This window comes from Manis javanica, chromosome X, assembly GCF_040802235.1.
Source record: "Manis javanica isolate MJ-LG chromosome X, MJ_LKY, whole genome shotgun sequence".
Taxonomy (NCBI): domain Eukaryota; kingdom Metazoa; phylum Chordata; class Mammalia; order Pholidota; family Manidae; genus Manis; species Manis javanica.
This window is the reverse complement of record NC_133174.1, coordinates 13,219,279-13,795,994: the sequence shown is the minus strand read 5'-3', so window position 1 is coordinate 13,795,994 and position 576,716 is coordinate 13,219,279. Positions and strand designations below refer to the sequence as shown.

The 576,716-nt window shown below is 42.6% G+C and overlaps 4 protein-coding genes across 17 annotated transcripts; 3 read left to right on the top strand and 1 right to left on the bottom strand.

Moving 5' to 3' along the window:
- The first annotated feature begins 13,235 nt into the window (after positions 1–13,235).
- Positions 13,236–78,472, top strand: BCLAF3 (BCLAF1 and THRAP3 family member 3). Of its 8 annotated transcripts, XM_037020469.2 has the most exons (14): positions 13,256–13,390; positions 14,075–14,129; positions 39,414–39,488; positions 42,679–43,251; positions 43,621–44,259; positions 51,611–51,774; positions 53,272–53,386; positions 54,085–54,148; positions 55,820–55,935; positions 67,700–67,814; positions 69,283–69,378; positions 72,419–72,577; positions 77,570–77,596; positions 78,326–78,472. In XM_037020469.2, exons 3-13 carry the CDS (start codon positions 39,448–39,450, stop codon positions 77,588–77,590), a joined length of 2,103 nt encoding a protein of 700 aa, XP_036876364.2. In that variant the 5' UTR covers positions 13,256–13,390; positions 14,075–14,129; positions 39,414–39,447; the 3' UTR covers positions 77,591–77,596; positions 78,326–78,472. The 8 variants fall into 8 exon arrangements, with proteins under 8 accessions (XP_036876363.2, XP_073084157.1, XP_073084158.1 ...); XM_037020471.2 differs by lacking the exon at positions 77,570–77,596 and having other exon boundaries at positions 42,679–43,050; XM_037020467.2 differs by lacking the exon at positions 77,570–77,596.
- A 24,473-nt stretch (positions 78,473–102,945) lies between these two features.
- Positions 102,946–412,866, top strand: SH3KBP1 (SH3 domain containing kinase binding protein 1). 7 transcript variants are annotated; one of them, XM_073227329.1, is made up of 20 exons: positions 102,946–103,294; positions 148,256–148,387; positions 224,849–224,972; positions 259,219–259,322; positions 271,569–271,698; positions 272,279–272,338; positions 279,097–279,171; positions 282,791–282,996; positions 312,978–313,053; positions 325,251–325,345; positions 352,485–352,592; positions 362,684–362,735; positions 365,610–365,690; positions 368,220–368,379; positions 381,591–381,676; positions 399,357–399,466; positions 402,941–403,069; positions 407,231–407,499; positions 409,314–409,377; positions 410,383–412,866. In XM_073227329.1, the coding sequence occupies exons 2-20, from the start codon at positions 148,349–148,351 to the stop codon at positions 410,422–410,424; spliced, it is 2,010 nt and encodes a 669-aa protein (XP_073083430.1). In that variant the 5' UTR covers positions 102,946–103,294; positions 148,256–148,348; the 3' UTR covers positions 410,425–412,866. The 7 variants fall into 7 exon arrangements, with proteins under 7 accessions (XP_073083430.1, XP_036876393.1, XP_036876394.1 ...); XM_037020498.2 differs by having other exon boundaries at positions 148,256–148,413; XM_037020499.2 differs by lacking the exon at positions 272,279–272,338 and having other exon boundaries at positions 148,256–148,413.
- A 14,396-nt stretch (positions 412,867–427,262) lies between these two features.
- MAP3K15 (mitogen-activated protein kinase kinase kinase 15) lies at positions 427,263–556,705 on the top strand. Its single transcript, XM_037020484.1, has 29 exons — positions 427,263–427,581; positions 441,298–441,437; positions 455,588–455,611; positions 482,126–482,319; positions 486,218–486,386; positions 488,370–488,476; positions 499,043–499,207; positions 503,256–503,368; positions 503,603–503,762; positions 507,467–507,617; positions 509,033–509,140; positions 514,881–514,930; positions 516,806–516,901; positions 521,871–521,958; positions 524,210–524,343; positions 526,576–526,707; positions 528,437–528,566; positions 528,794–528,899; positions 543,246–543,403; positions 547,614–547,797; positions 548,478–548,646; positions 548,914–549,067; positions 549,821–550,006; positions 550,636–550,741; positions 552,133–552,358; positions 553,947–554,047; positions 555,778–555,887; positions 555,970–556,046; positions 556,585–556,705. The coding sequence occupies exons 1-29, from the start codon at positions 427,263–427,265 to the stop codon at positions 556,703–556,705; spliced, it is 3,978 nt and encodes a 1,325-aa protein (XP_036876379.1).
- Positions 556,706–557,405: 700 nt separating this feature from the next.
- Positions 557,406–571,511, bottom strand: PDHA1 (pyruvate dehydrogenase E1 subunit alpha 1). The gene is made up of 11 exons (XM_037020554.2): positions 571,324–571,511; positions 565,459–565,518; positions 564,750–564,923; positions 563,884–564,010; positions 563,115–563,206; positions 562,266–562,358; positions 561,709–561,864; positions 561,477–561,548; positions 559,866–559,933; positions 558,883–558,991; positions 557,406–558,555 (listed from the first exon to the last, which is right to left on the bottom strand). The coding sequence occupies exons 1-11, from the start codon at positions 571,378–571,380 to the stop codon at positions 558,391–558,393; spliced, it is 1,173 nt and encodes a 390-aa protein (XP_036876449.1). The 5' UTR covers positions 571,381–571,511; the 3' UTR covers positions 557,406–558,390.
- Between the last annotated feature and the right edge of the window lie 5,205 nt (positions 571,512–576,716).

Sequence of the window (576,716 nt, the reverse complement as noted above, 5' to 3'; positions counted from 1 at the left end):
CGTAATACCTGTTCTACTGAAATCTAGTTTTTTACTAGTTTAGGAGTAATAAACAGTGAGTATAGATGACAAAAGACTTAAAAATGACAATGGTTAAAGAATTCCAAGTATTTTTACTGTAAGACAGTTGTCATAAGGAAATTTGGATATTTCGGTAACACAAAACATTCAGTAACAAAGTTTAGCATCATTCTTTTTGACAGTGCTTTTAGGTAAATATATATCAGATAAATAAGCTAAATTAGCCAAATACTTTCTTTAATGAGAAAAAAATTCCTCTGACATGTTCCAGGGGCCCTCTGGAAAATATCAGAGTTAACTCGAGGTAAAAGCACCTTTTTGCATTTGATTTTTTTTTTTTTGGCACTTGCTTAAATAGGATTATAGGTTGCCATGAAGCAATACTTATCCATTTAACCAGAATGACAACAAAATACCTCAAAGGCAAATAAAGAAGGTTACACAGTTGTTAGCAAAGTTTAGCTTTTAGTCTTTTTAATATTAAGATCTTATTTTCTTAAATACTCCGACAACTCATTGAGACTTTAAGCATGAGAAACTGCTTTGATAAAACAATTAGAGAACTCTGTGCAATTTTTCAATATTAAGAGCAGACTAACAGTTAAGAAATCTTTATCTTTTTAACTAAAAACAAAATTCTAATTTTGCTGTGTACTTGATACCGAGACTCATTTGCTTTAATTTTATATAACATGACCATATTAAATTCTTTTACAAACTTTCTACAACCTTCTTTTTCATTTAGATTCCTCCCTCTAAATAAACAGCTGTACTTTAGAACAATTACTTTCTTTTATCAAAAGACACATTCTTTAGCATGCAGAAATGTTTTCCTTATTACTTTAAGTAGTTTTAATTAGAACTTAAAACCATTAGGTACCTTAATTTTTAGTGAACACTGAGAAGTAGGCTATTATAAACTGTTACACTAGCATTCTTTGGATTGACAAATTTATGAACATTTTATAATTTCTGTTAACCGTGAGCTTTACAACACAATCTCTCACTAAACACAAAGTGTATCTTCTTAACTTAGCAAAACTTTAAGGTTTTAGGTTACTACAAAGATTCTCAGGCTGTAAGTAGGTATACACACTGTAACACACAATTATTAAGGTGTTCACTTGCCACACTTATTTAGTTCACTCATTCCTAACTATGCTAGATTACTTACAAGACCTTTACTGAATATTAGACAAAGCTAAGCCTTTAAGCATTTTATTCTTAAAAGATTTAGCAGATAACATCAACTTAAATGACCTTAGGTAAACTTAGGCAGCTGATAACTACAAGGACATGCCCGCCTCAGCCAAACCCAAATTAGCATTAATGCTTAACATTTTTTATCAGATTTTCTGGAAGTTTTAGAATGCCCAATTTTCACAAATGCTTGTTTTTATTTTATTTTATTTTATTATTATTTTTTTTGAGAGGGCATCTCTCATATTTATTGATCAAATGGTTGTTAACAACAATAAAATTCTGTATAGGGGACTCAATGCTTAATGCACAATCATTAATCCACCCCAAGCCTAATTTTCGTCAGTCTCCAATCTTCTGAAGCATAACAAACAAGTGCTTACATGGTGAACAAATTCTTACATAGTGAATAAGTTCTTACATGGCGAACAGTACAAGGGCAGTCATCACAGAAACTTTCGGTTTTGATCACGCATTGTGAACTATAAACAATCAGGTCAAATAAGAATATTTGTTTGATTTTTATACTTGATTTATATGTGGATTCCACATTTATCCCTTTATTATTATTATTATTATTTTTTAATAAAATGCTGAAGTGGCAGGTAGATGAAAGATAAAGGTAGAAAACATAGTTTAGTGTTGTAAGAGAGCAAATGTAGATGATCAGGTGTGTGCCTGTAGAATAAGTGTTAATCCAAGCTAGACAAGGGCAATAAAACATCCATGGATGCAGAAGATTTCTCTCAAAGCAGGGGGGGTGAGGTTCTAAGCCTCACCTCTGTTGATCCCCAATTTCTCACCTGATAGGCCCCCTGTGACTGTGCCTCTTACTCTCTTTTTATACAGAGGATCAAAGCCTAATTTGGCTACCCAGAAAATGAACTAAGATATGATATGAAGAAGAACTTCCAACATCAGCATTCTCTGGAAGAGTCATACCAGAAGATGATCATCAAAAAATCTTAGGTTGTACCTCCCTTGAGGAATCTTACCCGTCTCTGGCTAACCAGTCATCTTCTGGGGCCATACAGGGAGATGTAAAGTTGGTAAGTGAGAGAGAAGCCATATTGTTTGAAAAGGTTAGCTTTTTACTTCTTTGCAGATTTATGCCCTGTGGCTTCTATGGCCAGCATTTGTCTTGAGGTATCTTTACCACTTGGAGGAATTATGATACTACAAACCCTTGTTTTTAAATCAATTTTTATAATACCATCCAGAGGTAGGAAAATATTTTTCATCTACACACCTAGACACACAAACATACAAACTGATACATAACGACTACAGTCAGCAAGACCCCTCATACAAAAACATATACACAGACAGACAAACCAATATAAAGACTTGACTCACTGATATCTAATTGCTTACTCTCTCCTCAGCTTCTTGTCTGTGGCTTCTGGAACTAGAGGGCGGGAGGAGCATGTTCTGGTGGGGGAAGACGGTGGTGAAGGCAGAAGGAGAGGGGGAGGGGGTGGTGCAGCCACCAGAAGAGGAGAGCAGGACAATGGCATGGTTGAGAATGTAGGACTTCAAGATGGCAGCAACACGTGTAAAGACAAAGGACTTCAAGATGGTGGTGGAGAGAGGGGGAGGGGATCACGAGCTGAGGGAGGCGGGCAGCTGAGGTCTTTTGGCAGATCCGAAAAGGAAGAAGGACTGGGCAGAGTAAGAGGCTGACAATCTTTAACTGGAGATTGGGCCAGGAGAATCTGAGTCATTGAACACTTAACGTAAAGGTCTGGGCAGGAGTGCAAAGTCCAAAAAGCCTGCACATATGGGATTTCACTCCACTCTCTGCTCCGGTGGCAATAATTGATCAAGTCATAAAAAAAAAGCAGTTCCTGTGTGGTGACCTCCAATGAGTTCTACACAATGGTATAAAGGGCATATCAAAGTGTGGGTAAAGGGTCTGTTTGTTTGTGTTTATACAGAGGATCAAAGCCTAATTTGGCTACCCAGAAAATGAACTAAGATATGATATGAAGAAGAACTTCCAACATCAGCACTCTCTGGAAGAGTCATACCAGAAGATGATCATCAAAAAATCTCAACAAAGATCCAGGTGCTGCTACAGTTGTAGCTGCATTCATCCCACCGGTTCCTGGACTTGCCATGGGAATGAAGAAGGAGATACCTAAGCTGGCCTGTGAATACAGTAAAACAACAAATTTGACTGGATCTATCTGTTGGAACTCAACCAAGAATTAGGAGAAGTATAAGTTGTAGCACTCCAAAATCCTACAACTACAGACTATCTACTGTTAGAAGAACATATGGGATATGAACAGTTCCCAGGAATGGTTTGTTTTAATTTGTCTGATTTCTCTCAGACTGTTCAAGTTCAGTTGGACAATATCCATCATATCATAGATAAATTTTCACAAATGCCTAGGGTGCCTAACTGGTTTTCTTGGTTTCACTGAAGATGGCTGGTAATTATAGATCTGCTTTGGTTATGTAACTGTATTCCTATTATGTTAATGTGTGTGTGCAATTTAATTAGTAGTTTAAAACCTATACATGCTTAAGTTACTCTACAAGAAGATATGTCAAAGAAATAATCAATCTTCCCATGTTTTCTTCCATCTGCTACCTCTATAGCTTTTCTTCTTCCTTCCTAATTACAACCCCTAAATAGAATTCATGCCTCTTATCAAATTTACCGTGTATCACAATTCTTCCAAGTGGTAAAGATACCTCAAGACAAATGCTGGCCATAGAAGCCACAGGGCATAAATCTGCAAAGAAGTAAAAAGCTAACCTTTTCAAACAATATGCCTTCTCTCTCACTTACCAACTTTACATTTCCCTGTATGGCCCCGGAAGATGACTTGTTAGCCAGAGACAGGTAAGATTCCTCAAGGGAGGAACAACCTAAGATAGGCACAGTCACAGGGGGGCCATCAGGTGAGAAATTGGGGATCAACAGAGGTGAGGCTTAGAACCTCACCCCCCCTGTTTTGAGAGAAATCTTCTGCATCCATGGATGTTTCATTGCCCTTGTCTAGCTTGGATTAACACTTAGTCTACAGGCACACACCTGATCATCTACATTTACTCTCTTACAACACTAAACTATGTTTTCTACCTTTATCTTGCATCTACCTACCACTTCAGCATTTTATTAAAAAATAATAATAATAATAATAAGGGAGAGATGTGGGATTCACATATAAATCAAGTATAAAAATAAAACGAATATTCATATTTGACCTGATTGTTTATAGTTTATAATGCGTAATCAAAACCGAAAGTTTCTGTGATGACTGCCCTTGTACTGTTCACCATGTAAGAACTTATTCACTATGTAAGAACTTGTTCACCATGTAAGAACTTGTTCCTTATGCTTCAGAAGATTGGAGACTGTTGAGAATTAGGCTTGGGGTGGATTAATGATTGTGCATTGAGCATTGAGTCCCCTATACAGAATTTTATTGTTGTTAACAACCATTTGATCAATAAATATGAGAGATGCCCTCTCAAAAAAAATAAATAAAAATAATCAAGTCAGTGAGGAGGCCAAATTGAAAGTTCCCTCAGGGGGCCAGCGAGATTGATTGTCCAAGGGATACTGAGGCCCAGCCTCAGAGCAAAGAAAGACTAGCTTCTATTTGCGAACTTCCTGGGACAAATATAGAGTAGCCAAATTAGAAATGAGACACCGCAATGGGGTCTGAGCCTCTGCTTTTGAGGGCTGGTTCCCCATGTCTTCGCCACTTCCCAACTAATCCCGCTGAGAGGAGCGCCCAGCGTCCCAAGTGCACCAAGTCAGGGGAGATGTCCTGGGAGCCTGGGTGAGGGACGTCTCCCACAGCACAGGGCCAGGGGTGGCCCGGATGCCCGCAGACGTCCTGGGGCCTGGGTGAGGGACGTCTCCCACACTGCAGGGCCTAGGGCGGGCCGGATGCCCACAGAGGGTGGGCTGGATGCCCAAGGGGCCAGATGCCCCAACCTGGACGTAGCTACGGTTTCTAATGGACCAGGTGAAACAGAGTTAGGAAGGGAAACAGACTCGGGGAAACTGAGGGACTCCCCGGAAAATAGTCCATGCAGCAGAGAGCAGGCTGAGGTCCTGGGTCGGGGAAGGAGGGGGCAGGGCCACCGGTGGCCAGTTGGGTCCCCACGCTCATGCTCCTTCCCGGGTTTCAGCACCAAATGTAAGATAAATTCTAGTGTAGGATAAATTTTAACCGAAATAAGCAGGTGACAAGAGGCAACAAAGGGCCAGGCAGTTTATTTGAGCACAATTCCTGGGTGATGTTCCTCCGTCTGAAACACAGGCCAGGGAAGTCACACCTGGTCAGGGAGGTGGGGCTTATAAGGGGTTGGGGGGGAGGAGTGGCCAGGCTATCCTAGGGGGCGTGGAGAGGTATGATTGGCTAAAGGTGACATAATAGACAACTAGAAACTTTTTTTCCTTCCAAAAGGAAGGAGGCTGACATCTGGGTCTTAGTTGGCACATCAGAAGGATGGAATTCAGGAAGAGCTGCCCCCTTTCCATATAAGGCATGGACCTTGGGGTCTGGTCTGTTCTCCTTTTATGGTATCTCTCTGTTCTGTTTGCATGTCCTTGTTTTTCCTTCCTCCAGCCTAACGTATGCATTGCTGTGTGTATACCTGTATCTGCATGTGCATAGCATTGGTTCCCATGTCCTCCCTTGGTCCAGCTTTGTCATCCTGCTCCTTAATGAGTTAAACACATTCTGACACATACTCAGTGTATATTTATAGCACAATTATGCTTGTAACCTTTGGGAAGCCTTAAGTTTTAAGGAAATTTTAAACAGTTACTCTTACAGCTTTTTTTAAAAAAAATTGAAGTATAACTGATACACAATATTGGTTCAAGTATACAACATAGTGATCCAACAGTTGTCTACATTGTTAAATGCTCACCCAGTTAGTGTAGTTACTTTCTGTCAACATAGGAAGGTGTTACAGAACTACTGACTATATTCTCTATGCTGAGCCCCAATTAATTAGCTTACATCCCTGTGGCTAATTTATATTATAATTGAGTCTCAGGGCTTTAAAGGTTCTCATTAAATGCTGGTATAGGGGATGTCATGGTGTGCCACCCTGACAGACCTTCCCCCCTTTTAGGACTGAGGTATTTGTCCTTCTGGATGCCTCTTTCCAGATGCTGGAGGAACAGTTGCTGAGCCTTGTTTCTGGAGTTCCACTCCAAGAATTGCCCTTGGCTGAAGGAAGCTGTCTCATCAAAGTTAAACCCTCTCACTTAGGCAGCCTGTATCCAATGGATAATTCAGGTATACAAAGCCCCTTGCCTCAAGGTGGGACAGTTCAGAAGTTGTCCCCCCTCAGAGTTCCCTGGGGGGTGTTCTGAGGCCTTTGTTGAGACTGCATTGCAGCCCAGGATGACTGCTTGTAAGCATTAAACAGGTTTCTTAAACTTTATTTCTTCCTTTGATTGATTTCGATTTCAAAGGTATTTTGCCCCGGGATTTTTCCCCCCAGAGGTATACCCGGTGGTTGTTGGCAGGACCTCTGAACCTAAAATCTTTCTACATGGGTGTGACCCTTGGGCAGGCTGCCCCTAGACATGGTGGGGAAATGCCCAGAACGCCCCTTTGTGGATAGCAGGGAAGCCCCAGTGGCTGCAGTGGTACAGAGTGCAGCTTCACCTGGGAGCCTCCTATCTGTGGGGCTTCCGATTGGGGAGCCCCTAATGGGGAATTGGTCTAGGGTAAAATACCTCCTAGAGTTGTGGGGCCTTCCCCAGAATTGGGGAAAGGTGGAGACACTGGAAACTGCAGTATTAGCCCTCCGTCAGACAGAAGACTGCTTAGATGCTCCAAATGGCCATGTAGCAGCTGGCTCTGCTATGGCAGCCAGGTTGAGAGAGACACGGGACAACTGCTTGTAAGCAATATACGGGTTTTTTAAACTTTATTTCTCCCTTTGACTGATTTCAAGGGTATTTTGTCCCTGGATTGTTTCCCCCGGAGTTACACCGAGTTCTCCCTCCTGCTTCTGTCACTCTCCCCGAGTGCTCCCCCGTGAACTTCCTTCATGCTAATTGATCTCAGAGTCTGTCCCTGGAGAACCAGACTTGATCCAGCGAGGCATTGTGCTAAGGGCTTTCCATGCATCCTCTTTCTCATCCGAAAGAATGACTTTCTGATGTAAGCAGTGTTGCCATGTTCATTTCACCCAAGGTTTGCTTTGGAGCCTGTGCTTGCCCTGGCCCACCTTTCCTCAAAGTCCCTGTCTGGGGAAATCACACAGACTTAGCCCCTGGCAGATCTTGCCAGTCTACATATCTCCAGCTATATTTGTAAGTTTCCCAGTTATTATTTGTAGTTGTGACGGGTGATGATGTTAAGCCTGTGCTTACACATTGTCATACCATTACAGGGTGTGATGAGACATTTATTTGTGTACCTCTGATTAATGTCTGTCTCCCTCAGTGTAAGCCTCCTGACAGCAGGGCTGCCATATTCCTACCACTTTTCACAGTAAATATTTGTGAATGAATGAACACAGCTCTTACTGAGAAAATCCATGAATTCAAGTCCATGGCCTCTGAGCTGCATGTCTTTCTGCCAGACCCACATTCTGTCATGAGATGACAGTCTCAAAGATCCTGGTTTTTTTGTTTGCTTTTGGATCCCCAGCACCTAGAATAGCACCTGTCCCACAATAGCCCATGGTAAATCTTGGTTGGGTGGATAAGTTTTTTTATTGAGAACAAGTATACCAGTGTGGATGGCATTACACACAGCAGAAAGTGGCTTCTGTATTAAGGGTATTTATTAATCACACATAATATATAACAAGCTCTAAAGGCAGCTCAATGACATCAGGATTCTGGGGCAGCACTTCTTTGAGCGTCTTGGCTCTTACAAATGCTGCTGTGGCACCAGCATCCTACTGTCATGCCATTATCCAGAATTGTGGCCAAAGGCATGGGGAAGTTATTGGCAGGCTGCTCCTCGTACTGCTCCCTCCCTCTACCAGGGAGGAAACTTTCCCAGAAGCTCCTGGCCGACTTCTAGGTCTCAATGGCTAATACAGGTCTTACACAGACCCCTAACTTAATCACTGGCTGAAGGGAAGGAAGATAATCACATGTATTAGTTAAGGAAATGCCAGTTTCTGTAACAACTTCCCCCCCACCCTCCACAAGATGCAGAATGTCTCAAATACATTAGAACGTTTTTGTCCCTCATGTGAAGTCCGAACCAGATGTGCCCTATTACAACTCTCCTCTGAGTAGTAACTCCGGAACCAGGCTCCTTCCATTTGTAGTTCCCTTGTCTTCCAATGCTGACAATGTTTTTCTCCATCAAGCCAACAGAATAGGGAAAAAGTATGGAGAAGGCACACTGCTTCCCAGCCACCTTGGCCTATGGGGGATGCATACCATTTCCACTCATATTTCATTGGCAAGAACTAGTCACTTGGCCCCACATAGGTACAGGGGATGCTGGGAAGTGTAGTCCCTGGCTGGTTTGCTTCTTACCAGAGGTACTGCTCTTCTATGCAAGGGAGAGCACAAGTAATTTGGTAGATAACTTAGTTGTCTCTTCCATGCCATGACTGATTTAGACTAGAGTTGTCTAATGAGAATATAATGTGAGCCACAAATGTCATTTTCAATTTTTAAGCAGGGGACCTGGGAAGAGAAGGACAGTGAATATTTTGCTTCTATTATTATGAAATCTACCACAGGGTCCATCATGTTATCTGTCCCTCCCAGTTTAAGGGAGAGTGAGAACTGGTGTGAAAAAATAAGAAGTGGTGGGGTGCCTCATAAGCACAGAGTTAAAGCAAATTTACCAGGCCACTGAAATTTTTGACAGCCCAATGACTTTTGAATTGGTGTCTGGGTTGTGCCAGGACACAAACCAGACTGCTTATGGCAAGGAGTAGGTAGGTGTATTGAATATCTCTAGGATTTGGGGGAAGAGCTTCAGGAGCACTGGGGACTTTAATAAAGGGGAGTAATAAACTTTAAAAAAATATTTTGCAGTAAAATTAAGTTTTAAACCAAACCTTATCATTCCTTGTTGCCTTGCATCAATGTAGGTAGTCCACATCAATCAAAACATTTTCAAAGTAATTGCTGAGCTGTGGCACATTGTTTTAAAACCACAAATATTATATAACTTTCAGAACCTGGGCCAAGCCACTTCACATATTACAGTACAAAAGAGTTCATCAGAAATAATTTATGGGGCCAATGGGTTGGTAGTGTTATGGAAAGTACTGGAAAACCTGGACTGGATCACTGATGGAAGAACCAAGCGTCACACTCAGGTCTTGGAGTTTTGAGGTTTATTTTACAGTGGCGGGCTCAGACGGAAGCAATCTTCCAAGGTCTGAGCCCTGAGCACAAGCAAGGGGAGCAATTTATATTATTTTGATACGTGGCATTTCGGCATGCATGGGCAAAAGAGGAGCCTGGAGGAGGGGAGAGCTGCGAGTGCTTTGCCAACTGGAGGAAAAAAGCGATTTGCTGACCTTGACGGCTGTGTTCAATATTTTCCTTATCATTAGCACCTACCAAATCTTGTTTAGGAATTTGTCCTCCATCTTAGTAGGAAAACAGAAGGCCAATGACTAGAATGAGCACTGCAGCATAAGCCTGTGTAAAAACATTTCTTCCAAACAATATAAATCGGTTCCATCTGTGCCCTTCTGTTGACAAAGCCCTTAAAAATGTACAAGTAAGGAAAGGACAGAGTCCACAAAAATGCCTATCTCATGGGATGGAAGAAAAGGAGGACACAGGGCCAGGTAAGCATTTATACATCAAGGTCGTTAAAAGTACTGAGCAACACAACCAGTCAGATAGTTAAGGAAAGAGAAAACTCACAAGGTTCTCGCAGCCCTGGGTTAGAAGTACTAATATAGACGCTGAAGGTATGACCAGCACAACACAAACCATCTATTCAGAAACTATGAGAAAAATCTGGGCCAACAGCATTGTGAAGGGATGAAAAAGCTATTTGTCCTACTTCTTCCTAATTATCTTTTTCTCACATCAGCATTTTAAAAAGCAAGCTATTCAGAAGGACGGCAGGAGATACATGTCAGGGCAGCTGGCAGGTTTCCCCAGTAGTAGTGTCCCTCCAAAAAATGTCAATGGGCACGTGGTCTAAGTCTGTGTCAAAGCCTGATTCCCTGTTTTCTTTTGACTTGGCACTTTTTCTGGTTTAATAATTTCTGGTTTAAGAATTAAAAAACTACTCTGGATTTTATCAAGCCTCTATGTTCATCTTCTGGTTTACAGGGAATACAAGCAATAGAGAAGTGGTTCTCAAACTTCTTCAGAATCCACCAGAGGGTTTGGTGAAACTGTGCTGAGCCCCACCCGCAGAGCTTCTGATTCAGCTTTAAGGCAGAAGCTTGAGGATCTAGTGCATGCTCCCTCTCGCTCCTTTTCTTCTGATATGACACCAACCATGTCTCACAAAGGGTCTGTTCCTTCAGCCTGGGCCCCAGACAGAAGAACCAAAGCTGATCCATGATGGACTTGAAATGTAAGTGAGAAACACATTTGTTAGAAGCCACTGAGATTTTGGGGTTGTTATTGTAGCATAACTTACTCTTACTAATACAGAATCCTTGTATTAAGCATACTCAACATTCTATGGTAGATTTGGCTTTGCATGAAAACCAAAGACAAAGCAGAGTAAATGGAAAGTCAGATAATATTCCATTTCTCTTAAGCTTGTTCTGTGTATATGTGCATGCTTGCTTTTCATATACACACCACGAGCTATGTGAACGTGTGCAAATCACTTAACCTCTCTGTCCACGCAAATAGCAGAGGAGAGGGCCTTCTACTTGTGCTGTTAATCAGTAATAAGTCTGAATAAAGATCACTTTATTCAAAGATGAGTCAAAAGAATATATAGATATATAAACGAAGTGCACAAAACCTAATCATGGAAGAGAAAGAAGAGCATACTCATGAAAATGACGACAGAATCCAAAAGAAAAATTTTATGACCTGGTTAGCTTTCTTTTTGCAAGAAGGTAGGAATTCTATAAAACCAGAACTGAAATTCATAGGGAAATGAAAGGAGGGGATAAAAAGTCAATAGTATAACCAGAAAGAGAGGTGGGGGAAAGAGAAAGAAGCAAACAATGGATGCAAGGAAACTAACATCTCAAGGACAGAAGTTAAATAGAAACATCAGCAGAAATCTTATCAGTAACATTGGGAAACCTTATCAGTAACATTGTAAGCAAATGTGAGGTCTACCAGACTGCCAAAAAAGGATAAAGAGATGAAAATGGTAAAACAGAGAACTACCGCAGATAATTGTTTTTCCTAAAAGAGAGACCAGATGAATGGAGCAGAAACAATTCTTGAAGGTACAATTGAAGAAAGCCTTCCAGAATTGAAGCCATATATATGCACATAAAATGGTTTTACACCTGTACCAGATAGAAGGGACAATATCTGCAGTGGGTGGAAGTAAAGGCAGTATTTGTCTAAAATTGCAAACATTTCAGTACAGCCAGAGCATTGAATACAAGGAGGAGAGAAGCTAGAGAGGTAAGGATGAACCAGGTAATGAAAGGCCTTACAGATTATGATGAGGAATTATCTCTGCAAAACAGGAAGCAAAATCATGTATAAAAAGAGGAATATGATTATTGGCATGGGGCTTGAAGAGAGTGGTAAGGGTTAGTAACAGCAATGATTGGAAATGAGAGAGGTCACATGAAAGGACCCTTAAGAGGCACCAAGGTTCTCCACTGTGGTGGGTGCCCATAAATTTGTAGTGGTATCAATCTATTATAGTTGTGTGGCTTTTTCGTCCCAAGCAGTGCTTGGAAACACAGATGAAGGAATGGAAAATGCAGATAGATGGGAGTGTTTCAAGGTGGTGGTTTGATGTTAGGATGTGTCAAAGGGCAATTCAATGGGCTCTGCTTCCAAGAATGGTTGAAGTCAAAGGTCATGGGCTTATGTTAGGTGGAAGGTTCGGGAGTGTGAAAGCTCTGTGGTCTTCAAAGAACAAGTATACTATGTCTAAGGGACAGATAGGACTTCAAGGATTGGGGATTGTGAGTCCAAAGAAATGGGATTTTTAAATTTAAGGTTTTGGAGATGGAGCAATATAAAGTGATGGATGTCTAGATTTTCTGGAATATGTGCCTGGGAATACGTAGAGTAGAGGTAAAGTCATCTGGATTGAGGAAGTTAGGGAAATATAACTCAGTAATGGGTGCTGGATTTATCAGGATGGTGGCTGTAATGCATGCAAACAGAGAGGAAAACAAATGCAATCTATGGAGGACAGTGACAAGGGAGGGTACGGGTGGTACTGCTAGATGGGGTGGACCCAGAAAGAGAAATCTTGAGAGGGCTAAAAAGGATAGCAAAGTGTCAAGTGAAAAAACTCCAGGAGTGACACTGGACATACTACTTTTGGGGCTGGTGGATGGAGTGTGGGATGAGAGCAATTAAAATAACAGACAAAAATGAGTCAATATTTTTAATTAGATAGTGGGGAGTTGTTGGTACCATTAACCTATTTGGGAGGTGCAGAGCAGAGGTTTTGTTCCAGATAGGAGCTGAGTTTGAGGTCATGGGGAATGGTTAGGGATTGAATAGGCAAGGAGAGAGGCTACAGTGGTACAGATTCAGGTGGGCTGTCTTAGAGGGGTTTTGAAGGCCAAGCCAAGGGCTGGAAGGCTGAGGCTCATCTGCCGTGCCACCTTTGTCTCCTGTGTAAAAGGCTCAAGAGACCAAGCTCCTGCCCCTGAGGGGTGGGCTCTAACCCCTGACCAATTCCCAGGATCCCTGGACCTGGAATGCCCAAAGCATTCCTTTCTTCCTTCCCAGCAGGCGGGCGGAAGACTACGCATGCGCACAGAAACAGGGCAGAGGTGGGAACGGCCGCTAGAGGGCGCAGGCGCTCTGGTCTGAGCAGGCTGGGCGGGGTACGCTCGCTGGGAGGGAGTTGAGAGCCGGCATCTGCGGTTGAGCAGGCTGAGGGCGGTGGGCGGGGGCCAGGGTAAGGGCCGGAAAAGGCGGTTCCGGAAGGAAGTGCTTCCGGGGCCCGGGGCCCGGCTGAGGTACCCGTGGTTACGCTGTGGTGAGAGGCGGTGGCGGTGCTCCGAGCGAGGCCTGAGGGCCTGCCGGCGGGGGCGGCAGCGACGGGGACTTTCTGGCCGGGTGAGTGACTCTTGGTGGGCTGGCGGGACAAGGAGGCCCCGGCCCGCGGGGAGAGCGTGTCTGTCGCCCGGGAGGGGCGTCTTGGTCGGCTGTTGGGGCCGCGGGGAGGAGGCGGCGGTCAGGCTCGGACTCTCTGGGGACCGCCTCCCTGCTACTGACTTAGGCCACGGGCCACTGCCTTCCCACAGGCGCGGCGACTCGGGCACATGCCGCCGCGGCCCCAATCCTACCCCGCTGTCGGGCGGGCTGCAGCCCCGGCCGGTCGGAACGGCTCTTGGGTACTGCGGGGGCGGTGTCCGGGGCGGTGCCCTTTTTCCTGAGGCGGTCCCGGACGCGTCGCCTGCGGGACCCGAGCCGAGCCTAGGAGCCTCCGCTTTGTCCTTGTCCCAAGGCTTTCCTGCCGCGGAGCGGCATCTTCCTCTGGGAAAGACCAGAATGAGTCGTGAAGGCTGCCCATTATCCTGCATTGCAAAGTAAAACTTGTCGTTTTAGAAACGTATAATGAAATTTGGCGCGTGTCCTGTGCTTCTCTGGAGTGTATTGGGAAACAGGGCGGTCACTGTCAGGATTGTACTGTCGATAAGTCGGTAGGGAAAAAAATGGAAGAGAAACTTATCCTCCCAAATATTTTTCTGCTGCGGTGCATTCCGAGCTACCTCTTAGGCAATTGCTTTTCTTTTCTAGAACAAACCAAAAACTGCTTGTAGAAATAAGGAAGATCTCTCAGACTTCTGGCACGGTAACCTTTTTGGCATTTTTCTAGATGGGAACTGGTGTGAATGAAAAACTGGAATTTAAAAAGAAAAGGTTTTGCTTTGGATTCAAATGAATGCTTTATTTTTCAATGATATTTTAATGGTAATGATATAATAATGTTTTGTTTTTTAATGGTTTTTTAAATGGTTACGAAAATATTTTTTCTCACGCACTGTATTTATTTATTTTAAGGTATCATTGATATACACTCTTATGAAGGCTTCACAAGAAAAACAGAAAAACAATGTGGTTACTACATTCACCCCTATTTATCGAGCCCCCCATGCCCCATTGCACTCAGTGTCCATCAGTGTAGTAAGATGCCACAGAGTCCCTATTTCTCTTCTCTTAGCTACACTGTCCTCCCCCTGACCCCACACACACCATGTGCACCAATCATGATACCCCACAATCCCCTTCTCCCTCTCTTGCCACCCGCCCTCCTACATCTCTCCGCTTTGGTAACCACTTGTCCCTTCTTGGGAGTCTGTGCGTCTACTGCTATTTTGTTCCTTCAGTTTTGCTTCATTGTTATACTCCACAAATGAGGGAAATCATTTGGTATTTGTCTTTCTCTGCCTGACTTATTTCACTGAGCATAATACCCACTACCTCCATCCATGTTGCAAATGGTAGGATTTGTTTCTTTCTTATGGCTGAATAGTATTCCATTGTGTATATGTACCACCTATTCTTTTTTTTTTTTTTTTTGAGAGGCCATCTCTCATATTTATTGATCACATGGTTGTTAACAACAATAAAATTCTGTATAGGGGACTCAGTGCACAATCATTAATCAACCCCAAGCCTAATTCTCAACAGTCCCCAATCTTCTGAAGCATAACGAACAACTTTTTACATGGTGAACAAGTTCTTACATAGTGAATAAGTTCTTACATGGTGAAGAGTGCAAGGGCAGTCATAACAGAAACTTTCGGTTTTGATCACGCATCATGAACTATAAACAATCAGGTCAATTATGATTATTCGTTTGATTTTTATACTTGATTTATATGTGAATCCCACATTTCTCCCTTATTATTATTATTATTATTATTATTTTTAATAAAATGCTGAAGTGGTAGGTAGATGCAACATAAAGGTGGAAAAACATAGTTTAGTGCTGTAAGAGGGCAAATGTAGATGACCAGGTGTGTGCTTATAGACTAAGTATTGATCCAAGCTAGACAAGGGCAACAAAGCATCCACGGATGCAGAAGATTTCTCTCCAAACGGGGGGGTGAGGTTCTAAGCCTCACCTCTGTTGATTCCCAATTTCTCACCTGATAGCCCCCCTGTGACTGTGCCTGTCTTAGGTTGTTCCTCCCTTGAGGAATCTTACCTGTCTTTGGCTAACCAGTCATCTTCCAGGGCCATACAGGGCCTAAGTGAGAGAGAAGCAGTATTGTTTGAAAAGGTTAGCTTTTTACTTCTTTGTAGATTTATGCCCTGTGGCTTCTATGGCCAGCATTTGTCTTGAGGTATCTTTACCACTTGGAAGAATTATGATACTCAGTAATTTCGATATGAGGCACGAATTCTACTTAGGGGTTGTAATTATGAAGGAAGAAGAGAAGCTATAGAAGTAGCAGACGGAAGAAAACATGGGAAGATTGATTATTTCTTTGACATATCTTCTTGTAGAGTAACATAAGCGTGTATAGGTTTTAAATTACTAATTAAATTGCGTGCACACATTAACATAATAGGAATACAGCTACATAACCAAAGCAGACCTACAATTACCAGCCATATCCAGTGAAACTAAGAAAACCAGTTAGGCACCCTAGGCATTTGTGAAAACTTATCAATGATATGATGGATATTGTCTAACTGAATTTGAATATTTTGAGAAAAATCAGACAAATTAAAACAACACATTCCTGGGAACTGTTCACAACCCATATGTTCTTTTAACAGTAGATAGTCTATAGTCGCAAGATTTTGGAGCACTGCAACTTGCACTTCTCCTAATTCTTGGTTGAGTTCCAACAGTATAGATCCAGTCAAATTTGTTGTTTTACTGTATGCACAGGCCAGCTTAGCTATCTCCTTCTTCATTCCAATGGCAAGTCCAGGAACCGGTGGCATGAATTCAGCACAACTGCAACAGCACCAGGATCTTTGGTGAAGATTTTTGATGATCATCTTCTGGAATGACTCTTCCAGAGAATGTTGATGTTGGAAGTTCTTCTTTATATTGTATCTTAATTCGTTTTCTGGGTAGCCAAATTAGGCTTTGATCCTCTGTATAAACACAAACAAACCCTTTGCCCACACTTTGATATGCCCTTTATACCATTGTGAAGAACTTATTGGAGATCACCACACAGGAACTGCTTTTTTTTTTTAAGAGAAAGGAATATTATCAGAAAAATGTACTTCCATAGCTGATCATCTGACACCCTTTAAATGATCAAAATTAAGGATATTTAAAGCATGCATTAATCGGTGATTTGCAGTTTGTTTTATCCTATCAGGGAGTAATCTCCCTTTTCTGTCTTTTTTTTTTGTTATCATTAATCTACAATTACATGAAGAACATTATGTTTACTAGGCTCTCCCCTATACCAGGTCCCCCCCAACAAACCCCCTTACAGTCACTGTCCATCAGCATAGCAAAATGTTGTATAATCATTACTTGCCTTCTCTGTGTTGTACAGCCCTCCCCTTTCTCCCACACCCCCTATTATGCATGCTAATCATAATACTCCCTTTCTTCTTCCCCCTCTTATACCTCCCTACCCACATATCCTCCCCAGTCCCTTTCCCTTTGGTACCTGTTAGTCCATTCTTGGGTTCTGTAATTCTGCTGCTGTTTTGTTCCTTCAGTTTTTCCTTTGTTCTTATACTCCACAGATGAGTGAAATCATTTGGTATTTCTCTTTCTCCGCTTGGCTTATTTCACTGAGCATAATACCCTCTAGCTCCATCCATGTTGTTGCAATTGGTAGGATTTGTTTTCTTCTTTTTCTTCTTATGGCTGAGTAATATTCCATTGTGTATATGTACCACATCTTCTTTATCCATTCATCTACTGATGGACACTTAGGTTGCTTCCAATTCTTGGCTATTGTAAATAGTCCTACGATAAACAAAGGGGTGCATCTGTCTTTTTCAAACTTGAGTGCTGCATTCTTAGGGTAAATTCCTAGCAGTGGAATTCCTGGGTCAAATGGTAAGTCTATTTTGAACATTTTGAGGAATCTCCATACTGCTTTCCACAATGGTTGAACTAATTTACATTCCCACCAGCAGTGTAGGAGGGTTCCCCTTTCTCCACAACCTTGCCAACATTTGTTGTTGTTTGTCTTTTGGATGGTAGCCATCCTTACTGGTGTGAGGTTATATCTCATTGTGGTTTTAACTTGCATTTCTCTGATAATTAGCAATGTGGAGCATCTTTTCATGTGTCTGTTGGCCATCTGTATTTCTTTTTTGGAGAACTGTCTGTTCAGTTCCTCTGTCCATTTTTTAATTGGATTATTTGTTTTTTGTTTGTTCAGGTGGGTGAGCTCTTTATATATTTTGGATGTCAAGCCTTTATCGGATCTGTCACTTACAAATATATTCTCCCATACTATAGGGTACCTTTTTGTTCTATTTGATGGTGTCCTTTGCTGTACAGAACCTTTTCAGCTTCATATAGTCCCACTTGTTCATTTTTGCTGTTGTTTTCCTTGCCCAGGGAGATATGTTCAAGAAGAGGTCACTCATGTTTATGTGTAAGAGGTTTTTGCCTATGTTTTTTCTAAGAGTTTTATGTTTTCGTGACTTACATTCAGGTCTTTGATCCATTTTGAATTTACTTTAGTGTATGGGGTTAGACAATGATCCAGTTTCATTCTCCTACATGTAGCTGTCCAGTTTTGCCAGCACCATCTGTTGAAGAGACTGTCATTTCACCATTGTATGTCCATGGCTCCTTTATCAAATATTAATTGACCATATATGTTTGGATTAATGTCTGGAGTTTCTAATCTGTTCCATTGGTCTGTGGCTCTGTTCTTGTGCCAGTACCAAATTGTCTTGATTACTATGGCTTTGTAGTAGAGCTTGAAGTTGGGGAGTGAGATCCCCCCTACTTTATTCTTCTTTCTCAGGATTGCTTTGGCTATTCGGGGTGTTTGGTGTTTCCATATGAATTTTTGAACTATTCCAGTTCCTTGAAGAATGTTGCTGGTAATTTGATAGGGATTGCATCAAATATGTATATTGCTTTGGGCAGGATGGCCATTTTGATTATATTAATTCTTCCCAGCCACGAGCATGGGATGAGTTTCCATTTGTTACTGACCTCTTTAATTTCTCTTAAGAGTGACTTGTAGTTTTCAGGGTATAGGTCTTTCACTTCTTTGGTTAGGTTTATTCCTAGGTATTCTTTTTGATGCAATTGTGAATGGAGTTGTTTTCCTGATTTCTCTTTCTATTGGTTCATTGTTAGTGTATAGGAAAGCCACAGATTTCTGTGTGTTAATTTTGTATCCTGAAACTTTGCTGAATTCCGATATTAGTTCTAGTAGTTTTGGAGTGGAGTCTTTAGGGTTTTTTATGTACAATATCATGTCATCTGCAAATAGTGACGGTTTGACTTCTTCTTTACCAATCTGGATTCCTTGTATTTCTTTGTTTTGTATGATTGCCGTGGCCAGGACCACCAGTACTATGTTGAATAACAGTGGGGAGAGTGGGCATCCCTGTCTTGTTCCCGATCTCAGAGGAAAAGCTTTCAGCTTCTCGCTGTTCAGTATAATGTTGGCTGTGGGTTTATCATATATGGCCTTTATTATGTTGAGGTACTTGCCCTCCATACCCATTCTGTTGAGAGTTTTTATCATGAATGGATGTTGAATTTTGTCAAATGCTTTTTCAGCATCTATGGAGATGATCATGTGGTTTTTGTCCTTTTTGTTGATGTGGTGGATGATGTTGATGGATTTTCAAATGTTGTACCATCCTTGCATCTCTGGGATGAATCCCACTTGGTCATGCTGTATGATCCTTGAATTCGGTTTGCTAATATTTTGTTGAGTATTTTTGCATCTACGCTCGTCAGGAATATTGGTCTGTAATTTTCTTTTTTGGTGGGGTCTTTGCCTGGTTTTGGTATTAGGGTGATGTTGGCTTCATAGAATGAGTTTGGGAGTATTCCCTCTTCTTCTCTTCTTTGGAAAACTTTAAGGAGAATGGGTATTATGTCTTCTCTGTGTGTCTGATAACATTCCGAGGTAAATCATTCCGGCCCGGGGGTTTTGTTCTTGGGTAGTTTTTTGATTACTGTTTCAATTTCTTTGTTCATAATTGGTTTGTTTAACTTTTGTGTTTCTTCCTTGGTCTGTCTTGGAAGGTTGTATTTTTCTAGGAAGTTGTCCATTTCTTCTAGGTTTTCCAGCTTGTTGGCATATAGGTTTTCATAGTAGTCTTTAATAATTCTTTGTATTTCTGTGGAGTCTGTCGTGATTTTTCTGTTCTCCTTTCTGATTCTGTTGATTTGTGTTGATTCTCTTTTTCTCTTAGTAAGTTTGGCTAGAGGCTTATCTATTTTGTTTATTTTCACAAAGAACCAGCTCTTGGTTTCATTGATTTTTGCTGTTGTTTTATTCTTCTCAATTTTATTTATTTCTTCTCTGATTTTTATTATGTCCCTCCTTCTGCTGACTTTAGGCCTCATTTGTTCTTCTTTTTCCAGTTTCGATAATTGTGATGTTAGACTATTCATTTGGGATTGTTCTTCCTTCTTCAAGTGTGCCTGGATCGCTATATACTTTCCTCTTAAGACTGCTTTCGCTGTGTCCCGCAGAAGTTGGGGCTTTGTGTTGTTGTCATTTGTTTCCATATATTCTTTGATCTCTATTTTAATTTGCTTGTTGATCCATTGATTATTTAGGAGCATGTTGTGAAGCCTCCATGTGTTTGTGAGCCTTTTTGTTTTCTTTGTAGAATTTATTTCTAGTTTTATACCTTTGTGGTCTGAAAAGTTGGTTGCTGGAATTTCAATATTTTGGAATTTACTGAGGCTCTTTTTGTGAGCTAGTATGTGGTCTATTCTGGAGAATGTTCCATGTGCACTTGAGAAGAATATATATCCTGTTGCTTTTGGATGTAGAGTTCTACAGATGTCTATTAGGTCCATCTGTTCTACTGTGTTGTTCAGTGCCTCCACGTCCTTACTTATTTTCTGCCTGGTGGATCTATCCTTTGGGGTGAGTGGCGTGTTGAAGTCTCCTAAAATGAATGCATTGTAGTCTATTTCCTCCTTTAGTTCTGTTAGTATTTGTTTCACATATGCTGGTGCTCCTGTGTTGGGTGCATATATGTTTAGAATGGTTATATCCTCTTGTTGGACTGAGCCATTTATCATTATGTAATGTCCTTTATCTCTTGTTACTTTCTTTGTTTTGAAGTCTATTTTGTCTGATATTAGTACTGCAACCCCTGCTTTCTTCTCTCTGTTGTTTGTCTGAAATATGTTTTTCCATCCCTTGACTTTTAGTCTGTGCATGTCTTTGGGTTTGAGCTGAGTTTCTTGTAAGCAGCATATAGATGAGTCTTGCTTTTTTATCCATTCTATTACTCTGTGTCTTTTGATTGGTGCATTAAGTCCATTTACATTTAGGGTGACTATTGAAAGATATGTACTTGTTGCCATTGCAGGCTTTAGATTCGTGGTTACCAAAGGTTCAATGTTAGCCTCTTTAGTACCTTACTGCCTAACTTAGCTCGCTTATTGAGCTGTTACATACACTGTCTGGAGATTCTTTTCTTCTCTCCCTTCTTATTCCTTCTCCTCCATTCTTTATATGTTGGTTGTTTTATTCTGTGTTCTTTTGTGTTTCCTTTAACTGCTTTTAGTGGGTAATTGATTTTTTTTTTTTTGCCTTTAGTTAGTATTTGGTTGGTCTGCTTTCTTTGCTGTGATTTTATTTTCTCTGGTGACATCTGTTTAGTTTTAGGAGTGTACCCGTCTAGAACAGTCCCAATAAAATACCCTGTAGAGGTGGTTTGTGGGAGGCAAATTGCCTCAACTTTTGCTTGTCTGGGAATTGTTTAATCCCTCCATCATATTTAAATGATAATCGTGCTGGATACAGTATCCTTGGTTCAAGGCCCTTCTGTTTCATTGCATTAAATATATCATGCCATTCTCTTCTGGCCTGTAAGGTTTCTGTTGAGAAGTCTGATGATAGCCTGATGGGTTTGCCTTTATAGGTGACCTTTATTCTCTCTAGCTGCCTTTAAAACTCTGTCCTTCTCTTTGATCTTTGCCATTTTAATTATTATGTGTCTTGGTGTTGTCCTCCTTGGGTCCTTTCTGTTGGGAGTTCTGTGTATTTCTGTGGTCTGTTCGATTATATCCTCCCCCAGTTTGGGGAAGTTTTCAGCAATTATTTCTTCAAAGACACTTTCTATCCCTTTTTCTCTCTCTTCTTCTTCTGGTACCCCTATAATACGGATATTGTTCCTTTTGGATTAGTCACACAGTTCTCTTAATATTGTTTCATTCCTGTAGATCCATTTATCTCTTTCTATGTCAGCTTCTATGCGTTCCTGTTCTCTGGTTTCTGTTCCATCAATGGCCTCTTGCATCTTATCCATTCTGCTCATAAATCCTTCCAGAGTTTGTTTCATTTTTGTAATCTCTTTCCCGGCATCTGTAATCTCCCTCCGGACTTCATCCTTAGCTCTTGTATATTTCTCTGCATCTCCGTCAGCATGTTTATGATTTTTATTTTGAATTCTTTTTCAGGAAGACCGGTTAGGTCTGTCTCCTTCTCTGGTGTTGACTCTGTGATCTTTGTCTGCCTGTAATTTTGCCTTTCATGGTGATAGAGATAGTTTGCAGAGCTGGCATGAGTGACGGCTGGAAGATATTCCCTTCTTTTTGGTTTGTGGCCTTCCTTTCCTGGGAGAACAGCAACCTCTAGTGGCTTGTGCTGGGCAGCTGCGCGCAGAAAGGGCTTCTGATTCTTGCCTGGCTGCAATGGAGCTTATCTCCGCTGTTGCAGTGGTAGTGACCTACCTTGGGCTGCTGCTCCGAAATGGTGGAGCTGTGTTGGAGGGGGAACGGCCGGGAGGCTATTTATCTCCGTGAGGGGCCTCCATGCTCCCTGCTCCCCAGGGGGTTACAGTGCCCAGAGATCCCCAGATTCCCTGCTGCTGTACTATGTGTCCCGGGACGTCTCTGTCCGGTTTTGGGGTCCCTGTCCCTTTAAGACTTCCAAAAAGCACTTGCAAAAAAAAAAAAAAAACTGCTGGGTTTTCCTTGACCCCGGGCGCCAGCCTTAGGGACCCGCTCACAGGTTTTGCTGTCCTGTTTCCCTAATATCCAGGACCCTACACATGCACTGTGTCTGCACTCTGGTCCGGATGGCTGGGGCTGGGTATTTAGCAGTCCTGGGCTCCCTCTTCCTCCCCGCTCCGACTCCTCTCCTGCCGGGAGCTGGGGTAAAGAGCGCTCGGGTCCTGCTGGGCTGCGGCTTGTATCTTACCCCCTTTGCGAGGCGCTGGGTTCTTGCAGGTGTGGGTGTGGTCTGGATGTTGTCCTGTGTCCTCTGGTCTCTATTCTAGGAAGAGTTGTCTTTGTTATATTTTCATAAATATATGTGGTTTTGGGAGGAGATTTCCGCTGCTCTACTCACCCTGCCATCTTGGCTCCACCACCCTCTGTACCACCTATTCTTTATCCATTCATCTACTGATGGATATTTAGGTTGCTTCCATATCTTGGCTATTGTAAATATTGCTGCCATAAACATAGGGGTGCATATGTATTTTTGAATCTGAGAAGTTGTTTTCTTTGGCTAAATTTTTAGGAGTGGAATTCCCTGGTCAAATGGTATTTCTGTTTTTAGTTTTTTGGGGAACCTCCGTATTACTTTCCACAGTGGTTGAATTAACTTACATTCCCACCAACAGTGTAGGAGGATTCCCCTTTCTCTGTATCCTTGCCAGCATTTGTTGTTCCTAGTCTTTTATATGTTGGCCATCCTAACTGGTGTGAGGTGATACCTCATTGTGGTTCTAATTTGCATTTCGTGATAATTAGTGATGTGGAGCATCTTTTCATGTGCCTGTTGGCCATCTGAATTTCTTCTTTGGAGAAGTGTCTGTTCATATCCTCTGCCCATTTTTTAATAAGGTTATTTGCTTTTTGGGTGTTGAGGCGTGTGAGTTCTTTATATATTTTTCATGTTAACTCCTTGTTGGATATGTCATTTACGAATATATTCTTCCATGCTGTAGGATGCCTTTTTGTTCTGCTAATTGTGTCCTTTTCTGTACAGAAGTTTTTTAGCTTGATGTAGTCGATTTGTTCTTTTTTTATTTTGTTTTCCATGCCCAGGAGACGGGTTCAGGAAAAAGTTTCTCATGTGTATATTCAAGGGATATTTGCCTCTGTTTTCTTCTAAGAGTTTTATGGTTTCATGACTTACATTCAAGTGTTTGATCCATTTTGAGTTTACTTTTGTGTATGGGGTGAGACAGTAATTCACTTTCATTTTCTTGCATGTACTGTCTAGTTTTGCCAACACCAATTGTTGAAGAGGCTGTCATTTCCCCATTGTATATTCATGGCTCCTTTATCGTATATTAATTGACCATATATGCTTGGGTTTATGTCTGGGCTCTCTGGTCTGTTCCATTGGTCTATGGGTCTGATCTTGTGCCAGTACCAAATTGTCTTGATTACTATGGCTTGGTAGTAGAGCTTGAAGTCGGGAAGTGTAATTCCCCCAGCTTTATTCTTCCTTCTTAGGATTGCTTTGGCTATTCAGGGTCTTTTGTGGTTCCATATGAATTTTAGAACTATTTGCTCTAGTTCATTGAAGAATGCTATAGGTATTTTAATAGGGATTACATTGAATCTGTAAATTGCTTTAGGCAGGATGGCCATTTTGACAATATTAATTCTTCCTATCCATAAGCATGGGATGTGCTTCCATTTATTGGTATCTTCTTTAATTTCTCTCATGCGTGTCTTGTAGTTTTCAAAGTATAGGTGTTTCACTTCCTTGGTTAGGTTTATTCCTAGATATTTTATTCTTTTTGATGCAATTGTGAATGGAATTGTTTTCCTGATTTTTCTTTCTGCTAGTTCATCGTTGTGTATAGGAATGCAACAGATTTCTGTGTATTAATTTTGTATGCTGCAACTTTGCTGAATTCAGATATTAGATCTACTAGTTTTGGAGTGGAGTCCTTAGGGTTTTTTTTTTATGTACAATGTCATGTCATCTGCAAACAGGGAAAGTTTGACTTCTTCCTTGCCAATCTGGATGCCTTTTATTTCTTTGTGTTGTCTGATTGCTGTGCCTAGGACCTCCAGAACTATGTTGAATAAAAGTGGGGAGAGTGGGCATCCTTGTCTTGTTCCCTCTGGACGTCTGTAATCTCCCTCCGGTCGTCTGTACTCTCCCTCCGGACTTCATCCCTTAGCTCTTGCATATTTCTCTGCAGCTCTGTCAGCATGTTTATGATTTTTATTTTGAATTATTTTTCAGGGAGACTGGTTAGGTCTGCCTCTGCAGATCCTTTCTCAGGTGATGTTTGAACTATCTTGGACTGGACTTAATTTTTTTGCCTTTTCATGGTGATAGTGGTGTCTGTAGGCAGGTTGCTGGTGTGTCAGCTGGGAGAAGATAGTCCTTTCCTGCTTGCTGGATGCCTTGCCCTTCTTTACTGCCTGTGACGGTTACCTGCACTCCTGGAGCAGTCACCGGGTTAGTCCCCTAGGCTGCTGTGGGCGGGGTCTCCGTCAGAGCAGCACGGAGCCCTGCGGGGAGTGGCAGGCACGCCAGGTGTGCTTCTCTGTGCTAGCAGCACCCCTGCTGGGCAGCTGTGTGGCAGCAGCAGCCTTTGGGGCTGGCCCGGGCAGCTGTGCATTGGGCTGGGATTCCGGTCGGCTGCTGGGAGCACGCCTGCTCCCTCTGGCTCCGCTGCAGGTGAGCGTGGAGCTCTCCCATGCGGGCCTCTACCAGGCTCCTCTGGCTTCACTGTCGCTGGTGCGTGCGAGCTACACCCGGGCTGTTCAGTCGCACCGCTGCGGGCTCACACAAGCCTCTCTTGGTCCTGTCTGGCGCCGCTGGCACATGGATCTGCTCCCGGTCCCTTCCAGCGCTGCCATTCCCAGCATGCGCTGCCACTGTCCCACTACTGGGCCGGTGTGTCGGGGTCCGCACCAGTTGGAGGAACGACTGGCAGGCTGCTTAGTGCCGTGAGGGGATTCAGAGCTGCACTGCCTCCCCAGGGTTTAGGGCGCCTAAGTTTCCCCGGGATTCCCAGCTGCTGGCCATGTGTGCCGCGACAACTTTGTCCAGTTATGGGGTCCCTGTCTCTTTAAGACTTGCAGAAAGCACTCGCTTTTCTTTTGTCTCAGGGGTGCCGGTTGTGGGGACCTGCCCACAGGTTTTGCTTTTCTGTTTCTCTAATATCCAGCACCCCGTGCACCTTGTGTCTGCGTTCTGGGTGCGGATTTCTAGAGCTGGCTGTTTAGCAGTCCCAGGCTTTCACTCCCTCCCCGTTTAAACTCCTTTCTTCCCGCCAGGTTTTGGGGTGGGGGAGCGTTCGGGTCCCGCCTGGCTGTGGCTTGTATCTTACCACCTTCATGTAATGTTGAGTTCTCACAGATGTAGATGTATCCTGGCTGTTGTACTGCATCCACTGGTGTCTCTTTTAGGAATCGTTGTATTTATTGTATTTTCATAAATATGTATGTTTGGGGAGGAGATTTCCTCTGAACTACTCACACCACCAGTTTCCCCTGATCCTCCTTGTTGAGAGTTTTTATCATGAATGGATGTTGAATTTTGTCAAGTGCTTTTTCAGCATCTATGGAGATGTTTATGGGGTTTCTGTCCTTTTTGTTGATGTGGTGGATGATGTTGATAAATTTTCCAATATTGTACCATCCTTGAATCCCTGGAAGAAATCCTACTTGATCATGATGGATGATCTTTTTGATGTATTTTTGAATTTGGTTTGCTAATATTTGTTGAATTTTTTGCATATACGTTCATCAGGGATATTGGTCTGTAATTTTCTTTTTTGTGTGGAGTCTTTGCCTGGTTTTGGTATTAGAGTGATGTTGGCCTTATAGAATGAGTTTGGAAGTATTCTCTCCTACTCTTTGGAAAACTTTGAGGAGGATGGGTATTAGGTCGTCACTAAATGTTTGATAAAATTCAGTGGTGAAGCCATCTGGTCAATGGGTTTTGTTCTTAGGTAGGTTTTTGATTACCAATTCAATTTTGTTGATGCTAATTGGTCTGTTCAGATTTTCTCTTTCTTCCTGGGTCAGCCTTGGAAGGTTGTATTTTTCTAGAAAGTTGTCTATTTCTTCTAGGTTATCCAGTTTGTTAGCATATAATTTTCATACTAGTCTCTAATAATTCTTTGTGTTTCTGTGGTATCCATAGTGATTTTTCCTTTCTCATTTCTGATTCTGTTTATGTGTATAGACTCTTCTTTTCTTCATAAGTCTGGCTACGGGTTTATCTATTTTGTTTGTTTTCTCAGAGAACAGCTCTTGCTTTCATTGATTCTTTCTATTGTTTTATTCTTCTCAATTTTATTTATTTCTGCTGTAATCTTTATTATGTCCCTCCTTCTACTGACTTTGGGCCTCATTTTTCTTCTTTATCTCATTTAGTTAATAGTGAGTTTAGAGTGTTCATATGGGATTGTTCTTTTTTCCTGAGGTAGGTCTATATTACAATATTATTTTGCCTTGGCTGCATCCCACAGATTTTGAGGTGTTGAATTATTGTTGTCATTTGTCTCCATATATTGCTCAATCTCTGCTTTTATTTGATCATTTAGGAGCATGTTGTGAAGCCTCCATGTGATTGTGGGATTTTTCATTTTCTTTGCATAATTTATTTCTAGCTTCGTACCTTTGTGGTCTGAGTAACTGGTTGGTACAATTTCAATCTTTTTAAATTTACCAAGGCTCTTTTTGTTGCCTAGTATATGATCTACTCTTGAAAATGTTCCATGTGCACTTAAGAAGAATGTGTATTCTGTTGCTTTTGGATGTAGAGTTCTGTAGATGTCTGTTAGGTCCATCTGTTCTAATGTGTTGTTCAGTGCCTCTGTGTCCTTACTTATTTTCTGTCTTGTTGATCTGTCCTTCAGAGTGAGTGGAGTGTTGAAGTTTCCTAGAATGAATGCATTGCATTCTATTTGCCCTTTTAATTCTGTTAGTATTTATTTCAAATATGTAGGTGATCCTGTGTTGGGTGCATAGATATTTATAATGGTTATATTTTCTTGTTGGACTGACCCCTTAATCATTATGTAATGTCCTTTTTTGTCTCTTGTGACGTTCTTTGTTTTGAAGTCTATTTTGTCTGATACAAGTACTGCAACTCCTGCTTTTTTCTCCCTGTTAGTTGCATGAAATGTCTTTTTCCATCCCTTCACTTTTAGTCTGTGTATGTCTTTGGGTTTAAAGTGAGTCTCTTGTAGGCAGCATATAGATGGGTCTTGTTTTTTTATCCATTCAGTGACTCTATGTCTTTTGATTGGTGCATTCAGTCCATTTACATTTAGGGTGATTATCAATAGGTATTTACTTATAGCCATTGCAGGCGTTAGATTTGTGGTTACCAAAGGTTCAAGGTTAACTTCCTTACTATCTAAGAGTCTAACTTAACTCACTTAATATGCTATTACAAACACAATCTAAAGCTTCTTTTTCTCTCCTCCTTTTTCTTCCTCCTCCATTCTTTAGATATTAGGTATCAGATTCTGTACTCTTTGTCTATCTCTTGATTGAATTCAGGGATAGTTGATTTAATTTTCATTTGCTTACTAATTAACTGTTCTACTTTCTTTACTGTGGTTTTATTACCTCTGGTGACAGCTATTCAACCTTAGGAACACTTCCATCTATAGCAGTCCCTCCAAAATAGACTGTAGGGATGGTTTGTGGGAGGTAAATTCTCTCAGTTTTTGCGTATCTGGAAATTGTTTAATCCCTCTTTCAAATTTAAATGATAATCTTGCTGGATAAAGTAATCTTGGTTCCAGGCCCTTTTGCTTCACTGCATTAAATACATCATGCCACTCCCTTCTGGTTTGTAAGGTTTCTGCTGAGAAGTCTGATGATAGCCTGATGGGCTTTCCTTTGTATGTGATCTTATTTCTCTCTCTGGCTGCTTTTAATAGTCTGTTCTTATCCTTGATATTTGCCATTTTAATTATTGTATGTCTTGGTGTTGTCTTCCTTGGGTCCCTTGTGTTGGGAGATCTGTGCACCTCTATGGCCTGAGAGACCCCATGGTAGGTGGTGAGGTTGGTGAGGGCATTTGAGAGCATTGGGCACCACGGCTGCATGTGTCATGTTCCCTCATCTCTAGGATGTGCTCACTGAAGTAGATAAGCCTCTGCTCTCTCATTCCAGCTTGATCCTCATAAACTGTAGCCTCAGGTATTATCCAATGAGAAGTACTTGGTTGCTTGTGTGTAAGAGAGATATAGTATACTGGGTAATCTGACTGTTGCTTTATATCTCTCAGATGCTGTGATCCTCTACTGCTGGCCCAGGAGGTACAGGGAAGGGTAGTCTGATCTTTACCCTTTCTCTAGGAGAAATACCAGCCATGTAGGATTGGAGCCAACAGATTTACCAGCCTCCTCCTCCCCCTCTGCCATTAAATCCAAGACACAGGATACTGCCTCCTTCATCTCTGGTGACCCCATCTGCATCACCTAAGTCAGACCCTGTCCTCTAGGTCCTGACCATTGTCTCAAGAGCTTTAGGGTTCTCTGCCCCTCTGCCCAGGTCACCCTCCGTATCATGGATGCATCATGTCATTCTCTTGCTTACCTTCCTTTGATGTCTGCCTAGCATGAGTACAGTGTAAGCGGCTGATGGGGTTTTCCAGACATGTTGGAATGGGGCTTCCATTTACCCCTCCAGCCCCCTCTCAATGCCCAGTGGCCACCTGCAACTTGTAATGTCCAGCACACTCTGCACCTGCTTCCACCATACTGCCCATGTGCGTGTTCTTACCTGTGCCCAGCATTCCCTTCCTATCTGTGGCTGCTGTGTTCATCCTTCAGTACTTGGGCACACCTTACCTCTTCCCAAAAGCCTTTCCTGACCACACACACTTTTGGTGGTTCTACATTTCTCTTCCATTTCTATTACAGTGTTGATAAGGCTGATGTGGGTAAGTCAAACCATGTGCAATTAAACTTGGGGTTGGCATTTGGAAACTAAAGTGCACAGATCCTAATCATATAGCCTGATGAATGTAACCAACGTCCAGATCAGTAAAGTAAACATTTTCAGTACCCAGAAGACTCCTTTAGGCCTCCTTCTAGACAATACCTGCCCCCCACAAAGAGGGGGGCACACACAAAGAGGACCATTGTTCTCACTGCAGATTAACTTTGCCTGTTTTTGACCTTTGTTAAAATAGATTCATGTAGCATGTACATATTTATTGTGGCAAAATATACATAACATAAACTTTACCATTTTAGTCATTTTAAAGTATACGTTTCAGTGGCATTAAGCACACTCACATTGTTGTGCAGCCGTCAGCACCATCTATCTCCACAACTTCTCCATCAAGTAGATCCTTTTTTGTGTCAGGCTTTTTTCACTCAAAATTACGTCTGTAAGATTCCATACATGTTATTGCATGTATCAGTGGTTCATTTCTTTTTTTATTTTATTTTATTTTGGTATCATTAATCTACAATTACATGAAGAATGTTATGTTTACTAGGCTCCCCCCTTCACCAAGTCCCCCACACATACCCCTTCACATTCACTGTCCCATCAGCGTAGTAAGATGCTGTAAAATCACTACTTGTCTTCTCTGTGTTGTAGAGCCCGCCCTCATTTCTTTTTATTTCCGAGGAGTATTACATTGTGTGACTATACTGCAATTTGTTTTATCCATTCTCTTGATGATGCACACTTGGGTTATTTCCAGTTTTTTATTCTTTTGACTATAACTGCTGTGAATATGCATGTACACATCTTCTCAGTGTTCATACAGATGCATTTCTGTTGTGTACATACCTAGGAGTGGAATTGCTTTTAGCAGGTAGTACCAAACTGTTTTTTAGACAGTTGAAAGTACCTTACTATTGCTGTTATAATAAATTACCCCAAATTTAATGGCTTATAATAACATCAACTGATTATCTTATAATTCTGGAAGTGAGAAGTCCTAAAATCAAGGTGTTAGCAGCCACCTTTCTGGTGGCTTTGGGGGGAGGATACATTTCCTTGCTCTCTCTTAGCTTCTCTGGGCTGCCTGCCATTCCTTGGCTCATGGCCTCTTTATCTTCAAGGCCAGCAGCATATCATCTTCCAATCTCTCTCTCTCTCTAACTTCTGCTTCCATTGTCACCTCTCCTACCTCTCTAACTTTACTACCTCCCTTGTGATAAAATTGAGCCCACCTGGAAAATCCTGGGTAATCTCCCCATGTCAAGAACCTTAGCTTAACCACATCTGCTAAAGCCTTTTTGGCACATAAGGTAACATTTTCTCAGGTTTCAGGTACTAGAACATGGACATCTCGGGGGCTGCAGTTATTCTGCCTACCACATGGCTATATCATTTTGCATTGCCACCAGGAAAGCATAAGAGTTCCAGTTCCTCTACACCTTTATCAGCACTTGGTTTGTCAGTCTTTGTAGTTTTAGCAATTCTGGTGGGGATGTGGCGGACACGTCCAAAGCCACTCACACCTCCCCTGACCCCCACCCCCACTGCAATCTATCCTCATTTGCTCCAGTATAGCTTTATTGCAACTTACCAGTATTACATTATAAATATTTGTTTACATGCCTGTGTCTTGGTCAAAGTACACCCTCTTCATGAGGCAGGTTGTATAGACAGTGGTTTAATAAATGTTCCTTGGATGGTAAGAAATGACTGAGGGCAGTTTTCAACAGAGAAGCGAGCAGAGCTAAACATGTAAATGAAAGCCTGTGCTTACAGTCCCATCTCTTGCTCAAGATAGGGTTTCTCCCAAATAAAAAGAGTACCAGAGCAAAGAACCTGGTTACTAGCTTCTGCACACTGTTGTTTTTTTCCGAGGTAGTTAATCTTTAAGTGAGTAATGTCCCAGAAGGAGATGTGGGCCTCCTGAGGGCATTGGTTGGAAATTACTTCATGTATATGCAAATGAGGGAGGGCAGTGCAGGTCTGGCTGGCATGCTTCTGGGGAGACTGCTCTTGGACCTTCTGCAGAGACTCAGGTTTTCCTTTTCTGTGGACTCTGCTCATGTAGTAACACACTTCAGCTTCTTGCTTGCAGAAGGAGAGCCTGGATGGGAAGTAGGGCTTTCTTTATCTCAGGGAATGTTGTATGTGTAGATTTAAACCTGCTTTGAAAACTTGAGGCCTTAACTTCTTAGGAAGGTGAACCTAGAGTAGAAATGAACTTCCAACACTTTGGACGTAGTGTACTGGGCACAAGTCTTGGTGCTGGGGAGATACACCTGGAAGGCAGGGTCAGGGTTCAACAAAAGGCAGACAGGATCGTGGCTTCCTTTGGGAACATCCTGATGCGAGTAACCACTTTCTGTGTTCTAGTTTATTCCCCAGTTTACTTTGCTGGACACACACCTGGTGTCATGAAAGCTGGCAGGTTTCAGGGCCTCAGTCTTACCTTCCCAGGCCACTGAGGTGTTTGCACCATTCCTGCAGCTTGGCTTCACTCCTACCCTTTGGGGTGTGGGGTGTGGGTGAAAAACTTTGCCATCAGTGTAGCAGAGGACTTCTTGGGCCCTCATGGGAAAATCTCTGTATCGTGACCAAGACCTGGCTGGTAAGTAGTTAGATCATAAAGGAGTCTGTCTTTTGGAAAACACATTATCTCCAAGTAGGAGTTACTGTGATGGGCCTATGCTGGTTATTGGTCCCTGTTTGAAGATACTGACAATGCCCCAGTTTTGGTGGTTTGAATAAGTACATGTGTAATTTACAGGTTGACCTGAGAACAAGCCAGTTGTGCCAGAATGGAGGCATGCCTGGCCTTTGCGTAGTGTCACTGGCTGTATACGCTGGGAGGGTTGGGTGGGCTGATGAGGGCCGTGGCCATGTGTTTATGGAGTCCTGTGACTTCCTGGATGTCCTCTCCTCTCTTTCTGGTGTATTCAAGTGGTAGAGAGGATCAAGTGGTTGTATTCCTGCCCAGAACTATCCCTCCAAGACTTGGACCCAGCTGCCTCTTTGCTTCCTATCATTTTGGATCAAAGAGACCCAGAGTCTGGCCTTTTCAGTTCCCTTCTGTGGACTTCTGGTTTGGAAGGGATCTCAAGAGAGTGTGGCAGTGGCTCCCTGTAAACCCATGCAGGTTAACTTTTTCCAGATAGTGGATCTTTGCTCCACATAACTCTGTGGCTGGAGGGGCACCCCTCACCTCCTGGGTCACAAAGTCCTTTATATTCATACAAACATCTTTCCTCTAAATGCCTCTCCTCTTGCTCCTCTTGCCCTCTGTGGACAGGCAAAATACTCACTCGGCATCCTTTTCACAAAAGCTCCCAGTCTTCATAAAGAGACCTGGGACCTTCTATGGGACCCAGTTCCTTAAATCCTCCTAACATTACTTTTTGTCTGGTGTTTGTTCTTGTGACATTGATGTTTCCCTTCTCTGACCTTTTACACAAATTGCCCATAGTGTAGCCTTTTCACCTCTTCCGTCAGTTAAGAATTTACTGGTGAGATATTCCCTCAAACCTGTCAAGATTGCAGTTACCAGAAGAGCAAAGGCAGCAAGTACTGGCAAGGATGTGGAGGAGTTGGAACCCTGTGCACTGTTGCTGGGAATACAAAATGGTGCAGCCACTGTGGGAAAAGTATGACGGTTCCTTAAAAACTTAAAAGTAGAACCACCATGTGATCCAGCAATCCCACTTCTGGGTATGTATCCAAACTAATTGAAGTCAGGATCTCAGAGATATTAACACAATTCACTAGCTAACATGTGGAAGCAGCGTAAATGCCCATGGACAAATGAAAAGATAAAGAAAATGTGGTATATATGTATAATAGAATATTACTCAGCCTTTAAAAAGAAGGAAATTCTGCCATGTGCCAGAACATGGCTGGACCTTGAGAACATTATGAAATAAGTCAGTCACAGAAAGACAAATACTGCCTGATTCAACTAATATGAAGTATCTAAAAGTCAAACTCATAGAATCAAAAAATGGAATGATGGTTTCCAGGAGCTGGGGGAAGGTGGGTATGGGGAGTCACTAATCAGCAGGCATAAGATTTCAGTTAAAAGAGATGAATACATTCTAGAAATGGTACCTGGATTTAACAGTGCTGTACTGGGTACTGAAAAGTTTAATAAGAGTATAGATCTCATGTTAAGTGTTCTTACTATAAAAAAATAAATCAAAAATTTTTAAAGAATCTATAAAAAATAATATACTTAAAAAAGAATCTGTTAACCAATATTCCTGAAAAAGAATTTAAAACAAAAGTCATAACCATGCTGATGGACTTTCAAAGAAATATGCAAGAACTAAGGAGGGAGAATACAGAAATAAAACATTCTCTGGAAGGACTTCAAAGCAGAATGGATGAGATGCAAGAGACCATTAATGGACTAGAAATCAGAGAACAGGAATACAGAGAAGCTGATGCAGAGAGAGATAAAAGGATCTCCAGGAATGAAAGAATATTAAGAGAACTGTGTGACCAATTGAAACAGAACAATATCCACATTACAGGGGTACCAGAAGAAGAAGAGAGAGAAGGAGGGATAGAAAGTGTCTTTGAAGAAATAATTGCTGAAAACTTCCCCAAACTGGCGGAGAAAATGGCCTCTCAGCCCGCAGAAGCACACAGAACTCCCATGACATGGGACCCAAGGAGGGAAACACCAAGACACATAATAATTAAAATGGCAAAGATGAAAGAGAAGGACAGAGTATTAAAGGCAGCCAGAGAGAGAAAAAAGGTCACCTACAAAGGAAAACCCATCAGGCTATCATCAACCTTGCAGGCCAGACAGAGTGGCATGATACATTTAATGCAATGAAACAGAAGGGCCTTGAACCAAGAATGCTGTATCCAGCACGATTATCATTTAAATATGAAGGAGGGATTAAACAATTCCCAGACAAGCAAAAGTTGGGGGAATTTGCCTCCCACAAACCATCTCTACAGGGTATTTTAGAGGGACTGCTCTAGATGGGAGCACTCATAAAAAGAGCAGAGAACAAAACACCCAACATATGAAGAATGGAAGAGGAGGAATAAGAAGGGAGAGAAATAAAGAATCCTCAGACCGTGTTTATAATAGCTTAATAAGAGAGTTTACTTGGACAGTCAGATAGTAAAGAAGCTAACCTTGAACCTTTGGTAACCACAAACTTAAAGCCTGCAATGGCAATAAGTACATATCTTTCAATAATCACCCTAAATGTAAATGGACTGAATACACCAATCAAAAGACATAGAGTAATAGAATGGATAAAAAAGCGAGACCCATCTATATGCTGCTTACAAGAGACTCACCTCAAACCCAAAGACATGCACAGACTAAAAGTCAAGGGATGGAAAAACATATTTCATGCAAACAACAGGGAGAAAAAAGCAGGTGTTGCAATACTTGTATCAGAGAAAATACACTTCAAAATAAAGAAAGTAACAAGAGATAAAGAAGGACTGGACATAATGATAAAGGGTTCAGTCCAACAAGATGATATGACCATTATAAACATATGTGCACCCAATACAGGAGCACCAGTATATCTGAAACAAATACTAACAGAATTAATGGAGGAAATTCAGTGCAATGCATTCATTTTGGGAGACTTTAACACACCACTTACTCCAAAGGACAGATCCACCAGACAGAAAATAAGTAAGGACACAGAGGCACTGAATAACACACTAGAACAGATGGACCTAATAGACATCTATAGAACTCTACATCCAAAAGCAACAGCATACACATTCTTCTCAAGTGCACATGGAATATTCTCCAGAATAGATCACATACTAGGACACAAAAAGAGCCTCAGTAAATTCCAAAAGACTGAAATTCTACTAACCAACTTTTCAGACCACAAAGGTATAAAACTAGAAATAAATTGTACAAAGAAAGCAAAAAGGCTCACAAACACATGGAGGCTTAACAACATGCTCCTAAATAATCAATGGATCAATGACCAAATTAAAATGGAGATCCAGTAATATGTGGAAACAAATGACAACAACAACACAAAGCCCCAACTACTGTTGGACGCAGCGAAAGCAGTCTTATGAGGAAAGTATATAGCAATCCAGGCCTATTTAAAGAAGGAAGAACAATCCCAAATGAATAATCTAATGTCACAATTATCGAAATTGGAAAGAGAAGAACAAATGAGGCCTAAGGTCAGCAGAAGGAGGGACATAATAAAGATCAGAGAAGAAATAAATAAAATTGAGAAGAATAAAATAATAGAAAAACTCACTGAAACTAAGAGCTGGTTCGTCGAGAGAATAAACAAAATAGATGAGCCTCTAGCCAGACTTATTAAGAGAAAAAGAGAGTCAACACCCATCAACAGAATCAGAAATGAGAAAGGAAAAATCACGACGGACCCCACAGAAATACAAAGAATTATTAGAGAATACTATGAAAACCGATATGCTAACAAGCTGGAAAACCTAGGCGAAATGGACAACTTCCTAGAAAAATACAACCTTCCAAGACAGACCCAGAAAGAAACAGAAAATTTAAACAGACCAATTACCAGCAATGAAAATGAAGCGGTAATCCAAAAATTACCCAAGAACAAAACCCCTGGGCCAGATGGATTCATCTCGAAATTTTATCAGACATACAGAGAAGACATAATACCCATTCTCCTTAAAGTTTTCCAAAGAAGAGAAGAGGAGGGAATACTCCCAAACTCATTCTATGAAGCCAACATCACCCTAATACCAAAACCAGGCAAAGACCCCACCAAAAAAGAAAATTACAGACCAATATCCCTGATGAGTGTAGATGCAAAAATACTCAACAAAATATTATCTAACCGAATTCAAAAATACATCAAAAGGATCATACAGCATGACAAAGTGGGATTCATTCCAGAGATGCAATGATGGTACAACATTCGAAAATCCATCAACATCATCCACCACATCAACAAAAAGAGGGACAAAAACCACATTATCATCTCCACAGATGCTGAAAAAGCATTCGACAAAATTCAACATCCATTCATGATAAAAACTCTCAACAGAATGGGTATGGAGGGCAAGTACCTCAACATAATAAAGGCCATATATGATAAACCCACAGCCAACATTATACTGAACAGCGAGAAGCTGAAAGCTTTTCCTCTGAGATCGGGAACAAGACAGGGATGCCCACTCTCCCCACTGTTATTCAACATAGTACTGGTGGTCCTGGCCACGGCAACCATACAAAACAAAGAAATACAAGGAATCCAGATTGGTAAAGAAGAAGTCAAACCGTCACTATTTGCAGATGACATGATATTGTACATAAAAAACCCTAAAGACTCCACTCCAAAACTACTAGAACTAATATCGGAATTCAGCAAAGTTTCAGGATACAAAATTAACACACAGAAATCTGTGGCTTTCCTATACACTAACAATGAACCAATAGAAAGAGAAATCAGGCAAACAATTCCATTCACAATTGCATGAAAAGAATAAAATACCTAGGAAGAAACCTAACCAAGGAAGTGAAAGACCTATACCCTGAAAACTATAAGACACTCTTAAGATAAATTAAAGAGGTCAGTAACAAATGGAAACTCATCCCATGGTCTTGGCTGGGAAGAATTAATATCATCAGAATGGCCATCCTGCCCAAAGCAATATACATATTTGATGCAATCCCTATCAAATTACCAACAGCATTCTTCAGTGAACTGTAACAAATAGTTCAAAAATTCATATGGAAATACCAAAGACCCCAAATTGCCAAAGCAATCCTGAGAAGGAAGAATAAAGTGGGGTGATCTCACTTCCCAACTTCAAGCTCTTGTACAAAGCCACAGTAATCAAGACAATTTGGTACTAGCAGAACAGAGCCGCAGACCAATGGAACAGATTAGAGACTCCAGACATTAACCTAAGCATATATGGTCAATTAATATTTGATAAAGGAGCCATGGACATACAATGGTGAAATGACAGTCTCTTCAACAGATGGTGCTGGCAAAACTGGACAGCTACATGTAGGAGAATGAAACTGGACCATTGTCTAACCCCATACACAAAAGTAAATTCAAAATGGATCAAAGACCTGAATGTAAGTCACGAAACCATAAAACTCTTAGAAAAAAAATAGGCAAAAATCTCTTGGACATAAACATGAGTTACCTCTTCTTGAACATATCTCCCCGGGCAAGGGAAACCAAAGCAAAAATGAACAAGTGGGACTATGTCAAGCTGAAAAGGTTCTGTACAGCAAAGGACACCATCAATAGAACAAAAAGGTATCCTACAGTATGGGAGAATATATTCATAAATGACAGATCCGATAATGGTTAGACATCTAAAGTATATAAAGAGTTCATATACCTCAACAAACAAAAAGCAAATAATCCAATTAAAAAATGGGCAGAGGAGCTGAATAGACAGTTTTCTAAAGAAGAAATCAGTTGGCCAGCAGACACATGAAAAGATGCTCCACATCGCTTGTCATCAGAGAAATGCAAATGAAAACCTCAATGTGATATCACCTCACACCAGTAAGGTTGGCTATCATCCAAAAGACAGGCAGCAACAAATGTTGGCGAGGTTGTGGATAAAGGTGAACCCTCCTACACTGCTGGTGAGAATGTAAATTAGTTCAACCATTGTGGAAAGCAATATGAAGGTTCCTCAAAGAGCTCAAAATAGAAATACCATTTGACCCAGGAATTCCTCTTCTAGGAATTTACCCTAAGAATGCAGCAGCCCAGTTTGAAAAAGACAGATGCACCCCTATGTTTATCACAGCACTATTTACAATAGCGAAGATATGGAAGTAACCTAAATGTTCATCAGTAGATGAATGGATAAAGAAGGTGTGGTACATATACACAATGGAATATTACTCAGCTATAAGAAAAAACAGATCCTACCATTTGGAACAACATGGATGGAGCTAGAGGGTATTATGCTCAGTGAAATAAGCCAGGCGGAGAAAGACATGTACCAAATGATTTCACTCGTATGTGTAGTATAAGAACAAAGGAAAACTGAAGGAACAAAACAGCAGCAGAATCACAGAACCCAAGAATGGACTAACAGTTACCAAAGGGAAAGGGACTGGGGAGGATAGGTGGAAAGGGAGGGATACGGGTGGGGAAAAAAAAAGGGGCATAACGATTAGTATGTATAGTGTGTGGGGGAAAACACGGGGAGGGCTGTGCAGCACTGAGAAAACAAGTAGTGATTTTATAGCATCTTACCACGCTGTTGGACAGTGACTGTGAAGGGGTATGTGGGGGGGAGTTGGTGAAGGGGGTGCGTAGTAAACATAGTGTCCTTCATGTAATTTTAGATTAATGATTCCAAAAAAAAACCACAGTCAAGTTTATGTCTTTTAAAATATACTTATTTGACATCATTTTAGCAAAAAATTAAAAGCAAGCTAAATGTCTAATCATGCTTAATTATATTTTGGTATATTTATCAAGTGGAAGTTAAGCAGCAATTGAGCACTATAATTAGGCATTGTAATTCTTATTATCTATCATTTTAAAAAGCAGGATATATCATCAAGTATTCCTAAGCATTTTGACTGGGAGTATATAAAGTGTTTGTGTACATGGCAGAAGATGAAAGGTAGTGGTTATGTTCATAAAGAGGAATTCTGGGTCACTTTTTCCTTTTTTTGGAACACTTACGTAGCAGTTGGTGTGTGCCAGGCAGTAGTCTAAGCTCTTTTCATGATTTAACTCAGGGATCATCAAAGAATAGTCCTTTTGGCCTTCAGGGCCTACTTTTGTGTGGCTCTTGACATAAGAATCGTTTTTATATTTTTAAAGGGATTAAAAAAGGAAAGATACCTTATATGGCTTGCAAAGCCCCAAATAATTACTCTCTGACCCTTTACAGGAAGTTTGCTGAGCCCTGATTTAATTCATTTTATCCTCAACAACTGTCCGTTAAGGCAGGTCTCATTATTATCATCCCATTTTACAGAAGAGGAAACAGACAGAGAGCTTAAGTAACTTTTTGTCAGTGGCATTCCCTATTTTTAGAGCAGATTGCAGGCTGTTTCTACAAACTTGCTAATACTGTGTTTCTTTGCAGTGTAAAAAGTGGGTAGTGGCTCACATGTCACAGGATGGACCGGTCGCACTCTAGGTCCCCCAGGTGGAAACGCAGGTGAGCAGTTTTAGTTTAGCAGACTAAGCTGGGGTTTGGGATGTGCTTTGACTTTCAAATTCACTGGTACTGTTAAGAACCTATTTTAATATGCTCATGGGACCTAGCTATTCACAATAGATATTTATAGTGATAGGAGTTGTATTTCTAGGTTCTAGGAGTTGACAGCTTTCTTTACTTATGGCTGGCAGCTAGAATTAATCCACAGTAAAAAAAAAACAATAGCCACAACAAGGGAGAGTGTGAAACATCTTTAAGTGTGTTACATTTTTTGCATCAGTAAGTGGTTTAGAATTCTTCAGTATGTATTTTATTTTCTTCATAATCAGTATGTTTGAAGAGAATAGAAGTTAGAAAATTGGGAGCTACCTATTTCTTCTTCTTCCTGGAAGAGTAATGGTTTTGAAAAACTCAATTACTGTTCAGTTTTCCCCTTTCCTGGTTGGTTGTATCAATAGTATATATAATTATAGTGGAACAGTTCAGCCAGTATTTATTGTATACCTGCTACAGGTGGATTCTCAGGCTACAAATGCAAATATGACATCTTATAGGGGCATCAACAAGCACACGGCCTAGGCCTCACTGGGGAGATTGACACCACAGCTGACTGTGAAACATGCAGCGCTACTGACTGGCACCAAGTATTCTGAATCCACAGGGAGGGAACAGTTATGCTTTTATAGAGGGGAAAGGGGGATCCTAAGAAAATCTTCAAAGAAAAGATGAGATTTTACCTGGTCATTTAAGAATGAGTAGAATTTCTAAAGATAGAAAGGGAGAAGAAAAGTACTTCAGTTAAGGGGGACAACAGTAGCACAGGCACAGAGCTGTGGAAGTGACTAGTGCGTTCTGGGACTTCAGAAAGGATCGTGATTACATGCTCAAAAGCAGACCAAGAGTTTTCATGTTAAAACAGCTTGGCCGTTGTGCTTGTTCATTACGGTTCTACAATGACTAGTCGATAATATCTTCAACAGTTTTCATTTTGTGGTTCACAAGACTAAATGGTAATGGTAATGGGGAGGAGCTATGGAAAGAAAAGTGGATGTAAAGAAGTGAATGGTTTTAACTTGGAGGGCACCATAGAGGTATTTCACCATTTCACCCTTTTGTGATAGATAGCCTTGGTGAGGTGGCACAAAAGACCCTGCTGAGTTTAGTGCCTGATTACTGGATTCCTTCTCAGGACTCCATAAAAAGCTGAAAAGGGTCTGATATTTTACTTGCAAGCTAACACTTTAGCCTGCCACAAGGTGCTCCTGGGTCAGAGAAAAAGGCCTTTATTACTTGCAGTACAGCAGGCAGCCTGAGCTTCGTGCTCCTGTGTTCCCCATACCCCTGAACCCCAAGGGCAAGCACTGCAGAAGGAGACAGTGGGGTAACGACACAACTGAAGCACCCAAGCCCTGTCAGGGGCTATAAGCAAACCCGCCTAGCCTTTGCCTTGGAGGAGACACGCATCTTATTATCCTGGACAGCAAACAGATCAGCCCTCTGGCCCTGAGGGAGGCCCCATCTCCAGCTTCCCAGGTTATTTGCCTTGAAACAAAAGCTGTCAGTGCCTCTGCTTAGACGGCATGCAGCACACGAGAGACCCATGGAGAATTATCTCCCAACAGGCCCCTTCGGTGTCTTTTGTTCCGTTAGGAGAACTGAAAATAATAGCAACCATTCTAGCAATGTCCTTCAGAAGAAAGGGTCTCTACAGTAAAACCCCTGACATGACGTATAATACCAAAGTGATGTTCAGGGTGAGGTAAGAATTAAAGTAAGAGATTGGGTGATTCATCCAGTCTGGAAGACCTCTGCCTCTGGCTGCCAGCTTTTTCCTTAGTGGTGGAAGAGAGAAAATCTTCCAGGAAGAGGAGGCTCCAGTTACTTCTTCCTGTGATGAGGTGTAGCCAGCTGGATGACAGAGTTTTTGCTTCAGCTAAATAATGCATTTGCCAGCATGTCTAACTTAGTAATTCCAAGGGGAGATATTGCCAATTCCAGTATGCAAATCCCAGTATGTATGGGAGGAAGATAAATCTGCCTCCTTTCTCATAGGGGGACACAGACATGTCACCACTGCAAAGGGTTTTACTGATGTTGCTCCAACTTTGAGGTAGCTTCAGAAGGGGGAGGTAACAGAAGCTGCAAGGACAGCTGCCTCATTGATTAGAAGACATTAAACCCTCAAAGAGGAGACGGGGAAATTGCACAGGTTACATGGGAAGAAAGGTCTACAGCTGCAAAATTGAACTTTATTGTGTTCCAGTTAGCAGTGCTCTTCTCTTGACGTCTGAGCAACTCAGACTTGTTTCCCTGGGCACAGGAGCCTTCCTCCTCAGTGGAGTGAAAGGCTTGATGTTGGCAATGCTGAGGTATTAGAGAAGGTGGTTACAGAAAGGATGTGCTGTCCCCAGAGAGCATTATCGCTGCAAAAAAGCACTTGTCCACCAAAGTTACAAGCTCTGTTTCAACAGCACATCTTTCATTTCATATGAAAGAGTACAGGTCTGGGAAAGAAAAGCAACTTACCTATGTTAGTAGTATTTAGAGAGGAGCTAAGCGTGAGATTCAAGTCTTAAGACCCTCCTTCTTCCCCACATCTACACACTGTTAAGTATGTGTTTCTTGCTCCTTGATAATAGCCATGGCAGACAGAAGAGACAGTCAGTTGTACAAACCATGAGGTCACTCTTGGGTCTGAGTTTGGGTTTGTTGTGACATTGTAAACTCTTAGAACCTAATGTAATTTCAGAGATATAACGTTCAGTTTGCCAGAGACTCTCCTGCACATTTATTGGTATGAGTCTAGCCCTTCTTCTGCCTGTTTCTTTACCTAACCATTGAACCTGATGTAAACTTTTGCTGATTGTCCCTTTTGCCAGAACTTTGCCATCAGTGCTCTTCCAAAATTCATGGAATTTCGTACATACCTAAGCTGGTCCTCCTCCAACAGGACAGATGTGCACAGTCCGTTTTAATATGCACTTGGGATACGTTAGTTAAGATGGAAAGAGTATGCTTCTTGAATAGGGTGGAACTATAACAGACCCCAAAATGGACAATCTAAAATGCCAGTACAGCAAATCGATCAATTTGATTTGAGTAGAAGAAGCAGTGGAAAGCAAATGTTTTATTTAGGTGAGTCATGTTAATCGTCTTTAAATAGACTAAACTTTTCTGTTTGTTTACATAGGTCTTTATCACCAGTACCTAGAAATTCTGAACACTACAAGCAAAGACATTCCCATGGGCATTATGGCTGTGAATACAGAAAGGAACCAGAAAGACCCATCACTTGGAGAATAGACAATGATAAATATGGACAGAGTAAACCAAGGATTCCTTCTCATGGAAATGTGTATTATAGATCTTATGAACATAGATCACCTTCTCCAAACATAAGAAGAAACTTTTTAGAAGATGCTTATAATTATAATCCTTACCGAGTACATTTACCAGGAAGAGCGGATGATAACAGAGGATCTCAGTATATCCCCAAATACTTAGAAAGTGTACGCTACAAAGAGCACCAGAGGGATTGTTATCCTGAGGAAGTACAAGGAAGGTATATTCCTTATGACCATAGAATTCAAGGAAGTGGAAAAGGAGGGAAATCAGCTCAGAGGCCAATAGAAAATTCTTTTAGAGTCAAAGGGAAGTGGTGTGAAGATGAGTTGAGGCACCAGAGGATACAAGATGAAAAATATTCTCAGTCATTTCGAAGAGGCTCTGAAGACTTTGAAGAAAGGAGCTCTTTTCAGAAGAGGTATAGGAAAATATTAAACCTGGGTAATTTAGTATAAAGCCTCAAGTGAAAAAGTCTATTTACAATATGGTTGAAGATAATCACCTTGAAAAGCTTTTGTCTAAAAAGATAAAAAGCATTGTAATGTAGTTATGGTCTACTGTTAGCAGTGCAGTATTTATTTTTAGAGTAAATCATGGTGATAGCTAGAATATAAAAAGATTGTATTTTCCTCTTTAACTACCTTGTGCCTCTATGAGTTGGCTTGAGGGATAATAGGTTAACTTGCCACTGAGTTCTGCCTTTAAAGCAATGCTGCCCAACATCCCACACATATAATTTCTCATTTTCTTCTTTAGTGCAAATGTTAACTGCTTTATGTCAACACAGGTATCCTGAGGATCGTGATTTTGGAAAGTATGGATACACATCAAAAAGACCACAAGACGTGGAGAGGTATGAAAACAGAGAGCCTGCCAGGAGCCCACAGTGGAAGTCAAGGCATTCTCTTCCATCTTACCAAGAAAAGAAAGGTCAGTGGAACCTTGGACCCCAAACACATTGGCATGCCCAGAGGGATGTCCCAGAGACCGGTTCAGCAACCAAGGTATCCTGTGACTATCGCCAGAAGCATCGTAAGACCTCAGATGGGGACTACGACTTTTCTGTTGGAAGAACTCAGAAGTACTCTAAGGATGGAGATAGAAAATACAGTTCTCCAAAAGGCTCTGTAAACAGAGAGGTCACTTTTTTTAATACTGGAAGAGGAAGAGAGACTGAAGGTGGGCAAGTCAAAGAACCTTTTAAACCATTGAAGAAAGAGTTCCCAAGCTGCCCTCATTCAAGTAAAAGTGATGTTGCTTTGAAACCCTGCAACAACAACTGGAGGGACAAAATAAAGAGAGGAAAGAATGGCAGAGAAGACAGCGACTCTTCGAGTGACCAACTTGATAAAAGTATACAACTTTCTGATGTGAAACATTCATCTGCCCATCTTAGGAAGAAATCACTTACAGTAAATACATCCAGGTATTATCTTTGTTTTTTTCTCAGTGATATTTAATAACTACTTTTGCCATTTTTATTTCAAGCTTTAAAAATGGAATTCATAGTGTGTTTAGAGTTCATCGAGGTGGGAGAGATTGCCTGGATTTTTAAAAAAAGCCTTGTAATGAGGATGAATCTCAGGATTAGTAATAGGAAATGATTTCGTGTCTACTTGTTTCCATGCCATATCTCGATGCTTTTTTGGATGCAGGACATTCTGTGGAGTTGTTCCTCTTCATGAATGTATGTGTTTTTATGCTGCTGGATTTTCTGTATCCAGGAATAGGCTGGGGGAGTTCAAAGAGACCTCTTCCTTGCTCAGTTTCTCAGAGCCTCTTTTCCCTGTTGCCTGAAATTCAGAGAATTTTTGATCTGGAAGGGACTTAAGCAGGCTCCAATTTTATAGATGAAAGTGAGGCCCTGAGAGATGAAGCAATTTGTCTAAGAGTGCCTGGGGCTCACGGAAGTGGGTGACTTAATGTGGTTCTCGCTGCCGTTTCAAAATGACTGGCACTCAACCGACTTGATTCTCCTAGGTAGAGGGAATTAGGCTATGGTCTAGAAAGAGCTCTTAGGTATAAGACATTTGGTTTAGTGCTTAATAATTCTTTAAAAACATAGACTACTATCATAATAGGTTACATTCTGCTAGTGTGGTTTGCATGCTTTGTTCCATTATGAATATCACGTCTGTTTATGGATTCTGAGAAGAATAAGGCACTCTAGTTGGTATGTCAGCTAAATCTGTTCATTACCTTAATACAGTACCAGTCTGTGAATAAAAATGTGATGGACCATGTTGATTTGGTACATTTATGTTCACAGTTGACTCACACCTGTATTTGAATAGAAAACAAGAGAAGACAAAATCCAAGGTTAGGATGTGACAGAGGGAAACCTACAGTCCTTTAAAAAAACAAAATGAAACAATATATTTTCTTCCTTTTCTTAAAGTTTCATGTGGTGGTCCCCCACCCAACCTCATATTTTCCTTACATTAATTGTACTTGCAAAAATATTTTAAAATACACAGATGTATATTTATATGTGTGTAGAAAACATTTATAAATATGATTACAGACAGTTGGATAAATGGGAAATCACCCATAATTCTATTATTCTAGAACAATTTAATTGATATTTTCATACAGCTACTTTTATTTTTCTATGTTTATTTATACATGATTGTCATAATACTGTATTAATAATTTCACATCCTATTTTATATAATGTCTTAAAACATTTTGTGCTACTGTGTTTCTCATCTTAAGAGCACAAAGGCTGTTGTAGCATCAAATTTAAGAATGCTACCTTAAGCTTTTTTCTTTCCAACATTTTATTATGACAATATTCTAACATATAGAAAAATTGGAAGAATTATACAGTGAACACCTGTATACCTACCACCCAGAGTCTACAATTTACACGTACTCTATTTTCATAATCATATATCTGTCCATCTATTCATCTCTTATACTATCTTATTTTTCCAATGCATTTCAAAGTGACTTGTAGATAGTGGTACACTCCCCTTTAAAATACTTCAGCATTTACTTTTTGTTTATAGTTTTTTTCTTTTGAGGTAAAATTATATACAATCAAATCACAAAAATCTTTAATTTTTTAATTAAAGTAATGATACCCCTTATTTAATAATGAAGTGTTTTATTCTTAAATGAGAATTGATAAATTGGCTTTTTAAAGAATGCTAGAAATACCAACTTTGAAGGATTTTATTTTGATAGACTTCATTAGAGATACTGAATACAGTTGATTTTAAAATTTGATACTGAGAAATGGAAGCTTGATCTTTATCATGTATCAAAAGAACTAGTTTCCTAAAGTTAAGGCTGCTATATCTTTGTTTTGAATTTACAAACTGTAATTTTGGGAAGTTTCATGACCTGTTAGTGGGGCCTGTCAGCACATTTCAATTATCTGACAAGGACCTGAAGAATGACTTGTGCAGTAAAGTGCTTCCACTGCAAATCCTTTCTGGTCAAAGACCCAAAGAATAAATAACTTAATAAAGATATGCACTTTTTCAGCATGATAATGCATCATAGTCAATAAAATCATTCTCTCTGATTATAGTAATTATTGATGAATGAGTTGTGGAGGAGCGGGGGGGGGGGGTTGGATTTAATCATGTATGGACTGATGAAGTAGCCATAAGACAAAGGTACTTACTGCTCTTGATAGAGTCATGTTCTCAACAATTAATATAAATTAGATTTTCCTCTGCTTGAAAAGATTAAAATAATCAGAGCACAGAGGCGTTTATTTGTTGGTTAAAATGTAGAGTGTTTATCCACATTTTTGGGAAGGATTAAGATGGTTCATTTTGTGCATTTGTTCACTTGTTAGCTTTAGTCAAGTATGATATATATTCTTCCAGTATCAGTGTAGTTGAAAACATGGTTATCATGTGATGACTTTTCTAGATTCCAGTTTATATCTAGAACAGGAGTTCCTAGACACTTGCTTGAATGTTCATTGCGCAGTTTATACTTGTGTTAACAAAGACTGTTTTCTAGTGACCCACTTTGTCATAACCTGCATTATCAGAGGTAGAAGTTACATATGAGTCATAATTATATGTTTCAGAATGTAAGTTAGGGAGTGACAGTTTGGAAATTTATACTAAGATTGTTGTGAACCCCAAACACTATTGTATACATCTGGAAATCTTGGGGCATACAAAGGGAGGTTTGGTTTAATGTTGGGCCAAGTAGATGATAAACTGAACCTGGATCAGGCTAGGAAGGAAGTGAGAGGGAGGGCGATGGGGGTGCCTGTCTCCAGAGAAGAATAAACAGGTGTGTCAGACTGAAGCCCCTCTGGCCTCTGCAAGGTGCCTAATACTAGGCATCTAGGATGATAAGGTCAGCTAGCGAAGTTGATGTTGGACTGAGACTAGCATCCACATCGACATTTAATCCTTTTATTTCCCACTGAAGAGATACAGAGAAGGCCTCTCTATCCCCCCATCAGGCCTTTCCCTTCTGAAAGGGGATGCGGTGGGTGAGGCTCCCAGGAGACACTGGAGCCCTCAGGCTCTGAGGACAGGAGTGCCATGTGGAAGGGGCACAGCGTGAAGAGCCAGAGTGAGGGCTGAGGGGAGGTAACCTAATCCCACAGCCCACCTGTGACTGCGCTGTTCAGCTGGGCACATAAGAAGCTGTTGGTGGAGATATTTTTGTGATATCCAAACCAGCTAGCTGTCTGGCTGTTATGTAATCACAAAAAACTATGTTTTTTTTCTGCTAATAGTTCTCATATATGTTTTTTAAAGTAAAAAATTGAGAGAAGGTTCCCTTTTATTCCTATTTTTTACCCTAGCTTCTCTTAGTGTCACATAAGAGTCCTAGTATAAGGGATAGAACGTTCTGTTTGGGGTTGGGGTACATAGGTTTTTGTCCTCTGATGGGTCACCGAGCAGCTCTGTGACACCGGGCTGGTGACCTGGCTCTCCCTTTTTTGGGCTCAAATTAACCTGCAGTTCTTCCTGGCTCTACAAGTCTGCTTCAGTTGGCTATGTGTTGATAACTATTGCAGCTGGGTTGACAGGTTCATCATAGGATTCTCTGAACTCTTGTACATACTTGAAACTTTATATTATAAAAAAATGAAATATTTAAAATTTGTATTGGTCTAAGTAAAAATTTTTTTCAACTAAAATGTAACCTAAGAGTTACATAAAATTAAATTGGCCTCAATTAGAATTTTGAAGTCTGTTATCTTTTTGGCTGAACCTCTCATTTCAAATTGTCCAAATTGTTTTGTGTTTATCATTTATTCACTCAGCAGGTATTTTTTTGAGGACCTACCCTGTGTGAGACAGCCTGTTAGGGGAGCCTGGGATTGTAGATTGGTGTAGGACTCGGTTTCTTCTCCTTTGGTTTGGCAGACAGCAGGGCAACTGGCCATACCATGGCATAGTGATACATGAGGTGGGGTGTGACTCAGATGATCCCAAGCTGGGGGACTCGGGGAAGGCATCTTTCAGGAATTGACATGGGAGCTAGGCTCAAAGGTTGACTTGGACTTGAAATGGAGGGCATTTAATGTTCATAGGTTAGCAAGAGATGGAAAACACACACAGAAGCTTTGAGCTGTGGTTCCAAACAGACTGTGAAATTTATTTATTTATAAATAAATAAAGGGACAGGAGGCTGCAGAGGTAAAACTGTCACACTGCCAGGCTGATTTGACAGGATTGGCTGAGAGGAGAGGGCAGACAGCTCAGTTCTGGTTGCCAGAGGATTGCCTTCCCTGAGACGGCTTGGAAGGGCACTGGGGTTGGTGAGGCCAGTCAGGGGTCTGTTGTGAAACAGGTAATGAGGTGCCAAGTTAAGAGCGTAGCAGCCTCCTTACCCCTTTTTCCTCAGCTCCAAAAGTTCTAACGTGTTCTTAGGAAGACAGGAGCAAATTAACAATTTGGAAAGTGCTTTATGAAGTGTAGGATGCAGTACAGAATGTTAGTTCTTGGTTGGAAGAAAACTGAAAAAGGAAAACTTTGTATGTGCTGCATGGATTTTCTTACATATTATTAGCTTCTAGAGGACAGGGGATTATCAGTTGGTTTTAATGTTTGCTGTGTTTTTTGTTACTGTTTTGCCATGCAGTTGGGTTTTTTAAAAATCTTTACTAGAGGAATTTAAGGTTAAATATAGCTTTTTATGTTTTCTTAGTTGTTATGCACAATACGCAGAATGTCGGGAGAAATATCCTTAAACAGAAAAAAAAAAGAGTGGGGTGGGGTGGGGTGAGGGAGCAGAGGGACCCTGGAAGATTTATTCAGAAGTAGTGTTAGAATACAGGTGTTTGGCTGTATTTTAACTTTTAAAACTGTATCTCAAATGAGACCATTTGGTCTCTTCAGCTTAACTACTTGTATTAAGAGTATTTCCTGAAATTATTAACTTGTTCATCAATACATGTCATAGGAAATAGTGAGAAGGAAAATGTGAACCAGGAAGGGATTACATTTACAGATGTAAATACCTAGAACATTTTGCATTTTCCTATCTCAAGCTTTTTCTTGTAGCAAAAGTATCATAATTGTTTTTAAAAGACTAAAATTGCAGGTTTACTATTTTAATGTACATTTTCTTGGAAATGACCATTTTAATGTTTTTTATTAAAAATCTTCCAGTGGATTAACTCTAGGATAAATTGTTTAACTGATAGCAAATTTAAACATTAAAATTTCAGGCATTAAGTATAGCTTTAAAGTATACCATAGCACTCCTGTGGACTGCGGGTTGGACATGGAGTGGGGATAAGAGTTATGCCAGTAATTAACTTGCAGTAAATTACAAGTAAATTTTAATAATTGCCTGGTAAAAAACTGGAAGCCTTTGTCAGCTGGTTTCCTCTTGGGACAAACTGAGGCTATAATAAAGAATGTTAACTAATTTCCCATATTTTTATATGGGCCATTTTTATAGTTGAAGTATTTAAACATCTTATTTTTCTCCTGTAAAATGTTTTTAAAAGCGTTTTTTCCTTTTTTTTTATATAGAGCAGGCGTTTTATACCATTAAACCCCTTTAAACAGAGAGCATTCATAATTGTTAGTAGAGGTTGTCATAGGGCCTTTCTAGCTTCTAGCATTTATCACTAGATGTCTCTTAGGTAGTTATCAGATATACAGTGGGAAGTTTGGCGAAAGTTAGGAGGAAAGACGGGAAATGGACCTTCTCCTCAAAGTCCCTCTAATGAATCAAGGCAAGCACAGCAGTGGTGTCGAGCTGCGCATCATCACGTATCCCTGTTTCTGCCTTGGCAGGGCGTCCTCTCAGCAGTGCTGGTTTGAGAACAGGGAGCGTGGAAAGTCAGCTGGAAGCCTTTTTCTAATAAGTGAAAAACAGACACTGAAAACCATCATGTTAGAGGAGTTAACATTTTTAGTTGAAGAATGTCTGTAAGCCCTTCATAACCCTAGAGCAATTTTGGATCTGTGACTTAAATAAGTGAATATATGCTTGTATACCCCCATACCCCAAAATGTCTCCAGCTGATTGATTTCTGTTGTAGGAAGGGGTATCACTTCTTCCAGTGGTGCTGCTCTTACTTCAAACATACTTCAGGGTGCTCTTTTGGATTTATCTTTAGAGTCTGTAGCATCCTCATAAAGATCCCTAGCACTTATAAATCTCTATTTTTTGGATGGTGAACTTGATTTTTGGGAAGAGCCAAAAGCTATTTAGAGTTAAGTGCAGAGGAGTAAGGTGGCTGTAAGCTGGTTAGTGCCATTTTGAGTCCAAACTGAGGTATAAATATAAAATAATGAGACATTTTCTTCTGTGCCACATAAACAGCCTCCAGACGAAGCATTTAAGAGTAGCTTTAAACAAGAGCAGCATTCTTGGAATAAGGTAGCTCCCCATAATGCCGCTTGGAAGGATTATGTTCATATGCATGCTCAACCCCTAGGATGAAAAACAAAATCGAACCACCAAGACATCCATTGCTTCAGTGTCACTGCACAGCTGCCATAGGGCTGTTGTAAAGATTAGATGAGATCATGTTTGTAAACTCTAAGCCCCTGTGTTTGGCATGTGGTAAGCCCTCAATAATTGTTAGCTTTATATCATAATCATTACTTTATATAGGTACCTGAAGGTCAGGAGAGCTCTTAATGAAAGTTACAAAGATTCAGGAAGCATTAAAGGGTTATATGATAAGTAGTAGCATTTCTATAAGGATACATTTAGAGGAAACCCTGTAGTTGGTTCTAATAATCATAACTTCGCTAAAAACTAAGACTGAGAATTTAGTGAGACTTTGTGAGTGATTAATTTCCACAAGAGTTTGATTTCAAAATACTATTCTAAACTTCTTACTGATACAGGGGTATAAGGATTTTTATGAAGTTCAGATAAGTTACTATGTTTGATATCAGCTTTTAAAGTGTGACAGTATTTCAAGATTGTATAAGCTTGCTGGATTTATAATTTTGTGGACATTTGGGAGTAGAAAATAATAATCCAATTATTTTTTGTTTATTGAGTATCTTTGATGCTTTGCTGTATTTTTTGAGGTGCAATTGTTTAACTTAGTATTTAGGATTTTATTATTAAAGTGGCAAATATTTAATGATCTCTGATTTGAAAAGGAGAACTCAAAGCCATGCATCTATAGCTCTTTTCTCCTCTTCATTATTGCACATGTTTTATGGCATATAATTTAGTGCCTTAATTATAAGAAAAGGTAAACATCTTTCAGTTTTATAGCTACCTTGATTAATTTTTAGTAAGTTATTTTATCAGTAAAATAGTTTCAAATTTAGTTAAACATTTACAAATTATTCTTGGGTTGCCTCTAGCTGTTCCACAGAGAGACAGATGTCACATGATTTGGTTGCTGTTGGCAGGAAAAGTGAGAACTTTCATCCAGTGTTTGAACATCTTGACTCAACTCAGAATACTGAAAACAAACCTACAAGAGAATTTGCTCAGGAAATCATAACCATAATCCATCAAGTTAAAGGTTGGTATATTTTGCACATACATTAGGGATAACACAAAAATAATGTACTGACTTTTCACAAGATACAGGTAAATATCTGTGATATGGTAATAGAAATTAATATTTCATTATGAGTTTGATCATTAATTAGGAAATCTGTTGGAAAGAGTGTCAGGTATTAACTCAAGCCTAGTTATTCTTTATATGTAGTTCTGGTAACCTGGTGCTTCCACTCATAGTAGATTAGAAATTGAAACTCTGAAAGGGAGAGGTTGGCTGCTCCAAAAGAGGCATACGGAGAGCAGCAAGAAACAATAACTGAGAACTAAACTGGGGGAGGGAGCAGCAGAAACTGCTATGGGACTCAAGAAACTCCAGAAATCTGGAAGTCTAGGTCGTTTGGTGATATTTTTAAAGTCCCCTGAGGGCATTACTGGGACTTTGTGCTATAAGGATGATGCTAAGTGATCAATAAAAGATTGCAATTCGATTTGGCATACTTTATGACATCAGGGAGTTACATAATAAATAATCTAAGTATTTGTAAAAAATTGTTTTGGTTTTGCTTCTGGCCAATTTCCATTAATTGGAAAATTTAGTCATGTAGAACAGTTTTCCTCATTGATGCTACGTATAAACAAGGCAATTGTGATATAAACTGGAGACCTTCAAGAATTTAAAATTTTTATCCTGTATTTCTTGCTAAATACTTGCATTAATCTTTTTTACCTTCATAAAACATATTTCAAAAATAAACTATTTTCTCTACATCCCTCAAGCTAAGGCAACTTCAAGCATGCACTTTGTCTGAAACAGTTCACTTCCTCAATTCCAACCCCTTTCACCCAAGGGAAACGTGATTCTTGGCAGAAAGAGATCTGGTATTTCAGAAAACTAGGAGGTTGTCCCAGAACAGGAACAGTAAGTCAGGTAAAAAGATTGCTTGAGTTACATTCTGGTGGGTCAAGTGCATTATCTTTCTATCCTGTTGAAAGCCTATAGCATAGCTAGTTTCAGAATGTCTTCATGAACTTCAGTTAGTTAATTGAAGTAAAATGGCACTAGGACTCCTTCTGTGATACATAAGCATAGCATTTGGCATTTGTTCAGATCATTTTGATGTTTCAGGGTTGTTTTTGGAGTTATGTTTTACTCTTAAGTAAACTGCAGAACTACATATCATCTTTACTTCTATCCCAGATGTAGTAAGGTCTTACTTCAAAGAAGAAAGGTCCTCACTTTGTGAGACCAACTATCTTTTTCCCTGACAAGTAAGCAGGCATGTCAAATAGGAACAGAATCCTTGGTTTCATAAGTCAGGTGTTTTTTACTATTGCTTGGGCTTGGGAAGGCATGTGAGCACTATGAATTAGTCTGTGCAATAAGTTTAGGTCCCACATATTTTCAAGAGAAAACAGGCTGATGTTTTTTAATGAGCCCTTCTTCCTATGCTCATATATAGTCTTTTAAGTGAAACCAGTTTTACACTGCGATAAAACTCTTTGTTTCCTTTTTCAGCAAATTATTTTCCATTACCTGACATTACTCTACATGAGCGTTTCTCAAAAATGCAAGACATGCAAGCTACAGATGAAAATGAAATTAAATCAAATTCAGATCCAGAAATTCACAGGTAATGACTGATTATTATATGTCCTTTTGACTCATGGGAATAAGCCTCAGAACGTGTGGGGAAGTGCTGTCTCCTGGGCTTGCTATAGACTCTAGGACTGCATTTCTTACTAGAAACAGGACTTACCTGAGCAGGTCCTGGGCCAGTGCACTTTGATGGAATAAGTTGTATTAAAGACATTGACTAGCATTGTTTAAATGTGTAGGACTTTGAAAATATTTACCTACCTAACTTTGATTCTGCTGTGTCTATAGTAATTGCCTTCTGAAGTTATCACTGGAAGAATGAAAGACACTTGTCGAGCCACTGAAATCATGGGTTGCTCCATGTGGTCAGAAATGGCTGTTCTGAGGGCAGCCGGATGAAAACATAAGTCGTCTTCTACTGGCACCTGTCCGAGCAGGTGTTGTGCCTTGTCTTGAGCTGAGCTGAGTCAATGTTAGAATGCAGTAGATCATCAGAGCAAAGTTCAAGGTTACACAGACTAGTCATCTGAGAACCGCTAAAGTGTCACTGTGATGTTGTTCACAGGATATATATATATATCCTGGAAGACTCCCAAATACATGAAAAACCGCCCAGTAGCAGATCTCTTCTGCTTCCTCCAGCTTTATTTCAATTTCCATTCTGAAGTAATAGAATCAAGGTATCCGTGTGTAACATAATTTTTAAATTGTAATACGCCTTTATTATTTTAGGAGAATAGATATGTCTTTGGCTGAGCTTCAGAATAAACAAACTATGGTATATGAACCAGAACAGGTAAGTGAATATAAGTTTTGATGAGAGATTATCTTATTGTTAGTTTACTAATGGGAAGGGGAACTGGTGATTGTAAGTAAAAAAAAGGAGTTAAAATAGGTAGGAAGGGAGAATTGAGACCCAGGAGCCTGAATACAGAGCTCTCCGAGTGCGGCTAGCTATCAGCCAGGTCGCAGAGAGAACACTGACAAAAGACAAAAATATTCCCTAAGAGAAACAACCCTAAGGGTAAGAGCTTTGTGAAATTGACCCAAAATTATGGCGTTAATATTCATTCCAAAATTTCATACTGTAAAGCTTGCAGAAAGTATGTTTGATATCTGTTTTTTCCAAAGCAGTTACCTGTTTTTTCCAAAACAGTTATGTGGAATATATTTTTAAATTGTATGTGGAGTGAATGCAAAGGAACTTAGTTTCATCTGATATTACTATAGAATATATGATAGGTTCTGTGGAATGCAAATTAGCAAAATAATGGAAATAATGCTCAATTTTTTCATTGTCATGCATTGTATGTCGTGGTTCCTGCCCAATACCTCCCCAGCATGCCCCTTGTTTCTTTGCTAATTAGAAAAACTATCTTAACTTGGACAGGGGGAGGGTTACTGGCTCTTATTTTAGAAGAAGTATATCAAGTTCTAAAAGAACTGCTAATTTATTCATTGAGAGTAAAGAGTTTTTGTGGAGGAGAGATTTAGTACACATCTGATTAAATATATAAATAATTTTTTTCACTTGCAAATGCTTACAATTTTTATTGAACTTACAAAGATAGGTTACTTTATTGAATAAATGGTACTTCTCGAAAATTCTGATCAAAATACCCTACTCAACTTATAGGAAACTTGAGGAATCACCTCTAATTCAACCACTTAACACAAAATATTATTTGATCATTTTGTCTTGTAGTCTTACATCTGTCATTTTAACATAGTTGCTATCCTGGTATATATGCAGTTTTAGATGCTTTTTTCTTTTTGACTTACACCATAATATTCCTTTTATGCAAAATTTCTGAACTCCAAATGACCTTTTCTAATTATGGTTTCTTAAGTTTTTTTTTAAATTGAGCTGCAGTTGATATACAATATTAGTTTTAGGTGTGTGACATAGTGATTGACAATTTTTTTTTAACTTTTAATTAGCTTTTTTCTATAAGTGTTTTCCATGTTGACTTCCACATAGTCTATATTACCATAATTTAAATACTTATATATTATTCCTTTGCCTTAAATTTACCATTAAATCATTCTTCCTTTCCTTAATTTTTTTTACATTTAAGTTGTTTTCATGTTTTTGTTATTTTAAATATATATATTATTCCTTTGCCTTAAGTTTACCATTAAATCATTCTTCCTTTCCTTAATTTTTTTTACATTTAAGTTGTTTTCATGTTTTTGTTATTTTAAATATAACACTTTGAATATATTTGGGTAGATAGCCTTTTCTCTGGGATAGAGTCCCAGAAGTAGGATTCCTGGTTCAAAGTTAGGAACTTCTTTGACTCTTTTGTCAATTGTGTCTCAAAATATTTTTATCAATTTACACTACCAGTAGCAGGATGAGTACAAGGTCACTTATTTAGGACTTTTACTTAAGGTTCTTATTAGAAATGGTCTTTGTGCAACTAACAGTAATGTGAATGGTTTGTCTTCTGTCAAAATTCCTCAGACTCTGGTCAAAATAATAGAACCAAATGACCTACGACATGACATTGAAAGGAGGAGAAAAGAACGGTTACAGAATGAAGATGAGAACATTTTTCACATAGCTAGTGCTGCAGAGAGGTAATCAATAGATGAAAAACATCTTGTTATCAGGGAGCTTTTGGTTTCAGCATATTTTTCAGTTTTTTTTGTTTGATGATAATTCTCATTTTAGTGTAGGGATTTAATCCTTCAAAGCCATCTTGTATGTTTATGTTTTAAAATGTTTCAGAGTTACTCAGTGATCATACTACGCTTTTTGATTTAAACAATACAAATTGGTGGGGTAGGTAAGTATTCGAGGGTCCTTTGTAATTCCAGAGAGGAGTATATAACAGCCTTTTGAATGTTAGTGGGAACAAGGACCAGCAAGTTTAGAGACCACTTGGTTTGAGCTGATTGAAACTCTGACTTATTCTGCTCTTTAGATTCCAGCATTTGAATATTATAAAATTTCCTGAGGTTAGTACAGTCTCTATCAGAACTCTTTGCGGATGTCTGTCCGTGAAACACAGGCAGGTGTACTAGAAAATGCAAAGGTGACCCAACTCTGAATTCTACCTCTGCTAGTTTACAAACTGTTTGCTCTTGGGCAAACATGCTTAGTTTCTAGAGCCTTTTCCTCTGTAAAATGAGAATAACCAATTTATGAGGTGGAGAGGTTAGAAATGTTAAATGAGCCTGCACATGTGAAGTAGTTACACTCTGCATGGCCATTTGATTGCCAGTAGATCCTTGTTTTTCTTTCTCAACCCTGTCCCTCTTTTTAGGGGCTCTGAGTATTCTAGATTGGCTCCAGCTTATCTCTAATTCTGAAAACTGTGTGGAATGCATGGCAGTTCTGGGACCCCATATGATTATGAGGTATAATTGAATGGAACCCTTGGGACAGTTCGCCCAGAAACTGGTGATGTATGAATAGGAAGGGCCAGTGCAAATTCTCTTTCCATTTTCCTTAGTGTCATTGCTAGGATTTTTGGCTAGATTTTTAAGTCGTGTGTGGTTAACTAGATCTTAGTCAAAATGTATGGAGCTTGTTTAAAACTGAACTCGATTCTAACAATAAGTTTGGGACTAATTAAAAAGTAGCAAAACTTTGTGTTGAGGGATGTAAAACACTTGAAAATAAAATAGTTAAAATCTTGTCCCTTGGTGGGCAAAAGTCTCCAGTTTCCTCATATAACACAGAATGACGGTGCTTTTTAGTGACACAAACTCTATGCCATGCTTTTCTTGACTCAGCAAGTGTAGAAACTCAGTGTATCAAGAAGGAGGATTTTTAAAACAGATTTAAGATAACCAGCATTATCATAAATACCATGTAATGCTTCAGAATATATCTTCTTCACTCTTTGAGTTGAATAAGAGCCGAAGCTCTGCAGGTATACCTAAGGTCAACACCTGGCTCCATGAACACTTAGCTGTGTGATTGACCTTGGACAGATTATTTAATCTCTGTTTCCTCATTTGTAAAATGGATGGTTAAGATTAAGTAAAGTGATGGGTGTAATGGACAGAGTAGACAGTCAGCATTAAGTATTATTAATGTTAGCTTTGTGGTATGGTTTTGTAACATGCAAAGATGTCTTTCTGCAAAGTATCTTTTGCTGAATCTGTTGGATTATTTTATTTGTATTAGATGGTGTGGCATAGTGGAGCCATGAGTATTTTATTTTTCATTTTTTTATTTTGAGACCGTTAATGTACAATTACTCGAACAACATTATGGTTACTAGACTCCCCCTATTATCAAGTCCCCACCACATACCCCATTACAGTCACTGTCCATCAGCGTAGTAAGATGCTATAGAATCATTACTTGTCTTCTCTGTATATACTGCCTTTCCCATGTCCCCAACCCCCTACATTATGTGTGCTAATAATGAAGCCCCGTTTTCCCCCTTATCCCTCCCTTCCCACCCATCCTCCCCAGTCCCTTTCCCTTTGGTAACTGTTAGTCCATTCTTGGGTTCTGTGAGTCTGCTGCTGTTTTGTTCCTTCAGCTTTTGCTTTGTTCTTATACTCCACAGATGAGTGAAATCATTTGGTATTTGTCTTTCTCCGCCTGTCTTATTTCACTGAGCATAATACCCTCTAGCTCCATCCATGTTGTTGCAAATGATAGGATCTGTTTCTTCTTACGACTGAATAATATTCCATTGTGTATATGTACCACATCTTCTTTATCCATTCATCTACAGATGGACACTTAGGTTGCTTCCATTTCTTGGCTATTGTAAATAGTGCTGCAATAAACATAGGAGTGCTTTAATCTTTTTCAAACTGGGCTGCTGCATTCTTAGGGTAAATTCCTCAGAGTGGAATTCCTGGGTCAAATGGTATTTCTATTTTGAGTTTTTTGAGGAACCTCCATACTGCTTTCCACAATGGTTGAACAATTTTACATTCACACCAGCAGTGTAGGAGGGTTCCCCTTTCTCCACAACCTCGCCAACATTTGTTGTTGTTTGTCTTTTGGATGGTGGCCATCCTAACTGGTGTGAGGTGATATCTCATTGTGGTTTTAATTTGCATTTCTCTGATGATTAGTGATGTGGAGCATCTTTTCATGTGTCTGTTGGCCATCTGAATTTCTTCTTTGAAGAAGTATCTGTTCAGATCCTGTGCCCATTTTTTTATTGGCTTATTAGCTTTTTGTTTGTTGAGGTGTGTGAGCTCTTTATATATTTTGGATGTCAACCCTTTATTGAATCTGTCATTTATGAATATATTCTCCCATACTGTAGGATGTCTTTTTGTTCTACTGATGGTATCCTTTGATGTACAGAAGCTTTTTAGTTTGATATAGTCCCACTTATTCATTTTTGCTTTTGTTTCCCTTGTCTGGGGAGATATGTTCATGAAGAAGTTGCTCATGTTTATGTCCAAGAGATTTTTGCCTATTTTTTTTCTAAGAGTTTTATGGTTTCATGACTTACTTTCAGGTGTTTGATCCATTTTGAATTTACTTTTGTATATGGGGATAGACAATAATCCAGTTTCATTCTCTTGCATGTAGCTGTCCAGTTTTGCCAACACCAGCTGTTGAAGAGGCTGTCATTTCCCCATTGTATATCCATGGCTCCTTTATCGTATATTAATTGACCATATATGTTTGGGTTTATATCTGGGCTCTCTAGTCTGTTCCATTGGTCTATGGGTCTGTTCTTGTGCCAGTACCAAACTGTCTTGATTTCTGTGACTTTGTAGTAGAGCTTGACATCAGGGAGCGTAATTCCCCCACTTTATTCTTTCTTCTCAGGATTGCTTTGGCTATTCGGGGTCTTTTGTGGTTCCATATGAATTTTAGAACTATTTGCTCTAGTTCATTGAAGAATGCTATTGGTATTTTGATAGAGATTGCATTGAATTTGTAGATTGCTTTAGGCAAGATGGCCATTTTGACAATATTAATTCTTCCTATCCATGAGCACAGGATATGTTTCCATTCATTGGTATCTTCTTTAATTTCTCTCCTGAGTGTCTTGTAGATTTCAGAGTATAGGTCTTTCACTTCCTTGTTTAGTTTTACTCCTAGGTATTTTATTCTTTTTGGTGCAATTGTGAATGGAATTGTTTTCCTGATTTCTCTTTCTGCTAGTTCATCATTAGTGTGTAGGAATGCAACAGATTTCTGTGTATTAATTTTGCATCCTGCAACTTTGCTGAATTCAGATATTAGATCTAGTTGTTTTGGAGTGGAGTCTTTAGGGTTTTTTATGTACAATGTCATGTCATCTTCAAACAGCAACAGTTTGACTTCTTCCTTGCCAGTCTGGATGCCTTTTATTTCTTTGTGTTGTCTGATTGCCGTGGCTAGGACCTCCAGTACTATGTTGAATAGAAGTGGGGAGAGTGGGCATCCTTGTCTTGTTCCCGATCTTAAAGGAAAAACTTTCAGCTTCTCGCTGTTAAGTAAGATGTTGACTGTGGGTTTGTCATATATGGCCTTTATTATGTTGAGGTACTTGCCCTCTATACCCATTTTGTTGAGAGTTTTTATCATGAATGGATGTTGAATTTTGTCAAATGCTTTTCCAGCGTCTATGGAGATGATCATGTGGTTTTTGTCCTTCTCTTTGTTTATGTGGTGGATGATGTTGATGGATTTTCGAATGTGATACCATCCTTGCATCCCTGGGATGAATCCCACTTGGTCATGGTGTATGATCCTTTTGATGTATTTTTGAATTCAGTTTGCTAATATTTTGTTGAGTATTTTTATATCTATGTTCATCCGGGATATTGGTCTGTAATTTTCTTTTTTTGTGGAGTCTTTGCCTGGTTTTGGTATTAGAGTGATGATGGCCTTATAGAATGAGTTTGGGAGTATTCCCTCCTCTTCTACTTTTTAGAAAACTTGAAGGAGGATGTGTATTAGGTTTTCTCTAAATGTTTGATAAAATTCTGCTGTGAAACTATCTGGTCCAGGCATTTGTTCTTAGGTAGTTTTTTGATTACTGCTTCAATTTCCTGGCTGGTAATTGGTCTATTCAGATTTTCTATTTCTTCCTGGGTCAGCCTTGGAAGGCTGTATTTTTCTAGAAAATTATCCATTTCTTTTAGGTTATCTAGTTTGCTACCATGTAATTTTTCATAGTATTCTCTCATAATTGTTTGTATTTCCGTGGTGTCTGGAGTGATTTTTCCTTTCTCATTTCTTATTCTGTTTATGTGTATAGACTCTCTTTTTTTCTTGATAAGTCTGGCTGGGGGTTTATCTGTTTTGTTTATTTTCTCGAAGAACCAGTTCTTGCTTTCATTGATTCTTTCTATTTTTTTATTCATCTCGATTTTATTTATTTCTGCTCTAATCTTTATTATGTCCCTCCTTCTATTGACTTTGGGTCTTGTTTGTTCTTCCTTTCCTAGTTTCATTAATTGGGAGTTTGGACTGTTCATTTAGGATTGTTCTTCTTTCCTGAGGTAGGCCTGTATTGCAATGTACCTCCCTCTTAGCGCCTTTGCTACATCCCACAGATTTTTGTGGTGTTGAATTATTGTTGTCATTTGTCTCTGTATATTGCTTGATCTCTGTTTTTGTTTGGTCATTGATCCATTGATTATTTAGGAGCATGTTATTAAGCCTCCATGTGTTTGTGGACTTGTTCATTTTCTTTGTGTAATTTATTTCTAGTTTCATACCTTTGTGATCTGAGAAGCTGGTTGGTGCAATTTCAATCTTTTTGAATTTACTGAGGCTCTTTTTGTGGCCTAGTATACGATCTATTCTTGAAAATGTTCCATGTGTACTTGAGAAGAACGTATATCCTGTTGCTTTTGGATGAAGTGTTCCATAGATATCCATTAGGTCCATCTGTTCTAATACGTTGTTCAGTGCCGCTGCCTCTTTACTTATTTTCTGTCTGGTTGGTCTGTCCTTTGGGGAGTGAGTGGTGTGTTGAAGTCTCCTAAAATGAATGCATTGCATTCTATTTCCCCTTTTAATTCTGTTAGTATTTGTTTCACATATGTAGGTGATCCTATGTTGGGTGCATAGATATTTATAATAGTTATATCCTCTTGTTGGACTGAGCCCTTTATCATTATTTAATGTCCTTCTTTGTCTCTTGTTACTTTCTTTGTTTTGAAGTCTATTTTGTCTGACACAAGTACTGCAACTTTTGCTTTTTTCTCCTTTTTAGTTGCATGAAATATCTTTTTCCATCCCTTCACTTTCTGTCTGTGTATGACTTTGGGTTTGAAGTGAGTCTCTTGTAGGCAGCATATAGATGAGTCTTGTTTTTGTATCCATTCAGTGACTCTGTATCTTTTGATTGGTACATTCAGACCATTTACATTTAGGGTGATTATCAATAGGTATGTACTGATTGTCATTGCAGGCTTTAGATTCATGGTTACCAAAGGTTCACAGGTAATTCCCTTACTATCTAACAGTCTAATTTAACTCACTTTGTGTGCTGTTACAAACACAACCTAAAGGTTCTTTTTGTTTCCTCCTTTTTCTTCCTCCTCCATTCTTTATATGTTAGCTGTCATATTCTGTACTCTCTTTCTATCCCTTGATTGACTTTGGGGGTAGTTGATTTGGTTTTGCATCTGCTTAGTATTAATTGTTCTACTTTGTTGTGGTTTTATTTCCCCTGGCGACTGCTATTTAGCCTTAGGAATACTTCCATCTATAGCAGTCCCTCCAAAATGCACTGTAGATGTGGTTTGTGGGAGGTAAATTCTCATAGGTTTTGCTTATCTGAAAATTATTTAGTCTCTCCTTCAAATTTAAATGATAACCTTTGCGGGTAGAGTATTCTTGGTTTGAGGACCTTCCACTTCATTGCATAAAATATGTCATTCCACTCCCTTCTGGCCTGTAAGGTTTTTGTTGAGAAATCTCATAGCCTGATGGGTATTCCTTTCTTTGTGATCTTTTTTCTTTCTCTAGCTGCTTTTACAAGTCTGTCTTTATCCTTGATCTTTGCCATTTTGTATGTCTTGATGTGGTCTTCCTTGGTTCCCTTGTGTTGGGAGATCCGTGTACCTCCATCGCTTGAGAGACTATCTCCTTCCCCAGACTGGGGAAGTTTTCAGCAATTACCTCCTCAATAACACTTTCTATACCTTTTTATCTCTCTTCTTCTGGTACCCCTATAATGTGAATATTGTTCCGTTTGGATTGGTCACACAGTTCTCTCAATATTCTTTCATTCTTAGAGATCCTTTTTTCTCTCTGTGCCTCAGCTTCTTTGTATTCCTCTTCTCTAATTTCTATCCCATTTACTGTCTCTTCTACTTTATCTAATCTGCTTTTAAATTCCTCCATTGTATGTTTCATTTCAGGTATGGAATTTCTTAATGATTGAATCTATGTCTTAAATTAGTCCCTGAGTTCTTGAATATTTTTCTGTACCTCCATGACCATGTTTATGATTTTTATTTTAAACTCTCTTTCAGGAAGATTGGTGAGTTCAGTTTCATTTGGCCCTTTTTCTGGGGTTTGTGAGATTTTGGTCTGAACCAGGTTCCTTTGACATTTCATTATTCTCTGTGATGCCCTCTAGTGCCCCAGGCTCCAGTCTCTGGAGCTGCTCAGCCCCTAGAGTGAGGTTGGGGGTTGTAGGGAAGCAGTGCTGGTGCCTGGAGGCAGGAAAGAGCTGTTTCCTGCTTCCCGGCTGCAGTGCCTGTCTCCAGTATCAGAGCCAGTGGGCCAAGCACACAGGTATAAGCCTCTCTGCTTGGCATCTCTAGCTGTTTAGGTGGGGCCTCCCTCCAGCTGTTCTGACGTCAGCGCAGTGACTGCCAGCTTGCGAGCAGGTGCCGTCAGGCCAGGAGGAAGGTTCATCAGACTGCATCTCACAGTGGGGGTCTTGGAGCTGACTAGGCAACCAGCGGAATGGGGCGCCTGAAGCTCCTCAAAGTTCCCAACCTGCTGGGTAGAGTGCTCCCAGACAACCTTGTCTACCTATCCCTTCTGCTGCGTAGCAAGCTCCGTGCAAAACCTGCCCCTTCAGCAGCCCTCTCTCTGCTAGGAAGCCTCTCAGACTGTCTGCCTTTCCTTTGTTCTAGAATGGCTGGATGTGGATCCCCGGCCTCCACAAATGGCTGGAGTCTCAGTCTTTCAAGCACTCTGCCTGTCCCAGCTCCCCAACCCCAGCAATCTCCAGAGCACCACACAGTGTAGGTCTGTGGTCCAAAGCAGACCTCCAGGGCTGGGTATTCAGCAATTCTAGGCTTCCACCCCCTCCCCGCTCCATTTCTCTTCCTCCCACCTGTTATCTGGGGTTGGGGAAGCGCTCCGGTCCCGCTAGATCAAGGCTTTCCTACGTTACCCTGTTTCTTGAAGTTTTGCTCTGTTCTTGAGGTCTGTATGTAGTCTGGTGCAGCCTTCTTTCCTGTTGTTGTTTTAGGGCTAGTTGTATTAACTATATTTGCACACTATATGTGGTTTTGGGAGGAATTCTCTGTCTCACCTCTCATGCCGCCATCTTGAATCTCATCCGACCTCATTAACATTTTTGCATAAAACGTTTTAGCAAGCCAGTGTATAGATTTCCATAGAATTCAGAAGAAATGAGATATGATGGAATCATAAATCATAGGATGTAGCAATTTCCCACCTGTGTGATTTTTTGCCCCTTAAAATTTGTATGCAGGCTGTTTTCTATGTTGCTCCCCACTGTATCCCCACTTCCTTGAGCTCAATTCATAGCTACTGAGTGAGTGAAGACTTTGCAAAGGATTAGATAGAACAGAGGATACTTATATTGCATTATATTTAAATCTGGACCACTGTTTATTCCCTGATACATTAAGTAATCTTTCCTAAGCATACCCAACACTAGGGCATTCTGTCTTGTCTCCAAGATCAGATCCTGTTCTCTATTTTCTCCCACTTTTGACCAATCTCTTACCCTAAGGTCTGCATGCCTTCTCCTGACACACTATTTCTCTACCTTATAACCAGCATTGCTAAGTTCCCCGTGGTGTTATTGAGGTACTGTGCTAGATAGGCATAGTACATGTGATAAAGCAGCTTCAAAATAGTATCAGTAAACTTTGAGAGAACATCAAACTGCTGAGACTTTCATTTTAGTGAGGCAGGTTACAGAAAACATCAGATTTTATTTTTGCTATTGTAAGAATCCACAATCTATACTGAACCAGAGTTAACTTTAGAAAGATCTTTTACTCATATTTCAACAAATATTTGTATATTAGTTTCTATGTTCTAGTCACTGCTCTAAGCACTGAGGATACAGAGAAAACTATATACAAGGCCCTTGCCCTCATGGAGCTTAAAATTTAATGGTAGGAGAAAGAAAAGAAACAAATACATGTCAGTGAGTGATTAAGTGAAGAGTAAGGTTGAAGAGCAAGTTTGAGAGAATAGAGTGCTATGTGTGGTGTGATTTTATTTAGGATAGTCATGGAATGCACTTACACAATTATTTTTAAAAATTGAGCAGGGATGTGAATTAAGTGAGGAAGTTAGCCATAGAGGTTTTGGGGGGATAGTATTTTAAGGGAGGGAACAGCAAATACAAAGACCCTAAGGCAGGATCATGCTTGCTGTTGTTTAAGGACTAGAAAAGGGGACCAGTGAGGCTGTAACAAATTGAAAAAGGGAGAGAGTGAATGAATGAGGCCAAATCATGAAGAGCCTTGAGGGACATGAAGTCTTTGCATTTTACTCTGAGTAAGATTAGAAAACACTTTGGGTTCTAACTTGAGAAGAGATGTAATCTCATTTAAATGTAAAAGGTTCACTCTGGTTGCTGGGTGGAGAATGGGCTATAAGAGGTAGAGAAAAAACTGTATCTTTCTTATGTAAGAAAAAGATGAGAGACAGGAAGTCAGAGCATGGTACGATAGGCCCTTAGGGGACCAGGTTCCTTAGATCTTGCTCCCCAGACTTCCTCTGCATATGGCATCTGCTTCATGGTCCAATATGGGTATTTGTGCCCTAGCCATCTTATCTACATTCTAGCCTTTTCTTTAAACACTTCCTGGAACTTACACATGACACTTCAGCATTGGTCAAAATTTAGTCTCCTGCAATACTTAGCTTCAGGGAGGCTAGGAAATAGATTCTTTAACTCAGACACCTATTTGCCTAGTCAAAAATCAAATATCAAAGGGTTTTAAGTTCTTTTATCTTGGTAAAATATACATATAATAAATTGTACCATTTTTAACTGTATAATTCATTGACATTAAGTACATTTACAATGTTGTCCAACCATCACCACTATCCACTCTGAGAAATTTTTCATCTTCTCAAACAGAAACTCTGTACCAATTAAATAGTAACTCCCCACCCCTCCGCCCCATCCACTAATAGCATCACCCTTCCACACCCATGACCTCTATTCTTTCCATCTCTATGAATTTGCCTGTTTTGGGTACCTCACATATATAAGTGGAATCGTATAATAATTGTCCTTTTATGTCTGGCTTATTTCACTTAGCAAAATGTTTTCATCCATGTTATATGTCAGTAGTCCATTTTTTAAAATTTCACTCCTTTATAAGGCTGCATAATATTCTGTTATATGGGTATACCACATTTTGTTCATCCATTTTTCTGTTAATGGGCATTTAGGTTGTTTCCGTCTTTTGGTTATTGTGAATAATGCTATTATGAACATTGGTGTTGCCATCTCTTTGATTGTAGCCATCCTAGTGGGTATAAAGTGCTGTCTCATTGTGGTTTTGATTTACATTTCCTAATAGCTAATGATGTTGACTACCTTTTCATGTGTTTTTCTTGCATCTCCTTTGGAGGAATATCGACTCAAATCCTTTGCCCATTTTTAAAATTATTGTATTTTTATTACTGAGTAAGAGTTCTTTATATATTCTGGATACTACTCCCTTATCAGATATATGCTTTGTAAAGAGGAATTTTTAAAGTCCATTGTTTGGTTTATGGAAGTGGTAGTACATGCTAATGGTAAACATTTGGAAACATATAACAAAATATAAAAGCAAAAGTATAAGGCATTCTTAATTTCACCATTTAGAGATGACCACTGTTACTATTTAGTACACTTCCTGTCATTTATATTTTTCTGGCCATATATGTGTATATTTTAAATAATTGAAATGATTCTCAGTATATGGCTTTGCACCCTACTCTTTTGATCTACTATCATATCATGAGCATTCTGATGGAACATGGGAGTTTTTAATATTTTGAAAAACCCTTAGTGTCTATTCCATGTCAGGTTCTGGGATCAGAGCTGGGGCCACAAAACAAACCATCCATAGTACCTCCTGTGAAGGGGTCAGGCTTCTTAGTTGGGACAGACAGGTACACCAGCAGTTATACACATGAGCAATGGATGTAAGGACCCCCCCAGATGCTGTGCATGCACATAGGAGTGCCTATTCCACCTCAGAGGGGTCTGGGAAAACCTTCCAGGAGCAGTTGCATTGGAGCTAAATATTGAAGTTGATCTTAGTGGAAGGAAATTACAACAGAAGAAACTGCCTGTGTAGAGGTGTGGAAGCAGGAGAGATTGTGGCGTGTGCTGGCATCTGCACATAGCTAAATGTTCTCAAAGCTTAGTGTGCATGTTGGGAAGATTGGAACAAAGCAGCCAGCATGGCAGGAAGGGCCAGAGCATGACGAGCCTTGGGGGTGATAATGAGGAGTGTGGATTTTATCAGTGGGGGACCTGTGGTAGGGACTGAAGGAGGGCCAAAGCGGTGAACAGTTTGTTCATGGAGCAGGAGGAGTCTGGGGAACATTGCAGGGACATGTGGGATGTGACAGGGAGAGGACTCCCCAAGGGCTGTGGAGATGAGGCCCCAGAGTCAGAGAAGAACCTCCCTCTCAGATAGGACTGCCTGGGAAAAGTGCTTGGAGGCCTCTGAATCTCATGATGACAGGAGAGGAAAGCTGTCCTTTGCTGCTGTGGCCCAGCAGTATCAGAGGCCCCAGCTCTGTCACAGAGGGGACCTGAACCAGTCACCCGACTTGTCTCCAGTGCTTTCAGCAATAGGAGTATTGGCAAGGGAGGTCTGTTGTTGCCAGAAGCTTAAGAGCAGTGATTATCTTCCCTCAGAAAGAACGCGTTCTACGTATGATTTCAGGGACACCCATCCCTGGACCCCAGATTGAGAACCCTAGTCCAGGGAATGCTGTTTTTCAAACCCTATTGCTATCTGCCAACTTAGCTAAATAATGTTTGTTGAAAGATTAGGGGTTTAGCCCTGATAACTATCATCTGTAATTTTAGTAGTGATAGAGCTTTGAGATTTTTTTTTTTTACTATCGTGTTGCTTTAATTGTTTCTAAAGGGAGTAATTTGCTTTCTCTTGTTTATTTATTAGATAAAGGTAGACTAATAAAAGATTCTTATTTTCTCTTTCATTCTATTAGGAATGATCAGAATTCTCATTTTCCAAGGCTGAGGAATACTAATGCTGATGGATTCCAAAAACCTACATGTTTTATAAAATCGAATTTTAGAAAATTTACTCAGAAACCTTACATGGTAAGATTGCAGTTGCAAACTTTCATTTTTGTACATTCCATTCTCTTCATGGATATCTGTATATAGGGAGATCACCAGTACTTTTCAAGTTTGTAACTGTTCATTAAGTACATGTTATGATTCCATTGTTCAGCGTTAGGGTTTTATTGAGGCTTATAGTTCTGACAGAAGAATTGGTCATCTCTTATTTAATTTAGCAGGATTTATTGCATGTATTATAGTACTAGCTTTTTTGGACTTAAGATTTTTTTGGAACCTTTATTAAGGTATAATTTATGTACCATAAAATTCACCAGTTTTACATGTACAATTTATTATTTTTCATAAACTTACCAAGATATGTAACAATCACCAGAATCCAGTTTTAGAACATTTTGTGGTCCCAATGAGAGCTCTTGTGCCTGTTTAGTTATTTCTTGGTCTTACCCCAGCTAACCACTAATCTTTCTGTTTCTAAAGATTTACCTTTTCATAGGGCATATCACAGAATGGCAGTTTTCTAAGAGAGCAAGCAACAGCTAGAAAGATGGAAGCCAGAGTCTATCTTTAACTTAATCTCCAGAGTGATATCCCATCAATTCTACCATACTCTATTTGTAAGAAGCAGGTCATTAGGTCCAACCCATACTCAAAGGAAGGGGATGACATAGGGCCCTGGATACTGTAAGGTGGGGATCACTGGGAGCCTGCTCAGAAGCTGCCCAGCACCATCCTCCTACTGGCCCCCAAAGAGTCACAGCCCTTCACATGCAAAATACACCCCTCCCTCCCAAGGCCCCCAGAAGTCTTATCTCATATGTATCTTTATGTACATATTCAAATTTATAGACAGGACAAATTCAAAATAACTACTGTGGAAAGGGTTTTATATCACCTTTTGTTTTTGTTTTTAAACTGGGGAGAGGGATAAAGGTGTGTAAGAGAAAAAATGGTGAGAAGTACAGACTCCATAGCAAATGGAATAAATAGAAGATTATACACCTAAAAAGAAACTCATCAGAATGGACCCCATCATTTTCTGTTCCCATCAGAGGATTCAGGTTCTTTGTGGTTACAGTATTAATACCCTGACGTCTGATATTTTCCTAGTCCTGGTAGGAGCATCACCTCAAATCCATTGTCTGAGTCAGCAAAACCTGCTAACTGCAGTGTTGAGAATTTGTTTTCCTCTGAGGCAGTGGGAACTCTTTGGCAACTCCAGATAATAATGGGCTTGTTTCTCTTCTTGACACCTGAATAAATTGATGGTCCATTTTCTAAAAGTCACTTTTTTACACTTTTCACATTCATGAATTAAACTACCTCCTCACAAACTAGCATAGGTTATGTGAAGGCAGATGTGTGTATGTTCCTACAACTAAGCTACATGTTACATGGTTGTGTTCTTAATCCTATACATTTAAAATGTGTTTTTTAAACAGTAAAGTAAGCTTTTAAAAATAAACCTGAAATACTTTTTTTCATGCAGAATTATCATAGTATGCAGGGAAAAGGCATTACTAACAAACCATTTGGAGTTGAGGCAAACTATCAAAACTCAAGAGGCTTTAGAAGACCTTTTAAGGTATCTAGTGTTATTTTTTCATTTAATTCCAGCTTTGGGTTCATGCTCTGAACATAATGTTCTAAGTATTCATAAATTAAAAGCTATCTTTGTGATATTTGAAATAATAGCTGTAAACTAGCATTTCTGGACATTTATGGTTAACTGTGATCAGTTTAATATTGACCCCTTTCCTCAGGACTTGATTTTCAAATGTTTTTTTTTTTTACCAGTGGAACCCTTTTTCAAACATTACATGTAAACACAAAAACATAAAATAGATGCAAATGGAGTGACTTTAGGTGGGGAGGCAGGCAAAGTCCCGGATCTTCCCCTTAAGCCTACCCCTCTACCTCTGAGATGTAAGTTCCTAGCTGAATAGCCTTCTCCAGGATTCACAGATTGGAAAAACCTTGCCCGTAGACAAGCAACCCTCAGAGACCTTCTGGATCATCAGAGAAAGATTCTGGTCCAAAAAGCTCTGTTAAAGTATATTTCATCACATTCTAATTATTGTACAGCTATGTCTGATGTAAGGGATAGTTTTCATCAACCAACATGTGTATCTAGAACACCCTATCCTCCAAACATATGAAATAATAATTACAGTGTTAGGTATTGTTGCCCTCTCCTTGTTCTCAGAAGTTGATGTGATTTTTAAATCCATTTTGACTGAATTTCCTGCTAATGATAGATACTTTATTCTTATTTTGCACGCTACAGTGTCTCTTTCCCCTTCCCCTCAAAAAGAAAAGAGTCTGAGCTTTTTATGTGAAAGTGGCAGGCAGGCTGGATAGAGTAGTTAGCTTATCGGGAGTAAGTTAGCATGAGCAGAAAGGCAGTATGAACTAGCCCCAAACCATAGACTAGGAGGGTAGCCAAGTGATCTTCTGTTAATGCCTTCTTGAGTCAAACTCTCTAAAAGTCAAAAAGATTTTTCTCACTGGGAATAACATACTTTGTAGACATTGGTTAGATAACATTTTTAGCCAGTTGTTCATGTACTTAAAAACATGTGACATTAGGTTTTCAAAAATAGCTATGACCATAGAATATATAAACATGTTTTACACCATCTTTTAATATCTTGAGTAGTGAGGCATAAAATCAACTGAAAATGTGATGTCTGCATAGCTTAGAGACAGCATAGGTGGGCTTTCAGATACAGGTGCTTCCTACTTGTTACTTTTCTAATTTGTCAGATATAGCTGATTGTAGTATTTTTCTAAAACTCCTATAAAATCTTTTTTTCTTTTCAAAATATGTACACTAATCTTTCCTCTTGACCAGTTATTTAAAGCTGTGTAATGTTACATATTGCTTAGAAATTCACAATTCTTCATAGTAAAATAGGGGGAAGAAATAACCCTTCATAAGGCAAAGAGCTATTTCATTATAATTTACTTTTTACATGAGGTGGACTACTCCAAAACCACATAGTAAACACCTTATTAGATACGTAAAAGTGCACAATGTGAATCTCAAGGTTAGCTCTGATGTGTCGTTTGTGCAGATAGTTTTAACAAAATTATAGTGTCTCATTGTAATTCTGCTTTCCCTGAAAATTTTTGTAGCCTCAAAAAAATAATTGGAAAATAGACCTGGCATAAATACTTTTTAAAACTTAGACATGCTTCATTATGCATGACATACCCATTTGTTAAATAATTGGGGAAAGACAAACCTACTTAGTTTTTATAATCACTCAAGTGTAATATGTCATTTGTACATTTCCCACATGGGAAACATAAATATTTGTTATCCTCTTATGTCTGTTGTAATATTGGTCATTATGCAGGCTAGGAAATGGTCTTTTTAAGTGTAACTCTTACCTTGAAAATATTTGCTTGAATTTTTATGGTAAAGAAAGATTGGCTCAAAGGTACTTGATAGGAATAAAGTTAAGAAAGTGTTTGATTCTTACATAGATGTTGATACTTGATGTCCCCCAACAATTTGGGATTTGATATATTTCACTATGAATCTGAAGGATAATTTTAGCTCATTAGAGGTTTTGAAAGTTGTATTTTTTTTAGAATGATGAATTTCAAATTTTTTAACTTAGTGTTAAAAATTGGTTTTGTGGAATCTGAAAATAAACCAAAACAAAATGAACAAAGCAGCAATCGATGCAGAGACACCGAGAAGTGACCAGTGGTTACCATGGGGCAGGGGTTTTGGTGGGTGGGTGAAATAGGTGAAGGGGATAAAGAGGCACAAAATCTTAATCATAATGTACGTGAGTCATGGGGATGAAAGTACAGCATAGAGAATGTAGTCAATAGTTCTGTAACATCTCTCTATATGTTAACAGATAGCTGCACTAGTTGGGGTGAGCATTTAATGATGTATGTAACTGTCAGATCACTATGTTGTATACTTGAGGCCAATATAATTGTATATCAACAATATTTCAACAAAAAATATATAAAAAACTGAATTATTATATAAAATGAGGTAGGAAGCTGGTTTGAGGAAAATTACCATCACCAGCCTCTTTGCTTTGGATGTCTGTAGTGCCTAGAATCTATTTCTCATACTAATAAAATAGATTTGGAAGCTGTAGTGTTTTTGTTCACTTGCTTGTTTTTTATTGAGGTACATCTAATAAAGTGTACAAATCTTAGTGTACAACTTATTGAATTTTGAGATGTGTATACACTCATATAACCATCACCCAGATCAAGATACCAAACATTCTTACTAATTTCTTTTCCCCCTTTACTTATTTCACCTATTCCCCTCACCTGCCTCCGTTATGGCAACCACCAGTCTGTTCCCTGTGTCTATGAGTCTGTTTCTGTTTTATTCATTTGTTCGTTTATTTTTCAGATTACACATATAAGTGAAATCATACGGTATTTGTCTCTATCTGACTTACTTCACTTAGCATAACACCCTCTAGGTCCATCAGTGCTGTTGTAAATAACAAGATTCTTTTTTATGGTTGAGTAATATCCCATTGTATATATGTACTTCATCTTCTTTACTCATTCATCTGTCAATTGACATTTAGGTTTGGGAGCTGTAGTTTTAACATTAATTGTTTTTTCCTTTACAGAACAACTTTACAGGTGGCAAATTCCAGCCCCGTTATAAATCAGGCCTAGTACAGAAGAGCTTGTACATTCAGGCTAAATATCAGCGTTTACGGTTTGCTGGTCCAAGGAGGGGATTTATCACTAATAAATACAGAGAAAGATTACTGAGGAAGAAAAAGGTTAGTTGGATTATGATTATTTTAAAATGTTGAGTGACTTTTGAACTCCTAAATTATCCATATTTGATGACTAAATTGGGCTTTCTATTTAATTTTGACTTAAGAAACAACCTAGATTTCATTTCAAAAATGTTCTTATTGCATGGTAAAGAAAAACTTCAAGGTGTAGGGGTACTAGAGTTGTGAGAATGTTTAATCTTAAAATGCTTTTAGCTTTTATACCTCAAATACTTTGAATAAGCTGTTTGAGCTTTCTACTTTAGAATTTCTATTGTATGATTAACCTTTGCAGTGGAAATTAGATAAAAAGACTTTTCACTGATATGTCTTAGCCTTAAACAATGTGAATTATCTAAGTGCCACAAAATATTGAACTGCCTATATAAAAAGGGTGCAATTGCAAAATACACTAACTCTTCTTTCCCCATTCATATATAGTTTTTTATTGACAAAATATATATAATGTAGTTTGCCATTTTAACCATTTTAAGTATACAGTTTAGTATTAATTATATTCATAATTCTGTGCAACCATCACCACTATATGTTAACTCTTGATGTTAATAAAAAATTTCTTTACTTGGTAATATAAATTTTGTACTCTTAGTTGTGGATTGGTTTTCTTCAAATCTGCCATGTTGATATGTAAACATGCAGTAAAAATATATAAAATTATGTTCTACGTATTTTAAAAGAGAACAGTAGCATTACATCACTTCAGTGAGGCATGTTTGTCAATTTTTTTACTAATTTTTGTTAATAATTTTGGGCTAACATTTTCTTCTGAGAAATGTGTATATATCTAGTGTTACTGTCAAATAGTCCAACTGTGATTTTATAGATTTAGAAACCATAAATACTTCCTTACATGTTTGTACTCATGAAGCCTTTACACTGAGCTTACTTAGTGATTTTAGTAAAACTTATTTGTTGTAAGATGGACTAGTAGAATGGAGTTGACAACTTATTTTCTTTAAGTTTAGGGTTAAATATAACATCTTCTGTAACTGCTCCCCACCCGTACCCCAATTTTAACTGAGTGCCTTAGAAGAGGTTTCTAATTACTCCATGTGTGTCACTCTGGGTGTTATGAAAGCCATCTCTTTAAAATGTGAGTGTGATTGGGGTTATTTTTTCCCCCACTCTACTGTTGGATTGAGGTACCGCTTCTCTTCCTGTCTCATGTGGCAAGTTTCTTTGCAGCACATCTTCTAGGCATTTGTCCCCTGTCATAGCGGGTAGCCTGGCTGTTGTTGGGGAACATTGGTGTCACGTGAGGAGAAAGGCCGAGGCAAGCCTTCTCCTCAGTCACAAGGTCGGGTTTTAGGCACATGTTGTGTGTTTCTCTTCTGTTACATCTGTGCTGAACTTTGAGTGTTAGCTTTGTTTAACTCCATTTTTGCCTCTGTGTTTAAGATGACTTGGGGGCTCCTAAGTGCTTACTTGACTGACTGCCTCAGCCTACAGTCTCTATATGCTCATTGCACTTGCTGCATTTCATCCTTCCCTCCTTTGCCTCATCTTGCCCAATTCCTGCTCACTACCCAGTTCTTTCAGCCCACGTTGACAACTAGCGTCATTTAAAGCAAATAGAAACCAGACATCAAGCCTTCATCCTAGGCCACAAGAAGTATGCCCTAGAAGGGGCCACAACCTGCTGTAGGTCTCCAGTCTTTAGGGCCTAGGCTTTTTGTATCATCTAAAATGATGCAGTTAGAGTTAGGGCCCAGTGTAGGTTATGGCCCCGCCTTCCTGTTGCCTTTCACTGCCATCTGTTCTTTCACTGGCCCCTTAATTTTGTCCTCCTTCAATTTTATTAAATAAAAGCAAAGAATCAGAAACCATCCGACTTACAGAAGTATGCTATTTATTACTAGCTGCCAGGGTGGGTTCATTTTCTTGACACCACCACCAGTATTTCCAATTGCTCCTTTTTTGGGGGTGCCCAGGTAATGCAAAGTAGTAAGACTCAGGATGAGAAGGTGTATCTTTCTTGGGTCAAGTGGGAGGTGGGGAACCAGCCTTAACCAGTTGTGCAGGCAGGTTCATTTTGGAAAGTGAACATTGGGAATTTGAAGATCTGGAAATTAATTCCCTGCAAACGATCTGTACCCACATGCTCCTTGGGAAGTCTTCACATACCCCTAAGGATATGCATAGCCCATTTGACAGTTGCTGACGGACTTAACCAAGCCTCTGTTGATGACTTGGAGATAGCTTACAGGCTTTCATTAGTTTTGGTCACACTGCTGAGCGTATTGAAATTTTGGTATCTTGTTAGTGCCCCCTTAATCATTCAGAGTCTCACCAGAAGCACATGAAAGAGCCTGTTCACCTGCACTACAGCTGGTGCCCCACATTACCAGTCTTTATTATCCATGCTCAGTCTAACAGCAGAAAACAGTTCTTGTTTGCCTTTCTTTGATTATTAATGGCGTGAGCATATTTCTTATGTGTCTATTGGCCATTTGTATTTCCCCCTTCAGTTTCCTTATTCCTGTGCTTTGTCCGTGTTTCTGTTAAGGGATGGTATGTTTTCTTACTGATTTGTAAGAGCCCTTGATTTGCTGGGGTGTTACCCTGTCGTATGTTTTGCTGGTATTTGTTTTATGTTTGTCAGCTGTTTATGGTGGCTTTTATATTATAGAACTTGTAAATGTTCATGAATCTGTCAAGTGTGTCCTATATGGCTTCTAGATTTCATATCATGCTTATGCTTATAAAAATTTCTTACTGTGTTTCCTTTCAGGGGTTTTATGGTTAATTTTTAAAACAGAAATATTTATTCTGTTTGGAATTTATTTTTATGATATAATGTGAGGTCAGAGTCGAATTTTTTTCCCCAGCAGAGAGGCAGTTTTCTAACACTGTTTATTGAATAACTTTTCCTTTCCCCGGTGACTGAGAATGCTGTATTTACTGTATGCTGCATGCTTATGTTTTCCTGGTTTGTTTTTGGGCTCTTTGGAGCCTCAGCTTGTTCCCTTGCCTCCTGTGAGTTTTGCTTATTCCATCCCTTCACTACCAGGACTGTCACTGTCCTGAAACACAGATTGGATCAGATCCCTCTTATGCAGTCACCTTCCAAGGATTCTGTTGCTTACGAGAAAAGAAACCAGACTCGTAAGCGAGGTCCAGCTGTCAGCTACCTTTCTAACCACATTTCTCCGTGGACCTTCTGCTTTTTGGAGCATAACGTATATTTTCATGTATTTGTATCTTTGCTCTTGCTGTTCTCTTGCCTAGAAATAGCCTCCTGATCCCCATTCTTTCTTCTTAAACCCTGCTTTCCTTTTAAGATCTACCATAAAGCCTTACCAAAGTCCCTTTGTCAGCTCTTATTTCATTTGGTCTCCAACTGTTGCTGTTTACCTTCATATTTCCCCAGATAGATGATCAACTCCTTAAGGACAGAGAATGCCTTGTTAGTTTTCATATCTTCCCCTACCGCCTTTCAGATAGTCCATCTTTTAAAAAGGCTTGTTGAATGAAATGGTATCTAATCATACACGCACACTCCCACACACACACATACACATCCATAGCTCTAAAAAGTTAGTGAACAGCAGCCATTGTGTCAGGGCACCCCAAAACCATCCCTAGGTTGGGTGATTGGTTAGGAGGACTCAGCATATAGTGGCCCTGGTGACTGTGATATGTCACAGTGAGTGGGCGGCTGCACAGCACAATCAGCACAGGGAACTGGTACACGGGTGCAGTGCAGAGGACCCCAGGTGCAAGTTTCCAAGAGGCCACTCCCAGTGGAGTCACACAGGACATGCTTAATTCCCCCAGCAGTGAGCTGTGACAACACATGGGCAATGTTGCCTACCAGGGAAGCTTATTAGAGACACAATGCCCAGGAAGTTCACTGGGGGCTGGTCATGTAGGCACCCCTGCCAGCCACATACCCAAATTCCAGCTCTCAGAAGAAAGTGGGTGTTCAGCATAGACTATATCGTCTACACAGTTTAGGCACTCATCAGTGGTGGGAACCCTCCCCAAATCTAAGTTCCCAGATGCCAGCCAAAGGCCAACCTTGTAAGCAGGGCTTTCAAAAGACAGCAGTCAGGTATGCTACAGTAACTCTTTTTTGCACAACCATACTTTTGAAGAGCTTAATTTCACAGGTGGTAAATGCCTAAAGAGAAGAGGAAAAGATCAATATGTTAGAATCGTCAGGGAATGTATGCTAAGTACTTTGAAGTTCTGTTCTCTTTACAGAGGAGGTAGGTTGTGAGCTGAGTCATAGAGAAGTGCAGGACATAGAAGCCAAAGATCCAGTTTGGGAGTAGAATGTAGAGTTGGGTGGAGATAAGGGTGTGCAAATCATATGGGCCCTTGACAGCTGGGTAGAGTATTGAGCATGTGATGTGATAGCAGTAGGGTATCTTCCTAGACTGAGAAGGAGAAAGTGGTACTTGACATGATTGCTTGGTGAGTGGCGAGTAGGCAGGGCTCCAGGGAGGAGATGAGATACAGGAAGACCAGCAAGGGAGCATTTGCAATGACACAGTGTCAAGTTGTGAAAACCTAGACGAGGGTAGTACTCATAAATCTAGTTCAGCATTCTGCTTTAAAACCAGTTCTCAAATATTTGGAAGACTGGAGGCATCAATCCAAGAGAAACGATATCGAAGTGAAGATGATTCAGAATAATCATACATTTTTATAAATAACACATTTCACTTGAAAAAAATTGTTTAATTATTATACTTTGCTTTTGAAGTTTTTAGTAGGCAACAGATACTTTATTTGAAGATCAATATATGATTTTGATATTATATAATGAATAAAGAAATGGAATATAATGAAGTCTAGCTCTATTTAAAGGAATGATGACAAAAATATGTACATGTATTTTGACCATTTTATTAACCAAAATAGTAAGAAGAATAAGAATTTTCTATCATCTCTGTTTTTGTTTGGAATTAAATGTTTCCATGCTAATATAAATGCCAAAAAATAAATGAACTTTTAAATCTCTTTCAGTTTGATAATGTAAGATCCTAGTAAAAGGTAAGGATATATGTATTAATAAAATTTTTAATGTCCCTGAAAAACATGCCATTTACTACTTCTGCTCTTTATTAGTTGCATGGTCTTTTGTCCAGTTTGTGGTTAGTAATTTAAGTATAGCATCACAGTGTAGAAGCCACGTTCATTACCCTTTAATCATAGTTTTATTGTTCTTGTGAATCCCTTTTTCTGTGTTTATTGAAGAATTACATCTTTGTATGTTGTAGGTAACCATCCAAAAACAAGAAAGCTTTTCCCCCCTCTAATAGCTTTCTCTGCTGTCAGCCAAGCTGGGAGAGTCCAAATAGTTTTAGCTTATAGGTACCACATGACAGCAAAGATAAGGTACCAGTTAGAGGCTGTGTGTATGGTACAGCAGGCTCCGTACTGGAGGAACTAAGGTTTAAGAGCCATGATTTTTTACCAGGGATTTCTCCAGTGAAACTCACCCAAATAGCAGAATACTGTTTTCATCAACTTATTAATACCAGTGTATTGAGTGCCATATATTTTCTTTGTCCTACTAACTTATCATTTGATATCTGCTTTGATGTATTCTGTTGTTACTTTGTGTCTTTGGGGTTCCACATACCTTCGTGGGGATCTTGGGTGCAAGTAGTACTATATAAATTAAAATATCTTGAAAATTGCAATGTGAACAAAACTCTAGCTCAGACATTTTAACTGATGCATCTTTTGAAGTCTATTTCTTCTGTTTTCTCTTAATAGGAATATACAAACATTGCCACAGCCGTCTAATCTGGAATTGTTACAGATGGAAATGACACTACAGGACGATATTTGGGAGCATCTCTTTTTGTCAGGAGTTAGACTTGGCACTAGAGCTCTAATAAAGTAACTTTCTTGTTAAAATAACTATTTTTTTCGTAGTGGAATGCTTCAACTTTTTTACATTTAACAGTTCCTTTTAAATTACAATATTCAATTTAAAAGTTGTATTAAGTACAATTTCCTTTGCAAAAAGTCTCAAAAGGGCATTATTTGTTGATGCATTTTTCTCTGAGCATAGTTTCATAGAGAACTTAATTATATCCAGATATTTATATGTCAAAAGTTTTGCTTATGTAATAATAACAAATATCTGAATTGTATAGTGTCTGTACATGAAAGAACTTTAAACAGCGGCCTTATGGTAGCAAATTTTATACCAGATTTTTCTTTTTCTGATGACACTTAGGTTTATAACTTGAAGTTTTCCTAAGTTTCTGAAGATTACATCTATATAGTCCATACATTTCATATTATGATATAAGAAGGCAAGAGAAAAGGTGCCTCAAATTTTCCATCAGGTAGTTATGAGTGCACTGAATTTTTAGTAATTGGTTCATTCAGTTTTTTCCACAATTATTTGCTCTTTTCCAAGTTCAAAATGCTATTGTGGAAAATATGTAAAGATTTTGTAATATTTATTCCATCTTACTTTCCCTCAGGGCAAGTTTGTGCATATCATATTTTTAAAGGCTTTTTAAAAATCAGACAAAATCTCCATGTTTGGAAATTGTACTTTACTACTACAGCATTATACATTTTGCAAGCACATATTACAACGTTTGTTTGCAGTTTAGTTGTATTGAATACCTACTATGTTTAAGATAAAACTGAAGATGTTTTAAATGCTATTTTAAGCCCCAATACCTTATTTCTTTATGTTCCTGTGTTCTGCCTAACAGAACATATACATTCCGAGTTAAATTGTTTTGAAATGTTTACTTGCAATAAAATATTATTGCTCGTTCTGTTTGAAGAAGTTACTTACCAGTTTGTGAGAACCTTATCTTAATTTCCTATGAGAATTACAGCCCAGAATAGGACCTGTTGATGTTTAAAACACTGTCCTGCACTTACAAAGACAACTTTGTAAATCAAAATCTGGTCAGAACTTGATTTTTCGTGACTGGGTGATGAAAAATCTTAAACATTTAATTGTCTTTTACATATCTTTAAAAGATATTGAAGCCATTTCCTTAGTGGGTCAGCAGTAAGGGGGAAGCAAGAACACTTGAAACATTAGAATCAGGTAATAAATTTAGGTAGATGGCCTGACTTATGCTGTGTACTGTCTCTATAGGTCAGGTTTTCCAAATATATTTAACATTCCACTAATGGCAAGAAAGAAATGCATGCACACATTACTATGACAACTTTATATTGTGTTAGGTACTCATAACATCTGCCTTAAATTTTAAAATAATCTATTTCCATATTCTAGGGGACAGTTATAAACCTTGAATATTTCACCATTTGGCTAATGCATACTTATTGCACAGATCCTGAGTTAATTTAGAGCAGTGTATGAAAGAACAAGACACATGGGGCCTGCCTTTATTGTACAAACAGTTGGATAGGGGAAAACAGACATGAAATACAGAATGCAACTCAACAAAAAGCATTGATTCTCTGGCTCTATTTTTATTTATTATAGCATGTCAGGGTAAAATGGTCGATTCAGTGTTAATCATCCCACAACTGATTCCCTATTTAAGCATTTTTAGATATACTTTTGACACTGTCCCAAAATAAAAAGCATGTTATTTGCAGAATACCTATTTATAACATGAGTATATTCAATGAGAAAACATTGAGTGCCTAAGACGTATAACCTAAAAGAAAGGCTTGCTTTATAATTTAGAGCATAAAATAAGGCGGGAAACCATGTCTGTCTTGTTCACCACCATAGTATCCCCAGCTCTCAGTATCCTACTTGACACATAGTAGGAACTCATTAAATATTAGTTGAATGAATAACAAGTAGAATGTGTTTATTAGTAACTAAGTATCTGATTTTCATATGGAGGTTGAATCAAAGGTTATCCATAGCATTTTTATTGACTGGAAAGAATTTGAATTCTCTAATGCATAATACTTTAGAAGAGACATTGTTTTGATAAGTCACATACCATTGCCTTCTCCCCTTCCTCCTCTGTGTTAGTCCCTTCCCTTGGCACTGGGAGGATGAAGATAGTAAGACACAGTTCTTGTCCTGAGGAACCTCATGAACTGTTGGGAAAGAGAATCACAAAGAATTGCAATATATTAATAGTAATATAGTAAAATAGAGTGTTAAGAACTATACTGGACATACATACAAGAGGTTGAAAGAAAAGTTGGCATTCGTGGTTAGGCATCCTCTGGCCACATTTCTCCCTTGCTGGTTTCACAAACCTCAAACGGCACTATTTGTTGGTAGTTTTGCTGGTTTTAAAATGTAATGGGCCAGGGGGAACTGGGTAAAGTGTACATGGGATGTGTCTGTGTTATTCCTTATAGCTGTGTGGAAATCTACAATTATGTCAATATAAATTCCAATTTTAAAAGATCACCCATAAGCTTATCACAGAGAAAAATACTGTATTTGGAGCATACATTTTCTTTTCTATTGGAAAAACTATTATATTTACATTATAATAATTTAAGTAGATATATAATATAGACCACATTTTACCCAATAAATCCTACATTTTAGAATAGCTTTGTAAAAAAGGATGGAGATACTTGTAGGCAGAAGCAGCATGAGTAAAGCTGGATCAGAAACTCCTTTTCTCCATTATCTAGTAAACTCAATAACCAGCAGCCACAGATTCACCAGCAGCAACCAAACAAAGAAGGGGGGAGATGCGACAAGTTGTGGTGTGACTTCAAGCCTGCTCCCACCCCACTACCTAGCACTGAGTAAAGATAGGGAGCTGACATTTTGGTGATGCTGGGTCCCAGTATAGACAGAGTGACTGACGAGGCGACCAGGTCACATGCAGGAGAGCCAACAAAAACCCTTGGGAAGATGAAGCCTTTGGTACCATCTCAGGACCTCAGTGGAAAGATTCACCAGGATGAGGCACTTTCCAGGTTGCAGAGCAGCCTGGGGAAGCCAGAGCCTGCAGGCGAAGGTACACCTTTGGGTCCAATGAGCCATAGTTCTGACACTTAATTTGAACCCAGAAGAGAGAGGATGCCAGGTCCCCTAACAAAATTCCAGTGAAAGGAATGGTTACAAGAACAGAATGTAAATGTTATAAATCTTGACAAAGAAAAATTGACATACGCTGATCAGTTGGGATATGGAGGAGGGGAAGTGGGCCGAGGACTACTACCTGCCTTGTCTTTCATGCCTTGTCGTTTCAATGCCAGAAAACACCTAGTGTCCAACCTCGTTTTTCCATCTTTTTCTTGACCCTAATACAGTGGTTCTCAAAACCAGGTCCGCAGCCAGCAACCATCACCACTACCTGTGAACTTGTTAGAAATGCAAATTTGTGGCTCCACTCCAGACCTACTGAATCCAAAAAATCTGGGGGTGGGGCCCACCAGCCTGTTTTAATGGGCCCTGCTGGGGGTTTTGATGCAGGCTCCATTTTGAGAATTACTAGCTGAGCTCTTTTAGGAACCAGTAGCCCTTATGGTGAAGAAACATTTTCTGAAGTTCACCAGTCACTTTAGTTTTGTTTCTAACTTTTTCCTATAGCATTCAATTAAAATTAACTGGAAACTTTGTAAAATAAAAAGTATAGTGATTCCCACCATCAATCCTCTACATACAAATGGAGAGGTCTGGAAATACGTCCACCCACTGTTAACACTGGTGATTTTTTAAAGTGGTGGATTATGAGTGACTCTGCTTTTCTGTATTGGTTGAATATGTGAATGTATCATTTCTGTAAAATAAAGTCATTCTTTTAAAAAAAAGTGGTAAGGATATTTCATTCTATCCATTGTATATGTTACTAAAATCCATGAAAACAAGCTTTACATCCAACACTGCCTACTTCACCCTATTCCAGAGGGGTTTTACTCTCTGCCATTCCTTCTCCTGCATCATAAAATGTGGATAAGCATAAGTACTTGTGTTGATATTTTAATAAGAATTCTTGATTTATAATGTTTAACATAATTACATGTTTAAAATAATTTAAATTCATTTTACTGTTTTTTTTAAGGGGAAAACATGTCTGACAAAAAGTGCATAGAATGACATGTAAAAGGAAGAAAAATTCATAATCACACTTCAAACTAATATTTTGGTATTTTTCTTCAGTCTCTGAGCTTTTTTTGGTAGTTGAGATTCTGTATATGTATATTCAGTCTTTGCAGGTAGTCACCTACGTGTTTGAAATGTGCTTGCACTTTGTATGACTTTCACGTTTACCTCTTTTAGAAGACAAGGGATAGAATCCCATTCCCAGAAGGCTAAAAATGTCTTCTTGAAATCCTGAATTATCGTTGAAGTTCAGAGGGCTTATTTGTTTTTGCTGTACATGCCATTTAAGATATTTTCTAAAGTGAGTTCTTACCTCAAATCTAATCCCTTCTAATGATACCTAAAATAAAATTTAGTAAAGAAGAAACTGACTTTAATGTTGGAAAGTTCTTACTGATGACAATTTCTGCAAGCAACTGCTGAGAGCAAGGTGCTGTTAATGGTCTCTCAGCTACATCTGTCAAGATGTTAGGCAGAAAAATAGACATGAGTGGGGTGGAGAGAGAATAGAGGCAGTAAAACTCACTAAAAAGGACTCAAAAGAGTTAACCAGATAAAACCAGAGAGCCGGAAAGGACTCACAGAATTCACGAGTTATTAGCTGAAGTTTCAAAGGCCAGGAGTGTCTTGGAATAGCCGGATATTCCCAAGAGAAAGAAAAGTATCCGAGCACAGCCCATGTCCTTTAGAACAGGCCATTGTAAAATCTACTTAGCCTGCTAAAAGGCCCAATTTATTCTTTAACTTAACAAAGATGCTGTTTTTTCCAGACCCTTAATCAAGTAACTTTGTAACCAGGGTGGAAGACAGACCTGGGAAGTGTAAATAAACCTATGTAGACAAAGAATGCTGAAGTCCCAAACCAACATAGTCACCTAAAGAACCCTGTTCTTAAGACAGAACTTCAAAGGAATTATGAATCACCTGTATATATCATTCCTTATCTGACTCCTACAAAAGGCCCTATAAAACACCAGACTCAGCCATTAAGGGTGCCGCCTCTCTGTGTTGCCCACACTGGCCTTTGTTCTAGTGTGTCACTCTGTCTGTTCTACTCCAGATAAGTAGGGAGGAGCTGCTGAGAGCTCTCATTTGGGCTTTCAAGTTCCTGTCACCTGGATGACCTGGACAGGACTGCAGCTGTACGATCATGCCCTTCAGCAGCCTGCCCGAAAACCTCCTTTCTTTGCGTTTGGGAAGTTCCCAGAACATCTGACTCCACACAGTGCTCTGTGGCTCCCCCAAATCCTGGGGTGATAGGGAGTTCCCACGCTGTGAAGAGTCAGGCAGACACAGGACACCAGGTGACACTGTCTTTAGGAGCCGGCAAGGGATCTGCCCAATGCTGAGCAGGAGTCAGTTCAGTGATCTTCCCTTTCCTCCCTCTGTTTCCCCTTCCTCTCTGCTTTATTCAACTAAGTCTGCCTTTGCCTTGGCTCTGGCCGCTCCTCCCTTGGAGTGGATTCAAATAATACCTTTGTTGGGGGATTGAGTGTATTTTCCTCAGTTCTTGTCCCGCCACAACAAAGAACTGAAGGGCAGAGACACAGTAGTGAAATCGAGTAGAAATTTTATTTGAATGAAGAGAGGATGGGGCTAGAGTAAAGATAGACCAGAAAAATGTGGAGGGAGAAAAGAGAGCCAGGGACTTGGGCTTTCAGGAAAACCAGAACAAGAGGGCAGACAGGGGTAGGGGGCAAGAGGCCTCAGAGGTGGGGGATAGGCCCCTGGGGAAAAGCATGGAGGGGAAGAGGGCTGAGAAAGAATTGAATGTAACAAACGCCAAAACAGCTGGGGTTATGGAAAATATAAGAGTGAATAAAATATAGCAATGGGGATGAGAAGAGTAAGTGAGAAAGAGCCCAGACAGCCAAGCGCTGCCCTGGGTGACTAAATTTATATTCATGTCTTTTGATATGATGTGTTCATTAATGCTTTAAAAAAAGCTATTTCCACTCCTGACCTTTTCCCCTAGGCTCTGCACACTTATTTCCATTTGTCACATAGAAACTGCCACCTGAATGCCCTACAGTCATCTCAAATTTATCCTGCCTGAAACTGTACCAAGCCCCCAAAGTGTTCTTTTGTTCATGATCTCAGTGAATAGCCCCTTAATTCAGAGAGAGGCTCAGAATCTAGGCAGTCTGATTCTGACTTTTCCCAATTTTTGAAAAAAATCTATCCTTGAGTGACCAGCCATCACTTGACTTCACCTTCATCTCATCTGATCTTTGTAAATACTCAGTGTGGTGATGAGCTCATCAGAGGTTCCCCGAGGTTAAATGACTTTTCTGAGGTTATGTAGTTAATGAGTGCTGCAACCCACAGCAGCCGTCAGACCCAGACTTGTCTGTTCTGACCATAACAATAACAGCTCGTGTGCTAAGCACTTACTGTGTGCCAGACAATGTTCTAGCACTCTCCCTGTATCAACTTATTTCATCTTCACAGAAACTCTATGATGTTGATACTGTTATCGTCTCTACTATACAGATGAGGAAACAGGCACAGAGGAGGTAAGTAACTTGCCCAAGGTCACCAGCTAGTAAGTGCCAGACCTGGGGTTCAGTAGTGGCAGTTTTTTTCTTAATGTCAGTGTTATTAAGGTATGATTTATATAAAGTAAAGTTCATCTTTTTTAGGCAAGAAATTCAACAAGTTTTGACAACCCTATACAATCACATAACCACCACCACCACAGTCAAAATATAGAATACTGTGTTTTTATTGCCCCAGAAAGTCCACTTGTGGCCCTTTGTGGGCAGTCCCCACTCCCACCCCAAACAAACAAGGATGTGTTTTCTATCCCTATAATCCTGCCTTTCCCAGAATGCCGTATAAACGGAATCATACAGTATGTAGCCTGCTGTGTCTGACCTCTTTAACTTAGTGCTTTTAAGATGTGTTCATGGTGCTGCATATACCTCGCTAATTCATTCATTTTGTTGCTAAGTGGTATTTTGTTGCCTGAATGTGCCATGATTTACTTACCCATACACCGTTGGTGGATCTTTGTTGCTTCTACCTTTTGACAATTACGAATAAAGCACATGTCTTTATGTGGGCATATCTTCTTACTTCACTTGGGTAAATGCCTAGAAGTGAGATTGCTGGGTCATATGGTAAGTGTGTGTGTTTAGCTTTGTAGGAAATGACCAAACTTTTCCTGAGGAGCTGTATCGTTTTTCACTCCCAGCCTCCATGTGGGAGAGTTCCAGTGGCTCCTTATCCAGGCCCGCTTCAGTTACTCTGTGGTCAGCCTTTCTGGTAGGTGTGATGTCACAGCTCTTGTGGTCTAAGTGTGCATAACTGTTGAGAGCATCTTTTCATGAACTGAACTGCCTGCATGCTAACCCCCTCCACTAGCTGGCCTCCCAGCAGAGGAGGGATTTCAAACCACCTGAAGTCCCCTCAATGTGCCTTGCTCTCCTGCCTTTGTACCTGCACACATGCTTTTTCTAGTTTCCATTGACCCAAATGCCTGTCCCTGTATCGCCTGGTCATTCGCTTCACATTTGACTTGGAAGACTCAGATTGCTAGCTTTCCCAACCAAGCCCCACTGCATTAGCTGCTGCTCCTCTGGGCTCCCAGAATACCTAAACACACCCCTGCTTAAGCCCTGAAGTACACTGAATAGGGACCACAGCCTGTTTCTTTCCACCATGTACTTCTGTGTCTGACATACAGGATTAGCTCAGAAAAATATGTTGAATGACTAAAGGCATACATGTAAGCCAAAACCTTGTAGAGGCTTCTACCTGCAGGAAAAAAAAGTGTAATAAAAGTGCCTGGCTGATGAAACACTTGGAGAGAAAGGCGGGAAGGTGGGCTGCTTTTCAGGTTTCCTACTTACCTCCCAGGAGCCGTGATTCACAGTCCCCTGAAGACAGGGGGATGAGGTGTGAAGGGAACCATTAGACTCTGGACGTCTGCTTGGCTCCAGGTGCTGGGTGAGTAAGTTGTCCTATTGGCCATTCTTGGTGACCTTTCTCCTGACCCCAGGTATTGACTTATTCGCTCTCCTTCCCAGCTTCTTCTCTTCTTGCCACCAAACCAAGTTCTACCTATTTCTCTAGACGGGCGTTTCTACCAGTATTTTAGTCCACCTTTCTCCACAGCTGATGCTTAACATCCCGGAAACAGCCATCCAGTGATTTCCCTTGTGCTGCGAGGCTTGGAGTTTCGCGGCCACTGAGCAGTCCTCAGTAAATATTGTAGGTGTTAAAAAGAGCAATGAATTCTAGGAACTTTCTTTCTTTCATAGTAGATCAGTATGAGGGGTAGGAAACAACCCTTCATTGTTTTCAAGAAGAGGTTTGGTGGTATGGATTTCATCTCCATCGAGGTTAGAAACAGATGACATCATACATTTCAGTCAATTGTCTGTCTAAAACTTTTTTTATCTGGAAATAATTTCAAACTTACAGAAAAGTTGCAAGAATAGTACAAGGAACATCCATATGCCATTTACCCAGAATCACCTACTAACATTTCCCATTTGCTTTATTGTGTGTTCTCTGTGTGTATGTGTGCACATGTATGCATGTGTATGCACACATTTTTTTCCTGAATCACTTGAGAGTTTCCTACATCATACCTATTTACTTCTAAATACTTCAGTGAATATTTCCAAAGAACAAGGCTGTACTCCTACATAACCACAATAGTTATCGACATCAGAAAACTTAACATTGATAGAGTACTTTTATCTAGTCTTTGGTCCATATTCCAAGTGTATTAGTTTCCTACTGCTGCTGTAACAAACTACCACAAATTTAGTGATATAAAACAACACAAATTTTTTTTATTGTAATTCTGAGGGCAGATGTCCGAAATGGGTCTCACTGGGCTGAAGTCAAGTTGTCAGCTGCAGTGCATTCCCAGCCAGAATGTAATAGGAGTGATGCTGTGTTCCTCTCAGGGCGTCACATCCATGTCCATCTGCCTCAGACTGGTGATGCTGATTTCAAACACTTGGTCAAGGAGTGGTCCATTCTTTGCACTATATAATTACTGGGTGGGGTTTTTTTTTTGCCTTATAATAAGTAAGCAATCTATGAGGAGACACTTTCAGACTTTGAAATATGCTGTTCCTCATCACAATTGCCCCGTAGATTTAGTACCTATTGATGACTCTTGTCTGAAGCAATCTTTATGGTTAAGGTTGCAAAATTATGATGTTCCAACTTCCATACTCCCTCTGCGCTCACCAGCTGCTATTGACATTCTCCTGTAAGCGAGACCCCTCCCTTTCCTTGTATTTATTTGCCTACTTATTATTGATATGGATTCATTTCTGCTTTTTCAGTGGTTTGTGATTCATTATTGTCCTTGATTATTTGGGGGCTCAAATGATCCCAGCTTTGGCCAGTGGAGCCCCTTTAAGCTAACTGCTGTGTCTTCTTGCTGTGCCCCCATAATTATTTTTAGCACTTCTCTGTGGCATAACAAGATGCTCCAGACTCATCTTGGACATTCCTTATCCCAGAGTTGAAATCAGCTACTTCTCCAAGGAGCCCTGGGTCCTTTTGGTGGAGGACAGTATTAGAGACCGAGATCTGGGCACTAGTGCCCATTGGTACTGGGCTGTCTTTGCTTCTAAGTCTTTTCAGGAGCCATAGCTAGGAAATACACACACACGCATGCATGCATGTGACACATATTTTAGAAGTGATGAGGTCACACTGACACTGCCAGCCCTCCTTAGAGGAGTCTTCCTCGCCTCCCCCATTTCATATTTGCATGGGCCTTCTTCCACAGTGAGGACCCTGGCTCCCAAAAGCATCAAATCTTGTAGTCATTTGCTCAATCCCACAGTACATCTAAAATGGTTTCAGAATGCTTCACTCATACCACTACAGGAAACTACTAAAAATAGTTCAGGATTTGTTTGCAGTTCTCCATCCCCATGCCCCTAAAGACAAAGATGTATAGATAAACACTGTGCTCATAAAGTATGTGGATTAGTCCTCCCTAGCCCCAGACCCCTTAATGTGGTTATGTTGCTCATTTGAAATAGTTGGGGGTTTTTGTTTTCAATTTGCTTTCAGTTTTGGCTTTTCTCCTTCCCATCCTTGTTGATTTGTTTCAATTTTTTGAATATGTAGAACATTAACATACTTCCACAAATCAAAACTTTATGAAAAGATACACTAAAAGAATGGTCATTCCTTCCTGTATTCCCACTCCTTGTAGATGGCCACTTCTGGCTTCGTCCTGGGTGTCTTGTTGGTAAAGACAAGCAGATACATGTTTATTTTCCTAGCTCCCCCCTTTTCCTTACACAGAAGGCAGCATCCTATCTATCCCCTATTGCACTTGGCTCTTTTTACTCAAGAAATCCTGGAAATAGCTCCATATCAGACTGTGGCATTGTGCTCATTCTTTACAGCTGCATAGCACTCCACTTGTAGCTGTGCCATTATTCAACCACACTCTCATGTTTGGACATCTAGGTAGGTTCTGATATTTGCAAGTTAAATAATGCTCTAATCAATAACTTTGTGCATATTTGTTTTCATCTTGTTAGAGGTGAATCTTCAGGGTAAATTCCAAGAAATGAGATTGCTGGGCTGAAGGGCGAGCTAGATTTGGAATATTCTTAGATATTGCCAGCTCTTCTCCACAGGAGTTGTACCGGTTTGCATTTCCTCCAATGCAGGAGGCTGGTTCCCCACGGCCTGGCTGGTGGACTGTATTGACAAGCTTTTGAATCTTTGCCAGTGATCCATGAAGAATAGTATCTGTGTGTTAATTTGCATTTCAGCCAGAGGTATTTTAATTTTTAAATGTTAGAAAAAAAGTGTTGGTGATAGGCATGATTGTCAGGCACCAAAACACATTTTGTAGACTCTCAGCTTCGTATTCTCTATGAAACTCTCTGGAAATATTTTCATCCTTGAGCAATTTTAGCGCACATTCCGCCCAAATAGACCGGGGTGACTTCTGAGACCTTGTACCTGTTTTTCTGTGATTGGGTCTCTTCCTGTTCATGTTTTAGAAGGTAGACTCTTCGGAAGCTTTCTTGCCCCACCTGGTGGGCAAGAAGGGAATCCAGCTGCCTATTTTGAATGCTGCCTGGAAACCGGGTTAGCCCCAGCGCCCACTAAGATGTTCTGGCCTTAAAAACCTTGGTGCAAAACCAGATTCTAAAGAGAACAAGATACACAGATTTACAGTCATGGCTTCAGAATACTTCTAGCGTATGTATAGCTAAAGCACACTTTGGTGAGTGTTAATTACTAAGGGTATTTGATCCTTTCTTCCCTTAGCTGTGCTAATTGCTACATGTATAATCTTTGGTGACAGCTGATGCTAGAGTTAGTCCCCAGGGCCTCAGATGCTCATTTTTGTTTATTTATTTATGCAAAATGGAAATAACTTTTTTCCTGGTCAATCAGAGTAATGCACACTTGACTGGGGGAAAAAAATCCTAGAAAGTACGGGAAGCACAAAGAAGGAAATTAAACTTATTGGTATTCCCTCTGCTTAGGGGTATCCACAGTTAACAGTTTGGTCTCAGTCCTGTGGGGCTTTTGACCCATATATACCCACCGTGCTCGTGCACTCACGCACACACTCTTCTACTCTGTCTCTGTATAAACGCATACACACTATATATATGTACATACATACATATACAAAAATGCTCACATCATTCTACGCATAGTACACACACACTTTTCAATAAAAATTAGGGAATAGTGAACTTACCCTTTTGTATTTTGCTTTTGCCGCTTAACAAACTGAACATCTTTAGTCGCCATAAAGCTCTGTAGCAAGTGGGTAATTGCTACATAGTAGCCTTTTTACAGCTATACCTTAAACCTTTTTATCATGAACGTGTAGTTGTTTATAACTTTTCAGCATCATGTCTATGAAAGTCTATGAACATAATTTTTGTACACATGACGAATTATTCATTAGCATTGAATCCTAGAAGCATTGCTGGGTCAAAGAGTGCATGTTGTAAAAAAATATTTCTATTTAAGTAATACAGACAAATTGCAATGGGCAGAATAATGCCATGCCTCCAAAGCCGTGCACATCCTAACCCCTGGAACCTGTGACCATGTCACCTTACCTTATCTGGCAAAAGGAGTTTTGCAGATGTGCTTAAATGAATGATCTCGAGATAGGGAGATTACTCTGGGTTACCCAGGTGGGTCCAATATAGTCACAGATGTTCGTATTAGGGAAACAGGGAGACGAGGGAGTCACAGCAGATGTAGCAATGGAAACAGAGTTCCAAGTGCAGTGGCTGCTGACTGGAAAAGGGCCCAGAACCCAGGAATGCTGGCAGCCTCCAGGCTCTCTAGAAGCTGGAAAGGCAAAGAAATGGATTCTCCTTAGAGCCTCTGGAAGGTGCTCAGCCCTGCCAGCACCTCGCTTTCAGCCCAGTGAGACCGATGTCTCACTTCTCCGAAACTGTAAGAGAATGAATTAGTGTTGTTTAAAGCCACTTAGTTTGTGGTACTTTGTTACAGCAGCGACAGGGAACTGACACATACCTACTTGAAGCAATTGTCCTAAGTAAGGCTTCTCTCTCTGTGCAGCCCCCCACCCTACCCCTTTGGATCTTCAGTTCCACTCTCAAGGGGGACCACTTTCAACTCCTAGACCTGTTGCTTCTGAATTTACCTTCCTATAGCTACATAATATGCCTATTCTGCTCTTTCTTGATTTGTTGATTTTAGGGACCATCTCGAGTTCCTCTTATAATAGATGAGGATTTACCTCCACCACATTATGCTCCCCAACTTCCAACCCCCAAATTCTCCCAATATATTATTGTCATATTTTTGGTTAATCGATATTGATTACCTATATGACCACATAAATATTATTTTTTGATGAGCCACATATCTTATACTATAGACTGCTTTCTTTTTTCCACATATTGTTTTTCTGATGTGAATAACTGTCTTGATTTTCTTATTGGCTTAGTTTTTAGATACTTGTTCAAATCCTCTGTACTGGTTTCCTATTACTGCTAGAACAAGCAAAGAAGTCTAAAATGGGTCTCATGGTTAAAATCAAGGTGTTGGTAGGGCTGCATTCCTTCTGGAAGCTCTGGGGGAGAAATCACTTCCTGCCTTTTCCATCTTTGAGAAGTTGCCTGCATTCCTTGGCTGGTGGCCCCTTCCATCCCCCAAGCCAGTAATAGCTGGCTGTGTCTTTCTCACGCTGCATCACTCTGACACTGTCTCTTTTTCTGCCTCTCTCTTCCATGTTTAAGGACCTTTGTGATTACATTGGGCCCACCTGAATAATCCAAAATAATCTCCTCATTCCAATGCTGGCTGATGAGCAACCTTAATTCCATCTGCAAACTTGATTCCTCTTTTCCATATAAATGAACAAATTCACAGGTTCCAGGGATTAGAGCGTGGGCACCTTTGGGGGGCCACTATTCTGCCTACCACATCCTCCATCAAATCTACCAAAGCTTATGGATAACCTGGTCCACATATTCAATTCAGTCAGACCTCCCTTCTTAGAGCTCTCTGTGCTGTTTAAACTGAACGAGTTGCCCTCTCTGGTCCTGCTACACAGAATTACCCAGGGATTTTTCTGTCACGCTTTCTTGTATGACATAACTTCATTTCCTGGGTCTCACATCATCTGTGTTCATAGTGTTCGCCCTTCTTTGGCTGGAGCACATCCTCCTGATGTTTCTGAAGAAAGAGTACAGGGAGGCATGCATGCATTTGAAGTCCTTACATTTCTGCAGATGTCATTCTTCTACCTTCAGAAGTGACTGATGGTCTGGTTGAATGTAGAGTTCTAGGTTGAAGATCATTTACTTTCAGAAGGTTGAAGGCATTGCGCCATTATCTTCCAACTCCTAGAGACCTTATTGAGAAGTCTGATACTATTCTGATTCCCAATCCCTTTGTTATGCAACTTGCTTGTGCTCTCTGGGAACTTTTAAGATTTATCACTGGTGTTCTGATTTGCATGATAATATGCCTGGGGTGTGAGTCTTTTTTCATTCACTATTCTGGACACTTGGTGAGCCCTTCCCATGTGGAGACAATTGTCCTTCAATTTAGGGACATTTTCTTGTGTTATTAATTTGATAATTCCAGCCCTTCCATTTCTTTGTTTATTTTTTTTTCTGGATTGCCTATAAATTGGATACTGAACCTTCTGGAATGATCCTCTATATTTCCTATCCTTTCTTTTCTATTTTCCATCTTGATGTCTTTTATTCTACCTTCTGGGAGATTTCCTTGACCTTATAAGACAACTCTTTTATTCAGGGTTTTAAATTTTGGCTATCGCATTTCAGATTTCCAAGATCTTTCTCATCCTTTGATTGTAACAACTTACGTCCTCTTCTTCTCCTTTTCCATTTCCCCTTCCTCCCATTCTCACTCTGTCTCTGTCTGTCTCTTTTTTATTCATGTTCTGCCTTGTTTCATGGATGAAATACCTTCTCTTATCTCTCTAAGGATCTTCTAGTGTTTTGGTTGTTGATCTAAAAGTCTTCTTTTATTCCCCAATATACTTATTTATTTTATTACTTCCTTTTTTTGTCTCTCTCTTTCACAAGGGAAATATTTCTTGAATGCCTGGTGATCTTTGAACACTGAGGCACCTAAAAGCCCTCCTTGGCCTGGCAAGGGCTCAGGTTGAGGGCTGATGGAGCGGTGCGCCAGTCAGGGTCTGGTAGGAAACAGATGCTGCACTTAAACTGCACTATTGAGAAGGGTTTAGTAAGAGATTATTTATGAAGATGTGGGCACGGATTAGGGGCAACAGCAAAGAATAGGTCAGTATGCTATGGTAGCAATAATGGAGAGCTTTTAATGTCTAAGGCCCAAAGGGTAAAAGGAGGGAGTCATCTTTGGAGCTCTGAGAGGGTCTCCACATGGAAAAGGGTGGCTTGCAGGAGCTCAGGTCTTCAGTAGAAGGACGCAGCCGATAGGTGACATGGCAGGGAGGGAGTAAAGGGAGTTTCTACTCTGACTTCTCACTCATCCTGCTGTCCATTTCGGCTGGTGCTGTCCACTGAATGAACTTGAACTTGACACAAAGCCATCCATACTTCCAACGCCCAGAGCAGGCTGGAGGAGGCCCACGGATGGAGAAGGAAGACCTCCAGCACAGGCTGTATCAGTCTGAGTCCGGTCGGGAAAACAGAAGCCACTCCGCATGTTTCAGGTATAAAAAGTTGAAGGTAGAAGTAGGGGCTTATGTGGGCTTGGAAGAGCTGGAGGGGGTGGTGAGGTAGAGTCAGGGACACTGCCCAAAAGGTCAAAGGGACTGTCACTGGACGCCTTGGCCCAAAGCCCTGAAGCTGGCCTAGAAACCACAATTCTCAAGCGTCTCTGGGAAGGCCCGACCAGCTGCCCAGCTCACAGCGGTGAAGCAGTCTCCCAAGCTTAGGGGCGAGCTGCTGAGGATGTCAGCTACCCACAGGTCTGTTTCCACAGCGTCCAGGGAGCTAGTGCTCGGTTTCCGTTTCTCCCACACCCCCATCTGGGGGTCCTCCCTCCAGGCCCCTTTGGTTTTTCTGGAGAAGGCACCTCTGTGGCAGGGAGGACGGCCAGGCTTGGCCACGAGGATTCTGGACACTGGATCCTCTCGGGTTTAATGTCCGGTAGAGCAGGGGAAGGAGGCGACGGGGAGTATGTAGGCAGTGACACTGTTCCCGATTGCAGCCTTGAACTTCACTGGATATTCCTCAGCCAAGGTGTCCCCTTGGCTCCAGGCCACTGCAGACCCCTCTTTGGTGGCTTCCTGCTAAGCTTACTGTTATCCCATCCAGGCTGCTGTTTGAACCCCAACAGTGCCTTGAAATGACTAGTCCTGTGATGTATCCTCTCCAGTCCTGTGGGTGGAGTCCCTCTTTATTTCTTTATCATCATTTAACTGGGATTTGAGAGGGTGAGAGGGTAACAGGAGTAACCCGTGTGCTAGGGCTAACCAGAAACCTGTATTTCTTAAGGCTTTGCTATAAATTGTCAAATTAGATGCTCACTTTAAAGTCCTACTATAATGATTTTTAAAGGTTTATTCAAGTATAGTCATTATTCTAAGATAATTGAACAAGGAAAAATATGAGATAATAAAGGTATAACAACCTTTAAAAACAATTTTCCATTATTAAAATTATGCTCATTATAGGAAATCCAGAACAGTGCCAGACACTATCCTAAGCTCTTTATAAGCATTAGCCTATTAGAGACTCATGCCAATCCATTTTACAGATGAGGAACCTGAGGCACAGAGAGTTCAGAAACTTCCCAAGATCTCACACCAGCTAGTACCTGAGTTGTTTATACCCAGGCCAGTGGCTGCACCTCCATCCTCTGCTGGCTCAGAAAGTAGAGGGAAAAGGATCAACTTCAGCACATGACTCCAAGATGACTTTTTAGCCTTTTGGAGTATTTGCTTCCTATGTTTTTAATGTATTTTCTAAGTTAAAAGGCAATTGTAAGTATAGGGTGTGAAAATATGTATTCTGTGCTTTACCACTTGGTATTATGTCATAAGCATTTTACATGTATACAAATTTCATACCAAGCAAAAGAGTCACGAAGATCCACTTAAATTTTGTATGAAGGGCATTGAATAGGAATTCTAAATCATGAAACAAACTGGGTTTGCTCAAGTTCAGACAACTCCACAGTTTCTAATGGAATCAGACGGCTGATTTTACAAGCCCAGGCCTGCCTCTCTATTGCTAAGGGGGATAGAGCTCCGTAGCCTCTCTGAACTTGAGAATCCTCACTTATAAAGTGGGGATAATAACACCTTACACAGTTGTCAGAATTTAAAAGAGGATAAACAGGTATCATGGCTCCCTACTCCTCCATAAATGCTAGTGATTATTATCTTAAGATCACGCCTACTGCCCAGAGAGATTTTCAAAAGACAAGTAGTAAACTGTATTTTTACGTAAGGTTGAACCTTTTTACTCCTTTACTTGGGTGCAAGAAGAGGTCTAGTCCCTATCTGATAGGCTACTTGTGCTGTTTACAATTAGGAGAAACTGATACATATATAAAACTTTTCAGAAAATTAATTATGAACACATGGCCAAGATTCCTTTTAATAGTCCCTCTTGAGACGTTTTCTGGGAAGTGACTAATTAGATGATCATCATAGGCTGGACACAAGGAAAAAGAATGTGAGGTTAGAGGTCACTAGACTCCTGACCGGAGAGCAGCTGAGAGGGTGGGTGGTGGGGAGCTAACTGGTTTCCCCGAGAAGAGCTTTACCTCGTTAAAGTTTATCAGAGGATTCCTTAAGCATTTCTATCAAGAATTCTAATTCTTTCCCAGAAGGTTATGAAATATGTTCTCAAAAAGTTCTGTTCCAGACAGGTTTATTATTTCACAACTGAATTCATGAGAAGCAGAAAAGGAGATTGGGGAACCGTCCAAGAAAGCCCTCCCTCCCTCAAGGCTCTGAGCCTCCAGCATTAGGGGAAGTGCCAGCTCAACAAAGTTACAATTAAAGTATATGGAAACCATTATGTATTTTAGTATCGTTACACATGTAGAGAATGTCTGGAGGAATATTCTGCCAGAAGTTAACAGTGATTATCTACTATATCTACAGTAATTGATTGTTGCGAGTTATGGAGGATTTTCCCCTTCAATACCGTATCTTTGTTGATGTAAAAAAATACGAATAGGTATTGCTTTTGTAATAACAAAAACCAAATTGGACATGTGTGTGTCACTGGCAGCTCCCTTGAGTCCTTTCTCATTACGGAGGGTCAAGCAGTTCATCAGACTAAGGTCATGTGGGCTCCAAGATGAGGTAGAGCAGAGGTTCCCACACTTTAACTGCATCAGAATTCTCTGGAGCGCTGGTTCAAACCCGGGGCCCCACCCCAGCCGCGGGAGGTCCTGATTCAGGAAGTCTGGGGTGGGGCCCACCACACGCAGTGCTGAGAAGTTCCCAGGTGCTGCTGCAGTGGCTGCTGCTGGGCTGGGGACCATATTTGAAGGACCGCTGTGGTCTAGGCAAGAAAACTTTAACAGGGGAATCAAAGCCAAAGATTAACATCACTTTCTTCCCACTTATGCCTCTGGTTGGCAGGTAATTATCTTTGCGGAGAGGAACTTGATTTGGCCGGCTCTAATAAGAAGTTGTGCTGGAAAAAGGTTGTGCCATATCTTATTAAATGAGCACCTGGTCCACAGGCTTTTCAATTAAGTCCCTTGGCCTCTGGGGCTTGAGGACCCCCCTGCGGTTGGCCGTGTGTACTGGCGACGTCACAACCTGCAGGGGGGTGGCTGTGGCTCATCACCTTCATTCAGCCCAGGCCACTGGACCTGGTTTCTCTGAACCCCGAGGAAGTGACATTGAGGGTGATGGAAAAGCGGTTATTGCAATACAGGTGTCCTGTTCGGGGAGCAGTGTGCGGCTGGTACTGGAGTAAGCAAAACCCAGGGAACACCAGCCCCAGCAGGCCCCATGTTATCCACCAATCACAAGTATAGTTCATTCTCTTTTTTTATTGTGGTAAAATATACATATCATAAGACTTATCACTGTAACCATTTTTAATAGTACAGTTCAGGAGCATTCAGTACGTTCATGTCCCATGCATCTCCAGAACTTTTCCAGTCTTTCCAAGCTGAAATTCTGTATCCATTATCATTCTATTTTTATTAACAGCCTTTGTTGAGATAAAATTCACATACTATACAATTCACCCATTTTAAGGTGTATAAGCTAATGGTTTTTTACTGTGTTCATAGAGTTGTACAACTATCACCACAATCAATTTTAAAACATTTTGGTCACCCCCAAAAGAAACACTATACCCGTTAGCAGTCACTTCCCAATTCCCCCAGTTCTTCTGCCAGCCCCTAGTCTTATTTTCTGTATCTATAGATTTGCCTGTTCTTTACATTTCATGTAAATTGAATCAAATGCTAATGTCCTTTTATATCTTGCTTCTTTCACTTAGCATCATGTTTTCCAGGATTAACCATGTCGCATGGATCACTACTGAATTCCCTTTGGATCCACCCTCGGTAAGATTCAAATTTGAGCTCATCACCTCTCTCCACCTCCAATGGCTTGCTTCTCCACTTGGTTGATCGCTCTGTCTACTGAGCTTCCAAACAAGTAAACAAAATATTTATTTCAGATCCTCCGTCTGTGCTTCCTACCCTCTACCCAAATCCACTGCCTCTCCAGATGTGTCAAAAGTAGTCCGGAAGTGACTCTAGAGTGCAACCTCTTTCCACTTCATTAGAGTCGACGCCATCATACTATCTCCTGCCTGTTCATGGGCTACCACTTGCAAGCTGCCCTCCTCCAATCCCACTTCCACAGGCTGGCCAGTTACCATCCTCAGATCAGTCAGTCTGCTTGGAAACCTGTGCTCCTACCCCATTGCCTGCAGGGCCTGCCACAGACACCACTCTACATGGCACATTTGGCTGCGCTCCCACCCCTTCCACACAGGCCCCCTTGCAACATCATCCGTTCCCCAAGCTGAGCATTCAGACATGTCCTTCCCTCTGTCTGGAATGCTGGCAGACATCTGTGCGTCCTGGACACACAGCTCCAGTGGCATCCCAGTTTGTGATGAGGCCTCTGGGCTTAACTTCTCCTGAAAGGTCAGGGGAAGAGAAAAATGAGTTTGGCAAGATAATTCTTACTTGTAGGTCTTTGTTACTGATAAGATCAAAAGCCCCCTGTCATTAATCAGCTCCCATTTTTAAAAACTGGCTTATTAGGATGGTTTATTCCTATATTAAATGCCAATTATTCCATTTAGAGTTATTAATATTTATTACAATGCATATTTCACACATAGGATCTTAATGTCTGGTGCTTTTGGAACTTTTCTGGAACATCATTTGATTCACTTTTTAATTGTGGAAATGCCTTTCCTCACACATGACTCCTTGTAATTTAGGGGGTGGGGTTTGGGAGTCTGGGTAGAGTGGGTAGAAAATAGTAGAAACCATATTTCTTGTTTATCTCCTATGACTGTTCTCCAAACTTACTATTTTCTTAGACAAAGCAATGCTGTGAAAAAGGATGGAAAAATGTTCTCGGCAAGTCAGTCTATTCACTGGGGCTCTTTGTGTGTGTTTTAGATGCTCAACTCCGAAGTCAATTACTCAGGCATTCTTTGGGTTTTTAAATAAGAACACTGTATTTGGTTTCTGTAGACTTGTGGGAGTGCACTTTTCACCTTCTAGTTACTTCCTTTGTGTTTCCCTTTACAATGCAACCCTTTCCTACAAACCTTAAAAAGATAATCAGAGTGTAGCTATCTTATAAATGATCTGCTTCTCTGATTTGATTAGTTTCCATATCCATAGAGCTGGTAAAACCGGTTCTCTTGGATTGTTACAGAGGATTCACTGAAAAAGATAAGGGGGGAAATGCATGACTCATTCCAAGAGTGGCTGTCAAGCCCATTCAAGTGAAGGAGAGCAAAATGTTCTTTTTATGGCTTTTGATCTGATCTGGGCGCATTACCTTTAACCCAGTGTATGTGATGCAAAGGAAGAAGGGAAAAGCCTGCCTCAAAACTGTCAGCATGGATCCTTGGCCACTTGCATAAAGTGCTGTCTGCCAGGATTTCTCCTTAAACTTGCACCTGCTCATTTGAAAATTTGAAGTGGACTGTGCCTGTACAGATTAGTACTGTGGTGTTCAATGGTGATACTTCTTTTTCATTTTGTCCCTTCTCCCTGACTTATTTACTTATGTAGTCAGTTACTGATTTATATCCACAGGGACTTAAAGATGCGAGTTTTTTACTTTGGGTTAAAATCCGATAGAATCATTATTTATTTCGCTGCTTGCAGTGCCCCAGCTTTGGCCTCTGGGAGCTCTTTCAGGCTGGTTCCTGTGCCCTTTTGACCTGCCCTGTCATTTTTATTGAGCACTTCCATACTTTCTGGCACCAGAAGGTTTTTACATTTCTCCATAAAGCTCCTCAGAAGCACCAGATGATGACTGTCTTTTGTAAAGTGCTCTGCATGTAATTTATATTAATGTAAAGATGATATTAAAGGCTATCAAAGCAAAGTATCATTCATTTACTTGCAAATTACAGATGTCAGGTCCGAGTCTGCAGAGTGGGAGCCTGACAGGCTGTGTGTGCTACACACGCAGAGGCTCAACTGCCTTCCATTTTTATAAAAAATGTTAACCACCACCCAGTAGCACAGCGGGGCCTTCTAAGTCATGTGATACCATTTTAAGTGTGACAACTCAGCCACTCTCCATTCCTGAAGGGCATCATCTGGTCTGGTAGAAATGGGAGTTCAATGGGACAAAGATGTGGTATTAAATACAATTATATTTCTCTAGCAATATTCACAAGATGACTTCATATAATTTGAAATATTGCACTCACTATTCTGTGAAAAAGTGATGTAAGAGGAAGACAGGATGAGGAATTACACGTTTACTCTAGTCAGCGGCTGGATTTGGATCTTGAGATTAACCTTCCTTGTGCTGGTCAGCAACACTTTCTCAAAGGAAAAATGAACCAAATAAGTAGTGGGAGGGCTGTCTATTTTTGCATTTAGAGAACTTTTTTAAAATAAAAAAATCTATAGTGTTTTGAATAGAATTGACACAACTTAGTGTACTTAAGGCATTGAGATTAGGGCACAGCTCAGGAATTTAAAAAAATTGTTGTCTTGCTGTCAGTCTTTTGTGATAAAATGACAGATATTTCCATGCAGGAAGCATACCTAGATCAGGGTGAAGGGACACAGTGCTCTGATTCAAGAAGGAAAAGGTATGCCCTGAAATAGACCAGAGACAAAACAGGACACAAAAGTTCAGGTCATCTGTCTTCACCTGCAGGAAGCTGGGAAAAAAGTACACGAGAAGCCTGTCTTCCCCGTGTAGGACAGAGAGATGAATAAGATTAAGCAGGATATAAGACAAGCTGCTGATGTTTTTTTTAAATTCAAGTATCACTGATATACAATCTTCTGTTGGTTTCAAATACACAACCCAGTGGTTCAACAGTCACCCATATTACCAAGTCCTCACCCCCCACAGTGCGGTCACTGTCCGTCAATGTAGTAAGATGTTACAGAATCATTAACTGTATTCTCTGTGATGTACTACCGTCCCCGTGACCAGCCTATATTGTGATTGTGAATTACTGTGCCCCTTAATCCCCTTCCCCCTCAACCCCCAGCCCCTTCCCCGTGGTAACCACTAGTCCCTTCCTGGTGTCTATGAGTCTACTGCTGTTTTGTTCCTTCTGTTTTACTTTGTTTTTATGCTCTGATGTTTTTGTTTTGTTTTGAGCCCTACAGAGTTCAGCCACCAGTTTGCTAGTTTAGATGTTCTGGAGTCTGCAACATCCAGGTAACTACAGTCATGGCCGGTATCTTCAACAGCGTTCAGAGACTTTCGACTCATTGCTCTGAGAATACCTGGGGCAGCCAGCCAAGGATCCTCAGCACCGAGATGCTAGTGCCCCCCAAGTCCAGCTCAGCTATTTCCATGTTGAAACAGGCCCAGTCACTTTCAGGAGTCTAAGTCCCTTCAAGAGAGGGAGAAGGTGGCCCAGTGACCCTGGACTCTGCAAAAAGAATTACCTCTGGAATTGGACAGAACCCAGACCAATTCTTCTGGGTGGGGGTTCAAGAAAAAAGTCCCAGTAACAGTGGGCCTTAGCCAGGCTCCATGACTTTCAATGTTGGTCAACTCAAAGGTGGTATCACAAGGCCTCATCACCCTGATGTGCCCAGGCATGTAACGAGTGAGGTGGCGCGGTGCCTGGAGCAGGGATAGTTGAGTACTCACCCGTGCCTTCAGCACTGGAGTCTTAATCCTCATGTTCTTTAATACCTCCCTCAGGAGTCCGCCCCTGATGTCACTACTACCTCCTCAGCAGCTGTGTGCATGGGTCTTCTGCCCCTTGATTGGTCTCCTGTTCAGACTGCTCTGACATATGCCATGAGTATTTAGAAAGATGATGTTACTGATCTTTTGTTGGTAAGACCCTGACTTTGAGGTTTTTCTTTTTTAAAGGTAGTGAAACAATTATAAGAACATCTTTTAGCAGAAATCCCAGGATGTAACCAATTTACAAGAGTTGCCCCAACATCATAGGTGAGGTCTGAGGACAGACAACCTTATTATATTGGGTAGGGGGTCAGCTTTTATTTTGTCACCGGTGGGTCCATTAACCCCCAGCCTCCTCCATTTTTCAGGGGCCAATGATTTAATTTCTTTATTGTCTTATTTTCACTCTTCCTGAAATTTTCCCATCTATTTCACTATCTCTTCCTACCACCAGATGGTGGAAAGGGAAAAGGAAATAACGGGACTGTAAATGAAAGTGGTGGCCAGCCGAGTATCTGTGGTGAAAGGTGTGGTGGTGGATGGACCCAAAAAGAAGCTTGTGAGTTACCTATGAATTCCCACGAATTTCCTGTTTTAATTTTAGTGCCCACTCAGGGGTTGGCCGCCCAGGTCTGGAGCTCAGTACGCATGATGATGCCTTGCTAGGGAGGGAGCCAGCGCTTGCCTCGGTGGATTCCTGGGTACATCAGAGCCTGGGAACATGGCTGAGCAACCACACCCCATCCAGGCCAGACATGGGGTGTGGGGTTGGGGGGTCCTTGCGAGGGTGTGTGTATGGCGATGTGCCCCACCGGCCCGGCTGTGCTCTCTCTGTGTTTCCGCTTCTCCTTCACCACCTCCTACTTGCCAAACTCGCACCTGGCCCAGCGGTTCCCACGCTGCACTGAAGGGACTTAGCATTTCTCTCCCTCCATAGGGACCCCTTTTCCTTCCTTCCAACAGCTCCCTCTGTGAGGCCTTGTTTTGGGTTGCCCTGACCCCTGGGGTTGCCTGCCATCACCCTCGGCAGGTGTTCGGCCCCTCCCCTAGCCCGTCCTCCCTCCTGTCCTCGCACCCTCGGGGTGAGGGGCTTCCACTTCCTTTCCCACGTGCCCCTCCACTCGGACGCCCCCTTTCCCACGTCGCCCCCTCCTTCAGTCTCGAGGAGTCTCGCGGCACTTCCCGGGGCGTTAGTAGGGTCGCCTTGGATTGAGGGTGGCCTCAAGGAGGTGGGTCCTCCCCGGCGGGCGGTGAGGGGAGCGGCCCGAGGGCCGCAGTAGTAGGGACGCCCCGGCGCCAGCCCCGCCCCGGAGAGGCCCCGCCCCTCGCAGGCTCCGCCCCGGACCCGGCAGCCGCGCGTCCCCGGCAGGCGGAGCCGCAGGAGCAACGCGGCGGCGGCGTGGAGCGGGCGTGGGGGGGCGGAGCGGGCGTGGGGGGGGCGGAGCGGGCGTGGGGGGGCGGAGCGGGCGTGGGGGGGCGGAGCGGGCGGCGCGGCCGCGGCTGCTGGGCACTGAGCTGGGCGGCGCTTTTTTTTTTTTTTTTCGCAATTTCCACTAGCAGGGAGCAGGAAACCCGGCGCAGCCGGGCGCAGCGGGCCGCGATGCAGCAGCAGCAGCAGCAGCAGCAGCAGCAGCAGCAGGACTCGCCCCGGGGCAGCAGCGGCAGCAGCAGCAGAGGCAGCAGCGGGCGGCGCTGAGCCGCGGCCGCCGCCGCGACTGAGCAGGAAGCCGGCCCAGCTGCCGCAGCGTTCCGAACCCCGGTCCCGGAGCCCCGATCCCCGCGCCCGCCCGTAGCCCCGCGCAGCGATCGCGGCGCCCCGGCCCCCGCGCCCGCCTCCGCCAACTTTCACGCTGCCTCAGCGGCCCGGCCCGGCCCGGCTCGACGCCAATGGGTGAGTGGGGGGCCGCCCGCACCCGGGCGCCCAGGTGCCCATCTCGCCCCGGGGACGGCGTGCCTGTTCCAGGACTGTGGAGATGGGAGGGCGCCCGGAGGGCAGGTCCTGGCGGGTGACATCGCGGCAGGCACCCTGCGTGCCTCGCGCACCCCCGTTCACTCACACTCGCGCCCGTGTCCCTGCCGAGCCCGCGCGGCGCCGGCGGAAACCCAGTGGGGGCCTGAATGGAGGATCGCGGGGGCCAGCCCCGGGCGGCTGGGGCTGAGGGACGCAGGGGGTGTGGTTGGTTCTTCGGGTAGGCGGGGAGAGTTTGGTCTTGGCCATTTTCTGGTCCCAGGGAGCTCTCCTCAGCGCTGGTGAGGTTGCTGGTGGGCTCCGGCCCTGCGTGGGGCTCGCGGTACCCGCTTGACCCCGCGTGGGGGAAGCCCAAATCTCCGGGTCTCGGGGCGGCCGAGGGGCCGGGTTGCCTTGGCTGGGGGACCGACGTGGTTGGAGTGGGAGTGAGGGGTGGGAAACGCCCCAGAAGCCGGCCTGGCGTGCAGTTCTCGGGTCCTGAGCGCCTGATGCGCCTTCCTTGGCGCCCCGCTTCCTCCCCGCCCTGATCCGCTCTGCCTGCGGTCCTTCTCCCAGCTGGGTGAGCTCTCTGCTTCGTGATGCTGAGGCCACTTCCCACATCTCAAGTCTGCAGGCTTGGGGAACTGGAAAAGGTGATCCAGTCCTTGATTTATTTGATCCGGGTCCAAGTAGGCAACTAACCATTAGGCCCCCTGGGTCTCACCTGGTATAGACCCCCTAGTATGGATCCACCTTGCCCTGGGGACCTGTCATTTTAATGGGACAAGGACGTCTCTTTGCCTGTGCTTTTAAACGTTTGGCCCACCCAGGTGATACTCTTGCTGGCAGCCAGTCTCTGGTTTTCATGCCTCTGGCAGATTATTTTGGGGTGTTTCTAGGCCAGGCATAGGAAGGCTGGATATTATAATAAACCATAATAAAGTGAGACCTTTCTGTGTTAGGTAATACGATTTGGGTAGGTGGGCCCGAGTGATGATGCTCCTGAAGACCGGTGCACTGGGAAAGGGGAGGGTTAACTCCCTCAGCTGTTGACAGGCAAAGTTAAAATCCTATTTGTGGTCATTTGCCAAAATGATTTTCCTTTCCTAAAGTGGTAAAATGATGGTCTCTCAGCTTCAATGTCACTTTTTTCTGAGTGCCCTTCTCTAAGTCCTGAGCCACCCCCAGTCTAAATTAGTTCCTCTCTGTTACCCTCTCTCCTTTAGCACCTTTTCTTTTTGTATAGCAGCATTACATATTCATTTGAGTTTAATATTTATCTCCCCTACTGTAAGCTCCACGACCGTAGGGGACAGCGCTGTGTTGCACCGTTTTGCTCAGCAGTGTTTTCTTTGGTGCTTGACACAGAGCAGGCCCTAAATATTTACTGGATGAATGAATGAGTGAATGAATGAATAAGGGGGTATGAAACCCTCCTACTCAGTGGAAGACAGACACCTAGCTCAGCCCTCTTGTTTTGCTGTGGCACCTAATAAGATGATTTAGTTCATTAACAAAAGTATGTACTTTAAACACCACCAATCATTTTCGTAACAGATTGGTTTCTCCTGAGGTAACCAAAAATGATCATCTTTCTTTTTGGGTGAGTCACCAAGAGGGTTGCACGAAAAAAGAAGTTAGATCCAAAAGTCTTCTCTGGTGGCTGGACTGTGCTTTCTATATCTTAGTGGGAAGAGGACCAAGTCTCATTTAAGGACAAACAGACCTGTTATTCATTCAAGCCAGAACTGTTTTCATTATCCAGCACCTCCTAAGAAACTCTGAGAGTGCTTCTGCAGGTTATAGTCCTTTCAAGTTTGGTCTTTTTTTTTTTTTTTTACTGTAACTGTTACAAAAGTGGGGGTGGGAGTGTGGGTGCAGAAAGTGCTTTTCATTTATGTCAGGTGTTAACACTTAGAGGCGATAAGATTAAAATGAATGCTGTCATTTAATTCATTAAAATTTACAGTGGGATTTAAGGTGCTTCTAGTGGTTTGTGGCTAAAGATCACCTGCTGTTTTCTATAGCATCTTCAGCAACATATTTGTGATGAAGTACAGGTGTTGAACAATTGATTCTGTATATCTTTCCATGGAGCCACTTGACAGGGCCATTTCTGAAGCAGGTGTGTGTACTCAGGCACACCTTCTTCCCGGTCCCCCAAGTCTCTTTGGTTTTCAGGGAGGTTTGTCCAGTTTATTGATTTGATACACTTGCATTCTTACCTGACCTGATAAATATTTTTTTCTGTTGATGGCTAACACAATAAAACTATGATAAAGTCTTTGATCTGAAAAATAACTGAGAAGCATCAAATCCCTATCTCTGAAATGAAGCCAGTTAGTTGTGAAATGGCCTCTTACAAAAAAGATCACTCAGAATGGTCCCCCTGAGCTGGCAGGGAGATGCCTACAGTACCAGATATAGGGAAAGCCTCCTGTAATTACAACTGCACAAATATTATTATGATCCAAGTCTGTGAATAGTGAAAGATTTGCAAGCCCAGCAGATGATTTTCATTTAAAGAATTCCAGAGTAACAACAAAGTTTGTACTGTTCTTAGCAATGTATTGTTTTGGTGGTAGACCGCTTTATGCTAAACTAAAGCTAAAATGAATGTAACAAGTTGGCCTCTAATAGCAGCAGTCTGGAGTTAGAAATAGAAGGAAAGGCTCCACCTTTTTTGTTCATGACCTTTACCCCATCCCTTATAGCCATTGTGGCATAGGCAAAGCCTGGCTACAGTCCTGGTTGCACAGATCTTTGTTTCTTCTCTGACCACTTCAATTCCGTGTTTGCATAACTGACATTCTCATCAACTCTTGCATTTGTAACTGTTTTAAAGTAGGTTGCATCCAGTGGTCAGTATTCATCCATCTAGCTATCCAGTATTTATTGAACACCTACTTTGTGCCAGGCATTGTGCTGTGAACAGGTGCACCACACACACTCACCTGCTGGCTTGGGCTTCTCACTGTAGTGGAAGAGGCAGGCTGAATGCAGTGTTCCTACCAATATGTAATTATGAGCCACGACAGGTCTCAGGAGATGAGAGAGGGGGAATCTGACTTAGGGTGCCGAGAGGTAAGGACAGTTTCTTTGAGGAGACTGAGCAGGAACCTGAGAATAAGTAGGAGTCATCACTGCCCTGTAGCCACCCCTCCCCACCCCCCAGTGTACCCAGAGTGGAGCAAGCCTGTTCCCCTCCTTGCAGCGCGGGGAGAATGCTGGCCACAGGAAGCGCGGGGCAGTGTGGAGAGGGGCTCTTAGACAGGAGCACACGTACCATCAGCCTGTGTCAGGGGCTGTGGGAAGCTGGAAGCCAGGCGCTGCCTGGATTGGATGCTGTCAGGAAGCAGGAGTCTTTTCATGGTCGGATGTCTGAATAAATCTTATCTAGAAGCTGGGAAGACTAGACAAAGGCTGTGACTGGTGAAGAAGCAGCAGTCCCTCCGAAGAGCCGGGACTGGGGGATGTTTGGACAAGGTTCACTTGCTCTTGGTGTTCAGACGTGGCTACGGAGTGGTCTGGCCCATCCCAGTGACAGGGCGGCCTTGTCTGATGCTGCTGTTCTGGGAAATTGTTCATGTTCAACAGGAGAGTGCCTGGCCAGCTCCTGGATGACAGGGGCTGCTTTTCTCCATCTCCAAGTTAACGAAGTGGTAAGTGGGGCCCTGGAATGCGGGAGTTAGGAGGGAATGTCTTTCTAGGTATATTCTGTGGCTACTTCCTTAATATCAGCCAGCTCTAGTCTGGGGACTGTTCAGTGTTAGGCAGAATGGACAACTGAAATGCTGTACCAGGGGAGTTGGTGCAGAGTAACACAGAGCCAGCTGCTGAGGACCAAGAAGCTGCTGACTTTTAACAGGAAAGATGCAGGGCAGGCAAATACTATCTTTTCAGTGGGAGAGGAGAGCGTCTACTGCAGTGGTTCTGAGAGTGTAGTCCCCCCGCTGGCAGCAGCAGCCTCCCTGGGGTCTTGGGGGCCTGTTAGGGACCCAAATGCTCTGTCCCCAATTCTACCCACCGAATCAGGAACTCTGGGGGTGGAGCCCAGCAATCTGTCTTTGAAGGCACCTTCCAGGGGGTTCTGACACATGGTCAAGGTCAAGCGTAGAACCTCCTTGCCTTGCTGGTGAGGAAGCCGAGGTCCAGGATGGATGGGCCACTGAAGAGGGTATGGGCACTCGGGCCATAACATAGGATGCTGTTATAAGTGACCCATGACCTTGGAGAAGGAGAAAAATATGCTTCTGATTCAGAACAAAGCTCTCGGGTTGATTCTTCCATGACCTCCAAGACCTGGGCATTAGTGACATCACTTGGCCCATCTCAGTGTCAGTCACTTGGTCTTTTACCAGAGTATCATACAGGCCTTTCCCATAGTCCTTCTTTTCCCTCCATCTGTGTTAGAAGGGAAATTAAAAATATGTCGTTGATATTATTGGGGTTTTTGATATTTGTTCATGGTTGACCTGTATTAGTTTCTGATTGCTGCTCTAACAAATTACCATACACTTGGGCCCTAAAAACATCACACGTTTATTATCTTTAAAGTTTTGGACATCAGAAGCCCATCACAGTCTCACTGGGCTGCGATCAAGAGGTGAGCAGGGCTAGGCCCCTTCTAGAGGTTGCAGGGGAGAGTCCCTTTCCCTGCCTTTTCCAGCCTCTGGAGTTCTGCATTCCTTGGCTGGTGGCCCCGTCCATGTTTCAAGCCAGTAGTAGCTGGGCCAGTGTCTTTCTTATACCACTTTGCTACTGGTTGTCCTGTCTCCCTCTCCCACATTTATGGAGGGCCAGAATCGCACCTGTCTGGTCATTGTGTCCCTGTGCCTGGCTCATGGGAAGCCTAAAATTAGTATGGTTGAGTTAATTCTTATTCCTAACCTTTTAGCTAACTTCACCCAAGGGTGTCTTAGATAACTCAAACAGAGCACGTTGTAAGCTGAGCTTAGCATTTCTCCTCCATAATACCTGTCCTGGATCTTAGCTTCCCTACTTCCCTCGAGGGGAAGTCACTTTCCTGTCACTTCCAGGGGTGTTCCACTGTTTGCCTTGCCTCTTTTTCCTTCCCCTTTCCCCTCTCGCAGCCCCTTTCCAATGTACTGTCAAATCCCAAATGTTTCTGGAATGAGCCTCATGTCTCTACCCTTCCACAGAAGCTTTAGATCCTGCCTAGAGCAGGAATGAATGACTTAGCAGAGCCTTCCTGCAGCTTAGTAGCCACCCCTCCTCACCTTTCTAGTTCCACGCTCGTTCAGGTGTCTGAGCCTCTCCCACATTGTTCCCTTGATGGGAACGGATTTCACTCTCTTCTCTGCCTTCTAGTCTCCTGTATTAGTTTCCTCTTGCTGCTTTAACAATTCACTACTTGAAACAACATAAATTTGTGATCTTACACTTCTGGATGCCAGAGGTCTATAATGGGTTTTTCTGGGTGGAGATGCAGGTGTCAGCAGAGCTGTGCCCCTTCTGGAGGCTCTGGGGGAGAACCCATTCCTTGCCCTTCCCACCTTCTAGAGGCGGCCCACATTCCTTGACTTGTGGTGTACCACTGTAACCTGTGCTTCTGTCCTCACATCTCCTTCTCTCTTGCTCTGACCCTCCTGCCTTTCTTTGGTAAGGACTGTTGTGTTATATGGACCCACCTGGGTAATCCAGGATGCCCTCCCCATCTCAAGATCCCTAACTCAGTCACATCTGCAAAGTTCCTTTTACCATGCAAGGTAACATATTCACAGGTGGTGGGGACAGCTTTGTCGGGGGGCTGTTGTTCAGCCTGTCACACCCCTCATTCATTTTTGGAGGCATGCTCCAGAGGTGGCTGTACAACACTTTGCCTTCTGTTAAGTCAGTTCGTCTCTGACTGAGTGTCCCAATTACATCACCCTGGCTCATTGCCTGGCATACAGTAAGTGCCATATGTTACCGAATGAATGAATGAGTAACCCTTGCACTCAAGGCCGATTACTAGCTGTAATTCTCTGAGGCTACTGGCTGCCAGGAGTGTGTGTGCAATTCTGTAAAACTCCCCAGGCAGACAGGGCCTATTTGCTCACAGTTCATGGTGGCCTGCACTGCAGTGGATCAGAAAGGCAATGCCATGTGTGTTCTGTGGCTTCTATAACGAATTACAAGTTCAAGGTAGAAAATTCTCCCTGGCAGTGGTTCTCAGCCAAGCGTGATATGTCTCCCAAGGGGACATTGGGACTGTCTGGAGACACTTGGATCTCACAGCTCATTGTGGGGGGGCAGTCGGCTGGCACTGGGGGTGCAGAGGTCAGAGACACTGCTATGCATCGTCCGGTGCCAGGACAGCCTCCGCAACAGTTCTCTGGCCCCAGAGGCTCTGAGTGTTATATAGATGGTGGGAACACCATTTCCTTCCTTCACCATCAGTTGCTCTAGAACGCAAGGCTTTTCTCTGTAGCCACAGCCTTTGTTTTATGAATGAACCCAGAAGTTGCTGGAGAGCACTTCCCTTTGGCACACTCTCACCATTTTGTTCTTTGAGTGGAAAGTGTCTTAGCACAGCTCTTGCCCCTCTTCTGTCATTACCTAGGTCGTGAAGCTGTTAAACTTCTTTCTCCTGTGTTTGGCTCCCCTGATGTTTTGCCTTCCTAGGGGGATGTGCTTATATGCCAGCTGCCAGGTGATGGATGGGTCCTTCTGCCATTGACGCATTGGTCCCTGGAACTGAAGAGCTGGCAAGGTCCTTGGCAGTCATGGCCCACACCATCAGGTGATCAAATGCAGCTCAGAGAGGCAAAGTGACGCAGTCTCCTAGCTGCAGAACCCAATTCCCTTCCAATATGAAAGAACTAGCACGTTGGGTGCTCAGTAAGGTCAGGCTCCTGCTTCTCCCAGTGAGGATCTTCCCACAGGCTGTTGCCCCGCCAGGTTTTTATAACAGCTTTATTGAGGTAGACTTCACATATCTTCCAACTCACCCATCTAAGGTGTGCAACTCAATGGTTTTTAGTATATTACATTAGGTTTAAAATTATGGTATAAAATACATGTAAGAAAATCTGCCTTTTCAACCATTTTCAAGTGCACAGTTTAGTGGCATTAAGTATATTCACAGTGTTGTGCAACCAGTGCTGTTACCTATTTCGAAAACATTTTCGTCACCCCTCCCTGATAAGTTCTTAACTTGAAGATTAGAATCCAGGTCTGCTGGGGGTTCCCAGACTGCTCAACTGTTTTGGAGAACATGTGACGGAAGTCCGAGGATCCTAGTTAAGATGCCATAGGAATGTAGGAAGAGGCACGTGGTTTTGCTTTTAAATGTTTCTGGTGGATGTTCCCTTTGGGAGGCACTTCATTTTTGCTCTTTCCCTCCAGCCACCTCCTGGGGTGACATCCCTTTCATCCGGTGGGGGAATTCTGAATTTCCTTTTACATTCTGAAGCATTTGTAAGGTAGTTGCCTGGGTAACTTCCTTGGCAAGTATTGGGGTTCATTAAGGATATTTCAATCATGGGAGAAAACATTGCTTTGCCAAACTGGGTCTTGAATTCAGACATAGTGGGTTGATGGAGTTACGCGATTCTTCACCTGAATTCCTGCAGCCGGCCAACGTACACGGGCTGACTGTGAGCACTTGGTTTTCAACTTGACCATTCCTTCGTGGATAAATATCTTCAGCAGGTCTGTAGTTTTCATTAGGGGACACTTAAAGCAAAATGTAGCCTGTGGACCTTATTTTCATAATAAACTGCTTATATTTAGCCTCAGGAAGAAAAAACACCAGTAACAAAAAATCCTATGATGTTTATCCTCACTGAACTGCGTCCAGTCGGCAAGTGAAGCTTAGTAAAGGCCGTGGCTGATTTCTGTCCAGTAGCCAGGGAAGTGGTGGGGCCACTGCAGGAGGCTGGTCTGTTCCCAGGTGTGGGGGACAGGGTGGTGGGATGAAGTGCTTGCTCATTTTGTATTGCTGTTTCTTCCTCAGTATCTTGGATTAAATACTATAAATATTGAAATGCTCATTAATGACTCATTTTGTATAAGAAATTTAAGTCTATAAGCACTCACCTGCAGCATGTATTGACAGTTTACATCACTATCTCCTTGAACTTCAGTACAAAAACATCAGCCCTGTGATTTTGCTGGATTTTTCTGGACTGTTCTAGACATGGAAGACTTGGGGCCCTGTTCTAGGTCTGGTCCTCTGGGACTGTACCAGTTTTATCCATCACACACCCACTCCCCTTGTGAAAAGTCTTTAATTAGCTTAGTGTCCTCCCTAATTATTCCAACTAGTTCTCATTTTTGTGCCTAGAGCTCGAAGGAGGTGCTTGAATCTTGTTTTGGATGAGAACTGGAAAAGGCCTTCCTGGCTTGTCTGTTCCCTCCCCTTAGCCAGCTTCTTCACGGATCTGCATTTCCTTCACTGGACTCTTGTGGACCCTGCTTTCTGCCTGAGCATGTAACCTGCTAGCTTCTGGATGGAATTCACTTTACAGGAGTGGGCTTGCCTTTCTCCTGTTTTGATCATAAAACCCCTCCCAAAACACAACAAACAAAATGGGACAGCTTGTTACCACTTAACCAGTGATTTCTCATTGTTCCTTAGTTCTCAATAAAATATTAGATGGAGGACAGAGGTGTCAACCCAAATACAGTCTTCAGTGAGCTCATCAAGTGATACCTAAGCAGGCTGGGCAGAGTGTTTGTGAATTGATGGCGATTTTTTAGCTTAACTGCTACCTTTGTCAAAAAAATGAAAAGGAAGTAATTAGCTTTGGGACGGTTGAGGGGAAGACTGGGGGTTTAGCGGTGTCACCAACTGAGGAAAAAATTTGAAAGGGGAAGCAGCTCACACTGTTCATCTGTACAGACTACAGCTGCTTGCTGGAGAAACATTAAGGTTGTTTTTTAAAGTTAGGCTTTAGAATAGGTTATACATCCAGACGATTCAAAATTCAAAAGGGGAAAAGTGCTTCCAGTGAAAAGACTCCTCCCATTGCAGTCCTCCAGCTGACCCTCCCACAGGCTGTCAGTATTTTCTTTCTCGTAAATTCTTCCAGGGAGCTTCATGCATATACCAGGAGATAGGTATTTCTGTCATTTCCCCCTCCCCTCTTTTTCACATCGTTATTAATTGATGATGAGAGAACTTCTATCTAGCTGGTGATTTCCTTTCCCTGGGGATGTGCCTTAGGAAGAACTGTGTGCCTGGGTGCTCCTTATCTAGTTTTGATGGAGGGATAGGTGCACCGTGGAAGAGTTCCTTAGGAGACTCTACTGGGTTTTCCTGAGTCTCATGTGATCTGGGTTCGTAACCAGTAGAAACTTTGTCCTGGATCTTGACCAGTTGAGACCTTGTTTCTCAGCTGAGTTAGGTCTTTCGTACTTTCGTATTGCATGTGTGTAGTGAGGACTTTCTTCAAGTGAGGAAGCCAAGTAGAGCCTGCTAACCTGAGAAGGGGGTTGTTACAGAGCCACGAGGACCTCTTGTGCAGCCCAGGAGCCCCACGAATCCCAGGACCCAGGGATGGGCCGGCCGCCCTCTGGCTGTCTCCTCCCTGCCCCGTCCCCTCTCTTCTTTCTGCGCAGCTCATCCATGGGACACATGCCACAGTTCAGCACTTGCTAAGAGTGACTTCATTTGGGCCCATTCCTAATTGCCATTAGCTGGACTCTGAGCAACTAGAGTGGGTGTTGCCTGCTCGGCACCTGCCTCTCTGAGGAGAGAGATGTGGCCAGTTCCAGTCCCCTGTGTTTAAGGAGGGTGGCCTTGGTGCCAGGTATGTGCTCAATGCTGGGCCACAGTGGTGACCCCAAGGAAGCCCTGCCCCTGGGTTGCAGAGCCAGTGAGATGGGGGTGCAGGTGGGGGGAACTCTTATGGGGCACCATAAATGTGGATGCTTGAACCCCCAAGCCGGGATGCCCGGAGGTACCCTGTGCCCATATCTCCCGGCTTTCTCTTGACAAAGAGGCGGTTGGTGTGAGGTGGTGCTAGAGCCTTCGAGCATGTTCCATCCACCTTTGGAGTCCCTTTCACGAGGCTCCCCTGGGAAGGGCTCCTGGGGCTCCTGGCCACCTGTGCTTCCAAGTGAGGGAACGGGTGGGTTTTACCCTCGAGGTTTCCAGCCATGTGACCAAACACGGTTTCTCCTTTTGAGTTGACAGCACTTAAAAAGTGTGGATGTGACTTGGGGGCGTTTGGATAGGTTGGTGGTGGCATGCCATGGGGGCGGGGTACGGTTGTGACATTGTCTGGCTCTTATAGGGAAACTGTGGTTTTTTAAATGGAGGAAGAGATGAAGACATTGTGAAAAACAGCCCCTGCTTGTCAAGTTAGCACTGAGGCCTGTGGGCAGGGCCCTGGCCTCCTCTGGCGGCAGTCTGCCTCTCCCCCACTCATGCCTTCTCCCCCGCCTCTCCCGGTCCCCTCACCCCCTCTCCCCCTTCCCCACACCCTTTTTACCCCCACTCTCTCACCCCCAAGCTTTCTTTTCCTTCAGACCTCCCTCTCTTCTGTATGCCCCCACCCTCCCTTGCCCTCCCTCCCTCCTGCTCTTTCTCTCTTCCCCTTTCCCTCAGCGCCCCCCCTCTTTTTGCTCCTGGCTTGCCTTGGGCTTTCCCCTCCCCAGGTCTCTGCACTGCCTCCATGCCCTGTACCTTCTCCTCCCCCTCCCCCTCACTAAGCCCCTCTCTGCCTCCCCACTCCCCATTCCTCCCTCCCCCCTTGCTCCCTTCCTCTCTGTCCCAGCCAATGCCCTCTGAACCCCTCCTCTGTCCCGAAAGCCCCTTGCAGTGGGCCTGCTCCCAAGAAGCACTGCCCCCTGCCTCAGGATTTCCAACTCAGCACCGCCTCCTTTGCTCCGTGAAAAGTACTGCAGCTGCTGGACGGAGGTGAAACTATCCGCTATCCCGGGCGATATAAGGCCCAGGTGGCCCCCGGGAAGGGGCCTGTGGGCAGGGCTCCTGCTGGCCCAGGCAGGGAGAGCGCGGTGGCCTTCCCCAGGGCAGCTCCCAGCCAGGGCGCTGCAGTCTCACACCGTGTGCGGGAGGAGGCGCACAGGGCTCCGGGGACTGCGGGGCGCGACGCCCATCCCGCTCCAGTATTCTCCAGCGGTAGGAAGTGTTTGTTATAAATATGCAGTGATTCTTATTGTGGGGTTGACAAATAGAAGCAGGGAATTTAAATTGACCACCTATCCAACACCCCAGCGCAGCACTGCCATTTTTTTAGTGTATGTGTTTGCAGGCTTTTTACTACGTACTTGCGCTTCTGTGTCCACGTACTGGAGTTTGTATAGTTGCATGTCCTGGGCATTTTTTCACTGAGCCTCATACTCATTTTCAAAGCCATTGTGTTTAGTAGCTAAATGTTTAAGTTCACGAATCTTAATTTATGTAACCATTTTCCTATCATTTGAGCATTTAGGTTGCTTCCATATCTTGATGTTGTAAGTAGGGATGTGATGGACATAATTTTCCTTTTTATCCTTTAAGGAAATCGGGTTATAGGCAGGCTGACAATTTATATGCATTCTTTCGTTTCTGTATCCTCCCAAATGGCTGGAATGACCCGTGATGATGATAACAAAGTTCAGTCCGTGGGGATCATAGTATGTGGATTGGCAGGGCACTTGCTATCCCCGTGTTTGCTTTCAGTCTTAGTTCTAGAAACTGTGTGCTCATATGACTTATCATCCCTTCTGTGCTATGTATGCTTTGTGCGTGTGTGTGCGTGCGCTCGTGCATGGGGGAGAGAGGTCGGGAGAGAGAGACAGTGACATCTCTGAAGGAGACTGCTGGTGGGGCCTTCATACTCCACGGTACTGAGGTGCTTAATCCTGGTGTAGTATCAGGTGTGAGATTAGGAAACACACAGTAAGAGGTGAAACCCTTGGGGTTTGGTTCCTTTTTCATCTCCCCTTCCCTCCTCCACCCCTCTTTTCACTTCCCACCTGACTGGCATTTAAAGGAAGGTTCTTTCCAGGAATCACAGGGAAAAAAATCTGTGTTCTGAAGGCCCTGGGTCCTCAATGTGACTTCACATTTGGCTGGGATATGGGTCCAAGTCCTGTTCTGATGAGGGAGAGGTCATGGTAATAACTTCCTGTTGTTTCCTAGCTTAGCTTTCTGTCACTGTCATATACTCCCCTCAAAAAATTGTGCTTTTAGCTTTCGAGGGTACTAGGTAAGGGTGGCTGAACCCCAGGATCCAGGTTGGAAGAACCATTTCAAAGTCTTGCCTTCTGGAGGCATCAGTTCAGTTAATGAGCAGCATTGTATAAAGTACTCATTCCTCAGCCACCACGAGCACACCAAGTGTCAGCTCATGTATCTGGCAAAAAATTGGTTGAATATTTATGATGCCCTCTCAGGGCAACTTTCTGTGGAAGTTTTAAACCTCATGATGCTGCATGTCAGAAAGCATTGGCAGCTAACATGGAGCTTACACTTTCTCCTTTTGTTACCTTTTCAAATTGTCAGCATGACTGACCTGCACTGGTAGGACAAACGACAGGTGACTCAGTACTGCCCTATATTGGAATTCAATTAAATTCTACAAGTGTTTATTGAGTGCCTGTAAAGTATAAGATCTGATAACCAGAGGAACTCAGATATCTAAAGTTCCACTCAGTGACGCACTGGAGTTAACTTTCATTTCCCAAACTGGGGGGAGATTGTGATGTGAACATTCATGAACCACACAGTGAAACAAGCAGGTAAACCAAAGGGGGTGCTTGAAAAGTCCTGTTTATCCAGAAAGAAGGAAAGGTGTCAATTTGAGGAGGACACAGCAAGTCAGAAGACAACTTTTTGAGATACAACAATGTTTAGTCAGTGTCTGAAACTCCCTCCTCGTTGGGAGGTCTAGAGAGAAACCAGAATAGAGTTTCTCAGGTGAGTAATATGGAAGTTCCCTTCACAAGGACAATATTTTCCAAGAATCTGTATTTTGTCTTAACCTTTAAAAATGTTTATTAGCTTTTATTTACTTATTTTTTTTATTACAGCCAGATATATATAACATAAAATTGACCACTTTAACCATTTTTAAGTGTACAGTTCAGTGGTATTAAGTACACTCACATTGTTGTACGACCATCACACTGTCCATCTCCAGAACTTTCTCATCTTCCTCACTTGAAACTCTGTCCCCATTAAACAGTAACTGCCCGCCAGCCCCCACCCTCAGCCCCGCCAACCACCGTTTCTGCTCCTGTCTCCATGAGTTTGATTCTTTCAGGTCCCTCATGTAAGTGGAATCGTACAGTGTTTGTCCTTTTGTGACGAGCTTAGTTCCCTTTGCATGTCTTCAGGTTTCATCCATGTTGCAGCAGGTGTCAGAACTGCATTCCTGTTTAAGTGCCTTAAACTTGTTCATAATGGTGCTACTCAAAAATACAGACACTAAACTAGATATAAGCTCCTTTGTAGGTATCAACCTGAAACAGTCACAAATTAAGTATAAACTAACCCAATAAAGCTCAGATCGACGCTAATAGGAGACATGATGATGTTTTTCAGAAGTGGAGTGGTTGCTGGTGATATGACAGGGCACATGCTGCTTTACGTGACACAGTCTTTTGGGCTCGCTTGGTTCCCCCACGTCTCTTTTCTCTTCAAACCACCATGAGAACCTGCCTTCATACTGAGCTGTCTGAGGCCTTTTCACTTGATTTTGTGCCTTAAAAACTGTTGTGAAAACAGAGATGATATTTAATGCATACAGACTGTGTGTTGTGTGCATGGTGTCATCATAAAATACGTACTCGTGACCCCCTGCCCTGATGTGTGCTGGCAGCTCCACCCCTCTCCCTGCCTCCTCTGTGGAAGCCAATCATCATGAGTCTTTAAAAATCAGCCTTCCCTTCTTTGAGAAATAGTTTATCATTTCCACATGTATCTCCTAAAAGCATATTGTCTGGTTTTGCTTGGTTTTATAGTTTGCAAAACAGGCATCTCGACTGCAGAGACTTGGGATGGCTTGTTGCCTCTGATTTTATAGTCCATTTATTTTCCCTGTCTGGTATTCCAGTGTTTGAATGTGCCATTGTGTTTTTATCCTTTCTCATGGAGATGGGCATTTGCATTGCTTCCAGTTTTTTGCTGCTGCGAATGGACTTCCTGTCACCTTCAAATAAATGTCTCTGGGTGCATGTGTCCGTGGTGTTCTTAAAGGTATACGGCAGGGTTGCAGGTTGCTGGCCTTCCCAAGTAGTTGTACCAGCACATATTTCCAATAAATGGATAAATGAAAGAACTAATGGATGAACAAGAGCACATGTTCACTGAAGGAGAGAGCGTGTGGGCTTTAGAAGAGAATGCCTACTTGGTTTTCAAAGTGTGTGCTCCCAGTGTGGAAACATTTCTGCTGCTTCTGTTCCCGCCGCCATCAGGTATCCCAGATGCGTTAGGGCCTAGGCTGAATTGCTGTCACAGAGACCTCAGGATAGCACAGCTGTCTCTTTCCCTCTCGGGTTGCCGCCTGCTGACCACTGGGCTATTCAGGGCCAGTGAATGCCTTTGCTCTGCAAGGTCACTGGGGCCAGGTTCCTTCTCTCTTGTTGCTTCTCCACCATTTCTAGGGTGTTGCCTCTGTTGGCCTGGGGGAAGCTGGCTTGCCAGTGCCCAGCTCACTTTCCAGCTCCTGGGCAGAGAGAAGTGGAGGGTGAGAAGCACCCCCCTGTCGAAGGCTGTAACCTGGAAATTGCCCACCTCACTCCCACCTACCCCCATTGGCAGGAACTTGGCTGCAGGCTCAGCAGTGCCAGCCGCAGGTGAGTCTGGGGATGGTGAGCTCCAGTTGGGCAGCCACGTGCCCAACACGGGGGTGGCAGTTTCCTCTTCTTGCTCTCACAAATTGCCACAAACACAGTGGCTTCAAACAACACAGAGTTATTGTCCAGTTCAGGAGGTGGGAGGTCCAGAACAGGTCGGCTGCTCTGTGTTCCTTCTGGAGGTGCTAGAGGAAAATCGGTTTCCTTGCCTTTCGCGGCTTCAGGAGGCCCCCTGCGTGGCTTGGCTCACGGGTCCTTCCCTGCATCGCTCCAGCCTCTGCCTCTGTCAGTACATCAACTTCTGGCTCTTCTGCTTCCCTGTTCCATCTTTCACAGACCCTTGTGATGACAGCAGGCCCGCCCAGGTAACCCAGGGTCTGCTCAGGATCCTCTGCTTGATCATAGCTGCCAAGTCCCTTTTCCCAGACGAGGTAACATACTCACAGGCCCAGGAATTAGCATATAGCCATATGTGGGGCCATTATTCTGTCTACATGATTCTGGGAGGGAAGGGTTCTGTTTCCAGAGGGAGGAAGAGGATACATGGAGATAATTATCAGTCTCTGCTGTGCCGTGCCATTGCATTTTTTGCCAATCTCACAGCTGTGGGTCTATTTCAAAAGTATTAAATTATCAGAGCTGACGGGCTTGCTGAAGAGCAGACTTTGTTTCTCATACTTTGTGATTCTCGGGGTTCACACATGTAAATAATCACAAAAGCAAACCATGTTTTTTGAGGTCTGCACCCTTTCTCGCCAGTGGCAGTGTCCTCTGTCAGTCGTCTGTTTGCCGCATGCCTTCCGTGAAGGCTGTTTGCAGCTGCTCTTCTCCTTGGAGTTCCCCCCGGGGGCTAGTAGAGGAGCTGGTGTCGCTAGCTTTAAATATGTGCTGTAGATTAAGAGCCTGACACATAGTAGGGGCTCAAATGAGTTATGAATAAGCAACAAAATAAGGCCACACCAGCACACTGTGCCAGAGCCCTCTCAGGTGTGAAGACCCCCTCATCATGCATTTTGTGCACACAGCAGGTACACAGATCAAACTCCCCTTTCTTGATACCTTTGGCCCTCCAGCTTGTGTGTTCATCTGTTCTGTGTGTGTGTGTATGTGTGTGTGTGTGTGTGTGTGTGTGTGTGTGTGTGAGAGAGAGAGAGAGAGAGAGAGAGAGAGAGAGAGAGTCAGACAGACACACATATACACACAGATATTTTTAGCATATGCTATGGACTGAGTGTTGGTGTCCCCACAGACTTCACATGTTGAAGCCCTGCTCCCCAGTGTGATGGTATTTGGAGGTGGGGCTTTGGGGAGGTGAGTCTGTCGTGAGGGTGGAGCCCTCCTGATGGGGTTAGTGCCTTTAGAAGAAGAGACAGAAGAGAGCTTGTTTTCCCCACGTGAGGAAACCAGGAAGAGGGCCCTCACCAGAACCTGACCATGCCGGGGCCCTGATCTTGGACTTCCAGTCTCCAGGACTGCAAGGACGAAATCTTTGCTGTCGAAGCCCCCAGTGGGTGGTACCCATGTCAGAGCAGCCCACACCAAGCCTGGGAGAGAAGGGGCAAACGTGAGAACTATGGTGGCATCTGTTTGTCAGTGCCTGAGTTCATCTCTTTGGCAAAAGACTGCAAATGTTTATATCACTGTTGATAGATACACAGAGTTTGGAAAATGACCATTTGAATCATCTGAAATTATAGAGTTTTTCTTCTGTCAGAGTGTAGAAACAGCAAAAACAAACCAGTACTTCTCTCTCGAACAAATTCAGAGTATCTTCGAATGGAGTGCTGGGCTCAGTTGTGTGGCCTGAGAGTGGGTGCTGAGAACACTGGGCTTATGAGCAGTAAGGCTGTGGGAAGGGTCTTTGCTGTGGGGCATGTCCTGGAAGTTCAGTAGAAAATAACCTTAGGATTGTTAGGAGCTGTGAGAGCCACATCACCTGTCTCAGAGTGGCCCATGCTGTTTTTACAAATACGGGATAGCTGATGTTTGAGAACCAGACTGAGATTTCACATCACACCTTTGGTCCCTAGTTGCTCTTAAACACCAAGTCTTCTGGTAACCATGGGCTGGCATTCCTGCCTGGCTGCAGTCATGGCAACCCTGTTGAGGTGGGTGAGCATGTGGCTTCAGTTTACCACCACTCCCTATTGCTTCCCAGACATGAGCTGTGATTGACAGTCACTTACTAGAGATAATCAGGCTCATGATGTTCCCGGATGTCCTTACCTCTTGGGTGCCCTGCCTACCCAGTAGGCCATGAGTTGCCCTTCAAATACGCACAACCTCAAGACTTCGAATTCTCTCCTGAAATTACAACTGGATTGTGCTTTCCTTGGTGGGCTTAATAATTATTTCCGAGAGTTGCTGGAAATTTGCAGGTCACAAGGACTATGTGAACCTCTAGGTGGAACTGCTATTTAGTGACTGACACCAGGTCACTCTCCTGTGAATGTTCCAGTCACACCCAGCAGGGCTGGTATGTTGTTTTGCATCTGATATCTTCGTCCTGCCATGTGTATGTGTATGTCGGGCCCATGAGTGAGAAATACCAATAGTTCCCAATCTCCCAGGCTCTTCCCACTCATATGAGCCTTAATTTGAGCACCAAAGCACCATCAGGGTCTGCTGTACTTTCCTTAGGCAGGTGTCATCACTAACCCTTGGCTCTATGCTAGATGTGCCTTGGGAGCTGCCATTTAAACATAGATTGTCCTGTGAAGAGCACCCAGGTGGTGGGCCTTCAGTGGTAGGAAAGGACACCTAAAGGCACAGTGTGGCCGGAGAGTTCTGAATCAACCCCGTTAGGGCTGTCTTTTAGGGGAGGGATATAGGTAAGTAAAACCAGAGTTAGTTTAGGGAATGCTATGGGAAAGCAAGTTTCCGCACTCCTTGAGGAGGCAGGGGGCAAGAGCAGGAGGAGTGGGGAGGAGAAGGGGGAGGAGGGGGAGGGACGGGGTAAAAGTGAGATGGGAGGAGGAGGAGGGCAGGAGTGGAAGGAGGAGCAGGAGGAGGAATGGGGGGAGGAACAGGGCCTCTCCCGACTTCTGTGCTGACTCAGGTCCTCCTCTTCCCCACCTGCACAGCTGGCCACTTGTTTTAGGAATCTTCTGTTTTCCTTCTGCCATTGATTGCTTCCTTCTGGGGGGCTAAGTCAGTAATTTGTCCAGTTTGCACCAAAGTTTGGTTATGCACCATGCTGTGGTGATGACAGGAGTCTCCAGCAGTCGTGAGTCCTTCCCTGGCTCCAGCAGCGCCATCCTGGGCGCCTTTGCCTCACATCCCCGCTCGCCCGGAGCTCTGCTGAGCCTTTGCCTGATCTCTTCCCTCCATCTTGTCCTAGGCCCTGTCCTGGGAAATGCTGACTTCAGCCTGGAGCTGACGAGCTCTTGCTTAGGTGGAAGGGAATAGCATGCTTGACTAAAATAGGTCATGTATGCTACAGTCGTAATTTCACTTTCTTGGGTTTATAAGAAATCACCAAGTGGTAATGAGTTATTTCTTTTTGAAGGGCCATCACAAGACGTCTTATTCATCTTTGCTTAACTTGGACTGCTGGAAAATGCAAGGAAATCCGACTTGTTGTAGGTAGACATCATTGCCTCTTCCCTCTCCTCCCTACCTTCCCCGCCTCTAACTTGGGTGCCAATGTGTCCGGCTGCACAGGAGAAGGGTCACTGCTTGAGGAGAGGGCACAGGGCACGTGCTGGCCCAGGAAGCCCCACTGGGGACTGCATGGACCCCACAAATCATGTACTTGGCACAGTGTCTCAGCCAGAATGGGCAACACAAGAAAAGTATTTATTGAATGAGTGAAGACAACACCTGGAGTCTGACTCTGAGCCAGAGTCCTCTTTCCTCAAACCAATACTGGAAATCAGGATTTAATAGTGTCACTTACTCACATCTGCACACCTTGCATGTGGTCAGGAGCAACTGGGAAAGTTAGTGCCCCTCAAAGCCTTCCTTGCTGTGGGCTCTGCCATTTCATGAGGCATATTTATGTGTCTGGAAGTATTTCTCTTTTGAAAGACCTAAAGAAATAGGTAAGAATTGTCCGTGACCTGGTCTGTAGGACAATTTTGGTCACACCATAGCATTTGTGCCATTTCTATTGTGCATACAAGAAGCTTCCTGTGGCCCTTGATTAGCCATGAACAGACATTCCTTTTGTGTTGAACTTGTCAAGAAAAGACCAATGATTGGCTCCTTGTGCGGGGTGCATTCTGTCGTTAGGACAGCTGGCAGTCTGGCCTGTTTTCCCGTCTTTCCCAAAGTCTCCTTGCCGCAGATGGGTTCGCCACAGAAGAAATCTTCTACTTTGTCTTCCTTAGTTGTGGTCCATGCTCAGCCTTACCACACTTCCTCCTGGGTACGTAAGGAAGCACATGTGTGTGCCCTGGGTTGTGCACAGTAGATCTCAGATAAGGAGCCAGTGTGCTCATTTCCGCAGGGTTTTCACCCAGCATTTTAGGGAACTGCTGCTGACCCGCTGTGTGCCCTGCAGCGGAGGCGGTGATGTTTTCTTCTTTTCCTCTGGCTGTACTTGTCCCTGGTGTTTTTGCTTCAGGATTCTTTTCTTCCTCCCCAGGGAGTAAATGCTTAAAAAATGCTCTCTAGTCGAAAACATAAAGTCTCCAGTATCATAAACTGGTAGCAGAAAAGCCTCTGTCATTTGGTTTAATATTTTAACCATTGCTAATGGTTAAGAGATTGCAGGACAATGGCGGGTCCCTTTGGAAGCCTGTTGGGGCTGCCCAGACTGTCAGCTGTCTGCTTTCGTCAGAGTGTGAATACTCATTTGGGGACCAGCCCACTTATCACAGCCACTCCAGTCTTTCAATGCTTTCATATTTGGAGAATTGTAGGAACCATATGCTGCTTTAGAGACTTGCTAAAAATAGAGCTTCAGTGGCCCACTGTTCTGGCATTGGAAATCGTGGCTTTTTCTTTTTTAGGCCAGCCTTTGTTAGCCCTAACTAGTTTCCAACCTGGGTACTTGGGATCACTGAGCAAGACCTATGTCAGTGGGACGCTGTTAGAGTTGGAACCCTCCTTCCCAGCTAGTTGGAATGAGAGTCCAAATCTGTTGAAATACGGAGTGCTGACCCCTGTGTGGCTGCCCGTCTCCATCCCCATCGTCTCTTCAGGTGGATTCTGTTTTGCTGTGCATTTCGGTTGCTTGCCACAAAAAACACACATGTCCAAAGGAGTGAATTCTGGGTCTCTGGAGTTTATGGTCCTGGTCAAACAAATAACCAGAACAGATGGGCGTGTACTGGCTTTGAGGCCATTGAAGAACAGAACTGAGATTCAGACCCACACACTGTGGGTTTGGGATGGTCTGAAATGGAAATTGTCATCACCATACTTAGTTGCAAGTTGGTGCATTAAGTGATTAAATGAGGTAAGAATAGGCTTCACTTCCATTGCTCATTTCATAAGTAATCTCATTTTACTATCCCCATTCTTGCCCACCTTTGGTTACAGAAATAACTCTGAGTGGGTTTTCTTTTTTAAGATCTGTGTCAAGCAGATACCTCATAAAAATGGCACAGACGAAGTGTTCTATTTAGAATTGGCCTGTGACACAAAAACCACGTGTGTTTTCTGTCCCCGGTCACTGGTTTTATTGGAGGTAAGGCCTGAGGGAGTGGAGGCCAGTGGCAGCCAATGGTATAGAGCCAGGCCTTCCTGGGAGGCAGCTTGAAAGTGCTGTGGACTTTGCCCAGATAGTTTTACTTAACAAAGAATCACTTACTAGGCCTAAAACAAGCTACTATGGCATTTGATAACTAGGTGTATTCATTTCCTATTGCTGCCATAACAAATTACCACAAAATTAGTGTCTTAAAACAACACTGACTTACTGTCTTATTCTTCTGTAGGTCAGAAGGCCGATGCAGGTCCCACTGGGCTCCTCTGTGTCGGAGAGGGCTGCATTCCTTTCTGGAGACTCAAGGGCAAATTCCGTTCCTTCCCTTGCCTTTTCTGGCACCTAGAGACTGACCACACTCCTCAGCTCATGGCCCCTTCCTCCGTCCTTGAAGCCTGCTGCAGCAGGCCCTGCCCTCACATCCCATCTCTCTTCCCTTCTCTTTGCCCCTGGCTTAGACTTTAAAGTAGCCGTAGGGTTACGTTAGCTCTACCGGGATAATTCAGCCGATCTCCCTATTTTAAGGTCAGCTGATTAGCAGCCTTAATTCCATCTGTGACTACAGGGTCCCTTTGCCAGGTATTCACAGGTTCCAGGCTCAGGATGTGGGCATGGGGGGTGGGGGGCTGTTCTGCCTATCACACCAGGGACATTGTTTTCCTTAATCTCCACATCAGTTCGGGCCACAGGGGCAGTGGCTTTGGTGGCAGCCTGTGTGGCAGCTTCCATCTTGGCAGAGTTTGAGGAAGTTGAGAAGGAGGTTTCTCTTAGCCCAGCAGGCTATGAACTTTGTCAGATACATTGTTTCTCTGTCAGACTTTCCTGGAGATGATCCCGGCTGGGACTCTCACCGAGGGCTACTGTCCCAGGGCCTCAGGGGCCTGGGGGTGGCATTGTAGGGGAGCAGGGAGTTAGGATGGCTAGTAACAGCTGGGCTGACCAGCAAGAGGGGAATGAGGAAGCAGGGAGACGAGGACAGGAAATGACAGATGAATCTGCCCCTTGGGAGGGAGAAAATAGAAGATAGGGTTGATTACATCTGGCCCCAAAGAAAATTAAAGCATGGCCTTTTTTGTTGTGCGCTGTCTGATTGATTCCACTATTGAGTCACTTTGCAGACTCTAAATAAATGTGTTTGGTCACATTTTGGATATCCAGTATACTCCAGCCCCTACAACCCCAGGGTCCAGTGTGGATACTTGGTGTCCCAGGGGAGGCTTGTCACCACCTAAAGCGCTCTCTCTGGAGAGGGCAGCAGCTCAGCTCGAGACCTCGTCCCAGGAGGGCTCCACTCTGGGGAGTGTAGGCCGGGTCTGGCTCACACTCACAGAGCTGTAACTGTGTTCTCAGGAATGCTAAGAAATAATCTGTTGTGAACTGACCTAAACAGGTTTGGCCTCCAAAGAATTGTCAGATTCTATTGGGAAACAGTTGATGGGATGGGAGCCTTGCGCATTTTTCCTACAGTCCCATGACCAGGAGGTGTGTTACAGGGAAGGCAAGTCTGACCACTCATTCAGACACTGGTCAGCAAGCAGGCACGGACAGAGCCCTCAGTCTCTTCTTTAAGCTTGGCAAAGCTCGTGCTTTCTGCCGAAGCAAGAGACATTCAAGGCAGATGTGATGGTGTTCCAGGGGCAGGATTCAGCTACCCGCCAGGGAGGGGACAGAGCCACCTTTAATGGCTGATCACGGGCCATGACAGGGTCCAGGGTCCCCTCTCTGAAGGGGGTGGACTGCTGGTCTTGCTAGATCTTCTCCATAGTTCTTGCTAGGTTTGAGATGCCAGCATGATGTTTTCACACAGTCCAGAGGGCAGGGAGCCATTGCTCGTTGCCATTATGCAGCTGACCTCCTCTGGAGCAGATGGACCCTGATTAGGCTTTCAAAAGCTGACCCGCCATCTCTGAGTGTTCTTTTCTGATTTGGGTACTTCAAACGCAAACTGACCGCTGTTAGGGCAGGAATGAACGATTAGACATCAATATATTACAGTGCCTATTTTTTAAGGATGTGTTGATTTTCAAAAAAAATTTAAGTTGATTTTTCCTTTAGACTTAAGGAAAAGATGCAAAAATAGTACAGAGAGTTGCCATATATTCCTTACCCGACTGTTCACACATCCCTCATAAGGGTAGTCTGTTATCAGAACCTGGAAATCAACGTTAGTGTAATACTCTTTACTAAAGATCTTAGTGAATTTCCTCAGTCTTTTCTCTAACGCCTTTTTTTTTGTTCTAGGATACTATCCAAGATTCCACATTACATTTAGCTGTTACATTTCCTTAGTCTCCCGTAATCTGTGACTCGATCTTTACTTGTCTTTCATGACCTTGACACTTTTGAAGAGTACTGATCAATATTTTGTTGACTGTCCCTCAGATGGGGTTTCCCCCTGATTGAACTGAGGTTATACTTTTTTTATGGTGCTAAAATATACATAACATAAAATTCACCATTTTAAGTGTACAATTCAGTGGCATCAAATACATTTATGATGTTGTGCCACCATCGCCACTGTTTGCAGAACTTTTTCATCATCCCAGACAGCAACTCTGTCACCATTAAGCAGTTACTCTCCATCCCCTTCTCTCCCCCAGCCCCTGATTAACATCTGTTTTGCTTTCTGTCTCTGTGATTTTGCCTATTCTATGTACTTCCTGTAAGTGGAATCACGTAATGTTTGTCTTCTTGTGTCTGGCATTTTTCACTTAACATAATATCCTCATGATTCATCCATGGTGTGACATGTATGAGAACTTCATTCTTTTTAAGGCTAAATAATATTCCATATATAGATGGACCACATTTTGCTTATCTGCTCATCAGTTGATGGACACTTGGGTTGCTTCCGCCTTTTGGCTACTGTGAACAATGCTGCTGTGAACGTAGGTATGTAAGTAATTGGTTCCCATTTTCAAAAGGAATGTGGAGGCACTGGAGAAGATCCAGTCTGAAGCTAGCAGGAAAAGGTACTATTCTACGTCTCCTATCCCTGACTAAGGCTTCCACAGAAGAGAGGGAGACGGGGGTGGGGCAGGGCAGGGGGATGACAGGGCCTTAGGGAGCTGGGTGCCGGAAGGGGGAGGGGCCAGGAGGAGAGAGGGAGCCCAAGCTGCCGTCCTTGCCCGAAGGCACTGCCTCTGGGGGAAGACCCAGAAGGTGCAGAGCAGGACCTTTGAATGCACAGAGTCATAGGCCGAGGGGAAGAACTGGCAGAGGATGGGTCAGGCCTGTGATCTGGTGCAGCAAGGGTACTTCATTCCTCAGCCCCAGAACCAGGCAAGAGGGGAGGGCTACAGGCTGGTGGGAGATTAAATCTCCTTACTATCTCCTGCTGCTCTTTTTCAAAATTTTGTGACCATATCTCCCAGTGAGAAGTATATCTTATATTGCAACGTGGTGCACACACCCATCCTTAGTTATAATTGAAATACTCATTACACAGAAAACATTTACCTTTACTACAAGAGCTAGACTCTGACATCTTTCATTCAATTCTGTGCCTTTTTTTTTTTTTTAGAGCTTATTGTGACTTGGTTTGGTCTCGGCTGAAAACACAGTGCTCCCTGAAAGTCCCGTGTGCAAAGCTGTTTCTGCCAGTTAGTTTCTCTTTTCCTGTGGACACCCTCCTTCCCCCACCCCCAAGAACAATGTAAACCATGTGACTGATCATGTTTCCCTCTTTGGTTTGGCTCAGGAAACTCAAAGCCAAATTGGCTTGACCAAGCTGTAGGTCTCTGAATGCGGCAGGTACTGTACACACTGGTACCTTACTGTTCCTGGGCTCTTGACCTTTCAACTGGATTTTTCCTGGTCCTACTTATTCATGTATTTTTGTTTTACTGACTTAATTCTTGGGAGCTGCCACAATCTATGTGGAATATGATGGAATGTGATGATAACATACATAAGAGATCACTGAGAACTTTGCTCTCCACTGAGAAGAGCTATGAGTAAGTTCTATATCCTTGGAGATTCTTTTTTGAAGCTATAGATCTGGACCTTATAATTTTCTTTTAGCTCTGTGACTCTCTGATTAATTTTTTTGGCCTTTGTTTCATATTATCTAGAAAACACCTCCACTCCTTTTTTTTTTTTTTAAAGAAACTTACCACAGCTGCAAAGGTAGAATTCAGAGAAGTTTGGTATTGGTGTGGAGGAAAGGTGTCATTTTATCTTTAAATAGGGGCATTTTAACTTGCACTCACATTTCCTAGAACGCCATTTGTTTATACAGACTTTTTTTTTTAAGTCCCAGGAATGCCTCTTAGCCAAGCGGCCTGGCCCTAGCGAGGCCGTGCCTCAGCCCTGGGTCTCGTCCCTCTCCTTGCCATGCCACCCGACTGGTTTCTCTGCCGCCTGCAGCCTCTGCCTGGGGGCCCCACATTCACGGCTGCCTTTCCCCTGGGCTCCCACACCCTCGGTGAGTCCTCACGCTCCCGGGCAGTGCAGCAAGGTCGGAACCGGCCCTGGCACGAGGTTAGCGTGCCCTGCCTTTCAGCCCCCAGGTCAGAAGGATTTGAGGCAGGAGGAAATGAACAGACCGTCTGATGCACCTGGACCTCCCAAGAGGCGAGGAAGACAAGAGAGGAAGAGTTTGGAACTGAATCCGTTTTTCGGTGAAGTTTTCAGTATGCAAAGGAAAACTAAGCAAAGGAGCAAACAAGACTAGTATTAGCTCCAGGGACAAAATGTGGCTATAGAAAAGAAACATAATCTTAGTGTCCCATGTGGCTAGGCTTTCAGTAATGTTTATGTCATCCTCATCATGAGGGAGCCATTTGTGTTAGTCCGCAAGGGCAGCCAGGGCACAGCACCACAGCCTGGGGGCCTTGCCCAACAGACATGGACTGTCTCACAGCCGCGCAGGCTAGAAGGCCGCAGCCAGCGGCGGCAGGAGCGCTTCCTCCTGAGGGCTGAGGGAAGCGTCTGGCCAGGCCTCCCTCCATGTCCTGTACGTGGTCATCTTTCCCTGTGTCTCTTCACATCCACTTCCCTTGATGTGTCTCTGTCCAAATGCCTCCTTTTTATAAGCACACTAGCCATGCTGGATTAGGGCCACCCTAAAAACCTCATCTTAATGAAGTACATCAGCAGTGACCCTATTTCCAAATAAGGTCACATTCTGAGGTCCTGGGGCTTAAGACATCTGAATTTGGGGGGACACAAATTCAATCCTTGAAGACATGGAGCACCGATCCAACCAAACTGATAAGGGCATGGGAGGGTGGGAGGTGTGTGGAGGGGCGAACAAGGCGAGCAGACCTCAGCTTCTGTGCTGAGATGGCGGCGCATGGTGTCCGAGAGCAACAGCATCGGCGGAGAGCCACGTAGGCATCTTGTTTAGAGGCCTGGAAGCAAATGCCACAGGACCAAGTAGGAGAGGTAAGCGTAGTTGCCTCTGGGGAGGGCAGTCTGGGGGAGGTGGGAGAGGGCTCTGCTGCCTGACAGCCCTTCACAGCTGTTTAAGTCTCTGTGTGTGGGCTGCCTCGGGTAACAAGGACCTGTGTCACCTGTGCTGCCTACCCTGAGCTGCCCACATTTGAGGTGAGAAAAGGAAGTGGGGACTGTATTGGCATTCAGGCCACCACTGCCAAGAAGTGAAGTGTTGGGCTTTCTGGGACCTATTTATTGTTTCATTCGGAAAGAACGTAATAGTTACTTTTTAGCTCCTTATATGGGATCTACTTTAATATATTCAAAAGCAGGGTTTTGGGGGGCAGTGTAGTTCACTACATATTTGAAATTCTGCAGAAGATGTCTACTTTTCTCTCTGTTGCAGTTATTGATGTAGAAGCGAGCTGGAAGTGTCTGACAGGAACTGTCACTAAGCCACTGCAGTGAATTTTATTTTGGTTACGGGTAATTGTTCCATGTTTGCTTCTGAGGGGAGCAGCGGCAAGAGATTTCCTCTCCTCTTTTCTGAAAGCTTCCCCTTTAGCTGTGCAGACATCTCTCTGTCCAGGCCCCCATGACGTGATGGGGAACAGAATGCTGAAGCGGGCGCCTCTATCTGCAGACAGTCAGTCCCTCTGCTGATGGCACATAGCTTGGGGAATGTGCTGGTCTGTTAGGTAGCTGGTAGGATGACAGTATTAAACCATCTGTGGAAATGATTAGAAGAAAAAAATCTGGCAAAACAGCAGACCAGACAAGTTAAAAAAAATATTTTATGGCACACAGTTCAATTAAGTTAGTACTAACTAGTTAAAAATTAATGTTAACACTGTTACTACACACACTTAAATGAGAAAAAAGGAGCCAATTGCAATATAAGGCACATATTCAATATATACTCAAATGCTTATTCAAACATTTATATATTCCTTGTAGGTGTAGCACTATGCCAGGTAGGGACTAACAGTAAATGAAATGCATACCTGGTCCCTTCTTCTAAGGAAGTTCTGTCTGTTTTAGAGTGACAAGGCATATCATTTAAGAGATGGTAAGAGTTAAAATAACAGTCTAAGGTAGAAGTAGGCAAACTATGGCCTACAGGCCAAATCTGGCTTAATGCTTATTTTTGTAAATAAAGTTTTACTGGAGCACAGCGTGCTCATTTGTTTCCCTGTTCTCCATGATTGCCTTCTCCCTATGATGGCAGGGTTCAGTAGTTGCAACACAGCATACGGCCCACCAAGCCTAACAGATGTACTGCCTGGCCCTTTAAGAAGAAGTTTCCAACTCCTGTTCTAAGACAATAATTCAAAAGCTGTTGCAAGGCAGTGTATGATAATTAGAAGTAACAATTAATGCTGTAGCTACTAAGTCTGAGAATGTAGTGGTGGGTGGCCTGAGACAGGGTTTGGACTGGACCTTAAGCCATGAAAGTGAAGGGCATTTTGTATGTTAGGAATAAGGAACTGGACTTCATGGATGAAAATATGAACAGAACAAGAAACAGAACAAGAGAACAAGAAACAGCAGTCATTTCCAAGAGAGGTTTAACCTTGTGACCCTGAAGGCCACTAATGCCAGAAGACTTGTGTGGATAGGCAGTCTCCCATTCCATGGTGACAATGGTCTGCAGAGTCTTTTGAGAAGGGAATTCTGGAAAAGAATGTTGTGTACCTGAGAGATGTTGGGAGGCAGAAGGAAAGAGGAGACCCCCCCACCCCGCCATCCGTGGCCACTTCTTTGTCTCTTTCTTTTCTTAGAGCTTCTGTACTGGCCACCATTTTGTCTGGGTCTGCAGAGCTCCGTGCATGTCCTCATGGCGTATACTTCCACCCTGTGGGACCCAGCCCCGTGCAGCTGGTCATCAAAACCTTGCCGCCTGCCACTATCTCCCGCACGCTGGGACTTCCCCCTCCCAGCCCATGTCCTGCTGTCTGGGCACCTGGCAGGCACTGAGCTCTCGCACGCTCTCTGGATGAGTTACTAGCAGCCGCTGAACTCAGCTCTGAATCCTTCCTCTCCTGCTGGGCACAGCCCCAGGGCACCCATGCGCTGCTTGTCCTTGACCCTGCCTGTCCTTGACTCTGCCTGTGGGCTTTCAAGGGATGGTGAGGATGGGGCAAGGAAGGGGCCGTTGCCCACTCTGCTGGGTCCTCACAGCCACCCATCGGTGCTTCCATTTACCCTCACACTCCTTTGTTTTCTTTTGTACATTAACACACACACACACAGATAATATGCAAAAGAGGATTCCATAGTGCATTTTGCACTAAGCTTGTTCTAGACTGTTTTGTGAAGCACCTCAGATTCTCTTCTCACAGCTGACTTTCACCAACAGATGACCCTACTTCCTGTGTAAGAAAAGACGTCAGTTCCCGTGTGCACCCCCATCTCTCGTCTTTATATTGCTGTTGGAACACTTACACCTTTTTGTCCTCTTTTTATCTAATGTCAGAGAAAGGAATATCCTTCCTTCTCTTTGCATCCTTTCCTGACTTCTCACCTATGATGGCCCGCTGGTGTGTAATGCTGTTGTCCTGCTGGTGTCCCGCCCTGTCAGACTCTCAATAAATACGTACTGGATCAAAGAGCCATTCTGGGTGAGAAAATGTCAGCTAAGATTTTGTAAGGCTGGGAAGGCCCAATCTGGCCCGCATTCATATTTGAGCGTACTACTTGTATTCATGTGTGTACTTTGGTATCATCATATTTTTATCAGAGCAGCCATAGTATCTGGAGCTTATGGCTCAGAAAATCTCCATTGATTAAAAACATATCAGCAGAAACAGGGGTAAGAAAACAGGCTTTGAATCCAGACTGGCTGGTGGCTGGGATATCAGCTCCACTCCCTTGGGCAAGTTACCTGATCCCTCTGGGAGCCAGATTCTTCATAAATTGGCAACAGCAATAGGTAGGCACCTCATGGAGTGTGTGCCAGCTACTACTGCTGTGCAACAAATGGCTCCACTATTAGCACCTTCAAACAGCCATTTTCTTATGCTCACAGACTTTGTGGGTCAAGAAATTTGGCAGGGCATTGTAGGCTGGCTTGCGTCAGCTCCCCAGTGCCTGGGGCCTCAGCCGGGAAGACCTGAAGGCTGGAGGTGACTGGGCAATAGGGAAGCTGGAATCATCTGAAGGCTCTGACACATACATCAGCCCTCGGTATGACTTGGCTTCCTCACAGCATGGAGGTGAGGTCTCCAGGGATATTCCAGTAAGTGGGTTGGAAACTGCGCATTAGCCTTTCGTCAGCCAGCCTCAGGAGTCCCACAGGATCACGTGCCTGCACGCTCCTGGTCAGTGTGCTCACCATCCTGCCCAAATGCAAAGGCCCAGGGAGAAGATCTGATTTCCCCTATGGATGGCTGTGCTCACCTCTGGAAGAGCACAAGGGATGGGAGAGGTTGCTGCAGCCACCTTGGAAAATACCTGCCACAGAGTAGTTACAATTAAATGATGTGATGAGAATAAAGGCACCTGGCACCTACAGATGAAGAGTGAGTGTATTTTCATTCAGCAAAGATTTATTACATTCCTATTACATGCCATGCTTGAGGCCTGCGTTGGGCCTGCAGGGGCAAACACAGCAGAAGTGGCCTCTGCTCTGCTGCAGCTTTCACAGTAGTGGTGGACACAGATGGCAGTCCAGTGTGATCGGATCTGTGATGAGGACTTGGAAGTCCATCTCCTTTCATGGAGAGGGACTGTGTGAGCATCTGGATTTGTTGATTTCATCTGAACTGAGAATGAAGTGGAACCCCCCCCTCATGAATGAAGACAAAGGGCAATTTGCTCAGGATTAATGTGGACCTGTTCACTGCTGCCTTTTTAGTGGTATTTCTGCAGAACAATAGGCTTGTAGCCCTAGGGTGCCTCAGAAATCATTAGGCCCAGGGGCTGCAAGCACCACCTGACCCTGCTGTTCAATGCAGACTTATGTTCCTCCTTCCTTAAAGGGGGTTTAGGAGAGTGGTGGAGGAGTAGAGAGTTGCCTGGGGGACCATATTCAACCTACGCATGACTCCCCTACTCTGTGGCTTGGGGCAGAGAGGCAGGAGGGTGCACAGGTGATTCTGACACCTGGCGGAGGAGCCGATGTAGTGCAGCCGAACACTTCTCCAGTGACACTGTGTGTCAGTCCCCTGGGGAGCTGGCTACACTGCAGCTTCTGATCGGCTAGGTCTGGGTGAGGCCAGGGCCTGCTGCTGAGCAGTGAGTGGGTAGGGAGTACTGGTGGGGTACAGACAGAGCTAGCTCTCAGAGAGTGGGGTGCCAAGGGCGAAGCAGTGATCTACCACATTTCTGCCATGTTTCAAGCACACATGTCTTACAGATGGGGACTCCTGTTAAAAACTATAATCATGGTATCACTTACACCTAAACAAGCAAAACCTCAGTCTGCCTTATATAAAACACATCTCAATAAACCCAAAATCAGAATGTAAATTGGCATAACCACTATGGAAAACATGAGGTTCCTCAAAAAATTAAAAATACAATTATCATATGATCCAACAATTCCACTTGTGGGGATATAGCTGAAGGAAAAGAAAACACCTTCTGAAAGAGCTATCTGCACCCCAGGTTCACTGCAGCATTATTCACAATAGCCAAGACATGGAAACAACCTAAGTGTCCACTGGTAGATGAATGGCTAAAGAAGATATGGTCTGTATGTGCAATGGAATATTGCTGAGCCTTAAAAAAGAAGGCAATCCTGCCATTTGCGACAACATGGATGGACCTTCAAGGCATTATGCTAAGTGAAATCACTCAGATGGAGGAAGACAAATACTGTATGATTCCACTTTATGGATTCTAGAAAAGCCAAACTCATAGAAACAGGAACTCAAGGTGGGGTTGGGGAAACAGGGAGATGCTGGTCAAAGAGAATACATTTCCAAGAAGATGAATATATTCTAGGGGACTGGGGTGACTGTATAACTTTATACTTATCTGTCTTTTTGTCTTTATTTTTTAGCTTTAGTGAGATATAATTGAAACATAACACTGTAAGTTTAAGGTGTACAATGTAATGACTTGATACACTTATATACTGCAATATGATTGCCACAACAAGGTTAGTTTACTCGTCCATCACCTCACATAATTACCATTTACCATTCTGTGGTGGTGGCGGAGGTGAGAATATTTCACATCTCCTCTCTTGGTAACTTTCAAGTATGCACTAGAGTATGGTCATCTCACTAAAGCTAAAAAATAAAGACAAAAAAAGACAGATAAGTATAAAGTCATCCTCACTACACACACACACACACCCCATCAACAAAGAATACATCTGAATTTAGCATGTTCATGGAGGTGGCCTCACAGCTTTGTTCCAAGCTCCATGCTTGTAGACCTTTTTTTTTTTAAATAGTTGAATATATATATTCTAAGAAAGTAAAGGGTTACATAGAACATTTTAGAAGGCTTTTACATTAAGAAATATATTAAAATATAAAAGTTGTAACAGTTAACCTTTATCCAGAAAGTAACTTTCTAAAATGGCTCATTTCCCAAGAGTTCTAGATAACTATTTACCAAACAGAGAAATAATTAAAAAGAAGCAGACAAGACAGAAATGGAAATAATGCCTCTGTTTTCCATAGCTGGCAGTCTAATTGCAAACAGAACATTACATAGATGGAAAACTTAATTTTTTATTGTGATAGACAGCTAATTATGTGATAAACCTAAAAGCAATAAAAATATTACCCAGTACCCTCACACGATATAATAGGAGCAAGTAAATCATAGATGTAAAACTGCAAATTTACTGTAGTAGAATACACTGTGTTATTGAATAAAAATTGGCTTGATGAGCTAGAGTAGAGCCCAACAGAGAAGACCCAGAAAATCACAGAACCATTTTTGGTAGGCAGGGCTAACGAGTCAGCAGTCACTGTAGATAAATGAACTGCCAGGTATGAGGAAAAAGTGTAGACTTCTAATTGTGCTTGTTGCTTTATTATATTTTTTAAGTAGCTAAAAGTATATTTTAACAAGAGGATTAGTATTAAACATTGTACAACCTCCAAAGTAAACATAGTTTAAGTCCCAGTTGCCTCAGGATTTCTTTTATCATGCATGTCTTTCAGAGAGATGATCACAATTTTGGCTACCTGAGGTATATTTTCTAATTATTTGCAGAGAATAACCTGTAGCACTAAGAAGGAAAACTACTTTTGGATCAATTCTTTATTTAAAAATATTTGTAGATTACTAGTGCTCTTAATAACAAAGTCAGGTATTGAAACATGCATGCGTGTGCACATGTGTGGTACACACACACTTTTAATACACGTACTCATTGCCTTTAAAAACCCTATCTTCCTTTTCAGGATCATTGCTGTCCTTAACATGCTTAGCTGAGTCACTTGTGAAACTACCTCTTTCACCAGTTCAAGTTACGCCAGCATTAAGATTTTTCTCTTCATCTTTTAGGTTCACTGTAGACCATTATTCTCCTACTTGCACATTTAGAGCACTTTAACAATCCGGAAGTGTTTCAGCATGTATTTCTTAAAGATAAGGACTCTTTTTCAAAACCATAGTCACAATATCTTTTTCTTACACCTACGACAGCTAACAGTGTTTCCTTATCAGACATCCATTTCAAATATCCAGTCATTAGACATAGTTAAAATATTTTTAAAGGCGTCTGCTCGAATCTGGTTTTGGGAGGATTTGCGATTCGTTGCTTGTCTCTGAGTCTCTTTTAATCTAGGTTCCCCATCTCTTTTCTCTTTCCTTCGAGAATTTTTTTTTTTGGTTGAAGAAACTAAGTGATTTGCTTGTAGAGTTTCTTATAGTTTGCATTTTTTTGAGTGCACCTTAGTGTGCCACTTAACGTATTCCAGACCCCCTGTACTTCCTGTAGACTGGCAGTAAATCTAGAGGCTTCATCCGACTCAGGCCCAAGCATGCTGGGCAGAGGTGGCATGTTGTGTCATGAGGCTCCCGAAGCTGCTTGTCTTTCTTTTTGTAATGTTAGCAGCCGTTAGTGAGCATTGCCCATGCCCTTGATTACATTAGAGGTTGCAAAATGTTGCAGAATACTCCTATAAAGAGGCATTTCTCCTCGTCAACTACGTGGTTATGCTGAATTCATATGGGAAAGGTGGGAGAAATAATTTGACTCTTTCCCTTAATTTACTCATTTTTAGAACAGTGAGTTGGTTCCCTGCCATCGTCCAAAGGTGACCATCAAGAAAAACACCGTGAAACCTTACAGAACAAATACTGATTTGAGACATCAAACGTATTTGATGCGCTTCAATGCATGGCAGTTATCTTACTGATTGATACTCCTGTGTCCTACCTGGGGCCCGCGGGAGCCTTTTCTCATTCACTTCTGAGTTCTTTTGCCATGACTGCTCGCCTTTGATGGCTTGCTTGCTTTGACAAGATGTTTCCTGTTTCTGGCAAGACGTTTGTATGACAAGATGTTTCAGGCTTGGACCCTAGAATCAGCCATTTCTCCAAGGCTACCTGGCTTCTTTTTATTTTTAGTGAAAAATAGTATTTAGGTACTCAATGTAATTATTTCTGAAAAAATAAATAGTACATGTAGTTCTTCTTGGGTTATCCTTCTAGAAGTCTTATGTGGGGCTGCTGTTCCTTTTAGTTTTATTTGTTTTTATTAACCTCATGTTTCAGTTTTGTACAACACTTCCAATTTTTAAACTTCCATTCAGTTCATTTAGGTATTATTCTGTTTGTCCAACTTTAAACTGTAACCTTCAAAGGAAACAATAATGTTGGGTTTTAACTTCACGTCTGCATTATTAAGCGGTTTTCTGATCCTGTGGTGAAGTATTGACCAGGTAGTTGATTAAGAAAATGTTCTTGAAGTAGGTACTTGATAGCAACGTCTAGTTCAAACTGCTGGTCAACTATTGAAAATGAGAAACCAAAAAGATTTTCAGACATTGGCAGCTATAATGCTGATAGACTCACAATGCCATGCAACATCATATGTGAAACTTGCGATGAAACCATCAGATGCGCCAACCCTGATAACCTGCCTAGGATGGCGTTGCCAGTGTTCTAGGTGTTAACTGCAGACTGGGCGTCGGGGAGGTCAAAGTAGTTACGCCTACGGCAGTTTGAGACTCGACTGTTTTGAAGACTTGTTGTTTTGCTGCTATCTTCAGCTTTTTCAGCCTTATGCATTTGTCTCAGATGCTTTCTCCTTGGATTCTCAGTGTCTGGTCAAAATCATCCTTGCAAGTTTTTCCCCACTCAAGGGCAAGCATTTCTTGAGTGCCTGATGGGGCCAAGCAGTCAGCTCAGCACTTGAGGGAGGAAGATGCACTGGCAATGTGACTTTTCTTTTAGGAGGCTCACGGGCTTAGGTTTTACACTTCCCTTCTGCCTTCCAGGGACTCCAGCTTCAACAGGATTATTATACCTGGGGGTGTAAGTGAAGCAGGAAGGGGGACGCCAAATCTGCTGGGTTCTGTGGTTTCCTGTCACCTCTCTACTTTCTCCCTTACCAGACTTTCTTCTTAACAGAATGCCCCGCAGTGACTCAGCCCTCGCCCCCAACCCCCAATCCCCGCTGGGCAGACTCACCATGATTTCTATGGAATCGTCCTTCACTTCCCTCCTTCTGGCCTGGTTCCCCACTCTTCTGAATATTCTTGCGTCTTGCAGCTGATTCAGCTTAGCCACACCAAAGTCAACAGAACGGATTTGGCCTTTCTTCTCCCATGCAACATGCCTGCCTCTAAAGCCAGTTCCCCATCTGCCTCCAAACTATCCTTGAGTAACGGCAGAGCTGTATTCGATTACAGTCCTTCCAAAGTGTCTTGTACTATAGGGCTCTCTGAATTAATTTTTAATAAGGAAGTTCAAACTAAGATATATTATCCATAATCAAATGGTTTTCAACCATCCCTGCAGTGCCTGTCAAATAAAATTGGTTCATGAAATGACAGGGTGTGGGGGGAAAGGCAATGTTTTCTAATTGTTTCATTTTATATAATCTCTAATTAAACTAATTCATGGGATAAACAAGCATTTGACTGTTTCTTCTTCCCTTTTGAAGTTTAGCGGCTTCAAACCTTTTGGATCTTCTCGCTGAGAAAAATAGGGGGTCACCTTGTAATCAGGCACCTATCTATGGGTCTCCTTTGAGTCTGAGAACCAGGCTTTCATTATAAAGTCAGGAAAAGAAAACCCTATCTACTTATCCTCAAGCCATTTTATTAAAACTGTCAAATATTTATGTAAAGCAACATACCTGTGCTTTCTCTCTTCTACTTGAAAAAAAAGGTTATGTTTTCTCAAGTGGCTAAACTATTTTGACTTAACTGATTTTTTATTGAATTGGTTTTCTGAGGTGCAGTGTTTTCCCCCTCTGTCATTGCTGTATACAACCATTCTTAGCACACGCTTATCCAACTATAATCAATTGTCTTTATTCTTTGCTAGGTTTTTTTTTTCTACGTACAAAATCATCTGCACACTTTCTCTGTGCTTTCTTTTTCATTTAAGGTTTTTTTTCTGGCCAAGTGAGTCTTATCCAGTCTATCTAATGTGTGTTCTTAAAAGACCTATGCATTAGGTTTGCACAAGGGTTCATTTCAATCAGGAAGTGTCTAATAACTCAGTGTCCCTGGCTGTGCGGTGAGGCAAAGTCTTCCAAGTGCAGGCTGTGAGGGACAGAGCCACTTGGCTCTGTTGAAGGGGCAGGGAAACCCAGCCATGGCCCTGTGTCACATTTTCATCTTTGATCGAGGGCCCCTTTGCTGTCTGGGGCAGTGGTCTTAGCAGAGGTGGGAATGGAGTTGAGGCTGATCAGAGTAGCACTTGAGGGGCCTGGACCAGTGGGCCATACTTGTTTTGGCACTAACTGGTCAGGTCGATTTTAGACTTTCTCTAGTGTTCTAGTCAAACAGCCAGGCTCACATCTGTAGCTGCATTTCATTGTGCTGAAGATCAGCTGTGATTTGGGGGTAATGCTTTCTCAGGACACCCCATCACCAACATTTATTGAGCATCTACTATGTGTCAGACACCAGGCTAGGGGGAGGGGATGCTCAGCTTTGCCTGTAAGGGCCCCTTGTGCAGAGGCAGACTGGGAGGCCCTGCGTGGGGAACCCCTCGTAGCACAGCACGATGAAGGCCTGTAGGACTAGTGGCTTTCAGTTTTGGAGCAGTTTCTGTGGACAGGAGTTTATAGGCATCGTCCCTCATCCTTGCAACAGCCCACCGGGTATATCATCTCTCGATTTTAAGCACAAAGAAAATGAACTCAAGCGACGTATCTGGCCCCATGCCACACAGCTAGTAAATGTCTAAGGTGGAATTCACTTCCAGGCCTACTAGGTTTCAAAGCCTGTGTTCTTTCTCCTATGCCTCATGTCCTCTGTAAAGATGCTTAGATAGAAGTGAGAGTAAGGGGGATGTGGGCTGAGAGGACCAGGTTCCTTGGGGTGCCACAGAAAGTAGTGTGACAGGAGTGTCCTTAGTGCCATCTGAGGCAGCCAGGGATGGGCCTTCTTTCCTCTGTCAGAGCTGGCTTTCTTCTGTCTTGGTTTCTCTCTTTTCCCTTTCTGTGCCAATGCCCAGTTCTGGGAGCTGCTGCTGGGCCTGCTACAGACATCCTTTAACCCCACAGGAGACCATCCCTATCTATGGTTTGCTGCCTCCTGCCGGGGCAGAGAGCTCAGGGCCAGTGGCTCTGTGTTCTTTGGAGTCTGTGTTCTGAGCTTGTCTTTGCTGGGGATGCTGATATTCATTTTCTAGCAGTTTCAGGCGTCAGGAATGATCCCCTTGTTGGCCTGATGCCCCTGAGTGGCGTGTCTGCCAAGACACCACGGGCAAACGCGGCTGGTGTGCAGGTCATTGTTGGCCTTGGAGGTTCCCGCAGTGCATAGGGTCCTGACCTGGGAAGCTAAGGCCCCCAACCCTCAGCCCTGATGCTACCAAGAAAGATGGTGAGAACTGGGCCTCGTGTAGACTGTGTAGGGAAGAGATGTTTTTAAAAAAGTGGATGTATGAGTGTCTCTCTTAGGGTTTTCTGGTTGTGAGCAACAGAAACCAACTCTTCCTCAACTAAAGTAGGGAAGGAGATTTATTGGAAGGCTGTGGGATGGTTTATAGCATGGAAGGAAAAGCTGGAGGATCAGGTTGGGGAAACATGGCAACCAGGCAGCCCCCGGGATCCCCACCTCTTCGAGGAGCCCCACTGGGGGATCCACGCCAGCCATCTCCAGTCTTCATTAGGTCCACTGCTGTGAGACATGGTTGAGTCCTGTGGCAGAGGGCAGGCCATGTCGATGGACCGTCCAATCAGACTTTATCTCATGAGAGAGGAGAAATTCCCCCAAAGGGTTTTTCCTCCCCAAGCGGGGACTCTCTCTCCCTGGAATACAAATACAGTCAACCACCTTGGCAAGTGAATATCTACGATCATAAATTGCAAAATACACATCACACAGACTTTTATTTTTAAAAGCTATATTGAGATATACAATCTATCCATTTAAGTGTAAAATTAAATGATTCTAGTAAGTTTATAATATTGTGAAACCCTCACCACAGTTTAATGTAGAACATTTCCATCATCCCAATAAGACCTCTCCTATGAATTTGCAGTCAGTCCCCATTCCCAGCCCCTGACCTAGGCAAACTCTGATTCGTTTTATGTCTCTTGAGAGTTGAACATAGGTTTTTACACATTCCTGACTGGTGTAATTTTTTTCTGGGTATTCTGGGAACTGTGCTAGATGTGATAGAAAAAAAACCCCAATGGCGTGGAAGTCTGTATCACTGGTCTCACTTTTCCCTCCTTTTCCCTTGAGATCTTCTCTTCTCTTCCTGGGCTGTAATTTGTGAGAGCTTAGTCCTGCTCTTCACACTGCCATTATTTATCTCTAAGCCTCAGTCATGGAACCTTCTAGAGCGCAGAGTTCCTCATCTGTAAAATTAAGAAAAGGATTTGATGAGATATTAACAAATGTTCTTTCTATCTCTCACGATCGGCAATTGTGACCTTTTTTGGTGAAATTGTTCTTGGCAAAAAATTACTGCTTGATTTGATATGCTCTCTTCAATCAGGGGACTGGAACCAAGCGTTAACATTAAAAGATTATTCTTTAAAACTCACAAAATGAAATAAGCATAAAAGCAATTTAAGTTTATGATATTTCTACTTCCGGAATTCTTTTTCTTAATTTTTAATTGATGTATAATTGACATTTATATGTTATATTAGTTCCAGGTGTACAGCATAATGATTTGACATTTGTAAATATTGCAAAATGATCGCCACAGTAAGTCTAGTTAACATTTGTCACCACACATAGTTACAGAATTTTTTTCTGCAATGAGAACTTTTAAGACCTACTCTTTTAGCAACTTTCAAATATGCAATCTCCAGTATTATTAACTGTAGTTGCCGTACTATACATTCCATCCCCAGGACTTATTTATTTTGTAAGTGAACTCTCTACCTTTTGACTCCCTTCACCCATTTCACCCATTCCCCTCATCTCTGGCAACCTCAGTTCTCTGTATCTATGACTCTGTATCTATGACTTTGTTGTTGTTTTTTTTAGATTCTACATATAATTGAGGTCATGTACTATTTGTCTTTCCTCATCTGAATTATTTAACATAATGCCCTGCAGGTCCATCCATGTTGCAAAAGCCCAGAGGTCATTCTTTTTCATGGCTGAATAGTATTCCACCATATATATGTACCATGTCTTTATTTATTCATCCATCAATAGACACTTAAGTTTCTTCCGTGTCTTGGTTATTGTAAATAATGCTGCAGTGAACATGGGGGTGCATATATCTTTTTATATTAGTGTTCCCATTTTCTTCAGATAAATACCCAGAAGTGGAATGGCTGGATCATATGTTAGTTCTATTTTTAATTTTTTGAGGAACCTCCATAGTTTTCCATAGTGGCTGCACTAATTTACATTCCCACCAACAATGAAGGTTCCCACATCCTCACCAACACTTGTTATTTCTTGTCTTTTTGATAATAGCCATTCTGACAGGCGTGAGGTGGTATCTCACTGTGATTTTGATTTGCATTTCCCTGATGATTATGATATTGCACATCTTTTCATGTGTCCGTTGGCCATCTCTTTGTCCTCTTTGGAAAAATGTCTATTCAGACCCTCTGCCCATTTTTTAAATCATATTGTCTGTTTTTTTTGCTACTGAGCTGTATGAGTTCTTTATAGATTCCAATGTTAGTCCCTTATCAGACACGTGATTTGCAAATATTTTCTCCCATTCAGTCAGTTACCTTTTCATTTTGTTGCTGGCTTCCTTTGCTGTGCATACTTCGGAAATTCTTAAACCTTAAAACTGTACTGAGCGGTTTGAGACACCATCTATATGTTTATGTAGACAAAGGAAATTAATTGGAGACTTTCACTCTCCTTCATGCTTTCTGATTTATTCAAATATTTATCAAGCCGGATGTGATGCTAGGCAAGGGAGGTAGACTCCCAAAACAGACAACGGCTTTTCCCAGGTGGAGCGCGCAGTGTGAGTGGGGTGAGCCACCACGGGTGCACGGCAGAATGAGCGCTGGCGAGTGTTCAGTGCACCGAGGCAGGGAGGGGCTGGGCCACAGAGCAGGGCCTCAGTCGGAAACGCTGTCGTGGGAAGTTTGCCTTGAGAAGTTGCTTGGCAGCTGGCTCAGCCAACCGACAGTTAAAAACCATCCATTTCATCTTTTGGGGGAGGAGACATTCCAGCAAGTTTGAAGGCAGACACAGGGAGGGTGAAGCGTTTGGGTTTTGAAGCAGATCTTTCGTCTGCTCTGGCTCTGTCTTTTATACACATGGGTTAACTGTAGCTTTGGCTTTTGCAGTGACAGTAGATGTGGCAAACCTGTGGAGGCCAGCCTTCGGCACACCAGGCAGCTGGAGGGTGGTATTTTCTGACAGGAAGATGGTCTTATGTTTTGTAATTTATGGTGTCTTAAAATATGGGATTTTGTTTACTGTTGCCCTGATTACACCTCTGATATATTTTATTTAGCTTAATGTTTTGATTTTGTGCTCATGTCCAGAGGTACTTTCCCAAAGGGTACCATTAAAAAAAAAATCTTAGGTAATGTTTTATCCTTGTCGAGCTACCTAAAACTTCCTGAAGGCAAGAAAATGGGTTTTGGGGGCACAGACTTTCTCATGAGCTCTTGTGACTATTTTGGCTGTGTTTGTGCTGTGTGAGGTTTGATTTCCTGTCTGCCAAATATTTTCCTAAACCATCTCTTGTGTAGTAGAAATATAAGCTGCATATGTAATTTTAAGTGTTCTAGGAGCCATATTCATAAAGTAAAACACAAGAATTTATTTGAATACTGTTATTTATTTAGCCTAAGATATCTAACATAGTATCATTTCAACATGCAGTTGGTATAAAAATCAATCAGATATTCTACATTCTTTTTTCCCCTAAATTTGCCATGTATTTTATAGCATATCTTAATTCAGACTCACTGCACTTCAAGTACTCAGTAGCCCCATGTAGCGAGTGATAGCCAACAGCCAAGTCCAGGACCTTTCAAAGGCTTACCGAGGACACAGGAAAGAGCCCTAAGATGGGGTAGGAGAGACATAGTCTCATGATTTATGAGCTCTTAACAAGACCATACATAGGTTTACTCCTCTTAGAGAAACCTGATATGTACAAATTCATCTTGACAGGAAAGGTAAAGCAGGAAGTGATTATTCTTGTTACAAAAGAATTAACCACAGGGCTCTTTAAATAGCAAGTGCCCTTAGTGCACTGAAGAATCTGACTCAGTTTGCAGAAATGTGATCGACACTTGGCATTTCAGTAGCATCTCTGTTGGGCAGAGAACTGTCTGCCATTATAAAATGCAGGCTGAGCAGTCAGTTTATCAGTACTTCATCGAGCACCTATTACATGTCTTGGACACTCCTGGGGGGCCTCAACAGAGCTAAGGATGGTCTGTACCCAGAAGGCATTTGGAGGCTCACCGGGAGGGCGAGACACCATTGCAGCCACCACAGCATGGAATTGCCTCAGTGCCAGTGGCCAGGAACCAGGAAGCTGCGACAGGCAGTCAGGTCCCAGAAGGCAGGCAGGTGCATGCGGTGACTTCAGTGTCTGGGTATTTTAAAGGGTCAATCAGGAAAGACCGGCTCATAGGATATTGGGAGGACTTGAACCTTATGCAGTTCTGCTTTTATTTATCCCTGAGTCCCCAGTCCTTGAGACCCAGCCTTACTTATAGCAGGCATCAGTTAAGGTGTGTCCTTGGGCTCGTGGAAAGAGAGATTGAAGCAAAGCCAGGGCACACTTCTTTCCAGTTTGTGACAACAGGTGGCAGCTGTTTACTTCTTCATAACCACCTTCTCGAAGCAGATTCCTTTGTCCTCTCCCAGCCTCACCCTGGCAAAGCTCACATACTGAGAAAACGAGGCTTATTGATTAGGACATTGTGTTGTGTTTCAGAAGTTGATGGGGTTCTGAGTCCCCCAGAGTACTCAGGATGTAAGTTTAATGTTGAGCTGACCCCTTGACCAGATTCCTCCTTAGCAGCCTGCCTGTCCTCCCTTCTTTCCCCCAGGCAGTCCCCGTGGGCTGCTTCTTCTCCCACCCCCGCTCCGCTTACCACATGCAGTTGCCTGTTCCCATCACACAAACTGTGAGCTTCCATCTTCAAGTTTCCCCTTTAAGCCTTGGGGGTTCTAGGTCAGTGTTCCAAGCCTATTCTTGTTTAAAAAGTGTATATTCTCAAGACAAATGCTGGGCATAGAAGCCACAGGGCATAAATCTGCAAAGAAGTAAAAAGCTAACCTTTTCAAACAATATGGCTTCTCTCTCACTTACCAACTTAACATTTCCCTGTATGGCCCCGGAAGATGACTGGTTAGCCAGAGACGGGTTAGATTCCTCAAGGGCGGAACAACCTAAGACAGGCACAGTCGCAGGGGGGCCATCAGGTGAGAAATTGGGGTTCAACAGAGATGAGGCTTAGAACCTCACCCCCCCTGTTTTGAGAGAAATCTTCTGCATCCGTGGATGTTTTATTGCCCTTGTCTAGCTTGGATTAGCACATAGTCTACAGGCACACACCTGATCATCTACATTTGCTCTCTTACAACACTAAACTATGTTTTCTACCTTTATCTTGCATCTACCTACCACTTCAGCATTTTATTAAAAAAATAATAATAATAAAGGGAGAAATGTGGGATTCACATATAAATGAAGTATAAAAATCAAACAAATATTCATATTTGACCTGATTGTTTATAGTTCATAATGAGTGATCAAAACCGAATGTTTGTGTGATGAATGCCCTTGTACTGTTCACCATGTAAGAACTTATTCACGATGTAAGAATTTGTTCACCGTGTAAGAATTTGTTCGTTATGCTTCAGAAGATTGGAGACTGATGAGAATGAGGCTTGGGGTGGATTAATGATTGTGTATTGAGCATTGACTCCCCTATACAGAATTTTATTGTTGTTAACAACCATTTGATCAATAAATATGAGAGAAGCCCTCTCAAAAAAAAAGTATATATTATTTTTAAAAATTGAATGTCTGTAGATTATGTGCATATATCACTGTACTTATTGATCGAGAAAACCCGAAAGAAGCTTCTAAGTTCAGTGAAGTTTTGGAAAACGTAAGACTGAGTGTTGTATGATTTTAGACATTGGTGGGAAAAGGTATTTGTCTTCATGGTTCATGCACAGACTTAAATGTCTTGCTAATCCCAGTAGTTCCAAAGGATAGTTCGGGACTTTACATCCACATCAAGGGTGGAAGAAAACTGTCTAATAAATTGTGGCAATAATTAGGTTTCTGTTCATCTCCCTATAAGATCAGCTGGCTCATCGCTGTGTTTCCCTCCCGAAGTGGCTGGCCAGGAGCCGCATCAGGAGCTGGAGTGGCTCTGCTGTTTTCTTGTTTACTTGGTCGCAGGTTGAGCATTGTCTATAACCCCTGCTTTCTTTACACACGTCTTTTCAACCCTCTCGCCCATTTAGTGAGAGGTAAGAACCATAAATAGGCTTCATCAGGAGGCTTCCCAGAACTGCAGGGTGTCCCGAGGCACTGAAAGCTGCCACCAGCTTGGACGGCCACCCTTGTCCACTGTCCCTCAGGCTGCTTCCTGCCCTTGCAGCACTGCTGACTGCCTGACCTAGAGGCCAGAAGAAGGAATCAGTGTCATTCTGCAAATGGAACATTGGAGAAGTTGAATTTTCTTTTAAAAATTAAAATAAAATGACTAGATGTTCTAATTTTTTTCCTGTCATGTCAGCTAATCCCTCAAGTGTGTGCATCCCACTTTGGAGAGCACTGGCTCAGAAAACACGCTAAACTGCTTTCCTGAATTTCAGGTTTGTTAATTGGGAAGATGGGCATCATAATATTGTGAGGATAAAATGAGGTAATGCAAGAAAAATGTCTGGCACATAAACAGTGGTTGCTGTCACCTCAGTTCTGATAGCAAAGTTTCAGTAGATCCATGTCTAGGTAATTGGAAGAAAGCTGGTTTTTGATCAACCTGGTTCTGAGTATTATAATGGCTTGTTTTCACTGCTGGAAGGCAGGGCATGATACAAGAAAACTGGAGTGTTTCTGCCTTTATACTTGTCAGGAACCAGGAGAAATCTGCAAAGGTTGCCTTCTTCGTGCTCTGATGCTCCTCCTTTTTGTTAATAAGTGATGAGAATGGTTTACAACTTAACTTCATCCTGGGCTAAGTTGTGACAGCAGAGACAGCCAACTGATTTTGGAATGAAAAATATGAGCCAGGAAAGGAAATTCCACTGAGTCGATTATGAACTGCCTGGGTTAGCTGACTTGAGTGGATGGGGTGAGCACTCCAGTCTGGATGGGCAGGGTCTTCACACCTGGCAGCGCTGTGGGAATTTATCCCTAATGAATATGCAAAGCCCATTTGACAGGGAGCCTTTTTCCTGGGAAATCTACCTCAATTTATTGACATTTTTTTAAAGTTAGGCTTTTTTTGTCTCCTGTTAAAGAAATCTTTGACAAGCTCAAGATGACCAAGATTTTCTTCTATGCTATCTTATAGAAGTTTTATAGTTATAGATTTTACCTTTAGGTCTGTGATCCATTTTGAGTTCATTTTTGCATATGTGCTCTTTAGAGAGCTCATTTGATTTCTCCTCTTCCAGTATTTTGCTGTAACTTCTGAGCTGCCAATTCACCACTTGGGGTTTCCCCTAATTTTCACTTACCCTTATAGCCATTCATTAGCCATTCATTCATTCATATTGAGCTGCAAATAAAGGAAAAGCTCAGGAGATTGGTTGATTGAGGTGGGTGTGAGGTAAGGCCTGACTGCATAATCCATCTGTGGATAAGTTAACCAGTGTCTGGATTGGTTAACTCTGCCGATTTGCATCTTTGTCACTTTGTCAACAAGGAAATCCGTCTGCACTGTCTCCACCTATTACCAAATATAAAAAATCATCTAGATTGGAGAACAATTCAAAATGATATTGCTGGCTAGGAAGCCATCTGTTGAGAGGGCAGTTGTGCCCACAGACATAAGCAGTCTGAGAGAGCTTGGCCAGTGGGGTCCTCTCTATCAGCTGTCTTTACATGTTGTCACTGAGAGATGGATATTATCTCCGTAGGGTACAAACTGTTATTGCCCACATTTTGCGCAACAGGGGGCCAGAAAGGTTAGCATCACACAGTTAGTCTTAGAAGGGAGCGTGTACACCCAAGAGGCGAACCTGTGTCTGTTACCTGCTACCTCCACGCTTGCGGAGCTGATGCTGGCCTTCCTCTAGGGGGAGTCAATATTGGTGGCTTTCTGTCATTGTGCGGTTTCCCTCTGAAGCCCCTGCTGGTCCTGAGACCTGTACACCACTCTGCCTGTGCCTGACCATGGGTGGACCAGCACTTTGTGGTTTCTGTGCTACAGGCCTCAGGTTAACCAAAATTAGGTTGCTGTGTGTGGCCCTGTTATTTTAAGTATTGTTGGAGGGGAAGTCCCTCTAGTATGACTTAACTGACCTTCCAGGGCTGCCTGGGCTGCAGACTTCATCATGTGATCTAAGCTGCTCTTCTTTTGTCTCTGTTCCTTCCAGTGGAGGCCGTAGTGGAGTTTGACTACCAGGCCCAGCACGACGATGAGCTGACCATCAGCGTGGGTGAGATCATCACCAACATCAGGAAGGAGGATGGAGGCTGGTGGGAGGGACAGATTAACGGCAGGAGAGGTTTGTTCCCTGACAACTTTGTAAGAGTGAGTACAAAGCGAAACCCTTTTCCTGTCTCCTGTGTGGGTTCTACCAACCAAAGCTGTGGGGGCACTTGAGGGGGAATTTCATGGGGTGTCTTAGGGGATGAGTTGTCTTTATACATATAAAGACATGTATAGCTTTGCCCTACATGCCTAGAGCTCCTGTTTCGAAATACTTTCTTAAGCCCCGGAATGTTCTCTTTCTAAACTGTGGGTCACTTAGAAAATGCTGGAAAAATAGAAAGCTTGTTAAATTGTTTTATTTTGTACATGTTTACTTGCTTTGATGGCTTCAAAGAGTTCTCCTTTCCCATCCTAATCAAAATGGGGGGAGACCAGTTTTGACCACCTATCAAGAAGCAATCAAACTAAATGCAGAATTCTAATTATGCTGTTTTCCACCTTTGTGTTCATACTGTTTTTTAGATAGGAGCCAATATTAGTTTTCTTTTCCCCTCTGTGGCCATGAAGCATTGAACAAAATCTATCTTTTCAGTAAGGTTTTAAAAATTACGCCCTTTGTCGGAGTCATCTGGGGGTTAATTACAAAAATGTAGCTCATTCATGTTAAGAAATTACATATCACATTGTTGTAAATAATAGCTGTAAATGGAGCTGGGTAAGAAATGGGAGCACCTGGAGGCTTGTTCCCTGTGGGAAATACCAAGACGGTCTGAAAAAATCTGGTCTCCCCCCATTTTGATGGGACTGGAAAAGGAGAACTCTTTGAAACCATCAAAGCAAGTAAACATGTACCATGATCTTCCTATCAAACTCAGAGAAGGCCAGCTTGTTCTCAGTGGGCCAGGCTGCCTGCAGGTTCCCCCGAAGTCCCTGGGGAAACACCTGGCTCAAAGAAGTAGGTGTCCCCGGATAGAGCCTTGAGGGCTACATGGGAGGTTATCTGAAAGGGGTTGTTGCTGAAAAGCAGTGATGTGCTCCAGGCCCTCTACCTGTACTCTGCCTTCCAGCCTAGAACAGCTAGAACCCAATGTAATCTTTCTTTCGGATCTTGCCTCGGGGCATCCTGCTAACATTTCTTTTGCTCTTTTCCTGTTGGTGTGCAGAAGGCTGGGGAGAGGTTGTTGGTACTGTGCTTTCTGTGAATAGTTGTGGGCATATAGACATGTTTTCTTGGATGGCAGTTAAACCTAGCAGCAATGTCCCATTTTAAGAGTAGGGAAGCATTACATCTGGGCTGCCACAGATGGACTCTGTTGATGTGTAAACGAGGGTGAGCTTTTTTGCCTTTCTACACAAAAGCCCCAGTTTTGGGACAAGGACCATCCTTGAAGTTGAGTCAAACTCTGGTGTGGAAGGAGGTATTTTCCAGATAAAAGAGGCAAAACTTGGAGTGAAGATGGAGGAGGAAGGCAGGAGAGAGGAGGGAGGACTGTGGGAAAGACAAAGGAGGATCTGGGAAAGAGAGAAGATGACTCCGTGAAGACGGGGAAGACCCTGGGAAGGAGAAGGGACTACAGTGTTGGCTCCAGTTTCGAGGGTAAGCCTTATTTTGGAAGGCTTTGCTGTGTCCTCTTGGTTTAGTGCCCCCTCATTCCAAACCACAAATCCACAGACTCAGAGAACCCCTGAGTTGGACTTTGCTCAGAGCACAAGGCTGGTGCGCCCACTGGCAGGGTTTGTGAAGGGCGGCGGGTGCAAGCCCATCCCCCTGCTCAGGAGCACTGGGGAGCAGAGGGCTCCTCTCTGTGAAGCGGGGTGATGTGGCCCCCGCGTCTGGGCCTTTTGTGCACCCTTCTCCATCTCCTGGGCCTTGGACTGGGCCAGTGTTAGCCACCGCAGGGGCCTACCGCCCTGTGGCTTCCATGGGCTCTGGCTCAAGGGGAGCACTGGTGGGAGATGGCGGGGAGGAGGGAGGCCAGCCAGGTCAGGGTTATCCTGCCGGCTGTTGCCTCATTCGTGCAGCGTCCCTCAGACACTGCTCTCATCAAGTCTCCTCGCTCCACACTCTGTTCCCCTCATCCCTGCGCCCTTGGTTCTAGCCCCAGACGGCAGTCTTGGAGTTCCTCTGTGCCTCACACCCTTGGTAAAAGCCTGTTGATTAATCCTGCCTCAGATTACCTAATCTGAGTGTGCCCATCTGTTTCCTTCTTCAAGCCTGACTACCTCATGGGGCCAGTCTGAGGATTAAAGGTGACAGTGATGGAAATCACTTAGCACATGGCCAGCCACCTACTGAGTGTGTAACCATCTGTGTTCCTGGTGAAGGAAGGGGCCCTCTCCCCTGGACCGAGTGCCCCTGCTCTTGCCTAATCACTTTTGTCTCACTCAGCTAGAGCACTTCCAGGGAGGGGAAGTCATGATCTGGGGAGGTGCTTGTTCTGCCCAGGCCAGAAAGGATGTGGCAGGAACGGCTCGGGCTGTGCCACTTGTGGCTGTCACATTTGGCAGAAAAAGAAACTTCTGTTCTTTCAGATGGCTGAGTTTGTTTTCAAGCCTTCACCCATTGGGAATGTTTTAGGCCTATTGTTGCTGGGCAGCTGCATGTGGGGAGGTCTCCCTGCACACTAGGAAAAACCTTAACCTGGATGGGGGAGGGTTCTTGACTGTTTGGGAAAGAATTTTCGAACAGGTCAGACTAGCTTAGGTAAAGAAGGAATGCATGAAAGCAAGAGTAGTAGTGAATGTCAGAGTTGGACAGTGCCAGGAGACGTGGCTCCTTTATTTGTGCAGCCATGTAGTCAGTAAAGAGCAAGGGAGAACAGAGGAGAAGGGAAATTCATCCAGCCCCTGCTAGGCGTTGGGCAAATCCCTGGCCAATTCCTCAAGCCAGGGTCTCCCAGCATCCAGTGTCCACTTGAATCTACATAGCGTGGGAACTAAGCCTCTACCACCCCAGGATTTGGGGGAGCTACGGATGGAGTGAGATTATTTCCTGAGAAATTCCCAAAGCAAAGAAAGGAGATTTTTCAGACAGGCTGCTAAAGAGTGTGATCATTCAGCCACAGTCCTGTCCGGGTCATCCAGGTGATGGGAACTTGCAAGCCCAAACCAGAGACCTAGTAGCCCTTTCCTACTTGCCTGAAGTAGAACACAGAGAGAGAAGACTTATGCTTAAGATGAGAAAATTGAATGAAATAGCAAAGTGTCAAAGACATTTACCACTGGAGGTGAAGGTCAGCAAGTGCTTGTCTTTATCATGAAAAAGAGTTTGGAGACAAATTACAGTAGGCTTATGCAACAAGAAAATTTATTTGATGAAACAGTACATACTCAGGCGGGAGTGCGGGTGACCTCAGAGAGGAGGCACACAAAAAGGTTTAGGATTTGGGTTCTTAAGGATTTCAAGAATGGGGCAAAGGGCTAGGGGAGCGTAGGCTGATGTGTGGTCTCATGATGTCTGTCTCCAGTGAGAGACATTATGTCAACATCCATAGTCAGTCCTCTGGATATTCTGTAAGATAAACTTAACATGAGGAATTTATTAGTCTTTTCTTCTCCAAATGATGGTTACACCGAGCAGTGGAAACATATCATTTAGGACTACTTGCCCCGTCTTAAGATAGGGTCAGTTGTTGGCTAATCTGCCATAGTCTCTGTTAGGAATTTCACCTCCTAATTTCCTGGTTTTAAAAATGGAATCTTAGCCTTAAGATGGAGTCTCTCCTGTTCTTACTATACTATTTATATCTTGGCATTTTTCATGATAGACAGGAGAAGTTAATCATGATGCTTGTCCCATGTCCCTGCCCTACCCCGCTATTATCCAGTAGGTGGATGCAGTTTAACAATAACCAAATTTGACAATAACCAAAACTGCGGTAGAGAGTTCTAGAAGCTGAAAAATACATTTTTGAGTAATAATCTTATTGGCATAAGTTAATAGTTCTGCAGGTGGGTTTACATATGCCTTATTTAGCTTAAGAAATAATTTGTCCCCAGATTGAATTGGATGATCTTGTGGAACCCCATTGTTTATTTGTGTGCTTTTATGTCAGTATTACCATTGTCACAGAGCTTACCTTAAGCGTTTTCTTGATTTATTTATCAGATCCTTAATCAGTGTCCCAATTGAGCTTGGTCCCCCGAAGTGATGGGATTCAGTATTCACCCTCTACTCTGTATTATCTCAATTTCTCAAAAGAAAAATACCTGCCATTCTGGCCACCCACTGTTAAAAAAATGCCTGGGCTTCACCAGCTCTTGGGCTGAGATTTGTTGGTGCATGTCAATATACCCATCTAGGCTCACGGCCTTTTGGGTTTGTCCCTATTTTTCTTTTATTTAGTTCTTACTGTACATTTGGAAGAAGAATCTTTTGAAATTCCCCTTCCCTTCTCCCTTCCTCTATCCCCACCCACTTCTTATTTTTCCTATAAACTTCCTATGTTCTCTTTGTTTTTACTTTTTTTAATTGAAGTATCATTGATATGCAGTCTTATATTGGTCTCAAATATACAACACAGTGGTTTAACAGTTCCCCATATTATTAAATCCTCACCCCCACTAGTGCAGTTACTATCTGACAACATAGAAAGATGTTACAGAATCATTGCCTATGTTCTCCATGCTGTACTACCATCCCTGTGACCAACTTATATTATGATTGAGAATTTTTGTGCCCTTTTAGTCCCCTCACCCTCCCTATCCACCCACCCCAGCCCCTCCCCCATGGTGAACACCAGTCACTTCTCAGTGTCTACGAGTCTATTGATATTTTGTTAATGTTGTTTTGTTTTGTTTTTATACTCCACAAATAAGTGAAATCATCTGGTATTTGTCTTTCTCCTCCTGGCTTATTTCACTTAGCATAATATTCTCTAGGTCCATCCATGTTACAAATGGCAGAATTTTTTCTTTTTTATGGTTGAATAGTACTCCATTGTATATGTACCACATCTTCTTTATCCATTCATCTGTTGGTCGGCACTTTGGTTGCTTCCATATCTTAGCTATTGTAAATAACATGGCTCCACCCACTTCTTTTAGAATGCATTTTTCTTTCCTCTTTTAATAAAAATCATTCATTTTTCAGATGAAATTTACATAGAGTAAAATGTTGAAGTCATAATTACACGGCTTGCTGATTTTTTCTTTTTTTACATAAGTGTCACCTCTGTAACCATCATCCAAATCAATCCTGTTTCTATCCCCTGAAAAGTCCCATCATGCCTTTCCCCAGTCATTCTCCTATGCATGGGTAATCTGTCATCATAGAGTAGTTTTGCCCATGCTTCAATTTCATATAAATGGATTCATAAAATATGTGCTCTTTTATATATGGCTTCTTTTGTACAAAATGTTACATATTTCAGTACTTTGTTCTTGTTGTATAGTATACCATTTTATGAATATGCCATAATTTGGTTTTCAATTCTCTTCTTAGTGGATATTTGAATTGTTTCTAGTTGGTGTTTTTTTAAATAAAGGCTCTGAACATTCTTGTATAAGTCTTTTTATGGACATAGGCACCCATTTCTCTTGTGTATACATGCAGAGGAGTGGAATTGCTGCTGTCACTCACTTTTTAATGTGTATGTTTTTCTGTGGCCTCTGTGGCTAGGGGGAGGTATCATACCTGTGCCAGGGCCTCATTTGTGCCACACTAGCCGATTGAGCTGATCAGCCTGAATCTGGCTGGCTTTGTATAGCTACCCTCTGAGTGTGACCGCTGAGGAGTTCTGAAGCACAGAACTTAATCTCCCAGGAACCATTTGTTTGTGGTGCCCATGAGCTGTCAAAGAGCAATTCTTTCATTGTTAAAAACATATAAAGAGGAACATGTGTCAGAGTGTTATTGAACTCATTTAATGAGGGAACTAGCAGAATAACAGAACTGATTCAGTGAGGATATGAGAAACAGTAGAAAAAGGAGTGTCAAATAAAATTGCAAAGTTATGTTCAAAACGGGTTCATTTCTTAGGGGACAATAAAATCTTAACCCCTGGGGTTATCATCTCTGCCAGAAAAGAAAAAAAGAAAGCGGTATACCTTATCGTCTTGCTACATATTATCTCTGACTTTTTTAGGGTTGTAAAATGTCCTAATAAAGTGTTACTCAAGTTACATTTCCAGAGAGAAACTAATGACCCTCCTGTCAGGGGAGGAGGAGCTTATTAGGAAAGTGCATCAGCATGACATTAAAAAGCCATACGATCATCATTTTTCGCCTAATTTACAAGTTTTGGATTTTTTTTGAGCAGACCACAATAGACCATAATATGGGGTACAATAATAAGCAGTACTAAGATGAAGTCCTCAGTCATTTACTTAAAAACAAAACAAAACATGGCTGCCTTCCTGGGACCTGAAACCACTGTGCAAAACAGAAAGGCAGCCACCTCTTAAAGGCAGATGTAGGCTCTTTCACAGGGGGTTCATTTTCCCTATGTTGGATTTAATTATGAGCATCTTCCTTTCAGAACCTTACCCTCAGATCCAGACAACAGTGTAATTTTGGCCAGCAAAGGGTTTATAAGCAGCCTTTTTCTGGATTCTCCTGACACATATCCACAGATATGTATTTTGTAATGGCCAGCCAAAGGAATTTAAAAAGGCAAAAGCCTTGAAACCATCCTTGGGCAGACATGCATGTGTCTGCCTGCTTTGGGAGGGCACCTTTGGTGAAGTGCAGTGGGACCCAGGCCTTCCACATTTTGTTGCTCACAAATAGACATGTAGAAAGCAGGAAGCTGCGGTGGGGGTTAAAAGAATATGCTCGCTGATTTTTAAATCGATCTGACACCGTGAGGAAGTGAGCTGCTCTCTGCCCGTTTGTGTCTGTGTTAGGTACAAGCACGTTGTACGTGCCACCGGCCCCCTCGGGGGAGGCGAGGTGTGTTTGCTTGTAGCTTGGGTGGCTTATGCTGAGTGTAACTATTTTCAGCTTGGTTTCCCATTGCCTTAGCTTTTGTTTGCAGGTCCAGATCTTAGGTTTTAGATCTCTCTTTGGCATATCCAGAGCCTTTTTTGGTATTTGTGTGAAAAGATTGGTGAATATGGTTGTTTTTTAATCAAGGAGGTAAAAAGTCAGGATTTTGCATATTTGCAGCCCTCTGAGATAAAGCTCACAGTTACTTTGCTGTGCTTTCTCATTGTTGTTTTTGCACTAATGCCGCTTTTAACAAAGCAGTGCAATGTAAAAGTACAAGGTTTTACTAGCTTGGGCTAATAAAAGTTTTAAAAGATGCCCTTTTATGCTACCAAGTGACCTCATAATAGAAATGTATCTTAGGCTGCCAGAGCTGTAGAAAATACGCAGGACAGGATGGAGACTATACCTTAGTTTTAATAGGGTGGAGGAGTTAACTGCTAACCCAGCACGGTGACTGTACTTACTTGGAAAAAATTTTGTTTTGTTTTGGTGTGGTTTCATCTTGTACTTCTTGTAGTTGAGTGGGAAATCGAAGGACGTTTGCTTTCTCAAGTTTTACATTTTCTTGTTAATACCCCCTTTGTTTCAGTAGACTGCCATCCCTTAAGCCTGCAGAAGGCCTCCTGGGTTTTTCCGAATTGTGTTGTGTGCAAGTGTGTTGGAGAGCTCAGATAGCTTGTCTCCTTACTGCACTTACTGGCTGGTTGTGTTACTGTTAGACAAAATATTAGCAGTGTATTCTTTCCATATACCTTGCCATCAAACCCACTCAGAGCCAAAATCCTTGTCAAACGTCTGGTTTTAAAACTTGGGAAGTGGTAGTAAACAAATAAAAAGTTTTTGTACAAACCGTCTACTCCACAAGCATGGACCTGTGCTCTGTAACTTCCCCGCAACTCTCAATTTCTCCTCCCAGGAACTGACCTTTAAGTTCTCTCCACATCAGAGGAGCAAACCAGGAAAGGAGGTACATGTGTTTACCCTTTTCCTATGAGAGTCCTCATCTTCAAGTTTTCGTTCTGTCGCATAATAAAACATCATTCTGTCCCCTGTGCGCTTTTCAAATCTTGACAGAGAGTAAGTCCTCTTACTAGAGTTCTCCGTGCTGCTCAGATCTGCTTGTGCCTGTGGTGTGGACTTGGAATGGAGGTGCAAGGAGGCTGGGAGCAGGCTGAGCACTTGGGTAGACTCGAAGGCACTTGTGTCTGCATGCAGTGGCAGGTTGCCCCCTGCCTTATCCTGAGCAGATGGCCTGATGCATCCTGACTCCTTGTACAGACAGCGTGTCAGTGAGGAACCAGACCCTTCTATGCCTTCATGGTTCAAACTTGGTTGTCTCTCTAGTATGACTAAATAACATGGAACATGCCCACACCTCTCTCTAAATAAATACCACTGCCTCGTTTCTTCTAATGATGTCTCTGCTCATTTGTTTCTAGGCCACATCAGTCTTCCCGTTTTCAGTGGTGGAGTGTGGCCCCCAGGTACTGCCAGGGGTTGCCTTACACACAAAGTGAATCCTTGTCCAACAGTTTCACAATACTCGTGACTTCAGACATCAGTTCAGAGAGCTCACACTTACTTGGTTGGCATTCTCAACACTATGAGGTGGAATTATCAGTGAGATCCCATAAAATGCTGACATAAAAGTCAGTAAGACAAAAGGTCATTGGGTACTTCTTGACTGTTAGAACTGTGCAGTGTTTTCTACTAAGTATGAGACATAGGCTCTGGAGGAATAACGGTCAGAGAAGTTTTGTGGGTATCCAAGAGTTTGAAAGACCTTCCCTCTGGAAATACAAATGTATACTAAAGTGAAGACGCTCATGAGGGCGGCTGCTTCACTTACCCAGTCTAGCTTGCCTCTGACTGTTCTGTTGCAAAGGAGAGAGGACTTTGAACAGGACGTGTACTGACAGGTAGTATGGTGATGGATTTCTGTGTCCGACTCAACCAGGCTTTCTATACTTTGGAAAAAGACTTATTATGCTTTTTCGTGGAAACTAGATTTTCTTTACTAGTTTATTGAATTTAAACAACTGAAGATCCTGCATTTTTAAAAGGCCTTTTGACAAACAGTAGAATTTCTAATGGACAGATTTAGAAATCATTCTGAATTGGGCAAACTATGGGTTCAACACGGAGATGCGATCTCCTCATACCATTACTTAAACATGGATTTGATACCAACCCTCAAAAGATTCCTATAAAAACTGCTTCAAAGCCCCTTTGAAACTGCAGTAGTGCCACAAGACCCCAAGTAAATAACTGCCTGTTAACCTTTTATTTCACATACAGATCCAAAAGCCAAGAGACCTTGTTTGGTACAGTTTCTTAAAGCACTGTAAGTTGAAATATCAAATCTGCACAGCGCTGTCCCTTCACAGAAGGCAAGAAGCTGTCAGCACATCATGTCAGAGGCCGTCCTCAGTGCCCACAGCCATGCCAGTGGGCTTCTCGGGGTCTGGCTGTGGCAGTAGGGGCCTGGGCACGGGGTTTCTGCTACTCCCTTTGGTCTGGGGGGAAGACAGTGGTCTTCTTGCCATTCCTTCTCTGTTTCCCGGGGCTGAGGTGCTCATTCATGGCGGCCGGTGGTGGGGAGTGATGCTGCTGTTCTCGAGAAGCGGGGACAGAGGGTATTGTGTTCAGGGGCCACCCCACCACTCCCTGGGCCGTGGCTCTCGCCGCCTCAGTGGATGCTGCAGGGGAGTACCCCTTAGCGGGACCCACTGTCCTTGGTTTAAGGAAGATTAACAAATCTACATCAACAAGTGGCATAATGTAGAGATTTCCAAGTTGCTGTTCTGTATTCAGAGACCCTGAAGTTGATCTCTTTTATCAACTTTCTTTTTAAGTTTCCACCCAAGGGCCATCAAATTTGTGAATTGTGTAGAATATTGTTTTCAAGATACTTGTCTCTCTTGGAAAGGTAGCAGGAATTTCTCCAGGTGTGTTTTGTAATGGTCTTGCTCACAACAACTAGTCATGATGTGTGTGGGCGTGGGATGGTCGGCCCTGCTCACAGCGGGAGCATTTGCTGGGTGTCTGCTGTGTGCTGGAACCAGAGGCTATAAGCACAAATGAGACACATTAAATGGAATATTGGGTTGTCACGAATGTAACTTCTTCCACAGGAGGAGAGTTTTAGCTACTGTGACTTGGCCTTTGTTCATTCTGTACCCTGGAGAGCATGTGTTAGACATTGTTCTGCAAAGATGTTCCTGATTAAAATGCCACTTGAGAAGGTTTCAATGGGATTCATCAGGCAGCTCTGTTAGAACATGCTAAATGAACCTGTGGTTATCATTTGGCCCTGATTTGTGTTACTTTACGGAATAATAATGGCTACATTCTATTCCAGGCTTATGGGCTGCCTGGCATGGTGTATATAATCTGCCTGAGTCTATCTGTGTACAATGACTAAAATTTGTTGAGCACTTACTGTATGCCAGGCAGGAAGTAGACTAACTCTATTCACATGCTTTATCTCATTAAATCCTTATACCACTCAGTAGCATAGGTACTGTTTTTTTTTTTTTAACGTGCTCACTTTTCAGAAGAAGTAACTGTAGAAGCAAGGCATCTAAGGTTAAGAGACTTATCCGTGGTCACACAAGCTGGTGAGGGGCCGAGAGAGCATTGGAAGCCAGGCAGACTGGCGCTAGGGCTCACGCTCAAGCAAGCAGCATTGTCTGGGTGTCCACTTGTCCTGTTGGGATGAAGCCCCTCAGTATTGCTACCTGCCGTATTATGCCTTCCCCGAGTATCCAGTCAGTAATTTCCATGTTTGCATTGCTCTCAGATAACAGCAACTGATTTCTAGCTCAAATTGTTCTTTAAACTTTAAACATAGTTTTCTTTTAGAAAACAAAATCCTAAAACACCTGAAAGTTTTTTTTTTTTCCTAGATGCTGTTGTGAGAAGTGTTACTCCAAGAAGGGTCTGGAGTAATTAAGGACAAGTGTGTGACCAGTAAAGCCCACACCATTTGGCGGTTGCCTTACGGTCTGTCACTGCTGCAGTGCAGGAAGCGTGTGTATGTGTGGGGTGGTGTCTTGTGACCTGCGGAGAGCAGTGCCCTGACAGAGTTGATCTAGGTGATTATGCATAATGGAGTCCTATTTTCTTAATGACAGGATTATCAAATAACGTGGTACAACCAAGTAGGGTACAAAAGTCCAGATTTCCCACTCAGTGTCCACTGACAACCTGCCAATAAGGAAGGAGAGCACCGCCCCCAGGCCATTGCTATCTAAACTTGAAGCCACACACTTAATGGCTTAAAACAACATCTCATTTATTATCTCGCAGTTCTATAGGTCAGAAGTCTGGGTAGGCTCAGCTGGTTTCTCTGCTTTATTCAATCTGTTTAGAAACTTTTGGACCAACTCCCAACTCAGGATTATCTGAGCTTAGAAAGGGACTTTGAAATCATGTGTTTCAACCCCCAGCTTCTGGCAGATCAAAATATAAATCATCTAGGGTATTGCTGTCACCATCGCTGGATATTTAAACTGAAATACGGAGTGTGGGGGCCCACTGGGCATTCCATGCCAGTGGGTCTCCAGCCTGGTCCTGCTCCAGGTGCGTTGCATAGTCCTAATTTTGGAGTGGAGCAGGAGTTGGGATAGGGGGCCTTAGAATATTTTTAGAAGTTCGGGTGATTCTCTGCTTGATAAAGCTTGGACACCCCTTGGTACAGTGGTACTGATAGGCAGCCTCTTCCTTTGTAATCTGATATCTCTTCTCAAGCACATGGATTAGCCTCTGACCTATAGTTTTACATTTGAAAATATTACAATGTTATTTCTGAAGTAGCTTTATGAATATATACATGTGCATACATTAAGTATGTATAAATTAATGCTCATGCTGAAAATTGTAAAAAAAATGTTTATTGCAAATACACAACATAGCAATATGTAAACAATGTTCAAGTCCATTAGAACTAATGCATTATAATTTCAGAACCTCTGGAATAAGTAATGAACTCCATTCTGCCCTCTAACCAGTGGTAATGAGGTGGGCAGAATTTCTAGGAATGGTTCCTAAGATTCCATTCCCAAATTCACAGAACCTATGAATGTGATGAGCTCTTATTCTAGTAATTGTTTTATGATATATGGCAGTTGATTTTTAAAAAGGAGGTATCCAGGTGGACCTAATCTTATCACATGAGCCCTTAAAAGCGGAGAACTTTCTCTGCTTAGTGGCAGAAGAGGAAGTCAGATTTAAAGCTTGAAGAGGACCTGCTGCTTTGAAGATGGAGGGATCATGTGAGAATGAATATGCTTAACGTTACTGGAACAGAGAACAGACCTTGGCTGGCAACCAGCAAGGAAATGGAGACCTCAGACCAACTGCTGCAAGGAAATGGATTCTGCCAACAACCTGAGTGAGCTTGGAAGTGGATTATTCTCCCAAGCCTCTAGATAAGAGTCCAGCCTTTTTGGTGTCCTGATTTCAGCCTTGTGAGACCCTGAGCAGAGAAACCAGTTGAGCCTACCCAGACTTCTGACCTATAGAACTGTGAGACAATAAATGAGATGTGTGTGGCTTAAAATATAGATAGCAATGGCCTGGGGGCAGTGCTCTCCTTTCTCATTAGCAGGCTGTCAGTGGCGACTGAGTGGGGAATCTTGAATTTTGTTCCCTACTTAATTGTACCAGGTGACTCATGGCAGCTCTCCCCTCATCTGCTGGCATATTGTCAGTGGAGACCAGTGGAGAGTCTGGACTTCACCCTTCTGCCCCTGGCTCAGCAGTAGTAAGTGGCCCCTCTCATCCTCCCTAAGAGAAAGGGGTGAAGATCTTGGAGAAGACGGAACTGGAGAAAGGGATTCATTCAATCTGTATAGGAAGTCTAGGACAAACTCCTAACTGACCCATACATGAATCTGACTAGAATTAACATGCTAAAAAGCTTGAGAATAGAAACTGCAGTAGGGAATACCGTCCAGGTTGTCACAGTGACCTCTAGGTAATAACACAAATGAAGAACACCAGAAAAGCACTGGAAGGGTTCTGGAAACTAAACTGTCACTGGAATCACAGCTCACAAAAGTAACCCAGGACTTGCATGTTTAATCTCAGTAGGGTGACGGCTTGCTAAAATTTAAATAGTAGGGTGACGGCTTGCTAAAATTTAAATAGGATCCAGAGTTTTCTAGCAGGTCAAATGCCCAGAATACAATAAAAAAATCACTTGTCATACCAAGAACCAGGAAAATCACAACTTAAATGAAAAAACAATCAACAGATACCAACACTAGAAAGTTGCAGATGTTAGAATTATCTGTCTAAGATTTTAAAACAGCCATCATAAAAACGCTTTAATGAGCAATTACAAACACTCTTGAAACAAATGAAAATTAGAAAACCTCAACAAATAAGTAGAAGATATTTAAAAATGGAAATTATGGAACTGAAAAATAAAACCTCCATATTAAAAAGTTCACTGGATGAGCTTAATAATAGATTAAAGATGGCAGAGGAAAGAATTTGGGAGGTTGAAGACAGATCAATAAAAATTAACCAATCTGAACAACAGATAGAAAAGAGTTTGGAAAAAGCTGAATAGAGCCTCAGAGAACTATGGTACAATAACATAAGGTCTAACATTTGTGTTATTGGAGTCACAGAAGGAGAAGAGTATGGAAATAAAAGGTATTTAAAGAAATAATGGTCAAAACTCCCCAAACTGGGCAACAGGGATAAACCTTCAGACTCAAGAAGCTGAGCAAAACCAAAGAGGATAAGCCAAGATACATAATCACACTTCCATTTAAAACTAAAGACAAAAACAAAACAAAACAGAGAAACCACACATTACCTGTAGGGAAAGAATGATTTGAATGACAGTGGATTTCTCATGCAAAACCAGAGTCAAGAAGAAAGTACACAGCATTTTCAAGTGCTGAAAGAAAAGAATGATTAACTCTGAATTCTACATCTGGTGAAAATATCCTTCTGGAATGAAGAGAAAATAAAAACATTCTAAGATGAAGGAAGACAAGGGGAATTTGTCAATAGCAGACCCACCTTTAAATAATGACTAAAGATATATCTCTAAACAAAAAGGAAATGATAACAGAAGGAGGCTTAGAAAGGTCTCAAAGGAAATTTAAAAAATATGTCAAACTGAATGAAAATGAAAATGCAATGACAGAGAAAATCAATGAAAAACTGGTTCTTTAAAAAGATCAATAAAATGGATTGTCTTAAAAGTCTTAAAGTCTTAAGTCTTAACGACGATTGACAAAGATAAAAATGATACAAATTGCAATGTTAATAGTACAACGGGTGATCACTACAGATCCTTCAGCTATTAAAAGGGTAAGGGAATACTACATAGAGTTCTACACACACACATTTGACAGTTTAGATGAAATGGACCAATTCCTTGAAAACCACAAACTACCAAAACTCACCCAAGATAAAATAGGTAGATTATCTCAATAGTTCTATAACTATTAAAAAATTGAATTTACAATTAAAAGCTTCCAAAAAAGAAATCTCTAAGTGGAAGAGGGTTCCACTGAAGATTTCCACCAGACATTTAAAGAATTAGCACCAATTCTACATAATCTCTTCCAGAAATAGAAGAGGATGGAATGGCTCCTAATTCACGAGGCCAGTAGTACCTTAATACCAAAACCAGACAAACAGGACAAAAAAACTGTAGACCAATATCCTTCAAGAGCATAGAGATAAAAATCCTTGACAAAGTATTAGCAAAACAAATCCAGCAACATATAAAAAGAATTACATATCATGACCAAGTGCAGTTCATCCTAGGTATGGAAGGCTGCTTCAGTATATGAAAATCAACTAGTGTAATCCACCATATCAATAGGCTGTTGGAGAAAAAAATAATCACATAATCTTATCAGTTGATGCAGAAAAAACATTTGACAAAATTCAACACCCATTCATGATAAAAAATTCTCAGCAAAGTAGGAATAGAGGAGAATTTTCCTAGTTTGATAAAAAGCATCTACAATAAACCTACAGTTAATGTCATATTAAATGATGAAAGACTGAGAACGAGAACAAGGCAAGGATGTCTGCTCTCACCAGTTTTATTCAACGTAGTACTGAAAGTCCTAGCCAGTGCAATGTTAAGAAAAGAAAGAAAAGGCATACAGATTGGAAGGGAAGAATAAAACCACCTATTTGTATATGACATGATTCTCTATGTAGAACATCTCAAGACTCTACAAAGTAATCCTGGAACTAATAAGTGAATTCAGCAAGGTCACAGGATATAAGATCAACACACAAAAGTTAATATTTCTATATTATAACAATGAATAAATGGAAACCCAAACTAAAAACACAATGCTATTTATAATCACCCCTAAAACATTGAAATACTTAGGTAAAAATCTAACAAATATGTGCAGAATGTGTATGCTGAAACTACAAAATATTGGTGAAAGTATTCAAAGATCTAAATGAATGGAGAGGCATACTGTGTGTGTGAATTGGAAGAGTCAACAAGGTAAAGATGTTCTCCTGAAATTATTCAATAGGTTTAATGTAATTCCTGTCAAAGTCCCAGTAAAATGTTTTTGTAGACTTTATTTTCATTTGTATGGAAAAATCAAAGGAACTAGAATTGTTAAAACAATTTTGAAAAAAGATCAAAGTAGAAGGAATTACCCTATTTCATGACTTATTTTAATAGCTGTAGTAATCAAGACAATGTGGTTTTGGTGGAAGGATAGACACAGAGGTCAGTGAGACAGAATAGAGAACCCAGAAATAGACCCACACAACTATGCTCAACTGACTTTTGACAAAACAGCACAAGCAATTCAGTGGAGGAATTATAGCCTTTTCAACAAACGGTGCTGAAGCAATTGATCATCCAAAGGCAAGACAATGAACTCCACCCTAAACCTTATACCTTATTAGAAAATTATCTTAAAATGGATCATGGATTTAAATGTAAAACCTAACACTGTAAAAGTTTTAGAATTAAACAGGAGAAAATCTTTAGGAACGAGGCCTAGGTAAAGAGTTTTTAGGCATCACACCAAAAGAACATTCAAGAAAAAATTGGTTAGACGTCTTCAGAATTAAAAATTTCGGCTTTGTGAAAAACCCTGTGAAAAGGATGAAAGCACAGGTTACAGAATGGGAGAAATTATTTGTGAACCACATGTCTACCAAAGGACTTGTGTTTAGAATGTATAAAGAACTCTCAAAGTGCAATAGTAAGTCTTCAAAAAATTCCCGTTAAAAATGGGTAAAAGATATGAACAGACATATCACCATAGAGATTATACAGATGGAAAATAAGCACATGAAAAGATGTTCAACATTATTATCCATTAGAGATATGCAACTTAAAACCACAATGAGATAGTACTGTTAATCTATTAGAATGGACACTAGAATTCCTAAAATAAAAAAATAGTGATAACACCAAATGCTGGTGAGGATATAGAGAAATGGGCTCTCTCATGCACTGCTGATAGGAATGCAAAATGGTTCATCCACTCTGGAAAATAGTTCGGCAGTTTCTAATAAAAACATCAGTGCAGGTAAGGAAGAAGTCAAACTGTCACTGTTTGCAGATGACATGATATTGTACATAAAAAAACTGAAAGAATCCACTCCAAAACTACTAGATGTAGTAATCTGAATTCAGCAATGTTGCAGGATACAAAATTAATACACAGAAATCTGTTGCATTCCTATATACTAATGATGAACTAGCAGAAAGAGAAATCAGGAAAACAATACCATTCACAACTGCATCAAAAAGAATAAAACACCTAGGAACAAACCTAACCAAGGAAGACCTACCTATATCCTGAAAACTACAAGACACTCTTAAGAGAAATTAAAGAGGACACTAATAAATGGAAATTCATCCCATGCTCTTGGGTAGGAAGAATTAACACTGTCAAAATAGCCATCCTGCCTAAAGCAATCTATACATTCAGTGCAGTCCCTATCAAAATACTGACAGTATTCTTGAACGAACTGGAACAAATAGTTCTAAAATTTATATAAGACCCTGAATAGCCAAAGCAATGCTGAGAAGGAAGAAAAAAGCAGGGGGTATCTTGCTTCCCAACTTCAAGCTCTACTCCAAAGCCACAGTAATCAAGACAATTTGGTACTGGCACAAGAACAGACCCATAGACCAGTGGAACAGAATAGAGAGTCCAGATATTACCCCAAGCATATATGGTCAATTAATCTACAATAAAGGAGCCATGGATATACAATGGGGAAATGACAGCCTCTTCAATAGCTGTTGTTGGCAAAACTGGACAGCTACATGTAAGAGAATGAAACTGGATCACTGTCTAACTCCATACACAAAAGTAAACTCAAAGTGGATCAAAGACCTGAATGTAAGTCATGAAACCATAAAACTCTTAGAAAAAAGCATAAGCAAAACTCTCTTGAATATAAACATGAGCAGCTTTCTCATGAACATATCTCCCCAGGCAAGGGAAACAAAAGCAAAAATGAACAAGTGGGACTATATCAAACTAAAAAGCTTCTGTACAGCAAAGGACACCATCAGAAGAACAAAAAGGCATTCTATTGTATGGAAGAATAGATTCATAAATGAAATATCCGTTAAGGGGTTGACATCCAAAATATATAAAGAGCTCACGCACCTCAACAAACAAAAAGCAAATAATCCAATTAAAAATGGAGGATCTGAACAGACACTTCTCCAAAGAAGAAATTCAGATGGCCAAGAGACACATGAAAAGATGCTCCACATCACTAATTATCAGAGAAATGCAAATTAAAACCACAATAAGATATCACCTCACACTAGTTAGGATGGCCACCATCCAAAAGACAGACAACAACAAATGTTGGCGAGGATGTGGAGAAAGGGAACCCTCCTACACTGCTGGTGGGAATGTAAATTAGCTCAACCATTGTGGAAAGCAGTATGGAGGTTCCTCAAAAGCTCAAAATAGAAATACCATTTGACCCAGGAATTCCCCTCCTAGGAATTTACCCTAAGAATGCAGGATCCCAGTTTGAAAAAGACATATGCACCCCTATGTTTATTGCAGCACTATTTATAATAGCCAAGAAATAAAAGCAACCTAAGTGTCCATCAGTAGATGAATGGATAAAGATGAGGTGGTACATATACACAATGGAATATTATTCAGCCGTAAGAAGAAAACACATCCTACCATTTGCAACAACATGGATGGAGCTAGAGGGTATTATGCTCAGTGAAATAAGCTACAAGGAGAAAGACAAGTGCCAAATGATTTCACTTATCTGTGGAGTATAAGAACAAAGCAAAAACTGAAGGAACAAAACAGCAGCAGAATCACAGAACCCAAGAATGGACTAACAGTTACCAAAGGGAAAGGGGCTGGGGAGGATGAGTGGGAAGGGAGGGAGAAGGGAAATAAGGGGCATTATGATTAGCACACATAACGTAGGGGGGGCACAGGGAAGGCACTGTAGCACAGAGAAGACAAGTAGGGACTCTATAGCATCTTACTACGCTGATGGATAGTGACTGTAATGGGGTATGTGGTGGGGACTTGATAATGGGGGGAATGTAGTAACCACAATGTTGCTCATGTGATTGTATATTAATGATACCAAAAAAACAAAACATAACATCAGTGCACTTGCCATATGACCCAGCAACTGAACTCTTGGACATTCATCCCAGAGGAATAATAATTTATGTGTACACAAAAACCCGTACAGGAATGTTCTTGGCAGCTTTACTTATAATAGCCCCAAATTGGAAACAATCTGAATGTCTTTCATTGGGTAAATGTTTAAACACACTGGTCCATCCATACAATGGACTACTACTCAGCAATACAAAGGAATGAATACAGGGAACAACTTGGATGGATCCCAAGGACATTGTGTTTTGTGAGTAGATGTTCTGTATTGTATGATTCTACTTATATTACCTTCTCAAAGTGACAAAACTGCAGAGTTGGAGAATAGATTCCTGGTTGCCAAGGGGCAGTGACAGGGTGCAGGGAGGACTGGTGGGCCTATAAAAGGGTAGCATGAGGGAGTTCTTTTGTGGGGATGGAATAGTTCCATCTTGGTTGTGATGGTGGTTATGCAAATCTATACTTTGGATTAAATTACAGAGTTACATACACACATGTATACATCAGTGCGTGGAAAAACTGATGAGAACTGAGTAAGATGTGGAGTGTAGTTAACATTATTGCAGCAATGTTAGTCTTTTTGTTTTGCTGTTGTACTGTAGTCATATAAGATGTCATAGCTAAAGGAAGCTGGGAGAAGGGTTCATGGGACTCTATGCAATATATTTGTAAGTTCCTGTGAATATGTAATTATTTCAGAATTAAAGCTTAAAAAAAAGAATGCCATTGGGTTCCAACCTTGATTGTACATGAATATCACTGCAAGAACTTTAAAGAAATCTCGATGTCCAGGCTGTACCCCAGACCCATCTGTATCTCTTGTGAGTCTCAGCAGTGGCATGTTTTTAGGATTCCTAACTCTTGTTCTTGTTTTCCATTAAATTAAAGAAAGAAAACCACTTTCCCATCCCCTCTCCCACCCACCCCAGTTCTGCAGCCCGTCCCGGGTGTTGCAGTCATCTCTAGGGAAGGCCCCCTGGGATTTCGGGAAGCCCCACCCCTGTGCAGGTCCAAGGAGGTGATACTGTTTGGCCAGTCTTTGGTTGGCCTGGAGACTGGCAGAGCCAGTGACACAACAGGACGGGAGGAGAGGTGAAGTGGAGGCAGGTGAGAAGGGTGGCAGGCCTCCGACACAGTGGTGATGGAAGGGCCCGGATATAGGGCCCTGCCCTGGGTCTGCTCTCCAGGACAAACTCCTCGCAGGTCTGCTCTGATGCCCCTTCTGCTTTTGCCTCACATTGAGGCCAGACTGATGGTCTTGAAATGCAAATATGACCATACCCCCTTCCCCATGCACCCCATATGCTCTTAAAATCCTTCCTTGGTCTTCCTTTGTTTTTAGGATAGAGATTAAACTCTTGAATGTGATCAGCCTGCAAGTTCCTTTCTGCCTCAACCCCCACCTTTCTTTCCAGCCCATACCCCTGTGCCCCCTAAGTGCCTTCTCGGCTTCAGAGAGCAGCTCCTGCTCTCCCAGAACCCTTTCTTGACCTCCTGACTCTTACAAATCCCCATTTTCTACAAGCATTTGTAGTGCCGTATTTCTTTCCTCAGTAGCACTTGGCACTCTTGGGATTTTACATCTGTTTTTGTGGCTATTTGCTGAATGCCTCTCTTCCCTGGTGGACTGAGGTTCCATGGCCTCTGTGCGGCATTGTGTCCTTGGTGCCTGGCGCACAGCAGCACTTACCCAGATGTGTTGAATAAGTGACTATCTTTGTTGCTTGTTTCTCTACACTTGCGGTTATTGACACCATTGGGAACTTAGCCCTTACTCTGGATAGTGGCGCAGTGGCTTAGGTTCTGACTTCCAGAAGCAATATGGCTTGAGGATTTCCAGAGGAACTAGTTCTCCTGGCTCCTAGGAAATGAGCCTGGGCCAGGTTCAGTGTGGCGCTAGCCATCGATTTGAAGGTGGCATGCTGGACAGTGGTTGCTGGCTTCCCTGTTCAGTTGATGTTTGCATCCTTTATCTTTTTAGCAGCCTAGACTTCATTGCCTGCTGACAAGATACTACACAGCCTTAAAATGTGGAGCTGTAATGATTTATGCAATAATACAGCAGATACATATGCTACGGGAGAAAGGAGCAGACTGCTTAATTGTATACGCAACACGCTCTACCCTACCAAAACTTAAATATAGGGAAAAAATGCTAAACTGTTAATGGTGGGGGTTTTGATTCTTTATTTCTAAGATTTTTGAAAGTTTACTTAAAAGTGAGTTATTTTTTTGATTTGTTTACTTTTCCTCAGGAGTGTGTTCATCCTCCAGCCTCTTGGGGTTGAAGCAGCTCCCAGGTGTAAGTTACTTCCTCCAAGTTGTTTTTTAGATCCTCTTGTCTTCCAAGCGAATATGAGGTTAATGAAAGTACCAGATGACTTGTGGAATTGATTTCTTGCTTTGGAATTTGGTTTGAATTTTTCAGATTTGTAGATATCTGATTGTGCAGTGATAAAGCATCTTCACTTTTTCACAAACTGGTGACTCAGAGCACTGGTTTTGGAGTCAGAGCTGAGTTCTGCGACTTTGGGGATGTTAATTAAGCTCTCTGAGTTTCATTCATTCATTCATCAAATGCTTATTGAATGGTTACTGTGTCTTAGGCACTAGGGAATACATGAGTGATGTTAGACAAAAATTCCTGCTCTTGTGGGACTTAACATCTTAGTGGGGTGGATGGACAGTAAGCTGATAACATAATAACTAAGTTATGTAGTTTGTTGGAAGGAGTAAAAAATGGGAGTGGAGGGGTGTATGAATTTCGGAGGTGGGATTGCAATTCATGGTAGGGAGGCCAGCAAAGACCTTACCTGCAAAGGTGACCTGTAAGTCAAAACTTAGGAAAGGAAGTGGCAAATGGAGCCCCATGGGGAATTAGGGGAAAGAGCTTCCAGGCAGAGGCAACAACATGTGCAAAGGCCCTGAAGAGCGTAAGTCCCTGGTGTGGTGGAGGAACAAGCGACCAGTGTGCTAGAAGGGGGGACAGCCAGGTGAGAGCAGCAGGGGATGAGCTTAGAGGTCATATTTTATCTGATCAGTATTATTGGTGCTCTTAAACCAGGTTGTAAGAATTAGAATTGAAAAAATTAGGTTTACACACCTGACAAATTACACATTCTTCAGGCTGATAAATGTTGATATGAAGAAAGAAGTTCACATATCCCCAAACAGGAAGCAGAACATTCTAAGTTTATAGCACAGAGTAAATTCGATGTATTGCACAAAATATTTATTCGAGGAAGCCTTAAGGAATGTATGCCATCTTCCTAAGTTTATTGAAAAATATGAAATGGAATAAATGGTGGTATTTTGAAATAAAAATGGTTCTTTTTGGGATAAGAGTTTTCATATGTAAACAAGCTGCACAACAACTAAACTTTGACTTTTTAGATTGTCAACCCATCCATTCAACTTTTACTTGATGAATGACCTTTTAAGAATAATATTTTCATTTAAGGTACCATTGGATTTCTATTTCGGGGTTGAAAGCAGAGAAATATGTGCACAAACATCTGTAGCATGTATGATAACGGAGAAGCTGATCTTCCTCCTTCCCTGTAAAACACACACTGTGCGCTGGAAGAAAACCTGTCGTGTCCTTGTCTTTCTACCAAGTACTTTCAGCCTTTGTGCTGTGACCTGTGAATCAGGTCTGGTCAGTTGCATTCAGCACGTCTTTACTGGCGCCAGGCTCAGCTCCTACAGTGCAGGGCGGCGGCTGTAGACCAAGGCCCTGCCTTCTGGAGTGGGGCTGCGACTGGGAGCATACGGCCCAGTGATCCTAGAAGCCCAGTGATCCAGGTGTATTACTGCTGAGACCTTAGGGAAGTTACTTAATCCCTCTGGGTATACATTTATTTCCTCCTGTGAAAAATGAGAATAGCAACAATACTTACTGTACCTCTTTGCTTGGAGAGATGCATGAGATCACATGTGTAGGCAACTCAGAGGAGTAGTGTTTGATATATATTAATCAGTCAACAAATATTAGCTATTAATATGAGCATTAAGCCATTCTGAGAGAATAGAAAAATCGGGAGGTGGTGTTTGTCAGTTGGGTGCTGTGATATGGGTAGGAAGTTTGTTTGTAGAGGGGGACATACATGACACCCATGGAAGATGACCAGGTGGAGAGCGGCACAGGGAGAGCCTCAGGTTGTGGTGCCTTCCGTCCCAGCCAACCATACAGGGAGCTTCTGAGCAAAGACTGCCCCACAGAAGGGACAGCCCTGGGCAGGCCCCAAGCCCTCCGCCCCCAGGGCAGCAGCTGCCTGCAGGAGGTGACCTGATCTGGGAAGCAAGCTGAGGCAGATGCTGAAGGTATAGGTTCTGTCCTGCGGGGACATGTGCGCAGCACACCTCCAGGGCTGCCTAGGAGACATTTTGTTTCACTTTAGTTCCTTCACTTACAAGGGGACTTGAAATGACATATGCCCCCACCCTGGTCCACACCAGCCTTAGGTAAATTTCATCATCTTTCTGCCACTGAGGAAGGTTAGACAAGAGATTCTTGGAGGAAAGAGTGTTTTGTTTGTTGTCGTACTTCCTCTGGGACCACCAGGTTTTTCTGAAGAACACACACAATGAGATGATACCCTGTGTCAGAGTCTGGGTGAAAAACAAAGCGGGCTTGCCTGCATCTCTAAGCTGACAGGGTGTCCGAGCCAAACCACATCCTGCCCCAGGTTTCTTGAGGCAGGTGGTCCCAGATGGAGGTCCAGAGCAAGGAGCCCCGTGAAGCAGACTCTCCTGACAGGCCTGGGCCCTGCTGAGGGCCCACCGCCTGCTGGGTTCCCTGCCGTGCGGGGATGCCCTGGCTGCTGTCTGCTCTTGCACTGAACCTTTTGCTCCTCAGGAAGCAGCACAACTCATTGGCAGCCGTGCTGAAGCTCTCAGGGATGTCATTTTCCTGGCCGTAAAATGAGGCCATTGTTGAGACCTGCAATAGTATCAGCACAGCGGGGGCCAGGTTAAAACCAAAAAGGGGTTGTTTTCGCACATCATGGAAGAAAAAAATAAAACTGTATTTCAGATACTTACTGTAGATGTGCATTTTAGCCATGATTATAATAAATTATAATAGGCATTGATTTAAGGGTTAAATTACTTAGGAAGGCTGAGCATGTTTAGACAGTATCTTGTCCGCAATGGGATGCCAGCTGCTGAAGTCTTTGGTCACACGGGGTTTGCTTTCTGACTACATACAATTCATAGTAAAAAATGACCTTCAGATCAATAGGTTGACAAATTGTGGGCAAAAGATACATTACAACTGTTAAGAATCATAAATATCACCAAGTTATACCTGCTAAGTCTGTGGTCACACTGTCGTATTGGGGCCTTCATGGGCAGGTTTATTGCTGTCATTGTGTAACTGCTGTTGAACAGCTTGGTGTATATTCACTAGTCAATCTTAAATTGTGTCTCTCAGCTGCAAAATCATGAGTGTGTGCACAACTTTTTTCTCTCCAGATCTTGAGACTAGAATAATTGCTAACCTATTAAAACATATACATCTGCCATATGAAAGTAGTTTCAGCTCTTCTGTGTTAAAAGAATAATTATGACATTGGGCTCTGATGGCACATAATATCTGAATTTTGATATCCATTTGAATTGAGAGCATGTCAGGTTCATGTGTGGTTTCAGATGGTGAGAAATGACTTCTTTGGGCTTTCTGATATTTGTTCAGGGACCCTCTGTTATTTGGTTCAAAATAATCACATGACAGATGATCTCTTTGGTCTGTATAATCCATGCAATTATAGTGTGAGCTGCTCCTGTCAGTTAAAAACCCATACACTTCTTTAGCCTCTGATATTTTTTATTCAATTTAACTCATCCTTTTATTTTCAATTTTGAATTTGAATGGTTTCCAGTAACAGATATTTTAAGATGACAATCAAGTCTAGGGTGCTGCCAACTTTAAGCTGAACACAGTCCCAGCCCTTGAGCTGGATTTGAAATCTAATTTCAGGCCTGTTGCGATGCGGGGATGTAGCTGATTTGTAAACAGCCCTTGTAACAGTGTAGCATAGTTGACTAGCTATAGTTCTCAGGTAGGGGCAGGGGTGTTATTTAGCTGTCTAACTGGTCACCCTGATTGCAGTTCTACCTGGGGTACATCTCACAGATCCACACACGGTAATTAAAGCTACAGATGAATCGCTGGGTGGAGTCATCTCATTTTAGTCTCATTACAGACAAACTTAGGCCTGTCTTCATTCATTATAATGAAAGCCAAACAAAGATCCAACCACTTGATGAAAAACTATATCCTTTTTTCCGTTTTTAATTGGAATGTACAAGTAAATATTAAAGTGTAAAAATCATTAAAAGTCACTCTCTTTGCTAATAAGACTTACTGTAGGGCCATTCTTGGCCTGTGGCATGTATTTGCCATTCCCAGACTCTGTGGTCACTCAGCCTCCTCTCAGTCCTGTAACTCATCACTGTGACTGTCGTGATGGCAGAGATCAGTAGATTATTCATGTCTGTTCGTTTTTTGCCCAGAGTGGCTGGTACCGTCTTAAGTACAGAGAATGCACGTGTTAAATATTCATCTAGTTTAATTGAATTTAATATACAATCCTTAAGATTAATCTGAAGTTTTGGAGTCATTAATTGTTCATATTTTTCATAGCATATAATTTGTTTGCTATTATCTAAGAGAGTCAATTATTTAAGCAAAAAGGGCAGTTCTTTCCATGAGGTGGATCTTTCCAAGCTGTTGCTGCTTTTGTTTATTATATGACTACAGATTAAATTAGGAAGGCAGGTGAGAGGAGGAGTGGCCGTCTGAAGGTATGAGATGCCAGGTTTCTCCTAGGGGGAGATGATATACTGTAGCCTGGGATCCAACACTTGCTGAGCGACCTATGGGCCACTGGCACGTGCATTAGTAACTTCAACTTTCCATGAATATTAATAATAATGGCTGGATATCCATTTAAAGGGCAGTGAAACAACATGTAATATTGTCATATACTTTGATTTGTAAGCATGCACAAATAAATTGTTCTCTTTTAGGACATCTATTTTTCTATTCTAGTTTCTTCTTTCATTTCTTTGACACTGAAACTTAATGGTGTATTGGGATGATTTATATTTTTTCAGAGCAGTTTCTGAAGTGTTGCCAGAAACGCTGGTTGTTTTTTAAAATTCAGGTGATCTCTTAAATTATTGAACAAGAACCAAATGCTGTATACATATCTTAGTCTATTTATATCATAGTACTGTTTTCCACCATGGCCACCCACACCTTGATTTTATATTTTGAAATGTTACTGAACTGTTAAAATATAGAAGAGCAGGATAATATGAATAACATCTACCTACTCACCAAGTAGTTTCATCAAATGTTACCATTTTGTCATACTTCTGATTCTTTAAAAATCAGTAAATAGACTTCTAGTTTCAGCTCAGTGATGTAGAAAGCTGCCGAGACATCCCCCCTCACTTAGAAGAAAAAGTCTGGACAGACTAGAAATTACAGAGAACTGATTTGCAGGGCAAACAACCATTTCAAAGTTGGGAGAGAGAGAGAGGTACTTTTGGAGACACAAGACTGAGCATTTGCTTACTGGATGCAGAAGCCACCCGGTGATGCCATGGAAGTAGGTGGAAAGATCAAGCAAAAATGAGACAAATTGCTGGAGGCTAAAGTGTGCTGGCTGGGGAGTGTGAAGCTCCTGGGGGCAGTAGGTGGGTACGAGGGGTTCCCTCCCTGTTGCAGGCTTTTCTTCCAGGAGCCCCACCTGCCTCTCACAGGGAAGACTGGGGGAAACCTGGAAAAAACTCCCTGCCTGGGCTGGGGGTACTAGCTCAGGAGCCACTGAGAATTCCACTCAGACCCTTCTCCCTTAAGCAACAGGAGGCTTACTCTGCCGGGGGAAGGGTCTGAGGGCACTGGTGAAGCACCATGGCTGTGGGGGAAGTGAGTTCCACCCAGCTGCAGCTCCCCAGCTCCCCTAAAGTCTTAATCTGCAGGGAGAAGGCTCTCAAGGCTGTAGACCGAGAACACCAGGGGTACCCGCTGCAGGGGGAAGAGGGTTGGGGAAGCCCTGTACCTGGATGACAGGCAGAAGCACTTGTAAAGTCTACACCCTGAGACATAAACTGAGGCTTAGAATATTTGAGACCCCCCTACACACACACACACAAACACATGCATGCACACACTCACACATTAACAAGTCTTCAAGAATAACAACAGTGGATTACAGCACAGAGAGGTGAGAGACAGGCTGTCTTTGGGGAACAGCCCAAGCAGAAACCCCAAAGCCAGTAGGGGGTAGGGGGGAAAGATCACTAGCAGACTTTGAAGTTTCTGATGTCTATAGGAAAAGCAAACCTCAACACAGCCCAACTCCTGACTAGATTAACATTCTCACACTAAGGGCTCATTTACCTCAGTATCTAATGCCACTTTACAAAATGTCTGGCTTCTAACCAAAAGGATAAGGTATGCCAAAGGCCAGAAAGAGTCTGAAGAGACAGAGCCATCAACAGAACCAGACACAGAGATGACACAGCTGTTGGAGCTACCAAACTATATATAATACACACCTATTACCTAACCCTGTTCACTGAGTGCCCCTTATGTGCCAGGTGCCATTTTAGGAACGGGCTTATTTAACAAGGTCTGTTCTCTTAGAGAGTGTCCATCCTAACAGAGAAGAGAGAGCATAACTGTAGACAAGCAAAAAGATAATTACAGATAGTGAAACATGCAACAAAGAAATACAGGAGGGGAAAAGGTGGAGTGACTGACTGATGGAGTGTATAAACTGTTTCAGCCCAAGTCATCAGAGAAGGCCCCTTGGGGGAGGTGACATTGTAGCGTACACCTAAATGATGAGGAGGCTCCTGTAACTCTAAGCCATCCAAGTGGAGAACAGCAAGTAGAGGCCCTGAGGCATACAGGCTCATCCCCTCTGTATAAGTGCTTTGGAAAGTAACAGTGCTATGGGAATGTTGCTGATGAGAGCAACTCTTGCCACTGCATCACTGTCAAGGTGACCTAGGGAAGAGGTAGTGGGTTCTCTCCTGCTCACATTCTTCTTTTTCATTAAAAACTTATAGGAATACTCTTCTCTCCTCCCCATTTTGGAGACAAGGAGAATCTATTATACCTTTTTTGAAACCACTTCAAGACCTGGTACAGAGTGAAAAGAAAGGTGAATTCAGTGTTCTGAGTGGAGGCCTCATTATTTGTCCAGTGAAAGTGTATTACTTACCCCTCACAATTGTAGAGAAGGTGTGTTAACTCAACTAATCCTCACCCCCCATCCCCGACCCTAAGTAGTGATTATTCCTGTATTATAGATGGGAAAACTGAAGCCCAGAAAGGTTACCTGACTTGATGGAGATTGCAGATCTACTGAAGGTCAACTTTGATGTTTGCACCCCAGGAGCCTGACTTTGCATGATTGCCTTGTAAGAACTAACTGGAAGGATGGGTATTGTTAAAAAGTAGAGTCTCTGATTGAAAAAAAAATGAACATAGTCATCTACTTCTTAACGGTAACTCAGTTTATGTTACAGTATTGGCTGGTGAAACTGCCTAGGGAAATGGATTTAATGTACGAGTTCAACAGTCTATCATTTGTTCATTCGTCATGAGTGTTTAAAAACAGATGAAAATGGGAAATGGGTAGTTCAAATAATTTAACATCCAAATTCCCTCTGCTATCTTACTGCTACATGTGTTAACTATACAGTGTCAATACTGTGACGGCAATATCTGGCACTTGTCTACCCAGAACATTCTGGAAATTAGCATTTGTGATCTCAGTAACTGTTACGTAATTGGTACCAGTCTACAGTTTTGTAGACTGCAGTTTTCACCGACTCAAATACTTTGCATATTTTTCTGTAATAATGTTTATTCTTTGAGAATAAGTAAGTCACACTATAAATAAACCATATTAACTACAAGATTGGAGATGGAGAACTTTACATTGGATGAAGGGGGTGATTATATCTATTGGTTTCTGATTTTTTGCCATTAGAGGAAAGGAAAAAACTTTCCCACAAGCACCTCTCTTGACACCCCAAAGGTTGCTGTTGTTTGGTAACAAAACATTCATTAAAGAAAGTGAAAATGGTCGCTGACCAGTGTCATAACTGAGTACTACTGTGCGCATAGTCTATTATCTGTACTAGTTACAGTTCTACATGCTGGTGAGAAAAACAGCAAATTCATACAGCACTCTCCATGGATCAGAGAAGTTAAGTAACTTGCCCAGGGGAACACAGTGCCAGAGCTGGATTTGAGCCTGTGGGTGGTTAGACTGTGGAGTCCCACTCTCACTCCTAGTTGTACTAGGATTATCTGGGTGGCCTTTGCCTTGGCCGTGTTACAACAGTGACAACAAGACAAACTATAATTAGCATCAGGGGGTAACCAAATCTGTCAAGTTCTGAGAACCTGCTGGGAATCTTGGCTAAACTGGGTGTGAGGCCACTGTGAGGTTTTTTTTTAAACATGCAGCCACACTCACTGGAGCCACGACTTCCTGTGAATGCCTTGTAATGTTATTTGAAGAAGGGAAATAAGCATATGAATTTTTAAAAAGTTTCTTGAAGGCTATTGATCTTTAAGAATGGATGCGATTAGTAGCTCTCATTAGTTCCAGGAATTATTTATTCTGGTGTGCTTTGAGTCCACGTAAAGCTCTTTAATATTCAAAGACTTTGCAGGTTCTGCTGCTTTGACAGTATAGGAGTTGAGTGTGGCTCGTAGCTTTAAACATGCGCCGTGATGCAAGTGTTGATGCCACCAGTGCAAATGGAAAAATGCATTGCTTTCATTGAAAAAACAGGCTGTGTCTAGTCTTTGACTCTCTTTACATTTAGTGTGACCACTGCTAGTTTCTGGGAGGGTGGAGAGGGAGGGAGCAGGATTTGACCTTGTTGTTTATCAGTAAGATCCAGAAACATTTTGGAATGTGAATTCTGACTGTGACCTCCCACTGCCTCTTCCCCCACTTGTGAAGGGGAAACAGACAAAACACAGTCTAGGCAGTTCTGAAGCCAGCTGATGGGGTAGCCCGGATTTCTCAAACTCCAGTGTGTCATAATGAATCCCCAGGGATCTTGGTAAACTGCAGATTCAGATTCAGGGAGTCTGGGCTGGGGCTGGGTGGGTGAGGGCAGGCTGAGATTCTGCAGTTCTAACAAGCTCCCAGGTGGGTGCCACACCCTTTCAGACCCAGCCCTTCATCTCAGGACCATGTCCATCATGGAATTCACCTGGGAGTGTAAGCACCATCGATTCCCAGGCCCACACCAAACCCACTGAATGAGAATCACTAGGGCTGAGGCCAGGCAAGTATTTTGGGGGGCAGGGTTGGGGGAAAGCTACTGAAGTGCTTTCATAGTAAATCTGCCAGCTTTCCTTTTTCATGGGGGTGCGTGGGGGAGGGTAATGACAATTTTGCAAACTTCATTGTAGGAGTCAGATTAAGTGTTTAAAGTGTTTCTGACATCGTAAGAGCTTCCTGTTTGACCGAAACTACATGAGCCACCCCCTTGGAAAGGAATTTACCAGTTTTTTATGATTGCATCCACACTGGCATAACTCAGAGCGTGTGGAGAGAAAAAAAGAGTACTTAATAGTAGTTTGCTGACCTGCTTCACATTAGATAATGTCTGTGAAGGCTCCCGGAGTGCGTCCAGGGAAGCTGGGGTCCAAATATGGAAAAGAGGAGTCAGGATTATGAGTAGGCCTTGAAATTACCATCGCAAGTATTTAAATTGTTACTTCAGCTCTTTCCTATGCTCCTGGGTTTGCGGTTTCATTCCTGGTGGTGTTTGGAGAGCTGCAACGAGCTACAGAGCAGAGCTGGGTGACAGCTTTGTTGTGATGAGACACCGATTCCACAGTGGCGTTTGGCGGGCCACCCCTTTCACAGGACCACCTTTCCCTTTCTTGGTAACGTAGGCTCTCCAGCAACTGGCTTTCTAACATTTCTTAAATCTTACTATTAATCTTTTCCCCTGAGACCATGCAGGTGGATGAGACACCAGGTGCAGATCTTCCCAGCATTTCTCAATATGTTGGGACCCTTTATTGAAACTAAGTATTAGCCATCCTTATTGCATTTCTGACTTTCTTTATGCCAGCTCCTTACGTTGTCTAAGTGTTTAAAAAAATAAGGGAAACCCTGAATCAGAAAAAAAAGTTCCTTCTCTTCCTTTTTTGAAAGTTATACAGTGAGAGAGACCTTGTGCATGGTTACATTACGTTTTTGCCTCAGTCTGAGTGGAAAGCAAGAAGTGCTCAGTGTGGTCGGGATAAGAGATTTCTCACATAGTTCCATTTACACATTTTGGGTGCCTGTGTCCCTTGCTGAGCCTAAACTCTCTGGAGGACAGTGGGTGTGGGTGAGAATCTGCTCTGACTTTCCCACCCCAGCCTCGATGACACAGGTGATCTGCAGGAGAAGCTGGTGTCCTTCCTGGAGGAGAAAGTCAGAGCAGTTTAGTGGGTGTCCACTGAGGGTCTAGACATGTCCCAGTGCTGTGCTAGGGTATAGCCTGGTGGGGCAGCCAGACCCAGAGACGAACTTTCCAACCCACTGTGCGCACCCCTAGGCTAAGGGAGCCTAAAGGGAGGAGGCTTAAGAGCCTGGGGCAGGCAGGGGGGACTAGATTGGGGAAGAGGAGGGTGAGAGGACTTAGGAAGCGGGTGCACTGTGAGCAGAGGCCCAGGGGAAACAGATTGCTAAGGGTCTGGAAGGAAGCCTCGCCAGTGAGTGAAATGGGAAGTGGTGTGTGTGGGGGGTGACAGGGACCTTGCGTGCCTTTCTAAGGAACTTAGACTCCAGAGGTAAATGGGAAGCATTGAAGGAAGGATTTTAAGCAGAGGTGTGCCGTCAGATGTGGATGGAGGATGAATTCCTTTAACCGCTGACTTCTCCTGAATCAGCATTTGCACCCGTTTAGCTTTTTTTAAACAGTTTTTTTTTGAGATCTAGCTTGCATTCCATAGAATTCAGTCATTTGAAGGCCCCATTGAGTGGTTTTTAGTATATTTAGAGTCATGTAAGCATCATCCCCAAATTTTCGAACATGTCCATCACCCCCAAAAGAAACCTCGTGCCTGTTTGCAGTCACTATCCATTTCCATGCCTGGCCCAGTCCAACCACTCATGTTTGTAATTTCTCCCTTTTAACATTAACATTTCTTTAACGGTTTCTGTGAGTGTATTATTAATTTCAAGGAATCGCTTTGCCTAAATGCAAACTCCTGCTCTTGGCTGCCCAGCTATTGCTTAGCCCGTCCTTGTCAGCAGGGCTTTAGATTGGGTAGAACAGAAACCTGGCTGTTTGTTATCTCACAGAATTGGGAGGCTACAGGTAGGGTGGACCCTGAGGGCAGTTTCATCAGCTGTGTAGTGTGACATCAGAGACCTGTGCTCTTGCTGTTTCTCCTCCATGGCATTGTTCTGGCAGTAGCTTCACCCAAGGGCTGGCTTCTCTGGGGCTGTCGGGTGGTTGTGGGGACCCCCTGCTTCCTTGTGCACAGCTGGTATGGAGGAGTTCTTTCCTGCTGTCTGATTGGGTGAGGTTAGTTCCTGTTGCCCATCTTGATCCAATGATTGGCTTAGAATTAATTAGCCTGCCCCCTGGAGCTGTGCATTGGCCCTGGGTGGGGGGGAAGGCACCCGTGACTGGTAGTGGGCTCTGCTGGGACAGGGGGAGCCGACTCTGCGGGGCAGGCTTGTGAGTGATGATGATACGTGAGCATTTCGGAAAGCTGACCGTACCTTTCCGTCTCTGAAAAGTATTGAGTCTGATCTCACAGTCCAGGACTTGATCAAAATTTGCCCAGGAGGTACACTGAAGTTTACCTGTGGACAATGAGATGGTGTGGTTAATAGTGGGAATGATGGTAACAATAACTTATGTGGGAAATAAATGATTTAGTCTCATTAGAAAAGCCTGTTTGCTTTAGGATAGAAATGTTTAAATATATATATAACTAGTAGCAAGTAATAGGAAATCATTCTTAACTAGTTATGAAGTTAGCCTCTTGTAATCTCTCCTTGGGGTAAAAATAAAATCCTGTCCCGAACATGTCAGTATTCGAGTTACTATATGAACTTGAAATTAACAAAAATTGACTTCTTTTCAAGTGTAATTCACACTTCAGTGCACCAAGTAGACATTCTGCCAGTTATTTGAACTTTATTAATTTTTTTAAAAACTAAAGTATCATTGATATACAATCTTATGATGGTTTCAAATATACAACACAGTGGTTCAGCATTCACCCATATTGTCACGGACTTTATTAAATTTTGCTTTATATGCAGTAAAATCAAGGTAGACCTCTGCTTTGCAGAATAACTTACTTGTGAACTGTGTTCACATCTGTTTTGGAGTGAGGTCTGTCCTCGTGTAAGTAGTGAGCGTTGCTGGTGTAGCCCTTAGTGGTGAGAACGGATGTTGCAGGAAGCCAGCCCCATGTGCCCTTTGCTTCCCGTGCGTGTCCCCTCCTGGAGGCTGAGTGGGGTGTTTCAGCTGTCTCAAATCATCTCCATTTTGCTCTTACTGCAGCCTTTGTGGTTCTCCAGCTCTCTTCCCTCTGATGTTGGTTACAACTCCTTCCTAATTGGGTGGCTCTTCCTCTTTCTCCTCCTCAGTCATAAAGGTTTCACACTCTCAAGTGCCAGAGACTGGATTAATTTGAAAAATGAGTTTCACTTGATTTGTGACAGAAATAAGTGAAGAGAATTAAAAAAAAAAAAACCACCCAGTGCGAATGTGTAGTGGGAGGGGCAGGAGGGTTGGGTATGGGACAGGATGCTTAGAATAATTCTGCTGCCAAGTGAATCAGAGAGACTTGCAGTTCTCGGCAAGCACGGAGCACACTCCTGCCCCGAGTTCAGGCACAGTCAGCCTGAAATCACCCTTGCGTACTGCACAGAATGGAGCTTTCTGCAGCCCAGGGCCCGGGTGCTGCAGATGCCTCTGAGATGATTGTAAGTAGGCCATACCTCTGTTGGGATCATTATTATGTCTGCATCTTTTGTAGCCTTTTGCCTGACTACTTTGTAGGCTGGGAGGCAGACATGTTGGGGAATTTGGTCCGGAATGGTGAGCAATACTGTTTTCCACTTGGACCTGGGTTTCAGTTTTCTTGGTTGTGGAAGAAGGGAATTTCCTTCCCCAACCTTCATCTGTGACAGAGGTGGCTTGGGGCTGAACCCATTTCGTAGTGGCATTTATAAGGATTTGAACTGCCCTGTCATCTGGTGCGATGGCTCTTTCCTTCTCCGGACCGCTACTGGTGAGTTTTTTCCGGGGGAACAGGGCACACAGCCCCAGCCAGCCAAGCCTCCTGCAGGCCACCCTCTCATCACTGAAGAGTCCCTATTAAGTGGGAGGGGTGGCAGGTAACATTTCTGAGGCAGCTGACAGGTTTGGGAGTCTGGGAGGGAGGCAGGTGTGGAATCCAGCTTTCCTGTGATGGGAAGGAGGGAAGAATGAGATCGGAGGTGGGACAGAAAGGCAGCGTGGGCTCTGTTCAGAGCATTGCCACGTTGCTAGGTGCCAGTTGAGGTGTCAGGCAAAGCTCAAATTCTCCCTTAGCCAATCGTAGCTTTGGGCCACTAACAAAAATTTCTCCTTGTCTTCCTTTTCTTATCTGGAAGCTGCTATCATTGCTCGTCACGGGATTGCTGATTGTTTGAAGTAGTGGCTCTGAAAGCTCTGGCCCTCGGCAGCGCTTGCCAAGGATGTGGTTTGCCTCCTCACCCCCTCTTCCTTACCGGACTGCTGTGCCATCAATGTGCACAGTGTGCTGGGCTCTGTGAAATGCCACCCAGGCGGCTGTCCCTGGCTCATTGCAGGGCACCCTTTGTGGCCACCAGGTTCTCTTGGTTGGTGCCGTAGATTTGATGTCAGGGTCTGACAGTCGGCCTTGTTCAGGCCCACAGCTCCAGGTTGCCTTTTTAGTCATGACCAGGTGACCCCCCCCGCAGAGCAAGGAGGTCCTGGGCAGAAGATGTGTGAGTTAAAGATAGTGAAGATAGTGACAACTGGGGACCCACATCAGGAGGCGTGTTAGGAGTCCTAGGGTGAGAGTGATAATTCAGAAGAGCCATTTCTGGTTCAGCTTTGAATTTCCAAGGTATGAATACCTATATTGAGCTGGTCCAAGGGAGAAGAAAAAGGAAAAGTAAACCTTGAAGACAGCTGCTCAGCAGTTCATCTGATTCTTGATGCAGAAGGAGGCATAGGGCAGTGTCATGGTGACTCTCCATCCGGTTGTTTCAGTTAACCTGCTCATGGATTTAGGCAACCACCATGCACATCGATCACTTCCCAGTTGCCTTTCCACCAACATGTGTGTGCGTATGTGTTTAGGGGACTTTCTAGTGCCTGTTAATTAGTTTTACCATGTGCTTTATATTTGCTGACTGTGAGTCAGTTGCTAATAATAGTGTTCCCTTGTCAGTCACAAGTTCTCCCATCCCATGCCCCCATTGAATTCCTTGTATTTCATCTCATATTTGGGTTAAAATTGCCTCTACCAGGCAAGACTCCTCAATAACTGTATCCCTGAGCTCTAAAACAGTGCACATTTTTATCATTGATTTTGGAGACATCGTATCATCTTTATACTTTGTTTTGTGTATGATGATCTAAGACTACCTTTTATCTTAACCAGCATCCACATCTTGTATCACAGTGTACCAGCCTTCAGTAACTGTCTGTTGTTCTTCACTGAAATCATTTTCTTTCTCACTACCAGCGGCACGTTGTGTGGTCTGGCCTGTGCCTACCTTTCCAGCCTCATTGCAGCCACCCTCCCATTTGGCCTCCACCTTCCATCACAGCAGCATCCTGGCTGCTCCAGCTCCTGCTGAATCCTTTTCTGCCACTGGGCCCAGTCACTTGCTGTGTCCACTCCTGGGAGGGCCCTTTGTTTACCTTTTGCTTGGCTGACTTGCTTCACTTTCAGGTGTTTCTCAGAGGAGCCCTCCTGGGCCATCTTATCTGAAGGGACTTCCTCCATCTTAAGTTTCCTTTCTGCCTTCCTGTCACATCGCTGTATCTATTTCTTGCAGAGCACTTACATCACAGCCTGTAAGTCCCTTGTTGCCTTATTGATTACTTGGTACTTGCTGTCTCCTCAATTAGAATTTTAGCCCCAGTGTGGGTAGAGGCCTTGTCTGTCTTATTCCACTATATCCCCAGCCCCTAATTTAGTTCTAGACACACGGTAGATGCTCAATAAAATTTGTCAAATGAGTAGAGGCTTTAGATGATGAGTATAGAGGATGACTTTTAGGTTTGTGACTGCAAGGTGATAAAGACAGGTCCATATTTTCTGTGCTGGGCCCTCCCTGCCCCATCTGCCTGCCACTGCTCTGGGTCTTTGGGAGCACCCCAGACCCCAGAGCCCTGTTTCCCTTTCCTGGCAAGCCTGTGGTTGGTACCCAGAGTAACCTTCTGTTTTAAGTATCATTTTTGTTCTCAAAATAAAAACCACTTGTTGTCAAAATGATTTGCTTAAAACAAATACTTATTTCTTCACTGAGGCCTTCCTCCCCTTCTGCCTTTCCCCACCTCCTGCCAAGAATTATGGGAAAACCCTCTTATCTTGGAAAGTGGTTTTCCCTCTGGTCAGAATCCAAAGCTGGATGATTTATCACCCAGTGTGCTAGGCAATAGCTCTTGCCTGCCCTGCTGTTCTCAGATGTTAGTGATTTGTTCTCCCAAGGGCCTTGAAAGGGTTACTTGGTGGGGGCTCAGACTCACACTGTTCCTTTTTGTATACTTCCTTTAAGTGTCCTTCCTACAGGTAAAGAACCTAGCCAGGGCATCACATAAATGATGGCAGGAGTTGGGGCAGTGTCTCAGTAGTGCTCTGTGGTGGGCTGTTTGCCAGCTCACTGACACCTTACACCAACTCCGGGGGCGGTGAAGATATTACTCCCATTTTAGAGATGGTGAAGTGGAGGCTCACAGAGGTTAGGTAGGTTGTAACCAGCCAGGATCAGAACTCAAGTTTCTCTCGCTTCCAAATCCATGTATCATTTATTGATGTACTCAATGTTTCTCAGATTTTTTTGACCATATCCTGCAGTTAAAATCACCTGGCAACTTAGTATACATGTACATATATGTACACATACATGTAATGGCAGTGAGTTCCCTGAAACAGTGGTTGCCTTCACTGTGTGTGACGTGCTCATATTCTCCATTCCACTTAAAAAGTGTTGGTCAGCATATGGCAGGATCCCCTTCTTTATTTAAGGCTGAATGATACTCCATTGTATGTGTATGCCACTGCTTCTTTATCCATTCATCCACCAATGAGCATTTAGGCTGTTTACATATGTTGATTGCCAGGGGCTGGGGAAGAGGGGAAAATTTCAGTGGATAAACATTTCAGTTATGCAACGTGCATACATTCTAGAGATCTGCTGTACAACCTGGTACCTACACTTAACAGTACTGTATTGTATACTTACAACATTATTAAGAAGGTAGATCTCAAGCTAAGTGTTTTTACCAAGATAAAAAGAATGCTGGCGAGGACCTTCTAAATTGGTTGTGTGGCCCAATAGTTGGTGGCAACAGACAGTTTGAAATGGTTTGAAAAACCCCAGCATGAGTGATATATAAAATTATGTTTACTTTATGTGGAGGTTTACATGACATAAGCTAATTTTTCAAATGTTTATGGAAGTATAGCATGCATATATAAAATGCAGCTTGTTCAGTTTTTACAAACTGAATGTTTTTGTGTAACAGGCAACAGATCAAAACCTGCACCATTGATTTAAGCTTCTTTAAATCAAGGCAGGCATGAAGTACCACAGAACTAATATACTCTAGATTTGTTTTGAATTATGCATCTGCAGCTTATTTGATAGAATCTCTTTTTTTAGAGGTCCATATTTTGTGTTTCCAGTGATGGGGCCTGACTGGTATTTTAGCTCTAACAATGCACGGAAGGGATGGAACAAGGCTTTCTATAAGGGCCGTCAGAAATGGGCACAAAGAGGCTGGCCAAGGGCATGCCTGCTAAGATGTGAACGAGGAGGTGGGGAAAGGGCAGGGCCCCACCGTTGGGTATGGAAACTTTCGGGGATGAGATTTATGGTGACAGCAATCCAGACCAATTTTACTGAAATGGGGTAGGGAGTTGGAGAGGAGGGGTGGGAATTTGTGATTAGAGTCCCAGGCCCCTAGATGTCAATAAACTTTTGTGTAAAATAAGGAACGTCCGTCTGTCAGAGTGTGTATCGACTTACAGAGGAAATTGTTTTAGCATACTGAATCAAGCTGCTTATTACTTGGCAAAAGACATAAATGCATCTCATTACGAAAGCAAGCTAACAGAACTTGGCTTTCATAATATATGGTTCTGTGAGCTGCCTTGATGGACAGACTACACAATTTGTTGTCATGGGATGTGTGTAGAAATGAAGGGGAGTGGCTACTTTCACATGCTTGGATCAGGGACTTTGGGACGGTAATAAATTCTTTTGTCTTTGCTGATCAGATAAACTCTTACTCATTGTTCATTTTTGTGAAGGAGACTTTGGACTCTTACACATTGGGTATGTGTTTCCTGGCGTCCTTGACCTATAGTGTTCACCGTGGTTTTGTGTTTAGTTCTGCATGTGTCGTGACAGTGTACGTGTAAGAAAAGTCCTGAGACTGTAACAAACACGTTGAACAAGAGGAGGCACGTTGCTGGGGACAGGGCTTGGGTGTATCTGACTTACTGTTCCTTTTTGGCATCCACTGTCATGCCAGGGCACTAAATGCCTGCTGAATGAATGGAAGGAGAAAGGAAAAACTCAGAGCCAGCATTTTATAGTGTGTACCATGTGTTTTGCCTCTTTTATCTGATATAGTCATCCTAATGAGCCTGTGAGGTAGGTACTGTTAATTCTTTATCTTTGGAGTGACCTCATGTCCTTGTTTGCTGGGGGACAGACAGTTCTGGTGTATGCCTGTTGTCCTAGCATTGACACTGATAGCACCCCCTTTCACTCTGAAATTTCCTAGTTCATATGATAAATTAGTTTGCTCTGAAATGTCCTGGTTTGGATAGACACATGAGGAAACTGAGGACACAGAGAAGCTGTGTCACTTTCTACTGTCACCCAGGTTAGAAGAGAGGTAATGCTGGATTCTTTCCTGGGAGTCTGACTTCACACCTGTCATTTGATCACTAAGTTCTGCTCCTCACAACTTGGGCCAAAGAATATGTAGTATCAGAAAAAGCACTCTTGTTCAGGTTCAGTACTTAGCAAACCTACTGCTGTGATGTGTCACTACGGGCTGTACGAGTGTGCCAGGCGAATATCAGCTGAAACCCTAAATGTGCTTTCATTGTGAAACGTGTTAATGCTGTAGCGTGATACTACCATTCATGGTGCATGGTGCTTCCTGGTGTACAAAATCCTTCCTCCTACGTTACTGTGGTGATGCTCCTTGTACACCTTGTGAGGTGGGTGGTGGTATTTCCATCTTACGAAGGAGGATGGGAGATCAGCAGGATAATGTGCTCACCAGCCAGAAAAGGAGCTGATCCAGGATTCAACTCAGATATTCTATCTCCATGATTGGTGTGTTTTCCACGATACCAGAGGCATTCTTACACAGCTATTTGAGGGCGGTGTTCATGGAAGATTAGGAAGATGTCTGAAGACTCACTACACTTAATACAGGGTTTCTTGGACTTGGCACTGTTGACAGTTGGGGCCGTTTAAGTCTATTGAGGGGGTCTATGCACCGTAGGCATTTAGCAGCATCCTTGGCTTCTACCCACTAGGTGCCAGTAGCACCCATATCCCTTCCTCCTTCAGTTGTGGCAGTGAAAAATGTCTCCAGACACTGTCAAATGTCCCCTGGGACACATTTGCTCCTGGTTAGGAACCGCTGGCCAGAAGAGAAGAGCAGCATTTAAAAGAGGGGAAAAGACAAACTTGAAATGTCAGACCTGTCATTTCCCTTCTCTGTAGTTCCTAAAGCATCAGAAAAACGATCAAAAGACCCACAAAGGAGCGGAAAGGAGAACAAGCAACGTGTTTCATATTGAATTTGCTTCCATGGAAGAGCATTGGGTCTTCCAAGGAAGGATAAGATAGCCAGTGTTTTTTTTTTTTAATCGCACAATTGAAATGTTTTGTAGAAAAGTTAGAATAGAGATCAGCTGAAATATACACAGAGGAATTCTTTTATCCTATCATGCACAGATAACGACTGTTCACATTATGCTTTATTTCCTTCTAACCTTTTCCAACATTCATGTATGTGTTTGTAAGTCATTTCCAAATAGGGCCTTGCTGCAAATGCTGTTTAAATAAACTTTTCTTAAGCTTAAATATACTACAGATATCTTTCCATATCTCTGATATAGAGCTACAAAGTTTCTGATATCTGAATAATATTTCATTGTATGGCTACAGTATAATTTATTCACTCAGTTTCCTGTTGTGTATATTCATTTCCAGCTTTTTTTGGTGTTCCATGCAGAACTGTGATGAGGATCCATGTATGTGTACCTATACCCTTTTCACCTTTTTTCTTTCCTTAAAGAAATAAGGAAGTTTTAGCATCCACTGAAGAAGACACCTAATTCTTAATGGGCTGAATTATATTTTGATTATGTTACATACATTTGCCCTTTAAAATTATGGGAAATGCATTGATAAAAATTCGATTATGCACTAAGCTCACAGAATGGGGCATGGAAAGCTCTTTGGTTTTCTGAATAAGTGATGACTAATAAGAAACGATTTAGGTTTCAGGCCTTGTTCATGAAAACTGTTCTTAGCTGTACCAGGCAACTTCCTGAATAGGAATTACAGCCTGAAAAGATTAGTGAATCTTCCTTTAAGATTAGGTTCACTGCAGAGAATATATTCGTAAATGATTTATCTGATAAGGGATTAACATCCAAAATATATAAAGGGCTCATACAACTGAACACCAAAAAAACCTCTAATTGCCCAATTAAAAAATGGGCAGAGGATCTGAACATTTTTCTAAAGAAGAAATTCAGATAGCCAACAGGCACATGAAAAGATGCTCCACATCGCTAATTATCAGGGAAATGCAAATCAAAACCACAATGAGATATCACCTCACACCAGTAAGGATGGCCACCATCCAAAAGACAAGAAATATCAAGTGTTGGTGAGAATGTGGAGAAATAGGAACCTTCCTACACTGCTGGTGGGAATTTAAATAGGGGCAGTCAACTGTGGAAAGCAGTATGGAAGTTCCTCAGGAAACTAAAAATAGAAATGCCATATGACTCAGTGATTCCATTTCTAGGAATTTACCCAAAGAAAACAAAATCCTGAGTCAAAAAGGTACGTGCACCCCTGTGTCTACTGCCGCATTATTTACAATAGCCAAGATATGGAAACAACCTAAGTGTCCATCAATCGATGAATGGATAAAGAAGATGTGTTATGTATACACAATGGAATATTATTCAGCTATGAAAAAGAAATAAATCTTGCCATTCTCAATAACATGGACCTAGAGGGTATTATGCTCAGTGAATTAACAGGTGGAGAAAGACAAATACCATATAATTTCACTTATTTGTAGAATCTAAAAACAAAACAAAACAAAATGAACAAGATAAAAGTAGACTCACAGATACCAAGACATGACTGGTGGTTACCATGGGGGAGGTGATTGTGGATAAAGGGGCATGAAAATCCTCAATCATAATATAAGTTGGTCATGGGGATGGTAGTACAGCATGGAGAATATAGCCAGTGATTCTGGAACATCTTTCTATGTTGTCAGATAGTAACTGCACTTAGTAGGGCTGAGGATTTAATAATATGGATAACTGTTAAACCACTGTGTTGTATACTTGGAACCAATATAAGATTGTGTATCAACTATATACTTCAATAAAAAAATGTTAGGTTCGCTGATAAGAAATTTAAGCCTATGTTCTCATGGATTCTCATTGCTCACGGATTTTTCTTACATGTGTTTAAAATGATGAAATGATAAACTTGTGGTAAAAACATTCAAATGGTACAGAACAGCTTAAATAAAGTTCCCTACTTTACTCTTTCCTTGTTGTTTTCATTCTCTAGAAATTTTCTGTGCATATATAAACACTAAAAATATACAAAAAATTGAACACAAAGGTTGATCTCATCTATGGGAAGGGCCATGATTGGTTAAGAGGAGATCACAGTCTCTCTAGTGACCATCAGCTTTGGGGGTTCTTGGGGGGATATGTATTTACTAGTTTTCTGCTGGGATTGGCCCCAAACTGGCTTTTTGCTTTTTTAAACCATGGAGTAAGAAGTACATATATAATTGCGGAGACAGTACCCAGGCAGGCAAGTTTCCGGTAATGTTTGCTGGCATGTCTCACTTAGAACTGGGGTGGGTAGGGATGTACCTTCACTACTGAGGCGGTTGCAGTAGTTACTTGGCAGTGGGGCTCTGAAATAGAAAACTGTGGCATCTGGCACTTGGTACCATGTGCCAAATGTGACATGAGAATGTGTAATATAACAGATGTCACATGCTATTATCCTCTCATAATCATTGTCGTCCCTCTTATCGCTTCCTTAAATCTTTTCTGATGTTTCACCCCTTCTTCGTCCACTCCATGTTGACACTTTTTGCATTTCCTTTAAAAAAAATGATAATTGTCATGATGGTATTTTGGACCTCTTATTGTTTGGTTATCTAATTTTTGACCAGCTCTTTCTCCCTGATGAATTTTGGGCCCACGCTCGATTTCTAGCCCTCATCCCCCTGGCATGGTATTTGGCATATACATGTTTTGCCTTGCTGCTCACTTTAGAATTCTTATTTTGGGGGGGTCCCTGTGCTTGGTAAAGGAGGACCACCCTAGACACCCCCACTGTTGGCCTCCAGAACAGTGCTCATTAAGGTCCCTGTCATCTCACTCTTTGCAGCATTGCTTTTATGCCTGGGGAGGGGCACAGCAAGGTGCCATCTCTTACTGATTTGGTATTTGAAGCCATGGAAGATAGAGCATGGCAGACGTTTGAAGATGGTTCCATGAACCCAGTGGGCACAGCAGCTGCCACAGGCCTGGGTAACAGTGGGAAGGACCTGTGTTTCTGAGAAGTCAGGGGACTTTCTGACGGGCACAGCCAGTGTTCACTCATGAGTGTTGGCCAGGGCTTTTTGACTTGGCCGGGTAAGCCATCCTGAGGATGAGATACAGAGAGGAAAAGCAGGTCTCAGGAAACCTCTCATATGTCAGTGAGGCAGAGATTGGGCCAGCTCTGGGGGTGTACCCCTTTTCTAGTGCTTTAGCCAGCCCTAGGAGGTGGCCCATGAACTTGGGCTCACAGCTGGGACCCTGCTGATACAATGACCCTGGGCACTTCCTAGGGATGGCCTGGAACCTTAACAGAGTCTTATAAAAGAAACAAACCAAAGAACTTTAATTTATTTTTCTTATTGTTCAAGTTATTTCTTTTATAGCAAATAAAGAGGACTTTTAAGAGGCAGGCAGTGCGATCCAAGGAAAATGGCCTTTGGAGCCAAAGTCTGGGATGGAATGTGGGCTCTGTGACATTCTCCTTAAGGAGCTGCTGGGAGCTGAACTGTGTCCCCCTCAAGTTCATCTGTTGAAGCCCTAACTTCCAGTCCTCCAGAATGTCACTGTATATGGCGATAGGGTCTTTGAAGAGGTTAATTGAGTTAAAACGAGGCCATTAGGGTGGGCCCTAATCCAATCTGACAGGCGTCTTTGTAAGAAGAGATTTGGAAGGAGAGAGACATTGGGGGATGTGCGCACAGAGCAAAGGCCTTGTGAGGACACAGTGAGAAGGTGGCCGTCAGCAAGCCCAGGAGAAAGGCCTCGTGAAACCAAACCTGCTGACACCTCGAGCTTGGATATCTGCTCGCCTGGGCCAGGAGGAAATGGAGTATTGTTGTTGAAGCCGCCAAGTCTGTGGTATTTGTTATGGCGGCCCTGGTAAACAAATATAGGGGCTTTCAGCAAGTCAGCCACTCCGAGTTGGCTTCCCCCATCCCTACAGAGAGGCCCACAGCGCCTCCCTTTCATAGTACTCACAAGGGGTGCTGGTGGTGGGCCCATTTAATAAGGCAGTGGTGGAAACCATGGCCCCTTCCCCCACCCAGGTTTTCTGGCCTCAGCCTGACTTGTGGGTTTTCTTGTTGTTGGTAGTTTCCTTTTAAGTCCTTTTCAAACTGGGTTGCAAAGAAGTCTAGGGATCAGAGGAGGTGGGCGCTCACGGGTTTAGCAAGCAATGAAGTATTCTGAATAATCCCTTTCATCCTTTTAATGTCTTAACATACTGGGGTTCCAGGTACAATTCTATTTAGGACAAGGATTCTGCTGTTAAAATGGGATGAAGGTGACTTTCGGTGTGCTGTAAATACCGCACCTGATACCCCCAGGATGGGTCTGCCCAGGCTGCCTCACCGAAGTGCCACCTGCTGGGGGCTTACACGTCAGAAGTGTTCCATTGTTCTGGAGGCTGAAGGCCAAGATCATCGTGTCAGCAGTGTGGGTCCCTTCTGAGGGCTGGGAGGGAGAAACTGTCCCAGGCCTCTCACTTGGCTCCTGGTGGTTTGCTGGCAGCCTTGGCATTCGGTGGCTCATACATATACCACCTGGATCTCTGCTTTCAGGTTCACATGGTGTGCTCTCTGTGGGCACATCTCCACGTCCAAATCTTTCCTTTTAAAGGTGTCAGTCATACTGGATGAGGGCCCACTCAAATTACCTCATTTTAACTTGATCATCTGCAAAGACCCTATTTCCAAATAAGGTCACATTTGCAGGTACTGGGGATTAGGTCTTTTAACATCTTTTGTGGGGGGATACAATTCAAGCCATAACACCAATTCTATTGGAACTCAATTTGTCGTGTGTGTACCTCTGCCTACAGTGGGCAGCTTCTCAGGGTATGTCCCCTGGTCTGGTCTGCTGCTCCGGCTTATCATGCAGGTTTTGGCTCAGAAGTCACCTCCTCCAAGAGGCCTTCCATGACCACTCTCAAAATAGATTGATTAAATGAATGAAATAGCTGGTAGAGTAAAATTAAAATGTGCCTGAGAATGATGCTGGTATTTTGATCTTACATGTGAGAAGGCTTCTCTCTCCCTCACGTAAATGTTACTTGTAGCTTTCTTGTATATGTTGGCTGTGTCACCATTACAGATGCTTTTTAAATATCATTTTGCCTGTGAATTGAGATGTCGGGCACCTTCCGAATGTCATGATGTTTCCTGTTCTATGTGCAGAGCATGCCAAGAGGACTCAGTTTGTTGAATTTGGATTTTTTTTTGCTATGAATCACACTTTGATTATGATTTTAACAATAATTCACAGAGCAAAACTGGCTAGAACCTTTCTCTGAAGGACATGTTGGGTCTAGTAAACCTGTGAGTTTTGATTAAGGGAAGCATTTACTGACTCCAGTTAATCAGATAGTGTTAACTGACCATCGTCTATTTGCTAACCGCTCTGCTAGGTGCTGTGCGCATACAGAGGTTGTAGAGGCAATAGTTACAGCCTCCAGCGCCACACAAGTCAAACAGCTGAAAAATATGTAACAATATACACAGATGTGAGAAAGTATAGTATAGATATTAAGAAGAAAGGAGTGCTCACTGTAGGCCAGAGGCCTAAGAAAGGCTTTGTGGAGGATCCTAGTTTAGCTGGGGCAGCACCTGGAAGGGTAAGAGGTCCAGGAAGAGGAGCGAGCCTACCAGCCCGTGATAACGGTAACATAATATCATTAACGTTGTAGTAGTCCCGCTGTATACAGGCAAACCTTGTTTACTTGCACTTCACTTTATTGCACTTTGCAGATACTGCATTTTTTTTTAACAAATTGAAGGCTTGTGGCAACACTGTGTCCAGCAAGTCTATCTGTGTCATTTTTCCAACAGCATTTGCTCACTTTGAATCTGTGTCACATTTTGGTAATTCTTGCAACATTTCAAACGTTTTCATTATTATACTTGTTATGGTGATCTGTGATCAGTGATCTTTTCTTAAAAGAGGTAGCTCCTATTTTTATTTTAAACTAGCAGTAATCAGGAAAGGAAGAGAAAAATCCCACTTGCAATATCAACACAATTATCCCATTTGATAAATTAACAAGAGACAGGTGGCTTTAAAAAAGAAATCTAAACAACTGTGCATGTGGCACATAAAAAAGTCTTGAATAAATAATTAAAGTGATCAGTGATCTTTGATGTTACTGTTGTAGTTGTTTTTTGGTGCCGTGAACTGTTCCCATGTAAGACAGAGAACTTAATTGATAACTGTTGTGCATGTTCTGACTGTCTCACTGACTGGCTAGTCCCATCTCTCTCCCTCACCTCTGGCCTCCCTATTCTGAGACACAAGAATACTGAAATTAGGCCAGTTAATAACCCTACAATGGCCTGTAAGTGTTCAAGTAAAAGGAGGCCCACGTCTCATTTTAAATCAAAAACTAGAAATGATTGAGCTTAGTGCAGAAGGCATGTCAGAAGCCAAGATAGGCTGAAAGCTAGGCCTCTTGCACCAGTTAACCAAGCTGTGGATGCAAATTTCTTGGATAAAAGTTCTTGAGGGAAATGAAAAGTGCTGCTCCAGTGAACCCACAAGCGATAGGAAAGTGAAACAGTCTTATTGCTAAGATAGAAAAGTTTGAGTGCTCTGGATAGAAGATCAAACCTGCCACAACATTCCCTTAGCCAAAACCTAATCCAGAGCAAGGCTCTGGCTCTCTTCAATTTTATAGAGACTTGAGAGAGGTGAGGAAGCTGCAGAAAAAAGTGTGAAGCTAGCAAAGGTTGTTTCATGAGGTTTAAGGAAAGAAGCTGCCTCCACAACATCAAAGTGCAGGTGAGGCAGCAAGTGCTGATGCAGAAGCTGCAGCAAGTTACCCAGAAGATCTGGCTGGGATCATTAATGCAGGTGGCTCCACTGAACAGCAGATTTCCAGTGTAGACACACCAGCCTTCTATTGGAAGAAGATGGCATCTAGGACTTTCATAGTTAGGAGAAGTCAATGCCTGGCTTCAAAAGGACAGACTGGCTCTCTTGTTAGGGGCTATACAGCTGTTGACTTTAAGTTGAAGCCAATGCCCATTGACCATTCTGAAAATCCTAGAGCCCTTAAGAATGATGCTAAATCAACTCTGCCTGTGCTCCAGAAATGGAACAACAAAGACTGGATGACAGCACATCTGCTTACAACATGGTTTACTGAATATTTTAAGCTTACTGCTGAGAGCTGTTCAGAAAAAAGATGCCTTTCAAAATATGTCTGCTCACTGACAATGCCCCTGGTCACCCAAGAGCTCTGATGGAGATGGATAATGAGATTATGTTTTTTTCATGCCTGTGAACACAATATCCATTTTCCTGATCACAAAGTTATTTCAACTTTCAAATCTTATTATTTAAGAAGTCCGTTTTGTAGGGCTATAGCTGCCCTAGATGGTGATTCCTTTGATGGATTGGGGCAAAATAAATTTAAAACCTTCTGGAAAATATTCACCATTCTAGATGTCATTAGGGATATTCATTCATTATTCATGGGAAAAAGTCAAAATACACCATGGAAGAGGTTGATTTCAGCACTCATGGATGACTTTGAGGGGACTAGAGTTAAAAGTGAAGCTTAAAGATGTGCCTGAATTGCTGCCATCTCATGATCAAACTTGAATGGATGAGGAGTTACTGGTTATGGATGAGCAAAGAAACTGGTTTCTTGAGATGGAATCTACTGCTGGTGAAGATGCTGCGAAGATTGTTAAACTGACAAAAAAGGGTTTAGAATACCACATAAACTTAGTTGATAAAGTGGCAGTGGGGTTTGAGAGAATTGATTCTAATTTTGAAATAAGTTCTGTGGGTAAAATGCTATCAAATAGCATCACATGCTATGGAGAAATTGTTCGTGAAAGGAAGAACCAGTCAATGCAGCAAACTTCAATGTTGTCTTATTTTAAGAAATGGCCACAGCCACCCCAGCCTTCAGCATCCACCACCCTGATCCATCAGCAGCTGTCAATATTGAGGCAAGACCTTCCACCAGCAAACAGATTATGACTCGCTGAAAGCTCAGAGGTTGGTTACCATTTTTTTTTTGGTAATAAAGCATTTTGAAATTAAGGTATGTACATTGCTTTTTTAGACACAGTGCTTTCCTGCATTTAATAGACTACAGTATAGTAGAAACATAACTTCCGTATACATTGGGAAACCAAAAAGTACACATGACTTGCTTTATTGTGACATTCACTTTACTTTGCAGTAGTCTGGAACTGAACCTGCAGTATATTTCTGAGGTATGGCCTGTATTGAGCTGCCTTGTTTTAAGAAAATTGCTTTTGCTCACAACGTAGGTGGGATGTAATTTATAATAGGAAAATATTGGAAACAACCAAAATTCTTATAAGCCCTTCAACTTATAAGAATAAATTATGGTACATCCATGCAATGGAATGCTCTACAGCCAGAATAAAAGAATGAGAACATTGTTTCTGGAAAGAGCTTCCAAATATATTGTTACGTGAGGAAAGCAAGGTGTGGGACAGTGTGAATGATACACTCATGTGTGATATTTGCTTAAAGAAACTGGAAGATGCCCAAGAAATGATTATAGTTAGGAATGGTTGTGGTATTTACCTGGGAGTGGTAATAACTGGAGTCATGGGATCTAGATTGTGTGCATATGTGTGTGTGTGTATGTATGTATGCATGTGTATATTTTAGATACGTGAATGATGTAAGTCTATCTTATTCAAAAAAGTTAAAAAGAAGATAGGTATGATGACAGTAGTGTTTGATCTCACTGTTGCTACTCATAAATTGATTTAAATGTCTCAGATGCTTTGCCTTGCCGGGATGTGCTGAATGAAGATAACCAGCTCCACTAGATATCTAAGGGGTAAGCTCTTGCATTTGACCAGAAAATGGAATTCTCTTGACCAGGTCTTCACTTTTATTGATTACCATTAGAAATGTTTCAAACATACACTAAAATAGAGGGTATAATGCACCTCTTTGTACCCACCATGTGGTTTCAGCAGTTATCAACTATAGGCCCATCTGGTTTCATTGGTCCTATCCCGTTCTTCCTCTCTGCTCCATCCCTGACCTTGATTCTTTTGAAGGCAATGCCTTTCTGGTTGCATTATTTAGAATTATTACTCTGACCTCCTGAGTCCCACCATGGCTCCAGACAGGCAGAGAAAATCGGATGCTCAAGGTGGAAAAAACTTTGCAAAACTGAATTTGCCTCATCTCATTAGGTACATTTTACTTTACCTTAATTTTTTTAAAAAATCATGGTAAAATACACATGACATAGAATTTACCATCTTAACTATTTTAAGAGTACAATTCAGTAGTGCTAAGCACATTCACATTGTTGTGCAGCTCATCTCCAGAACCTTCTCTTCTTGCAAAACTGAAACTCTGTCCCCATCAAACAACAACTCCCATCCACCTGCCCCCAGCCCCTGCAACCCCCATTTTACTTTCTGTCTCTACGAATCTGACTACTCTCAGTACCTCACAGAAGTGGAAGCATAAAGTCCTTGTCCTTCTGTGACGGGCTTATTTCACTGAGCATGACATCCTCAGGGTTCATCCATGTTGGAGCGGGTGTCAGCATTTCCTTCCTTTCTAAGGCGGAATACTACCTTATGTCGGGATAGACCACATTTTGTTTATCCATTCATCTGTCCGTGGTCTCTGAGGTCAATCTTACTTTTTGCCTCCCCCCCAGATACAAGGTTTTGTGGCTTGTGATAGTTCCGTGCCGTAGCACATCAGGATGTAGCAGCGCACCATGACCCTCCAGTTAAGAGAATAATTCTGAGTGGTCTGAGAATTTTTATGCTGAATATTTTGACTTGCAAAGACCAGCAAACCTTCCTTTGTGCTCTTGTGACTGAGAACACCTTTTTCTTTCAAAATTCTCATACTGAATTTTGTTTCTCACTAGATTAGATTATGAATGTGGAGAGAGAGGGGGGCAGCGGGGGGCGAGGTATCTTCCTTTGCTCAGTACCTGGCACTGTGCTTGCTGCTAGCTGTGCGCTCAGAAAATATTTGTTACAGAACAAACCTTACATTGGGCAGGGCACATAACCATATCTGTGTACTTAGGGACTGGAATCAGGCACATTCTGAGGCTGCTTTTGGTTCTGACATTGTTTGATCCCATTATTAAAAATGATGATGAAAACATCAGGCTCAGGAAGACAGGAAAGTGATGTTGGGGGAAGGAGATTTTTGGGTAGATACATTTTCAGTGCCCCTCACATCATACCCCAGCGGTGCTCCCCTACAAATAGAATCATCGTATGATACAGTATTTCTTAAAATAATATTTTAGATTTGAAATTTCTTTTCTGTGCTGTGGTAACGTTTTTTTTGGATAGCAAAAGCCAGCAGCCAATAAGTTATTTTAACTTTAGCTTAATCGGGTGCCTTGTTTCCTAGACATACGTGGATAGAAAACAAACCTCCTCTTGATGTCATCTTTATAAAGAATCTCATAGGAAGTCTTAGTGATAATCTTACCATGAAAAGTAGTCCAGGCAATAAGCAACTGAGGAAAATGAAGATTCCAGAATTAGAGATCAAAAAGCTGGTAAGGAAGTGTGGAGAGAGATGTGATTTGAATATTGAATCTTGGTGATTTTCTGAACGTCATGCTGGTTTCTGCATTTTTGTCTTAAGCTTGGTTTCCAGAAGTCTCTTGTTAGCAACCAGATGGTCGTCAAATAATTGATATGTGTTCATTTTAAGCCCATTTGGGGAACAGTGGCCTGGATTTTCCAGTAGAAGAATTTAGTAATTCTGTTGGTCTTTCGATGCCAACAGGGTATTTTTGGAGATTGAGTTCTCTAATGTCTTGGAAATAACCCCTGGAAAATTGGAACCAATGAATTTATTGCATGATGTACTTGGAATAGAAACTTAAGGATATGGATACAGTTTATTTCAGTTATAAATATCCAGCCCTAGAAGTAGTTAAATTTACAAAATTAGTCGAGGTCTTTTTTATCATGTTTAAAGTCCCCTCCACCATTTGTTTTCTGAGACTTGAATCAATGAATATGGATACATTTAAAATGAATTTGTTTGATTTTATTCCCCACTTTCAGAGTTGTTCATAACTCGAGGGTCTGCTATTGTATAAACTTACTGGGTGGTTTTTCAAAGAAGAAAATGTTTTTTAAAAGAGTGGGGTTTGCAATGAGGGTAAGGGTTGGAGTTGCCTCTGTGGTCAGTGAGTGCAGTAGTCCGTTTTTGAGCCGGAGAGACACATCAGTGATCATGGGAAGGTGCTGGTAACCAGCATGTTGTGTTGCTGAAAACAATTAAAAAGGGAGGCAAGATCTGTCTGAAAGAGCCTATATAATGGTGAGGATCCCTCAACACAGTGACCCATCAGAGTGGTGACAAGATAATGGCCAGGAGCAGCTTTGCTGCATTCTTTCAGATGCCCTTTAGTTAGTTGATATTCCTCAGAATGTCACTAAGTGTTTCCAGAAAGATCCTGTCTTGAAAAACATGACACGCTCTCTCTGTTTGGGGGTGTATGTGTTCCAAGGCCCCCTTTCCTCTCCTCCCTCCCGCCACCACGGTTGGCCTGTCTCCAGCTGTCTGGGGGTTAGTGACCTGGGATTTGAGTGGAACGCACAGCCAGGCCCACAGGGGTAGGGCTTGAGGTGGAACCAGCCCGGCTCTCTCGCTTGTGGGCAGAGAGTTTCCTGTGGCTGCTACAACAAATTGCCAAAAACTGGGGGCTAACAACAACAGATATTTATCCTGTCATAGTTCCGGAGGCCAGAAGCCCATGCTCCCTCCAGCGGCTCCAGGGGAGACTCTGTTTCTTGCCTCGTCCAGCTTTTGGGGGCTTCTGCATTCCTTGGCTTGTGGCCACATCACTCTACTTTCTGCCTCCATCTTCACACCTCCTTTTCCCGAGTTTGCCTTCTCCTCTGTGGGTCTCCTATGAGGATACTTGTCATTGGATTGAGGACCCAGTCAGATAATCCAGAATGTTCGCTTCCTCTCAAGATCCTTAACTTAATTGAATCTGCAAAGATCTCTTTTCCAGATGAGGTCACGTCACAGGTTCTGGAAGGGAGGACATAGACATATATTTTTTGGGGGGGCACCATTCAACCACTACAGTGTTGCCAAGCCAGGATGGTACCTCTGCAGGAACCATGCTGTGGATGCAGAAGGAAAGAAACCCCTTTTTGGTAACACTTGAAAGCAGCTAGTGTTTGTATTTAGTTATTTAATTACTGTTATTTTTATTGTGGTAAATTATACATAACATAAAATTTGCCATTTTAACCATTTTAAGTGTACAGTTCTGTGGCATGAAATACAGTCACATTGTTATGCAGCCATCATCACCATCTCTCTCCAAAACATTTTCATCTTTGTAAAGTAAGACTTTGGTCACCCGTTAAACACTGACACCCCCACTCCCCCTGCCCTCAGATTATTATTGTTTTTAAATTTTTTAAATTTTCGTTTTATTTTTACAATGTCATGTGATTGTTTAAAAAAATCTCGCAATTTAAAACTGTGTTTTAAAAAACCTTTATCAAGGCACATTTTATACAGCATATAACTCACTCATTTCAAGTATATATTTCAGGGAGGCTTCGTAAATGTCCATCGTTGTACAACCATTCCCATAAAACACTTGGGAATGTTTTTATCACCCCAGTAAGAGCCTTCATGCCCACGTGCAGTTAGTTCTTGTTCCCACCCCCAGCCCCACTTGTACTATCTGTCTAGTATAGATCTACCAATCTACCTTTTCTGGATGTTTCATGTAAAGTTTTATTTAAAACTTAAAACATATTTTTTTTTTCTGATTATAAAATATGGAGAAATAACAATCCCATTACCTGGGAAATCATTAGAAGTACAGAATCTCAGACCTATTGAATCAGAGTCTGCATTTTCACCAGCTCTCTGGGGATTCTTACATTTATTAGATTTGCAGAAGCACTGGTACATTGTCTTAACTATATTGATCCTTTGTCTCCTTCAAGTATTAGGAGCACTTCCCCCAAATCATAAAATCTCTTCTGAGAACATTTTAAGTCCCATTGTACGAATATAATATGCCACAGTCTGTTTAGCCACTTGAGGGCAGACATCAAGTTTCCCATCTTTTTTGCCATTGAAAATCACACTGTGATGATCACCTTTGTATGTAAATCTTCACACATAGTTTCGTATCCACTGTGCCAGTAATTCCATTTCTAGGAATTTATCTGAAGGCAATAATTATAGATGTACCGCTCACATTGAGAAGGTGCATATAAGTGCTGATCAGCATAGTTGTTTTTCAGTGCACTGTTTTCCTGGAAACTGGACCTTGAAAGCCCAGCAGATAATGGGAAATCCAGCCCCCAGCATGTGATGTTAGAGCATCTGGCTCTCACCTCCATCTTCCTGAACATGAGCTTCACTGTTGAACAAGATGAATGAGTGGATACATGAAGAGAAATGGCACCAAAAAGTGAAGTAACATGTTGTTACTACGCAGTGGTAAAATAGAAAGGGGCAAAAAGCTGGACTCAGGTGTAAGTGTAGTAACTTTCTCATCTGTTGTCCTTACCAATCTCCCCACATCCGCTGGTCCATTCTGCCCTTGCGAGCAGCTCAGCTCGTCACTCCTGGGAGCCCCGCTGCTTAAACGGTCTGTAGCTCACTACTCCTCATAGGTGGAGAAGTCATGGTCTCTTCCTCAGAAGGCAGTGGACTTCCCACTGGCCTTCCCTACCTGTCACCCTGGTTCCCAGGTCCTCGGGAAGCATGTGAGGAGATCAGGCCGTGCATATTGCCTCTGATCTGCCTTGTTGCCGGATTCATCAGGCCGAGGGGAAATTGAATGCTTCTAAGAGGGGAAACCAGAATTTTCCTGTTAGCTTTTCTTCACTGCCGTGTTCTTTGAGCTTTTTGCTGCTGTATTTCCTGAGAAGAACCAGTTCTTCTTATTCCCTGGGGGGTCAGGAGGAGAGGAGTAGTTATGAAAGTGCTCGTGGAGGGTTCAGGGCCAGCTCACTGCCTCCGAGGGTTCTAGGCCTCCCATAACCTCACGGGAGCCACTGCTCTGAACCTCCCCTCTTCCCCTGCAGTCACCTCCGAGCAGGTGAAGCAAGGTGCTGCAGGACGTGTGCTTAAAGCTCTTGCAACCAGCGGTCATGTCCTGAGCTCCAGGTGCAGCGCCAGCTGAGGTGCATGCACCCTTGCTCCCCTGCTGATACTTAGCGGATGAGTGAGGCTTTAGACAGGCCCTTCAGGGTACAAGGAGCAGCAGCACATTCAGATTATTTCAAATAGTGAGCCTGGGGTTATTGAGTCATTTAGGGAAAAAGGGAATTCAGGGGCTAAGACCAGGAGCCCCAGGTCCTTAGGGCTTCATGGGAAGGCAACCCAGAAAGCCGGCAGGTGTGGGCACTCCGGGCCTTGGCCTGCCGTATGCCCTGGTATTTCCGTTCGCACATGGCTGAGTTGAACATTATAACTTTTCAGCCCCAGCTCTTTCTGTTGACTTCCTCTCCTCCCTGTGGGATTTTCCCCTTAGCTGTGGCAGGCAGCTTCTCCCAGAAGGCTCCCAGTGGCAGCAGGCTCTTTCCCCACACAGCCCCAGCCCATCGGTGGTGGAAGCTGCAGTCCATAGTGAAATGGGGGGTGGGCTGTGGATCTTCAAACTGCATTGTCCTCCAGAGGCCTTGAGGGTTGACCTTTTCTATTTACCCCCAAATGCTTTAGGGCAGCTAATGGGAGTTGGAGAGGCTTAGGGAAGCTAAAGGGAATCTTCATCCAACATTGTCTTGAATGCTCAGTCATCGTTGAGTGGGCCTTCCCAGTCTCGGTGGCTGTGTGCTGTAGCATGTGGATTCGCGTGGCAGGTGGTTGGCAACTTGTTATAAATTGGAGGCACATTAAAACAGTCAGGATGGCAAGAGCTCCAGTGAAAAACTATGAGAGGAATTGGCTTCAAGAACCAGCCTGTCAAGCTAAATTAACACTTAATTCTATTGTCTGTCAGCTCAGGGGATGTCACTGCCTAGTGGGCATCTCATCCTCCTACCTGCCTCCATGCCTTTTGGGAGTTTGCTCCAAAGAGTTGCATCGTATTTCCCCCCTGCTTTCATTCCTCCCCAAGATTCCTCTTTTAGGCTCTGCTAGGCCACCTGAGCAAGAATCTACAGGCCCAGGTCATAAAACATGTCTGTATCAGATGCCCGGCAACAGTGCAGAGTGGTTCCAGGCTCCCCGTGGAAGTGTGACCACTTATCAGTGTGCGGTATTTTGGGAATTCTGACTTTAGATCATTTTGAAGAAAGTATTTTCTGGGGTCCTTATTTTCTGTAAACTGATAAAAGCAGCTAAATCCTTTTTGGGGGGTGAAGTCTTGGCACACTCTGTCATCCTTCAGTCTAATCATGCCTCTGCTAAATATCAGCTGAGCTCCCTGCTCCCCGTGGGTACTTGGGATAAGGACACCAGCTTATTTTTGCCAGTATGCACAGGGATAAATTAGGCTACAGTGCTTGAGAGTAAAATTATTAAATATCAATGGGGGATAATAAATGTGAAGAAGCTTGCAAATCTTTCGATATTATAGCTGTTTCAGTGAAAACATAGCTGCTAAGATACTTTCCTAGCTATAATTAAGAAACTAATTTTCTTTAATGCCAGTTAAGCCAAATCTTTAGTGCCTTTGGGTCATTAAGAAGCACATATGGGAGTAAGTCTCTGAGAAAGATGAATAAACATGGAACAGAGGTGCCTGTAATGCAGAATGGTGACATCGGAGCACCCTGGAATTCAGAACAGAGCAAGCACTAATTTGTTGTATGGTTTACTAATGGACTGAAGTCAACAGTTGACTAATATAACTAATTCTTCCATTTGGAGTTAATGTTTACACTAAATTTTCCCCAGTAACGAATGATTTAGAGTAAGCAGGCATGTCTGTTTAAGATAATAGTACTAATAATTCATGAGAAACATTGACCAGGGCATGTTTAAATCAGTAGCTGATTTAATGTGAGTTAAAACTTTCCCAAAAAGGCTTATAAGCTAAATAAGAGCAGTTCATTGGAAGAAAACCAAGCCCACCCAATATTTAGATTATCTAGAAGCCAAGTGAATATCGAAGAAAAGAAACCCGTGTCTAGTTATTTGACATTACTTCCCTGGCATATTGTGGAGCCTCTGACAGTGGTGTGGTGCTTCACCTCAGCCACGCTGACAGGAACTGGAGGAGTGTTGCTGGACACTGACTTCTGTCTTTTTGTACTGTGCTTGTGAAGACCTGTGAAGACAGCTGTCTCAAGTCAGAGTGGACCACTTCTGCCTTGAGTTAATAAAATCCTCTGATGTCAGGCCACAGATGGAACTTCCACAGACTGTGCTCTGGGGACTAGTGACAGAATCTTTGTGAAACTTCTGTGTGACACTACTAGATAGAGAGGCTCTTGGGGAAGAGAATGGGGGAAGAGCTGTTCAGCTGTTAACTATACTTCTCACCCTCCACCCTCAAAAGCCCGGATGGAGCCACACTCAGATGGCCTATTGGCAAGTCTGGCCATGTTTTGAAGTCCAGCTTTGTAAAGTAGGGTGGCCCCTGCAACTATTACTTTTTTCTAAGTCAAAAACCTTTCTGGAATCCTTTATATTTTGAGAATATTGTTTTAAAGGTATAAAGGTGAAGATTTGTTTTTCCGTGTTTTAATGAATTCTCCAAGTTTATTGGGGAAAAGTACTTAAAATTTATACCAGAAAATAGGAAAAAGATAAAATCAGCGTACAACCCTCAAAAAAGACCATACAGTTACAAATGACAGGAGATTTTTTTGAGGCGAGAGGACCATCTGACTGTGGGGACAGCAGAGTCGCTGATTTTCGAGGATCCTGCCTTTTCAAGTCCTGTAGCATTTGCAAGTGTTGACGAAACAGCTGGTTAAATTCCGTTCTCCACAGAGGGTAGCCCTGGGTGCTAGGGTGTTCTCAGGACAGGACCCTAAAGTTACATGCCTTTCATACATGGTGCTGTCAGCTGGGGCCTGGGGGGGGGACACGCCAGTCCAGGCACCCCCCCTGGCTGTTCATTTAGCAGTTCTAAAAGTGGTGATTCTCATAGATGTGTGTGTGTGTGTGTGTGTGTGTGTGTGTGTGTGTGTGTGTGTGTGTAGGACTTCCCATTACTTGGTGAAATTTGCATTTGAATTCACAGATAGATAGGAGCTGACATCTGTGAAAGCAGCAGGTAAAAGACTGGTGAATGTGGGTGATTCAGAAATGCGCATGAAACTGTGGCTTCATGGTTACAGACAATAAAAATGCATTTTCTGCTCCATTTGAATAAGTGGAAATGAGGTAGAATGCCAAAGAGCAAGTCATGGTCTAGGACAAAGGAGCCCCTAGAATGAGTGACAGCTCAGTGAGCTAGAGGTGGAACTTTCACCATGGATGGCCTCTGGGGCCTGGGGGCTCTCCCCTGATGGGTGTCTGCTCCCCGTGTGTCTGTGTGTGTACATGTCTGTGTCTCTGTGTCCCCATCTTTGTGTGTCTTTCTCTGTGTGTGCCTATCTATGTGTGACTAGCTGTGGGAGTGCCTCTGGGTTTGTGTCTGTCTGTATGTTCATGCATCTGTCTGTCTGTGCCCATCAGCCTATGTCTGTGGGTCTTTTTCACTCTCCTGGAGTATATGGTTTGCTCCGAGAACTCTTGTCAGGCAGAGTGGGCTGGACTGGGTTGATGCCACATCTGGTTTTTGACTAGTGCAAATATGCTACAAGCAGATAAAAATAGGTGCGCACAAAGCCCCACCCAATGAATAGGTTTCCTCGTGGTCATGTGACACCTGTCGCAAGGGGTTGGGGAAGCGGAGGGGAGAGAGAGCTGGAAGTTTTGGAATTGTGCTTGATTTGGGGCTTACATCCTCTGGGCCCCGTTTCCCTGACAAACCACCCACACGTTGCTCATTTTGCATTACTTTCATCCTCGCCCATCTCCATGGGATATTCCCAGAATTCTGATTGCTTTGTTTGACTTTCAGGCTGAGACCACTCCTCCTGGGAGTCGTTATAACAGCCCCTGTTAATTTTCATGTTCACTGTTCAATGTTGCAAAGGAGAGGAAACAAGGGAGTGTGGGTGGTGACTCAGGAAGCTATGGAAATATGCCTTAGAATGTCGAGTTTTCCCCTTGAATATTTAAAAACTGTCCTCGACCTGTTCTGACCTTAATTTTCTGATTGCTGTCTTTGACCTCTCTCCTTCCATTTCTTTTTTCTTTTCTTTCTTTCTTCTTCTTTTTTTTTTTGCAAGGGTCCCAAAGCTCCCCTAAGCTACTAGAGGTGACTGGTAACCCCCTTTTTTGAAAGATTGCTCTTCAGCTGTTTGAGCTGTTAGCAATGAATTTCTCCTGACATCACCCCCACAAGCAGAAAGGTCTCTCATTGTCATTAATAATTTGAACACTGTCATCAACAATAATTTAGATAACTTTCCTAAGGTGTTTTTTCCTTTCCACTTTAATCAGTTTTTTTTGAATCTCTAACTTTTACCACCAACATGGCTATTTTCTTTCTTCAATATTGTACGTATTTAAAATTTGTGAAATGAAGAAAAGAACATGAGGGGAAAAAATCTGTCATCCCACCTTCTAAAGATAACCTGGTTGAGAATTTGCTTTCTAGCTTTCCAGTCATTTGTCTTAAGCATAGCTAAGTATGTACTATTTTTCTACAAAAATGGGATCATAATGGTAGTGTTTTGTAACCATTTTTTTTTCTAGTCCTAACTGTGGTAAAATACACATAACAAAATGATAACAACAATTTGAAGTATTGAGTAGCTATTACTATTTTTAGGATAAAGTACCTAAAATAAAGCAAATGTTTAGCAAAGGAGAAAAATTAAAAATAGTGCACTAAAATTACATTCTGAAGAAACAGCCTCGTTTTACATGGATCCACAGACATCACTGCAACCAACTGTTAAGTTTAACATAATGTCACCTAATTTCCTCCAACACTGGTAGTGTTTTGCAGGCTTTTCAAAGTTGCAGAACTCCTCAAAGGCAAGACAGAAGCAGAGGCATACCATTGAGGCAGTAGTTGAGAGCCCAGGCCCATCCTCTGAAGGTCATGGTCCACAGTTACCCTCCCTACAGCCTTGAGGACTCCTAGGCACTCCAGTTACTCTCAATAGTTGACTTGGAAGATACCCAGTTCTACCTTACTGTGCTCCAGTTGTTGATATCTTAAATTGCTCCAATTTTCTCATAAAGAACATCCTTTAAATCCAGCTTTGAGCACATCAGCAACTACTTCCCTTGGATAAGTGCCCATAAGCTGAATTACTGGGTTTAGAATATGAGTGTTTGGGTCTTTTTTTTTAAGACTATGTTCCTGATTGCCAAGTGGTCTTCACCAAAGTGTGCCAACTCAGACAACCACCAGTAGCATAAGAGAAGGCTCCATTCCCCCTGGGTAGAATCTCCCCTAAAAATTCAGTGTGTTTTGCAGTGTATCTCATTGTTTGATTTTTGCATCTCTGGTTACTACTAAGTGTATATTTTCTATGTCTGTTTGGCCATATATAGTTCTTTTTTGGTGAACCATGTGTTCATAACCTTTACCCATTAAAAAATTTAGACTTTTGTCCATGAATCCCAGACTAAGAACTCTTGGTCTTAAAGTCTGTACTGTATGTATAGGTTTTAATGGGAAAGAAGGATTGTGGGCTGAGATTTTCATTGTCAGATTTCAACATAAGAACTTTAGGATAAAACTCTCTGGATTTTAATCTCTGATTATATGATATTAGGCATCTTATCTGCCATTTAGAAATGATCCATAATATTGATGAGAAGCAAGGCTAAAGCCAATGACTACATTAAGTTTGGAGACATTTCTAGGGGTTTTACTTACCTTTATTACTCTACTACTCAAACTGGAATGTAAGAGTTCACTTTTTGGCTTATTAAAAGCACATACTGTATTAAACATCTACTTGAGAAAAACATGAAGTGCCCCATGTGCATTTTGTGACTTATGTCATGAGTATGGTCAGCTGTGAAAATTGTACCATAACTTTGTGTGTCTGTCTCTGGAAAGTAGTTAATATGTCTTTTGGGGGCGGGGGTCAAGTGATGCTAAGTCAATAATAATACTAATTGAAAAGGAGCGAAAAAATACAGTGACTGCAATGAAAATAAATTACAGTACAGCTCTAAAATAATGTTCAAGGTAATCTTTATATAAAATTGAAAGCCTCTTTCTACTTAAGAGGTTTTCTCTGTTTCAAGAGAGGAAACTGTGTAGGTCTTACTAATTTAAAAAATAATGTGTGGAACTTGGGCATCAGTAGCACAAGGCGTAAGATATCTTTCTGTCTTTTCAACCTGAATGTCTTCAACAGTCACATCTAGGCTTTTGTGGATGTGGGAAATGTCTTAAATAGTTAATATTATACTCATATGTTGATTCATAAATCAGACCATGGGATTACTCATCAAAAATCGCAGAATTGGGGATCAGTCTCGGAAAATTTTGACTTCATTTTAATCTTCATATTGTGAACATCTATTTCATTTTGAAAACTCAGCATATTCTATTTCTTCCAAACATAAACAGCACAAATAATTCTGTATCTGTTTCTTTTCCTTCAAGGAGAACACAGTTCTTTGCCCCTATTATCTAAGCTCCAAGACAAATGCCATCCAGAATTTTTCAGTGTGTCTGGAAATGCCTGAGCCCATTATGTTAGGTAGACTTTAGCCTTACCTTGAGTGGTTATTGGGGTTGTGGACAACATGTATCGAATTAAAATCTCTCATTTATAAGGTGTGGTGTGAATTATAAAATGATGCTCTTGATTTTGGTTGATCCCATGTATTACTGAGTGCTTTCTCCCCACTTACACAGCCGGGAGCCTTGAAACAGTCACCAGCATGCCTTTTCTGTATTGAAGCTTTTGGGGGTGCCTCTTATTGTGGAGTTGGGGTGGTCGGCCCAAATGGACATAAGCAAAAAGAGAGCTCAGGAGGATCGTAAAGCTTGTGATTCTCTGCATCTGTGTTTGTAGCTGGGTAAAAATCTCATGCACTGCAGTCGGCATGTGTGTTTTGTGTGGTTGTGTGTAGTGTGTTTGATTGCAGTCAGTTGAAAAATTGGTACCAGTGCGATGAGTTGTTATCAACACATCTCCTATGTGCGACCTAAAGCCACACTTCTCGTTTCTTGGGCTCCCCAGTGTGCTCTAGGTTCAGAACAAATTAACCTCCAAGCCAGACATGCCAAAGCTCTGCAGGAGCCGAAGCTAAGCCAACTCTGTAGGTGTGGGGGACAGGGAGAGGGTTTATCACGGGAGGGGGAGACAAGTTGAGAAATTGTTGTACATCTCAGCTAGTTAATTATTGCAGCTTCTGTATGTATGAAAGGAGAAATGAGAGCAGCATCAATAGTGATGAGTTTCCTTCATTGTTCCATTCACCTTTTATTTACTGTGAACATTCCAGGGAGAAGAGATAAGCAGAGGTGAAATTTTGAAACAGCCAGAGTCTGAAAGCATGTGCTTTGCCAATCTTTCCGGTGCTGGTGGTTGAGGGTGGGCAGGGCTGTCACCAAAATTTTAGATCTATTTTTAAACTTTGAGGACAAATTTAATCAATGTGAGCTGCTGCTACTTTAAAACAAATATCCCCTTCTATTCTAAACTAAATAGTTTACTGGGGAAAAGTTTTTAAATTGTTTATCAGAGAGAAAACTCAGAAATTCAGCTGAGTGTTTCCTTATAAATAACAAAAAAATGACCTTGCAGCTACTGACTGAAAGCAGACGTGGCTTCTGGGAAAAGAGATGAGATTTCTTAGATGTTAATGCCAATGTAAGAATGTGGAAGAAAATTTAGAATTTTCCCTTCTGGCCTCCCTTTTCAGATCCTACAAATCCTCCTCATTTCTTACTCACCGCATTGGTACATTGGTCTGGTACCCCTTTAGAGAAGGCATTCCATTCTCCCGGGTAGAATGAGTGGCCCCAGCCATTACTGTTCTTCCTGGCCCCCTTCCTTGCAGTGTGTCTCCTCTGACACTTGGTACTGGGTTAGAGGAATCGTTCACATTTACTCTAGGCCAGGCGCTGTTCTAAACTCAGTTGTATTATTTCAGTTAGTTGTCATAACAGCCTTTGAGTTAGATGCTGCCATTATTTTTACTTTAAAGATGAAGTACGCTGAATGATGATGATGACCCCCCCAAAGCTGTCCACATACTAATCCCAAGAACCGTGAATACGTTACCTTAACATGGCAAAAGTGACTTCGCAGCTGTGGTTAAGTTAAGGCTCTTAAGATAGGATTAAACCACCAGGGGCTTTCTAAGAGGGAGGCATGCAGGCAACAAAAATAAAAATAGATAAATTAGACCACATCAATTTATCTGCTCATCAAAGACATAACCAGAGTGAAAAGATAGTGGAATGGTAGAAAATATTGGAAATCATGTATCTGATAAGGGTTCAATATTCAGAATAATAAAGAACTCCTAAAACTGAACAACCACAACAAAACAAATAATCTGATTAAAAATGAGCAAAGGATCATTTCTCCAAGATTTACAGTTTGTCAACAAGCATACGTAAAGATGTTCCACATCACTAATCATTAGGGACATACAAATTGAAATCACAATGAGAAATTACCTCCCAACCATTAGAAGGGCCACTATTAGAACAAAGAGAACAGAAAATAACAAGTGTTGGTGAGGATGTAGAGAAGGAACCCTTGTGTACTGTTATTGGTGCAGCTGCTTTGGGAAAACAGTATGGCAGTTCCTCAAAAAAATTAAACATAGAATTACCATATGATCCAGCAATTCTACTTCTGGGGATATACCCCAAAAAATTGAAAGCAGGGTCTCAAGGAGATATTATATGCCCATGTTCATAACAGCATTATTCACAGTAGCCTAAAGGTGAAAGCAACCCAAATATCCATCAATGAATGAATGAATGAACAAAATGTGGTATATACATACAACAGAATATTATTCAGCCTTAAAAAAGAAGAAAATTCTGACACCTGCTACAACATGGATGAATTCTGAGGACATTCTACTAAATGAAATAAGCCAGTTACAAAAATAAAAAATATGATTTCTTTTATATGAGCTATCTGGAGGATTCAAACTCATAGGGACAGAACATAAAATGGTGGTTGCCAGGACCTGGGGAGAGGGTGAAATGAGGTGTTGCTATTTAATTGGGGTCAGAGTTTCACTTTTGCAAGGTGAGAAAGTTCTGAAGATGGGTTATACAACAATGTGAATGTCCTGAATACTACTGAACTGTACACTTAAAAATAGTTAAGATGGTAAATTTCATGTTATTCATATTTTACCACAATTAAAATTAAGAAAAAAAAGGCAAGTGGGAGGATCAGAGACAGAGGTCAGGCCTCGCAGATGGAGGAAGGGGCACAGGCCAAGGAATGCAGGCAGCCTCTTGATGCTGGAAGCGGCCAGGAACCTTCTCCCCTAGAGCTTCAGAAGGAGCTTCAGAAGGAGCTTAGCCCTGCTGACACCTCAGTCTGAGCCCAGTGAGACAGTTCCTGGATTTTTGACCTCCAGAACTATAAGAGACTTGCTTAAAGTCACCAGGTTGTTGGTAATTTATCACAGCAGCAATAAGGACCTAGTACAAGGACTAATCAGTTGAGGGAGGTTAGTACCTTGTGCTATGTCACCCACTCGCTGGAACTTTGAATGAGACCTGGTGTGCGCCCACTCCACCCGGAGTTATGGCCTCGCTAGGTGGTGAGGCCCTGAGAGAGTGGGGCCATCTTGAACCTACAGTATGATGTGGCCCTGCACATAGTAGGTACTTAATGACTTTGGTGAGAGGACTGAACGATGATGTACCAGTGCTTTTTCTTCTGTTCCCCTGCTGCTTTGTCCTGGAAGCCATAGAGTTGAAGCTAGCAAACAGTTTTTTTTTTTTTTTAAGAAAACATTTCCCTTCCCTGCCATTGTAGGGTGCGTGGGGAATAGAGCCTCAAGGTTTCAGTGTCACTTATGGGGGCCTCTGGGTCTTAGTTGCCCTGTCCTGTGACAGAGGGGGGCAGGCGTGCTTATAGAAAGCCAGCCAGGGGTCAGAGACAGGAGGAAATGGGAATCTGTTCTTTGGTAGAAGATGAGCAGTCTGTTTTGAGAAGGAATGACCACATTTAGTTGTGACCTGTTAATTAACATTACTTATCTTTAATCTGTTAATGCTAAATAAAGGCAGATATTTCTAAGCACTGATGAAGAGACTCCTGTCTTAGTTGCTATCAGTGGGCAGTTTCTCACTATGAAATACTTCGTCACCCTCACACCTAAGCTTTGGAAACCAGGCACCTAAAATCAGGGCTCTGTAATTCCCAGAATGAGTTATTCTAAATTGAGAAAGTTCCTTTATGGTTTGGGGGTAGGGGAGTCGGTGAGAAGTGAGAGGTCTTCCAATAATATATATTAACTGTGGCCATAAAATTATTAGAACAAAGTTGAGGGGTTTTCTTTTTAAATGATCTTGAGTGGAGAAGGACATTGCCAGAATCTAAGAAGACCTCAGGGAAAAGATTGGATTTTACCAAATAAAAATGAGAAACTTCTGTATGTAAAGAAATAGAATTGATAGAGTAAACAGACAAATGACAGCAGAAAAATTCTGCAGTATCTGTGAAAGACCAAGGGATAATTCTTTAATATTCAGAGAACTCTTAGAAATGGAAGGGAAAAAGGCGAAGTGCTACTGTAGGAGAACTGCTGACCTGAGCAAGCAGATCCCACGAGAAGAAAGTCAAATGGATGGTAAGCATGTGAAAAGCCAATCAACCTTATTTTTACTAATTAAAGACATGTAAATTAAATATCATTTTCTGCTATCAGGTTGGCAAAAATTAAGAAGTTTAAAGGTACCCAATGTGGGGAAACCAGCACACTTCCGTGCTGCTGGTGGGTGTGTGAATCGAGATACACTGGAGGCCAGTTTTGCATTGTCTGTTAAAAGTAAGCATGTACCACGTGCTCAGAAATTTCACTTTCGGGAATTTGTCTCCCTGTTGCAAGTGTATATATGTGCCAAGTTATAGACACAGTGATGCTAAGTGTAGTGTTGTTTGTCATTGCTGAAGACTTGAGCCATCTGGATGGTTCCATGTGGGTTACAATCTGGAGGGAAGAAGACTGTCCATCCCCAGCCCTACATCCTAATAAGTTATCAGTTTAACCAGCCAAGGATACAAACGTTTAGCAGAAGGGGAATGCCAGGGGGCAGGATGGATGAGCTGTATATCAGGGTATATTTTGAGCACCAGTTTCCCCTCCCCTTGGGTCCTTGTAGTCTACGCAGCAGTGGATGTGCTGCCAGGTCTCAGAGACAGCCAGTTCAGTGTGCCACAAGTCTTTTCACCAGCATTCCGGAAGAGCCAGCCACAACAGCTGGTGTTACTTCTGTTTATGGGATGGTGACAAACAGGCGGCTCGTCTGGTTCTTGAACCAAGCTGTACTTTAGCATGGCCGCGTGTTCATCTAGGGAAGGGGAGGCAGAGACCGTGGCCACGTGTCCCTAAAGGAGGTGTGTCTTCTCTGATGTTCTCTCTTCCCATTTCTCCAGCACCCTGCCAGCTCTGATTTAGGCCCTTTAATCTGGTTGGTCCTGGTTGATCAGACTTCCTAGTTCTGAAATCTCCTTTCCTGCACAGCCACATCTTCCACTCTGATACTGGCCTATCCTACAGTTGGATTCTGGGCAGCACTGAGGAAGTGGTGCAGAGCTCCAACTGATAGGAGAAGTCCAGGGTGCATTGTTAAATTCCAGAAAGCAAGATGCAAAATGCCACATATTGTATGAGTCAATTTGTGTTCAAAACAAGTAGGGACACACACATGCATACCTCGTTAGTGGTTCCTAGGGGAGGAGGACAGGGATTTCACTGGGGAATGGGTACACTTTTACCCTTTGCTTTATACTCTCTTTTATTATTTATCTTTTGGAAGAAGCAGGTATGCCTTTAAAATTATTAATTTTTAAAATCAAAGTGATATATATATGTCAAATCTAATGTGGTAAACGACATTTGAGTATCCAGCAGCTCCTTGTCCTATGTCCTTGTTTACTTCTAGGACATAGTCACTTTTCAGTCCGAGCTGTTGCTTCTAGTATTTGCTGCTGTGCGTCTGAATAATATGCGTGAACTGCTGTCTCCTATTGTCAGTTCTAGACATGGTCTGTTATGTATTACGGTAGTTGAGGATTTTGTGCAACCCCATTCTCCCTATATGTTCAATTATCACAGTATTTGGGTTAATCCATATTTAATTTTTCAATATTAAAGCAATGTTGATATTGAGTATTGAAGCAAGAATATACAATTAATTTCCTTATATAGCTTTTTATTTTCCCTACATATAATAATGCTTTTCTGTTTATTGAGTTATCCCAGGACATCCAAATCTTCTCATACCTTGAACTAACAGCTCTATAAAATGTCTCTTAATCTCTCTCTGAATTCTGCCAGACCAACCATAGTAGGAGTTGTATACTAGGAAGTTTTTCCCTTTTAATATGCATCCCTCCTCAGTACCTGGCCTATGTCTGTTGGCAGGTGGGGTTCCTACTCGTGCTGATGAGGCCTGACACCCCTGGACCCCAGAGGCTGTGTCTTCATCCACAAGATCACGCTTGATCTTTAAACTATTTTAGCCTCTCATTTTACAACTAACAAAAGTGAAGCACCGAGTTTACACCCTCAGCAGTATCAGAGCCAGAACTTGAACTGGAATGTCAGCTGCCTGAGCCATCCCTTCCTGGAAAGAGAAATAACAGTAGCAGGCCCTGAGTGATAAGTGCCAAGTGTGTGGTCATGGATTCAGGGTGAGTCTAATTTTGAGTACCCGCCTGTGTCTACTTCCTGATGACCTCAGCTCTAGTTAGCCATCCTTTGCAAAAGACATCTTCCAGTCTTATTGACTGTGCGTGTGTGTGTGAGAGAAGGGTTGATTTATAGTTATGCTTCTAGTGAAAATTAAAATGCTCTGCCTATCACTCGTATAAGCTTGGTATGATTATTTTTATTGCTACAGTATCTGATTCCAAGCAATGTAAGAATTTCCCCCCCTCTTCCCCCTCCTTTTGTGATATGAAACGCCTCATTACTTGGCAGTTTTCTGCTGATTGTACAGTTTAGCATTTGATCTTTTTGTTAACTGCAGTCAGGTGACCACACGCAGGGTAATTAGATTAACCTACCCCTCCTCTTCTTCACTGAAACAATATAAAATCCGGTACTCTGTTGGCACATGCTTTCCTTAGATTAATGATTTTGGAGTTGCTGCATGGAAATTTGCATAGCTCCCTACAGCTCTGAGAAATGAAAATGCCCAGCTGTCTACAAGCTTTAATCAGGAAATGAGCGTGAAATGGCATTGTTTTGTCACGGGCTTGGAATAATTTATTCTTGACAAGCACGTTATCCTGGATGGAAATGTATATAAACATTCTTTTAACAAGCAGTAAACAGGTGCTCTTTTTCTTGGTAAAAATTCAAGAATTTCTTGGGAGTGGCTTTGAAATCATTGGTCCTCACACTGGTCACTCCTGGAAGTTTATTCTGTCGTCATTCTCCTTGTCTCTCCCATTTGGAATGGTAGTTTATGGAAGATGGCCTTTTGGAGCAAGGAAGAGCAGCTTAAGCGCATACACATTGTGTGCGGGGAGCGTGGTGTGACTGCTGGGCTTCAGTGCTCACACAGCCCTTTATTGCCTTATCCCCTCTTGGGACCCACTACCCCATCTGTCAAAGAAAGAGAATAATGCTCCCTACTTCTTAGTGTGGTTATGAGCATTAAATGAGTTATGCCATGTAAACCGTTAGAATAGTACCTTGCTCATAGTATACTCTTCACAATTGCAAGCTAATTCCATATTTCTAAGAGGTCTAGGAAAATGCAGGATACATTTGTTTTCTTTTTTTATGTAAAAGATCATAGTGCATTTATATTTTTTCCATTAATTTATTAGTCTTAGAAGCAGTTGTGACTGTAAAAATTTGACACAATTTGATGCACATATGATCATTGGGCATTTATATTTTTCCCATTAATTTATTAATCTTAGAAGCAGTTGTGACTGTAAAAATTTAACATTGAATTTGATGCACATATGGCTTTCATTTATACCTGGCATATAGTAGGTACTCAAATACCTGTTCAAAGAATGATAGAGCTAATGATAACAGCCAACAGCTATTGAGTGCCTGCTGGCTAACATCTATTGAATGTCTAGGGATAAAAGATGGGTGAGACCTGTTCCTCACCCCTAGGGACTCTCAGGGTATCAGAGAGAACCTTATGGACTCAGAGTATCAGAGCAAGGCCAGTGCTGTGGCAGGGATTCCAGCAAAGGGCCACAGGAGCACAGGCTCTTAATCATGATCAAAGCTGTTCAAAAATGCCAGAATTGGCTGTTGGAACTTGGATGGCCCTTCCTTCACTACACCCCCACCCCGCCCCAAGAGCAAGCTGTTTACCCAGCACGTGATCCCAGAAGTCCTGTGTTTCAGGTCATACTGCTTCCTGGAGGGGACGCGATGTTATCAGAGACGAGTAAAAATTCTTCCCAAGAGACTGATGGAGAGAAAAGTACCCACCCCTTCAGGAGCTCAATTTGAGATAATCTGATTAATCCTTCTGAGCATAACTAACCAATCCTACACTGTTTCACTCTTGTTACTTGCACTGTGGGCACCAAAGCAAACTATATTCTACTACCCACAATAAAACTACAAATAAGATTTAATGTTGTCTCTTTATATGTGTTTTATACAATTTTGAATTTTGTATAATTGGAAAAACAATTATTGCACCTGGCATGATTTCCCCCACATCTTAACTTTCCTGTTGTCCCTTCTTGATAACATAGATGGACTGAAGAGCTTTCTTTTAAGCTTTGTATATGTTCATATATACGTCTTGCCATCACTGTGATCAGCAGCATTGGGGTCATTAAAACGAGCAGTGGAAAGGAAATAACAAAACTACATTGAGGAACAGTGTCAACTGCTTCCTTGTTTATGGAAGAAGTAGTAGTCAATAGTGTAATGATTGGGAAATAATAAGCACATCTCAAGGATTCATTTTTAAAGTAATTAAAATCTTGTACAGCTAACACAGGCATGTGACACCAATTGAAAGGGATGAAATATGTGCTTTCTCTGTCTCTTGGCCACACTGTTCCCCTGCCTGGAGGCAGCCTCAGTTATTAGCTTGTTGTTCTGTTACTCAATGAGGTGTGCACTCAAATTCACACAAATGCTACCATATATAAGTAGGCTTCTTTACCTCACAACTTGTCTTGCAATTATCTTTGTGGGTACTTACAGGCCAGCCTAGAACTTGGAGAGAGCTGCATGATATGAATTTACTGTAATTCATGTAATCAGTTCTCTACTGGCACACATTTGCAGTCTTTCAGTCTTTTGCTAATTCAAGCAATGCCATATCCATTAATATTGTACATATGCTATTTTGTATGTGGGCAAGCATATTTGTATTTTAAATTTCTAGATGTGGAAATGCTGAGTCAAAAGTAGGCATTTGAAGTTTTGATAGATAATTGCCACATTGCTTCCCACAGAAGTTTTATCAATTTATTTATCAGTGTATATGCTCATTGGAAAGGATAAGAGGGTATCTTTCTTTCCACCATTGCCAAAATTATATTGCCAGTTTTCTGATTGTTTCAACCAGACAGTTAAAAAGTGATTTCTTGCATTAGTAGAACTAATCAATTCACTGGGTATCAGAGAGGTCCACTGAGAAACTCTATGGTATTTAATATCAAGAAAAAAACTGGTATCTCATTATAATTAAAAATTATGCACATCCTTCTCCATCTAGACTACCAACTTCTAGAGTTTTGTGCTTGCTATTTTACATACTGTCACACTTACTCTTTGCATGAATACCAGCTGGGTGCCAGGCACTGCGCTATAGGTGCTGTGAAAACAGAGACATACTCCGAGAGAGCCCACAGTCCAGTGAGAAGCCTGGTGTTAAACATACAGTAGATGTAAAGGCCACAATTCTAGGCATAAGAAAATAGCCAAAACGGTTCCAGGTCCTTCTGTGTAGTGAGTGCAATACAGATGTTGTCAAATGAATCCTGTGATTTGCATTTCTCTTAGGAGTGTAGTTAAGAATCTTTTCATATGTTTGAGTCATTTTTTTTCTGTGAATTGTCTTTTGGTATCTTTTGTTGGGTTATTGATCTCTTTGCTGATACTTTGTAGAAAGTGTTCTTTATAAAGGCAGTATTCTCCCAGTTTGACTTTTGTCTCAGTTGATGAGCTTCTATTTCTTCCTTTTCCTTTCCTTTCCTTCCCTTCTGTCTTTGTTGTATTTATGGGGTTTTCTTTTTTGAAATTTATTAGCCCCTTCTTTTATGGCTTCTGATTCTGTGTCAGTGTCCAATAGTCTTTCCACTCTGAGATTGTAAAATTTTTCTCCCAGGTTTCTTCTAGTAGTCTTTTATTTAAATTTTTAAAAAATTTTGATATTGTTAATCTACAATTACACGAGCAACATTATGGTTACTAGACTCCCCCCATCATCAAGTCCCCCCCCATACCCCATTACAGTCACTGTCCATCAGTGTAGTAAGACACTGTAGAATCACTACTTCTCTTCTCTGTGTTGTACGGCCCTCCCTGTGCCCCCCCTACATTATGTCTGCTAATCATAATGCCCCTTTTACCCCCTTGTCTCTCCCTTCCCACCCATCCTCTCCAATCCCTTTCCCTTTGATAACTGTTGCTCCATGCTTGGGTTCTGTGAGTCTGATGCTGTTTTGTTCCTTCCGTTTTTGCTTTGTTCTTATACTCCACAGATGAGTGAAATCATTTGGTACTTGTCTTTCTCCACCTGGCTTATTTCACTGAGCATAATACCCTCTAGCTCCATCCATGTTGTTGCAAATGGTAGGCAAGATGGAAGTTTATATAAGATTTGATTAGTGTTTTCAGATTGCCTCATTTCTCAGAAAGCCACTCCCTACTCTTGTAGTTAGCTTCCTGAATGATAGTCGCTAAAACACTAGAGTATAGGTGGAGAAAATATCAGTTCTTGAGGAATGAAATGTAGTTAACTAGTAATTGTTAACAGGTTTCTTAAATTCCCTGAACCTCAATTTACTTATCTCTAAAATGAAAAAGTTGGCATCTTTCACTCACCATTCTGACTCTGAAGTTCAGCTGTTTTTAGGTTATGATTCTTTTTTAATAGCACTTGCTATTTAATGATAACATTAATAATGGCAATAAATACTCAATTTCGATACTACTCTGCAGTTGACTATTTGATTCTGAAGGCACTGATGTGATGGTGCCAACAAAGCATTTAGCATTAGATTTCTCTTAGAGATGACAAGAGAGCTGCTGAGAGTCTTTCAGTGCTGCCCCCAAGGGCATCCACCTCGTAAGTGCCAGTGCCAGGGTTAGTTTTGGTTGGTTGACTCACAGCATCATTCTCTTCATTTACTGTGAAGACTGTATTTTAACTTGTATCGAGGTTGCTGGACAACATAAAGGATGAGAGGAGGGAAAGGCCCCACATTGGTGTTTTATTGTGTAGTATTTTGGTTAATTGAAAGAAATTAAGGTTCAACCCAGCCAAACCCCCAGCACCTGTATGGTATGTAATGGGTGGAGAGGGAGAGGGGAAAAGCGACAGCCGACTTGGCTCAGCGGCCAGCCTCATCGAGGCAGCTTGGCTTATCAGAAAGCAGACTCTGTTCGTCTGCCTTCCAGTTGCATACAAATTATGCACTTGCGCAGTGAGGCTGCATTTGCATGCTGCTAAATGTGTCACAGAGAATATTTGCTTGAGTAGCAGTATTGGGGCTTTTTGGCTTCCAGATGTGGCTGAGCTCTCTTAGGTTTTGATCAGCATGGTGCTTTGGGAAGCCGGAATGCTGTGAGCTCTCCTTTCCCTTTAGGTGGTCCTTGCGACCTAGCTCAATTGTTGTTGCAGCATCGATATCTTATTGATGGCCTCACTTTGTGCCATAGACACCGTGTGTGTCCACAGTTAAGGTGTGATATTTGAGAGAAAGAGAAACTGTATTTCCCCTACCTCCTAAAGAGGTTTGCCAATGCTGTGACTATTCTGTAGTGTTTTTAATCAAGTACATTCATTGCTGATTTACATGTGTGGGCACACGTGGATTTCTGTAAGCCCCTGTGGCCCACAGTTCTGGCCCAGCATGTGGCCTCTACCACTGGGATAGTAGGATCCAGGTTCTTAACAGATGGTTAAAAATATAGGCCTAGAGGTCAGAAATATGTGATTGAAGGTTGGGGGCTAAGAATACTCAGACCCACGAAATCCAGAGTCCCACGATCTGGATCAGAACCTCGGAGAGCTCCAGGCACAGGCAGGCCTGTGGCGGTGGGCAGGCAGGAGGTACTACAGTGCCAAGTCCACCCTCCTCGGCAGCAGAGAGTTTTTTTGTGTGGATCACAAGGAACTTCAAGGATTTGGGCCTCAGTACTTGTGGGCTTATGGATAAAGCAGCGCGTTACATTTCTTTAGGTGTAGAGAGAAGTGGAGATGCCCATTATAGCCAAGGGGACGGTGATTTTGAGTCCTTCTGTTATAGTCATGACCCTGCTTCCTCCCGGGAGAAAGGTGGAACGGGAGAGCTCTGCCTAGAAGACTCAGAGTTGGATCCCGTGGCCTGCTCTGCCCCTGACTAGCTTTGTGGCCTTTGGCTGGTCTTGTGTCCTCTTTGACTGAGTCTCGTGATTCTTCTATGCAAAAACGTATCAGTCTGGAAAAATAAGGGATTTTTTTCAATAACACAATGGTAGTGTAATTGAAAAAATTACAAGAGCAAGTGAAAAAAGTAGCCTCTAAAACACTTTAATTTATATAAGCCTTTGCCAACGTAAGATTGTATTACTGCCAGTGTCATTCCCTATTTTTAGAGCCTACCGATAGGATCCATGATGTCAGACATCTGTGAATGTCAAGGTGTTGTTCAGGAAGTGTACTCCCCAACTTGTATTTGCACTGTAATTGGAACCATGGGGTCAGCATGCATGTCAGACAGCTTGAGCCAGCACGGAATCTGCAGGGATGTGTGGCTTGCTGTGTCATTTGAAACGTTTTTAAATGAAAGAGCTTGTCCTGTGGTCTTTTGGAAGTAACTAGAGGGCTTCAGTAAGGGAATGACAAGAATAGACATTTGTTTTAGGGAAGTGTCCCTGTGGCAGGACAGAAGCTGAACTGGGAGGAGAGAGCCTGGAGGCAGTGAGACGTTATTGTCGTCCAGGCAGGACTCGGGGGAAGACTGGTTAAGAGATGAGCTCTGCAGCCAGATGGGTCAGGTTCCAACTCTGGCTCCTACTTGTTTGACTTTGGGCGGGTTTCCTTAGTACTCTGTCTTGGCATGCGCTGCTGTGAATTGGGCTGTTGTGTAGGTTAAAATATGCAATCCAGTGAAGCTCTTAGAGTGGGCTTTGGCCCATGGTGAGCACTCAAATGTTAGCTGGTATTTATGTGTTTTTTTACTGTGGTAAAATACACATAACATAAAATGTGCCATTTGAACCATTTTCAGTGTACAGCTGAGTGCCACTAACTACATTCAATGTTGTGCGACCATTGCCACCATCTGTTTCTAAAACTTGTTCATCACCCCGAACAGAAACTCTGTCCCATTAAACATGTTCCTCCTCCAGCTGCTGGTGACCTCCAGTCTACTTCCTGTCTGTATGCATCTGCTCACTCTGGGCGCCTCATATAAGTGGAGTCATACAGTATATGTCCTTTTGTGTCTGACTATTTCACTTAGCATCTTTTCTGGGCTCATTCATGTTGTACCATGTATCAACACTTTATTCCTTTTTAAGGCTGAATAATGATCTATTATATATATATATCAATATCTATGTACACATACCACATCTTGTTTATCCATTCATCTGTTGATGGACACTTAGGTTGTTTCCGCCTTTGGCTACTATGAATAATGCTGCAGTAAATGTTGGCCTACAAATATCTGTTTTGAGTCCCTGCTTTCAGTTCTTCAGGGTATATGCCTAGGAGTGGAATCGCTTGGTTATATAGTAGTTCTGTGTTGAACTTTTCTAGGAACTGCCATACTGTTTTCCACAGTAGCTGCATCATTTTACATTCCCACCATGTACATTGTATAATGTAGAAGGGTTCCAATTTATCCATATCCAATTTATCCAATTTATCCATACCCTTTCCTTTTTAAGAAAATTCTAGCTCTCTTAGTGGGTATGAAGGGGTATCTCACTGTGGTTTTGATTTGCATTTCTCTAATGACTAATGAGAGTGAGCAAGCACATGTCATGTGCTTCTTGGCCATTGGTTTATCTTTTTTGGAGAAATGTCTATTCAAGTTCTTGACCTGGTATTCATGTTTTTAAGGCACTATGGGAGGAATGGAGAGAAACAGAGAGATTGAGGAGTAGATAGAGCCCCATTGGGTGATTGGTTAGATATGAGGGTTCACACTGAGTTTTCCAGCCTCAGTAAGTGGATAGGTGATTGGGCTGTCAAGCAAACTAGCTCCCCTCTCTCCCAGGCAAGGGGCAGGTTGGAGGGAAGATGTTGGGGTTGGGTGGGGCTGTGCCGAGTTTTGGGTGGTGCTGCACAACCTAGGTGTGCAGGTAGAGCGTCTGCAGAATGCACTGCCATGCCCATGTGCCTTCTTTCTCTAGAAGAACACAAGGCGTATTCTACATTTTGTCTTGTCCCTGCTTGCATTTAAGAAGCGACTTAAGAAATTTGGTCATTGTTTAGGCTTCTCTATCTGCCAAATTGAAGCAATCATCGTGGGGGACAACAGAATCTGGGATCTATGACCCAACCTCTCTCCTGGTGCTGATTTCTCAGGCCTTAGGTACCTGCTTGATCAGACCCATCCTTCCAAGGTCAAGGGATGCTTCTCTGAAGCCTGGGATGTGGGTATTGTTGACAACCATGCTTCTGAAGCTTTCTCGAGTGACCACCCCCATCTCTCAAATGTTTGCCTCACCTTTCCCCAACTGTGTGACATTAGTGGTTTGTGCTAAGCAAATGCTTGCCATGTCACCCACAACCCACTGAACTTCTCTGAATTACTCCTTGGCAAAACTGGATGTTGTGTGCTTGCACTGTGTTGGGTGCAGGTGGGGAATTTGTGTGTGCACAGTCATATCCTCACTGCCGTGGCAAAGGAGGTCTGAGCAACGGTTCTACCCCTGAAGCATGAGGCCCCATGGTGGCTTGTGTTCTTTACTTCTAGAGCCATAGTGGGCTGGCAGTCATCACCAAGAAAGCATCCCATCATGTGGCTCAGCCGGCCAGTGTTTGCTGATTGTCCCCTTGTGCCATCTGCCTGTGAGGCTGCAGAAACCTCCAGTGACTGCTCTCCTAGCAGGTGCTGGGGCTGCTGAGGTGGGAGTCAGTGTACCTACACAGGTGCATGCACGGCTTTGTGCTGTGTTGGCCTGGGACACCCACTGAAACTCTCAACCCAGCAGAGCGCCAGCCGCACTTGGTTTCCTGTGGGGCCCTGGTGAGGGAGGGAGGGTGAGAGTATTGTGACCAGCGTCAGCAGTCACGGAATTGGATACAGGAGCACTTGGGTGTGTGAGAAGCTTCTGGGCAGTGGCTATGTTTTGAGAGAATTTTTTCTTTTCTTTTCACCTCTGCCCTCTGCCCAGGTCACATTGTGACCCTTGTCCTGACTTACCATCTTCATGTTCCTTCCATAGACAGAGGAACCCATCCCCATTTCTTGCCCCCTGCTCTTTCTAAAGAACATCTCTCTCATCTGTGAGCCCTTCCTGCTTTGGGTCATGCCTTGGTCTAGCCCCTCCGCTTTCTCTTTTTCCCAAGTCAGTGTGATCATGGGTTCAGACAAGCCCAGAACCTCCTGCTGCACACCTGCAGTTTGTGAGTTACTATCATTTCAGGCTATTCATGCTTTTGAAAATAATTATGGAAATCATTAAAGTAATGATTGGGTTTAGCATAATTTGAAATAATTGTATCAGCCATCAGGTTTTAAAAATGCAAGTCTTAATGGAGCTTTGATAAAAGACCACTTAGAGCAAATTTTTTTTTCTGTAAAGGGCAGGTGTTTTAGGATTTGGTCTCGGTTCCAGCTCCTCAACCCTGCTGTCACAGCATCAAAGCGGCCACCGAAAATACTTACGTCAGTGAAAGTGGTTGTGTGGTAATGAAACTTTAGTTATGAAAGCTGGTGGTGGGCTGTAGTTTGCTGACCCCTGGCCTAGAATGATAGCCTTTATTTCAGTGTGTTATCCTTATATTTTTCTTTGTCAAGAGTTAAAAAGTCAGAGGAACTTGCTGACTGTAAATGAACTGTAATCATCTTCTTTTGGGTTTAGCATATTGTAAGCACAATGGTGATTTGGAAATAGACTTTTCTAAACCCCTGTTGGGAAGAATAAAAACCAGAAGTTTTTTAAGTGGTGGACCTGGTTGGCCAAAGCTTGTCATTATTCAAAAAGTAGAACAGGCTGTCACTCAGAGCTGTGTGGTGGCTCTTATATATTACTTATGCTTTTTCTGCTCACTTGGGATGGCTAGTTACACAGGGTCACATCACCATAGTGGACATCATTCCATTTGATAAGACCAGGCACTTCCCTAATAAATTTAAGGACAATGAGCTACAAAAATATAGAAAATTATGCTTTTTAAACATTATGTTATGTAAGTTGAGGTCATTATAGTTCATTTCCAGAAAGCTGAGGCTTAAAACAGTCAGAGGCATTTTAAAATTTCAAGCTACAATCTTGTTTTCCTTTTATGTATCCTTACAGGAAATCAAGAAAGAGATGAAGAAAGACCCTCTCTCCAGCAAAGCTCCAGAAAAGCCCATGCACGAAGCATCCAGTGGAAATGCTTTGCTGTCTTCTGAAACAATTCTCAGAACCAATAAGAGAGGTATGGAGAAGGAAAGAGCCCCTCCCCACACACAAACCCAAACTGGAAACTTCTGGGTGAAATGTGTCAGATTTTGAATTGCTGAAGAATTGAGTCATGCTTGTCCTTTTGTTTTTTTGTATAAATTTTGGATGTGCACACACACAGAGGAAGTGATGATACAATAACTCTAATAAAGGGAACTAATAAAAAATTTTTTGACAATGGGAAAATAGACTGAATTTGTAAATGATGGTGTTTCTAGGACTTTAGCTTTTGCTTTTGCATCTATCTTTTTGGATGAAAGGTGACTTTAGAGGATGCTGTGGCGCAGGCTGAGCTGTGCGTGTCAGGCCGTGCTCCCTTTTTAATTTAAGGGCAGCCTTTATCAGGGTCTTTCTCCGATCACTAGGCTCCCAACACAGACCTCATCTCTCTCAGTTTCGGAGGCAGTGTGTTCAAAGGTAGAGCTCATACACATATCTAACCAAGAGACCTTTAACCATTTGTTTCTGTCTTTTGAGACCCCAATGCAGGTTTTCAGGTATCAGCTTGATGGAGTTTTGTTTTTTCTCCCCTGTCCCCCTTTGGGACATTATTGTCTGAAATGATAGGAGAGAAAATTTAAGATTGCAGACGGGCCTCTGCGGTCACGTTCAATTCCCTGTTTCTGCTTGACACTGCCCTCCCAGCAGATCAAGCAGGGGGCACACTGGGTGGCCGTGGGAGGGTAGCTTTCAGCTGCACGTTTTTATGGACTTATTACTTCCTTAAAGAGAAATATAGAGCTGTTCAAAAGCAGGAGCAGGAAATGTATTAGCAAAGAGTTCCATTAAAAAGAAAAAAGAAGGCAAGTTTATATAACCACAGGGAAGAACAGCTAATCTTTCATAAAATTTAGACAGCATAAGAATTTGTCCAATAAACTGTCCATTGATCACAGTGCTTGAGACATTAGCTTTGTGTCTCTCTTCCTTCCTGCTCCTTCTCCTACCCCCTCCAGCTGCTCGGGTTACATTTCCTTTTTTGAATTATTCAGATTAAATATTGGCTGGAGGCCAATGCTGGTTAGCAGCTATAAGATTTTCTTTCTTCTTCTTCTTGTTTTTTTTTTAAAATCTCATCCTACCAATGCAGGGAATTTCTCATTTTAAGAATTAAGCATACTTTGCTGTTAAACTATAGTCATCCCCAAAAGTGCCTCCTGCATTCTTGCAAATAAATTCCAGAACAACTGAGGCCTGTACTCATTGGCTTTGGAGGCCACATCCCCGACCCCTTTGCCAATCCGGGCCCCTCCCACTCCTCCCAATGCTTCTTGGAACTGCATACCATTGACCAGCGCCAGGGCCTCCCCTGCCAGCCCTGTTTTTGTGAAGTAAATAAGTGAATTAAGGTAATTAATTATTTTAACAAGATAAGGAGTTAATGCAGTTAAGGAATTAAGGTGATTATCCACAGGGGTTTGGTAACATTACCTGAGAACTTTCAGTCAACCAAGGACTCAAACTTTTTAGATAATTGTCTCTTTAATACTGGCCTTTGAGGTCCCCTATGGAATTTTTTATTAGCCACAAAATGGCATTAAGAGGGGTGGCTTACTGGCTTAATGAGCCTGTTTTAAGCCTCCATCTTAGGCCAGCAGCCTAATTATGACCAGCCTTTTACTCTTAGGTATTATATATAACGAATCTGCTGGTGGCTCAGAGACCTCAGTACATGGAAGCATTCTGTAAATATGCAACACATAACAAACCATCTTCATTCTATCCCAGGCTTCACACTGACCTCCAGGTCACCTGGGCCAAACATAAATTTCCAGTTGAAGGGGAGCATTGTGTACCAGGGTCACTGCTGGCTTTGGCCCTGCCCCCACCCATCAAGACTAACAGTATCCTACTACTTATAATAAACAGCAGGGCGGATTGATTGGCCCTGTCAGGCCAGATAAATAGTTCATTGTGCTGAGCTCTAAAGCTACATTTTTTTCCCACCCCAAATCAATGAAAAACCACTTTTTTCCCCTTAAAACTAGGATCAGAGGCTAAATCTGTGGGACAATTCTAGTTACTTGTAAACACTTCCGTCCAACTAATTTTACAATTTTTATGAGTTATCATAAATGACTGGTTTCCTCCTTCCCTTTGTTCCCATCAAACTTTGTCCCAATATCTTGGATGTTTTTTGTCTATTGCTGTTATGGAGAGAAGTTGCTTTCAGAGTTTAGTAACAGCCTGTGTTGATTCATGAGCAAGATCTTTCTTAAGAGTAGTATAGCCTGTGATTAAGCCTTGGACCCTGTGAGAAATTAATAGAATTTATCCATCAGAGCTGAAATGACTATTTACTTTACATTATCATTTGATATAGGCTTAGCATTGGTTTAATAAAGAAAGACTCATCTGTTTCTGTTGTGAGTCTGAAACTGAACCACTTCATTGGGTCCTGAACTTGAGATAGACTGGCTGAAGAAGTGTGCCCAATTGTGTCCAGCAATTTTTGCACTGGGGGACATGCCTCATTTTGTGGCCGAGGTGTATGGGTTTTCAGTACCTCACAGTGTGGGAGGAGTTTATACTCCCCAAGTACCTGCATAAGGTCAAAAGATAACCCTAGGTTTGAAGGAAGCTATTCATAGCCTTGAGAAAAGGCCAGGACTGTGGAAACACTAGTTTGGTGGCTGATTAGTTTCAGTTTTCAGCTTTAACCTTTGCAGATTTCTACAGAGTTGATTTAGGGAGGTACTGGAATGACTTCATGGGCTTTTCACTTGACAAAAAGATGTGGCTGAAATAGAGTGAGCAGGTCTTCCAGATGGCTTGGCAGCCATCACCTATACATTTCAGGCATTAGCACTGTGAGGACAGTTATGTCTGCTCCCACCCCTGGCCACTTCTCTGGGCTTTGCCTGAGTCACAGTGAAGGAGCTTCCTGTTTAAAACACGTCTTTCCCAAGGAGTAAGAAGTCGTTTTTCATATGAACTTGGAGCATGGATGTTGTATAGCTTAAAGTTATCCCAGACTCCAGGATGTTGACAAATTGCCACTAGAAAATCTGAAATTTTTTCTTGGAGCCAAGTCTCATTCTCAAGAACCAGACAGAAGAGGGCTATCCGTTTCCTTCTGAGAATGATTTATTCTTTTGTTTCCTCTATCGTTAAACCCATGTAAGAAAACAATGGGCCCTCCTCAACTGGAACATTGATATATGGGGGAAGTTTTTAAAAACCATTCAAACCACAAGCTTAAAAGCAAAATTGAACAAAATGGACATTTGACAGATAACAGCAAATATACTAAATACATACCTGAAAACAAGCAAGGATTTTTGTCCACTTGAATATGGACTCCCTTCTACTTGAATTAAAATGAAATAAAAATCATTCGGCTTCATCCACACTCAGAAGGGTTTCCCAACCAACTTTATCCACGTGAGCGGTTAAATCCCAGGCTTCAATCAATACCCTGCTGGCTTCCAGTGTCTGTTTTGGTGCTGTGGTTTCCCAGTTTTTGCGCTGTCAGCAGACCTCATGGGGAAGCTGCCTCTCCGAACCCCACTGGCTGCCTTTAATTTTGGACATTGTTCCTTCCTCCCTTTTGGGTGGGAACTGAGGAACCCTCAGTAGCCCACAGTGACTGCATGCCTGCTTTGGGCTGCAGCAGATATGAAGACTAGAAACGCACCAGCCAGTTCTGCCTGCAAGCAGTTCCAGTTGGTGGTAGCACATGGGAAATGTTAAGAAAGTGCTGCACATTTCTTGTCTCTTTTTTATGGCAAGGTGGGGATATGTCTCCTGTTTACCTCTGTCTTTCTGAATGTGAAGCCACTCCGTGGGTTTCTGGTTGGCTTTATATGTCCTTGTTTCTATTTCCAGTTTATCATGAATTCAGTGTTTGGTAAGTCTCCACTGTATTTTGCACATTTATTATTCTTTGCTATTATTATTGTTGTTGTTATGCTCTCCTGATATAAAATGTATTTTATAATCACCTTTTTAAGTCGCTCTGCTACTTTGGCATCTGCCTTCCAAAAGACAAACTGCTTTTACCATCTTTATTTAAGGTTTGTTATGCATTTGCATTTTACTGCCCCTTCCAGAGATTAATGCCAAGAGATCTGATGGTTTAAAAGATGTTAAGAGTAACAGGTCTAGCACAGATGCTACAAGATAAGATTCAAGTTAAAATGGGGGAGGGTTGCTCTCTGAGTTGCTATGTGAATATGACTTTGATTGTAGATCGTGACTCCAGGGGCTCATTTCTTGTACTTTTAGTCCTTCAGACAAGTTTAATTCCAAAGTTTTCCTTAACAGAGGGACCAACAGCTGCTCTGCCTCTGGTGACACACTGTTGCTTTAAAAGTTAGTGCAGAAACTCTTCAGAATTCATTTTATGTGTGGATGGGTGATATATACATGCCCCTCAACATAATATGGACGTACTATTCGCTGCATGGAAGGGCTTTCCATTTTGGTCTGCTGCCTGTAGCTATCAGAAAAATATTACCTAATGTTCATCTTTTTTTTCCTCATAGTTTCAACGCTAGTCTTTCCATTCCCTAAACAGATATGGTTACAGTGCTCACCCTCCCGTGTCTCTCCTGAAGGGGAAACGTTTTTTCAGGCTTTCATTTTTTTAGCATTTACTTGGCTGCTTGCAATAACCGAGGAATCTGTTAGCTTGTTCACTAGAACATGATTGAGTGTGTGTACATGTGTATGTGTGTGTGTGTGTGTGTGTGCGCGCGTGTGCGCGCACATGTTGGCACTGAACTCCCGTGTTGGCTTAGAGGGAGTGGCCTGGATCTTGATAGGCTGTGGGCTCTTTGTTTGGAATGAAACTGTAAACAAAGGATGCAAGAAGTGTCTTTAATAAAGAAAATGTCAACCACTTTGGTTTTCCAGTGCTTTGCTGTTTCAGGTAGATGTGCGGTCTGGAGATTTGTTTACAGAAGTGAGACTTTTTTCCTTTCAGATTTCCTTTTCAAGGATACAAATGTGAATTAGCTCTGGTTAACTAGGAATCTGAAAATGTGGTATGTTTTGTCAAATTTTTCTTCAAGTTTCCAAATCACAGGTCGATCTTACCTAAATTGCTGGCTTTTATGAGCACATAGAAGAGTAAGAGTTAAGAGAAGGCATTACTGTTGTGGAAACTCTTGGCTATCACCTGAGCTGGTCTTTCAATGGGGAGATGAAAATAAAGCTGGCCAGCTGGCAGATATAGCATATGGTTATTCAATAATATGTATGTCTGTGTGACTGTTTCTGTATTTGCATTTGTAGTCCTGTTTTCCCAGTTGGGCCTTCTTCTCCAAAGTTTGCAAGCAAAGGGATTATAAAGAGGTCTTTTGAAGGAACTGATCCCTGACTACATCGTGACAAGTTCTATTGGGAGACTGTGTTAGGACCAGTAATTGATGTTAGAATACGTTGCCGTTGTTCATTTTCTTATCCGAGTAGTACTGCCTCTTGGACCTAAGAGTGGTATGAAATGGGCAGAAAAAAGCCATTCTGGTGGGTTGTTGCTGTCACACATTTTCTATACATTTTTATGCATGGGTTATTGATGAAATTGGTTTTTAAAATTTGTCTTCAATTATATTTATTTCCTTTCAATCTCTGTGTCCAGGTTCCAAAGTGTTAACACTAGAGCGATGAGTCTCCTATGGAACACTTGTTGATTTAGACTTCTACTGCACTTTTGATGGTTTCCACCCAAGTCTACCCAGAGGACCTTATCCATGAAGTGGTTTTGTGGTAGTGGCTCCACCTAGTGGCTCTCCTAAGAAACTCCCCACCTCTTCCTACGGGGAATCTTGTACAAGATGTGTTTGGTTCCTCTTAGTGTTCTTAATTCATGCCATTCCATTTTAGACCCGCGACTTCTCTCGTTACACACATGTTCTCTTTAGTTCCTTTCTTTTGTCTTCTATTATTTGCTCACTGAACTCAGAGAATCTGTTTCCACATCCTTGTTCCATCTGTTATCCACACACTGAGCAGAATCATTGTTGATAAGCATTAAACAAAAAAGAACTCGTATAGGCATGACTCCAGGTGTAGATATTAATTTGGACACAAAAAAGAATTACCCTAAAATCCCTGTAGTAAGCCACGTCTCCCCTTAATAGCTCCAAATACCCCTACCTACTTCTTCACTTCTCGTTGGGCCCAGTTTTCCTCAAAGGAGCAATATTTTGCTACTGAAATTGTTTTCAACTGTCAGCAGGTAGTGAAATAAAAAGCCCGCAGACTTAGTTGGCTTTATTATTATCATTTATCAATTCTCTATAGGCAGCCTCTTCTGCCTGGGCATGGGTGCACCCCAAGTTATACCCCATAAGTAGTCTTGATAAATTAAAATGTTTCTTTTTCAATTTCACTATTTTTTCAGTTTTTGTTAGTTGATGACATTTCAGATGTGTTTTAGCTACATGGCAGGTTTGTCTTGGAGCTTAATAAATCACTTATGACCTTTTTCCTATGGGAAAAAGGATTCGGAGTTCCAAACACTGCATAGCTCGTAACCCACTTGTGAATCTGACTTCCTATTTTTATTTTGTGTGTGTGTTGTTGGCACAAAGCCTTAGGTTCCTTTTAAAAGTCAGAGAATCCATATGATTGGGAATGCCTGAAGTTTCCTCATGTTGCAGAGGAGTTTATGATTCAGTGGGGCAATTCTGGAATTGTACAAGCTCTGTACAATACACCAGGCTCCGAGGATAGGGCTGAGTTCAACCACATAATTCCATTGTATGCACTGCGCCTTTCCACCAGCCCTTATGATGCTGGGATTCTTGTTCAGAGTTGAAGAATGAGCTTCACAAACACTCAAGGTAGGAGAACAAGGCAAAGACTTTTATTTAGAGATAAAGCAAAAGGACAGAGCTCCTGGCTCATGCCAGGAGGGGACAAGAGAGTCCCGGGGTGGTGGTTATCTAGGGGTTTTATAGGCAGTTGAGAGACAAACGGCTAGGGATGTACACATGTTAAGTGGTCCCCAAATGTTTATCTTTCAAGAGACATTAAGTTTCTTATTAGTCTTCCTGGTTGTTTACAATAATTTTACTGCTGTGATTTCCTCCCAGGATAGCAGCTTCCTGGTCTGGGAGCATATCACTCAAGACTGCCTGCTTTGCTTTCAAGGTGGGCTGAGTTAATGTCTGTTTATTAAGAAAATTACTTTTTAACTAACTGGGTTTTAAGATGCAATCTTATTTTCAAGATGGAATCCTTCCTGTTTTTACTGCATTGTTTTGGGCTTGCTTGCTACATTGCCCAAGTTGCAAATCACTTGATTAGGGCTGGAGGAAGAAAAGCAGCACCTGGGTAAAGTCAGAAAAACAAGCTGAGCCCCGCAGCAGGCCAAAGCAAATCCCACAATGGATTATCTTGCTTTGTTTTATCCGGAGGCCCTCACCCTACTCTATCTAAGCCCATGGTCCCTGTCTCACTTAGTTGGACCTTGGTGTGCCCAAGTTTGCCTTTACAAGGCATATTCTTTTTTTTAAATTAAGGTATCACTGATATCCAATCTTATGCTCAGGTTTAACATGAGCAACATTGTGGTTACTACATTCCCCTCATTATCAAGTCCCCCCCACCATACCCCATTACAGTCACTGTCCATCAGCATAGTAAGGTGCTGTAGAGTCACTACTTTGTCTTCTCTGTGCTATTGTGCAAGGCATGTTCTTAAAGGTGATGCTATTGCATATTTCCATCTACCAGAGAGGAGACTGGGCAACAAGTGTGGCATGCTCAGTTAGAATCCAGGCCAGCATTTCCCAGTGTGTTTTGCATGGAATTATAGCCCTGCAAAATATTCCACAAAAGAGGGATAGAGAGAGATAAGGAGACATAGAGGAAGAGAAAACTGGCTCTCTGGACAAATCAATTCCAGGACAGTGCACATACTAACACCCTCCTAGAGACTGAGAAGCACATTAGCAGGTTGCAGGCTCTCCAGTATCCTGCTTCCCTTTATCACTGAACCGCATTTTACTGAATACCAGTTAGGACTCCAGTTTGGGATGTGCTGGACTTTAAAATGCAGGGCAAGGAGCTGTCGAAGCATCTCTGAGATCATCTTCAAATGCTACCTGGCACAGGGAATGTTAAAGTGAGTGAGGTGAGGTGGTGGTACTGGCACTGTGAGCAATGCCTGTCGATGCTCCACAAGCCCATGGCTGCAAAAATACGAGTTAGAAGATGGCAGGGGAACATTTCCTGAACTGAAAACTTGAAATCCAGTCCTTTTGGTATTTTTTCAAGTGACAAGCTGAAAGGGATTTTTGTCTCTTGATTGTTTCTTGGGTCCTTGTGTCTGTGAGTGTCTTCCTGGGCTGGGCTGGGCTTTGGCAGGAAAAGTGGGCCTGGTGGGCGGACCCAGTGGGTGGCAAGGCCAACTCTACCTGGAGCTTGGGTCGGGAGAGACCCTGGGATCTCAGGGGTGGGTTCTGTAATGATGACGAAACAGTAATCCCAGTATCCCAGCAGTCCCATTGTCTTCTCTATGTGCTGTGATTGAAGTCGGGGGGGCGGGGGGGGGCAATCTTAGCTTTTCTTGATACCATTAAACCCTGAATGGACATAAAGAAGAGCTTTGTTCACTCTCTACTCCTGTTTGTGAAAGAGGCTGCCATTTTGAGTTCAGGTAACGAACCTGCATGTGGGGCTAGGAGGAAAATCCCCCTACCTGCTGGTTTAGAGTTCTGGAATCATAGAATTTATGAGGTGGCTGAAGTCCCTAAGGGTGGCCCAGCCTTTGGCTGCAGGCGGTGACCCATTTATCAACATGCCAGGCAAGAGGACATGGAGCCTCTGCCCAGGGGGCCTGAAAAGATACCCCTCTGATCTGGGGGGCTGACCTTTGCCAAGACCCACATGGGATCCTTCTTTCCAAAGGTAGGTTGTTCTGGGTGGAGAGCTGGTAGATTAATTAAAGGTAATTAACTAGACATATTGTATTGGGATAGCAGCTGTCCTTACTTATAGAAAGCCCTAGAAAAGGGCCTTTTCTTTTGTAGTTTACTCACTTTCTTTTTAATTACACCTGTTGTTCCGTCATCACAGCCCGGTCCCCCCCATGCCACCTGCAGCCTCAGCCTGGTCTTTGGACTAATGGCTTTTTGTACTTGGGAGGCCCTGGGACTGTTGTGTCTTGAACCAATGAGGACTTTTCATGGCCCACATCCTTAACCCAACAGTTAAGGCCAACAGTGGGCCCAGCTGCAGTGCCAGGAGGACCACCCTCATTGTCCCCAACCAGCAAGGGAAAGAGAGGACAGCCAGAAACTTCCCCTGCATGTGTATCTGTGTGCATGTGAGGAAGCACGTTTGAGGAGGATTGAATTGCTTGTTCCATTTGTGTTTTTCTGGAGACCTAACAAGCTCAGTGATAGTGGGGCCTTGTGCTGGCAGAATGGGTGTTGGCAGACCCCAGACCCCACTTCTGCTGCACTGTCAAAGTTTCTGTGGGACTTCAGGCAAGTCTCCTACTGTTTTCCAATCTATAAAATAAGGAGAATACTCTTGTTAATTCCCTCTGGGAAATGGTGGGGATAAAAATGAGGAAAGAGAGTAAGTTTTAGGGCAGAGGGTGGTAGCAAGGTGGGGAGGTCACCCACTGAATGCAGTAGTAGTTGTTATTAAAAGTGGTAAACTGCTAGGAAGACCCCACAGTGTATTGGGAAGAAACCACAGATTTATGGAAAATAATAGTAAATGACTGTTTCCATGAGCAATCAGTGATCAGATGCACAAGGAGCATTCTCCAGGATAGACCATATGCAAGGCCATAAAAGAAGTCTCAGTAAACTTAAAAGGATTAAAATCATACAAAGTATGTTCTCCAGCCACAGTGGAATTAAATTAGAAATCAACAATAGAAGGAAGTTTGAGAAATTTCACAAATATATGGAAATTAAACAGCATACTCCTAAATAAACAATGGGTCAAAGAAGAATCCACAAAGGAAATTTTAAAATACTTTGAAATGAATGAAAATGAAAGTGCAACATCCAAAAACCTACTGCATGTAGCTAAAGCAGTACCTAGAGTGATATTTACAGCTGCAAATGCCTATATTAAAAAAGAAGACAGATCTCAAGTCACTACCCTAACTTTGTTTTTTCCAGCTTTATTGAGATACGGTAGATGTACAACATTGTGTAAGTTTAAGGTATGCAGTGTGATGATTTGATATGTGTATATATGGTAAAATGATTACTGGAATAAGGTTAATTAACATATCCTTTGCCCCACATAATTACCTTTTAAAAATTTTGTTGTGGTGGTAAGAACATACAAGATTTGTCTTTCTCTGTCTGACTTATTTCATTGGGCATTATGCCTTCGAGGTGTGCATGTTGTTGCAAATGGCATGATTTCCTTTTTATGGCTAAATAATATTCCTTTGTGTGTGTGTGTGTGTTTCACATTTTCTTTATCCATTCATTCATCACTAGACACTTAGGTTGTTTCCATGTATTGGCTGTTGTGCATAGTGCTGCAATGAACATGGGGGTGCAGACAGCTCCTCCAGATAGTGATTGCATTTCCTTAGGCTATATACTCAGAAGTGGGATTGTCAATAACCTAACTTTCTACCCTGAGAAACTAGAAAAAGAAGAGCAAATGAAACTTGAAGCAAGCAAAAAGAAAGAAATAATAAAGACCAAAGTGGGTATAAGTAAAATAGAGAACAGAAAAGCAATACAGAAAATCAGTGAAACCAAAAGTTGTTTCTTGGAAATGGTGAATAAAACTCTAACTACACTGATCAAGAGAAAAAGGAGAGATTTCAACTCCTAAATGAGGAATTAAAAAGGGGACATCACTACCAATCTTAGAGAAATTAAAAGAATTATAAGGGAATACTATGAACAATTTATACACTGCTGGTGAGAATGTAAAATGGTGCAGCTGCTTTGGAAAACAGTCTGGCAGCTCCTTATGTATAGAGTTACCATATGACCAGCATTCCCCCCCAAGGGAAATGAAAACATGTCCACATACAGACTTATACACGAGTGTTCATAGCAGCATTATTCATGATAGCCAAAAAATGCAAACAGCCCAAATGTCCTTCAGCTGATGAATAGATGAACACCATGTAGTGTACCCATACATTAGTCGGCAATAAAAGGAAATGACGTACCGATACATGGGCCTTGAAAATGTTATGCTAAATGCAAGAACTCAGACACAAAAGTACACATATTGTATTCCAATTATATGAATGTCCAGAATAGACAAATCCCTAGAGACAGAAAGTAGATTAGTTTTTGCCCACAACTGGGTGTAGGAATGGAAAGTGGTTGCTAATGGGCATGAGGTTTCTTTTGGGGATGATAGAAATGGTCTGAAGTTAGATTGTTGTGACGATTGCACAATTCTGTAAATATATAAGAAACATTTGATCATACATTTAAAATGAGTGAATTTTGTGGTATGGAAATTATATCGCAGTAAGCTGTTTAAGAAAAATATCACCACACAAATTGGTGTTAAAACGCAGTGTCTGACTGTGCCTGTCTGTCTGTCTCTTTCTCTTTTACATCCCCTACCACTACCCCTCCCAGCTGAGGGACAAGATGTATCATTCCATTTATTCAAGTCTTTAAAAATTATATATCTCTCAGTGAAGCTTTATATTTTTCTTCATTCAATCAGTTGCCTAGGAGATACTAAGTCTGAGGATCAAAAAGACACTTTAGCTAGGGATGACCTAAATATTAGATAATCGATTTGAAAAGGGTAGAAGACTGTGGCATTCTATTGTTCATTTCTTGAGAAAAAAATGAGATTCCCTGTAAATCAAAAGGCAAACCTCTCACATTCTAAATTCTGTGCTTCAGAGAGACAGCTTTTGCTGGAAAGGAAAGAATCCATTTATGGTTCCAATTTTTCTTGCCAATGTCAGTAACTCTGCGTTGGCTATTTTTGCTCATAAATCTTTTCTGCAGCTCTGATGATTCTTTGTGAAAGATTCTTAGACGTGGCATTACCAGACAAAAACATGTATATATTTTATGGGACTCGAAGGCATTATTGTCAAATTGATTTCTTGAAGGGTTGCGCCACTTTCCTAGAAGTGGGAAGAGTGCTTATTAGTGTTTTAGGCTTGAATTTCTTTGATTAATAGAGCTCTTGAATGTTTTTCTTCTGTCATTTGTACATATTCTTTGCTCTTATATTGAGATCTTTATATTTTTCTTACTGGTTAGTGTATTACTCCTTTGCCATGCGTGGCAATGTGCTTCCCAGCTTGTTGGCTTGTCGTGCTTATAACTGGTTTTGAAATAGTACTTTTTATGCATACAAGTATATTGATGTTCCCCTTTGTGATTTCTCTAATAAGTTCTCACCTAATTTTTCTTCTCCTTTATGCTGGCTTCATTTTTTTTATGTCTTATCTTTAATCCATATGGGATTTTGATGTATAGATGAGGTTGGTATGAACATTGATTTTTATTTTGAAATAGCTACTTTGCCAGGACCATTTATTGAATAATCCAGTCTTTCCCCCATTAATTTGTGATACCTCATTTATCACATAATGTCATTATATATATTACAGCTTTTTTCCCTGGACTTTCAGTTCTGTACCACTAATTCGCCTCACCATTCTCGTATCAAACTAGTTTACTATGGTGGTTCTGTAATACATTTTAATGTATGGTATGGCTTTTGTCCTTCCTACTATTGGTCTTCATTTTCAAAAATACTTCAGCTATTCTCATTTATTGTAAAATCAAGTTTTAAAAGAGTCCATTGGGATTCGGATTTGAATTAAAATGATCAATTTAGAAAGAATTGACATTTTCCCAACTTTTTTGTTTAAAAGTTTTGTATTGTATGATATAAACTGTCTTTGCAGACAAGTGCATAAGTGAAAACCTTTTCTCCTCCTTGCTCTTCCTCCCCAGACATCACAGTGGACCAGTTCTTGTAAATATGTATCACCAAATTAAAACATAATTGTGTTTTGCACAATCCCCTTCTGGATTCTGAATAGCTAATTTTAGTGATCCAGTGACATAGCCTATTACTCTGTTTAGCCAAGCATCAGTTTTTTTTAATTTTTTATTAAGGTGTTATTGATATACACTCTTATGAAGGTTTCACATGGAAAAACAATGTGGTTACATTTACCCATATTATCAAGTCCCCACCCACACCCCAATGCAGTCACTGTCCATCAGTGCAGCAAGATGCCACAGATTCACTGTTTGCCTTCTCTGTGCTACACTGTTCTCCCCGTGACCCCCCCCCAACACCATGTGTACTAAACATAATACCCCTTAATCCCCTTCTCCCTCCCTCCCCACCCGCCCTCCCACATGCCTCCCCTTTGGTAGCCACTAGTTCCTTCTTGGAGTCTGTGAGTCTGCTGAAGTTTTGTTCCTTCAGTTTTGCTTCATTGTTATACTCCACAAATGAGGGAAATCATTTGGCATTTGTCTTTCTCCGCCTGGCTTATTTCACTGAGCATAATATCCTCCAGCTCCATCCACGTTGTTGCAAATGGGAGGATTTGTTTCTTTCTTATGGCTGAATAGTATTCCATTGTGTGTATGTACCACCTTTTCTTTATCCATTCATCTACTGATGGACACTTAGGTTGCTTCCATATCTTTAGCCAAGTATCAGTTTTATTTGTGCAGTCTCACTTACTCCTTATAACATTCTTCCTACATAGATTGCAATTATTGTTGGCTTTTGTAAATAGGATCTTTTCCCCCTCATTTTTTTTTCTTATTGCTGAGCCACAGAAGAATTTAGCTTCTGAACATTTCTGTTATAATAGTCCTTTCTGGAACCCTCTTGTTAATTACAAGATGTTCTCCTTTAACAGTTGGAGTATTGTTAGTACTTATCCGACCCTAGCCTTCAGAAGGTGGACGAGCAGAAATTTTATAGTGCTGTACTTGGCCAAATGAGAATTTGTAGACAAAAATTCCTTAACTTGGATAGAGCTTTATAATTTATATAGAGAGACTGAAAGACTCATTGCTGTCTTAGAATAAGCCCATGAAGGGTGGTGCATTAGCAGTCCATTTTAAATACAAGGAGACTAGGGTGGGAAGAAGTGACAGGTGACTTAGGGCAGCAGTGAAGGCACACGTGGAAGGTTTCTTGCTGCCTTCATCTCACAAAAATATACTCAGTGATACAAGTGATAGTGTCAGAGAAGCCTCAGTAAATGGCAGATCTTGTGATTATTTTTGCACTCTTATGGCTGCGTTTCATTCTGTTAATGCATTTGTATTCGTCGTGTGTGTGCATGTGTGCATGCTTAGGTTTAGATTTTCTTTTACTAGATTGTAAGCTCCTTGAAGGAGGAAGCCACATTATATTCATCTTGGAACCAAATTGAAGTATTGGATAGAAGTTGTGTGCTTTTACTCAAACAACCCTTTTGAGAAATGCGATACCAAAAGAACTACCCGAGGGAGAACAAGCTTGTTAAGTTCTGCATTTAAGGAGAGCTTGTTGAAATTCTGTGATTCAGAGAATTTGTCCTTGGTTACTGGGCGCTGAGGGGGAGAGGAGGCTTACTAAGTGTCTGCTTTGGAAAGCTGACTGCAAGAGAAAGGACTGACTGTAGCCCCGGGCCTCATGGTGGGCCATTAGTAGAGAGTGAGAAAGCGAAATGCATTTCCAAAGGAGGAGATTTGAACCAGATCTTGAGTGAGCAAGATTGAAAGTAGAATTAAGTTACGAGGGTAGCTGTGTTTGAGACAAGGCTCCAAAATTTTTCATATTTCCTAGTATAACATGAGATGAAAGTGGGAGAAGATATCCAGGCTGAGGGAAGACTTAGCTTTTATTGTCATTTTCATCCGTATATAACCTTACACCCTTCCCTGAGGTTTTCTAAATGTAAGTGGCTAGAGTTCAGTTTATTTGACACACAGTAGTGTGTCCGTTCTTCCTTTTTGTTAGAGTACCTGGGCCAGACTTAGCTTTTTCCTTCCTTCCTGGGCTTCTCCCTGTCTGATATTTTATTGCTCATCATCGCCCTTGTCAGAGCCGGGAAGAGAGAATGAAGATATTAATCAAAAGAGATGGTTGGATTATGTGACTATATGTTAATTTTGCTTGTCAGGAGCCCAGTATCATCATTGATCGATGACTAGTATTGTGTTTTCAGATTTCAATTTCAGCAAAACCTGTCTGTGTAACCACCTCTGGTTGACTTGGTGAAGGTGCTGGAGCTCCAGGGCAGGGAGGCCTCATCCCCTCTCTACCCCCTTTCCTAATCCCCAGGGCCAACTTGGATGGGTTTTTTAGTGTTGTCATTCCTTGCAAAGGAAAATCAGATCTCCAGAATGTTTTGTTATCGAGTTTTCCCCTTATTCTTTTTAATCTTTTTCTAGGCCATGTTGCTTGACAGGTTAAAGCCAATAAGTGAACATAAGTGGGCAGCTATCTTTCTTTTTTTAAAAAAACTGTGTTTAGGAAAATAATGGCTCTAGTTATTTTATATTTGCCTTTTAAAAAGCTTTTAAAGCAACTCTTTGATGGCATTGTGAGAGAGGCTTGTTCCTTTGAGGAAATTAGCTTCCTTCATAGTTTGCTCTTGGCTAAATCATTGAGATAAAAGGTAAGGCGCTTGCAGTTATGAACAAAGAGAAAAAGTCACCAAGTTACTGATGTGTCTGACAACACTGTGTGGACAGGGGCAGGTGAACAGAGATGTGCCAGGAATGGAAATTCTGACTTTATTTTGTGCATATATAAACTCTTAGAAAATGACTTCACACTTTCCTCCTAAACTTTGGCCCTATGGCGCTAACCTTCTTTAACATAATTCATACGCAATTCGCAATTCACAGCCCAGTTTAAGAGCCTGCTTCCCTCTTTCCCTCTTCTCTGGCTTCCGTCCTGTCCCCTGCTCCTTCTCCAGCCCTCTCTCAGTGATATCTTACTCTTTATGCTCCATCCCATTCTGGAACGAGTCCCTAGGGTATTTGTATGTTTGTATATTTCATGTGCACCATTAGCTCTTATTTACATTTGTACAGGCTAGACAGGCATAATGTGGATCACTGAAATCAAGGGGTGACCCACGGAAAGGCTTCTGCAGTTTATAAATCTTTTATTAGAAGGGCTTATGTAGGATGCTATTACACTTTTCTCACTCCCTCTTGCTTCCCTTGGGTGGAGGTGTTAATAAATTTAAAAATGACCAAAACTAGGCAGTAAGAAGGAAAAGAGGAGGAGAAGCAAGAATCGGTTGGGTGGTTCTGCAGGACCCATCTCTCCTTACCTCCACATCTTCGTAAATTATGAACTGTATCGATCTATTCATATTGATGTATGAACTCATTCTATCAAAAGCCCAACTTGAAGTGGAAAATGGAAAGCGATCATTTATTAGAGCTGTGTGTCAGCTTTGTACTGCACCAAACCAAACAAAACCTCAGTGGCCTAAATGGCCTCCCTTTGAACCCTTAGATGGCATTTGACTGGAGGCCGATGGGGCCTGGGAAACCAGCAAGATTTGATAACAGTTGACAAATACCTGTTCATTTCAGTGCTTAGAACTTGAGTATAAGTTCACTGAGACTCTTTCTCTCCCATACTTCTGCCCAGGATGATTCTGAGACCTTCGTTTGAGGACTCCTGAGGCATCCCGGTAATTCTCAGCCCTACCTCCCAGGAGCCATTTTGGGAAGGTCAATTCTTTTTTTTTTTTTGGAAGTGTCCGTTTCTTCATCTGCAAGTTGGAAAGTTGACTGAGAAGTTTCCAGTGTTTTTAAATCTGGGAAACCTCTGTAAAAGTTTTTGACCTTTTGGATGACAAATGCCCATATCTTCATCAGCACAGAGCTAGTTCTTCACATTAGGGCCATGGTACTGTTTGTAGAGCCCCACAGAGCATCTTAACTTGTGTGTGCTCATCTTGGTGATTAAGCCATTTGGAATGTTAACAAGCTTAAGGATCCCACTCTTCTCTTTGCAAACCCTTTCCAGGGTCCCCAGGAAGGAATACTGGGGTCCATGTGAGTTCCTACAGCCAACAAACACTTGTTGAACAAATCAGGTTCCCACTGACCTGTCAGAAGCTTTTGATAAATTTCCAAGGATTCTGGTTCTTTGCCAAGAAAGCCCTGTAGTGATTTTATTGAGTAATAAAGTTAAAACAGTGTTTCTGCCTTTGGTGAACCACCCGTTCTTGCCCACCACATGGCCGGCAGGGGTCTTTATGCAGCTGCCTTGTGCGGGATTGCATCAGCAGTGAGATGTGTGTTTCCTTTGTGTTCAGCTCAGCATGCTTCAGAATCCTACCTCCCCCAGAGGCTTTTTCATATCGTCTCCATATTTATTTCATTGGGGGTGATATAAATCATTCATGATAAATTGGACTGAATTGAAAATTCTAGATACTGATCCTATCCCTCCAACCTTGTTAGAGGATGTCTGAAGACTGCTAAGTGGTGTGCTTTTTTAGCATGTTTAAAATTTCAAAATAAGGTTTTAATAAAGTACATAAAATGGATGAAGAAGGGACTTGAACAGGTGTTTGTACACCCATGTTCATAGCAGCATTATTCACAATAGGCAAAAGGTGAAAGCAACCCATCCAAACAGATGAATGGATAAACAAAATGTGGTCTGCCCATGCAATGGAATATTATTCAGCCTTAAAAAGGAAGAAATTCTGACACATGCTACAACATGGGTGAACATTGACAATATTATTATGCTAAATGAGAAAAGCCAGTCATAAAAGGACAAATACTGTATGGTTCTACTTATATGAGTCCCCTAGAGCAGATTCATGGAGAAAGAAAGAATGCTGGTTGTGAGGGGCTGGGGGGAGAGAAGGAGTTAGTGTTTAGTGAGTATGGAGTTTCAGTTTGGGAAGATGACAGAAGTTCTCAAGGTGGATGGTGGTGACAGTTGGACAATAATGTGAATGTGCTTAATGTCACTGAACTGTATACTTTGAAGTGGTTAAAATGGTACATTTTATGTATGTTTCACCACAGTAAAAAAGGGACAAGAATAATATGACAAGTGCCTACCACCAGCTAAGAAATTTAAAAAATTAGCAATTACACTTGGTGTGTTGTATATATTACGCTGTCTCAATTGCATTGTGTGTTTTTGAGGAGCAAAGGGTGACTTGGCTAAGAGAATTCTGTGTTGGGAGATCTTTCCTTCTGCTTTGTTGTCCATTTGCATTTGTTAGCTAAAGATAAACATACTCCAAGAAGTCACAGTATTAATAACCTTTTCCTGTCCTTTAAAATGAGTATTTCTGGAAACTCCTAAAGAGAAATCTTTCTAGGAACATCTGTTTACCTGTGGGTCTTGACAAATACGGAGAAGCACTCAAGGGAAATAACACTTGGCTTTCTAGGATAGACAAATGAAACAATACATTTGCAGCCTTTACCCTCTCTGAGTGTGTTAAATATTTTTTGAGGACCTGCTCTGTACCAGGCGTTGTCATATCAGTTATCTGTTGCCACAGTGGTGCTGAAACAACCACAGAACCTCAGTGGCATACAACAATAAGCATTTATTGTTTCTGAATCTGGGGTTAGCTGGAAGCTAGCTGGGTGGCTTTTCTGGCATTGACTGGGCTTCCTCCCATCTCTGGAGGTCAGCTACTGTTTGGCTTGACTTCAGCTGCACACCTGGCGTGATTCAGTGCTCCTCCATGTGTGTTGCATGCTCCAGCAAGCTTGCTTGAGCATATTCACGTGGCAGTGGTGGAGGTGCAACCAAGCGAGTGGAAACAAGGGGGCTCTCTTGAGGCTTAGGCTCCAGACTGGCACACTGCTACTTCCGTTTCACTTTGTTTTCCAAAACAAGGCACATGGGATGGGGAAATCTACTCTGTCTTTAAGGGAGACACTCTAATGTCATGTGACAAAGGACATGAATACCAGGAGGGGTCAAGAATTGGGGCCTAAATGTGGTCAGTACACCCCACTCTGTGCATGTGTTGTAGTTGAGAAACCTAGGCAATCCTAAGAGCCCTAAGAAGAAAGTAGCATCGTCTTCTTTCACAGCTGGAAAAACCAAGGCTCACAGAGATTCTGTGACCTATCAAGGCCACACTTCCAGTGAGTGGTGGAGTTAGGGTTTGAAGGCAGGTCTGTCAGACCCCCTCAATGATGCCTCTACCCAACTCCACACAGCACTTTGGATTACTGCCTCTTTCTGGAAACATCTGCTTTGCCTTCTGTCTACCTCTTTCTCTGTTTTATTTTGCTGACTCCTCCAACTTCTTAAATTTAAGCTGTTTTGATGATTCTGTCTTTGACATTTTCCATTATGTCTGCTGGCTCCTGAGCTCAGCCAATTCCACAAAGCATACAAGTCCCCAAAGCTAACCTTCGGGCCAGACCTCCTGCCTCGATACCCTCACATCTCATCTCCACTCTTAGACACTCTGTGTTGGTTAGTTGTCTCTCAGCTGTAAGTCAGACACCTTGGTCTAACCTGGGTGCATTGTGAGAAAATGCCAATCTTGCACAACAAAAAGTCCAGAGTCAGGGCAGGCTCCTCAGGGCCCAGGGCTCTTCTCTCTCTGCCCTGCCTCTCGCTGAGTTGGCTTCATTCTCTGGCCAGCAGTAGGGCGATAGGCTTCCCTGCTTACGTCCAGTAGAGGAAGGACAGGGGGGCTGCCCTTTGAGATGCCCCGGGCAGACCCGTGTTTGTCTCTCACCCTGCTGCCCTGGCTTAGGGCTGCCTGCCCATCCCTGAGCCTGTCCCTGGCTGGACCCAGCAGGCTTGGTGGTCTGTAATGGCGTGGCTGGCTGGAGGCAACCACTGTGTCTCCAGCTGTCCCCACGTGGTTGAGCAGCAGACCCTCCTGCCTGTCAGACATCTGCTTTCATTGGTACTTCAGTTGGTGGCATTCCAACCTGCAGCCCTTCCCATCCGCACTTCAGGGTCGTTTTAACTCTTCCTCCTCCTCCCTCCTCTCCATCATCGTTTGTTCTTTCCTTTGTGTTTGAGGTCACTGCTGAAGGCCTGTTCTGGGCGTGGCTCTGGGCGAGCCTCTCGTAATCCCCCGGTGGCCGGCTTAGTTGCTGCTCCTGAGTCTAGGGTTTGAGAATCGAACAGCTCCAGGCAGAATGGGCAGGGTGAGGAGAGCATTACGCACTGGCTGCTGTGCTTTCCCGTGATGGTAGTGACGCAGGCACAGGCATGCAAGGGGGTGTCAGCGAGGGAGTCACTCTAAGCTGATGCCTTAACCTTAGCAATGTCTCTTGTTCTTCCTGAAAAAAATTTATTTATGTCTGGTCCTGATTTGGACCTTTATCATGAAGTTGGCAAACCACATCCCATGGGTCAAATCTGGTACTGCCTATTTTTGTAAATAAAGTTTTACTGGCACAGAGCCATGCCCCTCCATTTACGTATGCTCTGTGGCTGCTTTTGTGCTTCAACAGCAGAGTTACATAGTTGCCACCATGACTATATAATATGGCTTGCAAAGCCTAAAATATTTACTCTTTGGCCCTTTACAGAGCAATTTTGTAAAACCCTGCTGAAGATGGATAGAAAAACTCCATTCCTGCCTGCCTGGAGGTTTCATTTTGCAAAAGGAGACTGATGTACATGTGATACACAGAAAACTTTATAATGAAGCCTGTCAAAGTGAAGATATTTAGGCGCTGCAGCAAATAGTGCAGACACAAATCAGTGCTGCTGGAGAGATTTGCGCGCATTGTTTCTACTTCTCCCCCTCTCCTGTTCCCTTCCCTATTCCATGAGTGAATCCACAGCCATTTCCTTGCCTCAAGTCCAGATTGACACTTTCTAAATTTACACTTTTCATGACACTCCCTCTGAAATGAAAAGTCTGGGACTGAGGTACCATTTTTTTTCCCCCAGCACCTGTGCTACTGTCCCAACTTAAAAGGAAAGCAGGATTGCTTAAGTAAATGAGAAAAATCTTTATTTGCTTTGAGCAAAGAGATAATATGCACATCACTAACCCATTTGTTTGAAGAACTTCTTAAAAACTACCCCTTTCAGGTAGCTCAGTCCCTTTAGCGGCACTGCTGGATCTCTCTTAGAAGCCTGTCGGGAGGAGTCTCAGCCACAGAACCGCTGGCAGCCGCGAGAGGAAGCCTGCAGTAACTGGCTTGGTTCTGAGTGCCACAAAATCGACCACTCAGTAAGGCAGCTTTTCTGCAATATGTTGTTTGGACTTCACTGCTCTTTTTTAAAAATTTGAGTTGTGCATTTTCTTTTAGATTCATCCTAAGTTTTCTTAGACTTATTATAAAAATAATACATACTTAGTTGCAAAAAAAATTAAGAAAGGAACGCCATGGTATAAAGAGTAACATAAAATCCTTTCCCCCAGTCTTACTCCCCAGAGGAGAACTGGTTCATGGTGATCTCCTCAGATCTCCCCACATATATCTTCGGACAAACCCTAAGGAATTGCAGATAATTCAACCACAAAAAATGTCAACTTCAGATGGTATGACCTAATCCAAGCACATAGGGATACAGGCATATTGGTATTTTTAAGAACTACAGATTGGATTACGCTGTTTATATTGTATTTAGTTACTTATGTCAGGTTGAAGAGAAGCTTGGAAATCTTGCGGTACTAGTTCATTTAGAGCTGCGCCACCCTTTATTACTCTGTATGTGGCTGTATCATGACTTGACTAACCAGTCCTCTAATAGAAGGACGTTTAGGATGACTCTGGTTTTTCACTATTCTGAATAGCGTAGCTGCGAACATTGTGCATATATCTTTGCACATGTCTTGAACGTCACCTGGAGCACAACTTCTTAGAAGCGAAATTGCTGTTTTCATGATTTTTGAAGTTTGTTTTGAAGAATTCGTCAATGCCTCTGGTCTCAGTTGGACTGGCTGACCATAGGGGCCTCCATTCTCTAGTGATACCACAAAGATGGGACCACAGTGGAAGTCCGGCAGCCCCTCCAGGCAAATCCTGTGCAGTTACAAACATTGGCATAACTTCCCTCCCTTCATGGACCATTTGTGCACTCACTGCTCAGCAGGCACTGGGGACACGCAGGCAAAAGATGACAGAGCAGCCAGCGGGCTGGGAGGAAGAGGCAGATAGGAAGCTTTGTGGGGACATGGAAGCCCAAGTGGCCTTTTAATCCCTTGGGGTTTGGGAGGAACCTTGTTGTTCTTTCTGTAACATCACCAGCAAAGGGAGCGAAACCCAGGGCTTGTTTGGAGGGGGGACATTGACGCGGTGGCAGGTGTTGGCCTGCCAATGAGCTATGCTGGCCCTCATGGAAGGGAGCATGGGCACTGAGCTCAGCTGAGCCAAGGCGCCCGATGACAGAGCCAGGCCCTGGCCAGCTGCTGACATGGGTAATAAGAGGGCACTTGGCAGGCAGCCCCCTGAAGGCTGTGCCACATGGCCATTCGTGGATGAGGACCTGTGAGACTGCCTGATGCAGTTCTTTTGTCACGACGTGCTGCTCCAGAGCCTAGGAAACATTCCCACAGAGTCCAAGTGTTACCAACCCGCTTGCACCTTTGGGTTTCTTTGCAAACCATAACCTTGAAAGCAGGCATTAAAGAGTTCTTAACTTTTAAAAAAATTGCTGTGGAACCTGCTTACTAGTCTGGTGAAGCCTATGACCCCTTCTCAGAATACTGTTTGTAAATGAATAAAATGAAATCCATGGGATTGCAAAGCAAACCAAATATACTGAAATAAAGTTGTCAAAATACTGTAAAAACATAGGTAATGCATTTTCTTTATGGATGCATTAAATAACATGCTCCAGCAGTGGGTATAGAAGCTGTCACAATTTTGAACTAAGGATGAATGTAAATGATATTTCAAGATACCTTCAATGACCGTGATGTGGAATGAAAATGTCTATCCATGGAGTGGGCAACAAAATTGATAGGTGCCGCTGATACCAGTGCGGTTTGCTGACTATTTGCAGAGTGGAGAGGTAGGCCAAGTTGCTGTTACAGGATAGTGAAAATGAAGATGTAATTTTCCTCCCATTTATTTTAAGACCCCTTGAATTCTTTCCATGAACCCCAAAAAGAATCTCTGCTTTCAGATACGGAAGAAGGAATTGGAGGGATGAAAACCCCCATTTGCATCAAGAAATGTTGAGGCTTCCCCCACTCTTGATTCTGTTGGGGATGAGAAGGGAAACTATATTAGAAGTCAAAATGAAAACAAAATTTGGACTACCTACAATAAAGATCTTTCCCTTTCTTCCTCAAGAGAATGATGTGGAACTTTGTCATTCTCTAAATCTCCCAAGACAATGGCCATATTTTTTGGAGGGGGTACTGATTTTAAAAACTGGGAAGCTCCAGGTTTATAGTAGGTATTTTCCCCTGAGAATTCTCTAAGAATAGGCAAGAGAGGTGGACCCGTGTGGGTCTCCAGGATTTTCTAGATCTTTGTTACAGTTCCTAATAGGTGTGAGCTTGCTCACACACACCCCTTCCCCTTACTGTACCCTCCCCACTGTCCCAGCTGTAAAGTTAGGGGTCTGAAAGATCTATTCGTGAGCAGCAAAGTTTGAGAATGCCTTTAAAAATAGCTGTGTTAGAGGGATTATGTTGGATAGAAGGGAGAAATCTTGTTTATGCTCAACAAATAACTTATATATAGAATCTTCCTTCAGTTTTTCCTTTGAAATTCTGTATTCTCATTTCACTTGAATGACTCTGCATGGAGCATTTAAAAGTAGATCAAACAAAACTCTATAAATATGTTGAGTTCTTTTGGGCATTTTGCCAAAATAAGCCTTGCTAAGCAGAGAAAAGCCATGTGCTTTATGTATCTAGTTTTCTCCTCCGAACATCCAGACCCCCTCCCCAGGGAGGTGGTAGTCTGGGCTGGGCGAGTCAGGCCAGGAACACTTTGGAGAAGTGTCCCCCTGGTATGGTCTGCTGTGGTTCGGGTCATTTGGACTAAGGGGCATATTGAAAGACTAAAGCCAATCCCTCAGTCTGGGAGCAGCCTAAGGGAAGGAGAGGACCAGAAAGCTGTTTAGAGATATCACTGAGTTTGTTTTTAGTGTGATTCCTTTATCACTCTGATGAGAAGGGAAGGCTGGTGAAAAGAATATTTGTTAAACTGGTATAAATAATTAACAAAGCTTCCTTTTAACATATTCATGAATGTAAGATAAATGGAAAACGGAGGGAGTCCAGTGGCAGCAAGACCTTCCGTAAAATAGGTCTGTCCCCGTCATTCCAGTTTTATACAGGAGAGAACTGAGGCAAAGAGCGGGAGGTGGTCGCCGTGTCAGGTCCACTAGGTTATCAGTCTCCCGTGTTGCCAGGCCCAGGATTCTCTTTATGTGCTTTAGTGCTGTCAGTGTGGACCCCATGTCCATGGGCTGTGAAATCGGAGCTCAGCTGTCCTTTCAGACGGCTAATACACACCCCATTTCATAAGATGGTTGAGGTGGAGGACGTCATGGTTGGGGAAGTTCTTCATGCCCATGCCACTGAAATTATAGATGGCTGGATTCTATGGGAATATCAGGTGTTAACATGGAAAATATCCAAATAGTTTCTCTTTGCAGAAACTCAGTTTCTTAACTGGATGGCCCCTTGCTGTTTTATTCTGGCAGTAGAAACGCGATTTCTTTGGTCATATGTTATTTGGCTGACTTGAAGACTGCTTTTGGGGGCTTCTTTAAAGAGGCCATTAGACTGAAGTGTCTAGAACTGAGGAAGGACAGGGTCCAGGATTTGTGTCCTTTCCTCTGTTTCTAGATCTGTGGCCCCTGTGCTTATGGATCGGTCGAGAGTGGGCATGTGTGATGAAATGGCATCTTCGTAGCCGTCATGCATGAAAGCTGAGAGGTGTCCGAGTTGAAAGGGTAGAGACAAACGTAAAATGACACTCAGAGGTAATTTAAATACAGTGACTTGAGGGCAGGGCTAGAGCAAGGCAGTGTTGTTAGGGGGACCCACTGAAGGGGGCCCCGAGGCTGGGAGTGTGCATGTTCCTGAGTGTGATGAGCGTGAGCAAGCTCACAAGGAGGACATGGGGCCCTTCCGCCGGCAGGAGGGAGATTGCCACTGGGAAAACGACCTTGGATTGGTAACGGATAAGATACTGTGGGCCCCTCTGGCTTCTGTAACAGTGTCTCATCAGAATAATAACTGTGGCTGTAGTAAGAATAAGTGTGGGCCGTAGGCATGGAGCCACTTCTCTGGGCTCCCACCTCCCACTGTCTTCGTGGACAAGCCCCAACCAGCTCAGAGCCCCCTTGTCATTCAGCCTGTGACTACCTCCTTGAGGCCTGATTCAAGTGGTATTCACTTATTTACTTGGAGAACAGGAAATAACTTTAACATTAATGTCGTAAAATCATGATCGGAAAGATAAGCTTCACAATGTGAGCTAATGATTCAATAGGTGACTGTGGTGATTTATAAAGTTATTACAGTGTATTACGTGCTCTTTGTAAAAACAAATTGATGTACAGAAGTATTTAAATGAGTCTCTCTTTCTATTCTCCAAAAATACTGTTGCTCTGGGGTGTACCCTTTCAGACCATCTTCTGTGCTTACACAAGTATGGTTGTGCACACACACCCTCTCTCTCCTTCACTTAATTGCATTAGGCCCTTACGTATTAGTTGAATGTTGAATGGATCCATTTATTCATTAATAGACATTGAGTGCATACTCTGTGCTAGGTTCTGAATGATAGGAGTAAATTTTAGAGTCCATGGTGGGGGCTATGGAAGGACGGAGCGGGTGTATGTGTTTACAATGTCGGGATCCTATTGTACATAGTACATGATTTGATCTTTTAACTCAATGTATTACGCACCTTTTATACGTCAGTACACACAGAGATGCTTGCTCGATTTAATGGCTGCTTAGTTTCCAACGGTCTGGATGTACCATGATTTATGTAGCTGTTCCCTCCCAGAAGACATTCAGGATGCTTCCTGTGTAGACCTCTGTGCCTGTGGGCATTTGCTGTTAGAAACAGTGCTGCCATGAACATTCTTATACATACATCTCTGCCACCTTAAAACAAGTATTTTCTCTTTTCAGGGGACTAAATTTAAAACTAAATATACATAATTTCTTGATCAGGTATAGCCCTGCTCTACTATTTGGTATGGATAATTGACAGTGGACTATAAACTTGGAAGGAGAATGCCATTAGGAGTACATCAGGCATCGCTTAGTATCACAGATGCCTTGGAATACATTGTTGGTGAAGGAGGCATGTTCAGCACTGTGGTAAGACTACAGGGGCCACCTTCTTCCATCCCGGTAGCTGCAACAATTCTAGTTGGTATTGGCTTTAAAAAAATTTGTGGTGAAATACACATAACGTAAAATTTACCATCTCAATCATTTCGGCAGTGGCGTTTAAGCACATATTGGTGGGCATTTTGTTGAACACCAGGTTGGGGCTTTAACTCTTTCCCTCCATCCTTCCTGTCCTCCACTGCTCCTCTGACTGGGAATTTGTGTTCATAAAACTGTGACCCACAGACACAGTGTGGAATAGACACTCATTAGTTCATCCATCCATCCATTTATCAAGAATGGATTAAGTGTCTGTTCTAACAGGCACTGAGCTAGGAGCTGGGAATGAAAGACAAGTAAGAGAGGGTCATTGGTATCCAAAGGAGGCAACAGATACACATCAACTGGTGATGCTACTGGGAACCCACCTCTGCTTCCCCGCCAATATGATTTCCTTCTCTGCCTTTCATGGTCTTCTGTTGGAACCATATGCATGCTTTTAGGTTCCTGTCCCCGAGCCTTCCTGCCTACCCCTGGCACCAGGTACTTCTCCCTAGATTATGGTCCTTAACACACCTTGTTGTCACTTCTCTGCCCAGAAACTTCCTCTGGGCAGATTCTCCTAAAATAAAGTCCTCATCCTTAGCTGGGCATCTAAAGTCCCTTGGAAATGCGCTCCCATCCTGCCTTCCTGGGATTATCTTGGATTGGTGCAAGGGGGTATCTGCAGACTACAACTGTTATCCAGCCTTTCCATGCCCATCTGTGAAGGCAGGGCCAGCACCCCTAACCTCACAGGTTGGTGTGAGGACTTGAGAGAAGGCATGTAACATGCTTAACATAGTTCTTGACCCATAGCAGATACCTAATCAGTGTTCATCACCATCTACAACAAGATTCAGTTGACTTTCCTTATGCAACTTTTGACTTTACCTGCCTCCCCAGATTCTTCCAATGGCTCAGAGGTCCTATAAATTTTTCTCTCCTGGTTCAACATTTTTCTCCTGCATTCTGGTGGGACTTGGGAGCAAAGGAGCGTTGGTATAGCTCTAACCTCTGCTCAGATGAACTGCTTTTGCAGTTGCCGGCAAATGGATTTACTGTTCTCTGCCAGGCAAAGATGCTGACTGTACACATCCCTAGGAGCACCAAGCAGGTTCATCTCCAGGGACTAAACAGTGCTGGTTAATTAAATACTGTACATTTCCACTGCAGCAGTCCAGCCACAGCCAGAGGGGTTTGTAAAGAAAGACCCGTGAGTTCCTTTTTGTCTGACATGTCATGAGCCTGTGAACTGTCCTCCTCTTCCTCCAGAAGCAGGATGACGAGTGGGAAAGGGCATGATGCTGGGTCCACAAGATCAGTAATACAGCTTTCTCTTCCCTTACACCCCAAATCCACTGGATGCCCCAAGTGAAATGGGTGATTCTCCACATTTGTTTGTTTACTTTGTACTGTTGATTTTCCATCTGAAATGGGAAACCTCTTGCATAAATTTTGGTTTCCACCTCAAGAACAGCTTCTTTAGGACTCTGGGAACTTCTCCGTAGCCTGAGTGGTGTTGCCTCCCCAGCAGTGCTGGCTAAGGAGTCATGGCAGACAGCACCGTCTCTTCCACCCCTTGGTTGCCCCAGGACACGTTTCTGGAGCTAGCAACGCCTTAGGGCGGCTGTTTCAAAGGTCTGTAAAATCACAATCACAGCATGACAATGCTCCCTTGGGGCATATATTAGATTAATGTTGCCAAGTAAATTTGATTTTTTTCTCCCTTTTGGGAGGAGGAACCTGTATAGCATGGTCCTGGAAAAGCCCCATTTATTTTTGGACCAGTGGTCTGTCTAGATGTCTCTCAAGCCTGGCTATCTGTTAGAATGGCCTGGGGAGCTCTTAAAATCCAGATGCCAAGCTGCAGCCCAGACCAATGACATTAGAATATCTAGGGTCAGGGCCCAAGCATCTGTAATTTTTCCTTTTTCCCCTAAAAAATTTTAATCTAGAAGAATTGCAGATGCACAGAAATGTTGTGACAGTAGTACAGTGAACAGCCGTCTCATTCACCCATCGTCAGCATTTACATGTTTGCCTTCTCTCTGTGTATGTATATGTATATGTGTCTGTGTAGAAACCGACATACATCATTTTTATTTTTCCTTAAACAATTTGAAAGTAAGTTATACAGATACTAGATATACACATATTAGAACACTTCATCCCTAAATACTTAAAAACAAGGACATTGTCCTATGTGACTGCAATAGAGTTAACACATTCAGAAATGAAACATTACTATAATGCCATTATCTAGTATTCGTCCATATTCAGATTTCCGAAGCCCTCCCAATAATGTACTTTATAACCTTAAAAAGAAAACCCAAATCCAATTAAGGATTCATTGCATTTAGTTGTTACATCTCTTTATTGTTTTTAGATCTAGAACAGTTCCCTGGTCTTTAAAAAATTTTATGTGATACTGACTTTTAAAAGATTTTTTAAAAAATCAGGCTGCTTTTTGTAGACTGTCCTTCATTTCAGATTTGCATGATTGTTTTCTCATGATCAGATTTAGGTTAAACGTTTGGGGCAGGGGCACTGAGTAGGTGACGTTAAGTCCCTCTCATCATATCCCATAAGGAGGCACCTGATGTCAGTTTGTCCCATCATTGGTAACTCGAACTTTAAGGCCTTGTTTTCCAGGTTTCTCCAGTCTAAGGGGGCAATTTTCCTTTCGTGGGGAGCTACTTTGAGACTCTGTGAATATCCTAATGCCCAAGAAGCTTTCACCTGCAGTTTTAGCAACCATTAATTCTTGCCAGAATCAGTTGTTGCTGTGATGGTTATAAAATAGTGATTGTCTGTTTCTATCATATATTTATTAGTTGGCATTCTTTTGTAAAGGAGAGCTTTCCCTTTTTGCCTCACACCTGCCTGTGTAATCTTATCCATTCATCTAGCTAGCTAGCTATCAATCTGGCTACCTGTTGAGTGTATCAGTATGGGCTCACAAATGTTTTCTGAAATAAATAAATTATAATACATCCTTCAGTACATGCTGTTACTGTCCCAAATTTTGCTGGTGGAAGCCCCATTAGGCTGACCTTTGTGTCCTATTGAAGTAAGCCCTCAAATGTTTGAGTGCTTCATTAGCTTTGGCATAAGCAGATATTCCAGGCTCACTTTAGTTTTTTTTTTGCCCCAGCCCTGGAAGAAGCCATTTGTCTGTGGAGACCTAGTTTCCCAGGGACTACTATTTAGAAAGTCATCATTAGTTTTATGAAAGCTCCCCGGGTGATCTCAGTGTGCAACCGAGATTGAGGACTCCTGATTAGAATACTCCAAGGGAAGACCATTTGTTCCCACAAGGCATTTTCCTGGCACCCATTGTCTGCTGATGCTACCTGTGATGCTAATTCCCTGTTGAAGTTTAGATTTTCGTGGGCCATGTCACTTGCAAGTTGGATTTAAATGCAGGTCCCTGGCCCTGCCCCCAGAGAGTGCTACTCCATATGTGTGCTGGGCATGTTAACCTCCTGACATGGGTGGTACCAGGCCATGTCTGGAGGAAATGGCAGAAGTAATCCTGGAAACAAAATTAGGGGCTTCTGCTGATTTTCTTCTATCAAACTTGTATCAATGTTTTCTCTTGCAATATGATTTCAGGACACTGACATGTTTCCTAGGCATGTGGTGAGGATCCTTTTGATTAATTTAGTGGGGTTCCTTGAAAATATCAGATAATTTAAACCCTTGTAGTTTTTCTGTCGTGGGGAATGTGGGATATAAAAAATGGGCTGTGTTGAGTGTTGCAAGTTCTCAGTTGACCCAAAGGCTTCCTTCAACCATTGTGTTATTTGTTGTTAACAGTTTTGAGGTCATTGAATGTGTTGGCCTAGTCAAGTTTTCACATTGCTGTGACACCCCAGAAGACTCTAAAATTTAGATGTGTGTGCATTTCTGAGGCTGAGTCATGGCACCCTTTTCTGTTTCTGCTCTTTCATTTTTAGAGAATGTGAATGTACTGCGTTTCCTTCCTATCCAACCAGTTTTATTTCATGAAAATGTGGGTCCCAGTTCTGGGCAGCTGTAAGGAAGCACCCCTGATTTGTGGGTTTTCACTTCCTGGTTTCACATTTTAACCATATGCCATGTTAGCCCAGTGAGTGCTTTCTGCAGCCTCAGACCCACAGCTGAGAATTCTGCTTCAGAGTAGTCAGACACGGAGGCAGTGTCTCTGGGGTTGCATCTGCTGGCTGGGAATCCTAGACCCTCTGCTTTCTAGCTGTAAGACCTCTGATAAAATATTTGGTCTCCGCATGCTTCCTCAGTCTCCTCATTTTAAGAAGGGGGTCATTGATCTACCCCAGATGTTCAGTGTGAGGATCAGATGGGCTAAATGCATATAGAATGCTGCGTGTTCTCTGGCATGTGATAAGTGCTCAATAAATGTTAGCTGTTACTGTTTTATTAAACAAAGCTGGTCATGAGTAGAAGGGGGTTATGAAGTCAGTGAGGGAGTTGAGGGTGTGCCTGCCTCACTATCTGTGTGTACTTATGGTCCTACGTGCGAGTGCCTGTGCATGTATTTTGTAGCCGTCACACAATATGGCAGTAAAGCAGAGACATATTATGTATGCCTTGTGAAGTCTGCCTTACTTGTACTTTTTGGTAAGCCATGTGTGCGAATACATTTGCATGGATGTCCATAAAGCTTGTGTCCATTACTTCTTTCAATTCTGTGTAAGGAGTAAAATGGTTCTGCCTAGAAAACACCCAGTGATGAAGGATGGTAGCAGTGGCCCTGACATGAAGGAAGAAAAACATGTGTTTTCTCCTTTTTCTAGCTGTTCCACTGTAGATGAATACTGTTGAACATGGCCAGCAAATACATTTAATTTGTAATAAAAACTTTTCTTTCAAGATTCAGTATATTCCATAGGAATAAAAGCCCATGAAATATGTTAAAACTTGAGTTCATGTGGATTGAGCTCTGGGCATGAATGTGGGAGCTCAAACTAAGGGATTCCAAACCACGGCCTTGGGCAAGTCATACATTTCTTCCTCTAATTTATACCAGTTATTGAAAGGAAATGACATTCTTGTCTACTTATACCTCTTTGAGGAAGGTCAAGACTGACCAGTAAACATCAGTAAAATGCCGGGAAAGGAACAAATGGCAAATGACATCCTTTAACTCCCTTAAATGTAAGGTGGATTGGGGCAAGTGAAATGCAGTGTCTCCTGCTGGGGAATATCTCCCGCCGCCTGCCCCTCACCTCGAACTGGGTGTTAGATTGGGTAGTGGTCTCAAACAAGCTTGCAACAGTGATGTACAGAAGTTGAGGCCTAGAAACGCTGCAGTTCAGGAGTTGGGGAATGATCTGCAAGGGACAGAGTCCTGGTGAAGTGGTGCAGGGAGCAGTCAAGTACAGATTGCAGAGAATTTGGGACAAAATATGAACTGAATTGGTTCATCCTCCGTTGGAAGGACAGCGCCGAACTCAGACCAAGGAGATACTGCCACTCAGCGAGCTTTGTGTCCTTGAGTAAGTCACTGAGCTGATTTCCTCATTTGCAAAACAGTTACTCATTCTGGCTCCTTTCTTTGTCTTTTCAGCTCATGTTGTTGGCAGGATAAAATCCGGTGACAGGTACCAGAGGTGCTTTATCACAAGTTATCCCAGTGCCAGAAGGAATAATTGTTTTTGCTTGGGGTCAAGCCACGGACTGTCACCACCAGCAGCCTCTGGATACCTCCCTGTAGGGCTCTCTTTTATTGGTCCTGTATGTTGGCAGTATACTTTATAGGACCCTAGGCCATCGACTGAATAGTCTTCTTAGGGGCTTCAGCTTAAGAAATGCTGACTAGCCTGACAGACAGAAGTTAGTACATGTGTCATTCTTCCTGGTACCAGACAGGACTTTATAAAAGTCTGATGCAGAGACTTGGTTCAAATTAGACGTCTGTTTATTCTGCCTCAGGGCCTGAATCTGCTGGGTTAGTCTTGTCTTGAGGAATATATCCCTCTCTCCTTGGACATTTGTGTAGTGTTAGTTTAAATGCTACTTTTTACAGAGGGTTTTATAAAGATATGAACTTACCCATAACTGTAAGTTTTATGACTTCAGTTGACACTAGGTCTTTAGATGTTATTTTTAAGTCACTTCGGTCAGGACTTTGATGAGTTCTATGGTTGTGAGTGTCGGGTTTCAGATGTTTGTCCTGTTTACTTGTTTCGCGTTCAGATTTGTATCTGCAGTATTTGCCTTTAACATAGCATCTAGCAAATACAGCTCTTAAAGATGTGTAGTAGAACTTCATCTTAAGGCACGCATATGGGGGCAGGGGAGTCACCGAGAGTAGATGTGCACCAGGGTCACCTTGACATCTAGACTTTCTTAGCTAGAATGAGAAACCTGTGTCTTTTGTGATGCAGAGTGCTTCGTTTGCCTTCCCTTACGTTGGAAGCCATGGAATAGTGGCGGAGTTCTTTGCACTGGAGTACTGCTCTCCCTGACTTTATACCTAGGAGAAGCCAGCTGGGGTGGGCCGTGTGTCCCAGGGAGAGCCGGGCCCTCCTTGGTTGCCCTGTCCTGCCTGCTGACAGTGCGGTTAGCACCTGGGAACTGGCCTCAGAACTCTGTGTTTGTTCTCATCAGGGCTAGGCAGCTTGTGATTGTGCACAAAGGGGTGGTATTCGTGTAGTCACCAAGGATGCGATAAGACAAGATATTGATTCTGAACTTCTGCCCCCTTCCCTCTGTTTAACCCTGTTCTTGGTGAGGTTCAGGCAGAGAAAAATGGAACAGCGAGAAGTAGGCCCCTGGCTTTTGAAAACTATTGATCAGTGAGCACATCAGATGTGGCAAAGACCTACCCCTTTACATGTCGGGCTGTGTAGGGCCGTAGTGTGGCCTGTGATCACTCCTGCAGGGACTTGCCTTTTCAGGGAAAAGATTAGAAAAGGAGAAGAGTCCCTGTAGGCAGTATCCAAAAATAATGTCAGCATTTCTAAATGTGTTCCCTTGATGTGGTTGATCCCTTTGGTTTTCTAGGCCATGTGGTAGCAGGAAGGAATGGTGTGAGGTGGTCGGCCTTGAGCGACAAACCTCTGAGCAGCACTGGTCTCATTTCCTCTCTCCTGTCCATCTCTCCCCTGCCCGGGGCTCCACTGCTATCTGTCTGTCTGTCTGTCTGTACCCCGCCGCCCCATCGCACTGACCACATGCATGCTCTTCCTGCCCACGGCACATGTGTATGGCGTGGGTAGTTGGGTCTGTACTTGAGCAGCCCTAAGCCAGGGCCTCCCAGTTGGTCCATGCCATGTGAACGAGATGCTGAAATGTTGAGTGTCCTCTAGTCAAATGAAATGTAGCCCTGGCTTTTGTCTTGATTTGCCTGGTTTGGTTCTGTATAAACAGCCAGGGATCCTGCTAATGGATCCTTGGAGACAGAGGGAAGAGGGCAGAAGTGGATTTGTTGAACCGCTGTGGGACGTTTGAAATGACCCCAAGGGCATGCTGAAATCTAACCAGGCCTGAGGCCCAGCATGGTGGAAGGGTGATGATTAGTAAGAGAAGGCCAGGATGCTTTATCTTTTCCTTTGCACAGTTGGGAAAAATTTCCTCTGCCTTGCTAGCATTAGAAGCAGACCATTCTCTTTACCACATCACATCAGCTTTCATTAAAAATCAACAGCAGTAAATACAAAGCCCCATCCATGGAAAAGCATTTAAGGCAACACTGTGCGCCAGCGCTTTGGGGGGTGGGTTTTTGCCTTCTGCACCAATGGATCGGTTCCTCATATCCATGCCTTTCTGACCCAGCAGCTTTTAAAAGACCAAGAAGCATTGCTCTGCTTTCTCCTGCCTTTCTCTAAGGGACAAGGACTGCCATCCCTCTAGCCATGTCCCCAAGAGCATATTTGAGACAAGTCAGCTTAATTTGCCTGCATGCCTAGGAAGCCCTTCATTAAAACCTAATTTTAAGAGAAGAGCTGTATCTAAATATTTTCCTTTTCCCATCCAGGTGAACGGCGGAGGCGCCGGTGCCAGGTGGCATTCAGCTACCTGCCCCAGAATGATGACGAGCTTGAGCTAAAAGTCGGTGACATCATAGAGGTGGTAGGAGAGGTGAGTGCACCAGGTGGGTGGGTGCGGTGGCCTCGTGTGGCCTTGTCGCGATGGATGCTAGAATGCAAAGAAACCTTAGACATTATCTAACTGAGTCTCTCTTCTCAGAGGAGATGGGTTCCCAGAGAGAAGTGCCAGCAAGCCCATTGGGGGCAGATATGGGGCCATTTAAAACCATTGTCTTTTTTAACACAGCATACTGGGCACCTCTGGAATTCCAACCCAGTGCCACAGCTTTTCCTCTTGGCTTTAATTGCTGGTAGATGCAGAGTTACCCTGCTCCATCTCTAGAGGATGAATTCAGTAGTCATCGTGGGGGACATTGTGGATTCAGACGGAAGGAAAAGAAGTGACATTTGTAGACCTGGTATGTGACAGGCATGACAAGGTTCCTCATGCACTGGCTCATTGACTTACCACAACCACTTGATTTTGTAGATGAGGCAGGGCTGAGGGTGAAAGCCAGGTGCACCCTTGTTCTTTCCACTGCATCACATCCCCCTGTGCCTGCTTGGTCCTGGCTGCTTGGCGCTGCCCTGCAGGCGAAGCGTCCCACCAGACACTGGCATGGGCTTCTCAGGCTCTCCTCCCTCGGGGCTTGGCGGATTCTGGGCTTCAGACTCAGAACTTCATCGTTCATTCTGACGCAGCATACGTATCCATATATAGAAATACAGCTCTCCAATTGCTTTGGTTTCCTGAGTACCCTTTGACCTTACAGAAACCCATGGTTTACAAAAAAGGAAACTAGAAGTCAAGGAGAAACTAAGTAAACTCTGACGTGGGTGGATGTGGCAGAGCTAATGCTAGCAGCCAGGGTTCCTGACTCTCCTACAAACGTAAAGTGAGTGTGCATCAGAGCTTTATTTAACTCATTAATGAGGGGATCTGCAGCATGGTAAGGCTGGCTCAAAGAGAATTGTGAAAGAGCAAAAGTATTTATAATGACTTGAAGAGCAAATACTTGATTAAGGTGGCCAAGTTAGATACAAAACTACATAGTGTCCTACAGGGCAATAAAACTGTAACCTTTGAGGTGATCTTTCCTAGAGGATAAATCACTTGCAATTTTGCTGGTCAAAATTTATTTTCATTGCTGTCTGACAACACTTACTTGCATTGCGTTTAGCCTCCCCCTGGTTAATGTCCGCACTAACGGAATTGATAACTAAATTATAAATAGTAAATAGTGTGTCAAACAAAGATACATGTCCCTGGAGAATCAGTTAATGGGGCTCCCAGCATGACATTGAGGGGACATTCAGTAATCCCATTTGCCTATCTTCTAATTTGGGATCATTTGTATTCATTTGTCACTCATTTATCATTTTTTTATCCCTGGTGCCAAGCAGGGCACATAGGGGACATTTGCTGGAAGACGAATAAATGAAAAATGAGTGTAGAGTGCCAGTGGTAGAAGGACAAATTTCTTAAGCTGAAACCATGGGAGAAATTCTAGAGGAAAAAATAAACAGTTGTGACTCATTAAAAAAAAAGTTAAAATTTTGGTATGATTTGAAATGAGTTTAGCTAAAGAAAGAAAACAACAAACAGGAAAAAAATTGCAATAAATTATGCTGAAAAGCTATCATACATATAACATGAAAACTGGTTAGATAACAACTCTAACAATGATAAATAATAGACAAATCTGCCATAAACACAAACCCCACAAGGGGAAAGAAAATCTTAACCATGAGAAGATGTGCCACCTTGCTATTAATTAAATAAATACAAATGAAGACAATAATGGGTTCCTGCTTTTGAAAATCCTAAGAAAATATTTAGTGGTAAGACAGTTGGCAATCTTAGAGGACATGGTGACTTTGTATATCTTTATGATTCTAATAAGAAGCTATTTAACAAGGTATGTCAAGAGCTATAAAAATCTGAATTAACACCCTTTGACCCAGTAATCTCGCTCCTAGGAATTTATTCACAGAAAATGGTTCAAAAAAAGGGGGGGTAGGGAAGCATGTTAATTTGCAGCAGTGCTTGTGATAATGAAAAATAAGAAAGAGAAGTTATGTGAATTAAGTTATTAAGTTATATTATCTAGCTAGAAGATGGTGAAGCCATTAAGATGGTAAACAAAGAGACCTTTAAATGTGTATTACGATACTGTGTATTGTAATTATCTGTTATAATCTGCTAATCGGAGAGCTTTTCAACAGCAGGAATCTGGTTTTTATCTATCTTTATTTTTGTGGTGCCTAGAATAGTGCCTGAAACCTAATATGTACTTTAGTAAATGCTTGTTGAATAAGTAAATGAATACATGGAAGTATGTGCAGATTTTTTTTTTGCAAAATAAATGAACAGATCAGAACATAAAATTGGACGCACTAGGATACAGTCATGTAAAATATATGTCCATGCATGTGATCGAAACCTGAAAGGGAACAAGGATTGAAAACAGTTCTGTTGTAGAGGATGATTTTTCCTTTCATGTTATAACAATATTTTGAGAAATGCAGATCAAAATTTTTAAGAAATAATTAATACTATCAATTATTAATCAATTTCTAGGAAATATTGCCCAGTCTCACCTGTGTGCTGGCTGTAGGAAACCAAGCATGAACTGCTAGAGGGGACAGTGGTCGCAGGACTGTTACTGTTTCCCCCCAGACACCATAGAACTTTGCCAGCCCCACGATGCCAGTCTCCTGTCCACTTACTGCCATTTCAGTGCTAGGCTTCAGTCTGAGCTTGCTTCTTGGAGGAAAAAGGAAAAAGATGTAGCCATTGATATTTACATACAACAAAATGTAAAGGTTAGCTTTTTAATCCATATTTAAAAAATTAATTTCCTATTCTGATTTACTTACAATATTGCAGATATTGTCCATGGTTGATCATCATATAATATGAAATCTTCCCTTTCTCTTATAATGGATGTTGTATAGATGCCAACAGGTAACTATTCTCTAATTCCACTGAAAACTAAAACCAAACAAAAAGTCCCAATAAAAACCCTTAAATCACAGGGACAGATTGAGGTAAGACCATAGCGATAGCTTTGCAGTACTATAGAATCAATCAATTTATTGGCCAATAAAAATATAATGTATATGTGTGTATATATTACATGTTAAATTCTTATTGATTAATAGATTGATACTACAGTATTGCAAAGTTACACAACACACACATAAATGCACACACTCTCCACACCAAAAAAAAAAGACACCTCTTGGGAATTTGAACTCATGGGCTGGCTTTTTTTGAAACAGTTGAGTCAAGTAGAGAATACTGAAACATGATATACATATATCTTACTTAATTTTAGCTTAAAATATAAAATGTATATTTATTTGCCATTTGTTCATACACCCTCATAGGACCAAAGCATTTTCCTTAAGTGTGGGTTTGCTGCTTTGAACTCCATCTTCTGCATCCATAATGCATCCCCTATGATTCCCATTGGATTGATAACTTCTAACAACATAGGTGAAGCAATTCGAGTACATAATCCTAAAGTTTTACAGTCCACCATCCCTAATCTCTTTAGTAGTCTCCTTTGGAACCTAATTTGGCGGCAATTTCCTTTTTTTTTTTAAACCTCCATATCATTGCTGTTACCCCTTCTCACCACTAACTCTTTCTCTTTGCATTTGTATAATTTTGAACTATTTAACCAAATCATGGGCTAGCAGTAAGAGCAGCAGGCTTATGCAGGTTTGGTAGACACAGCTCTGACCCTCACCTGACAGGAGTCGGCTACCAGCCTCCAGGGCTCAGCCTGGATGGGCCTGTGCGGCACGGTTTGGAGAAGGTGGGCAGTCCCCGGATAGGTGGGGGTGGCACAATGAGGCTGCTCAAGGAAGCACTTAACCACGCGTCTGCCTCCTGGCTGGAGAGCAGTAATTCTGCTCATTAGATTCATCATTGTAAATCTCAGGGAACAAGGCTGCCACTTTGAAAGGAAAAATAGCAGGCTGCATTCCTGGGTAGATTTTTTTCTTAAGAAGTCATTGTAAATACATACTTGTGTCATTTTTGTTCAGAGTGGAGAGGACTGATAAATGCAGGTGCAGTGCTGATAAGAGCAGAGATGGCATATGGGCAAGGTTACAAGGAGAAATGGCATTCGAGGGCCTCTGGAGTTTCAAAACTGGCTTGTTGGCCTTTTGTTTTTTGGAAAGTGCATTGAAGCCTCTTTGTTTTCCTGACTGTGTTATCTAGAGCCTGGGAAAGAGCTACTTTTCCTCTTGTGTAGGATGAGCTCCGTTTTATCCATTCTCTCTCAGTGGTAATTTAAAGGATGTTCAGAGATTCTTTTGATTGTTTTTTGTGGTTAGCTCTTGAGGTATTTCTCAGTGGTCTCCAGTCGGCTGGAGGTCTTACAGTTTTAGACTTAAAGCTTAACCTGGCCTTGTAGTTTGCAAAGATGGTAACTTGCATGTCCAAGAAACTGAGACATCTTCCTTCTTGTGCCCATAGCAGGAGATTTTGTTCTCTCAGCTAGACTTAAATAGACTTGAAATTTTTCAAAACATTAACTCAATCAGACAACCTTTGTGGGTATAGGTGGGCAGTGGTGGCATTGTGATTTATAATAAGTAATATACATTTGGTTTCCTCCAGTTCTGGCACAGAGCTCCTAAAACCCCTGGAATTTCCGCAAGAGTGATAAATAAATGTCTTTTGTTATATTAACAAGGTCACTTTGGGAATGCCCCTAGATCACCTAAGGATGGGGGCTGGTCACCCAAGGCACCTAGCCTGTGATTAAAGGGTTGGAACTTTCAGTCCCATCTCCCTGACCTCCAGGGAGGGCAGAGGGGCAGAAGGCAGAATCACTCACCAGTGGCTAGTGAGTTAATAATCAGTCCAATAATCAATAATAATCTGCCTGTGTAATGAAACCACCATAAAGACTGAAAAGACCGTGGATCGGAGAGCTTCCTGGTAGATGAACACGTGGGTACTGGGGGACAGTGGTGCACCTGGAGAGGGTATGGAAGCCCTGTGCCCTTTCCCAAGCCTTGCTGAAGCATCTCTCTGAATGATACCCTTTTATAATAAACCGGTGCTCCTGTAAGTAAAATGTTCCTCTGAGTTTTGTGAGCCACTCTAGCAGATAAATCAACCTGCAGAGGGGGTCACGGGAACTTCTAATCTATAGCCATTGAGTCAGAAGTACAGGTGACACCTGGAATTATGATTGGTGTCTGAAGTCAGGGTGGGGGGCAGTCTTGCGGGACTTTAACCTATGGGATCTGACACTGTCTCCATTGGATAGTGCCCAAATGGAGGGAGTTGTAGGACACACAGTTGGTGTCTGGAGAATTGCTTGGTGTGGGATAACCTATCACCACACACAGATTGGAATTGGGTCCAGGAACCCAAAATAGCAGTTCATCCTCATTTCATTTTTGGTATAAGAACTTTGAAGACTTGCTTGTGAAGAACGATGCCTTTTGTTTTATGCTTGCCTGTGAGAAGTCAAGTTCATGTAAAAGTTGATTAATTAATATGTGATCAAAGCATATCTAAAATCTTAGTCACTAAGGCAGCCCTTGCTTTAAATGAAAAGGATTTGTATCTCTTGTCAAAAAAAGATAACATTAATAAGAAATGTATTTATTGGAATTTGGCAATCCGAAGAGCTCAAGCTGCTCTACAATGATTTCTCCGAATAACTTTGGGGCGGACATCTCTGATTTTCTAATGCAGAGAGAGAGTAGAGCATTCATATTAAGGACATGGAAACATACTTAGAAGAAAAGGTGATTAGTGTCATTGGCATAAAAAACAGGTGAAAACTGTGTAAAAGTAACATATTTGCAAATTTAAATGTATTTACCAAAGATTTGCATAGCTGTGGGATTTATCAAATATTTGAATGCTGACATCTGCAAAAGAAAATGTGTTTACAGAGATTCAGAGATTTATTAAATAGAAATTCTGCCTTGAAACATGCTTGGTGTAGTCAGGGAGGGTAAGATATCCACAGCTAAGAAGGTAACTAATAACCCACGATGGATTCAGAGTGGTAAATGATGACATTGACAAATGAGAGAGGAGTTGATAAACAAAGATGCCCCATGAGGGTGAAGATGATTCCTAGAATAGGAGAAATTTGGCCTGTGGCAGGGGAGATGTGTTTGGATTAAGTCAGCAAGCACGGACTTGCATTGTGTAAGGCGCTGGGCTAGCCTGGAGGAAGGAGGGCAGGGTGTTGGTACTGCCTCACTCTGAAGCTGGGGGTGATTATGAAGCTTCAGGGGCAGGTGTGGAGCACAGGAAGCGGGAGCTGGCCCAGGTGACCCAGTGCAATTGAAATAAAAGCTGTAGTGCTGCCCACGCTGAACTTTTAAAGGACTACCCCAGTTAGAGGTTTCCTGCATCTGGGTTTTCTAAGATTAGCACATCCCTAGAGACAATTTTCTCACCTGGGAATAGTGAGAGGGCAAAACCTGAGGATCTAGATTGATTCATCAGAAAGGTTACTTTGCTGACTTACCATTTGCTCATATTTTCAAGTTGGAATGACAGTAAGGCCTTGGCCTGGAGTCATTTAGGAGTTTGTAGACTACCCTGTAGCAGTTCACAAGGACAGGACGATCAAGGGTTGCTGAAGGAGGTTTAACAACGCCCTATCAGAAACCCTTTCCACTAAGGAAAAGAATGGGCATTGATGTTCCCTTGGGTAGAGTGTGTTTAAGTCTTAAATAGAAATTGTATATGTTTTCTTAAATCATTTCCCTTTGAATTAGCCTACAGATTTCTCTTCTGAAGGGCCCCTCTCATGTGGAACAGATTTATTCTCAGCAGGATGAAGGGAGGGAATAAAAATCAACTTTGAGTATGGAATTTTTGCACCCTGCCACAAAGAGGTAATAAGACAATGAACTACGCAGGAATTGGGGGAAAATATTGGCCCAGGCACTTAGGACCTAGATAACACTTGTTGATGTTTGACACAACCAGCTCTCCATGTCCCAGAATCAACAGGGATGGTTATTTAAAGCAACTAAAATGGAAAATAACATAGGTATTTATGCCTTCAGGAAGTGGTTCCGTTAAAAATATTTTTTTCACTAATTCCACCAACAGAAAAAGATTTTTCTAGAAACAATTTGTATTTTTCCAGCAATATTCAAAAGGTAAAACTATGTCTTAGCACACTGACATGAAATTCTAGAATAGTCCAAATCAATCATAGGTGATAGAAATCAGATTAATAGTTGCTTGGAGGTGAATTGACTGGGAAGAGGCACAAGGAATTTTTCTAGAGTGATGGAAATGCTCTGTACATTGATAGAGATGTGGGTTACACAGGTATATGCATTTGTGAAAACTGGTTGACTTACACTGTTAAGATGTGTGTATTATATGAATTATACCTCAGTTACAAACTTAAATACTATCTTAATATTTCTCTAGTGTTTTAAAAATTTTCAGAATACTCTTCCCTATCTCTGATAGATAGGAGAAAGTGGCAGTATTGAAATTCTCATTTGTTTCTGAATAAATGGTTTTATTTGAGATATAATTGACATGTAACATCGTATTAGTTTTAAGTGTACAACATAATGATTTGATATTTGTATATATTGCAAAATGATCACAATAAGTCTCGTCACCATACATAGTTATAGAATTTTTTTCTTGTGATGAGAACTTTTAAGATCTACTCTCTTAGCAACTTTCAAATATACAATACAGTATTAATAGCTGTAGTCACCATGCCGCACATTGCATCCTTAGGACTGATAACTGGAAATTTGTACCTTTTGACCCCTTTCACCCATTCACTCACCCCCACCCCCTGCCTCTGGCAACCACCAATCTGTTCTCCGTATCCATTAGTTTGTTTGTATGTTTTGCTTTTGCTTTTATTAGATTCCACCTATAAATGAGATCATACAGTATTTGACTTATTTCACATACCATAATGTCCTCATGGAATTTAAAAAAGGACAAATGAAGCACAAAATTAATACAAGGAAGGAAAGAACAAAGGTCAGAGGATAGAGATTAAAAAAACAAGAGAAAAAACAAGTGAAACTAAGAGCTGTTTAAAAAAAAAAAGGCAAATCTTTAGACTCACCAAGAGAAAAAGAGAGAAGACTTAAATAAAATCAGAAATGAAAAAGGACAGGTTACAACTGGTAACACAGAAATACAAAGGATCATCAGAGACTACTATGAACAGTTGTACACTATCAAATTGGACAACCTAGAAGAAACGGATAAATTCCTAGAACAATATAACCTATGAAGTCTAAATAAATTCTGAGGAAAAGTTTAATAATGTTAAGGTGTGGGCCTTTGCTTAAAGCTTGACTTGTCCATTTTCCTTTCTGGAAAGAAAGGTTAAAAACCTCTTGGAGTAATGAAGCTGACTTCATTTGCCTATGTGCCTCTTCCGCCCACATGCTTCCCTCATCCTCCCCACCTAGTGTACTTCTGACAAGGTTTAGGGAAAAGGGACTAATTGGATCTAAAATGCTATAGCAGCCCTTAAGTGGATTTTTCTGTCTTGATGCTTATACCTTGAGGTAGACTTTAAACTTGGTAAACCCGTTGTTCCCCTTCCCATTACAGTTGACAGGTTAAACTTCACGGATGGTAAGTAGGAACTATTTGGAATAGCTAGGTAGCCCAGAAAGCATGGTCATCTCTGCCTTCACAGGCATTCCCATTAGTGCCCTACAAATGTTCATTGGGTGGAAGTGGAGGTATTGAAATTTACCCAGCTGCTTCCCCAACTTCCAGCAGGGCTGAGAACTAGAAACTACCTCCTTGGGCCCTGAGCTCACTTCAGTGCCGCAGAGTGTGAAGACATAGGAATTGCAGGGCACATAGAAACAGACTCTTTCAAGTGTTTTTACTGTGTCTCTGTATCTCAAACACTACCAGGCATAGGCCAACCTGCTCCCAGCTCTGGGCTGAGGTGGGGTTTTCTCTTGGGACACAGTCATGGGCTTCAGACCTGACTGGTTGGTCACAGAGGGACACAGGCAGGGGGTAAAGTTTGTTCTCAGCCTAGAGCCAAGGCCTGCAGAAGACTGTTGATGTGGGTGTGTGTGCAGGGGAGAAGGTGGGTGCCTGCCCTCTTTCATTACTCTATTTGGGTCAGAAATTGTAAGCCCTTGGTAATACCCATAATCCCCACTGTGTTACAAAGGGAAGCATTACTTTCTGTCTTTTAAATATAGAAACATAAATATAAGCAAGCTTGATTTCTAAGCAGGGGGTGCACAGGCTATGTGTGTTACTTTTTTAGTTGCAGAGGATTCTCAAGGATGGGGGTCTTTATTTTGTTCACCAATGAATGTGTCCCAAGGTCCTCAGGCAGTGCAGGATGGGGCTTATTCACTTGTTGGTGGACTAGGGAGGGGTACGTGGACCTAGGCCTGGCAGTACCTAACTGAGAATGGTGGCCAGTGTAGTCAAGTCTCTTGGTCCCTTTTACTCCTCAAAGGAAGGAAAAATCCTTTTGTGAGGGAATCAGGTCTTCATAGACCCTCATGGAAGATTTCCCCCAGTGATTTCCCTGCTGTTCACTCATTCATTCATTCAATGTGTGCAGTACTATGCTTTACTTTTTGAATGAATGAATGAAACTAATCACTCCAGGCTTCAGTGTCCTCCTCCTTATACAGGAACTTGAACTCTAGAATATCACTGACAGGGGATAGTGTGACAGTCAGGATCATTTTTCTCATATCTCCAGCCTGAATCTCGCTCCCAAAGCAGCAGGCCAATCGGAAGAAATAGTACTGAGCAGCTCTCATTGGCACTGGGGCCAGACCACCCCCACCAGCCCCACCATGGCACCTGTAATGGAAGGCGTGCCCCCCAGGCTGTGGGAAGGGTTTTGTTTTCTGCCCCCCACCACTCACCGCGTGGCTGATAGATTTCTGTGTTTCCCTGTTAGCCACTCTGCTCAACCTGTGCTGTGACACTGGTTCCGGCACCTGGGGGTGTGGTGAGGTGAAAACACCCATTTTCGTAGCGGGCAGCCTGCTGATCCCACACATCAGGAGCACTTCCCCCAGGGATCTTGGGCTGGAGCCGCTTATTACTGGGAAGAGGAACCTTTTAGATATTGTCAAATGCAATTGGCCCAGCCGTCCCGCAGTGTCGGGGATTAGGCCAACTCATTGGTGGTCTGTGCCCTTGTTTTTTCTCTCTGCTCTGTGATTACCAGGAGAAAAAAGGTCATTTGATGCTTCCTTATTCAGGACAGGCACAAAGGACCCCATGCTACAAATCCTGTAGCTATTTATATTTAAGCTCATGGTGAGTTTTTCCTGACTGTCCTAACCCTATAAAAAGCTCCTTGAAAGAATAACACCTATCAGTTGAGTTGGCATAGAAACATGGCATGATTTCAGCTGAAATGCTGTTAAATGCCACAATGTGGTATTGAATCGTCATTGAGACTGTCAGGCCCGGATGCCCTTGTCTGGGTTCTGTGACCATGCAGATGGAATTGCTGCTCTGCAAGTCTGTATCCCATGAGTTCCCTTGCAAATGCTCTAAACACAGTTCAGAGTGTCTCCCTCCGTTCCCCATGCTCTGTCACCTTCCCCCTTTCAGGAATGTTTCCCACATATCCCTGCCCCCTACTCATATCTTTTGTTTCTACTCTTCAAGGCCTACCATAATTGGTATTTCTTTTTGCTGAAAGCCTTTCTTTAGCATTCCAGAACTTGGGGAACTTGACTTTGTGTTACAGGTTTGGTCTGTGCTGAGTCATGACATTCTCTCATCTGTTTACCTTGCATTTTTTGTGAGTGTTCAGTCATACTTACCATCTGCCTTCTTTAAGCTACGTGCCCTTCCTACCTTGGTAGATTGTTGACCTCATAAGGGGGGAAAGAAGGGACACATCCTGTACAGTTCTGCGTCCCCAGTCCCTCATAGAATCATAATACATCTGTCTAACACTGATCAAGTGCATTGTCCCCATTGTACAGACAGGAAAAGTAGTGTTCAGTTTGGTAGGAAATTTGAATAAGGTCATACAGCTGCTAGGTTTCAGGATAGGATTTCAACTGGACCTTGACTCCAGGACTCTTTTTCTTTTTTGTTTTAATTGTTATAGCTTTTAAATTGTATTTGTTAATTTGAATAGGTAATATATACACATGGTAAGAAAAAAATTCCAAAGGTTCTAGGTCTCTTTCCGTTATACCACACCACACTGGTAACTTAATATTTGCTTGTTCTCAAAATGCCCTGTCATTTTCCTCCAAGAAACCAGCTTGCTATTCTGACTTCTGCCATTCCGTTAGTGAGTGGCTCCATCCCCAAATCTTGGGATGATATTTTTACCTTTCTTTCACTTGGCCCAGCTAATTGGTCACTCAAGACCAGCTCAGACCTTAAAGGGCCTTTGAATCTGCACCTGCCTTCCCATTCTCACTGCTCCTCCGGATCCAGCCTTCCCTCCCCAACCCAGATGACTGTCATCTGGCTGCCTACTACCTCCCTTTACCCCATTTCAGTTCATCTTAGGGTAATGCAGAACCCTTCAGAAACCTGCAGGGAGTCCTTCTACCTTCCCATCGAGTTCTTAGTCCAGGAATTTGTTAACTGTTTTTGTTACGCTATCTAGTTAGTTTGGGTAGTCTGGGGAAACCATTCTCAGTTTTTAAGTAATGATTTTAAATGCATAAAATTAAACACATGAGACTATAAAGGGAGCCATTTATGTTGAAGCAGCTACCAAGCTACTTTAAAAGCAAATTTTGATATAGTGATTTATATGAGATAGTGTGATTTAGTAATTTCTTATTGCAAGTAATAAATAATCCATTATTAATACATTAAATAACAAGATCTCCTAGTAGGCGTGATAACTACCACCACTTCAAAGCAGTGATGAGTGCAAACAGTATCTTGAGATGCCCACAGCATTTATGATGTGATACCTGTGGTTGGTTTGGTGACAAATCACAGGTCCCTCTGCTGTTACTGTGGTGTGCTGCCTATGTTAGTAACCAAAGGAAATGCCAAATTTCAAATCAAGGTTAGTGAAAATAAAGAGTTCATTCTTTTTCACTTGTGTTTCTGGCACCCAGGTTAAGCCCCCCTTCCTGCATCTGCATCTCAAGACTCCATGAGGTCTGCTTTCTCGTTCCCTGGTGACTTGTAAGCTGTGGGTCCTTCGGCTCGCCCTGATTGGGCTCTGCACCATGCATCACACAGATGGGAGGGAAAACTGGGAAGCACCATGTCTAACCTGACCCCTGCGTCTCTGTTCTTCTGTTTGCATCTGCTCAGGTAGAGGAAGGATGGTGGGAAGGTGTTCTCAATGGAAAGACTGGTATGTTTCCTTCGAACTTCATCAAGGAGCTGTCAGGGGAGTCAGATGACCTCGGCATTTCCCAGGATGAGCAGCTCTCCAAGTCAAGTAAGGAAATCCCCACCACCAAACAGGAAGAGGGTGGGGGCACCGGTGGGGGATGCTCCAGCCTCCCCTCTGTTTTGTAGCCAGTGCCAAGCAGCTGTAACAGAAGCACACAAGTATTTTCTTGGTTACACTGGATCAGACCACAGCGGTTTAGCAGGTTCACCATTGCACAGGTGTGACCTGAACACCTTTACATGTGTGCACAGATGTATACTCTGTACATCTGTGGGTAGGTGACGGTCAGCCTTCATGCCATAGTAACATTCCCACATGGGTGATTCATGTGGCTGTGCCTCCATATACTTCTGAAGTATCACTCACTGCAGTTCTGTAATTATTCTTAAAATGAACAAATGAGACTCTTAGTATTTCTTAGCATCCCTTGAGGAACTTGGAGAAAAATGGCACACACACACACACATACACATCCCACTGGTGACGAGAAGTGCCGTATTCAGGTGAGGGCATGCTGGTGCCCTTCAAAGTCTGACAGGACAGCTGGGAGTCCAGCCCCAGCCTGGGGGAGCATGCATGTCCTTCTGTGATGGTGAGAACGAACTCCAGGTCTTTTTTTCTCCAGGGCCTGAAGCTCTCCTCCCTCCAGCTTCTCTGCTGCCCTTCCCAGCTCACGGAGCAAAAGGTCAGGATCAGGAAGCTTTGTTCTCCCAGTCGCTAACCCAACTTCCTGTGTGGGCGTCCGTGTATCTCTTGTGCGGTCTTGAGCCAAGTTCATGGGCATGAATGTCTTCAGGGGCTGGACTGTGCCCTAGTGGGGTTGCCAGCTTTCATAAGAAGAGGAGGATGGCTCAGTCCTGTCAAAGTAATTCTTTAACATCTTTTCTGTTTCACAAAATCTGACTGGAGTGGTGTGCTCAAGTTAGTTGTGTGTCTTTCATTTAACCAGTAGCCTGACTGGATGGATTCCCAATTTAGAAGTAGAGCCATTTTAGGAGAAGTGCTCAGGCAACTTCCTTTGCTTAGTGTCTTAGCAGCTCTGGCGCTTACCACCCATCATACATAGAAACAGCAGTGCTGCTGGTTGGCCTGCTGGCCTCACCTCTGCCCTTTCCCTCTGCTAAAACCCGGGACCCCAGACCCCTGAACCCCATTCAATCCTGGGGTCTATGGCAGGAAGGATGGGAGGTGATTTGGGAACAAATGAAGCATCTTGATGCGCCTTCTGCCTTCCCTGGCTTGGGGAAAGGGGTTGACTACTAATATGGCCCAGCTAGTGAGTACAGCCAGGAGGGCAGGAAGTGTCCTTGACCCCATGACAGTGGGACTTGCTATAGCTCCCAAATTGCACATTAAAATTCTAGCCACCCTGGTATCTCCTTTTATGCACTGGAATGGTATTACACATGTACTGGGGTGCTATAAAAACAATCTGAACCTCAGGGATATTGTGGTTTAAATGGGATTTCTTGGAGGGAGGACCAAATGGGGTCATTATACCACTCTTTCCAGAGGGGGAAGTACATTTTGAATTCCAACAGTAATAATGTATCTAAACCACCTCACCCACAGAAAACCCTCCATAAATGGTTATTCTCATTGTTAATCATGATAAACTCTTGGGACATGACAAGTTAGTACATTGAAGCTGCTTGTACGCTGATTGGTACTGTGCCCACTGAAGTATTGTCCCTGCATTTGGAAATGGCTTTGGGGTCCCTGCACTGATGCAGAAAAGGAGTTCCGGAGAGGTATTAGACAACCTCTTTGGGAAAACCTCCATCTCCTGGTATCCTGCCATGTTAGCTATATTTGTTCAGAGCTGGAGGTTTAGAGAAAGCAATGCCTCTTATAGTTTTGGAACTATTGAAATAAACTGTCTCTTTCTGCAAGTCAATCATGTGGACATTTGACCCTGCCTGACCCCTCAGCTCAAAGCACATGGTGCTGGAGCTCCTGGGGCAGGAAGTTAGGAGGCTGAGTGGAATGGTCTCTCCAATCACTTAACCTTCCCTCACATGCTTGGAAGGGGCTGTTTCTCTTGGAGAGACTGGCCTCGCCGCCACCCATTCAGGGAAAAGCCTTCCATTCAGGACTAGGAGAGCCCAGTGCTTTCAGCAACCATGTTTAGTTACCACAAAATCTGTCCCTTTTTAAGAGGGGTTTGAGGTCCCTCTCTCCTAACAAGGATGGGTGCTTCCGAAGAAACGATATGGCTTTTGTAATCTTCCTGTGTGTACAATTAAAGAGAAGAAGCGCCATCTCTCCATCTGTCTGTCTATATCCCTCCATCCGTCCTTCCTGCTGTCTTTTTCTTCTGTTCTTCACTCATTCAACCTTTACTGAGCTCTCACTGTTACTAAGACATTGTACAAGGCACCAAAGGTAAACAGAGACAAATCAGATGGGGTTCCCACATTGCAAACATGAGGATCGACAAAAAATCAGCAGCAATTTGGGAACATGCCCCACGTGCTCCACTAGCTGGGTGTCTGAGGACACCTTTATACCCGGTGGGTATAAAGGCGGAGAGGCCAGTCCCGTGGGAATGTGGGGATGATGGTGGTCACAAAGGGTTTCGTAGAAAAGCAGGTGTGATAATAATGTCCTGATGGCTTGTTAAATTGAAATAATCCCCTGAAAGAGAACAAAATAGCATCTCTCAGCATTTGGACAAGATTTTTGTAGCCATTTATACTCTGATGGTAAAATGTATAAAATCTAGATGAGATCATATGCAGAAATGATGTATGCTGGTAGGATTTGTCTAAGTGGAACCTTTTAAAATGAATCTGCTTATTCCCTATCCTCAGAGAATAGTGTTACTAGTTTTAATGTGCTTTGCTTAGAATTTTTTAAAATTTCGAAATGATTACAGATTCACAGGAAATTGGAAAAAAAAAAACGCACAAGGAGGTCTCAGGTACCCTTCACCCAGTTTCTCCCAGGAATAACATCTTGGGTAACTATAACAAATGCATATTTACTTTATTAGCATAAAACTGAGAAAGACACGAAATATCTAGCTGTTTGCTCTGGTACCAGCTAAAGTGTACTTACTCAGGGTCTGCGTTAGACCAGCCTGCTTAATACGCCTCATAAATTACAGTCACTTTTCACAGAGATTACTTAATACATGGTTCTGAGAGTAAGTTAAACTCCTTGATGTCTGTTATATTTTGGTAATTTTTAGATATCCTAGTAGCATCGTATACAAATCCTCTTAAATGATACCAGACATTAGGGGGAGGTTTTTTAAGACAGATAAAACCTATATCCTTGTATATGAAGAAAATGTAGTAGATAGTGTATCCTTATATATCTCCTTACCCCCATACCCCCACACATACCTACCTGTGTATGCACATCTTAGTTGGTATTTGTACTCTTCACATTTGTACTTTCAGAAAGTATTTGAGGAAAGTTATTCAGTTGAATTTTGTCAACCAATGGATGAATGCATTAGAAGAAACATTGCATTATGTTTATAAGGATGTATGCCAAGATAGCTTGACATATGGTAGGTGTTCAATAAATGCTTGATGAATCCTTTCTTACTCTGAGGAGGCATTTTTATCTTTGAATGACAGGTGCAAATTACTTGAACTTGCTTTTCTTTCACCCTGCTGTATTTTTATATGTGGCAGTTGGTTATGAAAATCGCTAAGCTTTAGATCTTTGTTCAGGGTAATCTAATCTATCAAGGAGTTAGAGTAATTGTATTGGTTGATATGTTGATTTAAACATCTCAGCTAAGAAAATTCATTGTTCTATAGTGGCAGAAGCTTTCTGCTGCATGTTGAAATTTGAAAACATCTTTTTTTCATAGAACTTATGAAATCTTAAAGGTATTTTTTCAAAAAGATTTTTATAAACTTTCTATTATAGAAAATTTCTAACATATACACAAGTTGAGAGACTCATGTAAAGAATCCCTGTTATTCATCACCCAGTTTTAGCAATTGCCACCCTGTGTCCAGTTGATAATAATCATACTGCTATGTAATCCCCCACATATTATTTTGAAGCAAACCCCAGATACCATATAATTTCATCCATAAATATTTCAACATGTATCAACCAAAGGGTATCTTAAAATACTGTTTCATGCCAAAAAACATAATGGCAGTTCCTCAGTGTGATTAAATACACGGTCAGTGTTCACATTCCCCTCATGGTCTTCTATTTTTAATACAATTTGTTAGTTTGAATCTGCATCTCAAAGAGGTACATACATTGTGATTTGTTGATACGTTTCAAGTTTCTCTGAATCTATGGATTCCTCCTCCATGTCTACTTTTCTTAAAAGAATGAAATGGGCTCCCATGTAATAGATCAATAGTGAAAAAAAAACTGAGTAAGTTAGGTAGGTTTTAAAAAAAAAAAAACATCCAAGTGGTTGCAATAATGGTGCACGGCAAATCTTAGGTTAGGGGTGGAAAGGAATTTCGAGATCATCTCGCCTGGTGTCAGATAAGAACACTAGAGCCCAGTGAAGTTAAGTCCTGGGTGTGGCCTGGCCACAACTATGTGCAGGCCTTCCACACACGCTGTGGCACTGCCTCCTTTCACAGAGCAGCTGACACATTTCAAAGCTGAGCCCTGTTGAGCCTATTTCTTCTTATCACAAGTCATTATTAATTAATTACCTTTCAGGATGATTTTGCGCATGCTAATATTGACTAAATAATGTGAGGTAGAATTCATTACAAATTATATTGATAGTGTATTATTATATCAAATTATATTTAGAGAATATCCTGAATCTCTAGGATTTATTTGGACTTAGAGGCAAAGAAATCCAGATATTCTATTGACCATTTTTATTTTCAGTTCCATACATACTTTGCTTCATACAAATGTGTCTTTTTTGTTTCTACCATCTTTTTGATATTACTGAATTTCTTTGAATCCAAAATAATTGCTGTAAACAAAAAAAAGTATTCCTGGTTATTCTTTAAAAAAAAAACAAAACATAGCTACAGAAACATTTTCAGTTGTTTCCCAAGATTTTCCAAGGGAGCAAGTTTTACATTTTGTTTTTCTGTAACTATTCATAAACCATGAGATTTCAGTTTGAATTGTCTTCCTTACTTTCCCAATTCCTTACTTTTAAATTTTAGGTTCTGATATGTTAGTAAGTTGTCAAGCTAAGACAAAGATGGAGATGGCCTTTTGAACCCGAACAAACCAGTCCCATGAAGCAGGACTCTTGCTCTTCGTTACTGTAAGAAACACATCGCTCAGGGTCCCTTGCCTATAAAAGCTAAAGCTAGGCTGAAAAAGCCTCACTCGATGGTGTCCCTAGACTTTTTTTTCTTTTTAATATTAGATGATATTTGTCTTGTGTATGTATTTCGTTCGTATGGGTTCTGCTAGCAGTGGAGAGCAATTAGCAAAGTGATGAAACAGAGTTTCAGGCAAAATTAGATCCTAGCATAAGCAGATGACTTCGTGTTGAAATTTAAAAATTCTTCCCTTTACAGAATATGCTGCCTTCAAGTACTAATATTTAAGAATAACAGTAGAGTATTTCTCCCAGTAAAATAAACAGCACTCATATTTATGAACTTCCCAATTGCTCATCTCTCTGGCTCTTTGCATAGAATGTGTGTGTCCTCACCTACCCCCAGCCCAGGCGCCATCTCCAGTTGCCCTCCTGCCAGTGGCCGGGCTGGGGGAGGGGGACTGCAGAAACGCTTGGCTCTTCAGAGACATGAGGGTCTACTCAGTGATTCTGAGACTTAGTCCTGGGGAAAAACACAGGGAGGTTCTGGTGTACTTGGAGGAACTTTATGGAAATACTAACTTCTTTCTTTACACCTCACCGAGAGGATGGCTGGTGTTCAGTTTTGGAGGGCCTGGCTGTGTTCCTCACAAGTACACGTTGCCTTAATGACTGAAGTGAAGCAGAAGAAAAATTTTCCCAAATAAAGCTAGCCACTGTTACTCATTCCGATTTGGTCATCAAAGTCCTCAAGAGCTGCAGATCTAACAAGAACATCTGAAACACTGTTGTTTCTTTGGATTGTTCTTAGGTAGCCAGTGACTGGAACGTTTAAGTTTTTGCTTTAATTGGATGGAGCACATCTGTCAAAAAAGGCAGGTTTCAAAACAAGGGTGTTCTACCCTGCCTATAGGCATGGAAATTGGAAATACCTGATTCCATTTAAACTGTTGCTCTGATAATTCACAGTTCCCTTCATGTATTAGTAGTGACATGGCCTAGAGGCTCTGGGGGTTTCCCATTTTCCTAGAGGGTGTTTGTAAGAAATGAGACAAGTTGCTCTCTCCCTCTCAGTTCCACACTCTGGCCTTCCTGTAAGTAGCCATGATGAGGAAAAACAAAGAAAGTTCTTAATAAGACTGGCTTCCAGTTTGATATTTAGCTCACAAGTCATAATAGAACCTATTTCTTGGGTAATTTAGGGTAATGAATATTTAATTGAGTTTGCCTTTAGCAAACCATTTCACCTGCCTGTGGTACTCTCTGTAGAGTGTGTGTATGTGTGTGTGTGTGTGTGTGTGTGTGTACACTCAAACTAGGGCAGTGTGTGTGTGTATTCTGTGTACTTACTCATGGTTTCAGAGAGATTTGAGCTTTAGCTGTGTGTCCAGTCTTAACGGGATTGATAACCTCTACTTGTAACAACAAAAAGAGATACTTTGACGTTTGGCATAGGCTAAGTCCTATGTCCTCGTGCTTAAGTATATAGTCTCATGACTGATAGGGCAAAACCTCAGTGAAGATGTCTGAAGAAGTAGGGTTTCCTGGTGTCCTCAGTGGTAAGCAGAGAACCCCTTACATTGACATAGATGCCACTATTGGTTTCAAACCTCATTTGGTGAAACCACTCTAGTATATCAGTACATTTTTTGCTTAAAGATTTTATCATTTTGAAGATGATAAAATCTTTTAAAGAGAACTCCATGCTTTGTTTAGAGTCTTGGAATCATGAATACCGATTTGTATCTTACAGGGCTCTGGGAGTAGAAGACAAAGGATAATGGGCCTAAATCTTTATTATGTTTGAGTCAAACTCTCCAGAGAGATTATGCTGTACAACTGAGTTAATTAAGGAATCTGATTAATTGGTATTTCTTCTGGTTAATTGAGGTTTTCCTATTCTTGAGTTACAATGTTGAAATGGTTTCTAGGTTTAAACTGGGCATAATCTACATGCCACCCGTTTGCGGAGGCAAGCGCTGATGCTGGGTGTTTTTTGCCATCGTGGTTGTGTGGGGACTTTGGGCTCATTCTGTAACATTCTTACATTCTGCGTAATGGTCTCCAATGAATTTTGTGGATGAAGCTCTTGCAGCGGATGCACTGACGGCAAGTTCAGTAAAAGACTCTCCTTCTTCCTTCTTTTGCCATCATTTGCTCGCCCCTTTCCCCTCCCCTGTTTTTCTCTCCCCTTCTCTTTTCTCATTCACTGTCAGGAAAGACTACCTTTGAAGGGACAATTCTGTACCGAGCTGCACCGGGAAAGATGGAGGGCCACAGACGCTATTACAGTGAGTGACCTTAACAGCAGGAGGCAATTGTCAAGATAAGATCCGGGTTCTTGTGTGTTTTTTGATGCAGCTGCACTTTCCCGAGCTGCTCATGCTTCTGCTGAGTGTCTGTGAATTTCAGATCCAAGGACATGGACTTATTTGCCTGAGATAAGTGCTGTCTCCTTGGTGTGTGCTATATATAGGAAGCACATCACCTCATCACCAGCCCTGGCGCTTTCTTGTCTGCTTTGTGCCTTTGTCATGTGTTTGACATGTGTGCATGAGCCATGCGTGCACAGAAGGGATCAGTAACACTTGTCATGGCATATGTATCTGTACCAGTATCTCTGGGCCTCTGGGGTGGCATAAGACGGCTTCCCATGGAGTTGTCAAACTCCTGTGATCACTGCTTTTTCTGAGCGGGTCATTGGAAAACCAGTAAACCATTTCTTCATTGTGTGGTTCAAAGAAATAATAATTTGGCATGAAAGTCCATGCCGGAAATGGTGTTGTGCTTTGCTCATGCAGCCAATCACACGGCAGACTTCTTTAGTAGGACCGATGTGTAGCCTTTTGTGTTGTAAAATAAAGTTGCCAAAAGTTGAGGGGAAGGAGATGAATGAGATTAATGAATGAATCTCATGATGCCCTTAGAGCAGTCCCTGCCAAACAGCAAGCTCTACTTCAAGTGAGTGTTAAATTAAAAATAAATAGAAATGGCTCCCAGATTTGAATTGACCAGTGCTGGAATATTAAGGTAAATTATAGAAATTGTGATTTGTTGTGTTACCTGGCTGGTTATATTACTGGCCAAAGCAAATTTGAGGCTTTGTTCTTTTTTCACTTGGGAGGAAAAACATCCACTCCCATGTGCATGTATATATATGCTTGCACGCATGCCCAGACAGAGGTGATGAGAGAGAAGGTTCAGATGTGAACACCAAGACTGTTCCTCAAACTGTCCGTGGTGAAGTTTCTTTTTATTTCCATCCCCCAATGGACAGTACGTGACTCTACTATGCATGCAGTGTGGCATCTGTGCCTCGTCACAGGCGTTTAATGGACCAAGATTGGTCTGTGCCCTGTATACTTAGAGAAGTCCCCTGGCCACGTGTCTGGGGGTTGCACTGATGCATACCACTTGCTTGAAGCGTTTCAAATGTGCTCACTTTCTGTGCTTATCTCTCTGTGCAGCAGTCATGCGCTGGCCCTAGTCTGCAGACCACTCTCTGGGTTACACTGCTCGTGCGGGTCGCTTGGTATTTTGAGCGAGACCCAGGGACATTTTATGGGATGGTGTGTGAGGTGGCACCGGTAGCTAAAAGACGGACATGAAAATGAGAGGTCACCTTTCTTTCCCTCCAAAGGGAAGGGACTAGATTTTGAGTTATTTCACCAACCCCGAGATTCAGATATTTCATTTACATACTTAAAAGTGATAGAAGCAAGCTGCCAGAATTTCTGGAAGAAAAATCTGCCGTGTGTTTCCTTCCTAGTCCATGCTTGTGTGGTGGAGTGAGTGTGCCACCTCTCCCTTTGTAATGGAAAGTATTTCTCACAGCGATTAATATGGTTATTAAGATGGGCCTGGAAGGCAGCAAATCCCTGAAACCAGAGCTCAGTGAAATAAGGATGGCAGTGGTTGAAAATATTACCGTTCTAGCTGATGAGGAATGACAGAAGAGTCCTTCAAATTCCTGTTTGAAGAACTGAAACCACAGCCTTGCCTTAATCCATGGGCCCTGCTGCCTTCTGCTGCTGCTGCTGGTGGTAATGGACCTGGTGGTGGCGGCGGTGGCTGGTGGGGGGAGGGCAGTGATGGTTGCTTTCCACTAATCATTTTCTTTATTCCATCCTCAAATGGTTCTTTCCAAACCAAAAAAGAATATACCAGCTATTTATCACATAGAAAGAATCCATACGGCCAAATGAGAACATGTTAAAGGGGAAATGACACAATATTTAGACTCCAGAATTATATCCCCCGCAGGGATATTTCCAAAAACAATGAACAAATAAACATAGGAATAGATAGCTAACCCAGGGGCTTCTCCATGTTTGCACACCCAAACCGCAGCTGACTCCCCCAGCCCCCCACTGTGGGCTGCTCCTCATTGTTCTGCCTCTCTTCCTGCTCACACATGCTGTTCTTTAGATAATTGAAATGTACACCAGTGATCATCCTCCCCCTCCTTTTTGGTATAAAAATACTATTTTATTGAAAACAGCAGCAACAACAAATACAGCCATTGTTTTAAGGATTTAATTCTGAAACGTGTTAGCAATTTATAATGACCTTTCTGTATTTTATCTGTTTTCATTTAACAGTTTCTTCCTGCAGAGACTTCTTTATTTGAATGACTTCGACATTTTATGACATTTTATGGGAGCAATATTTGGTGTATCACTCTTATGTACTAGGATGCTACCTTACCTATAGAAAGATAATACACAATTGGCTATAATAGAGTACAAAATTTGATGGCGTACTTTTACCCTAAGGGCATTGTTGTCAGAAGAGGTATAGTAAATGTTCAGGAGCTATCCTACACGTCCAGAACCTTTTAGAGACAGATTTAATGACAAACCTTAGTATCCCATGAAATATCTTTTGAATCCTGCCCTTTGATGGCATGACTGATACACTGACCATCCATGTAAGAATAGCTAACCTAGTCTTAGCTTAACCTAGTCTTTAACCTGTATACCCAGACATTAACTAGAAACAAATAGGCTCTTCCTTCTAGGAGCATGATTGTGGGCAGAACCTGGGGAAAAAAGAATCTGGGGAGGTAAGTGTCCATATTGTATTGCTGATAACTACGGGATGACTTCCCACTCCTGCCACAGGACATCAGAGAAAGGGTGTCCTGCCCTCATTGCTCCTCTTTGGAAAGGGATTCAGCTTCCGGAAAATGATTGTATTAAAGAAGGGAGGAAGAGCCCCAGGCTGGAAGGATTCTGGCCCCCAGGAGGGCAGCTTCCTTTCCCTATTTAACAAACTTGTGAGAGAAAGCATCTCAATGTCAAGTATGGGTTAATGCTTTCCTAGAGAAACAGGTCCTCATGCCTGTATTCCTTGTGAAGCCACCCAAAGAAATTTAATTCTTTGGCAGTCATAATTTGGTGTGGTTTCTTTAATTGCTAATTTGTTTAAATGGCTTTTAGCTTTACAGTTCCCCTTCAGGAAACGTTACTTTCATTGCTAATTGCTAATTGCCATGAGTCATAAGAGATTGGAGGTAGGTTAAGCCGTAGTGACCGGCTGGGAAGGGGAGGAGAGGAGTGGGTGGGAAGGGCTCTGATGGCACAGACTGCTGCAAAACAAATTTGGGTTAGAATTCTGCTTGGGCAGGCGAGGTGAAAGGTCACATTCACGAAGAGCTTGACTTTGAAATTAGATTTTCTGAAAAGTTTTGACTCACTTCCTAAAATTAAAGACTGGGTGTGGGGAGATTGAACAAAACTCAGAAGTACCCAAAGGCAACACATTCAACACACTAAATGAAATCCCCAAGTGCAAGTGATCCTATTATTCAATAACCCTCTTAGACGAGGCTCCTGGCTGGCTGTAAGGTGCTTCGTGGTGATGGCTGATTTCTGAGCTCTTTTCTCCCCATCCCCCGCCTCTTGACAGGTTTAAGGGAAACCACAGGTTCCGAGAGTGATGGGGGTGACTCGAGCAGTACCAAATCTGAAGGTGCCAACGGGACAGTCGCAACTGCAGCAATCCAGCCGAAGAAAGTTAAGGGAGTGGGCTTTGGAGATATTTTCAAAGACAAGCCAATAAAACTAAGACCAAGGTCAATTGAAGTAGAAAATGACTTTCTACCAGTGGAGAAGGTATGTTCGATGGTTTCTGCTTTATTTTAACATAATGTGGAGTACCCAGAAGGACACTGTAGGGCTTGGCATATGAGGCCTCTTACGCCTCTTTTGGCGTTCTGGTGTCCTCACATGCTGTTTTCCTTCTACCCTGGCGGCTCTCGCTTTGTGTGGGAACAGCTTTCTTTGAAGAGCTCATGGTCCAGTTTGCTGCTGTTCTTACTGATCTCTTCTATGGAATGATTCTCTGGATGCCTTTCAGTGGACCAGCAGTTCTCCATTTCCTCCCCAGAAAAGCCCCTGGTCATGCCTGGACCCAGCAAGACACTTGACCTTGACACTTTCCCAGCGCCCCCCCCCCCCCATCTCTCTCCTCTCCTTTTACATTTCTCTAGGGCTGTGTGCTTGTCTATACTGATGGATGCAGCAGTAGAGGAAAGAGGCTATGCGTTTTTTCTCTAGGAGTTGTTAGGTGGGAATGATTTCAGACTGCCATGAGAACATCTCCTGAGTGCGTGAATGATGAAGATGGCCCGTACTGTGACTCCCAGGGTTCTTACCATCAGAAAGGCTGTTTTCTTCTACCTCTGGTTTGGGGTTGGCGAGAGGCAGATAGCGTGTTGCTGCTGAGTATGCAGTTGTCACGGCAACACACCCAGAGCCACTGTGCTTGTGGCTGTCACTGACGTCTACTGTGGTACACTGCTAAGCATCATAGCCTGGCTTAGGATTTTGATAAATACTGTGGAATTTTCCAGATTGTAATAAACTACACTCGTGCTGTGCTTAAGGAATGTTCGCTAATTCGATTTAGTGCTGAAATTCTTGCTTTGATGTTGGTGCTGGCAGGCTTGGGGGATGGGTCATTGGCAGCATTGCTAATGCAGGTTTATTGGTGACTTTTAAATGTTTTTCAGTTTTCAGTGAGATGAATTTTTAAAAGTTGCATCGTCTTCTGCAGCTCTTCCTGTTGCCCCACCCCCAGTAACTTTGCCCAGTGTCATCATGCATTAGAAACAGAATCTGGAAAGGAAGCTTTCTGGATACTTACTACCCTTAAAGATGAAAAAGGCAGAAAGGGCAGATACTTAGAAAGTAAAGACTGTTTCATTTAAACTCTCCTTTCACTTAAGCTTCTCTGAGCCAGCATCACAATCAGTATATGATATTGCTCAAAGATCTGCAGACTAGTTGGTATCCCAGTTTCTGAGTTCATTTCTGTTTTACACAGTCACTTTCAGCTTCCTGTAAATATTTACAAAAGAGTAAGTCCACATCTTGGGAAGGAACTACGGATGTACTTTCTCTTTATTTTATTCAAGTGGTTGAAATGAACATGACCGTTGACTCAGCCAGCAAACAGTTAATTCCTTTTGTTTATTTTATGGTTCTTGGTCTTATTCTTCTCTGTGTAGAGGGACATTGTGACATTGTGTGTGTGTGTCTTATATTATTGCTATTAGTATTTGTTTTGGCCACTAAGTAAATTGGGTTATTGTTAGCAGCAGTGTCAGCATCAAATATAACACTCCCAAATTTGTACCTGAGCACACTTCTCTGAACCCCAGAGCCACAGGTCTAACTGCCGACTTGGACATCTCCACCTGAAGATCCTAAATCCTTATCAGGTTGTCCAAACCTGAGCTCTTCATCATTTGCCCTCCGACCTCTCTGTACACGGCCTCCCCCATCTCAGTTGAAGGTAGTGCCATGCGCCTTCCCTTTTCTCAGGATGAAAGCCCTGGGGTTGACCCTGAACCCTCTCCTCCTCTCATACCCTACGTCTGATCCATCAGGCGGCCCCATGAGCTCTGCCTCCTAAGTAAGTCTAGCACCCACCATGGCTCGCTGTCTCTGCAGCTCCCTGCTCTCTTGCTGGCACTGTGCTGGTCTCCTGACAGGGCTTCCTGCCTCTCCTCTCCCGCCTACAGTCTGGTCTCAACAGCGAAGCCAGGTGGTGCTTTGAAACCCTAAGTCACAGCATGCCACTCCTCTGCTTGCGCTCCTGCAGAGGCTCCCCCAAGAACCGAAGTGAACATTTCCACAGGGCCCACCGGCTGAGGTGAGCTGACCCTCATTACCGCTCCAGCTTCCTCCCTCACTATTCTGCCCCCGCTTACTCCATTTCGGCCCCCTTGCTCTTCCTCCAGGTACCAGGCTGCTCCCACTGGGGGACCTTTGCCTCAGTGGTTTCCTCTGCCTGGACACTGCTTCTGCCTGGCTGCCTGCCTCTCCCCCCTGAAGCTCTGCTCAGACCTCACCTTTCCTTTGGGGCCTGCCCTGGCCTGCTCATTCTGGAAACAGCCATCCTGGCCCATCCCGTTGACTTACACTACACATTGTGTTTTCCACACCATGTGCCCCCTTCTAACATAATATTTATTTTTTTATTATGTTTATAATTTCTTTTATTCACTCCTGTGTGCTGTGTGCTTAGAACAGTGTGTGGCACAGAGGCGTTCAATAAATGTTAGTCGGATGACTAAGATTAAACTGTATTAACACAGCACTTGAGAGATTACAGACATCTATAAAATTAGGGGACCGTGTGGGGTAACACAACAGTTACATAGCTGAAAGGATAGTGGTTATATGGTTCACTGCATCTTTGTGAAACAGAGATTTATTGCATTGGTCTTGGTGACATGAAATGTTAACTTCATCAGAGTAACCTACATACATACATGCATACATACATACATATATGTGCACATGTATGTGTCTTGATTCATGATTTGTTTGCAGAATGAGACCAGGTGCCGGCAGCAACCTTTACCTGTGTCTCATTGTGAAGCCTCAGGGGAAAGCATAAACTTCTCAGCCTGCTTTACTGGCTGTGGACAATTTTTACAGCATCTAAGAGGATTCAGAACTATGTCCACCCCCTGTTGTTGGCACTGTGGATAGCTGCATAGGTTTATGGATCCATTATGTTATTGCACAACCCAGCATGAGAGCTGATGAGTGTGGCAAGGTTTTACTAGTTGCACAACCCGGCTCTCATCATATTTCAGATGGTTTTGTGTCCACGATTTATGTTTAAGGAAGCAAGTTTCTTTTGAGACTTGAGCTCGCTGTTTTGATTTTTCAGAAGCATAGATTGGATCTCCTGTGACAGTATTTGTTAGGTGAGGCCCAAGCAGGTCTTCCACTCAGGCTGGGGCAGTTGGCATTCTGAGGCAGCTGGTTTAATAACTTGGAGGAAGGAAAAAAGGAATCTGATCATTATTAACAGCTGCAAGCATATTATACTTTGCATTCAAGTTGGTGAAGTTTTGAGATCCACTTTTCTGAGTTAGTAGAAAATTGTGCTTATTTTACCTATGCTTTAATCCATATCACCCTAGCCAGAGTGGTTGAGTGCTGATGGCTATGCACCAGAAGAGATACGGCATGACATTCCCCCCACCAACAACAAGGAACTGAACTGTGACTATATTCTTCTCTTACTGAGCTGTAAGGACAGGCCCTGTTTATGTGTCTTTTTAATACTACAGATTGGATATGCCTGTGAATGATTTGAGTAATGTGCCATTTGGCTGAAATATTTACCCATGAAATTATTTAATATCTGGGATTTGGCTTCCAGTAATTTGGAAGATGGAAGAGTGGGTGGAGCACAGAGGAAATAAGGTCACGAGTTCATAGTTATTGAAACTGGGGGTTCAGTGTACTATATTCTATTTTTGTGTATGTTGGAAATTTCCCTTGATAAGGTTAAAGAAAAAAAAAACCTCAGAAAAATATGTACCATTTAAACTAAGCCCAGAGATAAGTATGTGTTACATCAAAATAATGGAAAATATAGTGTGGTTAATGAGGGACCAAGTTAAATATTGTAAGATTAGAAGGGCATGGTACTGTTGTCCTATGTGATTGACCTTGACAAAATCACTTAACCTCAATTTGGCCATCTGTAAAATGGGAATACTCTTGATGCCTATCCTACCTCATAGGACTTTCAAAAAGTGTTGTGTAGCTGAAAATACTTTGAAATTATAAATGTAATATATTTCAGCTAGTACTTATTGAGTACTCACTATATGCTTGGCAGTGGGCTTACAGTGGTAAACAAGACCAGGTTAGTGCCCTCAGGGAGCTGCAGAAAAGTAAATAAGCAATAATCATACAGTGTGGGGAATGCCGAGCAGGCTGAGGGCACAGTACTGTGCGGTAGGAGCCCTTGGGCATAGCAGGGAGTGGGGAGCTGTTAGGCTGGAGAGTGTATGTTCATGTGTGTGTGTGTACCCACCTCCTACAGGAAGTGATGTTTTCAGGCCTACAGGAAGTGATGTTTTCAGGCCTACAGGAAGTGATGTTTAGGCTGAGAACCATGGGTCCAGTAGGCATTCATTAAGCAAAAGGGCATAGATTTATTAAGGTGGGTAGAGCAATATATATAAATGCCTTAAAGGGAAAGACAAATAGGACAGAGCATGTGCTGAGGGTCCAGCAGAAAGTGGGGAAAGATGAAAGTAGAGAAAGAAGCAGAACCCAGATCAGGAAGGGCCTGGTGAGACTTGTTAAGGAATTTGGACTTGATCTTGAGGGCAACAGGTAGCTATCAATAGGGAACTATTTTCACCAAGGGAGTGACATCAGATAGATGGTTTAGAGAAAGTATTCCAAGCTACAGTGGGAGGAGCGGATTAAAGAACACAGGATGAACTCCAGAGAGAGGTTAATGGAAACTTACATTGGCTCTCTCAATAAATCCCCCATTGCCTCTGCCTCCAGTCTAGGTTCTAAACCAGTCAATGAATAAGATGAGTCAGTGGATGGAGAATCAAAATATTTTTGCTCATGTTTTCAGTATGGATATCCAGTTGACTCAGCACTATTTATCAAAAAGATCATCCTTTCTGCCTGGAACAACCATCTCACTGTTGTCATAATTTAAGTGGCTCTGTATGTGTGAGTCTGTTTCCAGATTCTCGGTTCTGTTGATCTATTTGTCCTTGCCTTAATTGCCATAGCTTTAGAGTAAGTCTTGGTATCTGGCAGTGTAAGCCCTCAATCTTTTTCCTCTTCTTTAAGATTTCCTGGGTTGTTCTTGGCCCCTTGTATTTTCATATAAATTTTAGAATCAATCGGTCAATCCCCCCACCCAAAAATAAAACAAAACAAAACACAAAACCTCCCAGGATTTTGATTGGGATTGCATTGACTCTATAGAAACTTAATGGGGAGCATTGACACCTTTCCAATCCATAAACATGGTATATTTCTCTCTTTATGTAGGTCTTATTTCACTTTGTGAAAATTCCTGAAGTTGTATGCCTGTGATTTATGCATACCTATGTTATATTGCAATGTTGTTACCGATGAAGGCAAAGTTGGAGGATATAGATTAGCGTGAGCCAAATAGGCCTCCCAGCTGATCCCCAGCATTGAACTCACCTACCCAGTCTCATCAATGCTTAACTAGGGCAGGCCCGTGCGAGGTAGAGGGCCTGCCCCTTGGGGAAGAGCAGAGAAGGCCACCTTCAAAGAGGAGGAAAGAGAAGAGAGGAGCTGGGCATACCCAGCTTACTTTTCCTAAATTCACCAACTAGAGAAGTCATTTCACTCTACCAGGAGAGAGTGAATAGGTTGGCAGAGAGTTCCAGAAGTGTCTATTTATGTCCAGAGGGCCAGAGTATCCAAAGAATGTCCATTGGTACTCTCTTTAACGTGGCAGGAAACATTAACATAAGAGAAATCATTTTTCTCTCTAGCTACTTTGAACTGTTGTCATGAATGGTTTGGGAGAATATTTGAAGGAAGAATCAAGAAATTTGATAGTATAGGGGGAATAAAGGAGAGGGAGGACTTGAAGATGATGCCTTTAGCAACTGGTGTAAGCAGCTGGGTGGATGGTAGTATCATTCTCTGATTAAAGAACATTGTCGGAGGAAGATATTTAGAGGGGAAGGTCATGGGTTCAATTTTAGACTAGCTAGATTTTGAGGTGCTTGTGGAACCATCAAGCGGAGGTACCTGGTAGGCAGTTGGATAAGTAAGTCTGGTGATCGAGAGAGAACTGTAGATGTAGGTTTGGGAGTCATCAGCCTGGAGACTGGATTGGAACAGGACAGGCAAGAAGGCAACCCAGACAGAAACTTACTCTCATGAACTTGGCTGGTACCTTCTCTCTCCTACCTGTGAAACTGAGAGGGAATTTCCTCATCAGGCTGCTTCCCCTCTTTCTCTAAGCTCCTTCCCTTTCCATGAGTCACTCAGGTGATCAGTCCTGGCCATACATTTAGGGAAAGGTGTGTCAGGTATTACACATGGGTGCGTAAATTACAGATATTCAGGTGAGTCCCAGCCCCTAACCTGACATGTCTCTTGTGTAGTGCAGTCCTGGCTCCTTGGCGCCACCTCATTCCACTCCTAGGTTTTCTAAGGCACAACTCACAACTAGTCTTGGCCCCTTAATTTTTCGGGACAGTAGCCTTTTTGGCCTGTGCTCTTCAAACAGCCAGATTGGAAAAGATATTTTCCCAGGTTGGTTGTTGACTGGATTTCCTACAAAGAAATCCTTCAAGAAGCACCTTTCTCCTGGTCTTTGGTCTTAGCTGATTTCCATTAGTGACTTCTGATATCTCTTTCTTGAAATGATTGTACTCTTTTTACATTTTCTACTATATTCCACAACTAGACATTGTCATAGTCTTTCACCTCTACTCACCTTGAATCTCAGATAATTGCAATCACTCAAAGTAATGCCTTTATAATATCAACATTGAAGCTTTTACTTCTAACAGAATTAAAATTGTACATAAATGAGCGACTAATCAATTTTTTAAATCAGCCAAATTGTAGTAAGACATTCTAATATTTTCATATATATCTTAGAGGTATTCTTTGTATCCATTTGGTAAAAATTCATCAAGCTGTATACTTAAGTAAAATTAAAACATGTAAACATCTGAAGTGATTATCTTAGTTCATTAAAAATGAGAGATTTGTCTCTAATCCTTTGAAAATTAGAAATAAGCTCTGGGGATCTCTAGGGTCTAATGATGTATTCCTTGACTAATGGAGCACAACTGGGTCAAAACCTTGTTGTGATTATCTGAGACCTATCATATTGGATGCCCCTCATTTTGGTTAAAAGATAAAATTATATGACATCTCTTGAGTGTTTGGAGAATCCATGGTTTCTAATGAGCAGATGATATTAAGATGCCCACTGGTTGCCTGGGCTGAAAGAACTGTCTGGGATTCTCAGACTTTGGTTTATGTGTTATCTTCCCCCAGAGTGTCTCTATTTAGTTTTCTTATCTAGGAAAAGTAAGGAGAGGGCTATTGATAGGGAACCAGAAACTGTGCTGCTGGGTTACTCTTTGACATATGAGATGCTGTTTGTTCTTTTATATATGCTTGACATATACTTTCTAAAACACTCAGTGTAGTATATGTTCTAAGAAATGTTTAATTGCAGCCAAATCATCATCAAGAATTCCATTCCCAGAAAGCCTTAAAATTGTGCTTTTAGGAGTATAATGGTTATTAAGCATGCAGGCCAGAGTGCCTGGGTTCAAATTCCCAAGGCTGACTCTTCCTGGGACAAATCACGTAAGCACTCAGGGCTTCAGATTCTTCATCTGTAAACTTAGAACACAAAGAAGACCTGCCCCATATGGTTGTTGTGAAAATTAAGTAACACAAAAAATGGGTAGAAAAGTGCTTGGCATATAAGACCCCCTTGATTAACATTTGCAGTTGTTATTGTTGCCTTTCTGGTTGTTAGACCAGGAGGAGTGCTATTTAGCAGTGCAGTTTCCAGGATCACTTCTTTAACTTTTTATTATGGAAAATTTCAAGGTTGGAGCAGGAGAGTTGAATTTTGCTATATCTGTGGCAGGTGTTTGGTTAACATCACCAAATCTATCTTAAATATCAGCCATGAGAAAGTAAGTGCTATGGTTTTGAATCTTGTCTGTGTTGTCCGTTGTATTACAATTCCTTGAAAATCATTGCTCAACTGTAGTTCACCCTCAATAATTACTTGTGAACTAGACACAGTAACGTAATGTTTTGTCCTAATCCAACTGAGACTATGAAGGAAGACTCCTTCGGTTTGGGGTCTGCTGTGGTCTAGCTACAGATCCACTCTTCCATGTATACAGTAATTGGTTCATTCATTCATTCACTGAAGCTTTATCGAAGGCCTTCTATGGATCAGCAGTGGCAGCTCTGGAATTTCTAGATAAATGGGCTATGGAGTGGCAATCCATTTGTAAAGGGATCAGCTAGATGGCATGTCTAGAAGCTGTATCAACATAATATGTGTAGATTTTCCACCTGGCAGGTTATTTAGTATTTTGGGCTGGGCGGGTCTGGTGTAGTTAATTGGAATGGAGTTAACACCACCTCCCTGATGCCATCCCTTGGATCAGTTGTCACATACAGGCCTCTCATTCAGTGCTTTGGACTGTCCCTGCCTGAGAGAGAATCCAGTCATTATGGTTCAGGAGAAAGGACCAGCAGAGGTATGTCCAAAGCATCAAAGAGAATAGGGAGGAAGGAGCTACTGACTTTCCTGGTGGTCCAGAGGAAAGAATGGGGTGTAGGACAGGTCTTTTCAAGCAAAGTGATATTTGAGCAAAGTATTAAAAGGTAAACAGGGAGCCATGGTATTGGCAGTGTGTGTCTGGACGAGGAGAGAGCAAGCTATGGAGAAGTGCTGGGTTTGACTGGAGTGCAGGGAAGTGGTGGTGGAGGTAGAGAGTTGAAGGGGCCGTGGATCCCCTCCTCAGGGCTCTGCCAGCCTGCTTCTCACAGCTGCATTTCTGGGTGGGCTGGCAAGTTCCACTGGGCAGTGTGGCATGATCAGACTGGCACTCTAGAGAGATAACCGGGGAGGCACCGGGCAGTGTGGAGTGGAGATGGGAGAGGAAGTAGCTGGGAGAGTTGCCAGCCCCAGGGATCGGTGGTTGATGACTAATTGGCCAGGCACCAGAAACTTCTAGTAGCTCTTGGAAAGGGGCAGATGGGCCCACCTCGTGCACAGTCTTTGAGCTGGGCTGCCGTAGCCTGGGTTGGCAGCAGAACTGACAGAAGAGCCAAGTTTCCTTTCAAAGAAAACTCTTCTGCGTATTATGGAGAGCAGAAAGCCTGGAGTCAGCATTTGACTATCTCTGTGAATAGATAGGCTAAGGATGTAGAGATAATTAAAAAAACCTAAGTTGGGAGGGCATTGTTATATACATGTACAGACATGTACTCATGAACGTGATCATGTATATCAGTCACACATAAGCGTTTATGTGTGCATGTGGAGTCAGCACGCTTACCTTCCTGATTAGATTTTTAAATCATTTTTCAATTTTAGAATAATTTCAGATTTATAGAAAAGTTGTGAAGATAATACAGAGAGTTTATACATACCCACAACCAGTTTCCCCTACTGTTAACATCTTACAGTAATATTGTACATTTGTCACAGTTAATGACCCAGTATTGATATGTGATTGTTAACTAAAGTCCAATCTTTATTCAAATGTCCTTAGGTTTCACCTGATGGCCTTTTTCTGTTCCAGGATCTCATCCAGGCTAACATATTACATTAGTCGCCCTGTCTCCGTAGGCTCCTCTTGGCTGTGACAGTTTCTTAGACTTGCCATGACTCTGATGACTTTGGCAACCTTGAGGAGTTCTGCCGCACGCCCTTAAGCTGGCATTTGTCTGATGTTTTCCATGATTAGGTGAAGTGATGGATTTTGAGGAGGGAGAGCACAGAGGTGAAATGCCCCTCTCATCACATCGTATCGGGGTGCATGCTCGCAGCACTGTTGATGTTAACCTCGGTCACCTGGCTGAAGTCATGCTTGTCAGGTCTCTCCACTGGAAGTTGTTCTGTTTTTTTCCCCTTTCTATAGCCAACTCTTTAGAAAGAAGTCACTATGCACATCTCATACTTAAGGAGTGGGGAGTTACACTCATCCCCTTGAGAGGGGAGTATCTACCTAAGTTATTTGGAATTCTGCACAGGCAGTTTGTCTCTTCTCTCCCATCCTAACTGGGTTTTGATAAGATGATTTCGTATCTGCCTTCTAAATTCCAAAAGCTATTCTGTACCACCTGCATCACACCTGCTGTTGCAGCCTAGGGACGTCTCCCACAATTTGTTTTCTTGTGTGGTTTATAAACAAATCTATGTCTTATTTACCCAAGCAGATTGCAGATTTCTTGAGGACCGGGACAGCACCTTATTCAAAGCCCTGCACAGAATTGGACACACTGCAGGCAATTAATAAATACTGAATGAGTGGCTTTTAAATTAGTTTAATTTAAAACTTAAAAATAAATCATAGTAACTAAAGCAGGTCATCGGAGTCTAAGTATATGAGTATATGTGGTAAGGTGAGGATACTGTTGAGTTGGGGTCTTGATTTGTGAAGTCATTCTGACTTTGTAGGAGTGGCTAATACAGTGCTTACTGTGTGCCCAGCACTTTTGTAAGCCCTTTACATATATTACTTCCTTAATTTTCCAGGCAACCCTATAGGTTATTGCTATTACCCCCATTTTATAGATAAGGAAACTGAAGTGAATGGAGGTGGTTCAAGAAATTGCTCAAAACCACACAACTAGTAAGTGGCCCAGCTGGGATTTTGCTCTCCAACACTCAGGCACTAGACCTTTGAACTCTTAACCACTGGGCTCTAAATTCATTGAAGTGGTGATGCAAATGGTATCTCATTTGGAGAAAAAATCAATATGCTATTTAAACATTTGATCCCGATCTGTTGGAATACTACTGATGACATGGCTGGCAACAATCTTGCTGTATTTTTCCTAGGGGAAGTATTTCTCTAAAGCCATGGCTGTTTTTCCTTTTCTTTAAATGAGTAATTGATGTGCTACAATGAATTTTCTTGAAAATACAGGCATTTTCAGGAGGGGCATTTCCTATACAAACCATATTCTAGATCTCTCTCACTCCCCGGCCATATGATCTTTTGAAAGATAGTAGGCTTATTATTTTCTCACTGACATGTTTTAAGCAGAAGTGGTCCCTGGGTCCTGCCAAATAAACTCTCCTTCTGTGTGTTCCCTGTCCGAATGGTCACACCTGTGGGCCCCAGGAGGCAGCCTGGATGCCTACAGCACGTAGGCGAGGGAGGAGGACTTCTCGCAAAGCCACCCAAGCCATGAATCGGCCCTGGCTTCCTGAACCATAAACAAACGCAAGCTTTGTTCTCCCCATTGCTCACTTGGTCCCAAGTATGACTCAGGGTTAGGCTGGGTCCTCAGGCTCCGTGCCTTTGGCTGTTGGAAGGAAGTGGGAGGGTTCCGGGGTAGTTCTGGGACCTTTTCAAACTGAAGAGAGGAGGCTGACTGCATGATGGGAGAAGAGGTATTTCTTTTTTTTTTTTTTTTCGCTTTTTGGGATGTTAGTAAATCCCCTTAACCTCATATCTTATCTGTACTATTTTGTAACAAGACTTGTAGTGGGTTTGCAGGGGTGGTTAAAATGAAGTGTATGCCAGCCAGGATCCCCCACGGAGGGGGAGCTCTGGGAATGCTAAAGAGGAACCTCTAACGTGGAAGAGAATTTTCTGAAGACAGATGTTGCACTGGAACTCTTTAGCTCTTTTACTCCCCCCACCCCTTTGGTCAGTTCGGCCATTAATTTTTACAGATGTTTCCAATTGTTCTGTGTCTTGGGCTCACATGTGCTCATACTGCAGAGAGAAATTTAGATGGTCAGTTTGCACAAGCAGTAACTGTTATACCATGTCACCGAGATGTTTAGAAATTAAAGATGTTTGCCGTAAACAAACCCAGCTTGCTCTTCAGGGTAATTTAGAGGAGAAGACTGTGTCGTCGCAGAGCAAGCCAGCTGGGGGGCATTCCACGCTTGAGGGGCATGGACATTGGGAGTTTTCCATGTAAATGGAGAAACTGTGAGTAGTGGCTTGTGGATGCTGTTGAACTGTTTTGTACAGGGGTAAAGATATTTAGCTAGTTTTATAGTATTGAACATTTATATTCGTCTGCTCATATGTGGAGTAATATAAAGGTACTAAATTATTTGAGTTCCTTATTTGCTGGTAATAGGTTGTCTTGTTTCTCTCTGGGAGTTGTTCATATTTGTCTACCTAAAAGCAGAAGTCTGTCATTTTCCAAACACAAGATAAAATTCCCTAAATAAACCACAGGATAAGTAAGACTTATAATGTGTCATATGTCTTACGTATCCCTCTCTTGCACTGAAAAAAAATTATAAAGGGAAGAGGTGATGAGATCTTTAAAATATGTCCCTTTATGTCTTTTTCTGTTGGCTTTAACTTGATAATATTTTCAAAACTACAGAAAAGCACAATAGCATGACAAAAAGGGAGCACCTTGTTTTAATGCATATTTTAAGAGTAGGAGAACTTCTTGAAAAGTTTTTAATGGCATCTGTTGCTTGCTAAGATGAGTGCAGGCAGCAGTTGGCTAAAATAAAAAATATATTCATCTGCAATGGTGTGAGAGAATTTTCCTATTGAAAACATCTTGAATTGGCTTATTATTATTATTATTATTATTATTGCTGGATGCCATCATTCTGGGTTCTGGAAAGTAGAAATCAGAATTAGATATTTATGTGCAGAATTCAGCTGGTGACTCTGGGAAGGGAGTGAGGGCGCTGGCACTTGGCGCTCTTTCAGGAGCCTCTCCGGCTCCCTCAGGCAAGGGCCGGGCGGTGGGACAGGAAAGGTGGCCCCCTGGGCCCTTAAAGGTTCTGCGATCTGCGAACTACTCGTTGCCCTGTTGAACGCTGCCTGAACTGTTTGCTTGTTTGTTTCTCAAAATGGAAATAGCTCTCTTACTTCTGTGATTACAGTTCTTTGCAATCATCATTATAATAGTAAGAGCTCATAGTTAAAGGATATGAATTCTTTACTTAAGTAGAAATTGCCCTTAATCCTATTATCCAGGAACCACTATGGTTAACATTTTATATGTATCCTTCCAGACTTTTATCCGAGCCCGAATGCGCATGCAGGATACACATGTCACTGCTCATACAATAATGAGGTCACATTAAATGTCACCTGTTTTTAAAACTTAACATATTACAGGCCCCCCTTTTCTGTCAGATAGCTGCACGGTCATCCATTGCAGAGATGTACCAGCATTTATTGAACCAATCCCCATGTGATAACTATTTAGGTTGCTTCTACAATTTTGGTATTAAAAACAGCATTCTTGTTTATGCATCATTGTACCTTCCCTGATTATTTACTTAGGCTGTGTTTTAAGAGAGGAATATCCAGGTTAAAGGCTGCCTTGATTCTGATTGCTTTTGTTTTTAATGAAAGTAGCCCAAATATATGGTAAAAAATTCCAACAGAACAAAAGTAAGACTCTCTCAAACCACATACTCAGATTTACTTCCCAGTGGATATCCCCATAAAAACTTTCTATGTACTCTTATAGAAATGTAGAATATTTTCATTGTAGTAAAATATGTATAATACCCACTCTATCCATTTTTAAGTGTACCATTCAGTGGCATTAAATACATTCATAGCTGTATAACTACCATCACCATCCTTTTCAGAACTCCTTTATCTCCCCAGATTGAACTGCTGTCCCCATTAAATACTAACTCCCCATTCTCCCTCTCCCCCAGCCCCTGGTAACCACCATTCTATTTTCTGTATCCCTGAATTTGACTATTATAGGGACCTAAGGTAAGTGGAGTCATTAAATATTTGTCTTTTTGTGTCTGATTTATTACATTTAGCATAATGCCTTCAGGTTTCATCCATGTTATAACATGTATCAAAATTTGCTTCCTTTTTAAGGCTGAATAATATTCCATTATATGTATACATACCAATCTGTTTGTCCATTCTTCCACTGACAGACATTTAGGTTGTTTCTACCTTTGGCCACTGTGAATAATGCTACAGTGAACAATGGCATACACATATCTGTTCAAGTCCCTGCTCTGAATTCTTTTGGGTATATCCCCAGAAGTGAAATTACTGAGTCATATGTTATTTCTATGTGGAACTGCCATTGTGTCTTCCACAGTAGCTACACCATTTTACATACCCAGCAGCAATGTACAAGGGTTCCAGTTTCTCTACATCCTTGCCAACACTTACCATTTTCTGTTGTGTTTTTAAAATTTTTCATAATAGCCATCTTATTGGGCATGAAGTGATATCTCACTGCAGTTAGAATTGGTGTTTAATGTGTATTTGTGTCACCTATCACTAAGGGGAAAGAATACTATTCTCATTTTAGAATAATGAATTAAGGAAAAGGTCTTCTGTCTGAGAATTCTCACTAATCCTCAGATCAGGTACACAATCCAAGAGATTACAAATTGCTTGAAGGAAGGACCAGTCACCCTGTTCTGCAGCCCCTGAAGAAAAGTTGAGTAGAGAGCCCAGGTGGTGGTCGCTTTCAGAGGTTGAATGGAGAGTGGAATCACAGCAGTCCTTTTGAGAAAAGATGAATTTCTCTTTTGTGCTATTGTTAATTCTAAGTGATAGTGCTTGATACTAGTTCCATAGTGGGGAAAGCCAGTTTTATGATTGATTTTCTCTCCTTACCTGCTTTGGAATTCCTTGACAATAGGAAATGAAAATCCAGCCTTTTTCACATTATTTGCCGAATCACTCATTTGGTTCAGTTGATCTTCTTCAGTGGGGCAGACTGAAGTATCTATAAGTATTTCATTGTGGCTCTTTTGTTCTTAACTTACATTAAGAATTATTTCATAATATTTATGGTCCTGGACTTTACAGGTAGTTTCGGTTCTTGAAATTGAAGGTGTTAAAAATTTCTGGGTAGCTGTCAGAATGATCATGCCTATATACCTGGCTTGTCTTATTCTCTCTGATAGTCTCACCAGTTGTAAACTGATATTCTAGACAACTGAGTTTCAGTGTGATGGATTGAGTTTAATGCTCTATGAAAACTGACAACCTTGAAACAAGTTATCCACTTACTTTGCACGATGGTGTTTCCTACATGTAGAGAATTTAGATCATAGAGATGGTTCAGTCAGTCAGCAACCTGTTTTGTATTTTTCTGTGGCATCAGAGGCCATTTACAAAGTACAAGATGACAGCCTTAATCTCAGCTCAGGCTCTTAGTGATGGAGAGCAGATCCCAAATAAATGTGTACCCATAAACGCCCATAAAAGCAAATGGAGCCATAAGCACAACAGCCCCTGCTTGTTCCTCTAAGAGAGATTACTCTGTCTCTAAACCTGGGCTATAAAATAAACAATTCAAAATTAAGAATATGCTGGAATTACCTTAAAAACCACTTCTTTATCAAGAGGTCATCGTTAAGCCATTTCCCAGATGGCCTGTGACTCAGGAGTGTCACCCCGATTAAACTGATCCTTGAACCTTTAGGAGTAGAATAGGCAATGTTGGGAAAACTGAAGGCAGCTATTTGGGGTCTCTATCATCTTGAAGCTGTATTTCTGTTTTGCTCATTTAAGATCAGGGAGTTAGAAGTAGTAAAGATGAATTTACTGCCTTGTTTTCTTTTTTCTTCTTTCACTTGCTAAGCATTTTCACCCACCAGTGATTTTAATATGTTTTGCTCCACTTGTTTTGGTAGCATCTGCTCAGTCTCTTCTTGGAATTTTGACTTCTCAGTTGGCTTTCTCATTTTTCTGTCTCCACTAGGAGCAGCTTTTCTGAAACTTCTTGGGTGCCTTATCTAAACTATCAACAAAGGTGGTGATAAGAGAAGTGAGATGTAAAGTATCAAAATTTTAGACCCTAGAGTAGTCCAAAGTTGTCCTCTGGATGCAGGGCTTAGCACTGTCTAGTCCCTGCACCACAGGACTTGGATGCATTACATGTCTTGTGTGTCTAATGTTGGATTTAGTTTCTTGCTTCAAACCCTAGGGCCCCCTTTACATTCAGGCGTTGCTAGGAGCAGAGAAAGTAGATTTGCTCATAATTTAGAATTCTGTTTTCTCAAGTGCTGTGAGCCCAGATACTGTTGTCTTTCAATTCCAAAGAGGCTGAAACATTATGAAGCTGATAACTCTGTGCTCACATGTGTGAGTAACCTGCCTAAGCAATACATGGCACATTACCTATTTGCAATATAGAGGTGAGTGGAACATAATTAATGGGAGACCTTCCTGGGCTTTCCAGGCAAGGGTTATAGGATCTCTGGCATTTTGGTGAGATTTTTGTATTCATCACCCAAGAGTTCAAACAAATCCAGGTTTTTCCAACTAGAGTCTTCAGTCATAGGTTATTAGGCAAGAGAGGAGAAAAGCAGTCCAGACAAAAGGTGACAGGGGTCTTGAGAAAATTAATGAGAGGCCAAAAGAAATACATACAGCTGGGTCAGGGGAGGAATCACTGTTTCCAAGTACTAAAAATGGTTTTATAGGGCCATAGAGCAGTATGTTTGTGGGTAGGCCAACCCTGATATTAGTCTTGATATTCTATATGAAATGAAGATTCTGATGTGGGTTGATTGCCTTGTCATAAAGTTGAGGCACTAGAAAGAGGCAGGGGTATCCTAAGAGGCAATGACAGAGGTCAGTGAATGGAGATGCTCCAGAAACTAGAAATCAGGGACTGGAGAAACAATGGTCATTGTGGCAGAGAGAAGGCTAAACAGACTTCAGGAGGAAATGAAGAATTATGTGAAGTTTGATGGTTGACTGCTGTCTGGTCCCACTGATGGCTGAAAAAAGAGGACCCCTTGGCCCCTTAACTTGAGGCATGGTGATCAGGTTGCGAATAAGAGAGAAGTAGCTAATACTTCCTGAGGCTGATAAACTCTTCCCTGTCTTATGGCAGGGAGGATGTGGAAATCTTTCCTTGAATGTCCCTGTAGAACTGGGTAGATAAACCATCTGAAACCCATCTGCCTGACATAGATTAAGTATAATAACTCAAGACTATGGAATGGGTCATAAACTCCAGAAGTATCGCTCCTGGTCTTTATCCTCCTTTGTCACCATTTTCCATGAATCTATATCGTGGGGCCACAGTGAGTCTTTGTGGAAACACAAAGAGGAATTGCTGCTCTGGGGGACTCACAGGTGGAGAGTACTGGAATGAATGTTCTCCATTGTGATAGAAAAGGACAAGGAATTTCTCAGGACCAGAAAATGCATCAGTTGGGATGTGTTACTGTGCACACTGTCTCTCCCTTACCCCCATACATAACCAAAGTTTACCTTTTGCAAAAATAACATATAACCACAAAAAAGTGGTTAAGAAAACACATGATTAAAATAGGTGATTTCATGTTTTGTTGGTTTTTTAAATGAGGGTTTTCTTGCCCTCTATTTTGTGTGGTTTGGTGTCTTTGTATAGGTTACAGAGAAAGGAGAAGAGAATGGGGAAACGCTCACCATTTGTTCATACGGTCAGGACCTAAGTTGCTAAACTTAGGCATCCTGAAGAGAATTTAGAGAACTCATTTCCTCCTGAAGTTTGCTACTAAACTGAAGTTAACATGAATGAATGAATATGAATGACAAACAAGAACAAACAGAATTGAACTTTTGCTCCAGCAGACCAGAAATTATCCTATAAAAAGTTTCCTCTTAAAATTGTGTTTATTCAATCCATCCACACCCCCAACTTGAATCCCATAAAACAGAAAATCAGGCTTGATGTTTGAAAGGCGGCAAAGTCAAAGTATGTCCACATTAAGTGGAGACGGTTGTCAAATAGCTGGGAAGTGAAGATAACTGTGAAATTTGTGTGATTTTAAGATTAGGATACACTTAAGTAAATTGTTCTAAGAGCAAGGAGACAAAAAGGAAACCTTCAAGTTTTGGAGGCCTGGTTTTCATTCATATTTGTTTCTTCTCCCATTTGAATCACTGTTTGTCATAATTAGTTTAGTTTGTTTAAAAAGAGTCTTTCGCTGTGAAGAACCAGAGAACTCCTAGGAAACAGAACAATTAAGCTCTGGCCCCTACGCCATGAGCTCACACCCCTTAAGTCAACACTGTGTACTTCAGGTGCTGGAAGTGAGGAATCTATAAGGATCATCTTTGATCATACATGAAAAACAGTCACAAAGTATACTCAGCTCTTTTCAGACATACGAGTAGGATTTCATGGGTTTAATCCAAGCAGGAAATATTTTTTTGGCTTTGAAAACATTTGATAAAATGCGTCAATACTTTATTTGAAACATTAATTAGAAATGACTTTATATCATCTACTTCATCACTGAGGATGTGAACTGATGAATAACTATAAGTAAAGGGTGACAATAAATGGCAGGGAGCGCTCTATATGGGTGGTGGCTTGTGAGTTACTCTCATGACTCATTTTACATCTGATGTCCTTAATATCCTTACTAATGACTTGGAAAGGAAATACAATGACCCACTAATGAAAACTACATGTGATTTCTAGTGAGGAGGTGTTGCAAATCAAGTCAGACCTTATGGAAAGACATCGATAATCTGGAAAGTTAAGACATCCATCTTTTCTAGTCATGTTGGTATATGTTATTTTCTTAACACTTAATTTTTTTCTGATTGTAAAAGAAATAACTGATTTGTAAAAACACTGCAAAGTAGAAAAATACAAAAGAAAGTTTAAAAAGCACTATAATTTAATCACCCGGGGGCAAACACTGTTGACATTTCTTGCGTTTAATTTCAGTCTTTGTGCCATACATCTTTAACCAGTTGAGATCATAGCAAACACAATTTTTTTTACACACATACTTGTGTATCTTTACCACTTAGTGTTATATAAATTTTCCCATGTCATCACAAATTTAGTAAACATCTCTTTAAAAGGCTGTGGCATGTTCAGTTTTAAGGCCCTAAATACCTAGCAGATCTGGGAGAACTGAAATCTGGTGGTTGCATTGACTCCTGTCAGCATCATGTTTAATCTCGCCTATTGTAGCTGAGAACACAACACTGTGGAAAACACACAAATAAAAATAATATAGGAAAGCCGTTTTGGCTTGTGGGCTGCGTAGCAGTAAGCGTTCCGCAAAGGTTTGAATTTAATGTACTACCTGTAGGATCAAGACAGAATTCCGTTGTCCTGCCTTGCTGATACTGAAAGAAGCCTTTAAAAGCAGCCTTTGGCAGGAGGCCTGGCCGCTTCCAGGTAGAGGACTGTAAATTCAACTTCTCACATCTAAGTGTCTGTCAGTAATTTCCACTGGAGGCTTTAGAAATCTGTACTGCATTAGTTTATGGTCTCATTTGGCCCCCGTTTCTTAACTGCTTTGGGAGGAGTATCTGGCCTAGTGATTGAGGATTTTTTCATCTATTATTGAATGGATGCCAAGCTTTGTAAAAGATGGCTCAGGGTGATTTTCTATGGTGGTGTGTTTGCTCCTGAGTATCAAAATTTTCGATAAAAGGCTTTCTGTTCTCTGACAACAGGCCATTTTTCCCAGACACATGCCTTGTTGTTTTGCCATCGTTAACAGTAGATAACAGTTTGGATGCAGCTAGAAGCAGTTGGCATGGGCCCGTACATGAGGGGCTTCTAGAACCATCTTCCAGCCACTCACTGTAGGGTGCCACATTAACCGAAGCTTTATTGACCCAAAAACTGTGGGTTGTCGGCTCTGGCTGTCGTTGTTTCTCCTATTTTCTCTGTTCTGTCTGCTTTTCCTCCCGGGCAATGACTATATGGTGATGGCTGTTGTTTTTCTTCCTTGTTCATTTATCAGAATTATCACTTTTCTCTGAGCTCATTTCTGCTGTTTGACTGTCTTGTAAAAGTTGCTTCATGCTCTCCAGTCCCCAAGCCAAGGAACAAGGCAGTTGACCTGCCGTTTTGAAAAGTGGTTGTAATCAAAGCAGTCAGTCCTTGTAACTGGAGTCATAAAGAGGCCTTATGTGGTTGGGTTATTTATTCAGTGAAATTCAATGACAGTAATAATGGCTAAGTACTTTGTATACATTTTTTTCCATTTAGTCTTTCTAGAAAATCTATGATCTCCATTTCAGACAGGGAAACAGGTATAGAGAGGTTAAGTAATTTGCGTATCACGTAGCTGGTAGTTGTGTGCTCTTAGAAAGTTTTCCCACGTAATACTAATTCACTCTTGCCACTAGGCACACAATTTGGGTTCACCCCTCACTGCTGAATGTGTCTTAGGAACTAGTACCTGGACTCCCCTGAGCTTAATTTGATCTCTCTGTGAGGGTCTTGAAGCACCTCGGGGTCATCTTTCTAAGTGTTCCTCTCTATGTGTAGAAGATGTAACCAACGTGTACCTGACTTCAGGTATATTTAAGAAGTTCCTGTTTTGAATAAGCATGTGACGGGAACTCGTTCTTTCTAATAAACATAAAATATAAAGACAGTATTGCTGAGTCTTTAACTTTTCATGGGTTTTCTCTTCCCTTCTTGTAAAATTGGGGAGCCCAGATGATTACAAAAGGGAATGCATGTTATTCTTGGGGAATCTATGGTACAGGTGATGAAAGTAAAGAATGAGTCCTACAGTATTAAAGCCAGAGCCATGTAGCATGATGCAGGTTTGGAGGTTGTCTTCCGGGCAGCGGCAGGGTATCTTTTGCAGAGGTGGGAGGAGTGTTTCCCCGAAGGCTGAGGTGAGTTTCTGGACAAAGATAAGTTTGTTCTCTAACTCACCTTTGTTATACGCTGTCTGTACCCCTGATTATTTAGTGGTTGAATATGAAATGTTAGGATATCAAAGCCTCATGAGCAATTTGTTGCCATTCTAAGTCAACCTTCCTGTATGGAGAGAGACCTACAGGGAAAGAGGAGTGTGCCCTAAGCCTTTTTAAAAATTGTGATAAAATATGTATAACATAAAGTTGACCATGGTAGCCATTTTTAAGCATATAGTTCTGTGGCATTAAGTACATCCACATTGCTAGGCGACCGTCACTACTGTCCATCTCCAGAACTCTTTTTATCTTGTAAAACGAAAACCCTGTTCCCCTTTAAACACTAACTCCCCATCCCCCCGCCCCCAGCCCTCGGTGCCCACAATGTACTTTCTGTCTCTACGATCGGACAACTCCACGTGCCCCAGCAAAATGGAATCACACAGTCCTTTTTGTGACTGGCTTTTTTCACTTAGCATAATGTCCTCAAGGTTCATCCATGCTGTAACATAAGTCAGCGTTTCCTTCTTTGCTAAGGCTGGATAATATTCTATTTTACACCCTAGCCTTTTAAGTAGTACTTTTATTTGAAAACAAAACATCGCTCCAAGAAATACTTTTCTGATTGTAATGATTTCATTTCCCTTCCCTACTCTGAAGGACAGAGAAGCTTCTCTGGAAAATTCTTTTGGGGGAAGAAATCTCCCATTTGTGTCTCTAGCTTCAGACATTTTTGGAGACATATTTGACTAAACTGTTTACTTTAAATTTGTCAGATTAGAAAGATGCTTTTTCATATGTGTCAAGAGTTTCTGATGTATCTCTGTTTTTTAAAGAAATATTTTACTTCTCTAATGGAAGATTGATTGGTGTTTTAACAGTAAGTTGACTGTTCAAAACTATCAGAGGCCTACTTTTTTTCCCACTAAATGTCACCATGCCAGCGTCTGAACACTGAGAGGCACATCTGTGGTTTTTCACGCTGGGATAGATTCTCCACTGGGCTTTCCTAAGCTCCCACAGCTAGCTCCGCTACCTCTGTCAGGGTCTGAGCTTAATGTTGTTCCTTGCACATCACTGGGGCTCAGCACCTATGTGAAATGCATATATGTACACTCAAGAACATAACAAGAATTTGGGTTTTTTCCATCTGTAATCAAACCAGTTCATTGTCACCAATTTATTCCTGTGGGGACTGTCAAGTGGGGAGAGGTGGGCAGTGTAAGTATTTCTTGAACCTCTCTTTTACCCTCTTAGTCTCACTCCCTCAGTTAGATTAGTGCGTCAGCCTCCCAGTTACCTCCTTGGCTTTTGAATGTCTTTTTCTTTTTTCTTCATTCCTCGTAATGCCATCGGATTATTTGTTCTTAAAGTCACAAATTTGATCATGCCACACCTCCCCTGACTACCAGTTGCCTTTAAGATAAAGCACCAACTGTACCCTTGGCCCCAACTTACCTTGCTGGCCTCCTGGCCCAGGCAGCTCTCCCTCCCTCCACCCTGACCACGAACCCCCTCCAGTTCTGTGCTGCAAAGTCCCCATTCCCTGTACACAGTCTCAGCTTGGCTTCTGCTCTTCTTCAGCTAGAATACTCTTTCCACCATTCTCTACCTAGTTAATTCCTCCTCATCCTTCAGAGTTTAACTCAAGCCTCATCATGGCTGTGAGGCTTATTTCTCCACATGGAATTGTTAATGGCTCCTTTTTCCTCTTCTATACACATGTTTGTTATAGTGTTTATCCCTTTGCACTATGATGCTTTGTTAACGAGTGTCTCTGCTGCTGAATTTTGAATTCATTTGAGATCCAGGACTCTGCCCATCTCATCGTTGTACACTCCACCTCCAGCATAGATCATGGTTCATGGTAGTTCCAGAAAAGAATGCTGAATGGATGAATGAAAGGAAGGAAGGAAAGAGAGTAGGAAGGGGGAGGGCAGGCAAACCGCACTTGAGAGGTATAAAGGAAAACTGATAAGACGTGGCTTTGCCTTCAGATATTTCGTATATGTAAAAACATCATGATCAAGTGTGAGCTGCATGTCAGTAGAAAACGTTACTGGAAACTGCTTCAGTTAGCCAGCAGGCCTTTAGTTGAACCTCAAAGGTGAGATGGGATTCAAATATACTGGGGGAGGAGTTGACATCCCAGGTAAGGGAAATAGCCTGGACTGGTTGAATAAGTCAACATTTTTAGATCGGGAAAGGATCTTTATATGTTAACTGAATTCATACAGCTACTTTATAGGAAAATAAGGACTTGATCCACACATGGACAGCAAACTTCATGTGAAAGCACTGGATGAACAGAACTCAAACTGGCCCCATGATATTTACTCCTGCCATAGCTTCCATCTCTCTCCCTTACCCATACTCTTCTTAAATTTTCCAAATCATCTAAAAGGAGGGTGTTGTTAATCAAAATATAAAACATCCTCTGGTAGAGGGAAGGTTTAAGCTCTCCTTTTATCTGTCATAATGGTGGAAAATGGTCTTTTAAAGTATAATGGCAAATTGTGTTTCGCCCGAGTGGTATACAAAATGGACACCGACTTTGGCTTGTGCTTCTTCTATGAATAAGATGCTCTTAGAACAAAATAGCATGCAGGCTTCTCTCTTGGGAACAGTGGGGGTAAAATATAAACAGTATTTTCATACCCTACCAGACATTTGGAGAGCGGCCTTCTCTGATTTTAATGTTGTCTGAATATACATTCTCCACCTCATCGAGCACTGAAGTAGGTTTTAATTTGATCTTCAACACTGTTGGTATTGTGTTCAGTATGGGAAGGTACACTAAGAGGGCGATCAAGGGTGGGTTCCAAGTCGTGAGTCTAGGAAACAGGGTGAGCCAAGAGAATTCAGGAAGCGGAGTAGTGATGTTCACCCAACTTTTCCATAGACTACTCATTCTTGTTATGTTTTAATAGGCATCACACGAAGTGTCACATGAGTTTGGAAAACACTGAGATACTGTTAAGGTTAAAGTTAAAGTCACTACAGGACTTCTCAGAGCCTTTAATATACTATTAGGCAAGGAACAGATCAAGTATTCTGTGTTTCCCCATTTATCAGTTTGTGGGATTTGGTGTTACGGCGGTTGGTTGGTGGAATATCTTGGACACACACTTTGGAGAATGACAATGGATGATTATGAGCCCTCCAAGTGACAGTCTTTTGATCAGAATAGGTAGGAGATGAGAGAATGTGAGCAGGCAGGCTAGGCTGAATATTTGGAAATCATAGGCAGAGAGATGTCCACCAGAAATGTGGCTGAGATTGGATTATTCTTTATGGTGACCAGTAATTAATGGGAGGTCAGAGCTGTGTATGTGGGAACGAGGCAGCAAGGCAGGGGCCACAGAGATGTAGGAAGACATCTTGGATAATGCTGTCACCAGAGACCAGGCTGGAAAGAGCTGATACATGACAGTGGTAGGGCAGTGGGACTCCAAGAGGGCCTACTGGTCTGATTTGTCACTGATTCTTCAGCTCACTGATCTGTTGTGTTATGGTGGGATGCTAATGCTAGGGCAAAGGGTGTGTGTGGATGGCATTCCCAAGCTCCCTGCTCCATTCACCGAACACTTCCTGACCCTTCACTTTGTGGAGATGAGAGAATAATCAGCATCTAGGTCTTGCTCTCCAGGAGCATGCTATTTCTGAAGTGAAAGGGGGACAAAAGCAGTTAAGCTTCCAGGTGTATTACAGTCAACAACACAGCTTCTAAAGCAGCCATGACTCTGATGAAGTCTCTGATTGAGCAAGGAGGTTTAAGATAACTTGAGTTATCGCTGACTTCAGGACAACTAGGGGAATAAGTATTATATGACTATTATATGAAGTCTTAGGCCCAATTTCATAATCACAAGATGACTTTTTAAATTTCATTTTTTCTTTACAGTGAGTTTTTAATAGCAGGATTTAAAAAAAGGCTGGGCGTGCCCCTTTGGAGATCTTGGAATTGACATAGTGGTCTGGGAGGTATTTCAAAGGTAACATCTGTCCCTAGAATGGAACTACAAATACATATTTTCTTTTACTGTGCATTTTATTTTCAGAACTTTGAGTTAGTTGTATTTCACTCTGGCATATCTTCTGTTGAGATCAGATATTTTAAGCTGGGCCAGCCAAAGGCGGGCAACCTGACAGTTGCTAATGTAAATTTGCCAGGAAGTAGAAAAGCCTTCCATTAGAAGCACACAGGCGCTCCATTGTAAGGACGGACGGATGCTCCTTTGTGCTAGTTTTCTTCTGGCTCTGCTCTGAGCTGGCTCACAGGGCTTCTGTGCCGCTCCTACTGTTGCCTGCTGAGCACCAAGAAGACTTTTCAAACTACCATCACTCATGGGTGTTCCTGAAAGGAGAGCAAAAATAAATATAAAAGTTTGCAGTGAGTTTTTAATAGCAGTTTGTGTATCTTTCCGAGTTAGGGTAGTAAATAGAAGCTGGAAGGTTGTGGATAAGGTCATGGATAGCTACTGTTTTGTCCCTCTTCCCATCACTGTCTCCTGTGACCTCTATTTCTCCATACCCTGTACATGACCAGTCTGGGATAACCATGCTGAGTGGTTGGGCACCCCTCAACACTCTGGAGAACCTGATGAATCACTGTTTTGGCGTTCACCAGCCTGCTCAGCATCTTCCTGCCTTCTCGTCTGCTTCCCCGCCTCCTGTTGAGTGGGCAGTTAATAAGTCTGCACCGAACAGGAAGGGAAGGCATGCCATCAGGTACTAGTGTAGTAACAGGGTGCCTTCAAAGGGCCATCCTTTATCTTGTATTTTACCGGCTGTTGGGAAAGTTGTCTCTTGGGTTGGGCTTTGTGTGAGCACTTGAGTAATGTCTACGAAGCTATCCATAGCTTCTCAGAAGATCACCCTCTTCTAGAACAGCCATATGAAAGCCTGGTCTGCCAACCGGGGGCTTCACTAACTGCTAGACTGCAGGGAGCTCTCTCCCTCCCCTCCCACCCATCAAGCTTCCTTGCCTTTGTGATTCCAGAGTTAGGTGTGGCATTCTTGGAGAGGAGGCTGTCAGACATGGGACTTAAACTTCCTTCTCCTTAGCGTTGTCTTATAATTAGAAATTTTTTTACACTCAAAGGAGTTTGCATCTGAGTTAGAATAGAGTTGGAGGAGTGATTTTATACTTGATTTGAGCGGGATCCTGGTCTCACACTCCAGCAGTCGTAAAGAGAAACACATCTATTAGCTGTTAGGGAACTGGATTCCACTGGACTCAAATCCAGCAATTGTCTTTCCTACAAGCATTAGTTTTTTCATTTTGGCATGGAGAAGGAAAAACTTGCTCCACTAAGTGAAACCATCTGGGGGTTATCTTTCCTGATGTTGTATTAGCACATCTTCTAGAGCTAGGAGTATATAGGATGCTCTTACTGTATACAAAACCCTGAAAACTTTATTGAGGACTTTTATCAAGAGAGCTACCAGGAGAAGGACTTCTGGTGTTAAATATTCAAAGGAATAAAGTTTTTAACTATTTATTTTTAAAAATCAGGTTTTAAGTGGAGATCAGGTTGTGGAAGGAGAGACAAAATTGACACCAGCCTGGTGATTACTGTGTGTCAGAGTAGATCGAGAGCAATAGTCTGTTTGTAGACTCCATACAGTCATCCATAGGTACATCCCCTTCCAGACAAGCAGCGGCTTCTGAGCTGCGGGACAAGCAAACCAGAGTAACATTGGCGCGGGTACTAGGAAGTCTTCAGCCACCACACAGAAGAGAAGAGGAAACGCTGGGCTGAGCTCTGGAGGGCAGCCTGAGGGTGCTCCTTCAGAAGGCATATGGGAAAACGGGCCTGTTCGCAGATCTCTTAGGAGATGAAAGACCTGCGTCCTGAGCACTGCCAACATAGCCCCCAAGTGCATGGCCAGTGCTTGTCCTGGACAAGGCATCTTCCTCAAGGCACCCAGAAGGGCAAGAACTCGGAACTCTGCTGGGGAAGCTGCGAGTGGAGATCTTGAATCCTCCTCTGCAGCCACTTCAAGCCCAACATCCCCCTTCAATGACTGCAAGGTGAATGGGAGACGTATGAGTAGGATTACCCATGTTTCTGTCCTCTTAGGCCTGCCTTGTAGCTCAACTTTGATTTTATATGACCCATGTGTGTGTACTGCAGCTAGACACTGCTTCTGTGAGGCATGCCCTTTGGAAATTGGGATTCTATTCATTTCTAGCCCAACCAATGTACCAAAAATGTTTTTAGAGGTAGGGGGAAGCTGGAAGCTTGGTGGGGAAGCAATAATTCACTGCCCCTTATCTTCATTCTTGTCTTGAGAGGTGGGACATGGGACAGAGGTCCTTAAATGGGGTGTTAGGAAGGCAGGGCATCTGGGGTGGATGCCAGGGCAGAGGTGCTATAAAAGCTCTTAGAAAGCATCAGGGGTTGCTAAATGTCCTTAGTGTGTGCAACAGTCCTCTACAATGTAGAAGCGTCCCACTGAGAATGCCAGGAAAGGGAGGCACCAAGGAGCATCAGGCTTGGCTCTTGAGGGTTGGTATGGTTGTGAGGACCTGCCCATTGGGCCTTTAAGGTAGTCTGAGCCCAGAGAGGCTAGATACAGTCTTCCATTTTTGGTTCAAAACCATCTTTCTGCCTGTTCATCCATCTGTCCATCTATTCAGGGTAACCTTTTGGTGACGGATCTCATTGCCACCTATGCTCCCCCCTTTTGTCCCTCAGTGAAATTGTCACATTGCCTGCTCTGGTGAACTCCAGTTCCTCTCTGACCTGAGTTGTTTAGTAGCAATGACAAGTTCTGATGTCAGCTGAGGATAGAGAAGGTAGGCAGCTTCTGGTGGAAGGAGAGAGAGAAGAGCGGAAGAAGACCACAAAAAAAAGGTTTCATATTGATCCAGGCCTGAGGATAGGCTCCCAAGTTGTTAATCCAAGAAAAGGTATTTGGTTAGCACTAATGGAACCCCTCCTCCATTCAGGTCTGGGGTTCTCAAAGTTGAGTGTGTATCAGAATCCCCTGGAGGGCGTGTCCAGACAGTGACTGCTGAGCACCATCCCCAGAGGTTCTGATTGAGACAGTCTGGGGTGGGGCCTGGGAAGTGGCTTTCCTCCCAGGTTCCCAGGTGATGCCAGTGCCACTGGTCTGGAAACCATGCTTCTCTAGGTCTAGGTCCTAGCAGAGAGGAGAGAAATGCCTAAACAGTTTCCAGCTCTGGGACACCCGGAGGAGCAGGCTGAGAGGGGAGGAACCTGCCGTACGCTAGACCGTCAGTCAGGGCCCATGAGAAGAAGGAAGGGGTTAAGTCCCTCACCCCAGGGAGAGGAGTGCAGGAGCACCATCACCATCATCTCTGTTGCTTGGCTCCACCCAGAAAAAGCAACGGCGTAAGCTTTCCCTTCTCGTGTCTTACTGTACAGAAGTAAGCGTAGTTGACCAGTGGCCTTCCTTGATGTCTGTGAGCTTGGACAGAACTAGCTTTGGCAAACCAGGACATCACAGCTGATGGGCAGCACCTCCTTTTGTTACCAAGTAAGGGGAAGTTGTAAGAACATACAACCTGTGAAAGTTTCTCTAAAGGAAGGCAACTGGTTTAAAGCCCAAACCACTGGATGTCTCTTTTTTTGTTGTTTTTCAGGAACGGAAATGAAGTCAGGATTGGGGGTAGTGTTTACTGTTGTATTTCCCTGATTTCCTCTCTCTACTGTTAGTAGTAACTGAGGTATTAATTGTTTTTCTTTTATTTATCCTAATGTGTTAATGATAGTGATGCTTTATTCTGGTCCCCAAAAGAGAAAAACAAAGAGATGGATGGGGATGCTGTTCAAAGTATGAACAGGAATGCGAATGACACCTTGAGAGCATCTCTTTTTACTGTCACTTCGTGATTTTTCAAGATAGAAATTCTAAGAACAGTTTTTCATCAAATTTGACCTTATGGACACATAATAACAAGATTCTTTTTCTCCTCGGTGTTTTCTTGGAACCACAAAATATTAGTTTGACTACTTACACAGCAGTTGAGGGGCGGCATAATATGTTGGGTTTCATTTTTTATCCAATTTAGAAAGCCCTGTGGCACTAAATAAAAATGTCACCGTGTAAAATGTAAAAGCTTTCTGTCACAAATGTTTTTAAAAATTCATGAAGGGCTGAGAATTTGATTTATCTTATCCCCTTTCTATGATTGATTCATATTTAATGGTAGTTTCAACATTTGAAGCAAGAGGAACTTTTTCAAATTAAAAACAGTGTTGAATCACTTTTATTTGAAGAAACATTCCACCTTGCCAGCTTTTGAATCATGTAGTTCATTCCTCTTCATGTGTTCAAAGGGCAGATATGTTTGGTTTTCCCAGTGGCTGGAATTCTCACTGGGGTGACCCATCATTGTTAGAGAGGCTGACTCACCAGCTATTTGGTTTCGACAGCTGTTTCCCTGGTCTCAATAGACATTTTCCTCAGACATTGATCATGACCACACAGGTGGGGTGGCCAAGGAGCAGAGTGGGAACAAACCTCACCTTTGCAACCACTGTTTTGTTTGTTCTCTTGTATTTTGTTTTTGTCAGCTTGAGTGGCTGGTGACCTGTGTTTTTCAGGAACATCTTTGGTTGGAGACAATATCCAGTCTTTTCTCTGAATGGCTCATAAATAATGAATGGTAATAGAATTAGCTTTGAATGAAGGAAAGAAAATTAACTCAAAACAAACTCATCATGTTTTTTTGTAACTAGTAAATAGATGCCTGGGGTCTGCGGCACTGGCCTTTCTCAAAGCCCTGGAGGGTTAAAACGCTGGGGCTGGGAGGCTACGTGTCCTTGCTCCACCTCTGGGGCAATAGACCTGTCCCGCAGGACATGAGCCTGCTTGCTCATCATACCTTGTGGTATGAGTTTTGATACCCGGCACTTTGGATGGCTAGAAGAAGATGCAATAAGGCACAGTTGCCCTGAACACTCTGGCTTCTGCCCATCCCTCCCCCAGCCCGTCTGTCCATCTGTCCTTCTGCACCCCCCATCCCTTCATCCTTCCCTCCTTCTGTCTTTTTATTCCCTCCCTCTTGCTAGCATTCTCCCACTCTGCAGACACTTAAGAGCACCTCCTCAGTGCCAGGTGCTTCGCCTCCGTAGGTTCAGTCAGCTTCTCATAAAATGAGGGGAAGTGTTCCTATTTTCTCTGCTGAAAACAGTCACCTTTAATAAGAACATCAAGGAAGAATGGGAATAAAAGGTATGAGTATCTACAAGTATAAAGCCCTTTTTATCTGGTTTCCCTACTTGTCACTGAGGTTCAGGCCTATTGAAGAATGGTAGCCAATATAGAGCAGTGCAAAACCTTAAGTGTGCCATTTTTAGAACCAGTTGTGAACATTTAGTTGTTACGATAGTGATTTTATTCCTTTGCTTAATGGAGAAAATCATCTTGATAAGTAAAATCATCTTTTTTCCCCCTCAGACTATTGGCAAGAAGTTACCACCAACTACAGTAACTCCAGACGCATCAAAGACAGAAATGGACAGCAGGACGAAGGGTGAGTTTCCTTACTTCTCCATTTTAAGTTTGAAAGCAGTTCAGGGTTTTCCAATAATTCAAATGCTTTTGAAAAATCCTTACATAATCTTAATGGCTTTTTTAAACACACCAAAAAAAATGCACACAAGTGTGTTTCATTAGGTCCTTCCTACCAGTAGAATGGGCACAAGTTAGATCCACAACAGTTAGGTGTTTTCCCCTTTATGGAATGTGGTTCTTTCCCGCCATATACATCTTGCCCATGTGTAGAGCCAGGGCTCATCTGTATATACCCAGAGCACTTTGTATAGTTGGGGAGGCAGAAAGATTCTAGAGAACAGCAACTCAAGCAATTTAGGAATTCACAGGCCTCCATATCAGAGAGAGCTTATTTTTTAGCCTAACCACTCAGCCAGCACTACCAAACCTTGACTTCCTGCCAGCACCGTCAACATATCTCTGAGTGAATCCCTCTACATACAAATGCCTTCCTTCTATTGAGCCAGATACACTCTTCCTGTAATTTTTACCCATGAGTTTTGTCTCTGAGCCTATATTAATATTGGCTCATTTTTCTTCTAATAGCCTTTTAAGTGTTTGAGGACACTGGTTTCCCCAAAACCTTCCCAAAGGTCAGTACTCTCAATTCTAGAGTTGCCAGATAAAATACAGGAGGCTCAGTTACATTTGAATTTCAGACAAACAATGAAGTTTTGGTTATAAGTATGTCTATCCCTTGCAATATTTGGTGCTTATCTAAAATTGACTGTAATTGGGCATCTTATGTTTGTATTTGCTAAACCTGGCAGCTCTCCAATTCCCTTAGTCATTCCTCCAATAACTGGAGTGTTCTGAGCAGGCTCTAGTCAGAAACAAGCACGTCAGTTCCTTTTAGAGCTTTAATTTTTTTTTTCAGCTTCCGATTTTGGTAGCTTCCAATTTCCTTGTGAGGATAATGTGGACAGACTGCTAATCTAATTTGGAAACCCAAAGATTGAGAGAAGATATGTTGTACATAAATAATTATGATTAATATAAGAGCAAGCATAGATTTCTTCTTTTAATTGCAAAATAATATACCAGGAACTCCTTTTGCAGTGCAAAACAGGTAAGATTGCAAGCAAATAAGGGATACTGCCTCAGACATAAGAAAATGAATTTATGGGACTTGTGAAGCCAAAAATGGTAGTTTAGATAAACTCATGGATGGTGCAGCTGCAGATGCTAGAGGTCTGTCTTAACAGGTTTAAGGTTCAAATGAAGTCGGCATGCCTTCCATCGGTGAATGGTACAGCCAGACTCTGAATAATAGGCAGAAAGCCCACAAGTCTCATGCTCTAATCCAGTGGTTCTCAAACTTGAATGTACCCCAGAATCACCTGGAGAGCTGGGCCCTATTCCCTAGACTGCTGGAGCCCACCTCCAGAATGTGAGTCACTGGGTCTGTGGTGGGGCTTTTCTAATTCCCAGGTGCTGCTGCCGCTGGTAGTGTAGGCCCCACACTGCGAGAACCACTGTTCTGAGCTTATAAATGTTTCTGAGAAGACACTGGCCCTGCTTTTTGTTCATGCAGGTTGTAGGCTTATCTTGCTAAACCTGCTTTGAGGCACTAAAATCTTCAAGATTCTTGAAGAGTCCTGAAATTTCCCTTCTCAAGAATTGAAAGTAAAACTGTTTCTGAATAGACTTCTCTTATTAGACAGTCACCCATCCTTCCTTCCATTAAACTACTCATTCTATAGTTACGGCTATTAACATGTTCAGAAATTATCACTGTTATTAGGAAAGTTGCTTAAATGCCTGGAGTGGGGAATGGGCAGAACCTTCATAAACCTGACTTGTGTTTACAGAGATAGTAATCTGAGAAGCAGATAATTTTCTTTTAATGGGAAAGAGTTTCAATAGAAGTAAAATAGAAATTCCCTGTAAACTGTTCAACTCTGACCAGAGTAAAGAGGACCTTGGGTGACTTGTGGGTTACTTTGGGGGAAGGCTGGGCAGGAGAGACCTGAGTGTCACTTGTAAGGATAATGGGACAAACCAGGACAGTCTGCAAGGCATCCTGAAGTGACTAATTCTCAAGTCTCAAGGACTGGCCTGAGGATAAGAGCATCTTCTTGATGCTTTCTTTTTGCCTTCTATAATGCCTGCAGGCAGAAAACTTGAATCTTTTTGGAAGGATTAGGTGGTGGTGGTTGGGGGTGGGGCTTAGCTGTGTTTGAGAGCAGTGCTGGCCAGTAGAAACATTGTGTGAACCACATACACGATTTTACACTTTCTAGTAGTCACATTTAAAAAAGAAAAAGAAACAGATGAGTCTAATTTAAATATATTTTATTTAACTCAATCTATCCAAAATATTATCATTTTAACATGTGACCCATATAAGATCATTAAATGAGATATTTTAATTCTTTCTTGAATACAAGTCTTCACAATCTGGTGTGTGTTTTATATGTACGGCACACTCAGAGTAGTCACATTTCAAGTGCTCAGTAGCCACATGAGTCTCCAGCCATCATATCAGTCAATGTAGTTTGAGAGTAATTCTGGGGTCCAAGATGGGCTCCTGGGCCTGGATATTAACACAGCTCTGAAAGCTTAGCTCCCTCAAGCATGTGGGAGGGTCCCGGCTCTAGCCCAAGCCTGGTTCAGTCCTACAAGTGTCTATTAACTATGTCCATCCACCTGGCTCTCTGAAATCATCACAGGGGGCTGGGCCGTTAGTGAAGAGTGGGTTTACGGAGGCTGGGTGGTGTGTTTTGGTGGAGAGTCAGGAAGCACGGGTTCTAGGAGCAGCTCTGCTCTTTGCTGACTGTGTGACGTTGGGTAAATAATTTTATTCCTCTGGCCTTGCTCTTCATAGCCTGCATTGTCTGTGAAGTCAGAAGGATATCCTAGCGAGAACCCCCAAGGTTTCTCCTGGCATCTTCATCTCTGCTTCCATTCCAAAAGCTCTGTGATTCAGAGCAAAAGTTTTCTGCATTCCACGAATTGAGCAGGCAGATGGGAGAGACAAAAGGAAGATGGGAACAATTTGGTAGGAATGTGAGATGTCTTCAGACACAGGTGTAGCTATGCCTGTAAGTAGGGCAGGAAGGAGAATTCTCATTGTCAGGAAGCTTTGGAGGATGTTTATGGACAGATGTTTCCATGGACCCAGAACTAGAATTTCTGCAGCTTCATGTTGCCCCTCACATACTCCTCAGCATTCATTGTAAAGACCAAGTTCTGGGATAATTGCTCTCCACGATTTCCCTGTGACTCCGTATCCACTAAACAGCCCCTCTGTTTGGATTATTTTGTTGCTTCCCGATGATGCACCCCCCATGTTGGGGGAGGACACAGAGTGCTGACCAACTATTAGACACACCCCTGAGCTTGGGGGCTGCACAGCCTGCTTCCTTCTGGTTGGAAGACAGACCTCTAAACAAAAATTGCCCAGCCGTTCAGAGAGAAGCCCCTTGCCACATAGCTCTTCTTAACATGCTGAAATGCAAGCTCCCATCAGGATGGAGAGTTATGATGATTCCAAAAATGTTCATGGGGGTCGTTATTTTCTGGGTGAAAGTAAAATTCAGCTGATCAGGATTTATTAACCATGAATGTCATCTCCCCTCCCACAAGAAAGCTTTTATGATATTGAAATTCATCTGAAATCCTGCTGGGGAGCAGATTGCCATAATTTTCATAACAAGAGGGAAACTGTCTAAATATTCATCAGTGAAGTGCCCCGAGGTTCCTCCAGCTTGCCACATCTGGAGTTTTCTCTTATTTCTATAATTGATGCAGATTTGTGGCCTCGGTGGGATAGAAAAATAGCCTGGAGAAAGGGCTATTTAGCATCTTCCTGAGCAAACAGTTCCATCTTAGAGATTCAGAGGACCAGTTAAGCAGGTGGGTTAGGAAAAAATAATCCTTCACAAAATTTGTACAAAGGCAGGTCAGGCTTCTTAATAAATGATGGCTGTGTGGCAGAGGCTGACTGTTTCCTGGTCACTTCATCACTGGATGCCTGTATCACCTTTCTGGTCCCTTTGTTCATTGGCTTGCTTCTCAGGAATTGTCTCCCATGATGATGACACATGGTGCCTTGTGGCTGTCACTGGTCCCTTAAGGTGGTGGCTGCGTTTTGTACTTGATATCCCTACCATGCAGCCCAGAAGAGTGCCATGGACTCAGTGGGCACATAACAAATGGGGAAATATAAGTGATTTACAATTTACTAGATCTATATTGGACAATCTCTTCAAAGCAGGATAGTAGACACTGGTCCCCTTTCTCAAGTTCACAGTCACCAGGAAGAAAAGGACACATTTGTTCACAGAAGACCCTCCAGCGTATTTCAGGTTTCTGAAGAGTTAGCAGTAGTTGCTGTGTTCCGTGGGGCTTGACAGACCCTTTATTCTTTCTAGCTGCTGCTCCAAACCAATCAGCCTGGGAGCACCAGCGCCAACCAGGCCTGTGTGACAGTCGGGTTTACTGCCTCAGTGCACAGGAGGACCTGGGGAGCATCGTACCGAGCAAAAGAAAAAAGTCATTGCAGATTTGGAGGAGGTGGGGGATGAAGGGAAATTGAAATGAAGCAGTGGTTTGATAGGCTTAAAGTAAAGCAGGCCTGCGTGGAAAGGGGTCAGTGTCGGGTCTGGACTGCGAGGTGCACCCAGGTCCTGTTTCTTGGGGAACCATCACATGAAGATAGATGTGCAGTGCTGAGTCCAGAAGCCCCGGCGTGAGGCTCCGCTCTTGTGTGGGGCATCGACGCTGCCTTTCTGTGTCACAGTGACTTAGTCCCTTCAGCCAAGAGTGGAACATTTCATTCTTACTGATATGATTTTTTTTTTAAGTTTCTGATAGTCTGTGATTTTAGAGGACAGACTTGCTAGGGGAGCAGGAAAGCAGTAGTGTCTCAGAGAAGCGGGGTTGTTAGGACCCTTTCCAGCTGCACGTGCGCTTGAGAAAATGGCTGTTTCCTGTTCACTTTGCAGCTCGCTGGATCTAAGTTTGTTACCCGGGCCTGAGGAACGGCTGGCAGATTTTTACTTTCTCGGTCTGAGCTAATTTTTGCTTTCTCACCATATATTTAAACAGGACAAAAAAGGGTCAACTCCCTTATGTGAGTTTTTTCCCCCAGCCTTACCTGGGAGCTCATTCATCCCATTTTTCCAGGATAGGCGTTTTTGCTCATTTACCTTTCCCAAAACTCACATATTCGTGGGCCTGGGAATTTGGGCACATCCAGTTTAGAGCATGTTTCCAACTCAGCACTTTAGGGCCTCCCACACGTGGTGTGTGCAGAAGTCTGGCATGGGGTCCTGGGTCCCCCGTCTTCCTTGGAGGCAAGAGCTATCAGCACAAGCCTTGGTCTGGACTCAGAGCGCTGCTCTTCCTGCCAGGTGCCCAGCCTGCCGGTGCTGCTGAAAACCTGGATTTCAAGTACAGTCCTCTTGAGGAAGAAAGCTAACTCCCTCTGTGTTATCCTGCTGGGTTTTGTTTCTCCCCAAAATTCAGAGCTTCTCATCTGAGCGGGAAGAAAGTGCTGCTGAGAGGCACTGTGATCTCCTCCGTGCTAGAGAACAGAAAGGCTTTGCTTGTCAGATTTCTTCTTTTTTTAAAAAAGTTCTCTTTTGCAAGTGAGAGAATAAAAGGTATCACAGTGCATGGTTGTGATATCATTTTCAAGCCAAATTCCCAGCAGCACTCATCACCAGACGTGGGCATTGTCACTGGGGGGCACAGTTGGCTTTTGCATGAAGGCAGCCAGTGGACGGGAGCTGATAGCATAGCGCCCTGCGCATTGTGTTGCATTTCCCTCTCTGGATTCAGGTGTAGACCAGCGTGGCGCAGTTAACATCTGGACCAGATCAGTCTTTACTGTGGAGACTGTTCTGTGTCCATTATAGGATGTTTGGCAGAATCTCTGGCCTCCACCCACTTGATGCCAAGAACACTACCTACTCCCCCAAGTTGTGACAGCCACACATGACTCCAGGCCTTGACAGTGCCCCTCGGGAGCAAACTCGCCACAGTTGCTCACCGCTGGCGGAGATGTTAGTAAGCTCCATGAGGGCGGCGCTGCCTCTCTGTGGCTGGGCACACAGTGGACACTCAGTTAATATTTATCGAACAAATGACACGCCTAGTATTCATTCCACCCCTCTCTACTAGCCCTGGACCCTCAGACTTGGACCCAGGCCGGGATGTCTGTCATACAGCACACCCAACCCCAGCGCCACCACCACACTGGGCTACCCTCCAGGGTCGCACAGTCGTTTTGCCCCTTTCTGGCATTGGAACTCTGCTAATGCCCACGGCTGGATCAGTGGCTCTCATGGTGTGTTCCACGGAGCAGCAGCATCTGAATCACCCGGGGAGTCAGAAGCCTTGGGGGTTCTGTTTTCACAAGGCCTCCACCTGGTGCTCATGTCCACTCAGGCGTGCAAACCACTGACCTAGACTAATGTTGCTTAAGCTTCCCCACTAACTAGAACTGCCAGGGTGCTTGTGGATTCCTGGTCCCACTTCAGACCCCTTGATTGGCATCTCCAGGGAAGGGGTCTGGAAAGGTATAGAAGGAACAGGCACCCCACGTCATTCTTGTCATCAGCAATGGTTGGGAACCCTCCACCCTGCCGCCCAGTCCTACTCCTCTGGTGAAAGTCTGAGAACATCTTACAGAGCCCAGTGCCGTTTGACTCATCCAAGAAGCGACCCTGAGTCTCTCCTTTGGGAGATGATCTCTTCATTTCTGATAGTCTGATGCTTTAAGCAGAAGGCCTCACTCTCTTCCTCCTTGCAAACTGTCAAGAGCCCTGTGTATACGTGTCTCATTTCCTCTCCTTGGGAACCAGATACTGGTCTTACTTAACTTAGTCTCTTTCCCCCAGAAAATGGTAGAAGGTGACACCCTTATTGTAATTCCAAAATATAAGAAACCAGAACACTGAAAGGTTTTACCACTTGTTGGGTGATAAAAACCTGTCCTGGCCTAACATGCACTTGGGAATAGTCTTTATTTATCCTAGTTGGGGTGATGAATTATCCATTTGCTACAAAATTTAATGTATTTGATGATTGGGTACAGTCCCACACCCTAGCTGAGAATATTATATATTATCTGATATGTGTAATATTTCCTTTCTAAAATCTGAAAAATTCTGTCCCCAGAGCTTCTGGATAAGGGATTATGAACCAGTAGTGTCTCAGATATTTGTCATTTTAATGAAAGAATTTCAGATTTTGATGTTGGTGAAAGTAGACACCACTGAGCTAGATACCTTTGATCTGGTATCCCAAAGGAGAAGTTCTAGGCATGACCTGCTATCTGCTAAAAGTTCTGGAAGGCTCTTCTTTCCAGGCTCTGTGACATGTGGACTTTTGATCTTCACGTCCTAGAACTGAGCCCAGACAATCATCCTGGGTTTAATGTCATTTCCTTGGCATGTGTGTATATGTCCTGCTTGCTAATATGTTTATTCTATTTTTTTCTGCTTTTATTTTTTCTTTAAGCTGAGGGTTACAGTTGGTTAAAGTATTTTTTTAAAGTTGTTTTGTTTTTTTATATGACTGGGTTATAAAACCAGAGGAAGGGAGTCATGGGATGTGGGCATGTGCGTTCAGTTCCTTAAACAGTCTGTTTTTAATCTGATGTAAATTTCTAGAAGTTTAGAGATTAAAATAATGTAGGGTTTTTTTTGGTGGGAGGGAAATGTGAATGATAACTGGACATCTTGGTATTTTAATAGAAGAAGTTTCTTAAAATTGGAATACCAATCATTAACTAGTCCAGGGAATTCTGGAGCTAGGCAAGGGTGTCAGGCTCCTTGAATCTTCTGATATTATACACATTTTCTCTGTATCTTTGAATGTGTCTATGTTTTTTTTTTCTTCTTTTTATCTGGAACGATTCATTGCTTTTTATCAGATTCTTAAAGGACTATAAGACAAAAAAGCTTAACTGACTTAAGGTTTCAGTCTTCTGCTAATTCATTAGTAATTTTTAAGTCTTTCTAAAGAAAAAAATAGAGACAAAAATCTCGCTCACTGGATAAATTCTGCCTTTATTTCTTGATGTGCATATGTGTATTATTTCCTAATTGATCTCAGACTAATTAAATCCATCTACTTGATGAATAGATGGAAAATGCCTGCCTTCAAAAATTAATTTCATTCCCTTCCTCTTCATCTCTGTCTGCTACTCATTTAAAATTTATAATCTTTCCACATCCAAGAAGGATGTGTATTCTTCTTGCAAGACATAGGGGATGCTCCCTCTTGTGAACTCTCTCCTGAATGTAATCTTGTCTTTCTCTGAAATACCACAACAAGATTCTGTCATAGCGAGTTTACGCTTATTTGTGTGTTTGTCTTTTCTTCTTATCATCCTTCTCAGTCATTAGCTTGTCACTAATGGGAGCAAGTGGTTGGACTAACTTGTATGTCACAGGTCCTGACAATATCTTTTTCGTGGTGGTGACTCAGTAAATGTTTGAATTAAAGTAAAGAACATCTTCCTTCCATATACTATAAAATTAAAATTATAGTCTGAGTTAATATGCTTTTTTACATATACCTTATTTGTTGAATATCTTAAAATCGTTGGTACATCCAAACCGACGTAATATTTTTATGTTCCAGCACTGCTGAATTAGGGCCCAAATGCCTCAGAAGTAAAAACAAATTCTTATTTTCAAATACATCATAATCACTTAAAACGTGAGGCTAATGGTTGCCATGTTTGGTCAGGAGAGAGTTGAGCTGCAGTGCCTGTGACAAGAGCTGAAGAACGTCAGGGCTGGCAGGAACTTAGGTGTAGCCCAGTGTGCTCCTTGGAATCGCTGGAGTTTCACTGAACTGGGACCTGGGTGGGACGTGGGCCAGCCCCTCTCTCTAACCAGAACAGCTCTGTTTTCAGTTGTTTTATGGTGGACTTTCAGAATAAGTTTAAATCTGCTAAACATGTTGCGCTGAACTTAGTCAAACTCTCTTCTTACCCCATCTTGGCTGGCCTCCCATTTTATACCTGAGGACACTGAGGCCCAGAGCTGTAGCATAATGGCTTCAGGCTATGTGCTTGGGACAACCTGCCTGGGACCAAACCTAATCTTGATTGTCCCGACTCCTGGCCTAGAATCCTGTCTTCCTACTTGGCGGTCCCTCGCATTTTCCTCCACTTTATAGGTATCAGTAAGAAATCAAGAAACATTGAATGGTAGCTGTGTCAAGTTCTGGGGATGCAAAGAGGGACAAGACATAATGCAGGAGCCTGCTTCATGGGAAGTGGTTGTTGACAGTAGCCACTGGCACCAGTATCTTCTCCCTTTATCTAAAATTAGTAGTTCTAGATAATTCTGTATCTAATGCCTCACACTTAAAACAGCAAAACTATGTGGTGGAAGCGTTCTAAAACTGGGTTATGGTGCTAGTCATACCACCTATAAATGTCTTAAACCCTTCAAACTGTATAATTAAAATGAGTGAATTTTATGGTATGTAAATTATATATAATTAAAGCTGTTTTTTTCTTTTTTAAAAAGGCAGGGGACACCTGCCCTCCTTAGCTTATAGGGAAACTGGGCATAAAACAAAATGGCCCTGTGAAACATTTTAAAGGCATGCTAGTAATTTCTTGTAAATAGCTTCTCCCTATATTGGTTACAAGTCAATTTCCCAGTCATTTATTAACACCCTACTATGGGCCAGGCCCGGAGGTAGCAAGGGAAGAGTCAGGGGAAAGGGAATGATGAAGATGCATAGGAAGAGGCTTCTTGTAGGGAGACAGGTTACAGTCAAGCATATCAGAGGAGGTACTGTCCTCTTTCTTCTACCAAGTTCCTTCATGTCAAGGTGCGTTCTGCTTTGAGTGTTAAATACCTGCCTGATCACAAAGTAGTGGTAAGCAGTAGTATTTTATTAAGTCACAGGTGACGAGATCTAGAGATAGGCCCCCGCAAGTTGGTTAATTCAACAGACATCTTAACAGTGTCCGGGCTCAGGGTCACCTCCTGTGTGATTTTCCTTGGCTTTCCTCTTACAATTGAGATATGACAGCAATAGTGCCAAACATTGCCTTGTCTTCCAACAAGGATGACACAATGTGAAAAGCAGAAAGGCAGGGGCAACTATTTCCCTCAGGTCTCATTTTTAATCAGGAAACAAAATCTAAAAGCCCTGCCCCTGCCACCAGATTTCTTCTCACATCTCATTGTCTGGAAGTAGATCACATGCTCACCCCTAAATCAATCACTGACAAAGGGGAGTGAGATTAATAGTCTTTGCCTAGACATATTTTACTCATCTCTAGGACTGTGGGAGTGTTGCCTGGTCCTGAATATAGTGCCTGAAGGATTTTGTGAACCGGGAAGGGGATGGGGAATGGCTGCTGGGAAGTTAAACAACACGGTCTGCCATACTTAATTAATTTTTTCTCATGGAAAGGAATAGAAACATGACTTGTCCCTTTTCTTTGTTGGCCACAGGTGTCTTAACTTCCTTATAAAATGTCTCCATCATTTTGATCCAATGAGTTACTCTTAAAACCAGAACTCTGCAGGGTATCTTCCATAACACCATATTTGTTTCAGTGTTGCTCTAAGTTTTGAGGTTGGGTAGTCATATTTCACTAGATAGAATAGTCAAAAGGAAAACTGGTAAGGAGTTGTTATTATCCAATTTAAAGGTGTTTAACTTTTTCCCTCCCCTTAGAGTATTTGGCCAATTCAGAAATTGGGAGGTTGCTATTACTAAGTAAAGAGAGATGGATGTTGGTAACTATGTGGATTCAGGAATCTTTAGGCAGATTGGTACTGATGGGATTTAGAACTAGTGCCCCTCAGCATGGGTTAATGAGCAAAAGGCATCAGGGGCCCAGAGTGCCTAAGACGGAAGGTTTCCAGCACCAGAACAGGGGATGTAACTATCTTCAAGCCATTGGGCAGAAAGCAAAAACATCTATACAGAAACAGAGTGAATCCCTCTCTTTGCCTCTCCTTTCTTCTTCTTCTGCTCCCCGCTCCCCGAGTCATATCTACACTGATCCTAGACCAGAGTGTGTCTGTATTGCAGATTTTACATGGCTTCTGTTTTATATGTCACTCTTTGATTGATGTGATATTAACCATGATCTTTTAAAAATCCCACATTTCAGTGATAAAAACTGTACTAGGGACAATATAATTGACATCTATATACATAGCTCTGGGTTATAATCTGTCTGCAGGAACTGGCCTAGTCCTGGGGAAAGATCTCAGGCCATTCAAAGCCATTAGGTTTGTTGACTCTGATGCAGGATAACAAGTGCCTTTCCTGACAAATACTCATTTACTTGCATTTTTCTTTTTGCCTTCTGTCCTGAGTGTCAAACCCCAGTTTTCCAAGTCTTAATTTCCCAAATACCTTACAAATGTTTCCACTGTCTTCTAAACCAGTGCCTTTATGTGAACAGAGAAGATTTACTTTCAAAGGCACATAATTCAGGTCATACTTGCCCTGCTGTGGAGTGACCTTAGTGTTACCCTGTGTTTGGCCAGGACTGGTGCATGCCTTTGCTGATGAACAGCCCCATCTTTGAGTAGGCAGGTTCCCACAAAGAGGCCATGGGACATATTTGAACAAGTTCACCCCAACACAGACACGTGTGTGTAAAGAATATTTGGTCAGTATTGGCTTTTGTGGTTGACACGTGTTCACATATAAATACATCTACATCTGTCCCTTAAGATGTACCATAATGGAGTCTTTTTCATTGCTTTGAGTACCATGTTAGCTTTGTGACATATACAAAACGCTGATTCTGATTTAGTGATGGAAGAAGACAGTGAGGGCAAAATTTAGGCTTTTTGCTCTTTGTAGATTATGTCTGCTTATCTGTGCAACCAGTGATATATAAGATAGTGTATAAAATAGATTATATAAAATACACGTATCTATTTTCCTGAGACCAAGGAAACCTTTTTGCTTTTCTGCCTGAGAGAAACCAGTCAATGGCATTTCATGACATCACATGATTTGTGAGGGGAAAGAATGAAGAGAATAAATATGCATGAGCCCCAATGAGCCATCTGAGGTAGTTTTCAGAGGGTGACCCTTTATGCGGTAGTTCTGTCCTTTTGATCAAGTGTGCTTCTGCCTGAAGTTAGTGTGATATAGAACGTCTTCTCCTGAGCCAGCTCATTAGATGAAGCATTTTAAAGCTTGTGTTTTATTTTCTTCTTACAGCCAAGGATTACTGCAAAGTAATATTTCCATATGAGGCGCAAAATGATGATGAATTGACAATCAAAGAAGGAGATATAGTCACTCTCATCAATAAGGTAAACAAAGGTTCCCTCCTGCCTTCTAAACTGTGGACCGACTTGAGGTGTTGACTGGACAGTGCAAGCTTTTGTTTTAGCCTTGAAACACTTTATTTTCATGGTCTTGAACTCCTGAGGTAGAATCTTGCATCTGTCCTCTTGATCAGGCTAAGCCCGATGTAACCCAGTGAATGAATGGACTTGAAAATTAAGTAGGATTCTGTTTTCCTTGGAGCCAGCTGTAGATTCAGTTGGCCCTACAGAAAACGTCTGTCCCAGGGCGGCTAACCTGGAAGGCAAGTGGCTTGGCCAGAGAGCCCGCCCTCTGTAGCCCTGGCTGCAAAGCTCTGTCACGAGGTATCCAAGGAGGGCCTTTAAAAAGGCAGGTCATGCCTCAGATGCACAAGATGCTTAAAGGATGTTTACTGTTTGCGTCAAAGACAGGTAGCGTGCCTGAGAGAATTTTGCCTGTCTTATTTGGCCTAAGAAGGTCAAATGATTCTACTACCATTACAGGCAGAGCCCTGTAAACATGGGAGAGCTATAAAATCTGTGAAGTGATGTAACCTAACAGGGCCTGGAGCATGTACTGCTTATGCTTTCATGCAATGGGACTCACCAAGTAGGTGGATGAAAGGTGTGTTATTAAGGGATTCCTAGAATATATGGCCTTTTCTCTGAGGTACGTACAGGGTTTTTATGATGGTCCAGTATGATGAAAAGCCAAAGTCTAAGATGTGTAAAGTGGTTTTATTCTCGTATCCAGGCGAGTGGTAGGGAACACGCCCTTTCCGTATCACAAGTGTGGCTGGGGGTCTCAAGGCTGCCCGTGCTGGTGAAGGGCTGGAAAGACTTGGCGGGTGGAAGGTGCAGGGCAAAGGGAGAGAGAACAGGGTTAGGATGGGAGATAAAACCTGGGTCCCAATAGCTCTGGCCATCACTGAGAGGGAGGGGACCATGGTGTTGCCCACCCCCCATCCCTTGCCCCCAGGTGTGTCCCTAAAGTGAGGGGTAGGATTTATCTATAATGAATGATAGTTACCTTTATGAAATAGCTGTGGAGGTTATGTGTTTTAAGAGTCTGAGCCAGAGATACCAAGCAATTAATAACCCCAGAGGTTAAGTCGCTCACCAAAGGTCAAATTCATTTAGGGAGAGGGCTGGCCTTTTTACCTGCGTGTCAAAGTGGTGTGCTAGACAGGGCTAAGGGCACTGTTCTGGAATAGCAAACTATGCCTCTCTTTGCTGTTCACCCAAGAACTCACCCATCTTTTTGCCTGTACTTATTGAAATAAGTGTATTGCTTGGCAGGGGTTTCACATGGCAGGAGGAAATCACAGGGGGGAAATCTGCCCTTTTTGTTGCTTCTGCCAAGGAGGCAGAGCGCTTCTTCGCTTGCTGTACTGCCCTAACCCCAGTCCTTAGGGAGCGCCTCCTTTGGGCAGCTGCTTCGGCACAGTGTGAGTCCTAATTTGAATCAGACCCTTAACCAGACACATGGAACAAGGAAGTTGTTAAATGTATGTGAAGCATAATACGAATACTTCGGTAATTAGCACAGACACTTGGTTTTAATACTACAGGGAGAGGGATAGAGTATTTTTGCCCCATGATGACAAAGCAACCAGAGAATTAAATAACTGCTGTTCTCTGCAGTGGAGCCGGCTGCATGGTGTCCCTTTCCTGTTTTTCTTTTTGTTTGGAGGGGGGCAGACTCTTTTTAGTTGAAAACCAGATGTATCAATAATATTTAATACGATTTTGGGAAAAGAAAAAAACCACCAGGGATGGTCTCTTATCTGAATGCATCTTTTCTACCTTAATGTATTATATTCCAGTCTTTGTCATTTCGTTAATATGATGAGAACATACTCATCTTGATTATTTCCTTCCTACCTCCTGGGCTGAGATCCAGTCTGATAAAAAGAATCATATTTTCCTAAAGGGCTTAGTCAGAAAGGGACTCAGTCCTGGGCCATCCACACAGTAGGGAGAAAGAACCAGGCAGATAAAGGAAGGTTGCTTTCAAGAGGGTCCTGAGGATTCCACCTGATTTCCGTAGTTTCAACCTCGTGTTTGGAAACCGTGAAGCAGTTTATAGATATTACTATTACATTTGCAAAATGTGACCTTGCCATCCTTGCTGGACACTTGCTCCCCCTGGCCCTCACCCCTGAGCCCAGCAGTACCAGAACCTAGGGACTCTGTCTTCCTGCGTCCCTGTCACTTCCTGTCCGCAGTAAAACCAGGCCCAGGCTGGAATCTGCCCTTTCCTGGGACCAGTGACCGAGAGCCAGGCCTGCTACTTCCTCCAGCACCTTCCACAGACCTGCTCTGGAGGACAGCCCTGGGGTGGCCACAGGTAGCAGGACACTTCATCCCTCACACCCCGGCCCCTTTTTGTCACCCCACAAGGGCACTGTGCTCATGTAACCCTCTGCTCCAGTGCCAGTGTTTGGTTAATGTGCTTCTCCTTTATTGTAAAATCGGCTAGATTAACCTGGCACTCATTTGCCCGAGTGGTCTGGCCTCAGTCTTGCTTTCTGGCCTTGGTCCATGTCATTGTTCTACACGGACTCCCCGAGGAGGTCCCGTCCTGCTCGTGTGTCCTCCCTAACTTGAGCCAAACCACATCCCTGATGCCCCAGGACACCGTCTGCCTACCCTCTTAGCTGGTTTTTCAATAGCTAATAATACAACCAGTCTGAACTCATGCTGCATCATGTGCTTGGGCCCATTTTGAGCTTATTGCTTAAAAAGTCCCTTGTGTTGTACCATTTTGTTTTTATTATTACTTTATATGGTCTGTGAAATCAGGTCTCTTGATATCCTGTACTTCTGCAGATTTTGACTTTTATTCCCATAAAATATCTGCCAGCCTTGACCGAGCATTCCAGTATGTTGGAAGCAGCATGTTAAAGTGACAAGTGTCACGTAAACTACAGCTCAGAGAAAGCAGGGTTTGATCCCAGCAACACCATTCCTGCTGTGTGTCTTTGGGCATGTCACATAACCCCTCTGAACCTATTTTCTCAGCTATAAAGCTGACCTCACAAGGTTGCTCTGAGGATTTACTAAGTTGCTGGATATAAAGTGCCTCTTGCAGGAAGGGGTCTGCCAGTGGTACCTGTCATCCTAGGAACTGTCACTTCAATTTTGGCTGCTCTTCCTGTGACCTCAGAAATGGGAATGGAAGGGCCCTTGTGACTGGCCCCAGTTTGCCCCAGGGGTGGGAGTACCATGCTGGAAAGCGAGTAACAGTGGTGGAAAATCTACCTAAAGTAATTCAGAATTCACAATGGGTGAGATTTCTGCAAGAATTTGGAGGGAGAATATGCCATAAATATTGTGTCTGCTGAAAGTGGAAAAAATGGAGTCCATATCTGTCAAACCCTGCTGCTGTTATAGAAAATTCGTACATCTTTCTCTGAGTTAAGGGATCGCCCAGAAGTTCACTTGGGTGATTGTCTGCCACTGATGCTGTAAAGTGAATAGCTTCACCATGATTGGCTTAACATGCATTTGGATATGCTTCCTTGTTGTATGTATGAGTCGAGATGAAAGGCTTGCATTGCTGGCCCCTAAACTCGACTGCTTTCTGCCGAGGCTGTCCATTTACCCCCAGTTCCACAGTGTTTTCCTTTTATAGTCGGTTACAGTGGTATCTCATTGTTCTGCTTTTCTGTGCTGTGGCAGAAGTCACACAGTAGGCCACATCCTCATTTCTAGCCCTAGATTATCACTTCACATAGCTTTCTAGGAAATGAGACAGACGCCTTTAGTGGGTGCCTGTCAGCCCTCCACAGTTGCTGAAATGGGCAAATAAGTCCAAACTATTTGTGTGTGTCCCTGGGAACTAAGATGAAATGTGGCAACCTGAAGGGTTTGTTTTTTAGTTTATTTGTAAAGAATTCTTGTGGATTTGGGGACATGTCCGCTTGTACAGAACTCCCTGTGTTTAGCTTTTATTTCCAGTCATTCAAAAATAGCTCTGTCTGTGTTCCTGCTGCCCCTGTGCCTGCCTTCTGAAGGGTACTCCCTCCCTTGCTCTGAGTCCAGCAGTGCGGAGGGACGATGTCCCTGTCCCTGGCCAACAGCCTCCTGGCATCAGAGCGGCAGCCCTTTCCTCCCAGGCCACCTGGGGGTCCCACCAGACCCCCTTGTAAATGAGGATTGAGGATTGTTAGGTGTTTCTTATCAAAAGGCTCCCGAAGTAGTTGTGTCATTTGGTCCTTAATAAAGTACACACATGCCCCTTCTTCCTGGGTATAAGCCTCTCTGACCACATCAAGGTACACGCTAGGAAAGATCGTGTTATTGATGAAGATCGTAGAGCAGTGGAGATGGAGGGAAGGGGAGAGAGACAACATAAGCCAGTGTGGAGGTTCAGGGAAGGAAACCTATAACGATGCCCTGGAGAAGGAAGGAGCCCAGAGGATTAGATAAGGGTGGAAATATCAGGGAACCACCACAAGGAAGCACAAAGTGGGAGTTCCACATTTTCCTAGGGACGTACCAAGCCAGGGACCCCACATCTTTGGAGCTGGACCCGCTGTGGGGATAGAGTTAGGAGCGGACGCTAACCAGCCCAGCCCCCCTCATCTCCACCTCCGTGTTTCCCCACTCCTTCCCAGGCAACGAGTGCACACTTAGCTTCATAATAGCTCCGTTTACCTGTGCCTCCGCGGCTTCCCAGTGCAGGGCCCTTCTGGGCTGCTGGAGTAGGAGCCCAGGCCCCTCACCACCACCCTTCCTTCCTTGTGAGCCTCTCCCAAGCTTATCCTCATGGCAGCCTGTGGGTTAGGTGGGACCTTGGGTGTCCTGTCCAGATGACAGAGGAGAAACTGAGGCCCGAAGCACATGGAAGTGACTTTCCCAAGGGACTCGCAGTAAGTCAGTGGCAGAGCCAGGGCAGAGGCATCTCCTGAGCCTGGACTTGGGGGCTGGACAGGGCGGTACTGTACTGCCATTCCTGTGGGGCTGTCAGATGCCTGTGGTAGGTGGGGCCGGTCACTCCCGGAGGGGGCTCGTCTACTCTTTGAGGGACCTCTTGTTGCTGGGCACATGCCTGTGGGCTTTTCTTTCTAAATGAACAACATCATTATTTATCCAGACAACCATACCACCACAAGTTTACCCCATCTGCTTGTATTTTGGAGTCCATGTTTCTGACCTCTTAGGGTCAGGGGCATCCATGATGTTCTGATTACATTGTCACCTCTGCAGACATGAAGTGATGGTCAGTGCAGAGGAAATGAGGAGCTCGGCTCAGGGCTAAGGTTGGTTCTTTTTTTCCCCAAGTCCTCTTCTCCCGCTCCTTTCTCCTTCTTCCTTACCGTGCCCAGCGTATTTTGCCTTCCTCTTTTTCTGGCCTGGGGGTCACTTAGTTTTCCATTTGCTTATACCGTGAAAAGACAAAAAAGAAAGGTGGGAGTCCTGAGCTCCTTCTTCAGTCATTCCATGATTATATGTTCTTTTGTTTGTGCTAATGTTTATTTTCTCTTCCTGTCTCCCTCTCATAAATTTATTAATTGAAACATTTATTCTCAAGAAAAATGTTTTCAGACTTCCTTGCTTCCCACTCCACAGGAAGTAAGGACATTTCCCCAAAGAGAAGTGACTTTAGGAATCTTGAGAAAGGCTGAGGCTTAGTATAAGAAAGCCGATCTGCTTAACAGATTTCTGCTGGCCTCGACCCCTTCTCTCTGAACTGCTGCAGCTTTTAGCAGAGCTAAAATGCTAAGATTAAATGTGGTTTCGAGGGTGAGGAGTAAATTAGCAGGTGTCACCCTGAAAATGATGACATGCTGACAGACCCATTAGAAGGACATGTTTTATGAGTGAATAAAGAAGTTAAGCATAGGTCCAGGATCATCTGGGTTTACACACATTTGGAAAAATGTTAGTGTTCACCACATGAGTCATTTATGTCATATGATGTATTTCCTGCAGTGTGGCCTGTCTGGTTAGACTGAATGTGTCCTTACTGGAAACGGAAGTCACAGTATATCTCCTCCTGAGAGTGTTAGAAATCTCAGGGACTACAGTTTGCTGCTGTCTTGCCTCCCTCTATAGGTAGCCAGAACACTGGGACAGTCGAGAAGAATCCTGATACCATAAGTGCATTCGATCACAACTTTCCCTTGCAGAGCTTGCTCACCATCAGAAACAGTTTCAAATTCCCTGAGGATGGTAAACCTAGGCCTTGAGATGGGAGAAAATGTCTCTTTAGTTTACTAGTAGACAGAGAAAAGAATGCCATCCCAAAATTTTTCAGATTGCAGATGATCATGATTACAGATTTTTCATAGACAGACGAGTTTGCAGTTCATGCAAATTCCCAGCTTTCTGTGCCTCTACAAATTATATAAAATGGTTGAAAGGGACCTGTGTTTGTTCAGCCTAATTGCCATCTGTCTCCAGACTGCTGTGCTTTAATGGCAGGACATTAGCAATCCCTGCCACACCACCTTGGGATCCTTTTTTCCTGCAACACACAGAAAAATCTGCAGGTGTCTTAAGGAATTAGAGAAAGTTTCTTTCGGCTTTCTATTTACAACCTTTTTATTTGTATTACTCTGAGAGGGCTGCTGTGAGGATTAAAATGAAACGTTAGGGCTGAAAGTGCTTTAGAAATGTAAAAGTTAAGTTATAGGTATTGCTATGATAAGTTATAAGAAGAAGAAAAAACAAGTCCCCAGTCAGTGGGAGTTCTTTTTTGGTATATTGAATTGTCCTGAAATTAAGGTCAGTACTTTCCCTGAAATTCCCTTTATTATTTATTTCTAAACTTTAGTTAGGATGAAAGTCTTTTATTATCATTGTATAGCCCTTGTCTTGTCTAAGTATCTGAAAATTCTTTATATTCACATTTGCATTTTATTAAAATTAATTTTTATGAGATGGAAAGTGGCATGGGATACAATTTTAAGTAATACTTTAAAATTGCATAAATAATACTCTTGGAGAAAAAGTGAGAACAAAACAGATGAAGAGATAAATACAAAGAAAATTCAAAATCACCTGTGACATTGCCACCTTCAGATACTTCTCTTAATATGTGAGCTATATTCTTCCAGACTTTTTATTCACACACAATTACAGTTCAAAATAAAAATAAGATCATATCATATACACTATGGTGTAACCCTCTTTGCCCAAAATATATCATGTCTCTCTTTGGCAGCATGGTTAAATGGTTCTGTAGCATCCTAATGTATGGAGTATCACAGTCCTCTTTTATATTTAGTTTGTTTCCAATTTTTCCCTATTTTAGACCATTTACATGTAGTCATCACCTTGTAAATCCTTGTGAATGTAGTTATTTGTGCCACTTTCTATTACTTCTGTAATCTTGGGCATGTTGTGGATTATCTCTGTGCCTTAGTCTCCACCTCTGTGAAATGGGATGATAATAATACTTACCTCCTGGTATTTTAATGATTAAATGAGTTAAAGTAGGTTAAGCACTTAGAATATCTGGCTCATAGAAGGGCTGTATAAATGCTAGCCATTCTTATTATTTCTTGAAGATAAATTGCTGAATGTAATGCTGCCTCAGTGCCTTTTAAAGGCATTTAAGTGATGTTCTGAAAGATTGTGTTAATTTAGTCTCCCCCCAGGAGTATAGGAGAATATGTTTCCCTATCCCTGTCATCCCTGAATATTCTCATTCTTTCTAATCTCTGCTAATCTGATAGGTGTTTGCATTTTTAAAAATTGTTACTCAAGTTGAAAACTTTGTCATTTTCCAATTGAGTTTTATAAAAATACCATATACTCATGACATTAACCTCTCATCTTTCTCATTACAAATGTTTTTTCTTAGTTTATGACTCATAGTGATATTTAAGAAAAATATCATTAAAAATAAATACCTTTTAGACTTCAATTTCCCTCATTTTACAGTTAACTATATAGTGCAGTAAAATTCATCCTTTTAAGAATAGTTTTACTTAAGACTTTTATATTTCAGTCCTAGTCGGAAAGGGTAGCGGGCTATTAAATGCATTCCTTTTCTGCCTTCCTCGGGCCTTTCAGAGGTTCTATTCAAAGCTCCTGTCCTTACAGAATTTTTTTAAATAGCAGCATTCAGGGAGCCCCTGGGGTTCCACATGGGAGTATTTAAGGATCCTCATATCTTAGACCAGAGCCTGGCAAACTTTTTCTGTAAGGGGCCAGAGAGTAAATATTTCAGGCTTTTGGGGCCATACAGTCTCTTTTGCAACCATGTAAAAGCAGTCTTAGATTTGAATGAATGGGCGTGGCTGAGTTCCAATAAAACATCATTTATGGACACTTAAATTTGACTTTTGAGTAATTCTCCCATTCCTTGAAGTACTATTTTTTTAAAACATTTTAAAGATCATTTAAAAATGAAATAACTATTTTTAGCTTGTGGGTTGTACAGAATATAGATAGCAGGCCAGATTTGGCCCATGGACTGTAGTTTGCAGGCACCTGAAATAAAATGTCTAGAAACAGACCCATAAAAATATAGCCAATTAATCTTGAACCAAGGTACAAAGAAAAATTAAGAGAGAAAGGAAATGTTTTCAAAAACCGGTGTGTTGACGCTATTGTACATCTATAGGCAAAGAACCCTAACTTAAACCTAACCTTATGCAAAAAGTAACTCAAAATGGACCATAGATCTGTATATAAAACATAAAAAAGTTCTTTATGAAAACCTAGGAGAAAATGGTTGTTAGACATGATACCAAAAGCACAATCCATGAAAGAAAATACTGGTAAATTGGACTTCAGCAAAATTAAAAGCTTTCGCTCTCCAAAGATACTGTTAAGGGAATGCTGTTGGTTCATCTGTTTTTCTCACAAGGTCTCTCTGAGCTCTAGTGGTTAGTAAATAATTGCCTGATACATAACTGCGTGACTTTGAAGGACCTTGGTTTTTTTTTTTTTTTTTTGAGAGGGCATCTCTCATATTTATTGATCAAATGGTTGTTAACAACAATAAAATTCAGTATAGGGGGGTCAACGCTCAATGTACAATCATTAATCCATCTCAAGCCTAATTCTCGTCAGTCTCCAATCTTCTGAAGCATAACGAACAAGTTCTTACATGATGAACGAATTCTTACATAGTGAATAAATTCTTACATGGTGAACAGTACAAGGGCAGTCATCACAGAAACTTTCGGTTTTGATCATGCAATATGACCTATAAACAATCAGGTCAAATATGAATATTCGTTTGATTTTTGTACTTGATCTATATGTTGATCCCCCATTTCTCCTACTATTATTATTATTTTTATTTTTAATAAAATGCTGAAGTGGTAGGTAGATGCAAGATAAAGGTAGAAAACATAGTTTAGTGCTGTAAGAAGGCAAATGTAGATGATCAGATGATCAGGTGTGTGCCTATGGACTAAGTATTAATCCAGGCTAGACAAGGGCATCAAGACATCCACGGATGCAGAAGATTTCTCTCAAAGCAGGGGGGGTGAGGTTCTGAGCCTCACCTCTGTTGATCCCCAAATTCTCACCTGATGGCCCCCCTGCGACTGTGCCTGTCTTAGGTTGTTCCTCCCTTGAGGAATCTTACCCGTCTCTGGCTAACCAGTCATCTTCCGGGGCCATACAGGGAAATGTAAAGTTGGTAAGTGAGAGAGAAGCCATATTGTTTGCAAAGGTTAGCTTTTTACTTCTTTGCAGATTTATGCCCTGTGGCTTCTATGCCCAGCACTTGTCTCGAGGTATCTTTACCACCTGGAGGAATTATGATACTCGGTAAATTCGATATGAGGCACGAATTCTATTTAAGGTTTGTAATTAGGAAGGAAGAAGAAAAGCTATAGATGTAGCATACGAAGGAAACTTGGGAGGATTGATTATTTCTTTGACATATCTTCTTGTATAGTACCTTAAGTATGTATAGGTTTTAAACTACTAACTAATTTGCACACATATATTAACATAATAGGAATACAGTGACATAAACAAAGCAAATCTATAATTACCATCCATCTCCAGTGAAGCCAAGAAAACCATTTAGGCACCCTAGGCATTTGTGAAAATTTATCTATGATATGATGGATATTGTCCAACTGTACTTGAACCATCAGACAAATTAAAGCAGCCCATTTCTGGGATCTGTTCACATCCCATATGTTCTTTTAACCATAGATAGTCTATAGTCATGAGATTTTGGAGTGCTACAACTTGCACCCCTCCCAACTCCTGGTTGAGTTCCAACAGTACAGATCCGGTCAAATTCGTTGTCTCACTGTATGCACATGCCAGGCTAGACATCTCCCTCCTCATTCTTATGGCAAGTCCAGGAGATGGTGGGCTGGATGCAGCCACAACCGCAGCATCGTCCGGATCCCTGTGGAGGCTTTTTGATGATCATCCCCCGGCACAAGTCCTCCAGAGAGTGCTGATGCCGGAAGCTCCTCCTCATATCGTATCTTAGTTCATTTTCTGGGTATCCAAGCTAGGCCTTGATCTCCTGCATAGAAACAAACAGACCCTTTGCCCACACTTTGACATGCCCTCTATACCACTGTGCAGAACTCATTGGAGGTCAGCACACAGTAACTGCTTTTTTTTTTTTTTTTTTAAATTAAGAGAAAGGAATATTATCAGAAAAGAGTACCTCCATAGCTGATCATCTGACACCCTTTAAGTGATCAACATTAAGGATATTTAAAGCATGCGTTGATCTTTGATTTACCAATAGTTTTATCCTGTTAAGGAGTAATCCCCCTTTTCCTTCTTTCTTTCTTTCTTTTTTTTTTTTTTTTTTTTTTTAATTTTTAATCTACACTTACATGAAGAATACTATGTTTACTATGCTCTCCCCTATATCAGGTCCCCCCTAACAACCACATTACGGTTACTGTCCATCAGCTTAGCAAAATGTTGTAGAGTCACTGCTTGTCCTCTCTGTGTTGTGCAGCCCACCCTCCCCTTGCTCCCTCCCCCCCATGCATGCTAATCTTAATAACCCCCTTTTTCTCCCCCCCCCTTATCCCTCCCTGCCCACCCATCCTCCCCAGTTCATTTCCCTTTGGTACCTGTTAGTCCATTTTTGGGTTCTGTAATTCCACTGCTGTTTTGTTCCTTCAGTTTTTCCTTTGTTCCTATACTCCTCAGATGAGTGACATCATTTGGTATTTCTCTTTCTCCGCTTGGCTTATTTCACTGAGCATAATACTCTCCAGCTCCATCCATGTTGCTGCAAATGGTTGGATTTTTCCACTTCTTATGGCTGAGTAGTATTCCATTGTGTGTATGTACCACATCTTCTTTATCCAGTCATCTACCGATGGACATTTAGGTTGCTTCCAATTCTTGGCTATTGTAAATAGTGCTGCGATAAACATAGGGGTGCATCTGTCTTTCTCAAACTTGATTGCTGCGTTCTTAGGGTAAATTCCTAGGAGTGGGATTCCTGGGTCAAAAGGTAGGTCTGTTTTGAGCATTTTGATGAACCTCCAAACTGCTTTCCACAATGGTTGAACTAATTTACATTCCCACCAGCAGTGTAGGAGGGTTCCCCTTTCTCCACAGCCTCGCCAACATTTGTTGTTGTTTGTCTTTTGGATGGCAGCTATCCTTACTGGTGTGAGGTGATACCTCATTGTAGTTTTAATTTGCATTTCTCTGATAATTAGCGATGTGGAGCATCTTTTCATGTGTCTCTTGGCCATCTGTATTTCTTTTTTGGAGAACTGTCTGTTCAGTTCCTCTGCCCATTTTTTAATTGGGTTATTTGTTTTTTGTTTGTTGAGGCGTGTGAGCTCTTTATATATTCTGGACGTCAAGCCTTTATCGGATCTGTCATTTTCAAATATATTCTCCCATACTGTAGGGTTCCTTTTTGTTCTATTGATGGTGTCTTTCGCTGTACAGAAGCTTTTCAGCTTAATGTAGTCCCACTTGCTCATTTTTGCTGTTGTTTTCCTTGCCCGGGGAGATATGTTCAAGAAGAGATCACTCATGTTTATGTCTAAGAGGTTTTTGCCTATGTTTTTTTCCAAGAGTTTAATGGTTTCATGCCTTACATTCAGGTCTTTGATCCATTTTGAGTTTACCTTTGTATATGGGGTTAGACAATGGTCCAGTTTCATTCTCCTACATGTAGCTGTCCAGTTTTGCCAGCACCATCTGTTGAAGAGACTGTCATTTTGCCATTGTATGTCCATGGCTCCTTTATCAAATATTAATTGACCATATATGTTTGGGTTAATTTCTGGGGTCTCTAATCTGTTCCACTGGTCTGTGGCTCTGTTCTTGTGCCAGTGCCAAATTGTCTTGATTACTATGGCTTTGTAGTAGAGCTTGAAGTTGGGGAGTGAGATCCCCCCTACTTTATTCTTCTTTTTCAGGATTGCTTTGGCTATTCGGGGTCTTTGGTGTTTCCATATGAATTTTTGAATTATTTGTTCCAATTCATTGAAGAATGTTGCTGGTAATTTGAGAGGGATTGCATCAAATCTGTATATTGCTTTGGGCAGGATGGCCATTTTGACGATATTAATTCTTCCTAGCCATGAGCATGGGATGAGTTTCCATTTATTAGTGTCCCCTTTAATTTCTCTTAAGAGTGACTTGTAGTTTTCAGAGTATAAGTCTTTCACTTCCTTGGTTAGGTTTATTCCTAGGTATTTTATTCTTTTTGATGCAATGGTGAATGGAATTGTTTTCCTGATTTCTCTTTCTATTGATTCGTTGTTAGTGTATAGGAAAGCTACAGATTTCTGTGTGTTGATTTTGTATCCTGCAACTTTGCTGTATTCCGATATCAGTTCTAGTAGTTTTGGAGTGGAGTCTTTAGGGTTTTTTATGTACAGTATCATATCATCTGCAAATAGTGACAGTTTAACTTCTTCTTTACCAATCTGGATTCCTTGTATTTCTTTGTTTTGTCTGATTGCCGTGGCTAGGACCTCCAGTACTATGTTAAATAACAGTGGGGAGAGTGGGCATCCCTGTCTGGTTCCCGATCTCAGTGGAAATGCTTTCAGCTTCTCGCTGTTCAGTATAATGCTGGCTGTGGGTTTATCATATATGGCCTTTATTATGTTGAAGTACTTGCCCTCTATTCCCATTTTGCTGAGAGTTTTTATCATGAATGGATGTTGAATTTTGTCAAATGCTTTTTCAGCATCTATGGAGATGATCATGTGGTTTTTGTCTTTCTTTTTGTTGATGTGGTGGATGATGTTGATGGATTTTCGAATGTTGTACCATCCTTGCATCCCTGGGATGAACCCCACTTGGTCATGGTGTATGATCCTTTTGATATACTGTTGAATTCTGTTTGCTAATATTTTATTGAGTATTTTTGCATCTACATTCATCAGGGATATTGGTCTGTAATTTTCTTTTTTGGTGGGGTCTTTTCCTGGTTTTGGTATTAGGGTGATGTTGGCTTCATAGAATGAGTTTGGGAGTATTCCCTCTTCTTCTATTTTGTGGAACACTTTAAGGAGAATGGGTATTATGTCTTCTCTGTATGTCTGATAAAATTCCGAGGTAAATCCGTCCGGCCCCGGGGTTTTGTTCTTGGGTAGTTTTTTGATTACTGTTTCAATTTCTTTGCTCGTAATTGGTTTGTTTAACTTTTGTGTTTCTTCCTTGGTCAGTCTTGGGAGGTTGTATTTTTCTAGGAAGTTGTCCATTTCTTCTAGGTTTTCCAGCTTGTTGGCATATAGGTTTTCATAGTAGTCTTTAATAATTCTTTGTATTTCTGTGGAGTCTGTCGTGATTTTTCCATTCTCATTTCTGATTATGTTGATTTGTGTTGACTCTCTTTTTCTCTTAATAAGTTGGGCTAGAGGCTTATCTATTTTGTTTATTTTCTCAAAGAACCAGCTCTTGGTTTCGTTGATTTTTGCTATTGTTTTATTCTTCTCAATTTTGTTTATTTCTTCTCTGATCTTTATTATGTCCCTCCTTCTGCTGACTTTAGGCCTCATTTGTTCTTCTTTTTCCAGTTTTAATAATTGTGATGTTAGACTATTCATTTGGGATTGTTCTTCCTTCTTCAAGTGTGCCTGGATTGCTATATACTTTCCTCTTAAGACTGCTTTCGCTGCATCCCACAGAAGTTGGGGCTTAGTGTTGTTGTTGTCATTTGTTTCTATATATTCCTTGATCTCTATTTTGATTTGTTCATTGATCCATTGATTATTTAGTAGCATGTTGCTAAGCCTCCATGTGTTTGTGAGCCTTTTTGTTTTCTTTGTAGAATTTATTTCTACTTTCATACCTTTGTGGTCTGAAAAATTGGTTGGTAGAATTTCAATATTGTGGAATTTACTGAGGCTCTTTTTGTGAGCTAGTATGTGGTCTATTCTGGAGAATGTTCCATGTGCACTTGAGAAGAATGTATATCCTGTTGCTTTTGGATGTAGAGTTCTATAGATGTCTATTAGGTCCATCTGTTCTAGTGTGTTGTTCAGTGCCTGTGTGTCTTTACTTATTTTCTGCCCGGTGGATCTATCCTTTGGGGTGAGTGGTGTGTTGAAGTCTCCTACAATGAATGCATTGCAGTCTATTTCCCTCTTTAGTTCTGTTAGTATTTGCTTCACATATGCTGGTGCTCCTGTATTGGGTGCATATATATTTAGAATGGTTATATCCTCTTGTTGGACTGAGCCCTTTTTCATTATGTAGTGGCCTTCTTTATCTCTTGTTACTTTCTTTGTTTTGAAGTCTATTTTGTCTGATATTAGTACTGCAACCCCTGCTTTCTTCTCACTGTTGTTTGCCTGAAATATGTTTTTCCATCCCTTGACTTTTAGTCTATGCTTATCTTTGGGTTTAAGGTGAGTTTCTTGTAAGCAGCATATAGATGGGTCTTGCTTTTTTATCCATTCTATTACTCTATGTCTTTTGATTGGTGCATTAAGTCCATTTACATTTAGGGTGACTATTGAAAGATATGTACTTATTGCCATTGCAGGCTTTAGATTCGTGGTTACCAAAGGTTCAAGGTTAGCTTCTTTAGTATCTTACTGCCTAACTTAGCTCGCTTATTGAGCTGTTATATACACTGTCTGGAGATTCTTTTCTTCTCTCCCTTCTTATTCCTCCTCCTCCATTCTTCATATGTTGTGTGTTTTGTTCTGTGCTCTTTTTAGGGGTGCTCCCATCTAGAGCAGTCCCTGTAGGATGCCCTGTAGAGGTGGTTTGTGGGAAGCAAATTCCCTCAGCTTTTGCTTGTCTGGGAATTGTTTGATCCCACCATCATATTTAAATGATAGTCGTGCTGGATACAGTATCCTTGGTTCAAGGCCCTTCTGTTTCATTGCATTAAGTATATCATGCCATTCTCTTCTGGCCTGTAGGGTTTCTGTTGAGAAGTCTGATGTTAGCCTGATTGGTTTTCCTTTATAGGTGACCTTTTTCTCTCTAGCTGCCTTTAAAACTCTTTCCTTGTCCTTGATCCTTGCCATTTTAATTATTATGTGTCTTGGTGTTGTCCTCCTTGGATCCTTTCTGTTGGGGGTTCTGTATAATTCCATGGTCTGTTCGATTATTTCCTCCCCCAGTTTGGGGAAGTTTTCAGCAATTATTTCTTCAAAGACACTTTCTATCCCTTTTCCTCTTTCTTCCTCTTCTGGTATCCCTATAATACGAATGTTTTTCCTTTTGTATTGGTCACATATTTCTCTTAGTGTTGTTTCATTCCTGGAGATCCTTTTATCTCTCTCTATGTCAGCTTCTATACGTTCCTGTTCTCTGGCTTCTATTCCTTCAATGGCCTCTTGCATCTTATCCATTCTGCTTATAAATCCTTCCAGGGATTGTTTCACTTCTGTGATCTCTTTCCTGACATCTGTGATCTCCTTCCGGACTTCATCCCACTGCTCTTGCATTTTTCTCTGCATCTCATCCCACTGCTCTTGCATTTTTCTCTGCATCTCATCCCATTGCTCTTGCATTTTTTTCTGCATCTCTGTCAGCATGTTCATGATTTTTATTTTGAATTCTTTTTCAGGAGGACTAGTTAGGTCTGTCTCCTTCTCAGGTGTTGTCTCTGTGATCTTTGTCTGCCTGTAGTTTTGCCTTTTCATGGTGATAGAGATAGTTTGCAGAGCTGGTACAAGTGACCGCTGGAAGAGCTTCCCTTCTTGTTGGTTTGTAGCCTTTTCCTGGGAGAATAGCGACCTCTAGTTGCTTGTGCTGGGCAGCTGTGCGCAGACAGGGCTTCTGCTTCCTGCCCAGTTGCTTTGGGGTTTATCTCCGCTGTTGCTGTGGGCTTGGCCTGGCTGGGGCTGTTCCTCCAAAATGGTGGAGCCCCGTTGGAGGGGGAGCGGCCAGGAGGCTATTTTTCTCCGTAAGGGGCCTCTGTGCTCCCTGCTGCCCAGGGGGTTAGAGTGCCCAGAGATCCCCAGATTCCCTGCCTCTGGTCTAAGTGACCTGTCCTGCCCCTTTAAGACTTCCAAAAAGCACTCTCCAAACCAAAACAACAACAGCAACAATGAGAGAGGGAACAGAAAGAATGGAAAAAAAAAAAAAGGAAAAAACAAGCGATTTTTTTTTTTTTGTCCTCAGGTGCCGGTCCCAGGCACCCGCTCACTGGTACTGCTGCCCTGTCTCCCTAGCACCAGGGTCCCTGTCCTTTCAAGGCTTCCAAAAAGCACCCACCCACCGGTCCCGCAGGGAAGGAACGCTCGATATTCTTTGTCCTCAGGCACTGGTCCCAGGCACCCGCTCACCAGTCCCGCCGCCCTGCCTCCCTAGCACCGGGGTCCCTGTCCCTTCAAGGCTTCCAAAAAGCACTCGCCAAAAAGAGAGAAAAAAAGGGGAAAAACGCGTGATTTCTTCCGTCCTCAGGTGCCGGTCTCAGGCACCCACCCACCGGTCCCACAGGGAAAAACGCGGGATATTCTTTGTCCTCAGGTGCCGGTCCCAGGCACCCACTCACCAGTCCCGCCGCCCTGCCTCCCTAGCACCGGGGTCCCTGTCCCTTTTAGGCTTCCAAAAAGCACTCGCAGAAAAGAGAAAAAAAAGGGGAAAAACGCGCGATTTCCTCTGTCCTCAAGTGCCGGTCTCAGGCACCCGCCCACCGGTCCCGCAGGGAAAAACGTGGGATATTCTTTGTCCTCAGGCGCCGGTCCCAGGCACCCGCTCACCAGTCCCGCCACCCTGCCTCCCTAGCACTGGGGTCCCCGTCCCTTCAAGGCTTCCAAAAAGCGCTCGCCAAAAAGAGAAAAAAAAAAAAAAAAAGGGGGAAAACGCGCGACCTCCTCCGTCCTCAGGCACCCGTCTCAGGCACCTGTCCGCTGGTCCCGCAGGGAGAAACGCGGGGTGTTCTTTGTCCTCCAGCGCCGTTCCCAGGCACCTGCTCACCGGTCCCGCCACCCTACCTCCCCAGCAACGGGGGCCCGTCCCTCTAAGGCTTCCAAAAAGCGCTCGCCAAAAAAAAAAAAAAAAAAAAAAAAAACCGCTCCGGTTTCTCTCCACCCGCCGGGAGCCGGGGGGAGGGGCGCTCGGGTCCCACCGTGCCGGGGTTTGTATCTTACCCCCTTCGCAAGGCGCTGGTTCCTTGCAGGTGTGGATGTGGTCTGGATGTTGTCCTGCGTCCTGTGGTCTCTATTTTAGGAAGATTTTTCTTTGTTATATTTTCATAGCTCTATGTGTTTTTGGGAGGAGATTTCCACTGCTCTACTCACACCGCCATCCTGGCTCCAGGACCTTGGTTTTATTCGGAGTCTTCCTGGGGTATCTTTTGTAATACAGGACCGTGGATCCCCCATACCAGAGCCCCCCCACTGCTGTGCCCCTTCTCCCCCAAGGTGGCAGACAAATGCAGTCACACTCCACCCCTCAGGCCTGGACTCAGCTGAGCAGCTGGAGGGCCTGGATTTGACCTGGGAATTGTATTTTTTTACTCACTTCACAGGCATAGAAGCTAAATTTGCTGAGCAGAGAAAGACACCAAACTTTAATGCCAAGAAATAAGTTTTCCTGACAGAAAAACTTGCATGTAGATTTTTCTGGTGAAAACTGGAGATAGAAGGTAGGAATTTGGGAATTTATCAATAGCCACTGCAGCTGGCTTGCCTGGTTTTGACCTTCATAATGGTCATGGCTCTGCTCTTCACCCCTTACTCCTTCCAAGTGCCTGTGTGTGAAATGAAGATACTCCCCCACTCTCACCCTTCACACACAGCCTTCTTTGTATCTCTTAGCAGTGGTACAGGAGATGAGAAACTCTTAAAACCTAATGAAAGATATTTTACAAATGCCAGTGTCTGTCAATGAAGCAAAACGATGTTTTTTCATACCTACCATCCTTTTAGTTGAAGAAAAGCATGTGTTTGGATGCAGAATCAATACAGTCTGTAAACATAAATGAAAATAAAAACTCAGCTGTAGGATGCACAGGCTTGAGAGGTAAACTGCCCTCAGCCATGTGCTTTGGGTGGGCCAAAGGTGCCATAGAAACAGCTTTCAAAATTTATCATTAAATGGTCATCTCAGTGTCAAATGACCTGACAACTAGAAAATGGGAAGTTTCTATCAAAACATGTTGTTATGTAACTTTGCAATACTTGATTATGTTTAAATGGACAAAAAAAAGTAAAAGCGCTACCTTAATGACTTGCATTTTGTATCTGACTTGTTCACATGCTCTCATATGCTAATGTCTCTTGTCATGCTTAAAGCCAGATTACAAGTGCACAGGAAAGGCCCTTTCTGCAAGCATCTCCTTTTCACATGACTACTGATTCTTGAAGTAGATTTATTGGGGTAGAAAGTCTTTCATTCTGCTATTAGAAAGAAGGCTGAAAGCATAAACATTTCCTGAGACGGAAGATTATATAAGCTGCAAATGAAATGATGGACTCAGGAAGCAATTCTTGTATGTTTGTTGCGTACAAACTGTAAGGCCCAGTCCCACAAGTCCAGGAGATGCCTGATGAGAATGGTGACCCTGAGGTACGTCAGTATGACATTTATCTGTTGGGGGCTGTTCTCTGAAGAGGCTCCAGATCGAAGCATCTTTTGCTGAGAGGGAAATAGGCTGTGAGCACTGAGGCCTCTGGGGCTTCTGCTCAGGGGTTGTCTCCTATTATAAAATCCCCTTGGGCCTTCCTGCCTGCTGCCTGCCTCTCATAACGCCTGTGGAGATTCTGTTCTCCTTCTGGGGATTGAGATTTGGTGTCACCTTTTTTCCTCATCCTTGGTTAGTGGCATCTGGACTCCAAGGTTACTTCTGAAGTGTTTCCTAACCCATGTACTATGAGTGGGTCATAGGAGTGTAAGGTAATGATCCCCTCAGCTCTCCAGGACATTTGGGAAGGGCCTTAGGTGGTCGGAACCCCCACTCTGGGTTGATGGCCTCCAGCGGTATGTCATCAAAATATTATTGTTTGATATGTGTGCCGTTATCTGAAAAAGATTGGGTGGCACTAACTTACTGCTTGTATTTAATTTTTCCTTATAAAGATGTTTAACACTGACTACTTTTCCTTAGGGAATACTCCACCTTCTTTAGGAAGAATATATATGACGAGTAAAGGAAACTTCAGGCTAATTAAAAACCCTTATATGTATCTTCTTTTCAGAAATTCTTTCTCTAGGACTTTTGGGAATTAGACCTTGAAACAGCTCACACTTTTAAAGATAGAGCTTAAAGGTCTATTATATTTTGAATAAAATAAATTCACTCTAACTAAAGAAACAATCTTTGTAAGTGAGAATATAACTTCTGGTTGTGGCTATGATGGAATAAAGGGTATTAGACTTACCCTCCTGCCACAGACAACTTTAAAATTGGACAAAATACATGAATCAGCTGTTTTTAGGCATTGGACAATACATAGCACAGGGATGTGAGCCTTGGGAGAAGGGAAGCATAAAGTGAGTCCCACATCAATGCTGCCTTTTGCCTACGGGTACTTTCTAAATTGAAGCACAGGACAGTGGAGTCCAAACAGAGCTGAAGACTCACTGGGTAGAGGAAGCAGAGATTGTAATTCAGGGCTGCTGAGGTGGCTGGAATTTTCAGGGCAGAGAATTTAGAGGAGCAAGCTGTCTAAAGAAAGAGCTCCAGAAGTCTGCATATGGGGGTCTCTTGAGTCTTTGTCCAGATACTAAGCTTGTACACCAATAGGGCAAGATTCCACTAGGCCTGGCAGAAAATAAGTACAGGGGATGGATGGGCTTCCAGCTGAGTGGATATCCCAGAGGTCCAGTGTTGGGAGATGGGGTTCTGGCCAAGCAGAGTTGAAAAACTTTGCTGACCACACCTGGCATCCAATTGAGAACCTAGAAAAGGCAGCATTATGAATTGCACTACCTGAGACTTATCAACAAAGCCTAAAACCAAGCCTTGGCAGGTCAAACTCATCTGTTACCCATCATAACAAAGCTCAACACTCTTGCAGGGAAGACAACAAAATCCAGTCTCAACAACGTACCATGGCACAGTTGTTGAGAACATACAAGTACAAATTACTCTATGTATGAGGCAAGAAAATGCCAGCTCATAAAAGTCATGGAGGCATTTCTGAATACAGTTTTCAGGGATCCATACATACTTCATTTAATATTGGCATGACCAAAAGGAAGCTTGGTTACTACTTTCTGTGTGTTATTCATCCAGTTTTTTGTTACCAGCTATACAGTATATAAGATGAAAAAAATCAGTAGTTAGTATAGCAAAGCCTGTACATTATTGCCCAATAAAAGGTCAGGATTTTTTACAAGTAGATGAGCTCTTCGACAACATGACTTCCCAGTATCACAGAACAGTGAATGACTGCCTAAGCCCCAACAATCCCAGGATGCTGGCATTTGGAATGTGACATTTTCTTGAGTGGGCTTGTCCCTGAGACTGTCTCCTTGGCTTCCCTCATTAACCACGGTCTGTCAGGCATTTTTTCTGACACTGAGATAGACTGTGGTACTTTTTCTTTCCCTGTTACCTCATAAACCGTGATGTTGATGAGCCTGCTTTAGTAACTGACTTATGGGGATGTTGGAAATTCTAAGCAGAAATCCCAGCCATGCAGAGTAATTGCATCTCCTGAGGAGGTGTTAACAAACAGAGGCAGAGCAGAGCAGTCCTGGGCTCTAGCTTCTATGGCACTTTCTCTCAACAGCCCCCCTGAAGCTCCATGCGGAAGGTGTTCATTAGTAAATACCAAACAGCATTTTCCTTACTGCTGGTGGGAAGTTGAGGCTATGAGACCCTCCTCCCCCCAACAGGATCATGTACTCACTTTCTCCTTGACTGATATTTCAGTCATCAGAGAAGGTCATGAAAAACAGCTACACTGGATGACTTCTTGGAAGCTGGTACTAGGGAATGTGGGAACAAGCAGTGTGTGTTTCTTTTTTGTTTGGACCAGCTGGTGAACCCATTTCGTCTCTTCATTTTTCAGTTTGATGTGTCCATGTTTAAGCTCTACATTCCTGTCAGTACCCAAATAGGGAACTTAGAATGTCTGAGAAAATGTGGCCTACCCTTTGGAGGTTCTTTTTAAATTGTCGCCACAATTACAAACAAATAATCAATTGAGTACTGACCAAAAGGTAAGCCTGATTGTGTTATAGATGAAGCTTTCTTGTGTAGCTAATCTATACCTGCCTCATCCTTGTTCAACTTGACCTCATTTCTGATGTTTAAAAATTGGGAGAACTAGACTAATAGTCTGGGAGAAGACTGGGCCATCCATCAACTCATCTGTTCAGCCAGCATTTCTTCAGAATCAATATGTGCCGGGCACAATGTTAGGTATTTGATGGATTAAAAAGTGTAAAGATAAGATCCCTTGTTTTCAAGGAGCTTACCATTTGTGAGAACCTAGCTCCTCAAAGTGTGGTCCATGGATCAGCAGCATAAGCCCCTGTGAACCTGTTAGAAATGCAGAATCTCAGACCTGCCCCAGGCCTTTTGAGTCTGAATCGGCACTTTCACAAGATTCCTGAGGGGATAGTACGCACATTAAAGCCGGAGAAACACTGGTCAAAATCACTGATATTTAACCTGCACATTTGGCAGGTCCTTTAAAAACCACTGATTTCCGGTCTCACTCCCCAGAAATTGAGATTTAATGGTGGTGGGCACTGGAGATTTAAAAAATTCCCCAGGTGATTCTGAAGTGCAGCCGGCTTTAAGACACACTGGTCTAATATGTTGCTTTGTATTCTTGACAAAATAGAATCCAAGATGAGGCCGTGGCCCATTCTTTCAACCAGTATGCAAGCCAGGTGGCAAGTTTGTCTTTCTAAAGATGTGAAGTGCCTAGAGTAGAGGCAGACATCCCAGAGCTCTCTGGGACTCCCGGCTGGCGGGTTGTGTGTCAGGGGTGGCTCTCAGCTGGTCCCTGGCACGAATAGTTGGGTGAAGTGCTTCAGCCATGTTCCAGGGCTCTGGTGGCAGGGCTGAGCAGACTGAGGCCTGCCATTGAGGTTTGGGAAAGGCCTCCTGCCTCAGACACACCCTGAGGCCTTGGCATCCCCCTCCTGGGCCCTCCTGCAAGGGTGTAAGCTTTGAGGAGCAAGGTTCTCGCAAATGGTAAGCTCCTTGAAAACAAGGGATCTTATCTTTATACTTTCTATCCACGAAATACCTAGCACAGTGCCTGGCACATACTGAGTCTGAAGAAATGCTGGCTGAACAGATGAACTGATGGATGACCCAATCCTCTCACAGACCATTCCTCTACTTCTCTCAATTTTCGAACATCAGAAATGAGGTCAAGTTGAACAGGGAAGAGCTTTCCCAGCACATTATCTTTCAACTTCTCTGGGCCCAGTCCATAGAATCCCATAATAACGATAACAACCACCAGAAGTTGTGTGGCTCTTTACACCTCACAAACATTTTCCTGTGTATCAAAAAACTGAACCCCAGAGCTTTTATCACTGGGGGACCATTTAAGTTTCTGGGGGCCCACAGTTGCTCTCTCCCTCCTCTCTGAGTAATTTCAGGTAACCGGAGATAGTGCAGAACAGAGAGGTGGAAGTACTGCACACCTGGGCTCTGTTCATTCATTCTTTAACAGGAAAAACGTCACTCTCATTTTATAAGAAAAAATACCATATTTTACTGTACTATCTGGTTGATGATGAGGCACGAGAAACCATTTTGGCCATTTTGAGGGCTTGATCATAGAAGAGCAAACATTCTGCATCAAAAATAGAATTCTTTCCATACTCTTAACTCCTGATAAGGGTCCAGGTCTTCTTTCCTCTGCATTCATCCCAGAGAGCTTATGCTAATCATCCTTATTCTGGAAAGTTCCATCTACCTGTTGGTCTTTTACTCTTTCCCACTGCAAACTCCCACCTGCCTCAGAGGCCATCCCCTCACCTGCCTACACTGCCCTTTCCTCATCCTTATTGGAATTTCAAACTCTGCTAGGGTGAGCATCATCTTGGGTACACCTGTGGTCCTGGTATGATTATTAATAGTGTCCCAGATTTGGAAATAAATTATATGGTCACACTAATATCTTCCAATATGTTGGGCACACTGCCTCTCACCGTGGTCTACTACTGCTTCACTGTCCAGCCTTCACCCATCTCCTGCCATCCACCTTGGGGACATCCACTCTACCCTGATGTAATTCTGGTTTCAGCTCAAAGACCACCTGCCCTTCCATTCTGCCCCTGTCACTCATGGGTGCCATCTTGCCTCACACCTCACATCACTGCTCAGTAGACACTGGCTGGAGCCTCCTGGGAACCAAACACTGCCTTCACTGTAAGTGCCAATTCTTGAATATTCTTTTCCGTGACCCCAGATTTCCACTCTTCCTCTTCCCTTCCTTCACCTTTGGTGATCCTGCCCTTGATGTCTGTCATTGCCTTGGTTCTTGACCTTGTTCTCTCCTTCCAGGCTGCCCAGTTGCTCTTGGTTCCACTTGTTTTTAAGTCCAACCTAGTGCTCCTGCCACCCTTTCTGTGCTCTGTGGATTCACTGTCTGCCTCTCCCACCAGGCTCCGAGCTTGGTTGCCCCATGCAGACATGATTTTCTTTTCCCCCCTGAATTCTTCTTCCATCCTGTATGGTCTTGGTCCTCAGCAAATAAATTGAATTCACTGCTCTTTTATATTTCTGAAAGCACAGCCCTGATACGAATAATTCTCTTTCCATCTCTGCCATCAAAAGCCTAGTTCTTTTGTCTGGTTTGTCGAGGACGTATTTTCACTTCTCATTTTGCTGTCAGAATTGTTCCTGTTCCCCTTAAATTAGCTTCTATTGCTAGGGGAAAAAAATGCTTCAGATCTCTGTTAAGTCTCCATTCCTCTCCAGGCATCTGGACCCTGTGGCTCTTTGAACTGTAGCAGGCTCCCCTTTTCCCTTTTCTTAGTGTTCTCAGTCACACTGGCAATATTCTTTTCTAATGCCCTTATCTGTGAGCCTTATATTTGTCCTTACATAAATCAAAACAGTTAGATTGTGTTCTGCCTCTCTTACCTTGAATTACACATGATTAGCAGTGCTGATGTTTTTCATAAAAAGCAGAGCCTAGATGAGCCATCTCCCACTTCTGATGGGAGAGATAACAAACAGAGTGTCACATGCACTGTTTTCTCCTGTAGGCGTGCATGAGTTCTGGTTATTTTGGATACGCTTTTGCTTATTAGAATTTTTGTGATTGTTTTTCTCACATACTAAGCAAAAGGCTTACAGTGGTTCGTGGGTTACTGCTTGTGTAAGGCTAAGGCAAAGCATGGATTTGCACCATTGAGATAGTTTGAAAGAAAGCCTTTTAAAAGAAATGTAGCAGTAAACAATATTTGATTGCCTTTTGTGGATGTAATTCTGTATCAGATGATCTGAAATGAATGTGGAGGGAAGTTTGGTCCTCGCAAAAGCAAACCCTTCTCACAGGAGAAGATTTAAGACAATTTAAATAGATATTACTGATTGGCTCCTCTTTAGTACAAGAGCTCTTGGTTGATACCTATTATCAAAAAGGACCTTGTATAATAGTGTGTCTGTTTTTCCTATAAATCTCTTAAGCTTCCTGGAGTTAGGGGTCATGGTCTTTGTGTGTTAATGTTTGGTGCCTACAGAAGGAGCTTAAATGTACTTTTCATTTAATAGCTGTTTGCTGAATATTGTGAAGTGTGAATGAATGCAGTTGTGAGTGTTAGAGAAAAAGATAAAGGGGACCATAGTCCCCTTCCTACAGGTGAGTTTCGAGTTGGGCTTTGCAGATGAGAAGGACTTGTCCAGAAAAAGAGGAGGAGAAGAAGTGGCAGGCATTACCTACCTCCAAAGCAGAGCCTTCTGGATTAAAAAACTTAAACTTCAAAGGACGAGGAGTAAAGAAATTCCACCCCTACTCCTTCAGAAGTTTTTCTGGTATTGTTGATGATATAACCTCTCAGGGTTGGAAGAACCTCAGAAGCCATCAGATTCTGCCACCACTCCCTTTGTTTGAGAAACCCTTCCTTGGGGACCAATGCTAGATTGTTGAGAGGGTGATGTGATATGAGCAGGACCGGAATTCTTCCCTGGGCATCTCATTGTCATTTTCCAAGAAGGATAAAACAGTTTCTTATGTTGTCAGTCTTTTGAACCTTGTTTTGTTCTGGGTAAATCTGAACTTAATTCTTCAAATGTCTTTATGTTTGGAATTGGTTGGGACTAGAATTGATAGTTTGTGATTAAGAACCCATTTCCAAAACCCATGTTCTCTTCTGAAGAGTCAGTTGGGAAGGGAAGGTGCTGATTTCCTTGTCACTTAGGGGGGCCTGATGTTAACTTAGAAAGAATCATTATGAGTTAAGGTAGGTAGAAGCTGTCTTGTCCTGAAGCAATCCAAGTTTGGGACTGCAGAAGATCACAGAACTCAGGGTTAGAGAGTCTTCATTGATTCCACAAATATTGAGCATTGTGCCATGGGCTGGGGGTATAATGGTAGAAAAGTCAGATGTGTTCCTCACCTTGCCGGAATGATCTAGCAAGGCACAAGTCAGTCCCGTAAGCCATAGCCCTCTAGGGGCCTACAGCCAGGCTCCAGGCCAACAGCTCACCTGCTGCTTGAGCCTCCCTGGCCCCTTCATCCCCATAGGTGTGGCGGAGGACCATGTGTGTCTCTCCATGGGCCCCGAGCATGATCTCCTCACTTTCTTGAGCATTTCCTGCTTCAGATATAACTTGAAACATCCCCTGTGTTACTAACATTTTTTGGAAAGCTGTCACTCATTTTGGGCTTTAGCTGGAAGTTGTTGATCACAGTCTGAGAATTGGGTTTATACTCAAGAGCACCTATTTGGCTGAGTGTGTTATTGTACCTACACTGGGCAGAAAGAAATGCCCAGCTAAGCAAAGAGGTTTACAGTAGGCTGGATGAGTCTTGGATTGGGTGGTAGAAGTGGAAGTGGACCCAGAGGACAAACAAGTATATGGTAAAGCTAGAGCGCATCAGACTTCCAACCAGTTGGATAAGGGAAAAAAACAGAAGTGGTTTTGTGGCATGAGGTTGAGTGCCCAGCAGAACTGAGGCCATTAGGGTTAGAATGGAAGCTCGGCAAAGGCTAAGCCCTCTTCCTCTCCCTAGCACCTGGCACTCAATAAACATTTGACGCATGAATGAACAGAATAGGAATTATGCAAAGGGAAGCAAGGTTGACCTGGAAGAATGAATAGGTTTGTTCATTCATTTAGTAAGCAAGCATTGAGTTCTGTTAGGTGGGGGAAGGGCTTTCCATGATGACAACTGTGCCCCATCAGCATCGAAAGGAGAAGGTAAAGGAGAGCAATACATTAATGAGCTTGTGCAAAGTGTGATTTTCCTTATGCTTGGCTGACTGTCACAAAGCCCTTTTTAATTCGACAAGCTTTGTGACAGGCTAATCAAAGAGAACATTTGTGCATTTGGTATTTTCTAAACCGTGTTTGCAGTTCATGGAATAATTTTATTTCAGTAAAATTAAAATGAAGAAAATACATATCCTCCCATCTTTAAAGAAAAAAAAGATCTTATTGATTCAGGGTACCTAAGAGCAGGACTGGGTGTTGAGTCCCAGCCAACAGCTCTAGCACACTTAAGCTTTTGTTCTGCCATCTGACTTTGGGGTTTGTGCTGACTTGGTAACTACGGCCACATTGATAGAGGCCTCAGGGAAAGGGCCTCCATTCTCTCTGAAAGGGATGCCAGACCTCTCTGGCCCATTTCTCACTCTCTGCTCTCCTGTCTCCTAGGACTGCATCGATGTCGGCTGGTGGGAAGGAGAGCTCAGTGGCAGACGAGGAGTGTTCCCTGATAACTTCGTGAAGTTACTTCCACCCGACTTTGAAAGGGAAGGGAATGTAAGTCTTCGTGGCTCTGATCGCAGCGCTCCCCATGCTGTCAGAATCGTGCCTCCCATCATGGGGCTTGAGATGCGGGGTGGAGGAAGTTGAGTGTAACCTTGAAGAGCACTGGAGATTTAATTCAGTGGACCCCGGTTCCAAGCCCTGGCTGCCCTATTCCCCACATGCAACTGTGAGCAAGTCTGGTAACTCCCGGCAACCTGTTTCCCATCTGTCAGCTGGTGGGTGACACAGACCCTGATTCTAGAGTTGTTGCGTGAACAAACAAGGTAATGTGTGCAAAGCACTTGGTGCAGTACCCGGAACACTTAAGTGCCCAAATTAATGGCGAGAACCCTTGGGTGCTCCGTTTGGTGAGAAGACCGCCTGTGTCCAGCAGGGCCTTGGGGTGCTGAAGTGGCTGGAGAGCACACTGTGAAGCTGAGGATGCAGAGCGAGGCCTGCTCTCCTTCCCACACTCTGTGTGTGTGCACAGAGATGGACCTGTACACACACACACAACTATACACATATATATGCACATACCTCTAACTGTGCTTTCTCTCTTTGTGGGAAGCCATTTTACGACGCTGTTGTTTAAATGAGCCAGTCCACCTTTGCCTCACTCCAGGTGTGTTGTTTCACTGAGGATGATATAACAGGAAAGGCTGAAAAGTTGGAAGCATCCTGCTTTAGAAGGAGGCAGCCGTTCAGTCTTTTCTGTCCTGTTCTGCACTTCAGGGCTCTGCTCAGGCTTTTGCATGAGTTCTGCCTACCTTTCCCAGCCTGGGTCCTCTTTATACCCATGGGGCCTCTGTTACTGGACCATGAATCCAACTTTGACCTGTCGCCATTCCCATGGAGCTGAGGTTTAGGGAGGATAACTAAGATACTGGTGAATAGGTTGCCGAGAATACTGAACAGTATGGATGGTGTATGCACTGCTTAGATGAATGGATATGATTGTCCAAGAAGCTGGGCGGTGCTGGCGCCCACAAAGGTTCCGCCCTGTAGATCACTGGATGGTTTGACACCTAGGGCCACACCTTTTAGGCTTTTTGGTAGCTGGCTTTCCTGTATTGTTTAGCTGAAGAAGTCTGTTCCATACCTGTTATTCTCTCTTGGAATTGAGGTTGGACTTCTGAGAATCTGGACACTGCTGCCTAGTGTTTTCTAGATCCTTGATACTTATTGCTGGGCCATGGACCATACTTTATCAGCATCACCTAGAGCTTGTTAGAAATGCTCAGCCCTCACCCTAGACCTGGTGCATCAGAACCTGCATTTTAACAAGCTCCTCAGGTAATCTGCTTATACCCTTCAGTTTAGGAAGTGCTGGGTTAGAGGCAGATATCTGTCTAAGTGATGACAGCCTCACCATTTTTTGGGATCTGCTGCCTGACAATTATGTTGTATGTTCATTCATTCATTCACTCTGTATTTATTGGGTCCCGTGCTCGATGACGGTGCCTTGCCATTGTGTTTCATCCCCGGGCAAGTTCACTATAGATTCAATGGGACCAAAGAAATGACAATAGAATGTTCCTGGGATGAAAGGGTTATACCCAACTTTATTTCCAGGTGGCAGGTCAGTTACTAGAATCCCGTTCACTCAGAGCAAGTCTGCGTGCAGCAAGCTGGCCTCTGCCTCTGGGCCCCTGTGCCTGCATTGCCATCCTCTGGGCCTCTCTGCACAGCTGTCCCACACAGCTGTCCTCTGGGCCTCTCTGCACAGTCGTCCTGCACAGCCATCCTCTGGGCCTCTGTTCTCGGTGCTGCCACCACTCCAGCCTCTGCTCTGCTCTCCTGCAGCCATGCAGCCGTGCCACTGTGTAGTCCAGAGCACTGGGCAGAGCTCTTTATATAGAGTCAATAGCAACGTATTGCCCACACTTGTGTACTTAGCTAGCCAACCAGGGCTAGGGGAGAATCCTGGCCACAAGAACTTTCATTTTATCTACAGATAGGAAGTGAGGTGTGTGCACAGTTGCTGCCTTGTGGGCTTAGAGTTGTGCAATGGGTCTGGTGTTCAGGGTCACAGAGACCTGCCAGAACTTTCTGAAAGGGCACTGAGTGTGGGCCTCTTCCAGGTAGGGGAGACGTGGAGGCCATCCGGACTGTCCATTTCATACTTCTCGCCAGTCTTCGTGAGCCTGGTAAAAAGTGTTCCCATCCTGAAGCAGGTGCATGCAAGACCTTCACAGTGACCCCTTTCCCTTTGGCCAAGGAAGCCTAGCCAGCACACCATCCTACTAGACATTTGACACCTTCTTGGGTCTGAATGAAGTATTATGACATGGAAGGCTAGGATAGAATCTGGTAATTACTTAACAAATGGGCAAAGCCTGTGGTTGCCTACATTGTGGCACCCTGCCTTCCAGTTCCCAGGCATATTTGGTGGAGCAATAAATTCACTCAAGTGAGAGAGACTCCATGGCATACTTTTCGAGAAGCTCTGCTCTGTTACATAAGGTATTAAGGGTAAACTTCCACTGAGACAGTGAAGTTGTCAGTGATGAGTGGCCACATATTTGTTTGCTCGTGCAGGCATGCACATTCTTTGGGGCCCTGTGGGCACCTCTCCAACCCCAGACAAGCAGCCACCATCTCTTTGAAAGGTATTTTAACCTTGCTTCTAAGAAACAGAAAACTCAATTTTAGGGAAACAGTAGTCATACCTGTCAGACAAAGTAACACCTGCAGCTGAGAAGTGATGGTATAATGTGACATTTAACTTTTAGAAAATTCGAGGTGTGACATCCTTTTCATCCCCCTACCCCCCACCCCCGGCCTATAAAACCAGCCAACCGTCTGAGCCTTGGTGCTCAGACCAACTTTTACTGCTACATCCAGAGTATTGGTGAATTGGTGACAATGTGACTGGAGAGGGGGCTGTCATTTGCTGAGCTGACTGTGTAAAGATGATTAGAATCATTAACACAAATGCACTGTGTGAATGACAGAGTCGGAAACATTATTCTGCCACTGGTTTCAGCAGATGTCATCTTGTCTTGCCAGTGGCTGAGGTTGCAGCCATTCACCCAGAAAAGAGGCCGATCTGCGATGATTCGGGTAGACAGCAGCAAACAGCACACACTCAGCAGCAGAGCTCTTGAATCCGTAGGCCTCACGGAAGCGTTCCAAAGAGGCTGGGGTATGGGCTCAGGTGGTTCTTGGGATTCCTGGAGGTCTTTCTCTCAGAGAGCGCCCAGCAGATCCTCCCTCACCAGGTGACACACGCTCTGGGACTTTCCGTCAGGACTCTCTTGGGCGGGAGAGCATCCGTTGGTGCCTTGGTGCATATTTTAGAGCAATTATGTAAGCTATTGATGAGAGAACCTGGATTCAATGGCTGGCTGTTTATTCTGAGACTTGACAGTGTATTTGAATATCAGGATGGAAAGACGAAATCTTCTGAGAGCATAAATGCAGCAGTGCACATGCTGTCATCACTACTGTCGGAGGGTGGGGCACCTGGGTTCTTGGGAAGAGCAGAACCTACCTCTCACTGCCATTAAAAACTAGATGAGGTATTCTGAAAAATAATGTTTTGGAGATAACAGTATTTTATGAAGGTCTCAGGCTCCAGCTCTTTTAAGAGAGACCGTTCATATCCCCAGAAGAGGATGTAACTCAAGATGGTGTGATTTGGCAGCCTGTGGAGGCTGTGCCATGGCCAGAACTGGGGTGTTGCTAAGGTTCCCACAGGTGTTTCCCTGCTGAATGCTCTACAGTGTGTTCAGGGTTTGCCTCTCAGCCTCAGAGACTCAGAAACCTGCCCTCAAAGATTTCTAAAGGTGCCTGTGGCTCTGATGTAGGCTCACCTTTGCCAGCTCAGAGAGACTTACCCAGGGAGCAGGCTGCAGCTTACGAATTGCAACAAGAATGGAAATGGCAGCCTATCTGGATGCATGGGTCAGCCGGCCCCGGGCATTTGTGTCCTGGGGGTCTGATTCCTTAGAAGCCAGATTCTACAGGAAACTTCATTTATAGGGTGCTTTCTGGGTGCGCAAGGCATGCAAACAAGAGCTAGTTGTTCTCATGAAGCATCTTGCCAGGTATAGTTTGAGGCCCCCTGTGTACCAGAGGGAAAAGTGTGCCAGGGGAACTGTGTGTGGAATTCAGTTAAGCCTGGATGATGCGTGTAAAAGTGCTGCACTCTTGGCCTCAGTGACTCTCCATTTTTCTCCATTTCCATGGCTGACTGTACCCTTCCTGTTCATTCAGTCTCCAGACACGATGTGGTACACTCAACTAGGTTTTCAAAATTCTCAACTGCAACTGAGTGCCAACCTTATAGCCAACCTTAAGATCTAGATCGATTCTAGGTCACTCAGCAAGAAGTTTGTAGGTTCCTAACTTTTACAGGAAAGGAAGTCTCTTGCTTGAGCCCCATAATGGCTAACCCACCTTAGGAGAATTTTGCTGGTTTAACTCTGACTGCATTCTCTTTACCAAGTTCTTAGGAGGCCCCTTACCTTAGCCCCCATCTTCTGACAACCACTTTATGAAGCTGTCCTTAGCTGAAATTTTTTTTGTTCCTATAGCCTCTTGAGAACCACTCTTCCTGTTTTCTGAAGCTGCCGATGCATTATTTCCCTGGTTTTAGTCTCCCAAAAAGAAACAAATGTGCTTTATGAAAAAAAAAATTCACCTATGACATTATTTGTCTGTACATTTAGCTTTCCATGTAATTTCATGTGCAGAGATGGGGACCGCCAAAGTGTTAATGTCACCCAAGTGTGGCCTCATGAGAGAGCCTCAGCTGAGCTTCCCTGCAGTGGCCTGGATGGCAGTGCTCCTCCCTTGTCCTTTGGTACTTTCAGCCTGAACCAGTTGAGCACCTCACTTAATACACTGTTACCCAAAGTGATTCTCTCTCATCACTCCATCTCTTTGAAGGTAGAGTCTGTGTCGGAAGCTTCTCTTTCACGGGGCCACAGCGTGTGTCTTAGTTCAGGCTGCTGTAATGTAACACCATAGACTGGGAGGCTTATAAACAGCAGAAATGTATTCCTCACCGTCTGGAAGCTGGGAGGTCCAAGCTCAAGGTGCTGCTGGGTTTAGCATCGAGTAAAGGTCCTAGATAGCTGCCTTTTTGCTGTGTCTTCACATGGCAGAAGAGGTGAGGGAGCTCTCTGGGGTCTCTTTCAAAAGGACACTAATCCCATTCATAAGCAATAATCTACCCTCATGACCTGATCATCCCCCAAAGGCCCCACCACCAAACACCATCACATTGGGGATTGGGTTTCAACATATGAATTTTGGCTCCATTCACTGGAAGACGTTCAGTCCGGAGCAGCATGCTTGGTGCATGGCATGCCCTCAAGAATCCCTTGTCCTTTGGTCATTTGGCGACAAAGTATTCCTTCCCTTCCTTCTGTCCCTCCCTTCCTACTTGCTGCTCTCTCCTGTCCTGGTGTGAAAGGGGAGGAAGAGGCCAGGGAGGGGCCCAGTGAGGCTGGATCCCTTGTCAGATTCCTTCTCCCAGACAAAGAGGGACCCAGGTCCCTCACCTGGATGTGAAGTCTGGGCATGGGGTCAAGGAGCACTTTCAGAAGTGGGGTTGATGCAGCCGGAGTGTGAGCCGGGGGTGACCTGGGAGAGCATCTTAGGCAGAAGCTGACACCACAGCCTGGGTGCCTGCCCTGTAGGCCAGCGTCTGGATGGGCCCAGCCCAGAGGGAGACTGAGAATATAGTTGTCCAGGCCAGAGGCTGAGGAGAGGAGACTCTGGAGAGACCCTGCCAAGAGCAGGTTTTGTGGGGGCTCCCGGGATCCCATGCTGGGAACTGGGAGGGTGCAGAGGGGCACTCACACACACTGTAATCACCCTGAGCCTAGCCCCAGCCACACTCTCCAGAGCCACACGCCAGTCTGCCAGGGACAGGGGAGAAAGGGCAGAGTGGGGTCTCCATGTGTTCCTAGAGCCACGAGATGTACCCTGGTCAGGAACCATCCATTCGTTCAGCTTCACACACAGACGTCTCCAGAGAACTTAGCCGGATGCCTGGAGGAAGGTTTTCCAAGGCTCAAAATCAGGCTAAAATTTCCTTCTGGAACCGAACCATATTCCGCTAGCAAAGCCCCCTCAAGGGTACCCAGCCACCAGGACTGGGCTCCTCTGGCTGTTCCCAACAAACCGCATGTCTGGGGCCAGAGCTCTGAAGGCAGACAGGCTCGAGAAGCCAAGTGGCAAATCACAGTCCCTGCCAGGGAGGGCAGCTGAGCTAGCTGACGAGCTCTTTGGCTTGGGACTGGCCCGACTTGCCAAACAAAGGGCAGAGCTTATTCTGAAATCCCTCAGCAGGAAGCAAGGCTTGCCTTCCTGCTGTCTTCACTCCAGAGCATTCAGATCTATTTCCTTCCTGGTAATAGTGGTAAGATACCAAATCTAGTTAACATATCCTTTGAAGGATGGTGTTTGCTGCTATGTCTCAGCCAGTGACTGTCCACACAGGCAGATGTCCAGGCTGTGTGCCCTGCATACGTGAAGACCGTGGAAGGCTTTCTGCCCTCCCAGAAATCAGAAAATGGTGGCTCACTGATTTTGTTGTGAACATTTCCATGTTGGTTCTTTTTTAATGAATTGCCACAGCCTGGACATTGGGAGATGTGGGTTCTGGGCCCACTTTGGCCCTAGCCTGAATGAACTAGCTGGATGGAACCAGTTGGACTGAATGAAGCTAGCTGTCGACAGTTTCCTCAACTGTAAAGGGAGCCCTATGATTACTCGAGGCGCTTATGTTTTTTGTTTTTAGCATTGACCTGCAAATCGAGCAGTCATTGGGAGCTGGAGTGTTCTATTTTCACTGTGGAGGGAGGGATAAAGAGAATAAATAGAACAAGTGCCTCTAAAAATTCATGACTTAAAATACTCTCCTCGGTTGAAAGGATGTTTCTGTCTGCATGTCTACGGGGGCTGGTTAATCCTGGTAAATGTGATAGATGAAACACTGACCTACCGCCTAACCCGGAGAGCCCCCCGGTCCTGTTTCCTTTATCCAGTCACAACTGGGCATTTTGGGGAAAATCAATGAACATATAAGGTGTGCTTACATCTTTTTACTTGAGATGTAAAAAGATTTACCAACTCTGGCGATGAATTTTTACCATCACATTTACCCAGCCTGCTTCTCAGTTCTCACTGCCCAGTCTTCCTGTTGCATTAAAAGAAAAAAAAAACATTGTAGGCACATGTGCAATATTTTATTAATCATTTGGGGGCAATCTAGAGCTCCCTGGACCCCTGGCCCTAATTTTTTTAAAACTACCTTAAAAGAAATCTTATTTGAAAACCTGGCATCATTCCTCATCTAAGGAAGCAGGAAGGCTAAGTTTGATGGAATCAGAGTGCAGTCAGTCAAAGACAAAAAAAACCCAAAACCCCAGGACAACCTGTAAACCTACTTTGCTAATAAGCAAAGCAGGCACTTGGCCAGCATTGATCAAGCGTGGTGGATGCAAGACAGACAGCTCACAAACTGTTCCTTCCTTCCCAAACTGCCCCACTTGTCTCCACGACTGCCACAGCTCCCAGCAAAACCTCACACCTCAGCCTCCTTCCTCTGCCACATTCAAGCACACAACGTGCCGTGAGCATGCTCTTCACACCTTGTCTGTCAGCACGCTGCTTCTCATCCTCTCTCTCGGTGTCCCTCTGCTCTGCCCTGTCACATTTCATGTGTCTGCTACATGCCAAATCTGACACAACACTAAGAGTTTGGTTTTTTTGTACAGTATTCTTGGAAAATATGATGACTTACAATCATCTTTTTTTGTATGGGGCCCTGTGGTTTGAGGCCAGGTCGCTGGGCAAATGGCCTCGGCAAGAGGAAGCGCATGTGAAATTGGTTATAAAAATTTTCAAAACCAGCAGGGTGAGGAAGATGTCCGTGTAGGCCTTGTTAGGCGTGACTGGGAAGAATTAGGCCACCGGGTGTTGGCAGTTTCATGAATAAGAAATTACTCTGATCCTGAGGTAAAGGGAGGTTAATTGGCAGAGTTTCAACAATAACTTCATGAGGTAAACACACATCTGTCCACAGTCTAATTTATACAAAGACCGAGAAGGGAGGAAGAAACAGGAAGGAGCCGGGACGGAGAGCTGGAAGAGGCTGGCAGGAGGGGAAAGAGAAGTGGAAGATCTGGACGCCAGAAACAAAGCCGTCCGGTGGAGGGCCTGTCTGCACGGGGAGGTGGGGCTCTTCCTTGCTTTATAGTAAAGTTTGTCTGTACTCATATAGACAGTACAGCAAAATATTAAGAAGGAACCCTTTCCCCCATAATCCCGCTAGTCAGAGATCACCACTATAAATTTTCTAGTCATTTTCTCATTCTGTATATATCACAACAGAGTTGAGCTCATACTGTAGCTGCAATTTGATACTTGTTTTTTTTGTTTTTGACTTTAACATACTATAGCTCTACTATACTATACTCTAGTGCTTTTGGAAACTACGTGTGGTCTATGGCCATGTGATGGTTTCTCCTGTGGATGCTCTCTGGTAGGATGGACCCTGTACAGTGGTTAAGAGCATGCCAGTGGGTCAGACAGTCCTGGGCTGGACTCCCCCAGTGCCTGCCCCCCATCCCCAATAGCCTGGTGACTTTGGGAAATGACTTCATCTCTCAAAGACTCCGTTATTTCATCTGCAAAATGGGCATAATAATATCATGCCTTACTGTGGTGTCACGAGGATTAAATAAGGCAGTGCTTACTGACTCCCTCTGCTTATGAAACTGCTGCCTCCTAAGAGGGAGGTACAATGATCACTGTTTTACAGAGGAGAAGGATGAACTAGGTAAGGTCACTGGCCCAGTGTCCACAGCTAAGAATCAGGAGAGCCAGATTTGCAATGACAGACTTTGAAGCCCCACCTCTTGCCTACCGTGCTATACTACTTACTTGGGATAACTGGGCCAAGTCACCCAGCTAGTAAAGAGCAGAGATGAAATGTCATTGAATCCAGAGCCTATATGCTGTGATACACACTGAGAAGGTTCCTTGTGGGTCTCATTTTCTCTAGGTTTTACTTAAAGTCATTTCTTCCTGTGCTCTGGTACTTGATCAGGCACTGGTGGACACCGGCAGATAAGGACCGGGCATAGGTGGGTGCTTCTGCTGAATCCTGCGGTAATGTCAGTGGTACATTTTCAGAGTGCAGCAGAGAGTCTGTGGAGCATTTTAAAAAGTCACAAGTATATGATGCCCAGAGAAGGTCAAGAGAAGTGTCAGCAGTGACATGGGTTATATATGCAAACCCTCCCTGTTTCCATCTTGCCTTAATGATTTTGACGTTGAGATGGTTCTGTTGTCACCTTTGGCTCCCCTCTTCAAGAATGGCATCCAAGAACCATGTTCTGGCTGGACTCTCGGCTCCTGAATCACTTGCCAAGTCCAGCCTGACCATCTTCCTCCTGCAGTCCTGGGTGAGCAAGGAGATGCCCTGGAACCTGTTCAGGGAAATATGCCATTGATTGCATTGCTGCCTCGTCACCTATAGAGTGACAGGGTGAGAGAAAAAACAAGTAGCAGCTGATAATGCAAAAAATGCCATTCCAGTTTCCAGAGTACAGCTGGTCTGAGGGGGGCCTCGGAAATGGCCTGCCAGCCTTGGTATGAAAAGGGGCAGAAGGCTTAAACCCCACCCAGCCACCGTGGCCCCTCAGCCTGCATTGTGTTGAAGGTCCCATATCCAGAGCAGATCTGATGTAGAGCTGTCACCCTAACTCTTTCTGAATTGCTTGGTTATTCAGCAGATTAAATCTTAATTGCAAATGTGGTCTCAGTGTAGGAGTACCATTGTGCTTGCTGGTTTCAGGCCATTTTTGCTGAGCCCTTCCTTTTCAGAAGCCTGTTACAAATTTAGAAAGGGGGAAATGGTATTTCATTTGTCCATTGGAGTTTTATTTTGCAGCCTGAATTTATTTAAGTGTTTGTTTAAAGGTGCCAAAACCTGACATCCCTTGAGAGAATTGCTCAATTTTTTGGAGAGCTTCTCTGGACTTTCCAAGCTACATCTAGAAAACAATGTCTGTGGTCTTTATGTGAGAGGCCAAGTGGGCCAACAATCTCATGTGGTATCATTTTGATTAATTTTTCAGAGACCCAAGAAGCCACCTCCTCCATCTGCTCCTGTCATCAAGCAAGGGGCAGGTAAAGTGCCTTTAAGTTATCCGTAACACCTTGCGTCTTTCTCCTTGCACATATTTACAGCATCCTTAGTAGAGCTCAAGATCCTTAGGTTCATATTGCCACAGATAGCCAAGTTCGGACATGACCATTTGGTCTCAACAGGCTGTTTTTCCTAAACTAAATAAATAAACAAACATATCATTAAAATGTATCCCTGACACAGTGAGAAAAATCTAGCCTCCTGAAGGGAATGGCCGGAAAGATTACACTTTGGAATAAGCCAGTTTTGTTCTGTTTTTTTTTTTTTTTAATAAACTGCTTTTGAGGAGAGAAGAACCTAATTGTCCTGCGTGTCCCATGCCTGCCCGACTGAGGGTCAACTTGAGGAGACTGCTTCCCACAGGTCACTGTGCAAGTACCAAGGGGCTGAGTTTTCAATGTCTTTCCTGTGTGGTTAACCACAATTTGTACTTTCTTCATTTACCCCGCAACAAACGCAGTGTTTTTCTAGTAAATACTTTTTCTCATGATCCTTTTTTAATCTTAAAAAGAATCCAACTCACTTTTTCTGTGTAGTTCAGATATTAAGGTTGAATACTATAGGAGGTCTTGCTGCTGGACATTTGGTAAATCATTGTATATGAGATTCTCATACAGAGGGGTGATGATTCATATTTCCCAATTGATCGCCTCATTATAATTGCTAAAAACTCATTTTCGGTGAAATTCCTTGATGAATAACTAGTTAAGCGGCATTTAAAAAAATAACAACTAAAACAGAAGAAGAGTAGAGGTAATTTTCATTTCACACACTCATAATTATATTTCTATAGCATTTGAAGTGTGAATAAACTTCCAGATTGGTTTATTCACAGATTTATTAAAGAGTGATGTTTTTGAGTTCTTTTGGCCCACCAAGTGGGGGGAAAAACAACCTGACCCTGAATTCTCTCCCTGTTCCCTTCAGCATGGTTGAGACTTAGACACGAAGCCCTGGAACGGGAAGTTAATTACATCTCCTGCTCCACCCCCGCCCTCGTTTGCATGGAGCAGTTTAATTTTGCCACCTAGTGGTCTTGGCCAGATAAATATTTGTGCTGAAATTAAAGCAGGCTGCTGATTTGCTTTTCTCTGAAGACCCTTTTCCCTAGAGACCTTGGTGGCAGATTAGAGACCAAGGAGATGAGTTTGAGTGGTCCAAGGCTCAAGAGAGTCTTGACTGTAACTAGGATCAGAACCTTCATGGTAGTAGGATTGGCAGTTCCTCCTCTGTGCCTAGGAATGATACTGAACTTCATCACTGTCATTAGGAGACTCGATTCTTAGCCTTTTTAAAACGATTTTGCCATAGGTTACGCTGGGTCCCTGTGGGGTAAAGCAAGATGGCATTTAATCTTCCTCAATTACTATTACTGCTCCTTTATCCTGCTGGGTGATCTTGGGAACTGCTTTGTCACTGCATGAGGTAGACCCTCCTATTTTCCCCATCATCAACTTTCCTTATGTTTGACTATTTGACCAAAAAAGAATCAGGTATGGGATTGACCAGAAATCAGATACAGTGTTTAATTCATAATGGGTCATTAAGGAGGTTTAGGTAAAGTGTATGTTCAGTGGATTTTTTTTTAAGTTCTTTTGGCTTCTGATGCTGTGTAACAGAGATTTTAGTTCCAAGCACCCATCCATAGGGCTGGTCATATCGTTTGTCAAGCACTTAACCAAGCCCGTACATCAAAGGAGTACTTGTGATTAGTTTCATGCTTTAGCTATTTTCCAAGCATCCTTACATGCACAAGGCTGCTGACACAATGAAGACCCACAGGTGAGGGAACCGCTGCAGTCCACATGCATGGGTAAAGAGGAAATGCAAATAGGTGCATTTGGGAAAATGTGATGCCTGAGGGATTCCAATGCAAATTGAAGAACTTAAGGAAAACCACTGTGTCTTCTGTGCACATCCTCCACTTAAAAAAATGTTTTTATTGCTATTGCTGCATAACAAACCACCCCAAATTAGGTGGCATAAAACAATGGTCTTCTCATGCCATGGATTCTGGGGTCAGGAATTTGAACAGAGCATGGCCAGGATGTCTTGTCTCTCTGCTCCATGATGCTGGGACCTCAGCTGGGTGCACTGGACCAGCTGAGGCTGGAGGGTCCACTTAGAAGATGACTGCTTTATGTCTGACTCCCCTTGGCAGGGACAGTTGGAAGGCTGGGCTCAGCTGGGGTTGTAGGTCAGAGTGTCTACACGTGACCTCTCCAGCATGGTGGCCTCAGGTAGTTGACTTCTTGCATGAAGGTTCAGTATTCCAACAAATGGCCTTTTATGACATAATCTTGGAAATTATATGGTATCACATGGGCCACTAGTTGAAGTATATAAAAGCCCACCCACATTCCAGACAGAGGACATGGACCTCACCTCTTGATGGGAGGGGGAGCAAACCATTTGAGGCCATATTTTAAAACTACCACAAAATGGAATCCAGGCCCCTATGAAATTCCTTTTTATATGTAGAGCAGAGTATCTAGTGACTCCTTATTTGTATATTCTGATGGTTGACTTGTTTATTATTTATGCACATTCCCCACTCATACCCAGTTATTTCCTGGGACTGTTTTGATGTCTAAGGAAGCCAGACTTAAATATCAGAAAACATTAGTGGTGTTCTTGTAAATTAAGGATGTATAGGCAGGAGATTTAATGACTTAAGCCAGAAATGGCCTCTGCTGTTTCTAAGTAGCTTGGACTTGCCAGGTAACCCCAGCTCAGCTCAGCTCAGGGGGAAAAAAAAATCTTTGACTTTGCTGTACCTGACATATATTTAAAATGCTGGGGTATCTAATAAATCAGAAAAGATTTACTCATCATTGTTATCCTTTCTCCCCAAGGTACCACAGAGAGAAAACATGAAATGAAAAAGATACCTCCTGAAAGACCAGAAACGCTTCCAAACAGAACAGAAGAAAAAGGTATGAAATCAAGTCTTCATTGGCATTTACAGAACAACAAGAGAGAGCTGTCTGTCCCTGGCTAGTCCAGATTACGGATTACCCACAAAACTTGCTTTTTTTTTTTAATTCTGGTGACTATGGTTTTGTTTTGATTGCTTTTTTAAGTATTATGTGTCTAAGGAAATAGGAGAGAGGGATATGTGGCACTTCTTTGGGCCAGAATTTCTCATCAAATGGAAAATAATCAGCCCTAGTCACTTAACCCATGAGGACTCTTCAATACTAATCTTCCTGCCCCCACTACTGTCCTGGCACCAGCAGTCTCCTGAAGTCAGGTGCCAACTGTAGGTTTTTTGAGGGCCGGGGTATACCTGCCGCATCTTCCATCTGTCTGTCTCCCATGCCTGAGGCCCTGGGGTGCTCATTAACTCTCCAGGGGTGGATGTGGCATAGAAAAATTCATACACAGAAATGAAAGCCTGACCTCAGTCAGTGCTGGGCCAGCCTCGGTGCCTGCAGTCCCCTCAAGGTGGTCAGAAGGCTCATTTGCAGGGAGGTAGCCTAACCCATCTCACAGTTTCACCAGTGGGTTGGACTCCTTCCATTCTGAGTATCTCTCCCAAAGAAATCTGCATGCTATGGAAAGATTCATTTTATTAAGTGTCTAAGATTTGATTGATCACATGTCTTATGGGGAAAGTGCTATGTGAGTATGCTGAACAGGAGGCAGAGCAAATTCCATTTTAAAAAGCAGTTATTTGTAAGTCACAAGAGGAATGCTGAATTAATAAATGTAATTATTTGGAGGTGCTCCTGGGTGGCCTCAGGAACTTCTGTTGTGAAATCTAGTGTTTTATATCTGCTTGCCAAAAGTTTTGCCAACACTGTGAGCTCTTAAGAAGTTATACCTCTTTCTTTCACAGTGGATGCTTAAGTTGCAGGACCTCATTGTGAAGGCCAGGTCTGTGTCACAAATCAGTGAAAAGATAGCCATTGAACGTGTGCCATACTAATAGCTCTTTGATGAAAGTATGTGTTGCGACATAACCAGACTCCATCCCCACCCCCATCTTCATGGAGGACATGTGGCTGATTTCTGGCTAATAGCCTGGCTCTGTGATGAGGACACTTCCTGCTCCGTTCCATGCTGTCTAACATGTGGACTCAGCTTATGTCTTAACAGCTGCTCTAGTTGGCTGGCCAAATGGCCACACGCTGCTGGTTCCTTCCCCTCCCATGATTCCCTGTTCTTTGCCACAGTGGGTCAGGAAGGCAGAAGCCCTGGTCAAAAGCACCATGGAAGCCAGGGAGTCAGCCCCACTCTAAATTTAGCCTCCCTGTTAGGTGGGCACAACCCCCACCCCCATTCACTCTGCAGGCTGCTGGAACTCCCCTCCTTCGCATTCCAGCCCAGTCCTTCCTCCTCTGGTCGCCAGGGACCAGTAAATGAGTTCCCAACATTCCTGGATGGAACATATTCCCCCACTGAAATATTGTGGGGATGAGCACTGATGTCTGTATAATACCTGATGGGCTTTTAAAGCTTAGCCAATTGGTCTGGGCACCCAAACAGTGAGTTTGTGTGTGCAAGTAAAACGTGTTTAGAGTCCCAGCTTACAAGGGAGCATAGGGAACCAGCCTGTCCTCCGGCAGGCACCACTCTGGAATTCCATCTTCGTAGAATGCAGATACGTGCTTTTTATACCACGGACAGGGCAAGGCCAATTGGATGCAGAAAACATGAAGCTGTCACTGAACACTGCCCAGTTGGGCCACCATTCTGGCTTTAACTTCATTTTAATAGTTCTGACTCCAAGAACCACAGGCAACACCTATGAAGTCCCAGTTTACCTTGCAAATTCAAACCATGCACAGAAAGAATCCATCACCAGTTGTTGTTCCCTGAAATGCTCCCCCTTTCACTGGCTCGTGAACCTTTATGCAGGCTGACCTGAGGGGTGTCAGGCTCCTTTCCTCTCCACAGCCAGCAGGTCCTGTGGGTCATTTAACAACCCCATCAGCTGTTTGCTGAGTACCTGCCATGTGCCAGGCACTGTGCAGGGTTCCAGAGAGATGATCAGTTGTGGGCCCTGCCCCTGGGGGGTGCTGATGGCCTACAGGCTGTGCCAAGCATGCAGACACCCAGTGGGTATCCAAGTAGAGCCTGTTTATAAAGGGCTGCCTTTCTCTGCTCAAGTGAGGAAGTAAGGAAGTCTGCCTTCTAGGTGGGTCTGCCACTTCACCTCCCAGCCAGGTATGGAGAGTGGGCCTGATGAAGGCTGGACCGGGGTTTGCCAGGGGTGGGCTGTGGCTGGAAGGGCCCTCCAGACAGAAAGAGCAGCATGAGCAAAGGCGGACAGTGGGCTGGCAGCTGCATAGGGCTTTCTCTAACCTGACAAAAAACAAATGAAGCTCTGCATCCTCCATCGTCACTTTCACAGGTGGCATCCGGGGTCTTTTTAAAGCAGGAAACCAGCAATCTGTACCTAAGGACTGTCACTTACACTAGCTCTGTCTTCTCTATGCTTTTGAAACAATGACTTAAAGAAAGACCAGAGAGAGAGCCCAAGCTGGATTTACAGAAGCCTTCCGTTCCTGCCATACCGCCAAAAAAGCCCCGGCCCCCCAAGACCAATTCTCTCAGCAGACCGGGTGCGCTGCCACCAAGGAGGCCCGAACGACCTGTGGGTCCCCTGACCCACTCCAGGTACTGCTCTGCTCTTGCCACTGGGGACAGGTGTGGGGATGGGTGCAAGGTGGCTGGGGGACACGGGAGGGGCCTTGAGTGCGGCTGGCTGAGGGAGGGGAGTTAAGCTGCCCTTCTCCCCTCTAATGAAGCTGTCTGAAGACTCCAGCCACTTCCGTTCTTGCTCCTGTGCTCGGGCGGGATTGGGTGCAGGGCTGGGAGGCCCAGCGCGGGTGTCGGGATAAGCAGACATGGAAGGGGTACCAGCCTCTAGGCCCTGCTCATGCACAGGGACTTGCCTTGTGCTTCCTTCAAGTACAGCCACCTGTGTAAATAGCCTGCTGCTATCAGTCAGCAGAAGAGGGCAGGACAGGCCCCTCAGACTGGACAGCAGGTGCTGAACCCACCTTCATCCCCTGGATGTCCTGCTGGCCTCATTGACTTTATAGAAGAAAATTTTAATTGTAGTAACACACACATAACATAAAATGTATTATTGTAACCATTTGTAAATGTGTGGTTCAGCGACATGAAGTACATTCAGCTTGTTGTGCAACATCTCCCTCATCCATCCGAAGAACTTTCTCCATCTTGCAAAGCTGAAACTCTGCTCCCCTTAAGCAATAACTGCACCCCTCCCCAGCCCCTGGCAACCACCATTGTATTTCCTGTCTCTATGAATTTGACTACTCTAGACACCTCTTATAGGAGGAATCTTACAGTATTTGTCCTTTTGGGACTGATTTGTTTCACTTAGCCTGATGTCCCCAAGGTTCATCCATGTTGTAGTGTGACTCATTTGCTCTTAATAACAACTACTACAACACATCCCGCCCAAATATAGAGGCTGGCAGCTATGTGAGTGGTTGAAAAATGTCTGAGTCTCAGCCAGCCATGGTGGACGCACACAAGCCCGTCTGTGGGAGGAGGGCTGCCCAGCTGGGCGCACAGCCGCTGTTGTCTCAGCTGTGCGAGAGCCCGTCACCGTGGCAGCTGGTCTGCCTGTGACAAACCAGGTGTCTCTCCACTTTCAATCAAACAACTGCCCCCACACGACAGCTCCTGGGGAAACTAATGGGAGCTGGGCACCGCTGAGTTGGTCAGGCCTCTACATGTCCTGCCCTCTTCTGCTGACTGATAGCAGCAGGTTATTTACACATGCACACGACGGGACCACGGCATGGCCCTGATGACTTACTAAGTACCACTTCAGTAGCATGGTCAGTCCCGAAGCTAGCGCTTCAGAAGACAAAGGTTATGTCTTCTGGAGGGAATGTGAGCTTCGCAAACAGGATGAAGCAGCCGAGGTTGCATATCACTTTGTTTTTGACAGTGGTCCCCCTCCTTCCCTGGCTACCTTTCATGCATCTGTGAATGCTCCCCAACTTCAGAGCCCAGTTACCATGCCCCTCTTCTGGAAGGCTGCCTTTATCTCATGATCTTGCTCTCCCAAGAATGCCTGGCACCCCACGTTTAGCCTGTTGCTGGGCCCTGTGCTGTGCCTCTTGGGATGCTCACACCCCCGGACTCCTTTACCAGGTTTAAAGCAGATCAAGAGTGTGTTTTGTCATCTCCACATGCTTTACAGGGCTGAGCATATGGTAGTGGCTCATTTAACACACTTGTTGAACGCTGTGGTTCCCAAAGCAGTGGGGGGGTGGGGGGAGGTGCCAGTGCTTACATTTTGTTCACTTGTGCCGCTCCTGTCATCCTTCCCAGCCCCAGCTCAAGCTCTGCAGCATGTGTGTCTTAGGTTCTAAGTCATCTAGGGTACCATGGATTTCAACATAAAAACGTCATAAGAGGATTGAAGAAAGGCCCATTATTTCTTAGTACATCATCACACGCTTCATATTTTACTAAGCAGTTACACTGGACAACGAACCCATATATTGGCTTATGAACTTGTTTTGTTCTGTTAAGTTAGTTGAGGTAGGAATGTTAACATCATTTGGTTTTGTGTCCATGGTCCTTCAGAGCAATGGTATTGTCTGCTGTGTGAACCCAAATCATCCCTGGGATATCCCTGAGTGGATGGACAGGTGGACGGATGGGTGGGTGGATGGGCAGTTGAACACATGGACACACAGTCCTTATTTGCCATTCTTACAGGGAGATAGGCATTGCCGCTGCAGCTTCCTCTCGCCAGCCAGATAGCTCACTGCCAAATGTGGCTTCCAGAAGAGATTAGTTTATTTCCATTTAAATAGGTACTAGTATCTTGTAGGAAAAAGGAATATATAAGTCTAGGAAGAAGGGAGTCATTTTGAGATATATCCACTTAACAAAAGTGTATTGAGGGACTCCTGGGTGCAGGGCACTGTTCTGGGTCTTCCGGACAGTGGGGCTCAGCTGTTGCAGATCAGTTTTCAGGAGTCACGTCTATGGGAACTAGAAGGACACTAGTGTGTGGTTTTGTGTCCAGTCTGAGCAAGCAGAAGCATGCCATTAATGTACTTACCCATTGGTAAGAATGTTCTTCCAATTTCTAGAAAGTAAATCAAGATAAGGATCTTAACAGGAAAAAAAGACTTTTTCCAAAAAATATTAATACCAGAGTTGATGTAAAAATTGAGTGATGATGGGAGATTCCCCTAGGCCATAAGTACCCCCTTTGTTTGAAAGTCTGTGCCTTGGGGATGCCTCTGTTGTTATTTCATAGTGAGCAAAGACAGGGTCTGCCCATCTTGTCCAGCCCACCACATAACTAAGGTAGGTGTTTGTGGTGCAAAGAGCATTCTGTCTATCCTGATTTTCACAGCTGAGAAAACAGAGGCTCAAAAGTATAGTGCCTACTCACTTGTTTTGATATTCGATCATATATTTCAAATGAAGAATATACCTAAACCTTTCTGTACGTGTGTGTACACACTCATGAACATGTGATGTTATATGTCTAATCATGTACATTATCGATTTAATAAATATGGGCCCAGAAACCTTTATGAGAAGAGGTCCTGAAACTTGGGAGAAGGGTCCAAAAGGAAAAAAGAGAAAAATTCAAGGAAATGCTGGAGAGAAACAGGTTGCCCTGAGCTCTAGTAATTGCACATAGCGGGAGGCAGCAAGCCAGAAACCTGAGGGGCAGAGCAGGTATGTACCTTCAAAAGAAAAGAAACCCAATAGGGACAGAGGCAGAAGCAGGCTGGCTAGACCAGAGAAGATTTGTTAATCCTCCCATACACAGACACCCCAAGTTGTAGTATTTTTTTTCTTTTTTTCTAAAAGAGCAAGGAAGCTGGAGCAGGACCTTTGTTCTGAGTTGCAAGGGAGCTGTACCTGTTGTCTCCTACTGCGTGGAGCAGCCCGTGCTCCACAAGTAGGGGGGGTCGATGACTGGGAGGGTGGGGCTACTGTCCCGGGGCCTTAAGTGGTAGACAGGGCTCTGGGTGGAGGGAAGGAAGGAAAGCTAAAAGGCACAGGGGGGTGGCGAGGTGAGCAATGGTAGAGTGGAAACAGGAGTGGGAAAGTTGATGGCTGGGAGGACAGGAGATGCTGGTCAGAAAGGGGAGGTTGGTGCTCAGAGCTTCAGAGGCGGGTCTGCGGGTGAGCATATCCGTGGCAGGCGGGGCCATGATGTGGGTGAATGAAGGTGAATGAAGGTCATAGAGACTGAAGGGAATGGAGATAGGGAGGGCTGTCATAGGCTCAGGAAGATGGCAAGAGCTGAAGCGAGGTGAAGTGCAAGTCCTAGAAGTCAGTGCCCCCAGGTGGGTGTTGGTGCGCTCTGGGAATTGATGAAGTGGGAAGAAAGGTTCAGGAGTTGGGGGGTTGCAGCCTTTCAGTGAGAAGGAGTTGGTTACCGTGGCTCAGGCGTCCCAGAGGGCAGTGTCCCTTGACTTCAGACACGGAAGCATATCTCAGAGGAATGTCAGTGAGAAGATGGCCAGTTGGGTCTTGGACACCAGGCTGTGGGCAGGAGGTCTTAGTGACTTCCCAGACCTGTGGAGATGGGTCTGTGGTTTTTGATGTTAAACACACCAGGTACCTTTCCTGTGAGGGCCTGGAGGCTATATGTAGAAAGGTGGTACCGGACCCAGTGGGGAGGGGCCGTGGAGTTGCAAGTTTTCACTTATAATGAAGATGGAGCCCTGGATTTCAGAGAAACACTGAGAGAGAGTGGCTGTTGAGCTCTGAGACATTTTCGCTTGAGGCAAAGATTAAGTAAACATTTATATGCCAAACATCAAGTAAGTGCTGAGGGAAGAAGGGCAGATTTCTCCCTTGAGATCAACTTACCCACACGGATGTTAATTTTTCTTTGGATTTACACAGGCATGTGCCTGCTCCAGCCCCTGGGGTTATGTACGATTTAGCAGGAAACAAGCTTCCAGGACCTGATGACTCTGTGAGGTGTCTGCGCCCCCTGCCCCATGCCCACCAAAAGAAAGCATTAAAGAAGACCCCTGCTCTTATTAGATATAAACCAATCAACTCATCCAAAAACTGTTCAAGAGAAAGATAGCTAGAATGCATGCAAATGTCCCCTAACCAGGCAGGTGAAATGTGCACATGGGGGTTCAGGGCATCAGTTTGAGTTTGGATTCCTCAAGCATCTGAAGTGTCTTTTCAGAGTCCCAGGGATACATTGTGTGGTGTCGGAGTGTTTCCCTTCTTTTTACAAGTCAGGACTGAGACATGTCTTTGGAGAATTCAGGAGAGATCTTGGCTAGAAGTTACAAAGGTGGGTGTGGTTGGCTTTTGGATGGTAGTTACAAGCATGGGGTAGCTGTAAGCACTCCAGAAGATTATGGAGAAGAGGTGAAAGGAAAGACAACGGTATGGAAAATCATTATTTATAGGGTGGAAGAAGGACTAGGAGCCAAAGAAAAGGGTAAGAGGAGCATGATGCCATGGAATCTACAAGAAGGGAATGTGGACCAACTGCTGCTTGGTAGGTCTCAGCCTTGGGTGTACACTGGAATCACCTGGGGACTTGTGAAAGCATAGCTCCCTCAATGTCTCTAATCCAGTAGGTCTGAGTTATAAGGCCTGAGCATTTGCATTTCTAGCAAGCTCTCATTGCTGCTGCTGGTTAGCAGGCCGTGCTGTAAGACCACTGCCTTAGCGAGCACCAGGGAGACTGAAGGGCACCCATGGACTTTGGTCACTAGTTGGCCCTTGAGGATCCCATTCGAGGGGTTTCTATGCAGTGGTTGGGGACAAGAGACAGATTTGGGGTGAATTGAAGAGAGAATGGGCAGGCTGCCAAGCATGTATAGACCTGCGAGGAACTTGGCTACAGAAAAAGGATGGAAAGTGGGTGCTCAGATATGGATTCAATGATGAGAGAGGAGTGTGTGTATGTGTGTGCACACGTGTGTGAGTGTGGTGTCATTCATTTGTTTCAGATATTCATCAAGTGCCTACATTTGTCCAGGCCCTCTTCTAGGTAGTAGTTAACTGTGATAACCAGGCCAGACATGATACCTGCCCACCCATTGCTTTGGAGCCAGGCACACCAAGCTTGAAACCTGTCCCCTCTCCTTACTTACCCTGTGACTTTGGGCAAGGTGCCTACCTTCCTGAGTCTCAGTTTCTGCCTTGGCAAAACAGCACAGTGAGGCCTACCTTGCCCAGGTGTGTGGATTTAAACAAGCTGCCACACCTCGGGCCCCTGACTCATGGCTGGCAGTTGCTGGGCAGTCAGCAAATCCATGCATGCTTCCTTTCCTCCCTTGAGAGACCCCAGCGGGTGACCTGGGTAGGAGAGGGCTTCCCACATGGTGGCAAGCAGGTCATGCTCTGTAGCTCCAAGGGAGTGAGGAGACACGGGCAGCCTCTGGCACTTATCCGGAGGTCTCTAGGGGTCGAAGCAGCAAGAGAGCAACAGGGGACCTCGGGCCTTGGGGAAAACTGGGGACTGAGGGGCAGTGGTGGATTTATGGAGCATAGGAATTCCCAGGGCCCAGGGGAAAATGCCTTGTCCCACTGTAGGGATGTCTGCATTATGTGCTGACCTCATTTCATTTGTATGTATAACCTTCCTTTACTTCTTTCCACCTCCACCTAGAATGAATTTGACTTCCCGCAGAGAGAACCACCAGTAGTGACAGGGTTTAGCCCCAGCCTAGACTGAGCCACATTGATTTTGCTAACAGTGATGGTGATGGCCAGAATAGGCAGGGAGATGGTAGGACATACTACACTTCACGCATGCATGGTACGATGTGGTTCATGTACCGCTTCCTCCAGTGGTCTGTTTCTTTGAACACTATTCCTCCAAGTGGCACTGTGCAAACTTTCCTGAGCTGCATGATGATGAATTCCCCCTCCTGAAGACATCTCGGGAGCCCCCTGCCCCAGAGAGGCCCAGCTGTGGGCTCGCAAATGAGAAGTGCAGGTGTCATCGTCATTTTGCCTTAGGGGATTGTGGGCTTGTCATGCCCGGGGTGGGCTCTGGAGGGAGGCCTCTTCCTACACACACTTGCAGAGTCTGCAGACGGAGCAGAGATTTGGAGGGGAATTGAGTGGGCAATGTCTCATCACCTTCCACTGTGTCTTCACCAGCTATAAATAGCCAAGCTTGTTTGTGCTCATCCAAACAAGGACGCAGTACAAGCGGGGAGCTGCCAGGGAAGCCACTCTGGTTCCAGCTTCCCATGCCCCTGGCCTGGCTCGGGCAGTCCCACATTTAAATGGGAAGTTCGCAGTCAAAAACTGCCTGTGATTCCTGGGACATGTTTAGCCACTGGGTTGGTATGTAGGGATTTCATACTTCTCCACAAGGCCTTTGGCTCTGCATTTCCGGGAAAGGTGAGGGAGGCTCCTGCTGACGAGGGAAGGGGACTGGGTTTACTGCTGCTACAATTTTGTCCTGTCCAGATAGAAGGATCCCACCTCCCTGGGCAGTAATGTTCCCTGGCAGAGCTCTTCTAGACGGGCTTCACATCCAGAAGCTACCTTCATAGATGGGTGGAGCTCTCATAGTTATTTATTGGAGACAGAAAAAAATCCTTAAAAGCCTAAAGTGTGTGCATGTGGATGCTCATTTTGATTATCATCACCCCAAGTATGGGGTCAAAGATAGGACTGGGCTTCAGGAAGCTTCCACTGGGCTTCAGCTCTGCCGTCAGTTAGCTGCATAGTCTTGGGCACAAGACCCTTGGAGCACAGGATCCTTGTCTGTGATAAAATGCAGCTTGAGCTGGTCAGTTGCACTCAGTTTTTCATAGTCAGAGCCGAAGTATGAGATGTTATGAGCGGGCAGCCAGGAAAGCAGAAAGGGAGCACTTGCATCCTCAGTGTGAAACTGGCCCGGGACAAGGGAGGAGTGGATTCACATTTGAAAGAGGGACAGAATGAAGTTGCAGAGCTGGAGAATAAAGAAGACAGGGTAACTCAAGTTGTTTCTCTAGGATCTTCACATTTGACATCTGCCGTTGTCCATATGAGTTGACAACTCCCAAGTGGGAGGAAAGCTGGAGAAAAATAGAGGACTTGCTGTGTGTGCCTCAGTGGTTTCCTGAGTGTGGGGATGGGGCGTTTCACCATTTCTTTTCCTTTCCTTTTCTTCCCAGCTTCACCCCCTCTCCACCCTCCGTAACCATTTTTGGGCAGTTAAAAGGCCCAAACATTTACATTATCGTAATAGATCCTTCTGAGGGCAGGGAGGAGGCACTGACTGCCAAGAAGAGTCATCATCTGGACTTGGGACCTTTTGTTTGGCAGGAATCGGTGGATTCACTCCTTCTCCTTCATCCCACTCACCTCCAGAAGGGTTGTGGGGTCTTTGGTGAATGTTTGTTGCTACTGTTAGTGCTGCTGTTCATTTGTTTATTTACTTGTTTGCTTGCCTCGGCTTCCTGTGCACTTCAACACCTTTTCCAGGCCACATGTCTTAGCTTAACTGTTCCAACTTGGGCTAAATTGGGCCATGCCACTGGCTGAGCTCATGTTCTCAAGAGATACACATGGCACATCTTCTGCATTTCTGACTGGGCATGTGCCCCGTCTCATGTCTCGGGTCTGAGTGGGAAGAGCAGGCCCCTCTGGGCAGGTTGGGTGTGTGGTTGTTGTTTAGTAGCAGCACTTTTTAACTCAGGGAACAAAGGTGATTTACCCAGCTGGCAGTGAGCTGTGGTGACACAGGCTGTCTGGCATCCTCAGTGACACACCAGACCCTGCTACTCTACTACTTTCAGGACCTTGTGTCAGCAAGTGACGATCTTACAGAGCCTCAGTTTCCTGACCCATATAATGAAAATAAGGGCAGCCCACGTGGGCTTGTCAGGAAGCCGACTCTGAGGCAGCATTTAGTATGTAAGGTAAGTTTTGGGCTTCAGTGCCTGTGGAAAGAAGGAAGCAGAAGTCAAGTTGTGATACTGGCTCCCAAAGCCTCGGCAACTCCACGGGGAACTTGGGGGCTGAAATGGCCCCTCCATGTTGTCCTGTGTTGAGCTGAAATTGCCAAAATTTTTATACTAGGGAGTGTGGGCCGCGCTGGAACGGCTGTCCTGCAGCTGGGGACGCTCTCTGCAGCTGGGTGGTCCCTGGAGGGGCCACCAGCCTCCCAGCAGCTGGGACAGCAGCCCTCCACCAAGAGGGCTCTGGGCGGTGCAGCTCCACATCCATCAGGCAGAGGTGACACTTTGAGAAGTGGTTGTGATGACTGAACGGTGTGTGAAAGGGCCTCACCCTAGGGCCTGGCTCCTAGTAGGCCATCAGTAAATCGTAAATAGTAACTGCTGGGATTATAGGTTCCACTTGCTCCTGCTGGGCATCCTTGGACTAGTCACCCCATTCTCTACAATTTGGTTCCCTGTCCAATAAAGCAGGGACACTCTTAGCTGCTAGTTACCTATCCAAGTCATCTGTTTTAAGTATCTGTAACCAACACTGCTGAGAAAAATACAAGAAAATAATATTTTGATTTAAAAATCAGAAATGAGTAGGGGCAACCTGTCCCTTTTGGTGATATATGGTCATATGCCTGCTTTTTTTCCCCTCCTTTTATTTAACAACTGTGGGCATAGAAACTCACCATAGAAAAACCCTCATAGGAGCTGCTATACCACTAAAAGATAGCCTTTTTTCCTCATTTGTTGAATTTAGTAACATCCTTTCTGCCAAGATGGTACCTGTGTGTCGGGCAGACTGGAGAACAGGAGGGACTTTCGAGGGCTGTACTTCATTGGGTGTCCGTGGCTCCAAATGTGTGCTTTGGGGAATTTCAGAAATTTTGGTATTTCTCAGAACTGAAATTCATTAGCATTGTTGTAAGAGTCTATAAATACAGTGAAAGGCATTTACAAATAGACATTGTAAAATGCTTCCACACCCACAGTCTGAACACTGTCAAAACACCAGCTGCAGCTTCCCTACTTGGAGGATCAGAACCTTTTTTAAACTACACCTACTGTGTTTTCAAAATAGGCTTGCCTCTGGCCCTGTATAGAAGATCATTTCAGCTGATACCCTGTGTCTGGCTCTTGGTATGAGGGACCAGTGCTCAGTTAGAGAGATGGGGATCCCAATCTCCTTCCTGTCAGAAGCACTTGAGGATCTGGGAGGGGTCGCTCAGGGATGGCACGTCCTATTTCTTTAGGGTGGTCCCTGGTGACCTGAACCTCTCAGACTAGAATGGTAACTCCACCCGCACCCCCAGCCAGTCCCCCAGGTGAGTTCCAGGTGCAGTCACAGGTGATCACAGGAGCACCTGTGGTTGGGAAGAGTCTTAGAGGAGAGTTTGTAGGCAGGGGCCAGGCAAGCTCACCTTTTACCATGATATTCTTGCAGAGAAAAGAGGAGAACATAAGCTACTGGAATTGTATGGGCCTCTATTAGTACAAGGGAACTTTTAAAGAAGGTGAACTTTAAAGGGAGGGGGAAATTTCCCTGTAGTCTTATCCTAGAGACAACTAGTGTTAACATTTTGGACTGTTTCTTCTGCATCTTTTTCCTGTGTATGGTTTGGTTTGTTTTTCATTGGTTCTGTATAGATGTGATCATACTGAATGTCTTACAACTTTATGTCTTTGGTGGGGGAGAACTGCACTTATCGTACACATACACAACACATTCCCATTTCAGAAGGAAAGGCTAATGTCTGTTTATTCCATGAGTGTTTTTGAACCCCTGCCATGTCCGGGTGCTAAGCTGGATGCTAGGAATCAGCCACCAGGCCACCCAGGGGTAACCACTGTAAACTATCTTCCAGTCCTAAAAATTCCTTCTTCCTAATAGATCACAAAGTCATATGGGTGTATGTGTAGTGAGGTATGTGTCACTTTTCACTTGCTTTTGTCCCTTGATACTGTAATATAAGCATTTGTCCTTGTCCTAAACTGTTTATAAATATCATTTTAATGGCTCTATAAAAGCTTGTCAAATGTCTAGGTTATCCCGTTATTCTGCTATTTATGAAATATTCCAGTTCTTCTCAGTTTTTCTTTATTACAAATAAGCACTGTGACAAACATATTGATTGGCAAAATCCATTTGCATGTTTCAGACTCTCAGAACCGGTCCAAAGCAGATGGACATTTTAAATGCTATTGATAGACACCTTATTCTTAAAAATTACTTCTTTTTACCCTACACCATTCCCCAAAGCCTTTGTGGTAACTTTCAAAAATGCATATAAAAGAACAGTTGAGAGTGACCATAAAGGGGAAATCAAGGTACAAAGTTATATAGCCCAAGATAGGATGAACACAGTACTGAGCAGCAGGGTTCCCTACAGTCTCTCGAGACAGGCTCACATTTGACTTGGATGCTTCCAGCTGTCACATCCGAGAGAAATGGCAGCTCCAAGATTCACAGTTACCAAAATGCATGAATAAACCACATGTTCAGAGGCAGCAGAGTTATTCTGAGATACAGATGATTAAGTGGTGTGCAAAGCTCCTTCTCCGCACAACCACCCCTTCTGATCTCCCCAGCTGCCCACCAGGGAGGCACCTCAAACCATCTTCTCCTTTGGCAAGAAAAAAAAAATCCCAGTGGAATTAACTGGGAATGCTCTGTCTCTCCCCAGACAGAGCATGTGTTCTCATGAGTTTTGGTCCTTGGTGTGTTCCCAAAAGGCCAGAGCTGTCTGGCTGTGAGCACGACTTGAGTTCCGCCTGGGATGAAGGCACTGAGTCATTCCGGCCTTGTAGATGCCAAATAATAAGATTGATAGCCCTCGAGAACTTTAAAAAATGAAAATGCTTTCCTGCTGATAATAGCACATTTCCAAAACATTTCATTCAGAAGGTTACATTCAAATTACTGGATGCAGGGGCCTTGCCAATAATATGTTATGAAATAAATGTCTTCGGTTCCACCACGCCTGTTGGTCCAGGTCTGTCTGAGGGAGGGAGTGTGTCCTGTGGGGCCTGAGCTTTGGTAGCCAAGGGCTGGAGAGAGATCTGCTCTGGAGACCAGGACTGGGGTCCCATAGCCTTCAGAGATTGGGGTGAAGCAGGAGATAAGAGGCTCTGCTGTGAAGTACAAGCTGCTTCCCCTCCCAAGGACAGTAGTCCATGCTTTCCTTGAACTTTTTTTTCAACCAAGCTCTGAAAAGCCCAGCAAATCTCAAAATGCACACACACACACACACCACAGTTTTGGAGCTGCATTTTCTCTCGGTGGAGGCCAGGCCATCCGGTCCAGCCCTGGTTCCCCGGAGCTCTCCCCTCTGCTCGTCCTTGGTTGAGGGCACTGGGATTACACTTGGGAGTAAGAGTCGGTCTTATATTGTTTGGGAGCCGGGGACTTCCTTCTTTCCAGCGGGCCTTCTCCACTATCACAGCAATGTGCCCGTCATGCTGACTGCTATCACCACCTCCCCTTCTTCAGTGAGAAACCCAGGAGCCACACTTGTCGACTCCATCCCTTTCCTCCAGGTTTACAGGTCTCCTGCCTCAGCTTCCCTTCCATCTCCCATTACCTCCAGGTCAGACTGGACTGTGTAGTACTCAGCCCAGCACAGTCTGACTTGCCAACCTGTCTGCTGTAGCTACTGTGGGGAGACCTCAGGCTTTAGCCCAGGGACTCCTGGCCACACTGGGCACTCCCACCTACCCTTAGATCCTTGCTTAGTCATGTCCTTTCCTGATATCTCCTCTCTCCTTTTCCCCCAGGATCCAACTGTAACGCCACCTCCTCTGTGTGCCCCTGGCCCTGCCATGCAGATCCCCTGCACTGACCCAGTCCTTTCTTCCCAGGGGAGTTTGATGTACCTGTATATTACACAGCCTGTGCCATGTGGGCCTGTGACTCTCTGTCTCTTTCTCCCATTTAGACCATGAGCCTCTCCAGAGTAGGTACCACCTAGCTTAGCCCTCTCCATACCTCTAGCATGATAGGTATGTGGCAAGCACTCCTTGAGTAAATCTGTCACTCACCGTGTAGTTTGGCTTCAGGCCATTGTGACTGCCAGGAGCCAGGAGCTGGATTATTTCTGTTTCTTTCTCAGGAATGACTGCTTGGCTTCTCCCTCTCATTTGGTGGGCAAGGATCTTGTCCTATTTTACTGCCGTCACAGACCTTGGGTAATCTCATTTGAGGCTCATCTTCATGAAAGGGTACAAAGAACTGTCATTTTGGAAGACTTTGGAAGAAACATCTGCTTGTGCATGAATGGGCTATTCCATTGTTTTGGAGGCCTGTTCCCATCCCCAAGGCCTGCTACTAGCTCAGATGCAGAGGGAAGTCATTCGTGTCCTGATAGGCATGGCGGCACCCACCCAAGAGCTGTCTAATTTTACAGGCCTAGGCCCCGGCGCCAGCTTAATTCAACTGCCAGACCTTAAATTTAACACCTTGTGCCTGTCAACAGCCTGGATGATGCCTCAGCCCCAAGCCAGAAAACCTTTTTCTCAAGGTTAAAAGTAGCTGACCTTTGACAAGCAGCGCTGGCTAAATTCTTTGCTCCTTAAAAGGGAAGCTCCTGGTTATCGTTTGCTGGTGTTTATTTGGCCATGGGGCGGGAGCAAGCCCTATGTTGTACCCTATGTACCAGCAGGAGGGTTTGTGACTGAAGGTGCCTTGCTGAACAGTTGTTATTACAATAGCCGTCTTTGAGAATGTGTGCTGGGGAAGTGGCCATCCAGTCTGGGTGCCAGTTTGCACCACGGCCTGTGTGGTTGGCTAGCTCATTGGTTCCCACTCGCTTCCTTGCAGGCGACAGTGCCACCTGCCCCCCACCACAGCACACTCCTTATCATGTGTGCAGCAAGAGAGCTGACAAAATGACAAGGTCACACACCAACTATTAAATGCCTGGACTTGTGTTTTTAATATAGGGTTGACGGCCCAAAGATTGACTTGGTGGGCAGTTCGGTATCCAGCATCCTGGACAAGGATCTCTCGGACCGCAGCAATGACATCGGTGAGTAAGAAGGACATTCTTGCTTCTCTTTGCAACATTTTAAAAGAACCGCGGAACTTGTCCTGCCGCTTCAGGCAGCCTGACGAGAACTAACACAGCCATTTAGATGCAAGACTAACAGCCCTGGGTGGGGTTTAGATGTTGCAGTTTTGTATCAGAGGGCAGCGATGGTGGTTTCCACGTTGAAACAGAGTGCCCTGGGATTTGTACTGTGCCTGGCCTCAGGAGAAAATCCTTGCAAAGTCTAGTGAAAAGAAATGACAGAGAAACCTTTTTGTAAAAATCGGCATTAGCACTTACATTCACATTCTCCAGTAATTTGTGTATTTAGTAATAAAAAGGCAAATGGGTGAAAATGCAGAGTGGCAGAGTTCACTGGAGACACAGCATGAGGTGTTGGACTTTGAATGTAGTAAAAGCTTTGGTGTGATGATGGCCACTTAGTTCATAACATGAGGGAGTTTCCCGAAGGTCAAGAGACCACCATATGATAAATGGAAAGGCAGCTAAAGTCTCTGGGTAAACAAGTTGGAGGGCCTTTGGAGGGTGTGTGTGGGTCATGGGAAGTCACGTGTGTGCTCGCTGAGGCCACCATTGGTCTGACTTGGTGACAGCCCTTTTATGAAGTCCCGAATCAGGAACTACATTTTTTCTGGCTTTACATCTTTTAGTTGTACCTATCATGTTTGTAAGTTAGCACTGTCTCATATTCTACATGGTAGAGAGGGTTACATTTTGGAATTCATCTTTTTTAGACTAAATTTTTTATTTTGAAATAATTCTAGATTCACATGCAGTTGTAAAAAATCACGCAGAGAGGTCCATGTACCCTTTACCCAGTTTCCCCCAATGGTTACATCTTACCAAACTATAATACAAGATGACAACCAGGATATTGATATTGATAACAGTCCACCAGATTCCTTACTTTTACTAAAAGTTATGTGTAAGTATTTAATTCTGCACAGTTTTGTCACGTGTAGGTTTGTGTTTCCACCATCACTGTCAAGCCTACAGAACATTCCATCACCACTAGGCTCCCTCAAGTTGACTTTCATAACCACACCCACCTCCTGCCTGCCCCCTCCCCTTCCCTAACCTCTGGCAGCCACTATCTAGGATTGGTTAGACATGGAAGATTTCCAGCTTCTTTTGTGTTGGCCGCTTAATTTAGAACCAAATATCCAACAGTTGGTAGGCCTATGGGAGGCACTAACGTGCCTCATGTGAACATTTGCGTCACCTTGGGTGCAGTCCTTTTTTGAGGGCTGTTTTCTTCTGAACCTGCTAATAGAGTCTCATCTTTGCAACTGCTGAGTTGCAGCCTCTGGTCTGATCTTGTGAAGGCTTGGAGGTGGATGTGTCATTGCAACTGTAAACACCAAAAGTACTTGCCCTGTTTCCAGGAACTGTTTTACAAACTCAGTCTTTGAGAAGCCCAGTCAGGAAGCATGACCAAGAGCTTCTGATAGCTTGGGCTGATGCAATAATAATTGAAATGCTGCTGCAGCTTTTGACCTGGTTAAAGGGTGCAGAAGAGCCGAGTGGTGATTGGCTGTGAGTAAGGAGGACTCACCAGAATGAGCCTGATGAAGTTCTCGTTTCCCTGCTGTGGTTTAGCATCTGGGCCCTGTCTTAAGGCAGGGTGGCCAGTCAGGGAAGTTTCAGCGAAGGTAATAGGGGGCCTCCCACAGGAAGGGAGGTGTTCTCCCCACTCCAGAACACATAGGGCTGTGCCTTGCTTGTGAGGAGCCATGGCCTTTGACCCTTACTTTCTTTGGGTCCAGAGATGATGAAAGTGGCTATCGCCAAAATACAAATCCCATGTTTTCCAGTCTGACAAGCTAGTTTGGAATGGCCTGGACACTGTTGGGGAGTTAGTCTGTGGAAGCTTTTCAGACAGTGGAAACTGAGCACCAGTTGTGTGTATTTCGGATCCCAGAAAGAGATGCCGAGGTTTAGTTCCTCTCATTTTGCCAAGAAGACATTAATCCTGGAAGAATATCACTAATAATTTAATGTATTTATTATTTGCCTTGTGATAAATGATGATTGGTGGTCACATAATCAACCACTGAATATTTGTGTATGTACTACTCAGAGGCAGGGCTCAGTGGGCACCAAGGCCCTCACACACAGGCCCTGCCTTCCAGCAGCTTCGGGTCTGTTTGGGCCCCTGAGATGGTAAATGGCAAGTGAGGTGACACTGACAGTCTGTCGGAATGGTGGCTGAGCGGTAGGAAGTAACGCTGGTCATAGCTGGCGGGACCCCTTGGTACCCAGGTGATAGGGCAGGCTGCGCAAAGGGGGCGGGCTTCTCTGGATCTGGAAGTTCGGTTCACTGAGGCAGAGGCGGAGGTAGGCAGGGAAACCACATGGGGGTTCTGACAGCTGAGCGTGGATCAGCCCTACTGCAGTAGATGGTTTGTGCTGGCAGAGCGGGGCTGCCCTGGAGATGGGAGTTGGAACTGGGTAGAGTTTGAGAGGGAAGATTTGGAACGTATTCTGTAAGCAGTGGGAGTGCTGATGGTTGACACTGAAGTGACATGATCAGGTCTAAAAATTCAGATAACAACTGATGGAGCCAGTTGTGGGGCCAATCAGATGGGTGTCAGGGAGTCAGGTTATTTGATAGTTGGGTGAGAGGCAGTGAGCAGGAGCCAGAATTAAGCCGCTCACAACAGGATGGTGAAAGAACGGACAGGTATGAGGCAGCACCGTGAGAGAATTCTTGCTGGGCCTCAGACCGAGGAGTTGGGAGCAGGATAGAGAGAATGATCTGCCAGCTGTGAGGCTTGAGGCTTGGGTGATGGGGAAAATGGGGTAGAGATAAGCATGTCTAGGGGAGGAACTGGCTTGGGGGGAAACGTGAAATTATTTAAGCACGTTGACTTCGAAATTCGACTGGACACCCCTGTGTCAGTGCTGGCTGGAGGCGCAGGCAGAGGACCATGACTGGAGAGGCAGGTTGGGATGGCAGGTCGGGGTTAGGACCTTACTAGGGACAATGCAGGGCTGGCGGCAGCAGACCTGGTGTGAGTGCTGATTCTGCGGCTTCCTGGCTGGGTGACCTTCTGTAATTTACACAGACTCTCTGAGCTTCCACTTCTTTATCTGTGAAGAAATTGTAAGATCTCTACCAGCTGCCTCACCTTGTCTTCCAGAATTAGGTAAAATCACTTAATGGTCAGCAGAAAGATAGAAATGCTTATTATTAGCATTGTTGTTGCTTAGAAGTGATACTTAAGATATGAAAATAAAGTCCTTCCATGAGAAGAGAGAAAGAAAAACCTAGAGCTGAAGACCCAGCCCTGCACAAAGTCACATCTAAAGGAAAAGGAATCTGACAGCATCCCAGAGGCCTGGGGAGGAGAGGATTTTAAGCAAAATGTCTTGAGGCCCAAATGCAGAAATGCTCTTCCTGCAGGTGGGCTGGTCTAGGAGAATAGGACAGTGCAGAGGGGCTGGCTCTCTTCTCTGCTGCTTTTGTAGCATTTGTTCATTACTTTGAATTGAGAAGGAAATGATTTGTACCAGAATGTTTTGTTAGTGATTCAGGTAATCAAAGTTGTCCAAATATGGGCTGTAGTGCATAGCAGAATACAACCCTGAGAGCCACGAGAATTCATCAGTGTTAGTTAGCTATAAATAAATGCATTTCCTCTTAATAAAGCTACAATTTTAAATTATTATAATATTCAATTAGAGAGCATGGCTTTTTCAGATCTCGTGTGGGCAGCTACCAGCATCTGTCAGCCCACAATAATTTAGAATGAAATCAGTTGATCCAAAACGAAGTTATTGATGTCAGTTAGAGATAGTGTGTATCGAACTCCACGGCCATGTTTCAACATTAATAGGAAACAGAGATGAGCTCCAATGCAGGCCTGTGCATGAATAGAAATGAAAATTAAATCATCCAGTCTTCTCTTACTGATGGAAGAATCTCTGTTCTGATTGGAATGGGAGATTATAGGCCGAGGAGTCAAGCGCCCTAACATTTATTTTATTATGCCATATATTGTAGTTGCCACGGCAAGGTGGGATTTATTGCTTCACTTCAATACCATGGAGATTTCTGTTCCTTTTCCACTAAAGCACATAGCAACGGGAGGAAGCAGCCTGGGAACCTAGCCATCTCCTTCCAACTAATTGACTTGGAAACTGCCCTTCTCAGTCCTCTGTTGATGGCCTCCTTTGTTTTGACTGCTGTTTTCTAGTCTATTCGAATCTCATCGAACTTTTCCCACTTCCGTCTCTTTACGTGGACATCGCCCCCGCTCACTTCAGGAAGTTGAGTGTTCCCCTCGATCTTCCAGCCCAGTCCACAGCCCCACACTTCATATTGTAGCCAGTCTGGGGGCCATGTGTCCCTAACTTTAAAGTCATTGAACTTAGGCCTGAATACTGGTTTGGAGGGGATGAAGTCTGACTTCATCTTGTCTGAGAATCTCTCACATATGCCTTGGGGACAAAGTAGGGGGATTCATTTGGACCAGAAAATGCAAGGGTACTTCCCTAGCTATGTTGAGGGAATGTTATTGAGAGCTTATTGCATTGGGGTGCTAGAAAGGTTCAAAAACTGGGTTGTGATAGTGTTTGCACACCTCTGTAAATTTACTAAAATGTGTTAAGTTGTACATGTAAATAGGTGAATTTTATGGAATATAAATTATAATTATACTTCAAAGCTGTTAAAAAGGATTGAATTGAAATTCTCCTACCATTCTAAGATCTCAATGTCAAAAAAGATATACACACCACCAATTTATAAGTATGGGGTTAGAAGTGCCCCTTTGCCCCAGTGTATAAAGCAGTTGTGTTTATTTAGACTAATAGTCACTATATTGGTGTTTCAGAGTTGTCTGGAAACCAGTCTTTCATAAATAGGATTATGTTAAGAAAGTTCTCTAAAAGTTGGTAGAGGCATCATTTTGTAATGCCAATAAGTTCCCATAAGGTATTACATATATATATTGTTTTACACAGTTTTCTTACGTTGAAGCTCACCTGGATGTTCGTAAGTATGATTACAGCTGTGGTGAGAGAAGAATCACAAAATGTTTGGAAGGCCAGGAGTGTTTTTCTAAGAAAATTTCAGAGTAGAATATGCCTTTATCATCCTTGATTCCTCTTTGAGGTACAATTTACAGATAGATGCTTCTGCAGGAATGTAGAAACATAACTGTGTATGTTGTGTCCTAGTGTTCATCATAACTCCAGGATAGTGAAGGGCATAGACCCCCTTTCTTCTTCCTTCTACCATTATCCTGAACTTATAGTGGGGAAATAATAGCAATGGGAGCTAGCAAGAGGAAGGAAAGAAGGAACTAATAGTCACTGGGTGCTTACTAGATGTTTTGTATATTTTGTATATTTCTTATCATCGCCAGCCCGGTAAAGGAGGGGTAATGACTCTTATTTTTATAGAGAAGGGACAGGGAATTAAGAAAGCAATGTAACTTGGGCAAGGTTAACTGGCTAGTAAGGAGCAGAGTTGGATTTGAACCCAGGTCTCCCTGGCCCATGAGCCCAAATATTTCAGTGCGTGAAGCTGGTCTGTGTCAGCAGTTCTCAACCGCTCTCCTCAGGAGACACTTGGCGACATCTGGAGGTATTTTTGGTTGTCACAACAGGGGAGTGTGGGTGGAATTGGGGGTGCTACTGGCAACTAGTGGGTAGAGCCTGTGGACGCCACTCAACATCCCCCAGTACACAGGACACCCTCACCACAAAGACCTCTCAGGCCCCAAATATCAATAGCACCGAGGTTGAGAGAGCTTGTTGGTGCCAAAAAGCTGATGGTGAATTGGGAACATCTGGGCTGAGGACACTGTCCTGGAGTGGCCCATCTTATTTTCTGCGAATCTCTATAAACTGTAGTTTGAAAATGGTTTCAGAGCTTTTGGAAACCAATGACTTTGTATATTTAAAAAAAATTTTATCTGAAGTAATTAAACACTGGCCAAGCTAACAGCCATGACCTTGAGAGAGAGCTCTTCCTCAGGCTCCTGGCAGGTTACTTGCCCTGGAAAAAATGGTACAATTTGAGTCTGATTTGCACATGGAAGAAGTGTTATATTTTGAATTAGATTCTCTCCCAGAATTTAACAGCCCATGTTTAAGTGGGTATTAAATAAAAGGACAAGTGGATAGTAAAGCTTTTCAAGACATACAAAGCAGTATAATGGTGACCATCAACACAAAATTGTTAATATGACACCAAATTTCTATAAACAGGTGATTAAATTCTTAACTTATTTTGAAACTTCCGCCTTTTACTCTAAGAAATCATTTGGGGAAGGTTCTTGAGCAGATTTGGGGGGAAGACTTAGATCCCTGGCTTTAGGCTATTTGTTTTTTCTGTCCTTTTATTTTATATTTTAAATTTCCCCTTTGGTCCTTTCAACATTTCAGGCCATTGAGTGACTTCTCAGGTTTAATAGGGCAATATATACAGTGTCCAGCCTGCCATTAGTGAAATTTGGAATGTTCCAGGTGGACTGCTGGCTGAGCGTTGTGTGAATGCACCATGCCTCTCGGCTATCTTGGGGTTTGTTGCTTTGACATGACAACTTTCATGCTAGAGCCACTGCTGGCTCCCACAGACAGTGTCTCTTTACCTGCAATCTTCACCCCCCCGCCCCTCTAGGATCAGGAGCGTGGCTGACGTTACCTGTGCAGAGAGGAAGGTGTAGTTCCTGTTTCAACATAGTCTAGTCTGTGTGTGGGGTGGTAGGGTGTGTATGTGGACAGGTACACCTCTGGCTCCTATCCAGGGACACAAGTCATGATTAAACATCAGTTTATATCAGGACTTTTTGAGAAGCAATATGCATTTTTTAAGTATGATGACAAAAAGCAAGAGACTGTACTTAGGGTTGTGCATTTTATACCAAGGAAGTAAAACACATTGAACTTGTGATTGGTGGGTCTTGAACCTAGTTGGTCCTCTGAGCCTTTCTGGTTTCTTCCCCACACTTTGGGAGACACAGCCTTGGCTCTAGTTAGTTCAGAAGAGGTGGCAGGCCTGGACCTCTCCCTATAGCACCCCCCCCCCCCAACCATTCCCAACCTGTTCCCTAAGACTCTTAGGGCTCACAGCCTAGGTTCCTGCTGAGTTAACGAGCTCAAGCTGGCAACCAGCACTGGTGTCAAAATCATCTCACAGTTCTAGAAGAGACACATTGATGACAAGGCCTTGTCCTTCTCGGTATTTTCAAGAGTCTGGTCCCAGATGTAAAGTGATAATGCCCGCAGAGAGACCTTCACATTTAGAAACATGGGTCCACACCAGACCCAAGCTGCTTGGTTCTGCCTGCTTGGCCCCCATGAGGGCATTCCGGCCTTTGGCAGTCTGTTGGGTTGGCTGGGTTCATGCTTAGTTTTGATGAGTCCCACATACATCTTTTACCCCATCACATCCAGTAAAAGCAAAAACAATAAACATTCAAAGCCCCAGTAGAAAAAAGGCACACAAGTACTATAGAAACACAGGTGGAGGGTAAACAAATCAACGGGGAGACAATGAGAGATGTTGCATAACATCATGGGGGTGATGTGTTTGGTGGTGTGAATTACTCAAAGGCACCAGCACTAACAGTGCCCTCTGCCTCAGCCACCTACGGCCATCAGCCTGTAACGAGAAGTAACTGACCAGTGAGATGAGCAGGAGGCCAGCGTCAGGTTGAATGCTTCTTGGCTTGCAGAGGGCCACAGTGCACATTGGCTGTGTAGACTTGGGGCTGGCCCCGGAAGCTCATGTATGAGTGCAAAGGTGGTGTGTCCTCCCTGGTATTTTGGTCATCTGCCTCTCTGTGGTCAAGGCCCTCACAGTCTTCCTTCAGCCCAGTGGCTTGAGTAGCTCTGCTTTTGCTACATGCTGAGACCATTCACAGCTTTGAAGATAAAAATGTGGAGGGACATTTATGTGGTCTGCAGGGTCCCTCTGCCCACTAGCTGTGGGCTCACAGATTCGCAGGGTCCAGTTATGACTTAAGTTTGGCTTGTAAATATCTGCAGGAGTATAAGCCCCGCCAGAAAACCATGCTCAGTACCCCCTTTGTCATGCTAAAAAGCATTATAGACAAACTACACTTGATTAAGGAGGAAAACTGAGTTATCAAACTTCTTTCTAGCCCGGGACCCTCGTGAAGGGTCTGGAAACGTCAGCCCACTCAGCCTCCCACCACCTTTGGTTCATACGTGAGGGAAGTCATGAGCACTGGAGGCGTGAGGTCTGGGGGCCCTGTTAGAAGGTAATTGGATCTGGTGGTGACAAGCTAAGGGCAAGGTATAAGTGAGCTGGGAGCCCTGGTTCAGAGCCAGAGAAGCCTCTTTATTTAGCTTTGCGGTGACCTACAGTGGTGCTCTCTACCTCCTCTCCCTGAGGTCGTTCATAGTCTTTAGAATGTCATGGACTCGCTTACCAAAAAAAAAAGGCTTTTAATTTGAGAGACTGCTGATTTTTCTTTTACTAATTAAGGGCATTTCAACAACCAAATGCCATCACCTAGTAGAAATAATCTCCAGGTTTAACAATTGAACAAATTTAGCTAACTGGGAGACCCATACGTGGTCCTTTTTCTTGGTACTTTGTGGACTGGTGATAACTTTGTTGTGGATGTATACCAATTCTTGGGGTGGTGTCTGAAAACCAGAGGTCCAGCACATGTCTGCAGAGATTTGGGAGGAATGCAAGAAATGTCTAGGGCAAAGAAAAGGCCCTAGAGAGAGGCAGGTGTGGAAGCTCAGGGGAAAACTGAAATGTACAATTAGCAGATTAATTTTTTTATAGAGATACACTTGCTTATGATTTTTTTAGAAATAATTCACAGAATGTCAGATTTTAGAATACTTTGTACCTCAGTCCTCTTCCTTCCTCTGAGGCTCCAAGGAGAACAGGGGCTGCCCGCCCTTCTGGCAAGTCCAGAAGCGCCTGCCCCTCCCAGTGGGGTAAAAAGAGCCCTGGGCTTCGGACAGGAAGTATTTCCTCCTCTGGTTTTGTACTCAGCATAATTTTGGCTTATGTGTAATTCTAGACATTAGGATGCTACTGTTTCGTATGTGCATTAGAATGTTCTACTGAGTGTCTGCGCCGCCGTCTGGAAGTGCTGTGATGTGACTCCACCAAAACCAGTTCCTGAGGAGCGATGCTGCAGAGGGCAGCTGGGGCCGGCGGTCTGTGAGCAGGGCTCCCCGCTTGGGGGCCACGGGGACTTCCCAGGCCCCAGATAGTGCCGCCTCTTCTTACGTGCTCTTTCTCCACTCTCACCTCCTGAGAGCCCTGGTGTCATGCTTCTGCCCCTTCCCCTCCCACCCTCTCCCACCTTAGGAAGCCTGGCCAGTCTCTTGCCCACTTCAGGGGTATACAAACCCCTGGTGCAAACTGAGAGACGATTCTAAGATTGGTTTTGGAGTTGAGAAATTGAATGAGTTTATCAACTGGACAAAAAAAATCCATTTTCTAGTTGGTTGGTTTCTGGTTCTTTGCTTCCAGCAAAACTGAAGGCGGTACCCACTGAGTTGGTCATTGACAGCTGACTGTTAAAATTAGTTCTTGATGATGTAGATCACTATCTGATTTTTGGTATATGACTCGGAAGGAGTTCAAGGAGTTGAGTGGCATTGTAGTACCAAAATTCTTCCCATTCCCTTATGCTTCTACTTATGTGAATAACGTTTCTTGGCCCTTACATCTATAAAATCAAAAATAGGAATAGAATTGATGTCAAACCATGTCATTCTGGTGTTAAATAATAATTGTCCACATAAGCAGGAAGTATTTGGGGGAAAGCCCCATAAAATTCTACTTGTTTATGCTTATAAATTATTCATCAAAATGTGTTGTATGTGTATATACATATGGTTTGGCCATATTTATACTAATCACAATTATAATAACTCCAGAAGAAAAATAATTTTTATACTTAGAGCCTTACAATTTCAGGAAATAAAAAATCACATATTTCAATTTATATACATGTTTTATAGCAGAAAAGGGTGGTAATTAAAAGACAGAATTAGGAAAATCACAGAAATATATTACACTATGAAATTCAACAGTGGATGTATGATGGAAATATAAATTCAGAGAGGAAAAGGAATGATGCAGAATTTCCAACTTTTAAAGAAAAGCTTACTTGTGATTTTATTAAATGGATGATAGTGGTTATTAAATTGCTGTGGTATAATATATTTGAGAGCAATATAATGGTTATATCAGTATTTAGAATATAGCAGAGATTATATTCTTTGTGACTAAAACTTGAGATGTCGAATCTGAAACTATTATGTTGTGTCAAGTATACTTCAATTTAAAAAATTTAGATGTCAACTTAAGATGTGTGAGGGTGCACATGGCTTTTCAAAATTATTTTAGGAGGTATGCTGGTAAAACAGTCTGAAGACCATTGGCCTCATAAATACATCCTTCTACACTTATATAAATGCTTATATGGATTAATTTCTAGAAGTGGAATATCTGAATGTATACACGTTTACATTTCATAATAGGTATTGCCAAATGACATTACAAAAATGTTATCTAGTTTACAGTCCCATGTATATAATTAGCGTAACTATTATTTCCAGTAAATACACTATTTATTTACTAAATCATTTTGCATAGCAAATTTGGGCCTGCAGTGAACAATTTTTCAAGGAACGCAAATGTGAAAAGATGCTTTTTCCCAATTACTGTTGCTCGTTATCCATCCTTGTGAAGCACTTTTTGTGTCCTCAGTGCTAAACTTCAGTAAGATGCCCACCTTCCCCTGATCTAAATTAGGTCCGCATGCTAGCATTGCTAATTTCATCTTTTACCTTTTTTTAGTAGTAGCTAGCAGAATTTATAATTTTATATATATAAAATTCTGTCTCTCCGGGGGCTCTAAGCTCTGCGGAGCAGGGACCACAGCGATTCCATTCACCCCTGTATCCCCCCATGCCTGGCCCAGAACCTGGATCGTAGTGCTTGCTTAGTAGATCTGTATGGAATGAAAGGACTGAGCAAAAATGAGAAGAAATCCCATGACGCAGGGTCATGATAGAGATCTTTGTTGCCACCAGCTACACATGGTTATTTAACTTTAATTTGATTTAAACAATCCTACTTAGCCAAGTTGCATGTGCTCAGGAGCCACATGGGGCTAGTGGCTACCACAGGGGATAGTGCAGATATAGCAGGTTTCTATCAGCACATGTAGTGTGGTAGTGCTTTCAGTCTCAAAGCAATCCCTGTGCCTGGCACACAGATAATAAATGGATGAGTAAGTGAATGAGTAAATAAACTCTGTCTCCCTCTCTTATTCTCGAGCTACAGGTTTCCACATAAACTGAATAGCCGAACATCCTGGCTTAACTTGCCTAACACCTTACATTTCTTGCCAGAGATTTCCTTAAAGAAGCCAGTCTCTTTTTCTGCCTGTTTAAAAACACACTTGATCCTGCCCAACTCATTTGTTTCACAAAGAGCTGAAGAATAAAGCTTTCTGCAGAAGAAAAAAAAAAAAAAAAAAAAAAAAAAAAAACACACTTGAATAAAATACAACAAAGGGAGCTTGTTATCAGAGCATAGACTGCTTTCTTCACACACACACACAAATTACATTTCCTAGTATTTTTTCTTGTTCTTGATGTAGAAACAATTCACAGAATTCACCATAGGTTGAGTGAGAAATAAGTGTTCCTGCCGTCTGCCCAGGGCTCTGTAGTGGAAGGAATTCCAGGGACATGAATCTGGATGGGGACCCTGTTGCTTTCTGGTTGTGGCCTTGACCAGGTTGTCTAACCTCTGACCCTCCATCTCTCTCTTTACGGGCTAGAGTAGTCTACATGGCATGGGCTCTTGTGCGGGTTAAATGGGCATGCAAGTGTGAAACGTGAACAGTAGGATGGGTGCACAGTAGCTCAGACTTGTTTACTCCCAGCAACTGTGTCTTGCAAACTTCACATCTGGATCATACATGAAAACACAACAGCTAATCTGCTATATCCTTACACACTTCAGAGGCCTTGCTTTCCTAGAGAACCTAATCATTGCTCAAATGAGAAATTTTTAGATGGTGACTCAGCTGACACAGGTGTTCATTTTGACCCCTAGTAATGGGTCTTTGTACTCTGCACAGATTTTCCATACTAGTCAAATGATTTACACGCAGGGTGAGATTTTCTTCTCCCGTCCAGACTGCCTTGAGATGTTCCTTCCCTGTGGAGAAGGTACCTGCGGTCCTGTGGGGTTTAAGCTTTTCTCAACTTAAATCTTTCAAAAAAAAAAATTTTTTTTTGAAAGATTTAGCCTTGTTCTTTGATCTCTGTTCCCAAATCCCACACCTCCATCAATTGTGCATAAAAACAAAATTCTGCCTGTGGGATTTGAAAGGGTTTTCACACAACTTCACATTTATAAAAGAATATTCCTGAAAGCCGATAGCTCAACTAATTTTCTCTCTCTTTTTTTTTTTCTGGTGGAAAAACTGAAGCCCAGATAACTTGTTTGTTAATTTATTCAATAAGCATTTTCTGAACACTCACCACAAGCCAGGAATGACATCAGGCCTGGGAAAAACAGAGATAAAAGCCACAGCTTCTTCCCTGCCTGGTGGGGGAGAGAGACATCAACAAGGAATGTCAGTTCAGGATGCTAAATGCTGAGGCTGGGGAGATGGGCAGCTGCACCCAAGCTGGGCTTTGGGGTGCAGCCTAGCTTTTTGGAAGAGGAGCCAAGGCCCCATGGCCCCAGGGAAGGGGAGGGGAGGGGGAAGTCACTGAGGGGCAGAGACAGAGGGGGGTACCAGCCATACCACGAGGATGTCATGGGAAGTTGGGAAGAACTTAAACAGTGAAGGGACATACTCAGAACTGCACTTCACACACCTCTCTCTGGTGGCAGCCTGCAGAGCGGCAGGGCCTTGGAGAAACATCGAGTGGTTCCAACAGCCTTAATGACCCTTGACAGGGACATGGAAGAGAAGCCATGGCCTCCGGAGATAATGGGAAGTAGTGACATTGCCAGGCTTCAGCTGTAGCCAACTCCCGTTCTGGGGCTCTTTCTTGAGGCCAGAGCCATTTGAGAGCTCATGAACAGCTCCTTTGGTGGCAGCTGGCCCATCGCAGACTTTTGAGTATTTCTCCTCTGCGTTTTCAGCGGATATGTTTCAAGCCACCTGTGGTCACTGGTACCATCCCTCCCATCCATGTAAGATGAGCCCACAGTTCCTAATTGAACTAAATAGGGTGTGACTGAAATTCCCGGAAAACAGGCAACTCCATGTGCCATGAAGAGTCAAAGGCCCTTTCCAAGCCAACACAGTGTCCAACATGAATTACTGCTCACATGTCTGCAGAGGGTTCGTCTTCCAAGTATCAGAAAAGCCAAGAACCTCTCATCCTTAAGAAACGAACTTTTTAAAAAAATACCTAACATTTGCCAGTTCAATAGTTTTAGATTGGTTTCTGGGCATTAGAACCATTTTTTATTAGGAGGAAAAATTCCCAGCCAGGCTGAGAAAGCTCCTATCAAGTTTCAGCCTGATTCATTTCAAAACCCTCATGAAAATTGGGACATTCTCTTTGCACCACAGTGGGTGAGTCATGGAAATTCTGCCTTAATCTCAGCTACTGCAGCCACAGTCATGAGAGCATGCATGCCCTGTGCCCTGAAAATCTGTGTTATATAGCACTGAAGAGCCCCCCTCTACTGTCAGAAATCAGAAGTGTGTTGTAATTTGGGGTCTGAGGTCCCCCTTTAGCAGGTGACCACATACTTGATGTATCATTTTCTTTCAAGAATTTTGGTTTTGTTGTTTCCAAAAAGTGCTTTTCATGGGTTCAAACCATAGAATGTTAAATGTAGCTGAATAAGGTATAAAGAGGTTAAGAGTGGCTCCCTGTGCAGGACTCAGACCCACCTCTTACTCTTAGTTGACAGAAATAAGGCAGTCTTTTCAGCCATCTACCCATCTGTTGGGGAGACTCTGGCTAAGTGTGGCCTGGCTTTAATGTGTACAGGTCTTTTTAGTGTAGACCTCAGCCAGTAAAACGAAATGGGCCAGCCAAGCTTTCTCTGCAGCCGTGGTGCATGATGCTGCCTTTCTTGTGAACCTGCCACCTCATGTCTCACTAGTAGCCACCTCCTTAAGCTACACTCCTAAAATCAGCTTTTTTCTTGAGATAGTTTCTTCATTCGTAGGCTGTTCATTTGTTCACTTGTTCCTAACTTACAGAATATTAAACACGTTTACCCCAGGAAGGTGCTAGACCCTAAGAGCACAAAGATGAGTTCCTGCCCCCCTGGGGCTCACAGTCTAAAGGCAAGAGACAGACACCACACCTCTGAGTTGTTTTGCAAGTGTGATTTGTCACAGCCCACCATCTCACATGTTGTCAAACCCTCAGCTCCCAGGTGACTTTATTTCAGTGGGCCTGGGAGCATGGATGGGGACCAAAGATGGAGGCCTCCCTGGAGTCCAGCAGAAGTTTCCTGGGTGTGACCCTGTCTGGCCCTGGACACCAGGGGCATGCTGAGGCCACCCCATCTGCCTTCCTTGCTCCCCACACCTCTGTCGCACCCCACTCTGCATGCTGGGTCACCATGTGGGCCTCTTTCTCACTCTAGCTGCAGTGTTTCTGACTTGTCACCAGTCACCCAAGCTTCATCTGCCACTTTGATCAACAGCTCTGGTGCCTCTGTTGCCCCACACACCAGCTCAGCACTCCCCTGCCTGGCATTGGAGGGCCCACTCTGCTGGTGAGCCTTAATTCTGACAACTCGCTGGGCGCTCTCTCCTTGCTGGACCCTGTCGGTCACCTGGCCCTTGCCCCAGCGCCCTTCTCCCTGCTCCAGTAGCGCTTCTCAGCATGGCCGCATACTGACGCCCCCTGGGAGACGGAAAACTTGCCCAGGCTGCACCCCAAACGATGCAGTCAGTCCCTGCAGTGGCATCCAGGCATGAGTCTTTTGTTTGTTTTTTAATTATCCAGATGATTCTACTGTGCAGCCAAGGTGGACAACCAGAGTCAGTTACCCTTTACTTGTTCTTAATCTCTTCCCCCTGCTCAGGCTTTCACGTCTGGAGCTTGTTTCAGTTTCCAGGACAGAGCCTGATCGAGGTGATCCCTTCAGCCCCTGGCAGCGCCCAGCCTTGACTGACCAATGGAACCTGTATGGGTGCTCTCCTCCTCCTCCTCCTCCCCTCAACCTCCCGCCATCCACCTCTACGCCCACTGGCTGCCTGCTCCTCGCTCCTGTCCCCCAGGCTTCCTCTGCCTTCGTTGTGCCTCCTGTCCTCCAAAACCAGCCCCTCTGCCCACCAGCAGACCTCCCTGTCCTGAGCCTGGTTCCCTTCTCCTTGCTGGGGAGCTGGATAGAGAACCTGCTAAACTCATTATATGTAGAGTACATGCAAGAATTTTTGTGTAGCACTTTTCTATAGTTAAAAAGAAATCAGAGTGGGGAATAATTTGGAAACTATCCAACAATAGGGGATTGATTCCATAAATCATGAACTGCAATGCAGTAGAAGATTATCCAACAATGAAATGTTTATGAAGAATGTTTAGAGTTGTGGCCTAAATAGAGTTGTGTTAAGTGAAATAAGCAGAATGCAATACTACATATAGTGTGGACTACACCGTTTCTAGAAAAAAGCATGGAGGGTAATATACTGAACCACTGATAGTGGTTGTCTTGGGGTGGGGTCTCCCCTTTGTTCTCAGAACACCGCTGCTAACTTTGTGCTATCTCTGCAGATAGGAAACCTGCAGTTCTGCTTGCTTTGCCCTGATCAGATGGGTTCATTGAGTAACTCGTTCACCCGGTGCTAGAATAAAGGCACTTAATGTAACCTCAGGTGTAATGTAATGGTTTGTCCTGACCAGTGATGGACATGTGCTTGGTTTTGCATATTCCACTAAAAGATGTCCTCTGCAGACAACACTTGCCTGTTCATTAACAGAATAAGCTGACTATACACAGCCAGGCTACTTATTATAATCTTCAACAAAAGAGCTCTCCCCAAAATAAGGAGGAAAAAAAACACACATAATTTTTATCTTTTCTGTCCTAAGCCAGCATATTTGCCGTCACGGCAGTTGGGATGCTTTCAGCTGCAAATAACGAATATGTGATTGAAATGGGCAGAAATAACAGAGGGTTAGTCATTTCACATGGCAGGAAGTCTGGGCACTGGGTGATTCCAGTGTCGGTGGGTGGTTCATCAGGTCTTTCAGTCATCCAAATCTTCCCATTTTTCTGCTCTGCCATCCTCAAGATTTCCAAAAACATTGGCTGGGCCTTCCCTTGTGGTCATAAGATGGCTGCCACAGTGCCAGGCATCCTATCCATACAGAACAGCATCCCAAGAAGGAAAGAAGAAAGCAGCAACACAAACGGCCTCCCCCTCCCTGGCCTCCCTCTAGTCAGAGAGGACATTTCTTCCTGAGAGGCTCTCAGGAGGCTCCCTTTCACTTCTCAGTGACCCAAATTGGGCTACACAGCCACCTCTAGACCAGTCATAGGCAAAGAGGAGCAGAATTGCCATCATTGGCTTAGACCAAACATGGTTCAGCTCAAGCTGGGCACATTGTCCTGAAACAAAACCGGGGCTGTGTTAAAAGGGGAAATGGGGAATAGTTGGGGAAGGTAGTGCCTGGTATGGCCTATGAAACATGGTATACTTGTCAGCAAGAGGTGGTGTTACCCCAGTCACAAGCAATAATGGGCCTCAGGGTTGGCCCTTTCCTGCCAGCCATTACTTTGCACACTGCACACACATACACATCTGATTTGTAAATCCCCAGAATGCCGTAGAACCAGGCAGCTCTTTGGCCTGATCATTTGTTGAAGACAGCAGCAGAGTAAAGCCGGAGGCCTTCCTCCTGGACCTGTGCCAGGTGCAGTGACGATCTGGCTGAATGATTCTACGTTCATCTGAACCATCAGTCAGAGGACGTATGCTCTCTGAGTGCAGGCTCATTCCTGCCGAGCCCACTGGTGTAGCCTCAGTCTCCAGCTGTGTGTGTTACCCGGAGTAGCTGATCGGTCAGGATGGACTGAAGGGATGAGCAGACAGATGACTGAAGACATGCGTGACCATCACACAACGCCTCTGGAAACAGAATGGGGCTGGGCTGGGGGAGTTTTCAGGAAAAGTGGAAGCCTGCTATCCATCTCCAGGGAGTGGATAGTCTAATGCCAGGGTGAGAGCTGATGGCCAGAGTACTGTGGTACAGCCTCGGCCTCTCTGTCATTTGGAATCAATGACCAGCATCCCCCTGCCCATGGACACTGTACCTTGTGATGCCTGCTTTGGGGGTTGGGACTGCAAGAATGTTTTATCTCCCAAAATGGACTTGGATTTGTGGGAAAAAGAGGACTCCTCTTTCACTCCTCCTTTTGTAGCTTTTAAAGATTTATGAAGAGAGCTGTTAAAGAAAGAAAAACCATGTTTCTCTCTCTTCCATGTTAGCTTGTTAAACCGAGGAGGAAGTGATTATTTCATTCTGTTTGAATCACGTTTGTCGGATGACCAGAGGATGTTAACAGCTTTCCTAAATGAGGAAGTGTTATCCAGACATAAGCGATGATCGTTGAGGAAAAGAGATGTGGGTGACACATTATTGAAGGACCCCTCCTCACTCCTATTGTTGTTCTTCATATTCTGTTTTACTTTTGTTTTAGACCTAGAAGGTTTTGACTCCGTGGTATCATCTACTGAGAAACTCAGTCACCCAACCACAAGCAGACCAAAAGCCACAGGGAGACGGCCTCCATCCCAGTCCCTCACATCCGTAAGTGTCTCTCACTTCTCTGCTCCTGAAAAGCATGAAAGATTAGAGACTCCAGCTAAGGACTCTTCTGGAGTGGCTGATTTGAGGACAAGGTGAGGGAGGGAGGCCATGAGATACACAGCTGATCAAAAGTGATTTGAGAGTCCTCTGGGCTCAAGCAGTATTTCTTTCTATTTGCTCTTTGTGTATTACCAGCCAGGTGGGCACTCTCTATTCCCACTTTCCTTCTCTCTCCTTCCAGCCTGATTCTTGCTTGACCCTGAAGTGATGTGGATGAGAAAAAAATGACACCTTTTATGGTGAAAAACAAGAGCAAGGCTGGTTTGGCCTATAAATAAAACAAAGTTTGGCTAAAGAAAGACCTGTCACTATACAGTGCATACCAGCAGTCAGGCCTTTCCTTCTCAAAGCCCCATTATCAGCACCCTTCCATGGAACCCCTCCACTCAGACCTTTAGGAGATTGTTTTTAAGCATACAAGGCACCTGGTCATGTAGGAGAGACCAGTCAGAACACTCTGATAACACAGAGAAGTCTCTTGTTTGGGTTGTTTTGAATAATGTTTTGTATTGGACATCTATTGTACCAAATTTGAACAATGAAATGCATTTAAAAAGTTACCTGTAATCCTCTCTCCAGAGTTAAGAATTCTTAACTTCTTCCTGTATAGCCTTAGCTTTTATTTAAAATTGTATTTGTATATATAAAATCATTTCTTCAAAAGTGGGCTCACACAGCACAGTGTTTTGGAACTTGTTTGCGCCCCCCTCCTCCCCTGCCTTATACTGTGTACCTTTCTCCCTAGTCATTACACATTCTCCCATAATGTCACATTTAAAAGCCGCCTAGTGTTCTAACTTGTGAATAAATGAAAGTTTATCTAGCTAGTGTACTATTATTGGACATTTATGTTGTTTCCAGTTCTCCATTATCAACACTAAAATGAATATTGTGGAAAGATCTTGATGCTTCTGCAAGCAGTGTGTGTGTGTGTGTGTGTGTGTGTCTGTCTGTCTGTCTGTCTGTATGTATGTATGTATGTATGTATGTCACAGCGCCTTGTCCTTGCTGGAAATGCAGGTCTAAGACCTTATGACCTGTACCCAGATACACCAAGGAATTAACCTTTTGCAGGTTTCCCAGAACACTTCCTACTTTTATCTCATCATTGATCCCACTGAAGGGGTCATCATTTAGAAGAAAAAGAATGCCATTTCCTTTGAACCTCTTCTCACATATCTAGTGAGTCTGGAAGTATGTTTTGAGTCATCCTATTTTCCCCTCTTGTATGAAACAAATCTAACCATGTATTGACTCCTTTTTGGAAGAAAGACTTGAAAAAGTGCCTTGCTTTTTCGCTTTTATTTAGAGTGCCGTGTCAATCCCACCTTCTTCCTCCTCACATACACACAACCTACTTAATTGTTTCTTAGGATCTCTATATTTAAATTTTTAATCCTACCTTCCATGTCTTCTCTACATATCCTTCTTCATTTTTGTTTTCCCTTTAAATTCTTCCCAGCTTTTCAAGATCTCCAGGGCCTCGAGGCATCCAGAATTAAATACAGAGAAATTCAAAGTACCATCCCTACCCTGCCCTTGGTCTATACATCCCATGTCTGGGAGTTTAGTATATTTTGGGGGATCAGGTAAAAGCATCTCATATTCACTCTGCTTTTAGACTATACATTTGTTCGTTCATTTATTCAACAAATATGTATAGGCATCTGTCTCCTATGGGCTTGGCTCTGTGCCAGGTACCAAGATTGCAACTGAAGATGAAACAGGGTCCCTGCCCATGGGATGTGGCACAGTGACTTAAAGTTCGACAATTTATATGGAACAATTTTACCTGCAGACTTAAAGCAACAGGATACATTTGCGCTTTAAACAAGTATAATTACCCTTCAGTCCTATCCATCCCCATTGGATGTGTACCCTGAATTCACACTTCCTCTCCTTCCAGTTAGCTCCTCAAGGTCTTTCATAGCAAAATGGGATTAGTTGATGTGGACATATTCCTGAGAGGCTGTTGGCAAAAATGAGTGGGGAAATGGGCCAGTCATGAGTCCCAGCTTGGTGTCTCACACCCTAGTCTGAGCTGTTTGTGTTAATAGAATTCCAAGAACAAGCTTTGATTGACAGCTCATAAACCAGAGGTTATTAGGAGGAAACTAGATTTTTGAATAAAATCTCAAAATGAAAAGACACAGGCATTGCAAGGTGGTTAAGCAGGTAAGCTTAGATTAATAAGAAAGCTTGGTTGGGGGTGTTATTCTAGGTAATTGGGTTTTCAGATTAAATGAAGATTAACATACAAGACCTTTTAATTTTAAAGGCTTGCTTAAAAATTCCCTAAATGTAAGGTCTCTGCCTTAGTAAATAAGCAGAAGAAAACAAACAGCATTTGTGGGTGTGCTTTTTCTATAACGTGCCAGATGGTGATTCTAAATAGCATTATTTTCCCACCATGGGGGTAGAAGGCATAGAGGTGAGGCTGAATATGAGCTCAGCCAAAGATATCGCTGGAAGATTCTTCATTTAAAATGATTCCTTGCCACAGGAAGTCTTATTTTCATTTGCTTGGTCCTCAAATGAGGGAATTCTAGCATAATAATCATTTATGACAAAGGGAACTCCAGTGAACTGGCTTACATTCATCCAGCTTTTTGATCTTCACAGTGAGGCCGAGAGGGTAGATGGTAGGAGTGTTAGCCTCATATTTTACCAAAAGATGCTGCCACTCTGTAAATATACTGCAGCAAAGATAGAATCCAGAGTGGATGTTGATTGTCCTTGGCAGTGAGGAAGAGAGTTAGCAGAAGGTACCAAGTTAGATGTGAGCTTGCTGTGGTGGCAGGCAGGCTGTGCTCTGGGGCTGTGGAAGCAGTGGTTCCTGGACCACAGGCCTGATGACTCCTTGTTCCCGGAAATGCTTTCTTCTCTGACAATTCCTTTCAGGCACTGCACTATACAGCAGATGTAGTGGTCCTAGAAAAGCAGCACGCGGGAATGGAGGAGAGGCAGGTTAGCAAGCAGCCTCCTCTCCACCTGCGTGTCCTTCCCCACTGGACTGTCAGCCCTGTGAGAGCAGGGACCATGTGTGGCATGTTACCATTAAGTTCAGTTCCAAGCTCATGGTAGCAAATGTTTGCAGAAAGGAGGGAGGCTCTGACAGATGGAGCAGGAAAAGATAGATGATGCACATTTGCAGGGTGAGGTGGCCCCTGGGCATCAGTGGAAAGATCCCATAGAAAGATCTTTGGTGCAGGAAATCTTGCTTCTTAATCCCAGCTCTGCCACTATCTCTAATTCACAGATGATAGCACATTTTCTGCTTTCTGGGGTTATAATGAGGAGACAAACATAATAGAAATGTTGAGTGCTTCAAAAAGCATACAGCATTGTATTAACAAAAGCTATGTCAGCTAAGGTGTAATTCTGACAAAAGCATTTTCTTTTGGCTTTATCCAGTCTTCCCTTTCAAGCCCTGATATCTTTGACTCCCCAAGTCCCGAAGAAGATAAAGAGGAACACGTTTCGCTTGCACACAGAGGAGTGGATGCATCAAAGAAAACTTCAAAGACTGTTACCATATCCCAAGTGAGTGACCAGCCCCGGTGAGGATGTCCTGACATCCCGAGATCCTTGCCTATTCATGTATGCTCTGACGATGAGTTATAAACCAAACAAGAATAAACAGATATGTTAGCCAATTTGAGCTGCTAATAATGAAGTTCCACAAAGTAGGTGGCTTGTAAACAACAGCAGCTTCTTCCTCACATTTCCAGAGACTGGAAAGCTGAGATCAGAGTGCCCACATTTTCAAGTTCTCATGAGGGCCCCATTCAGGGTTGCAGCCTGCCAACTTCTTGTGTCCTCAGAAGACGAGAGAGGGTGAAGAAGCTCTTCTGGGTCTCTTTTGAAAGGGCATGAATACCCTCAGGAAGGGTCCACTCTCATGACCTAATCATCCCCCAAAGACCCACCTGTTAACACCATCACACCCGGCTTAGGATTTTGGGAGGGCACAAACATTCAGTCCATTGCAACAAACACAAGTTATTGTCATTCTTTAGTGACTGTGATTACTTTAGTCATCAAAACCCCTGAGGCAGGTTACAGAGTCTCCACAGCTGGGCAGAAGCCCTGAGATACAAGTTCAATTGATTTCCCTTGTTTTTTCTTGTGGACTGATTGCCCCTTCATGCCATCAACCACTCATACACAAATGCCCTCACACACTGCACCACCACCACCATCACCACAACCAGAAGAACTTGAAAAGCCTAGAAATGTCTAGAAAGAATACATTAAATATATTAAATGCTGTGCCCTCTGCCCATAGATCTTGACTTTTAGGTTCAAAACTGGTGGTGTTACAGATGATGGTTGGCAGCTCATGAATTTGAGTAACTAATGGAGGTCTCTTAAAGCAAAGCTGATTTAGATTCATTTATTAGGATAAATTTATAGTCTAAAAACATTTTAATTTCAGTGCAGGGCATAGGTATTTTAAGTTCCTGGCTTGTGAGAAACAAAGAAGACATTGTTTGCCAACTGTGTGTGGCTCCCAAGGGGAAGTCTGTACAAGTTCTGTTTGCCCTGTGAATGTGAACCAAGATTTTCAAATTTCATTTTCTCATTCTAAGAGAACCTAGTCAATTGGGATTATTTTCTGTAAACATTAGCAACTGCTTTCTGTCTTTAAGCAGAAAACTGCAGTCATTTTTAAAGGCACTTGAAGCAGGAATTAACACAAAGAAATCAAAGATCATGTGGGAGTTTCATTCTCAGATTTAATATACGTGTACACACAGATTTTCTTAAAGATCCAATATAGTAAGCAAAGGTATAATCCTATAAAACAGATCAATTGTAATTATTCACAAAACGGAAGCACTCTTCCTTTATAAAAGGATTCCATTTGTAGAAACTGGGTTTAGACCCATTTTTTCCAGTGACTACAGGCATGCCTACAGTTGCGTGCTCTCTGACATCCCTGGGGTGTCTCTATAGTGACATCTACTGGTGAATGGTGACTCTTCCCGTTTGTGGTTTGCACCGTTTTATTCCCATTAGCCTATTTCACTTCCCAGGAGTTGTCATGTCATGTTTATTGCTTCTAAAAATTCTCCTTGAGGTAATTTAGTCAGGGTGGATGGTGGCCTATACTCTGTGAGGGCTTAAAAAAGTATTCATTAGTAGAAATGTGCAGGGAGGAGGAGTCATGTAGGAAATGCTAAGAGAAGCATTGATTCAAGAAAAGCCTGTAACTCAGTCAGTGTGAGGATATTGGTGGGTTTGGGGAGGTACCTGAGGACACAGCACGGGAAATGAGGAAAAGCATGAACCCAGGAATAGGAAAAAATTGAAGAAAATGAGGACAAGAGAACATGAATCTTCAGGTATAGGCAGCTAGTCATGGTACCAGACTTGAGGGTCCTAGCTGACAGGAGCGGACTGAATCAAGTTCTGTCCGTTATTAGCTGTGAGACTCAGGGAATTTCTCAACCATGTCCCTAAGCCTCAGTTTCCTGTTCAGTTAAATGTGTATACCAACTGGTCTTCGTCTTAATTGTCTAGCTGACAGCCGGCATGTGACTAGTGCTCCATAAATGTCAGTCCGTCTTCCCTCTTAACCATAACTCCAACTAGCAATAAGCACAGGGCGGCGGAGTGCTATTTTTGGCAGCAGAAAGTGATTTCCCTCAATGATAACTTGGCAGAGAAAAGGCAAGCAGAGAGGCTGGGAATGATGGCCCATCTGCCTTGGGCTCATCTGCCCAGTCTGTCCCGCCGGCACAGCCTGGAGCCACACTCTGCCTCCTTACTATGCCAGCCAAGCCCCTTCTCAGCTTCTGCCCTGGGCATCTGCTGCTGGAGGGAGTGGCAGCTGCACTGCCAAGCTTCCCCAGCAGCCTCAACTTCCTAGATGCTTAGCCCGTCACATCCTGCGTCCTGGCACTATTTGCCTTCTGCCCCACCTGCCTGGATGGCACCTGCCCTCGCTGCTGCCTCCTCCTCCGGCCTACCACTGCTCCCTTCCCTCCTTGGGACAGTCCTGGCCCTGCTCAGCACCTTGCTGGTCTCCTCAGGCTGCTTGCCACCTCTGGCTTCATCTGGGCCCTCTGTTGGCTCTTTCCCTTAGCCCATCATCCATGTTGGGTCTCCCCCACTTTGAAAGTAGAGAAAACCCTTCCTTGATTCTGTCTCCTTCATGAACACTCTCTCTCTTCAATACATCCCCCCACCCTTCTACTTCCTTCTTCAGCCAAGTTTCTGGGAAAAGGGTTTTAAACTTGCAGGCCATGCCCTGGGCTCCCATTCCGGTCCCCACCTGCCTTGATGAGGTTCAGTCTCCCTCCTCCACCAAATGCCCCTGTATCCCCCCTCCCCCACCCCATTTTCCTCTCAGCGCCCTTGACCCACTTACCCCACAAGTTTTCCTTCTAGAAACTCCTCCAGGGGACTTCCTAACACAGACCCTTCTTGTGGTCTTCCTTCGGTCCCTCTCTCACCACTGTGTCCCAGCCCCCAAGAGACCCCTTCTCTCCCCACCTCTTCAATGTGGGAAGTCCCCAGGTTCTGTCATTGGGCCTCTGGTCTTCCGATTCTGCACCGTCCCCGCCCGTGGTTTCCCCCTCCTCCTCTGGTGTCTCTGTCCCAGCTCACCCTCAGGCATCTGCTCTATCCACTCCACATGCCCCATGGGCTGTCCATTGGACTCCTAAAATTTCCTGTGTGTGCCACACGGTAAACTTTTTGCTGAGCCTTCTGCCAGTTCTTCCTCCCTTGAAAGGTACAACCTCAACACCTAGCTCCTCCAGCCCCCCGGCCCCCGGTCTGGACTTCTTCCTCATCCCTGGGTGAGGAGGGTATCTGCTCCCGGAGGGCAGGGACTGCAGCTCAGTTGAAGGAGCGTGGTCTTGCGACACCTCTCAAAGCTGCCTTCTCTCTCTCCTCTTAGCCACTGCCTGTGTCAAACCCTCACCATTTCTAGCTTTCATCCTATGAGTCTCCCAGCAATTCTCTCCACCTCCAGACCTGCCAACCTTTAGGCCTTCTGCAGCCAGTGTGACCATGAGCTTGGCTTGTAGTCTTTTTAGCCATTTCCACAAGGCCTCTGCTTCCCAACCTTAGCTCTCTACCCTGCCTCTCTCCTGCCCTGCTGATAGCCCACTAAACACTTCCCATGCAGGCCCTTCACTCTGCGCTCTCTACACTTTTGCCCCGTGTGGTCCCTCTCCCTAGAACCCCTTCCTCCCACCCACCCTTCCTCTCTTCAGGCCCTGCAGCTCTCCTCCAGGGTGCTGCTGTCAGCTCCTCCCAGCTGCCTTACCTCTGGGATGGTGGGTCCCTTCAGGGTGCCTGAGCCTACCTTCCATGTGCAGACCTCTCCCACATCTACGCTGTGCTGGCTGGTCTGTCTGTCTGCACCTCACTAGGTTCTGAGCTCCTTGAGGACCAGGAGCATGTTTTGCTCACTTCAGAGTTTGCAGAGCCTAGCAAGTAGGTGGGCCTCTGTGCTTGTACATTAAACCACTTAGGAACTGCCTGTCCAGAAAGTGGTCAAATGTAAAACACCTGGGGCAGGGGGAGGGCTTTTGGAGGCCGGGAGGCTTCCACCAAGTAGGCCCTTGGGGGCTTGTGGGGGGAGGGATGAGTGACAAGTACGCATAGATTGGAGGGGACGGGGTGTTGGTGGCAGTTTACTAAACATGAATCCTGGACTTGACTCCTCTCTGCCCTCCCTTGTCACAGGTGTCTGAAAACAAAGCGTCCCTGCCACCCAAGCCAGGGCCCATGGCTACAGGTGGTGGTGGGCCAGCCCCTCTGTCCTCAGCAGCACCTTCCCCGCTGTCGTCCTCTTTGGGAACAGCCGGACACAGAGCCAACTCCCCGTCTCTGTTTGGTGCGGAAGGAAAACCAAAGATGGAGCCTGTGTCCAGCAGCCAGGCAGCTGTGGAGGAGCTAAGGACACAGGTCCGCGAGCTGAGGAGCATCATTGAGACCATGAAGGACCAGCAGAAGTGAGTGTCTGGGGCCCCTTCTTTAACTACCTCCCAGGTTGCTCTCTGCTGGGCCAGGGTCCAGTTCTGCAAGCCTGGGTCCCAACCTGTCCCAGAGGCTCTACAGGTTATGTGTTTGGGTACCCAAAGGCCCCGTCCACCGCCAGCTGACATCTGTCCCCTGCCTAGACGGTGACCCCATTGTCCCAGTACATCCCAGAGCACTGGTTCTCAGCCCTCTGAACAGGACCATCATGGAATCAGACGGACCTAGATCCAAGGCTTCAGCCTTTTGGGTCCTCTGAGAAGTGCCCGGAACCTTCCCACCTGACTGAAATGGTCTGGGCATGCCTTGGAGTGAAGAACCGTCAGTGCTTTGGGACTGCTTCAGCCTGCATCCTTCTCCTCACTTTGAAGCCCGTGCATAGCTGGCCAGAATCAACACGTCACCGGGGCTCCTCTGCAAGGCCTGCCTTTCGCAGACTCCTCAGCCTACCCTCATATCCAGGGTCACTGGGTCCCCACCAGTCTCCTACCTAAGCTCTTGGTGTCACTCAGTCTTCAGGTCAAGTCTGCGCCTACGCCCCTCATCCCCAAATGTGCTTGTTCTCGCCTCCCTGCTTCTGCCCTGGCTCTACTCCATCAATCCCCTCAACTTCCATCCTCCTCATGAACGTGTACCCTTTTTCACTTGTTGGAGACTCAGTGACTTTCCTTGCATTGCCTTCCCCAGCTAATCCCCCCACATGGACCACTCAAGGCCTTGCCCACCCTAGTGTACCTGGAGTCATACTGTTTGCTTAGGATCTCACCTTCAACTTCTTCCTAAGTTCTAAGCGCTGCCCACTGAGTCAGTGGTGCATAGCATGTGCTTGAATAAGGACAGTAACAAATCACAACTGGTGAAAGTCAGAGAACCCAGCGCTTTGGCAGCAGTGCTGGGGCACTGGCCCAAGTGTAAGGACCATCATGGTGTTCATCTGAAGTGAGCAAATGCAGTATAACTTTTGCCTTATTTATTATGCTGTTTCTGCGGTCCTCGTTTTTTTATTCTCCAAACCAGGTTGTAAAAATGTGCACGTAAACAGGAGTGTTTGATGCCCTAACATGGAGTTCAGCTGTCTGACCAGAGCTGGAGTGGTTGCGCTGTCCTAAGTATAGAACCCTGAGTTTCCAAGATGATTAGTTTTGTTCCACTTCCGTATTTACTGTTGGAAAGGGCCTTGGCTGTGTGTGCTGACTCGGGGCTACTTCCTCCAGTACATGATGACCTCTTGTTAGTTCAGTTGTTTGACTGCCAAGTTTCTAGGTATTACTACTTGTAGGATTTCTTAGAAGCAGTGAAAATATCCTAGTAACCCTGTATTAAATTAAAACTGAAAATAAAGGAAGTATATATGGAGTAGTAAAAATGTCTGCAGTGAAAATGATTATGTAAGGTTATGTAAGAAACATATAATAATAAGTGGTAGTTACAGGGAAGACAGCAGAAGGTGAGCCTGTATACCTGGAGTCAGTCACTGGGCACGTCAGGCCACCTCTCTGGGCCTCAGTTTCCCCATGGTCTCCTTTTAGGAGATACTTGGACTAAGGGATCACAGAGATAATTTTGCACCTACTATTGGAATGGCTACTTATTTTGGGAGCCCAGAAATAACGGCAAGCTCTTCTCTCTGCAACAAATTTTAAGCAGTAACCTTGCAAAGAAAATAAAATGTTCTGTCCACATTTTCTTTATAAAAGGGTCAGATGGATTTTGCAGTGATGACAGGCTTCTTATCTCTTACTGGGGAACTCTCAGCTTTTATTTAATTTCATTGCTCTTTGCTTTTCAGACGGGAGATTAAGCAGTTACTGTCGGAATTGGATGAAGAGAAGAAAATCCGGCTTCGGTTGCAGGTGGGTTCCACGGGGTCCTGCTACCTCGTGACAGGCTCAGCTGGGGGAGGGCATCAGGGCTTTATTCTGAAAAGGGATGATTATTACTTCTTTGCAGATTTCAATGTGCTTCCTGTGGCAACTTTCTTAGGAGTATAGAGGCTCCCTTCACATCCTCTCCTGGGCTCCGGGAAGTCTTGGGGAAGGGAGGCACCAGCAAATGTGCCCCCAGTTGGGTTTCTCATTTGGAATGTACCTGAAACATCTCCTCTGTGAAAAGTTCCCCCGAGTTTCCAGAGGCCTCATTATAGTAACCGCCAGAGAGCATGGTGCTGGAGGGCCCCCATTGCCAGCTGGCTTTGTTGTTGGAACCAGGGGCCAAGGACCACAGCTGTCCACACTCAGCACTTGCAGCTCATCTCTTCACTTCTCCCTGATGGTCATCTCAGTCCTGCCAGGGCATCAGAGCCCTGTTGCCCTCTCTCCTCTGATCCAGCTCGGCCGTTAGCAATGGCACAGAGCGTGCAGGAATTGCACATGGCCAGAGGTGGACTTTCAGCTTTCAACCACCTGGTGTCCTTGGTGGTGACTGAGACCCATGCTGCCTAAAGAAAGGATAGGTAACTATTTGTTAAAACTTTGGGGGTGCTGACAGACACCCCGTTGGGCCCAGCACAGCTGCCTCCCAACACCACCAGCTGATCTGATGTGTCAGGACGGCCTGCTGGGCCCTCTGACCAGGAAACGGGAAGCGTTGCTGCTTTTGACAAATTTTAGTTACTCCTAGCCTGAGATTGAACACATCCACCACTCCCTAGTGCATCACATCTGTGTGCCTGTTCTTCAGGTTTCTGTCATTTCTGGCATGGTTACCAACTCTTCATTCAGCTGTCGTTTTACCCATTTCACCTTTCAAATTGTCAGACTGATTATTTTCTTTCAATCAAGCAAGTTGATTATCTTTCACCTTCTGTCAAACCAGCCAATTCCTTACGATTTTGTCTGGCTCTTGTTTTTCCTTTATAGATGGAAGTTAATGACATAAAGAAAGCTCTTCAATCAAAATGAATACTTGATAAATGAAATGTCTCATTATTCACCCTGAGTCCAAGACTCAAATTTTCCGCCCCAGCCAAAATAACCTTGTGCCAAAAGATTAAAGGTTTGCCTCGACATGTCCCTGTTTGAAAGATTAGCACAAAAGTCTTGATAGCACAACACAAATTCCATCCAAGAGGAGACTCTTCCCCATGGTATGATCCTGGGTCTGGCACTGGTTGTGACTTAGAGCAAATTGTGCTAAAGGCTTTTTTACTCTGAGATCTCACACGAAACGAAAACTCAGGCAGTTTAGTCCATAGTGGTACTATTTTGATGATATTTTCCATTAATAAAATGTAATTTCAGATTATTCGTTTACAAGCTTTATAATTTTATGATTTTTTTAAACCGTGTTTTGTCACAGATTACTCCCCCTGCCCCCAGTGTTTGTATTACACAGTCCAGGGCGAGCGTCCCATTCTTTTGCTTCAGGCAGAAAGCTGCCTCGCTTTGTGTCCCCTCTAGGATTCTATTACATATGCAATTTTAGGTCCAACCTGTCCCTTGCCCTGCCAGCAGACCCTACCACCCTAAGATAAATGTTAGCTTATATATGATGGTATATTTACAAAAAGAGAAAGAGAAAATCTGGTATTTACAATGATCTGTGCCTTCTTTTTACCACCCTCTTGATTGGAACTTTTGTGATGCAGCTACCACGATTCAAAAAAAAAAAACTTTTTTTTGAAGCCACTTATCAAAGTCCACTAGAGGTCAGTGTCTTCAAAGCTTCTCTTGCCTAGCCAAAGGTCCTACGAGGAGACAGCTGTGAAGTTGGGCGCGCTCTGTGGCACCAGCTGTGACTTTTCAGTTCTCCTAGTTTTAGGTTGTTCGTGGAACGAGAAATGTCACCCCTGCTTGATTTTTCATCAGCCAAGTTAAATCCCTGCTTCCTGTCCTTTGCACCTTTTGCGTGAACAGAATATGCATTATTAAAGCAAAAAATAAATAAATAAAAGTAAATGCAAATGAAAACAAGGGGGGGAAAGTTGTGTTATTTCCTGCACTGGGTTATCCGTGTGTGCTGTTATTGAAGCTGTACTCCTTCATGCCATTTGCCTTGTTCTCTTGTAACCCCTTCCTCAGGTCCAAGAGAATGGGGGGATGCTCTTGTTGAAGTGTAGCCATTGGATCTTTCTTGCATTTATGGAATTGCTTTTTCTGCCCCAAGGAAACTGGTGTTTGCTTGTGTGCTTTATCTCTGTAGCAAGTGAACAGTTGAGCCTTAGACTATGTAACTGTTTTCTCATCCTTAGCTGAAAATAAAGGGGCATACTGTATTACAAGATTGTTTGGGAATTAGGAGGTGGAGGGTGGGAGGGGTGGCCCCTTAATGGCCCCTGAAGATGTTTTATGTATTTCTAAAGAGCTGCGGTTATCTATTTCCCGAGTTTTAGAGTACAACTATGAAACATCAACAGATTTGCACAACCACAGAGAATGAGGATTGGTGACACTGAAGGAGCAATGCAAAAAAATCATGTTATTGATCATCCAAAGTATTACAAACAAACAACTCCTCTTCCTGTCTCCCTCCCCCCTCCCTGTCTTCACCTACCAGACTCATCCGTGGTGCTGCTTGAGGCTGCTGCTTCCTCCAGAGGATTCACAGAGCCCAGGCACCCTGGCCTTCCGGGCAGGGACACGGTTAGAGGACGGAAGTGCGTAAAGAAAGAAACTTCCCGTCCCTCATTCCTGTGTCTGGACATACTGCCTTCCCAGCAGCCTTGCTGTCAATGTGTTTGGGGCTGGTTGTGCCGAGTTTCCAAGAGCAGCATAAAACGTTCCCGTACCCTTGACTGTTATAAGCATTTTGACGTTAAACCTGAAGCCTTTAGAGACTTCTCGCCACCTAATGTAAGAATGAGGGTTGGATTCTTTGATGTTTGGATTTCTCATTTATGCATAATGAAAATCCCTAATGATATATAATTTTATATAATGTGTATACAGAGTAGGATTGTTAATAATTAAATTGAGAGACTGGAGTGCCCTTGTGGGGCACTGGTGACCTGGAATGTAGAGAGGGCTGTCACCTTCCCCTGGTAGAGGCTACTGGCTTCCTTTGTATAAAGAGAGGAAGAGGTGATTCTAGAAGGAGAAATTGGCATATACAGCTTCACTACTGTCCCTTGGGCTAACCAGCAAGAGGATTCTACGTCATGGAACTGGATGAGCCACTCACTGCCCGAAGAGCCAACATCTTTACTCTTTACAAAATGGAACCATCCAGAATATTGAAAAGCTTGGAGGTATCATTTCTGAAAAAATTCTTTTGTGTTCAGCATGGACTCGACCAGCATCTATGGAGATTATTTTTTTTGCTTCATTTTCTACAGTTGTATTTAGAAAAGTCTTGAGTATTGTGCTTTGTAAAGAAGATGATTAAAGTTAAATTTTGTGAAAATATTTTTGTTCAAAGTTGTCATGGTCCAAGAGGAATCATTTCTGGGAATTCAAACCATTGCTCTCCATTTTACACAATGTGATTACTCTTACAGAAATGTCTTCAGAAGACATGGAATATGGTGCCTCCCTACACCTGTCTTTCCCACGTGAACATAAATAATCCATTAAAATCTGTGCTTGTGAATTCTGTTTTCAAATTGTTCAATTTTATATTCATACTGAAGCAGAAAATTCTAGTTAGTCTAAATTATTTTTTAGTGTAAAAGTCACTAAATGATCATTATTCGAATAATTGTGTTAAGCCATTTATACTCGTACACAGCTCTCTGGGTAGCAGATTGAAGTCCACGATTTGTTTTCTCCCATAAAGACAGCCTGTTTCTATCATCACATACATGTCTTTGGTTACTAATAGCAGGGTTTTATTTCCTTTCATAACCAGCTCCTTGATGGAGAAACTGCAGGGTGCATAATTTATTGCTCACGGTTGCAACAATCTGTATGAAAATAATCCCCAGGTCCCACAAAGGCCTTTGTATAGTAACCGAAGGTCACTGTGGTCCCTTTTTTGTATCAGATTAGATTTTAGTCCTCTGGTTATTTTTGCACAAATTAATGTCAAGATGTTTCAGCACCATGAGGGCTTGGTGAAAAGCTTTTCTGTTTGCTTTTGTGCAGCTGAGAACCCTAACAAAGCAGTGCTTGCTTGGGTGATAGGTGTTCAGCATGGCTGACAGCACTGTGCAACAGAGGGAACGTTTGGCACTTCCGACCTGGGCCTGGGGAAGAAGATGCCATTCCCAAATTAGCTCTAATGAGGGAACACAATGGCCAAGGCAAAGAAAACTCTCTCCTGGCCAGAAATAAATGTTTGGCAGTGATGTGAGGACAGAGAGGGAGGGGGGTCATGTCTCTTGAGATGATGAACCATTGCTGTCATTTCTAGTCCTGTCCCTAGGGTGGACTGAGGCTTGGTTCCCAGCACATGAGGCAGAAGGCAGCCCCTGAAGCCAAGAAGAATCTGTGAAGTACCTGGAGGTCCCTGACAGGTGGTTCTATTTCATGGCTCTTTAACTGATTGCAAATAGCAGTGGCTGTGGGGGCAGTCCCCCTTGCTGTAAATGACAGTGTGTGCCCATCATGTTTGTGAATTCAGAGCCCCAGTAAAATGGGCTATTCCTTCTTTCCTGTTGGAAAACAGATGATACAACATTTCAACCAAACAATAGAACAGGTAACCTAGTAGGTTGTAACTAGAATTTTCCGAGGTAAAAAATAGAGAAAAAATACTGAATACCAGAGTTGAATTCCTGGAAAACCAGCTTCATGGGGCAGTTGTCTTTAAATGACAACATGTTTAATTCTGTAGATACAGCGATGCCACTTATGTCTCAAATTCTGCCTTTCCCTCTCACCCCTATAGAATGTTACTAGTTTTCCAGGAAACTAAGATTTGTTGGAAACTTTGAGGTCTGGTGGAAAATGCCCTGGCAATGCAAAACTTCATTATGTTCCACAGTTATTCCCCAAAAGAAGAGAGAAATGTCTCAGGAGAAATGGAGTAGAGTCTCCTCAAGCTTCATGATTGCTTCTTAGTCTGAACCTCAGTCTGGGAGAACCTGGGAGTTGGGGCTGAAGCTTTGCTGTTGCAGATGGGAGGTGCATGAGTAGGGACTGGACACTTGTATGAGACACCCTCCCGTCAACTGCATGGGCCCAGGAGGTGCTCCAGCAACGGTCTTGTTGTTCTCAATCAGGGCAGTCTTGGAGGAGGTGAATCTGAAATAAGGAGAAGGACCTGGACTGAGAGAGGGAGAGGTCTCAGAGGGAATGCCAGGCCTGTAGGTAGACCTGACCTACTTTATAGGGAGGCAGCTAATGCTGAGAATCTGGGAGGGGGTGAGGAGGGAGATGAAATGGGGTGGCAGAGCTGAGGGTGAGAACCCGCAGGTAACAGGACACCGCATGCTAAGGATAGCCTGTTGACGAGAAGTCTATCAATGAATTATTCAGGGTTCAGAGGACCAGAGTGATGTCAGGCTCAAACGTAGAACCCAACTGCCTTGAGTATTTTCAACTGACTTTTTTTCTGATTATGAAGCTAATATTATATTATGTCCAAAGTAGAAAATAAATATAAAGAGACAGGTAGAAATTATCCTGAGCTCATTCAGACACAGCCTTTAATTATTTTGGTGCCTCATAACAGAAGTCATTCTGTATATATATAGCTTTATAGTCTGCTTTTAATACTTAGTATCATTTCTCTATCATTCATTTTTTTCAAAAATCATGATTTTTAACAGCTGCATATGGATGTGCCAGAGAGCATGTAACCAAACTTTGAACAGGTATTGAGTGCTTATGATGTGCTGGATGCCATGAGAGGTGCTGAATGCAGCAGGGCCTCTGCCGTCAAGGAGGTCAAATGAGGAGAAGTAGACAGGTAAGCAGGCAAGTCTCCCATGGAATGAGAACATGATCACAGAAAGAAATCCAAGGGCTTTGGAACTGCAGAGAGAGGTGCCCAGTAGTGCCTTGAGGGTAAGGAGGTCAGGGAATGGGCATTTTGGTCAATTCCAGTTTTTTTTTTTTATGTTATAAAGCTGTGGTGAACATCCTGGGCATAAACCTATGTCCACATTTCTGATTCGTCCTTAAGATAATTCCTGGAAGTAGAGTGAATTACCTGAGATTTTTAGCAAGAATAAGTTTTGCACAAGCTACAAAATAAGAAACAGGTGGGACTATACATCAAACGATAAAGCTTCTGCACAGCAAATGAAACCATCAGCAAAGTAAAAAGACAACCTTCAGAATGAAAAAAAAACATTTGCAAGCTACATATCTGATAAGGAGGCAATATCTAAAGCATATAAAGAGCTCATACAACTCAATAGCAAAAAAAAAACCCCACCATTCAAGGACCTGAATAAATGTTTCTCCAAAGAAGATATGCAAAGGGCCAACCCGTACATGAAAAAATGCTCAATTTCACCAATCATTAGGGGAATGCAAATTAAAACCATAATGAGATGCCACCTAATGCCTGTTAGAATGGCCATCACAAAAAAAAACAGACAACAATGGCTGGTGAGGATGTGGAGAAAAGGGAACCTTTGTGCACTATTGGTATGATTGTAAATTGGTGCAGCCACTATGGAAAATACTATGAAGGATACTAAAAAAATTAAAAATGGAACTACCATATGATCCAGCAATTCTAATTCTGGGAATATACCCAAAGGCAATGAAAGCACTAACTCGAAAAGATATCTGCACCCCCATGTTCATAGCAGCATTATTTATAATAGCCAAGACATGGAAACAACCTAAGTGTCCATTGATGGATGAATGGATAGAGAAGCTGTAGTATGTATACCAAAATGGAATATTATTCAGCCATAAAAAGTCCTACCATTTGTGAAAACCTGGGAGGACCTTGAAGGCATGTGGTAGCATGTAAGCTGTACCTATTGTGGTAATCATTTCACAGTATACATTAGTCAAACCATCATGCTGTACACCTTAAACTTATACAGTGATGTGTGCCAATTATTTCTCAATAAAACTGGAAAAGAAAATACTCAGCAATATGGACAAATCCCTAGAAGTGAATACAGTGTAATGAAAACACTTGTTCTGCTAATATGGTGAAACTAATTAAAAAATGGTTTTCTCTTAATATTGTCATTATTTAATAATTAAGATAATTTTAAAATTAGAAAAAAAAGAATAACTTTTTCCTGTATAAACATAATTGAATTAACATCATTATACAAAAGTGGCTAACCACCCATCTCTCCCTAATGTTGTATTCACCTAAACCTCCGTGGGTGTCAGGTCTGGATCTCTTCCTTCTGCCTAGTCACTGCTCAGATGTCACATCAGAGAGGTCATCCCTAACCTATTAAATAAAAGAGCGACTTTAGTGTTGATCCTCCCCTAGGTCCCCATATCAATACCCTGCTTCATACACACACACACACACACACACACACAGGTCTGTTTTCTGTCTCCCTTCCCTAGAACAAAATCACCATGAAGATAGTGACCTTTATTTTCTTCACTGCTTTATCCCCAGCACCTAAACATTGCCAGCTGCATAGTAAGCACTTGATACATGTTTGTTGACTGAATAGATGGATTGGTAATTGCGACTGATGCCAAATGGAATTTAGTCTGTAAATTTGAGCAGCCCAGTTTTACCTTTACAAAAACTCAGTGCATACAACTGTAGCATTAAGGAGGATTCATGACATAAGGAAACAGTTATGAAGAAAGCCTTCAGAGGCACTCTGCTTGTACCTGAATCTCAGCCAACACCTGAACCTTGAGGAGAGTGCTTGTATCAACGTGGATCCTAAAACAAGGTCACATGATCTGTACACCATTATCTCTAAGACTGTCATCCACTATCAGAAAACCTGTTTTAAGACAGAAAGCATTATTTTTAAATTAGATTCACTCCGGAGAAAGAATGAATTCAAGGGTGTGCATATTCCTGACACGTTACTCTTGACACTTCTCTGGGGTCAGCTGAAAAGAGAATCGCTGCCTCTCAGGGCTGACCATCTGCCCTCCAAGTGATGAATAAGCAGGACATGTAGATAAGCTCTGGGCCTCCAAGACGTGCCATAGGGTTCTTGGAGTTGATCCGCAGAAGAATAATAGTAGCATCACCAACCTGGAACTTGGTAGAAATGAAAATTCTTGGGCCCTGCCCCAGACCTACTGCATCAGAAATCTTGGAGAGGGACCTGGCAGTCTGTGCTTTAACAAGTCATCTGGGGGATTCTGAAGCATGCTCTTTTGAGGACCAGTGTCATGAGGAAATCACCTTACTCTCAAAGAGCTGTGTGTAGAATAACACATAGCAATCTTTTCCAGAAGTCTCTAGTTAGACTGTGGCTGCAGCAAAACAAGGTGCCCTATCCAGAAATTATACCGTAGTTTATTAGGATGACCCATATAAAATTAACATTTTTGCAGGTTAAATATGGTTGAATAGAGGGCTTCCAGTTTCAGCTCAGGGATGTAGAGAGCAATGAGATATCTTTCCCTTGCTTACAAGAAAAATCTGGACAGTTGGGAAACTAAAAGAACTGAGTTTGCAGAGCAAACTGCTACTTCAAAATCTGGAGAGAGAGACACACACTTTCATGAGACTCAGGACCTGAACATTTGTTTATCCAGAACTGCAGCTACCAGATGCCATAGAAGTGGATAGAAGACCAAGCTAGAAAATTTAACAAATTTCTGGAGGCTGAGTATGGACTGACTTGAGAGTATGAAGCTCCCGGGCAGAGAGGTTCCCACCTTTTTGTGAGCTTTCCCTTCAGGAACCCCAACTGGCTCTCACAGGAAGGATCAGGGAAAATCCAGAGAAAACTCTTAAGTTGGGGGTGCTGGCTGAGGAACCACTGCAGACTCTTCTCCTTTCAGGAACAAAAGGCTTATTTTGCATGGGGAAAGACATGTTTTGAGGGTGCTGGTAAAACACCATTGCACCTGAGGAAAGGGAGTTCCACCCAGCTCCACCCACCTTACCTCAAAAAATATTTAATCTTCAGGGAGAAGGCCCTCAAGGGTGTTGACTGAGAACACTGTGGATACCCACTGCAGCTGAGGGAAGAGATTGGGGGGAGCCCTGTATCTGGAGGGGGGCAGAAGCATTTGTGAAGCCTACACCCCAGAAACTGAGGCTTAGAATATTAGAGACCACCCCTCCATGCCACACTAGTACACGAACAAACCTCCAGGAATAACAACAGTGGATTACAGCAGGGGGAGCTGCAAGAGATAGACTTTGGGGAACAGCACAAAGGGAAGCCCCAAAACCAAGAGGAGGAACAAAAAAATGATCACTAGAGCAAGTCAAAGTTTCTAATGTCCAGAGGAACAACGAACATCAACACAGCCCAATTCTTAGTTTGATTCACATAAATTCCTACGCTAACAGTTTACTTACCTCAGTATCTACTGCTTTATACAAAATGTGCAGCTTTCAACAGACAATTATAACACATGCAACATGGAAAGACAAAAATAGTCTGAAGAGACAAAGCAATCTGCAGGACCAGATTTAGATATGGCACAGTTATTGGAAGTACAAGAGAGGGAATTTAAAATAATTATGATTACTATGTTAAAGGCTCTAATGGAAAAAGTAGACAATATACAAGATCAGATAGGTAATTTCAATAGACATGGAAACTATAAGAATCAAATGACTGGAAATAAAAAACAGTAACAGAAATGAAGGATGTTTTTGATGGGCTCACCAGCAGACTTGAATATTTATATTTACTTGAATAAGTGGCAGGACTGAAAAAGATAAAGAGAAGGTGCAAATCACCAAATCAAGAATGAAATGGGGTACCAATACAGATTCTGCAGCCATTAAAAGGATAAGGGACTACTGTGAACAACTTCACTATCATAAATTCAACATCTCAGAAGAAATGGGCCAATTTCTCAAAACCCACAAACTATCAAAACTCAACCAAAATAAAATAGACAATCTTAGCAGTCCTATAACCATTATAAACAACTGAACTTGTAATTAAAAGGCTCTAAAGAAGAAATCTTCAGGCCCAAATGGTTTCACTGGAGAAATATATCAACAACATAAAGAAGTAACACCAGTTTCACAGTCTCTTCCAGAAAATAGAAGAGGGCAGAACATTTCTCAAATCATTTTGAGACTAGTACTACTATGATATCAAAACAAGACAAAGACATTACTAACAAAAAGAAAAGAAAGAAAACTACAGGTCAGCATATCTCATGAATCTGGATGCAAATATCCTCAATAAAAATGTGAGCAAATAAAATCCAGCAATGTATAAAAAGAATTATACAGTATAACCAAGTAGGATTTATTCCAAGTAGGCAAGTTCAACATTCCAAAGTAGTCAGTGTAATCCACCATACCCATAGGCTGAAGAAGAAAAATCATGTGATCACATCAATTGATGGCAGAAAAGGCATTTGAAAAAAATATCCAATACCCATGCACAATAAAAACTCTCAGTGAACTAGAAATAGAGGAAATTTCCTTAACTTGAGTAGAATCTACAAAAAATCCACAGTGAACATCACACTTAGGGTGAAAGAATGAAATCTTTCCCTCTAAGTTTGGAACAAGGCAAGGATGTCCACTCTTACTGTTCTTATTTAACATAGAACTGCAAGTTCTAGCCATAGCAATAAGACAATAAAAAGAAATAAAAGGCACAGAGATAGGAAAGGAGAACTGAGACTGTCCCTAATTGCAGATTACATGATTATTCACATGGACCCCAAAAACCTCCGAAGTGAGCTCAGCAAGGCCAAGTAATAATATAAATGCAGAAACCAAAAACAATTGCATTTTTACATACTAACAATGAACATGTGGAGCCTGAAATTAACACCATGCTATTTACACTCACTTTAGAAAGATTAAATACTTGGGTATAAATTTATAAACATGTAAGAGATTTGGATGCTGAAAATTAGATTCTAATGAAAAATATCAAAGAAGGCCTAAATGAAGACGAATGCTGTGTTTATAGATTGGAAGATTCAGCATAATAAAGACATTAATTCTTTCTAAATTGATCTGTAGGTTTATGCAATTCCTATAAAAATGTTTCTTGTAGACATAAACAAGCTTCTTCTGAAATGTGTATGGAAAAACACAGGCCTTAATATAGCTAAAACAATCTTGGAGAAGAAAATTAAATATCTACCTGATATTAAGGGCTACTATATAGCTTTAGCAACCAAGACAGCATGGTATTGGTGGAGGTATAAATACATAAGTCAGTGGAAAAGAATAGACAAACCATAAGTAGACCCATACAAATGTGCCCAACTGATTTTTGACAAAGGAGCAAAAGCAATTCAATGAAGGAAAGAGAGCCTTTTCATCAAATGGCACTTAATTGATTGGATATCCAGAGGCAAAAAATGAACCTCTACCTAAGCCTCACATCTTTTACAAAAATTAACTCAAAATGGATTTTAAATGTAAAATGCAAAACTGTAAAACTTTTAGAAAAAAACAGAAAAACCTTTGGGCCCTATGTCTAAGCAAAGAGTTTTTTAATGTGGAATCAAAAGCACAATCCATAAATGGAAAAATTGATAAACTGGGCCCCATCAAGATTAAAAACTTTTGTCAGTGAAAGACCCTGTTAAGAGGATGAAAAAACAAGCTCCAGACTGGGAGAAAATATTTACAAACCACAGATCTGACAAAGGACTAGTATCTAGAATCTATAGAGAACACTCAAAACTCAACAGTAAAAAAACCAAACATTCCAAATAGAAAATGGGCATAAAATATGAACAGACATCACCAAAAAAATATACAGATGGCAAAGAAGCACATTGAAAGGTGTTCAGCATCATTATCCATTGGGAAAATGCAAATTAAAACCACAGTAAGATATTAGTACACACCTATCAGAATACCTAGAATGAAAAAGTGACAACATGAAACACTGGTAAGGATGTGGAGAAACTGAATCACTCACACATTGCTGGTGGGAATGTGAAATGGTATAGCTCCTCTGGAAAACAACTTGGCAGTTTCTTAAAAAATTAAACATGCAAATAGCATATGACCCAAAATTTGCACTCCTTGGCATTTATCCCAGAGAAATGAAAACTTATATTCACACAAAAACCTGTATTTGAATGTTCATGGATAGCAGCTCTATTCATAATAGCCTCAAACTGTAAATAACCTAGGTGTCCTTCAAAGGATGAATGGTTAAAGAAATGGTGATATATTCATGCCATGGAATAGTGCTTGGCAGTATGTGGGATGGACTACTGATATATGCAACAACTTGGATGAATCCTAGGAGGAATTAAGCTGAGTGAAAAAAGAAAACCCTTAAAGATTACATACTGTGTGAGTCCATTTATGTAATATTGTGGAAATGACAGAATTATAGAAATGGAGAACAGATTAGCAGTTGCCGGCTGTTAGGCATGAGGGACAAGGACAGAGATGGGTGTGGCAAAGGGCAGCATGAGGGATCCATGTGGTGATGGGACTATTCTGTATCTTGACTGTATTAACATCAATATCCTTGTTGTGGTGGTGTACTATAGCGAGATGTTACCATTGCAGCAAAACAGTTAAAGGGCACACTAGATTTCTCTGTATGATTTCTTACAACTGCATATGCACCTACAATTATCTCAAAGTAACAATGTTTCATTTAAAAGAGCCTTTTCCACACACAAAATAGCAATAGAGACAAATAGGGAATCTTCTAGAAGAGAATCAAGGTGGTGAGTAACCTAGAATTGGTGTTATGAAGATATGATTGAAGGGTCTGGGATGTGGGGTATCACAGGAACAAAAGAAGACCTAAGCAGTACTTGGAAAGCTCCCATATGGAAGAAGAATTAGATTAGAATCTATGGGTAGAAGTTTCAAGATATTTCCTTTTAAATATATGGAAGAGCTTCCTAGAAACTAGAGCTGTTTAAAAATAAGTTGATGGAATTGTAAATATCTGGAGATACTGGCCTTGCTGTTCCTTGAGCACACCACGGTGCCTAAGGGCCTTTGTACTGGCTCTTCCCTCTGCCTGCAATACTCTTTCCAAATATATCTGCATGGCTAACACTTCGTCTCTTTCAAATTTTTGTTCAGTGTCTTCTGTAAGTCAAGTGGGGGCCCTGGTTCATGTGACCATCATCCTCACTTCAGACCCTGGCTGATGAAGCAGGTACCATCTGGAATGTTACTGGTAGCAGAAAATTGATAGCAGAGAGAAAAGACCTTTAGAAAGTTTTGTGCCAGAAACAAAATGCTCAGTTTCAAAGTAAGGGCAAGACATTTCCAGAAAAGGGAATTGGAAATTAGAAGAGAATTTTTGGAGACAGCGTATGCTGGTGGTTTCCTCCCTGTCAATGGGGTTTTGGGGGGTGGCTGACCCCTTACTATGAGCCTAGGGAAATGACTCAAACATAGTTTGCTACATGTGTCCCAAGAAGTTTTCTGGACATAGAGAATAAGTTCTGAGTCATACCTCAGAAATCTAGAGGGTGAGATGGATGGCTGGATGCTCACATGGTTGCAGTGAGAGAGGGGCAAATGATACACGTTTCCCCTGGCCCAGGTGTGGTTCCAGCCCTAGAAAACCATCAGTGCAGGTGTCTTAGACTCTCTCCCTGCACACCCCACCTTAGAGAGGTGGCTAGCAAGGCGGAAGACAAGAGCAGAAGCCAACCTGGCTTCTCCTTTTCCCACCATAAATGGTCAGCCTATAGCAGGCCTAGACTGAAGAAAGAAGTGTTCTTAATTTTAAAACTTTTAAATCTTTACATTGTAAAAGATTTTCAGATGTACAGAAAAGTTGCAAAACTTGCATAAGGAGTGTGACACAGGACAGAGTTCCCTGAGAAAAAGGAAACAGCATGAGCTCTACAATTTCCCTAGGTTACTGTCTCAGAGAGTTTCCAGGCCATAGAACAGAGAAAGGGAACCCAGGGGGAGGCCAGTTATAGTCCTGAGTTGAGTAGATGGAGCTGGAAGGCCAAGGAGTTAGAGAGGAGAGAGCTGCATGTGCACTGCCTAGAGATGTGTAGATCTGAAATCTTCAGCAAGATGCTGACCAGTGCCTGTGTGTGAAGAATCTCCCTGAGGCCAGGGAAAGAAGCCCCTGAATGGATTAGAGGGAACAATCCCTGGAGTCCCATAGGGCCTGAATGGGTTCTGTTGCTGGCCAGAATGGAAATATAGTACACAGGACATCGCGTAGAGTCTGCAGAAGGACTCAGTAGAGGGAATTAATTAGCCCTTTAGGCTGCCCTGATCCCACTTACAACTTAAGAGCCATCCTGCAAAGGATCAAACTGTTTCTGAGTAATTTAACTATGTCCCAGAACAAAGCTAAAAAATATTTATGGGAATGTAAAAATATGCAGTACCCATTAAGATAAAATTCACAGTGTGCAGCATCTAATAAATTATCAGGCATGCAATGAAGCAGGAAAATATGACCCACAATGAGGAGAAAAATCAATAGAAACAGATCCAGGAGCAAAATAGATGGTGGTGTTAGTAGACAAGGACATTTGAGTGGTTATTATAACTCTATTCCATATGTTCAAGAAGGTATAGGACAACACGTGGGATGAGAATGGGACTGCACTGGGTGTCACTAATGGATGGTCAATTTAGGGGTGACATACTCAGTTCGGAGATCACGTGCTCGTACCTGATGGTCTTTCGATCCCTATCTGTAAGTAACACATCATATATCCCATCTGTAGCATGTCTTGGAAGCAACCTACAATTTTAAATACATCTTTTGAAGCTCACTTGTTTCTCACAAGCTACTTGCTTACTCATTATGTATACTTAAAACATCCTCAAAACGTCCTGAGTTTCACCTATGTTTCATAAGCTAATATTTTATATATAATCTATGCTTAATACTTCCTATGAGTTTCATCCATCCTGTTTATTTTTCTTGGCAGATTACAATCATCTATGTCCATACAATATTTATAGCCACTCCTATACAGAGGCATATATGTCTATAGCCATATCCAAATCCATACCGATCTGTCTCAGTATCTGTATCTAACATGATGGCAGGGACTTGGGCTGTGGTGTTCACTATGATATCCTCAGCACCAAAGATAGTGCCTAACACATAATAGGTGCTTAATAAATCCTTGTTGGATTACTATATATATAACGGTTTTCACCAAATACGTATACTATTGTGCAACATGGTTGCTTTTCTTTTGTCACTATTGGCTCTTGGCCCTTGGGTACAATGAAAAAAGTAATGAAGTTGCCACTTGAATGTAACTAAAATATTTTTTACAGTGTTGAATGAGTCTAAGAACTAACTAGTTTGACCACAATAGGTAGGAATAACAAGCCTAAAATAAAGGAAATGAAAAAAAACCTGCCTAGGTTTAATCTTACTTGAGCTACAATGCCTCCGCTCTCTTCTTCAGTCCACTGTTCTAGTTCAAATGACATCTCTGCATTGGGGCAAAGTGTTTTCCAGGATGTGCACTTAGTAAGGGACAAGGCAGGGGTAAGAACTTCAATGGAAAAGATGAATCCAGCATTTGGCAATTTTCTCCTTAGTTGGGCTAGGGAGTCAGGAAGGACATCGGGAGAAGTGGCTGGGGTGTCTTTCAGGTGTGCAAATGGTGGAAGAAATGAGAAGGTGGGCTGTGTGGGCCAACTGTGGGGAAGGTACTCATTAGCTGGGTAAATGCTGGGTTATTCACTCATCAGGGTTTGTGCTTAGAGCAAGGTATTATTCAACCTAGAATTCACAACTCCTCTGTATCTTAGTCAGCAGGGTGCCAGTGAGAGCTGGAAGGAATGTGGGAAGACTGAAGTGGGGGCAACAGCTAGACACTGGCAGTCAGTTAGGAAATGTACATTTTTGCCCTTCTGATGGCTGTGCCAGTCATTGGAATAATCTCAGATGAACAGGCACATTAGGAAAATTGCTATTATGCATTGCAAGGTTACAAAGAAAATGTGTCATTTTATAGCATCATATTAAGAAAAATCTTAGAACGTTGGTGTTGAAAGTTTCCCCTAGCTTTCCTCTTCCCAATTCTGGTCTGTGTGTGTGTCTACAGATTTCCTCAGAACCCATTTTCCGTTTATTGGACACAAAAGAGGGCACACATTGATGTCATTTGTGAAGTTCCTAATTTCTACTAGGACTGGAATTAGAGCACGATGTCTTCAAAGATTTATACTGGCAGTTTCTGTTTTCTTTGGGGGGTGGGGTGAATAAATGGACTGTATTATTACTGAAACGTGCAGAGAAGCCCAAGTGTTGTTTTATAAGGTAAGTCCTATCCTGCTTGTGTCAAAATAGCTTGTGATGTGCTGCAAAGGACACTGTCAAGATAGTGAAAGGACAACCCACAGAATGAGAGACAATTTTCATTAATCACCTATCTGACAAGGGACATGTATCTACAACATATAAAGAACTTTTACATCTCAATGAAAAGACAAAATACCTAATTTTAAAATGGGCAAAGGACCCAAATGGACATTTCTCCAAAGAAGTTACACAAATAGGGAATAAACACATGGCAAGATGCTCAAAATCATTAGTCATCAGGGAAATGCAAATCAAAACCACAGGGTGACACCACTTCACACCTACTAGGATGGCTGTAATCAAGAAGACAGTAGCAAGTGTTGGTGAGAGGGTGGAGAAATGGGAACCCTTCTGCCCTGGGTGGGAATGTAAAATGGCGGAGCCATTTTAGAAAACAGTGGCAGTTTCTCCAAAGGTAAACACAGAGCTTCTATATAACTGAGAAGTGCCATTACTAGGTATATGCTCAAGACAAACGTCTGCCCACACGTTGGATGATTCCTCTTATGTGAAATGTCTGGAATAGGTGAATCTATAAAGACAGAAAGATTGGTGGTTGCTAAGAGTCTGAGGGGTGTTGGCAGGCTGTGGATGCAGCCTGATGACTGCTAAGGGGCACTGGGTCTTTTGAGGGGAGGTGATAAAAATGCTTTAAAACTGTGTGGTGATGGCTGCTCAACTCAATATACTAAAAACCACTTAAATGGCTTTTGTATTATATCTCAAAACTGTTATTAAAAGTGAAAAACCAAAAACCTTGTGACAATGTCCAATGCATCCTATCTCTTAAATACATGTACTATCTGTATTAAAAAGTAAAAAAATACTTTTTAATATTTGGGCTTAAAATCGTGAGGTGGGTAAGATGTACAGATAGATCCCTTTGGGTTCACAGCATTTCTTAGGTCTGGCAGGCAGCCTACTTGGAGTCTATTTTCCAGGCAAACAGAATTTTTTTTGCTGGTGCATCCTGGTGTTTTGTCAAGGGCACAGTGTAAGGATGAGTGGGCCTCCAGGACTGGGCTCAGGAGGGCCATGTCCTGGCACTGGACAAGGGGTACAAAATCAGAGGCGTTTTAAATAAGCATCTAGCTCAGTTCTGCCTTAATTTAACATCACGTCTGTATTGGGTTTGGAATTGAATTACATCCAACCAGCGCTCTGAGATTTTACTCTCCCTGAAAAGCCTCAAATTGTTCAGAGGGAAAAAATGGGGCCTCCTGGTGTGGATCAGGCCTGCGGGATGGCCACAAAACCTTGATCCGCAGGAATCCGCCCTTCTCGGGAGCTGCGCAAGCGAGGCAACAGGAGGCGCCCTGTCCGCTCCTGCCCCGCCTCCCGCCTCAGGCGTGCCCTGCCGGCCGCTCGCCCTGACGTCACTAGGCGGCGGCCAGGCGGCAGCTACCTCCCGTTGCGGGGCCACGTGCGCGCTCCGAGCGCCTCAGCTCCCCTCCCCCACACCCGGGGCCCTCAGCAAGGCAGACTCGAGGAAGGACGCAGGGCGGCCGCATGGAGGGCGGCGGCTGGTTTCCGAAGGCTGGCGTTTTCCGGGCGGCGGTCGAAGTCCCGCCGTGCCGGCTGCAGCGTAAGCGCGAAGGCCCGGCGGGGCCGGCGGGGCCCGACGGGGCGCACGGGCCTCGGCGGGTTCTGCGCGCTGTGTACGTGAGCAACGAGAGCCCCAATGGCGGCGCGGCCGGCGGCCCTGAGGCGGGGGCGCGGCAGTGCCTGTTGCAGGCTTGTGAGGCCGAGGGCGTCCACCTCACCTCCGTGCCCTTCGAAGAGCTCCATGTCGAGGAGACGGCCGTGCTGGACGCCTTCTGCGACGCAGGTGAGGCGGGGGCCCTTCGCCCCACCCCTCCCACCCGCCTCCTTGCCCTCTTGCCTGTGGTCGCGCCGGCCCTCCCGGTCCTAGTTGCTCCTCACTCTTTCCACAGGTCGACCCCGTCCTTTGGGGCAGGGGAAAATACGTAGCATTGTACCTTTTTACAGATAAGAACACAGAAGCCATGGCATTGAGGTCTCTGTATTCTTCAGTCCCCTCAAATATCAGCCAACCCGAGGAACAGCCTATAGTCGGAACGATGCTTGAACACCCCGCCTTACCACCCGTTCTCCCATTTTTACTTTCTCACTCCAGGCATGGCCCTTATCAACTATGGGTCTCAACTCTTCATATTAGAATCGCCTGGGAAACTTGTAAAACTCTTGATGCCCAGACTGTATCCCAAACCAGTGTTATCAAAATCTGAGACCTTGGAATTGTTTAATGCTTCCCAGGTGATTCCATTATGCAGCCAAGAGTGGAAATTGGAGTGTTTCAATTGGATGTGTACGTGCATGGGAGGTAGGGAGGGGTGCCCTCAGAAATGCCCTTGTGTTCTTTTGCATACCTCAATGACTACCTCCAACACATGTTGACAGTGGAGCTGTGATCTACCACTGGTGTGACAAATACATTTTATTCCATGATGCACAAGCGTTGGGGGTTCAGGGTCTCCTGCGTTGCTGCAATGGGACATCCAGTCTCTAAGCTCTCTGTAATAAGTGTGCCATAAGAGTCCAGCCTTAAAGTCAGTATTGGTTGGCAAGTTTCTCCAGGTGTGGAATGGATTGTTGCTTGGCTGTTTTCCTTACCAAACCTTTGGAATCTGTGTTGACAAGCCTCTTGTATTTGGGTGCCATTCATATGCATTGTATGTGACATAGTAATTCCCTGGGTTTCGCCACTGGTCAAAAGGGAGTAAGAAAGCCTACCCTAGACCTGAAAGCATGTAAGAAGGTGTCTTGCCAATGGATTTCAGCCCCGGGCAAGTTCAGTATGGATTCAGTGAGACTGGGGAATGACAATGGAACGTTCTTGGGGTGAAAGGGTTTATTACCCGGCTTGTGCTCCCCACGGTGGGTCGAGCACTAGAATTATGTCTGCATCCAACAGTCTGCAGGTCTGTAATCCTCCTCTGTCTCTGCCTCTGTGCAAAGCACTGGGCAGAGCTCTTTATATAGTGACCCAGTCAGTAATAGCTAATTGTCTATGGGTGTGGAAGCAGCCTAGCAGCAGGCCAGATACATCAAGTAGTTTAGGTTCAGGTGAAGATCCTGGCCATGGCAACCTTCACTTTATCCACAGAAGGTAAATAGGGATTTCTTTAAGTTACTAGCCACACCATACTGAAGGAGTAAGCTAGGTTTGTTACCATCCACTCTTTGCTGGAGGCAGCAGCAGGGCTGTTTTCTGCGGTGCAAATCCTCCCCAGTGGGAAGAGTGCCAGCTGTCAGGCTTGTTCAAACGATTGGCAGCTGGGCCCTTTGAAAACACCTTCTTGACATTTCTGACCACTCTGAGTATACTCTTCAGCACAGAGTCTCCTTAGAAAAGTTGTTTAGGAGCCCACTTCACCCAGAACCACTCACTTCTCTCAACTTCTGTTCATTCTCCTCTGAAATTGGAGTTTGAAGAGACTCTTCTCTGAATGGTACATGTCCCTTTTGCCATTTGACACACCTGTAGCCTCCTGCCTGCTGGTGCCAGCTCTGCAAACTGGTGTGCAGTGGCTTTGCTTCTTAGGTGGGTGTGCATGAGAGAGAGAGAGAGAGAGAGAGAGAGAGAGAGAGAGAGAGAGAGAGAAGCAAGCCTTCACCTACTAACAAAAGCCCTTCAAGTTGGGTGTGAGGGGGTTCGGTCTGTCAGAAATCTTGGGCTTTCAATTCCAGAGCTGCACAACAGGCACATCAACTTTTCTTGCTGTGGGTCCAGATGGCCTAGAATTTCTAGCTGCACTACGTACCTCCTTTTGATTGACCTTGGCCTGGTCTTAAATAAATCATTTCTCAGTACACCATTATAACTAATAAATTATTTTCATAAGATTAACAAAGTATACGTGCAACTCCAATAAGTGGGTTTATGGATTAAACTAATACCCCCAGCTCCTTCCTGATCTCTGCCACTCACAGGTTTTTGACATCTCCACCAAAAAAAAAAAAAACCCCACAAATCTGTCACTTTTGGCACTTTGTAAAAGGTCTAAAACCACTGTCCCATGTGTTAGGCTATGGTAGTCACCAGCTGCAGATGGGTATTTACATTTAAATTAGTTAAAATGCGATAGGATAAATACGTTCCTTACTTGCACTAGCCACATTTCAAGTGCTCCACGGACACAGCGAGCATGAGCCTTGTCCTCTTCACAGAAGGTCCCACGGGAGAGTGCCGTTCTAGAAAAATGCTGGTAGAGGATGGGAAGGATTGCACATCCCAAGTGTGTTTTAGGTGAGTGTCTTGCCAATGGGTTTCAGCCCCAGGCAAGTTCACTGTGGATTCAGTGAGATCAAGGAATGACAATGGAACGTTTTTGGGGTGAAAGGGTTTATTACCCGACTTGTTCTCCCAGCAATAGGTAGAGCACTAGAATTATGTCTGCATCCAACAGTCTGTGGGTCTGTAATCCTCCGTCTCTGCCTCCAGTCCTCTCTACCCCTGCAGCCATCTCAGTCTCTGTCCTCGTTGCTGCCACCACTCCATTCTTGTTTCTGCTCTCCTGCAGCCATGCCACCGTGTCACCCAGAGCACTGGGAAGAGCTCTTTATATAGAGCCAATAATGACATATTGCCCACACATGTGTAGTGAGCTAGCCAACCAGGGCCAGGTGAGAATCCTGGCCATGGGAACCCTCACTTTATCCACAGTGAGCTCATAATATGTGAAAGTTAGGCACTTCCTCCCTCTTGCTCTTGCACCAAGTCGTGGCTGGGTTGGATTGTGTTTTCCATCTCCTGGGCAGTTCTGTGTGGGTCTAGATCAGGGGGGTTATAAGACACCAGTGATCTGGTGGGGTGCAGCAGAGTCCCAGGCAGGGACAAGTGGGCAATGTTGTGGAAGAACAGAGCCACGGGCCATGAGGGGTGGGGAACATCTCATTGGCATTTTTAAAAATTGTGCTGAAATATGCATAATGTAAAGTTTGTCATTTTACATTAAACGACCTATTGCTGGGATAACAAGCTGGGTAATAATGTGTTTCAGTGGCATTAAGTACATTTGCCCTGCTGAGTAACCAACAGTATCCTTCTACAGAACCTTTTCATCATCCCAAACAGAACCTCTGCACCCCTTAAACAGAAATTTGCCACTCCTCAAGTGTAACCACTATCCTATCCTATTTTTGCCACTCCTCACTTGTAACCACTATTCTATTCTATTTTCTGTCTCTATGAATTTGCCTGTTTGTGGATAAAATGAAAGTCCCTGTGGCCAGGATTCTCACCTGGCCCGGGTGGCTAGACCACTACACATGTGTGGGCAATACATTGCTATTGACCCTATATAAAGAGCTCCACCCAGTGCTCTGGGTGACACGGTGGCAAGGCTGCAAGGCTGCAGGAGAGCAGAGCAGAGGCTGGAGTGGTGGCAGTGCTGTGGACAGAGGCCTGAAGGATGGCTGTGCAGGACGACTGTGCAGGCAGAGAGGACCAGAGGACAGCTGTGCAGACAGACAGGTCCAGAGGACTACTGTGCAGACAGAGAGGCCCAGAGGATGGCAGTGCAGGCACAGGGGCCCAGAGGCAGAGACCAGCTTGCTGCATGCAGACTCACTCTGAGTGAGTGAGATTTTAGTGACTGACCTGCCGCCATGGAAATAAAGTTGGGTATAACCCTTTCACCCCAAGAACGTTTTACTGTCATTTTATTTGGTCACATTGAATCCATAGTGAACTTGCCCAGGGCTGAAACCAATTGGCAAGACACTGTTCTAGATATTTCATTTGAGTGGATTCATACAGTATTCATTGTTTTGTGTCAGGCTTCTTTCATTTAACATCATGTCTTCAGGGACTATGTATGTTGTAGCATGCCTCACAATGGCCTTTTTAAAGGCTGAATGATACTCTGTGGTATGTATGTACCACATTGTGTTAATCCACGCATCCGTCAATGGGTTTTTTAAAAAATTTTTTATTATGGTATCATTAATATATAATCACATGAGCAACATTGGGGTTACTAGATTCCCCCCATTATCAAGTCCCCACCACATACCCCATTACAGTCACTTTCCATCAACATAGTAAGATGCCATAGAGTCACTACATGTCTTCTCTGTGCTATACTGCCTTCCCCGTGCCCCCCCTACATTATGAGTGCTAATCATAATGCCCTTTAATCCCCTTATCCCTCCCTTCCCCCACCCTCCCCAGTCCCTTTCCCTTTGGTAACTGTTAGTCCATTCTTGGGTTCTGTGAGTCTGCTGCTGTTTTGTTCCTCCAGTTTTTTCTTTGTTCTTATACTCCACATATGAGTGAAATCATTTAGTACTGGTCTTTCTCAGCCTGGCTTATTTCACTGAGCATAATACCCTCTAGCTCCATCCATGTTGTTGCAAATGGTAGGATTTGTTTTCTTCTTATGGCTGAATAATATTCCATTGTGTATATGTACCACATCTTCTTTATCCATTCACCTACTGATGGACACTTAGGTTGTTTCCATTTCTTGGCTATTGCAAATAGTGCTGTGATAAACATAGGGGTGCATATGTCTTTTTGAAACTGGGATCCTGCATTCTTAGGGTAAATTCCTAGGAGTAGAATTCCTGGATCAAATGGCATTTCTATTTTGAGCTTTTTGAGGAACCTCCATAATGCTTTCCACAATGGTTGAACTAATTTACATTTCCACCAGCAGTGTAGGAGGGTTTCCCTTTATCTGAATCCTCACCAGCATTTGTTCTTATTTGTCATTTGGATGTTGGCCATCCTAACTGGTGTAAGGTGATATCTCATTGTGGTTTTAATATGCATTTCTCTGAGGATTAAGGATGTGGAGCATCTTTTCATGTGCCTGTTGACCATCTGAATTTCTTCTTTGTGGAAGTGTCTGTTCATAACCTCTGCCCATTTTTTAATTGGATTATTTGCTTTTTGTTTGTTGAGGTGTGTGAGTTCTTGATGTATTTTGGATATTAACCCCTTGTCGGATATGTCATTTACAAATATGTTCTCCCATACTATAGGATTCATTTTTGTTCTGTTGATGGTGTCCTTTGCTGTACAGAAGCTTTTAAGTTTGATGTAGTCCCATGTGTTCATTTTTGCTTTTGTTTCCCTTGCTCAAGGAGATGCATTCAGGAAAAAGTTGCTCATGTTTATATTCAGGAGATTTTTGCCTATGTTGTCTTCTAAGAGTTTTATGGTTTCATGACTTACATTCAGGTCTTTGATACATTTCAAGTTTACTTTTGTGTATGGAGTTAGACAGTAATCCAGTTTCATTCTCTCACATGTAGCTGTCCAGTTTTGCCAACACCAGTTGTTGAGGAGGCTGTCATTTCCACATTGTATATCCATGGCTCCTTTATCATATATTAATTGACCATATGTACTTGGGTTAATATCTGGACTCTCTGTTCTGTTCCATTGGACCAGGGGTCTGTTCTTGTGCCAGTACCAACTTGTCTTGATTACTGTGGCTTTGTAGTAGAGCTTGAAGTTGGGAACCATAATCCCCCCTGCTCTAATCTTCATTCTCACGATTGCTTTGGCTATTCAGGGTCATTTATGGTTCCATATGAATTTTAGAACTATTGGCTCTAGTTCATTGAAGAATGCTGTTGCTCTTTTAATAGGGATTGCATTGAATCTGCTTTAGGCAGGATGGCCATTTTGACAATATTAATTCTTCCTACCCAAGAGCATGGGATGAATTTCCATTTATTAGTGGCCTCTTTAATTTCTCTCAAGAGTGTTTTGTAATTTTTAGGGTATAGGTCTTTCACTTCCCTGGTTAGGTTTATTCCTAGGTATTTAAAAAATTTTATGATGGAATTGTGAATGGAATTGTTTTGCTGATTTCTCTTTCTGCTAGTTCATCATTAGTGTATAGTAATGCAAAAGATTTCTGTGTATTAATTTTGTATCCTGCAACTTTGCTGAATTCAGATATTAGTTCTAGTAGTTTTGGAGTGAATTCTTTAGGGTTTTTATATACAATATCATGTTATGTGCAAATAGTGACAGTTTGACTTCTTCCTTACCAATCTGGATGCCCTTTCTTTTTTGTATTGTCTGATTGCTGTGGTGAGGACCTCCAGAACTATGTTGAATAAAAGTGGGGAGAGTGGGCATCCTTGCCTTGTTCCCAATCTTAAAGAAAAATATTTCAGCTTCTTGCTGTTAAGTATGATGTTGGCTGTGGGTTTGTCATATATGGCCTTTATTATGTTGAGGTACTTGCTCTCTATACCCATTTTGTTGAGACTTTTTATTATAAATGGGTGTTGAATTTTGTCTAATGCTTTTTCAGCATCTATGGAGATGATCATGAGATTTCTGCCCTTTTTTTGATATGGTGGATGATGTTGATGGATTTTTAAATTTTGTACCATCCTTGTTGCATCCCTGAGATGAATCCCACTTGATCATGGCATATGATCCTCTTGATGTACTTTTGAATTTGGTTTGCTAATATTTTCTTGACTATTTTTGCATCTATGCTCATCAGGGATATTGGTCTGTAATATTCTTTTTTTGTGGGGTCTTTGCCTGATTTTGGTATTAGGGTGATGTTGGCTTCATAGAATGAGTTTGGAAGTACTCCCTTCTCTTCTATTTTTTGGAAAACTTTAGGGAGAATGGGTATTATGTCTTCTCTATATGTCTGATAAAATTCAGTGATGAATCCTTCTGGCCCAGGGGTTTTGTTCGTTGGTAGTTTTTTGATTACCAATTCAATTTCATTGCTGGTAATTGGTCTGTTTAGATTTTATGTTTCTTGCTTGGTCAGTCTTGGAAGGTTGTATTTTTCTAAGAAGTTATCCATTTCTTCTAGGTTTTCCAGCTTGTTAGCATATAGGTTTTCATAGTATTCTCTAATAATTCTTTGTATTTCTGTGGGGTCCATCATGATTTTTCCTTTCTCATTTATGATTCTGTTGATGTGTGTGTTGATTCTCTTTTTCTATTAATAAATCTGACTAGGGGCTTATCTATTTTGTTTATTTTCTCAAAGAACCAGCTCTTGGTTTCATTGGTTTTTTCTATTATTTTATTGTTCTCAATTTTATTTATTTCTTCTCTGATCTTTATTATGTCCCCCCTTCTGCTGACTTTGGGCCTCATTTGTTCTTCTTTTTCCAGTTTCAATAATTGTGACTTTAGACTATTCATTTGGGATTGTTCTTCCTTCTTTAAATAGGCCTCGATTGCTATGTACTTTCCTCTTAGAACTGCCTTCACTACGTCCCTCAGAAGTTGGGGCTTTGTACTGTTGTTGTCATTTGTCTCCATATATTGCTTGATCTCTGTTTTAATTTGGTCAATGAGCCATTGATTATTTAGAAGCATGTTGTTAAGCCCCCATGTGTTTGTGAGCCTTTTTGTTTTCTTCATACAATTAATTTCTAGTTTTATGCCTTTGTGGTCTGAGAAGTTGGTTGGTAGAATTTCAATCATTTTGAATTTACCGAGGCCTAGTATGTGGTCTATTCTGGAGAATGTTCCATGTGCACATGAGAAGAATGTGTATCCTGCTGCTTTTGGGTGTTGAGTTCTGTAGATATCTGTTAAGTCCATCTCTTCTAATGTGTTGTTCAGTGCCTCTGTGTCCTTACTTATTTTCTGTTGGGTGGTTCTGTCCTTTGGAGTGAGTGGTGTGTTGAGGTCTCCTAGAACGAATGCATTGCATTCTATTTCCTCCTTTAATTCTGTTAGTATTTGTTTCACATATGTTGGTGCTCCTGTATTGGGTGCATATATATTTATAATGGTTATATCCTCTTGTTGGGCTGACCCCTTTATCATTATGTAATGTCCTTCTTTATCTCTTGTTACTTTCTTTGTTTTGAAGTCTATTTTGTCTGATACAAGTAATGCTACACCTGCTTTTTTCTCCCTATTGTTTGCATGAAATATCTTTTTATATCCCTTGACTTTTAGTCTGTGTATGTCTTTGGGTTTGAGGTGAGTCTCTTGTAAGCAGCATATAGATGGGTCTTGCTTTTTTATCCATTCTGCTACTCAGTGTCTTTTTATTGATGCATTCAGTCCATTTACATTTAGGGTGATTACTGAAAGATATGTATTTATTGCCATTGCAGGCTTTAGATTCGTGGTTACCAAAGGTTCACAGTTAGCTTCTTTACTATCTAACTGTCTAACTTAACTCACTTATTAAGCTATTTTAAGCACAGTCTAATGATTCTTTATTTTTCTCCCTTCTTATTCCTCCTCCTCCATTCTTTATATGTTAGTGTTTTATTCTGTGTTATTTTATGTTTCCTTTGACTGCTTTTGTGAGTAGTTGATTTTATTTTTTGCCTTTAGTTAGTATTTCGTTGGTCTGCTTTCTTTGCTGTGATTTTATTTTCTCTGGTGACATCTATTTAGCCTTAGGAGTGCTTCCATCTTGAGCAGTCCCTTTAAAATACCCTGTAGAGGTGGTTTGTGGGAGGCAAATTCCCTCAACTTTTGCTTGTCTGGGAATTGTTTAATCCCTCCTTCATATTTAAATGATAATCATGCTGGATACACTATTCTTGGTTCAAGGCCCTTCTGTTTCATTGCATTAAATATATCATGCCATTTTCTTCTGGCCTGTAAGGTTTCTGTTGAGAAGTCTGATGATAGCCTGATGGGTTTTCCTTTGTAGGTGACCTTTTTTCTCTCTCTGGCTGCCTTTAATACTCTGTCCTTGTCTTTGATCTTTGCCATTTTAATTATTATATGTCTTGGTGTTGTGTTCCTTGGGTCCTTTGTGTTGGGAGTTCTGTGGGCCTCCATGGTCTGAGAGACTATTTTCTCCCCCAGTTTGGGGAAGTTTTCAGCAATTATTTCTTCAAAAACACTTTGTATCCCATTTTCTCTCTCTTCTTCTTTTGGTACCCCTGTAATGTGAGTATTGTTCCTTTTGGATTGGTCACACAGTTCTCTTTAATATTGTTTCATTCCTGGAGATCCTTTTATCTCTCTCTGCCTCAGCTTCTCTGTATTCCTGTTCTCTGATTTCTGTTCCATTAACAGTCTCTTGCACCTCATCCAGTCTGCTCTTAAGTCCTTCCAGAGATTGTTTTATTTCTGTATTCTCCCTCCCAACTTCATCCCTTAGCTCTTGCATATTTCTCTGAAGATCAATCAGCATGGTTACAGCCTTTATTTTGAATTCTTTTTTGGGGAGATTGGTTAGATCTATCTCCCCAGGCCCTCTCTCGGGGGTTGTCTGGGTAATTCTGGACTGGACCAAATTCTTTTGCCTTTTCGTGGTGATAGAGGTAGCTGTAGGCAGGTAGCACATGTGTCAGCTGGGAGAACAAAGTCCTTTCCTGCTTGCTGGTTGCCTTGCCCTTCTCCGCTGCCTGTGTCAGTGCTCCTGGAGCAGCCTCCAGGTTAATCCCCTACGCTGCTGTGGGCAGGATCTCCGTCAGGGTAGCGCAGACCCCTGCTGGGAGTGGCAGGCATTCTGGGTGTGTTCTCCTGTGAGAGTGGTGCCTCCACCGGGCAGCTGCATGCTGGCAGTGGCCTTTGGGTCTGGCCCGGACGGCTCTGTGCTGGGAAGAGATTCTGAGCTGGTGCTGGTGGTATGGCTGCTCCCGGGTTGCTCCGTCACCACCGCCACTGCTGGTTCACGTGGCCACTCTCCCACTACTGGGCTGGTGTGTCGGGGTCCACACCAGCCTGGGGAACAACTGGCATGCTGCTTATCGCTTTGAGGGGCTTCAGAGCTGCGCTGCCACCCAGGAAGTTAGGTTGCCTAGAGTTCCCTGGGATTCCCAGCTGCTGGGCTGAGTGTGCCAGGACGATTTCGTCCAGTTGTGAGGTCCCTGTCCCTTTAAGACTTTCAAAAAGCAGTTGCTTTTCTTTTGTCTCAGGGGAGCCGGCTGCGAGGACCCATTCGCAGGTTTTGCTTTTCCGTTTTCTCTAATATCCAGCACTCTGTGCACCGTGTGTCTGTGCTCCCGGTGTGGATTACTAGAGCTGGTTGTTTAGCAGTCCTGGGCTTTAACTCCCTCCCCTCTCTGACTCCTTTCTTCCCACCGGGGAGCTGGGGTGGTAGGGGGCTTGGGTCCTGCCAGGCTGCAGCTTGTATCTTACCCCCTTTGTGTGATGCTGAGTTCTCACAGATGTAGATGGAGCCTGGCTGTTGTACTGTATCCACTGGTCTCTCTTTTAGGAATAGTTGTATTTGTTGTATTTTCAAAAATATGTATGTTTTTGGGAGAAGATTTCCTCTGAACTACTCATACTGCCATCTTGGCTCCTTATGACTTGTTTTTTATCTATGATCTCTTTCCCTAAGCTTTAGCTTAATAAACATACACAGTTTTGCCCTCAGGTGGCTTGATTCCAGGAAGTGAGTAAGGAAAGTAGTAAGCTTTATCTGAGGGGTCAGTCCATGCACTGGACTGCTCAGGGACCCTGCTGAGGTCCAGCCCTGACTGTCCTTCCCCAGCTGAGTGACCTTGGGTGAATTTCTTACTCTCTTTGAGCTTCATTTCCCCACCTGCAAAGTGGAGCCAATACCTACACTGCCTGTGTAGTGGCTCTCAGAGTGGCTCTGAAATTCAACCAAGATACCTGTGGAAGTGTTATGTAAATGGAAAAGCAGATAACCATTATGATGGTTGAAGCTTTTAGGTAACTTATGGTCTCTTTAGGAAAAAATTCTGGATTCCTCATGTAACCAAGTGTTTTATCATATTTAGCATTTATAACTCTGCTAAATTAGTGTCTTAGAAGTTCTAAAAGTAAGATTGAATTTGTTGTGATATAAATCCTCAAACTCAATCTCGTGGCCTGAGTGACAAATGTCAGACAAAAATGTCAACATTGATTTTGAAACAATTTTCCTATTAAATGACTTGTATTCTTTTGAGTAGCCATATCAATTTATCCTGTGTTTATTAAGCACTGTAAAGTCTCTATCCCAGCCCTTGGTGGAGCCACAGAGAGGGTCCTTAGCTGAGGAGATGAGGCCAGGGTTTTAGGACCCAGCACAGAATGTTGAGAAGGCAGAGGAACTCCTGTCACCAGATTAAAACTTAATCAACTCAGTGACAAGCTACTCTGTCAAGTTATAGGTTTTCTCAAAAAATGGCCAGCATGACTTGGGGGCTACTGTCCTTCATCCTGCCCTCTCCCCCTTCCCATCACCCTCTGTCTTCCATTTGCTTCCTTTCCTAGAATAATGAATTCCAGCAGCTCCTGTGGCCTCGGAATTAGCAGCTATGTTGCCACTTCTTAATAACCTCACTAGGAAAGGCATTCTTTTTCATTTGAGTAGGTAGGTAATAAGGTCCAGGGAGCAATCATATAGGCAGACTGTCTAATTTATTCAGCTGCAGTGTGATTTTTTACTCCAAGCAAACGTCTGTGGAGAACAGTTACCGATTTGAGATAAATTAACCAGGCTGCGTCCTCAGCATATGCATTTGTCTTTTCTTGCACAACAACCTCTAAAGGGGGAATTGGGATATGATAGTCTCCTGTTTAAAGCCCCTGATGATTGCTTTCTTAAAAAATTTTAGTTGAGACATTGATACTAAGGTTATTCTTTTTCTTTGAGTTCTCACTGCTTAGTGATATGTACTGAAATACTTGGAGAGGAAATAGTATGATATCCAGTATTTGCTTCAAAATCATATGGGGTGGCTGGATGGCAGTAAAGATAAAACAGGGCTGGCTGTGAGTTGATGATTGTTGAGGGAAGTGAAGGGTACAGGGGTTTCATTATACTATTCTGTCTGCTTTTGTATGTATTTGTAATTTTCCCGAATAAAAAGTAAAAAACAAAACAAAACCATAGCTTAAAAAAAAAAGCCATAGCGTTCCCATTGTCTCAAAGTAGAGTCCGGACCTCTTGACATGGCCTTCGGACCCACTCACTGCCTGCTGCACCTCCTTGGGTGTTCTGGTCCCATGAAATTATTTGCAGTGGCTCTAATAATTACAGCCCATCTGACCACTGGCCCTTTGCACTTACTGTCTTCTCTTTCTACAGCACTCTTTCCTCCCCTTTCCATACCTTCATCCTCACCTAATTTGCCTGCCTAACTCTTAGAGACTGTCAGGTCCTAGATACCACTTTCTCCAGGCCTTCCCTGACCACTCCCCACCTGAGTGTGGCCTAGGTGCTCTCCTAGGAGGTGTGTCTGTCACTGTCCCTGACTTAAGCCCTCCTCACCATGATTCCAACCACCCCTTCCTTCCTGTCACCCCCATCATATTATACGTTTTTTGGAGGAAAGGGATTATGCCTTGTTTATTACACTTCTGTCCCTGGGTCCCAGCACAATGCCTGGCATATAGCAGGCATTCCATAAATTAGAGAATAAAAGGCCCACCCAGGGCTTCCTGACGCTTGGGCTCTGGTCTCCCAGTGCCTCTGCCAGCAGTGCCTGGTGCTGATGTGGCTTCTGCCTGCCTTCTTGTTTCTTCCTTCACTAGCCCATTCACCTTGCCTTGGTTCTCTTTCACTGGGATTTTCTGTGACTTCCTATGAGTCACAGCAGTGTGAGCATGAGATTGGACATTCCTTTCCAAGATCTTTGCACATGATAAGAAAGGTCCTGTCAAACTTGGCCCTTGTATACTCTCTCAAAAATGACAAGTTTTGAAGTCATGTCTGACACAGTAGACAAATTTAAGCATGCTCTTTATTGGTGGTATATGTTGCCATCCTGTTTTGAATAGGTCATTATGGGACACAACTCCAGGAGAATTAGACCTACTTTGTCAAGATCATGGTGGACATGTGATCTTGTCCACAGGGCATGACACAGGGATGTTCATTATGGCAGTTTGCAATAGGAAAAAGAAAAAATAAAATGTCACCAGACAGGATGGATAAAGAAATTGTAGTCTAATCACCATAAAACAGAATCCTGGGCTGAATGCATGAACTATAGCTAGACATAACAAATTGGTGGTATCACACCAAAAACAGCAAATCAAAGAAGACATATGCTGATACTATTTATATAAAGTACAATGACACAAAACTGGAAAGTGTACTGTTGAAGAATTCATACATTATGACTATAATATGCATGTACATGTATACATATATATGTAGGGCACTGATAACTACAGAGATCAGGATAGTGGTGTTCTGTGAGCAGGGGAAAGATGTTATTAGGAAAAGGCACATGGGGCTCTGACAGGACAGAAGATGCTCTGTGCCTTGAGCTGCATGGTGGGTATGTGGGTATTCATTTCATCATACTTAATACTTTGTATACAAGCTAAACATATTCTTTGGTTATATTTATTCATAAAAATAATGCTAAAAATAATCCACCAGCAATTGCTAAGTGAGGCTACTTTCCCAGCACTTTGAAGAGGAAGAGTTTTTAGTTTTTTGGTTATTTTTTTAAATACTTGTGGCTTTTCTTCCACAGCTCATGGGGTAATTTTAATCAAATTGGCCCTTTCTACTTTATCTGAAAGGCTGATGGTAGACATACAGAGTACAGTAGCTCCCTATTAGTGACCATCAGGAAGTAGTTTGACAGATCACCTCTCCCCACACACCCTGTTCTTCCCTTGTTCTTTCAGATATTGCCGTGGTGGACATGAGTGATGTCTCCAGACAGCCTTTGCTCTTCTACCATCTTGGAGTCCGAGAAAGCTTTAACATGATCAATAACGTGATCCTGTACCATAACATGGATGCTGACACTGCTCTTTCATTGAAGGTAAAGGGTAGTGTTCACCTTCTCCTGAGCACCTCATTTGGGGAAAGGAGTATGATATGTTCAGTTGAAATGTATGTGTGTGTGGCAAAGGAGTTTGGAGAAAACAGAGATGTGCTTGTGCAGTTCCTTCTTTCCCAGCACAGGTTCTGGCTCACACAAATGACTGACTTCCTGGTCATTGTGTGGATATATGTGCTGCAGATGAGCATTTGCAGCCACTTGAACATTTCCATGCTCATTAGGGAAATGAAGGCAAAAACGTCTGTGAGTCTCCACTGAAGCAAACACACCACTCTGAATCCTTTAGTGGGCAATTTGGTCCAAACCAATGCAGTGAAAAAATCCTTTCTCAACTTGAATGATAATGAGACATTTAACAGTTCTAAATGGGCAGAAAGTTTTAGCATAGATAGAATCATTATTTAATCTGTGATTTTTTTTCCTTCTTAATGCAGAGCAAAACTGAAAACTTGAATGTTCATGCACAACTCAGTAATTATTGAGAGTTTTTAAAATGTATTTTTGCACATTGGATACAACTGCTCTTTTGGGTAACATAGTACTTTTAAAATATTCAAATTTGCAAAATGTGAAATGTCTAAGGTGAGTTACTACAAAATTCAGCTATGATTTAATATTGTTGGCAATCTTAATATCAGAAATCCTGGTCCGAGTTAAATCATTTCAGGAAAAAAAAGTTAGTTTGTTCACAGCAGAGTTACTCAACCTTGAGTGAGCCATAAAATCACTTGGAGAGCTTACAAATATCTCAGCACCCAGGCCATATCCCAGACCAATTAAGTCACCCTCTCTCGGGGATTTTTTAATCTCCCAATTGTGCAGCCAGGGGTGCATATGTCTTTTTGAATCTGAGAACCAGGGGTTCAGAGTTAGCTTTCATGGACATCATTTCTAAATGTGCAGCTCCTTTAGCATTCAAAGTCCCTAGTTTACAAATAGCACAATTTTGTGATGGTGAAGTTGTTCATTTTTGTTTGTGTTTGAGGTTTAAAGTCAACCAGGTTTTTCTCAGTTCTGTAATGAGTTGGAATTATTTCCTGGTAGAAATACCACCTGCTTCAAATGTGTAACCTGTAGGTGTTATATAGCACATATACTTTATTTGGATGTGTACTTTGTACATATAGCACAGCACTGTGTTGTGAGAAGTCATTCATGTGACATTGAAAGAAGGGGCTGTTTCATTGTTGAATTTTACATTGTAGACTAGTTTCCTAAAAGGCTAAATTCCCAATCTAAATTACATCAGGTGTTTAGACATTGATAATTTTCTTTTACTGATTTTTCACTAAGGTAGTTATGCTTGGAAATATTTAGAATTAGAGAATGTGAAAGGGTATGTTATTAAGCTATATTTTGCTGAGAAACATGAAATTACAATGGGTTTTTCTTTCCTCAGCTGTGCCTTAGTAATCTCCTCTAGAAAGTCCCATGACCTAGATAAGCTTTAATTTTTCTTCCAATTGAATTTTCATGGTTTATTTTTATTTTTTATTTTGGTTTAGTTTTTAGAACATTTTTTATTAAGGTGTTATTGATACACACTCTTATGAAGGTTTCACATGAAAAAACATTGTGGTTACTACATTCACCTATTATCGAGTCTCACCCCATGCCCCATTGCAGTCACTGCCCATCAGTGTAGTAAGACACTACAGAGTCACTACTTGTCTTCTCTGTGCTACACTGTCTTCCCCATGATCTACCCACACCATGTGTGCCAAGAATAATACCCCACAAACCCTATTTTCCCCCCTCCCCACCCGTCCTCCTACACCCCTCCCTTTGGTAATTGCTAGTCCCTTCTTGGAGTCTCTGAGTCTGCTGCTGTTTTGGTCCTTCAGTTTTGCTTTGCTGTTATACTCCACAAATGAGGGAAATGATTTGCTACTTGTCTTTCTCCACCTGGCTTATTTCACTGAGCATAGTATCTTCCAGCTCCATCCATGTTGTTGCAAATGGTAGGATTTGTTTCTTTCTTATGTCTGAATAGTATTCCATTGTGTATATGTACCACATCTTCTTTATCCATTGATCTACTGATGGACACTTAGGTTGCTTCCATTTCTTGGCTATTGTAAATAGTGCTGCAATAAACATAGGGGTGCATATGTCTTTTTGAATCTGAGAAATTATATTCTTTGGGTAAATTCCTAGGAGTGGAATTCCCTGGTCAAATGGTATTTGTATTTTTAGTTTTTTGAGGAACCTCCATATTGCTTTCCACAATGGTTGAACTAGCTTACATTTCCATTGGCAGTGTAGGAGGGTTCCCCTTTCTCCACATCCTTGTAGCATTTGTTGTTCTGAGTCTTTATGATTCTGGCCATCCTGACTGGTGTGAGGTGATTGGTATCTCATTGTGGTTTTTATTTGCATTTCACTGATAACTAGTGATGTGGAGCATCTTTTCATATGCCTCTTGGCAATCTGAATTTCTTCTTTGGAGAATTGTCTGTTCATATCCTCTGCCCATTTTTTTTTTAGAGGGCATCTCTCATATTTATTGATCAAATGGTTGTTAACAACAATAAAATTCAGTATGGGGGGTCAATGCTCAATGTACAATCATTAATCCATCTCAAGCCTAATTCTCGTCAGTCTCCAATCTTCTGAAGCATAACGAACAAGTTCTTACATGGTGAACGAATTCTTACATAGTGAATAAATTCTTACATGGTGAACAGTACAAGGGCATTCATCACAGAAACTTTCGGTTTTGATCACGCATTATGAACTATAAACAATCAGGTCAAATATGAATATTCGTTTGATTTTTATACTTGATTTATATGCAGATCCCACATTTCTCCCTCTATTATTATTATTATTTTTATTTTTAATAAAATGCTGAAGTGGTAGGTAGATGCAAGATAAAGGTAGAAAACATAGTTTAGTGCTGTAAGAGGGCAAATGTAGATGATCAGATGATCAGGTGTGTGCCTATGGACTAAGTATTAATCCAGGCTAGACAAGGGCAGCAAGACATCCACGGATACAGAAGATTTCTCTCAAAGCAGGGGGGTGAGGTTCTGAGCCTCACCTCTGTTGATCCCCAGTTTCTCACCTGATGGCCCCCCTGCGACTGTGCCTGTCTTAGGTTGTTCCTGCCTTGAGGAATCTTACCCGTCTCTGGCTAACCAGTCATCTTCCGGGGCCATACAGGGAAATGTAAAGTTGGTAAGTGAGAGAGAAGCCATATTGTTTGAAAAGGTTAGCTTTTTACTTCTTTGCAGATTTATGCCCTGTGGCTTCTATGCCCAGCACTTGTCTCGAGGTATCTTTACCACCTGGAGGAATTATGATACTCGGTAAATTCGATATGAGGCATGAATTCTATTTAAGGGTTGTAATTAGGAAGGAAGAAGAAAAGCTATAGATGTAGCATACGGAAGGAAACATGGGAGGATTGATGATTTCTTTGACATATCTTCTTGTAGAGTACCTTAAGTATGTATAGGTTTTAAACTACTAATTTGCACACACATATTAACATAATAGGAATACGGTGACATAAACAAAGCAAATCTATAATTACCATCCATCTCCACTCTGCCCATTTTTTAATAGGGTTATTTGCTTTTTGGGTGTTGAGGCATGTGAGTTCTTTATATAATTTGGATGTTAATCCCTTCTCAGATATGTCATTTACAAATATGTTCTTCCATACTGTAGGATGCCTTTTTGTTCTGTTGATGGTGTCCTTTGCTGTACAGAAGCTTTTAAGTTTGATGTAGTCCCATGTGTTCATTTTTACTTTTGTTTCCCTTGCTCGAGGAGATGCATTCAGGAAAAAGTTGCTCAGGTTTATATTTAGGAGATTTTTGCCTATGTTGTCTTCTAAGAGTTTTATGGTTTCATGACTTACATTCATGTCTTTGATCCATTTCGAGTTTACATTTGTGTATGGGGTTAGACAATAATCTAGTTTCATTCTCTTGCATGTAGCTGTCCAGTTTTGCCAACACCAGTTGTTGAAGAGGCTGTATGGCTCTTGGCACCTTTATTGTATATTAATTGACCATATATACCCATAGTATGTCCATGGCACTTTTATCATATATTAATTGATCATAATTGACCATAGTGTGTCCTTGGCACCTTTATCATATGTTAATTGACCATGTATGCTTAGGTTTATATCTGGGCTTTATAGTCTGCTCCAGTGGTCTATGGGTCTGTTCTTGTGCCAGTACCAAATTGTCTTGATTACTGTGGCTTTGTAGTAGAGCTTGAAGTCAGGGAGCGTATTCCCCCCTCATTTTATTCTTCCTTCTTAGGATTGCTTTGGCTATTCTGGGTCTTTTGTGGTTCCATATGAATTTTAGAACTATTTGCTCTAGTTCATTGAAGAATGCTGTTGGTCTTTTCATAGGGATTGCATTGAATCTGTAGATTGCTTTAGGCAGGATGGCCATTTTGACAATATTAATTCTTCCTATCCATGAGCACAGGATGTATTTCCATTTATTGGTATCTTCTTTAATTTCTCTCATGAGTGTCTTGTAGTTTTCAGAGTGTAGGTCTCTCACTTCCTTGGTTAGGTTTATTCCTAGATATTTTGTTCTTTTTGATGCAACTGTGAATGGAATTGTTTTCCTGATTTCTCTAACAATGAACAGGAAAGCAACAGATTTCTGTGTATTAATTTTGTATCTTTCAACTTTGCTGAATTCAGATATTAGGTCTAGTAGTTTTGGAGTGGATTCTTTAGGGTTTTCTTTGTACAATATCATGTCTGCAAACAGTGACAGTTTAACTTCCTCTTTACAATCCGGATGCCTTTTATTCCTTGTTTTGTCTGATTGCCATGGCGAAGACCTCCAGAACTATGTTGAATAAAAGTGGAGAGAGTGGCGCTCCAAAATCTTATGACTACAGACTATCTACGGTTAAAAGAACATATGGGATGTGAACAGATCCCAGAAATGGGTTGCTTTAATTTGTCTGATTTCTCTCAGACTGTTCAAGTACAGTTGGACAATATCCACCATATCATAGACAAATTTTCACAAATGCCTAGGGTGCCTAACTGGTTTTCTTGGCTTCACTGGAGATGGCTGGTAATTATAGATTTGCTTTGTTTATGTCACCGTATTCCTATTATGTTAATATGTCTGCGCAAGTTAGTAGTTTAAAACCTATACATGCTTAAGGTACTCTACAAGAAGACATGTCAAAGAAATAATCAATCCTCCCATGTTTTCTTCCGTATGCTACCTCTATAGCTTTTCTTCTTCCTTCCTAATTACAACCCTTAAATAGAATTCGTGCCTCATATCGAATTTACCGAATATCATAATTCCTCCAGGTGGTAAAGATACCTCGAGACAAGTGCTGGGCATAGAAGCCACAGGGCATAAATCTGCAAAGAAGTAAAAAGCTAACCTTTTCAAACAATATGGCTTCTCTCTCACTTACCAATTTTACATTTCGCTGTATGGCCCCGGAAGATGACTGGTTAGCCAGAGACGGGTAAGATTCCTCAAGGCAGGAACAACCTAAGACAGGCACAGTCTCAAGGGGGCCATCAGGTGAGAAATCGGGGAAGAACAGTGGTGAACCTTAGAACCTCACCCCCCCCCCATTTTGAGAGAAAGCTTCTGCATCCGTGGATGTTTTATTGCCCTTGTCTAGCTCGGATTAGCGCATAGCCTACAGGCACACACACGATCATCTACAATTGCTCTCTTACAACACTAAACTATGTTTTCTACCTTTATCTTGCATCTACTTACCACTTCAGCATTTTATTAAAAATAAAAAAAATAATAATAATAGAGGGAGAAATGTGGGATCTGCATATAAATCAAGTATAAAAATCAAACGAATATTCATATTTGACCTGATTGTTTATAGTTCATAATGCGTGATCAAAACCGAAAGTTTCTGTGATGAATGCCCTTGTACTGTTCACCATGTAAGAACTTATTCACTATGTAAGAATTCGTTTACCATGTAAGAACTTGTTCGTTATGCTTCAGAAGATTGGAGACTGATGAGAATTAGGCTTGAGATGGATTAATGATTGTGCATTGAGCATTGACCCCCCTATACAGAATTTTATTGTTGTTAACAACCATTTGATCAATAAATATGAGAGATGCCCTCTCAAAAAAAAAAAGTGGAGAGAGTGGGCATCCTTGTTTTGTTCCCTATCTTAAAGGAAAAGCTTTCAGCTTCTTGCTGTTAAGTATGATGTTGGCTGTGGGTTTGTCATATATGGCCTTTATTATGTTGAGGTACTTGCCCTCTATACCCATTTTGTTGAGAGTTTTTATCATGAATGGATGTTGAATTTTGTCAAATGCTTTTTTGGCATCTATGGAGATGATCGTGTGGTTTTTGTCCTTCTTTCTGTTGATGTGGTGGATGATGTTGATGAATTTTCTAATATTGTACCATCCTTGCATCCCTGTAATGAATCCTACTTGAACATGATGGATGATGTTTTTGATGTATTTTTGAATTCAGTTTGCTAATATTTTGTTGAGGATTTTTATATCTGTGTTCATCAGGAATAATGGTCTGTAATATTCTTTTTTTCTGATGTCTTTGCCTGGTTTTGGTATTAGAGTGATGCTGGCCTTGTAGAATGCATTTGGAAGTATTCCCTCCTCTCCTACATTTTGGAAAACTTTAAGAAGGATTGGTATTAGGTCTTCACTAAATGTTTGATAAAATTCAGTGGTGAACATCCAAAAGACAAACAACAACACATGGTGGCGAGGTTGTGGAGAAACAAGAACCCTCCTACACTGCTGGTGGGAATGTAAATTAGTTCAACCATTGTGGAAAGCAGTATGGAGGTTCCTCAAAAAGCTCAAAATAGAAATACCATTTGACCCAGGAATTCCACTCCTACGAATTTACCCTAAGAATGCAGCAGCCCAGTTTGAAAAAAAAGATGCACCCCTGTGTTTATCGCAGCACTATTTACAATAGCCAAGAATTGGAAGCAACCTAAGTGTCCATCAGTAGGTGAACGGATAAAGAAGATGTTGTACATATACACAATGGAATATTATTCAGCCATAAGAAGAAAACAAATCCTACCATTTGCAACAACATGGATGGAGCTAGAGGGTATTATGCTCAGTGAAATAAGCCAGGCAGAGAAAGACAAGTACTAAATGATTTCACTCATATGTGGAGTATAAGAACAAAGAAAAACTGAAGGAACAAAACAACAGCACAATCACAGAACCCAAGAATGGACTAACAGTTACCAAAGAGAAAGGGACTAGGGAGGATGGGTGAGAAGGGAGGGAAAAGGGCAGGGGAAAAGAAAAGGAGCATTACAATTAGCATGTATAATGTGGGGTTGGGCATAGGGAGGGCTGTACAACACAGAGAAGACAAGTAGTGATTCTACAGCATCTTACTACACTGATGGACAGTGACTGTAATGGGGATTGTGGGAAGGACTTGGTGAAGAGGGGAGCCTAGTAAACATAATGTAATTGTAGATTAATGATAACAAAATAAAGAAATTCAGTGGTAAAGCCATCTGGTCCAGGCATTTTGTTCTTAGGTAGTTTTTTGATTACCAATTCAATTTTGTTGCTGGTATTTGGTCTGTTCAGACTTTCTGTTTCTTCCTGAGTAAGCCTTGGAACATTGTATATTTCTAGAAAGTTGTCTATTTCTTCTAGGTTATCCAGTTTGTTTATATATAATTTTTCATAGTATTCTCTAATAATTCTTTGTATTTCTGTGGATCCATAGTGATTTTTCCTTTCTCATTTCTGATTCTTTTTATGTGTGTAGACTCTCTTTTTTTCTTGATAAGTCTGGCTAGGGGTTTATCTAGTTTGTTTATTTTCTTGAAGAACCAACTCCTGCTTTCATTTAATCTTTTTATTATTTTATTCTTCTTGATTTTATTTATTTCTACTCTAATCTTTATTATGTCCCTCCTTCTACTGACTTTGGGCCTCATTTGTTTTCTTTTTCTAGTTTCATTAATTGTGAGTTTAGACTGTTCATATGGGATTCTTCTTTCCTGAGATAGGCCTGTATTGCAGTGTACTTCCCTCACAGTATGGCCTTCGCTGCATCCCACAGATTTTGTGGTATTGAGTTATTGTTCTCAGTTGTCTCCATATGTTGAGTGATCTCTGTTTTTATTAGCTCCTTGATCCATTGATTGTTTAGGAGGATGTTGTTAAGCCTCCATGTGTTTGTGTGCTTTTTCACTTTCTTTGCATAATTTATTTATAGTTTCATGCCTTTGTTGTCTGAGAAGCTGGTTGGTACAATTTCAATCTTTTTGAATTTACTGAGGCTGTTTTTGTGGCCTAGTATATGATCTATTTATGAAAATGCTCAATTTGCACTTGAGAAAAATATGTATCCTGCTGCTTTTGGGCGGAGTGTTCTGTAGATGTCCTTTAGGTCCATTTGTTCTAATGTTTTGTTCAATGCCTCTGTCTCCTTATTTTCTGTCTGGTTGATCTGTCCTTTAGAGTGAATGGTATGTTGAAGTCTCCTAAAATGAATGCATTGTATTCTGTTTTCCCCTTTAATTCTGTTAGTATTTGTTTCACATGTGTAGGTGCTCCTATGTTGGGTGCATAGATATTTATAATGGTTATGTCCTCTTGTTGGACTGACCCCTTTATCATTATGTAATGTCCTTCTTTGTCTCTGTGTTTGTTTTGAAGTCTGTTTTGTCTGATACAAGTACTGCAATTCCACCTTTTTTCTCCCTATGTGTTACATGAACTATCTTTTTCCATCCCTTCACTTTTAGTCTGTGTATGTGTTTGGATTTGAAGTGAGTCTCTTATAGATAACATAGAGATGGGTCTTGTTTTTTTATCCATTCAGTGACTCTATGTCTTTTCATTGGTGATTCAGAACATTTACATTTAGGGTGATTATTGATAGGTATGTATTTATTGCCATTGCAGGATTTAGATTCGTAGTTACCAAAGGTTCAAGGGTAATTCCTTTATATCTAACAGTCTAATTTAACTCACTTAGTATGCTATTACAAACACAATGTAAAGGTTCTTTTTTTTCCCTTCCTTTTCTTCCTCCTCCATTCATTGTATATTAGGTATCATATTCTGTACTCTTTATCCCTTGACTGACTTTGGGGGTAGTTGATTTTCTTTTGCACCTGCTTAGTAATTAATTGTTCTACTTTCTTTACTGTGGTTTTATTTCCTCTGCTGACAGCCATTTAGCCTTAGGATCACTTCCACCTATAGCAGTCCCTCCAAAATACACTGTAGAGACGGTTTGTGGGAGGTAAATTATCTCAGCTTTTGCATATCTGGAAATTGTTTAATCCCTCCTTCAAATTTAAGTGATAATCTGCTGGGTATAGTATTCTTGGTTTGAGGCCCGTCTGTTTCATTGCATTAAATATATCATGCTGCTCCCTTCTGGCCTGTAAGGTTTCTGCTGAGAAGTCTGATGATAGCCTGATGGGTTTTCCTTTGTATATGATCTGTTTTCTCTCTCTAGCTGCTTTTAAAAGTCTTTCCTTATCCTAGATCTTTGCCATTTTAATTATTATATGTCTTTTAGTTGTCTTCCTTGGGTCCCTTGTTTTGGGAGATCTCTGCACCTCCATGGCCTCAGAGACTATCTTCTTCCCCAGATTAGGGGAGTTTTCAGCAGTTACTTCCTCAAAGACACTTTCTATCCCTTTCTCTCTCTCTTCTTCTGGTACCCCTAAAATGTCAATACTGTTCTGTTTGGACTGATCACACAGTTCTCTTAATATTCTTTCATTCCTAGAGATCCTGTTTTATCTCTGTGCCTCAGCTTCTTTGTATTCTTCTTCTCTAATTTCTATTCCAGTTACTGTTTCTTCTACTGCATCTAATCTGCTTTTAAATCCCTCCATTGTATGTTTCATTTCAGATATGGAATTTCTTAATGATTGACTCTCCATCCTAAATTCGTTCCTGATTTCTTGATTATTTTTCTGTACCTCCAGGAGCATGTTTATGATTTTTATTTTGAAATCTCTTTCAAGAAGATTGATGAGTTCAGTTTCAATTCATCCTTTTTCTGGTGTTTGTGGGATTTTGGTTTGAACCAGGTTCCTTTGATGTTTCGTATTTGTATGTGGTGCCCTCTAGTGCCCAGAATCTCTACTGTCTGGAGCTGCTCAGCCCCTGGAGTGATGTTGAGGGTCGCAGGGTACTGGTGCTGGTGCCTGGCAGGGAGGAAAGATCTATTTCCTGCTTCCCAGCTGTTGTGCCTGTCTCCACTGCCAGAAGCAGTGGGCTGAACACACAGATGTAAGCATCTGTGCTTTGCGTTTGTAGCTGCTGTAGGTGGGGCATCCCTCTGGCTTCCCTTTTGCCTGGGCAGGGACTTCTGGTTTGTGTGCTGGTGCTGGCAGGCCAGTAGGAATGCACAGCAGGCTGCATATCATGGTGGGGGGCCTCAGAGTTACGTAGCCTGCCAGGGGGATGGAGCCCCTGTAGCTCCTGAAAGTTCCCAACCTGCTGGACAGAGTGCACCCAGATAATTTTGTCCACCTATCCTTTCTCCTGAGCAGCAAGCTCTGTGCAATCCTTCCCCCTTTAGCAGCCCTCTCGCTGTTAGGAAGTCTCTCAGACTACCCACCTTTCTTTTGTCCCAGAGCAGCCTGATGTGGATCCCTGTTTTCCACAAATGGCTGAAAACAGTCTCTCCAAGTATTCTGCCTGTCTTACCTTTCCATCCCCACTAATCTCCAAAGCACCATGCAATGTAGTTTCGTGCTCCCAGAGCAGATATCCAGGGATGGGTGTTCAGCAGTCCTAGGCTTCCACCCCCTCCCCACTCCATTTCTCTTCTTCCTGCTGGTGAGCTGGGGTTGGGAATGGCTTGGGTTCCACTGGATCAAAGATTTGGTACATTACCCTGTTTTGTGAGGTCTGCTCTTTTCTCCAGGTGTATGCAGTCTGGTGCAGCCTTCTTTCCTATTGTTCTTTTAGGATTAGTTGTATTAACTATGTATTCATATTATATGTGGTTTTGAGTGGAGGTCTTTGTCTCATCCCTCATGCTGCCATCTTTAATCCTCCGTTCTGCAGAATGTATTTTTAAAAAATACCTTCCACCAGAATTTTCAACACTTAATCACATTTTAATTCATAATTCAGGTTAGAGTTAAAAATGTAATTAAGTTGTTTTTCAGAATTCCATAAAAATGACTTTTTTTCATGTATTTTCATCTATTTTAATTCTTATGCTATCTTCTGCTTCAGAGACAGCAAAGATAGTCACTTTTAGCATTTTGTGCCTTCAGAAAACATGTTTCCATGATGAAAGATCAAAATTGAGTCTTTCTGTAAACATAGCCAACCCCAAGAGACTTCTTTATCTATTAAACCCTGGAACTTCCTGGTAGTTTATTAGTGTACATAGTCTACAGGTATTGTTTGACTTTGATTTAACTTTCCTTTGCAAAAATAATCATACCTTCAAAGTTATGGTATGCATGGCAGGTTGATTTCCCCTGGAAGTAAACTCTGAGACATAGTTTAGTGTACATGAAGTTTATGAAGGGGTGGCCTTGGGATCAACAGGGAAGGAAGCAGGACTGGGCTGAGAGAGGGATCAAGCTGGGATGTAGGCTTAGTGACAGACTTGCTTGACCCCATGGGGAGCTCTGGAGCTGGAATGGCCTTTCTGAGTTGTCTGGAATTAGGATGAGATGTCTAGGTCTTTATTTATACTCCTGCATCCATCCCTTACTGAAAGGAGTGTGATCTTGGGTGAGGTGCTCACTGCAACTGAGGCAGTTCCAGAAGGGACTGACTGCAGAGGCGAACAGCTCCAGAGGTCCCAGCAGCTGGGCAACACATTCTTCCTTGAAGCAGAGTCTGGGTTTGTGCCTGGATGCCCACCATTTATAATCATTTCATTTGAGAAATATATATAGTTCTGTGTACCCCAGGACTGAGGAATATATCTCTAAGGCTGAGAGGTACAAAAGTAATTTTTTGAATTAGTGAGTAATTACTTGGAAACTATATATAGCCTCAACCAGAGAAGAAACATGTGGACATTTACCTTCCCCATTCCCCAGAAAAATTATTAGAAGATGAGATATTCCACCCACTACTTGTGGAAGGAATTGTTAAAAGTTCACTGAACCTTGTTTTCATTTGTCAGGTCCTCAAGTTGGAGTTCACACTTCATTTTTAAAGAGCGGAACTAAATTTCCAAGTTAGGATCATGTTAATAAATAAACACCTTATTTTAAAAACTAATCTGGTTTTTGACCACTGGACTAAGTGGTTTGTTGGATTTTTTTTTCTGGAATGCGAACAAGATTTAAGAGGAACTCATTGTTCCCATCCAAATATTCTCTCTAATCTCAGTAAGTTGGAAATTCCTTGAGAAACAGACACTGGCAGTATTGGGTGCATCTTTTACTTGACTTTTACTTGGCTTACAAGCATGTTCAGACCTTGAGTCTAGAGTAACAGTTTCTGCTGGTCTTTTCATCTTGCCTTCCTTGATTCTTCAGTTTACTATGGCTTGGGACCCAAATTTATCAAAGATGATATAGATTGCTCAGGGATACTTTGATCAAGGATAATTGCATTTCTTCTTTCTGTATCCTTTGGGTTTTCTCAGTTCAGAATCAAAATTTCTACCACTTTCATTAGTAAAGACCCAATTTCAAATGAGAAGGGTATGGCCTCTAGTAGATGGAGAGGGAGAATTTTATTTTATACATAGAATATGATTTCTGTAAAAGTCTCTGCCCTTTGAATATTTCATTTGTGTAGCTATTTTTTATTTCTACTTCATCTTAATTCTCTTTTCAAGTATTTTTTTTCCGTACATGCCTGTGGTCTTGTGTTCTCTTTTAGATGGGAATACTCTTGATGTAGTAACCACAAAAATTTTCTCTGTACCTCTTGAATATCACAGGAGTAATGTCACATTTCACAGGGCCAATGTCAGCACCAAAATATAAATATTTAATTCTGCCTACCAACTGAATATGTCTTCAGTGTCCCATGATACCCATTTATTTTCTTTAAATTGAGATGCAATTTACATAGCCTAAAATTCACCATTTACCCATCTATTTGCATTTGGTATTTTGTTTTATGTATCATGGCTTGCTTTCTTTAAGAATATTAAACTGGAATGGCAGTTAATGACAAGACTCCTGGGAAGGGAGGGGGAAGACTTGAGATTTGTCTGGCTCTGTAGTCATCTGTGGGCCAGTTGGTTAACCTTGCTGGGTCTCAGTTTCCTCCTCTATAAAATGAGATGATTAAGTAGGTGAGTACTGAGATTCATGCCAGCTCAGAAATAACTCTGAGTTGATGAGAGCCATTCAGTTGTTTGAACAAAGCAGATGGACTCTTGCAACAGCTCAGTTGGCATTACATGGCATGTTGCTTGCAGGGATATCTTCATTTACCTCTAAGTGGAACAAGAGCCTGATTATCCAGTTGAAATTGTTATTCAGCCTCTATATGTTTGTTCATCTTAATACCAGGTGAAAACAGAAAAGTAGCAATATAGTTCTGTATATTTGTTCATCTTAATACCAGGTAAATACAGAAAAATAGCAATATGGAATAATAGTTGCATTGACATTTAAAAAAATGTATTTCCATGATGTGCATGTGTGCTGATTTTAAAAATTCCCTTTTGACAAGACAATTTATTAGGCTTAAACCCTGTGATCAATTTTTTTTTTTGGAGTGGCACCTGACTTGGATTTTCTTCCCTAAGAAATTGGCTTTGTCATAACATGGTCATGTTACATTTTTAAAAAATTATTGTTCCGTGTTTGTTCATTTGTTCCCAGAATTTTCTTGGGAACAATTTTCTATGCTCTCTTAGTTTCAATTTTCACTAAGAATTGGCAGCCCTTTTGCATTACAAGGTACAAGCTCCAAAGCACCACATTCTGGCAGCAAACAAGATATGCATTTTTCCCTACATGCTCAGAAATCAGTTTATCTTGGGTAGAATTAAACCATCTTCCATCTGCTTTAGATTTTTACCCCATCTCCTGACTAGGCCATTTGTTGACTGATTAAATGTTTATATCATTCTAAAGAAAAGTTCCCCGGAAGGTCAAGCTAAAAGTCTCATTATAAAGTCTGTTGGGATAAGTTCTTTTACATTTTATTTGCTCCAAGGAGTTAATTTATAAACCATGTACTGTTATTGACCAACTTTGCCGCTGCTGCTAGCCATAAGTAAAAGTAAGTGCTGGTGTAATGAGGCCCCTCTGCTTATAATTCAGTACTTGCCTTCCTGGACCCTTGGCCTTCTTGCACAGGGCATCTGCAGAAGAGCCAGCTGAACCAGCAAGTCCTAGGTGTTCTTGATTAGTGGCCATGATTGAACTCAGGACAATTAGGTCAAGACCCCAACATGCTTTGCTCTTCTGGGCTGTCCAGAGAATCCAGGCAGCTATTTGTGGATGGAAATCACCCTGTTATTTATAGAAATCTTCATATGTGAAGCCCACCGAAGAGATTCTGATGTTTCAAGATTTCAGGTTTGATGTTCTGTGTAAAACATCTGCTTAAGAGTCCAAGCAGGAGCTCTTAGATTTTAGGGGCCAAGGCACCCTGTTGTCAGTCTGGAGGAACCTATGAATCGCTTTTCAGAATATATCTTAAAATGCTTAAATAAATACAGAGGATTACAAGGGACACCAATCACACTGAAACATAGTTATTAAAATATTTTTAAAAGCTCTATGTTCTATATATTTCTTTATGAATGTCTCAAATAGTAAGATTAAGCAGGTCTAAAAACTATCATAACTTTGGCTTAGTGATGGGTATAAAATTTATTTTGAGATCACCACAGGACCTGTAATATGATATGAAAAATTCTTTGATTTCTGTTAGTGACAAAGTCCTAGGTCCTGCTAAAACTAAGATGTGTTACCTGTACTAATTGAAGGCACTTTTGCATTTCAGTTAAAGGTGAGTGATGACAAAGATGTAGTTTTTTTTCTCATTCAAGTTCTCATACAGTCCCAAGAATTACAGACCCCAGGTTCAGAACTTCTGGTCAGATCTAGAATGATTGAAGATAGCGAATACTTACTGGATGCCCACTATGTGCCATGGCCATGCTCCGTCATTTAATGAAGTTGACAGTATTATTGTCCCATTTTAAAGGTGAGAAAACTAAAGTTTAGATAGAAAAGTACATTTTCCAGGGTCATCCATCTAGCGTGCAATGAAGCTAGGACTCCATCCTAGGCTATCCAAATTTTCTACTATCTCGCTGTGCTGGAGCTGAGATGATACTTCCTGTTTCCATATTGATAAGGTACTTCTTTTTCGCCTAACTTAACAAATGTGGAGGGGGAAAAATACCACTACCCTGCTCTGCTAAGAAAATGATTAAATTGAAATGCCTTCGTATGCTACTGGTGGGAATGTAAATTACTCCATCTCTTTGATAGCTACTTGGCTATACATATCAAGAACCTTAAACTTGCTCTAGCAATTTCACTCTTGGGAAATTACTCCTAGGAAAAGACGGTGATAAAAGATGCCATATGCAAAGGTGTTCATCTCAGTGTAGAGTAAGGAGAATTTCAAAACAAAAGTTAAACAATAGAATGGTTAAGAACACTGTATATGTAGTTACCAGATGGTGTATTAGGCAGGCATTAAAACATTTTTAAAGGCTATATAACCAAATTTTTTAACAGAGTTTTTAAAAAACCACCTATTATTTAACCTAGTAATGATGCAGGATGATCTGTTCATGGTGGTAGTATTTGTAGGTGGTTAGTAGTTGTGGAAATCTCTGTTGCTAAGTTAGGAACCAAAAACTTCAAAGAACAGATTCCTCCACTCCCTACCCTCACAGTGTCAGAAACCAGTGGCTTTTACTCTGCTCTCTGACCTCACTTACATTATCAGAATCATCCTTTTGGAAATATGGGAAGAGTTTTTGGAATAAAGGTTTACATATTAATGTGCCTAGCAAACTGGTTCTGATGCCCCTTTATGTATGAAACTAAGCTGCCTTTGTTAAATTTGTTTTAATGAGCTGGATTCTTGAGATGTTTCCACTTATAAATTAAACAATTACAAACATCCAAGCCTGGTTTGCTATTGGGCATGTGTTATGCTAATTGATGTTTTCCTTTTTAATTTCTGATCTCCCCACCAAAAAAAGTCTGAATGTGTTCCATCATTTGAAGATGTCTGGGCCTATTCTTCTTTGTAAGAACAAAAGTACTGCACTCAACAGCCTGTGCTTTCATTTGGAAGTTTATGAATGCTTTCTAAAATGTAGTCATTAGTCCCAATTTCTTTCTGTACAATTTCTTCAACTTCTACACACCTTAAGAAATATTTTTCTCAAAGGAAGTGTTTTTACTTTCCCAAGGCTCTAGATTCCTGCTACTTCTTAGTCCTGTTCTTTAAGACTTGCTCAGTTTTTCTCTGAGTTGATGCATTTCTTCTGTTTCTCCTCATTTTCTCTAATTGTGCCTAAACCTTTTCTCCAAGAATCAGATCTCCTAGCTGTGGGCAGGCCTTTGTCAGCCTCTGCTGCTGTTGCTCTGCCCCCTTGAGCCTTAACCGGTGACAGCACATAGTATATGTTTTTGAAAATCTTACCTTTTCACACCTCATTATTGAGGATTTGAGAAGGACTGGGACAATTTACTTTTTGCTACTTGGGAAGAATGTTTGCTAAAGGAAGACTGTAAACAAGATTTCAGCAGAAATCATGGAAATAGTTTTAAGATATATAAGAATTCGATCCAAATAGGTTCGATTCTTACACCTTCAATTTACCTACATGTTATGGAGATTCAGAGTTATTTAGCTGTAATGGTTGTAAATATTTTTGTTATAATTATTACTCATATAACATGTCTTTTAAAGAAACTAAGAGAAGGAAGGAAAATAAGTATATATAGAGTTTGTTATATTAACCTTTTTTTTTACCATTTCTGGTTCTTTTCATTTGGTTCTATGAACTCAAGTTACCAAGTGGTGCTCTTTCCTTATTCCAATACAGCTTTGTTTCCACCTGCATCTTTTGTACTGTTAGTGTCAAATATGTTACATTTCTGTATGTTATAATCCCCAACATACAATTATGTACATCATTTTGTGCATTTGTCTTTTCACTCAGTTAAGAGAAGAAATTGGCAATTATATTATTTCTTATATGACTACCTTTACTAGTATACTTTGTTTTTATATGAATTAGAATTAATGTTTGGTATCACTTGGTTTCAGCCTGAAGAACTTCCTTAATATTTTTTGTAAGATAGGTCTGCTGGGAACAAACTGTCTCATTTTTTGTTGATCTGAAAATATCTTAATTTCACCCTCATTTTTAAAAGATAATTTTGCTAGATATAAGACTCTTGGTTGACTTTTTCTTTCATCACTTTGAATATGTCATCCTACTACTTTCATTGTTTCTGATGGAAAGTCAGATGTTAGTTTTATTGGAGTTCCCTTGTACATATTAAGACAGTTTATTCTCTTTTGTTTTAAGATTTGTCCTTTAGAATTTTGACTGTGTGTGTCTGGGTGTGGATCTCTTTCAGTTTATCCTGCTTGGACTTCATTTAACTTCTTGGATATGTAACTTTCATTTATTCAAATTTGTGAGGTTGTCAGAAACTATTTCTTCAAGTATTTTTCTGCTTCCTTCTCTCCTTTTGGGACTCCCATTATATGTTGTGTATATTGTTGCACTTGATGGCATCCAACATTTCTTTAAGGCTCTGTTCATTTTCCTTCTTTGTTTTTTTCTCTCTGTTCTTCAGATTGCATAATCTCTATTGTTTTGTCTACAGATTTGCTGAGTCTTTCTTCCACTCAGCTTCCTGTTGGGACCCCTCAGTGAATTTTAAATTTTGGCTGTTGTACTTTCTAGCTCCAGATTTTCCATTTGCTCTTCTTTTTAAAATTTGTATCTTTTCATTGATATTCTTTACTTGATGAGACATTACCATCATATCTCCCTTTAATTTTTTAAGCATGGTTTCCTTTAGTTTTTCTTAACTTACTTATAGTGGCTACTTTCAAGTCTGTCTCCTAAGTCCAATAATCTGGCTCCTTTCAAAGGCACTTACTGACCCTTGCTGGTTTTCCTGTATATGGGTCACACATATACATTTCTTTGCATGTTTTCTATTTTTTTGTTGTTGAAAACTGGATGTTTAGACAAGGTATTGTAGCAACTCTGGATACTGCTCTCTTTCCTGTCTCTGGAGCTTGTTTTTGTTGTTTGCTGGTTTTTTGTTTAGTAACTTTACTAGACTAGTTCAGTGAAGTCTGTGTCCTCCACAGTGTGTAGCCTCTTATGTCACTTCTCAGAGGGTGCAGCCTTGGGCATGTGCCCAGCTACTGTGACCTTCCTACTCTCACCCAAGGATACCATTGGTTATAGTGGGCTCTCTTTGATTATATTTTTCTCCAATATCCCCAGTTAAGTTTCTGATTTGTCTTCTTGTACTGATATTATGCCCACTTGTTAGTATCCCCTGTTAGTTGATTTACTTTATTATTTTTGACAATGCACTAAGGCATGAGCATTCCACCATCTGATATAATTAAAATTGGGTTCCTTTGCAGAGATAGTCTTTAAGCCAGTGTTTAAGGTTTACTTTAACCTCAGGAAGGCTCTTTTTTACTCTCTCTTCCCCTGTCTCTCTTTGTTAAACTTCTAGCTGGTGTGCCTTTCACCTGTTGCTGTCGTGAAGCTACCAGCCTCCTCTTAATTTCCTGCCATAAAAATATCCATTATTTTTGACAGCACCCATAGGTTTGAACTTATCTATGCTGTGTTCCAAATAAAGTCAGTCTCCTTATGAAGAGTTGCAGAGCTCTCTTTTATTACAGTGGGCCTCTACCCCTAGGCAAAGCCTCTGTACCATGACACCAGAGCTGGGGTGCGGATAGCAGCCTGCATGCATCTCTCAGACTGATACCCTGTTCTATGAGCAGGGCACTGGGCAGTAGTGGCAAACCCTGATCTTCTCAGCTTGCCTCTCCTGTCATGGAAACTTCTACCTATGTGAGCTGGGACAAAGATGATCAAGGGCCAGTATTCTTGGCCTGCTTAGTCTCGGGTAGAGCTTCTGCCCTACAAATAAGAACTGGATGAAGAAATAGAGCCCTGGTTCTCTTGACTACACTTACCTGGAATGGAGCTATAACACAGGGCTATAGTGAGTGAGAATGCTGGTGGCCTAGTATCCCCAAAAAGAAACTGTCTCCCTAGACTGAAGGTTGTGGGTAAGAGGAGCCCTATATTCTTGGCTATACCTACTTAGAATTTCTTTCACTCTGGGTTGGAGGGTAGGGGAAGAACAGGTTATAACTCAAATGCTAGACTCACTGTTCTTTTTTTTTTGCTAAGTATGATTGATAAACACTCTTATGAGGGTTTCACATGAAAAAACAATGTGGTCACTACATTTACCCATATTGTCAAGTCCCCACCCATACCCCAATGCAGTCACTGTCCATCAGTGTAGTAAGATGCCACAGATCCAATATGTGCTTTCTCTGTGCTACACTGTTCCCCTGTGATTGCCCACACCATGTGTACTAAACATAATACCCCTCAGTCCCCTTCTCCCTCCCTCCCCACCCACCCTCCCACACCCTTCCCCTTTGGTAACCACTAGTTCATTCTTTGAGTCTCTGAGTCTGCTGCTATTTTGGTTCTTCAGTTTTGCTTCATTGTTATACTCCACAAATGAGGGAAATCATTCTTCGGCATTTGTCTTTCTCTGCCGGGCTTATTTCACTGAGCATAATGTCCTCCAGCTCCATCCATGTTGTTGCAAATGGTAGGATTTGTTTCTTTCTTATGGCCGAATAGTATTCCATTGTGTGTGTATACCACATCTTCTTTATCCATTCATCTACTGATGGACACTTAGGGTGCTTCCATTTCTTGGCTATTGTAAAAAGTGCTGCGATAAACATAGGGGTGCATATGTCTTTTTGAATCTGAGAAGTTGTATTCTTTGGGTAAATTCCAAGGAGTGGGATTCTGGGGTCAAATGGTATTTCTATTTTTAGTTTTTTGAGGAACCTCCATATGGCTTTCCATAATGGTTGAACTAGCTTACATTCCCACCAGCAATGTAGGAGGGTTCCCCTTTCTCTGCATCCTTGCCACCTTTTGTTGTTCTTAGTCTTTTGGATGGTGGCCATCCTTACTGGTGTGAGGTGATATCTCATCACAATGATTTAATTTGCATTTCCCTGATGATTAGTGATGTGGAGCATCTTTTCATGTGTCTGTAGGCCATCTGAATTTCTTCTTTGGAGAACTGTCTCTGTATATCCTCTATCCATTTGTTAATTGGGCTATTTGCTTTTTGGGTGCTGAGGTGTATAAGTTCTTTATATATTTTGGATGTTAACCCCTTGTCAGATATGTCATTTACAAATATATCCTACAGGAATCCTGTAGGATGCTTTTTGTTCTGTTGATGGTGTCCTTTGCCATACAGAAACTTTTTAGTTTGATATAGTCCCACTTGTTCATTTTTGCTTTTGTTTCCCTTGCTCGAAGAGATGCATTCAGGAAGAAGTGCCTCATGCTTATATTCAGGAGATGTTTCCCTATGTTGTCTTCTAAGAGTTTTATGGTTTTATGACTTGTATTCAAGTCTTTAATCCATTTCAAGTTTACTTTTGTGTATGGGGTTAAACAATAATCCAGTTTCATTCTCTTGCATGTAGCTGTCCAGTTTTGCCAACACTAGCTGTTGAAGAGGCTGTCATTTCCCCATTGTATATCCATGGCTCCTTTATCGATATATGAATTGACCATGTATGGTTGGGTTTAGATCAGGGCTCTCTAGTCAGTTCCATTGGTCTATGGGTCTGTTCTTGTGCCAGTACCAAATTGTTTTGATTACTGTGGCTTTGTAGTAGAGCTTGAAGTTGGGGAGCATAATGCCCTCAGCTTTATTCTTCCTTTTCAGGATTGCTTTGGCTATTCGAGGTCTTTTGTGGTTCCATATGCATTTTAGAATGATTTGCTCTAGTTCGTTGAAAATACTGCTGGTATTTTGATAGGCATTGCATTGAATCTAGATTGCTTTAGGCAGGATGGCCATTTTGACAATATCAATACTTTTTTTATGGTTCTCAGTGTTAAGTATTTTTTGGGTATAATTAATCTACAGTTACATGAGGAACATTATTTTTACTAAACTCCCCCCATCACCAAGTCCCCCCACAAACCCCATTACAGTCACTGTCCATCAGTGTAGTAAGATGCTATAGAATCACTACTTGTCTTCTCGGTGTTGCACATCCCTCCCTATGCCCCCCAACACATTATATATGCTAATCATAATGCCCCTTTCTTTTTTCCCTGCCCTTATCCCTCCCTTCCCACCCATCCTCCCCAGTCCCTTTCCCTTTGGTAACTGTTAGTCCATTCTTGGGTTCTGTGTTTCTGCTGTTGTTTTGTTCCTTCAGTTTTTTCCTTGTTCTTATACTCCACATATGAGTGAAATCATTTGGTACTTGTCTTTCTCTGCCTGGCTTATTTCACTGAGCATAATACCCTCTAGCTCCATCCATGTTGTTGCAAATGGTAGGATTTGTTTTCGTCTTATGGCTGAATAACATTCCATTGTGTATATGTACCACATCTTCTTTATCCATTCATCTACTGATGGACACTTAGGTTGCTTCCATTTCTTGGCTATTATAAATAGTGCTGCGATAAACACAGGGGTGCATCTGTCTTTTTCAAACTGGGCTGCTGCATTCTTAGGGTAAATTCCTAGGAGTGGAATTTCTGGGTCAAATGGTATTTCCATTTTGAGCTTTCTGAGGAACCTCCATACTGCTTTCCACAATGGTTGAACTAATTTACATTCCCACCAGCATTGTAAGAGTGTTCTCGTTTCTCCACAACCTTGCCAACATTTGTTGTTGTTTGTCTTTTGGATGGTGGCAATTCTTACTGGTGTGAGGTGATATCTCATTGTGGTTTTAAATTGCATTTCTCTGATGATTAGCAATGTGGATCATCTTTTCATGTGCCTGTTGACCATCTGAATTTCTTCTTTGGAGAAAGGTCTGTTCATCTCCTCTGCCCATTTTTTAATTGGATTTTTTGCTTTTTGTCTGCTGAGGTGCATGAGCTCTTTATATATATTGTAATGTCAAGCCTTTATCGGATCTGTCATTTATGAATATATTCTCCCATACTGTAGGATACCTTTTTGTTCTGTTGATGGTGTACTTTGCTGTACAGAAGCTTTTCAGCTTGATGTAGTCCCACTTGTTCATTTTTGCTTTTGTTTCCCTTGACCAGGGAGATACGTTCATGAAGAAGTTGCTCATGTTTATGTCCAAGAGATTTTTGCCTACGTTTTTTTCTAAGAGTTTTATGGGTTCATGACTTACATTCAAGTCTTTGATCCATTTTGAATTTACTTTTGTGTATGGGGTTAGACAGTGATCCAGTTTCATTCTCTTCCATGTAGCTGTCCAGTTTTGCCAGCTCCATCTGTTGAAAAGACTGTCATTTCCCCATTGTATGTCCATGGCTCCTTTATCATATATTAATTGGCCATATATGTTTGGGTTAATGTCTGGAGTCTCTAATCTGTTCCACTGGTCTGTGGCTCTGTTCCTGTGCCAGTACCAAATTGTCTTGATTACTGTGGCTTTGTAGTAGATCTTTAAGTTGGGGAGCGAGATCCCCCCCACTTTATTCTTCCTTCTCAGGATTGCTTTGGCTATTCAGGGTATTTGGTGTTTCCATATGAATTTTAGAAGTATTTGTTCCAGTTCATTGAAGAATGTTGTTGGTGATTTGATAGGGATTGCATCAAATCTGTATATTGCTTTGGGAAGGATGGCCATTTTGACAATATTAATTCTTCCTAGCCAAGAGCATGGGATGAGTTTCCATTTGTTAGTGTCCTCTTTAATTTCTCTTAAGAGTGTCTTATAGTTTTCAGGGTATAGGTCTTTCACTTCTTTGGTTAGGTTTATTCCTAGGTATTTTATTCTTTTTGATGCAATTGTGAATGGAATTGTTTTCCTGATTTCTCTTTCTGTTGGTTCATTGTTAGTATATAGGAAAGCCACAGATTTCTGTGTGTTAATTTTGTATCCTGCAACTTAGCTGTATTCTGATATCAGTTCTAGTAGTTTTGGAGTGGAGTCTTTAGGGTTTTTCATATACAATATCATGTCATCTGAAAACAGGGACAGTTTAACTTCTTCTTTACCAATGTGGATTCCTTGTATTTCTTTGTTTTGTCTAATTGCCATGGCTAAGACCTACAGTACTATGTTAAATAACAGTGGGGAGAGTGGGAAACCCTGTCTTGTTCCCAATCTCAGAGGAAAAGCTTTCAGCTTCTCGCTGTTCAGTATGATGTTAGCTGTGGGTTTATCATATATGGCCTTTATTATGTTGAGGTACTTGCCCTCTATACCCATTTCGTTGAGAGTTTTTATCATGAATGGATGTTGAATTTTGTCAAATGCTTTTTTGGCATCTATGGAGATGATCGTGTGGTTTTTGTCCTTCTTTCTGTTGATGTGGTGGATGATGTTGATGAATTTTCTAATATTGTACCACCCTTGCATCTCTGGGATGAATCCCACTTGGTCGTGGTGTATGATCCTTTTGATATATTTTTGAATTCGGTTTGCTAAAATTTGTGGAGTATTTTTGCATCTACATTCATCAGGGATATTGGTCTGTAATTTTCTTTTTTGTTGGGGTCTTTGCCTGGTTTTGGTATTAGGGTGATGTTGGCTTCATAGAATGAGTTTGGGAGTATTCCCTCCTCTTCTATTTTTTGGAAAACTTTAATGTGAATGGGTATTATGTCTTCTCTGTATGTCTGATAAAATTCCAAGGTGAATCCATCTGGCCCAAGGGTTTTGTTCTTTGGTAGTTTTTTTATTACTGCTTCAATTTCTTTGCTCATAATGGGTTTATTTAAATTTTGTGTTTCTTCCTTGGTCAGTCTTGGAAGGTTCTGTTTTTCTAGGAAGTTGTCCATTTCTTCTAGGTTTTCCAGCTTGTTAGCATATAGGTTTTCATAGTATTCTCTAATAATTCTTTGTATTTCTGTGGGGTCTGTCATGATTTTTTCTTTCTTGCTTCTGATTCTGTTGATGTGTGTTGATTCTCTTTTCCTCTTAATAAGTCTGGCTAGAGGCTTATCTGTTTTGTTTATTTTCTCAAAGAACCAGCTCTTGGATTCATTGATTTTTCCTATTGTTTTATTCTTTTCAATTTTGTTTATTTCTTCTCTGATCTTTATTATGTCCCTCCTTCTGCTGACTTTAGGCCTCATTTGTTCTTCTTTTTCCAATTTCAGTAATTGTGGCATTAGACTATTCATTTGGAATTGTTCTTCCTTCTTTAAATATGCCTGAATTGCTATGTATTTTCCTCTTAAGACTGCTTTTCCTGCGTCCCACAAAAGTTGGGGCTTTGTGTTGTTGTTGTCATTTGTTTCCATATGTTGCTGGATCTCCATTTTAATTTGGTCATTGATCCATTGATTATTTAGGAACATGTTGTTAAGCCTCCATGTGTTTGTGAGCCTTTTTGCTTTCTTTGTACAATTTATTTCTAGTTTTATACCTTTGTGGTCTGAAAAGTTGGTTGGTAGAATTTCAATCTATTTGAATTTACTGAGTCTCTTTTTGTGGCCTAGTATGTGGTCTATTCTGGAGAATGTCCCATGTGCACTTGAGAAGAATGTGTATCCTGTTGCTTTTGGATGTAGACATCTATAGATGTCTATTAGGTCCATCTGTTCTAGTGTGTTGTTCAGTGCCTCTGTGTCCTTACTTATTTTCTGTCCAGTGGATCTATCCTTTGGAGTGAGTGGCATTTTGAACTCTCCCAAAATGAATGCATTGCATTCTATTTCCTCCTCAAATTCTGTTAGTATTTGTTTCACATATGTTGGTGCTCCTGTATTGGGTGCATATATATTTATAATGGTTATATCCTCTTGTTGGACTGAGCCCTTTATCATTATGTAATGTCCTTCTTTATCTCTTGTTACTTTCTTCGTTTGAAGTCTATTTTGTCTCATACTAGTACTGCAACACCTACTTTTTCTCCCTGTTGTTTGCATGAAAGGGCTTTTTCCATCCCTTGACTTTTAGTCTGTGCATGACTTGGGGTTTGAGGTGAGTCTTTTGTAAGCAGCCTATAGAGGGGTCTTGCTTTTTTATCCATTCTGTTACTTTGTGTCTTTTGATTGGTGCATTCAGTCCATTTACATTTAGGGTGATTATTGAAAGACGTGTACTTATTGCCATTGCAGGCTTTAGATTCAAGGTTACCAAGGTTCAAGATTAGCTTCTTTAGTATCTTTCTAACTTCACTCGCTTATTGAGCTATTATAAACATTGTCTGGTGATTCTTTATTTCTCTCCCTTCTTATTCCTCCTCCTCCATTCTTTATATGTTGGTTGTTTTATTTTGTGGTCTTTTGTGTTTCCTTTAACTACTTTTGTGGGTAGTTGATTTTATTTGTTGCCTTTAGTTAGTATTTGGTTGGTCTGCTTTCTTTGCTGTGATTTTATTTTCTCTGGTGACATCTATTTACTATTAGGAGTGCTCCCATCTAGAGCAGTCCCTCTAAAATACCCTGTAGTGGTGGTTTGTCTGAGGCAAATTCCCTCAACTTTAGCTTGTCTGGGAAATGTTTAGTCCCTCCTTCATATTTAAATGATAATCGTGCTGGATACACTATTCTTGGTTCAAGGCCCTTCTGTTTCATTGCATTAAATATATCATGCCATTCTCTTCTGGCCTGTAAGGTTTCTGTTGAGAAGTCTGATGATAGCCTGATGGGTTTTCCTTTGTAGGTGACCTTTTCCCTCTCTCTAGCTGCCTTTAAAACTCTGTCCTTGTCCTTGATCTTTGTCATTTTAATTATTATGTGTCTTTGTGTTGTCCTCTTTGAATCTCTTCTGTTGGGAGTTCTGTGTACTTCTGTGGTCTGATCGATTATTTCTTCTCCCAGTTTGGGGAAGTTTTCAGCAATTATTTCTTCAAATACACTTTCTATTCCTTTTTCTCTCTCTTCTTCTTCTGGTACCCCTATAATGTGGGTATTGTTCCTTTTGGATTGGTCACACAGTTCTCTTAATATTGTTTCATTCCTGGAGATCCTTTCGTCGCTCTCTTTGTCAGCTTCTCTGCATTCCTGTTGTCTGATTTCTATTCCATTAACGGCCTCTTGCACCTCATCCAGCCTGCTCTTAAATCCTTCCAGAGATTGTTTCCTTTCTGTAATCTTCCTCCAGACTTCATCCCTTACCTCTTGCATATTTCTCTGAAGATCCATCAGCATGGTTATGACCTTTATTTTGAATTCTTTTTCAGGGAGATTGGTTAGGTCTATCTCCCCAGATTCCTTCTCAGGGGAGGATGTCTGGGTTAGTCTGGTTTGTATCAAATTCTTCTGCCTTTTCATGGTGATAGAGGTACTTGTGGGGAGCTGGCAGGTGTGTTGGCTGGGAGAACATCCCTTCTTGCTGGTTTGTGGCCTTCCTTTCCTGGGAGAATAGTGACCCCTAGTGGCTTTTGCTGGGCAGCTGTGCACAGACGGGGTCTCTGATTCTTGCCCGGCCGCTGTGGAGTAACCTCCATGGTTGCTGTGGGCGTGGCTGCCTCAGGCTGCTGCTCCAATGTGGCAGAGCTTCGTTGGAGGGGAAACAGGTGAGAGGCTGTTTATCACCATGATGGGCCTCCGAGCTGCGCTGCCACCCAGGGGGTTAGGGCGCCCGGAGTTCCCTGGGATTCCCACCTGCTGGACTAAGTGTCCCGGGATGCTTCCATCCAGCTGTGAGGTCCCTGTCCCTTTAAGACTTTCAAAAAGCACTTGGTTTTCTTTGTCCCAGGGGCTCCGGCTGCAGGGACCCACTTGCAGGTTTTGCTGTCCTGTTTCCCTAGTATCCAGCACGCCACGCACTGTGTGTCTGCGCTTTGGTGAGGATGGCTAGGTCTGGCTATTTAGCAGTCCTGGGCTCCCTCTCCCTCCCCGCTTTGACTCCTCTCCTCCCACAGGGAGCTGGGGTGTGGGGCGCTTGGGTCCCGCCAGGCCAGGGCTTGTATCTTACCCCCTTCGCAATGCACTGGGTTCTCGCAGGTGTAGATGTAGTTTGGCTGTTGTCCTGTGTCTTCTGGTCTCTCTTTTAGGAATACTTGTATTTGTTGTATTTTCAAGAATATATATGGTTTTGAGAGGAGATTTTCGCTGCTCTACTCATGCTGCCATCTTGGCTCCACCTCTCCCTTAAATGTTTTTTTAAAAAGAATTTTTATCAGTTAGTTGTTTTTCTGGGGAGAGGATTTGAGGAGCCCCTCAAACCTCCAGTGAGGAAAAAAGCTCTAACTTTTTGAAAATAGCAAACCCCATTTGTTCAAAAATATTTTACTTTCTAGACTTCACTGGTCCATGCAGCCCTTTTCTCCCTCTTAGTGTTATATAGGAAAGATTTTATTTTTTTAAGGGTATTATTGATATACACTTATAAAGGTTTCACATGAAAAAACAATGTGGTTTCTACATTCACCCATGTTATCATGTCCGCCCCATAGCCCATTGCAGTCACTACCCAACAGTATAGTAAGATGCCATAGAGTCACTATTTGCCTTCTCTGTGCTACACTGTCTTCCTCATGATCCCCCCTACACCAAGTGTGCCAATAAATCCCCTCCTCCCTCCCTCTCCACCTGCCCTCCCCTACCGCTTCCCCTAGGCAACCACTAGTCCCCTCTTGGAGTCTGTGAGTCTGCTGTTGTTTTGGTCCTTCATTTTTGCTTCATTGTTATACTCCACAAATGAGGGAAATGATTTGGTACTTGTCTTCCTCCGCCTGGCTTATTTCACTGAGCATAATATCCTCCAGCTCCATCCATGTTGTTGCTAATGGTAGGATTTGTTTCTTCCTTATGGTTGAATAGTATTCCATTGTGTATATGTACCATATCTTCTTTATCCATTGATCTACTGATGGACACTTAGGTTGCTTCCATTTCTTGGCTATTGTAAATAGTGCTGCAATACACATAGGGGTGCATATGTCTTTTTGAATCTGAGAAATTATATTCTTTGGGTAAATTTCTAGGAGTAGAATTCCCAGGTCAAATGGTATTTGTATTTTTTGTTTTTTGAGCAACGTCCATATTGCTTTCCACAATGGTTGAACTAGCTTACATTTCCACCAACAGTGTAGGAGGGTTCCCCTATCTACACATCCTCGCCAGCATTTGCTGTTCTTAGTCTTTTCAATACTGGACATCCCAAATGGTGTGAGGTGTTATCGCATTGTGGTTTTAATTTGCATTTCTCTGATGATTAGCGATGTGGAGCATTTTTTCATGTGCCTCTTGGCCATCTGAATTTCTTCTTTGTGGAAGTGTCTGTTCATATCCTCCACCCATTTTTTAATTCGATTATTTGCTTTTTGTTTGTTGAGGTGTGTTAGTTCTTGATATATTTTGGATGTTAACCCCTTGTCAGATATGTTGTTTACAAATATGTTCTCCCATACTGTAGGACTCGTTTTTGTTCTGTTAATGGTGTCCTTTGCTCTACAGAAGCTTTTTAGCATGATGTAGTCCCATGTGTTCATTCTTGCTTTTGATTCCCTTGCTTGAAGAGATGTATTCAGGAAAAAGTTGCTCATGTTTATATTCAGGAGATTTTTGCCTGTGTTGTCTTCTAAGAGTTTTATGGTTTCATGACTTACATTCAGGTCTTTGATCCATTTTGAGTTTACTTTTGTGTATGGGGATAGACAATAATCCAGTTTCATTCTCTTGCATGTAGCTGTCCAGTTTTGCCAACACCAGTTGTTGAAGAGACTGTCATTTTCCCACTGTACGTCCATGTCTTCTTTATTGTATATTAATTGACAGTATATGCTTGGGTTTATATCTGGGCTCTCTAGTCTGTTCCATTGGTCTATGGGTCTGTTCTTGTGCCACTACCAAATTGTCTTTATTACTGTGGCTGTGTAGTAGAGCTTGAATTTAGGATTCTTCCTTCTTAGGATTGCTTTGGCTATTTGAGGTCTTTTGTGGTTCCGTATGAATTTTAGAACTATTTGGTCTAGTTCATTGAAGAATGCTGTTGGTCTTTTGGTAGGGATTGCATTGAATCTGTAGATTGCTTTAGGCAGGATGGCCATTTTCACAATATTAATTCTTCCTATCCATGATCACTGGATGTGTTTCCATTTATTGGTATCTTCTTTAATTTCTCTCATGAGTGTCTTGTAGTTTTTGGGGTATGGGTCTTTCACTTACTTGTTTAGGTTTATTCCTAGGTATTTTATTCTTTTTGAAACAGTTGTGGATGGAATTGTTCTCCTGATTTCTCTTTCTGCTAGTTCATCATTAGTGTATAGGAATGCAACAGATTTCTGTGTATTAATTTTGTATCCTGCAACTTTGCTGAATTCAGATATTAGATCTAGTAGTTTTAGAGTGGATTCTTTAGGGTTTTTTATGTACAGAATCATGTCATCTGCAAACAGTGACCGTTTAACTTCTTCTTTACCAATCTGGATGCCTTTCTTTGTTTTGTCTGATTGCCATGGCTAGGACCTCCAGAGCTATGTTAAATAAAAGTGGGGAGAGTGAGCATCCTTGTCTTGTTCCCTGTCTTAAAGGAAAAGCTTTCAGCTTCTCGCTGTTAAGTATGATGTTGGCTGTGGGTTTATCATATATGACCTTTATTATGTTCAGGTACTTGCCCTGTATACCCATTTTGTTGAGAGTTTTTATCATGAATGCATGTTGAATTTTGTCAAATGCTTTTTCAGCATCTATGGACATGATCATGTGTTTTTTGTCCTTTTTGTTGATGTAGTGGATGATGTTGATGAATTTTCTAATATTGTACCATCCTTGCATCCCTGTAATAAATCCTACGTGATCATGATGGGTGATGTTTTTGATGTATTTTTGAATTCAGTTTGCTAATATTTTGTTGAGTATTTTTGCATCTATGTTCATCAGGGATATTGGTTTGTAATTTTCTTTTTTGTGGTGTCTTTGTCTGGTATTACAGTGAAGCTGGCCTCAAAGAATGAGTTTGGATGTATTCCCTCCTCTTCTACATTTTGGAAAACTTTAAGGAGGAAGAGTATTAGGTCTTCACTAAATGTTTGATAAAATTCAGTGGTGAAGCCATCTGGTCCAAGGGTTTTGTTCTTAGGTAGTTTTTTTACCCATTCTATTTCATTGCTAGTAATTGGTCTGTTCAGATTTTCTGTTTCTTTCTTGGTTAGTCTTGGAAGGTTGTATTTTTCTAGAATGTTGTCTATTTCTTCCAGGTTATCCAGTTTGTTAGCATATAATTTTTCATAGTATACTCTTATAATTATTTGTATTTCTGTGGTGTCCGTAGTTATTTTTCCTTTCTCATTTGTGATTCTGTTTATGTGTGTAGACTCTCTTTTTTTCTTGATAAGTCTATCTAGGGGTTTATGTAGTTTGTTTATTTTCTCGAAGAACCAGCTCCTGCTTTCATTGATTCTATTGTTTTATTCTTCTCAATTTTGTTTATTTATGCTCTAATCTTTATTATGTTCCTCCTTCTACTGACTTTGAGTGTCATTTGTTCTTCTTTTTCTAGTTTTGTTAGTTGTGAGTTTAGACTTTTCATATGGGATTGTTCTTCTTTCCTGAGGTCAGCCTGTATTGCAATATACCTCCCTCTTAGCATGTCCTTTGCTGCATCCCACAGGTTTTGTGGTGTTGAATAGTTGTTGATATTTGTCTCCATATATTGCTTGATCTCTGTTTTTATTTGGTCATTGATCCATTGGTTATTTAGGAGCCTCTTGTTAAGGCTCCATGTGTTTTGTACTTTTTCTTTTTCTGTGCATAATTTATTTCTAGTTTCATACCTTTGTGGTCTGAGATGCTGGTTGGTACAATTTCAATCATTTTGAATGTACTGAGGCTCTTTTTGTGGCCTAATATATGATCTATTCTTGAAAATGTTCCATGTGCACTTGAGAAGAATGTGTATTCTGCTGCTTTTGTGTGTAGAGTTCTGTAGATGTCTTTTAGGTCCATCTGTTCTAATGTGTTGTTCAATGTCTCTTTCTCCTTGCTTATTTTGTGTCTAGTTGATCTGTCCTTTGGAGTGCTTGGAGTATTGAAGTCTCCTAGAATGAATGCATCGCATTCTATTTCCCCCTTTAATCCAGTTAGTATTTGTTTCACATATGTTGGTGCTCCTGTTTTGGGTGCATAGATATTTATGATGGTTATATCCTTTTGTTGGATTGACCCCTCTATCATTACATAATGTCCTTCTTTGTCTCTTGTGACTTTCCTTGTTTTGAGGTCTATTTTGTCTGAAACAAGTACTGCAACACCTGCTTTTTTCTCCCTATTAGTTGCATGAAATCTTTTTCCATCCTTCACTTTTAGTCTGTGTATGTCTTTGGGTTTGAGGTGAGTCTCTTGTAGGTAGCATATAGTTGGGTCTTCTTTTTTTATCCATTCACTGACTCTGTGTCTTTTGATTGGTGCATTCAGACCATTTACATTTAGGGGATTATCAATAGTTATGTACTTATTGCCATTGCGGGCTTTAGATTCATGGTTACCCAAGGTTCAAGGGTAACTTCCTTACTATCTGTGAGTCTAACTTAAGTCACTTAGTATGCTATTACAAACACAATCTAAAGTTCTTTTTATTTTCCCTCCTTTTCTTCCTTTTACATTCTTTATGTATTAGATATCATATTCTGCACCCTTTGTCTATCCCTTTTTAGTACCTCTGCCAGTACCAGTGGGCCGAGCACACACTTGTAAGCCTCTGTGCTTTGCATTTGTAGTTTCCATAGTTCGGGCCTCCCTCTGGCTTGCCTGACACCAGGGAAGTGGCTACTGGCTTGCGAGACAGGTGCGGACTGGCCGGGAGGAAGGCACAGCAGGCTGCGTATAATGGAGGGGGCCCTTGGAGCTGCGTAGCCAGCCAGAGGGCTATAGCGCCTGAACATGGTGAAAGTTCCCAACCTGCTGGGCAGAGTGCACCTGTACAATTTTGTCTACTTGTCCTTTCTCCTGAGCAGTAAGCTCTGTGCAATCCTTGCCGCTTTAGCAGCCCTCTAGCTTTTAGGAAGTCTTCTCAGACTGCCCACCCAAACCAGCCAGATATGAATCCCTGTTTTCTACAAGCAACTGGAATCTCAGTCTTGCCAGGTATTCTGCCTGTCTTAGCTTTCCAACCCCACTAATCACCAGAGCACCATGCAATGTAGATTCATGCTCCCAGAGCAGATCTCCAGGGCTAGGTGTTCAGCAGCCCCAGGCCTCCACTCCCTCCCAACTCTGTTTCTCTTCCTCCCACCACTGAGCTGGGATGGTGGGAGAGCTTGGGTCCTGCCAGGACATGGCTTTCATACGTTACCCTGTTCCATGAAGTCTGTTCTTTCCTCCAGGTTTATGCAGTCTGGTGCAACCTTCTTTCATGTTGCTCTTTCAGGATTAGTTGTATTAATTATATATTCATATTATATGTGGTTTTAGGAGGAAGTCTCTGTCTCACCTCTCACAGCACCATCTTTAATCCTCTCTAAGATGGATTTTATAAACATAAGCTCAACCATGTTCAGGTGGAAGCACAAGCACTGTCACTTCTGAATGTATCAATGCCATTTAATTTAATTTAATTCACCAACGTGGCTCTCTTATTATAGATGAGGAGAAATTTTTCTCTAACTTACCAAACCCCTACTTAGCTGGGCTATTTGAGTCTGCCTTTGTAAATGTGAACACATTACCAGAGAGAGAAGGGTTTTTGTTCCTCTGGTGTGGACAATTCGTAGTGATTGCTGAAAAGTAGTTATCAGGGCCCCACCCCCACCCTACCATGCACACACCTAAACTTTTTCACTTCTATTTATAATACACTGGCATTTGTGTTTTATGGGGTCTAACTCCAATATCTGGTGTACATAGGGACAGTCTCCAGGTGCTATTATGCAGTAGGGTAAGTGTTCTCAGAAAATCCTATTTTTAGGAAGCTCAGTGTAAGACTAAGGGTTGATCCACCACCTATTTTTTGTAAGACCTGTGAGCTAAGAATAATTTTTAGATTTTTGATTAGAAAAAAATCAGAAGCTGAGTATTTCAGGACATGTGAAAATGTAAAAAACTTGTGTCCATAAATAAAGTTGTATTGGGATATAGCTTTGCTCAGGTGTTTATGTGTTTTCTAGGGCTGCCTTTATGCAGCAGTGTTTAGTTGTAACAGAGACTGTATGGCCTAAAAAATCAAAAATATTCACCATGTGGTCTTTTATAGAAAAAATTTGCTGACCCAGTCTAAAATATGTTTGGAGCAGCACTAGGACTTTTTCTTAACAACATATTTTAGGGCATAAAAACTTGTCTCAACATGGCTATAGATGCCCAACAAGGTACAAAAGAGAGAGTGAGTTTCAGGACAATTAATTATATTTAGAGTTGAGATAGAAATAAAAATGCCACCTGTCTTTGTGTTAGCAAATCTTATCAAAAGGAAAGCTTTAAAATCTGTGTCCCACTTTTTTGAAACTAGTTCCCCAGTGTTGTAAGTTTTTCCAAGGCTTCTGTTTGATCTGAGATTGAGGCATTCTAACACTTTTGTCTGTAATCAATGAATTTCTTTTTAATTCAGAAGAAGGTATATCCTTTATTTGACTTCTCATTCTTGGAGAAAGTTTGCTTCCCATGATTATATCTGTATTATGCCAAAATACCAAGATAATTCCACTCGGGTGAAATGGTTCAGTTGAAAAATAATGGGAAAAAGTTCAGATGAATTATTCCTGGCATCACATAAATTCTTTAAAACTTAGTAAAGAGATATGAATTTAAAAGTCTGAAATTTCAAGCAAGCTGCTTTTTATGACAGTGTGGACAAAAATTGACAATGATAGAAGAATGTCATACAAGACTGTGTTTAATTCCCCAAATATGCTAAAAATCGAGCATTGATTTCATGCTTTTTAAAGGTAGTGCTTGTGCTTTACAATCGATCATGATTCATGGTCAAATTATAATTATTCCATAGGAAAAAAGATACTGTTTTACCTGAGTATTATTTGACAATATGAAGTTTAACAGATTCTTTTTTCAAAACATCTCTGAGACTAATCATTTATTATACCTGTTTCCTGCAAAATGATTTTTTAAAAATTTTATTTTGGTATCATTAATCTACAATTACATGAAGGACATTATGTTTACTAGGCTCCTCCCTTCACCAAGTCCCCCCAACATACCTGTTCACAGTCACTGTCCATCAACATAGTAAGATGCTGTAAAATCACTACTTGTCTTCTCTGTGTTGCACAGCCCTCCCTGTGCCTCCCCACACACTATACATGTTCATCATAATGCCCCTTTTCTTTTTTCCCGCCCTTATCCCTCCCTTCCCACCCATCCTCCCCAGTCCCTTTCCCTTTGGTAACTGTTAGTCCATCCTTGGGTTCCGTGCTGCTTCTGCTGTTTTCTTCCTTCAGTTTTCTTTTGTTCTTATACTCCACATATGAGTGAAATTATTTGGTACTTGTCTTTCTCTGCCTGGCTTATTTCACTGAGCATAATACCCTCTAGCTCCATCCATGTTGTTGCAAATGGTAGGATCTGTTTTTTTCTTATAGCTGAGTAATATTCCATTGTGTATATGTACCACATCTTCTTTATCCATTCATCTACTGATGGACATTTAGGTTGTTTCCATATCTTGCCTGTTGTAAATAGTGCAGCGATAAACATAGGGGTGCATCTGTCTTTTTCAAACTGGAGTGCTGCATTCTTAGGGTAAATTCCCAGAAGTGGAATTCCTGGGTCAAATGGTATTTCTATTTTGAGCATTTTGAGGAACCTCCATACTGCTTTCCACAATGGTTGAACTAATTTACATTCCCACCAGCAGTGTAGGGGGGTTCCCCTTTCTCCACAACGTTGCCAACATTTGTTGTTGTTTGTCTTTTGGATGGTAGCCATCCTTACTGGTGTGAGATGATACCTCATTGTGGTTTTAATTTGCATTTCTCTGATGAGAAGCGATGTGGAGCATCTTTTCAAGTGTCTGTTGGCCATCTGAATTTCTTCTTTAGAGAACTGTCTATTCAGCTCCTCTGCCCATTTTTTAATTGGATTATTTGCTTTTTGTTTGTTGAGGTGTGTGAGCTCTTTATTTATTTTGGATGTAAACCCTTTATCGGATATTTCATTTATGAATATATTCTCCCATACTGTAGGATACCTTTTTGTTCTATTGATGGTGTCCTTTGCTGTACAGAAGATTTTCAGCTTGATATAGTCCCACTTGTTCATTTTTGCCTTTGTTTCCCTTGCCCGGGGAGATATGTTCATGAAGAAGTCACTCGTGTTTATGTCCATGAGATTTTTGCCTATGTTTTTTCTAAGAGTTTTATGGTTCCATGACTTACATTCAGGTCTTTGATCCATTTGGAGTTTACTTTTGTGTTTGGGGTTAGACAGTGATCCAGTTTCATTCTCTTCCATGTAGCTGTCCAGTTTTGCCAGCACCATCTGTTGAAGAGACTGTCATTTCCCCATTGTATGTCCATGGCTCCTTTATCATATATTAATTGGCCATATATGTTTGGGTAATGTCTGGAGTCTCTATTCTGTTCCACTGGTCTGTGGCTCTGTTCTTGTGCCAGTACCAAATTGTCTTGATTACTGTGGCTTTGTAGTAGAGCTTGAAGTTGGGGAGCGAGATCCCCCCCACTTTATTTTCATTCTCAGGATTGCGTTGGCTATTCGGGGTATTTGACAGTTCCATATGAATTTTTGAACTATTTGTTCCTGTTCATTGAAGAATGTTGTTGGTGATTTGATAGGGATTGCATCGAATCTGTATATTGCTTTGGGCAAGATGGCCATTTTGACAATATTAATTCTTCCTAGCCAGGAGCATGGGATGAGTTTCCATTTGTTAGTGACCTCTTTAATTTCTCTTAAGAGTGTCTTATAGTTTTTAGGGTATAGGTCTTTCATTCCTTGGTTAGGTTTATTCCTAGGTATTTTATACTTTTTGATGCTATTGTGAATGGAATTTTCTTCCTGATTTCTCTTTCTATTAGTTTATTGTTAGTGTATAGGAAAGCCACAGATTTCTGTGTGTTAATTTTGTATCCTGCAACTTCGCTGAATTCCGATATTAGCTCTAGTAGTTTCGGAGTGGAGTCTTTAGGGTTTTTTATGTACAATATCATGTCATCTGCAAATAGTGACAGTTTAACTTCTTCTTTACCAATCTGGATTCCTTGTATTTCTTTGTTTTGTCTAATTGCCGTGGCTAGGACCCCAAGTACTATGTTGAATAACAGTGAGGAGAGTGGGCATCCCTGTCTTGTTCCCGATCGCAGAGGAAAAACTTTCAGCTTCTCGCTGTTCAGTATGATGCTTGCCCTCTATACCCATTTTGTTGAGAGTTTTTATCATGAATGGATGTTGAATTTTGTCGAATGCTTTTTCAGCATCTATGGAGATGATGATGTGGTTTTTGTCTTTCTTTTTGTTGATGTGGTGGATGATGTTGATGGATTTTCGAATGTTATACCATCCTTGCATCCCTGGGATGAATCCCACTTGGTCATGGTGTATGATCCTTTTGATGTATTTTTGACTTCGGTTTGCTAATATTTTGTTGAGTATTTTTGCATCTACGTTCATCAGGGATATTGGTCTGTAGTTTTCTTTTTTGGTGGGGTCTTTGCCTGGTTTTGGTATTAGGGTTATGTTGGCTTCATAGAATGAGTTTGGGAGTATTCCCTCCTCTTCTATTTTTTGGAAAACTTTAAGGAGAATGGGTATTATGTCTCTTCTCTGTTTGTCTGATAAAATTGCGAGGTAAATCCATCTGGCCCAGGGGTTTTGTTCTTTGGTAGTTTTTTGATTACTGATTCAATTTCGTTGCTGGTAATTGGTCTGTTTAGATTTTCTGTTTCTGGGTCAGTCTTGGAAGGTTGTATTTTTCTAGGAAGTTGTCCATTTTTCCTAGGTTTTCCGGCTTGTTAGCATATAGGTTTTCATAGTATTCTCTAATAATTTTTATGTATTTCTGTAGTGTCCGTCGTGATTTTTCCTTTCTCATTTCTGATTCTGTTCATGTGTGTTGACTCTCTTTTCCTCTTAATAAGTCTGGCTAGAGGCTTATCTATTTTGTTTATTTTCTCAAAGAACCAGCTCTTGGTTTCATTGATTTTTCCTATTGTTTTATTGTTCTCAATTTTATTTATTTCTTCTCTGATCTTTGTTATGTCCCTCCTTCTGCTGACTTTGGGCCTCATTTGTTCTTCGTTTTTTAATTTTGATAATTGTGACATTAGACTATTCATTTTGGATTGTTCTTCCTTCTTTAAGTATGCCTGGATTGCTATATACTTTCCTCTTAAGACTGCTTTTGCTGTATCCCACAGTAGTTGGGGCTTTGTGTTGTTGTTGTCATTTGTTTCCATATATTGCTGGATCTCCATTTTGATTTGGTCATTGATCCATTGATTATTTAGGAGCATGTTGTTAAGCCTCCATGTGTTTGTGAGCCTTTTTGCTTTCTTGGTACAATTTATTTCTAGTTTTATGCCTTTGTGGTCTGAAAAGTTGGTTGGTAGGATTTCAGTCTTTTGGAATTTACTGAGGCTCTTTTTGTGGCCTATTCTGGAGTATGTGGTCTATTCTGGAGAATGTTCCATGTGCACTTGAGAAGAATGTGTATGCTGTTGCCTTTGGATGTAGAGTTCTATAGATGTCTATTCGGTCCATCTGTTCTAGTGTGTTGTTCAGTGCCTCTGTGTCCTTACTTATTTACTGTCTCGTGGATCTTTCCTTTGGAGTGAGTGGTGTGTTGAAGTCTCCTAAAATGAATGCATTGCATTCTACTTCCTCCTTTAATTCTGTTAGTATTTGTTTCACATATGTTGGTGCTCCTGTATTGGGTGCATATATATTTATAATGGTTATATCCTCTTGTTGGACTGAGCCCTTTATCATTATGTAATGTCCTTCTTTATCTCTTGTTACTTTCTTTGTTTTGAAGTCTATTTTGTCTGATACTAGTATTGCAACACCTGCTTTTTTCTCTGTGTTGTTTGCATGAAATATCTTTTTCCATCCCTTGACTTTAAGTTTGTGCATGTCTTTGGGTTTGAAGTGAGTCTCTTGTAAGCAACATATGGATGGGTCTTGCTTTTTTATCCATTCTATTACTCTGTGTCTTTTGATTGGTGCATTCAGTCCATTTACATTTAGGGTGATTATTGAAAGGTATGTACTTATTGCCATTGCAGGCTTTAAGTTTGTGGTTACCAAAGGTTCAAGGTTAGCTTCTTTACTGTCTTAGTGTCTAACTTAACTCACTTATTGAGCTATTATAAACACGGTCTGATGATTCTTTATTTCTCTCCCTTCTTATTCCTCCTCCTCCATTCTTCATATGTTGGGTGTTTTGTTCTGTGCTCTTTTTAGGAGTGCTCCCATCTAGAGCAGTCCCTGTAAGATGCCCTGTAGAGGTGGTTTGTGGGAGGCAAATTCCCTCAACTTTTGCTTGTCTGGAGATTGTTTAATCCCTCCTTCATATTTAAATGATAATCATGCTGGATACAGTATTCTTGGTTCGAGGCCCTTCTGTTTCATTGCATTAAGTCTATCATGCCATTCTCTTCTGGCCTGTAAGGTTTCTGTTGAGAAGTCTGATGATAGCTTGATTTTCCTTTGTAGGTGACCTTTTTTTTCTCTCTGGCTGCCTTTAATACTCTGTCCTTGTCTTTGATACTTGCCATTTTAATTGTTATATGTCTTGATGTTGCCCTCCTTGGATCCCTTGTCATGGGGGTTCTGTGTACCTCTGTGGTCTGAGAGGCCATTTCCTCCCCTAGTTTGGGAAAGTTTTCAGCAATTATTTCTTCAAATACACTTTCTATCCCTTTTTCTCTCTCTTCTTCTTCTGGTACCCCTATAATGCGGATATTGTTCTGTTTCAATTGGTCACACAGTTCTCTTAATATTCTTTCATTCCTGGAGATCCTTTTGTCTCTCTCTGCATCAGGTTCTCTGCATTCCTGTTCTCTGTTTTCTAGTCCATTAATGGTCTCTTGCATCTCGTCCATTCTGCTTTAAAGTCCTTCCAGAGATTGTTTTATTTCTGTATTCTCCCTCCTTAGTTCTTGCATATTTCTCTGGAAGTCCATCAGCATGGTTATGACTTTTGTTTTGAATTCTTTTTCAGGAAGATTGGTTAAATCTATCTACCCGGGTTCCTTCTCAGGGGAAGATGTAGAAGATGTTGAAGATGTATGGGTTAGTCTTGTCTGGATCAAATTTTTTTTGCCTTTTCATGTTGATAGGTGCAGTGGTATGCTATTGACTCGTCTGTCAGCTGGGAGAGCCAAGACTTTTTCCACTTGCTCCTGGCCTTTCTTTACCGGGGTATCTGCGACCCCTAGTGGCTTGTGTTGGGCAATTGTGTGTAGACTGGATCTCTGTATCTTGCCTGGTCAGTATGGAGGAAGCTCCCTTGCTGTGGGCGTGGCCAGCCTCAGGCTGCTGATCTGCTATGGCGGGGCCCCGGAGGGGTAATGGCCAGGGGGCTGTTTGGATGTTTACCTCTGTGAGGGGTGTCAGAGCTGTTGCCCAGGGGGTTAGTGCACCTGGAGTTCCCTGGAATTTCCAGCTGCTGGACTGTGACCCAGGATGCTTCCATCCAGCAGTGGGGTCCCTGTCCCTTTAAGACTTTCAAAAAGCACTCACTTTTCTTTGTCCCAGGGGCGCCAGCTGTGGGACCCTCTCACAGGTCTTACTGTCCTGCTTCCCTAGTTTCCAGCACCCCATGCATGTACTGTGTGTCTGCGCTCTGGTACGGATGGCTAGGGCTGGGTGTTTAGCAGTCATGGGCTCCCTCTCCCTCCCCGCTCCGACTCCTCTCCTCCCGCTGGGAGCTGGGGTGAGGGGCCTCGGGTCCCGCAGGGCTGCGGCTTGTATCTTACCCCTTTCACCAGGCATTGGGTTCTCTCAGGTGTGGATGTAGTCTGGCTGTTGTACTGTGTCTTCTGGTCTCTCTTTTAGGGTTAGTTGTATTTGTTGTATTTTCAAAAATATATATGTTTTTGGGAGGAGATTCCCACTGTCCTACTCACGCCGCCATCTTGGCTCCCTGTTGCAAAATGATTTTTTCTCAACAAAGTTTATACTAGCTCACCTGTGGTTATATTAACAGATAATATGGCTTTTCCATCTGTGCTAAAAAAAGAGAAAATATGCCTTTACATTGCAATTCTTGGTTATCAGTGAGTTCAAGTTCCCTCTGATTTGGGTGGCATGTAATGAAATGATATCATTTCTAAGACTTAAAACCCTAAAAATCTCTGCCAGTGAAGTTTAGAGACATATACAGATCAGTTCAGCATTTGAAACCAAATTTTTGTTGCTCATCCATATGTTAGAGCTTGTGAAATTGAGTGGTTTCCTATTTTGTGTCTAATAGATACTGTCATGTTGCACAAGTTGTTGTTTATATGCATTTTCTCTTTCCCTGTCCCACATACAGTTTCTACCTGTATGTCCCACTTGTATTTGAAACTAGTTCCTTAGATCCACAGCTTTGCTTCTGCATCAATTAATTTGTGAAACTTTTTTGTTTCTTTTTTTCCAGGAATCTATTGGAAATTATTATTTCATCCCATACATTGTGACACCATGTGACCATTATTTTTGCTGTGAGAGTGATGCCCAGAGTTGTGCCTCAGAGTACATGCAGCCCAACTGGAACACCATCCTCGGTTCACTGTGCGTGCCCCTGGTTGATAGGTTTACCAGTCTCCTCAAGGACATCCACGTGACCTCATGGTAATTCCCATCAGCTGTCAACAACCCTCAGGGTTTTGCCCAAATTATCCCTTCACATTCATAGAGATGATTTACCCTCAGAAGACCACAGTGCCCAGAGAATGGGGGACTCCAGACAATCACTTCCAAGTGATTCCTGGAATCACTGGATCACATCCTGGAATCCATTACTATTCCCTACTACCTCATTAAGTTGAGCCATTGAGGTGTAGCCAGAAGAGAATAGGACAGGAGTTAGGTGGTCAGGGTCCGTCTAGCCCCAACTCCCTGTGTAACCTTGACAGATAACTTCACTTCTCTGCAGCTGTTTCCTCATCTAGAAAGTAAGGAAATTAAGTCACTCATTTTTAAACTTCTTTCAAATCTGAGATTCTGTGTTTCAAGATCATTTCAAACACGATCCACTTCCCCAGTCAGTTGTTGAGGTTGTTAAAATGCCTAGGCATGGTCATACTGACCATAGGTTCTTGTACTGTAAAAGTTGGGATGACCTCAAGATGTCCTGTAACTTGTTCTTTGCAGATTTATGTTGGAAGGTATACTATGTGCTCTTTCATACACAACAATAATAGTGTTATACACAGCAGTAATAGTAGTATAACTCTATTTAGATTCCCGGACCCGATTCCAATGTGTGTAAGTATGTGTGAGGGAGTCTTCCCTTGCATAACACCGGGCAATTCTCATACACCAGCAGGGTGTCCGAGAACTCAATTCTGATGTTGTCTGCTTGGAGACAGCACCAGATCCCCCAGGTTAAGGGCTCCATCCTACAAGACTGCCCTCCATCCCCAACTCCAGACACCTGTCGCAAGCCCCAGGTGTACCTGTGCTTCTGACCTACGGGCTACAGATTGGAGGTTCCCACGACCTCTCCCTTAGTTTGATTAATTTGCTAGAGCGGCTCACAGAACTCAGGAAAACACATTCACCAGTTTAATAAAGGATACCAGTTAACAGCCAGATGAAGAAATACATAGAGCAAGGTCCCAAATAAAGGAGCTTCTATCTTCATGGAACTTGGGGCCTGGCTCTGTGTCATGTGGAGGTGTTCTGATTCCCCAAGTGTGGACACTCTCTCCAACAGAGAAAACAGGACCCACAGAGCAGAGAGTATAAGCTCTTCTCAGGGGTTTTTGTGAGGGTTTCATTGCATAGTCATGATTGACTAAATTACTGGCTGATTCAGCCTTCAACCCCTACCCTTGGGTGGGGGTCCAAAAGTCTCTCATTAACGTGACAAAACACCCATTTCATCTTTAAGACTCTGCAGTGTTTTCAGGAACTGTGGATGAAGACCAAATATACCTGGGAAATATATATTTGGTCATATGAATGACCAAGTATGTATTTCTTACGACTCATATCACAAAATCTATGGAATCCTGATTCTGAGGTGGGCAGGTTTGGGGTTGAATCCTCGCTCAGGCTATTTCCTCTCTATGTAGCCCCTAAAAGTCAGCTCACCTCTTTGAGCCTTATTGCTCAAGAAACCATGCCTTCTTAAAGCATTCTTATTCTAAAAGTTGAAGGCAGAAAAATTATTTTTCTTACCCAAAGGATCCATTTATTTCGCTTGCAGCCAATTTAAAGGATTTACTCCTGTAAGTTATGTCCTTCCAAAGGATTTGTCCTTCCAAAACAAATGAAAATCCGAAGCACTGGCAGAACTGCCTGAAAATGAAAGGTAAAGGGCCTCATGTCCCACATGGGCTCAAGTGGTGGCTCCCAGGGCAGTGGAGTGTTGCTATTTTGCAGCACAGGGTGAGGCTCATGCTGGTTCACACACTGCTCGCTGTCTCCTGTCATCTCTTCTCTGGACACAGAGTTTCTCCTACAGACTTTACTGAGAAAAAAGACTGGAAGGAAACCAGACATATGTGACCACATGGCAACATAGAAAGCAAGTGGGGATCTTTGGTGACACATTCCTGGAAAGCCTCATTTAGTCATACCTTGCTACCTTTTGCCTTTCTGCACACTGAACATTTTAGTGAAGTTTAGGGAGAAAGCTCTCAGAACATCATCTTTTCAGGTCTGACAAAGAGGTAGGCTAACTTGAGTGGGCCAAAAGAGCAAGGTCTTTGCAAGAAGCAGACCAAAGATTATTTCTCATTCAGTGTGTATATGTGTCAGTAGGAAAGCGACTCTTTTGATTTGGTTTAAGTTCAAAGGACTTGAAATGCCTGTTGGTTGATTCATCCTTTGAACTGGCAGATACCTGGCAATGGTTAGTGAGAGGGTAGATGGTGCTATGACTTAAAGCATCTATAAAAGGGATAGCAGATAAGTTTTTAGCTCAGGGGCCAACTCTGTTGTATTGATAGAGGCTGCCCAGAGCCCTGTGCTGAAAAGGGGTTTAAAGTCATTTCCAAGTTAACATCAGTGAGCAACATCTTCCCTGGTTTCCAGAGGCAGAAATGGCTGCATGTTTATTATACATATCATGTCCCCAAGCCATACTCAATTCAGTGTTTTGTTTACTTACTTACCGTTTACCATTTTTATTAACCTCTTAGTTTGTTAAAACTATTTTTTAGAATTACCCTTGAAAACAATACTAACGTATAACTTCTTATGTGTCAGGTTAAACTAATAACACTTGAATAGCTTTGATGCCTTTATAGTCTACCAAATGAACAATGGCTGACACCCAACTTAATAACTCATTAGATTGATAGAATTTTAAACATGGATGGAATCTGTTAATTTGCTCATCTTTGGGGTGATAAACAATAGAGAAGGAAATAAAAAAATTAAAGCAATTCACTGATACTTTTACTTCAGCACTTTCTGTGGGGCATTTTACTCTTTAAATGTTAACAGGTTTTATTGTAAGCATTGAACCAAGCTGTGTACTGTACATACATTTATTTGGCATGGTTTTATACTTACTAAAAGTAATTAAGATTTGCTCTTACATGTTTTTTCTTTCTCTGAAGGCTATTATTTAATTGAGCTTACTCTTTTTTTAATAAACAGCCTAATTTTACTCTCTACAGTTAAACCATTTCAGCTACTTACTGGGTTGACAGTATTACTGCTTGGTAGTGCCCCATCTCCATTAGAAAAATTACTTGGAAAGGGGACAACATACTTTAATCAGTGTACGGTCCTTGTAAGTTGGCCTCTATACACCAACTTAAGTTACTTTTAAGGATTTTACACTAAATACGAGACACTAGCATTGTTTCTGAGAGAAGCTATGGTAGGACATTCCAGTGTGGATTTAAACTGCTTTAAATGTTTGCATACATCATTATTATTGTCTGGATGCCCACAGGAAGGAAGTTTTATGTTTTGCTCAGAAAAGCATTCTGGCAGATGAAAATGACAAGGAGAGTGAGGAATCAAAGGCAGAGGTTGTCCGTAAGCTTCCAGGCATGGTGTCTTGGGTTGCTTGTGGACATGGCCAGTTTCCGGTTCTTGACCAACTGGAACAAGCTTTGTGGTTGCTAGCTGGGGACACCTGATGGATTCACTTTAAAGTTCTCACTTTACTATTTTTCATGGCTTTCGGAGTTTTGTTTGGCTTTGTGATAATCTGTGATGAGTGAGGGAAATAACTATTCAAGTAAGGAAACTTCTTGTCCTCTTTGTGTTTAAAAATAGCAGGGGAAGGAAGGTGGTGCTGGGTGGGGAGTCCTGTGAGTCAACCAAATACAGATGGGGTTGTAATGAGCTGGCTTTTGTTACTGTTGAGTGGTTACTTTCTCCAAAATGTGGCAAGTAGGACTCATCTCCTGTTTGCTGGTGCAGGGCCACTAAGGTCTGGGCAAGGCCCCCACGTGTTAGCCTCAGTCATGTCAGTGAGAACCAGATTTGTTGGAGCTGCTAAGGAAACAATCCCGGAAGCATATAGATGTGACCAGAGGTTTTCATGTGTTCTCTTCTCCAGTGCTTATTACAAAGAAACCTTGTTAAGTGACATCCGGAGAGCCCAAGAGAACTACCAAGGCAATGAACTGGTGAAGGAGCTGGCTCGGATCAGACTCCGCATGGATAATACCGAAGTTCTGACCTCAGATATCCTCATTAATTTACTGCTTTCCTACCTTGATACCCAGGTATGAAGTATACTTAACTGAGGCTAACCCATGCTGAGTTCTTCCTTGGCATCAAGAGGTACTCCTATGCTAGGTATACGGCTAGGTAGCTGTTTTCTAGACAAAATAAGCATGTGGCTAGGTCATAGGTCACCTAGCATATCTATTGTGGTGGAAATATTGGAGAAGGTTTTGTCATATCAAAAGGCCACTCTAACGAAATCTCATACATAGTACTGCTCGATAAAAGGAATTCAGAATTTAACAGTTTATATGCACTTTATGCTAGGCATTGTTCCAAGCCCTTTGCAAATTCTAATTCATTTAATCCTCTTCACAAGCCTATGGGGGTGTATACTCTGATTATCCCCATTTTATAGATGAGGACCATGGAGCACAGAGAAGTTAAGTAACTTGCCTGAAGTCACACAGCAATTGGCAAAGTCAAGACTCAAACTGAGGCTACCAGCTCCATTGTCCTTGTTCTTCACTCCTCAGCTGTATTATTTCCTTCTTTGTTTACCATCACCCACCACTGACAGGGAAAGCAGGAGGAGCAGAGGCACAGCCAGCACCCAGGGAATGTAGATGTTTATTCTAAGACAAGCATCAGAGATTTCTGGACAGTTCTTGAAATAGGGTTTATGGGATACAGTACCATGAAGGAAATTAAGCATTTCCTCATTCCACGTTTAATGCTGTTGAGCCATTTCTATGGATATCTTGCTTTTCCTTCCGTTTGGAAGAACACAGCGCAATGTACCTTACATGCAGAAATCTACAAAGCCATACTGAAGGTTATTGGCCACAGGTCTTTAAATTTAAACAAGAGAGGCATCCATTTTTGACCTGAACTAAGAACACAGTCAATCACTAAGGAACTCATGCCCCTAGTGATCAACTTACTTAATTGACTTGAATAGCAGATGCTGTTAGGGATTATGGCAATGATGAAATTATGTCTCATGGGATAAGAAAATGGGAATGATCTTTTTTGAAGTCTTTCTTCGTTGAGCTTCTGGCTTCCTTCTGTCTTTGCCTTCATACATTTCTTTGTATAACCTTCCACTGGTGGGACTCTCAGGCTCAGAGGTGACCCAGAAACCTGTTGGAATACACTGTCTTCCCTTTCCTTAGGCAGCAGCAGTAAGGTGCGGAGCCACAAAACATGCATGGGATTTCAGTGGGAAGTCCTCCTCTGCTAACTGTGGCTGGCTGTCAGTGAGTTGGCCAGTAACAATGATTCTCAGCCTGGCTGAAAGGGTAGCAGATGGCACTGCTCAGAGGGAACACAGCTGAGACAAACATGGCAACAATTTTTCCCTGAGTAATTGTGCAGTTCAGAGCAGTGGTTCTCAACCAGGAAGCACATGGCAGTGTCCAGAAATTTTTGGTTGTCTCTCGGAGCAGGGGGAGGTGCTGCTGGCATCCTGTAGGTTGAGGCCATGGATGCTGTTTAACATCCTACAATACACAGCACAGCCCCCATAGCAAAGAATGATCCCTCCCAAAATGTTAATAGTGCCAAGGTTAAGAAACCCTGGTTTAGATGATTTCAGTTGTTAATGGCAAAATAGCAAGGACTAGGATGTTCCCTCCCTTTACATGGTAAGTGACTTTAAGATTTCTTGTATATTTATATCCAGCTCATTTTAACCCGCAGCTTTGCTGGTGGTGGTAACTCTATGACACTCAGAACATGGTAGCTTTTTCCTGGCTGCTGGGCTCATTGGTTTTCCTTTGTTGCCTTTGAATTTAACCTCCTTCCCTTGATCCTTTTGTGGCCTCTGATAGCAGAGATTCCTTCTCTGTCTTCTCTCTCACCCATCTTGGATTCTTAAAATTTTTAAAAGTCCTGTTAAGGGCTGTAAGTAACTTCACCAAATGCTGTATGTAGGGAAAGGCTTATATTTAAATGCTGAGGCTATCTCCTGTTTATGACTGTTCAGAAAAATCTGTGAAAAGGTATGTTCTCTTTCTCACCTCGGGACCTCTTGCCAACAGGACTATGATGCAGTGGTGAAGCTGGTAGAAACACTGAAAATACTGCCTACGTATGATTTGGCTGCCCAGCATAACATTAAATTGCACTATGCATTTGCACTGAATAGGTAAGAATAATAATGTACATACAGAGTTTCAAAACATGCCATCTGTTAGATTCTGCTTCCTTTCATGCAGCCCTCACTAAGTCTCAGCCAGATCAGGTGCTAAATGCCAAGGATATGAAAATGGACAAGGCATGTTCTTGGTCTTCCAGGACTTTGTCTTTGAAACATGTATTCTAGCTGTGAGGTCAGACATATAACTAAACCCCTATAGCTCAGAGTGATAAATGTCTTAATGAAGATTTATTCAAAGTGCTGTGGAAGCATAGCAGAGGGAGGAAGTCACTCTGCTTGTGGGTTTAGAGGAGGCTTCTCTGGGGTCTTTGGGGCTAGGTTTTGAAGACTTAGTAAGAATTACCTCACAGGCAGGAGAGAGTGTACAATGGGAGGTGGTGAAAAGGCTATCCCACTTGGCCAAAAGAGGAGTGTGAGCATAGAGTTCCTCATGTGCAGTGTGCCTGAAGAGTAGTGCCTTCAGAGAACATCCACTGTGACCAGAACTTGAGATGCAGGAGAGGCAATGCAGGCAGTGAGGCTGAATGTGGAGGGAGGGCCTGTGTCTTGAAAGAAAGGACCTTGTATACATGAATAAGGAGCTGATAGAATCTTGGAGACTGGGGGAGACTGATTTAAGCAACAGGATTAATGTTGTATGACAGGGAAACAGGGTGCTGTCTTTATGTACTAGTATAATCTGACCTTTGGAAATCAAATTACTGGGCTAGGGAAGGTATGTGAGAATTGGAAATTCCTGCCTGGAGACCATAAGCCTCAAAAGCTTATGTGCCAGGGGTCTTGCTAAGATGCTATAACAGAGGGATCCCAAATGCAGTGACTGAAAGAAGGTTGAAATTTCTCTTCCATGTTGCAGGCTAGTGGCATGGCCCTGCTCCAGGAGTTGTTCAGGGACCTAGCTTCTGACCATTTTGGACCTCTTTCATTCCTGAGTGTAGGTCACTGCTATTCTGTGTTCCAGCCCACGGGAAGTGGGAAAGAGTGGAAGCTTAGAAAAAGCAATTTCTTTTAAAGCAAGTAGAATTGCACATGCCACTTCTACTCACATTCCATTGGTGCGAATATAGTCACACGACCCCAACTAGCTGTAAGGGAAGCTGGGAAATGTAGTCTCTAGCTGGGCAGCCCTGTGCCTGTCTGACCTCAGCTACTATGGATGTGGAGGATAACTAGGAGTTTGCCACATTCAACCTCACAAAATCCCAGATGCCTAAATGTTTTTGTCCTACAATCTGCCTTCCTTCCCTGAAATAATATAGGAAGAGGAGCAGCATTAGGTGACTATGGTGAGAACCATGCCCTGATATACTTCCTGGTAGACCTGTCCTCTGCTGGGGCCAGGAGTTAGTCACATCAAATCAGACAACAAAAAAGAACTCTAGGAGGGTATTCAAACTTGGCTTGAGAACCGAACAGTTCTGGCACCTCCTCATCAAACTTCCATGGCCAATGGCTTCTGAAGGGAATGAGTGAAATGAGGGTTAGGGCTGACCTGAGTCAGAGGACTCTTGTGTCTGGTTTCTCTGAGGCTTTGCTTTGCTTCATTGGCTGGATTAGGCTAGAGATTGTGGACCAGCCACAGGTCTTGTAACACATAGGCTGTCACATCTCTCTTTTTTATGTTCAAGTAAAATGTACAGTGACAGCAAATTCAGTATATAATTTGATGAGTTTTGATAAATGTATATACATGTGTAAACAACACCTCTATCAAAATCTAAAATATTTCTATCCCCCCAAAAAGTTCCTTTGTGCCCCTTTGCAGGCAATCCCCACCCCTCTGTAGGCAACCACTGTTGCAACCTCTGTTCAAGTCCTGTCCTCAAACTTCACTTAAGTGGAATCAAGTATTATATACTCTCCAATGTCTGGCTTCATTCACTCAACATTGTGTTTATGAGATTCATCCTTGCTGTTGGGTGTATCAGTAGTTCATTCATTCTCTTTGCTATGGAGTATTCCACTGTATGGCTATGCCACAGTTGACTTATCCATTTTACTGCTGATAGACCTTTAGCTTGTTTCCAGTTAGGGGATACTAAGAAGAGTGCTGCTATGAGCATTCTTGTGCATGAATTTTGTGTACATATGGACACATTTCTGTTGGATATATAGTGTATGCGTATGTCCTGCTGTAGTATGCACTGGCCAACAGTGACAGGCAGGATTTTGATTCTTTTTTAGGGGAGGTATCATGGTCTTCCTGAAGATGTGCCTGCTCTCTCCCCAGGGGTCTTCCAACTCAGCATCCCAAGCAGGGAGTGTTTGGGAGAGTATCTTTGTTAAGCCTGGAAAAAAAGTCCTGTAACTCTGTTCTCCCAGAGTGGTGGATTCCACTTTTATTGACACTTAATTATGCTTGATTGATCCTTGATTTATAAGGCTTACCTGAGTTATTACTGGGGAAGTTCCTGGAAGAATGCCTGGGGCCCTCTAAGTGCTACAAAAATTGTTTGTTAAGTAAAAACTGAGAGAGCCATGTAAGTCACTCACCACCCTGTCTTTCCCTAGATGGAGCAGAGGTAACTGTTGTCAAACAGAATGAAACAAGCATATTACCATCCATTCAAAGTATCAAGAGTAAAACAAGTTTTTTGTTTTTTCTTTTGTTTTATTAAGGTATCATTGATATACACTCTTATGAAGGTTTCACATGAAAAACAATGTGGTCACTACATTCACCCATACTACCGAGTCCCCCACCATTCCCCACTGCAGTCACCATCCATCAGTGTAGCAAGATGTCACAGAGTCACCACTTGTCCTCCCTGTGCTACACTGCCTTCCTCATGATACCCCCCACAACATATGTAATAATCATAATACCCCTCAATCCCCTTCTCCCTCCTTCCCCACCAGCCCTCCCACATGCCTCAACTTTGGTAACCGCTCGTCCCTTCTTGGAGTCTGCTGCTGGTTTGTTCCTTCAGTTTTGCTTCATTGTTATACTCCACAAATGAGACAAATCATTTGGCACTTCTTGTTCTCCACCTGGCTTATTTCACTGAGCATAATATCCTCCAGCTCTATCTATGTTGTTGCAAATGGTAGGATTTGTTTTCTTCTTATGGCTGAATAATATTCCATTGTGTATATGTGACACATCTTCTTTATCCATTCATCTACTGATGGACACTTAGGTTGCTTCCATATCTTGGCTATTGTAAACAGTGCTGTGATAAACAGGTGTGCATATGTCGTTTTGAATCTGAGATCTTGCTTTCTTTGGGTAAATTCCTAGGAGTGGAATTCCTGGATCAAATGGTATTTCTAGTTTTAGTTTTTTGAGGAAACTCCATAGTGCTTTCCATAACAGTTGAACTAGTTTATATTACCACCAGCAGTGTAGGAGAGTTCCCCTTTCTCTGCATCCTTGTCAGCATTTGTTGTTCCTAGTCTTTTCTATGTTGGCCATCTTAACTGGTGTGAGGTGATATCTCATTGTGGTTTTAATTTGCATTTCTCTGATGATAAGCGATGTGGAGCATCTTTTCATGTGCCTGTTGGCCATCTGAATTTCTTCTTTGGAGAACTGTCTGTTAATATCCTCAGCCCATTTTTTAATAGGGTTATTTGATTTTGGCTGTTGAGGTGTATGAGTTCTTTATGTAATTTGAATGTTAACCCCTTGCTGGATATCTCATTTACAAATATATTCTTTCATACTGTAGGATGCCTTTTTGTTCTGCTGATGGTGTCCTTTGCTGTACAGAAGGTTTTTACCTTGATGTAGTCCCATTAGTTCATTTTTGCTTTTGTTTCCCTTGCCCAAGGAGATGTGTTCAGGAAAAAGTGGCTCATGTTTATATTCAAGATATTTTTGCCTATGTTGTCTTCTAAGAGTTTTATGGTTTTGTGACTTAAATTCAGGTCTTCGATCCATTTCGAGTTTACTTTTGTGTATGGGGCTAGACAATAATCCAGTTTAATTCTCTTGCATGTAGCTGTCCAGTTTTGCCAACACCAGCTGTTGAAGAGGCTATTTGCCCACTGTATGTCCATGGCTTCTTTATCATATATTAACTGACCGTATATGCTTGGGTTTATATCTGGGCTCTCTAGTCTGTTCCATTGGTCTATGGGTCTGTTCTTGTACCACTACCAAATTGTCTTGATTACTGTGGCTTTGTAGTAGAGCTTGAAGTTGGGGAGTGTAATCCCCCCAGCCTTATTCTTCCTTCTTAGGATTGCTTTGGCTATTTGGGGTCTTTTGTGGTTCCATATGAATTTTAGAAATATTAGCTCTAGTTCATTGAAGAATGCTCTTAGTCTTTTGATAGGGATTATATTGAATCTGTAGATTGCTTTAGGCAGGGTGGCCATTTTGACAATATTAATTCTCCCTATCCATGAGCACGGGATGTGTTTCCATTTATTGGTATCTTCTTTAACTTCTGTCATGAGTATCTTGTAGATTTCAGGGTATAATAGGTCTTTCATGTCCTTCGTTAGGTTTATTCCTAGGTATTTTATTCTTTAGGATGTAATTGTGAATGGAGTTGTTTTGCTGATTTCTGTTTCTGCTAGTTCATCATTAGTGTATGGGAATGCAACAGATTTCTGTGTATTAATTTTGTATCCTGCAACTTTGCTGAATTCAGATATTAGATCTAGTAGTTTTGGAGTGGATTCTTTAGGGTTTTTTATGTACAATATCATGTCATCTGAAAACGGACAATTTAACTTCTTCTTTACAATCTGGGTGCCTTTTATTTCTTTGTGTTGTGTGATTGCCATGGCGAGGACCTCCAGAACTATGTTAAATCAAAGTGGGGAGAGTGGGCATCCTTGCCTTGTTCCCGATCTTAAAGGAAAAGCTCTCAGCCTCTCACTGTTAAGTATGATGTTGGCTGTGGGTTTGTCATATATGGCCTTTATTGTGTTGAGGTACTTGCCCTGTATACCCATTTTGTTGAGAGTTTATCACGAATGGGTGTTGAATTTTGTCAAATGCTTTTTTAGCATCTATGGGCATGATCATGTAGTTTTGTCCTTCTTTTTGTTGATGTGGTGGATGATGTTGATGGATTTTCGAATGTTGTACCATCCTTGCATCCCTGGGATGAACCCCACTTGGTCATGGTGTATGATCCTCTTGATGCATTTTTGAATTCAGTTTGCTAATGTTTTGCTGAGTATTTTTGCATGTATGTTCATCAGGGATATTGGTCTGTAATTTTCTTTTTTTGTGGTGTCTTTGCCTGGTTTTTGTATTAGAGTGATCCTGGCCTTACAAGATGAGTTTAGAAGTATTCCCTCTTCTACTCTTTGGAAAACTTTAAGGAGGATGGGTATTAGGTCTTCACTAAATGTTTGATAAAATTCAGTGGTGAAGCCATCTCGTCCAGGCATTTTGTTCTTAGGTAGTTTTTTGATTACCAATTCAATTTTGTTACTTATAATTGGTCTGTTCAGACTTTCTGTTTCTTCCTGGGTCAGACTTGGAACATTGTGTTTTTCTAGAAAGCTGTCCATTTCTTCTAGGTTATCCAGCTTGTTTGTATATAATTTTTCATAGTATTCTCTAATAATTCTTTGTATTTTGGTGGTATCCATAGTTATTTTTCCTTTCTCATTTCTGATTCTGTTTATGTATGTAGACTCTCTTTTTTTCTTGATAAGTCTGTCTAGGGGGTTATCTATTTTGTTTATTTTCTCAAAGAACCAGTTCCTGGTTTCATTGATTCTGTTTTATTCTTCTTGATTTATTTATTTCTGCTCTAATCTTTATTATGTCCCTCCTTCTTGACTTTGGGCCTCATTTGTTCTTTTACTAGTTTTATTAATTGTGAGTTTAGCCTGTTCATATGGGATTGTTGTTCTTTCATAAGGTAGGCCTGTATTGCAATATACTTCCCCACCGATTTTGTGGTGTTCAGTTATTGTTGTCATTTGTCTCCATATATTACTTGATCTCTGTTTTTGTTTGATCATTGATCCATTGATTATTTAGGATCAAGTTGTTAAGCCTCCATGTGTTTGTGTGCTTTTTTGTTTTCTTCATGTAATTTATTTCTAGTTTCATACCTTTGTGTTCTGAAAAGCTGGTTGGTACAATTTCAGTCTTTTTGAATTTACTGTGGCTCTTTTGGTGGTCTAGTATATGATGTATTCTTGAAAATGTTCCATGAGCACTTAAGAAGAATGTGTATCCTGCTGCTATTGGGTGGAATGTTCTTTAGATGTCTCTTAGGTCCATCTGTTCTAATGTGTTGTTCAGTACCTTTGTCTCCTTATTTTCTGTCTGGTTGATCTGTCCTTTGGAGTAAGTAGAGTGTTGAAGTCTCCTAAAATGAATGCATTGCATTCTGTCTCCCCCTTTAATTCTGTTAGTATTTGTTTCACATATGTCATTGTTCCTGTGTTGTGTGCATAGATATTTATATGGTTATATCCTCTCGTTGGACTGACCCCTTTATCATTATGTAAGTCCTTCTTTGTCTCTTGTTACTTTTTGTTTTGAGGTCTATTTTGTCTGATAAAAGTACTGCAACTCCTGCCTTTTTCTCCCTATTACTTGCATGAAATATCTTTCTCCATCCATTCACTTTTAGTCTGTGTATGTCTTTGGGTTTGAGGTGAGTCTCTTGTAGGCAGCATATAGATGGGTCTTGTTTTTTATCCATTCACTGACTCTGTGTCTTTTGATTGGTGCATTCAGACCATTTACATTCAGGGTGATTATTGATAGGTATGTATTTATTGCCATTGTAGGCATTAGATTCATGGTTACTGAAGGTTCAAGGGTAACTTTCTTACTATCTAAGAGTCTAACTTAACTCACTTAGTATGCTGTTACAAACACAATGTAAATGTTCTTTTTTTTCTCCTCCTTTTTCTTCCTCTCCCATTCTTTACAAATTAGGTATCATACTCTGTACTCTTTATCTATCCCTTGACTGACTTTGGGGGTAGTTGATTTTATTTTGTATTTGCTTAGTAATTAATTGTTCTACTTTCTTTACTGTGGTTTTATTACCTCTGGTGTCAGCTGTTTACCTTAGGAACACTTCTATCTATAGCAGTCCCTCCAAAATACACTGTAGAGATGGTTTGTGGGAGGTAAATTCTCTCAGCTTTTGCTTATCTGGAAATTGTTTAATCCCTCCTTCAAATGTAAACAATAATCTTACTGGGTAGAGTATTCTTGGTTCTAGGCATCATGCTACTCCCTGCTGGCCTGTAAGGTTTCTGCTGAGAAGTCTCATGATAGTCTCATGGGTTTTCCTTTGTAGATAGTCTTTTTTCTCTCTCTGGCTGCTTTTAATAGTCTGTCCTTATCCTTGATCTTTGCCATGTTAATTATTATGTGTCTTGGTGTTGTCCTCCTTGGGTTCCTTATTTTGGGATATTTGTGCACCTCCATGGCCTGAGAGTTTATCTCCTTCTCCAGATTGGGGAAGTTTTCAGCTATTACTTCCTCAAAGACACTTTCTATCCCTTTTTCTCTCTCTCCTTCTTCTAGTACCCCTATAATATGAATATTGTTCCATTTGTATTGGTTACACAGTTCTCTCAGTATTCTTTCATTCCTAGATATCCTTTTATCTCTCTGTGCTTCATCTTCCTTGTATTCCTCTTCTCTTAATTTCTGTTTCATTTATCGTCTCCTCCTCCATATCTAGTCTGTTTAATATCCCTCAATTGTATTCCATAATGATTGGATCTCCATCCTGAATTCATTGCTGAGTTCTTGAATATTTTTTTGTACCTCCATGAACATGTTTATGATATTCATTTTGAATCTTTCTGGAAGATTGATAAGTTCAGTTTCACTTTACTCTTTTTCTGGTGTTTGTCAGGTTTTGGTTAGAACCAGGTTCCTTTGACTTTTCATTTTTGTATGCGGTGCTCTCTAGTGCCCAGAAGCTCTAGTCTCTGGAGCTGCTCAGCCCCTGGGGTGATGTCGGGGGTCACAGGGGAGTGGTGCTGGTGCCTGGGAGGAGGAAAGAGCTGTTTCCTGCTTCCCTGCTGCTATGCCTGTCTCCACTGCCAGTACCAGTGGGCTGAACACACAGATGTATTCCTCTATGCTTCGTGTTTGTTGCTGCCTTAGGCAGAGCTTCCCTCTGGCTGGCCTGATGCCAGGGCAGAAGCTGCTGGTTTGCAATCCAGGTGCAGGCTGTCCGGGAGGAAGGTGCAGCAGGCTGCGTATCATGGTGGGAGCCTTGGAGCTGCATAGCCAGCCATGGGGATGTAGTACCTGAAGCTCCTGAAAGTTCCCAACCTGCTGGGCAGAGTGTGCCTGGACAATTCTGTCTACCTGTCCTTTCTCCTGAGCAGTAAGGTCTGGGCATTCTTTGCCCATTTAGCAGCTCTCTTGCTGTTAAGAAGTCTCTCAGACTGCCCGTCTTTCTTTTGTCCCAGAGTAGCCGGATATGGATCCCTGTTTTCCACAAGCAGCTGGAATCTCAGTCTTGCCAGGTATTCTGCCTGTCTCAGCTTTCCATTCCCATTAATCACCAGAGCACCATGCAATTTAATTTTGTTCATGCTCCCAGAGCAGATCTCCAGGGCTAGGTGTTCAGCAGTCCCAGGCTTCCACTCCCTCCCCACTTGGTTTCTCTTCCCCCTGCCGGTGAGCTGGGGTCGGGGAAGGGCTTGGGTTCTGCCCTATTTTGGCTCTGGTACATTACCTTGTTCCATGAGGCCTATTCTTTTTTCCAGGTGTATGCAGTGTGGTGCAGCCTTCTTTCCTGTTGCTCTTTCCGGATTAGTTCTATTAATTATATTTTCATATTATGTGTGGTTTTGGAGAAGGCCTCTGTCTCACCTCTCACGCTGCCATCTGTAGTCCTCTCTGGCTCCTTAGTCTTTTTGGTGTTGATCTTTAGTAGTGTTTTTGCTTCTTTGTATGTCAAGATGTTCTGGAATCATCCATTCCTGCAAGGAGTCCTGATTCTTTTCAGTGAGAGATGGTATTTACAGACTCCAGTCAGGGCTTGGAGGTTCTCATTGCTACTGAATTGCTCATTGTTTTGGACCTTTTCACTAAGCAGAGCTAGGGAAACCCCTTCAAGAATTCATACTGGTGTTCACATTCAAATTTAGGACTATAGGATTTTTACTGAACTTCTTTGATTTTATATTTGTATCTCTTATGCTGAAAAATCTGGTTTCAAATGTTATTAATATCACTATTTGTAGTGTTCTATACTATAAATATATAATAATTTCAAAATACCAGTACTAGTATTATCACTAACACTGTGATTCCTTACATTTATATTTTTTTCCCTTAGGTTATATCCTCTTAGGAAAATTCAGTTAAATTTCTATGTTTTAAAATCTTGTGAATTAGTTTCTTTCTTTTGTGGGTATTCATGCCATCAAACAGCAGCATAGGTTCTTTTGTTTGTTCCAGCCACAAATTCAGATGGTATACACATTGGTGAATGGTGTTTTGGGGGAACACTTTTTAATAAAATGTATTTCATTTTCTTTTCTTATTATATAAAAACTTACATAGGTTCTGAGTCAGATTCCCAAAAGTGTAACCTCTGTCCCTTCATTGTGTTTTCTTCTTCCACCTAATGGTAGCCACTTTTATTATCTTATGATTTATTCTTCCATTTTGGAGAAATAAAAGCAGATACACATACTTATTCACATTCTCCCTTTTCTTAAATGAAAAGGTAGCATTCTGTGCATAGTATTCAACCCCTTGCTCTCTTGTCTTAATGATATATTGTGGAGATCTCTCCACAGCGGTATCACATAGAAATTGTTCCATTTATTTCTTTTTTTCCATTTCTTTTTATAAGTGTTTAATATTTTATAGTATAATCTGAGTTTATAAATATAATCTGAATATGAATATCATGAGCCATAGTTGATTGAATCAGTCCCCACTGCTGATGGACATTTGCTTCCAGACTTTCACAGGAACACTTTTAATATTTCACAGCCGCAAACTCAGGTTATTTTGTGGCAAAAATTATGTTAACAACTCTCTAAGGAATCCTTTTCCTGTGTGTAACGTGAAAATTTTATCATATAAAATCTAATAATAGAACTGTGATTTATGAATATAAAAATAATTTCCTACATTTCTATTCTGGTGGATATAACATAAGATAGGAAAACAGGAATTACTAGAGTCCTTCCCTGTTTGAGAATAGCAAGATTTCATGTCATTTCTAAATTGAGTTTCGCTTTGTGAATTTGGGGGCCCTGCCACTTTTATAAAAGAACCTTTTGTCAAACTGTGTCATCTTTATGATTCAGGCTTTGCTTCTGAAATCCTTGCTCCCTATTCAGGTATAGGAGGTCAGCATATAATTTTTTTCTGGTAATTCCAAGTACATTGCTCCATGTGTGCTTTCATCCACAGTTCAGGTCTAATTTAAAGAGAAGGGATCACATAGGGACAGTAGGTATGAGATTTACTGGTTTGGATCTTAAGCAATTGTCACATTTGAATATGAAAAATATAACTTAGCTGTTTTTCCTTGCTAAAGCACAGTGTCCTTACACCCACCCTTCACAGATGAATATATATATAGTTCCGTGTCTCATTCAGATGTTTGTGATCTTATCATATGAATCTTTCAGGAGAAAAAGTACAGGCGACCGTGAGAAAGCTCTGCAGGTCTTGCTCCAGGTTACGCAGAGCTGTGACCACCCCGACATGTTCTGCCTGTGTGGGAAGATCTACATGGACATCTTCTTGGAGTCGGACTACAAAGATAACAACAGTCGAGATAGTGCCATTGAGTGGTAAACCCTTGGCCCTAGTCAATAGCATGTGTGTCGCTGCAAAGAACAGAATTGCAGAGGCTAAAGATCCAGGGCTTTCCCTATGTATATGTGTCTGCTGGCAGAGGGGGAAAAATGCCATAAATTTGTTTTGGGAATTTCCAGATTCCTTTTTCCAAAAGGAAACCATTAGCAACAGGGTTTTCTGCTGGTGACATTCCCACAAGTTCACTCATTTATAGGAGCAGGGAGGAGGCTCGGCATATTCCTTCCCAACTACTCTTTCCAGAACCTTGTTCCACCACTTTCAGGGCATTATCTTCCCAATCATTCATTTATTCAACAAATGTTTATTGAGGGTTTACTGTGTGCCAGAAACTTTTCTAGATTGTGGGGATAAAGACACAGTAGTCACAAATACCTGCCCTCATGGACCTTGCATTGAAGGTAAGGGAAGTCAGACAACCAAATGTGAAAACTATACAGGATGGCAGCTGACAGTGAGGGCTGTAGGGAAAAGTTAAGTAGGCAGGAGAAAGGGGGAGTTGTCTGCAGTTTTAGAGAGGGTAGTCAGTGATGGTTAATAAAGTTGTGAAGGGGAAGAGGGACTAGCCTCGCAGGTAACTGTGGAGAGAGTATTCCAGGAGGCAGGAACAGCAAGGGTGAAGACCCTGAGGAGTAAGCATGCTGGGCACACTCAAGGATGATGGGGTATGAGAGCACATGGGAGAGTGGCGGGACCTGGGAGAGAAAAAGACCTTTTACTCCCAGTGAGGTGATCCACCCCTGGGCAGAGCACTGACAAGGTCTGACATGCATTTTAGCCAGAGTACTCTCTCTGTTATGCAAAGAATAATACATTTTAGGGGGTGTATCAGCTATCAGGTGCTGCATAACAAAGGACTTTGAGATTTAGTGGCTTCAAACAACGATTTTTAGTTTCTGTGGATTGGCCAGGCAGCTCCCCTGCTGGTCCTACTCCTAAAGGGCTGGGCTTGCTCCTGAAGCTGCAGTCAGCTGGAGGGTCAGCAGAGCTGAGAGGGCCAAGGTGGCTTCATGCACATTTGGTAGCTGGTGCTGCCGGTGGTGGTAAGCCTCCATTCTCTGCTTTGTGCTTCTGATTCAGGTAGAGCAGCTTTATTACATGGTGGGCAACATTGTAAGAGAGTGAAGGTAGAAGCCGCAAAGCCAGTTGAGGCTTGGGCTCAGGCAAGCAAGGCCAGTTCTGCCACATGCTCTTGGTCAAAGCAAACCACACGGCCAAACCAAGGGCAAGTGGTGGGGGAAACAGACACCACCCGCATGTGGGAGAGTGGCCAAGGCACATACATAGCGGGATGGGAGGAATTTGTGGCTGTTAAATAATGTACCATGGATCAGAAGGAGGGAACAGTTAGGAGACTACAGCAATGCTGCAGGGAAGATCTGAGGTAGCTTGAACCAGGGTGGTATTAATGAAAATGTTGAGATGTCAGAGCCTGGATGTATTTTGAAGGTGGAGCCAGCAGCCTACCTCATCCATGTCCATCACAAGAGCTCTTGGCATTCTGTTCCTCTCTCATTTAACTCTAACTGCTTCCTCTTCCCCACCCTCTCTTTCCTTTCATACATGTTGTAGACTTTGTCCTCCATCCTCTTCTCTCCATCCACACTCTTCCCACACCTTGGAACTCTTAGCTGATCTCCAGCCCAACCTCTGCCCTAAGCTTTGGCCCCACATCACTCACTCCCTCTTTGCCTACCTGTCGTATGTCAAAATGGTGCTCGTATTAAGGCTCAACATGTCTGAGGCTGAAGTCATTTGTTTCTCTCTACAAGGAATGGCCTCAGAGGCCTTACTTCCTTACTACCATTCTTTAGCCTCCTAGGAATACACTTTGGGTTAGTGTTTGATAACTTTCACTTACTTAATCTCCCCAGTCAGTTCCCAATTCCAGCCCTTCTTGAGTCTTCCTGCACTCCCTGCCAATCCTTTCCCATCACTACCACCCCTTATCAGTGCTTTTTTTTTTTTAACTTTCTTGCCAGGATGTTTTAACAGTATCCCAAGTAAGCTGTCTGCTTGGTGTCTCCAAAGTCTATCCTGCATGGATTGACAGTTTACTCCTCCTAAAGCTCAAAGCCCCATTATGGCTATCCACTCCCAATTAAATAAAAATTCCAACTCTTAGATCACCATTCTATGTGCTCCTCATACTTTCTCCAGCATACTCTACCCTGTTGTCCACTACCTGATCGATGTCCAACTGAACTGAAGTTCCTTAGGAGCTCCCCAGACTCCCATCTCTGCTCCTGCCCTTTGCTCTGCTGGGGGTCCCTTTCCAGATCACTCCCGTTATAATTCTCTCCATCTTCATGCTGTATCTCAAGCCTCTAGGGGTGGCCCCACATGTCTTCTGTGAGTCCCCCTGGACTTGGATTTCTGTGGTTTTAGGATACTTACCACACTCACACTTGTATTTTTACTAACTGTGTGCTGATCTTATCACCTCCATCATAGTGTAGGCTGTTGGAGTGTAGGGACCTTGCTTTATTCCTGATTACTCCCCTGATGCAGTGTGTGGTAGAGAGGAGTCAGTTCGTGTTGAAAGGAAGGGAAATTAACATTTGGTACAGCTAAAATAAGAAGCTGTGTTCCCACTATGGTGGCCGAGAATTCAACCCCTGAGTCAGGAAATTACTGCCTGTGGCTCCTTCAAGAAGGTCCCAGGAGCCTTTCTCCATCCACTTCAGAAGGTAGTGGCAGTGGGCACAGGAGCAGTGGGGCATGTTGGCTCCAGTGCAGCCTCGGGGATGGTCTAACTCAGGCCCTCAGATGCAGATGTGGGCATGTGGCTTGGGGAGGCAGGGGGTGGCGCTGGGTCATGGGGCCAGCCTGAGGTGAACCTGGGACAGCAGTCCTGACTCCAGGCTCCTTGGGTCCACACCCAGGCTGGGCCTGTTTGACTTATGGGTAAGAAGCATAGAGAAGTCACCCTCTCTGTGCTCTTCCCAGGTAACTTTTCACAGTTAAAGAAAATGAAAAAAATCAAATAAAGTAGGATATGGAATTTAAAATCCCCAAAACGTCTGGTGGAGGAAAGGTTCCAGTTTCGTTGGAATTTTGTTGACTGGGATCAGAAGGACTTTCTTGATGTCCTCTTGTCCATCTGAGGGTACTTGGATCATGCTCCAAAGTTCCTAAAACTAGATTAACTGACTTAAATGATAAGTTCTCCCTCCCACAGTTAATATTTTGTTGGTGTTTAATTCTCCTGTTGTGACATGAGTGATAAAGTTTTACTCCTGGTTCAAAGTCCTTGGTATGAGCTGTCCCACTTAAAAATGTTTTCATATCATTACTTCACTGATCGATTTCTTTTTTCCCAATTATGATAGTCATGCTTGTTCATGGAAGGGCAAAACATTTTATGTGTAGAAAGAAGAATAAGAGAATCGGAAATAGGACTGTAACCCCTTTGGTATGAAAATGGTATTCTCGGGTTGGGATCTTATTCTTCATCCTAATGTAGTAGATCCTTGCCCCTTCTCTCACTTTATGCCACTGCTCTTAGAGCTCTTTGGGATCTAGGATTCTGGCAATAACTGTTTCATATGTGACAAAATGATTCCATTTTGTGATAGAAGGAAATAAACAGCCTGCAGAGAAATAAATAGCCTGTAATAATTGATATGGTTTCTATGTAATAAAAACTGCTCAATGTACAAATGGTGTCTAACTTTAAAAATGAGATTTGGACATCAAACTATGGTCTGCTTTGGGGGTATGGGTTATGACAGGTTTTAAGTTTTTTCTGTACACTTCAAATAGTTTCCTTATTTTATACAATGATCATCCTTTCCTAAAAAGGATGATGAAGAAAAAATTTAAAGTGCCCTGGTGTAGTTTACTGTGTCACTCTGATGACATTTTTAGAGAGCTATCTGAGTGCTAGGGGGCTCTGGAAAACAATATATTAGAGTAGTAAAAATGTTCATGAGAAGGTTGGCTTGTGACATTATTTATAGTATTTTTCCTTCTACTATAATGAGATGATATGATAAGAACTTGGTGGTTCTGTAATTACAGGTATCGCAAAGGGTTTGAGTTCCAGTCATCTCTCTATTCAGGAATTAGCCTGGCAGTTTTGCTGATAGTTGCTGGACAACAATTTGAAACATCCATGGAATTAAGGAAAATAGGTAAGGCTATTTATTATCACAGGTGTGGATATGCTTTGTTTAACACAAGTTAGGCATTAAAAACATGTTCAAATAACTAGCATTATATTTCAAAAGGAACAGTTCCTCTCTGACAGCATACCTGAAGCAGTAGCCAGAATGCCCACTTTGTCCTCTGTCTAAAGGCTTACATATTTAATATGATAGAAACTAGAAAAATTTTTCATAACTTTATCTACAATTCAAATTCTTAAGGTATCCAGCTGAACAGTTTGTTGGGAAGAAAAGGGAGCTTGGTGAAAATGAACAATTACTGGGATGTGGGTCAGTTCTTCATTGTCAGCATGTTGGTCAACGATGTTGGGAAGGCCATCCAGGCAGCAGAAAGGTTGTTCAAACTGAAACCTCCATCCTGGTGAGTCATGTTTGTGCATTGTCATCACCCATCTTAATACCTGATCTTGTTTGGAAATGTTCCCTCAGGGATAATATAAATGCAAGAAATAATAACAGTTGCTATGTTTCTCCTGACTTCTTCATTAAAGCAAAGTTAGGGCAGAAAAAACAGCTCTGAGGGCTCACTTGGTTTTATGGGAAGGAAAGACAGACAGACATATGCACACACAGAGTATGTCCCTAAATGCTTTATCTCCAAGACCAGACTCTCAATCCTATTAATTTCTTTAGGTTGTCTAGTTCCTTAAGAACAAAATATTCTTTGGTACTAGCATGTATTGTGCATTTGTAAGAATGCAGATAGTAAAGCTAAAATCCACCAAGAAATTAATGTTGCAAATGAAAACTGAAACTCGAAGACCAATGACAGATATGGTCAAGAAAATGGTAGCACAGCATTGGCCCTAGATTAGCCCATTATACAGCCTAAAAAATGTGCAAGAATACTTGGAGACATGGGAAGTGTTCATGGTTTATCGTAGACTAAGAAAAGCTAGTTGCAGGGTATCTTTTTCTATATCAGTGGTTCTTTAACTTGGGTATGTATCAGGATCACTTCTGTTGATTAAATCACAGATTGCTGGGCCCACTCTTAGGATTTCTGGGTCAAAAGGTATAGGGTGGAGCCTGAGAAAGTGCATTTACAAATTACAAGCTGATGATGCTGGTCCAGAGACCACACTTTGAGAACCACTGTTCTGTACAGACTCATCGTAATTAAAAATCTGTGTTTGGTATGTGATTTCAGAGAAAGCTCTGGGAGGGTTGGGCAATAGCTGACTTGCCAATAGACATTAAGCTCCATTAAAATTGTGGTTATATTATTGATTGCTACAGTCTTATAATAGATGCTCAGTAGATAATTGTGTAATAAATAAATGCTGAATGATGGATTTTCTCCAAAATATTGACAGTGGTAATCTCAGGGAGGTAGCCTTATAAAAAGTTTTTAATCTTTTTTTTTTCTTACCTCTATTTTCTGATTTGTCTAAAATATATTTGGATTACTTACATAATTAAAAAATGTTTACCTTTAGCAATCCATGTTCATCTCTGGTACCTCTTATTTCCCAGCTCAGCCAATCTGGACTCCCAGGGGTAGGAATCTCTTCAGTCATATCTTGTTTGACTCCATTTCTCCCCAGTCTGAAGGACTTAAATCGTATCAACCTCTTGAAAGTTTTCTGAGGCAGTGAGTCTCCAGCCCTCAGAGAGTGGCTTCTACTTTCCGAACCTTAATTTTAAGGTACATTGCTGTATCTGAGCCAGATGACAGTTGACTCCATGGAGAGGAGACCCAAGACTTGAATACATTCCCATTACATGAACCTCTGGACTGGCTTATAGTGCTAGTACCTATTGTTGTGGGTCCAAGACAACCCTGAGGTTCATGATTCACCAGAAGAACTCAGGAAGTATGTTAAACTCATGGTTATGGTCTATTATAGTAAAAGTATATAGATTAAAAACAGCAAAGGAAAAAAGCACATGGGGCAGAGTCTAGGGGAAATCAGGTACAAACTTCTATTTGTCCTGTCCAAGTAGAATCATATGGACAGTTAATTCTCCCAGCAGTGATGTGTGAAAAAATGCACAAAGTATTGCCAACAAGGGAAGTTAACCAAGCCTTAGTATCCAGGGTTTTTACTGGGGGGTCAGTCATGGGACACCCATGTAGCTGACCTTATAGTCACTGAGACCCCGGCCTCTCTGGAGAGCCCACTGATATGGTATGGTCCAAGGCCCTTACTGTGAACCATATTGTTAGCATTAACCAGATGGCATGACCCAAGGCCCCAGGTAACCAAAACACTCTGTTTAGGTAGGATATCTCAAGGGTTTAGAGGTGATCTCCCAGAAGCCACTTAAGGGCCAGATCTTTCTCTTGAAGGTGTAGAATTTGGACAACCCAGTCCTACTGAGTTAATCCTTAAGTGCATGGTACTCAGGCAAGTCAGTCAGAGTCTGGCTGATCTATCGTCCCAGGATAGCTCCAGACTTTATCATCAAACAGCAAACAATACACTAATGCTTTCAGCTGAACCATCCCTGTTCACTACCAGAGAGGATGTGACCACCACTGCCTGGCAACTATGTTTCAAAAAGTTCCATTTGCCTGAAGACAGTAAAGGTGTGATGAGATTGAAGACTGCCTCATAAATTGAAAGTCTGCCTGGTCAGATCTTTTTTTAAAAAAAAAAAAAAGAGAAGACGATGAGTTTCATATTAGTGATGGCCAGGGGTCAAGGAAGGGACGAGGATGGGAGAGAAGCAGGTATGGCTATAGAAGGGAAACATGAGTGATCTTGTGGCAATGGAAATACTTTCTATCTTGCTATATCAATGTCAATATTCTGGTTGTGATCTTGTTCTAGAATTTTTCAAGGTGTTACCACTGGGGTAAACCAGGCCAAGAGTATATGGGATCTCTCTGTATTGTTTCTTACAACTATATGTAAATCTACAATTACCTCAAAATAGCTAATTAAAGAATGAAAACACATTGAGTTTGAAATTTTGCCATTTTGTAATTTCTTTGAATTTCAAACCACTTGCTTTTGTTATTTAAGACAGTTACTGAATGCTTGCCAATCTCTACTCTTTGAACACTATGTACCAAAACTGAGGTTTAGCCCAATGTTGGTAAAAAGCCATGTTGTGTAATTTCTTTGAACAAATTTATTTTGCCCACTGTTTGGGTTTCTTTTAAATAAGTACGTGGCTGCCAAATAATTAAGCACTCATTATATAATACGAATTGAAGTAAATAAAGCTTTGGGGAAACTTCTCTTAAAGGGAATAGAGTTGAATTCATTTTCTTTGGGAATCTTATTTATTTACTTAAAGCTTGGCCTCCCTTTTTTTTAAATTAAGGTATCATTGATATACAATCTAGTAAAGGTTTCACATGAGCAACATTGTGGTTGCTACACTCACCGATATTATCAAGTCCCCCCCCTTACCCCACTGTAGTCACTGTCCATCAGTGTACTAAGATGCTACTGAGTCACTACTTGTCTTTTCTGTGCTACTCTGTCTTCCCCGTGACGCACCCCCCAACACCATGTGTACCAATCATAATACCCCTCAATCCCCTTCTCCCTCCCTCCCCACGCACCCTCCCCAACCCCTTCCCTTTAGTAACCACTAGTCCCTTCTTGGAGTCTGTGAGTCTGCTACTGTTTTTTTCCTTCAGTTTTGCTTTTTTGTTAATATTCCGCAAATGAATGAAATCATTTGGTACTTGTCTTTCTCCACCTGGCTTATTTCACTAAACATAATACTCTCTAACTCCATCCATGTTGTTGCAAATGGTAAGATTTGTTTTCTTCTTATGGCTGAATAATATTCCAGTGTGCATATGTACCACATCTTCTTTATCCATTCATCTACTGATGGACACTTAGGTTGCTCCCATATCTTGGCTGTTGTAAACAGTGCTGTGATAAACATAGGGGTGCATTATGTCTTTTTGAATCAGGGATCTTGTTTTCTTTGGGTAAATTCCTAGGGGTAGAATTACTGGGTCAAATGGTATTTCTATTTTTAGTTTTTTGAGGAAACTCCATATTGCTTTCCATAATGGTTGAACTAATTCACATTCTCACCAACAGTGATAAGAGGGTTGGAAATCTAATTTATTGGTGCTTGTGATTTTTCCAGGTACCTGCAATCGTTAGTTCACAACTTGTTATTAATCCAGCTCTTCAAGAAACCCATTATCGATCATTCACCCAGGGAACAACGGCTGAACTTCTGGTTAGATATAATTTTTGAGGCAACAAATGAAGTCACTAATGGACTCAGATTTCCAGTAAGATATGCTAAATCCATTTCTTAAAATTAAAAACACTGGTGGTAATTACGATATATGCTGAAAGGAAGAAAACCCTAGCATAATTGAAAATGTTAGGATATCCATTAATCTTATGTAGAATCAACCAGTGATCAACTCACTAGAAAAAGTTGGCTATTTCCTCTAAAATAATGATTCTCAAGTGGGAGTGATTCTGTCCCCAAGAGGACATTTGGCAATGTCTGGAGACATTTTTAGTTGTCACACCTGTGGGGAAGGTGTTGCTCCCGGCAGCTATTGGGTCCAGGGCCAGAGATGCCACTAAACATCCCACAGTCCGAGGACTGCCCTTCCCCCAACATAGAATTATCCAGGCCAAGATGTCAGGAGTACTCAGATGGGAGCAGGCTCCTGTTCTGAAGCAATGCAGTATAAATAGAGAAATTTTGGAATTAAACATTGTTTCCTGTTAAGCTTTGATTTGCCTCCAGGGCCATTAATGAGTTTTTAAAGTTTTATTGGAAAGCAAAATTGACTTTTGGCTCTTCCTTGAGTTTTTGTTTCAATTTGATGACCATCTTATAAGGAGTCATAAGATACTAAGTATCCTGGAAACTGAACTTCAGATAATCATGTTTCCTATCTATGCTATGAGATTTTGTGAACATGCAGTGTTCAGGAATTTAATTAAACATCTAATAAAAGATTAAGTTGTTTGAAATGATTATGATAGTGATTTTGTTCCTGGGTGATAAATTTAAAAATCTTCTTTTAATTATGAAATATTTCAAACATATTGAAAGGTACAAAAAAAGAACAGAACAGATGCTCATGTGATCTCTACCCTGGGTTAGACTCCTAAACATGCTGCTTTATTTGCGTTGGAAATCCATCCTGCCTCTTTCTCCGGTTTCCTTACTCCCCTCCTCTCCATCTCTCCCTCTTCCTCTCCTCCTCTCCTCTCTACCCCAGTAAAACATTACTGATGGATAGCCACCTCACTTTTCATCCCCTTGCATGCTTTACAGACTTCTGTGGATCATCCAGTCTTCCTCATTTGTCTCAAAAACTGTAGCCTCCTGCTTCCTTCTCTGTCACCTCCTAGGCAGGCCTCTCTTGGCCACCCTGTCTAAAGAAGTGCCCCCCCTGCTACTCTCACCTTTATTCGGCCTCATTTTCCTCGGGGCTCTAGATGCCATCATATCATGTGTCCCTGTGTGGTGGTTACTCCATCTGCCCCATCAGAGCACCAACCTCCTGTAGGGGAGGGACTTCCGTCATGGGCTGCTCTGTGCACGGGGCCTCGGGCAGTGTTGGCACTTAGCGGGTACTCGATGGGTATTTGTGGAGGTCAGAGCTTCCCACTTCCTCACTGGGCAGGGTAGCCTACATAGTCTGTTCCTATGTATTACAGAAATCTGTTCTTCTCTTAGGTTCTGGTGATAGAAACAACCAAAATCTACCAGCCTGCGTATGTCGCTATAAACAATGAAGCTGAGGAGAGGATGTTCTCTCTATGGCACGCCTACCCTACGGAAATGGTAAGGATGCAGTATAAACAGCGCTCTTTCTTCTGTATTATATAATCAAAACTTCAATATTCAAGTAGGAGAGCCTGTGCTGTAGAAGTTGACAGAGCAGGCCCCTATACCTGACTTCTGAGTTATGGGAGTACAGGGAGGGGATAATCACAGGGGAAAGCAAGCAGGCTGGGTTTTCCATTATACATCCATCCATATTGTATATGTGTGTATGTATGTGTGCATTTATTCATATGTATGACTTGCTGAGAAAAGTTAAAACAGGGAGAAGTGGATAAGGAGTAATAAAGGGATTGTCCTTCCAAATCCTCCAAACATGGTCCCCGTTCCCATCCCCAGTGATCTGATGGTTAGCCATCTGTCCCTTTCTCTAAACTTGTGTATGTACAATATGTGTCTATACATAATACATTATATACATACATATATAGAGAGAAAATAATTTTCATTAAAATGGGATCATATGATATATTATTTGGCAGCTTACTCTTTTAACTGATCCACTGGATTTTTTTAATGTATATTCCCTATATTCCTGTATCCTGGGGGTGCATTTTTGAGTACGTGTGAACCATCATTTATCACTTTCCTGCTGATGTACATTTAGGTCTCAGTTTTGCACTCTAGCCAGTTGTAGATACACCGGAGCACATTGCGGTGGTGACCCCTGACCACGCTCGTGTAGATGTTTCAGGAGCAGAGCGTCCCAAAGATGGACCTGCTGGATTCAAGACTACACACGTTTAAACTTTGAGCTGTCAAATTTGTACCATTCCAACTTATACTCACACCAACAGTATAGGAGAGGAAACATCTTAACTGCCCATTAAAAAGATTACAGAAATGCTGGCTTGGGCCTGATGTTCAGTAGTAACAGCTGTATTTTCTCTATGTCTACTTCATCAGCTTTTTTCCTTACTCGAATATTTTGTAGTAATAAAAGATATAGCACCTTTGACGAGTGCATTAGATAGATCTATTTGCTATATACATGTTTTCGTGGAGTGTGAGTGGAGTTTTGCCATTAACTTGGCAAAGAAGGGTTATTGCTTTCCTGGAAAGAAGAATGAGCAATTATATCTTAATCAGGTAAAAATAAGTAATATCTTCCAAATAAAATGCAAGATTAGAGGATAAGCAGAGGCTCAGAACATATTAGATATTCTTTATCAGAAATAATCATGATTCAACTCCCCATTGTTCAAAGTGTATAAAACGCTAGGTGGATATGTAGACATCTGCTATACAGCATAGTACCTATAGTTAACAATACAGTATTGTGCACTTCCCAGTTTGTTAAGAGGGTAATCTCATGTTCTCTAATGCCCCCCTACCCCCCCCCACACACACAAATAAAAACAAAAACCAAGGGACACAGGACACTTTGGGAGGCGTTGGGTATGTCTATCACCTTGACTGTGATGATGATATCCTGGATGTTTGCATATGTCCAAACTCATCAAATTATGCAGTAAATCCACAGTAAATACATGAATTTCTTTGTATATCACTTATACCTCAATGTTGTATTAAAAAAGAAATAGACATGGTATCTCAAGTTGTCTTAGTCAACTCAAGCCATTATAACAGAATACCATAGGCTGGGGGGCTTCAACAACAGAAATCTATTCCTCACAGTTCTGTAGGCTGGGATGTCTGAGATCAGGCACCAGCATGGTCAGATTCTGGTCAGATTCCTGGCTCACAGACGCTGTCTTCTTGCTGTGTCCTCAGATGGTGGGGAGGTCGTTTTCTTGTGTCTCTTCTAACAAGGCACTAACCCCATCATGAGGACTCTACCCCCATGATCTAATTGCCTCCCAAAGGCCCTGCCTCCAAGTGCCATCACACTGGTGGCTTGGGCTCCCACATAGGAGTTTGTGGGGACACAGACATTCAGTCCACAGCACAAGTGTAAGCCAGTAACTTTGTCTCAGATATAACAGTGAAGCAATCTTCTTCTCATTGGTAATAGAGTCAGCAGCTATTCGTGAAGACAAGCTGCCATAATGGGCTTGAGGTGTTTTTCCTGCACCATGTGTATTGAATATTTGAGAGCAAAAGAAAAAAAATAAAGCTATAATAAAACACAAACATGGTGTTCAGGCAGGTATATCTCATTTGAAGAATGCATACATCTTCTACTAGATTGCCTCTTTGGCTTTTCTTAACTTTGTACTGAAGTATGGCGTGCACACAAAAATATGTCAATCATAAATGTCCAGTTTGATGGATTTTTACCAAGTGAGCACACCTGATAACCAGCACAGGTCAAGAATGAGAACATCAGCATGGCCCCCGTCCCCAAAGTCCTGATGGTGCTCCATTGTGCCCCCTTCAAGGCACTTCCTCCATGAAGCACCCTACTCTCAATGATGGAATCCTTATACTTGAGACCAGCCATGCTTAGTTTCTTGTGTCATTGATGCCACTGTGATACAAGAGAATTCTCAGAATTCTGGTCTGTACTCTGACTCTTCCATTGATACAATTACAAAACACCCTCATGTTTTAACAAGTAGTTACAAAGGAAACTAATCCTACTGAAGTGACTCTTCATACTTTTAGAGACAAATGGCTTTGGTCTCATGAACAGCATTCACAATGTTGTCTCATAGACAAACGTCGCCTACTTCATCTGAATCCTATAATGTTTGCTGGCCCTTAATGAAAATTTCCATTGGCACACATAATGCTTCACTAGTTGTAAATGTTTTACTCTGTTTGTATATAGTCTGGAATAAGATGTGGAGAAGAACTGTATTCGCAGCAAATGCTAGTTTTCCTTGCCTGATGAAATGTTTTGCACAAGTGCTTGTAGTTGTCAGAGCAAACATCTGAGGGAATATAAATTGCCTTTTTCCTTTGAGAGTAAGCCTTTGCTTTTACCTTCATTTACATTTTTTAAGTTCTGCGGATTGTGAAAGCAAGCAGATTTTCCTAGAGTGAGATGACCTTTTTCTAGTGTGTGGCATTTTTTCCTGGTGGGCTACGGATGCTGGGAAGGCATCACACTCGTGCACACGTTCACCTATATTCAACATTACTGAGAGGAGATGAAGTTCTGGTTCCTCAGCCATGGTTTCAGAAACCTGTGCTGATGAATGTTTAGCAGCCAGCTCTGCAGGGCACATAGGGGCAGAGGGCTGCCACTTTTGCTGATTGCTGGGGTGTAAATCCTCCCACCATGGCCAGTGTCAAGCAACCTGCACTGCGTCCCTGAGCATGGGGTTAGGAAGAGATGGGCAGCATCAGCCTTCACCAGCTGGTGCTCACTGCACCCAGCACTCCAGTGCAAGGAGGCTGCACAGAGCAGAAGCAAATGCAGTATTTCTCCCTTGGTTTCTCTTGGGCCCCAGGGTCCCCAGCAGGCACTTAGTGACCACCAATGCTGTCCCCACAGGTAGGGCTGCTGGTTTTGGAAAGCTCTTTTTTGGTAACTTTTACTCTTAGGTTAGCAACCAGACAGACTGACACAAAAAGTCTACATTCTTAACACAAAATTGTCACACCCAAGAGTCCTTCCCAAAGGTCTGCGTTCTGGGGGCAGGGGGGCAGAAGCTGAGCCAGGGCCAAGGGGATCCTAGAGGCATACCCCTACCTCTGGCTTCCTGGCCCATTTCTCCATAGCCCACCACAGCTCTGCTTCCAGTGCACTTTTACGGGGGACTTCCGGACACTGATATGCAAAGCTATAGTCTTGACTCCATTTCCTCATTGTGATTTAGGTATGGTAAAATATCCCCTCAGAAAAGGCTAGGATGCTGCCTAACAGACAGCTCAGGACAGGAGGAAAACAGTCACTGCTTCCATGATCAAGTACTCTGTGCCAGTTGACCCACTGGGCCACCAAATCAGAAACAAAGCACCCAGCCCTGCCTTCCACTACCAGATATTTCATGGAAAACTCCCCTTGCAGAGAGAAGAGAGCACAGACTTCTCGATTCCGTTTCTACAATATTCCAGAACAGGCAAATCTCTCTGTGGTGGTGGAAGTCAGAATCCAGCTGCCCTTGGGTGGAGCATAGAGACTGGGGACAGGGGTTTCAAAGGAAGCTTCTGGGCTGCTGCTAATGCTCTGTCTCTCAATTCAGATGCTGGTGACAGTGGGTATTCTTTTTGCAGAAATTTATTGAGGTGATTGCTGTGCCCTTTCCTGAATGTAATACTTCAATTAAAAAGCTTAATAATAATTTAAAAATACTTCTACTGGCCCTCTTAATATTCCCCAACAATTACTGGACCTCATACTCTGTTACCAAGTGTCAAGCCCCTATATAATCCCTTCCTCCTCCTGGACACTTAGCGCCAGCCACTGTCCTCTTACTGTCCCCTGAAGGGGCTCATGTCTGCACTTTCATTCTTATAATTTTTCTTAGAGTTATCCAAGTCCTAACTTTTGCAAAGGCATCTCTACCTAGCCTTTCACCCCTGAATGTCTGCAGGCCACCCGATTGCCTGTGTCATGTACATGGTACATCCCATCACTTGTTTATGTTTTCAGAACTGTCTCCCCAACTGCGTTGTAAGCCCCATGCATGACTTCTGTGCTTTTATATCTGTAGGACCTATAAAGCAGGTGGTTCCCCTGCAGATGCCTATTGATGATGATATGAAGGGAAATGGGGGAGGGCCATGTTGTTTAATTAACTAGTAAATCTTCCAAGTTAGGAAGTTTCCTACAGCTACCCTACAGTAAACCTACCCTCTGGGCATATTTTGAGAACTTACGTGGCTGAACTTTCTGTATGTGGGCAGCCTCTTACAGCAGAATGTGGGTCAGACAGAGCTCTCTCAAGTCTGCTCTGGTTTTTATTTCTGTGCCCAGTTCCAAAGGCAGATTCCTGTCTTCCACCACTACCCTCTTTCAGTGACTTTGAACACACCTCTCCTCTGAAATGTGTTAAATCTTTCTACATGGTGGGGTCCGATGTGATGGCTTCATGCTTTCATCCAGTTCATCTTTCACAGATGGCCTCCCATATCACAGAGTTGAAGCCGCAGTCCTGATGATGGTCTCCTAGGCCCTGCATGCTCTCCCTTATGAGCTCGCCAACCTCCTCTCCACTTCACTCATACCACTCCAGCTGCACCCCTCCTTGCTGCTCCCCAAATCTTTCCAGCACACTGCTGCCTCAGGGCCTTTGCATTTGCTGTTCCCATTGCCTAAAACTGTTCCCCAGATATCTGTGTGGCTCACTCCTGCACCCCCTTCAGCTTTCTGCCCTGAAGTCATCGGAGAGACCTTCTCAAAGCATCCAGTTTAACGCCATGACCTCCTGCCCCTCCTTGATGCCTTTCCCTGCTTAATTTTTCTTTGCAGCCCTTTTTATCCTCTACCACGCTGTTAATTTACTATTTAACTTATTGCCCATCTCCCCTCACTGAAATGTTAGCCCCGTGAGGGCAGGGATTTTGTCATTCTCCAGCACTTCCTCTGTGCGGGTACCTTGTCTGGCAGAAGATGAAAGGCCCCTCACTGTGTTCTTATGGTGTGCTTACTGTTTCTGTTTTCAAATTTAGATCAATTGCTCTACACTGGATTAGAGACATGAATGAATTTCTATGATGCATTAGAAAATGTTTCTGGTGTTCTAAGTTATGCAGAATGTATTGCTCTAACCCCTAAATCTCTATGAAAGTAAAATAGCTGAAGTGATTGACCATAGAGTGCAATCAGAAATTAATGATTGCGTGGAAAAAGTCAAGCTCTGCTGACTTTTGTCTTTGATACATGCAGAAACAAATCCGTGAATGGAATTTTACAGTCTCTTCCATTAAGAAGATAAGGTAAGAACATGAGAGAAAATGTAATTGTTGTTTAATATAAATAATGATAACAGTGCTTTATTACATTAATGCTTCCACTTATTTATGATTCGTGATATTCTCGTTTTTAATAGAATCCAAAATAGACTATTTTCTCTCTTGTGGCCCTGTGTGTGCTTGTTCATAATATGCTGCTAGTAAGGGCCTCTTGGCCTGTTGTAACAGAGTAGCTTTGCTAGTATCCAGCAGACCAAATTCTCTCCTCTCAAACTTTGAGCCAATGACATTCAAGTACTCAGAGATTCCCAGAACCAAAGCTGGGGCTTACTTGGTAATGACGCTTGGCTGGGGTATCCTGGGCAGAGTAATGGAGCCAAAGGCATTGTTATTGGCGAGGGTGTGGGGTGGTGTGTTCTGAGGAGAGGTGACTGGGTCTGACTCCTGCAGCATATCTGAGGGTAAGGGCGGCTCTGAAGTCCATATGAGTTCCAATCCCTCTGTTGCTGTGTGACCTTGGGAAAGTCACTCAACCTCTCTAGGTCTCAGTGTCTCATAGCTTCCACCAAAGGAAGGGCTTGGACTAGAACTTGATGGCCTTTCTCTGATTCTGAGACCACAGGCTACTGAATGAATCCCCTGTTACCTGTAGACATAGCAAGATCCTGTCCTAGGTGTATCAGTGTTAAATTAGAATAATGCTTATGTCACTTTAAAAGGAGGGAAATAATTTAAGAACAGTAGTGTATTTTTTTCAATAGTACTTCTCAGAAAATATCATTAAAAAATATTGAACATTTTCAAAAATGTATGACTCAGAAACTAAGCTATATGAGAACATGTAGTCAAGAACTTTCTGCTGGTACCTTCTCATAGAGATACCTCTTGCTTCCATTTCAACTATCAGCAGGGATGTGCAAAGGGCCTGGGGTGAATCAGATCCTGGGACGAATGTGACACGAAGAGCATGTGTTGAACATTCCCAATGCTATCCAAGTAACTGTGTTCCTTTAACAGACTGGTTTTCAAAACTTATTTATGTATAACTTAGTTTTAATTCTTTTTGAATCACCCTGTACTTTGACTGTTTCAACCCAGTACCTGTCATGTAATCTGTAACATGAAGAATGGTCAAAGAAGTTATGGATCTTAGAAGAGAGAACTTAGGGCAAGATTAAAGCAGCTTCATTTGTTTGGTGGAGGGCTAATCATAGAAAAGAATCTAGGCTTTCCCTAGTGGCAAAATGAGGGCCATTGCATAGGCTTTGGCCCAGTGTGGGTAAAGAACTTTTCGAGCAGTGAAATCCATCAGCAGATGGAGTGCAGTGATTTTCTGTCACTGGATATGTCCAGGCAAGCTGAATATTGCTGGTTTGAGGTGCTGTAGAGTCAGATCCAGACCTTGGGTGGAGATGGACCAGATAACATTGAAAGGCCTTTCTTGAGCTAAGATGCCATGTGTATTTCTGCCTCCTTTGTATGGCCACAGATACTGTGTCTTGATATTGTTCAAGTCTATAAATGTCTTTGATACCATAATGAATCATTTCACAAATACCTTTCCTGTCTTTTTTTTGTGAGATTACATGGGCAGAGACCATACTTTACATCCTTTTCTGCTTCCCATAGGCTTTGCTTAGCCCTGAACAATCTAGTAAGTTCTTAATACATAGTAAAGTAAGTTGATGGCTGAAAACTCAAACATAAGCAAGATAAATGTCTCTGCTATTTAAATTTCATAGAGTAATAGAAGTCACATTTTGAGGGTATTAAAACATCAATGAATCTTTCAAATCTGTAAAATAGAAGAACATCTATTACTAGGTTTTTCTCATAAGTTTAAAATTGATATCATAACATATATAATATTATGCATTCTTGTGTTTTGAAATTTTATAGCATATCCAAGTTTGATGAACGATGTTGTTTTCTTTGTGTCCATGATAATTATGATAACTTTGAAATCTACTTTTCCACTGAAGAGCAGTGCAATAGGTGAGTTATAGCTGATTCAGGTGAGTTGTATATCTAATTACAGCAAATCATTTTAAAGGGGCTTTGTTGTGAAAAATATTTCTTTGCCATACTGCCTTTCCTGAACTCTTAACTTACAGAAAATTACTTGTACAACTTTTTTGAGATATAATTCACATATTATGCAATTCATGCATATAAAGTGTACAATTCAGTCTCTTTTTAGTATATTCACAGTTTGGCAACCATCACCACAATCTAATTTTAGAATATTTCCCTCACCCCCAAAAGAAACCCAGTATTCATTAACAGTCACTCCCCACTTGCCCCCAACCTAACCCTGCCAATCCCCTCCCCTGGCAACCACTAATTTCCTTTCTGTCTCTGTGGATTTGCCTATTCTGGACATTTCATACAAATAGAAACGCACAATATGTGCTCTTTTGTGACTGGCTTCTTCCACTTACATAATGTTTTGAAGTTCATCCACATTGTAGCATGTGTCAGTATTTCATTCCTTTTTGTGGCTGAATAATATTCCATTTTGTGGAACATAAGTGATTTATCAGTTCATCATTTAAAAGGCATTTGGATTGTTTCCACATTTTACACTATGATGAATAGCACTGCTATGAACATTCGCATGCAAATGTTTGGACACGTTTTCATTTCTCTTGGGTCTTATGGTAACTCTGTTTAACCTTTAAGGAACTGCCAGGCTGTTTTCCCAATTTGTACTCCCATCAGCAATATATGAGGGCTCCAGTTTTTCCATGTCCTTGTAGCACTTGTTATTGTCTGTCCTGTTGATTATGGCCAGGCCAGTGGGTGTGAGGTAGAATCTCACTGTGGTTTTGATTTGTACTTCCCTAATGACTCATGATAATGAGCACCTTTTCATGAGCTTATTGGACATTTTATATCTTCTTTGAAGAACTATCTACTCCAATCCCCTGCCCAGTCAAAAAAATTTTTAACTTATTTTAGAAAATATTCAGTCATACAAGAAAGTTTAAAAAGTACAAAGAACTTCCATATGTGTTTCACCCAGAATTCTCCAGTGTTAACCCTCTGCCACATTTGTTTTACATTCACTCTAAATGCATATGATTGTTTTTCTCTTAACCATTGAAGAGTAAGGTGTAGATCATATATAATTCTCCATTACCTCTTGATACTTTGGTGCATATATCCTAAAACCAGGAACATTTATCATGTAATCACGGTACCATTAGTTATCTAATCAGGAAAATAGGATTGATATAGTACTATAATTTACAGACATTGTCCATACTTTACTTATTGTTCTGCTAATCTCATTTATGGCAAAACAAAAGTTTTTTCTTTGGTCCACGATCCAGCCCAGGATCATATAACACTTTGGTGTCCTATCTGTATGGTCCCCTTTATCTGCAACAGTTCTTCATCAGTCTTTTCTTGTCTTGACTTAATGTTTTCAGAGAGTGCAGGCAATTTATCTTGTGTAGTCCTTCATTCAGTTTGGGTTCCTTTGATGTTTCCTGCTGATTACCTTAGTGTTATGCATTTTGGATAGGAATACTGGAGAAGTGATGTCCTGTCCTCAGTGCATCACATCAGGAGATGTACAATATCTTTGTCTCATTACTGGTGATATTAACTTGGCTCACCTAGTGAAAGTGAAGTTTGCCAGGTTTCTCCAAATTTGGCCCATTTTTAATTGGATGATTTGTATTTTTGTTAATGAGTTTTAAGAGTTCTTTATATATTCTGGATACAAGTACTTTATCATATGTATGATTTGCAAATACTTCTTCCCATTCTTTGGGTCATCTTTTCATCCTGTTGATGGTGTCATTTGCCACACAAAAGTTTTAAATTTTGATCCAGCCCAATTTCTCTGTTTTTTCTTTTGTCAGTTGTGTTTTTGGTGTCACATCTAGGAAGGCTTTTGCCTAACCTGAGGTTTTCTATGGTGTTTATATTTTCTTCCAAGAGTTTTTATATGTTTAGCTCTTATATTTAGGTTGCTGATCCATTTTGAGTTTATTTGTGTATATGGCATAAAGTAAGGGGTCCAACTGCATTCGTTTGCAAATGGATATGTGGTTGTCTCAGAAATATTTGTTGAAAAGGCAGTTCTTTCTCCCATTCAATCATCTTGGCATTCTTTTAGAAAATCAGTTGGTCCTAAAAGTAAGAGTCTGTTTCTGGACTTTGACTTCTATTCCATTGATCTATGTGTCTGTCTGTATGCCAGTACCACATTTTCTTGATTACTGCAGCTTTGATAAGCTGTAAAATCAGGAAATTTGAGTCCTCCAACTTTGTTCTTCTTTTTCATAATGGTTTTAGCTATTGAGGTGCTTTCATTTCCATGTGAATTTTAGAATCAACTCATCAATATCTGAAAAAAAAGGCAGGTAGGATTTTGACAGGGATTGCACTGGATATGTAGATCAATTTAGGAAGCATTCCCATCCTGGCCATAGTAAATCTTCTATCCTATTAGCATGGCATAGCTTTCTATTTGTTTAGATCTTCTTTTATTTATTTCAGTAATTTTTGTAGTTTCAGTATACAGGTCTTACAGTTCTTTTGTTAAATACATACCTAAGTATTTTATTCTTTTTGATGCTATCATAAATGGAGTTTTCTTCATTTCATTTTCAGATTGTTCATTGCTAGTGAATAGAAATACACTTGATTTTTGTGTATTGATTTAGTATATCCTGCCACCTTGCTGAACTCATTTATTCTTTTTTTTATTATTGAAGTATCATTTATATACAATCATATATTGGTTTCAAATATACAACACAGTGGTTCAGCAGTTACTCATGTTTAGTAAGTGTTCACCTCCTCTAGTGCAGTTACTATCTATCAACATAGAAAGATCAGAGTCATTTATTCTAATAGCTTTTATTGTCTTAGAATTTTCTCTATATAAGATCATGTCATCTGCAGATAGACATGTTATAGTTCTTCCTTTCCAGGGATGCCCTTATTTCTTTTCTTGCCTGATTGTCCTGCCTAGACTCTCCAGTACAATGTTGAGTAGAAGTGGTGAGAGCAGACATCCTTGTCTTGTTCCTGATCTTAGTGGGAAAGCATCCAGTCTTTTACCATTAAGCATGATATTAGTGGTAACTTTTTCATAGATAGCCTTAATCAGATTGAGGAATTTCCCTTTAGTCCTAGTTTGTTGAGTGTTTGTATCATGTAATTTGAGAACATTTTAATGCAGTCTGTCTCAGACATCATTATCACAACATATCTAAAAATCAGACTAGAGAACCCTTGGGTCACAAGCTTCAATTTGGAGCTGGAAAAATACTGCCAAATATTAGACAGTACATCCCTTTACTATAAAGTTTACCTTTCTGACCCTCATTCAGTCCTCAGTATCCTTTTTACCATGCATTTAAGTAAAATTTTGTAATTGAGGTGTAACATACATTCAAGTGAAGTATGTAAAGTACACCTAAGTATGTCTGTACCCAGAAGGTGCCTTGTGGTCTTTCCTAGCCATAAGCCCTCTTCAGTCTTTAAGCCCCTTCCAGTGGTGACCATTTTTATTTCTATCACCAATGGTTAGTTTTGCCTGTTTTTGAACTTCAAATAAATAGAATCATGAAGTATGTACTCTTTTGTGTCTCTCTTCTTTCTCTTAGAATAATATCCATGAGATTCAGCCATGTTGTACATATCATTTCATCCTTTTTATGCTGTATAATGTTCCATTGTATGCATACAGCAATTTATCTGCTCCATTGATGAACATTTGGATTGTTTCCAGTCTGGTGCTGTCATGAAAAAACTTCCATGGACATTCTTGTACATGCCTTTTGGTAAACATATACGTTGATTTATCTTGAGTGTATTCCTAGGAATGGCGTTACTGGGTTATAGGGTAGGTTTATATTCATCTGTGGTTGATACTGCCAATAGTATTCCTAAGTGGCTGTATCAATTTATACTCCCACCAGCAATGTATGGGAGTCCCAGGTGCTCTACATTCTTAACAACTGACATTGTCTTTTAAATTTTAGTTACTCTGGTGAGTACATACCATGCCTCCTAAGAAGCCTGACTATTAAGTTTCCCAGATTTCAAAGATTAGCAGCAAAGTTGGGACAGGTTAGAGAAAGGAACATTTTGATGCTTTGTGGAAAGTATCCTAAGGTGTACAGTGTCCTTCCCTGCCACCTTCAGAGAGAATACTGAAAAAAATTTTCTGAGTCAAATCATTTGAATGCAAATAAACAACTATACAAGTCTAGGAAGTGGCTGATGTGGCCCATCAGCATTTGTGAGAAAGATTTATGGGTAATAGTTGATACTAAGCTTAATCTATGTCAACAGAATGATGAGACCATCTTATGCATTTCTTGCCCACCCCTCCCCTTAGACAAGATGTATTTCTTACTAAGAACTAGAATGTCTCCATCTTGAGAGGTGATGGTCCCACTCTTCTTAACACTGCTGGAACACTAATCTCAGGGCCAGTCTTAAGAGTAATACAGGGACACATGTGAAGAATCACCTGTTAGTGGTGTGACTCACTAGCAGTTCTTAGGGGGAACAAAGATGAAAGACTTTTAGGGACATTATAAAATTATGTACATTATTTCTAACGAGCTGTTATATAAAAAAGGGATTCGTTATAAGCAATCTGTAGATGAGACCCACAGAAAAGAACTGTTGGTTCAGTGTAAGTGAGGCATTTCTCATTGAGTTCACCAAAGAATGAGCTGCCTTGTGAGGTAACGAGTTCTCTCTCACTGGAAGTGTTCAAGCATCAGTTACTATCAAGTATCACATGAGTTTTTCAACTAAATTAGATAACCATTAAAGTACAATATCAAATCAAGGAGTGGATTGACTGTTCCATGAACTTATAAAAACTTGGTTTATATTTAATCCCAGTTCAATGTAATAAGGCTAAGTTAAAGGTAAGGAACAAGAATGATCAAAATTAGGAGTATCTTTGTGACATTTGCTATTCTAGGTTTTGCTCTTTGGTCAAAGAGATGATAACCAATGCAGTGGGCAGTACAGTGGAGCTGGAGGAAGAGACTGATGGGGACACCTTAGAGGTGAGTCATAGAAGACCTAGGACATGGAAAAAGTTATTTGGTGTGTCTTTGATGCTTAAAGAAAATGTCCTACTTTTTGTGTGAAAATTCTTTCTATGAATATTTAGAAATACTCATTTATGAATGAGCTAGCCCATCACTATCCATGACTTACAGAGTTTATGTTGAATGCATCTCTATAGAAAGGCCACATCACTTTGGGATCCCCTCAGCCAGAATGTTTAAGAAAGGTTTGGCATGGACTAAACTAAAATTGCCTCTTATTCACAACCTTTGCAAAAGTCTTTTTTCTAAGTTAATTAATAATGTTTGTGAGACTACAAAAGAAAGAGTTGGCCAACTGGGAGCATACATTTTCATTTATGCCTAAAATTACTTTTTTCATATCTACTTGCATATAATATATTAACTATAACAATTGTAGTATCATTTTTAAGAAAGAGTCATCAGAAACACTTTTTTGTTGAAGTATAATTGACATACAGTATCTTGTTAGTTTCAGGTGTACTTCATAGTTATTCAGTATTTTTATATGTTATGAAATGATTCCCACAAGTGTAGTTAACATCTGTCACCATGCAAAGTTATTACAGTATTACTGACTATATTCCCTACTGTACATTACATCTGCATGACTTATTTATAAGTGGAAGTTTGTATGTCTTAAACCCCTTCACCTATTTTGCCCATCCCTTCTCTCCCTCCCTTCTGGTAACCATCAGTTTGTCTCCTGTATTTATGAGTCTGTTTCTGTTTATTTTTTTTAGATGGCACATTTAAGTGAAATTAGATGGTATTTGTCTTTCTCTGACTTATTTCACTTGGCATAATACCCGCTAGATCCATCCATGTTGCAAATGGCAGGATTTCATTATTTTTATATGATTGAATAATATTCCATTGTGTTTATGTACCACATCTTCTTTATCCATCCGTCTATCAATGGACACCTAGGTTGCTTCCATGTCTTGGCTATTGTAAATAATGCTGCAGTGAACATAAGGATGTGTTTATCTCTTCAAATTGGTGTTTTCCTTTTCTATGGAGAAATACTCCAAAGTGGAATTGTTGAATCATATGGTAGTTCTATTTTTAATTTTTGGAGGCCCCACCACACTGTTTTCCATAGTGGCTGCACCAGTTTACATTCCCACCAACAGTGCACAAGGGTGCCCTTTTCTCACCTGTACTTTTATCTCCTGTCTTTGATACTAGCCACTCTGGCAGCTGTGAGGATCATGTGCACTTTTGGACAACACTGTTATAGTCCACTGTTACTACACCATTACACATATGTTTAAATCTTGTACATTTATTCTGACTTGTCAGTAACTCAGGTCTTCCCAATGGCTATAATTTAATGAAATTTTGGTACCTTCAAGTTATGCTGAAATTAATTCTTTGAGGTTTCTTTCAGAGAATATCAAAGAAATTCATTTTAATAATTGAGTCAGGTTGAATTTTTTGCTTAGAATCAAAGTTTGCTGTAGAAATGAACTGAGTGATGCACTTTGAAGGTACCAGATATGGGATAGAGATAAGTGTGAGACAAGCCTTTTATGGAACTGGATGAAGCCTGGTTAATCAGACAGTGATGGGGACCCATTAGCAATCTTAATTGTCAAGCATCCCTAGAAGTAGATGGGAGGGGACATGCATACTCATTCTGTGCACTCCTATGCATAAGCACAGTGGAGCATAAAAAACAATGGACAGGAAACCTTGTGGCCTCTGCTCATTTAAGTATTGCTCAGCCTAGAGTTACATGTATTTTAATCATGGAAAAGAACAAACTGGAATGCAGGTAGGTGTACAACAACTTTTGATGGTAAGATTGGAGAAACAATAGCAATACTAACTGTACCTGGAATTTTTGCAGTATGCTAGGTAAGTTGATAAGGGCTCATGCAGGAAGGCACCTATTTGAGGTACTTGAAATACTTAGAAGTATTTTTAAATTGCAGTGGTAGGAATCTCCAAAAGGTGAGCCCACTAAGTTACATATGAACCATATTTTAAAAAATTTTGGGGCTTTATTTCATAAAATCTGTTATGAATATATGAACAACTGAGAATTCTATCCCTTTAAGGTAATTTTTTAATGAATAGTATGTAACTTAAGAAATGTGATCTGCCTAATACTCAAGTAATGTTACTTATGAATTTTTTTAACTTGCAGGACAAAGCTTGGGCTTTTAGGGGGCTTCACCACAAGTTGTGTGCTTTTTTATCGTTGCTTTTCCTTCTTTAGTATGAGTATGACTACGATGCCAATGGTGATAGAATTGTGCTGGGAAGAGGCACATATGGGATCGTGTATTCTGGTAGAGATCTGAGCAATCAAGTGCAAATAGCCATCAAAGAAATCCAAGAGAGAGACAGCAGGCAAGTTGGGGCAGGACTTCTGCACTCTTCAGTTGCCAGCTGCACACCCAGATCCCATGCCCACCATTCATCGTGCAGATGATTTAAAGATGAAAGCATTATGTCATCAAAAAATGTGTAATTCTCTTGTAATAAGAGCGATTTGCTTTTGTTCTCTGTATACTATAAATAGATTGAGAAAGTGGAGCAACTTCACTTAGAGGCATGTGGATTGCACAAATTTATATTTTAAAAGAAAAGTGTAGTTTTATTTCCACCCATCAACTAGGTCTAAAGCTTTACATTTTTACATAGATAGTTATTTGCAAATATTTTACAATGTGATTCAATGCTTTAATTCACACTGTAACAGTTTTAAATGGCCATTATTTATTCAGATGTATCATTACAGAAAATTCAATATGGTAAAAAGAAAATTAGCTTTTGTAATACAGATTTTTTTATACCTGGCCCTTCGACCTCAGCCAGAGATTTGGGGCTATTTTTTTTTAACTACCAGTACTACTAACTTACTTCAACATTTTTTAGAGTCTAATTAAATATTTATTTCTTTTTAAATTCATACCTAAACAAGAACGTTACAGTGTTGACTGGCAAGCATTTTTGTAGAGAAGCTACATACATCGTAATGGCCACAGTGTAAGAAATGATAGCTCTGTGTTCCACAGGCATGCTCAGATCACATCAGCCGGGTTGACTTCAGTGCTGGACACTGATGGACATGTACAAACATTCCTTCATCCAGGTGGTCAGTGAATTCTCAGAGATGGGTCATAAGTGATTTCTAGCAGCTGTAAGACCCTTCATCATTGATTCATTCATTCACTTGTTCATTCATCTGTGCATTTTTAGTGGGATTGTGTTATAATATTTGAATTATAAGGCAAGACCTGAAATGAACTCGTCCAACTTCTTCCAAGGCTGAGGAAGATTACATGACTTCTCTAAGGCCGTGAAGAAACGAGAATAGGATCCAGTCTCTTGAATTCCTCATCCAGCATTCTGTCTCTTATTCTCATGGATAAGGTGGAGCAGTTGTTTCGGGGAAACTGCTGACATGTACTGCCTCCCTCCATTGGTTGCAGTAGTTGTTTTAGCTTTTCATGGCCGAGAGTTGTTCCTGGGATTTTAGAGCTAGAAGGGACCTTAGAGACTGTTTTGCCCTTTTCCCTTAAGTTACAAGCTGAACTTACATATTAGGCACTTTCTCTGTGCCAGATTCTGGGCTGGCACTGGGGGTGCAGAGGTGACTAGGATAATGTCCATAGTCCAGGGTGCTCCCAGTCTGATAGGGACCGCAGATACCTTGCCTGGAAGTCAGAATGGCAAGTGCAATAATAGAGGCAGACACAGAGTGTTTGGAGAACACAGGAGAGAAGTGAATTACTTTTCCTGGGTGGGTTGTGGCAAGTTTGAGAAAATAAATCATTTTTGAACTGGTCTTTGAGGGATGAGTAGGAGTTGTGTCTGGCAGAAAAGGAAGCCAAAGTATTCTATGCTGAGGCATGAACCGAGCTGTTAAAGCACAGAGTATATTCAGAGTACAACAATTGTCTGTTGTGACTTGAATGTAGGATGTGGGGCAGTGGGGAGCTCTTGAAATGATGCAAAGCTTTTAAAAGATGTAGTCTGACCTGAGTTTGAAGGTCTTGTGTGCCATCTTAAGCAATATAGTTTTTATGTGGCCCTTATGATGGGAAGTGATATGATGAGGAGTTTTTAGGAAGAGGGGATATGGTGGCCCTGGGAGAACAGACTAAAGAGGCCAGAGGCTGGGGCTGGGAAGTCCTTTAGGTGACTGTTGCTATAGTCCAGAGTGTAATCTGCAGAATGAGACTAGAAGCAACTGAGGACAGAACCTTCTAGGACACCTCCCTGCATGGGAGACAGAGGAAGAGGGGCTGTTGAGAGAGGCAAATGGTGGTTGGAGAATTCAGGGCCCTGACAGTGCAGTGGTAACAGCAACAGGCATGCACTAAGGACCCAGCACGCACCAGGCACTCCCCTGTGGGCCTGAGAAACTTGACACCCTTGGGCCCCCAGGAGCCTTGTGTGGCTGGTATCACTGTCCCCTATTCTACAGCTGGGCAGCTGAGTAGTCTCATGGGACCAAGGGAGAGACCATTTCCAGGAAGAAGGGATGGCCAGCAGCAGGGCAGGCATGGCGAGGTGCAACACGGACCCCAAGCCTGGGGGTTCGGTGGCTGATGCTGGCTTTGGGTCCCCTGCTAGGAGCTCTCAGCCGCTGCACAAGGAGATAGCCCTGCACAGGTACCTCAAGCACCGCAACATCGTTCGCTGCCTGGGCTCTGTTTCTGAGGACGGCTACATTAAGATATTTATGGAGCAGGTTCCTGGGGGTGAGTATGTCTGTGTGTTTGGTCCCACACTCTGAAAGTTACTGATGAAACATACAGCATGAACATGATTGTCATGCTGGCCACTTGAAAAACGATAGACCTTTTAGATAAGGGAGAGCGTTTGTTTCTCAGAGGAGTTGGCTATAGATCTTCAGATGTCACATAAACAGTCTATTTCTGGTTTGGTAACTCAAACATCACATATTCATTGAGGATCTGCTGAATGCCAGCCGCTGGGCTGAGGGCTGGAGGCAGAAGTGAAAAAGCATAGTCTCCAGCCTTGAGACCTTTACAGCCTGTAAGTTTAAAGATGGTTTGGAGAAGAGACAGAGTATTTTAAAATGACGTTGCAAAACAACACGTTGACAGGGAAATCAAACACCAGTGCTTTATCCAAAAAATCCCCCTACACAGGCAATATAATGCGGGGGGAAGAGTTCCTCAGATCTGGAGCCAGTCTAGTTTGAATTAGTCCCTCCATCTGCAAGCTGGGTGACCTCAGGCAAATTCTTTACCTCTCTGTACCCCCAGTTTCTGATTGAATAAATGAGTTGTAAAATCGGAGTAGCAATGATTACTGTAAAAATTGTAATAACTCTTAGAGTAATAAGGACCCTATGTCAGTGGGTTGTTGGGTAGATCAAATGAGCTAATGTATGCTCTTAAAATAGTGCCTGGCAGAGAGCAAGAACTCAGCAAGTGCTCATTAAAAAAAATAAAATTAGTAACAATAAAATAATAATTATCATTATGATCTGAATACAAATGTAAAAACTTCAGTTGGAAGTCTGCATTCATTTATTCATTCAACCAACAGTTATATTAAGAGCCTACTGTTATATTTAGAGCCTAGCTATACATGCTAAGAGCCAGGCAATGGGCTAGATTTTGAGGGTAATGTTAAGGATTAGTGAAGTACAGTTTCTTCTTTCCTCGGTTTGCTTAGAGCAGAAAACATGTCAGTTGCAGTTCACATTAATTGATATTCCAGGCACAAGGTTTAAGGATGACAACAGAATTGGAGATACATGTGCATGTCCCCTTTTACAGTCGGGGAAACTGAGACGTGGCAAGGTCCCATGGTGCTGCGTAAGGGCTGAAGCTGAGACTGGCTGATTCCTGAGGACCTGCACCATGGCAGCAACCTCTGAAACAGATGGTTAGAATGTAGTGAGGCAAGGTTTTCTTCTGGCCCGACGGTTCAGTGTGTACTAGTACAACTGGGCAAGAGAGCAGTGTAAACACAGTGACCTGGCACCTGGTTCTTCTCACAATGAGAATGGAGAGACCTAACTTTCTCAGGTCTGAGTCCTGTCTCTCTAAAGGGCTCCTCACTCTGGTTCTGTCCACCTCTGATTTCAGAGTGAGGTTTAAAATGTGACTTTGACCCAAACCAAATGGCTGAGATACTTGTACAGGATCTACAGCACTGGGCCAGTCCTCCCAAGTTCAGAGAACATTGTAGGGTTCTCCTCCTGACTCTGTGCAGCTGAACAGAACTAAACCAAAGGGGTTCCTGCTGCCCCAGCCCCTGGCCCCTTCTCTGGCTGCGCTGCTAGCGCATCTGGGAAACAGGCAGCAGAGAGGGAGGAAAGAGGTTGCGTTTAGCCCAGATACAGTGATGTTGGAGTGGCTCCATCTACTAGGTTAGAAATGGCACCTCATTTTATTTCCCTAAACTCATATAATTGAATCATCCTGAGCAGTTTTCTGCTGTGTCTATTTCCAGAAAGCCTTTCTGCTCTTTTGCGATCAGAAAAATGGGGGCCGATGAAGGAGCCCACCATCAAATTTTACACCAAGCAGATCCTGGAAGGCCTCAAGTATCTCCACGAAAACCAGATTGTGCACAGAGACATCAAGGTACTTGCTTGTCTGAACTAACGAGGTTTCGTTTGTACACCTCAGGCCGTGTGAGCTGCTGACAGTGTGGAACAGCTCATGGAAGGGAAGGGATTGAGCATGACAGTCCCCAAAGTGTGAAATCTAGTCTTCCTAGAGACTTGTGATTGTTTTTTAAGGTCTAAATCTGTTTTGTATTAGTTTTTCAAACCTGTCTTTAAGCATGTGATATTCTTCCTTTTCTAAAGGGTGATAATGTTCTGGTGAATACCTATAGTGGAGTGGTGAAAATCTCTGATTTTGGAACCTCTAAACGTCTTGCAGGAGTGAATCTCTGTACGGAGACGTTTACTGGTAAGCAGAACAGAGCTTGGCGTGGGGTGGTCATTATGGAGGTATGCCTGCTGTAAGCCTGCCGTCCTTTAAGAATTACTTACTGAGCCCCTCAACACAATGTGGCCAGTTGATAACTGAAGTAGACAGTGTATCATCCCTGACTTACAACTGTTTGACCTTTGTCACAATGGTGTACTTAACCAGCTGCTTGTCGCAGCAGGATTGCCATACTTTCTTCTCTGTCTTCAAAGGTTGGGTGGGTGGACTGCTCTGCCTGAGGTTTTCTGTGGATTTCTAAACAATCAGCAAAATGATGGCATCTCTTTTAAGTTAATAACACATTATTCAGAATCATGGATAATTTTGAATAACAGGAGACCTCAGACAACTTATGAAGACATTTTTTTGGTCTGTCATAAACATTGCCTGTTACTTTAGAGAATTTTGGTACCTCATGCTTTGATATGATTATGTTTCCAAGGGAGACTAATTCTTCTGGGGAATATGGGCTTCTAAGTGGGTTTGAAGAGTTGGATTTTCTTTTCCATGTGTCAGTGATGGAATCATTGAAGTGTTGAGAGGGATTGGATTCAAAGAGTGGTATAAAATTTCCAGGTAGCTTTGTACTTACAAGACTAATGAGTAGAACAAAGCTCAAAAGCTACCTGTGGCTTTTTGAAATTCCTGCTTTAAAGCAACCATAGCAAAAACTTTGATCCTTGGAAAGACTATGAATCAGTAAAGGCTTATGGTCCCCTAAGGTGTAATAAAAGTATCACAAAGATGTTGCTTGATGGAATTAAGAAATGGCACTTATAATATTATAGCTCTGCAGTGAGCTTTAAAAGACAGATGACTGTTCTCTCTCGTAGCACTAAGCAGTAGAGTGGACTGACTTGGCCTTAGTTTTGGTGAATAATGTCTCAGCTTTGAAAGAGTTTTCTTCAACAAGAGGGTTGTTGTATGTCAGTTACTGGACGCCCACGGTGGAGAAACATTCCCTGTGTAGAGGGAGCTTTCAGACATCAGAAACGACTTCACAGCTATAACACCAGGGGAGGCATATGCACCACAAAATGGGGAAATATTATACCAAGGACTCCACCAGCATCTCCCAAAGAGTGTATTGAATTTTCATTCATTGTTTCTGATATCAGTATACATATATCAACACATATACGTCAGCATATATGTGTGTGAGACTAGCACATTTTTTGCCCTAATTGAAATGACATGTTCTCTTCTTTGGGGCCTGGCAATATGAAGCAAGAGGGGCTCTGATATGACAAGGAGTTATTTCAAGACATAAAACCCCTGACAATTTATCTAGTAATTAACATTCCCAAGGAGAAAAAAAATTCACAAAGAAAACACATGTATAATTCATTATTGTATATCACATTTTCCCAAGTAATTGGCTTGAGGAGGCATAAATTTTGCATTGCAAAATAACTCGGGGGTGTTTGAGGAATAATGAAGAAGAGGTCTCATTTGGGGTAGGTGATTTCCCTGCGTATGATTACTCTTTGCACAACAGAGTGGTTCTGTAAAGAGATATCAGCTGGTTGGTGCAGAACTCCAGCTGAGTGTTGTTGGACCCGGTGGAGCTTTTCTGCATAAAGCATCTGAGGCTTTTGGAGCCTGGAAGGGAGAGCCCAAGGCTTCCGGCAACTTTTTCTCCTGAAGCTCTACCCTCCTTTGTTGCTCTGAAGAGTTCAGAGGAAAGGCCTTTCAGGCTAGGTCAGCCCCTCTGCTGTTTTTTTTTTTTAAATAGCTTTAGCGAGCTGTAACTTACAAATCATAAAATGCACCCCTTTGAAGTGCACCCCTCATGTACTCTCTTCGTGGAGATCTGCCTGCTCAGAGATTTCACATGAGCAGAATGGTACTGTGGCGGTCCCTCGCACTGAGCTTATTTCACTTCCCATGGTCTTTTGCAGGTCACCCATGCCCTGGCATGTATTAGCACTTCATCCCTTTTCCCAGTGAGTAGGAGCACATTGTGTGCACACACCACGTTTTGTTTACCCATCTACCAGTCAGCGGCCGGTTGGATTATTCCCAGTTCTTACTGCTGTGAATGATGCTGCTGTGAATACTCACATGCAGGCCTTGGTGTGGACATGTTTTTGTCCCTCCTGGTTAGATAGCCAGGTGTGGATCTTGGGTCAGGACCAGGACCTCTGTTCTGGTCTGTGGCTGTAAACATCTATGGTTCAAATTCTAGCTCGACCACCTGCTAGGTGTGGGACCTTGGCCATGTTACTGAACTTCTCTGTGCCTCAGTTGCTTCAAAAGTAAAATGGAGATGCTCGTAGTACCTACTCCATAGGGCTTTTATGAGGGTTAAATGAGTTAATGCCAACATACTGCTTTGACCAGTACCTGATTCACGGCAAGTGTGACTGAAGTATTCATTAAATAAATAAAACAAATACTGGTTTGCACTTAGAAGTTACAGGTGATTACAGGTGGTAGGATCCTTTGGGAGAATCGAGTTTATGCACATGACTACCATGTTGAACTTGTCAGACTCAAAGGTGTAATCATAAAAGCCATTTTATTTTGTTTCCCACCACCCTTTCCCTGCAGCAGTCCTTTCCCATGACTTCCCAGCCACCCTTAGATAACAGAGAAAGTCCTGTTGGCACTTGAGAAACAAACACAGTCTGAATTTAGTAATTAAAGGGTTCATGCCAATATACTCATCAACCCCCTGGTCCCCACTCAAAGAGCAGACATCTCTCTGTGTCCCTCCTGGCCCAGCGCTGGCTGCCTCTTCTCCCCGCACACCTGCCCCTGCTCCCCAGCTGCAGGAAGGAGAGGAGGGGACACAGAAAGTTGTCCCTTGACTAGCACTGTTCTAAGCTGCCTTTGTGTGCTCTGGGCCTGGCTTAAGGTTACTATTAACACTTTCCTGTCAGGTTCCTCTGAATGTAACTCCCATGTCATGGGTCTGGGCCTTTCCCTTAGCTGACTGCCCCCTGCTCCCTGCCCTATGCCTGATCTTTTACCCTTCACACTACATCCTCCTCTCTATCTTTTTCTACTGAGGGATCCAGGCTGAGGAAGTCTGCCTGTGGGTAGGATTCCTTCTAAAAAGACCCTAAAGCAGCAGGTCCCACATCTGGTGTCCTGGGTTCACGCATCTTTCACCAGTATCAAGAGGATATAGCAACACTGCCAGCCCCAATGGTCCCCTGCTCTGCTGCTATAAGCTGCCTTGGCTCCCATGGGAAGCAGCCCTCTGTGCAGCTTACTGGAGCTCTGAGTGGGCCCAGTAAGGGCTCTGCAAAGGCTTTGGGTTGACAGGAAGTGGTGTCCCCTCCCATAAGGCCCACACCTTGGGCAGGACAACTGGGGTGGTCCCTGGGGCCACAGTAAGCTGCACCTTACTTCCCTTTCTGTATGTCATTAATATTCAGTTTTGAAACATTGGGCTTTAATGATATCTTGAGGGGCCTGTAGAAGATGCTAACATGTGTGACCTTTCAAGTGTGGTTGTCCTGGGTGGGTATTGAGTTGCTTGAGCCACCATGGGCCCACCTCCTTCCCAAGACAGCCCTTCCCTAGCTCCTCTAACGAGAGAAAGTAGACCTCCCAGCACAGCTCTATCTGAAGAAACCACTTGCAACAACCCCCACCTCCAGTCTCTGTCAACCCTCTTAACCCCTAGATCTGGGTGAGAGGCCATGGGCTGGGGGCCCATGAGTCATGAGCAGCTGTCTGATACCCCCATCTTAGAAATAAGCATCCACTGTCCCTCTTACCCCTTGCCTTGGTATCTGGCTCATATCTTGGCACCTCAATGAGAATGTCTAAATTCTTGTCCTATGCCCTGTGTTTTCTTTGCTGGTCATTTGAAAATCCCTCTGGGGCAGTTGACCAGGAGCCCCCAGTGGATTTCATGTCCTGAGGGGCCTGGGCTGGTGACCACCCTGTGAGCCTCTCAGCTCACCTTCTTCTCAGGTCCTCACCCCTGCACCAGTGTAGACACCTGATAGCCGAGGCTGACTGCCTGCTAGAGTGACCAGTGTGTGGGCACACCTTGGGGGAAATGCACTTTAGGGAGGGCATGGAACCCTTAAAGAGCCAGATTTCAGGCAAGCAAATTTTCCAGGACTTTGGCATTATTCAGATGGCCTCCCGTGGGATCTTCACTTAGTTCTCTCAACCAAAATCAGCTGATGTACACCTAGAACATGCTATCACCCAGAGATAGTCCCTTGACTCTTTGAAATAGTTGTGTGGATCTGTGTCTTTCGGTTGGCTGTTAACTGTGAGTGGATGGTTTCCCTGTGAATACAGCAGTAGATGAAGTGGATCAGCCAGTTTTCCACTATAGCTCTACGTCTTCCAGTTAGTTTTATTGAAACAAGTCACATTCTGGCTTTGGAAATCTTTGTGTCAGCAGCTCAGAGGTGCTTCTCCTGGATCATTACATGGATCAGGAGTGTCATGGTGTATAGCTTCACCTCTGGAGATGGAAGACCTGGGTTCTAGCCTGAGCAAGTCCCCTAGCTGCTCTGAGTCTCAGTTTCCTCATATGTAAAATGGGAATAAAACTAGATAGTGCCTCCGCTGCCTGACCTTATGGAGTTGTAAGAGTTAGACAACACCACACAGAGCTGCTTTGTTAAGTGCTCATCGGAAGTCAGATGTTACGGCCAGAAGCCTCCAGGATGGCGCCAGTGATCCCCACATCTTGCTATTCACAGCCTCCTGTAATCGCCTCCCCTCCAGTATGGGCTGGACTTAGTGACTCACTTCTGATGACTAGATTAAGGCAGGGCAGTGGTGTGACCTGCAGGGTAGGTCAGAGAAGGCAGGGTGGCATCCCTGTCACTTGCTCTATTTGGATCTCTCACTCTGGTTCTGCCATGTCTTAAGCAGCCCTTCAGAGGATTCCATGTGGTAAGAAAGTGAAGCCTCTTCCCACCCCTCACATGAGCTTGGGAGTGGACTGTCAAGCCCCAGTCTGACTTTCAGATGACTGCCACCCAGCCAGCACCTCAGCTGCAGCTGAACGAGAGCCTCTGGGCCAGATGCAGCCAATTTAGCTCATCCTGGATTCCAATCCCTAGAAACCACGTGAGAGCACAGCTCTTGTTTTAAGCTTCTAATATTTGGGGTAATTTGTTATGTAACAATAAATAACTTATGTGGATGTCATTGCTAAGTCCCTACCTTTAGAAAGGGTGACATTCACTGTGGTTCTAAAGAAAATCTCCAAATTTAGCATTAAGCAGGCTTATCCTCCAATTATGAAACAGTTGTAGTAAGGTGGGCAGTTAATTGACCAGGGTCAATAAGCCATTGTAGTTTGGTACTGTTTTCTGTTGTGTAACTTTTAATAGTTTATTCTCTACCCCTTAAGAATTAACTTTTAGTGATTGTGTTACTCAGGCAGAAAAGTCTAAATCACTGCAGTTATTTTTACAGAGCGAATTCAATAGTACTGTCTACTGGGACTGAGTTCTCATAAAGCAGCCTACATCCCTAGAGCTTGGGGGAGCACGGGGCTGCCCAGATGGGATTTGAACCTTTCAGGAGGTGGTGCCACGAGGCTGGAGCAGGTAACTCTGAGCAGGCAAGATGAAGCTGGTTCTAAAAGTATAGGGTGACAAAAAAGGTAGAAACTGGAGCCAAGAACAGCTACCAGAACCAACTGAGGGTCCATACTGAAACTCGCTCAAAAGAGCTGGAGACAGACACAGAAGAGCAGTAACTTCTCCTCCCTCCTTGCTCCCAAGTGCACGTGCAGCCCGCCTGCCCACGCACCTCCTTCTGCCACCCCATCTCTCCATGCCTGCCTAGCGGTAAAGCCTAACAGGGAGCCCCAGGCAAAGCAGAAAATGTAGTTTGCAGAGCCCCAGACCAAACTTCACAGAACTGAGAAATACTAGCTTAATAAGCAGAGCATTGTCAAGTGTTCATTTAATGAATTATGGGTTCGTTAAAGGTACATTCCCTGCCGACACCTCTCCCTCCATTATTCACAGCGGTAGGAATGTGGAGGGGATATTGTGTCATAGAAGGTTCCCTTCCTGGGACTCTGGGGTTTCCCAACAGTGCAGCAAGTGCTGGGGGCCTCCTTTGTGCCCAGCCTGCAGCCAACTGAACACTTCCCCGCCAAGCTTTCAACTCAGAAGACAAAAGCCATCATTTGTGCCCCACTGACCTGTTGGGCTCACTGACCCAACCCAATTTATATTTAACTTTAAATTAGTTAAAATTAAATAAAATTAAAAATTTTTAAATTCATTTCTTCCATCTCAGCAGCGATATTTCATTTTGATGGTCCCAGCAGTCATATGTGGCTAGTAGCTGCCATATTGAACTGCCTGGAGTAGAACAGTTTCATTGTTGCAGAACATTCTATTGGTCAGAGTTGTCCTAGAGCCTTTCAGATGCTCCTGGGATAGAAAAATGTGAATAAGACATTGGCTCTTCAGGAGGAAGATGTAATAGGTAGCTTCTCCAAACTTTTTTAAACCAATGAGCCCTTTGGTTTTATTGATTAAAACCTGCTTTGGTTGGGGACCATGGGAAGATGGCAGCATGAGTAGTTCAGTGGAAATCTCCTCCCCAAAACATGTATATTTATGAAAATACAATAAATACAACTATTCCTAAAAGAGACACCAGTGGATGCAGTACAACAACCAGGATACATCTACATCTGCGAGAACTCAGCATCATATAAAGGGAGTAAGATACAAGCCGTGGCCAGGCGGGACCCGAACGCTCCCCCACCCCAGAACCCAGCGGGAAGAAAGGAGTCGGAGGGGGAGGGAGTGAAAGCCCAGGACTGCTGAACAACCAGCTCTAGAAATCCGCACCCGGAACGCAGACACAAGGTGCACGGGGTGCTGGATATTAGAGAAACGGAAAAGCAAAACCTGCGGGCAGGTCCCCACAACCGGTGCCCCTGAGACAAAAGAAAAGCGAGTGCTTTCTGCAAGTCTTAAAGAAACAGGGAACCCACAGCTGGATGAAGTCATCCCAGCACACTTGGCCAGCAGCTGGGAATCCCAGGGAACTTTAGGCGCCCTAAACCCCAGGGAGGCAGCGCAGCTCTGAAGCCCCTCACAGCACTAAAAAGCCTGCCAGTTGTTCCTCCAACTGGCGTGGACCCTGACACACCGGCCCAGTAGTGGGAGAGTGGCAGCACGTGCCGGGGGCAGTGGTGCCGGAAGGGACTGGGAGAGGACTGCGTGCACCGGCGGCACCAGATGGGACCGGGGGAGGCTCGTGTGAGCCCACAGTGGCAGCGACCAAACAGTCCAGGTGTAGCTCGTGCGCGCCAGCGGCACTGGTGCCAGAGGAGCCCGGGAGAGGCCCGCGCATACCGGCAGCGGAGGCAGAGGGAGCAGGCATGCTCCCAGCAGCCGACCAGAATCCCAGCCCAACGCACAGCCGCCCGGGCCAGCCCCAAAGGCCATTGCTGTCATACAGCTGCCTGGCAGGGGTGCTACTAGCACAGAGGAGCGCACCTGGTGTGCCTACCACTCCCCGCAGGACTCCGTGCTGCTCTGATGGAGACCCTGCCCACAGCAGCTTAGGGGATTAACCTGGTGGCTGCTCCAGAAGTGCAGGTAACTGTCACAGGCAGCGGAGAAGCGCAAGGCATCCAGCAAGCAGGAAAGGACTTTCTTCTCCCAGCTGACATACCCACAACCTGCCTACAGCCACTGCTATCACCATGAAAAGGCAAAAAAACTTAGTCCAGTCCAAGATAGGTCAGACAACACCTGAGAGAGGATCTGCAGAGACAGACCTAACCAATTTCCCTGAAAAAGAATTCAAAATAAAAATCATAAACGTGCTGACAGAGCTGCGGAGAAATATACAAGAGCTAAGGGATGATGTCCAGAGGGAGATCACAGAAGTGAAACAATCTCTGGAAGGATTTATAAGCAAAATGGATAAGATGCAAGAGGCCATTGATGGAATAGAAACCAGAGAACAGGAATGCATAGAAGCTGACACAGAGAGAGAGAAAACCATCTCCAGGAATGATACAATATTAAGAGAACCATGTGACCAATCCAAAAGGAACAATATCCGCATTATAGGGGTACCAGAAGAAGAAGAGAGAGAAAAGGGGATAGAAAGTGTCTTTGAAGAAATAATTGCTGAGAACTTCCCCAAACTGGGGGAGAAAATAGTTGCTCAGACTACGGAAGCACACAGAAATCCCAACAGAAGGGACCCAAAGAGGACAACACCAAGACACATAATAATTACAATGGTAAAAATCAAGGACAATGACAGAGTATTAAAGGCAGCCAGAGAGAGAAAAAAGGTCACCTACAAAGGAAAACCCATCAGGCTATCATCAGACTTGTCAACAGAAACCTTACAGGCCAAAAGAGAATGCCATGATATATTTAACGCAATGAAACAGAAGGGCCTTGAACCAAGGATACTGTATCCAGCACGATTATCATTTAAATATGAAGGAGGGACTAAACAATTCCCAGCCAAGCAAAAGTTGAGGGAATTTGCCTCCCACAAACCACCTCTACAGGGTATCTTAGAGGGACTGCTCTAGACGGGAGCACTCCTACAAGGAGCACAGAACAAAACACCCAACATATGAAGAATGGAGGAGGAGGAATAAGAAGGAAGAGAAATAATCATCAGACTGTGTTTATAATAGCTCAATAAGCGAGTTAAGTTAGACAGTAAGGTAGTAAAGAAGCTAACCTTGAACCTTTGGTAACCACGAATCTAAAGCCTGCAATGGCAATAAGTACATATCTTTTAATAATCACCCTAAATGTAAATGGACTGAATGCACCAATCAAAACACACAGAGTAATAGAATAGATAAAAAAGCAAGACACATCTATATGCTGCTTACAAGAGACTCACCTCAAACCCAAAGACATACACAGAGTAAAAGTCAAGGGATGGAAAAAGATATTTCACGCAAACAAAAGGGAGAAAAAAGCAGGTGTTGCAATACTAGTATCAGACAAAATAGACTTCAAAATAAAGAAAGTAACAAGAGATAAAGAAGGACATTACATAATGATAAAGGGTTCAGTTCAACAAGAGGATATAACCATTATAAACATATATGCACCCAATACAGGAGCACCAGTATATGTGAAACAAATACTAACAGAATTAAAGGAGGAAATAGAATGCAATGCATTCATTTTGGGAGACTTTAACACACTACTTACTCCAAAGGACAGACCCACCAGACAGTAAATAAGTAAGGACACAGAGGCACTGAACAACACACTAGAACAGATGGACCTAATAGACATCTATAGAACTCTACATCCAAAAGCAACAGCATACACATTCTTCTCAAGTGCACATGGAACATTCTCCAGAATAGACCACATAATAGGCCATAAGAAGAGCCTCAGTAAATTCCAAAAGATTGAAATCCTACCAACCAACTTTTCAGACCACAAAGGCATAAAACTAGAAATAAATTGTACCAAGAAAGCAAAAAGGCTCACAAACACATAGAGGCTTAACAACATGCTCCTAAATAATCAATGGATCAACGACCAAATTAAAATGGAGATCCAGCAATATATGGAAACAAGTGACAACAACAACACAAAGCCCCAACTTCTGTGGGACGCAGCAAAACCAGTCTTAAAAGGAAAGTACATAGCAATCCAGGCATACTTAAAGAAGGAAGAACAATCCCAAATGAACAGTCTAATGTCACAACTATCAAAATTGGAAAAAGAAGAACAAATGAGGCCTAAGGTCAGCAGAAGGAGGGACATAATAAAGATCAGATAAGAAATAAATAAAATCGAGAAGAATAAAACAATAGCAAAAATCAATGAAACCAAGAGCTGGTTCTTTGAGAAAATAAACAAAATAGATAAGCCTCTAGCCAGACTTATTAAGAGAAAAAGAGAGTCAACACACATCAACAGAATCAGAAACAAGAAAGGAAAAATCACGATGGACCCCACAGAAATACAAAGAATTATTAGAGAATACTATGAAAACCTATATGCTAACAAGCTGGAAAAGCTAGGATAAATGGACAACTTCCTAGAAAAATACAACCTTCCAAGACTGACCCAGAAAGAAACAGAAAATCTAAACAGACCAATTACCAGCAACGAAATTGAATTAGTAATCAAAAAACTACCCAAGAACAAAATCCCCGGGCCAGATAGATTTACCTCGGAATTTTATCAGACATATAGAGAAGACATAATACCCATTCTCCTTAAAGTTTTCCAAAAAATAGAAGAGGAGGGAATACTCCCAAACTCATTCTATGAAGCTAACATCACCCTAATACCAAAACCAGGCAAAGACCCCACCGAAAAAGAAAACTACAGACCAATATCCCTGATGAACGTTGATGCAAAAATGCTCAACAAAATATTAGCAAACCAAATTCAAAAATACATCAAGAGGATCATACACCATGACCAAGTGGGATTCATCCCAGGGATGCAAGGATGGTACAACATTTGAAAATCCATCAACATCATCCACCACATCAACAAAAAGAAGGACAAAAACCACATGATCATCTCCATAGATGCTGAAAAAGCATTTGACAAAATTCAACATCCATTCATGATAAAAACTCTCAACAAAATGGGTATAGAGGGCAAGTACCTCAACATAATTAAGGCCATGTATGATAAACCCACAGCTAACATCATACTGAACAGTGAGAAGCTGAAAGCTTTTCCTCTGAGATTGGGAACAAGACAGGGATGCCCACTCTTCCCATTGTTATTCAACACAGTACTGGAGGTCCTAGCCACAGCAATTAGACAAAACAAAGAAATACAAGGAATCCAGATTGGTAAAAAAGAAGTCAAACTGTCACTATTTGCAGATGACATGATATTGTACATAAAAAACCCTAAAGACTCCACTCCAAAACTACCAGAACTAATATTAGAATTCAGCAAAATCGCAGGATACAAAATTAATACACAAATCTGTGGCTTTCCTATACACTAACAATGAACTAATAGAAAGAGAAATCAGGAAAACAATTCCATTCACAATAGCATCAAAAAGAATAAAATACCTAGGAATAAACCTAACCAAAGAAGTGAAAGACCTATACCCTGAAAACTAAAAGACACTCTTAAGAGTAATTAAAGAGGTCACTAACAAATGGAAACTCATCCCATGCTCCTGGCTAGGAAGAATTAATATCGTCAAAATGGCCATCCTGCCCAAAGCAATATACAGATTCCATGCAATCCCTATCACATTACCAACAGCATTCTTCAATGAACTGGAACAAATAGTTCAAAAATTCATATGGAACCGCCAAAGACCCCGAATAGCCAAAGCAATCCTGAGAAGGAAGAATAAAGTGGGGGGATCTCACTCCCCAACTTCAAGCTCTACTACAAGGCCGCAGTAATCAAGACAATTTGGTACTGGCACAAGAACAGAGCCACAGACCAGTGGAACAGAATAGAGACTCCAAATATTAACCCAAACATATGTGGCCAATTAATATACGATAAAGGAGCCATGGACATACAATGGCAAAATGACAGTCTCTTCAACAGATGGTGCTGGCAAAACTGGACAGCTACATGTAAGAGAATGAAACTGGATCACTGTCTAACCCCATACACAAAAGTAAATTTGAAATGGATCAAAGATCTGAATGTTAGTCATGAAACCATAAAACTCTTAGAAAAAAGCATAGGCAAAAATCTCATGGACATAAACATGAGTGACTTCTTCATGAACATATCTCCCCGGGCAAGGGAAACAAAAGCAAAAATGAACAAGTGGGACTATATCAAGCTGAAAAGCTTCTGTACAGCAAAGGACACCATCAATAGAACAAAAAGATATTCTACAGTATGGGAGAATATATTCATAAATGACAGATCCGATAAAGGATTGACATCCAAAATATATAAAGAGCTCACACACCTCAACAAACAAAAAGCAAATAATCCAATTAAAAAATGGGCAGAGGAGCTGAATAGACAGTTCTCTAAAGAAGAAATTCAGATGGCCAACAGACACATGAAAAGATGCTCCACATTGCTTGTCATCAGAGAAATGCAAATTAAAACCACAATGAGATATCACCTCACACCAGTAAGGATCACCATCATTGAAAAGACAAAGAACAACAAATGTTGGTGAGGTTGTGGAGAAAGTGGAACCCTCCTTCACTGCTGGTGGGAATGTAAATTAGTTCAACCATTATGAAAAGCAGTATAGAGGTTCCTCAGAATGCTCAAAATAGAAATACCATTTGACCCAGGAATTCCACTTCTGGGAATTTACCCTAAGAATGCAGCACTCCAGTTTGAAAAAGACAGATGCACCCCTATGTTTATCGTTGCACTATTTACAATAGCCAAGATATGGAAGCAACCTAAATGTCCATCAGTAGATGAATGGATAAAGAAGAGGTGGTACATGTACACAATGGAATATTATTCAGCCATAAGAAAAAAACAGATCCTACCATTTGCAACAACATGGATGGAGCTAGAGGGTATTATGCTCAGTGAAATAAGCCAGGTGGAGAAAGACAAGTACCAAATGATTTCACTCATATGTGGAAGATAAGAACAAAGGAAAACCGAAGGAACAAAACAGCAGCAGAATCACAGAACCCAAGAATGGACTAACAGTTACCAAAGGGAAAGGGACTGGGGAGGATGGGTGGGAAGGGAGGGATAAGGGTGGGGAAAAAGAAAGGGGTATTACGATTAGCATGTATAGTGCATGGGGGGCACGGGGAGGGCTGTGCAACACAGAGAAGACAAGTAGTGATTTTACAGCATCTTACTACGCTGATGGACAGTGACTGTGAAGGTATGTGGGGGGGACTTGGTGAAGGGAAGAGCCTAGTAAACATAATGTCCTTCATGTAATTGTAGATTAATGATACCAAAATAAAATTAAATTAAAATAAGAAAAAAAAGTCCTGCTTTGGTTGTGTGATCTTGAGACAGATGTTTGAATTACACTGGGCATCCGTGTTCCCTAGTCACACCTTGGCCAATGTCACCTCTGAGTTCACTTTTATTATGAGCCTGTTTGCCAGAATACTATTCTGAATAAATGAGCACTTTATTATGAACCGTCTGCTGTTGGTTCTTCCACACTTCCCATACTCTCACACTTAGTTTGAAAAAATAAAGATTTGACTCCCAGAGCCCTTGGTTGGCCTCCATGCCCTCATCCTCCAACAATTCCGATTCCTCCGTGGTCTGTATCTGAGCACCCCCTTCCCTGTGGCAACCTCTGGTGGCTTGTGACCCACAGGAGAAAGCCTAAGTCAGAGCCTGTGGAACAGAGAGCTTGCCATTTGGGCTGCACCCTGGCCACTGACTCCTTAATTTTTAATTCTCCGTTCCCTGCCCTGTGTCAAACATCACTGTGGTTCCTGAACTCCCTCTGTACTTCACACCTACACGCCTTTGCTCAAGCTCTTCCCCTTACCTGGAAGTCCTCCCGTCCCTCTGTTCACTTCTTCGGCCTTGGCAGCAGGAGTCTAGTTCCCTGGCACCATCTGCCCCCCCCCCCCCCGTGGATCTGCCTCCATATCCATCGCAAGGTCACACTTTACCCTGCCTGCTCCTGGCCATTGACTGACCATGGTGGGGGTACGGGAAGGTGGGGGTAGGACTCTGCCAGTGGGCAGCCTTTCATCAGGAACTCCCTGGTTGCCTGGCTGAAGCTGTCTCAGAACTGCTCTGCTGTCTGAAACTCTTCCCTCCTAGTTCTTCCTTCTCTCTGTCCTTTCCCAATTGTCAGACCTGCATTGCATTCTGACAGCTCTCCCTGACCATCCTGCTCCCCTCCCTTTATCCTTCATATACCTGCTGCCCAATGAATCTCTCGTGTGTCTAATCCTGTCTTGGCATTTACTTCTCAGAGACCCAAATCGGCCCAGCAATAGCTCTTCCTGATTTGAACCAGGCAGAATCAAGCACTTTTCCATTCATGTTCTCGGAACTCCCTGTGTTCGCTTCATTATAGCACTTATTACACTTCACCGTCAACACTGCTACCACCACTCCCGTTATGCCTGTGTCCTCTGCTAGGCAGCTCCTAAAGGTCAGGCACCACATTCCTTACATTCCGGTTTCCCTGTGTCTGGTATGCATGAATATGTGCTTATTGAATTGGATTGGGCCCATTTATCCCACAAGAGGCTGAGCAGTCCCCTCAATGCAACTAATATTAAAGGAAGGCATGTTGCATGTCTCTGGTCAAAGAAAAGATGTAACCACATCATTTATGCATGAGCCCAGGCTCCACCTGTCATTAATTAAAGCATTAAAGTTCACACACTTGTTTGCTAATGGTCTGCTTAGGTTTTAAACAATATGGTACCCACAATCTTTGTTTTAGGCACTCTGCAGTACATGGCACCTGAGATTATCAACCAAGGACCCCACGGGTATGGCACCCCAGCTGATATCTGGTCCCTGGGCTGCACCATCATTGAGATGGCCACCAGCAGGCCTCCGTTCCATGAGCTCAGCGAGCCAATGGCAGCAATGTTCAAAGTAAGACATGTTTGGTGACTTAGGTTGCTGGTGTTGGGAAACTATAAGTAAAAACAAAAATCTCCTCCCAGTCCAAAAACTTCTCCACAAAGGTAGAAGAGAAAGAAAACACTTTTATTATTGAATAAGCATGAAACAAGAATGTGGTATGCATCACAGGCAGTCTACTAAGAGGTTGCCAAAGGCTGAAAGAAACCTTACTTTTTATTAAGCCAAGCAAGACAGTCTTTATGTCTGTGTCCTCCAGAGAAATGCTAACTAATCCTCAGGTGTGTGCACTGGATAGCACCACTGGTCACAGTAGTTCATCCCAGGTCACCTCATAATTGGGGTGACCATTTGCATTTGCTAATTGGCTTTACCCAAAGGAAAAGTAAACTTTTCAAATCTTTAAGACAGAAGGTAGGTTTGGAGCGAGGTGCCACTGAAGTTTGGCTCCTGCCCTCCCACAGAGACTGGGAGACAGAGACGCACTCTTGATGACGACATTCCGAGATGTCCCCAGGTCCTTGAGAAAGATGTTCATGGCAAGAGGCTTATTTAGTTTTTAAAAAGATGTACATACATGTCAAAGAGACAAAGAAGTTATAATTACAACTTTTCTAAAGTAAATGCTCTAAGGAAAGAGGGGGGGTGTCTCTCTTATTTTCAACAGGAAGAGTTAAGCCTTTATTTTGAGTCTCTATTTCCCCTTATGCTGGGTAGCGCTTAAAGGCCACCTGGGTCTGTGTCTTTGGAGGGCAGGTTTTTGACTGGATTTTGAAGGGGTGGGACTTTGGGTATCAGATAATGTTTCCTTCCTATCATTCTCAAAACCCTCCCAGAGCTACCAGGAAGGGCAGCTGTATGTGGAGCCCCACAAGGGACCAATCAGCCCCCACTCAGAGCAGCCCTGTTAGTCCTTTGTAGGCCTCCACATAGCTGCCCTCTCCTGGTAGCTCTGGGAGGGGCTGACTTACCTCAGGGCCTGCTCCCTTGGGGAGGGCCCTGCTTACTTGCAACCCAAGGGAAGCTGATGTCTGGACAGCCCTGTGTGTCAGAGCTCAGGTCTGTGGCTGCTGGCTCCAGGTACATTCAACATGAGCTAAAGAGGGGCTGTGACCTTCAGAGTCCATTCCCAGCGCTGACCTTCCAGGGAGCATTTTTGTTCATGTGGAGGCTAAGAAGGAAGAGAGTGGGGTTGTAAAAGACCAAACAGCACTGCTCGTGCACAGTGAGGCGCCATGTACTGAAGCAGCCTGGCAGAACATGATTCCAAGGCCTTTCCTCCTGCTTCTTTGCCATGCATGGTGGCCTCTCAGCCTGGCCACCACCCCACAGCCTCGCCACCTGCATCTTTGCCAGGCCTCTAGTGCAACCTCTTCAGCACCAAGAACTCAGAGGCATGATGGTGGGTTTCTGCCTGGGAGCAGAGCATGGCCACTTAGCAGGTTCTGCGCCCTAGAGGCCGGGGCTGCAGTCTTCACCAGGCCCTGCCGAAGGTCCTGAGCCTCCCACGCTCCCAGCGGCTGTCAGGCAGCTCCAGCTCTGAGACCTGGAGTTGCCAAGTGTCTTCCGGCACCTGCAGTCCCAACAAGACCCTGAACACCAAGGCTGGAGGACAGCAGTGACCTTTACCAGCCTTCAGTGTCCATCCCTAGTGGAGCCCACTGGAACTAGTGAAGAGCAGCTTCAGTCACAGGCCTCGGGATAAACAACCAGCTGGTGCTGAGAAAAACACTGGGGTCCACCTGAGAGCCATGGCTGCCTGCTTTCTGATCTGCTGCCAGCTTCCTGCAGAACTCAGGAAACCTGTCTGAAGGCTGTGACTTTCTCGGCTCATCTACAGGGCATGGGCCACAGCCCCCCTCTCCACCCCCATCCCTTGCTCCTGCTTCTGCTTAGCTAATTAGCTGTGTAAATTCTTTGCAAATACATTGAGTTTTTTGGATGGCATGTAGTTTTCACTGCAAGCCAGAAAACTATTATATAAATAACGTCCCCTGTGTTCTGTTCACAAAGACTGTAGAAGTTATTTCTGAGATCTCTAGAATCCTTCAGAAAAATTTCAGGAAACTTCTGGGCAGTGTCTGAAAGAAAAGGAACTGTTTGTTCCCCCAAAGGTGCTGGTATCAGTTGAATTGTACCCCCCAGAATGGTATGTTGAAAACGTAATCCCTGGTACCTCAGAACATGACTTTATTTGGAAATAGGGGCTTTACAGAGATCAGCTAAAATGGATCAGTAGGCTGGGCCCTAATCCAGTGACTGGTGTCCTTATAAAAAGGGGAAATTTGGACACAGAGACAGACACCGAGAGACGCTTCTGTGAAGAAAGACAGGGAGGAGATGGCATGTGAGGACAGAGATGGGAGCTATGCACCTACCTTCCTGCACAGCCAAATTCGGCCAGAAGCCACCAGGAGCTGACAAGTGGCAAGGAAGGAATCTCCTACAGGTTTCAGAGGGAACATGGCCCTGTCAGCACTCTGACTGTGGACCTCCGGCATCCAAAACTGAGAGAATGAATTTCCATTGTCCCAAGGCTGTCACTGTGCTCGTGGGAGATGGCTACAGGGGCCTTCTGAGTAACAGCACAGCACCCTTAAAAGTGATGTACCTGCAGGGTGCCAGGGTGCTGCCCACATTTGTTCTCTTCTTTCTGAGAGCCAGGGGAGAAGCCAACCCTTTCCTCCTTGGATTCCAGTGTCCTCATCTCCCCGCCCCTCAGCTGAAGGGTGCCCCCTGGAACATGTCCTGCAATTCCAATCACTAGGGTTGAATTCCATCCAGCATTTAGTGTTCTCAAACTCCAAAACTCATTTTTAAAACTTTCATTTTATTGTGGTAAGAACACAACACAAGTTCGACCCCCTTAGCAAGCTTTTCAGTGTCCAATACAGCACTGTTGACTCCAGGCACCATGTCATACTGCAGATCTCTAGAACACATTCATCTCATTTAGCTGAAACCTGACACCCATTGATTAACTCCCCATTTCCACCCCCAATCCAAAACTCTTGAGCTACACATCCTGCCCATGAGCAGCAGTGCGTCAGAAACAGTAAGTGTGCCGCTGGTCAGGGGACTTGGGGATGCAATGTGGGAAGGCTTGCGGTTCACTCTCCGCAGTACCCAGACTCCACTTAGGGGGGCGAGGGAGGCCACACCAGGGCTGCCCCGGAGCTGGGAATGGGCTGGATCTGGAGAACAGAATGGCTTCCACCCCTGGCTTAGGGGGTGGCCTTGGAAAAGATGTGTGAGGACTGTGAACCTTAGAACGACAACTGAAGAAAAGTAGAGCCGCCTGCAATAGGAAGAGTTCTGCCGGACAGTCCCGTATGCCAGATGAATGAGCAGGACTTGTGGCAGCAGGACTTGTTCCCATGTCACAGTGAGACAGGACAACTCAGCCCCAACTCTTGCTCCCCTGCAGGTCACAGGGACAGAGAGCCTTTAGCAGGACACTGGCCAGAAGTGAGAGCTGAAGCAGCAATTGTAGCAGGAGCCTGACTAGAAAAGGGCAGTGGCATGGGATGAGGGTGCAGGCCATGAGTGGGGAGCTTCAGGGTTTGGTCTGTATATGTGGCTTACAGCTGGAGGTTGGTGATCTGGGCAGTGAGTGCACAGACTGAGAGGCATGGGGGACATCCTCTGGGGAGCATGTAGAACAGGGAGCAGATCACATGTGCCTTTGAACACCTTCAGTCGGAGCATTCTGCTGCCCGCTGTGGTCCGAGCCCATCTCTGGTTTCTTCTGCAGAACAAACCACCCCAAAACATTAGAGACTGAAGGTAATCACTTTCTATTTCTTATAATTCTGTGGTCTGACCGTTGGCTCTTCCACTGGTCTTGTCTGGGCTCGCTCGTGTGGTAGTGTGCCCAGGGCAGGTCTCTCTGGGAGGCCTCTCTCCCACGGCCCTTCATCCTCGGCACCTGCCCTGCACAGTGGTCGTGGGGCTTTGAAAAGACAAGAGCAGAAGGCCCAAGGCCTCATCAGGTCCCAGCTCTGAGACTAACCGTTACCCCTATCACTTCCCCTGTCAGCCACTGGGCAAAGTCCCAAGAGGCCAGCTGGGGCTTGGACACAAGTGCAAGGTAGCAAGGCCGCTCACCCCCATCCCAGCCCCTGGCAGGGTGGCGGGCATAGAAGCTATATATTGAAGGCATGTGCACCTGGATTCACATGAAGACTCACTGTCACACTGGTCACCTCTCACTTCATTGCAGGTGGGGATGTTTAAGATCCACCCTGAGATTCCAGAAGCCCTTTCAGCTGAAGCCAAAGCCTTCATTTTATCCTGTTTTGAGCCTGACCCCCACAGACGTGTCACTGCTGTTGACCTGCTCAAACAGGGCTTCTTAAGGCAGGTGAACAAGGGCGAGAAGAATCGAATTGCTTTCAAACCAGCAGGTGAGGCCTTCCTGGACGGCTGGGGGAACATCCTGGGACCCCAGGCCGCCCTATTGCTCTGAGTGCCAGCTCTCCAGAGTGCTGAGCTTCTCACAGGGCACCCAATTTCCTGACAGAGGCACACGGAGCCACACAGGCGATGGCAGTGTGTCCTGTACCCTGCCTTTAAAGACTTTCAATTGGGATTGTGGGGAGGAGGGAGGCAAAAGGTGCCCTGGCTGGGGTGTGGTGTCTTCCCATGTACCCAACCTGGCACTTCATTCTTGGAGCCTGGCCTGTCACACTGCTGCTCCTGACCTTGAGTAAAGAGCCCATCAGGGAGGTTTGCCTTCGTGGGCCACTGAAGCCAAGCGACTCCTTCTAGGATAATAAGCCCTACCCAGCAGTGACTTGAATGGGCCTTGGCAAGGAAGCCATTTGTCTCTTTTCCCTGATGTTGATGGGGTTGGGGGAAACCAGGCTAAGGGCAAAGCATCTTGCTCCCAGAGTGTGACTGGCTGCGTCGGCGTTTCCTGAGGGCTGTTAGAAATGCAGAGTCTCAGACTGTCCCAGACCAGCTGGAGCAGAACTACCTGTCACCAGGCACTGCCTGCTTAGAGCAGCGCAGGCTTAGGCCTCTGCAGTGTCACCTGGACAAGGGGCCACTGAGGCTCACGAGCCGGCCTCTCTGCCCCCCAAAGGTGCCCGGGTCACAGCCCTGGCTCAGCCCGCGTTGGGGGAGACCCTGGGCAGCAGCAGCAGCAGCAGCGAGCACGGCTCTGACTCCCCCGACTTAAACACTCAGCCCAATGCGTTGCTTGAGAAGGAGAAGGCCCGCACGTCCCGGCAGCGGCTTGGCCGCCTGCACAGGTAGGCACTGCCCAGGTCAGGCGCTCGCGTGCGGGCCGAGCACTGCCGCAGTCAGAGCCCGCGGCCCGGAAGGGCTTTCGCCTCCCTTCTGCGGGAGGGCCGTGTGTTCACTACACCCCTCTTCCCCCGACACTGGAACCTGGGGGTTAGAAGAAACCCTCTCCCCTCAGCCTGCCCTTGCCATTTAATCTTTTCCACGGAGGGGCCCGGCCCAGCCTGGAGGCTTTGCCCCGGGACGGCCGGGGTCGTCACGTGTGTTGTCCACAGTGTTCTGGACGACAGCGCGGCCTCGTGTCCGGAGGACAGGGATCCGGACCTCTTACTGCAGCTCAAAGACAGCGAGCACCGCGCCATCCTGTACAAAATCCTCTCGGAGGAGCAGAACCAGGTGGCTTCCAACCTGCAGGAATGCTTGGCCCAGGTACGGGCTGTGCGGGGGCTGTTGATCCCGCCCGGACCGAGGTTCCTGCTCTCCTAGAACTTACCACTTCACTGGAATATTTCCCAATGTCCTTCCCTCTTAACACAAAACAAAAGAAAATACAAAGAAAAAAATGACCCTGCCAAAACCTGAATTTGCGGAACACTGCGGTGAATGCAGGCTCCGATGGGGCAGTGCTGCCCCCTGTTGGAACAGAAGCCAAATGGCAGCACCCAGCCCAGGGCCTCCCAGCCTTTGCCCTTCTCTAACGTTAGTCCTGCGTTTTGAGCCCTGCAGTCGAGTTAACCCCCAACTGCAGGACACAGAGTTGCCCTCGGAAGCTGGGAGAACAGCCACTTTAAGCAGAAAGGTTAAGGAGAAAAATATTTGATTTTTAGATTATTTTGGATGGGAAAGTGTCCTTTTAGGAAGAGGCCACTGCCTCACTCAGCCAGCTGAACAAGGCCCATCTAGGAGGTCTTTACCAAGGACCTGTTAAACAGGACAGAAGAACCATTCCTAGAGGGGCCTAATTGTGAGTGTGTGGGAGCCAGGGAGGAGAGGGGGCCACATATCCCTCTAACAGAAAAGATAGGCAATTACAGAAACAGACCCTTCTCGCCTATGGAATCCATAATTACATTAGCAACTACATAATGGACAATCTAGTTTCCCTCAATACTTCTTGAATTTTCCCTCCTTTTCTCTGACTTACTCAACAAAAGTGATTTTTTTGTTGGATGGGGGAATCAGAGTTCAGAAGACTTGTATCTCTCAGTCGGCCACATCAAGCAAATAATTGGGATCCTGAGGGACTTCATCAGCTCCCCAGAGCACAGGGTGATGGCATCTGCTATATCAAAGCTAAAGGTGGACCTGGACTTTGACAGCTCGTTCATCAGGCAGATTCACCTGGTGCTGTTTGGATTTCAGGATGCTGTAAGTGCTCCATTTGGCCCTAGAGAACATGCCAGAAGGCAGGAATCCCACTGTACTCATAGCTAAGACTGGAGTTTGATTACCATCTTCTCCCGTAGTCCCTATCTCTTTTTACCTGTTCATACTTGAATCCTGATTTCTGGCAGTTCCTACTAAATACTGAATATGCAAGCACAGGTCAATGGGCTGACTGCATTTGGCCACAAAGAGTTGGGAGTATAGGATTTGGGAACAGGTGGCTTCTGCCATCTGAGGAGGTGTGGGGTTTAAGCTTGTGTCTGTGCAAAAAAATGTGAGTCGCTCTAGACCTAAGACCATGTCTGGCTCAGCTTTATGTCCCAAGCCAACACAGAGCCTGATGTTTCATCAGGGCTCAGTAAGTGCTCACGGAATAAACAGCAAAGAGGCCCAGTGTGGTAGATATGATGTCTGTACCCATCCCCTACCACCCAGCATAACTAGGGTCAACTTGGAGGAAGTCTCAGTTCAGAAGAAACTCAAAATCAGATAGAAATCCAGAGCAGCATGGTTAATACTTTATCTCAGAGTAGAAGCAAATCAGAATTAGTAAGAGCTTATATTTCTTAGAAGTACAACGGACCAAAAATCTGGATTTTTGTGATTTTTAGGTAAATAAAATTTTGAGGAACCACTTAATTAGGCCCCACTGGATGTTTGCAATGGACAGCATCATTCATCAAGCTGTGCAGGCTGCAGTCACCATCCTCATCCTGGGTACGTGCTACCTTTTCAATCAAGGTCAGCTCTGGAAAAGATCAGAAATGTTCTCTGCTCTCAAACAATTGTTACTCTCTCTTTCCCATCTTGCTATGCAGGCACACCTCATTTTATTGTGCTTTGTATTATTACTCTTCACAGATACTGAGTGTTTTTTGTTTTTACAAATTAAAGGTTTATGGCAACTTGCATTGAGCAAATCTGTTCGCACTGTTTTTCTAAATGATATATGTTTACTTCACGTCTCTCCCATTTTGGTCATTTCCACAAAATTTCAAATTTTTCAATATTATATTTGTTATTGTGATCTGTGATTGATCAGTGATTATGACTCACTGAAAGTGCCGATGATGGTTAGCAGTTTTTGGCAATAAAGCATTTTTCAAGTAAGGCCATGTACATTGCTTTTTTAGACATAATGATATTGCATACTTGATAGACCTTAGTATAATACATAACTTTTATGCCTTGGGGAACCAAAAATTCATTTGACTTGCTTTATTGCAATAATCACTTTATTGTGGTGGTCTGGAAGTGAGCCTGCTGTATCTGAGATGTGCCTGTATACTTCCCTGTGATTTAGGAAGTGCTCTCACAGACCCCTTCCAGGGCTAGATTCTGTGATTTTAAGAACTTCTCCTGGTGCTATTCTACATGCCCCCCTTGGCATAACCGAGGAGATGGCATATAGACTCATGATCTAAAAAAGGACATGGAGTCTGAGGGCCAGGATCCTTCAGTGTATCCTCTGTGCCCTCAGGAACACCTCCTGGTTGGTTGGTGATTTAATGGCTCAGTCCCCTTTCAGAATTATGTGGTAGCTATAGAAATCTTTGGCTTTTGTAGACTCTGTTATTGAAATGTTAGAGCAGCTTAACACCCAAGTTGATTCTCCTTCTGTGGTGACTTCTTCCTATGAAGAGAAGCTTCACAGCACATCGTTGACATTGCCACTTACTCTTTATTTTGCTCCTTCCCTGTCATCTGCCTGAATGCACGCAGCCCAGGCTTGGCCTCCAGGAGAGGCCTGTTAAACCCCAGGACTTCATTACTCCCATTCCAAGTGGGCATCTTGCTGTAGTAACAGAACACAGGCCAGGTTGGAAACCTGGTTGTACCTTTTTCAAGCTGTCCTTGGCTAACTAACATCTTTAAGTCTCAGTTTCCTCATCCATAAGTAGGGTGGGGTTGGGGGGGCGTCATCTTTTCACTGAGGAGAGCTGTGTGAAACCAGCTTCTCTCCATTTGTAAAGCCTGCAGTCCCTGGCTGGAGAGTAGCCTTGGCCTGGCCAGCCTGGGAGCGGCCTTGTTTCCTGCCACAGGACATGAGCTACACCTAGCCCAGGCCCTGCTCAACTGTGGTCCTTTCTAATTCCATGATTTCACAGAGCTCCAAGCCCAACTTGAGCCCACCTCAGAGACTGACAGGGTGGATAAGGACGCAGAGGAGGTGGAAGAGGACTGTCCCCCCGCAGGTCCCCCCAGGAGCTGCACGCACACAGCCTACGGAGGCCGCAGCCTGGAGTCTGCAGGTGCCCAGGAGGTGCAGCCCCAGCAGCAACACCAGCAGCACCTGAACCTGCAGCTGGACAAGCTCAGGCAAGAGACCAACAGGTGGGCATGGGTGAGACAGTGACCCAGACCAGCAAGGCAGTTGGTTTGAAGAGGGCTCAGAAAAGCAACTTCCCTACTAGGGAACTGGGCAATGGGGTGTTCTCAGCTTCAACTGGGGGCCTAGAATGCCTCCCTTTGTTTAATATCAGGAATCAGAGCGGGCTAGTGCCTTGCCACAGGCTGCACAGACAGCAGCTATGCTGAAGGCAGCAGCTTCTCAGAGTTGTTTCTGTCTCTCTTCTCCAAGATGGGCCTCTGGCATGGCATGGGGGATCCAGTGGGTGCAGCAGTGGACAGCTGCAATCTGCCCCTGGGGAAGCAGCGAGCTGGGGTCGGTCTGCACTCCTTGGGTGGACGTGTACCCCGTGCCCCTGACCCTGAGGCAGTCTGCCTTCCCTTGGAATCTCTGTTGGGCTGTCATGATCCCTGGGCAGGCATTTGTGGACTGCCTACCTATCCAGGGAACCCAGGCATTACCTGTGGTCTCCCCGTGACAGCTGGCCTGTTTTGTTCACTTCTTGTCATGTAGTAGGTGCTCAAAAGTATTTGCCAAATAAAACGATTCCTGTTTGCTCAATCACTTCTTCAGTGAGCTTGTAACAAATGTCACCCACAGCTGTAGCTAACTAGTTGGCACTGGTTCCAAATAATGCCTTGTTGCCATAGGACCTCGGTAAGGGAGATAAAAAGTACCCAGTGTACAGATTTTGGAAGTTGTATATATCCGTACAGATCTCTGACATTTCATCTTTAGGCAGATGTATTCATTTCCTTCTGAGAAAGCCCTGGAGTTTTAATTAACTGGTAGTGATGGCAAGATTTTGTTTTAAAAATGACAGATATGAAAATTGGTATGTTTGTGTTAAGGTTTATAATCACCCATGTAAAATGTTAGGATTCGAAGGTTTTTCCTCTCCATTATTGATAGTCCTTCTGGTTATCTTCCCGTGTAAGTAGCATGAGTAGTTAGTTGAATAGCAGCCAGCACGTAACTGCGAATGGCTGACAAACATGCCGCCCCTGCCTGCCCCGTGGTACATAGATGCCGTAACTGTTGGGCAGAGCAGGAAGATGGCACCTGCTGTCCAGAGTGATGGTGACTGGTCTGTCCTGACAAGTGTTTAGCACAGCCCTGGGCTCCGTCCATGTTGGTGGAGGTTCCTTCTCCCAGTGCGGCACCGTGCCTTTCCTACCCTCCTCTCCCACTAGCTGTCCCATCAAGAGCAGAGCTTCTAGCTCCATGGCTCAGTCCTGGGAGAAGGAGCCTGACTACTAGTTGCAGGGACTTGGTCTGACTTAGGAAGACAAGTTGAAGTGATCAGATCATGCTACTGGCTGTCACCATCAGGTTCTTTTGGTTCCTGGCACATTGAGACAGTATACCCATTCCCTCAGTGCTGGGGTGTTTTCAAGGGGAGGAAGCACAAGGACAGTGCCCATGTGCAGGCTGAAACCTGCTCACGGAACTTGAAGAAACTAGACTGACCATTGGGATGGTGCTTTTTTCTCAATTGCTAAGGCTCAACAAATAGTTGAGTTGAAGCGTGTTAGGCTCTCTGGATGATGGCCTTTTTTCCTAAAAAACTAGACTTTTGGAACACCTAGTTCAAAAAGAAAGAGAGTACCAGAATCTTCTACGGCAAACCCTAGAACAGAAAACTCAAGCATTCGTTCACCTTCAGTTACATGGTGAGTGATTTTCTACTTGCTCTGACTTGTGTGTGTGTGTGTGTGTGTGTGTGTGAGAGAGAGAGATGGTCTGGCTAATACTCTAATGAGCCTTGACCCAGCTGAGGTAGGGTGTGTATGTGTGTGTGTATGTGTGTGTGTGTGTGTGAGAGAGAGAGAGAGAGAGAGAGAGAGAGAGAGAGAGAGAGAGAGAGAAATGGTCTGGCTAATACTCTAATCAGCCTTGACCGTGTGTGTGTGTGTGTGTGTGTGTGTGTGTGTGTGAGAGAGAGAGAGAGAGAACTGGTCGGGCTAATACTCTAATCAGCCTTGACCGTGTGTGTGTGTGTGTGTGTGTGTGTGTGTGTGTGAGAGAGAGAGAGAGATGGTCTGGCTAATACTCTAATCAGCCTTGACCGTGCGTGTGTGTGTGTGTGTGTGTGTGTGTGTGTGAGAGAGAGAGAGAGAGATGGTCTGGCTAATACTCTAATCAGCCTTGACCGTGCGTGTGTGTGTGTGTGTGTGTGGTCTGGCTAATACTCTAATCAGCCTTGACCGTGTGTGTGTGTGTGTGTGTGTGTGTGTGTGTGCGTGTGTGTGAGAGAGAGAGAGAGAGAGAGAGAGAGAGAGAGAGAGAGAGATGGTCTGGCTAATACTCTAATCAGCCTTGACCGTGCGTGTGTGTGTGTGTGTGTGTGTGTGTGTGTGTGTGTGTGTGAGAGAGAGAGAGAGAGAGAGAGAGAGAGAGATGGTCTGGCTAATACTCTAATCAGCCTTGACCGTGCGTGTGTGTGTGTGTGTGTGTGTGAGAGAGAGAGAGAGAGAGAGAGAGAGAGAGAGAGAGAGAGAGATGGTCTGGCTAATACTCTAATCAGCCTTGACCGTGCATTGTGTGTGTGTGTGTGTGGTCTGGCTAATACTCTAATCAGCCTTGACCCAGCTGAGGTTATTCTCTATTCAAACAGGAAGTACTCCAGTAGACTCTGCAATGCTGATCAATAATAAAAAGGAACTATGGCACGTTCAAAAACAGATCAATTGCAAATGCAGTATGCTGAGTGAAAGAGGCCAGGTTCAGAAGGCTAAATACTATGATTCCATCAATGTATTTATACAATGGTCTGTTAAAAGCAAAGAGATGGGGACAGAACACAAATCAGACTTGTGAGGGGGTGTTGATTCTAAGAGGCTAGGAGTATGTTTTGGGGGTGATGGACATTTCTATTCTTCTAGCAGTGGTTACATGATTGCTTGTCAAAGCTCACAGCACTGCATGCATGCTCAAAAGGGGGTTACTGTATGAGTACACCTCAGTAAACCTGCCTACTTCATTTTGGGCCACTTACAAAGGGTTACAGCTACCTCTTGGAAGGTGGAATAGATATATGCAGATGCAAACATCTCAATACTAAAATTTCTTTCCTTACTTGAATTCCAGTGCAGTTAAGCATGTGATTCCTTAGAAAAGGCATAAAGATAGAAGGCATTTTAAAGACTAGAGTAAGCATTTTAAATGGTAGACAGACAATATGAAAGCCTATAGGTAAGGGAATCTCTGGAAAGTGAATCTAAGAACTATGGAGTGCTGGGCAATGTGTATTATTAGAGCAGCAGAGACAGGTTTAATTATTTTTCAGGTCACATTTAATACATTCTGGAATACTTCATTTCATCCAACTTGTTACTTCTGAAGAGGTTACTGTTGTTTGTTAACATTAACATACAATGAAACAAATTACTGATCATTACAGAGACCACAAAGAACCCAGTGTTACCTCCTGGGTCTAATAGGCAGGAAATAGATGAAGAGCTTGTAGACTGGTTGCGACTGCAAGGAGCAGATATGACTACAATCCAAAAGGTAAATAAATGTATAACCAAAAAAACCATTCCTGTGCTATTATTATGAAGCTGCTTAATTAACTCATGTATTTTTGTTTCAGATTGTTGGAGAGGGTTACACACTTTCTGATATTCTTAACAATGTTACTAAGAAAGATCTAAGATACCTTAGAATACGGTAAGAATAGCCTCAAAACACTTTATGTAGTAGAAAATGACTTTTTTCACATGTTATGCTTTCAGGTAAAGCAGCAGAAAACAAAGTGCTGGTTACCTTCCCCCCTTCATTGAAATTAATTCCTTTTCCTATGGCTTAGTCAGAAAAAAAAAAAACTACCCTACCTCACCCCAGACTCTGGAGTTTTCCCAGGTTCAAGCTGGGAAAAAGCCAGGAGGTGGCAGAAGCTAAAGGCCCAGTAGGAAAAGGGAGAGAAGTAAGGAGGTGAAACAGAAGAGCTCTCCCCCTTCAATCTTTGGCCATCCTTGCCTGGCTGGGAGTGAAGTGAGGAAAGACACAGATGCCAGTATGACAGACTCAATCTCTTCTTTCTGTAAATTGCAACCCGCATTCTTATTCCCATGTACCATTCCTGCTGGGGCACAAATCTGTGAAGAAAACATACTTCTATTTCAGTTTTTAAGTCAGGGAATGCATTTTGGCAAATCTAGACAAGTCTAGAATTATATACTAAAGCCAACTCTCGTTTGTTCCATAGTGGTGGGCTCCTCTGCCAGCTGTGGACTGCAATGTCCCAGTACAGAAGACAGGCTAAGTCCCTGGCAGTCAGGCCCCCTAAGCCAGGGATACAGAGCAAAGACCCAACATTTTTGTTGTAAAAGCTGCCACAAATGCCACTGTGTTGACACCAGGAAGACACCATTGTTCAACAAATTAAGAATTACCAAGATGGGTTTTGTTTTTGTTTTTGTTTTTAACCTATTATTTATCAACATGTTTCAAAAGTGAGTAAAAACTATTATTGTGAACCCTAGTATTTTGAGTATTATTACAGATCTCTCCAAAATGAATTTTAAAATAGAGACTTCAGTGGAAAAAATCAGTACACTTTATAGCAGTTGCTAGGAAAGTGAAACACGGGGTGTTTTAACACAAAGGCTGGAAATCATTGGGTTAGGTCATACATAAACTGGCATTGCACTTAGATATAGGCCTTGTAGTTAATGATTGATTGGTATGAATGTAAATAGAAAACGTAAGAAAATAGCTTCATATTTATATTGAATATATAAATGGAGAAAACTAAGTTATTTGGGCTTTGATATGATTAACTTAGAAACAGCATTGTCCTTCTACCCCTGCCTGGTATAATAAATATCGCTGTAAGGAGCAATGACCATCAGTACGAACAGGCTCAGCACCAACATGCACCTTAGTTGGGGGGTGTGTCAGGGTAATGGGAATACACCAGAGAGACGATTCCCCTGACAAAAAGGTGGCAGAGTTAGTACCTAAGAAGTATTACCTTAAGGAAGGTTAAGCAAATTCTGTATCAGCTATTTCAGACCTACTGTAACATTCACACTAAACAATAACATCTTTTATTGCAACACTGTACAGACTACATTCAATTACTATTTTTTTTTTGAGAGGGCATCTCTCATATTTATTGATCATATGGTTGTTTTAAAACAACAATAAAATTTTGTATAGGGGACTCAATGCGCGATGTACAATCATTAATCCACCCCAAGCCGAATTCTTGTCAGTCTCCAATCTTCTGAAGCATAACGAACAAGTTCTTACATTGTGAACGAATTCTTCGATAGTGAATAAGTTCTTACATGGTGAACAGTGCAAGGGCAGTCATCACAGAAACTTTCGGTTTTGATCATGCATTATGAACTATAAACAAACAGGTCAAATATGAATATCCGTTTGATTTTTATACTTGATTTATATGTGGACCCCACATTTCTCGCTTATTATTTTATTATTTTTAATAAAATGCTGAAGTGGTAGGTAGATGCAAGATAAAGGTAGAAAACTTAGTTTAGTGCTGTAAGAGAGCAAATGTAGATGATCAGGTGTGTGCCTGTAGACTAAGTGTTAATCCAAGCTAGACAAGGGCAATAAAACATCCACGGATGCAGATTTCTCTCAAAACAGGGGGGTGGGGGGGTGGGGGGGTGAGGTTCTAAGCCTCACCTCTGTTGACCCCCAATTTCTCACCTGATGGCCCCCCTGCGACTGTGCCTGTCTTAGGTTGCTCCTCCCTTGAGGAATCTTAGCCGTCTCTGGCTAACCAGTCATCTTCTGGGGCCATACAGGGAAATGTAAAGTTGGTAAGTGAGAGAGAGGCAATATTGTTTGAAAAGGTTAGCTTTTTACTTCTTTGCAGATTTATGCCCTGTGGCTTTTATGCCCAGTATTTGTCTTGAGGTATCTTTACCACTTGGAAGAATTATGATACTCGGTAAATTCGATAGGAATTACTATCTTAACTGACATCCTTTCTTTTTATGGGTTTTTCCTCAACCAAGTTGAGAACACAGAGTTCCCATTAACTGACAGACTTAAACTTGATCCACTGATTTGTACCCCGAACTTCAAAAGGCGGATCACTGCAGTAGATATGATGGCCTAGTTCTTCCAAAGGTGGTTCGGGATCAGCTGTGGCAAACTGAGCGGCATCCTCAATCTCTTTCCTCACTTCAACATCAATTTCCTGAAAAATCAGATTGTAGTTCAGAAACTTTTGAACCAGCAGCATAGGTACCACCCAGCTCTACACTGACCCTATTGTTTGTGTAACAGCAACTACTAGTACTTCTAGATGATATTTTTTTAAACAAATGACACACCACTGTCCTACACAGGAATAGACATGAACATTTATGAATTTATTAGGAAGAAATACTTGTACTTCTTGGAGTGTTTACAGACTTTGTCCTGTGAAAATACAATACCTACGCTTTCCCATTTACTTAGGTAGCTCCCACAAGGATAGCAGCTTTTTGGGTGGGGGAAAAATTGCTGAGAAAGGAGAGCCTACCTTTAATTCTTCAACACTGGCAAGATTGCTGTTCACCATTCTATCCTTCAGAAGCATGATGGGGTCACTCTTACTTCTTACTTCCTGAATTTCTTCCCGGGTACGGTAACTACAGGGAGGGAGACATGAGTAGGTAAGAACAGTTCCAGCACAGCAGGGCCACTTGTGTGGAATACAGACACGTTTCTGAAATGGACCACATCAACACCTATGTCACCGCAGGAATGCTGGAACCACAAAACATTAGACCGAGTTCTTTTGTTATCTTTTATAAAAAAAAAAACCCTACACTGGCACTTCACCTGGCTTCTCTGGTATTGTGACAACAGGAGCCCTGTTTTTTATTTGTACCCAAGCTAGACGTAGGGCACGAAGGAAGTAGTGGAACCACTGTATGTGCCATTCCTTTCTCCCTTAAGACCACGGCGAAGTGCGAACAGCAAAAACTTTCCAGTTCTTGATTCTATAATACATTTTTCCACATAAGCTAACATTTTCCCTTAGAATTCCATCCTCCACTCAAAGGTCAAAGGCTTGTTATGTCTTACTTTGACTAAATCTATTTCTTTTAATTGTGTTACACTATGGCATTGTGGCATTACATGCCAGAGTTACTAAGTGACATGCAAAACTCCTATTCCAACAATCCTGACTCTCCAGGAGGAATATGCTGTGAAGGAATTACGGGTGATGCCCACAAGAGCTAAATGCCCCTAAGTACACTATTGTACCCACAGACCTTTTTTGCAACAATTTCTCTCCAATTTTAACTGATGCTCCTGCTAACAGGTACATACCACATATATTGTGGGGATGTTCAGAATGTTTTCTATATTGGAACCAATTTATCAGGAGGCACTAATTTCAGGCTAAGACTCAAGTAACTACCTCACACCAACTCGTGTCTAGCTTCAAAAGCAAATGTTGAAATGCTTCACTTTTTCATGTGAGCAGCACCACACTCAGATTTCCCGAGCTCCTACCTGACTCCAGGATCACTCATGCTGTGCCCATGGTAACGGTAAGTCTGTAGCTCCATCAGTATGGGCCCCTGAAACAAGCCAGTGGTGGTTAGGTGATACAACAGGCAGAGCCCACCACTAACCCATGGTCTCCAGTGCACACCCTTTCAGGATCACAGATCTTTTCACCACATCTTCTAGAAATTAGCTCACTAGTCAAGAATCCATTAGTTGGCTGATTCTTAAGTTATCTGTTCTCATTTCTAATGCCTAATTATTGCATGCTTCATTCTTCTAGTTTTCAACAGGACCTTAATAAAAGCAACCTGCTACCGACTGATATGAATTAAAAAGGCATTGAGGGTGTTGTAGAGCCCACTGACAAAGAATTGACTGTTTCATCGGCATTGTTTGATATTTAATCCTGTAAAAACAGCTTAGATTTAATGAAGAAAAACCTATCAGGAAGCAGGTGTGGCAGCAGGAGGGGGATGACTTTATCTTCAAGCCCCTACCTGCTCTGTGCCTGTTTCCTCATCTGCAAAAAGACCCTCAAAGTACTGCCAATTAAATAAAGCATAAAAAAATGCTCCATGCCTTGCCTATGTCCATCCTTCAGTAACTGCCACCTGCTCTTTGTTATATCATCACAACCACTTAGAAGCTGAGTGGGTGACGATAATGATAAACAGGTTTGAAGACCCTCCCCTAATTCTAAGCTCAGGTGGGGCAAGTCAACACATACTACAAACCACATAGGGCTGGAGACCGCATACCCACATAATCCTTCAGGAACTGGGAGGGGACACACCACTGAGCACCTGGACCCCTAGTCTCAGAGTCCTGATGCAGACTGCTGAGCCCAGACACCACCCCACCATCTCAGGCTCTATTTTATTCTCGTCTTCTCGTTTACCTGCTCTACACTTCCCTCCCTGCTTTACCCACTTCCTCCCATTTTCATCACTGCTAGCCAAATCTTAACTCTTACTTGCAGTACTGCACAACCAGACAGGGGAAGCCTCTGAAAGGTCAACCTCAGGGGCGTGCTTTCTGGGCTGTGGAACACCCACGTAGGAGCAGAACAGCTTTCCACCAGCTCTCATGGCACATAAGCCTCAATTTAGGCCAATCTAAGTGTTCCCTCTCCTGCCACAGCTGTAACCAAATGGCCAAGAGTGTTAAGACTGAAAGAGCAAGACTAAGATTACATAGTCTACGCACAGTATTTAATTCATAGACAATTGACACTGCAGGGGTCACCAGTCTCTTCACTACTCAAGGGGCTTTCAATCAATGGGTGATGGTGGTTGGAGGCACATAGTCTATTTTGTCTTTTGGTTTCGTTAATGGTCATGATGAAGACAGATGCAAAATGCTGAGGAAGCACTGGAAGAAACGACTTACCCCAAATGGGGGCAACATGGAATGTTTCCCAGGTGATCTACCAAGACCAAACTACTTATGAAGGGACCCAACTCACTTAACTGGACTCAGCCTCTCTCTTCCACACACCTCAATTAGCAGCTACTCCTGAACGGCTACAGTAGACATGTGGGAGGTATTCTTTCAGCTTTAAGACAGAAAAGTATCATTTGAAATCTCTAGTCCAGAGGCCTGAGAAAGTCTTACCTTTCCAGATCTACAATAGGCAGCTGCAAATCTTGTCGCCTCCCGGACACACAGAATATCCATTCCATCTACCTGTTAATACAGAGGATGGGGCAGAGCATAAATCAAACAGTTTAACCTTACATGACCTGTTCACACACTAAGAATACAGAAATCTTCAATTTGAGATTGTGAAAGGCACAGAGAGGCATCAAGCCATAGGGGTGTGCCCTGGCCCCCCAAGTACACTCACCCTCAGCCCAGGGATAAAGTCGCCTCTCTTATAGTAATCGGTGCTGGCTGCTGCTCTCTCAACAGATGTCCCCATTCCATAGCGGTTATTCTCACAGATGAAAATACAAGGTAATTTCCACAAAGCTGCCATATTGTAAGCTTCAAATATCTGACCCTGGAAGTATGTATAAAAAGTTCAAGTGGTTTCCTTTTGCTATTCTTCTCTACACGTCATCATCCACAAGTGTTGTTCTACCTGGCAGAGAAAGCTTTCATGAAGGATGAAAAGCCTCACCTTCTACAGCAAGGGTTAAAATGTGAAAAGGTCCCTCACCACAGAGTTTAAGCAGCAAAGACTTAATGGCTCTCTCAGGAGTGTGCTGCAGAAAGTGCTTGTGAAACATGCCAAGAGGAAAACCATTAGTCTGGTCATAAAACCAAATTTTAGCTTGCCATATGAATGGCTATTGCAACTAATAAGCAATATACTACTTCCCTAAAACAGAACTATGAATATTCAGCACTTTGAAAATAAAAGTGTTGTCATTATTGGAAAGTTAAGGGACATATACTCACCTGATTAGCAGCGCCATCACCATATAAAGTCAAACAGACCTCATCTTTTCCATTATACTTACAGGCCAGAGCAATCCCAGCTCCCAGGGGCACCTAATGTTAAAGATAACCAGGAAAGGAACCATAGAAATCCATGAGGAGAGACATTAACTCTGAATGTTATCTCCTGGCCAGAATCTGAGAAATTACACTGCTGCTCTAAACTCTCCCTACCTCATGCCTACCCCCAGTATTACAAACAAACCAGTAAAGTAACATGAATAATTATCCTGTTCTACTTCAACCATTAAATAATATTTCTGCATTCAAAGATTCAACTAATCCCAAAGAGCCAAAAAATGAAACCTAAGTATTTTTTTATAACATAGAATTTTAATACATTAGTAAACCAAACAATCCAGATATGATTTTATGCTGTTACATCTTCATTATTCATTAACTGAGAACAAGGAGGACTACATAACCACAGAAGCTGGCTTGAGGTTCCAACCAAGCCCCTAACACCTCATCACCTGCCCCTCCTTGCCTGACACGAACGTCAGCATTGTCTACAGCAGGAGGAGGCAGGGCCAAGTGGTTGGGACTCATGTACTGAAATACAAATTAAAAGATGAAGGTGGAGCTCCACTGCTAGAGGGTCTTGCTTGCTTATAAAACACAAATACCTAAAAGGAAAAATTGTAATCATCCAAATCTATTTACTGAATGATTGAATGGTAGGGTATGAAGAGCACACCAAGCCCCCAAAGAACTGAAACACTTCAGAGGGACGTTCTCTGGAGGATGAAATACTGTAAAGACATGGGTCAAGGCCAAAGCAGAGAGCATGCAATCCTCATCCTCAACTACCTGAGCTCCGACGATGCCATTGCCCCCGTAAAAGTTCTTGGCATACATATGCATTGAACCTCCTTTTCCTTTAGCACAACCTCCTCTTCGTCCTAGAAATGGCAGCACACATACACATATCAAAAACCGAATATACAGAGCCACACCCCAACACTTACTTAGAGGCTCCACTATCAGAACTCAGAGGCCACTTCACTTGTACAAGCACCTGCTCCTCTATACATATTCCCCCATCTCCTGGTCTTTTCATAATGCAGATAAGACCAGTTCCATGTCCTTGACCTTTCCAACCTTTCCAGCTCTCTAATCACTGAGTTTCCTTCAGATGCTAGCATTGTCCTCTGTACCTTCATTTTTTTCTTTGTTTTTGCCAGTTACAAATGATTTTTCCTATACTGGTACACTGAATAGTTCAACAGTCAGGCAGAACAAAGGGAATATTAACAGGATTCTTAGAATTTAAATTATATACAATGAAATGTTTCCACTCAATTTACTTTCTATGATGGCTAGATTTCTGCTGGCACGCTTGAGTGATAAACACTATTCTGATTTTCTAGTGCTACCCTTTTTAAACTTTTACCTGAAAAACCAGAAGACCTCAAAAATGGTCATTCACACAGAAGCACAACAGAGGTACCAGAGCACCGAAAGAGAGGGTTTTTTTTTTACTCAAAAAGGTTTTAATATTAACTCATAATGCTTAGCATGTTAATAGGAAAGACTTGAAAATTTCTCAATCTCCCCTTTTTATAAATCAACAGCAAACCTGTAAGCTCTGTGAGAATTTCTCGGACAGAAAGCCCTCGAGTAAAGGTGAAGCCATGAGCCCGATAGGCTGTGATGAGATGGTCTGTAGGATTTATGCCCGCCTCCAGGCCCACACAACAAGCTTCCTGCATTAAAGGATGAAGCAGTGATGAGTCAATACAATACACATTTCCAGATAAAAAGTTCCCTAGACTATTATGGAACAGTTGGCCGAGTAGAACTCTTCATTAATAACCACAGAAAGTAGCTCTATTTTCTCATCAGAAACAGAGTACAGTGTTAGAGACCAAGCCAGAAGCTATAAACTGGCCATCCACAGATGTGCGCTGTTTCTTTTAAGCCTGTACTGTCATTTGGAAAAAAATCCTGACTCAGATGTCAACATCAAATTACAGGGGGAATCTCACATGAATATAGAGACTTCTGTCTTCTCTTGAAAAAACAGTGTAGGAAGCGTTAGCCCCGCATTTCCATATGGCAGCAACTGGCTGGAACCCAGTTACAACGTCCCACCACTCTCTATTTTTTGTATAGCTGGCCTTCTTCACTCATTTATTCCACCTAGCTGGTCCCTACAGACATCTGAATTTGTAGCTTTGGCCTAAACCTGCAAAACAAAAACCCCTTCCCTCAAAAGTATATCCAGTACAGGTCATCACAATGACGTAAAAGCATAGGAAACCAGCAACATGATGTGTGAATAGTCTTTAGCATAAGCTTCACAGTAGGTCTCAGCAGCCTCATTTTTCTTCTAAAATACCAGCCTCAAATCCCTAAGATGCATAAGGCAGAGTAAAAACTAAGAAATACAAACCCTACTTAAATTTCTAAATAACATGGTCTTACTACAAAGCTACCACCCACCTGACCATCACACAAGTGACAGAAACCACGAATAATTTTCTGCTTATACAGCTGATCTGCCTTCAGCTCCATTCTGCGGACTGTCTGCATCATCCTGTAGTATCTGAGCCCTTCCTCCCGGGTGAGCAGTGTGGTGACAGGAGGGCCTTCTTCCAGCCGGTGAAGATCACATTTCTGAAATGGAATCACACAGTTATCTTCCAGTTACTACACTGAAAATGCTGCCAACCCATTTTGAGATCTAACTCCATGGCAAACAATATTTAACTCAAAAACCAGCAGAGAAGCATGGCAGAAATGCTGCATATTGTTTCTGACTCCTTAACTCATAAAGTTCACTATGTAATGGGATAGGGTTTTAGAGGAAGTAAATATTTCTAAGGTGACTCTTACTGAAAACCCCTAGATGCCAACTAAGTTATAAGTTGAAAGACAAACTTTTAAAGAATTCTAAGATCTTCTCAAATGTTTTACTGAAACATTCCAAATTTTGCAGTAAGTCTTTAAATTTTATAGCTCCTCCCTACCCCAGGAAACATCAGCAAGCTGCTAAGTAAATTTTCTTGCTAAACTTCACTGAACCTTTGACTCTAGATCATTTGGAAGAAAACGGTGAAAAAGCATGAACATCAAAATGTTCTATACCAAAGGTGAAGCTGTTTACCAAAGCGTACCTGTGGAAAAATTAGCAAAGTACAACAACTCTTACCTTGATCTCAAATGTAGCATCGTTTGCAAAATTACGGGATGCCACCAGCACTCTGCTTGCCTTGAAAGACCAAAATATACAAATATATCAGTACTTTTTATTGTCTGTTGTTTCTGAAAGTCATTATTATTTTTAATCAGTTATCAGGATGCAGCCCTGACATTTCAATAAGCCCAACATATTCATGAGCTTCCATTCTGTTCACTGTGTTATGATCATGTTTTCCAAAATGAATCCATACTATGGGCAATGAAACACAATCATTCCCCCATATGAAGACAAAAAGCAAAGAAAGGGGGCAAAAACCAAACCCACCCACTTAATCATTTCATTTTCAAAGAAACTACAGTGAGAATACAGTGAAGTTAATGGCCTAAGTGAAGAGACTAGATCATCTGTGGGCTAGTCTTTATGCTAGTCTTAGTTGTAACCAGATGATGAGGAACCTAAAGCTTCACTTTCAGAATTACTCCTCAAATAAAACTATGATTCAATTCCTGTTTCAAAACAAACCAGTCTTCTACAATATGAGTCTGTAAGAAAAATATTTTAAATTACCCAAATTATGAGATAATTCTGTTAGTAAGAAATGTGCGAGACAAATGGTAAGAAACTTAGCGCTCCCTGACTGAAAAACAGTGGGCTTGAAGGATGTTTACAATTTTAACAGATACCCTAACTCTTGGACAGACTCCTCCTGAAGCCCCAGAAGAGAGATCTTCTCTACAATAGTGTAGCCTTCTTCATGTTTAGGTAGCTGTCACCACTTGGGTGGTAAAAAGCTGGGGGTTTTCATTCTTGCAATCAAAGATACCTGCTCACAGCTAAAGTACTCTGTGATGGGTAATGTCCAAGTTAGGCCACAAACATTTAACCTTTAGTATTATTGAACTGTTTTAGCCACATTCGGCCATGTTTTCACACACTCATGAACCAAGACTTCTTTTCATGGAAACTTACACATTCTTCAGATTCCACAAAAAGTACTTCTGATGTGTTCGTACAGTCTGTATTACCTTACCATCTAACTTCTAGCCCTGGACTTGACCTTGGTGAGAGGGTTAAGAGCTACCCGTTAACTATAACTCTTATCTCTTCACTCATCAATACACCATTATCTGATAAAGCCAACAAGTAAACACAATGACACTGCTGGAGGAAAAAGCTAACTGAGGGGGGAAAGAGCAGGACAATGTCCCAAGGCTTCCACCGTAGGCCCAGAGTAACCCCCAGTGCTCTCAAACCCTGAGAAATGAACACCATAATAAACTACAGCAGCATTTCCACTTACTCTAAGATATTAAGTAATAACACCAACTTTAATTCACACAATGAGTTTGTTAAAGGATAAATTCCTTAAACCTGCTTATATCACGTAGAAACTGGTGTTCCTGTCTTGATGGGACTAACATCTGATAAGCTGACTTAATTTTAAAGACACTTGCAAATCAAAGTTTCAAGCCCAGAACCACTAGAAAACCGACATGCTGTACAAGAAACCTGTCAAGTCCATGACAAACAGTTTCAAGTATGTTTTCCTTCAGCTAATAATAATCTCTTTAGCATCAAGACGTATAGATTAAAAAAATTAAGTACAGGTCTATGATGATTCTAAAACAAACCCTTTGAACACTCTAGTAGCTTGTTACCACACCTGAAACCTGTGACATGAGTGAGCACACCAGATCCAAGAGCCTGGGCTGCACTGAGCACTCTGAGGACATCTCAGCAATTATTAGTTTATGGAAACAATGATCTGCTCTGTTGCAGGGAGGGGACCTATGAAGCAGGGTTTCAGCCCAGACACACATAATCTAGGCTTAATGAAAGGGTACCTCACCGTGACCCTCCTTACCCCAGAACGACCAGGAGACACGGGCCCACACAAGAGATTTTATTATCTGAAAGAGAAAGTGGCTGTCCCCAGAGAGAGGGAGCAGCAGCTTGTGGATGAGGAAGCACATTTTTAAGGAGTAGGGGTAGGGTGTGTTCTGCGTTGGTGATTGGATCTTAAGGGGGTGGGCGACCATCTGGTCGGTGGTGATTGGATCTTAAGGGGTGGGGGTCTTAGTGCACCAGAATTTGCCTTCAGTTAATACATAATTCTTCAAAATATTTTTCTCTGTGCCTTAGAATAATTACTGCAACATATGCAGGCATGCAAAACAGGCAAAGAGAGGGGTGGCTCAAAGGAAGGAGCAGTAACTTTCACTGTCTCTTATCCTCACTTAAAAAAATAAAGATTTGTGGGGGGGACCTGGTATAGGGGAGAACCTAGTAAACATAATGTTCTTCATGTAATTGTAGATTAATGATAACAAAAAAAAAAAAGAAAAAGAAAAAAGAAAAGGGGGATTACTCCCTGATAGGATAAAACTGCAAATCACCGATTAATGCATGCTTTAAATATCTTTAATTTTGATCATTTAAAGGGTGTCAGATGATCAGCTATGGAAGTACATTTTTCTGATAATATTCCTTTCTCTTAAAAAAAAAAAAAAAAGCAGTTCCTGTGTGATGATCTCCAGTAAGTTCTTCACAATGGTATAAAGGGCATATCAAAGTGTGGGCAAAGGGTTTGTTTGTGTTTATACAGAGGGTCAAAGCCTAATTTGGCTACCCAGAAAACGAATTAAGATACGATATGAAAAAGAACTTCCAACACCAACATTCTCTGGAAGAGTCATTCCAGAAGATGATCACCAAAAAACTTCAACAAAGATCCTGGTGCTGTTGCAGTTGTAGCTGCATTCATCCCACCGGTTCCTGGACTTGACATTGGAATGAAGGAGATATCTAAGCTGGCCTGTGCATACAGTAAAACAACAAATTTGACTGGATCTATACTGTTGGAACTCAACCAAGAATTAGGAGAAGTGCAAGGTGCAGCGCTCCAAAATCTTGCAACTATAGACTATCTACTATTAAAAGAACATATGGGATGTGAACAGTTCCCAGGAATGTGTTGTTTTAATTTGTCTGATTTTTCTCAAAATATTCAAATTCAGTTAGACAATATCCATCATATCATTGATAAGTTTTCACAAATGCCTAGGGTGCCTAACTGGTTTTCTTGGTTTCACTGGATATGGCTGGTAATTGTAGGTCTGCTTTGGTTATGTAGCTGTATTCCTATTATGTTAATGTGTGCACACAATTTAATTAGTAATTTAAAACCTATACATGCTTATGTTACACTACAAGAAGATATGTCAAAGAAATAATCAATCTTCCCATGTTTTCTTCCGTCTGCTACTTCTATAGCTTCTCTTCTTCCTTCATAATTACAACCCCTAAGTAGAATTCGTGCCTCATATTGAAATTACCGAGTATCATAATTCTTCCAAGTGGTAAAGATACCTCAAGACAAATGCTGGCCATAGAAGCCACAGGACATAAATCTGTAAAAAAGTAAAAAGCTAACCTTTTCAAACAATATTGCTTCTCTCTCACTTACCAACTTTACATTTCCCTGTATGGCCCCTGAAGATGACTGGTTAGCCAGAGACAGGTAAGATTCCTCAAGGCAGGAACAACCTAAGACAGGCACAGTCGCAGGGGGGCCATCAGGTGAGAAATTAGGGATCAACAGAGGTGAGGCTTAGAACCTCCCCCCGCACCCCACACCTGATCATCTACATTTGCCCTCTTACAGCACTAAATTATGTTTTCTACCTTTATCTTGCATCTACGTACCACTTCAGCATTTTATTTAAAAAAAATAATAATGATAATAATAAGGGAGAAATGTGGGATTCACATATAAATCTCAAGTATAAAAATCAAACGAATAATAATTGACCTGATTGTTTATAGTTCATGATGTGTGATCAAAACAGAAAGTTTCTGTGATGACTGCCCTTGCACTGTTCACCATGTAAGAACTTACTATGTAAGAACTTGTTCACCATGTAAGAACTTGTTCGTTATGCTTCAGAAGATTGGAGACTGTTGAGAATTAGGCTTGGGGTTGATTAATGATTGTACATTGAGTCCCCTATACAGAATTTTATTGTTGTTAACAACCATATGATCAATAAATATGAGAGATGCCCTCTCAAAAATAAAAAATAATAAAAATAATAATAAAAATAAAAAAATAAAATGCTGGAAAATAAAAAAAGCTATCAACTGATTAAAAAAACACACACACAAAAATAAATAAAATAAAGAGAAAGCAAGTTATGCACAGGAATCCATTTCCACTGTAATAGTAATCTCTCTCAGTAAGAATTTTTGACTGGGTGAAGTTATAGTCCACTTTTGTTTTGTCTATTAGCAAACCATTGTAACCCAAAAACTCAATTCCATTTGATTTGGGCTGTATTATACTAGTTTTGAAGAGGCCAAACTTTTACTGAGGTGAAGATGAAGTGCAATTTGCATTTCATGCCAAAGCACTGCTATAAGACTGGAAAACACAACCCGGGGTATTTTGAACAGTTGAGAGAACAAGGCTCTGATTTTAAATGACTTCTCTCTGTTCAGAGGGACAGAGGAGACAGTAATTTGAAAAATCACACACAAATTTTCCCTTTCCTGTAGAACATCACCAATTCTATCGAAGTTTTTTAAATGTAGTCCTTTAAATTCAACATAATACAGCATTAACTAAGGCCCTGTATGTTTTATCTCCACATAAGTTTTTAGTTGAATATAAGTAACAGGAACATGTTTTCTAGATAGCCTAGTGCCTGGAACACACTAAGACCTCAGTAAACTCGCTATATCATGTGTATATGCAGAAGTAATGGTGAAATGTGCTTGTCCTTGAGGTAGACCCAGTTACAATTTAAATGCTAATAACTGATTCATCAAACTGTTTTGTAGTTATTTCAGTCAGTGGAATTCCTACAGGGGGGTTCACTTCCTACCTCTCCATGATCTCTGCCCATATTAAACAGAGTTGTCACCAAGTCCCAGGAGAATTATTAGAGCCAGAATTGAAAGTCAAAGCTTGGCTGCAGTTACACAAGTAATACTACCTCCCTATGCCTAGAGGTCAAAATACTTGACAGAGTTAGACACATTTAAAAGCAGGAGACATAAACAGCGCTAACCTCTAATCCCACCCTCCCTAGCACCACAGTGGTTTTCCTTAGCTACTTTTAGAGTGTGTGTGTGTACGGGGGAGGGCAGTCTCCTCTGGGTTCTGCTTTACTGCTCCTGAATTGACTGTCAATTAAAGCTCATCGTTGAGGGAATGGGAAGTGTATTTCTGGGAGACCTAACTCTGTCTGAATCCTCCAGAAAACCGAGGGCAAGTGTTAAACGTATTCCAAAACGGGCACTCACACAACAAAACTGTAAAGGTATGCACGCGTTTAAGCCTCACAACACCATGGGTGAGATTTGTATCACTTCCACTTTAGAGATGAGGAGACTGAGCACGGAGATGTTTAAAAAAAAAAAAAACTTGCCCAAGGTCACAGGGCTAGTAAATAGGCAGGTGTTCGGAAGGAGCCAGTCGCCGAATTTCACGCTCTTAATATATTACCTGGCCCCCTCGGTCAAAAGGGATTAAGTTAGAAAGTTTTAGACCCAGTGGACCGGGAAGGGGGTCAACTGGAGGCTCGAGGAAGCCCAAGGCTCCCTCTTCTGTCTGCAGCAAACCAACAGGCGCTTCTGGAGGCCGCGGCTGCCCTCCACGCGGGCCTTGCCGAGCTCCCCCTCCCCCCAGGCGGCGCCGGTGGGCCGACTAGACGCTCCTCCCGGGGCCAGGTGCAGGGTGCGCGGGGCAGAGGCAAAAGAGAGGCCGAGGGCTCTCCTCCACCCTGCCGCGCCCGAAGCCCGGCCAGTCCTCCGGCGTCGGGTCCTGCCTCGGTCCCACTCGCGCCCCACCCCGAGCCGCTCATGCTGCCTCACCGGCTTCTGGGCGACGCCCGACAACACACGGGAGACCGCGGCGAGCATCTTCCTCATGGAGTACGGGCTCTGGCGGCGGCGGCGGAGGCGGCGGCGACTCGCGACCACCCAGACCGCGCAGCCCCAGAGTCCCCAAGTCTCCTTCAGGCGCCCGAGGCGGACGCCACGCCCTAATCGCAGCGCGACGTGAGGCGGACGGAGAGACGTCATGCGCCGCGCGGGGCCACGGGCCAACCAGGACGGCTCCCAAAGGTTTCCCCGCCCACTTGAAAGGCCTGCGGCCACTTATTGGGTGTCTGAGCCAGACGGAGCGCGGCGATGGCTCCTGCCGTCACCACGCGGAGGGCGGGTGTGAAGCCGGGGACCTGAGGACGCCTGCGTGGGAAGGTACGGCTCCGCCTCCAAGGTGCCGCGGGGAAAAGGCCCTCTTGGATTTTGCGCCGCAGGTTGGCCGCGCAAGATTGGAAATCCTGCACGCCAATCTTGCAGTGCGCCCGTCCTGCCAGTGCTGCAACTTTGCAGCCTTCGCTCAGTACACGCGATGACGAAGATTAACAGCGTGGTCAGGGCCAAAAGACGGAACATCTGGTTTCTATAAATGGTTCTGCCGCTCACTTGTCTTTAAGAGATCACGTAACAGCTGTAAAACGCTGCCCAGTCTACTTGGCCTAGGATCCAAAAATCGGTTCCCCAAATAAATCTTGAGAGATCAAATGGGAAAAGCCTTTGGCTCTAGTCACAGGCTCACAAGCTCAACGTGAGTTACAACAGCAGGACACAGCTAATGATAAAAGCACACACAAAGAAACAAACACAAAAACAGCTCTGGCTTCAGAGGAGTTCCCGGGTCAAAGATTGGTTGTGCACTAGTGGGATTGCACTTCGGATGCTGTGTTCATATTTGGGCTCCGCATCTTAAAGAGAATAATGACAAAAAAGGGTGGAATCCAGGGGACAGTGCTCAGAATGGTAAGCGGCTGTAACTGTGACTTGTGAAGAGTGATTAAAGGAGTCAGGGGAAAAAACAGACTGACTTGGGGTGGGCTGGGTTTTGTTTGTATGACAGTCGACCGCCGTTGTTCAGTCACATGACTCAGGTCAACCGGTGGCATACTACAGGGCCCTCACAGATGGCTGGGTCTCTGCTCCATATCTTCACTCTGGAATCCAGACTGATGGAGCTATCTCTATCAGGAATTTAACTTGTCTCATGGTAGAGGGAAAGGAGATCATTTAACCTGGCTTTCAAAGCTTCTACCCAGAAGTGACACATGTCACACTTCAATTTCCATAGACCAGCGCCAGTTACTCAACCACATCTGAGATCAGTGGAGTGAACTATAATTCTCCTGTCAGGCGGAGACCGGAGAATTCGATGAACAGTAAAACCACAGAGGATTAGATACATCATTACACATTTTCAGGCCCATCATGTTCCAGGGGTAAGAGCTATTATATAAGTGTGTGTGTAAATAAAAGTATTTCAGTTCATTATAACAGTGAATTTTCTAACAATACGAATTATCTAATGAGCTAATTCCAGTCAGCATTCAAAGCAGAAGCTCAAAGCATGACCAACTGTCAGAATAGCCGGAAAAAGGATTTGGCCACTGGCAAGAGCCTGGACTGAGAGACTGTTGATTCCTTCCACCTCTATAATCAGGTTACAGTGAAGAGACTGCTCCTTAAAGGAGTGAGAGGGCACCATTAAAAGGCAAGTATGGAAGTGAGATCCGCCGCACAGCATGACTTCAGCAGAGGCCAACGCTGACTGAATGTGAAGGGTGAAGAAAAAGAAAAGGCAAAGGGTCAGAGGCCAGATATCCAGGGCACAAGTAGCAGCTGGTCTGGATGCTCTGGGACATGTTGACCTGGAGGTGGCAGTGGAACAGCTAGCTATCTGAAGATGTCTCCTAGGAAGTTGGAGTTGTAAATCTCGCTCGATATATGAATTTGAGAGTTATTTGCATGGGGTGATACTGATTATGTATGTCTAAGAGCACTGTAGGACACACAGCCTTAAACTCGCTCACTCATTCAATACCTATTTATTGAGCACAGATTATGTGTCTGGTGCTGTACTAGGCATTGGGGCTAGAGCATGGAACAAGTAGAATGAAGCTTGTCTAGCTCACAGAGCTTATAGTCTGATGGGGGGTAACTAAGAAGTGCACATAAATATATTTTGTGTGATCCCGTGGAGAGCTTTTCAAAGGGACCAACAAATACAAATGCCCGGGGGAGGAAATAAACATTGTATGTTAGAGGAATAGCAAGACAAACAAGGGACTACAGTGGCATAACGCAGGCAGAGAGCCACAGGAGATGAGAGAAACCAGAACAGGTAGGGTACCGTTGCATTGACCAATCTGGCTGCTGAGTAGAGATTTGATCACAGGTGAACAAGAGCACCCACATGCTTATTTGAGCTCTGGATATTTTCTGCTTCCTTGGGGAACTCAGAGTTGTAGGCAGTAGCAGACTGGATGTGAGCTGTTCTTTGCTTCATATTTGCAATAACTAGAATCCTAGGTCTTTCCAGTAGAGACAGCCAGGGTGTGTATTTTTACAGGGGATTATCTGTCATGAGTTTATGCTGCTATTTCCAATTCAAATTCAGGACCACCAGGCTTTTACTTCTTTGATTTTATGTTCATGCCTCTTTTCTTTCACCCTGAAAATCTTGGTTCTTAAAGACATTAGCATAATTATATGTTCACTTTCTCTGTGTGTGTAGTCTCAATAACGCTGATAACTGAAAGCAATTTCAGATTGTTTTTGGCAGTTCTTTTCATCCTGGCCTCATTACTGTTTCAGTAACCCCAGGTCATTCTCTGTAGGTTATGTTAGCAGCTTGGTATATGGTCAAACTCATTTGTTGCATTTCATCTCCATTTTTATTCCATTTTGTTTTATGGTTATGTAACACATTTATATGGGTCCAAAGTCAAAATAGCCCATAGCCATAATGCTTCTGCTAGCACAGGGTCTAGCACATCAAAAATGCTCAAATATTCCTTGACTTTTGCAACCCATGTATGATCTATTCTAAGTCATCCACTGGGGAGTGGCTCCCTCCAAGAGGTGCCATAGCATCTTCACAGGGGCCCGGGTTTCCTGAATCCCTGAATCCCCTGAATAATGGGACGTATGAATAATGGTGGGTATGATCGTCTCTTCCTATTAGCCAATATGGAAATGTGGAGAATGGAGTCCAAAATCTTCCCTATTGGAATGTGGCTGTGCTCAAGCCAGAGACAATGTCAGCATGAAATGCTGGGCCGCCAGGTCTGTATTTCAGGCTGGGCGATGCCTTTGACCTACTCTACGCCGTCTGGCAAGAGCTGGGCTGGCCCTCCTTCCCCCTTGGCCTCAGAGCAGACTGCATCACATGGCTTGTCCTTCCAGCTCTGGCCTCCTTCTCCCGTTGTGCAGTCCCTGGCTGATTAGACTAGCCTTAAGCTATTGTTAGTCATTTTCTGTGACTGAAACAGCCTTTGGAAACCTGGGAATAGCTTATGGAGAGGCAGCATAGTGTCTGGACTCTGGAACCAAGTCCTCCTGGTCTCAAACCCTGGCTCAACCCTGACTAGCTGTGTGGCTTTAGGCAAGTTGCCTAACCTCTCAGTGCTTGGCTTTCCTCATCTTTAAAAGGAGTGTAATGACAACATTCATGTTACAGGGCTGTTTTGAAGCTTACATAGATTAATATTTGTCAAGCACTTAGGATGCTATACTAGAACTTGGTAGATATGCAAATCTTTTAACCTCTTGGTACCTTGCTGTTCTCATTAGTTAAGCAAATTTTAGAAACTTCTATCTTCCAGGTGTACTTCGAAAATAAATCAGTTAAGGGGGCTCTACTATCTATATAGTCAATAGTTACTGTTTGGGGGCCACCAACAAGTGCTACTAAAGGATAGGATCTGTGTCACTTAGTACTTGGCCAAAGGTCATTAAACAACCAGGCCAAACAAAGGCAGATGTGGATGGGAGGAGCGTGGTGTTCAGTGGCCTTTGCACTCATGGCCACAGCTGGCAGCTTCTTTCCTGTCAAGTTTTTCACCCACAGAAATCCACCAAGCCTTGTCAACTGCGGTACTGTCTTAACCATTCCATACACTCTGCTAATCTTAAAGAAACTAAAACCGGGATTTACTAAACACAAGGTAGGTGCAATTATGGATTTTACCAAATAGCTATAACATGGTTCTTTTATAAAGCATTTTCTCATCATTTTAAAATGAGCTTTTTTTTTTATTATAAAAGAAACATGTTCAATGCAGAAATTCTGGAAATTAAAGATAATTCAAAATTTAAAAATCACGATCATACAGCTCACATAAACCCCTCTTAATAAGTCAGTAGTCAAAAAATATCCCAGGGATATATTTTGCTACACATTAAAACATTTTATAGAAATGAGATCAGGAGATAACTAATATTTTTAAATCCTTTTCCACAGGCGATTAGATATTTTTAACAACCTTATTTTTAACTCCAAATATTCCCCTGGGGCTACAATCCATTCAGCCAACCCCCTTATTGTTGCACATTAGATCGTTTTTCTATTTTTACAATCATAACTCATTCTTGATGAGCATATTGGAGCTATCGCCTCATCCAAAAAAAATTTTAGGATAAATTTCTAGAGGTGAAATCCCCAGGTCCAAAGGCATGCAAACATTTTTAGGGCCCTGATTCGTATCACTACTTTGCCCCCAAGAAGCATTAAAATACATTTTCAGAAATCTACCTGGGGCCCAAAGAGAACATTATACCTATAAAAGTCGGGATTTCTACATATTTTAACATTTTGTTGACTCTGAGGGTCTTGGTAAAGGGGCTAAAAACTGAGTCCAGTTAGGGTCACTTGCTTTCCGGACAGCACGGCGGGAACGCGGCGCATGCGCACCCTCGCCCTCTGGGCCTGGGTCCCCGAGCGGCTCCGGCCGGCGGGGGCTGCGCCGTCCCCCGCGCAACCTGAGCCTGGACGCGCGTTTCTGCTCTCCGCTCTCTTTTGCTCCTCGAACCGCAGTAATTCTCAGTGGCAGCGGCGCTGTCCACTGTTACTCGCAGCGGGCTTTTCTGCGGGTGGGAGTTTGTCGTCACAACGATGTGGGGAGCACTCTCGAACTTAGATGCCCAACATCCGGCGCCGTGAAAACATTTTCTGTTTCTCTCGTGACTCTCAAATGTTCCTCTGGACCTTCACGTAGGTGCAAAACCTGCATCAAAAAACCTATACGTAATGTCTACACCTAGACCTGAACTTCACTCTACAGAGAAATAAAAAATAGTTCGTGAATGAATTTTCCAGGACTACAAAGGTATTTGGTAAGGAAAATGAGGAAAGACTGCCTCACTAATTTGTTTTGTTCTGGGCTTTTCCA

Bases quoted from the DNA above. Each gene is read 5' to 3' on its own strand.
- PDHA1 (XM_037020554.2), bottom strand. From the start codon at position 571,380: ATGAGGAAGATGCTCGCCGCGGTCTCCCGTGTGTTGTCGGGCGTCGCC. The intron at 564,011-564,749 runs GTGGGTGGTAGC...CCTTTAATGCAG, and splicing joins GTCACTTGTGTGATGGTCAG to GAAGCTTGTTGTGTGGGCCT. The intron at 561,549-561,708 runs GTGAGTGTACTT...CTGTATTAACAG, and splicing joins ACTTTATCCCTGGGCTGAGG to GTAGATGGAATGGATATTCT.
- SH3KBP1 (XM_037020498.2), top strand. The intron at 313,054-325,250 runs GTGAGTTTCCTT...TTCTTCTTACAG, and splicing joins AATGGACAGCAGGACGAAGG to CCAAGGATTACTGCAAAGTA. The intron at 381,677-399,356 runs GTGAGTAAGAAG...CTTTTGTTTTAG, and splicing joins GGACCGCAGCAATGACATCG to ACCTAGAAGGTTTTGACTCC.
- BCLAF3 (XM_037020468.2), top strand. From the start codon at position 39,448: ATGGACCGGTCGCACTCTAGGTCCCCCAGGTGGAAACGCAG. The intron at 39,489-42,678 runs GTGAGCAGTTTT...TTGTTTACATAG, and splicing joins TCCCCCAGGTGGAAACGCAG to GTCTTTATCACCAGTACCTA. The intron at 53,387-54,084 runs GTAATGACTGAT...TTATTATTTTAG, and splicing joins TCAGATCCAGAAATTCACAG to GAGAATAGATATGTCTTTGG.
- MAP3K15 (XM_037020484.1), top strand. From the start codon at position 427,263: ATGGAGGGCGGCGGCTGGTTTCCGAAGGCTGGCGTTTTCCGGGCGGCG. The intron at 526,708-528,436 runs GTATGTCTGTGT...ATTTCCAGAAAG, and splicing joins GAGCAGGTTCCTGGGGGTGA to CCTTTCTGCTCTTTTGCGAT. The intron at 550,007-550,635 runs GTAAGTGCTCCA...TGTGATTTTTAG, and splicing joins TGTTTGGATTTCAGGATGCT to GTAAATAAAATTTTGAGGAA.